This window comes from Capricornis sumatraensis, chromosome 7 (assembly GCF_032405125.1).
Source record: "Capricornis sumatraensis isolate serow.1 chromosome 7, serow.2, whole genome shotgun sequence".
NCBI classification, from domain to species: Eukaryota; Metazoa; Chordata; class Mammalia; order Artiodactyla; family Bovidae; genus Capricornis; species Capricornis sumatraensis.
The window spans coordinates 25,358,449-25,935,164 of record NC_091075.1 but is presented as its reverse complement, the minus strand read 5'-3'; the positions used below and the strand labels follow the sequence as shown (position 1 = coordinate 25,935,164).

The following is a 576,716-nucleotide window of genomic DNA, read 5'->3' as shown; positions in this document are numbered from 1 at the left end:
ATCTCATGCTGGTTAGAATGGCTGCTATCAAAATGTCTACAAACAATAAATGCTGGAGAGGGTGCAGAAAAAAGGGAACTCTCTTACACTGTTGGTGGGAATGCAAACTAGTATAGCCACTATGGAGAACAGTGTGGAAATTCCTTAAAAAACTGGAAATAGAACTGCCATACAACCAGCAATCCCACAGCTGGGCATACACACTGAGGAAGCCAGAATTGAAAGAGACATGGGTACTCCAATGTTCATCACAGCACTGTTTACAATTGCTAGGACATGGAAGCAACCTAGATGTCCATCAGCAGATGAATGGATAAGAAAGCCATGGTACATATTGTGTATGTACACATTGTACATACATGTAATATGTATTTACAATTTAACGGATTTGCCTGGTTGCTCAGATGGTAAAGGGTCTGCCTACAATGTGGGAGACCCGGGTTCAATCCCTGGGCCAGGAAGATCCCCTAGAGAAGGAAATGACAACCCACTCCAGTACTCTTGCCTGGAGAATCCCATGGATGGAGGAGCCTGGTAGGCTACAGTCCATGGGGTCACAAAAAGTTGGACACGACTGAGCGACTTCACTTTCTTTCACTCAGCTATTAAAAAGTAAGCATTTAAATCAGTTCTAATGAGGTGGATGAAACTGGAGCCTATTATACAGAGTGAAGTAAGTCAGAAAATAACACCAATACAGTATATTAATGAATATATATGGAATTTAGAAATATGGTAATAATGACCCTATATGAGAGATAGCAAAAGAGACACAGATGTGAAAAACAGACTTTTGGACTCTGCAGGAGAAGGCTAGGGTGGGATGATTTGAGAGAATAGCTTTGAAACATGTATATTACCATATGTGAAATAGATCACCAGTCCAGGTTCGATGCATGAGATAGGGTATTCAGGGCTGGTGTACTGGGATGACCCTCAGGCATGGGATGGGGAGGGAGGTGGGAGAGGGGTTCAGGATGGGGCACACATGCACACCCATGGTTGATTCATGTCAATGTATGCCAAAAACCACTACAATATTGTAAAGTAATTAACCTCCAATTAAAATAAATAAATTAATTTACAAAAAAAAAAAGAATATCATAACTTACAATTGGGCTTCCCTTGTGGATCAGCTGGTAAAGAATCCATCTGCAATGTGGGAGATCTGGGTTCAATCCCTGGGTTGGGAAGATCCCCTGGAGAAGAAAAGGCTACCCACTCTAGTATTACGCAGAGTAATCTCCACAGTCCTCATAGTCCCAAACTTCAAGAAAGATAAAAAGAAGCAAGAATATTCTCAAACTATACAATTAACAAAGTTTTCTGGAATCTTGAATTTATTGAGGCCCAGAGTACTGCAAATAGCCTTGAAGACAGTAAGATCAATCCTCTCTAGTATCTGTAAGTTATCTCTTTTTGAATTAATAACAGGAATGCCTAATAGTTTTGAGAATTACTTCCAGTCCAAGATTCTACTCTGTTAGAAGCTGATATGACTAATTATTGCAGGAGACTCAAATGATACCTCTAGCTTTATCAACAACAAGTTAAAAGTGTACTTCCAAAATGCCTACTTAGGCAGTCTGCATGATCTGAAAATTGGAAATCTGGGCTTCAGAAAAAAATAAAACAACCCTTTGAGCATCAGTTAAAAAAACAAAAACCCTTACACGATACTCTCATAACAGACACAAAATAAAACTCCAAGGTGTTGATTCTTGGGTTTATGTTTCTCAAATTAAAAAAAAAAAAAAAGAAAACAAAAACACAGGAATTCCTACTGACTGCTGGACATCTATTCCATCAGGAGACCTTGAGTTGATGATTTTTAGGAATTCTCCTGAAGCTGCTGCCTGTGTAAGTGGATACCTTATGCCCAGAATGACAGAACAATCTGCTGACTACAGAAGCAGACAACTTCTGCTCAAGATGATAGAACAAGATTAATTATGATTTTTCAGCATTTTCCCCCTTACAACTAATGTTGTCTGTTACTGTATTTTTGTTATTCTCTCTTAACTAAAAGTTCTCAATGTGATCTCCTTTATCTTTTTCCTGTTACTTTGGACCCCCTTTTCTGCCACTTAAGAAAAAGCAAAACTCTCTGGTGTATTTTTCTCAGACTACAGCTGCTGCTCTAACTGATTACCAACAGCATGTAGTAACTGTTCCTTTAAACACTTCAGAAATAAATTCACTTTTATAGGAACCAACCTCTTGGTAACTTATATTTACTTCATATATCACAGACTTCACACTCATAAAAATTAGACTTTGACCTCATGTCAATAAACTCTCCAGCTAAGCTTATTACAACACCAACAATAAAAGCTCACTCAGCAAGAGGGTTATCTAATTTGGGGGCATTCTGCTAAAGTTATCAGTTTGTTTTCTTGAAACACCAGTTTTGCAGTAACTGTTTAGTTAAGGAATCTGTCCATTTTGAGGGACAAAATTGGCTTACTCCTGATGCTAAATGATGTTGTTATTCCCAATACAGTCCCACCAGGCTACTACTTCTCATGTGGTCATCAGACTTTCCCATCTGTCACACACTAACATTTCCTATGTATTCAGAATACCCATGAGACTTTCAGATGTTTATAGTTGTCAACCTCCAATGGGTCATGTTTCTCTGAAAAGAATATTCAGAAACATCTCCAAAAAGGCCAGCACAGATGACTTAAGAAAACTTCTAGGAGGGATCACTTCTAGTATTCTGACCCTAGAAGATATAATAAATGACACTAATTACATCTTGAAGCCCCCCTGCCAGAATCATTTAAAATTAAAATTTATTACTCAGTGTTATCATGGTTAATCCCACAGGCCTTAATTTCTATGTGTGTGTGTGATGTGCGTGTGTGTGTATATGTGTGTGTGTGTGTGTGTGTGTGTGTGTGTGTGTATGCTAAGTCGCTTCAGTCCTGTCTGACTCTCTGGGATCCTATGGACTATAGCCTGCCAGGCTCCTCTGTCCATGGGATTCTCCAGACAAGAATGCTGGAGTGGGTTGCCATGCCCTTCTGCAGATTTTCCAGTCCCAGGAACTGAACCTGCGTCTCTTACGTCTCCTGCATTGGCAGATGGGTTCTTTACCACTTGTCCCACCTGGGAAGTCACAATTTCTATGTAACTATCCAAAGAAAACATTTATTCTATAGAAGACAGTTTTTGTTGCTTTTATGATGCAGTGGGTCAAGAATAGTGCAGGACTACCCTGAAAAAAAGCCACTTGATTCTGTAAAACAGACTCCGCTGAATTCTAAGAAATGCTTTTACTGACCGATTTTATAATCTTTCCTCTGACTTAGAGATTTTTTTAAACTAGAAATAGTATTGAATTTAATAGTTGTTTGTTTTTTTTTTTTTTTGGTGGGGGGAGGTAACCATGATGTAACTGAAGCTGATGGAGTAAGCCGTACCAAATCCAAGTGTACTGAAAAACAAGAAATCATCATGAAGATACGTTAGTTTGATATGGTGAGGGCAGAAGCTGAATTGTAGTGGTTTGAGGAGTTATTGAGGAGTTAGAAAGTGTAAATCAAGCTGATTTTCTAAAACTTAAAAAATCCAAATCATCGCTTTTTCCAAAAGTGTGACTTTGAAGGCATGTGAGACAGACAGAGACATCTAGAGAGGTATGGTGGAGAAGATGCTATCCCATGCCCACCTGAGAAATGAGCCATCCACAGGAGAGAACCATGTCTGATAACACATGAGGAAAGTAGTCTAAAAGATGGCTGATGCTATAGGCGGGTTGTGGGAAAGATAGATGGAGGAGAAAGTACATATTGTATGGCATCACTGTTTTCTCTGTAAAGTAGGTATTGAGACGACACGTTGAGACTGAAGATGAAAGTAAAACAAGGAAGATCTGAAGAGTGAATGGAAAACAAATGTTGGAAGAACCAAAAAAGGTAAATGAGGGTGCACAGCAGATTTCTCTGAGGAGTCTCAAGTGCTCTTATATTGGAAGCTATGAATTTATATGGGAACCAAATTGCAGGATTGCATAATCCTTTCCAGTAGGACTTATTTTTAAGTATTGTTTAGAAGCAGAAAAAGTGAGCTGTTGGATTGATACAGCTGAGGTTTATTTTTATGCATGTGTGTGGTGATGCATGACAAAAGACAGGGAAAGTAATCAATTAGACAAGAGTGTATTTAGGGAGATGGGCTGTAGGACTGGAGGTGTTAGTGGCATGGCACAGAGAACTTGATGACTCACTTAGGGAGCTATGCTATCACTGTTAAACCTCCAGCACAAATTCCCAGTGACTGAAGGAATGAAAACCTGAAGTGAAGCAGAGTTTAAATATCCTGTATTTGAGAAAGTCAAGGAATTTTGAATCCACTCTTAAAGGCAGCAATGCATATATAAAGAGCAAAGGAGGAGAGGAGAGGAGGAAAACAGAATTCATGGGAGAGTAACATTAGAGTTTAGGCAAAGAGGTGTATTCTGAGACATAAACATTACAACCTCTTTAGAAAAATTATGAAAAAGCCTAGAAAATAAATTGTTTTACCAATATTATTTTTAAGGATCTTATCCACACACTGTGACTTAGAAAAAGTTGAATAATTTCTCTAGACCTGTTTTCCTGTTTATAAAGTGGTCACAACAATACCCACCTTGAAATTTTTAAGGAGACAATTAACAAGGGCTTTCTGGTGGGTCAGACAGTAAAGAATCCTCCTGCAGGAGACCCAAGTTCAATCCCTGGTCAGGAAGATCCCCTGAAGGAGGAAATGTCAATCCACTCCAATATTCTTGCCTGGAAAATCCCATGGACAAAGGAGCCTGGGGGGCTACAGTCCATAGGGTCAGAAAGAGTTGGACACGACTGAATGACTAACATTTTCTTTTAACAAATATTGTAGGAAAGTGTATATCATAATGACAGGTACAAAACCAATGTTAAATTTGCTTTATTTTTTCCATTATTAATACTTCAGTAGTGCTGGTTAGGGTTTCCCTGGTGGCTCAGATGGTAAAGAATTTGCCTGCAATGCAGGAGACCTGGGTTCGATCCTTGGGTTGAGAAGATTCCCTGGAGAAGGGAATGGCAACCCACTTCAGTATTCTTGACTAGAGAATCCCATGGACAGAGGAGCCTTGTGGGCTACAGTGGGGTTGCAAAGTTGGACACGACTGAGCAATTAACTCTCTCTAGTGCATTAAGTATTTTAGAAAGCAGTTGGTCCTAAATTAGAAAATATCCAGGATCATCTTTTAATTTGTGACCAGCAAGAGAAACTTAAAGTTTAGCATATGATTGTTGATCTGGAAATTTTGTAATAACAAATGTAAATCCCAGTAGCAAGAATGATGTGTTTAAATATGAAACTTTGGCTTTGCCTGTAATGGGCAGCAAGCAAACCACTCCCTGAATCTCCAGGAGTCACTTGTACCTCCCTCCACTAGACAAAAAGTTTGTATAATTATGTCAGAGCTTCGGAGAGTTGGGGTTGAACTGTCAGATCATAGGCTGATAATGCCCAAGGCATGTATCCAGAGTCTATGTCACTTTGGAGCTGCCCGTTACACTTCTCCACCTGGATGTGTCTGCACATATATGTGACATTGTCCAGAAATAAACTCAAACCCCTCAAACCCTGAAAATGCTTCTCAGCTGTTATTTCCTATTGTTTGGGGTGTAACACCACACATTTAGACACTCCAAGCTAAAAAACACTCAGTTCATCCCTGAATATTTTTTCTCCCACACTAAATATCCAATTACGTAGACCTTCTAAATCTTTCTCAGTCTGATTCCCCTACCTTTTATCTCTACTACCAATACCCGTTCCTCCCTCAGAATCTCACATGATTGTTGCATATCACTTACCGTTACTCAAAAAGCCTCAACCTTTATCATTTTCTGCTTTTATGTCCTTCTCCCCCATCATACCATAAACTTCTCTGTGCAGATCCTAATAAAATGCCCAGTACATGGTGGGATGGCATCACTGACTCAATGGACATGGGTTTGGGTGGACTCTGGGAGTTGGTGATGGACAGGGAGGCCTGGCATGCGGTGGTTCACAAGGTCGCAAAGAGTCGGACACGACTGAACGACTGAACTGAATTGAACTGAACATCGTGAGCACTCAATGAATATAGTTTGAACTGAGAGACTCAAGAAGGAATGAGGAGCCTCTAAGCACCACCAATGCAGATGAAACTCATCTTGCTAGACTAAGCCCAGCCTGTATTCAGCCTTAGCTTTCTCTCCTCTTTCAGAACTCATTCTAACTGGACTTGTCACCAGTTGTCCTGTCAGACATTCTCCCCTCTAGTCTAGCAGAATGGAATGATTGCTGCTATTTTTAAAGAATGAGACACACATGGATTGTAAGGATGCTTGAGCCAATTACTATCTTCGTGCCTAAAACAAACAAACAAACAAACAAACAAAAAAACTCTGCAAACCAGACTGTTAAGTGAATATGGAGGAAATAACAACCACCTCACAGTGTGAATGTGAAGACTAAGTGAGATGCTGTATATAACAACTGGCAAAGTTCACGGGTCAAATGTTAACCATTATCAGTGTTACATGGCCCAGCCCTGCTTGCTCTTTTTTGTCTCCAAATCATGTTTACTCCTTCACTTCTTTCTGGAATAAATTGTCCTCCCTCATTCTTGTAATAATTGCTACAGTGATGATACTAGCTACTTAATGTATTAAGAATACTTCACATATTATTTTATTTAAAGACGAAGATATCATCAACTCTATTTGTTACTTAATGGAACTGAGAATAGAGTATAAAGCTGCTTGCCCAAATTCACATGAGAAGGAAAGGGCAGAGTGATGGTGTGAATTCAATCAATGCTATATTCTTTCCTAATGCCAAAGAGACTCTATTGCCTGAAACTATTCTGCTTATTTTAAACTTATAAATGCTATAATTTTGGGTTGGCCAAAAGGTTCATTTGGGTTTTTTTTTTTTTTTTTTCATTGCATCTTACAGAAAAATCCAAATGAACCTTTTGGCCAACCCAATATTTTCCATTCTACAGATCAATGGAGTTATGTCCTGATAAACCCATCATAAGTCAAAAATGTAAGTTGAGGGGAATTCCCCAGTGGTCCAGTAGTTAGGACTCTGTGTTCTCACTGCCAAGGGCATGGGTTCCATCCCTGGTCAGGGAACTAAGATCCTGCATACTGCAAGGCACTGCCAAAAAAAAAAAAAAAAACAAAAATATAAGTTGAACATGCATGTAAATACACCAAACCTACCAAATATTATAAGATTAGCCTAGCCCACCTTAAAGGTGCTCAGACATACTAGCTTATAGTTGGGCAAAATCATCTAACATAAAGCCTATTTTTAAATAAATTGTGGCAATTTATTGAACACTGTTCTGACAATGAAAAACAGAATGGTGATGTGGGTACAGAGTGGTTGTGAGTGTATCTGCATTTACCCTCTTGATTGCATGGCTCTCTGGGAGCTGTACTGCTGCCTCTGTCCAGCATCATGAGACAGTGTCATGCCATGTATCACTATTCCAGGAAAAGATCAGATTTCAAAATCTGGAGTATGACCTGTACTGAATGCATAGCACTTTTGCACCACGGTTGAAGTTGAGAAATCCTAAGTCGAGGATTACCTATAGTATGTGGTAGGTTAGGGCTTCCCTTGCAGCTCAGTTGGTAAAGAATCCTGCCTGCAATGTGGGAGACCTGGGTTCAGTTCCTGGGTTGGGAAGATACCCTGGAGAAGGCCATGACAATCCACTCCAGTAATCTGGCCTGGAGAATTTCATGGATATTCCCTTATGGCAGAAAGCAAAGAAAAAATGAGTTTCTTAATGAAAGTGAAAAAGGAGAGTGAAAAACTTTGCTTAAAACTCAACATTCAGAAAACTCAGATCATGGCATCTGGTCCCATCACTTCATGGCAAATAATGGGGAAACAATGGAAACAGTAACAGACTTTATTTTTTTTTGGCTCCAAAATCACTGCAGATGGTAACTGCAGCCATGAAATTAAAAGACACTTGCTCTTTGGAAAAAAAGCTATGACCAACTTAGACAGCATATTAAAAAGCAGAGACATTACTTTGCCAACAAAGGTCCATCTAGTCAAAGCTATGGTTTTTCCAGTAGTCATGTATGGATGTGAGAGTTGGACTATAAAGAAAGTTGAGTGCCAAAGAACTGATGCTTTTGAACTGTGATATTGGAGAAAACTCTTAAAAGTCCCTTGGACTGCAAGGAAATCCAACCTGGCAATCCTAAAGGAAATAAGTAGTAAATATTCATTGGAAGGACTGATGCTGAGGGTGAAACTGGAATATTTTGGCCACCTGTTGCGAAGAACTGTCTCATTGGAGAAGATCCTGATGCTGGGAAAGATTGAAGGCGAGAGGAGAAGGGGACAACAGAGGGTGAGATGGTTGGATGGCATCACTGACTTGATGGACATGAGTTTGAGCAGGCTCTGGGAGTTGATGGTGGTCAGGGAAGCCTAGCATGCTTCAGTCCATGGGGTCGCAAAGAGTCGGACACAACTGATCAACTGAACTAAACTGAACTTTGGTAGGTTAAGTATGGCCACACATTTTTTGCAGCTCCTCCCCACAAGAGTTTATTTCTGTATTGTATCTTGAATCTGAATTCGCTCTGTGACTTGCTTGGCCAGTAGAGTACAATGGAAGTAAAGATACATGAGTGTGGAGCAGGGGTTACAAGAGGCCTTGCAGCTTCAGGCTTTGCTTTCTTGTACTGCTCCCCCACTGTCTGAGGACATCAGGATAGCCTGCCGGATGTTGAGAGGCCACATGAAGAGAGGAGTCCAGGTGACAGCTAGCACCAACTCCCAGATACCTGAAAGAACCATCATATATCCTCCACTCCAGGCAAGGTACCTGCACATTCAGTCATATGAGAGCCCGGCAAAGAACATTCCTCCCACTGATTCATGAAATGTGAGAAATAATTTGTCCTTTTAAACCTCTAAGTCTTAGGGTAAATTTTTTTAATGCATAAATAATTAACTGAGATGAAAGTGAAAAAAAAAATAACGAAAGTCAAAGTTGCTTAGTCATGTCTGACTCTTTGTGACCCCATGGACTGTAGCCCACCTGGCTCCTCTTGTACAGGCAAGAATATTGAGACCAAAATTGGCCCTAAAGGTAGACTACAGCAATAACATAGGCCTGCAAAAGTGACATTGGCTTCAAGCCCGGTGGTAGGTCAGTGAGGCAGAGTGAACCACAGACATAGAGAAGCCATAAGGGCAGTGAGGAAATGGCTGTAGGAGACTGGAGAAGGGACTCTTGTGCTATATAATTACAGAACAATTAATTGGAAGGTAGAGAATATACCTAATGAATTTGTGGACCTGGCAAAAACATTGAGCAACAGAGTATTGAATGGGCCAAGCTGCTTCTCTTTCTTAGTAATGTGTAATAAGATACATGAAGGAAGATATAACATAGAAGAGGCTATTCATTTTGTAAGAAGTTAGGGGAAATAGAGAAGACCCAGGACTTGCTGGGTTGGAATATAAACCACCTCTCATTCCATGTCTCCCAGCTGGTAAAAAAAAGTATTCAATCACATGAGGCCTGTGGATAAATTTCAAGTTGTGTATGTGATTGGGCAATTCTTTGCTAAAGGGAATTGCTAAGCTAGTGCCTAATAGATTCTCTCATATGAAAAAAAAAAGGGGGGGAGGGCATCTAAGAATCTTAAAAGTGCTTCCCACAGCAGCCACCCACACACACCAAAATAGAAATTTGGGAGCCATCAGCAGGTAGATAGAATGTCAAGCCATAGAACTGGATGAATTACATAGGGGAAAAAGTTGAGGGGTCAATGAATAAGAGGAATCAATACAATCAACATGTTACTATAGCTGCTAGGATTTTATAATAAGCAGGTAAATACAAGACAGTAATTAGTATTGACTTACCATTGAGATTTCAGAGGTGCTACTCTGGTTATTGGTGATGACAGTGAAAGTTTGTGGCAAAGGAGGGATTAGAGGAAAACATGGGTGGGCGTGAGAACTCAGAGTGCTTGACTTCTTTGCGGCAGCTGACATCACCAAGAATGAAAGTAGGTTTCGTGGGGAATCCCATGCTCTTTTGTTTCCATCCCCTGTTATAACAAGATTCGGGTGTTTTGTTTATGTCTCTTTTCAATGTCTCATATTCTTTAGCAAAATAGAACAGGTTAAAAAAAAAAGAAGAAGCAAGTTCCTAAACTATAGCAGCCCATGTTGGGTTATTTTGGAAGAAAATAAGCCCAGAGGAGATAGGGATCAAAGAGACTTGATCTAAGGAATCATGTGGCAGAAACTTCACTTCATCAGCTGTCCCCTTAGAGTGTAAGCTCTTCTGAAGAAGGGCGGCAGGGTGAAGGTGGGGGGGAGATCTGAAATCAAGCATTGGAAATTATCAACAAATGATTTTATATATGGACCGTATTCTCTCTTCCTGATGCACATTTTTTTTTTTTTTAACAATTAGAATGTTCTCCAGAAACAGTGGTACAAACTAGGAAGAGAAGTAAAATAATGTATTGTCTATTCAGCTCTTTATCTGTTGCTGGAAAAAAAGTGTTTTTAGGATCACTGAAAATTCTTATTTGTCATTGTGATCATTTAAATTCAGTAGCGGAAGAAGTTCAGGTAGCAGCGTATCTGTGACAGAGTTCCATACCTCATTTTATTTTGTTCTATAGCTGTATGCTGAATAGGCATTTAAAAATGATCTGACCTCTATTATGCAAGAAGATCCATTTTTAATATCTCCTAATTTCAAATATTTCCACAGAATTTCTCCACTTACTGAGAAAACACAAAATACACAAAAGCTACTTAAAATTTAGCGACGCTTTCAAATACAGTTGTAATTAGTAACCATAATAGCATCATATATTTAAATATATACCAAATACTTATAAACAATATATATTATTAGTAGTAATATGCATATATTTATTTACCTGAATAAAATACTTGCCAATTTGGATTTGAAGAGTTCCCACAAGTTGCTTAGGAAAATTTGGGACTGTCAAGGAAAATTTGCACAGGTCAGAGTTAAACAGGCAAGTAAGACTTTATCCAAGCCTATTGCAATATGGAAGAGAGATTAAACTCAAGCCCACAGAAACAAAAGGTAGGAGGAATTTTAGGAGTAGGGGTGAGTTTACAGAAAAGTACTGAAGACTGTTAACAGAGAGGTTGCTATATGGGAGGTGCCAAGCACATTGAATTATTCCTGAATTTGCAAGTGTTTTTCTCTGTGAGTTGGGCCATCTGTATTTGCCAATTAATGTTACAATAGGCTCCTACCCTCCCACAGAGATAGAAAGATGACCTGCTCTCTTCATTATGATTTTATTTCAAAGAAATGATTGTAGGTCCTTGAGACATTCCTGGGTTGTAAAACTGACAAGAGGCTGGGAAATCCATATACATTTCAAAGAAGCAGAGAAAGAATTTTCAACTACAGATTTTCTAAAGTAACTCATCAAAGAAAAGTGAGATCTGAGGCCTGTCATCAGGAAGAGGCCTATCTAAAGTTGGGTTAAGCTGGGGGGAACATTGAGGTTGTCTTATTCAGTCTCCAGGTTAGAAAACACCAACTTCAAGACTGCTTGTAGCCCTGAATGTTAGTCCTGATTTTTCCATGGTGAGCTGTAGGTCTTGGACAGATCACTCTAACATTAAAACAAAGCTTTTTTGTTTGTGTGTGTGTGTTCAGAACACTTAAGATCTACTCTTAGGAAATTTCAAATACCCAATACTGTTAACTAATTTTTTTTTTTATTATGTTTACATTGCTGTGTATTGGATCATCAGAACTTACTCATCTTGTATAACTGAAACTTTGTGCCCCTTAACCAATATCTACCTGTTAGGTAGTTAGAATCGGAAAAAGAAGTCCAGAATGGCAGTGGCTAAAAGACAGAAGGGGAAAGCCCATGAAAATAGAACAAAGGAACATCCGAAAACCAGAGTGAGAACCACAGGTGAAGCAAACAGCCCTCCTGGCTAGCCCAATTTGCACAGGGCAGGCTTGAGCGGGAGGAGACAAAATGTGTAAAAAGAGGAGGCCTCTCCTTTGGGGTCAGCCTGCCTTCACACCTCGAGGGTGTACTATCCTTTGTTTGCCAGATAAAACTGAACTATAACTGAGCTGTAACATAGGTCTGCTGTTTGAAATCTTTGCTGCAGTGAGACAGAACTGAGGAAATTACACACTCCCCTGACATACCCACTTGACTACATAGGGATAGATATGTGGATTAGCTTAATTGTGGCCATAATTTTACAATGTATATGTTATATAACCTAAAAATGTGCAAAAAAGAAATACAAACATCAAATTCAGGCATTGAAATATGAGCCAGCAGAAGGTGGTCTTGGCTGGGTGTCCATGGATCCATGCTGTAATCCCAGGTCTACCGCTTGTTTATCCCAACAAGGTATTAGATAAGATCAAGTAGCTGATCTAATACTGGTTGCATTTGCACCTGGGAATTTTGTGAACCATTTTTCAAAGTTCACTCTATTAACTTTCATACCTTTCTCTGCAGGAGATGATTTCCCACTTCCTACTTTACTGGTTATAGTCTACTTGTGATCTGGGCAAGTGGTCACCTAGGATATAGGATGCTCCCATTGTTATTTTATTGATCTTTGCCTCCCTGCTTCTGTCTCTCTTTATGTCTGTAAAGCCCACCTTCTGTGATGCTCACATCTCATTCCTCAGTTATTTGGGAAGACTATGGCCCTGGACTTCGAATGAACATAACGTCACCTACAATTTTGTTTTTCTATAATTCTCAGTTTTCTATATCCTGATGAATATAAAATACCCTTTTTTTCCTTAGTTGAACATTATGTGAATGAAGAGAATCTTTGGTACTATAAAAATTCTTCCTATACCTCATGGGTAGTGTGCACAAAATTACTGCCTCCTCGCTTCTCCTGCTTGACTCTTCTTTAGGCTCTACCTTTTAAAAGTACCCCACAAACTTTATCCAATTTACTTCTCAGTTTTGACTTTAAACAGAAGAAAGCAAAACAAGTTTTTGTAATGCTACAAATACTACAGAGAGGTCGTAGAAGAGACTAGTTTTAAGCGTAAAATTGGGATAGATTGTTGTATATAGAGAAAAAGAGACATTGAAGAGGCTTGGTATTTCAGCTTTGGTGACACAGCTCTGAGGACACTAAACTTCATCTCACTCCAAATGGTCAATGTTACTAAGATAAAGATGAGTGCTCAGTGGTGACTAGACTGTCATTCTGTATTTCTCCCTTTCCTCTCCTCCCTCCTCCTCCCCTTTCCTTTCTTGTATCCTTTTCCTCCTTCTTATTCTTCTCTCATTTTTCTGTACTTTTCTCTCTCTTTTTTTCCCCCCACTGCTCAAGGTTTATTTGGCGTTTTAGCTGGCATGACACTTGGATACTTGATTGTATTGTTTTTATGTATATTTTTTCTTTTTATGTTATGTGGCAAAGTGCATTATCTTGATAAATATAGTACACAAAATCATCCTTTGGAGCAGTTATGCACAAAACATGCAATGTTGAGTCTCTCTCCTACACACATATATCTTATACTAGGATTTTAGAGATTTTAGAGGAAGACTGCTAAGAAAAACATCTGCTGAATAATATCCTGTTTTAGTTGATGCTTGAAATTTATTCTCCCATGTTGGGCAATTTTTACTCCAAGTTCTTCCTTTAAATTAACAGCAAAATTTTATGCATTATTATAAGAAAAATACAGTTAGCTGAGACAACAAATGCTTTCTTTGTCAATAAGAGAATTAAATTTGTAATTAACTCAGCATTAACAGATTAGTTTCTTTCTTGAGATAGCCCTAGGAGGTAGAAATTTTTCCTATGTGATGGTGAACATTTCTTATGCTGATGATATTGAATGTTTGCTGCTTTTAAATAAGTCAGTATCTTTTTTAGATTTGAGGGAACCATTTTCCTTATTTTCTAAATTCAAGAAGGCGTGAAATACCTTATATTTCTTTTACAACCAGGGTTGAGTGTTCTGCTTTATAAGCAAAATTGATCAAACAGAACTATAGCACCCATCACTGTCATGATGACTTCTATGAAAATTAGAGAGAGAATATGTTCCTTTCCATAGTATAAAATCTTTGACACTCTTTTCAATTATGTGTATACACTTATTTATTTTCCTTTTATTTATCATGTTTTAATTTCTTCATTATTCTTCATGCCTTTAAAGGAAAGAGGTCATGTCTGTCTTGATCATTGCTATATCCCTGTATGTTCAGAATTACAAAATAAAGAATGATGTAAATCCTTCTGTGCATATATGTATGTACATATGTAATATACACATATATATACACATATAATATACACACATATATAACACATCTTTACCATAGACATAAATTGCACATATTCATATATATACACATATATGTACCCATGTATGTTTGCTTATTCTAATTTCACACTTAACTTTTAGGAATTCTTCTTATGGGGAAGATGATAGAGAGTAAATGAATAGAGATAGAAAATAGTTCAGGGCTAAGAAAATTGTTCAGGTTTAATAAAATTTATAGATATTCCCTAAATCTCACTGTAAGCAATAGTTTAAATATCTTTTCATCTCTAAATCTTCTTTTAAAATATTTTTAAAAAAGAATATCTTCTAAATATTTTTATACTTTGTCTTTGAGTCTAGGGCAATCAGTTTCCATGTACTATCAGTAAATCAGGGGAGGGGAGCAAGAATAAATAATGGTCTGTGCATAGCATATGCTGAATTAGCATCCCCCAGTAAACATTAGCCAGGTGGAGAGAAATGGGCATGAGCTTTGAGGTCAGCAAGACTTAGATTTATATGCTAGTCAAGTCACACTTGCCAGATGAAAAACCTTGGTCAGATCATTCTGAGCTTCACAGACAGTTATTTATTCTTGAAGGATGATAAAAACCCAATTCAAGGGATGTTGCAGGGATTAAACAGGATGAAGTATGAAAAGAACCCAACATATTATTAATACATAACATATGGTAGAAGGTCAATAATAGTGCCTTTTGTCTTTTCCACTCTTGTCAAGAAGGAAGTCCATTACTAAATAGGCTCAATTACATTGTTCATATGTCCCTAGGTATCTCTGAACACAGAAGGTGACCATGTTTAGCAGCTTCCTAATATCCTATTATGTGTGCCACCTTCTGTTGGACCTGTTCACTTAGGACCCGCTGCAGGTCTACACTCCAAACATCTCTAGGGCTCTACCATGTTCTTTCATTTCTCTATCCCACTAGCTCCATGTCTAGAACATGGTCAGGCATTTAATAAAGTTCATTAAGCAAATTTATTATAAAGAGAACGTTGGGGATATAATAGGACTGAAACGACATCATTATGAAATTTACTAAGGTTCCATAGGCAGTGATCCCCAAACTTCGCTTCACATCAAAATGATGTGGAGAACTTGTGAAAAATAGAAGTAACAGTCATATACAATTTCCTATACCCAACCAGGCCAAATAGAATTTAAACCTTGAGGTTACTGAGCAAAAGAATTTGTATCTTAAAAAATATCTGAAGTAATTTTGATGTTTTCCACATTTGGAAACCACTGTCCAATAGTTGGTGGTTATCAATTTGTACACCTCATACTAACTACACTAAAGCCATCTGGGGGTGAAGTAACCTAAGTACCCATCAACAGATGAATGATAAAGAAGATGCTGTGAGTGTGTGTTTGTACACACCATGAAATGTTCAGACATAAAAAGGAATGAAATAATGCCATTTATAGTAACATGGATGGACCTGAAGATTATCCTGCTAAGCGAAGCAAGCCAGAAAGAGAAAGACAAATATCATCATATAGATATCACTTATATGTGGAGTCTAAAATATGATACAAATGAACTTATTTATGAAACACGAACAGGTTCACAGACAAAGAAAGCAAATTTAGGGTTACCAAAGTGGAAAGGACGTGGGGGAAGAATAAATTAGGATTCGGGGATTAACAGATACAAACTGCTGTAGTAGGACTTCCCGGGTAGCCCAGTTGGAAAAATATCTGCTTGCCAATGCAGGAGTTGAAAAGGCGGGGGTTTGATCTTCTGTGTCCAGAAGATCTCCTGAAGGAGGAAATGGCAGCCTACTTCAATATTCTTGCCTAGAAAATTCCATGGACAGAGGAGCCTGAAGGGCTACAGTTGATGGGGTTGCAAAGAGTTGCATACAACTGAGCATGCATATATGCACTATAAGTAAAACAGATAAATAACAATGTCCTAGTGTGTAGCAAAGTGAACTATATTCAATATCATATATAGACCATAATGGAAAAGAATATTTAAAAAGCATATGCTGCTGCTAAGTCACTTCAGTCATGTCTGACTCTGTGCGACCCCATAGAAGACCTCCTACCAGGCTCCCCCGTCCCTGGGATTCTCCAGGCAAGAACACTGGAGTGGGTTGCCATTTCCTTCTCCAATGCATGAAAGTGAAAAGTGAAAGTGAAGTCGCTCAGTTGTGTCCGATTCTTAGCGACCTCATGGACTGCAGCCTACCAGGCTCCTCCGTCCATGGGATTTTCTAGGCAAGAGTACTGGAGTGGGGTGCCATTGCCTTCTCTGAAAAAGCATATAAATATAACTGAATCACTTTGCTATATATCAGAAACTAGCACTGTAAATCAAATATACTTCAACTGTAAAAAATTAGTTGGCCATTGTATTCTACTGCTGCTTTGAAAAGTCACCACAAATCTAATGGCGTGAAGCAGCACAAAATTTTTATCTTACAGTTCTGGAGGTCTTAACACAAAGTGGATCTCACTGGATATTGTCGGGGCTACCTTCTTTCTAGAAGCTCTAAGCAAAACTCTTTTCCTTGACTTTTCTAGCTTTTAGAGGCCACCTGCATTCATTTGCTCATGGCCCCTTCCTCCAAATTCAAAGCCAGCAATAGAGACTCTTCAAGTCCCTTCCTGACTTTCACTCTTCTGCTTTCCTCTTCCATTTATAAAGACCCCCATCACTACAGTGGACTCACTTAGGTAATCTAGGATAATCTCTTTCTCTCAAGGTCCTTAACTTAATCACACCTGCAAAATCTGATTTTGTCAGATAATCTACTATAATCAGTTTTGGAGACTCAATATCTTCTGTATGTGAGGGGGCATTATTCTGCATACTATAGTTGTACTTGTGTGTGCCTATTCCTGTGTTTTCTGTTCTATTCATTGATCTATGTGTATGTCTCTGTGCCAATACCACATAATTACTGTAGCTAGAAGTCTTGAAATCAAATAGCCTGATTTTTCCCACTTTATTCTTCTGTTTCAAAAATATTTGAGCTCTTCTGATTCCTCTGACTTCATAAATTTTAGAATAATCTTGTTTATATCTATGAAAAATCTTGCTGAGATTTTAAAACAATTTTGCTGAGCATCTATATCAAATTGAAATAGAATTGATTTGGGCTCCAAAATCCTACAGATGGTGACTGCAGCCATGAAATTAAAAGACATTTACTCCTTGGAAGGAAAGTTATGACCAACCTAGATGGCATATTCAAAAGCAGAGACATTACTTTGCCAACAAACGTCCGTCTAGTCAAGGCTATGGTTTTTCCAGTAGTCATGTGTGGATGTGAGAGTTGGACTGTGAAGAAGGCTGAGTGCCAAAGAATTGATGCTTTTGAACTGTGGTGTTGGAGAAGACTCTTGAGAGTCCCTTGGACTGCAAGGAGATCCAAACAGTCCATCCTAAAGGAGATCAGCCCTGGATTTCTTTGGAAGAAATGATGCTAAAGCTGAAACTCCAGTACTTTGGCCATCTCATGGGAAGAGTTGACTCATTGGAAATGACTCTGAAGCTGGGATGGATTGGGGGCAGGAGGAGAAGGGGATGACAGAGGATGAGATTGCTGGATGGCATCACCGACTCGATGGACGTGAGTCTGAGTGAACTCCGGGAGTTGGTGATGGACAGGGAGGCCTGGCGTGCTGGAATTCATGTGGTCGCAAAGAGTCGGACATGACTGGGCAACTGAACCGAACTGAACTCAGCTGATGGTGAGTCTTCCAATCCATGAACAGAGTGTCTCTGTTCATTTAAATTATCTTTTATTCCTCTCCATCCACATGTTGTAGTTTAGTGTTCAAGGCCTTTATGCATTTTGTTAGGTTTACCTAAGTATTTCATTCTTTATGAGCAACTGTAAATGGTATTATATTTTTAATTTTGCTTTTCACATGTACATTGCTTATATTAATTTTTGTAAACCTAATATCCTACAACCTTGGTGGACTTACTTATTAGAGAGTTTTTCTTGTTAATTCCTTTGAATTTTTATGTCATCTGCAATAACAGAGAGATCTTTCCTGATCTCTACACTTTTTTTTTTCCTTTTCTTGCCTTTTTGCACTGGCTAGAACTTCCAGTACTCTGCTGAATAAGAGTAGTGAGAGAGGAAATCCATGCTTTCTTCCTGATCTTAGGAGGAAATTTCTCCCCTATTCCATTTTTTGAGAGATTTATCATAAATAGCTGCTGGATCTTGTAAAAGGCTTTTTCTATACCAGTTGATATGGCCATGTGATTTTTCTTTGTAAGCTCTTAGTATGATGTAATATATTAATGGGCTTCCCTTGTAGCTCAGCCAGTAAAGACTGCCTGCAATGCAGGAGACCCGGGTTCCATTCCTGGGTTGGGAAGATCCCCAAAGAAAGAAACGACAACCCTCTCCAATATTTTTGCCTGGAGAACCCCATGAATAGAGAAGCCTGGCAGGCTACAGACCCATGGGATTGCAAGAGTCGGACATGACTTAGTGACTAAACCATTCCAATATATTAAATGATTTTTTAGTATTGAACCAGTTTTACTTTTTGAGGACTTGATCCATTTCAACCCGATTATTTAATTTATGTATATAGAGTGGTAATCTACATGTATGTAGGTGATAATCCCTTTCATCCTCATTTCCAACCAGTCCATTCTGAAGGAGATCACCCTTGGATTTCTTTGGAAGGAATGATGCTAAAGCTGAAGCTCCAGTACTTTGGACACCTCATGCGAAGGGTTGACTCATTGGAAAAGACTCTGATGCTGGGAGAGATTGGGGGCAGGGGGAGAAGGGGACGACTCAGGATGAGATGGCTGGATGGCATCACGGACTTGATGGACGTGAGTCTGAGTGAACTCCGGGAGATGGTGATGGACAGGGAGGCCTGGTGTGCTGCGATTCATGGGGTCGCAAAGAGTCGGACATGACAGCGACTGAACTGAACTGAACTGAACTTACAGAGTTACCTATGACATTTTATACTTACTATGAATATATTATTGCATCATAAATATCTCCTTGGAGTACCTGAAGTATTCATAACTATATGATCATTTCCAAGCTTTGTCATGGAGACAAGTGATGAATAGGAAAACAAAAAACACTTTGTTCTATCTTTGGTGTAGACAGTATGATTAGATACAGCAAATCATTTGTTATAAGTCCTGACAGCCAGAAATATCTTGCAAAGACTTTTGCTAGATTGCATTCCAATCCTTTATACAAAAGAAAATAAAATTCTTTTTATAATATGTAAAACATTTACCTTTACTTCTTACCTTTGTATTTCAGATATATCAAATAGATGAACCTAATATTTCCCTCTAAAAACTTACATCCTATCTTATTAAAGATGAAAATATTTTTGTATTAACAATGACTAGATGTAGCTGTATTTTTCAGTTGTATAGAAATTCTATTTCATAACAAATCACAGAGTGACACAGTTTTCATGTTCTGCAGAATTTTGATTTCTTATTATCATTTATGGTTATTTTCAGTGTTGCCTAAGGCAAAATTGTTGCCTTGGTAGCACAAAAAAAATACACTTTTATTCTAGGCCAGAAACGCTGAAATCCTTTTAGCTTTATACCATGCTTATTTCAGAGTACCTCAGGATGAAGACAGCAGATACAGAGCACTCTTGCTCCCACTTCACATTTCTATACCCATCAGGACATCGTTAAGCCACCAGGGCAGTTCATTCCAGTGATAGTGGTAGTGATTTAGTTGCTAAGTCGTATCCAACTCTTGTCTCCCCAGGGACCGTAGCCTGCCAGACTCCTCTGTCCTTAGGAATTCCCAGGCAAGAATACTGGAGTGGGTGGCCATTTCTTTCTCCAGGGGATCTTCCCTGCCCAGGGATCGAACCCACATCTGCTGCATTACAGGCAGATTCTTTACTGAGTTCATTCCAGAGAGTAAGACAAAGGATTGCTATTCTTTTTAATACAATCTTTCAGGCAACTATTTCCTATGCTGCATCATTACTTACAAGATGAAGCCCACCACCCTTCCCTATTCTAGATGTTTTATGAAAAAATTACTTTAAAATAATACTTTAAAAATGCGTGATCTATTTATTAGTTTGGGCTTCCCTTGTGGCTCAGCTGGTAAAGAATCTGCATGCAACGTGGGAAACCTGGGTTCAATCCCTGGGTTGAGAAGATCCCCTGGAGAAGGCAAAGGCTACCCACTCTAGCATTCTGGCCTGGAGAAGTCCATGGACTGTATAGCCATGGGGCTATATAGAGTCAGACATGACTGAGATACTTTCACTTTTTATTAGTTTACTGAAACCCATCACTGAACACTTATAGGGAGCATTTAAACAAGAGATTATTTGGAAATGAAAGCTTCTTTTAAAGTATATAATAGACTGACAGCATAAAAGTATTATTTCAACACCATTACTTTTATAGCCATATTGCATAAAATATGCTGAAAATTGAATGTTGCCAACTTTCTGTGGTTCTCAGTGGTTCAAAAGTTATTTTTTTTCCCTTCTAAATTTTTAAAATAGTTAAAACATTTAAAATAGTGAAAGTGTTTTTTAAAATTATACTGTAACTTTATACAGGTTTCTTTTAAATTGGACAAGGTAGTAATCATTAGATTCATTTATTCACTCATTCCCCAAATATGTATTAAATGCCTACTAAGTGTCAGTCACTATTCTTAGCTCTAAAGGTAAGTGGGTAACAGGAAAGCCAAAGTTCAGCTCCAACAGAGGGAGCTGAAAACAGCTAGGAATGTACAAGCATTCTTATATCACTATATGTAGAATACTGAGATTGGATAGTTTACTAGAGAGTACCTGGTGACTAATTTAGATGGATGGGTAAGGGGTGGTTTCTCAAAGAGTCGTATATATCAAAGACATGAATTACATGGAAGAGTCAGCATTGTGAGGTCAGGGACAAGGGAACAACATTCCATGTCAATAGAGCTGACTACAGATTTGCAGGATCTGATGCAAAAAGAAAATATATGGTCCCTCATTCTAAGAGCAGAAAAAATACCTTTAAAAGTACTAAAATGCAAAGCTTTCTCATTTTCCTATAGTATTTCTCTTCACCTACCTTGGTTTTTTTTATCTGCTATGCTAATATTATTAATGTTGCTTTAAACTGGGAGAATTAAAATGTCAAGCTATTTGCAGAAATGTTACATTCATCTTTGCATTGTGTGGTACTAGCTTTAAATGCAAAAATAAGCACATTTCATTCATAGGTGGCATCACCAGAATTACACAGTTTTATTTGCATAGCTTGTCCATACATATATATTTCATTCTAACCAGAAGCATTGTACAAAATTGACTCAACTTTTAAAATCTCACTTCTCCATAGGCACACATTCTATCGACACCCTCTACCTTGAGCTTACTTATGAGTAAAGAAAAACTAAGTGAAAATGTGAAAATGAACTCTGGTTGCCCTTATCATTCTCTTTCATTCTGTATTGTCATTTTCAGTATTGGTGGTTAGCTAATACTGGGAAGTGACATGAGCAAGAAGTGTTATGTCAAGGTGCTTTGATCATTCATGTTTCTTGGAACAGCACTGCTTCCTTCCTATGTTTGAAGCAAGTTCTGGTGCTCAATAGAAGGTGTGGCCTCTCAGAGCTGCCGGTGCACCTGCTTCCTCAGCTCTGGACTTAATAAGGTCACTTTGTACTCACTCTGAGTCATGAGCAGCTCCTACACATTCTAGGTCCACCAGATTCTTTGCTCATGGAGCATTGGAAGCGCCATATGCAAATGAAGTGGTGACAAATGATGGAAATGTTGCACGTATTTTCTTTGCTCACCCAAGTGCTCCATTGTCCCATTGGATTTCACTGATAAAACACAAGTTAAAAATTGAAATTATTAAAAACAATTTGAGATGCCAACAGCAGAGCATTGAATCAAATGTGGGGCCTTTCTGTTATTAGGACTCTGTGTGACTGAAGGGGCCATACACCCATGATGCTGACCCTCCAGGCAGACTAAGAATTAGCTGTAGGGGCATTAAAGCAGAGATAAACATGATGCTTTTTGAATGAGAAAGATCACTGAAGCTGGGTTGGGGGTTGGGGAAAAGACAGAGATGAGGTCAGTGAGGAAGGAAGGAATGAGCAAAAGACTTAGGGCTTTGAAGGCCGTGGTCAGAAGTTTGATGTTTATTCTAATTTTGATGGGAGCAACATGAGCTGATTTGCATTTTTTAAATATCAGCCTCATGTCGAGTATGAACTAGAATGTGTGGTGGCTGGAATTATTTTGGAAATAGTATAGATGGAGAGATGTACAAAACTCAGGACACTTCTATAAACTGAGTGACTGTGGCCTCTGTTGGACTGAGTATTTGTGAAAGAAAGAGAGCAAGAAGATATAATCAGGGATTCCCCAACCCCCTTGTTCAATGAAGTGAGGGGGACTTATAGCAGGACAGGTTTGGTGGAGACAGAAAATCAATAGCTCACTTTTGGCCAGGGTGAGTCTCAGTTGCCTTCTAAGCCTCCAAGTGATTTTGCCAAGTTGGCTATTTAGGATTAAAGGCCTAACAGTCTATGAATAGATAAAAGCAAATTGAAGTAAAGAGCAAACTTATGAATTATAGGTCGTTTGACATTTTTCTCTGCCTGAGAGGGGGCTGGCTCTTCTTGAGACAGTCAGTTTCAGTGCATAAGCTAACAAGATTACAAATAACATCTAGTTTTCCTCCTTTTAATGATGGGTCACTGTACATCCTTAGGAAGGTCTGTAGACTCATTCATTAAGAAACAGAATCTTGCTAATAGAAAACTGCATAGATACTTGAATTCATGATGGTGGTATAACATTTTAATAATTACTAGCCTCTCTCATGCTAATCTGACAGAGATGACCTCAGATGAGGTCAGAAGTACCTTCAAGAGGCCCTTTACTTTTGTTGTTCTTCTGTTTTTTCCATTTTATTTCTCTGCTTTTTGGTTTTCATTCAAGCGGTCAAATTCAATGGGTTGAAGCTGAACCTAGGAGATACCAATCAGAACACTAGTGCCCTGACTTCACTTTTAGCCTCTTGTGTTATGGTTACTCATGTTTAGTGAGTTTGCTTTGGCTGTTTGGAATTCTTGGGAGTGACTTATAGAGTGGTAATGAACCATGCTTTTACTAATATCCATCACTTCTCACCCCACAGCCTCTAGGAATTCTTATGTAAAAATACATTTTGCTACTGCAGGTGAAGATATGAAAAAATGAAGAAGGTAATGGGGAAAAATACTGTGTTATACCCCAGATAGCTACAATTCTTGAACATCTATTGTATGCTAGCAGTTTCCACAATCTATTTTTAAAGCTTATGACACTATGCAGGATGTTTATTTCTTCATCTTGCAACTGAGGTCAAGATCAAATAGCTAGTAAATCTCAGTTTTGGAAATTGAATTCATATTGTTAAGTGACAAAATCAGTGTTCTTTCCACTATACAACACTGCCTGGCCAAAGAAAACTTTGTTGTTTGAAAGTTTTCTTTTCCCATCACAAATATCTGCTTGTTTTTGAGCTCTAATTGGAATCACTAGAATGTTACTTTTATGGACTAATTCAATATCTAATTTTGGGGCATCCCTTGTGGCGCAGCTGGTAAAGAATGCAATGAGGGAGACCTGGGTTCAATCCCTGGGTTGAGAAGATCCCCTGGAGAAGGGAAAGGCTACCCACTCCAGTGTTCGGGCCTAGAGAATTCCATGGATTGTTTAGTCCATGGGCTCGCAAAGAGTTGGACACGACTGAGCGACTGTCACTCAGGCACTCAATATTTAATTTTACAGATGAGAAAACCAAAGCACAGAGAGGTTAGCTCACCTCCCCAGTATCATACTATAAACACAATTATAGTGTTATATGCAAGTTATTTAGTGAGGTTTGCAATTTATCAGCTTAATCAGCAGTGACGTGTCTCAGAGATGTAAGAAGCGAGCAAAAGTTAAACTTCACTTTTCTCTAAGCCCTGTGTAAAATACAAAAATTTTATTTTGCATCGTTTGGGTGAATCCTGATAGATAAATGCAATCATAGGAAGGACTAGATTATGCTATCTTCTACTTCATCTGATTCTACAAGTACAGTTGTAGAATCATGAGACAAGTAGAGTTCTATTACTTCTGAAAATTAGTGCAAAGGTAACTCATATTTTTTCTCAAAATGGAAGCAACATCCAATGTGCAAAAGGCATTTTCTTTCTGAACAACAACAAAAAAAAAAAAAAGAAAAAAAAAAAAAACAAGAAAAGGAGAACATAGAACTCTACTGCAACACAAATTAAACTGACATAATTTACTTAGGACCACAGCAGGATCCAGAAGGATTTGAATATTCTTTAGCATCAGCATTTAGATATAATATGAGCCACTGGGTGAATGAGGCTAGATAGGAGGGCTTTTCAGATATTACACAGCCGGGAATAAAATTAGAAACTGCTTCATTAAGGAAACAGGTTAAAAAATTACTTTTTCAGTTTTTTCTAGTCTCCAAAGATTTCTGAGACCTAGATAAGTTAACACTGTTTCAAGGATTTGTAATGCTTAGGTATAAATTCTACAGGATGGGGACTACTTGGTTATAAAATTAGGAGGAAGAGGCAGTATTCTGCAGTATTATGAAATTCATCCACAGCTAAAAAATGGCCTAATGCAGCTAAGCATAATACCGTTTAAGTGGCTTATGTAAAATACAGTGCTAATTTGTCCAGAGATTAATTGGGAAATTCCACTCCTCTCTGAGAAAAATGGTATTGTGTAAGTCAGAATGCAAGTGGTAGATGGAACATCAAGTGATGACTCCTGTTGTCTATGCCAAGGGAGATGTGAAGACTAAGAGCAAGTAAAAATTGGAAGAGAAAAATATGCTCATACTGCACTCTTCTGTGAACAAAGGAGATACATATGCTTCCATAAGGAGATCTTGTATAAAGTAGTCGAGGCATTCATTAAAAGTCTTTAAATAAGCAGTCACCCTGCAAATATATCTCGAGTGTCTGTGTGCTCATGGCAGGTCCAATGGGAAATACACAAGTCCATGTATTCTTCCTGCCTTCAGGGAGTACCCAGTGTCCTCCCAAGTAAAATGCTACTCTGGTAAGCTGTAAAAGGCTTTTGCGATGGTCTAGCCAATATGTAAAGTGACATTTTCCCACTAAAGTCCAAATGTGATTTAAAGAGCCCCTTTGTATTCAGCATTGTAATCTCCACATGGTCGCTTTCTTAGAAAATGCTCTGATGAATATCTAGAGCACACTGTATGGACTTGAATGCTCTGTGGTTGGGGCAGATACTTAATCTCTCTGTACTTCACATGTAAAATGGGGATTATAACAATACTTGCTTGTATTGTCATGAGACTGAAAAAAGATATTGAAAAAAGAAGACTCAGTCTGGAGGTAATAAATCCTGTCAATATTAATTGTTTTAACCATTGTGATTATCATCGTCATATCACCACTGGAACTTTCCAAAGAGATTTGTTAATGGCTAGAGTTGAATGGGAATAAAAATAGACTTTTTTCCTCCTTTATTTTTTCAGTAGTATTTCACCAGGGAAACTAGTGACTCTCTATTTTAGTATCTTAAAAGAGAGCACTAGTACTGGACATTATAACTGCGTTCACTCCAAATTAAAAAAAAAAAAACCCTACAGTTCACTTCAATAAATAATCACTGAGCATGAGAATATGTTAGGTATACTCAGTGTTAGGCTGTTAGGTATGGGCATATGAAGATAAAATACATCCCACTCTCAAAGATTTTAGAGTTCGATGGGGAGTGCAGCAAGTAAGGGCATTCAGTGCCCTTACTTCAGAGTGCAGTGACCAGTGCTCACAGAGCCATCACAGGATGCTACATGAGCAGATTGGAAGTGGGCCTGTCCCAGTCTGGAGGGGAGGGGAAGCATCTGTGAAGTCTTCTTAGGAGAATTATGCATGAGTTGAGTCCTCAAAGATGAGTTATACTTAGAAAAAGAAGGAGTTGTAAGAACAAAGCAGGGAGGCTTGCGTGGGTATTGTGTTTGGAGGGAACTATAAGTAGTTTTGAGTATCTGGACTAAAGTATGGTGTGTGGCAGACTTGGAAGGAAAAGATGCTATAAATGTAAGCAGGTTCCAGGTCATCAAAGATCTTCAATCAGACTAGGAAGGACCAGCCTGGGTTTGATGACTGATGAGAATCACCACTCAGGTCATGTTTAGTTTAGCTTTTTGCTTCAATTTACCACCAATATCAGGAAATGATTCGTGCAAAGTGCTCTTGATGAGGAAACAAGTGAGAAACTAGCCTCTGGTCCAAGACCTATGCAAAACTGATAGGTCTGTGGGCTACGGAGTAAAACATGCTGCTGCTGCTAAGCCACTTCAGTCATGTCCGACTCTGTGAGACCCCCGTAGCCGAAAAACGACGGAGGCTGCTAGCTTTTATCATGTTGGGCTGGAGGGGAGAGGAGGTCCCCACTCAAGTGTTTATTTACTCCCGTGTAAAGCAATCCTAACTGAAATCTGATTACATTCTTTAGGTTTCCATTTATTACTGAGTTGTCAGAGTTGAAGATTGGCCAGGGCCTAACATAGCCTTCTATGCCAAGTCAAGTAATTTGGACTCGATCTAAAAAATAATTTGGAGTAATCAGCAGTTTTAAGTATAAAAACAGTACGATTCCTTACATTTTAGAAATCGCCCCAGTGTCAGCATGTTTTCCAGACACCATTTTAATGTACAGAAGGAAGATGCTGAAGGCTACAAGCACAGTGGAAAGACTTTTCTGAGTCTTGAAAAAGAAGATGAGAACTTGAATTAAGTTAACTGCAGTGGCTGTGGATTGTAGGTGATCCTGAGAAAGACATTTCTGAGATATTATCAGGACTCATGACTGATGGACTGTATGAGAGCAAATGATGAACCCAAGTTTTGGGTTATTTCTAAGCTTTGGAATATACTGGAAATTCCAATCCCTATAAGGTTAATCATTTAGAATCAGCACTACTTTTTGGAGGTACTTTGGAACTAGATCCCATAGCCTGCTTTGGACTGTACCATCTTTCTCTTAAGGATGCTCCAGCAGCAGGTCATAGGGGTTATACCAGTTTTACATCTCACTTTCATGGACTGTGAGGAAGCAGTACTATAATACCTGATTATATTCTATATTTTATACCACTCTTTCTCTGTACCAGTCTCCTTTCTTCATTCTCTGCCTTTTACCAATCTCCTTGATCATGAAGCAGAACACATCTTCTTGTGTATATACATAAATATGTATGTTTGTAAGAATATGACATAAACTCATAACAAAGACTTGAGCACACTTGAAAATCATCAGAGTACAAATATATATAGAAAAATTATATTCCAATATCTATGCTGAAAGAACCTCAGTCATGCACATAATCATTGATCAACTAGGTTTCTTCCTTACACAGAGTTATATGCTTTCATATAATTCACGTTCAGCATGAAATTTCATAACAGAACTTTCGAAATTATTGAACTCTTTTCTTTTCTTATTTTGACATCAGTTTTTCTTCTGGTGAGATTTAGGAAGGAATGGGAGCTCAGGCTCAGGTTAAGAAAAAGCAGACCAGCTTTGTCTGTAAATATTCTGATTTTATAGGTCTGGAATAAGACTTAGAAAATTCTGTTAAGAAAACTTCTCTGATCTTTGTAGTGTGCATCCAGATTTGGAAAGACCTGTTTCCGGGAAAAATTGCAGATTCTTGTTGTGGCGTATGTGGTCCTCTGTCCTCTGAGCTTTCCCTGCTTGCCCATCCCCATTTCCCCACTCAGGCTGCTCTTCCCTGCTCCCAAATAGCCTGCAGTTCTCCAAACACATCAGACTGAGTTGTGCCTACCCGTCGTGCCTGCTAGCATAATTCAAGAATCCAGGTTAATAATTATTATTAACCTTTTTGTTTTCTCTTCCCTTCTTTAAGGACTTGAATAACAGCATGTGAGCACTTTGTATCAGGATCAGAAATGTGCCCTTTGAAAGTTGCCTGCAGGTTGCACCTGTTACGTGAAGACTCCTGGCAAAATTTAGTGCTCAGGAGAAATGTTTGAGGAAAAACATCTTAGTAGTAAATAAATAAAATATATTTATACAGTGGAAAAATTCAGCTCCTACCCCTAAGGGAAAATGTTGAGCAAAAAGGGGAGCTAAAAGCCTCAGTGTGATACAGCTGTAAGGACTCTTGGTTTTGGTGGGAAAGAGATGTTCTGACAAGTCAAGGATGGCTTCAGACTGACAGAAAGAATACAGAGTCCTGAATTTCAAAGAGCTCCTTGAGGGCCTTGAAGCAGCAGACTAAATTCTGATCCTGGAGCAGAGGTGCTTAGCCCTATCTATAGCTTGTTTTAGGCCTCCCCTGATGGCTCAGAGGGTAAAGAATCTACCTGCAATGCAAGGAGATACAGGAGACTTGGGTTTGATCCCTGGGTTAGGAAGATCCCTGGGAGGAGGAAATGGCAACCCACTTCACTATTTTTGCCTGAAAAAAATCTCAAGGACAGAGGAGGAACCTGGTGAGCTACCGTCCAAAGGGTCGCAAATTGTTTAAGATGACAGTATACACAAGAGACCCTTGTTTCTGTGTCATAAGCAGCAGCACTAGAAAATGTTCAAATGACACATGAAACAAGGGGTCTCTAACTTCTTCTGAAATAAACTCCTGTGGGCTCAAACCCGGAAGTCAACACCCAAACGAGCTATGTGTCCTTGTGCATGGTGTCATGCCCTGAAAAAAATGTAATAAATTTTTCAGTGGAGTCAAATTTCCTAGTACGTTACCTGTATTACTATAGATTTTTATTGTGTGGAAATGTATCTTCCTCCCATTTCATTTTGTGCCACTTAATGAGGTTTTATTGCTTTAATTATATGAGAAACCTCCTCCACCCAATTAAGTCAAACATGAGAGTTTGCAGAAGAAATCCCAATTCCTCTTTGATCCTAAGTAATTCATTTGTCTATTTTTAGGGAAGGAAACATTTCAGCAACACTGCTGAAAAGAATTGACAATGGGATAGAATTTCTTCTAATTTTAAAAAAGAGAAGTACTTTTCCCACTGAAAATACAGATTCTTATAAATATGAGATCTAACTGATGGAGCCACATTATATAAATCCATGTACATAAATATGGACACCAAGCTCACATTAATATTCCTTTAAGACATATTCTTTTGTGTTTTCATAAATGACCAGGGCTTTTGCTTTGGGGGTCATATGTTTCATATTAAATTTGAGTAGCATCCTATTATGTTTACCCATGAGTTTCAGTAGCTGCCCTTAAGTTCATTTTGACAGAGCAATACAACTATAGCCTCCACCTAGTGGAGGAAAGCTATTTGGCGAAGAAAAACTATTAGAAGGTACAGTGCTATCAATGGATTTCAATTGGTAAAATCAATAAAAGGTTATTTTTGGCTAACTCGGAACTACAGAAATGGCGTGTAGAGTCCTAAGGGGTAGGATAAGGATGAGGAAGTTTTCCCATTTCCTTACAGATCGGAATATGGAGAAGCATTTCTTTTGCCAGTACAACACTCCAGTTTGCTTTTCATAATTGAAACCATTCACCTTTATTATGGCTTCCTGGTGGCTCAGCTTGTAAAAAAACCACCTGCAATGCAGGAGACCTGGGTTCCATCCCTGGGTTGGGAAGGAGGCTATGGAGGATTCCCTGGTGGCTCAAATGGTAAAGAATCTGCCTGCAATGCAGGAGACCCAGGTTCAATCCCTGGGTCGGGGAGATCGCCTGGAGAAGGGAGTGGCAACCCACTCCAGTATTCTTGCCTGGAGAATTCCATGCACAGAGGAACCTGGTGGGATACAGTCCATGGGAGCGCAAAGAGTTGGACATGACTGAACAACTAACACATACCACAAGGAGGCTATGTGATCTTATAGAAAACCCTGATGCTCAACACAATTGGTCTTAGTCACAGATTTGTAACTGAGATCTACGCCTTACACCTTGCCCCTGTAAAATGAAGACAATGAAGTTCCCTTCATTATGGGGTGGGAAGGACTCCAAGTCAGTACTGAGGATGCCATCACTGCTTTCTCTGACTGGCAGTCAGTGTGAAATGCAAGTGTGTTTGAATATTTCTTCTGTTTGCTCTAATGCTGGTCTTCCAGCTTTCCCCATGAATACATCACCTCCAGACGGCCCTGTGCTAGGCTGTGCTTAGTCTCTCAGTCATGTCTGACTCTTTGCAACCCCATGGACTATAGCCTGCCAGGCTCCTCTGTCCATGGGGATTCTCCAGGCAAGAATACTGGAGTGGGTTGCCATGCCCTCCTCCAGGGGATCTTCCCAACCCACAGATCAAACCCAGGTCTCCCACATTGCAGGCGGATTCCTACTGTCTGAACCACCAGGGAAGTCCATGAATACTGGATAGGCTACCCCTTCTCCAGGAGAGCTTCCTGACCCAGGAATGGAACCGGGGCCTCCTGCCTTGCAGGCATATTCTTTAGCAGCTGAGCCACCAAGGAAGCCCCCAGACTGCCCCACTTCTCCCATTTTCCATGAGTGTCTAACTCAGTTGGTTCTGACCTGAATAATTTTACTTTGGGGGAAAAAGTTTGATTTTCCTTTAAAGATTTTTGAATTGTTAATGTACGGTCCCATGTTTGTCCTTGCATCTCAGAGCTTGCCACATATTATTGCTTTCTTAGAAGCTAAACATTCTCAGGCACTGAACTATTTCATTTCATTTTTATTTAACCTTCTTAAATAAGTATGCTCAGATTGGTATCAAAATAGATTTGTGATAGATTATATTTTCAAAGACCCAATCACTAGAGAGATACAGAAGGCAACTAAATTAAAAAGTGACAAATTTAAGGCTGATATAAATCAAGTGGGTGACTGAAGATAGACTTCAATTCTCAGATCAGTAAATAAGGGATTAGAAAAAAAATCTGTCTTTTTGTTTACTTATTTATTTCAGTTTTTCTTTGAACAGACTTGAAATATTAAATACCCATAAGCCCTAATTAGTGGAAAGAACATTGATTTTTGTAGTCTGATCTGAGTTTGCATCTCAGAGTTTTCTGTTTATTAGCAATGAGACTCAGACAATCTACACATACTAAATCTCATTCCTGTGACTGGTGAAAGAAGGATAATAGAAGGCAGTGAAATTTAATGTGTCTTTGTTCTGTTTGGAGTCAGCCTTGATTCAAACCTATTTACACTTGTAAACCCTGTAACTCTGTTTATACTCCTAAGCCTTTCTCTTTAGTACTTCCCACTCTCTTCTTTTTCTTTTTCCATTTTTATGGAGGTATAATTGATATACAGCACTGAGTAATTTTAAGGTGTACAGCATAGTGATTTGACTTATGTACATCATGAAATGATTACCACAATAAGTTTAGTGAATGTTCATGTTCACCATATCATGTGGATAGAAAATTAAAGAAAAAGAAAAGTTTTTTTCTTGTAATGAGAAGTCTTAGGATTTACTCTCTTAGCAACTGTCATATGTAATGCACAGCAGTGTTAATTATATTTGTCATATTGTACACTGTATTCCCAGTACTTATTTATCTTATAACTAAGTTTGTACCTTTGACTACCTTACTCCAATTCCTTCTCTCCCTACCCCTGCCTCTGGAAACCACAAATCTGACATCTATTTTTATAAGTCTCTTTGTTTGTTTTTGTAGTATAAATAACCTATGAAACTATGTTAGTTCTTGGTACACAAGATACTGATTAGAATTTCTATACATTTCAAAGTGATCACCACAATAAGTACAGTTACCATCTGTGACTTTCAATTCAGTTCAGTCGCTCAGTTGTGTCTGACTCTTTGCAACCCCATGGAATGCATCACTCTAGGCTTCCCTGTCCATCACCAACTCCTGGAGCTTGCTCAAAGTCATGTCCATTGATTCGGGCATGCCATCCAACCATCTCATCTTCTGTTGTCCTCTCCTGTTCCTGCGTTCAATCTTTCCCAGCATCAGGGTCTTTTCCAATGAGTCAGTTCTTTGCATCAGGTGGCCAAAGTATTGGAGTTTCAGCTTCAACATCAGTCCTTCTAATGAACACCCAGGACTGGTCTCCTTTAGGATGGACTGGTTGGATCTCCTTGCAGTCCAAGGGACTCCCAAGAGTCTTCTCCAACACCATGATTCAAAAACATCAATTCTCACATGCTCAGCTTTCTTTTGGTCCAACTCTCACATCCATACATGACTACTGGAAAAACCATAGCTTTGACTAGATGGACATTTGTTGGCAAAGTAATGTCTCTGAATTTTTAATATGCTGTCTAGGTTGGTTATAGCTTTTCTTCCAAGGAGCAAGCATCTTTTAATTTCATGGCTGCAGTCACCATCTGCAGCGATTTTAGAGCCCCCAAAATAAGGTCTCTCACTGTTTCCATTCTTTCTCTATCTATTGGCCATGATCTGTCACCATAGATATTACATAATTATTAATATTGACTATATTCTTCACATTCTACACTTAATATTTGTGACTCATTTATCTTTTTAACTGTAAGTTTGTACCTTTTAATCTCCCTCACATATTTCCTCCTCCCTGGCAATAACCTGTTTGTTCTCTTTTCTATGACTCTGTTTCTGTGTAGATATATCTATTCACTTTTTTTGTTTGTTTCTTCAGATTCCTCGAATAACTGAAAACATACAGTTTTTGTCCTTCTCTGTATGACTTACTTCAGTTAGCATAATACCCTGTAGATCTATCTATGAAGACACAAATGGCAAGAGTTCATTCTTTTTGTGGATGAATAATAGTCCATTGTATACATGTATCTTCTTCTTACATTCATATGTTGATAAGCACCAAGGTTTCTTCTGTACATCGGCTATTCTAAATAATGCTGCAATGAACGCAAGAGTTCATGTACCTTTTTGAATTAGTGATTTTGCTCTCTTTGGATAAATACTCAGGAGTAGAATTGCTGGATGATACCTTAGTTCTATTTCTAATTTTTTGAGGCATCTCCATACTGTTTTACATAGTGACAGTGCCAGTTTACGTTCCCAGCAACAGTGCACGAGGGTTCCCTTTTCTCCACATCCTTGTCAACACTTGCTGTTTGTTACCTTTTGAGAACAGCTATTCTGACAGGTGTAAGGTGATATCTCATTGTGCTTTTGATTTGCATTTCCTTGACTGCGAATAATGTTTAGCATCTTTCCATGTGCCTGTTGGCCTTAAGTATTTCTGCTTTGGAAACCTGTCTGCTCAGTTCCTCTGACAATTTTCATTTGGATTGCTTATTTTGTTTTGTTTTTTTTGATGTTAAATTGTGTGAGTTCTTTGTATATTTTGTACATTAGCCTCTTATCAGATATATCATTTGCAAATATGTTCTGTCACTCAGTAGGCTTCCTTTTCAAATTGTTGTTAGTTCCCTTAACTGTGGAAAGGCTTTTTAGTTTGATGTTGTCCCATGTATTTATTTCTGTATTTGATCCGTTTGCCTGAGGAAGGGAAATATCCAAAAGAAAAATATTTCTAAGACCAGTGTCAAAGAGAATAATACCGTGTTTTCTTCTAGAAGTTTTAAATTTGGGGGTATTACATTTAAGTCTTCAATATATAGAGAGTTTATTTTTGTATGTGTTATGATGAAGTCTAGTTTGATTCTTTTGCATGTAGCTGGCCAGTATTCCCAATACCATTTATCGAAGAGGCTGACTTTTCTCCATTATACATTCTTGTCTCCTTTGCTGTAGATTAATGGCCCATGAAAGTTTATTTCTAAGCTCTCTGTTCAGTTCCACTGATCTATGTATTTGTTTTTGTGCCAGTATCTTACTGTTTTGATAATTGTAGTTTTGTAGTATAGTTTAACTTAGGCAGCATGATATATCCAGCTTTGTTCTACTTTTTTGAGATTTCTTGTTCTACTTCCTACTATTATGTTTCCATACAAATTTTAAAATTATTCATTCTAGTTTTCTGAAAAATACCATTGGTATTTTGATAGGGATTGCATTGACTCTATGGTCTGCCTGTAGTCTCTGTGTACTGACCAGACAAGTGTATAGAGAGAGTGTGTGTGGCCATAGTAGGTGGCAGGTAGGAAATTAAAAAGCTTTGGAATGTTGCTTATCTTTTTATTATTTTCTATTGCAAATACTTTCCCTGCTTTTCTCACTAAAACTTATAGAGAGGTGTAGGGATAGAAATAGAGAAGATGACTGGGTTGAACATTGGGAATCATTGAAAAATATGGTCTATAGATGATAATCAGATTTTAAAAAGAAGCTTGTATTTGATACAGGTGTTGTATCAATCAGGGAAATACGTTTGGAAGAAGGAAAAGAATACAATATAATAATATTTTAAGAAGACTAATCAGGCAGCCAGTGGCATTTGTTTTACCACTCATGACTTCAGTAAAATTAAACAGAATAGATGGTGTTGCCTCAATCTAATTTGTCTTAAATATCTTTCTGGTAACTCTTTTAGATCAAATTCAAGGAGAAAAAATTAAAGAAAATAAAAAGTCCATCTTTTACTTTCAGCATAAATCTTTTCTCATAAAATATCATGAATTCATTTTATATCACATCGTAGTCTAATTTTTTGGCAGTACTTTCAGGCAGGCAACTCAGGTTGCATACCTAGAAAAGAGGTAAGGTGTATTTCAGATGATTATGGAGTTTATGTAGTGCACAAAGTAACTTCTTCAAATAAAAATTGCATATATGTGTGTGGGAAGGGTGAGAAAGAGACAGAGATTGGAGGTATAGAGGGAGAGAAGGAAAACATGCATCACTGTTTCTCCTGAAAATTCAAAGACAGTTAATGACTTAACAGGGAACAGAGTTTCAGACTTGAGAAAACCAATATAACTCATCCAATATATCCTTTTCTTTGTTCGTATTTTACAACACATTCAATGCAAAGTAGAGAGAAGAGTTTGTTAAGTGAGTTAGCAAATCTAATTGCATTAAAATTTGTAGTTGATATCAGAAGATAATTCTCCTTTCACAGGTGGTATTTAACAACTGTATTCATCGGCACATCAGAAACTGAACCCAGATAGCTTTCTTTATAAATGTGATCTGGAGATACCGTTATAAAAAGGAACTTTAAATCCCTTAATCATTAGTTGATGTTCAGATATTAAATTGCTGCTCTGAGCTTTTGGGTTCTTGGCAACCAAAATACTAAGTGCAAACAACAGCATTCTCTGTGCCCAGAACTGCCTAGCAACCATTCCATACTGAGAAGAGTACTGAAGACACATTTATCAGTATTATTGGTCAGGTTGAGTTAGGTAAAAACATTTTAATGAAACTAGAGATTATATTGCAATAGGAATTTCTTGGGAAACCTGAAGTTGGGTGTGGTATAAGGTCTGTTGAAAAGTAAATAGAACTGCTGTAATATTATCTGAATTTTAGTTTTACTTCAACATTTATGTTACATATTTTTGGGAACTTGTGATCAATAGAACTAGGTTTAAACTAAACCTTCTCACCTACTAGCAGTGTGAACCCTGATTATATTACCTCCCCTTTTTGAATTTGTTTGTTCCTTAAGAGGAAGACCTATAGGCCAGGGCAATGATAAGCATAAAATAAAGCATTTTTAGAAGTACTAAAACAGTATCTGTTACATAATAGCATCTTAGTAAATGAATTAAATAGAATAAATAACAGAAACATCTGAATAAAAGAATGAATCAGTAAAATAAGTCTCTTGTAATGAAGATTGATAAAGTGCCAGGTTCCCTTATTTCATGACTGTGCTTCTTATACCACTAAAGAGCCTCACAGAGTATTTAAAAGAGAACAATCTTTTAGGAAGACCTCCTGGATCCTCCAAAGTTCTTAATCCCACTTTTGTGATCTCATTGAATCAATTTGCATTTATATAATTTATCAAATGTTGTATATATTTGTTTATGTTAGTTGCCTCTTCCATTAAAATACCAAGCAAAGGTGTTACTAAATATTTGTGGAGTAAAATATCTTATGGGTCTAATCATTGGACATGGTTTGAATCATATAGTGGGAAATAACTGAATATTTGCTGGAGTACCAGCTCACAGGCAAATAGTAATTAATTGAATGAATAAAGATTTTTGTGTATTTAACTCAAGTATATTAGAATATGAACAACAAAATATCTAGCTTTGTCTAATGAAAATATATAGAAACTTAAATCTGCAGAATATATGGAACTTCTGCAAAATTATCTCATTAATTTCAAATGATTGGGAGCATTCAAGCCACATTATGTGACCACATCGAAATTAGTTAAAAAATAACAACACAATGTAACCAGAAAAAAAGCAGTTTTCTTTAAAAAATTAAGAAAAACTTTATCTTATAAGTAAAAATAATAATGTTAAGTTAGAATATATTTATAATAATAATGCAAAATCTATATATACATGTGTTTGTTATACAACCAAAGTAATACTCAGAGTATAAAGCCTTATTATTCTTATTATAAAAGAAGAAAGTTTGAAATGAATTAGGTAAGCATCTTACCTAAGGAGTTTAAAAGTAATAGAAAAAAGAAATAAAAAATGTAAGATCTCATACTAATATTTATTTCCTCTGTCTGAATTGTTTATAAACTTTAAAGAAGTTAAATCATTGGTTAAAAATCTTCACCCATAGCAAATTCAAGAACAAGTTTAATTTTAATGGAGAGTTCTACTAAACTTTCAAAAAAAAATTCTAACATTAAACACTCAAGTGAAAAAGAAGGAATTTTGTAAAATATTATAATAGTTGATAAATTCAAAACTGTATATAATTTATATATTATATGGCACAATAATAAACATTTTTGAACATATCTTTGGATCTAAAACCTTTAAATGTTCCAGTAGTGTTGCCACTGAGAGCTCCTTCTATATCCTGTCCTGCTGCCTGTCCCAGAGGTAAATAATACACTGAATTTTGTAGTTTTTATAAGAAATTGAGGCATTTAATAAAATACACAGACATTTTGACAAGTAATTACATATATGTAAATAGAATAAAGTATCATTCCATTATGCCCAATAATTATACCAAGTGTATCAAATACTCTTCTTCCACCAGGACAACCTCTTGTTTTCTGATTTCTATTACTACAGGTTAGTTTTGTCTGCTGTTGACCTTTATATCGATGGACTTTGAGAGCATGTATTTATGTGTGTGTGTATGTTTCTTTTGAGATTCATGCATGGTATGGTAGTAGTTCATTTCTTTTTCTTGCTAAGCAGTATCCCAGTGTATGAATACATCACTATTTGTTCATCCATTGTCCTGTTGATAGAATCCCAGACTATTCTTAGTTTGAGGTTTTTATGACTAAAAATGATATGAACATCCTTATACACAGCTTTTTATGGACATATTTTAACATTACTTGTGTAAATATTTTGAAGTCTAATTGCTGTACCGATGAGTATGTGTATCTTCTTTGCAAGAAGCGTTTAAACAGTTTTCCAAAATACTTGTACCATTTTACATCTACATTAGTAATTTATGAGCATTTCAGTTACTCTGCTTGCAATGGAATTTTGCTTGTTGCCAGTCTTCTGAATTTCAGCCATTCAAGTGTGTGTGAAGCGGTATCCCACTGGAGTTTTAATTTGTGTTTCCCTGATGAACGATAAGTTGAACAGCTTTTCAAGCGCTTGAGTAATTTTCAAAAGAATTTCTGAGAGATAATTCTTCTTACTTTTAATGGAAATTAAAAAAATTAATCCTGAGTGTTTTTGAATTAAAAAGATGGCTTCTACTTTGTCTTCATTACTTTCTTAGCTATCATCAGATTTCTGAGTATATGAACATTCTTTCTCCTCTCTTAAAAATGAAGAAATCTCACAGAAATATATACATGATTCAGGTCAAAATGTGAGGAGAACTTCACATGCAAACAAAAGGTGTTAATAAACTTTAAATTGTGACTCCCTCATCTGACCAAACAAATACTGCCCAGAACAATACTTAAGGTATGTTGAGAAATAAAATTATAAATTCCAACACAGGTCCAAACTATTAGGTCAAACTGATAGGTCCAAACCATTATATAGGTCCAACAGAAGTTGGAATTTATAGGTTCAAATTATCCTGTCAAGAGCTTGATAACAACACCCAGTTATGTGATTTGAAATATTTTGTAAACAAACAGAATGCCATTATAACTGCTTATCTCCAAATACAAATTGATGAGTGAGATTATAAATTCACTTAAATTGAATAGAGCTCTTGTTTCTTGGGTTATTGACACCAGAAAGGCCTATATAAATTTAAAATGCAAGAATTTATAAATTTCCAGAAGCATAAAAAACAAAACAACTGTAAACACTTGTTGGACTATAACTCAAGGGAGGAAAAAGAAAACTTTAAAATATAATGACCTTGATTTCTAGGTTAAAAAATAAGAAGCACAATAAGTTCACTGATATCAGAAAACTAGCTAGGAAAAAGAAAAAAAACCCTAAGAACTCCTCTACTTCTAAATATACTTTAAAGGTGAAATCTGAATAAAGTTTACAATTAATATAACCCATCAACATTAACTACTTAATATTGATAACTGAACCAAGGCTGTATAAGCTGTTACTTTAGGGGAAAATAAAGAAAAGATGTCAGTAAAGAAACTCTGAAGAATACTAGTTGTACCTTTTCTGTAACTATTCCAAAATTATAAGTTTATTTAAAATTATGTATTTAAAGATAGATAAAGGAAATGTGGCAAAATATTAGTAATTGATAAATCTAGGTGACAGGTATATATGGATGTTTATTGGCCAATTTTTTAAACTTTTAAAATTATCAAAATAAAGTGCTAAAAGAAAAGAATTGTATTATGAAAAGCAAAGCAGAAAAGTTAAAATTTGTTATTTAAACATACTAAATCTTGAAAACAGTTAAGACTATTTCTGATTCAGATGAATCTTTGGACAATTTATACTGGTTTTAATAATTTTGATTTAAAATAATATATGCTGTCTGATTTTATCATAATATGAGAAAAATGATATTGACATGCTTTATTTTATTTAGCAGTGTTTTAGTTTATAAATGACATAAAAACTCTTCATAAAAAACCTTAATTCTGGAATTTTTAATTCCCTAAACTGATTTTCAGGGTAAATAACTTAATATTGTTTCCATAGAATGGTTAGGCAGAATTTGAATATATGAGTAAATTAAATTATAATAATAGTATTATCCAAAAATATTATTTAAGCTGTTTATCATACTACAAATCAGTAAGATTAATTATTCCAAATACACTATCTGGATAAAAAATTTTGTACAATAAAAATTGGCTAGGGATTCGCAGGTGATTCAGTGGTAAAGAATCTGTGAGCTAATGCAGGAGAACAGAAGAGATACGAGTTCGATCCCTGGGTCGGGAAGATACCTTGGAGTAGGAAATGGCAACCCACTCCAATATTCTTGCCTGGACAGTCCTATGAACAGGGGAGCCTAGCGGGCTACACTCAATGGGGTTGCAAAGAGTAGGATGCAACTGAGCATACATCAGTTAGTACGCTGAAAAAGATATAAAATATCGTATCTTAGTGTACACGTTTACTAGTCATCTTCACAAAGGTAAAAGCAACAGCAATAATAGCTGTTTCATGATTCAGTCAGGTGTTGCCATAATAATGCTGCTTATCTAACTATCTCCAGACCCAGTGGATTAAAGGAATATTTATTTTGTTGCTCCTATGTCTGCAGGTAGTCTGTAGATTAGTTAGGTTAAGCTGGACCCGCAGTTCTGTGATTCAGGCCCCAGGTTCCAGGCTTCCTGAAACACCTGTATTTGTTCTAAGGTATAGTGTGTTCTAAGGTATAGTGTGTTGTGGAGAAGGCAATGGCACCCCACTCCAGTACTCTTGCCTGGAAAATCCCATGGATGGAGGAGCCTGGTAGGCTGCAGTCCATGGGATCACTGAGAGTTGGACACGACTCAGTGACTTCACTTTCACTTTTCACTTTCATGCATTGGAGAAGGAAATGGCAACCCACTCCAGTGTTCTTGCCTGGAGAATCCCAGGGACAGGGGAGCCTGGTGGGCTGCCGTCTATGGGGTCGCACAGAGTCAGACACGACTGAAGCGACTTACCAGCAGCAGCAGCATAGTGTGTTGAGTGTCAGCTACGTGGGACATGATTCTCTGATGCGTGGTCTCTGGAGTGTTAATGCATGTCCCAACATGAAAGGACATTTTCAGCCAGAGCTCCCCCCGTAGGGTTTTCCAGATGGCGCTAGTGGTAAGGAACACACCTGCTAATGCAGGAGAAAAAAGATGCAGGTTTGATCTCTGGGTTAGGAAGACCCGCTGGAGAAGGAAATGGCTACCCACTGCAGTATTCTTGCCTGAAGAATCCCATGGACAGAGGAGCCTGGGGGGCTATAGTCTGTGGGGCTGCACAGAGGCGGACACGACTGAAGCAACTTAGCACACTCGCACGCTCGCCTCGTGTACTCTGACATCCCAACAGTCAAAGCCAGGGATGTGGCCATTCCCAATCAAAGTGCAAAGAAATACACTTCGCTCACCACGAGGCCATGGCAAATGTGTGGAAGTAATCACAACACGTCAGTGAATAATTGGGAACAGCAATTTCCTCTCCTTTATGCAGATGTGTATACTGGAGATCAGCTATTTCTGGAACGCTGCTATTTAGTGTGCTTGTATGTAATGGACAGTGTTCAGTTTATTCCCCAGTACTTTTTGGCATATGGCAAAAGTTAATAATTGGAGATAACAATTGAAACTAATATTGGTGGTTGAAGGCTCTAATAAATTCAAAAGTTAAAAAGAAATATGTGTGTACAGAAGATAATGGGTTTGACTTTTGTCCATGAAGGGAAGAGAGGGTAAGTAAACAACATGGTTAGGCAAAATGTGAAAGGCAATAGACAAATTGAGGTTCTACAGTGAAATTGAGAATATATCTGAGGTAAAGTCAACCCTATTTATCTTCAGTATCTTCAGCAAGAGTGATTTCAAAAGCGAACAATGAGCTTTAGTTTTGACAAAGTTGGCCAGTGTTACGAGTTTATTTTAAAGAAAGTTTTGGTTTCCACACACAACTGTTGTCATTGTTCACCCCCTGTATCATTCTTCCTCCTGTCGCCGGCCTCTGGGCGATTTATCATCCCTACTGATTCCTTTAATCCTGACTACACCTCCACATATGGGCCCCTCATTTAATTCTTTACAATTTAAATCCTTGGAGGGTAACATCTGTTTCCTGCTGGGACCTTGACAGTTATGTATGTTATGTATCTCTTTGTTTTGTTTTAGTTTTGCCACATTTTAATGTTTAGATTTTGCTTTGTATCCTTCTATGATAGTTGTGTAGAGTAAGGGGAAAAGCTCAAGTGTAATCTTATGGTGTCATCTATTAAATAAAAAAAATGATGTCCTCAGTGATTACCTTGGAACACATATCTATTTAATCAAATATTTCTCTATGGCTTTTTTCAATCTGACATTCAGAAGACTGAAGCTGAAATAAAAATAAACATATTAAAAATGATTTACTTTATTTTTTTTAGAAGAAACAAACCAACAAAACTCCTTAACTTCCTTGCAACTTAGGATCCTGTAGAGAATGTTCTACCTTACTTTATCTGTTTTTTTGACACCCACTGATTCCCTCTACTCTGGTACAACCTGGTATCTGATAAGAGGACCCGTGGAAATACTCTGAGCTTGGATGAAAAGAGAGATCACACTTGGGTTTGCAACTTTAGACATTTTATGATGAGTTTCAGACTTAAAGCTAGACTGATCTTAGGCATCAGTGTCTGTGGTGAAGGAAATATTTCTGCATTTGATAGAGACACTTTGATAGTCCTTCATCTCTTTGCTTTGAAGCAAGAAAAATGAAATCCTTAAAGTAAAGGAACTATTTCTCAGGATCATTCCTATCTGTCAATCAGTATGAAGGACTAATGAACAACCACTAATTTTGACAAATTAATAAAGTGGGGCATACAAAACATCATGACTTTAAACCTGGGTGCAAATTTAACCTGAATAAGGAGGTTATAGAGAGGATGTGAGGTTATAGAGAGGCTATAGAGAGAATGCTCAAACTACTGCACAATTGCACTCATCTCACATTCTAGTAAAGTAATGCTCAAAATTCTCCAAGCCAGGCTTCAGCAGTATGTGAACCATGAACTTCCAGATGTTCAAGCTGGTTTTAGAAAAGGCAGAGGAACCAGAGATCAAATTGCCAACATCCATTGGATCTAGAAAAAGCAAGAGAGTTCCAGAAAAACATCTATTTCTGCTTTATTGACTATGCCAAAGGCTTTGAATATGTGGATCACAATAAATTGTGAAAATTCTGAAAGAGATGGGAATACCAGACCACCTGATCTGCCTCTTGAGAAACCTATATGCAGGTTAGGAAGCAACAGTTAGACCTGGACATGGAACAACACACTGGTTCCAAATAGGAAAAGAAGTACATCAAGGCTGTATATTGTCACCCTGCTTATTTAACTTCTATGCAGAGTACATCATGAGAAACGCTGGACTGGAAGAAGCACAAGCTGGAATCAAGACTGTCAGGAGAAATATTAATAACCTCAGATATGTAGATGACACCGCCCTTATGGCAGAAAGTGAAGAGGAACTAAAAAGCCTCTTGATGAAAGTGAAAGAGGAGAGTGAAAAAGTTGGCTTAAAGCTCAACATTCAGAAAATGAAGATCATGGCATCCGATCCCATCACTTCATGGCAAATAGATGGGGAGACAGTGGGAACAGTGTCAGACTTTATTTTTCTGGGCTCCAAAATCACTGCAGGTGGTGATTGCAGCCATGAAATTAAAAGACTCTTACTCCTTGGAAGGAAAGTTATGGCCAACCTAGATAGCATATTGAAAAGCAGAGACATTACTTTGCCAACAAAGGTCCATCTAGTCAAGGCTATGGTTTTTCCACTGGTCATGTATGGATGTGAGAGTTGGACTGTGAAGAAGGCTGAGCACCAAAAAATTGATGGTTTTGAACTGTGGTGTTGGAGAAGACTCTTGAGAGTCCCTTGGACTACAAGGAGATCCAACCAGTCCATCCTAAAGGAGATCAGTCCTGGGATTTCTTTGGAAGGAATGATGTTGAAGCTGAAACTCCAGTACTTTGGCCACCTCATGTGAAGAGTTGACTCATTGGAAAAGACTCTGATGCTGGGAGGGGTTGGGGGCAGGAGGAAAAGGGGATGACAGAGGATGAGATGGCTGGATGGCATCACCGACTTGATTGACATGAGTTTGAGTGAACTCCGGGAGTTGGTGATGGACAGGGAGGCCTGGTGTGCTGTGATTCATGGGGTTGCAAAAAGTCGGACACGACTGAGTGACTAAACTGAACTGAACTGAACTGAGAGAGGATGGACTGCAGGTTGACCTGTGACCTGCACCCAGGTAATGAGGGGCTTCCTCCCCCTTCCTGGAATGGATGTTCTGCCCATGATTCCCATAATGGGAGTGGGTTTTAAAGACTCAGCCTTGAGCGAGCTATGAGTGCTGAGTCCATCTGGAGGAATATATGGCTGAATCCAGTTAAGGCTGCTGTATAAACTTTTGAGATTCTAACAGATGGATGTGGAGGTCTACTCATCTTGTGGCAGAGACAAGCCTGGTAAGTAAGTTTCCTTTGCTTATTAGAACCACTGCCTCCTAACCTGGAGTGGCTGCCTCTCTCTTCCCTCACTCCTTGTCCTCTGTGTTTGAGGGCCAGTTTGTGAACAGCATTATTTCACCTTTCCCCATCTCTTTTTTTTTGCAGAGTAATGCCTACTTTCCCCTGCTATGTCATGTAGGAAGGGATCAAAGAACATTTTGGCTAACCCTATTAACTACAGAAGACTTTTATGAAGCTAGGCTGAATAGAGCTTAAGAATCTGCTGTCTCCTAACTACCTTCAGCCCGCCCTTATTCCTTGCTACCTGGTAACCTTGAACAAGGGCTTAAACATGCGTGGTTTCAGTTTTTTCATCATCAAAAGGAGTTTTCATGTGCCCCGTACCCAGCTCATTGCCTGGCTCATAGGAGGTACTCAGTAAGTATTATTATTATTTTCTTATTAGAGAAATCACATTTTTGGCTGATATTATCAAAACAAAGTAAAGAGTCCTTAAAAGATGATATTGAGAATTCCTGAATAAAATAACCTAAAGAAGAAATATTTAGGGAATAAGAAGATATTGCATTTTGGTTTTAATGTAATTATTTTTTCTCCTTTAAGATTTCATTGTGCTGATTTAAAACTGAGCTCACCTTGATTAAATGCTTACAAAGTGATTTACCTGTCCCCCAAATGCCTAGGCATAAGCCTGCACAGGACAGTCAACAAGAGGAGAAGACAGTTTTACTTTAGTAAAATACTTTCATTCTTATGTTCACTATTCCAGTCCTCTGGGTAATAGGTTTATAATATTTATCCACCTCATAGAGATGTGGACAAAGTTATTGATTCATTTCTTCTTAGAAATACATATTAAAATATAAGTTCTTAAAATTATTTATTATAAGAAAACCAGTCTCTCCTGCTGCAAACAAACAACAGGATTGATTTTCCTGCATATCTTGACAGTGATTTTGGGGTTATCATGAATTTTGAAAGCTTATGAATAAAGCGAAGGGTGTAATCCTAGCAGTAAGTAGGACGTTTATGATGAAGGCTGACATCTGGATGGATGGCAGTAAGTTTCGAGAACATTCCTGCAGAGGTGAGGGAGAACACTGTGTGGGAGGAGCCAGCTCAGCTGTCTCAGGGTGTCATGGATAGACCATCTTGAGTATCACCAAAGTCCTGGATTCTACCATATATATTCCATATATTCAGTTCAGTTCAGTTCAGTCACTCAGTTGTGTCCGACTTTTTGAGACCTTATGAATCGCAGCACACCAGGCCTCCATGTCCATCACCAACTCCCGGAGTTCACTCAAACTCACAACTGTCGAGTCGGTGATGCCATCCAGCCATCTCACCCTCTGTCATCCCCTTCTCCTCCTGCCCCCAATCCCTCCCAGCATCAGAGTCCCTTCCAATGAGTCAACTCTTCGCATGAGGTGGCCAAAGTACTGGAGCTTCAGCTTTAGCATCATTCCTTCCAAAGAAATCCCAGGGCTGATCTCTTTAGAATGGACTGGTTGGATCTCCTTTCAGTCCAAGGGACTCTTAAGAGTCTTCTCCAACACCACAGTTCAAAAGCATCAATTCTTCAGTGCTCAGCTTTCTTCACAGTCCAACTCTCACATCCATATATGACCACTGGAAAAACTTATATGCAGAGTACATCATGAGAAACCTATATGCAAGTCAGGAAGCAACAGTTAGAACTGGACATGGAACAACACACTGGTTCCAAATAGGAAAAGGAGTACGTCAAGGCTGTATATTGTCACCCTGCTTATTTAACTTCTATGCAGAATACACCATGAGAAAGGCTGGGCTGGAAAAAGCACAAGCTGGAATCAAGATTGTCAGGAGAAATACCAATAACCTCAGATATGCAGATGACACCACCCTTATGGCAGAAAGTGAAGAGGAACTAAAAAGCCTCTTGATGAAAGTGAAAGAGGAGAGTGAAAAAGTTGGCTTAAAGCTCCACATTCAGAAAACGAAGATCATGGCATCTGGTCCCATCACTTCATGGGAAATAGATGGGGAAACAGTGTCTGACTTTATTTTTTGGGGCTCCAAAATCACTGCAGATGGTGAATGCAGCCATGAAATTAAAAATTTCATATATTAACCATGATAAAAAGCCCCTTGGGGACTTTAATTTTCAAGTCTGATAAATTAAATCTCCCCCTTTCAAGTAGAACAGTTTTAGTACTATTCTGTGATGCTCAGGTGCTTCAGTGGTGTCTGACTCTTTGCAGTCCTATGGACTATAGCCAGCCAGACTTCTCTGTACCTGGGATTTCCCAGGCAAGAATAGTGGAGTGGGTTGCCATGCCCTCCTACAGGAGATCTTCCTGACCTCAGGATTGAAACTGCATCTCCTGTGTCTCCTGCATTGCAAGGGGATTCTTTACCCACTGAACCATATGAGAAGCCGCTGGTAATACTATGCATAATAATAAAATTAACAGCAGCAAAAATAACTATTAAAAGTAATAACAGCTTAATCCATTGCCCTTCTTGCCAAGAAATTTGTTGTAACCAGTGTACTTGTTCCCTGATCTTATGTAATTGAATTTCTACTTCTTCAGAGGCATTATCCATGTACAAAAGGTGATATTTGCTATTGCATAAATGGCTCCTTTTTCAGCAAGTAATCAAGGCTATGCAATTGTCCAAAACTATTTTAGCCAGTGGGGCTTCCCACGTGGCTCAGTGGGTAAAGAATCTGCTTGAGATGAGACGATGCGGGTTCAATTTTCTGCTCAGGAAGATACCCTGGAGGACGGCACGGCAACCTACTCAAGTATTCTTGCCTGGAGAATCCCATGGACAGAGGAGCCTGGTGGGCTACAGTCCATGGAGTTGCAAAGAATCATACGTAACTGAAGTGACTGAGTTAATACACACACACACGTGTATTTTAGCCAGTGAGTCAAGTGATTGTTGTTGAACTGCTGTTGTTTTGGCTGTGGCATCAGCTAGCTTTCTTAACTTTAGGGAAAGATTTCCAATTACGTGTTCTTGGCACTTACTCTGACCCAAAAGAGAAAGGCTCTGTCAATGGAGTCAAGTATGTCTCTGGGTTGTTTTTGTCTGATTTTGTGGCTCAGGATTGGAAAGGTAACAGTCATGGAGGCCAGTAACATTTTAAGGGCCTGTAGATCACACAGGGCTTCCCTGGTGACGCCAGTGGTAAAGAACTCGCCTGCCAATACCGGAGACAAAAGAGGCATGGACCTGATTCCTGAGTCTGGAAGATCCCCTGAAGGAGGTCATGGTAACCCACTTCAGTGTTCTTGTCTGGAGAATCCCATGGACAGAGGAACTGGGCAGGCAACAGTCCATGGCGTTGCAGAGTCATACATGACTGAAGCGACTTAGTGTGTACGCATACACGCAGATCACACAAGCAGTTTTATCCTGATTAACTTCCCTTGTGTCCCTTTCTTTACACGAAGCTGGAGATAGAGTTCCTCAAGGCTGAATATTAACCAGACAGATAAATGAACCAGAGAGTCTCTAACATCATGAACAAATCAGTTTTTAACATTGCATCCATCAGTCTGAAAGATTATTCCCTACCCCTCAATCCCTCACTGCCCCACCACCCACCCTGCCAAGCAATGGCCTGAGAGACACAGGTGATGCCATCTTTCCAGGTCAATGCCAGAGTAAAAGAAAGAAAGGGAAGAATAAAGAGTTTTATGTGTAGCCAAAGTATGAAGTCTTGATACAGGATCTTGGAAGGAAGTAGTCTACCTCTATCGAATAGATCTATTCCTACTCAACTTTGGAGAGCTCTACCTTCTTACAACACTCAGTGTCCAATGGAGCCTTTTTCAGCTGTGAGATGTGTATCTAAGGTCCAAGTCCCTAAAGCTTGGTTACTATCTGAGCAGTGAGGAGGACACAATATAGTCCCCTCTAAGGAGATTCAAGAGCAATCTTTGTTCTTAGTGACTGAAATGTTTAGAGATTTGTAGCTAGGTATTTGAGGAAACTAGAATAATTCAGGTATACAATAGGCCCTCAAGCACAATTAACAGGGTTAGAATCTAATACAGAGAAAGTTGTGATTATAGTTTCTCTTTTCAAAACTGCCCCCATTTTTATCAATATCAGATAATGACAGCCAAATTAATTTATTTGCATTAAATATATTTGTATAAGTACAGCAAGAATAGTGATTAGCCATATAAGCTCTTTTAAGACTGCTTAAAGAACTTTTCATAAGGAATCTCAAGTTGAGCTCTTAACAAGCTCTCAAGACCAGGAAGCCAAGTCCAAGTAGTTTTCTAAAGCTGCCTGATCATATTTGAGTCTATGCATGTCTCTGTCATATGTGGTATTCCAGTCAAAGCATTGTTAACATAGGCAATATTTCTAATTGCCCTGATACAAGAATAGATTTTTATTGAATTCATGTAAATAAATAACTATACTGTTGTGAAAAGAATGCTCAAAATTTCCAAGTTTTGGAGGTATCAGGTAGAGGAATAAAAACAAATATTTTATCTTTGTCTAGAAAGAAACAAAGTAAAAGTCTCTCAGTCCTGTCAGACTCTTTGTGACCCCATGGACAGTAACCCACCAGGCTCCTTTGTCCATGGACTTCTCCAAGCAGGAATACTGGAGTGGATTGCCCTTCCCTTCTCCCGAACTTTTCCCAATCCATGGAGTAAACCTGTATCTCCTGTATTGCAGGCAGATTTGTGATGGTGATTGCAGCCATGAAATTAAAAGACGCTTACTCCTTGGAAGAAAAGTTATGACCAACCTAGATAGTGTATTCAAAAGCAGAGACATTACTTTGCCAACTAAGGTCCGTCTAGTCAAGGCTATGGTTTTTCCTGTGGTCATGTATGGATGTAAGAGTTGGACTGTGAAGAAGGCTGAGCACCGAAGAATTGATGCTTTTGAACTGTGGTGTTGGAGAAGACTCTTGAGAGTCCCTTGGACTGCAAGGAGATCCAACCAGTCCATTCTGAAGGAGATCAGCCCTGGGATTTCTTTGGAAGGAATGATGCTAAAGCTGAAGCTCCAGTACTTTGGCCACCTCATGCGAAGAGTTGACTCATTGGAAAAGACTCTGATGCTGGGAGGGATTGGGGGCAGGCGAAGAAGGGGACGACAGAGGATGAGATGGCTGGATGGCATCACGGACCCGATGGATGTGAGTCTGAGTGAACTCCGGGAGATGGTGATGGACAGGGAGGCCTGGCGTGCTGCGATTCATGGGGTCGCAAAGAGTCGGACATGACTGAGCGACTGAACTGAACTGAACTGAGCCACAAGGGAAGCTCTTTATCTTTGTCTACATAATGTATATTTTACCAAATTGCTGTAATTCCTAGATAGTGTAAAAGAAAAGTTTTCCTTAAATATTAAATACGAAAAAATAAAGCATTAAGGAACCAGTATGCTTTCAAACAAAAAGTCATAAAAATTATAATCATCCTCAGTTAATTTAGTCCCATGTAATTAATACTTGTTCTGCTCGAATTCAGTTTTTCCATTAGTTCTGGAAGTTCTTAGTTCAGTTTTATGACCTGAAAGTTATCAAAAGCCTATTCTTGTCAAAAGTCCTTTCCTTAAATTTCCTTGACAATGAAGTACTTTTGCAGGAATATTTTTGTAAAAGCACCAGAATAAAACAATACCTTTCTATAAATGATGAAAGACTAAAAATGGCAATGGTTAAAGATCTGATGAGAGTTCATTATATTGCAAATGGCCAGGGAATTTGGTTATTTCTGTGATACACATTTAAGATAGTAACTAGAAGTATGACTGATAACATCACACCAGGACTTGTCAGAATTTTAAGAATTTTTCTACAGTTTATAGAAGATCTGTATTAATAACATTCACTCATTCACCAATGCTTTTTCATAGAAAAATTTCTTGGGATGGCATAAAACCTTTACTAACACAATCAAATATCTTATTTCTCTGTAAAAGTAGCAAAAAGTGGATAAACCTGTGTTCAATATTGAATTGAACACAGTGTTTAACCTGTTGGAAATTATTTAGATATTCAATGAATTGAGTTTAAGATTTAACTTGGACTTAAAACATTAAAATACATTTTTATTATTATGATAAAAGCCTCATGTTTAAAACATTCTATTTCTACTTCTGTGTACTCTACAGCATGCTTATCACCAAAATTTAGTTTCCATTTGTTACCATTCAGTTGACCCAATTACCTGGCCCTTCTCTCCCCATCTGGTACCCACTACTTTGTTCTCTATATCTAGGTGTTTCTAATGGTTTCATTTGATTTGTTCATTTATTTTGTTTGTTTCTCTGCTTTTTATATTCCATGTAAGTGAAAGTCAACGGTTTTTGTCTTTGTCTGACTTATTTCTCTTAGCATCTATATTGTTGCAAATGGCAAGATTCCATCCTTTTAATGGCTAAAGCCTGGTAGGCTGCAGTTCCTGGGGTGCTGCGAGTCAACATGACTGAGCGGCTTCACTTTCACTTTTCACTTTCATGCATTGGAGAAGGAAATGGCAACCCACTCCAGTGTTCTTGCCTGGAGAATCCCAGGGACAGGGGAGCCTGGTGGGCTGCCGTCTATGGGATCGCACAGAGTCGGACATGACTGAAGCGGCTCAGCAGCAGCAGCAGTAGTATAGGTAAGAAAGCCTTCTTAAGTGACCAATGCAAAGAAATAGAGGAAGACAATACAATGGGAAAGACTAGAGATCTCTTCAAGAAAATTGGATTTACCAAGGGAACATTTCATGCAAAGATAGGCACAATAAAAATGGCAAGGACTTAACAGAAGCAGAAGAGATTAAAAAAAGGTTGCAAAAATACACAGAAGTGTACAACAAAGCTCTTAATGACCCAGTTAACCACAATAATGTGGTCACTCACTTAGAGCCAGACATTCTGGAGTGTGAAGTCAAGTGGGCCTTAGCAAGCATTACCATGAATATAGCTGGTGGAGGATGGAATTCCAGTTGAGCTATTTCAAGTCTTAAAAGGTGATGCTGTTAAAATGCTGCACTCAATATGCCAGCAAGTTTAGAAAACTCGGGACTGGAAAAGATCAGTTTTCATTCCAATCCCAAAGAAAACCAATGCCAAAGAATGTTTAAATTAACATACATTTGTACTCATTTACCATGTCAGCAATATTTTGCTCAAAATCTTTCAAAGTAGGCTTCAGCAGTATGTGAACCAAGAACTTCCAGATGTACAATCTGGAAAAGGCAGGGATTTAGAAAAGACAGGGAACCAGAGATCAAATTGTCCACATACGCTAAATCATAGAAAAAACAAAGGAACTACAAACACACACGCATGCACACACACACACACAAACCCATCTACTTCTGCTTCATTGACTATGCTAAAGTACTAGACTGTGTGAATCACAACAAACTGTATAATATTCTTAAAGAGATGGGCATACCAGACCACCTTGCCTGCCTCCTGAGAAACCTGTATGCAGGTCAAGAAGCAACGGTTAGAATTGGACATAAAACAATGGACTGAGTCAAAATTGGGAAGGAGTACATCAAGGCTGTATATTGTCACCCTGCTTATTTAACTTACATGTAGAGTGCATGTGAAATGCTGGGTTAGATGAATCACAAGCTGGGGTCAAGATTGCCAGGAGAAATATCAACAACTTCAGATATGCAGATGATACCACTTTAATGGCAGAAAATGAAGAGGAACTAAAGAGCCTCTTGATGAAGGAGAAAGAGGAGAGTGAAAATGTTGGTTTAAAATTCAACATTCAAAATTAAGATCATGGCATCTGGTCCTATCACTTCATGGCAAATAGGTCAGGAAAATGTGCAACAGTGTCAGATTTCATTTTCTTGGGCTCTAAAATCAATGCAGACAGTGACTACAACCACAAAATTAAAAGACACTTGCTTCTTGGAAAAATAGCTGTGTAAAATGTAGGCAGTGTTTTAAAAAGCAGGGACATCACTTTGAGACAAAGTTCCATTATAGTCAAAGCAATGATTTTTCCAGTAGTCATGTATAGATGTGAGAGTTGGACCATAAAGAAGGCTGAACACCAAAGAATTTATGCTTTTCAACTGTGGTGCTGGAGAAGACTCTTGAGAGTCCCTTGGACTGCAAGGAGATCAAACCAGACAATCCTAAAGAAAATCAATCTTGAATATTCATTGGAAGGGCTGATGCTGAAGCTCCAGTACTTTGGCCACCTGATGCAAAGAACTGACTCATTGGAAAAGACCCTGATGCTTGGAAAAATTGAGGCAAGCAGAGATCAGGGCAACAGAAGGATGAGATAGTTGGATGGAATCACTGACTCAATGGACATGAGTTTGAGGAAACAGATAATGATGAACAGAGAAGCCTGATGTGCTGCAGTTCATGGAGTCACAAGGAGTCAGACAAGACTTAGCAACTGAACAAGTATTCCATTGTATATGCTACATGATCTTTATCTGTTCATCTGTTAATGGTAACTAGGGCTTTCCCCCCGATTTTGGCTGTTGTAAATAATGCCATGATGAACGTAGGGGTCCATATGTCTTTTGGAATTGATGTTTTTGTATTCTTCATATAAATACCTCAAAGTGGAATAAATAGGTCATATGGTCATTCTTTCAACTGATAATTTTTTGAGGACCCTCCATACTGTTTTGCACAGTGGCTCACCCAATTTATAATCCCACCAACAGTGCATGAGGGCTCCCTTTTACCACATCCTCTCCAGCATTCGTTATTTGTTGTCTTTTCAATAAAAACCATTCTAACAAGTGTGAGTTTATATTCATAGTGGTTTTGATTTACATTCCCCTAATCTTAGTGATGCTGAATATCTTTTCATGTGCCTATTGGCCATCTGTATATCTTCTTTGGAAGAATGTCTACTCAGATTCCCTGCCATTTTTTTTTTAAATCAAGTTGACTTTTTTGTTTAATTGAATGAGTTTAAAGAAAGCATTTTGGATATTAGCCAAAAATTATTGAATATATAGTTTGAAAACATCTTCACAAATTCAGTAGGTGGCTTTTTTGTTTTGATGACAGTTTCTGTCACTGTGCAAAAACTTTTAAGTTTGGTGTAGTCCCACTTTATTTTCCCTTTTGTTTCCCTGGCCTTTGTAGTCAGAGCTACAAAACATTGCTAAAATGGAAATCATAAGGTTACTTCCTATGGTTTCTTCTTAAGTTTAATTGTCTTAGATCTTTCATTCAAATCTTTAATCTATTTTTATTTAATTTTTATGTATGTTGTAAGATAGTGGTCTAGTTTCATTATTCTGCATTTGGCTGTCCAGTTTCCCAACACCTATTTATTGGAGAGACTGTCCATTTCTTTTCATATGTTCTTTGCTCCTTTGTTGTTGAATAATTGTCCATATACGTGTGGGTTTATTTCTGGGCTCTCAGTTCTGTTCCATTGATCTATGTGTCCCATTTTGTACCAGGACCACAAGGTTTTGATTATTGTAACTGTTAGTATACTTTGGAATTGGGAACTGTGATACCTGCAGCTTTGTCCTTCTTTTTCAAGATTGTTTTGGCTATTTAGGGGTTTTGATGATTCCATAGAAATTTTGGAATCATTTATTTTAGTTCTGTGAAATATGCCTTAAGCATCAATAGGGATAGATAGTGCATCGGGTCTGTACGTTGCTTTGGGTAGTATGGACTTTTTTTAAAGTAAGATTCATTTAAAACATAGTTTGTTTATTTATTTATAGCTGTGCTGGGTATTCACTGTTGCATGGGCTTTTCTCTAGTTTCAGCACATGGGAGTTACTCTGTAGTTGCAGGGTGTGGACTTATTTTGGTGGCTTCTCTTGTTGTTGAGCAAGGGCTCTAGGATGTGCAGGCTTCCGTAGTTAGAGCAAGTGGCCTCAGCATTTGCAAAGCAGAGGCTCTGGAGCACAGACTCAATAGTTGTGGTGCATGGGCTTAGTTGCCATCCAGCATGTGGAGTCTTCCTGACCCAAGGACTGAACTTGTGTCTTCTGCATTGGCAGATGGAGTATTCACTGCTGAGCCACTAGGGAAGCCCCAGTATGGATATTTTAAACAATATCAATTCTTTCAATCCGTAAGCATGGAATATCTTTCCATTTTTGTGTATCTTCTTCAATTTCTCAGGTGGGTACCCCAGTGGTTCTAGGGATTGTTTAGTCCTTAGGGATTTGTCTCCTTTGGGTCTTACTTCAGACTCAAAACATTAAAGTAATGTTAATCTTTAAAACAAAAAGGTAAGTGATTTAACTAGAAAAGTTGAGTTTATTCAGAAAGTACAGAGAAATTGCAAATTGGGACATGCAAACTATGGCAAAGCATAAGCAAGTCCACAGAACAAAGGAACAAATGAAGGACACATTCTTAAATAGAGGAAAGGAGGAAGTCGAGAGGGACTGTTTTGAATGAAAGTTCATTGGAGGAGAGCAAGAGTTTGGGGTTGTGGTTACTTATTGACTGAGTTCTGTCAACTTATTATTGACTGGGTTTTTGTTGGACAAGGAAAAAAAAATCTTCTTCTTGCTGAAATATGTAAAGTGAGCTGCAGTGGATGGTACATATATGGGAGATCCCTCTACAAGGCTTCTTGGCTTTATTTTAAATGAAATTTTAAATCTTATTCTGGTAAGGTATTTTAATACAGAAGGATATTTTTGAGTGATGCATTTAAGAAAGGAAGAATTCTCTTCTGTAGATTTGTGAATGTGATCAGCTGAGTTATTCGAATGAGACTTCTCCAACTTTAAGTTGTTCCTCACCTTTATTTTGTGTAAATGTAGCCCATTAAGAGATATTTCTAGCCTAAGACACAAAAGACCTTGAATAGCCAATAGCAATCTTGAGAAAGAAAATCGGAGCTGGAGGAATCAGGATTCCTGGCTTTAAACTATACTACAAAGCTACAGTCATCAAAATAGTATGTTACTGGCACAAAAATAGAAATACAGATCTTTGGAACAGGATAGAAAACTCAGAAATAAACCCATGCACCGATGGCCAATTAATTTGTGGCAGAGGAGGCATGACTATACAACATTGGAAAGACAGTCTCTTCAACACATGGTGCTGGGAAAACTGAACAGCTACATGTTAAAAAATGAAATCGAATCATTCTTCAAGACCATACACAAAAATAAACTCAAAATGACCTGAATGTGAGTCCAGACACTATAAAAACTCCTAGAGGACAACACAGGCAGAACACCCTCTGACATAAATTGCAGCAATACCTTTTTGAAATGTCTCCCAGAATAATGGGAACAAAAACAAATGGAACCTACTTAAATTCAAAAGCTTTCTCACAGCAAAAGAAAAAAAAAAAAGAAACAATAAACAAAATGAAAAGACAACTCATAGATTGGGAGAAAATATTTGTAATTGATGTGACTGACAAGGGTTTAGTCTCCAAAATTTACAAACAGTTCACCATGCTTAACAGCATCAAAACAAAAAACCCACTCAAAAAATGGTCAGAAGACCTAAATAAACATTTCTCCAAAGAAGACATACAGATGGCCAAGAGGCACATGAAAAGATGTTCAGCATTGCTAATTATTAGAGAAATACAAATCAAAACTATAATGAGATACCACCTCACATCTACCAGAATGGCTATTATCAAAAAATTAACAATAAATGCTGGAGAAGGTGTGGAGAGAAGGGAACCCACCAATACTGTTGATGGGAATGTAAATTGTTATGGTTCCTATGGAGAACAGTATGGAGGTTCCTTTAAAAACTAAAAATAGAGCTACCATATGACCCTGAAATCCCACTCCTGGGCAGGTATCTGAAGAAAAAGTATGGTTCTAAAGGATACATGCACCCCAATTTTTATTGTAGCACTATTTACAATAGCCAAGACATGGAAGCAACCTAAATGTCCATCAACAGATGAATGGATAAAGAAATGTGTTACACGTATATAATGGAATATTATGCAGCCAATAAAAGAATGAAATAATGCCATTTGTAGCAACATGGATGGACCTAGAGAGTGTCACAATGAGGGAAGTAAGTCAGACAGAGAAGGAGAAATATCATGACATCCCTTATCTCTGGAATCTGAAAGAAATGATAGAAATCAACTTACAAAGCAGAAAGAGATTCTCAGACTTAGAGAATGAACTTATTGCTCTAGAGGAGGATGGGGGGAAGAGATAGTTGGAGAGTTTAGGATGAACATGTACACACTGCTATGTTTAAAATGGATAGCCAACAAGGACCTACTGTATAGCACATGAAACTCCGCTCAATGTTGTGTGATGACCTGGACTGGAGGGGGAGTTTGGGGGAGAATTGATACATGTGTATGTGTGACTGTCTCTTAGTTGTTCACCTGAAACTGTCACAGCATTGTTTGTAATTTTCTATACCCCAACACAAAATAGAAAGTTTAAAAAAAGAGAAAATTTTAAACTGAAAAAGGAGAGAGATTTCCAGCCTATATGAATAAAATGACTCACTTGAGCTGTGTTAAATGAGAATTTGCAAACTTGCAACCTCTTTTAGCTTTAAACAAAACTGAGATGTATTTTGTGCATTTCATTGAAGAATATTAATTTGCACTTTTATTTCCCCAAGGCCAGAACAAATGCATACTGTGTATCTTCTCATCCAAATAGGAAAATTTTCCTCAGGAAAGTTTTGATTTGCTTTGTTATTAAGGCATCATTTTAAAGTGATCATGGATATTTGTCATCTAAAGCTTGAGACTAGCTTTAGATCAGGAGAATGTAGTCATATGTGTGCTGGAACCTGCTTGTACCAGTTCCTGAGAGCTAGATATGCCCAGGTCTTCCCAACTTTGTATCTAGTGACATTGCATAGACAGCTTGAAATTTGGCAAAGGTGGGAATAGTTACACCCTGCAAATCAGAACTTTCCTCATCCCTTTACCACTCAGTTTATCAGACCATTACTGATAAAATCAGCTAAAAGACATACAATACGCTGCGACAGTCACCTTCAGCTTATTTCCTGCACTCTGGATCTTACAGAGCTTCCTACACATAATAACCATAATTTTGAAAAAGGGAATTAAGACCTTCTTTAAAACATTCTTCCTTTACTGGTGAGAGAATGGATTTGTATATAGAAAGGTTAGTCAATTTTCTCAGCATCACACAATTGGTTTGAAGATTGGAGCTAGAATTATCCTTATGACTCTATTTGGTGCATATGTGTGTACTCAGTAATGTCTGACACTGAGTGACCCCATGAACTGTAGACCGCCAGGCCCTTTTTCCAGGCAAGAATACTGGAGTGGGTTGCCAATTCTTATTCCAGGAAGTCTTCCCGACCTAGGGATCAAACCCACATCTCTTGCATCTCCTGATGGGTAGGTGTGCCAACCCACTGTTCCACCTGGAACGCCCTAACTACTTGGCAGGAAAACAATGTTCTAATCATTCAGATTTGCAAGGTACCCCTACAGTTGTGTGGACTCAACTGTAGGATCCCAACCAAAGCTTTAAATATATTTGGCTCCAAAATCTATATTCAAGCTATTTGCTATGGAAAATTGTAAACAAGCTATTGAGAATTTTTGTTTGTTTGTTTCATTGGCAATTTTAAGTCTTTTGAGAGCTGAAGAGCTCCAAGTTAATTTTTTATCAGTACTTGTGTACACATACAGACTCAAATGTTCCTAAATATCTCTTCAATTTCTTTGTTTTTTAAACTCACATGATTTATTGAATCTAATGATAAAAGAGAGCAATGAAGTTGATCTGATTGTTGAACATCTTAATGTTTAAATGAGTTATTTAAAAGATATAAAATATCTAAGACCAGAAAGACACATTTGTAAGTATATATAAAAATAAAGACAAAATTTAAACAAAGTACTCTCAGAATCTTGGATTCAGTATTAAAAATAATTTTGATAATAACATCAGTTCAGTTCAGTTCAGTTCAGTCACTCAGTTGTGTCCGACTCTTTGCGACCCCATGAATTGCAGCATGCCAGGCCTCCCTGTCCATCACCAACTCCAAGATTTTCACTCAAACTCACATCCATCGAGTCGGTGATGCCATCCAGCCATCTCACCCTGTGTTGTCCCCTTCTCTTCCTGCCCCCATTCCCTCCCAGCATCAGAGTCTTTTCCAATGAGTCAGCTCTTCGCATGAGGTGGCCAAAGTACTGGAACTTCAGCTTTAGCATCATTCCTTCCAAAGAAATCCCAGGGCTGATCTCCTTCAGAATGGACTGGTTGGATCTCCTTGAAGTCCAGGGGACTCTCAGGAGTCTTCTCCAACACCACAGTTCGAAAGCATCAATTCTTCTGCACTCAGCTTTCTTCACAGTCCAACTCTCATATCCATACATGACCACATCAGTACAACTTAATTAGTGATTTGCAACTCGGTAATTATTGGATTTAATTGAGTGTCAGGACAGTCTATAACTTAATGTACCAACATTGTTAGCACACTTCAGTGTTTCTGAGTGTTTTACAGATTATGGAGACTCCTTTCAGCTTGATATGAGAATGTTAATTTTCATAACAGGGATATGGAAAGCATACCATTAGTTGGGAGAAGGCTTCCTGAAGAGAGTTTGTCTGGATGAATTTGAGAAGCCGGTGTTGGTGTCTCCTGCCCTTCCACAGTGAAGTTTTGAGATGCAAATGCTTCTAAGTATCTATCAGGAAAAACATTCATATTGTTCGCTGGCTTTGCAAAGAATTCTATGAATTCCCTGAAGGTAAAGGTAAAGGAAAAGTCAATTAATTTTCATACGGTATCTTTTATGTGCATCATTGTACCATCCATTTAAATATCTGGTTGCATTTATTTAGTCTTCACAGTTTGAAAAATACTTTTAATATTACCTGCCTCTGGTCTGTCTGACTTACCTTTGTGATCTGCTCCAGCAAAGTTCTTAACCTCTTAAGCCTCAGAGTTATTGCTAGTGGATTCTATAGTTAATTGAGTAAGTCAATGTATGAAATAGTAGATTGTTAATTTTATTTATTTTGCAAATCCTTATTATTCAGTTTGCTTCCTTAGATTTATCATTATTTACCCACAGTATTCTATAGAACATCGACATCTTCTATTGGAAGCTTCCTTGGGCAAAAACTTATAATCAAAGAAAGAAAAGAAGCATTTATATGAAGATAAAATATTATGTAAACTTTTTGCAACTGGCCTATGAAATGAACATGTGTAAATGGCCAGTTTTCCCTTTGAGTGTTCAGATTTTGAGTTTCTTTTTTGTGGGTGAAACATGTGGCTGTAGTTTTCCAACACTGATTTGAAGGCTTTTGTCTGGACACAAAAATCAGTAAAAACATATATTGTAGTTTGACTTGAAGTTTTCATCAAGTGAGCTGATGAGAAGGCAGGTGGTTACAATGAAGCAAGACAAGCCTTCGATTGCTGCAGGCATGACTCACTATGAAATGCAAGTGAGCAATATATGAAAGCAGCAGAGGATTGAAAGGAGGGAATAATTTCATATTTCAACACAAAAGATTGCCTGGGATTTTTCCTGTTCAAAAGGTGAAATATGACCTTCTGTCCTGGCTCATAAACAAACCTATTCAACATTTTTCAGCATGCCTGTTCTTTGCTACATTGTTGAAAATATATCCCACAGATTCCAGAGAACACAGCAAGCTTAAGCCTGACAAATACCCTAATCCCTCCCCATCCATTTGAGAAGAACCTGAGATCCCAAAGTTCTACTCTTGTAACTGAAGCAGTTTTCAAAACCCAACTGAAAACAACTGGATTTTTTTTACAAGAAAAATAGAAGTTGAACTTCGTGAGACATGGTCACAGAAGTGGGCTTTCATGCTCTAAATATGCCTGAGAAACTGTGAGGCAGAGAGTAGGAATATAAGTACCTGTGGTGAATTGAGTTATATTTTAGAATGTCAAGCCATTGAATTCTTTGTGTGCTTAAAACCTTTTACAATGAATAAGTTAGGTGATTAGGGAAATACACTCTCTGAATGATCTTTATAATCTTATTGACCTTTGGAGATTTATGGGTGCATCACCTTTGTTCTTCTCAAGTGCTCAGTGGTAAAGAAATTGCCTGTTAATGCAGGAGAAACAGGAGATGCAGGTTCTATCCCTAGGTTGGAAAGATCTCCTGGAGTAAGAAATGGCAACCCATTCCAGTATTCTTGCCTGGAAAATTCTATGAACAGAGGAGCCTAACAGTCCATGGAGTTGCAAAGAGTCAGACAAGACTGAGTGACTCAGAACACACATTTGTTCTGTAGAAATTCTTGTGTGATATGGCATAGGATAGTGTTTCAAGGCAAGGGCTTTGGAGCTAGAAAACCTGCACTCACGTGTGGATTTATCACTTAGTTGTGACACCTTGGGAAAATTTGGTAATTTGCTTGTGTCCTGGTTTCTTCATGGATAAAAGTAGAATCATAACAGCAACTGCCTTTGTAAGGTTATTCGCCAGGATTGCATGAAGTAATGGTTTAAAGTTCCCAGCACAGGCCATTGCATCTAGGAAGCACTTTGCATGTTAGTTCTTGTTACAAAGCTGTTCTGTTAGTTACAGGAAGAAACCACTACTGAGACATGTCCTGGCATCCTGGTTCTGCCAGATGCTATCCAAATTGTCAAGGCAATTAACCTCTTTGGGTTTAGAATTCTCATCTGGCATATGAAAGGATTTATTGGATATAGCTTATATGACCAATATGATTGTAGGGTGATAATCATTAATATTTATTGGTTACTATTATAAGCAATTCACACACTAATTTATTCAATTTTTGTAACAACCCTATGAGATAAGGATTATTTTTTAATGCCTATTTTATAGATGAAGAAATTAAAATGTAGAGAAATTAGGTGATTTAGCACATAGCTAGTAAGTGGCAGAGCTGGGATTAAGTGGTTTAAAAAGTAGAATATATAATATGACCCCATTTTGGGGAAAAGAAGCATACATATCTATAGTTGCATTTTACATATCTAAACTGTTATATGTATGCACACAAATACACACACACATGCACACAGTGTCCACAAGAAAATTTAAAGAGCTTCACTTAGTATAAATATTTTATTGAGTGAGAAACATATTCCTGGTGAACAAGGAAACTTTAAACCTGAAAGTGGTATGAAGCTCAGAGGCCATGATATTATAGGATGGCTTATAAAGAGAATAGCAAACAGAGATCATTGGAACAGGCCTTGGAAACAGAGATCCTTCTGTCTTCTTTGAGTTTGCACCCAAGTACTGCATTTCGGACTCTTTTGTTGACTATGAGGGCTACTTCTTCTAAGGGATTCTTGCCCGCAGTAGTAGATATAATGGTCATCTGAATTAAATTCACCCATTCTCGTCCATTTTAGTTCACTGATTCCTAAAATGTTGATGTTCAATCTTGCCGTCTCCTGTTTGACCACTTCCTATTTACCTTGATTCATGGCCCTAACATTCCAAGTTCCCATGCAATATTGTTCTTTACAGCATCAGACTCTACTTCCATCACCAGTAACATCCACAGCTGAGTGTTCTTTTTGCTTTAACTCAGCCTCTTCATTCTTTCTGGAGCTATGTCTCTACTCTTCTTCAGCATATTGGCCACCTACCGACCTAGGGAGTTCATCTTTCAGTGTCCTATCTTTTTGCCTTTTCATACTGTTCATGGGGTTCTCAAGACAAGAATACTGATGTGGTTTGCCATTCCCTTCTCCAGTGCACCATGTTTTGGCGGAACTCACCAGCGTGACCCATCGTCTTGGGTGGCTCTATCTACATGGCATGGCTCATAGTTTCACTGAATTAGACAAGTCTGTGATCCTTGTGCTCAGTTTGGTTAGTTTTTTGTGATTGTGGTTTTCATTCTGTCTGTCCTCTGATGGATGAGGATAAGAGGCTTGTGAAAGCTTCCTGATGGGAGGAACTGGCTGTAGGGGAATCTAGATGTTGCTCTGATGGGCAGGACCATGCTCAGTAAATCTTTAATCCAGTTTTCTGCTGATGGGTAGGGCTGCGTTCTCTCCCTGTAGTTTGGTCTGATGCCAAATTATGGTAGGGGTAAAGGCAGTAATGGCGACCTCCATCAAAAGGACTTATGCTAGCATGCCATTGCTCCTGGGATGTGGCATTCAGTGCCTGTGACTCCTCGGCAGGCCACTGTCGACCCATGACTCTGTGGGAGACCCCTGGACACTCACAGGCAATCTGGCTCAGTCTCTTGTGGGGTCACTGCTCCTTTCTTCTGGGTCCTGGTGCACACAAGGTGCCCTCCAACAGTCTGTTTCCCCAGTCCTGTGGAAGTTCTGTAATCAGATCTCACTGACTTTCAAATTCCGGGGCTTCTCAGTTCCTCTGCTGGATCCTCAGGTTGGGAAATCTGTTGTGGGCCCTAGGACTTTTGCAACACTGCAAAAATTTCTTTGGTATAATTGTTCTCCAGTTTGTGGGTCGTCTGCTCAGTGGCTCTATGGTGGGGCTAATGGTGACCTCCTCCAAGAGGATTTATGCCATACATAGCTCCTCCCAGGTCTGCTACAACCAGAGCTCCTATCCCCTGCGGCAGGCCACTGCTGACCCATGCCTCCTCAGGAGACACTGAGACACTCAAAGGCATGTCCGACTCAGTCTTTTGTGGGGTCCCTGGGTCCTGGTGCACACGAGGTTTTGTTTGAGCCCTCCAAGGGTCTCTGACGAGTATGGGGTTTGACTCTAAATGTGATTTTGTCCCTCCTACCATCTTCTTGGTGCTTCTTCTTTTCTTTGCCCTTGGACGTGGGCTATCTGTTTTTGGTGAGATCCAGCATCCTCCTGTCCATGGCTGTTCAGCGATTAGTTGTGGTTTAGGAGTTCTCACAAGAGACCTGATTCAAAGAGCCAACTCATTAGAAAAGGCCCTGATGCTGGGAAAGATTGAAGGCAGGAGGAGAAGGGGATGACAGAGGACAAGATGATTGGATGGCATCACTGATTCAATGGACATGAGTTTGAGTAAGCTCTGGGAGTTGGTGAGGGACAGGGAAGCCTGGTGTGTTGCAGTCTGTGGGGTCATGAAGAGTCAGACATGACTGAGTGACTGAACAGATAAAGAGAATGACGAAGTTGTTTCCCTTTTACAATGATTTATTATTTCAATGGAGGTTTCAAGATAGCAGGGAATTGGTTAAAAGAGATTACTTTACATCATGTTAAGAAGACAACTTAGGTTTTATTTATGACTATCAGGGGTATTGATAAGGAATAACCTAAGTTAAATTTTACTTACACTCATGGAATAAGCAAGATTAAATTTTGTTTGTGTGGCTTAACTCGTTTTGTCTTCTCAGGGCTTTTCAAGCTGGTTCTTCATTTTAACAATTCACTCCTTTGGTCATTCTCTCAGTGAGCTGTTACTGTTGAATACGGCTGTTCAGGTAGTTGCTAGGACGGAGGGTCGTATAGTCACTATTACCAAGGGGTACTCTCCAGCTTGTCAAAATGTTAAGAGGAACTATATCCAGCAGGTGAAATCCAGGGCAACCTTACATTTCCTCATTTTGCTTGATGATGTTTCTAACCCTTGTAATATTATAAACATGTTATTTGAATAATGAATACACTTTATACATTAATAAATATATGGGTTGGACCAGATGAAATTTCAGATTCCACCTTTCAATAATGTTCTGTGATTCTTCATACTACATAAATACAGCAAGAAGGAGATTTTGTGTAGTGAGGTGGACAGTGCCGTCCCCACCGTTTGTCTCCGAGAAATTTCAGATACACACATATGTGGGGAGTACCACCATTGCCTGTACCGCCAGCAGCAGGGGAACCGCTGATACATATGGAAGCTCTGCTCCTCTGCTGTGACCTGTGCAACCCGAGGCTCCCTCTGGCTCCACTGTACTGGTTTCCAAAGCAGCAGTGCAGTGACAGAAAGGCCTGAGGGATGCAGTTTGCGTGGTGTGTTTGGGACCATCATTACTCAGGGGCACGCAATTCCTTTCCATGTGAATAGCGAGATACGATTATATTTAGATAATTTGAATGTTTCTATTAAAATGATTGCTAATTAAAGTACTCAAGAAGATGGGGAGAGAGGAAACAGAGATTAACTGCTGGAGCCTGGTGCTATTCGAGTTAATGTTTGAGATGTTGTCACTCTGCAACCCCCAACAGACAAGTCAAGATTGTGTGTAGGGCTTGGCAAACAAGAATACCAAATCTGTTCTCAAAATAATTGCTTATGTGATATTAAAAAAAAAATTCAAAGTAACTGTGGAAAAAATCAGAAACTTCTTGTAATCTCTAAGATTTACTTTATAGTTTAGTACTGGTCTTGGTTTAAATGCATATGGGGTAATGTTCTTTTTATAGTATTTAGGGTTTCTAGAGGTCTTAAAGGAGCCCTTAGCATCATTACCCAAGTGATTAAAATGACTGTTGGAAACAGAGAATACAGAATAGTGGCTGGATGAGCAGAAAATGGGGTGTTGCATATAAGTTGATGGCTGAGATGTTTACTTAAGTAAAAATCACTGATTATTGATCACTGTACATAGCTCTTTGCCAAAAGGCCCTTTACTTTTTCTTATAGGCCCCACTCCTTGTTTCTGGGATGGGAAAAATAAATGTAGCTGAAAGTAAGATTTTTGTATCTATAACTGAAGAAACCTTGAAGTTTTTCTCCTTCAGAACTGAGTGAAGAGGGAAGACATTTCTCATCTGGATTAAAGTTATTTTACTATTCAATTATCATTTTAAGTGCTCCTATGACTCTCTTCTTTTCCATCAGAGGATAATCTAACCTAGAAAAGGCAAAGGGGGTTGTCTCAGATTGTTTTAGAGAAAAAAGTATGCATCCTAATTATATACTTGAAACACAAAGCATTCCTCTTTATTAGCTAAATGCATTAATTTTAAATTTGTGTATGCAAAAATTAAATTTTTTCCCATCTGAATGATGGTTGGTCTTTGCATTTTATGTATCATCTGCTCCAGTCCTTTAACAAAAGAAGCTTGAGATATCTGTTTCTTTTTTAGGAAAAAAAAAAGAAGACGTAAGAGTCAAGAGACCTTTTGAAGTAGGATTCTAAGGAAGAAAAGAATGCTTAGGTTAGAAGGAAAGGAGTTGGATTCAGTTTTCCTCTTTCTTTCCTCTTGCCTAATAGGTAGGAAGCCAAAAATCAAGGAGCAAGTCACAGCAGTAAATTGCCATTTTAAAAGACAAAAGGAGTATGTGCTAGGAGAAACAGGCTTGATCTAGAAGATCTAGATTATGGAAAAACCTGGCTAAACACTCAACAAATGTTTAAGGGTTAGTAAATAATGACGGAAATGGAAGCAGTTAACGTTGTTTTAATCTGTACCTTGATGAATGACTTGCATACATTTTGGAGGAGGAGACCCTGCTCAGTGCTCCCCTGTGTGCTCCCAGGCTCCTGAGCTCCACTTATTTTCACTCCTTGGAACAGCAGCTGCATCAGCATCAGGAAGCATGAGAGTCTTGCTTGCTGGAGAGTGTCCTCTAGTCGCTGCATCCTAACCCACCAGGATTTATAAAGAATAAATTAAAAACTGCTTTAGAGGGAGATTTAAAAATTGACAGAGCAAAGCCAGTTAAGGTAAATGGACTTGTTCTGTCAATGATGCAGTGATTGTTTATTTCACGAAGGAACTGAGCCCGGGTGAGGCAGTATCAAGGCCCCAGATCTTGGCGTTGTAGATAAAAGTGTTGAGGTCTCAGTCCTTGATTGTTAGCAAATCTCTGACACTCCCCTGGTGAAAACACAGCTTCTGAAAATTTTGAAAAAACATCAGCAAATAACTCATTCACTCAATAAGTATTTGTGAGTACTTTCTACATGCCAAGTAAACCAGTTTTCTCTAATAAAAGATAGGGAAAAATAAGTGAGATTAATCTGTCTCCACATATGGGGGGTTGTGCATTGTTCCTTCTCTCTAATTTTGAGAAGTATTTCTGACTGGACTTTTTAAAATATGTCCAATTGATGCCTTCCTGATTAAAGTATAAATAGAGGACAATTTTTCTCAATTCTTGACTTTGATATAACACAGAAATCCCTAAGCCTCAAGTTTTTTCAAGTATACGTTGTTTATTGTGAATATATTTGTGATTTTCTTCTAAGAAACTGAAAAATTCAGTGAATAAGAAAGTGTACCAGAAATGGGATGCTCTGCAGTTGGTTCACAAAGTAAGATTAATGACACCATGTCGTTGGTAATGACACCATGTCGTTGGTGATGACAAGGCCATGTGGAGCAGTCACGGGAGATTGGGTTGTAACCATCTGTTTTCCATGTGATGTCTTAATAAACACCGCCACCTACACTGAGGTGTTATTACAGTCAGCCTCCTGGGTATTTGTAGATCAGGGCACTTGGGCACAAGGAAGGAATTGTTGCATACCACATGGAACGTTTGTGGCCTGTATTAAAACAGTAATCCCATTTTAAGGTTTTTATTTTTGCATTTAATTGCAAAGAATATTCAGTGAAGGGACACTAGGAATGGAAAGTTAGGAAGATAGCTGAGAAAGAAGTAAAACAGAATTCAGAAAAAATAAGGCAGAAAAAATATCTCCAATATTTGACAAAGAATTGAATAGAGAAAATCCTGGTTATGTATTATACTTAACATGAATGGTATAATAAAAATAATAAGGAGCTTCTATGATTATTTTCTAGTTAAAACTGTCTACTTACGACAAGCAATATATATATATTAGTATTATCATATCATGTATTTATTCAATAAATATTCATGACATTTATGGGAATTTACCATATGCCAGGTACACCAGTTTTTTCTAGTAAAAGATATCTTATTTCCTCTAAATAACAAGTCATATATATATACACACACACACCTATGCATATATATATACATATGTATATATGTATACACTTCTCAGCTCTTCATTCATATCATATGATTTTATTTGTTTTCATTGCTATTAATTTTATTATTTTTTTAACTTGAAGTATAATTGATTTCTGTTTCAGGGGTATAGCAAAATGACTCGGTTTTGTAGATACACACACACACGCACACACAAATATATATGTCCTCTTCAGATTCTTTTCCATTATAGGTTATTATAAGATATTGGATATAATTTCCTGTGCTATACAGTAGATCCTTATTTTCTTTAATCTATTTTACGTGTAATAGTGTGTATCTGTTAATCTCAAATTCCTAATTTATGTCTCCCCTCATTTCCCCTTTGGTAACCACAAATTTGTTTTCTGTATCTATGAGTCTATTTCTGTTTTGCAAACAGGTTAGTATGTATCATTTTTTTAGATTCCATGTATAAGTGATATCATGTGATATTCGCCTTTCTCTGACTTGACTTAGCACTACAATGTCTAGGTCCATTCTTGTTACTGCAAATGATGTTTCCTTAAATACAGAGAACTCTATGACAGCTTTGCTTTAGCTGCAGATTAGAAGGGAAAAGCTCAGGGGGAAGAAAGGGAAAGGAGCTTCCTAGAGGGAGAGTAGTAAGTGAGAGCAATAGACTGACAAAAAGGAAGAGAAAAACAATTAAAATAGTCACAATAAAGAAAAAGAACTCAATCTTGACCCATTTAGTTGAGGGGTAATGATCTTACATACTTCAAGGGTAGTAGTAATTTTTCAGTGCCCATATTATAACTGCAGCTTTTAACAATGACTTTTAAGTACCAGAGATATTATTATCTTTGTTTAGCAAGACAGGAAATGTTTAATAATCTTAGCAATATTTCCTGCTAAAATTGTGAAGAAAAATTAAAACCTTGACTCGACTATTTGTGAAATTTTCTTTTTGAGAAACATGTTATCTTTGTGCAAGATAAGTGATTTTTAAATTATATAATAATCAATCATTGAAACAAACTCAAAACCTGTTCTTTTGTCACCTGTCATTCTTCCAGATTAAATGACTTTTAGATGCCACAAATTCAGATTTGATTTTGCTAGCACACAAAGGGTAGGTCTCTTTTTGGAGCTTATTTTAGGAAAATGCTGTGCTTGTTAGATCCTTGTGAGGACCAAAAGCATTGCCTGTCATCCAGTAAATAAAGATTGTTACCTGCCATCAAGCCATCAGCCACTGCAGCTGCCCCTAGGGGGAATTCAGCGTTGAGGAAAACAAGAGACTGGCCCTGGATAGTTAAGAAGCATATCAAAGGAATAGTTCGGTGAGCCCAGACTCTTGCATCTTCCCATACAGAGAAAAGCACTCAAATTATTAACTTGAGATGTCAGGTTTTGTGTGTGTGTGTGTGTGTGTGTGTGTGTGTGTGTGAGATAAGCAGTAATCTTTTGATATTTGACTACTCTTTTTTTTCTTTCAAAAGCTTCTATATATTCTGGCTCCCTCCTTACCCCTTTGAAACAGTTTCTTGGAGCTGTCTGAGAGAATCTCTCAGGCTATAAAGTGAAGTCGCTCAGTCGTGTCCGACTCTGCAACCCCGTGGACTGTAGCCTACCAGGATCCTCTCTCCATGGGATTCTCCAGGCAAGAGTACTGGAGTGGGGGTGCCATTGCCTTCTCCAAGTCCTCAGTAAGGTCCCCAATAAAAACATAATTAGCACTTTTAGATTGTGCGTTGCTTTTTTTTTTCTCCAGTCAACACTGGATCTGGAGATGTTGCAGTTTCATGCAAGTGGCCGATGACATTTATCTCTTTCTGTTCTAAAAGTCCATTTCAAATGGGGAGTGCAGGGTAAGGCCAGTGAGAAGCGGAAATTTTGCCATATCACTTCCGGTGTTTATCTGTGTGTGTGTGTGTGTGTGTGCTTAGTCACTCAGTCGTGTCCGACTCTTTGCGACCCCATAGACCGTAGCCCTCCAGGCTCCTCTGTCCATGGGGATTCTCCAAGCAAGAATAAGATTGGGTTGCCATTTCCTCTTGCAGGGGACTTTCCCAACCTATGGACTGAACCCAGGTCTTCTGCATTGCAGGCAGATTCTTTAGTCTGAGGCACCAGGGAAGCCCACCGATGTTTATAGACATCCTGTATTCCTTGTAAGCCACCTTGCTCTCAGCAACTGCATATTTTTGCATCTCCGTCATTTTTCTACTCAATCTAATATCTTTTGGTCTCTGCGCTAATTTGATACAGTGCTCTTACAATGCTTCAAATTCAGTGTTTTAAAGGACACACGAAAGTAACGCATGTCCCAATAAGAAAATGCTAAATTCTTTGCTGCCTCTCTGGGCCTTGTGTTCTACATTTCTTTACAGGCAAGAAAACAGAGCCTAAAGCACGAAGCTCATTTAGGAGACTGACAATGAAGCGTCTTTCTTGATTAACAGTTGGCTAATTATGAGTTACTGTTATGCCTGCAGGGAAATAGCCACTGCTTTAGCTTTTATAAACTCTGAAATGTATAAGTGCCTTTTTGAAAAACCTCATCCAAATTCCAATGAAATCTCCTCCTGTATTAGTCACTGCCCAGATTTTTCAAGTGGGAAAAGGCAAAAGCAAACCATCTGGAAAAAAATTCAGTGAGTGCCCTGAGGCTGTGAGATAAACTGGAAATAGATCCACACCCTGCTATCCTTGTGCAACACAAAGACCTTGATGCTGGGAAATATCGAAAGCAGGAGGAGAAGGGGACGACAGAGGATGAGATGGTTGGATGACATCACGGATTCCATGGACATGAGTTTGGGTGGACTCTGGGAGGTGGTGATGGACAGGGAGACCTGGCCTGCTGCAGTCCATGGGGTTGCAAAGAGTCGAACACAACTGAGCAACTGAACTGAACTGAACTGATCCTTGTGCATGATACACAGAGGAAAAAGAAAACAATTAAAATATTTTGAGCCCTTTTCTGTTGAAAATTCGGCTTGTATTCTAAGTTCATAAGGCACAATTAATACTAGGAAATTCTGTGTGTGTGTTTTCTTTTCCCATGTAGTTTCTTGAAGGACTCTGGAAGTAAACTAGCTTCCCTTGCTGTTTGTGTTGTCACAAATACTTTCTTAGAAAGATAAGCTACAGGTCCTTTTGAGAAATGGATAGCCACCTTATTAGCATTTACACAGAGGCTTCTGCAAGGATATTGGCAACCTCAGCTAAAACTCTGACTTTGGTGCTGAAAGCAGTGCTATCAAGACCTATGGAATTGCTGCAGCTTTTGCTAAGATTTTCGACCCTTCTGTTTATTATTTTCACCTTTTTCTTTTAGAATACAATTCATAGTACTTGTAGTGAAAGTGAATGTCGCTCAGTCCTGTCTGACTCTTTCAGACCCCGTGGACTATACAGTCCCTGGAATTCTCCTGGCCAGAATACTGGAGTAGGTAGCCTTTCCCTTCTCCAGGGGATTTTCCCAACCCAGGGATCGAACCCAGGTCTCCCACATTGCGGGCAGATTCTTTACCAGCTGAGTCACAAGGGAAGCCCAAGAATACTAGAGTGGGTAGGCTATTCCTTCTCCAGTGAATCTTCCCAACCCAGGAACTGAACTGGGGTCTCCTGCATTGCAGGTGGATTCTTTACCAACTGAGCTATCAGGGAAGCCTATAGCACTTGTAGAGCATTATAATATTAATCCTCTCTAAACACGCAGACCTGATCCTATTAAAAATAGTTCTCAAATTCAAAATGTCAGGAAAGCCTGCTTGTCATTCTCTGTAAAATCTTATTTCAATAAACAAAATTCATTGTGCTTTCCTATGTATAATTCAAAGTACTTCATTTTTGGTATTTTTAAAAACCATATTTGGGCATATTGTGAAGCAAAGATGCTAATGCTTTAGCATCCCTAAAATCTGAAATAATTTCCAAAAAAAGTTGAAATATTCTTATTGTTTTGGTGTTCTGAGGAATAACCAATGAAAGCTACAATTCCAATTTTATTTTAAAATTATTGGAAATACTTGTGTGATGTTGAGTACCAAAAACTATGAAAACAGCTTGATTACTTTCATTACAATAGTTTGTAATAAAAGGCCATGTGTTTTATTTTTCAATGCATGATTTTAAATTCTGAAGTGTTAGAAGATATAATTCAATAGCAAGTAATACAAACAGGCCATTTTAATAATTGTTTTAAACAAATTATTTAGTTTCAAAAAATGATTGGGCATAAAATGTTCTTCCTTGAATCTTACAAACATAAAATGCAGATAGAACTTCATGTTTTTAAAAAGTGAGCAAAAGTAAATCAATAGTGATGAAAATCATGAAAAATAAGATATTTGCCTTTATTATGTTATTCCTTATTTTAGAGAATATCCTTAGCTCTGAGTCAACTGTTTACTAAAACAATTATAATTGTCATGAAGTGTTTAAGTAGGTATTACCTGTACGTGTATGTATGTGTATGACCTGTAATAGAAACTTTGTGCCTCTGAGCTCACATTGTAACAGAAATAAGAACAAATTCAAGATGATCATTTATTTTCCCCCCAATAATATATTTAACCCAGTGCTGTAAACTGTTAAAGCTTATAAAAATAAAGAGTTCTGTGGTGAAGCACATTTTGGAAATGCTGTGTAAGATTTTAACTTGTCCTTTAAAGGTTCTCGGTTCTATTGATGTGTTAATGTGAACTCTGGATCTACAACAGAATGATCATTTATCAAATTCATTTGACAATTTTATTAGTCAGGGGGTCTCCAGAGTAACAGAATCAAAAGGAGATATCTATCAGATTATTTTGAAAGATTGGTTCACACACGTGTGAAGACTGAGAAGTCCCGCCAGCTACTGCTTGCAAGCTGAAGGTGCAGGAAAACTGATGATGTAGTTCTGGTCCAAATCCAAAGACCTGAGAACCAGAGGAGCCAAGAGTGAAAATCATTAAAAGCAATTGTGGAGTATCCCAGGGCCCATGAACCAGGGGGTATAAATACAGGTCTAAATCAGAAGGCCTGAGAACCAGAAATGCCAGTGTCTGAGGGCAAGAGAAACTGGGTGTTCAGCTCAAGTAGAGAGTGAATTTGCCCTTCCTGTTTCATTTTGTTCTATTCATCCAGCCCTCTCCTTGGGTTGGATGATGCTCACTTGTGTTGGTGATTGGAGGTCTTCTTTACTCATATTGTGGATTCAGTTGCTGATCTCTTCTCCAAACACCCTTATAGACCTACGCAGAAAAAAATATATTTTACCGGCTATCTGATGTTTCTCAGCCCATTCAAGCTGACACATAAAATAAACCATCACAACCTTAGAACTCTCTTCTCATGATGTATTCATGGGATTCCCTGGATGTTCAGGTTGCTGGCATATACAATATATATATTATATATATATATATATAGGAGAAGGCAATGGCACCCCACTCCAGTACTCTTGCCTGGAAAATCCCATGGACAGAGGAGCCTGGAAGGCTGAAGTCCATGGGGTAGCTAGGAGTTGGACATGACTGAGTGACTTCCCTTTCACTTTTCACTTTCACGCGTTGGAGAAGAAAATGGCAACCCACTCCAGTGTTCTTGCCTGGAGAATCCCAGGGACCGGGGAGCCTGGTGGGCTGCCATCTCTGGGGTCGCACAGAGTCGGACATGACTGAAGCGACTTAGCCGCAGTAGCAGCATATATGTATATATACACATATGTATATACACTTGATTGTTGAACAATGCAGAGATTAGGGACAACAACCCTCACACAGTTGAAAGTCTGAGTATAAATTTATAGTCAGCTTTCCATATCTTCAGTTCCACAGTGGTGAATTCACAGTGGTGAATTCAATTATTGGAATGTATAGTGGTACAGTATGTGAAAAAAATGTATGTGTTACTAGACTTGCACAGTTCAAACCTAGGTTGTTCGGGGATCAACTGTATGAAGGAGCTAAACTTTGCCATTAAAATGGTAGAAGTATTTCAATGATGACATTTTTAGGTAATGAACTTTAAAAATATATAGCTCTCTCATTTTTAATATGGTATTTTTGTTTTATTTTATGTCTTAAGATGCCATTTCTTTTAACAATTGTTGGTCACTTATTAAAATTTTGATCCTTTAAACTTGACTTAGGTGTCAAAGTATGTTTCCCTATAAATTAATAGTGTAACTCATGATGACTATTAATTACTCCTAGACCAAAAGAATAATGTATTGAGCTCGCAAAAGACCTATTGCTGTTAGAAAGAATACCAGTCTGACTGATTCTTAGTGAAAAATGGGACCTTCTACAGCAACAAGACATAACTAATAGCTCTAAGAACTGAGATGATGTGTGCCAACCTGACTTCATTCCAATAAATATTTGCTCTGAAAAGATAAGATTGCAAATCAGTAAATATTTTTTTACTGTTTGCTTTAGGAAATTCACGTAAAATATTTTTTTCTGAGATAACAATCTGCCTATCTGGGTAAATAGCTCATTTATCAAATGGCAATTTACTTTTAAAGGCTTCCTTAAAGAACTTCATTCACTGCACCCACCAACCCCAAACTATTACAAACTTTGCCCATTCCCATTTTATTCCTCTCCCTGGAAAACCTTGAAAGACCCACCTTAAAATCACTTGAGCTCAGAAAACAAAACTCTATGTCTTCCCTTCCAGCTCCTCTCTTCTGAGACACAGCTGACATGGTATTCTGCTTTTCTATAGTGAGTTCTAATAACTTTGCTGTTGTTTTTCAGTCACTGAGTTGTATCCGATTCTTTTGCGACCCCAAGGACTGTAGCCCACCAGGCTCCTCTGTCCATGGGATTTCCCAGGCAAGAATATTGGAGTCAGTTGCCATTTCCTTCTCCACAGGACCTTCCTGACCCAGGTATTGAACCCACACCGCATGCATTACCAGACAGATTCTCTACCTCTGAGCTACCAGGGAAGCCCTCTAATATCTTTAGCTTTATTAATTCTTTGCTTGGTGATATTTTGAAGAATTCAACAGTAGTACCTCAAAATATGGGAAATTAAGACTACTTTGAGAATTTTTAGATCCTGAGTTAGGGTGATTTTAGGGGTTGGGCAGTTTACATAGTAATAATTTTATATTAGGCTTCCTAGGTGGTATAGTGTTAAATAATCTGTCTGCCAATACAGGAGCCGCAGGTTTGATCCATGGGTCAGGAAGATCCTGGGGAGAAGGAAATGGCAACCCACTCCAGTATTCTTGCCTGGGAAATCCCATGAACAAAGGAGCCTGGCGGGCTACTGTCCAGGGGGTCACAAAATAACTGGATATGACTCAGCAACTGAGCACACACACGTACACAGTTTTATTTTGGTGAGAGCAGCACAGCAAGGTTTTGAAGCAAATCTTGAGACATAAACTGCTAGTCTTAATTCATATGCTTTCTTTCATCAGCATATGTTTTAAGAACAAATACATTTCATTGAGCAGGCAGGTGATTATTTTTAACTTGGCCCCAGTGTTCATATAGTGACAGAGAAGTATTCATATAGGGACAGAAAAGTATTTTCATCCTTGTGTTTAAAAAAGGACTGAAAATTATCTTGGTTTTAGGTCTCACTGATGCAGATAGAGAATGCACATGTATTTGTTCATTGAAATAACTCATCACAAGAGCGTTTAAAAAAGGTTGAATTAAAATAAAATAGCTAGCTTAGCTATATTCTATGCGACAATAATACTGTAACTTTGAGACTGGCTTCTACTGAACAGAAATCATGTAAATTCTGCCAACTGAAAGAAAAGTGCACAATATAAGAGCTGTAAATTGTCTTACTGAGGACTGTAGCTGTGAGACAGCCTTTCAGATAGCTTTGAGAAACTGCTCTGAAAAGGTGAGGGGTGGCCAGTATATTTGTGATTTTGGCTCAAGAGGATGTGCCATCTGGCATACTCTGTAGTAGAAGATTACTGATAGTTAATGCAGCAGATATCTCAGTTAATGAGTTCATTTAATGATTTTTTTCTGATACGAAGATGCAATAATCTGGATTGATAAAAGAAATTTTTTTCTGAGATATAACAAACTCCAGGAGTTGGTGATGGACAAGAAAGCCTAGTGTGCTGCAGTCCACGGAGTCTCAAAGAAGTTGGACACAACTGAGCGACTGAACTGAACTGAACTGAACTATCGAAGGCCCTGTTTTACCTGTTTACCGAAGCACAAAGTGTGTCATTTTGATCTCCACCCTGAATTCCTTTTGCATGTACTATAGGTCAGCGACTGCAGTGGCTAATGACTTAATCCTTGTAGAACTGGATATCGGCAGCATTCTTTGTTTTACACGTCATTATAACTGATTTTTAAATCCATATATACATAGCAATTTAAACAAAGATACATTAGCCCAGATAACCTAATAGTCCTTGTTGGGCCTTTTTAACAAGGGTTCCAGTAGAACATTAAAAGGTTATGCCATCTACTCGATTTATTTCAAGTTTTAGATAATTTCTAAAATACTGATGATACGTCATTGCAAAAGAAATAAATCCTCTCATTTAACTATCCATGCTACAAAGCCAAGTGCTCTGTCTCATTAAAAGTTTTCGACTGCTGTGCATAGTACACACTTTAAAAATTCCTGCTGAATTGCCTTCCATTCAGACTCTAAAATTCTGTGTTCCTATGTATTTAAATGTGGCCCTGTTAAGTCTGAGGTTTGACTCAAGGTATTTACTATGCTGTTGCTAAGTCACTTCAGTTGTGTCCAACTCTGTGCGATCCCACAGATGGCAGCCCACCAGGCTCCTCTGTCCCTGGGATTCTCCAGGCAAAAACACTGGAGTGGGTTGCCATGCATGCATGGCTGCTAAGTTGCTTCAGCTGTGTGCATCCCTATGGACAGCAGCCTACCAGGCTCCTCTGTCCATGGGATTCTCTAGGCAAGAATACTGGAGGGGGTTGCCATTTCCTTCTCTAAGACATTTACTATATACTACCTCATTTCATGCTTTGCTTTCCTCTTCCTAGTGACTGCCATTATAGTTAATCAGAAAGCTTTAGTTCAGCAAGTTAAGGAGAGATGAATGAAAGCTATTGCTGCCTAAATGAGGTAATCTTCATAATTTTATCTGAATAACTAAAATATAATTTTAAATAAGGATGACTATAATTTAAGGGAACAGTCACCTAAATATTTTAAATTGAGAAGATACACTCATAGTTTTATTTTTTTCAGCGGTTAACCTTCCCTGAGATGTATACAAAGTATATGATATGGCTAACAACAATTAAACTAATTAGAAAGAGGGTGAAGCAATAGAGGTGAAAATGAATTGAAGCAGGAAAAATTTGTCTTGGATAGGATTTTGTTGTATAATATCAGTCTGAAGAAAACAAATATAAAAACTTGAGAATGACTCTGAGCATGGGATGTCTGCATATGATGGGGGTAGGAGGGGAATATTGGGAAAAATTGGAGAAAGTGGTGAGAAAACATACCTGGAGAGAACTGTATGTTTCAAACCAATGAAAGTTTGGAGAAGTAAGTGAAACTGCTTTTTCATGAATGAAAAAGCCAGAATGAGAAACTTGAATTGATTTTCTGAGTACTGAAAATAGGACTGTCATATATTAGAAAACTAAACTGAACACAGGGTTCAGGACACAGAAGAAAGAGAGCCTGAATTTAAATTGACCAGTTGAAAAGTCACTGTAATAACTCAGACAGGAAGCTATGAGAGTTTGGATTAAAATGAAAGGACGCATTTTAGATAGTTTGATGGACATGTTTATAGAATTTGATGACCGATTGGATATAAAAAATGAAAAGTATATAAGAATCAAAGTTAAATCTAGGACTTTTAATGTTCATCTCTGAAATGAGCAGTTGGGACTGTGGAATGAGGATGGAATTGTAGATCTAGCTTAGACATAGTAGTTTCGTGCTTTGGAACATTCAAATTGTGAGATGGATGCTGAGGTGGAGAGAGAGAAGGCTCAAATTTGACAAAGAAATCAGAGCTTAAGATAAGAGACTTGAGAATCAGGCATCATTCAACCTGTGGATGTGGGTGATATTTCTCATGGATAGCACAGAAAAGTAAGAGCAAATGGTAAATTTCAAGGCCACAAGAAAGATGGAGGATCAAGAGCAGATATTAGTTTATTATAAGGAAGAACAGGAGAAAGAGTACTGAGGAAAGAATATTAGATTTTGTGAGAATACAGCCTTTCTTGGCCTTAGAAGTTTCACTTAGGGAAAGTAGCTTGCACATGAGTTAATAAGAAATGGAAAGGTGAGAGAAAACAGCACTGTGTATAGATAGAAGCAATGCATTCAAGAAATCTGACAGAGAAATCAGAGAAATGCCAGAGCATGGATATGCATGTGGGAGATGATGCTAAATGCAAGCCTAGGAAAAGACGTAAACAAGGAAACTGCAAAAAAGGAGGAGATGGTTGAAGGAGTGCACTAAATTAGAGAAAGACTGAGTTCCCTCAGCAATAAGGAAAGAGTAGGACCTGGATAGTAGAGTTAATTTGAGATACAAAGTATTATTTCTCAAACTATTAGAAAGGTAAGAGTTGAGGTCAGTTCATTTCAGTTGCTCAGTTGTGTCCAACTCTTTGCGACCCCACGAAGCACAGCACGCCAGGCCTCCCTGTCCATCACCAACTCCTGGAGTTCACCCAAACTCATTCCCATTGAGTTGGTGATGCCATCCAACTATCTCATCCTCTGTTGTCCCCTTCTCCTCCTGTCCTCAATCTTTCCCAGCATCAGGGTCTTTAAAAATGAGTCAGCTCTTCGCATCAGGTGGCCAAAGTATTGGGTTTCAGCTTCAGCATCAGTCCTTCCAATGAACACTCAGGACTGATCTCCTTTAGGATGGACTGGTTGGATCTCCTTGCAGTCCAAGGGACTCTCAAGAGTCTTCTCCAACACCACAGTTCAAAACCATCAATTCTTCGGTGCTCAGCTTTCTTTATAGTCCAACTCTCACATCCATGCATGACCACTGGAAAAACCATAGCGGACCTTTGTTGACAAACTAATGTCTCTGCTTTTCAATATACTATCTAGGTTGGTCATAACTTTCTTTCCAAGGAGTAAGCGTCTTTTAATTCCATGGCTGCAGTCACCATCTGCAGTGATTTTGGAGGCCAAATAAATAAAGTCAGCTACTGTTTCCCCATCTATCTGCCATGAAGTGATGGGACCAGATGCCATGATCTTCGTTTTCTGAATGTTGAGCTTTAAGCCAACTTTTTCACTCTCCTCTTTCACTTTCATCAAGAGGCTCTTTAGTTCTTCTTCACTTTCTGCCATAAGGGTGGTGTCATCTGCATATCTAAGGTGATTGATATTTCTCCCAGCAATCTTGATTCCAGCTTATGCTTCTTCCAGCCCAGCCTTTCTCATGATGTATTCTGCATAGGAGTTAAATAAGCAGGGTGAAAATATATAGCCTTGACCTACTCCTTTTCCTATTTGGAACCAGTCTGTTGTTCCATGTCCAGTTCTAACTGTTGCTTCCTGACTTGCATACAGGTTTCTCAAGAGGCAGGTCAGGTGGTCTGTTATTCCCATTTCTTTCAGAATTTTCCACAGTTTATTGTGATCCACACAGTCAAAGGCTTTAGCACAGTCAATAAAACAGAAATAGATGTTTTTTTCTGGAACTCTCTTGCTTTTTCCATGATCCAGAAGATATTGGCAATTTGATCTCTGGTTCCTCTGCCTTTTCTAAAACCAGTTGAACATCTGGAAGTTCACAGTTCATATATTGCTGAAGCCTGGCTTGGAGAATTTTGAGCATTACTTTACTCAAAAGTGAGATGAGCGCAATTGTGCAGTAGGTTGAGCATTCTTGGCATTGCCTTTCTTTGAGATTGGGATGAAAACTGACCTTTTCCAGTCCTGTGGCCACTGCTGAGTTTTCCAAATTTGTTGACATATTGAGTGCAGCACTTTCATAGCATCATCTTTTAGGATTTGAAATAGCTCAACTGGAATTCCATCACCTCCACTAGCTTTGTCTGTAGTGATGCTTCCTAAAGCCCACTTGACTTCACATTTCAGGATGTCTGGCTCTAGGTGAGTGATCACACCATCGTGATTATCTGGGTTGTGAAGATCTTTTTTGTACAGTTCTTCTGTGTATTCTTGCCACCTCTTCTTAATATCTTCTGCTTCCGTTAGGTCCTTATCATTTCTGTCCCTTATTGAAGGTAAGAAGATCTATACAAATTTATATGTTGATGATATATACTATTTGTATGATATTGGAGAAAAAATTATGTAGATTGCACTTAGGTAAGACAGGATACATACTTCAGAGTGATGCAATGTTTGGGGGATAAAAGGAGGTGTGGAAGAAAAGAGGGATTTTTTAAACATATATTTGAATATATTTAGTAAATATATTTAGCAAATCAGTGTAGACAGGTGACCTGATGCCCTTTCTTCCTGCTCATTGCTATAGGGAGCTGGCAGTTCTTGGTGAAAAGCTACAGAGCTTTGTTTTATGAGCATAGAGGTCTTTGGGACAGGAAGGGGTCAAGACTTGGAGTATTGATACTTTGGTATAAAGTGAAAAGTTATCAAAAAGTTTGAATAGATCAGGAATCTTTTAACAAGGTTGTATGGTGAAAAAAGTACAAGACAGAAAGAGGAACAGTGGGCTGGTCCTAAACTGAAAGTTTGGAGACTGACCGTCTCTTAGGTGGTTACACTGGAACCTGCTTTTATCCAGCTGTCCTGCTGGCCACCTTATGTCCTAAGAAGGAACCATGCAAATAAGGAAGTAAAAATCCAAGTTACAAAGACCTATGACACTGGGCTAGATCTATGGGACACTTGCTATTGAGCATAAGATTGAAGACAAGTGTATCCTTCTTAGCACCTGAGAGAACACTGCAAGACCAGCAACTGTACTGAAAGGGCCTTGCACCAAACTGCTGGACTGTCCTAGACTTAGCAGCATACCAGCCCTACTCTTCGCAAGGATTAGAGCTCCATTGTGAGAAACTGAGGTAGGCCAGCAGGGGGCACTGCTCAAATATCAGGTCTGACAGAGCTGGGTCGCAATGTGTACATCTGATTTAGTAAAATGGGTAATAAGCCCTAGAAGAATATGTTCATATGGTTAATTTGGGGGGATGTTTTTATGAATCCTTGGATAGAAACTCAGCAAAAGATTGTTCCTCCTGCCAGTTTGGACATACGAAGCTGAGTTTCTATAAATGGAACATCAGAACACTTGTGACTTGCTTTCCTAACTCATCTTGGAGAAATGGAATAGCTATAGAAGAGTTTGTACTGCTACAACAAAAACTTTGTTATGTATGCCTAATGTTTAGAACACAAGATTTGTTTTGACAGATTATACTTAGGTTCTGGCTCTAGTATAAACTAAAAAGCTGTGTGATGTTTTGTGAATTATTTAAACTCCATGAGAGACTACATAAGAAGAATAATACCTACTCTGAGATATTTTAGTAAGTAATACAGATAAAGGATATAGGTCAGTATCTGACTCAATGTCTGGAAGTGTGATTGTCATGATGGCGATTATTGCTATGGTTGATTCTAACCATGTCAGTCATCCACCATACTGGGTAAATTTCTGTTTCGGAGAGCTTGCAAGTTTGGGGGTTGAATAGGTAATTTTTGTATATGTTCATTAACTAAAAAACATGTCCCGATCAGGGGTTAGTGCTTTAGTCAGTGTTGGGTGAGGGAGTCCTTCTTTCCCACCCTTGATGGTCTCCTTACGTGTGGAAAGATCTTCAACAGTAGAATTCTGGCCTCTCTCCACTCTCTTTCTTTATAGAGGATGATTTGGTGAATTAATCTGATGAGTGAGTTTGGTATGCATATTTCCCCCATTTGTGTTCACTGGGATGTGAGCTGCCGGGGAGGATCACGCATTTCCATCTCCTCATCCATGCCGCACGTACACTCTGCAGGGAGCCCTGCAAGTGAGGAGGTCAGTCAGGATCAGAGCTGGAGGCGTGAGTGAACAGGTCTATCTTGTTCTGGACATAACTCACTTGTTAATACATTTAAACCACATTTTTCACTTTTTCTTGCTCATAGATATTTTAATTTCCTCTTGGAAATATTCAGGTGGTTATTTATCAAAGATCCATACATTTTGGAAACTGGGAAATTTTGAAAAAGCTACCAGGGAGAGAGAAGCCTAGGATTATGAAAATATCCCAGCTATCCATGTTTCTCCTGAGGGAAAGCACTTTATACCTAATTGTGTGTCTTGTGTAATAGCAGCTCCAGCTCCAGCCAAGGGCAATATTAACACTGATGATTGCCAGCATTTTAGGATCTGCAAAGTAGGTCCACAACAGGTTATGTCTTTGGCCAGTTAACCATATTTGGTTTGAAGAGGCACAGTAAGGAAAATCATGTTAAGTGAGTTAATTAGCAATTGTTTTACATGCAGCATCTCCAATTTCTGTAAAAATCCTGCAGATTAAATACTATGGATCCCATTTTGCATATGTGAAAGTTAAGACTTTGAAAGGTTAAATAATTTTAACAGATTGGTAGGTTTTAAAATTAGGATTTTTTTCAACTCAGACCAAACTTGTCTTCCAAAGTTCATGCTCTTTCTATTGTATCATTCTTTCTCTTTAAGACTAATATATTGTGAATTCAAGTCCTATTCTACTTTTATTATTTTCCTTAAAATATTGAATTGGTTTGCATGTTAGTGACATCTGTTTACTTTAGTCTGATAGCACCTACAGAGTTATTGCAGTTCCGTTTCTAATTTTAACCTCAAAGAATGGAAACATAGGATGCTTAAATAGCTTCCTTTTCTCAACTATTAACTCTGCACTGCATAGACCACTCTACTGAGCACACCAGGTCTGAGGACTGAGAGAACTTTAAATCCTATATCCTGGAAAAGCTTATTTTATTTTAACCTGCTAGTGTCATTCACGCAGTTAGCAGCATGACTAAGTGCAGAGGACTGTTTTAACGGATACAGTTGGTCCTTAATAAGGTGGGACATGTGTGCAAGAGAGAGGAATTATTTTCTAAGAGAATTATCAAGAGAGGTTTATGAACTAATGCCCCACAAATAAAATTTGGGATGAATATGTGTCTGCATGGGGTTGTTTCTTGAAAGGAGTGTACACTGCACACAACATTGTTCTGAGAGCTAAATGTAAACTGCACATGAAAAATAAAAAAAATAAAAATGATATTTAACCTTTTTCTTTAGCCTTGCGAAACACTATCACTTTTACTCTATTTCTGCCATCTTATAGAAAACGAATGAAATGTAACTCTCCAGCTTTGGTGAAATATTTTGAAAAATTTGCCAAGGAGAAATCTGATAGGTTGATCATCCTTGCTCTTATAAAGTTAGTTTTGCAAATAGTAGTAACTTTTACTGTTTAACTTGGATAGCTTTGTCTGGGGGAGGTAGTCTGAAATAACTTATGAAACAGGCTTATGGCATAGGAATGATTTTTCATTGCAAGGGCATGATTGTTTCCTTTTCTTGAAAAATAGAACTGCATCTTCAGCAAGATGAACTGAACACCTGGTAGCTAAGGTGTACCTGAGGTGCAGGTAAAGAATCTGCCTGCAATGCAGGAGACCCCAGTTTGATTCCTGGGTTGGGAAGATGCCCTGGAGAAAGAATAGGCTACCCACTCCAGTATTTTTGGGCTTCCCTGGTGGCTCAGATGGTAAAGAATCCACCTGCAATGCAGGAGACCTGGGTTCGATCCCTGGGTTGGAAAGATCCTTGGGTAGGGAAGATCCCCTGGAGGAGGGCATGGCAACCCATTGCAGTATTCTTGCCTGGAGAATCCCCATGGACAGAGGAGCCTGGCAGGCTACAGTCCACAGAGTTGCAAAGAATCCGACATGACTAAGCAACTAACACACAGAGAGACAGTGGAGCATTCCTTCTGAGCGGACAGGCCATGGCTCAGTTCAGGCGCCAGCCCCTCATTAATAACTGTGCAACCTCAGGCTCCTTCAGTTCTGTGACTCTCATCCCTCACCAGTAAAGTGGACACAGTGATATTACCTATCTGATATATCTACATATGTAACTATCATCAACAATAATTCAAACAGTTTTTAAGATCTCAGACCACATGGTAATGATTCAGAGCATGTTGGATATGATAGTGGCTGTTGTCCACATCTTTCAACATTACAGTTGAAACTGTGTTATAATTTGTCAAGCTTTTAAAGAAAACCAAAAAAAACTGGGTATCACTCAAAGTAATCATAAACATTTACCAGTTTATCATGATTGCCATTCTTAAGCAAAATCCTTGGTTAGAATCTACTTTCTTAAATTCTGTCTATTTTTTATTGATATATGGTTGATTTACAATATTGTGTTAGTTTCAGATGTCCAGCACAGCAATTCAATGATCATTCCTGTGTGTGTATATGTGTGTGTGTGTGTGTGTGTGTGTGTAGAGAAAGAGATAGATATACATATGTGTGTGTATATATATATTATTTTTCGGATTCTTTTCCCTTACAGGACATTACAAAATATTGAATATAGTTCCCTGTGCTACACAATAGGTCCTTTTTATATATCTCATATATAGTAGTGTATATATGTTACTCCCAACCTCCTAATTTATTCCTTCTCACACCCCCCTTTGGTAACTACTGGTTTGTTTCCTAAGTCTGTGAGTCTATTACAGTTTAGTAAATAAGTTTATTTGTGCCTTTTTTTCTTAGATCCCACACATAGGTGACTTCAGATGGTGTCTGCCTTTCTCGGTCTGACTTCACGTAGAGGACAATCTCTAGGTCCATCCATGCTGCTGGAAACACACTGTTTCATGCTTTTTATGAGTAATATTCCCTTGCATACATGTACTGCATTTTTTTAATCCATTCATCCGTGGATGGACATTTAGGTTGCTTCCATGTCTTGGTTATTTTAAACAGGGCTGCAGTGAACATCAGGGCACATGTATCTTTTCCAATTATAGTTTTCTGTGGATTTAAGCCCAGCAGTGGGACTGATAGATCATATGGTAGCTCTATTTTTAGCTTTTTAAGAAACTTCCGTACTCTTCTCTGGGCTTCCCTGGTAGCTCAGCTGGTAAAGAATCCACCTGCAATGCAGGAGACCCTGGTTCGATTCCTGGGTTGGGAAGATCCCCTGGAGGAGGGCGTGGCATCCCACTTCAGTATTCTTGCCTGGAGAATCCCCATGGACAGAGGAGCTTGGCGGGCCACGGTACCTAGGGTCACAAAGAGTCGGACATGACAGAGAAACTAAGGATAGCATGAAGTGAAGTGAAGTGAAAGTCACTCAGTCATGTCTGACTCTTTGCGACCCCCATTGACTATATAATCCATGGAATTCTCCAGGCCAGAATACTGGAGTGGGTAGCCTTTCCCTTCTCCAAGGGATCTTCTCAACCCAGGGATCAAACCCAGGGGTCCCACATTGCAGGCAGATTCTTTACCAGCTGAGCCACAAGGGAAGGCTTACTGTTCTCCATAGTGAGAGAACACTATGTGCTAATTTACATTCTCACCAACAGCGTGAGAAGCTTCCCTTTTTTCCACTCCCTCTCTATTTATTGTTTATAGACTTTTTGATGATGGCCATTCTGGTAACTACTGGTGATACCTCATTGTAGTTTTGATTTCTATTTCTCTAATAATTAGCAATATTTAACATCTTTTCATGTGCTTTTTGGTGATCTGCATGTCCTTGGAGAGATGTCTATTTAGATCTTCTTCCCATTGTTTGATTGAGGTTTTTTGCTTTTTTTTTATTGAGTTTATGAGCTATTTGTATATTTTGGAGATTAACCCCTTGTCACTTGCATCATTTGCAAATATTTTCTCCCAATTTGAGGGCTGTGTTTTTATTTTATGGTTTCCTTGGCTATGCAAATGCTTTTAAGTTTAATTAGGCTCCACTTGTTTATTTTTGTCTTTATTTCCATCACTCTAGAAGATGCATTCAAAAATATATTGCTGTGATTTATGTCAAAGAGTATATGGTGCCTGAGTTTTCCTCTGAGTTTTATAGTATCCCGTCTTACATTTAGATCTTTAATTCATTTTGAATCAATTTTTGTGTATGGTGTTAGAGAATGTTCTAAATTCATTCTATTGTAATAGAATTTACTTTTATTAACCACAAAAATACCTGGTATTTGGATGTCTCTACCTAACAGAAGGAAGTAATTTCATTTGAATCAAAATCACAGCTTTCTGCTTTTTTCTTTCCCAAATGTATAATAGACCTTATGGTGGAATATGGTGATGCTACTAAAAAGACAAAATTCTAGGACCGTTTTCTCTAGCACAGGTTTCTTGGCTCCTTTGCTTGTTGGAAGATGAGTGAGAGACAGTGCTGTTTTCCCACCTTAGCTTTGTCATCTTTAGCTTGAAATTTGCAGTGGAGAAATTCACTGGAACCCACTCATTTGTACTGCCCTCAATGTCTGGATCTGAATTTAACAGTGGGGCTCTGAGAGGCTTTGCCAGTTCACACAGTCAACTGGGGCAGAGCTAAGGTTGGGGCATAGCCCTCCTGACTCTCAATCTAGTGTTTGTGCATGCACGCGTGCTCATTTTCTCAGTTGTATTGGACTCTGCAATCCTGCTTACCATAGCCCTCTGGTCTCCACTGTCTGTGGAATTTTCCAGGTAGGAATATCGGAGTGGGTTGCCGTTTCCTCCTCCAGGGGATCTTCCCGGACCCAAGGACTGAACCCATATCTCTTGCCAGTGCAGGCAGGCTCTTTACGCCTGAGCCACCTGGGAAGGCCACTAATTACCTGGAAGATAGCTGTCATTCTGCCTCCAGATTTGGCCTAGGTACTAACTTTTCTGTTAAAATGAAACAAGCCAAAACCGAAACTTTATCTTTGTCACAGAGTATTTTTCCTCCCATCGCCTCTTTCTTTAGACCGTTGTTTCCTGGATGAGAATGTGAGTGGAGATGTAGGTCTTGAAAGTAGAGAAACTAGCTGCTCTTCCAAAAATCTGGAAGTTGGGAATTTTAGGGATGCTAGTGTAAGTGTGTGCTATGGCTCTGAGAGAGTGGTTGCATAGATTTAGGTTATTCTCTGTTCCTGATAAGATCCTTTAGAATATTGGTTTTCATCCATTCTTTTCCTTTGCTATAGCAATCTTTTAAATCCTTAATCATTAGAAATTTTCCCAGCCCAGTCTAATTAATTAAGAGAAGTTTGTGTGCATATGTTTGAAAAGAGAGGAAAGTTTAATGTTCAAAGAATACAACTAGGGCCTTTGGATCCAAATGTACTTTTAAAGGAAAAGTATTTTATGAAAAGGACCTCTGGTCATCCTAGCCTTAATCATTTTTATTTTGGAAATGTTAGTTCTTTACAGTCTATGAAAAAATGAATTGGCAAAAGCACATTACTCCAAGTTAATGAAAATATGGAACTCAACTTTGAAATACTGGGACAGTTAGTTGAATTTCCTCAACTTGAGTCAAAGCTGAAGGGCATCATTTGCTAGTTCTGGTTTATAAAGTCTCTTCCTCATAATGTCTTCCTTCAAGAAGGGAAGCTACTCAAAATGAAAAGGAGGGGAGAATATTGAGTGGAAATAATGATTCATTGCCACAACTCCCAGCAATAGAATAATCCATTCACAGGGTTCACAGTCATCTGTTTTTCTATGCCATTATGCTAATGAAATCACTGCTGTTTACTGCCTGGGGAGTAGGGCCTTTCAACGCCTGTAAGAAAGAAACGCTGTTTGAAAGCTGGCTTCTTGGTTAGAATGCCAAAATGTTTTGTGACTTGCTCTAGTTCCCCAAACCTAGTAGTAGAAAGGACTGCATTCATATTCTAAACTTTAAGCAAGTGGCTTCTGTTAGGGAGGGACCGTGTCCTTCCTGGGAGTGTGTCACTGGGATGAGATCTGAAGGCGTTTGCCTCACTGTTGCTGTCAGGCAAAACAGACTTGATCAGTAATTTGTCCCTGTTGACTCTGGCTCATTTAAAACAGACAAGTACAAATAAGCAGATATAATGCTGTTTTTGCATCTTTAAGAGAATTTATTATGTTTTGAATTCACTCTCTTGACTTCAAACTTTCCAAGAAGCTTTGGGTCAAGAGAGTAACTACCTCTTCTCTCGGTTATTTTTGGTCTGCAAATTGAGACTTTTGAAATTAATTCTAAAAGCAGTCGATTAAAAAAAAACATGTTGGAAAATAAAATAATCTCTGGGGATATCACATGTAACTGTACTAACGTAGGATTGTCTTGCTTAGATGTTTTGTTCAATCATTTTATTTCTAATGCTGGTATGATAGGGGATAACATAGTCTATGTTCTGGTCCTTTGGAGTTGATGGATGAGGTACTTGGCCTCACTACTTTGAATGTTGATGACTATGGTAATTCATTTTTTGTTTCTCTAATAATGTATATTATTATTGCCCCAGCTGAGCTTCCTAGTAAGAAATCAATCTGTTGTCATTGAGATATTTGAAAATTTCATCTACATGAGTGATGGGATTCACTTTCAGAGTACGATGCAATCTTTCCAAAATAAATAGAGAGGATTAGAACACAAAATAAAAGACCAGAGCAAACATTGTGTTTCTTAGACAATGTTGGCTGGAGCTGAGCAAAGAATTCTGGTTTCCCGAGTTCCAAACCAGCAGAAACAATTCCCCAGAGAGAATCACTATCTCCGATCAGAACTGAAAAAGAGTAACTAATACAATGAAATCATTAGGGATTAAATGGTAGCTCAACTAATCTCTTTCCTTTTAGGCTGAATACATTCATTTTTTAGCGAATGGAAAATGGGTCCTAAAAATAGAATTTTAGTGTGGTGTTTTTCACTTAAAATCATTTTAAGCCTAGTCATAGTTCCAGATGGTAAAAATGAAAATCACTCAACTCACGATAGAGGTTATACTTAAATTGATAGCTGGGAATTTACCAGGATTTTGTTGTATTCTGGAAATTTAGAATGTTTAAGGACCTCTAATATGCCTGACTATGATTCAGAGGTTTAGTAAATAGACCTTATATAACTATACTATGACAAAAGTAATTTTATACACTGCATTCATTGTCAGGTGTCACAAGTATGAAAGATGTCAGCCACATCAACACTTCAGTTCAGTTCAGTTCAGTCGCTCAGTCATGTCGACTCTTTGCGACCCGATGAATCACAGCACACCAGGCCTCCCTGTCCATCACCAACTCCCGGAGTTCACTCAGACTCACGTCACTGATGCCATCCAACCATCTCATCCTCTGTCATCGCCTTCTCCTCCTGCCCCCAATCCCTCCCAGCATCAGAGTCTTTTCCAATGAGTCAACTCTTCGCATGAGGTGGCCAAAGTACTGGAGCTTCAGCTTTAGCATCATTCCTTCCAAAGAAATCCCAGGGCTGATCTCCTTTAGAATGGATTGGTTGGATCTCCTTGCAGTCCAAGGGACTCTCAAGAGTCTTCTGCAACACCACAGTTCAAAACCATCAATTCTTCGGCACTCAGCTTTCTTCACAGTCCAACTCTCACATCCATACATGACCACTGGAAAAACCATAGCCTTGACTAGACAGACCTTTGTTGACAAAGTAATATCTCTGCTTTTCAATATGCTATCTAGGTTGGTCATAACTTTCCTTCCAAGGAGTAAGCGTCTTTTAATTTCATGGCTGCAGTCACCATCTGCAGTGATTTTGGAGCCCAAAAAAATAAAGTCTGACACTGTTTCCACTGTTTCCCCATCTATTGCCCATGAAGAGATGGGACCAGATGCCATGATCTTTGTTTTCTGAATGTTGAGCTTTAAGCCAACTTTTTCACTCTCCTCTTTCACTTTCATCAAGAGGCTTTTTAGTTCCTCTTCACTTTCTGCCATAAGGGTGGTGTCATCTGCATATCTGAGGTTATTGATATTTCTCCCAGCAATCTTGATTCCAGCTTATGCTTCTTCCAGGCCAGCATTTCTCATGATGTACTCTGCATATAAGTTCAATAAGCAGGGTGACAATATACAGCCTTGACATACTCCTTTTCCTATTTGGAACCAGTCTGTTGTTCCATGCCCAGTTCTAACTGTTGCTTCCTGACCTGCATATAGGTTTCTCAAGAGGCAGGTCAGGTGGTCTGTATTCCCATCTCTTTCATAATTTTCCACAGTTTATTGTGGTCCACACAGTCAAAGGCTTTTGCATAGTCAATAAAGCAGAAATAGATGTTTTTCTGAAACTCTCTTTTTTGATGATCCAGCAGATGTTGGCAATTTGATCTTTGATTCCTCTGCCTTTTCTAAAACCAGCTTGAACATCTGGAAGTTCATGTTTCACATGTTGCTGAAGCCTGGCTTGGAGAATTTTGAACATTACTTTACTAGTGTGTGAGATGAGTGCAATTGTGCGGTAGTTTGAGCATTCTTTGGCATTGGCTTTTTGGGATTGGAGTGAAAACTGACCTTTTCCAGTCCTGTGGCCACTTGGTCACCCATAATTCAAGTGGATTATATGGCAGCATAGTAATTTTTTCATTCATGCCTGCTGGAGTAGATTCATTCTTTCTGAAACTATTTGTAACAAAGTAACAAAAGATAGAACTGACCATTTCCATAGGGATGTTACTTCTTAGTCTATTTCTGTGGACCGTTGCTACAGGGCTGATTAAAATATATGGAATTTTGTGGTTCTTGCTATTTGCTGAAAATCAGTATGACATAGTGGTGCATCTCAAATTGCAATAGTTTTTCTTGTTGTTTTATTTTTAAACTCTTTATTTAGTATTGGGATATAGTCAAATAACAATGTTGTGATAGTTTCAGGTGAAAAGTTAAAGGACTCAGCTATACATACATGTGTATCCATTCTCTCTGAGACCTCCCTCCTCTCAAGGCTGCCATATAACATTGAGCAAAGTTCCCTGTGCTACACAGTAGGTCCTTGTTGGTTATCCATTTTAAATACATCAGAGAGTACAAATTGCAGTAGTTTACCTAATCTTTTTTTAGGACTTTCTTGGGAACTGACATGTGTCTAAATTTCCCATAATTACTTATCATTCCAAGACATATAAAGGCATCCAGTGAATTACTTTGTGGATTGCTTTCAGACAAAATATAATTTTCCTCCACAGGAAGAAGTTTGATTTCATTGAACTAAGTAAATATTTACACAGAGGTAAATACATGGCAGGTATTTTCCAGATGCTTAAGATACCACCTAGGTGTCGGTAGTCCTTGCGAACTTACTAGAGTATAGAAAAGTGTGGGGACAAAACACTTTTGTGTCTCAGAATAGATGTCTTTGAGGGGTTTGCAGAGGCTCACAGTCTCTGAGATATCTTTGAACTATGGGATTTCTAGCTTTGTAAACTATGGGATATTATGTTCCCTTTCTGAGCCTCACGTCTATGTGCAAAGTGGAGATAACGCTTAATGTTAAATGGTGGTTCTGGGGATTAAACTGAACATATATAAAGCTCTCAGTGTAGTAAATGGCAGAAAAGATACCCTATGAAAAGTGTTTATTCCTGTTATTACTCTAATGTGCTTAGGAAGATCATATTCATCTAGAAACACTTGGAATTTAGAAAAAAAAGCATGATGATTTTGATTCACTTGGAAGTCTTCAGGCTTACTGAGATCATGAAAGATCTGAGGGGCAGAAAGGACTCTGGCAGCAGCCCAAATCCCTTACGAGAAGAAATGAGGATGAAGCTTTCCTAAACTCTTTTGGAGAGTGAATCACTGAACAGGGAGACCCGTACTGAGTCAGAGAAGATGCAAAGCGCTGTGTTCCCCTTAGGAAGATTCACTGAAGAAGCTTTGCTGATACCAAATGGAAAAGTGTATCCTCTGCTGCTCAGCCACATCCTGGGGACTCATGCATCAAGCATTCAGTGTGCAAATACACATTTACTGTATGAGTACTACGTACTGGGTTTCCCAGGTGGTGCAGTGGTAAAGAATCTGCCTGCCAACCCAGGAGATGAAAGAGATGCAGGTTTGACTCTCTTGGGCCTGGAAGATCCCCTGGAGTAGGAAATGGTACCCTACTCCAGTATTCTTACCTGATAAATCCCATGGACAGAGGAAACTGGCAGGTTCAGTCCTCAGAGTCATAAAGAGTTGACTCAGTACACGACTGAGGTACTGAGCATGCATGTGCACTAGTGCACACACACACACACACACACACACACACAGTGGGTACTGGGCTGAAAATAAAGAAGTGAAAAAGTGATTGATATTCTCATGGAACTTACATTGTTGTAGAGGGAAAAAGACAATAAATGTGGTCTCTAAAGTATGAGGCATGTAGTTAGTGCTTACTGAAAGTCGCTGAGTCATGTCTGACTCTATGACCCCATGGACTAAACAGTCCATGGAATTCTCCAGGCCAGAATACTGGAGCGGGTAGCTTTTCCCTTCCCCAGGGGATCTTCCCAATCCAGGGATCGAAGATAGGTCTCCCACATTGCAGGCAGATTCTTTACCAGCTGAGCCACCAGGGAAGCCCAAGAATACTGGAGTGGGTAGCCTTTCCCTTCTCCAGAGGATCTTTCCAACCCAGGAATCGAACCGGGGTCTCCTGCATTGCAGACGGATTCTTTACTAACTGAGCTATCAAAGAAGCCATGAGGCATAAAAGAAGATGAGAAAAGCCAGTGAGGAGAATAAATCTAAGAAGTGCTATTGATTGCAGCTTTCAATGGAATGGCCAGGGTAAGCTTCAGTAAGGATGTCTCCTGTGAGCAAATATTTGGAGGAAATACAGGAATGAGCAAGGCAGAAAATCAAAGTAAAGGGGAGGCAGGCCTGGTGTGAAGACTGTAAGTTGGGAGCATGTTAGTGTGTTTGAGGAGTGGGGTTGAAGATGAACAGGCTAGAGCAGAATCAGCAAACAGAAGAGAATTGGTACAGATAGGAATCCTGGTTACACGGGACTGTGAAGGTCTTCATAAGAAATTGGCATTTACTCCCACTCGTGTGCAAAGCCTGTGGCGGGTTGATCAGATGAGCATCGTGGTTTGATTTCATTTCTTGTTAATCCTTGAGCTAACTACTGGGTAACAGTAGACTTTAGGGGCAGGAGGAGGGTACACAAAGGGGTTAAGAGCAATAGTAAGGAGCTCTTTTAGGAAATCATCCACTACAGTGGCCAGTCTATCATGTCCATCAGTATTCTATGGATCAGGTCCTTCAAGGTCAGCAGGAAGCCTGTTCTGCTGGAGCTAGGGAGTGGTGACCTGCAGGAAGCCCAGCAGCCATCCTGTTTGGAGTTCTGGTGGGCCACCCTGAATAGCAATGTGGCATTGCTTCCAGCACTAAACAGCCACTGTTCGGTTGGCACTGGGGAGCAAAGCAGCGGTAGCTGCTGTGCACAGAAGCACTGGTACACCCTCCAAGGGTGCACAGAAGCGCTGGCACACAACCTCCACCAACAGGAAGGCGGGGTAACAGCTGCAGGAAAGCATGACTGGGAGTGTGCTCTGGGTGGCCTCAGTACCAGGGTAGCCTCACATTTGCATGTATCAGCATGGAGCGTTTTAGAGTGATGGGAACAGACACTATGGCAAGATGATCTTTTGTAATATTAACCACTGATTTAGGCGTCTAGGCTTTGCAGCATCAATTGCCTCAGGGAAGGAATGTTGCAGCAGAAGTTCAGTAAAATTTCAAAAGTTCTCTCCCCCCAAGAGAACTCAGGATACAGAGAGCGTCTGATGCATCAAAACAAGTCTTCCAGCTCCCTGGGGCTTCAGGTTTGGGGGAGGATGAGGTGAAGAGGCAAAGACACACAAGAAGGGCAGTCACTGTGAGTGTCTGGGAGAGGGGAGACCTCTGCCCTGCTCAAGCAAGCTAAGATGCAGCGGTGAGGAGCAAACCCTGAAGGCTGGGGGGATACGATAGCGGGAGGTACTTGTGTCTTTTTGCCCAGATAGACTCAGGGAGAGGACAAGCACCCTGAGAGGAAAGGCCTGCATGCTTTGTGGAGATATGTGCACCATAGTTACCAGGGCACTCGCACCTGGATGGACCTGAGATGAACACCTATTAGGTTCTCAATAAATAATTATTATTAGCAGTTTTTAACAGATTTTTAGACCCTCTTACTGAGGCTAGTTCTTGTGTAGACGGTGTAGAGATGAAGGGGAGGAATAGGAACTGGGTGTTGGATACTTAGTGGTCTGGGTACCACTCTGTGACTACTGGGACATATCACGTGCTGGCCTTCCTTCCTGTAGGCAGGAAGGTAAATACATTACAGAGCTGTGGGGTGAGAAAGGTGAGTGGATGCTCAGATCAATGCTAGGTAAAATAATGAAAAAAAATCAGTTTATTATTGATAGATTTTTGTCACAGCAAAACCTCTCTATCAAAAAAGCATTTTTTTTTTAATCCCCAGCCACTCTTCTGTTGATGCCTTCACTCCATACATGGATACACATAGGGTCCATACACTCGTGCCTTTCTCTTCTTCCATTTCTAGCCAAGTTAATCTCGCAGCAACTAAGATTCTGTCATCGTAGCATATTAACAGGTAACGACAGCCTGGAGTTTGGACTGCTTTCCTTCCTCACCTCACCAGTGCCTAGCTTTTGTTTCCGGGGCTTGATTTAGGAGACTTTGGCTTATCTTTACTCATGGCTTTAAAGATGAAGGAAGAGAGATTTAATGCCATTTTGTGACCTTCCTCTTTAAATCATGTTTACTGTAGTCAGATAGGAAGTTGGCCTGGAAGGTTGCTTTATTTGTAAACTTTTCATTTTGTATTGGGATATAGACTATCAACAATGTTGATAGTTTCAGGTGAATAGAAGGGACTCAGCCATACATATACATGTATCCATTATGTATCCATCCATGTTTGCCGGCAGCCATCCTGTTTGGAGTTCTGGTGGGCCACCCTGAACAGCAATGTAGCAGTGCTTCCAGCACTAAACAGCCACTGTTCGGTTGGCACTGGGGAGCAAAGCAGCAGTAGCTGTGGTGCCCAGAAGCACTGGTACACCCTCCAAGGGCACACAGAAGCGCTGGTGGTAAAGTGGTAAAGAGTCTGCCTGCTAGTGCAGGAGACACAGATATTCCTGGGTCAGGAATATCCCCTGGAGGAGGAAATGGCAACCCTCTCCAGTATTCTTGCCCAGAGAATCCCACAGACAGAGGAGCCATGGGGTCGCAAAAGAGTCGGACACGACTTAGCAACTAAACTGCATTCTTCCCCCAGCTCCCCTCCCATCCAGGCTGCCACATAACATTGAGCAGAGCTCCCTGTGCTACTCAGAAGGATGGTTATCCATTTCAAATACAGCAGTGTGTACATGTCCATTCAAAAGTCCCTAACTACCTCTTCCTTCCAACCTTCATCCTGACAACCACCGTTCGCTAAGTCTGGGAGTCCATTTCTGCTTTGTAAGCAAGTTCATTTGTCTAATTTCTTTTTAGATTCCACACATAAGGAAAGTCATGCGATATTTCTCCTTCTCTGTCTGACTTACTTCATTCGTGTGACATCCTCTAGGCCCATCCGTGCCATTGCTATGGCATGATTTCATTCTTTTTCATCTCTGAGTAATATTCCATTGTTTCTATGTACCACATCGTATTCATATTTAAAAAAGAAACAATGACTGAAGTGGTAAGACTGTTGATATTATTGTTCAATTTTTCTTTGATTATTATGTTTATAATGGATGACATCATTATCAAAACCGTCTATATAACATCACCCTTTTCTCCACCAAAGCTGTTTTTTATCCTTTTTATCCTGTTTTTATCCTCTTTAGCAGTATAAAAGTGGATCCAAGCAGTGGAAATGTGCAAGTTGTTCAGCTGATGGACAAAATACTACATATATGTTACTGCATTCTCAAACTCAGTATTGGCCAGTAGGATGGCCTAGTTAAGGGATTAATGTGATATGTGTCAAAAGAATTTTGGCCCCCCAAATACCTGTAATTTAATATTAAGGCTTAAGTTGTATAGATGTGTCCCATCATTTAAGGAGTAGACCCACATGAATGTAAATATCTGGGAAAATAATGCTTAAAGAATTTTTGGTCATTTGAATGTTAGTATAAGTCATTTGGGTAAAGGAGAAAGAGCGCTTGAGGATTCCTGGGGTGGAAGTGGGTTTAAGAGAGGACATGTTTAGGAGAAAGTGGCAAGGAGGGGAGAGGAGAGAAGACTAAGTGTTATTAACACTCCCCATGTTCTCCCTGGAGTTCACTCTGCTTCCAAGAGTGAGTTTTCTGTCAGGGCTGCAGTTGGGACCTGCTCCCACCATGCTCATTTGGTGAGAATGTGGTCGGGGATTTAAGCTATGGATACAGCTGTGATCAGGGGTGAAGACTGCCATGTCCAAGCTGCCTCATAGTCTGGGATTCCTGAGCCAGTCATAAGTCTATTGAAGGATTAGGACTTCACATTTCAGATGGCATTTGCAGTCGTAATATGAAGCCAGGATCACAGCACAGTGGTTAAGAGAATACTTCAGTTCAGTTTCAGTTCAGTTGCTCAGTCGTGTCCGACTCTTTGTGACCCCATGAACAGCAACACACCATGCCTCCTTGTCTATCACAAACTCCTGAAGTCTACTCAAACTCATTTCCATTGAGTCAGTGATACCATCCAACCATCTCATCCTCAGCGTCAGAGGATAAGAGAATACTGCTGCTGTTGCTTCTAAGCAACACAACTTCAGTTGTGTCCGGCTCTGTACGACCCCATAGACAGCAGCCCACCAGGCTTCCCTATCCCTGGGATTCTCCAGGCAAGAACACTGGAGTGGGTTGCCATTTCCTTCTCCAATGCACGAAAGTGAAAAGTGAAAGTGACGTAGCTCAGTCGTGTCTGACTCTTAGCGACCCCATGGACTGAAGCCCGCCAGGTTCCTCTGTCCATGGGATTTTCCAGGCAAAAGAATACTGGAGTGGGGTGCCATTGCCTTCTCTGTTGATCTTAAGATCAAATGTTTGATCAAATATTAAGATAAAAAATTAGGTCTTTTAATACTGTTTTCTGCTATAGATTATGAATCTACAAATCTCAGCCCTTCATTCTCATAACAGAAGAAGTAGCTTAGGTATTAATTACAAGGTTTTGACAATGCATTACTACCCAGTTTCAAAACAGTCCAAACGGTTTTCTTCTGATGATAGTTAATCTGTACTTTCTTCTAAATGATGAACATTTTACTATTAAACAGAAGCAATATGTTTTATTTACCTGGAAGAAGTTTATGCTTACCTGGTTAGTTAGTTTTGTAAATTAACTAACAAACTGACTCTTGTTTGAAGTACTCAAAAATGAGACTCAGGCAGAACTCACATACTGATGAGCCTTAATAGTTGTGTTCCTTGTTCAGAGAAAGTGAGTGAGTGAGTCTGTGTAAGAGAGAGAGCATGCACACCCACATGCATGCCTAAGTGTGGCTACTAGGGAGAGAAAACAACATAGCTATAATATGTAGTAACATTTTTAAGTGTTTACCATGTGCCAGACGTTGTTAGGTAGGTACCATTATTTTTCCTGTTTCATAGCTTATGAAACTGAACAGTTAAATCACGAGTGTTTCTTTTTAACTATAGAAAAGGAGAGACTAAAATAGGGGAAATTAGAAGGGAAAGGATGCAGAAATTCTGTCTTTTTTTTTTATCCTTTCCAGAGTGATGTTTAAGCATGACAAAATGAAAGCAGATTTTCTGGGAGCGGTAACCCTTCCGATGGCCAATATTGCAAAATTGGGTGAGCAATAGGCTTATCAGGTGACACTAGTGGTAAAGAATCCACCTGCCAGTTCAGGAGAAGCAAGAGGTGTGGATTTAATCCCTGGGCCAGGAGGATCCCCTGGAGTAGAAAACGGCAGCCCATTGCAGCATCCTTGCCTGGAAAGTTCCAGGGACAGTGGAACCTGGCAGACTACATACAGCCCATAGGGTTGCAAAGAGTTGGAGATGACTGAACATCCACAGGTGAGCTATACAAGAACTTTGAATTGCAAGCTGACTTCTTTATTTTATTTGAATGTCACTGAAAATAGTTTGATAGTTGTTTATTTCCTTTGTAATAGACAGTATTATTGTGAGATGACATTGAAATCTGTACCAACTGAGAATGTTCTTTATATTCATGATATTTTTAATAGAAATAGACCAGAAAGGGTCTGAAATAAGCGACATTGCTTTCATAGGCAAAAGAGCACCTTGTATTAATGTAGAGCTACACTAAAAAAAACTATATCGCCAGACTTTGTTCAAGGTTCAAAATGGGATGTTTGGTGAATAAATTTTGCTATTTATTATCAAAGAAGCAAGTATCTAATCAGTTTGATTCCATTTCACATATACAATACATAGCGTACAAACATACACGTATCTGTGAAAAAGGTTATACCACAAAAATATTATACTAAGTGGTTATTTCTGAGTGGTGTATTGATTTTTTTCTTCTTCTTGACTGACTTTTTGAAACAGTTCACAAAAACTGTTCCCCCTCCATTTGCAGTAAGAAAATGTAGCCAATCTAACCAATGTCTATCACACTGCCATTGAGTACGTGCTTGTGGATCTTTGTAAAAGATACAATCATATATTAGAGAGGCTCCTGCCCTTTGGAAATTCTTTACTGAGGAAATAGACAGAAAATATGAACTACTCCAGTGTCTCAGATACTGATTTCTTGATGAAAAGCAATCTCTGAGAACAGTATTGTTCAGGGGAGACTACAAAGAGAAAGGAGAGGTCAGACTGGCATTAAAAGATAGGTCCAAAAAAAAAAAAAAAAAAAGATAGGTCCAATCCAAGGGGACGTGTGAGGAGACAAGAAACTTCTGTTGGATGTAACAGCTTCCATAAAAACATAGAGGTCACAAAGTATATTTATCTGAAGCTCAGGTATGGGATTCGTGGTGAAGAGAAACAGTAAGATTATTCTCCACTGTGGCGGTCTTTGTCTATCGGGTTCCTATCTTCTCAGAGCAGCTTCTAACTAGCCCATTTAGAGATGCACAGAAGCATCTGAAAGCAATCCTAAAGTTTCAGAAGAGAGATTCCAGGCCCCATCTTCCCATGTGTCTTGAAATTTGTCCTTCATCCTGTCTTTTTGTTATGCCTGTTTGGTTTTAGTGTCTTGATTTCAAATTTTCTGCCTCGTTCTCATCTGTAATTTCTTCCAGATACTGTTCCTTGAAACCACTTCTAGGCACCACAGGTTAACAATGCCATGCCCTCAAGACTATAACTTATGCATACCAACCGAAGCTTCATTTTGTCCTAGCATGCGTTCACCAAATGAAGCAATAAGAAAGAAATATAAGAAAATATATTTGTTAGTTTTGTTGTTGTTGCTATGTAACAAAATTCCCCAGGGCTTTGTTGTTCGGTCACTAAGTTGTGTCTGACTCTCTGTGACCCCATGGACTCCAGCACACCAGGCTTCCCTGTCCTTCACTATCTCCCAGAGTTTGCTCAAACTCATGTCCATTGAGTCAGTGATGCTATCTAGCTATCTCATCCTTTGTCATCCGCTTCTCCTCCTGCCTTCAATCTTTCCCAGTATCAGGGTCTTTTTCAATTCAGCTCTTCCTATCAGGTGGCCAGAGTATTGGAGATTCAGCTTCAGCATCTGTCCTTCCAGTGAACATTCAGTGTTGATTTCCTTTAGGATAGACTGGCTTGATCTCCTTGCTGCTTGAAACAACAAATATTTATTATGACACCAGTTTCTGGGAGTTAAGAACCTGGAGTACCTTAGCTACCTAGGTGGGTATGGCTCAGGTCTCTTAGGCTACAGGTGTTGGCTTATGTCTCCAAGAACTTTGATGAGAGCTGGAGGATCTGTTTTAAACTCATTCAAGTGCTCATTGCCAGGGGCTTCATTCCCTTGATGTTTTCATAATGCTGCTCACAAGTTGACTTTACCTCAAACAAATGTTTGTTCAATTATAAGTAACCAATAAGTTATTTCCAGCGAATTTTTGAAAGATTAGGATCCACTTGTGTAATAATATATATTTTCAAATATACTTCCCATAAGAAATAATGGTGTCATAATTATTTCTACCACATATTTGTAGCCTAGAACTCTTTGATCAAAATGAGTCTCCATATGAAGTCAAATTTTCCTTTAATATTTGTAAAAATACTGTTCAGGGTCTTATTCCACACCTCATTGGAAGGCAGATATCTTTTCTATGGTTTTTGGAAATTTTCAGGGTCTCCTGCATTGCAGGTAAAGAATCCGCCTGCAATGTGGAAGACCTGGGTTTGATCCTTGGGTTGGGAAGATCCCCTGGAGAAGGGAAAGGCTACCCACTCCAGTATTCTAGCCTGGAGAATTCCACGGACTGTATAGTCCACGGGGTCATAAAAAGCCGGACATGACTGAGCGATTTTCACTTTCACTTTTCCTGCATCCCAGTGAAATTCCCAATTCCCACCTCAATCTGATTAGCATGTCCTGTGATATGATCTCTGCATCGAAGATTAGCACAAACATGAACTACAAGTTGTTTTCTGTGACTCCCCCAGAGCATATAGGATAAGCAATATGCAACAAGCAGTTTCAGGATGTTATTTAGTGGAAGCAGGTAAAGAGGTGCTCCTGGAGAGGTTTGATACCATCCATCACACAGCTGAGAAAACAATTTAAGATACAACATTTCTCATAAAAGATTCTATAGGGATTTGTACTACTAGGAATCCTCTGACCACAACACCCTATCATGTTGCTGGGTCTATTTTCTTTCCAACTGTGGCACCCTTCCCACTTCTACCTTACCTATTGTTATTTTTTTTTATGTTCTTCTTGACATTCACCCCCCTCCTTCCAACATGTCACATTCATTTTTCTTCTGTTCTATATTCTCCTTCAACACAATGCCAGAAAGACTTCTTTTATACCCAAAGCAGCCACCAAGTTGTTTTTCTAAACAAAAGGCCGTTTTTTTTCTCATATGAACAGCATTCCCTAGTATGCTAAAATCCAATACAATCTACATTTGTATGACAGATCAAATTTTGTTTATTCTCAAATGGAATATAAAAACATAAAATATTAAAATCAATAAAATTTATTTTAAACTAAATAAAATTGCACCATTATGTCTGACACCGGTACTTAAATGCTATTATTTTATTTTATTGATAATAATGTATTTAAACTACTCAAGTTCATGCAGGCATAGCACTTTACACATTGTACCTCATCTATTTGATAAGAATAAACCTTTCTAACAGTTGTCAACTCATGTAATTGCAAGTACCTAACTACTTTTCCTATTTTGAATAATCATGTATTGTTACTTTAAATAAAGTGTAAGTCTTACAAAAGAAGATGACTTGCAGGAAAATGTCATAAAACAAGTTTTTATTATTTGTTTAAGTAATTCTTTTAAATATGCAGTCACCTGCTAACATATCATAAATTTCCTTTTCAAAATACTTCACCCATATGAATTAATTTATTTCCATAAGCACCTCAGTGAAACAAATAAGAAATATCCTCTTTTCCAGAAGGGAGTATGAAACAGAGATAAACTGCTTAATATCATACAGAGAGAGAAGTGAGACTAAGATATAAGCAAGACTTGCTGCTATATTCTACCCTTGCTTTTATAATCTATATAGTTTTTCTCCTGAAGTGAAAGAGAAGTTTCATCTAGAGAATACACTTTTTCTCCAAGACAGCAATGTTGGCTTCACTCGGTGTTCCTTACTTGAATCTTTTTGGTGATATTGCTTATTCCCAACCTTCACGTTGCCTGCACCGTATTAATGTGAAAGAGAGTGAGTTTTACATTCTCATGCCAAGATATCTGTGCAGATAAGCATAAAATAGCAAAAGGCAATTTTATTTATATCTTAAAGCTTTCAAAAGCATCATGGGGACTCCCCATGTATCAAGAGTTCACCAAACCAGAGGAGCCCCAAACGAGGAGGGCCCTAGGGCCAGGCTTTCATAGCTATGCTGCTACAGAGTAAGTTTTGTGTCACTGAAAATTCTCTCTTATTCAAGTTTAGATAATTTTCTATCAAAATTTACTTTTTATTGTGTAAGTGACTTAAGTGAAAGGAAAGCTTATAATCCTTTTACTCCGATAGCTAATAACTGATGATTGTTTTGAGTGTTTGGTATACTTTTTATATCGTAGGTAGGATTGCCTCACTGTTCTCTTCGGAATCCTCTGACGACTCTTCCTTCCACTCAGAATAAAGTGCACGCTGTTATCACAGCCCGTGGAGCCCCCACAGCTCTCCCTCTGCCTCCTTTATTCCAGCTGCACAGGCCTTCTTGACTTTCCTCAGAAACGGGGCGCACCTGTCCTCTCCCTCTCGCTTTGGGCCTGAGTACTTGTTTTCCCCTCCGCGTGATTTTCCAGAGACTGGCTGGCTTTTCTTTACTCTGACCTCTCCAAAGTAAGCCGGCTTTAAGTACATCCTGCCATGTTTCTTGACAGAAAACTTCTGATAAATAGTCCTTACTTTAACATTTACTCTCATGTCTGAAGATAGTATATTGAAAAGCAGAGACATTACTTTGCCAACAAAGGTCCGTCTAGTCAAGGCTATGGAATTTCCAGTAGTCATGTATGGATGTGAGAGTTGGACTGTGAAGAAAGCTGAGCATCGAATAATTGATGCTTTTAAACTGTGGTGTTGGAGAAGACTCTTGGAGGCCCTTGGACTGCAAGGAGATCCAACCAGTCCTTTCTGAAGGAGATCAGCCCTGGGATTTCTTTGGAAGGAATGATGCTAAAGCTGAAACTCCAGTACTTTGGCCAACTCATGTGAAGAGTTGACTCATTGGAAACGACTCTGATGCTGGGAGGGATTGGGGGCAGGAGGAAAAGGGGATGACAGAGGATGAGATGGCTGGATGGCATCACTTACTCAATGGACGTGAGTTTGAGTGAACTCCGGGAGATGGTGATGGACAGGGAGGCCTGGTGTGCTGTGATTCATGGAGTCACAAAGAGTTGGACATGACTGAGCAACTGAACTGAACTCATGTCTGAATGTCTAATTGTAAGGCTATAGGTTCTTAGTGTGAACATTCATCTGGAAAGTATAGCATTCCCATCTAGCACGGAAAATTATATCATTCTTAAAATGCAAAAAGACATCCAAATTCTATGAACTATTTTCTCTGTAAGACATCTTTTGACATTTTTGTCATAAAAGTACTGTATGGGATTTTCTAGTTTGTCTCCAAATTTTATGAAACATTTGCTACTGGATCAATCAGTCTTCACTTACAGATCAGAGAGTTTGTCAAGCTACTATTTGTGTTCGAGTGAAGAAGGAGTACATCAAGGATGTATATTGTCACCCTGCTTATTTAACTTCTATGCAGAGTACATCATGAGAAATGCTGGGCTGGAAGAAGCACAAGCTGGAATCAAGTTTACCAAGAGAAATATTAATCACCTCAGATACGCAGATGACACCACCCTTATGGCAGAAAGTGAAGAGGAACTAAAAAGCCTCTTGATGAAAGTGAAAGAGGAGAGTGAAAAAGTTGGCTTAAAGCTCAACATTCAGAAAACGAAGATCATGGCATCTGGGAAGTGGCATCCCAATTCATGGGAAATAGATGGGGCAACAGTGGAAACAGTGTCAGACTTTATTTTTTTGGGCTCCAAAATCACTGCAGATAGTGACTGCAGCCATGAAATTAAAAGACACTTACTCCTTGGAAGAAAAGTTATGACCAACCTAGATAGCATATTGACAAGCAGAGACATTACTTTGCCAACAAAGGTCCGTCTAGTCAAGGCTATGGTTTTTCCAGTGGTCATGTGAGAGTTGGACTAGGAAGAAAGCTGAGTGCCAAAGAATTGATGATTTTGAACTGTGGTGTTGGAGAAGACTCTTGAGAATCCCTTGGACTGCAAGGAGATCCAACCAGTCCATTCTAAAGGAGATCAGCCTTGGGTGTTCTTCGGAAGGAATGATGCTAAAGCTGAAGCTCCAGTACTTTGGCCACCTCATGTGAAGAGTTGACTCATTGGAAAAGACTCTGATGCTGGGAGGGATTGGGAGCAGGAGGAAAAGGGGATGACAGAGAATGAGATGGCTGGATGGCATCACGGACTCGATGGACATGAGTTTGAGTGAACTCCGGGAGATGGGGATGGACAGGGAGGCCTGGTGTGCTGCGATTCATGGGGTTGCAAAGAGTCAGACATGACTGAGCGACTGAACTGAGCTGAACTGAACTGAAGAAATAAAAGCCATAATTCTGCCTTCAATGTCTATTCTTTCAAGTTACTATCTCTTTGGAGACATAACATAATAAAATTAAACAGTCAAGCAACCTGCTGCCTTTCCCTATGGATCCCAGCATCAGTGATAAATAATGTCCCAGTATTCTTAAAGGTTGACCTTCTCTCTGAACATCTATGAGGAATAAAATTCACCTGTGCTTAGGCATTCAAGTGTTTGGGGCTAAAACTTTTTGGTACAGATTTAATGACCTTTGGTAAAAATTTATTAATCTGAATGTTTATTTCCAGATATTGTGGCTCAATTCTATTAGTATATGATATTTTGAAAATGGGAATTCAACATGGTAAAAATAGGAATATCAGTTATCACATAGTCTAATGATACTACACATGGTATGTATATGTGGGCAAATGACTAGCACAGATACTTACACAGTTTGAGTTTGCAGTAATGATACCTTCTTATTTATTCTTACACATCCCTAGTGAAACTGTAGGTGAAACCATTTCAAATAACGTGATGCTGCTCTGCTCTTTTCCTGAAATGACTGTTGCAATAGGCCCATTAGCACCACAGGTATTTATATTCTGCTTTTCAAAGGACAGGCTCAGGAAATGTGTGCCTAGAGTGCACTGAATGAAATTCTACTGAGCCGTATCTTCAGCATGTTTGAGAATGTCAGTTACAATGTGACGGATTTAATTGTTCAGCAAAGTGGAAATGCTTGCTTGGTTAATAATGTCTCTTTAAAGCAGGGTCAGATTGTTGTGAAATATTTCCAGGAAATGCACCCTTAGAAACAGAAGGGAAATTCTGATGCTATTAATTAATTAGAGAAGGAGTTATCACCTTTAATATCTTGAGGAATTAATCCATTGCTGTTATTATAGATTCTCAACTTTTGTTTTTCCCATTGGAACCTTTAATCAGATCCTAGATATATCAGTAAACTGAGATTAAGAAGATGGGCTCAGACAGCCAGACTCAGTGATAACTCTGTTATAGTTTTCTCTGAAGAGCTGAAAAGTGGAAATATTGGTATTTATTGGGTCATGCAGATAATGATGCCAGGAATCTATTCTATAATTCATAGGTTACAAATTAAATAAAACTATATCTGAAACAGTGGAACAGAGCATTAGAAAAGATGGCAGTGGTAACCAAATCCCTCTTCTTTGGGAACCTAGGAATCTCACTGTCTTAGACTTTTCTTTTGGACAGATTTTCCTCTAAAACCAAAGGAATGATTCTTTCTCTAGCAAACAGTTGTAGTTGATTTTAATAGTGCTGCTTATATTTACTTTATATAAAATCATTTGCTTAGTAAAGTGTAATTGACTTAAAAATGAGTTTTGAATTGAAGACTTGCATCCAACCGGATTTCTGTTACTTCATAATATATAAGACATCTGTCTGTGATTTGATATGACCCTGGAGTGAGAATACTGCAGAGATTTTGGAGGTCTTACGATTGTGCTGAATGGCCAAGCAGAAGGTATGATCATTAGGTAACTGAATGGCAAATCCAATTGGACAAACATCTATATCGTAGTTTCACCATCATCCCTAGGCATGAGTTGATGCACAGCATGAGTGAAGTTTAGCAATGCAATGACAGAGATGGGAGGGTGAAACGAAAGACTCGAGGAAAGTCCTGGAGCTATTTCCGTGAAATTTTATCATTTGCTCAAGGGTTTCATTTATGTGATCCTCACGTCATTCATTGAATTAAGGCTCTTAAAGAGATTGGCCAACTCCACATCTTGTGCAGGCATCTCACTCAGTCTAAGAAAGTACAAAGTTTCCTAGATTTGCCTAGTGGGATGCACTGTGGTGACTCATGATCCCAGTTGACCTTTAACCCATAGCTGTCTCTCAACCAGATATTCCATTTGAATTCACGATGCTAAGAAAATGAATAATATTTAGTATTTCAACTTTGTTTCCTCAAAAGACAGAATGGGCTGTAGATATGTTTTAGGATGTTTTCAACTGCAAGTAATAGAAAATATATGTAATGATAAGGAAACTATAAGGAAAATCTCTTATAATACGGAAGGTTTAGGATATGGCATTTTAAATGTCATATAAGCTAGCATGTAATGACAGTATCAAGATCCAGGGTTTCCCCCCCCCCAATTTTTCTTTCCTCTGTCATTTTTAGCATGTCACCTTCTTCCTTCATGGTTGCAAAGCAGCTGCACCAGCTCAGGGATAATATCCTGCACAATATTTAAAGGCCAGGAGAAAAGACAGTGCATTCTGTTTTGTTTTGTTTTTCAAAGAGCAAGGAAGGTTTCCCCAGAAGCCTCTCAGCATCTATACTGAAATACCTCATTCGACAGAATTGCTCTTTTCTTCTAGATGTAAACTAGAACTAGAGAAAAAAAAAATGGGTAAAACTGGCTTAGATTAACCAAGGGGCCCAGAATCCACTGATACTGATCTCATCCTTTAGAAAGTGAAGACTGTTTTGGCAGAAATATAGGATGAATGGATATTGTATAGGCTTACAGGTGCCATTTTCCTTTGTCCTCAGCTTAACAAGAATACAGTGAAGGCACTGGCACTTATTGACAATTAGGTCAGGTCATTATTTTGAGAGCTGTCCTGTGCATTGTAGGATATTTAGCAGTCAGTACCCCTGGCCTCTATTCAGTTAATGCCCATAGCAACCCCCAGCTTATGAAACCAAGTTGTATCCTCATATAGGTGAGGGGAGGGGGTTCAAAAATCACCTCCCACTGAGAATGTAAATTGTGCAGCCACTATGGAGAACAGCATGGAGAGACCTTCAAAAACTAAAAATAGTGCTACCATGTGATTAGCAGTCCTACTCCTGGGCATATATCTGGAAGAGATTAAAACTCTAATATGAAAACCTGTGTGTACCTCAGTGATCATAGCAGCATTACTTACAATAGCCAAAACGTGGATGCAACCTAAATGTCTATTGGAGAAGATGAACTGTATATATACAGTGGAATATCACTAAGCCATAAAAAGAATGAAATAATGCCATTTTCAGTGACATGGATGCAACCAGAGATTGTCATATAAGTGAAGTAAGTCAGACAGAGAAAGACAAAGATCATTTGATATCACTTATTTGTGGAATCTAAAAAAATTGATACAAATGAACTCCTTACAAAATAGAAGTAGACTCACAAACATAGAAAAGAAACTTATTAAAGGGGAAAGGAGGGAGGAGTAAATCAAGCTGAGATTAACAGCTACAAACTAACATATATAAGAAAACAACAAGGACCTACTGTATAGCACAGAGAACTATATTCAGTATCTTGCAATAACCTATCATGGAAAAGAATATGAAAAAGATATACACACACATAACAGAATCACTTTGCTGTATAACGAAACACCATAAAGGAACTATATTTCAATTTTTTTAAGTGACAAAAAATTACCTCCCACTGAGATGCACTGATGTAGTGGATAGGCATGAGAGAGGGAAATTTCTAATCAATAGACTATAGTGGATTATTTTAGGCTTGACCACGGGTCTGTGAACTTAATTATATGCTGGGCTAGTTTTGCTTGAGTGATTTGAGGCCAAGTATGCCTTTTGTCTCCTCCTGAAGGCTTCTACAAAATGTAAGGGCCTTGCTGGTCACAGATTTGCAGCTTTCTTGGACTCTCCATCAGATGACCTACAAGCCCTCCTGTGTGTGGAAATCCTCCTGGTAGTGATCAAAGTCAGGGAAGGTGCTGATTCAGGGTTTAGTGGGAAAAAAGCAGAGGCTGAAATCACTATTTTGGTGAGAAAACCATACTTTGCGTGGGAATGTGAAGCGAGTTGTTTTGATGGAATTTCATTTGGCCTGCTTATCTTACAGATGTCCTAGTACTTGATGAATTCTCCTAGTAAATGGTTTAAATGCTGTAGAAGGGCTAAGAACCTTGAACAAGGACCTTGAAGAATGATCCTCAGAAATCAGGGCACAACCTAAAGCCCTTGGTTTGAGAGCCACTAACTGGAATTGGTAGAGTTTAAAAGTTCACATTTCTTGATCTGAAGGTGAAAATAGTCTCTGTATTAGATAAATTGAATAGCTAAAATTTCCAGTTATTTAAAGAGTGTTGCTTCAAACTAAAGTAATTCTGAGTACTTAGGATCCTCTCTCTCTTCATTATATTTTCTCTCTCATTTCAGGAGAAGAAAGTGATTTAAACTTTACAAGATGATGGCAAATTTGAAAGAGAGACAGTGGGGGATAGAAATAAGCAAAGATATCCCTGGAGGGGAAATAAAATGGAGAAAAGGAAGTGAGGTACCAAAACAAACAAACAAAAAGAATAGTCAGGAGGAAGCAGGGAAGACATATGCATAGAGAGATACACAGCAAAATATCAGTGGTACCATCCTGTGCATAATTTATTCAGTTAATTCACAGATTTTTAAAAATGTTGGTATTTATATTTTAGAAATGATAACCCACTACATGTTTTGTGCATTGACAGTTGAGTTGATTGCTCTGGATCTTAACATTCAATTCCGTATGGCATAGTGGATGGGAGTAGGAGTGTGAAGCAGTCTCATCATCACTTGACAGCTGTGTGACATTGAGAAATTATTAAATTACATAACAACCCTGTGCCTCAAATCCTTTTCAGTGAGGCTGCTAATAGAACCTAGTTCACTGGGCAGCTGTGGGCATTTTCTGAGTTATATCAGAGTAAATTACTCATCATGTTGGCTGGCATAGAGAGACTATTTAACAACTGTTGTTGCTATTCAATTTTTTTTTCTTGATTTCCCTTTATTCAGTTTTCTAAATTTAATCACTAAATTGAACCCTGTAAGAAGATCAGCCCTGGGATTTCTTTGGAAGGAATGATGCTGAAGCTGAAACTCCAGTACTTTGGCCACCTCATGCAAAGAGTTGACTCATTGGAAATGACTCTGATGCTGGGAGGGATTGGGGACAGGAGGAGAAGGAGACGACCGAGGATGAGATGGCTGGATGGCATCACTGACTCGATGGACATGAATCTGAGTGAACTCCGGGAGTTGGTGATGGACAGGGAGGCCTGGCGTGCTGCGATTCATGGGGTCGCAAAGAGTCGGACACGACTGAGCGACTGAACTGAACTGAACTGAACTGAAAGTTGTCAGCATTTTCCCCACTAACTGGACACATACTTAGTGCTTCTCAGTCTAGTTCAAAGAAGTGGAGAGCAATATTGTAGTGAAAATGTCTAGATGGTGAACACTGAAAAGCTGCAGGATCCACAAAGATTACACTTTGGGATAATCAGATGACTGCTGCTGCTGTTGCTGCTAAGTCGCTTCAGTCGTGTCTGACTCTGCAACCCCATAGATGGTAGCCCACCAGGCTCTCCCGTCCCTGGGATTCTCCAGGCAAGAACCCTGGAGTGGGTTGCCATTTCCTTCTCCAATGCATGAAAGTGAAAAGTGAAAGTGAAGTTGCTCAGTTGTGCCCGACTCTTCGCGACCCCATGGACTGCAGCCCACCAGGCTCCTCCATCCATGGGATTTTCCAGGCAAGAGTACTGGAGTGGGGTGCCATTGCCTTCTCCGAATCAGATGACTAAATACTAGTTTGTGAAGAGATCACAGAAGCTCAAGAAGAGAAAACAAAATTCTGCTAATTATTTTGATAATTGAAACTTTGACTTTGCTCAATTATGGAAGAGTTCATATATACAAAATTATATAATGAGGGGATATATGTCTGTGTATATATATTCATAAAACATAGTAAAACAGGCCTCCATGCACTCACAATACCTTTTTGAAAAATGAAACATGCACTCATGTTCAAGACCACTCTGTGCCTCTTATTACCTTTTGTGTCTATCATTCTGTTGCTTTTCTTTGTGATTCCCCTGTGGCTTAATGGTAAAGAATCTACCTGCCAATGCTCGAGACACAGGAGACACAGTTTCAATCCCTGGGTTAGATAAACCCCCTGAAGGAGGAAATGGTAACCCACTCCAATACTCTTGCTGGGAAAATCCCATGCAAATGTACAATACATTAATAATCTCTAAGCAACACAATTGTTTGGTTGTACTTTTATTTGAACTTCATATAATAGTATCTAGATGTCCTCTATATTTTTCTGAAACTTGCTTTTTATTAAAAATCAACATTATAAGCATTATGTTTTTGATATTCATCCAGGTGACCATATAGAGATGTAGTTCATTTATTACCTTTGCCATAAATATTTGTTTAACTTACATTCAATGGACATTTCAATTGTTTCTAGTTGTTTGCTTTCCCACAGATGCTGCAATGCACCTGTCTTTTGGAGCATATGGGCCAAAAATTTCAGAGGAGAATTATGGGGTCAAAGTAATCTTGTGGTTACAAATTAATGTCAGTAGTTTTCCAAAGTGAATATGCTAATTTATACTCCCACCAGTAGTATATAAAAGATTCACTTAGTCTATATTTTTGCCAACCCTTGATATTGTGAGACTTTTAAAATTTTATAAATATGAGGTATGACATGCTGTCTTATTTGGGTTTTCTCTGCAGTAAATTTGAGCATTTGTTTTAAATTGCACTTTCTTCCTTTTTTTCCCCTGTAAAATGCCTCTTTCTGTATTTCCCCCATCTTAAATCACACTGTTAGCCTTCTTATTGGTTTATATGATATGTTTTTACATTCAGGAGGCTAATGCCTTGCCGGTTATATTGTACAGTAGATACCTTCACCCAAATTTTGACTTGCTTTTGATATGGCTTAAGATATCTATGGTTGATAGGTGTATTGGTGCCAATTTTCCACTCTGCTATAATATGGTGATAGGTTCACAGCCTTTGTCCCTGTAGCCATGGGTCCTCACTCCAGTGGGAGTATAACACCCAATGAGATATGAGCAGGTTTGATGCAAGTAGAGGCATTAACTCTGCAAGTAGAGGTCCAGTTTCTGGCCATCTTATGTTCCTGCCATACTCGATAAGAATAGTGTGCCCTAGTTTAGCTTCTGGTCCAAAGAAGATAGCTGGAGCAACTGCAGCTCAATCCCAAGTCTGGAACCAAGCCCAACTGACATGAAGCTTATATCTGCAGACCCAGGCACAAGAAAAAGAGTGCTTATAGTTATAAGACATTTGATTTGACATGATTTATTACACCTCATTATTACAACAGCTGAGTCAGAACTAATGGGCAAGGTCCTTAATTTAACATGATTGATCATTCTTTTCCTCTAGAGTTTGCATATTTTGTCTTGTTTAAATTTCATTTCTTCCAAAATCATAAACATGTTCTTTGCATGTTGTTCAGAAACATATTTTCTGTCCCAAAGTTATCAAGATAATCTACTACACGTGCATTTAAGCCTGTTTGTAACTAGGAATTGATTTTGTGTTGTGTGTGAAATAGGGTTCAGTTTCGCTTGTTTTTTCACCTGAGTACTGCAGTCACTTCAGCACCATGTACCCATTCTCTGCTGATATACAATGCTGTCTTGTTTCCACATAGAGTTTTCATACCTATGCCAGTGTCACATTGTCTTAATTCCTGGAGCTCTTCAGTATGTCTTGGCATTGGGTAAGGCAAGTCTTACCTTCTTCCTATTATAGGAAGTTTTTAGCTATATTTCTTCCTTTGTTTATCATATGCATATTATAATTAGCTTGTAAAATTCTTGAAAACCCAAATTACTACTGGGTCTATAGATAAATTTGGAAATGTTGGAGGACTTTGAAACATTGTTTCATTATCCAAAATAATCATCTATTTTTGTCTATGTTTTATTTAATACCTCTTATAAAGTTTTATAATTTAATTCATCATGGTCTTGAATCTTTTTAAAAAGAATTATTCTTGCTTACTTTTAACATTATCACTATTTTGCAGGTATTTTTTAAAAATGACATTTTCTAAGTGTTTGTAGATATTGTGTAGAAATGCAACTCAGTTGTGTATTATATAAAGGATTTTTTTCCTCAGCAACCAGATTAAAATCCACTATTGAATCTAATAATTTATCTGAATAATATTTTGAGTTTTCTTGTTAGAAAATTATGGGCTTGCCAGGTGGTGCTAGTGGTAAAGAACCCACGTGCCAACATTGTATGGGATAATTATTGGATTTTAAAAAATTCGTTTACAATACATACATTTCTTCCTTTTTATTTTTCTCCATTGTTGCCCTCAAAGGGTCCTCTAGTACAATGTTGAACAACAGTAAGAGAGTGGACTTATTCTTTATTCATTAATTTAAATGAAATGGTTTTAATCTTTTGCCACTTAATATGATATATGCTTAGGGTTTTGTTTTTGTATTTCTATCAGTTTAAAGAAGGCTCCCTACATGGTTAATGAATTTTGTTAAATGCTTTTTCTGCGTCTATTGAGATGACTATATAGTTCCTCTCTTTCTATTCGTTAATGTGGTGAAGTACATTAATAGATTTTTTTTCTAATGCTAATCCAAACTTTCATTCTTGAGATAAATGCAGTTTGGTCATGTCATAGTGCATAATGTGTGTGTGTGTGTGTGTGTGTGTGTGTGTGTGTGTACATGCACATGCTTCCAGATACATGGCCAGGTTTATTTTATCTTGTTTCCACTACTGGTTTATACATTTTCTTCCTTATACTGTCCTCTAGCTTTTTTATCACAAATTTTTAATGTTAGCCTAACCAAATAAGTGGGGTGTTTTTCCTCTTTCATATTCCAAGAAGAATTTGTAAAAAATCAGGATTATTTGTTCCTTGAGTGAGTGGCAAAATACATTTTTAAGAGTCATTTGGACATATTGTTTTTATGAAAATACTTTAAAATATTGACTTACTATCTTCAAATGTTACTGGATTACTCATATTTTCTATTTTGTTCTTTTAATAAATTGTAATTTTCTGAGCATCTGTCCGTATCATGCTAGTTTTAAAATCAGCTACCTTAAAGCATTTTTTAAAAACTCAATTATATCCTCAATTTGTTGTACAGATTTTTTGGTTTTCATAACTGTAATGTTTCCTCTAGAATGACTTTGACTTATTTGATTTTGTAAGTTTTATATTTTTTATGTATTTTATATTTGTTTGCTCTCTGATTAATTTCCCCCTAGGAACTGTTTTTACATATGTCTGCTATAATGTCATTTAACTGATGTTTATAGTTCATGTGAAAGTCTGAAAATCTTAATTCCTTACCTGAAATATTCAGGCCATTCACATTTAACTGTGATCCTTTATGTGTTTGTACTTATTTCTATTATTTCATCTTAGACTTCCTATTTTTATTGCATGTTTTATTTTTTTCTTACAAAACTCATTTTGCATTAATGATATTTTCCCATTATTAAAATTTTCTTTCTATTTGCTTGAAAGTTACACAGTATCTCAAATATTTTTATGGATTATAGAAATTATGATGCTCAAACTTAATTTGTAAAGGAATAACAGACCATCTTATCTGCCTCCTGAGAAACCTGTATGCAGGTCAAGAAGTAACAGAATCGGAAATAGAACAATGGACTGGTTCAAAATTGGGAAAGGAGTACATCAAGGCTGTATATTGTCACCCTGCTTATTTAACATCTTTGCAGAATATATCAAGAGAAATACCAGGCTGGATGAAGCACAAGCTGGAATCAAGATTGCCAGGAGAAATATCAATAACCTCAGATATGCAGATGATACCACCCTCATGGCAGAAAGCAAAGAGAAACTAAAGAGCCTCCTGATGAAAGTGAAAGAGGACAGTTGAAAAGCTGGCTTAAAATTCAACATTCAAAAAACAAAGATCAAGGCATCCAATCCCATCATTTCATGGCAAATAGATAGGGAAAAAGTAGAAACAGTGGCAGATTTTATTTTCTTGGTCTCCAAAATCACTGTGGAGAGTGACTGCAGCTATGAAATTAAGACACTTTCTCCTTGGAAGAAAACCTATGACAAACCTAGACAACATATTAAAAAGCAGAGAAATCACTTTGCCGACAAAAGTCCATGTAGTCAAAGCTATGGTTTTTATAGTAGTTATGTGTGGATATGAGAGTTGGACCATAAAAAAGGCTGAACCTCAGAAAACTGATACTTCTAAGTTGTGATGCCAGAGAAGACTCTTGAGAGTCCCTTGGTAAGCAAGAATATAAAACCAGTCAATCCTAAAGGAAATCAACTCTGAATATATATTGGAAGGATTGATACTGAAGCTCCAATACTTTGGCCACCCGATTGGAAAAGACCCTGATACTGGGAAAGATTGAGGGCAAGAGGAAAAGGGGACGACAGAGGATGAGATAGCTGGATGGCATCACTGACTCAATGCACATGAGTTTGAGCAAACTCAGGGAGAAAGTGAAGGACTGGGAAGCCTGGCATGCTGAGTCCATGGAGTTACAAGGAGTCTGACACAACTTAGCAACTGAACAACAGCAGCAATTTTCAGTTCATTTGGGTAAATACCAAGGAGTGTCATTGCTGGATCATATGCTTAGTTTTATCAGAAACTACCAAGCTGTCTTCCAGTGTCTCACTATTTTGCATTCCTCTGAGCAATGAATGGAAGGTCTTGTTGCTCTACATGCTCACCAGCATTTGATATTCTCAGTGTTTTGGATTTTGGCCATTCTGATAATGTGTACTGTTATCTTATTGTGTTTTTTTTTTCTAATTATTTTTTATTGGAAGATAATTGCTTTACAGAATTTTGTTGTTTTCTGTCAAACCTCAACATTAATCATCATAGGTATACATATATCCCCTCCCTTTTGAACCTGCCTCCCATCTCTCTACCCATCCCACCCTTCTAGATGATACAGAGCCCCTGTTTGAGTTTCCTGAGCCATAGAGCAATTCCCGTTGGCTATCTATTTAACATCAGTTCAGTTCAGTTCAGTAGCTCAATCCTGTCTGACTCTTTGCGACCCCATGAATCACAGCACGCCATGCCTCTCTGTCCATCACCAACTCCCGGAGTTCACTCAGATTCACGTCCATAGAGTCAGTGATGCCATCCAGCCATTTCATCCTCTGTCGTCCCCTTCTCCTCCTGCCCCCAATCCCTCCCAGCATCACAGTTGTTTCCAATGAGTTAACTCGTCGCATGAGGTGGCCAAAGTACTGGAGTTTCAGCTTTAGCATCAGTCCTTCCAAAGAAATCTCAGGGCTGATTTCCTCCAGAATGGACTGGTTGGATCTTCTTGCAGTCCAAGGGACTCTCAAGAGTCTTCTCCAACACCACAGTTCAAAACAAGATATGGTAACGTAAATTTCCATATTACTCATTCCATACATCTTACCCTCTCCTCCCCTCTCCCCATGTCCATAAGTCTAGTCTCTATGTTTGTTTCTCCATTACTGCCCTGGAAATAAATTTGTAGGTACCATTTTTCTAGATTTCATATATACACATTAGAATATGATATTTATCTTTCTCTTTCTGACTTACTTCACTCTGTATAATAGGTTCATCCACCTCATTAGAACTGACTCAAGTGTGTTCATTTTTATGGCTGAGTAATATTCCATTGTGTATATGTACCACAACTTCTTTATCCATTCATCTGTCGATGGACATCTAGGTTGCTTCCATATTCTAGCTATTGTAAATAGTGCTGCAGTGAACAATGGGATACACATGTCTTTTTCAATTTTGGTTTCGTCAGGGTATATGCCTAGGAGTGGGATTGCTGGGTCATATGGTGGTTTTGTTCCTAGTTTTTTAAGGAATCTCCATACTGTCTTCCATAGTGGCTGTTATCAATTTACATTCCCACCAACAGTACAAGAACATTCTCTTTTCTCCACACCCTCTCCAGCATTTATTGTTTATAGACTTTTTGATGACGGCCATTCTGACTGGTGTGAGGTGATATCCCATTGTAGTTTTGATTTGCATTTCTCTAATAATGAGTGCTTTTGAGCATTTTTCATGTGTTTCTTGGCCATCTTCATGTCTTCTTTGGAGAAATGTCTATCTAGGTCTTTTAACCATTTTTTGACTGGGTTGTTTGTTTTTCTGGTATTAGTCATAGGAGCTGCTTGTATATTTTGGAAATTAATCTTTTGTCACCTGTCTCATTCGCTATTATTTTCTCCCATTCTGATGGTTATTTTTTCACCTTGTTCATAGTTTTTTTGCTGTGTGAAAGCTTTTAAGTTTAATCAGGTCCCACTTGTTTACTTTTGGTTTTATTTCGGTTACTCTAGGAGGTGGGTCATAGAGGATCTTGCTTTGATTTATGTCATTGAGTGTTCTGCCTGTGTTTTCCTCCAAGAGTTTTATAGTTTCTGGTCTTACATTTAGGTCTTTAATCCATTTTGAGTTTGTCTTTGTGTATAGTGTTAGGAAGTGGTCTAATTTCATTCTTTTACATGTCCAATTTTCCCAGCACCATTTATTGAAGAGGCTATCTTTGTTGCATTGTATATTCTTGCCTTCTCTGTCAAAAATAAGGTAATCATAGGTGCATGGGTTTATTTCTGGGCTTTCTATCTTGTACCATTGGTCTGTATTTTTGTTTTTGTGCCAGTAACATACTGTCTTGCTGACTGTAGCTTTGTAGTATAATCTGAAGTTAGGAAAGTTGATTCCTCCAGCTCCATTCTTCTTTCTCAAGACTCCTTTGGCTGTAGGGTCTTTTGTGTTTCCATATGAATTGTGAAATTTTTTGTTCTAGTTCTGTGAAAAATGTCATTGGCAATTTGATAGGGATCACACTGAATCTGTAGATTGCATTTGGTAGTATAGTCATTTTCACAATATTGATTCTTCCTATCCAGGAACATGGAATATCTCTCCATCTTTTTATGTCATTTTTTATTTCTTTCATCAGTGTCTTATAATTTTCTGTATACAGTTCTTTTGTCTCCTTAGGTAAGTTTATTCCTAGATATTTAATTCTTTTTGTTGCAATGGTGAATGGGATTGATTTCTCTTTCTCATTTTTCATTGTTGGTATATAGAAATGCAGATGATTTCTGTGTATTGATTTTTATATCCTGCAACTTTGCTAAATTCACTGATTAGCTCTAGTAATTTTCTAATACTATCCTTAGTGTTTTCTATGCACAGTATCATGTCATCTGCAAACAGTGACAGTTTACTTATTCTTTTCCAGTCTGGATTCCTTTTATTTCTTTTTCTTCTCTGATTGCTGTAGCTAGGACTTCCAGAACTATGTTGAATAATAGTGGGGAAAGAGGACACCCTTGTCTTGTTCCTGGTCTTAGGGGGAATGCTGTCATTTTTTCACAATTGAGCATAATGTTTGCTGTAGGCTTATCATATCTGGCCTTTACTATGTTGAGGTAAGTTCTTTCTATGCCCATTTTTTGAAGAGTTTTAATCATAAATGAGTGCTGAATTTTGTCAAAGGCATTTTCTGTATCTATTGAGAGGACCATATGGTTTTTGTCTTTCAATTTGTTAATACAGTGTGTCACATTGATTGATATATGTATATTGAACAGTCTTTGCCTACCTGGAATAAACCCAACTTGATCATGGTATGTGAGCTTTTTGATGTGTTGCTGAATTCTGTTTGCTAAAATTCTGTTGAGGATTTTTGCATCTATGTTCATCAGTGATATTGCCCTGTAGTTTTCTTTTTTTGTGTTATCTCTGTCTGTTTTTGGTATCAGGGTGATGGTGACCTCATAGAATGAGTTTGGAAGTGTTCCTTCCTCTGCAACTATTTGAAAGAGTTTTTTAGAAGGATAGGCATTAGCTCTTCTCTAAATGTTTGATAGAATTCTCCTGTGAAGCCATCTGCTCCTAAGGTTTTATTTTTGGGGAGATTTTTGATCACAGCTTCAATTTCAGTGCTTGTAATTAGGTTGTTCATAATTTCTATTTCTTCCTGGTTCAGTCTTGAAAGATTGAACTTTTCTAGGAATCTGTCCATTTTTTCCAGTTTATCCATTTTATTGCCATATAGTCATTCATAATAGTCTCTTATAATCCTTAGTAGTTCTGCATTGTCTGTTGTAAACTTTCCTTTTTCATTTATAATTTTGTTGATTTGATTCTTCTCTCTTTTATTCTTGATGAGTCTGGCTAAATGTTTGTCAATTTTGTATATCTTCTCAAAGAACCAACTTTTAGTTTTATTAATCTTTACTACTGGTTCTTTAATTTCTTTTACATTTATTTCTGCTCAGATCTTTATGATTTCTTTCCTTCTTCTACTAATCTTGGGGTTTTCTTTTTTTCTTCTTTTTTCAGTTGTTTTAGGTGTAAAGTTAGGTTGTTTATTCAATGTTTTTCTTATTTCTTGAGGTAGGATTGTAGTCCTAAAAACTTCCCTCTTTAGAACTGCTTTTGCTGTATCCCACAGGTTTTGAGTTGTGTTTTCATTGTCATTTCTTTCTAGAAATTTTTTCATTTTACCTTTGATTTCTTCAGTAACCTATTGGTTATTTAAAAATATGTTGTTTAATCCCCATGTGTTCGTGTTTCTTACAGTTCTTTTTTCTTGTAATTGATCTCTAGTCTCATAGCATTGTGCTAAGAGAAGATGCTTGATATGATTTCAATTTTCTTAAATTCACTGAGGTATGATTTGTGACCCAAGATGTGGTCTATCCTGGAGAATGTTCCATGCGCACTTGAGCAGAAGGTGTATTCTTCTGCATTTGGATGGAATGTCCTGAAGATATCAATGAGACACATCTCATCTAATGTGTCATTTAAGACTTGAGCTTCCTTATTAATTTTCTGTTTTTATGATCTGCCCATTGGTGTGAGTGGGGTGTTGAAGTCTCCTACTATTATTGTGTTACTGTCAATTTCTCCTTTTATGTCTGTTAGTGTTTGTCTTATGTATTGAGGTGCTCCTATGTTGAGTGCATAGATATTTACAGTTGTTACGTCTTCCTCTTGGATTGATCCCTTGATCATTATGTAGTGTTCTTCCTTATCTCTTGTAATCTTTTTTATTTTAAGGTCTATTTTGTCTGATATGAGAATTGCTACTCTAGCTTTCTTTTGCTTCCCATTTGCATAGAATATATTTTTCCATCCTCTCACTTTCAGTCTGTATGTGTCTTTAGGTCTGAAGTGGGTTTCTTGTAGATATATATATATATATATGGGTCTTGTTTTTGTATCTATTCAGCCAGTCTGTGTCTTTTGGTTGTCATTAAAATGCATTTAATCCATTTACATTTAAAGTAATTACTGATATATGTGTTCCTATTGCCATTTTCTTAATTGTTTGGGGTTGATTTTGTAGATTTTATTTTATTCTCTTGTATTTATTTATTGACTATATAAGTCCCTTTAACATGTGTTGTTGGAGAAGGAAATGGCAACCCACTCCAGTGTTCTTGCTTGGAGAATCCCAGGGATGGGGGAGCCTGCTGGGCTGCTGTCTATGGGGTCGCACAGAGTGGGACACGACTGAAGCAACTTAGCAGCAGCAGCAGCAACATTTGTTGTAAAGCTGATTTGGTGGCCCTGAATTCTCTTAACTTTTGCTTGTCTGAAAAGCTTTTTATTTCTCCATCAATTCTGAATGACATCCTTGATGGGTACAGTAATCTTGGTTGCAGGTTTTTCCCTTTCAGTACTTTAAATATATCCTGCCATTCCCTTCTGGCATGCAGAGTTTCTGCTGAAAGATCAGCTGTTAAGCCTATGGGGGATTTCCCTTGTATATTTCTTCTTGCTTTTCCTTTGCTGCTTTTAATATTATTTCTTTGTGTTTAGTCTTTGTTAGCTTGGTTAGTATGTGTCTTTGTGTGTCTTGGTGTGTTTCTCCTTGGGTTTATCCTGTATGGGACTCTTTGGGCCTCTTGGACTTGATTGACTATTTCCTTTTCCATATTGGGGAAATTTTCAACTACAATATCTTCAAAAAATTTCTCATACCCTTTCTTTTTCTCTTCTTCTTCTGGGACCCCTATAATTAGAATGTTGTCATGTTTGACACACTTTCAGAGGTCTCTGAGACTGTCCTCAGTTCCTTTCATTCCTTTTATCTTATTCTGTTCTTCAGAAGTTATTTCTACCTTTTTATCTTCAAGCTCACTGATTCATCCTTCTGCTTCAGATATTCTGCTATTGATTCCTTCTAGAGTGTTTTTAATCTCAGTAATTGTGTTGTTTGTCTCTGTCTGTTTATTCTTTAATTATTCTAGGCCTTTGTTAATTGATTCTTACATTTTCTCCATTTTGTTCTCAAGGCTTTTGATCATCTTTACTATCATTATTCTGAGTTCTTTTTCAGGTAGTTTGCTATTTCATTTATTTGGACTTTGGTGTTTCTAGTTTGTTCCTTCATTTGAGTAGTATTTCTCTGCCTTTTCATTAGTACTTTTTAAAACTTATTGTGTCTGAGGTCTCCTTTTCCCAGGCTTCAAGTTAAAATTCTCTCTTCCTTTTGGTTTTTGTCCTCCTAAGTTTGGTCCAGTGGTTTGTGTAAGCTTCATATAGGGTGAGATTTGTACTGAGTATTTAGTTTGTTTGTTTGTTTTACCTCTGATGGACAAGACTGAGTGAGGTGGTAATCTTGTCTGCTAATGACTGGGTTTGTATTTTTGTTTTGTATATTGTTTAGTCCTGCACAAGGTGCTACTAGTGGTTGGGTGATGCCAGGTCTTGTATTCAAATGGCTTCCTTTGTGTGAGTTCTCACTATTTGATACTCCCTAAATAGGAATAGGAAAAGGAATATGTCAAGGCTGTATATTGTCACCCTGCTTATTAACTTCTATGCAGAGTACATCATGAGAAAAGCTGGACTGGAAGAAGCACAAGCTGGAGTCAAGATTGCCAGGAGAAATATCAGTAACCTCAGATATGCAAATGACACCACTCTTATGGCAAAAAGTGAAGAGGAACTAAAAAGCCTCTGGATGAAAGTGAAAGAGGAGAATGAAAAAGTTGGCTTAAAGCTCAATATTCAGAAAACTAAGATCATGGCATCTAGTCCCATCACTTCATGGGAAATAGATGGAGAAACAGTGGAAACAGTGTCAGACTTTATTTTTGGGGGCTCCATAATCACTGCAGATGGTGATTGCAGCCATGAACTTAAAAGACACTTACTCCTTGGAAGGAAAGTTATGACCAACCTAGATAGCATATTCAAAAGCAGAGACATTACTTTGCCAACAAAGGTCTGTCTAGTCAAGGCTATGGTTTTTCCAGTGGTCTTGTATGGATGCGAGAGTTGGACTGTGAAGAAAGCTGAGCACCAAAGAACTGATGCTTTTGAACTGTGGTATTAGAGAAGACTCTTGAGTCCCTTGGACTGCAAGGAGATCCAGCCAGTCCATTCTGAAGGAGATCAGCCCTGGGATTTCTTTGGAAGGAATGATGCTAAAGCTGAAACTGCAGTACTTTGGCCACCTCACGCAAAGAGTTGACTCATTGGAAAAGACTCTGATGCTGGGAGGGATTGGGGGCAGGAGAAGGGGACGACAGAGGATGAGATGGCTGATGGCATCACCGACTCGATGGACATGAGTTTGGGAGGACTTCGGGAGTTGGTGATGGACAGGGAGGCCTGGCGTGCTGCGATTCATGGGGTCGCAAAGAGTCAGACACGACTGAGTGACTGGACTGAAGTAAACTGAGAGCTAGGTCTCTGGTAGTCTAGGATCTTGGAGTCAGTGCTCCCACTCCAAAGGCTCAGGGCTTGATCTCTGGTCAGGAACAAAGATTTCACAAGTGGTTTGTTATGGCATTAAGTGAGATTAAAACAAATACCTCAAAATGAGAAACCAGAGATTAATCCCAGACAAATGTCAGTTACAAAATTAGGAAAATAATCAAAATAATGGAATATATACATATACATATACACTGATAAGCAAAATCAAAATAGTCCAACAAAAATAAAGTAGAGTAGATTGACCCAGAGAACAGAGGAAATAAAAAATTTTATTTACCAGTTAAGAACAAAACTAACTAAAGCACAAACTGGAAAACAAAATGAAAGCAGGGTGCCGAGTGGGGAATAAAGCAATGAAAACAAAACTAACAAATATGTTGGAAAGAAAGGAAAGAAAAAAAAGAAAGAAAGGATAGATATGCAAAATTAAATAGAGGTAGATGAAAAGATTCATATCCACTAAAGATTAACTGCCAGGGGAAAATAATAGTAGGAAAGGCAAAAAAGGAATAAATGTAGAAGTAATATAGCAGGCTTAAAAATAATTAAAATTATAAAAGAGAGAAAAGGAAAACTTTGCAGAACTGCAAAGGCCCTATGTAGAGTCACAGGTTTATAACAACAATAAAAAGTGTGACTGAATATACACATACACATATGCACTCATAAGTAAAATCAAAAGAGTCCAAACAAAAATAAAATTCAATAGATTGACCGGATGAACAAAGGAAATCAAAAGTTATATCTACCAGTTAAGAACAAAACTAATGAAAGTACAAACTGGAAAACAAAACTAAAGCAAGGTGACAAGTAGGAATAAAGCAATGAAAGCAAAATTAACAAATATGTTGAGAGGAAAGGAAAGAAAGAAAGGACATGCAAAGTTAAGTAGACGTAGATAAAGAAGATTTATATACATTAAAGGTTAACTGCAAGAGGGAAAGAACAGTAGGAAAAGCAAACAAAGGAATAAATGCAAAAAAAATAATAATAGATTTTAAAAATTAAAAATTAATATTAAAAAAAGAGAGAGAAAAAAAGGAAAACTCCACAGAACTGCAAAAGCCCAATGTAGAGGCAGAGGTTTATAACAACAATAAAAAATGTGACTGAGAAAAAAAAAAAGCTCAAAAGCTTTATTGGATTTCATTGTGCCAATAAAATCGATAACTACAACAGAGGGGAAAAAACAAAGGAAAAAAGAATCCAAAAGAATCTACAGAATAAGTCAAAACCTAAGAATAATAAATGTTTTTCTCGAGTCACTGCTGTCAGAGTCCTTTCCCTCGCTGGGAGTTACAGTCTACGCCACCTCCCAGGGATGCCCTCCAACACTGTGCCGATCTCTGGACCTGCTGTGGGAGCAGCTCAGATTCTAACCTGGTCATACTCCTGTGTGTTCTTGCCTCCATTGTCCACGGCTACCAGAACAAGTGTGTTTTCTATTGTGGGTGCTCTCAATGTCCTTTTATATATTCCATAGACACAGAGTCTGCCTAGTTGATCATGTGGATTTAATCTGCAGCTTGTAGAGCTGGTGGGAAGGTTTTGGGTCTTCTTGCTTAGCCGCACTGCCCTTGGGTTTCAATTGTGGTTTTATTTCCACCTCTGCATGTGGGTCATCCACTAGAGTTTGCTCCTCAGGGCTGCCCCGGAGGGCTTGGGTTTGCTCCTGTGAGGGCCAGATGTGGAGGTGGTGCAGCTGCTTGGGTCACAGGGGTTCTAGCAGCACCAGGTACTCAGGGGAGTTGTGGCTAGGGCAGCAGGAAATATAGAGCTCTAGGAGGGTATGGTGAAGAAGGCAATGGCACCCCACTCCAGTACTCTTGCCTGGAAAATCCGATGAACGAAGGAGCCTGGTGGGCTGCAGTCCATGGGGTCGCTAAGAGTTGGATACGACTGAGCGACTTCCCTTTCACTTTTCACTTTCATGCATTGGAGAAGGAAATGGCAACCCACTCCAGTGTTCTTGCCTGGAGAATCCCAGAGACGGGGGAGCCTGGTGGGCTGCCGTCTATGGGGTCGCACAGAGTCAGACATGACTGAAGTGACTTAGCAGTAGCAGGAGGGTATGGCAACCAGTATTGGCCAATATGCTTCAGTATTCTTGCCTGGAGACTCCCTCCTGACAGAGAAGCCTGGCAGGCCACAGTCTACAGGGTTGCAAAGAGTTGGACATGACTGAAGTGACCCTGCACACATAGACGCAAGACTTTATTTGCCTGTGGCAGCTCTGCCCCAGTGAAAATTGAGCATGAAGGTGGCACAGCTGCTTGGCTTGTGGGGACCCTGGCGGCACCAAGTGTGGAGGGACAAGGACTGCCTCAGGTACAGGAGTTATGGCCCCATCAGTCTTTTTACAAGCCTCTTGTAGCTGGTGATCAGAAGGCCCCTTTGGCCAGCCTTTCTCTGTAGCTCCAACCATTCAGGAACTTAGAGGGCTCCCTTGCCTGGCGTCCTTCTCTATTGTTCGGCGCATCAGGCACATAGAGAGGCCCCCCTGGCTGAGGTCCTACCCTGTAGATCGACGTGTCAGGCACTTAAAGAGGCACCCTGGGTGGGTTTCTACTCTGTAGTTCAGTGGGTCAGGCATTTAATGCACCAGCCTCTCTATTGTTCTGCTGCAGGTGCTGGCATGTGGGGAGAGAGAGCCTATGGTGATGACTCCACCCCTCTACACATGACTCAGCAATATCGCCTTGCTTCCATGGCTGCCCGGCTTTCTTATACAGGCATTTCCCACCACAGTCTCCCCCCTCACATCCCCTTGATCCCTCTCCCCTCAGTCAACAGCAGCCCTCACCTGCGTCCCTGTCCAGGGTATGTATGGTTGCAGCAAGGACTATCTGATTCTCTATCTGACTATTCTGATTCCATTTAGGCTGCCACAGATCAGCTGTTTCACTCTTAGCCTTAAATGTTTTTCCTCTGATTCAGAGAATTGTCATGATGTGCAGATTGAACTCCTGCTTCAGTTCCCCCACCCACTGAGGGCAGGTCCAGTCCCACTTTTTCCCCTAGTTCCTTCGTCCTACTGAGTTTTGCATGGGTCTATATATTCTTTTCCGCTGGTCAGGTACTCCTGTCCACTCTCAGCTGGTGTTCTGCATGCACTCTGTGTCTGAAGGTGTATTCCTGATGTATCTGTAGAGAGAGAGGTACTCACCATCCACCTACTCCTCCACAATCTTGTTCTCTCCCCTTATTGTGTTTTAATTTCTATTTTTCTGATGACATAGGATGTGAGGCATCTTTTCATATGCTTATTTACCATCTGTATGTCTTCTTTTATGAGGTGTCCATTCATGTCTTTAGCCCATTTTTTAAATTAATCCTGCAATACAGAAATGGTATTTTATTTTTATATCTCTAGAAACCAGTGCAGCATCCAGCATAGAATAAGTTCTTAAGAAATATGTGTCAAAAGAATAAGAATGAGCAATAAAAACTCATTTAACACTTAAATATATTTTCTAATAATTGTACCCCCATGATGGAAGCACATCCTAATTAAAGTATATAGTTAACATGACACTGTTTCTCAGTTGCCCAATATGTAAAACAAGGAGGTTAGATGAGTATCTATCTACTGTTTTCGCTTCTTACATTGTGCCATTTTCTAACAACTCTTCAATGAGAAACTACCAATAATACCATCAAAGCAACAGGTTAAACAACAATCCAGAAGGATGGTTGCCTCTTGGCTGAGTCAACAAATTCTATCTTCCTACACACTAAATGTACAACAACTGTCTAATTCCAGTTTTTCAAGGGTACCTTCAAGTCAAAGATCAATAAGGAACATTCAGAAGTCTAGACCATTCTAAAAAAATAGGACCATGTACATTTTTGAATCCTAGCTTCATACTATTAGTGGTTTAATGCTGAGCCAATATTATAAGTTTTGTGCCATTGCCTGAAAGTTACAACAAATGTAACCCACAGCATAATGCTGGAGTCATATTTACTCGGAGTCAATATTGACTCCAAGTCCTTGACTTGGACTCCATGGGCTTGGAGTCATATTGCCCGGACACAAATCACTTCTCCTCCAGTTACTCACCATGCTGTGCTGTGCTGTGCTTAGTCGCTCCATTGTGTCTGACTCTGTGACCCCATGGACTGCAGCCCGCCAGCCTCCTCTGTCACTGCGGATTCTCCAGGCAATACTGGAGTGGGTTGCCATGCCCTCCTCCAGGGCATCTTTCCAACCCAGGGATCAAACCCAGGTCTTCCGCATTGCAGGTGGATTCCTTTCTGTCTGAGCCACCAGGGAAGCCATATTATTGACTTACCATTATCTAAATTATTTTCTTGTTTACTTAACTTTCAGTTAAGGAGGTTTTCAAGATGAGAGGATCTCCTTTCATCTGCCTTCACAGAGCAACCCCCTCACTGGACCACCAGATGTCACTGTTTCTGACAGTTTCCAACTTCTTGACCATCTTAAGATGACATGCTGTTTCAAAGGAAAGGTGTGTTAAGTTTCAAGGAGAGGAAATGTTTTAATGCTATGGAATTTTCAATAAAATTTCCCCAAAGCCATATACAACCGTTTTAAAAATATTTTTTTCATGTATTACTCAAGGAGTGCATGTTACACTTGCCACTTCTGAGATGAAGCTGATGATAATGAGCATCTGACAATGACTTCTAAATGGATCATTTTGGATTTATTCATTAGTTAAACCATTCAACAAAAGCCACTTTCATCAGTGGCTATGTTTAAAATACTTAATAGAAAACTAAGTTAAGTTGAAGGTGGATATCACCACTAGCTGGGCTTCCCTGGTGGCACAGATGGTAAAGAATCCACCTGCAATGGGGAAGACCTGGGTTCAGTCCCTTGGTTGGGAAGATCCCCTGGAGGAGGACATGGGAACTCACTCCAGTATTCTTGCCTGGGAGAATCCCGACGGACAGAGGTGCCTGGCAGGCTACACTCCGTGGGTTGCAAAGAGTAATGATTGGGTAACTAACCACAGCACAGCACAGTATCACCACTAGATAGAGGCTAATGACAGATAAGAGTTACAAAAGGTTCAAATCTATATAAGAGTGACAATTGTTATTTAATCAAGGAGAAACATTATGTTATGAAAGGATAGCAAAGGAAAAGACATCTGTTGATAGGGGATTAGGAAGAATAATATGGAGGAGAAATATTCTCATGAGATCTTAAAGAACAATTAGTATTTGACATAGGAAAACAGGCTGGGGATGATTTTTATGTGCAAAGATATTTTTACTTAAAATAGTAAGAGGTTCACTTAATCTCATGTAGGACATATAATAGCAAGTGATAAGAAAAAAAAAACAGTGAAACTATACGTTGGGATTTGATTGAGTACCAGGGAATAAGCTTTAGAAGAGTAGCAAAAATAAAGTGAACACTAGAGATTTGTATAGAGTGTTTGAATCCTGGTTTAGGCTTTGAACTATTTAAACTTAGACCAAACACCTCCTACCCCTTTCTGAAAAAGAGAGAGAGACAGAGAAGTAGAGAAAGGCAGTGGTGGTGGGTTTCTTGAGCTGCAAACAGCTTTTTGATTGATAAACCTGGACAAATAGCACTGTTGGGAAAGTTGAAAAGGTTGAGGATAATTCACTGTATGGCACTCAGAACCTGTAAGCTGTTAATCCATTTTAATCTATAGATGATAGTTCTGTTATCAGAAATCATATTTTTATTTTGAGTGGAAAGTGAGAGACAAATCAAAGATGTGCAAAAACAGATTCTCTCTTTTTCCCTGAAAGCATGTGGAGACCTGCCTTGGGACAGACACCTTGGGTCTGTGGTTGAACCAGGCATTTGTGTAAGTGGAGCAAGTGGCCCTGTAGACTTGTGATACATTCTCAGAGATGCTTAAGTATTTGTTGAGATGCTTAACCTGCAATGGTCAGTCTTAAGCCACAGATACCCCTTTCATGTTTCCACAGAAGGTTCTCCAGTAGAGAACATTCCCATTTTAGTAATTAGGCTCTTTACCGCTTTCACAAACTCAGAAAATGTTGCCTGTTTTGAGAATTTTCAGAAGCCTGCTCTTTTTGTTTTTAAGAATGAAAACCAATTCTTTATTGCTTTCTCTTTAGGGAGATCTTATGGTTACATATTTTGTCTCTTCAATTGAAAAAATAATTATAGATCATGTGAACCAAACAGTCCTAACAGAGGCTGGAAAAGAGAAAATCTTCACACTTCTTTTGGAATAGTATGGCTGCTCTCATACTGCCTTTAGTATCTTGCAATGATTCACTTTTCCTTTGTCCTGAAAGACAGAGTTTTGCCTTCATTTCAGAGACTATTCTGGAATATTGTAACTGAACTACTAACTCATTTTTTTCTCTCTCTGGGATATTTCTCCTCACAGACTAAATTTTCTTTTCTGAGTTTCATATCTACCTCTTTTCCCTTGAACAAGCTAAATAATTCATTTCATCCCCATTTCAGCTTTTTATAACACATAACCTGTTATTCTACTCCCAATTTGCTCTGCTTTAACCAAACTGCATACCTTTAGGAGTTTGAATCTTCCTTTACTTTCCTCATCATTTTACTCTTAATTTGGTTACTTGTGCCACTGTAATATCTACAGTGAAAAAGGCACAAAGAGTTTCCAAGTTAGAAAATTACTTTTGTGGCTATTGTTGCTAAGGCAACCACTTCACTGTATCCTTGTTTTATTTAGGACATAGAGTCCTTTATGAGCTAGATTTTGAAGAATCACTGTTAGATTTCTTGTCTCCTTATCTTTTTCTTTTAGAAAGCTGGACATCAGTCTCAAGAAGAAGTTAAGGAAAACAGTAACTTCCCTGAACATCAACTCTGAATATGCAGAGCTTATGAAACACCCAGAGGTAAGTGAAGACACTTGCTAGTGAAATACTTGGAATAAGAGCTGGGGAACTCATGTTTTTCTCACTGAATTTTTGCATGAGCCTAAAGGAGCTAACCTTTATGAATATTAGTTAAGCTTCATTTTTCAACTTAAAAAATGGTGGTGGCCCATCTCACCAAATTATTCTTTATAACCATATCCATTCTTTGCCATGATAGCAGAATATTCTTCATAAATATGCTTATTTTTTTACTATACTTTAGAAAATGTTACACAATTATGAAAATGCTATACAATTATATATTTGTATATTTATATTAACATGCTACACACATTCATTTAAAATTTGCCTTGCATGGTTTTTAGTTACTTCAGTTAACTGCCCAGATGCTGGTTTGGTTTTTTTTCCTGTCAGATTCTTTCAGAGAAAACCACAGAAATCTAAGAACATGTATCTAACATTTGAAAAAAAAAAAAAAAACAGGTGTTTGTTGACTGCAGTGACTTCTTAAGAAACAAATCACTACTTTCAGCCTTTAGCTGCCCAGATTTTTATATATCTGCTTCAAAGAGCCAGAGGCAGACAAGATTAAAGACAAATGAAATAAGCCTCCTTCAGGTATCCCTAAACGCGTGTAATTATTCCCCATGGACAGGTGGCTACTTGCGGTGTGGAAGTTCCTTCTGGCATCTTCATTGCACATCGGTTTGCATGCCCAGCGGGCAGGGGTGGGGGGTATTTCTGCTCACTGAATCTATCTGTTTTTGCACAGATGAATATTTAGATAAACTGGCAGGTCCTTGTTAAAGCTGCATGCTCAGCCGCCCAGTAATGTCTGACTTTTTGTGACCCCATGGCCTGCCAGGTTCCTCTGGGATTTTCCCAGAAAGAATGCTAGAGTAGGTTGCCATTTCCTTCTCCAGGGGATCTTCCTGACCCAGGGATCAAACCGAGTCTCCTATGTCTCCTACATTGCAGGCAGATTCTTGGCTGCTGAGCCACCTGGAAAGCCCATTAAAACTACAAAGGAGTTGATATTGGTCCATTCTAACCTTTCTTCAATTCATCTGTGACACACCTGTCCACCCTCTCTACACCGCCTACTGCCAACCTCTCTCCCACCACCCACAAAACAGGGACCCACAAACTTTACTTGTCATACAGTCAACTATTATATTGTACAATTACAATAGTGTATTTGCCTTCCTTTAAATTTTTACTTTTCAATTCCAGAAAAATTTCATTTCACTTGCTACTTTGCACTTGGTCCTGTATGAGCCTTTCATATCCATTAACATATCAGTGAGATTGTGAAAAATGGTTTATCTACATTTTTTTAAAAATCACTTTTCTGAAATCTTTTTTAGAGGCTAGCATATGTATGCACCCACACAAACAGTTTTCCCCTTCTCTTCCCACCCCTACCCTGAAATTTGAGAATCTATTACGTTTGGGTGGTTTGTGGGAAAAGGCAGCTTCTAAGTACTTTTGCTTTAGTTTCTTTGAAGTTGCACAGGGGTGCATAATGTTCTCTGAGTGTCTTCCCACTCCTGATCCCCAGCCATTCCCAGGGAGTGATAGACCCCAGATATGATTGTGCATAGCTCATTTCCCAGGGAGTTTTAAACCCCAGATATGGTTGTGCATAGCTCTTTTCCCAGAGCTGATAGATACATAGGGATGTGTCTCAGCATCTAGTCTTTAAGGGTTTTACCTGACTTTGTCTTTCTGTTACCTCTTAACCTCCTTGTTCCTTAATGTACACCAGCTCCCCTTCCTTCTATCCTTTGTGGAGACATCTAGCAGCATTTACTATGGTTGTGCCTCAGGCACTGTGGAGCATTGGCATGACAGAAAAGAAAATTTGGTCTCAGGCTTAATGAAACTAACAGCATAATTGGAGAGAGGGACATAAATAGGTATTTGCAATGTGTTGTACAACAATAGGGCTAAGTTCAGAGGATTATAGAAGCTGCCTAATTCATGGAAAGTGAATTAGAACTAGCCAGGAAACATGGGGACTTGGTCAGAAATGACCTGTGAAGAGGGAACAGCAGATGCAAAGGCCCAGGGGTGAGCTGATGGTAGCCAGTGGGGAACTGGTGGGAGCAAGAGGTATTTCTCTATGCCAGGCTTTTCTTTCCACCAATTTTAATACAGTTATAAATTCTACATGCAAAATTATTTTCAAAGTGGAGTATTCATGGGGCATAGTTACTTCTTAACCCTCAATAACTCGTTTTCTCCAACTGAAGTTGTTATAAAATAATCATCAACTAGAGAGGCTCTTTTGTTTTGGGTTGTTCTTATTCCAATGCTGTGGGTATAAATGTGGATAGCTGAAATAAGGTACTGAGATGTGGACTGTGAGTTATCAAATTGAATCTGTACGAGTAAAGTATAGAGAGAATCCATAAAACGCAATTCTGAAATTAATCAGTCCATCGGAGGGCTTTATAATGATAAAAGCCAGCATTTGCATTATTTAAGCATTATTATTGGCAGATGGACCACACTGTGCTTCAAACAGGACTCACCCTAATAGAGAATAAGATTAATCAGTTATTGAAATAGTAAGGGTTGCACTAGAGCAGAGGAAATGAAAATAAATCTCGAGAGAAACCAAATGGGTATTAAATGGGCCAATACCATAAGTGAATCCTCCCCCTTCTCAATCCCCAAATGCAAATGGCAAGTTGTTTTAAGGCAGAGTCTAATCTCTTTTGCATCTGTTCTGTAAAGCCTTGCGTTAGACAGATATTTTGCTACAGAACTGGCACTCAAATAGGTTCAGGAAAATGAAAATCTAGCAGTGAAACTGAATCAAAGAATTATGAAATTTGATAATCATTTTTCCCCATTTTTGTATTTTTTATGTCAATTTCCTGATTTTGAGGAAGAACAACAGCAGTAAAGCCACACAGTTGTCATTAGTGGAAAATGCTACATTCTTTCAAGGCCTTGTTCTCAATATAGTGTACTGGAAACCTATGAAAAAGAAACACAGATCCTGAAAAACCTGAGTACCAGATCCCTATCCTTGACTAAGCACAGACCACAGTGTGAAGTCCCAAAGGCAAAAGCTATGTACACAGTTGAAGTAAGACGGGATTAACATTTAACATTCCATTGCTAGAGGGAACAATACTCCAAACCCCAATTTAGTTTCCTAGAAAGCTAGGCTGAACCATGTGAAAACATCTTGTTGCTTTGACATAGATGCCTTTTACTTAAAACCAATTTTCTTCAAAGGAACTTTGTATCTCACTTAAGCTCCTTCTGAATCTTGACTCTTCACATTGTAACTGTGAGGAAGCTGGCCTAGAAAGATGAAATCAGTAGCAAGAGGAAGCCTGAAGAAATGCAAAGGAGCTGGGACAGAGATGCTAGGACTTATCTCAAATATTACTTTCTTGTAAGATATCGGCACTCTACCCTTCTGGAAGGAAGAGCATTCAAAGACCAGAAAGACACGTTTATCCTCGTCCAGGTTTCCTTATATCTATAGTACCTTTGTCCACAAAGAACCCTCAGTTCCTAACTGTTACCACCCTCAGGGCAAGAAGCAAAGCAAATCCTTGTCTCTGTCCCTTCAAGACTATTGGAGTATAAGATGAGGATTTAGGAATTAGTGGTTATCAAAATTTCTGTGACCTGTTTAGGTTTGCATAAAAACTAGCATTGACTCAGCATCTCGTGTGGGGGCCTATGCGCCAGACTTCCCCACCTCCTTACTTCTGGTTCTCAACATGTCAGAATTGGAAAGGACGTGAAAAGGTAGAAAGGTAGTCTAGCTAATGAAATGCCTAGATCCCTTTTACTGCATTCTTGCAAGGTGGTTACCGTTTCTCCTTAAATACTTCTTGAAGAGTGAATGAAGCCAGGAAAGATGAAATAGAAAGGACATTTCCTGGTACTATATAGCAGGCCTTGTGCTGAATGATGTATGTATTCTACCATTTAAAACTTGAATAAGTTCTGTGAGTCTCTGTTGCAGTCAATAAAAATCAACATATAAGAAAAGTTCAGTTTGCTGAGAAGTACAAGTATAAACAGTCATGCTTGGATTAGATATCCAGTCTTTCTAGACCCCAAAACTCATTCTTTTTACACAGCAACTTTTACATTTTAATTTATGGGACACTCATACTTGACATATTTAAAGGTATTATTGAAAAGGGGTGATGAAGCAATTTAGGGAAACACTGGGTTGAATGATGTGAATACATTCTTTTTACTGCACATGAAGTTCACAGTCTTTAATGTGTTGATGTTCTCTGTTTCTTTCACATGTGATAAAAACTTTCCAGATTTATTGACATTTTATGCAACCTTCAGAATGGCCCTATGATCATGTACTTTTACCCCATTTTACATATGCAGGAACAGGGTGGGTTGTTTTGCTTTTAGTCACCCAGTTGGTGATGGTAAAGCTGTGATTTTGAATCTGGAGCGTAAGACTCAGAAGTCAAGATAGGAAAAAAGACACGGTTGTGTATAACGGACTTTTGGACTCAGAGGGAGAGGGAGAGGGCGGGATGATTTGGGAGAATGGCATTCTATCATGTATACTATCATGTAAGAATTGAATCGCCAGTTTATGTCTGACGCAGGATACAGCATGCTTGGGGCTGGTGCATGGGGATCACCCACAGAGATGTTATGGGGAGGGAGGTGGGAGGGGGTTTCATGTTTGGGAACACATGTAAGAATTAAAGATTTTAAAATTTAATAAAAAAAAAAAAAAGAAATTGTCATTAAAAAAAAAATAAAAAAATAAAGTGAATATAATATAAAAAAAAAAAAATAAACTCTTACCCAGTACACAGTACTGGTCCTCTCTATGGCATTTGATGTGTCCTTAGCTTACCTGTCACAAGCAACCTGAGGAACTACTGTCCCTTAAGCCAGCTCCAGTGCCCAGTGCAATTCCAGAGAAATCTTCAAGGATAGGAAATGTACCAGTGTATCCAATAAAATCCATATAGGCTAACAGTGACTGTGAGGTAGATACTCATTAATATTTGATCAAGTAATTGACCATTCTGGCCATAAATTACGCTAATAGCTATATTTTCAAAAGTTAAAACTATTATGGTAAACATTAAAGAGAGAAAATTTAATGTAATTATTATTTAAGGAAGTAAAATTTTCACTAGTAGCTTATTCTTTGTGATTAAGAACTTATTAACAGTGAAGGCAAGCCCTGATTTGTTTGAAACTTTTAAAACTTTATTTTTTGGTTAAAAAAGTGATAGTTCATTTGATAAAGTTGAAGCAAGCCATTCCTATTTCTACAATCTAAAGGCAACCATTTCAAATCTACTGTTATTTAACACATAGTTAATGACATTATTACACCAGTAATTATATATAAACATATATAATTACATGGCAATTATTATTGAGCTCATGCTAGGTACAAAGCACAATGGAAGCAATTTTCAGAAAATCTCTATGAAGTTGATATTTTATGTTTGTTTTGCAAATGAGGTGCCAGGCTAAAGATTTCTATGCTTTATTTTTAAAAATGAGAAAGAAGAAGAGCTGGAATCAAATCTAGATATCTTTGAGAGAATGCTTAAATTTGTCTACCTAAGGAAAATTCATGGCCTAAATGAAGTAATAATAGTGGATGAAGTGTGTATGTGTGTGTGTATATAATATGTATGTGTATATACACACATATATATACATGTCTGTGTACACACATATATAAAAGAATAGACATCTACATGTACATAAAATATGTATATACACACACAAATGTATAAACATGTATTTGTACACACACATATATAAAAGAATACATATATATATGTATACACAAAATAACAGCTTACAGGATCATTACTAGGACCTATTAAAAGGTCTGGTGCTGGTGATGAAAAGAGAAAGGAGTTGAACTTAACTGAGGATAAGGGAGTATGTTTATGAATGGAGAATTCTAAATTTAGTTCTAAATACAGTATGTTTGTTTTTGTGGCTTCTATGAAATTTACTGATGGAGATATTTGGTGGCCAATTAAAAATGTAAATCTGGATTTAGAGGTTTCTTGGGATGTTCTCAGAATATAGACAGTGGGTAAGACCATAAATTTAAGTGCATCATGAGAAATTAGGGAAGAGGAATGAATGTTGGACTCTAGCAAGAAAGAAGTCATTAGATATCATACTTTCTTAAAGATTTGTTGACATATAGTTCTATAGATAGATAGTGCACAAAGAGATGTTTGTGACAAGTATGTGGTTCTGCTACATAATTATGCTACATACTTCTTTATTCACAAAAATATGCTAAGGGAAGAAGTCATATGTTGTTTTTATCCTCATACCAAATAAAACTTCAATGAATGCCTAAAAGACAAAACCTCAATATCTTTATTTACAACAATATGTATATAATCAAAGTAAAAAGATAGGTCTAGTTACAGAAACCATGAAAAGGAAATATGACTTTTAAAAAATTTTCCGCCAACGCTGGAGTGAGATGAACCAAAAGAAAGAGGAACCTAACATACAATATTTTTAGTGTGAAATGCAAATGATAAAACAGTTGCACAACCTCTGCTTGAGTGTAGCCTAATCTCAACACAGTAGCCAGGAGTGATGCATTTAAAATTTAAGTAAGATCTTCTCACTCATCTTAAATCCTTTAGTGGCTCTTCTGGCTTTATCCAGAGTAAAAGCCAAAGTCTTTACATCCACCTCTAAAGCCTCACCTGAATAGACACCAATCAATCCACTACCTTCCTTTTTATCTCTCGTTGCTAAGTGTGCTCTAGCTACAGGCTGGTGGGCTACTGTGGCAAATGCCAGGCATGTTTCTTCCTCTGGACCTCTCCACAGCTATTCTCTCTGGCTGCAGTGCTCTTCTTTTGAAGTATCTGCTTAGCTACCTCCCTCATACCTCCAAAGCATTGCTCAAATATCACTTTTTTTCTTTTTTTAATAAATTAGGGCAAGGTCTACCCAGACTATCCTATTTAATATTGCCATCTGCTCCCTCCCACCTATGCCAACCTGAATCCCCCTTACCTTGCTCAACTTTTTAATCCCTAAACTGTATCTTCTAATATACTAGGTAATTTATGTAATCAGCAAATCAAAGAATCAGCAACTTTAAAATATACCAGTATTTTAAGTAGGAAAAAAAGCTGCCAATCAAATCATGATATGCCATCAACTGTTATATGTACCCAGATATTACAGTCATTAAAAATGTGAAAAAATTTCTATCTCATACTTAACAAAATGCATATTTATTATTATTTATTATGCCTCACATTTTTTTCCATCTCCCTATCCTGGGATACAAGATTGTAGAAGCAAAGATCTTTATATGTTCTCTTTACTGAAAGACTCCAGGTGCTTAGAACAGTGCTTGGCAAGTTATAGGTTCTCAATAAATGTTTGTAAAATTAATTGTTAAATTTGTCATTTAGAGAGAGATCACCCTGGACTAAGTAAAGATTAATCAGAGGTATAATGGAAGTCATCCAGGGATTATTAACTGGGAACAAAGTGGCTCAAATACATATATTACCTCTGGATGAAGAATAGGTTCATGACTTTGGATGGCCACCTTATAAGACTGGGGAGGAGCATGCCATTGTAGACAGGAGCATGTTATGTGCATTAGTTATTACTGTGTACCAAGTTGCCCCCAAACTTAACAACTTAAAATAACACACATTTATTGTCTCATAACTTCTGTGAGTTAGGAATGTGAGCACAGCTTAGCTGGGCCTTTGTTTTGGGTCAAGGTATTACCTGTCCAATTAAAATAAATAAATTTATATTTAAAAAAGGTATTGCCTGATCATGTTGCTGTTGCTACTAAGTCAGACAATGTCTCCTCAGTTGGGTCTGACTCTTTGTGACCTTATGGACTGCAGCCCCCTACCAGGCTCCTCTATCCATAGGATTCTCCAGGCAAGAATAGAGGAGTGTGTTGCCATGCCCTCCTCCTGGGATCCTCCCAATCCAGGGATTGAACCTGGGTTTCATGTCTCCTGCATTGGCAGGCAAGGTTCTTTACTACTAGCACCACATGGGAAGCCCTCGCTTGACCATAGTCATCTCGAAGCTTGACTGGGGAGGAACGTGCTCTCAAGATTATGCGACTGTTGGCAGGATTCGGTTTCTCATGGGTCACTGGGCTGATAACCTTAATTAATACTTTGCTAGTTATTGGCCAGAGGTCCTCCCTCAAGTGGGCCTTTAGGGTATAGCACCTTGCTTTATTGAAGTGTGCAAATCAAGAAGACAATAGAAAGAATCTGACAATCCTGAGATTACAATCTTCAGTAATATAATCATAGAAATGACATACAGTCATCTTTGCCATATTCTCTTGGTTGAAGAGAGTCCTTATACTTAAGGGGGAGGATTATACAAGGACATGAATAGTAGGAGGTGAAAATCATTGGGGACCATCTTAGAAGTCTGCTGACAACATTATGTGAAAGCATCTGGAATTGTATGTTTAAGAAGGGTATGTTTGTCTATGGAGGACCTGAGGAGTACGCTTTAGTAGACACATCCCAGAGTGCATATTAAGTGATGTTCTTAAGTAGGAACTCCCATCTCTCACTTTCATTCACAATGGTGGGTTTCTGATCATAATACCTCTCTGACCACAGCTGATGGGATAGAAGGTAGACGTCTGACTCAAGACAGTTAAATTCTACTCCATAAATTTTGACTTTGGACTAACAGACTCTAGTTCAGTATTGCTTGGAGAGATGCTATAATCTTGGGAACTGTGACTTGATCTCATCTGTCACACAAAACGAGAAGCCAGAAAAAAAGATTTGCAGAGAAGAAAGGACAAAGATGTTTAGAGAACCACTGAAACAAAAATAGAATGTCTGATGGATATTCTGTTCACATTTCCAGGCATTCTATAATAAGCTTTCACAACCCCCTTCTATTTTGTTGTAAATTTCCACTTCCTTTTTAACTAAAACAAGCTCAAGTTGGTTTTGCAGCCAGAGTTCTTACTAATTATCTCTTTTTGAAGACCTTCAAAGTACCCTTGTTACTGTGACCGTGAATATGACAGATTATGGTGACGTCTTGTAATAAAGATGTAAGGAAAGCTTAAAGAGAAGCAAAGAAGGCCTTGAGCCTTCAGTCCAAATTACAGAATGATTTAAATTTTTGGCAGAGCGGCTTTTATTTCACTCTCTCAATCTTTATAAGATTTTAAAAGAAAGCATATCATGTAGGGATACGTTTATAACATCCCCTGTGGAACTAAAGAGGCAGGAGTTTGAATGGTGAGAGTTGTCTCAAAGCACATCTAAAGCACAGTGGCATCGGTCTAGTCATTTCTCATTCATGGTAATGGCACTGTTTACTCCAAAACCTGAAACAAAAGGAAAATAGCAAGCTATAGCCCTAGACTCTTAAAATATGGGCTGAAACTAACAAAATAATTTTATTATGGTTGAATGCTATTTGTAAGTAGAGCTTTTTTTCTGTTTTGCTGCAGTGCAGAAGAAAAAAATCACAGCATATTCTAGGAATCTGGAAATACCTAGACTATAAAAGAATGAGTAATAAATGAAGCATTGTCTGCATTGCACTTCTTCCATTTAAGTTGTTTAATCAGCCTCTAATCTTATTCCAAGATACCATTAAACACCCATTCACCTCTTAATGCAGTACTGAGCCAAGGGCTGAGTTTGGACCCTTTTTAGTGAAATGTCAGTTCTCTTTCCTTTCTTTCTTGTCTTGGCTTGACCAGGACTTATATACGTGGCTCCTGTTTCATGCTCAGTTTCCGTAATGCACAGTGATACCTCACTCCACATGCAGTAAGCCTAGTGACTTCTTAGTGTATGGTCACTGCGTAGGATGGACTTGCTTTCTTATTGTTGGCTTGAAGGAGACCGCCTCAACAGGTGAGAATACATGCCAAGCTAAAGGTTTGGGTGGACTCTAGGAGTTGGTGATGGACAGGGAAGCCTGGCATGCTGTGGTTCATGGGGTCACAAAGAGTCGGACACGACTGAGCGACTGAACTGAACTGAACTGAAAGTAAAATATTAAAATAGGGGATAAAACCCCCATGTAGAATACCTTCAGAACTCAGGGAGTGAGTTATGTTAGAGGACTTTCCCCTTTGTTCACGTTCTCAGCTAGGATAAAAGCATTGTCCTTGTTTGCTGGAGGAACTCTGCCAAGCCAAGAGTGGTAATTTGAGGTAACAGATCTTTCACTAACCGTATGTTCCTGAGCAAGGACAAAGGTTTCATAAGAAAAATCTCTGGGCTTGATTCACTGATGATTGATGTAATCACGCTTGTGGGGAAAACAGGCCATCTGTGAGTGGCATCCGCTGGGGTGCGTAGGTGTGAGTGGGTTGCACACAAGCCTCCTGGGCAAATTCTGCCAAGCTGTCTTCAGCTCAGAGACTAAATAAAGATGAGAAACTTCCATGCGACATTGAGATAGAGCCATTGTAAGACCAGAAAATACTGTCAGCTTCATCACAAATCAGAATTGTTATGAAACATAGCAATACCTCTATAATACAGTAATGCCTTGAAGCATTTGATGAAAGTCTGTAAATTCACAATTTCCTCTTAACTTCCAATGCTGCCACCTTAGTTTCAGATAATTTCATGTACCTACCACGGTAGATGTTCATGCGTCCATTGCTGCAGACGTTCTCACAGTTGTGCCTAACTGCAGTTTCCAGTATTTCTCACTCAGATTGCAAGGTTCTGCCAGATTAGTCACCATTTATGAGAACTATTTCACAATTCAGGGCAACAGTTTACTTACAAAGAAAGTTGATGGCATTAGACACAAGGCTCTTCTTGTGTCAACCCCCACCTGTTTCTCCTCCTTTTACTTCACTTTCTTTTTCTTCACTTGTTCATTTCTCCCTTCTCTTCCCCAGTATAGATAAACACACTCTATTAACTTTATAAAATCTGCAAAAAAAAAATCTGAGTTCTAAAAGACATCTGGCCTGGAGGGTTTTAGATGATAGATTTAGGACCTGTACACGTTTTACTATAAATTACTACTATTTCTAAAGCTGTCACTGCTTTCTCTTCTCCATTAACATGTTACATTTTTGTCCAAATGTCCTTCTCAAAAACTCTTTGTACTTTCTTTTCAGAAAAATTTGTTTGAAAATTAATAGCCTTCCCTCCCCCCACAAACTTAAACTATAATTCTACAATGTTCTCACAAAGTAAGAAATAAAAATGAAAACCTCTGGCCCCTCTACCCAGTGCTATTCACCAGAATAATTACTATAACGATTTGAGGTTTAGCATTTTCTTTGTGTTTGCACAAGTGGTATGTGTCCATGCATTATGTATGCTCTAAAATATCCATACATTTATGAAAGTGAAATCATAACTTTGAAAATACCTTTTTTGATTTGACATTCTATTATAATCATCTTGGGGCTTCCCGGGTGGCTCAGATGGTAAAGAATCCACATTCCAATGCAGGAGACGCAGGTTCCATCCCTGGGTTGGGAAGATCCCCTGGAGGAGGAAATGGCAAAGTATTCTTGCCTGGAAAATTCCACTGATAGAGGAGCCTGGCAGGCTACAGTCCATGGGGTCACAAAGAGTCAGCCATGACTGAACAATTAAACAGCAGCGGCAGCAGCAGCAGTGTGATCATCTTTTTTAGCTTACTACCAACAGACCTACTCAGTTCTTTTTCAAGACAGCCCAGTATTCTAATACCGCATTTGTGGCATAATTTATTTCATTGTTTCCCCATGGATAAACAAAATAAACTGCATAAACAACCTTAAACATATATTTTTTACTGATGAGGAAAGATTTATAAATGTAAACCTGCTTAGTCAGAGATACTTAAATTTTAAATGTTAATTAAATGCTAATTTTAAACCGAATTTCAAAAGATTATATCTATTTATATGCTCACAAACAGTGAATTAAAGGGCCTGCCACTTTGCCAGAGCTTGATGTTATAAAACTTTTTATCTCTTGCCAATCTGATAAGTGGAAGATGCCTCATCCTTATTTATATTTGCATTTTCATGATTAGTGCTCTGGTAGACCATATATAAATATATATATACATATATTTTTTTTTATTCCTGCTTCTATCTTCTTCCTCTTCCTCATTTTTCTTGAATTTCTGGTTTCTTTTTCAGGACTTCCTTTTTCACTTCTTTTTCTTATTAATTTTTAAGAACATATTGTAAAGTACAAATGTCAACTCTTATCTGTCATTTATGAAATGAAATTCCTGTAGATTTTCTATGACCTGTTAACATTTTTATGTTCATTATGGATACTTTCTTGGGACTAATACAGTCAAATCTCTCTATTTTCTGCTCTTTATGGTATATAGGTATCCTGTTTTATTTAGAAACACCATTTCTGTTCAAACATACATATAGTTTTTCTCCAATATTTTTCAAGTAGTTTTAATTTTATTTTTTAATTTATATATTTAATTTCTCTTGAGTTTGACTTTTTCAAAACTAAATGATGATTTAGTTTTCAAAACAGCAAATGTGCCTGCTCAGTCATTTCAGTTGTGTCTGACTCTTTGCGACCCTATGGACTGTAGCCTGCCTGGCTCCTCTGTCCATGGGATTCTCCAGGGAGGAATATTGGAGTGGGTTGCCATGCCCTCCTCTCGGAGATCTTCCCAACTCAGAGACTGAACCTACATCTGTGTCTCCTGCATTACAGGCAGATTCTTTACCACTGAGCCACTGTTAAACAATCAGACTTCAACAGGTGAACTAATCTAGACACAGACCTTACACCCTTCACAAAAATTAACTCAAAATGAGTCATAGACCTAAATATAAAACACAAAACTATAAAACCCCAAAAATATACCACTGGAAAAAATCTAGATGACTTTGAGTGTGGTAATGACTTCTTACCAACCTAGACAGCATATTAAAAAGCAGAGACATTACTTTGCCTACAAGGGTCCATCTAGTCAAAGCTATGGTTTCTCCAGTAGTCATATATGGATGTGAGAGCTAGACCATAAAGAAAGCTAAGTGCAGAAGAATTGATGCTTTTGAACTGTGGTGTTGGAGAAGACTCTTGAGAGTTCTTTGGACTGCAAGGAGATCCAACCAGTCCATCCTAAAGGAAATCAGTCCTGAATATTCATTGGAAGGACTGATGCTGAAGCTGAAACTCCAACACTTTGGCCACCTGAAGTGAAGAACCGACTCATTTCAAAAGATCCTAATGCTGGGAAAGATTGAAGGCAGGAGGAGAAGGAGACAACAGAGGATAAGATGGTTGGATGGCATCACCAACTCAATGGATATGAATTTGAGTAAACACTGGGAGTTGGTGATGGACAGGGAGGCCTGGCGTGCTGCAGTCCATAGTGTTGCAAAGAATTGGACATGACTGAGTGATTGAACTGACTGAACTGAATGACTTCTTAGATATGCCATCAGATAGAACCCATGAGATAAATACTGATAAGCTGAACTTTATTAAAATTAAAAACTTTTGATCTGCGAAAAACAGTGTCAAGAGAATGGGAAGATAAGTCATACACTAGGAGACCATACCTGCAAAAGATATATCTAATAAAGGACTGCTATCAAAAATATACTAAGAGTTGTTAAACTCAACATAAAACAGCCCAATTAAAATACAGAAAAAAATGATATGAACAGACACTTTACCAAAGAAGATACAGGGATTGCCAATAAGCATATGGAAAAAGATACTTTACATTCTGTGTCATCAGGAAAGTGAAAATTAAAGCAACAATGAGATACTACTACACACATATTAGAATGGCCAAAATTGAAAACACTTAAGATACCAAATTCTGGTAAGGATGTGGAACAATAGAAACCCTCATTCCTGGTGGGAATGCAAAATGATACAGCCATTTTGGAAGACAGTTTAGCAGATTCTTAACAAAACTAAACATTAACCAAGTGATCCAGCAATCTCATGCCTTGGTATGTGTCTGAAGGAGTCAAAAACTCTATGCCCACACAAAACCTACCATGGATGTTTATAGCAGCTTTAGTCATAATTACCAAAACTTGGAAGCAACAAAGATGTCCTTCAGTAGGTAAATGGACAAATTTCAGACAAGAGATTATTGTTCAGTGGTAACAAGAAATGAGCTATTAAGTAATGAAAAAACTTGGAAGAATCTTAAATGCTTATTGCTAAGTGAAAGAAGCCAGTCTGAAAAGACCACATACTGTATGATATCAACTATGTGACATTCTGGAAAATGCAAAACTATAGAGACAGGAAAAATGTCAGTGGCTGTCAGAGGTTAGAGGAGGAATAAATAGATGTACCACAAAGGATTTTTAAGGCAGTGAAAATACTCTGTATGATACCATAATGAAGACTTATGTTATTTTAGATTGTTCGAATTCATGGAATGTATAGCAACAAAAATGAACTTTCATGTAAACTGTGGGTGATTATGATGTGTCAATGTAGGTTCATCAATAGTAACAAATGTATCAGCCTTGAAGGGAATGTTGATAATGCAAGAGGCTATGCGTATATGGGAACAGGAGGTATATGGGAAATTTCTGTACTTTCCTCTTAATTTTACTGTGAATCTAAAACAACTCTTTGTTTTTTTAAGTCTTAATAAAAACAAGTATGCTATGAAAGGAGAACCTGGGACATCCATTCATTTACTCAGCATGCAGGCATTAGATGAATGAGTACTATGTGTCAGACACAGAGAATAAAGTGCACAATAACAATCTTTGCTATAAAACATCTTACTGTCTAGCAAGGTTCAGAGAATTAGTGCACACAGAAATGGTATAGTCCAATGAGTGCTATTCCATCAAAGGTGAATTCTGGGAAAATTACCAATTTATTTGTGGGATGCTATTTCCTCAAACCATTTTGAGTAATTTTCTTCTGAAACTTCTTTAGAGCCTTTGACACCTTGTAAACATTTTTAGTGGGATAGATTTACAGTTTTAGAATGAATGAATTAAATGACTTTTCAAAATAGTCAACTAATTCTCTATTATTAATTTTCTTTTAAATTATTATGCTCAGACTGTAGATTTTTTCATGCTTTCTGTTTATTTTCCCTTTATATATTCCCAGACTGTGCTATTGGTATCATGCAACTTCAGATTTTCTACAAATTCTTGAAGAGTTCAATCATCTTATGAAACTTACATCTTATGTCAATTATATCTCAATAAGGCTTTAAAAAATATGGATGGATTATCTCCTTTTTTGGTGTGAAATATCCCTCTGTCTCCCTTTTAAGGCTTTACTTGTTTTGTGCATATTAATTATTATTGTATGCCAACAACCATGGATTCAAACAAATGCCGACCAAAAATATTTGGAAAAAAAGTCTCCAGAAAGTTCCAAAAAGCAAAACTTGAATTTACTGATTGCCAGCAACTATTTATGTACCATTTATATTGTAATAGGTGTTATCAGTCGTCTAGAGATGACTTAAAATATATGCAATGAACAAGGTAGAGATTGTTGTCTTCAAAATACTGCCTAGATAATAGGGGCAACTTGGAAAAGGAATATATGGGAACTTTCTATACTATCTTTGCAAGTTTTTTGTCAACGTAAAATTATCCTAAAATTAATGTTTGTTTAATAAAACAGAAAAAATAAAGTATATGGGAGGATGTATATAACTTATGTGCAAATAACTATACCATTTTATATAAAGGACTTGACCATCCACAGATTTTGATATCTGTGAGGGATCCTGCAACCAGTTCCCCAAGGATATTGAGGGATGACTCAATATAGTATAATTTATTGTTTTATATTTGTTTTAAAAATAGCCATTGCTAACCTTTACACTTTTTAGTTAGCTATAGAGTTGCCATCTTTTAATTGGAGGTTTTGGCCCATGGGGATTTTTTAATCTATATATCTATCGTGATTGTTATCTGCAGTTTTATATTGTGCTTTATATTTGATGTATTTTTCTCTTGTATCTTTTCTTCATTTCCTTTGTTTCTCCTTTGTTCCCTTTGTTTCTTGCAAGCATGCTAAGTCACTCCAGTCATGTCTGACTCTTTGTGACACTCTGGACTATAGCCCTCCAGGCTTCACTGTTCCCTTTGTTTCTTGCAAGCACGCTAAGTCACTTCAGTCATGTCTGACTCTTTGTGACACTCTGGACTATAGCCCTCCAAGCTTCACTGTCTATGGATTCTCCAGGCAAGAATACTGGAGTAGGTTGCCATGCCCTCCTCCAGCGGATCTTCCCAACCCAGGGATTGAACTTGCATCTCTTATGTCTCCTGCATAGGCAGGCAGATTCTTCACTACCACCACCACCTGGGAAACTTTTTCTCCTCTTACAGTTGGGTTAATTTTACAAAATATTTTCATTTTTTGTACTGGCTACCTCTAACTTTTATAATATAAATATTTAAATTGATATTTTCCTACCCAAATCCAAAGTTTATCTATAGCCTCTTCCTGAATGAAAAGAATATTGCTATTACCTTAGCAATAAAGTTTGGGGACTTTAAATTGAGATATCCCTGAAGAAACATCTCAGCTTCCAGGTTTTTTTTTGACACTAACTGAAATTGGGTGGCTGTTGCAGCTGCACCTCAGTCCAGCTTCTCCCTCTGCCCAAATTCCCCTTTCCTTGCTTCCTCATAGCAGTCTACAGAAAGTTTCCTGAACACAAATCATACCAACTCAGAATGCGCTCCTGAAGGAGCTAACCCACAACACTCAGGTTGTCCTCTGAGCAGTTTTATATAGTTTATAATGGTTTTAAAACAATGGGCAGAGGATGAGATGGTTAGATCATATCACTGACTCAATGGACATGAATCTGAGCAAACTCCAGGAGAGAGTGAAGAACGGGGAAGCCTGGTGTCCTGCAGTCCATGGGATCACAAAGAATTGGACACAACTTATCAACTGAACAACAAATAATGGTTTTCACCTATCTGAGCATAAGTGGAGTCTTTACATAATTAACTGTCCCTCAGTTTGATTTGGGCTCCCTAGTGGCTCAGATGGTAAAGTGTCTGCCTACAACGCGGTAGACCGAGGTTCAGTACCTGGGTCAGGAAAATCCCCTGGAGAAAAAAATGGCATTTTGATTTGACATAAATTCTCCCTTCAGATTTGATGGTCTTACAGCATGAACAAAAAAACAGTAAAAGTCCAATTTAAATGGCCAAATGTCTAAGAGATTGTTTAAAGATTAAGTTCATTTTTGTGTTTAACATTATTTACAGAGATTTCATGTTCTGCACAAAGTACACATAACAAGGGCAAATCAGCAATGATAAAAAGTGAAATAATTTGATTTCCAATAATAACAGACGGTGGCCACCTGCTGTTTGTGTTAAATAAGGATCGTGTTCAGTAATGCCATCATTTACGAAATGAAAGATAGTTCCCCATTTTCCACAATATGCAGAATAAGCATAAATGAATAAAGACATGACAGGTTTGGTGATTAAAAGAATGGCAAAGTTCCAAATTCACTACCTTAGTAAATTCATTATAGGTTGTCGCTTTGCATCCTAGTGGTACAGGGACAGTCAGTATAGATTAAATATGGCTATTTATAGTTACTGTCCTTTTGACATAAGGACTACCTAGTGGGACAATACCTGCTTGCCTTTACTAAAGAAAATGTAAAAGAATAGGCATAAAAACATACTGAAAATTAAAAAGTAGATTAAATATTATTTTACTACATTACTTAGTCCAGCACCAGTTGTAACTAAGATGTCAGAATAATGGATGCTTAATTCTCCATAACCTAAAAAATGTCTTCTAAACCTAAGTAAATTATTTCTGAAATAAACCTGAATTATTATGCAAATATAATATGAATCTGAATTAATTCCAAAGGAAGCTATGAATTGAGTGACAAGAATACTGGACTTTGAGATTCTGTTTACCAAAGATATAGTACTGTTCCCCATAGGCAAGTTACTTAACATCCCGGACACTGAATTTCTTCACTGTAAAATACGTGATACCTAAATTATGGTGTTATTTTAGTGGATCTAGTAAAATTTAATAAAAATCTTTCTTCCTAGAACAAACTGGGTGCCTAGCAAATACTTGTTTAAATAGCAACATTATTTAAAATAAGAAAATATTTATTTATTACCAACTTTCTTCCAAAACAAGAGTGTACTTTACAGTGATGCATAAAATATGACAAAAGAGAATACAGTGGATCAGAGGCGATAGAAACTTTAAACAACCAGGTAGAAAAAAGAGGAGTCAAGATAAGACTATAGTGATAATTACAAGGGCCTATTGGAGACCTCAAATTTAGCTCTTTCTGGAACTCACATACAAAAGTAGATATCATTCGGTACACAGATCTTTGCTCAGTAACAGTAATGATTACCCGTTCTTGGTATTAAGAGCTGGCAGAGATTTCTCTTGAGATTCTTCATAAAGAGGACAATGTTGGAAGTAATAAACAGCCTCCTCAGTGGTATCATTAAAATAGAGGCAGAGACAACAACTTTATACAACAGTTTCTAGGTGGGTTCCTTTCATTACTCCAAGGAGTAACTCAGTAAACATACTTCTGTAGAGGTCAAGCCGAAGGCAAGGCTATTAAGTCTCGCTTATTTTCTGAAGGGCGCTTAGAAATATAGGGGCAAAGGAAGCAATTGCATGCTAGGTAACTAGATATGTTTTAGAATATCTGAAAGCAGGAAGGGCCTGTGCCCATGATGTCAGTTATCTTGAACACTGTTTTTCTCACAAAGAAATTTTAAACAGGTGAAAACAGAAGTCAGCTTAAATTGTAATCCTTGGAAAATGCAACAGAAGCTATTCTTTGTTACTCGTTCTTCTCATTTAACAAATGTTTGAGCACTGATTAAGAGCCACATATTGTACCGGGGATACACAGTTCAGTATTGTAGTTCTGAAAACTATGTTAATGTGTATGTATATGTATATGCCTACATCTGACTCTACATATGCATTTATACCTGGCCTATTTCTATATTTATACATCTCCCCCAACACACAGATACCCAGAAATATCAAGTGTTGGTGTCTGTCATCATCAAATTTAATATAGATAAAGAGGCAATGGCAATTGAACTTCATAAATTTATGAAATTATCAGCCTGTACTGTATTAACATTCTTATAAGGACCTATAAATAGTGTGACTGGCTTCCCTGGTGGCTCAGTGGTAAAGAACTGCCCGCCAGTGCAGGGGTCGTGGGAGACACAGGTTTGATCCCTGGGTAGGAAAGATCCCTTGAAGAAGGAAATGGCAACCCGCTTGAATATTCTTGCCTGGGAAATCCCATGGATAGAGGAGCCTGGAGGGCTACAGTCCATATATCGCAAAGAGTCAAACACAACTGAGTGACTGAGCACAAAACAGTTTAACAGAATATGTGCATCAATGGAAAGTTATTGTATTTGGTACAAAGAAGAGAGATGGCTACTGTTTCTTTCCCTTGCAGTATTATCAAAATTCACCCCACCATTCTAGACAGATAGTTCCTGAAGGTCAATTAAACATGCAATATTTTAAGAAGTGACTTTCTAGGAAGTGAAGCTTATCCCATTAATTTATAATGAAAATGAATTCCCTTAGATGTAAACATTTATAAAATGGAATAGATGTGTTATGTGGACAACATTAAACATGTGAAAATATCTAATGACTTGTTTCAGCAATATCTGCCAAGACCACTGAGGTGAGTTGATGTTTTATCCTCATCTATGTTGTGTAAAAATGATGAAATTTTGTATACTTTGTCTACCTTAAGTCTGTTGTCTTATTTTTTTACTCCTATCATATGAGTCTAATTATAGCCCCTATTAGTTGGGAAGTCAGTCCAGCCATTTAAAAACCATACAAAATGATTTAAGAAGATCTGAGAGAGTATGGAAGAGGCTCCCTTATGAGGGCTGCATGTGTTTAGTGCATAGATTCAGTTGCATCAATTTTAACTATTCAAAATGAAATTCTGTGTTTTTTCACTTGATGTCTTCACACAGATAGTTGGATGTATTGGTTAAAAGACATTTGGATAAATTAAGCTCTATCATAGTCATACTGAATTTGGTAATAAGGAGTTCATGATCTGAGCCACAGTCAGCTCCTGGTCTTGTTTTTGTTGACTGTATAGAGCTTCTCCATCTTTCGCTGCAAAGAATATAATCAATCTGATTTTGGTGTTGACCATCTGGTGATGTCCATGTGTAGACTCTTCTCTTGTGTTGTTGGAAGAGAGTGTTTGCTATGACCAGTGCATTTTCTTGGCAAAACTCTATTAGTCTTTGCCCTGCTTCATTCCACATTCCAAGGCCACATTTGCCTGTTACTCCAGGTGTTTCTTGACTTCCTACTTTTGCATTCCAGTCCCCTATAATGAAAAGGACATCTTTTTTGGGTGTTAGTTCTAAAAGGTCTTGTAGGTCTTCATAAAACCATTCAACTTCAGCTTCTGCAGTGTTACTGGTGGGGGCATAGACTTGGATAACTGTGATATTGAATGGTTTGCCTTGGAGATGAACAGAGATCATTCTGTCGTTTTTGAGATTGCATCCAAGTACTGCATTTTGGACTCTTTTGTTGACCATGATGGCTACTCCATTTCTTCTGAGGGATTCCTGCCTGCAGTAGTAGATATACTGGTCATCTGAGTTAAATTCACCCATTCTAGTCCATTTTAGTTCGCTGATTCCTAGAATGTCAATTTTCACTCTTGCCATCTCTTGTTTGACCACTTTCAATTTGCCTTGATTCATGGACCTAACATTCCAGGTTGCTATGCAATATAACTCTTTACAGCATCAGACCTTGCTTCTATCACCACTAACATCCACAGCTGGGTATTGTTTTTGCTTTGGCTTCATCCCTTCATTCTTTCTGGAGTTATTTCTCCACCGACCTCCAGTAGCATATTGGGAACCTACTGACCTGGGGAGTTCCTCTTTCAGTATCCTATCATTTTGCCATTTCATACTGTTCATAGGGTTCTCAAGGCAAGAATACTGAAGTGGTTTGCCATTCCCTTCTCCAGTGGACCACATTCTGTCAGATGTCAAAGATGGAGAAGCTCTATACAGTCAACAAAAACAAGACCAGGAGCTAACTGTGGCTCAGATCATGAACTCTTTATTACCAAATTCAGACTCAAATTGAAGAAAGTAGGGAAAACTGCTAGACCATTCAGGTATGACCTAAATCAAATCCCTTATTATTATACAGTGGAAGTGAGAAATAGATTTAAGGGCCTAGATCTGCTAGATAGAGTGCCTGATGAACTATGGAATGAGGTTTGTGACATTGTACAGGAGACAGGGATCAAGACCATCCCCATGGAAAAGAAATGCAAAAAAGCAAAATGGCTGTCTGGGGAGGCCTTACAAATAGCTGTGAAAAGAAGAGAGGTGAAAAGCGAAGGAGAAAAGAAAAGATATAAGCATCTGAATGCAGACTTCCAGAGAACAGCAAGAAGAGATAAGAAAGATTTCTTCAGTGATCAATCCAAAGAAACAGAGGAAAACAACAGAATGGGAAAGACTAGAGATCTCTTCAGGAAAATTAGAGATACCAAGGGAACATTTCATGCAAAGATGGGCTCAATAAAGGACGGAAATGGTATGGACCTAACAGAAGCAGAGATATTAAGAAGAGGTGGCAAGAATACACAGAAGAACTGTACAAAAAAGGTCTTCACGACCCAGATAATCATGATGGTGTGATCACTAATCTAGAGCCAGACATCCTGGAATGTGAAGTTAAGTGGGCCTTGGAAAGCATCACTATGAACAAAGCTAGTGGAGGTGATGGCATTCCAGTTGAGCTGTTTCAAATCCTGAAAGATGATGCTGTGAAAGTGCTGCACTCAATATGCCAGCACATTTGGAAAACTCAGCAGTGGCCACAGGACTGGAAAAGGTCAGTTTTCATTCCAATCCCAAAGAAAGGCAATGCCAAAGAATGCTCAAACTACCGCACAATTGCACTCATCTCACACATTAGTTAAGTAATGCTCAAAATTCTCCAAGCCAGACTTCAGCAATACATGAACCATGAACTTCCTGATGTTCAAGCTGGTTTTAGAAAAGGCAGAGGAACCAGAGATCAAATTGGCAACATCTGTTGGATCATCGAAAAAGCAAGAGGCTTCCAGAAAAACATCTATTTCTGCTTCATTGATTATGCCAAAGCCTTTGACTGTTTGGATCACAAGAAACTGGAAAATTCTGAAAGAGATGGGAATACCAGACCACCTGACATGCCTCTTGAGAAATCTGTATGCAGGTCAGGAAGCAGCAGTTAGAACTGGACATGGAACAACAGACTGGTTCCAAATAGGAAAGGAGTACATCAAGGCTGTATATTGTCACCCTGCTTATTGAACCTCTATGCAGAGTACATCATGAGAAATGCTGGACTGGAAGAAACACAAGCTGAAATCAAGATTGCCAGGAGAAATATCAATCACCTCAGATATGCAGATGACACCACCCTTATGGCAGAAAGTGAAGAGGAACTAAAAAGCCTCTTGATGAAAGTGAAAGAGGAGAGTGAGAAAGTTGGCCTAAAGCTCAACATTCAGAAAACGAAGATCATGGCATCTGGTCCCATCACTTCATGGAAAATAGTTGGGGAAACAGTGGAAACAGTGTCAGACTTTATTTTTTGGGGCTCCAAAATCACTACAGATGGTGATTGCACCCATGAAATTAAAAGACGCTTGCTCCTTGGAAGAAAAGTTATGACCAACCTAGATAGCATATTCAAAAGCAGAGACATTACTTTGCCAACTAAGGTCCATCTAGTCAAGGCTATGATTTTTCCAGTGGTCATATATGGATGTGACAGTTGGACTGTGATGAAAGCTGAGCGCCGAAGAATTGATGCTTTTGAACTGTGGTGTTGGAGAAGACTCTTGAGAGTCCCTTGGACTGCAAGGAGATCCAACCAGTCCATTCTGAAGGAGATCAGCCCTGGGATTACTTTGGAAGGAATGATGCTGAAGCTGAAACTCCAGTACTTTGGCCACCTCATGCGAAGAGTTGACTCATTGGAAAAGACTCTGATGCTGGGAGGGATTGAGGGCAGGAGGAGAAGGGGACGACAGAGGATGAGATGGCTGGATGGCATCACTGACTTGATGGACGTGAGTCTGAGTGAACTCTGGGAGTTGGTGATGGCCAGGGAGGCCTGGCGTGCCGCAATTCATGGGGTCACAAAGAGTCGGACATGACTGAGCGACTGAACTGAACTGATAGTCATACTTCCAATTTTTTCTTATTGAACTTAGATTCCTGCTACTTAGTTTGCCAAGAAATAAAACAAGTAAACTAATAGAACTTTTTAAGGAATAGAAGTCACTATCGGAGATAAAGATTCTTAAGATAGTAATAATAATGATAATAATAATAGTTACCATAATTATATTGAAGTCAATAATGGTAGCTTGGTGGCTAGCATGTACCACGCACAATGCAAAGCACTTTATCTGTAAAAGTTCATTTTCAGTTCAGTTCGTTTGCTCAGTTGTGTCTGACTCTTTTCACCCCCATGGAGTGCAGCACACCAGGCTTCCCTGTCCATCATCAACTCCCAGAGCTTGCTCAAACTCATGTCCCTCAAGTCGGTGATGACATCCAACTATCTCATCCTCTGTCATCCCCTTCTCCTCCTGCCTTCAATCTTTCCCAGCATCAGGGTCTTTAATCCTCCACAAATACACAGGGTTGAAACCATTTGTCTAAAAATGTCTTTAGAGTGCCCCCATTTTAAAGAATGAGACCATTTTATTCAGTATAAAATTGTAGGGGCAAGTTGTACTGTTTTACTGACAGTAAATATATAAATATCACTTTAAAGATGATTGATGTGTCTTATTGTCCATTTAAAAGAATGAATACACCTGGCTTCTTTCGTTTGGTACAATGTGAGATTCATATATCTTTCCACATGTATCAGTAACATACTTTTATTGATGAATAATGTTTCATAATAAGAATATGCTACAAATTGTTTGCTTTATCATTCATTCTGTTGCTTGATAGGCATTCGAGTAGGTTTTAGCATCTAGCTAATATGAGTAAAATTTCTATGAACATTCTCATGCAATTCTGTTAATGGATATAGGTTTTCATTTCTCTGTGCCAATACCTAGTAATACAGTTGATGAGTTCTAGAGGAGGTGTGGACTTCCCTGCTGGCTCAGTGGTAAAGAATCCACCTGCCAATGCATGAGACACAGGTTCAATTCTTGGATCAGGAGATCCCCTGAAGAAGGAAATGGCAACCCACTCCAATATTCTTGCCTGGGAAATCACATGGACAGGGGAGCCTGACAGGCTGCAGTCCATGGGCTCACAAAAGAGCCAGACACGACTTAGTGACTAAATAACAATAAGGGTGGGTTTATGTTTTACATTAAAAAACAAACTGTTGGAATGTTCCGAAGATGGCAGAGGAATAAGACAGGGAGATCACTTTCTCCCCCACAAATTCATCAAAAGAACACATCAACGCTGAGTAAATTCTACAAAACAACTTCTGAATGCTGGCAGAGGACATCAGGCACCCATAAAAGCAGATCATTGTCTTCAAAAACAGGTAGGAAAAATATAAAAGACGAAAAAAGAGACAAAGGAGGTAGGAAGGGAGCTCCGTCCTGGGAAGGGAGTCCCATCCCGGGAAGGGAGTCTTAAAAAGAGAGGTTTCCAAACACCAGGAAACACTCTCACTGCCGAGTCTGTGGCAAGCCTTAGAAGCACAGAGGGCAACATAACAGGGAAGAAAAATAAATAAATAATGAAAACCAACAGATTATGAGCCCAGCGGTAACTCCCCCAGCAGAGAAGCAGTGTAGATGCCTGCATCCACCACTAGCAAGTGGGGGCTGGGCAGGGAGGCACAGGCTGCAGTGGTTTTTAAGAATCAGCCAGAATGCCCCGAATGTAACCAGAGTGAACTAACTTGGCCTAGCATACCAGACTGTGGGATAGCTACCACATGAAAAGCTCTAACATAAGACACTGCCAGGAACGTGCACAGAACAAAGGACGGAACAGAAATAGCCAGCTGCAGACCATCCCCTGCCGGTGACAGGCAGCCAGAGCTGTAAGCACTGGAAGGGGGCAATCGCAGCCCCAGAGAGACTTTACCCACCAAACTGCAAGCAGTCTTCTTTGCTAACTAAGACTTATTGGGGTTCTGGACAGTCACCATCTGCCTGACAAGGGGCACCAGCAGTACACCCAGAAAACTGAGCAGCAGGGAAAGGCGATAAGTCGCAGCACCCGCACTCACCAAACACCTGAGCTACTCGGTCCTGGGAAGGGCACAAAACGCAGGCCCAACCGAATCTGCACCTCTGAGGACTACCTGAGAGCCAAGCCTGAGCGGCTTAGACCGGGGAGGTGCATGCAGCCTAGGACCAGCCTCAGACGGTTCCCAGTGGAGCAACATAGAGCTTGAGCAGTGTGTACCGCAAGCAGGGGCAGGCCCAGTGTGGCTGAGACACTGCTAGCACACACCAGTGTCATTTGTTTGCAGCATCCCTCCCTCCCCACAGCACAACTGAACAAGTGAGCCTAAAAAAAAAAAAAGTGTCCACCACAGCCCTCCTTGTGTCAGGGTGGAAATTAGACACTGAAGAGACCAGCAAACAGAAGAAGCTAAACAGAGGGAACCGCCTTGGAAGTGACCCCACACTGCCCACAACACCAGAGAAAGTCCCAGGAATATCTTTACTATTTTTACGACCATTCTCTCTTTTTGTTGTTGCTGATGTTGTTGTTTGATTGCTTTTTCTTTTCTTTTTATTCTCCTTCTTTTTAAACTTTTTAAATTTTTTAAGTCCTCTATTTCTCCTTTAACTTTAATTTTTATAACCTACTATCACTTTTCAAAAAAAAAAGACCCTATTTTTAAAGCAAACGCCATATATATTTTTTTGTGTGTGGTTGTTGTTGTTGTTTTTTAATAATTCTCGTGACTTTGCTTTTTCTTTCTTCTTGTTCTTCTTTTCTTTAATATTGTATTTTTGAAAATCCAACCTCTACTCTAGATTTTTAATCTTTGCTTTTTGGTATTTGTTGTCAATTTTGTACATTTAAAAACCCAATCTTCAGTACCCAATTTTACCTGAGAGTGAGATTACTGGCTTGACCACTCTCTCCTCCTTTGGACTCTCCTTTTTCTCCACCAGGTTGTCTCTGTCTCCTCCCTCCCTCTTCTCTTCTCTACCCAACTCTGTGAATCTGTGTGTTCTAGACGATGGAGAACACTTAGGGAACTGGTTAGTGGCTGGATCTGTCTCTCTCCTTTTCATTTCCTGCTTTCATCCTCCTGGCCACCTCTGTCTACTTCCTCCCTCTCCTCTTCCCTGTATAACTCCGTGAACATCTCTGAGCAGTCCAGACTGAGGAGAGCACATAAGGAAGTGATTACTGGCTAGCTTGCTCTCTCCTCTCTCGATCCCACCTCATCTCAGTCCACTCACCTCTAACTACTCCCTCCCTCTTCTCTTCTCCAGGTAACTCAGTGAACCTCTCTGCATGTCCCTCAACGTAGAGAACTTTTCATCTTTAACCTAGATGTTTTATCATCAGTGCTATATAGATGGAGAAGTCTTGAGGCTACTGTAAAAATAAAACTGAAAACCAGAAGCAGGAGGCTTAAGTCCAAATCCTGAGAACATCAGAGAACTCCTGAATCCAGGGAACATTAATCAATAGGAGCTCATCAAACACCTCCATACCTACACTGAAACCAAGCACCACCCAAGGGCCAACAAGTTCCAGAGCAAGACATACCATGCAAATTCTCCAGCAACACAGGAACACACCCCTGAACTTCAATATACAGGCAGCTCAAGTTACTCCAAAACCATAGACGTCTCATAACTCATTACTGGACACTTCATTGCACTCCAGAGAGAAGAAATTCAGCTCTACCTACCAGAACTCTGACACAAGCTTCCCTAACCAAGAAACCTTGACAAGCCACTGATACAACCCCACCCACAGTGAGGAAACTCCATAATAAAGAGAACTCCACAAATTCCCAGAATACAGAAAGGCCACCCCAAATGCAGCAATATAACCAAGATGAAGAGACAGAGGAATATCCAGCAGGTAAAGGAATGGGAGAAATGCGCACCAAACCAAAAAAAAAAAAAAAAAGAGGAAGAGATAGGGAATCTACCTGAGAAAGAATTCCAAATAATGATAGTGAAAATGATCCAAAATCTTGAAATCAAAATGGAATCACAGATAAATAGCCTAGAGACAAGGATTGAGAAGATGCAAGAAAGGTTTAACAAGGACCTAGATGAAGAGTCAATATATAATGAATAACACAATAAATGAGATCAGCAACACTCTGGAGGCAACAAATAGTAGAATATCGGAGGCAGAAGATAGGATTAGTGAAATGGAAGATAGGATGGTAGAAATAAATGAATCAGAGAGGAAAAAAGAAAAATGAATTAAAAGAAATGAGGACAATCTCAGAGACCTCCAGGACAACATGAAATGCTCCAACATTCGAATTATAGGAGTCCCAGAAGAAGAAGTCAAAAAGAAAAAGCATGAGAAAATACTTGAGGAGATAATAGTTGAAAACTTCCCTAAAATGGGGAAGCAAATAATCACCCAAGTCCAAGAAACCCAGAGAGTTCCAAACAAGATAAATCCAAGGCAAAACACCCCAAGACACATATTAATCAAATTAACAAAGATCAAACACAAAGAACAATATTAAAAGCAGCAAGGGAAAAAGAACAAATAACACACAAGGGGATTCCCATAAGGATAACAGCTGATCTTTCAATAGAAACTCTTCAGGCCAGGAGGGAATGGCAAGACATACTTAAAGTGATGAAAGACAATAACCTACAGCCCAGATTACTGTACCCAGCAAGGATCTCATTCAAATATGAAGGAGAAATCAAAAGCTTTCCAGACAAGCAAAAGCTGAGAGAATTCAGCACCACCAAACCAGCTCTTAAACAAATGCTAAAGGATATTCTCTAGACAGGAAACACAAAAAGGGCATATAAACCCAAACCCAAAACAATAAAGTAAATGGTAACGGGATCATACTTATCAATAATCACCTTAAATGTAAATGGATTGAATGCCCCAACCAAAAGGCAAAGACTGGCTGAATGGATACAAAAACAAGACCCCTATATATGCTGCCTACAAGAGACCCGCCTCAAAACAAGGGACACATACAGATGGAAAGTGAAGGGCTGGAAAAAGATATTCCATGCAAATAGAGACCAAAAGAAAGCAGGAGTAGCAATACTCATATCCGATAAAATAGACTTTAAAACAAAGGCTGTGAAAAGAGACAAAGAAGGCCACTACATAATGATTAAAGGATCAATCCAAGAAGAAGATATAACAATCATAAATATATATGCACCCAACATAGGAGCACTGCAATATGTAAGACAAATGCTAACAAGTATGAAAGGGGAAATCAACAATAACACAATAATAGTGGGAGACTTTAATACCCCACTCACACCTATGGATAGATCAACTAAACAGAAAATTAACAAAGAAATGAAAACTTTAAATGATACAATAGACCAGTTAGACCTAATTGATATCTATAGGACATTTCATCCCAAAACAATGAGTTTCACCTTTTTCTCAAGTGCTCACAGAACCCTCTCCAGGATAGATCACATCCTGGGCCATAAATCTAACCTTGATAAATTATTCCAAGCATCTTTTCTGACCATAATACATTAAAATTAGATCTCAATTACAGGGGAAAAACTATTAAAAATTTCAACATATGGAGGCTAAACAACACGCTTCTGAATAACCAACAAATCACAGAAGAAATCAAAAAAGAAATCAAAATATGCATAGAAATGAATGAAAATGAAAACACAACAACGCAAAACCTGTGGGACACTATAAAAGTAGTGCTAAGAGGAAAGTTCATAGCAATACAGGCATAACTCAAGAAACAAGAAAAAAGTCAAATAAATAACCTAACTCTACACCTAAAGCAACAAGAAAAGGAAGAAATGGAGAACCCCAGAGTTAGTAGAAGGAAAGAAATCTTAAAAATTAGGGCAGAAATAAATGCAAAAGAAACAAAAGAGACCATAGCAAAAATCAACAAAGCCAAAAGCTGGTTCTTTGAAAGGATAAATAAAATTGACAAACCATTAGCCAGACTCATCAAGAAGCAAAGAGAGAAAAATCAAATCAATAAAATTAGAAATGAAAATAGAGAGATCACAACAGACAACACAGAAATACAAAGGATCATAAGAGACTACTATCAGCAATTATATGCCAATAAAATGGACAACATGGAAGAAATGGACAAATTCTTAGAAAAGTACTACTTTCCAAAACTGAACCAGGAAGAAATAGAAAATATTAACAGACCCATCACAAGCACAGAAATTGAAACTGTAATCAGAAATCTTCCAGCAAACAAAAGCCCAGGTCCAGATAGCTTCACAGCTGAATTCTACCAAGAATTTCGAGAAGAGCTAACACCTATCCTACTCAAACTCTTCCAGAAAATTGCAGAGAAAGGTAAACTTCGAAACTCATTCTATGAGGCCACCATCACCCTAATACCAAAACCTGACAAAGATGCCACAGAAAAAGAAAACTACAGGCCAATATCACTGATGAACATAGATGCAAAAATCCTTAACAAAATTCTAGCAATCAGAATCCAACAACACATTAAAAAGATCATACACCATGACCAAGTGGGCTTTATCCCAGGGATGCAAGGATTCTTCAATATCTGCAAATCAATTAATGTAATTCACCACATTAACAAATTGAAAAGGAAAAGCCGTATGATTATCTCAATAGATGCAGGGAAGGCCTTTGACAAAATTCAACATCCATTTATGATTAAAAAAAACTCTCCAGAAAGCAGGAATAGAAGGAACATACCTCAACATAATAAAAGTTATATATGACAAACCCACAGCAAACATTATCCTCAATGGTGAAAAATTGAAAGCATTTCCCCTAAAGTTAGGAACAAGACAAGGGTGCCCACTTTCACCGCTACTATTCAACAGAGTTCTGGAAGTTTTGGCCACAGCAATCAGAGCAGAAAAAGAAATAAAAGAAATCCAAACTGGAAAAGAAGAAGTAAAACTCTCACTGTTTGCAGATGACATGATCCTCTACATAGAAAACCCTAAAGACTCCACCAGAAAATTACTAGAGCTAATCAATGAATATAGTAAAGTTGCAGGGTATAAAATCAACACACAGAAATCCCTTGCATTCCTATACACTAATAATGAGAAAGTAGAAAAAGAAATTAAGGAATTCCATTCACCATTGCAATGAAAAGAATAAAATACTTAGGAATATATCTACCTAAAGAAACTAAAGACCTATATATAGAAAATTATAAAACACTGATGAAAGAAATCAAAGAGGACACTAATAGATGGAGAAATATACCATGTTCATGGATTGGAAGAATCAATATAGTGAATATGAGTATACTACCCAAAGCAATATACAGATTCAATGCAATCTCTATCAAGCTACCAGCGGTATTTTTCACAGAGCTAGAACAAATAATTTCGCAATTTGTATGGAAATACAAAAAAACCTGTAATAGCCAAAGCAATCTTGAGAAAGAAGAATGGAACTGGAGGAATCAACCTGCCTGACTTCAGGCTCTATTACAAAGCCACAGTCATCAACAGTATGGTACTGGTACAGACAGTATGGTACAGACAGAAATATAGATCAATGGAACAAAATAGAAAGCCCAAAGATAAATCCACACACCTATGGACACCTTATCTTTGACAAAGGAGGCAAGAATATACAATGGAGTAAAGACAATCTCTTTAACAAGTGGTGCTGGGAAAACTCGTCAACTACTTGTAAAAGAATGAAACTAGATCACTTTCTAACACCACACACAAAAATAAACTCAAAATGGATTAAAGATCTAAACGTAAGACCAGAAACTATAAAAATCCTAGAGGAGAACATAGGTAAAACATTCTGCGACATAAATCACAGCAGGATCCTCTATGATCCACCTCCCAGAATTCTGGAAATAAAAGCAAAAATAAACAAATGGGATCTAATTAAAATTAAAAGCTTCTGCGCAACAAAGGAAACTATAAGCAAGGTGAAAAGACAGCCTTCTGAATGGGAGAAAATAATAGCAAATGAAGCAACTGACAAACAACTAATCTCAAAAATATACAAGCAACTTATGCAGCTCAACTCCAGAAAAATAAATGACCCAATCAAAAAATGGGCCAAAGACCTAAATAGACATTTCTCCAAAGAAGACATATGGATGGCTAACAGACACATGAAAAGATGCTCAACATCACTCATTATCAGAGAAATGCAAATCAAGACCACAATGAGGTACCATTTCACACCAGTCAGAATGGCAGCGATCCAAAAGTACAAGCAATAAATGTTGGAGAGGGTGTGGAGAAATGGGAACCCTCCTACACTGTTGATGGGAATGCAAACTAGTACAACCACTATGGAGAACAGTGTGGAGATTCCTTAAAATATTGCAAATAGAACTGTCTTATGACCCAGCAATCCCACTGCTGGGCATAAACACTGAGGAAACCAGAATTGAAAGAGACACATGTACCCCAATGTTCATCACAGCACTGTTTATAATAGCCAGGACAACCTAGATGTCCATCAGCAGATGAATGGATAAGAAAGCTGTGGTACATATACACAATGGAGTATTACTCAGCCATTAAAAAGAATACATTTGAATCAGTTCTGATGAGATGGATGAAACTGTAGCCGCCTATACAGAGTGAAGTAAGCCAGAAAGAAAAACACCAATACAGTATACTAACACATATATATGGAATTTAGGAAGATGGTAATGAAAACCCTGTATGCGAGACAGCAAAAGAGACACAGATGTGTAGAGCGGACTTTTGGACTCTGAGGGAGAGGGAGAGGGTGGGATGATTGGGAGAATGGCATTGAAACATGTATACTATCATGTAAGAAACGAATCGCCAGTCTATGTCCGATACAGCATACAGGATGCTTGGGGCTGGTGCACAGGGATGATCCAGAGAGATGATATGGGGTGGGAGGTGGGAGGGGGGTTCAGCATTGGGAACTCATGTACACCCGTGGCTGATTCATGTCAATGTATGGCAAAGCCAATACAGTACTGTAAAGCAAAATAAAGTAAAAATGAAACAACAAAACTGTTGATACTTTTCTCAAAGAGATCACACCATTTTACACTCCTATCAGTGTATAAATTTCAATGGCCATATATCCTCACCAATATTTAGAACCATCAATCTTTCATTTTAGCCACTCTACTGAATATGTGTTGGTGTCTCATTGTTTTTAATTTCATTTATCTGATGACTTACACTGTAGATACACTTTCATGTGCTTTTGCTGGGCTCTGCTCAGTCACCTCAGTTGTATCTGACTCTTTGTGACCTATGGACTGTAGCCTGCCAGGCTCCTCTGTCCATTGGATTCCATGGTATTTTTAGATAAATTTGAGGGAATTTATTGCCAGCATATATTCTTTATTCTTAGAATGTCAAGGAAATTAACTGATTTTTTAATATCTCTTTTAGGATGTTTGTTTAAATATCTTGCCCTCTTTTAGTTTTGTTGATTGTTTCTTTTTTATTATTAAATGGTGAGAATTTTTTAAATGGTTTCTATTGATTGGCTGAATTTTTAATTTGGATGAAATTATTTATCATTTTCTTCCTTTAGGATTGGTTCTTTCTGTGTCCTATTAAGAATTTGCCTATGCTCAGGTCATGAAGATATTCTCTGATTCCTGTCTTCTAGTAGGTTTACAGTTTGGACTTATGGTTAGTTTTTTTTTAGGTCTAGGTCCATAATCCATTTCAAATCATTTTTTATATAATGTAAGGTAGATGTTAAAGTTCGCTTTTTTCCCATACAGATACCCAGTTGTATCAGCAACATTTATTGAGACCTCTCTTTCCATTGCTTCTGTTTCTGTCAAATGTCAATTGAACATATAAGTGAGGGTCCATTTCTGGAGTCTCTTTTCTGTTTCATTGATCAAATTTTCTATTCTCATGCCAATATCATTATGCAGTTTTGATTATTATAAATTTATACTAAGCAGCATTTTACCTAGAGTCAGAAGCCATTACACATAACATGTAAGGCTCTTTCAACAATAAAATTCCATTTACCTCTTTCTTTTGTCCTGTTATCATTTCTTCTAAGGGATTCTTGCCCACAATAGTGGATATAATGCTTATCTGAGTTAGATTCACCCATTCCAGTCCGTTTTAGTTCACTGATTCCTAAAATGTTATTCACTCTTGCCATCCTCTGTTTAACCACTTCCAATTTACCTTGATTCATGGACCTAAATTCCAGGTACCTATGCAATACTGTTATTTACAGCCTCAGACTTGACTTCCATCACCAGTCATATCTTGGGTGCAGTCTCAAAAATGACAGAATGATCTCCATTTATTTCCAAGGCAATCCATTCAATACCACAATAATCCAAGTCAATGCACAACCAATGCTGAGGACGTTGAACTTGAATGGTTCTAAGAAGATCTACAAGACCTTCTAGAACTAACACTCCAAAAAAGTTCTTTTCATTATAGGAGACTGGAATGCAAAAATAGGAAGTTAAGAGATACCTGGAGTAATAGGCAAATTTGGCCTTGGAGTATAAAATGAAGCAAGGCAAAGGCTAACAGAGTTTTGCCAAGAGAATACACTGGTCATAGCAAACACCCTCTTCCAACAACAAAAGAGGAGACTACACACATGGGCATCACCAGGCAGTCAATACCAAAATGAGACTGATTATTTTCTTTGAAGCCAAAGATTGAAAAGCTCTATACAATCAGCAGAAACAAGACTGGGAGCTGACTGTGGGTCAGATCATGAACTCCTTATTGCCAAATTCAGACTTACATTCAAGAAAGTAGGGGAAACCACTAGACCATTCAGGTATATGAATAAAAATCCTAAATAAAATCCCTTATGATTATACAGTGGAGGTGAGAGATAGATTCAAGGCACTAGATCTGATAGAGTCCCTGAAGAACTATGGAGAGAATCATGACATTGTACAGGAGGCATTGATCAAAACCATCCCCAAGAAAAAGAAATGCAAAAAGGCAAAATGGCTGTCTGAGGAGGCCTTACAAATAGCTGAGAAAAGAAGAGAAGCTAAAGGCAAGGAGAAAAGGAAAAATGTACCCACTTGAATGCAGAGTTCCAAAGAATAGCAAAGAGAGATAAGAAAGCCTTCATCAGTGATCAGTGCAAACAAAGGAAAACAATAGAATGGGAAAGACTAGAGATCTCTTCAAGAAAATTAGAGATACCAAGGGAAATTTTCATGCAAAGATGGGCACAATAAAGGGCAGAAATTGTGTGGACCTAACAGAAGCAGAAGAGACTAAGAAGAGGTGGCAACAATATACAGAAGAACTGTACAAAAAATCTTCATGAACCAGATAATCATGATGGTGTGATCACTAATCTAGAGCCAGACACCCTGGAGTCAAAGTCAGGTGGGCCTTAGAAAGCATCACTACAAACAAAGCTAGTGGAGATGATGGGATTCCAGTTGAGCTATTTTAAATCCTAGAAGATGATACTGTGAAAGTGCTGCACTCAACGTGCCAGCAAATTTGGAAAACTCAGCAGTGGCCACAGGACTGGAAAAGGTCAGTTTTCATTCCAATCCCAAAGAAAGGCAATGCCAAAGAATGCTCAAACTACCACACACTTGCACTCATCTCACATGCTAATAAAGTAATGCTCAAAATTCTCCAAGCCAGGCTTCAACAGTATGTGAACTGTGAACTTCTAGATGTTCAAGTTGGATTTAGAAAAGGCAGAGGAACCAGAGATCAAATTGTCAACATCCGTTGGATCATAGAAAAGGCAACAAAGTTCCAGAAAAAGCATCTACCTCTGCTTTATTGACTACACCAAAGGCTTTGACTGTGTGGATCACAAAAAGCTGTGGAAAATTCTTCAGGATATGAGAATACCAGACACCTTACCTGCCTCCTGAGAAATCTTTATGCAGGTCAAGAAGCAAGTTAGAACTGGACATGGACAACAGACTGGTTCCAAATAGGGAAAGGAGTACATCAAGGCTGTGTATTGTCACTGTGCTTATTTAGCTTATATGCAGAGTACATCATGCAAAATGCTAGGCTGGATGAAGCATAAGCTGGAATCCGGATTGCTGGGAGAAATATCAATAACCTCAGATATGCAGACGACACCACCCTTATGGTTGAAAGTGAACAAGAACTAAAGAGCCTCTTGATGAAAGTGAAAGAGGAGAGTGAAAAAGTTGGCTTAAAGCTCAACATTCAGAAGACTAAGATCATGGTATTTGGCTCCATCACTTCATGGGAAATAGATGGGGAAACAGTGGAAAGTGTCAGACTTTATTTTGGGGGGCTCCAAAATCACTGCAGACGGTGACCACAGCAATGAAATTAAAAGACTCTTGCTCCTTGGAAGAAAAGCACAGACATTAATTACTTTGCCAGCAAAGGTCTGTCTAGTCAAAGCTACGGTTTTTCTAAGAGTTGTGTATGGATGTGAGAGTTGGACCAAAAGAAAGCTGAGCACCGAAGAATTGATGCTTTTGAACTGTAGTGCTTGAGAAGACCCTCAACAGTCCCTTGGACTGCAAGGAGATCCAACCAGTCAATCCTAAAGGAATCAGTCCTGAGTATTAGTTGGAAGGATTGATACAGAAGCTGAAACTCCAATAATTTTGCCACCTGATGCAAAGAACTGACTCCTTGGAAAAGACCCTGATGCTGAGAAAGACTAAAGGCAGGAGAAGAGGATGACAGATGATGAGATGGTTGGATGGCATCATTGACTCGATGGACATGAATTTTAGCAAGTTCCAGGAGTTGATGACGGACAGGGAAGCCTGGCATGCTGCAGTCCATGGGGTCGCAAAGAGTCAGACACGACTGAACGACTGAACGACTGTACTGAACTGAACTGTTGTCATATATATTACGTCATTATGTTTAAGCCCCACAATTCAGTGATAATTTTATTTTTAAAAAGCATGTATCCTGTAATGAATAAGGAAATTAAAAAATAGTTCAGTTCTCTATATTTCCTCAGGTACCATCTCATATACTCTTTATTCCTTCCTATAAATGTGACTTGTGGCCTTGCTTCATTTTCTTTCAGCCTGTAGAATTTTCCTTGACATTTTAGAGAATATATGCTGGCAATAATTCCCTCAATTTTTATCTAAAATTACCTTTATTTTGCCAATATTTTTGAAATATATTTTGCTAGATATATAATCCTGGCATAACAGTTTTATTTTCTGTGAACATATAAAATTATTCCATTATTAGCCCTGTTCTCACTTATGTAATGTGTCATTATTTGCTGCTATTATCATAATTATCTTTTTGTCTGGTTTTTAGTAGTTCTGTTGTGTTCTACTCATGTATGATTAATTTTTTTACTTATTCTTGGAGTTTACTTTGTTTCTTGGGTATTTATGATTATATTTCTTGGACTAAATATGAATAATTTAGATAGTTATTTCTTTGATATTATTTCTATCCTATTTTCTCTCTCTTCTTTTTCTCTGAGATTCTAGTTATTCATAAATTAGTGTGCTTGATATTACTAATATTAGGATTTGTTCTTTTTGGTTTGAATATTTTTCTCTGAGTTCTTTAGATTGAATATTTTCTTGATCAGTCCTCTGATGATTTACTATATCATCTTTAATCTGCCAGTAAGTCATCCATTATATTTTTTTATTTAAATGTTGTACATTTTAGTTCTTTAATTTTCACTTAGTTCTTTTTTATAGTTTTCATTTTCTGCTAATATTTCTCATTCATTCTTTTTTTACAAAAATATTTTCTTGAACATATAATGCCCACTAATTCCAACACCTGCATAATCTCTAGGTTATTTTCTAGTGACTATTTTTATTTTAATTACATGCCTTGTTTTCCTCTTTTATTCACATTTCTCTGAAAAAAATTTAACTTACATTCTAGAAATTGAGGATCTTCTGTACAGACACTAGATTTGGTTATCTTCCTCTAAGGAGTGTTTGTTTTTGTTCTAGCAGGTATATTTACTAGACTCAAATTCCAAACTGAATCTCTTGTGTAAAGGGCAACAGAAGAAATTTCTACTGTTCTTTCAGCCTTCTAGATGACACTTTTCCCTGTGATCTCTGGATTCTTTCTGTCTCCCTCAAGCGCATTCCAGGTGTCAGCCAAGGATTTTGCAAAAGTGTACTTAAAGAGTTTGGGTCTTCCCCTTCTGCGGTTTATTCATTTTGAAACTTTTTCTCTAACAACTCTGAATTCCATCCTCTGACTCTTTGAGATAGTAAAGCTGTGGTTCTCTGCTCTTGTATTCTAGCTACCCCATGCCACACTCATGAGAAAAGGATTTTTTTTAATGTAAATATATTGTATATATTCCAGAGTGGATAATTGTTACTGTGAGAGGTTCCATCCAATACAACATCTCTATCTTATTTGAAGCAGAAATTCTCACTTTGTTTGTGACCTCTGAATACATTTATTTATTCTTTGCCTATTCAGAAATACATCTTTAAAGTACTCATTTTTATATTGGCAGAAGTTTTATAGTGTCCAGAATATTCTGAAAATAAAAGTTTCTAAACTACTTTTAGCTTGATAATATGGTATGGCAGTATTATAATGTATTTATCTCAGGAAAAAATGAAATTTCTATAAAGCATTCCTATAACTTGATTTGAACATTACTATGTTCTAGAGTAAGCACCAAGGTAAACTATTTGTGAAGCAGACATCCAACTAAATGTTGAAGGTGTTTCAGAGTAAGTTCTCCCTAACATTGCAGTTCCTACCTTATAGCCCCTTCATGATTTAGAGACAAAAACCTTTCTATAAATACTGACTAACAGTAATAATGGAAATTTTAAACTTGTAAAATGGTAGACATCTGTGGAAATGTATGCCTTCTACTTACTTTTAGATATAAGAACAAAATATACTGTGATTATTCACAACAAATGAGTTTAACACTGAATTTCTGAAACTTGAAACCCAGTTTTATTTTAAAGCAGATTGTAGGAACAAATCTAAGAGATATCAGTAGTTAAAAATTGAAAAGACCAAATCCTTTGAGTGCCACTTTAATCCCAGATCAAATGAGGACTGCTGGTCCAAGAACTATAGTCAGTTTCATTTAAACACATCAGAGCAGTCTCGTGATTATTTCCATACTTTGCTGAAGGAGGAGGGAATGTGTAGAACATAAATGTTCTCCTTAGAGTTAATTGTACCATGCCCAGATTGAATCAGCATTTCCAACAATTTCTGTATTTCTTTTCCAACGTTTTTAAATACTCTTTATCCCCCAGGGCTAGAGTTACCCAGCATAACTCGTCTTTCTTTACTGCAAGAATACATCTACTGTTGCATAGGAAAAGAATTTTTCTCACAACAGCACTACTCATTTACATGCTCCCTTGTTCTGGAAAGAGTTGTGTGGTAGCTTGGTGTTAAGGGGACATTGCAGCCATCTAACAGGAGCGTAGGTGTAGTGACACAATCTGGGTTGCAGACCTCAGAGCACATGGGGTGGGAGGTTGCTGAGCAACGGCAGATCAACACTGGAACGGGGCAGGACACCGCCTCCCATTCCCCTTTTCCTGACACCCTTCAAGAGCCACAATGGGGCTGTCAAAGTCCAGGCACCGTTCACCAGTCTGAAGAAGGAGCATTAGTGCCGTGTTGTCAGGAAAACCAAGCTGTCTCCTCTGGAGCTGACTCAGATACTGTAAGCTCCTTTAGAAAATGAGAGCTCAACTCTCACCTGTCACTCAGTAAGAATGGTTTCTTCAAATTCTGTCAGTCAGGAGTGATGTCAGGAATGCGAACTCAGCCCTTTCTCTGCCCTGTGTGGTTATGAGACAGATGTGGAGGGAGGTCTGTGAACAAGGCAGCTCTGTGCAGAGCTGTGAATTAGAAGCTCATCTTCAGAACAGTTTCCTCAAGCTCCCAACACTGTATTCCAGTGTTCTCCCTGGCAAAGCCCAACTCAGGCTTATTTCCCACCCTGTCAAAACTGACCTTGATCATTTCCCAATTCCTGGAGCCCCTCTCCCTTCCCTGTTCTCTACATAAGGCTGAGTAACCTGTTTGGAAAAAAAAATTTTTTTCCCCATAGTGGCACTATTTATAAAAACAAAGACATAGAAATAATCCAAGTGCCCATCAACAGATGACTAGCTTAAGAAGATGTGGTATATATAATATACATATATATATTATAGAATATCACTCAGCCATAGCAAAGAATGAAATATTGCCATTTGCAGCAACATGGATGAACCTAGAGAATATCATACTAAGTTTAAGTAAGTCAGACAGAGAAAGACAAATATTATATGATATCACTTACATGTAAAATCTAAAAAATAATGTAAATGAATCTGTTTACAAAACAGAAACAGACTTATAGAAAACTAACAAGGTTACCAAAGGGGACAAGCAACAGGGGAGGGATAAATTAGGAGTATGAGATTAACACAAACTACTACACATAAAACAAGTAAATAACAAACATTCACTATATAGTTCAGTGAACTATACTCAATATCTTATAATAACCCATAATGAAAAATAATCTGAAAAAGTATATATATAACTGAATCACCCTGCTCTATATCCAAAAATAACACAGCATTGTAAATCAATCACATCTCAATTAAAAATTATGTTAGTTTAGCACCATCATTATCATTTTAATTCTCATGAGTTAAATAACATGTATATTTGCAAAAAAAAGTATTTTGAGTCTGTCATTTTTGGTATCTTAACCGTAAGACTTGTGTGTGTTTGGGGTCCAATGTGAATTATTCATGGCCCTAAAGGGACTAAGGCAAACACACATGGTCCTCCCTCCCTTTCTCGTAACCCCCCTCTTTTTTTATTTTTAAATTGAATTATAGCTGATTTGCAATGTTGTGTTAACTTCTGCTGTCACTAAAATGATTCAATTATACATATATTTTGTTTTTTGTATTATTTCCCACTATGGTTTGTCACAGACTCTTCAGTACAGTTGTTTATAAAATTATTATTCAGTATAGTTGTTTAGAAAATTATTAATAAAGATTTATGTTCATGGTTATGTAAGCATTGGAAGGGAACTTAGAGCCTCTTTACGTTCACAGTCTCATTTTACAGATTAGAGACCTTGTCTGCACGTGACCATGTAATTACATGAGAGGAGAGTGCAATAGGTTATGTTTATTACAATTACTATGAAATCATATGTAATTAAACAGTTAGTTGAAATTGAAAAATGGCAGGTAGTGAGAGTTATTACTAGGGAAGACTGATAGAATAGCTACCCAGAGACCTCTCTCATACCTGATATATTTTTTTAGTTATTATGTCAATACAGACTGTTCTCAGCTTGCAGAATCTCATTCCTGCAAGTATCAAACAACTGTTTGATAAATTCAGAGCTTACAAAAGACTCAAGTGGAAAGCTGAGTGTCAATGTATTAATTAACAAAGAGAAACATAACTGTCAAGTAGACTGAGAAGAATCACTGATGTTGTAAAGAGTACAATATAGCTGAAATTAATAACAGTAATAATAAAATTTAAAAATTAATAGAACATTATATGCCAGGCACTGATTGATATACTTTAGAAGACACGTCATCTAAGCTTCTCAACAATGTTATAAAGTAGATACTATCATTGTTCCCACTCCAGAAATAAGGAAGTCAAGAAACTTGACCATCACCATAAAGCTAGTAAATGGTATAGTTGGGTTGTGAACCCAAGTAATCTGGTTTTACCCACTCTTCAATAGTGCCTTAGTAATGGTTCAGTAAACACAAAGGCAGAACATATGTTTAGATACCTGATTTACATTTTTGGTTGTTGGGATAAGGAACAAACCAACCCTAGTCTATTCTCCACCTGGAGAGATTTTGCCATGCTCCCAGGAAGGGGGCCATTTGGCAACATATGCAGGCATTTTGTGTTATCACGACTGGAAGATGGGCTACTACTGGAATCTAGTAGGAAGAGTCCTGGAATTGTGTTAAACATCCTGCAAAGCACAGGATATCTGCCAACAAAAAAAGAATTACCCAGTCTAAAATGTCAGTAGTCCTGGAGGTGAGAAACAATAGTATAAGGCAGTGGGAGCTGTATCCAATTCCACAATGGAAATCGTGCCCCATTGGGTCATTCTTGCGGGGTTCTTGGGTCCAGGTGCTCTGTTATTTATAGCACCACACTTGGATGTGCATTTCAAATTTGCCTTTCTGAGTTGCATTTTTCTGTATTCTAAAATGGTTAATTCCCAATATATTCAATAATTTGTCTCATTAGATGTGATTTAAAAAATTGTGTGCCCTTTCCATTACCTCCCAAAGTTATTTGCAACTCTAGTACTGAAACTATCAAAATTAGTTACAAATACTGAATCCATCTACATGTTTCATGTGATTTAAGCCAGAGTTCTGTTTTCATAAGCAAAGGTCACATTTTTTTCACTGGGATTGAAAACAAAACTAAGAATGATCATGAGCACCTTCAGTTCAGTTCAGTTCAGCTCAGTCACTCAGTCGTGTCCGACTCTTTGCAACTCCATGAATCGCAGCATGCCAGGCCTCCCTGCCCATCACCAACTCCCGGACTTCACTCAGACTCGCATCCATCGAGTCAGTGATGCCATCCAGCCATCTCATCCTCGGTCGTCCGCTTCTCCTCCTGCCCCCAATCCCTCCCAACATCAGAGTCGTTTCCAATGAGTCAACTCTTCACATGAGGTGGCCCAAGTACTGGAGTTTCAGCTTTAGCATCATTCCTTCCAAAGAAATCCCAGGGCTGATCTCCTTCAGAATGGACTGGTTGGATCTCCTTGCAGTCCAAGGGACTCTCAAGAGTCTTCTCCAACACCACAGTTCTTACTAACATTTAACCTAGGATATTTCACTCATGTAATCTATTCCATGCTACTTTTTCTTATCCAGACTGCAGATAAGCCTTTCTGATTAACTCAGAGCCAAATCCCAGAGTGTTTCTGAATATCATTTCTTGAAATTAGAAGAGTCTCTAGAGTGGAACAGAGCTATCATGGTCTGGGGATTTCTGCCTCTGACCCAGAACTATGACATGAAAAAGAAATATACAGATTTGGGTTTGTTTTTTTTTTTTTTTAATCCTTTTAGATACCAAAGTATGAATTCTTCTGACAAAAGCTGCTAACTTTCACTTCTCTTGTGTTGTTGAAAGAGGGTGTTTATAACCAGTGCATTTTCTTGGCAAAACTCTGCTAGCCTTTGCCCTGCTTCATTTTGTACTTTAAGGCCAAATTTGCCTGTTACTCCCAATATCTCTTGACATCTGACTTTTGCATTCCAGTCCCCTATAATGAAAAGGACATCTTTTTTTTTTGAGTGAACCATTCAACTTTAGCATCTTTAGCATTGCTGGTTGGAGCGTAGACTTGGATTACTGTGATATTGAATGGATTGCCTTGGAAACGAGCAGAGAGTATTCTGTCATTTTTGAGATTGCATCCAAGTACTGCATTTCTGACTCTTTTGTTGACTATGATGGCTACTCATTTCTCCTAAGGGATTCTTACCCACAGTAGTAGATATAATGTTCATCTGAGTTAAATTCACCAATCCAATACATTTTCTCTTCTCTTCTCTTCAACACACAAGAGAAGACTCTACACATGGACATCACATGTCAATACCAAATCAGATTGATTTTATTATTTGCAACCAAAGATGGAGATGCTCTATACAGTCAGCAAAAACAAGACTGGGAGCTGACTGTGGGTCATATCATGAACTCCTTATTTCCAAATTCAGACAATTTCAAGACAGTAGTGGAAACCTCTAGACCATTCAGGAATGACCTAAATCAAATGCTTATGATTATACAGTGGAAGTGACAAATAGATTCAAGGGATTAGGTCTGATAGAGTGCCTGAAGAACTATGGACGGAGGTTCATGACATTGTACAAGAGGCAGTGATCAAGATCATTCCCAAGAAAAAGAAATGCAAAAAGGCAAAATAGTTGTCTGAGGAGGCCTTACAAATAGCTATGAAAAGAAGACAAGTGAAAGTCAAAGGATAAAAGAAAGGATATATCAATTTGAATGCAGAGTACCAAAGAACAGCAAGGAGAGATAAGAAAGCCTTACTCAGCGATCAATGCAAAGAAGTAGAGGAAATTAATAGAATGGGAAAGACTAGAGAACTCTTCAAGAAAATTGATACCAAGGGAACATTTCATGCAAGTTCAGTTCAGTCACTTAGTCATATCTGACTCTTCAATTCCATGGACTGCAACACATCAGCCTTCCCTGTCCATTACCAACTCCCAGAGCTTACTCAAACTCATGTCCATCTAGTCAGTGATGCCATCCAACCATCTCTTCGTCTTCATCCCCTTCTCCTCCCGCCTTCAATATTTCCCAGCATCATGCAAAGATGGGCACAATAAAAGACAGAAATGGTTTGGACCTAACAGAAGCAGAAGAGATTAAGAAGAGGTGACAAGAATACACAGAAGAACTGTACAAAAAAGATCTTCATGACCCAGATAACCATGATGGTGTGACCCCTCACCTAGAGCCAGACATCCTGGAGTCCAAAGTTAAGTGGGCCTTAGGAAGCATCACTGTGAACAAAGCTAGTGGAAGTGATGTAATTCCAGTGGAGCTATTTCAAATCCTAAAAGATGATGCTGTGAAAGTGCTGCACTCAACATGCCAGCAAATTTGGAAAACTCAGCATTGGCCACAAGACTGGAAAAGGTCAGTTTTCATTCCAATCCCGAAGAAAGGTAATGCCAAAGCATGTTCAAACTACCACACACTTGCACTCATCTCACATGCTAATAAAGTAATGCTCAAAATTCTCCAAACCAGGCTTCAACAGTATGTGAACCATGAAATTCTAGATGTTCAAGTTGGATTTAGAAAAGGCAGAGGAACCAGAGATCAAATTTCCAACAACCTTTGGATCATAAAGAAAACAAGAGAGTTCCAAAGAAACATCTATTTCTGCTTTATTGACTACGCCAAAGCCTTTGACTGTGTGGATCAAAAGAAACTGTGAAAAATTTTTAAAGAGATGGGAATACCAAACCACCTTACCTGTCTCCTGAGAAATCTGTATGCAGGTCAAGAAGCAACAATTAGAACTGGACATGGACAACAGACTGGTTCCAAATAGGGAAAGGAGTACATCAAGGCTGTATATTGTCACTGTGCTTATTTAATTATATGCAGTACATCATGTGAAATGCCTGGCTGGATGAAGCACAAGCTGGATTCAGGATTGCTGGGAGAAATATCAATAATCTCAGATATACAGATGACACCACCCTTATGGCAGAAAGTGAAGAAGAACTAAAGAGCCTCTTGATGAAAGTGAAAGAAGAGAGTGAAAAAGTTGTAACTCAACATTCAGACAACTAAGATCATGGCATCTGGTCCCATCACTTCATGGGAAATAGATGGGGAAACAGTGGAAACAGTGTCAGACTTTATTTTGGGGGGGCTCCAAAATCACTGCAGATGGTGACTGCAGCCGTGAAAGTAAAAGACACTTAGTCCTTGAATGAAAAGCTATGACCAACCTAGACAACATATTAAAAAGCAGTATACTAACACATATGTATGGAATTTAGAAAGATGGCAATGACGACCCTGTATGCAAGACAGGAAAAAAGACACAGCTGTGTATAACGGACTTTTGGACTCAGAGGGAGAGGGAGAGGGTGGGATGATTTGGGAGAATGGCATTCTATCATGTATACTATCATGTAAGAATTGAATCGCCAGTCTATGTCTGATGCAGGATACAGCATGCTTGGGGTTGGTGCATGGGGATGACCCACTGAGATGTTATGGGGAGGGAGGTGGGAGGGGGGTTCATGTTTGGGAACACATGTAAGAATTAAAGATTTAAAAAAATAAAAAATTAAATTTAAAAAAAATAAATAAATAAATAAAAATAAAAAGCAGGTACATTACCTTCCCAACAAAGGTCCATCTAGTCAAAGCTATGGTTTTTCCAGTAGTGTTATATGAGTATAAGAGTTGGACCATAAAGAAAGCTGAGTGCTGAAGATTTGATGCTTTTGAACTGTAGTGTTGGAGAAGACTCTTGAGAGTCCCTGAACTGCAAAGAGATCCAACCAGTCAATCCTAAAGAAAATCAGTCTTGAATATTCATTGGAAGGACTGATGCTGAAACTCCAATACTTTGCCCACCTGATGCAAAGAACTGGCTCCTTGGAAAAGACCCTGATGCTGAGAAAGATTGAAGGCAGGAGGGGAAGGAGATGGCAGAGGATGAGATGGTTGGATAGCATCACCGACTCAATGGACATGAGTTTTAGCAAGCTCAGGGAGTTAGTGATGGACAGGGAAGCCTGGAATGCTGCAGTGCATGGGGTCACAAAGAGTCAGACAAAACTGTGTGACTGAACTGAACTTTCCTAGCAAATACAAGCTTGTTACCAAGTTTGTTATGGGTTTTGTTTAAGTGGAACTTGGGTGTCAAGGCTGTTTGACTTATATACTGGTTTACAATATCATAGCCTTACATTTGTATAATATGTTTATTTTTCTTAAGTTCTATTTTATTTCATTTCTATGATAATCCTTGCAAATAGATATGAATTATCATCTGTATTTTAATATGTTTTCCTTATAAGCATATTTAAAGAACTCAGAAATACAAGAGGAAAACATAACACCAATCAGAGATACCACATTAGCTACTGGTTACACATGCAATGTGTGTGACAGTGTGTTAGTTGCTTAGTCGTGTCTGACTCTTTGAGACCCAATGAATTGTAACCCACGGGGCTTCCCTGGGCTTTCCTGGTGGCTCAGACAGTAAAGAATCTTCCTGCAATGCGGGAGACCCAGGTTCAATCCCTGGGTCAGGATGATCCCCTGGAGAAGGGAATGGCAACATACTGCAGTATTCTTGCCTGGAGAATTCCATGGACCCGGGAGCCTGGCGGGCTACAGTCCATGTGGTTGCAAAGAGTCAGACATGACTGAGCGACTAACACACACACATGCACACAGGCTCCTCTGTCCATGGACTTCTCCAGGCAAGAATACTGCAGTGTGTTTCCATTCCCCTCTCCAGAGGCTTCCTTCCATTCCCTTCTCCAGTGGCTTCCAGCAACTAACTTTTTCACATATGCAATACTTTGTATTTTTAGCAAAAGTGAAGTCAAATGAATACAAATAATTATAACACATCTTTACTTAATAATATACAGTCTCTTTCCTATGTCAATATTACTTTTCTATTCAATTTATTGAATAGATGTTTAGTATCCTATTGTAGGACTTACTTATATTGATTTAGCCAATCCCTTAATGAAGAACAGTTGATTTTTGGTACAGCTTGTCTTTCATTTAAAGAAATGTAATTATGAACCAATACTTTATGCATACATTTTTATGTATTTGTCTTGTTTCTTCGGTTTCTTATGTTTAAAATTAAGACCATGTTACCAAATTGCACTGAGAAAAGCCCTAATCAAGAGTCTTAGCTGGTTTTGGTTCATTTCTTTATTCCCTTTTTAATACTAGAAATTATTAATTGTGTAAATATTGGCCAATTGATATTTCCTCTTACGTATCTTTTCCTTAATAATGTTGAACAACACTTCTTTTTTTATAGGCATTCTACACTTACACTTTTTGAAATTAACTTCCTAATCATTCCCAAATTTCTTCAGGTTTTTCTTTCCCATTAATTTGATTTGTTTTCTTGACTGGTTTACAGGAGTTCTTTGTATCTTGCTGTGCTATGCTTAGCTGCTCAGTCATATCTAACTCTTTGTGACCCCATGGACTGTAGCCTGCCAGGCTCTTCTGTCCATGGGGATTCTCCAAGCAAGAATACTGGGGTGGGTTTCCATTCCCTCCTCCAGGGGATCTTTCCAACCCAGGGATCGAACCCAGGTCTTCTGCACTGCAGGCAGATTTTTACTGTCTGAGCCACCTGAGAAACCCAAGAATACAGGAGTGGATACCCTATGCCTTCTCTAGGGGAATCTTCCTGACCCAGGAGTTGAACTGGGGTCTCCAGCATTGCAGGTGGATTCTTTACCAGCTGAGCTACCAGGGAAGCCCCTTTATATCTTAGGGATAGTAAAATCTTTCTTATTACATGTTGCTAATGACATCTTTGTCTTATAGAAAATAAAAAAAAGAGAGAGAGAGAGAGAGAAAACAAGTAAGGTTTGAGGGAGTTAACTTAGATGTCCAAGGTACAAGTGTCAAAATCATGACTAAATGCTAGATCTGATGCTGTGTTTTTTTTTTTAAATTCACCTTTGTCATTGCCTTTCTTAAATGAAGCAATTAGAAATATAGTAGCTGCAAGAATAATTGCATTTTGAGGATGAATTCCTCCTGAGATATTTTTAGAGTGATTACTAGAATAATTATATGCTGCCCTATCGGAAACTAATATTTCTTGCATTCTCCTAAAGTCCATGTGCCTGATATAATTCCTGACACATAGTAGACATCCTATAAATATTTGTGAATGGACGAATTAGTATGCTGTATCCTGTGGTTTGAGTGATAAAAGACACAGTCTCAGCATTCAAAGAACTCCCAGTCTTGCAGAGGTGACAGATGAAAGACAGACAAAATGATCCAATATGGGATGAATGTTATCATGGAAATGAGCATAGAGTCAATATGATACCTAAGTGAATGTTAAAAATAATTGACAATGACTCTCAAATCCCCTTCTGCAAATATATTAGCTAAGAGCACACTGTCTTACAATGTGACATTTTTCTTTAGAAAAAAGTAATGAAGTAATAAAAAGCACAGACTCTTTAGAGTCAGATATAGCTGAACTTAAGGTCTAGCTGTACTACTTTCTATTTGAATAAAATCCCTTCTGTGAACCTGAACATTTTTACCTATTGACATCAATTTGTTGTTTAGTCACTAAGTCGTGTCTGACTCTTTTGCCACCCATGGACTGTAGCACACTAGGCTCCTCTGTCCATGGGATTTCCCAGGCAAGAATACTGGAGAGGGTTGCCATTTCCTTCTCCAGAGAATCTTCCTGCCCCAGGAATTGAATCAGTGTCTCCTGCATTGGCAGGCAGCTTCTTTACCACTGAACCACCAGGGAAGCCCTTGATATCACTAGCAATGTCTATATCCTAGGTTATTAGGAGGACTAAATGACAATATATTCAAATGGCTTAGCTCTTAGAAAATGCTCTAGAGATACTGATTCTTTCACCTGTTCCTCAAACAAATACACACCAAGGAAACCAGAATTGAAAGAGACACGTGTACCCCAATGTTCATTGCAGCACTGTTTATAATAGCCAGGACATGGAAGCAACCTATGTGTCCATCAGCAGATGAATGGATAAGAAAGCTGTGGTACATATACACAATGGAGTATTACTCAGCCATTAAAAAGAATACATTTGACTCAGTTTTAATGAGGTGGATGAAACTGGAGCCGATTATACAGAGTGAAGTAAGCCAGAAAGAAAAACACCAATACAATATACTAGGAAGAAGCACAAGCTAGAATCAAGATTGCCGGGAGAAATATCAATCACCTCAGATATGCAGATGACACCACCCTTATGGGAACTAAAAAGCCTCTTGATGAAAGTGAAAGAGGAGAGTGAAAAAGTTGGCTTAAAGCTCAACATTCAGAAAACGAAGATCATGGCATCTGGTCCCATCACTTCATGGGAAATAGATGGAGAAACAGTGGAAACAGTGTCAGACTTTATTTTGGGGGGCTTCAAAATCACTGCAGATGGTGACTGCAGCCATGAAATAAAAAGACGCTTACTCCTTGGAAGGAAAGTTATGACCAACCTAGATAGCATATTCAAAAGCAGAGACATTACTTTGCCAACAAAGGTCCGTCTAGTCAAGGCTATGGTTTTTCCTGTGGTCATGTATGGATGTGAGAGTTGGACTGTGAAGAAAGCTGAGCACCAAACAATTGATGCTTTTGAACTGTGGTGTTGGAGAAGACTCTTGAGAGTCCCTTGGACTGCAAGGAGATCCAACCTGTCCATCCTAAAGGAGATCAGCCCTGGGATTTCTTTGGAAGGAATGATGCTAAAACTGAAACTCCAGTACTTTGGCCACCTCATGTGAACAGTCGATTCATTGGAGAAGACTCTGATGCTGGGAGGGATTGGGGACAGGAGGAGAAGGGGATGACAGAGGATGAGATGGCTGGATGGCATCACTGACTCGATGGACGAGAGTCTGAGTGAACTCCAGGAGTTGGTGATGGACAAGGAGGCCTGGCGTCCTGCAGTTCATGGGGTTGCAAAGAGTCAGACACGACTGAGCAACTGAACTGAACTGAACACATATATATGGAATTTAGAAAGATGGTGAATGCGAGACAGCAAAAGAGACACAGATGTATAGAACAGTCTTTTGGACACTGTGGGAGAGGGAGAGGGTGGGATGATTTAGGAGAATGGCATTGAAACATGTAAAGTATCATATAAGAAACAAATCGCCAGTCTAGGTTCGATGCAGGATACAGGATGCTTGGGGCTGGTGCACTGGAATGACCCACAGAGATGGTATGGGGAGGGAGGTGGGAGGGGGGTTCAAGATTGGGAACACGTGTACACCTGTGGCAGATTCATGTTGATGTATGGCAAAACCAATACAGTATTGTAAAGTAAAATAAAGTAAAATTAAAAAAAACTTACCCATTTGAATGGTTATCTGCTGCTTTATGTCAAAGTTTATACCTTTTAAAAAACCATTAAGAGTTCATTATCTTATATTGGTCTCTTAGCAGAACTTTGGACAGTCTGCAACAGACTTTTACCATGAGACTTCTGTCTTGCACAAAACAATTTAGAGATGTAAAGTATGTACTAAGAGTTTAAATTCTTCAAAAATATAAATAGTCTATGACTTTGATGTTCCCAAGAATGTAGAAAGCATTAAATAATAATATAAAATACTGAAACGTTGTTTAATGAAAGCTATGCTAATGCTGAAGAGATGGATTTCAATAAAGATTACCTTATATTACATTGTTTGTTCTTAAAAATCATAACCTGACTTTAAAGTGGTTGATTGAGATATATTCTTTTTTTTTTAAATGCAACTTTAAAACTGGTACATTTATTTCTAAAACATCAGTGCATTTCTGTAGCCACCAAAACAAACATTATTAACGTAGTAATTCATTTTTCTCCTTCATCTCTAGGAAAAGGAGAATTACAAAGCCTTCTGACTGACCCACTGCTTGCTGAACACAGCATGCAATTAAGTACAAATGGATACAACAAATTATGCTATTTATTTGTTTATACTTCTCATTCCAGACAAGATTTTAGACAGCTTACTGTTCATTATGATAGAGAATGCCTAGGAACAATTCAATCTTAGTTTGTTCAGCCTGTTTAGAATGTGAGCTCTGGGAGGAAGAGGCCATCCTCCTGAGGTGCCATCTATATGCTAGTAGATGCTCAAGAGGAAGATTTTCATCAGCAAAGATTGGGAATGTTTGAGTATTAGTCACTCAGTCGTGTCCGACTCTTTGCAACTGCCTGGGCTGTCCGTGGAATTCTCCAGACAAGAATACTGGAGTGGATTGCCATTCCAGAAATATTGGGTAAGAGAAGAAAAATTTAGACTTAAAACAAATATCTTTGATATTCAAGAGCTGTGTGACTTTTAAATTTTATTCTTGTAGAGCCATGGCACACTCCACCCTCTGCTAATTGACGTTATATGTTCCTGTTTCCTCTCTAGCAGGTACTAGGCATGTTGTATTGGGTTCAGAGGAGAAGGAAATGGCAACCCACTCCAATATTCTTGCCTGGAGAATCCCAGGGACAGAGGAGCCTAGTGGACTGCTGTCTATGGGGTTGCACAGAGTCGGACACGACTTAGCAGCAGCAGCAGCAGCATTGAGTTCAGATGTGCTTGTCTTTTTGACTCTGTGGCATAATGAGCTACCTTCTGGTGGAGGGTGAGGCCCTCTGAAAAAAATAGAGGGTTTTATTATCAATCACTAAGGAAAGAGGCCAGTTTCAGACTTGGATGGCTAACTTGGACAGGAGGGAGTAGAGAGACCAGACAGGTGACACCAGAACACCCTCTGTTCTGGATCACTCCCTCGGGGTCTAGATAGCAGGAGAGTGGAGGAGCAGGCTGGACATAGATTGTGATGGGCTCTCGGAACCTCAGGTCATAAACTTACAGACAGATCCTATTTACTCATATACGAGTCTCTCAGTTTATTTCTTCCCTCTTTATTTTTTCCTAAGATGAATCTTCTTGATTTGGGCACACTATGCAGAATACTTAACCACTGGCAATTCGCAGAAGCTTGTTTGCATTGAAATCTCATGTACATCCTGCCATGAGAGTGTGACAAGACGGCCCTTGGAGGCCTATGTTCACATTTCCCAGTTATTCTAACTTCACAAGGAGCTGGTAGCCTTCCTCCTTTGGTACGTGATAGCAACTAATATCCAACTAATAAGATCGCTTCTTATTTTTATCACTTTTCCAGGAAAATTTGGACAACTTTTATCTATTTCATCAATTACGTATGCTTCATGCTGTCAATCAAAAGAGAAATGTCAATAATGTTACTTTTAGCAAGTATACTGAGTGTTTCTAAAATCACTAGTTGACCAATTTAATGGTAGAATAAAGATGATTTTAAGGAAAAACTATCCCTGGAAGAAAAACTATGACCAACTTAGACAGCATATTAAAAAGCAGAGACATTACTTTGCCAGTAAAGGTCCGTCTAGTCAAAGCTATGGTTTTCCCAGTAGTCATGTATGGATGTGAGAGTTGGACCATAAAGAAAGCTGAGCACCGAAGAACTGATGCTTTTGAACTGTGGTGCTGGAAAAGACTCTTGAGAGTCCCTTAGACTGCAAGGAGATCAAACTAATCAATCCTAAAGGAAATCAGTACTGAATATTCATTGGAAGGACCGATGCTGAAGCTGAAACTCCAATACTTTGACCACCTGATGTGAAGAACTGACTCGTTAGAAAAGACCCTGGGATCCTGGGAAAGATTGAAGGCAGGAGGAGAAGGGGATGACAGAGGATGAGATGGTTGGATGGCATCACCGACTCGATGCACATGAGTTTTAGCAAGCCCTGAAAGTTGCTGATGGACAGGGAAGCCTGGCATGCTGTAGTGCATGGGGTCACAAAGAGTCAGACATGACTGAGTGGCTGAACTAAACGGATAATCTTTTAATTTAAATTGAACTAGTCTAATCAAATATTCCATATTCAATGTTTTGTTAAGCTACAGAAGCCTGATTCTTCAGATTCTTCTTTTTTACTAGAGGAGAATTATTTTGGATTTCTTTCCCTAATACGGTGTGATTAAAGAGCGACCACAGGATCTAGAGCTAAAGATATATTTCTACAATTGTATTTTCAAATATAAAAATATGGCAGGCTATCTTTTCTTGCCTCTGAAATATTTTTCCTCATGAAATTCCATTTTATGGTTCAGACTAATTTAATTGACAATCGCCTCAACACCTCAAATTTGTGAAGACTGTGCTGATATTTATGAAACAAGATAATATTATGAAACTTTCCTTCAAAAACAAGTTAGAAACTTCTTATGATTCTTTTATTTGAAGGCAACAAAATGCATTCCTCTCATGATATAAAATGAAAAAACTCAATTACTGAAGCAAATGACAACGTTTTCTCTATAATTCTGATAAAGAGTTTCAGAAGTAGAAATAGAATATAACATTTCTTTTTCTTGAACTGTTACCAACAAACAGTACAAAGAAATATAAAAAAGTAATAAATCATAATGCAATCATTCAAAACAGTGAAGAGACTGTTTATCCATATGTAAATTTTCCTCTCTCACTCAGAATCAAAAGCTGCAATATGAAAATTATCTTTTCCTCGTATTTTATTTGTCTTTCTTGCATCTCACCTTGAATCCCATTTTCATGAGTTAAAAAGGGTAGATAGGAATGGAAAGGGGTCTCCCCTTGTGTCTCAGCAGTAAAGAATCTTCCTGCAATGCAGGAGACCCAGGTTCCATCCCTGGGTGGGGAATATCCCCTGGAGAAAAAATGGCAACCCACTCAAGTATTCTTGCCTGGGAAATCCCATGAACAGAGGAGCTTGGCAGGCTACAGTCCACTGGGTCACAAAAGAGTCAGACATGACTTAGTGACTAAACAAACTGAAGAACGGGAAAAAAAAAAATTTCAATACATAGCAATTGTCTTATCTGGGTACTAACAAGAGTTAGTTAGTAGCTAGTAGTGATAGTATTAGTAGTAGTTAGTAGTAGTTAGTAGTAGTTAGTTAGTAGTGTTGCAAAAACTTCTGAAAACTGCAAGAGAAACTCTCAAAAGTCAAGTACAAAGAGAAATACAGCCAAAAATTAAGAGCTCAGTGACCTGGAGGACAGTATCAAGTTGTCTGCATATATGCAGTTTGAGTCCAAGGAGAAGTGGGAGAAAGGGAGTCAGAAAAATATATCTGTAGAAATAATGAAAAGCTGGAACTGAATTTCTAAATTTTATGAAATCTATAAACCCACAGATCCAAGAAACTCACCAAACATCAAGAAGAGTATCTTTTAGTGGTAAAAAGAAAAAATTTAAAACATCCAGAAAAAATGGTATACTACATGTAGAAGCATAAAGGAAATAATGACCACAGATGTCACATCAGAAACCATGCAAGTCAGAAACATAATATCCTTCAAGCCCTGAAGGAAACTGTCAGATCATAATTCTATTCCTACAGTATCTTACAAACCTTAATAGTTTTACCATATGATCCATCAATCATGATGCTAGATATAAATGTTTGACTCAACCCAATTGAGTCAAACATTTGTATCAACATAAAAACCTGCTCACCAGTACTTAATAGCAGCTTTATTCATAAGCACCTAAGCCTGGAAGAAACCAAGATGCTCTTTAATAGATGAATGGATAACCAAACTGTGATACATCCAGTGGAATGCTATTTATAGCTATTGGAGGGATTGAGGGCAGGAGGAAAAGGGGACAAGAGAGGATGAGATGGCTGGATGGCATCACGGACTCAATGGACGTGAGTCTGAGTGAACTCCGGGAGTTGGTGATGGACAGGGAGGTCTGGCGTGTTGCGATTCATGGGGTCGCAAAGAGTCGGACACGACTGAGCGACTGAACTGAACTGAACTGATTTAGACAAAAAGAAATAATTTACCAAGACATGGAAGAAACTTAGATGTATATTGTTAAGTGAAAAAAGCCAATCTTAAAGGCTACATACTGAATTATTGCAACTACATGATATTCTGAAAAAGGCAGAACTATAAAGACAGTGAAATGATCAGTGTTTGGTAGGTGTTTTATGAGTAGGGTGGGCTTCCCTTGTGGCTCAGATGGTAATATGTCTGTCTACAATGCGGGAGACCCAGGTTCAATCCCTGAGTCAATAAGATCCTCTGGAGAAGGAAATGGCAAACCACTCCAGTACTCTTGCCTGGAAAATCCTGTGAACGGAGAAGCCCAGTAGGCTACAGTCTATGGGCTTGCAAAGAGCAGGACATGACTGAGCCACTTCAATTCACTTATGAGTAGGGGAGGGTAGACTAAGGATGAATAGGTAACTAAGCAAAAAGGATTTTTAGGATGGGGAAACTGTTCTGTGTGACACTATAATGGCAGATACAAAACATTATGCACTTGTTAAAACCCATAAAACTGTATAACATAGAAGTGGCCCTTTATGTTGGCTCTTTATGTAAATTATGGACTTGGGGAGTGATAACATATCAATATTGCTTTATTAGTTGTAATAAGTGTACCACTAATGCAAACTGTTAATATTAAGGAAAGCTGTATATTTTGGGGAGTATATATGAAAATTCTCCATACAATATGCTTTTACTTTAAATACATTTCAAAACTACATGGAAATGAAATTTCTAGGTTCACTGCACTAGAATGGAAAAGATAAGGATAATGACTCCCTTTAAATTTTCATAGTACTTTTCCATAAACCCACTGGAATTTGATTTCTATGTATAATTTGATTATAGACCCAAAATCTTTGAAAATCATTTATCTGTTAGATTTTTCTATGATAAAACTTTTTGGTGATCTATACTGTACAAAAAGTTTTAAAAAACACAAAATAAGAAACTTCTATTCTTTGAAAGATTCTATAAAGAAAATGAAAAGCAATTTGCAAAGATTTTTTAGCCTGATAGGTGTATAAGAGAAACTGAGGTGTAGTCTCAGACTTAAGTAATGGCTGGATGAAAACATGAAGCCCAGCACAATGAGCTTTAACCTTCAAGTCTGCAAAGCAGGGGCACTCTAGCTATTAGAAAGTGTGATGATTTATGTAGATATAGACAAAGACTTAGGAAAATACTATCCAGTACTCCATCACCCTTTTGATCAAACTGAGTTCTAGCTTTTTATAAATAATAATAGTAAATTCAACAATATAAATCATAAACAGGAAAAGGAGTACGTCAAGGCTGTATATTGTCACCCTGCTTATTTAACTTCTATGCAGAGTACATCATGAGAAATACTGGGCTGGAAGAAGCACAAGCTGGAATCAAGATTATCAGGAGAAATATCAATCACCTCAGATATGCAGATGACACCACCCTTATGGCAGAACGTGAAGAGGAACTAAAAAGCCTCTTGATTAAAGTGAAGGATTAGAGTGAAAAAGTTGGCTTAAAGCTCAACATTCAGAAAACGAAGATCATGGCATCCGGTCCCATCACTTCATGGGGAATAGATGGGGAAACAGTGAAAACAGTGTCAGACTTTATTTTTTTGGGCTCCAAAATCACTGCAGATGGTGATTGCAGCCATGAAATTAAAAGACGCTTACTCCTTGGAAGGAAAGTTGTGACCAACCTAGATAGCATATTCAAAAGCAGAGACATTACTTTGCCAACAAAGGTCCGTCTAGTCAAGGCTATGGTTTTTCCAGTGGTCATGTATGGATGTGAGAGTTAGACTATGAAGAAAGCTGAGCGCTGAAGAATTGGTGCTTTCGAACTGTGGTGTTGGAGAAGACTCTTGCAAGTCCCTTGGACTCCAGGGAGATCCAACCAGTCCATTCTAAAGGAGAAACTCCAATACTTTGGCCACCTGATGTGAAGAACCTACTCCTTGGAAAAGATCCTGATGCTGGGAAAGATTGAGGGCAGGAGGAGAAGGGGACGACAGAGGATGAGATGGTTGGATGGCATCACTGACTCAATGGACATGAGTTTCAGCAAGCTTCAGGAGTTGGTGATGGACAGGGAGGTCTGGCGTGCTGCAGTCCATGGGGTCGCAAAGAGTCGGACACGACTGAGGAACTGAACTGAACTGAACTGAAATGTGTAACTGAATTATTTTGTTGTACACCTGAAATTTTGGAAGGAATGATGCTAAAGCTGAAACTCCAGTACTTTGGCCACCTCATGTGAAGAGTTGACTCATTGTAAAAACTCTGATGCTGGGAGGGATTGGGGGCAGGAGGAGAAGGGGGCAAAAGAGGATGACATGGTTGGATGGCATCACCGACTCAATGGACAGGAGTTTGAGTGAACTCTGGGAGTTGGTGATGGACAAGGAGGCCTGGCTTGCTGCAATTCATGGAGTCACAAAAAGTCAGACACAGCTGAGTGACTGAACTGAACTGAACTGAACCTGTATAGTTACTTGAAACAGGTACTATTCTAATTATTTAAATGCATGCTTGCCTTAACCAATTTTATTCCTATAATTTTATAAAATACCCACTATATCATTGCACCTATTTTGTGGATGAGAAATGGAACTTTATTTTAAATTAGAATAGAAAGTTTGAATTAACATATACACACTACTGTATATAAAATAGGTAACCAACAAGACCTTCTGTACAGTGTAGGGAACTATACTCAGTATTTTGTAATATATTATAATGGAAAAGAATCTAAATCACTGTACACCTAAAACTACCTTGATACTGTAAATCATCATCTTTAGAGATGTTCTATAACGTGTCTAAGAAAAACATTGATAAAAGTAGTAGAGCTGTCTTTCAAGACTAGGATGGCTGAGCCTGAACCCACTGTCTCTAAATGACAGTGCATTGCTACCATTTCTTACCTTAAATGATCAGGCTTGCTCACTTGAGACACTGGTTGAAATAGAGAGTTTACTTTTAAATTTTTATTTTATACTGCTGCTGCTGCTGCCACTAAGTTGCTTCAGTCATGTCCGACTCTGTGCAACCCCATACACGGCAGCCCATGAGGCTCCCCTGTCCCTGGGATTCTCCAGGCAAGAACACTGGAGTGGGTTGCCATTTCCTTCTCCAGTGCATGAAAGTGAAAAGTGAAAGGGAAGTTGCTCAGTCGTGTCCAACTCTTAGTGATCCCATGGACTGCGGCCCACCAGGCTCCTCCATCCATGGGATTTTCCAGGCAAGAGTGCTGCAGTGGGGTGCCATTGCCTTCTCTATATTTAGTAAAACAGTTGATTTACAATGTTGTGTTAATTTCAGGTGTACAATAAAATAATTCAGTTACACATTTCAGTTCAGTTCAGTTCAGTTCCTCAGTCATGTCCGACTCTTTGCGACCCCATGGACTGCAGCACGCCAGACCTCCCTGTCCATCACCAACTCCTGAAGCTTGCTAAAACTCATGTCCATTGAGTCAGTGATGCCAGCCAACCATCTCATCCTCTGTCGTCCCCTTCTCCTCCTGCCCTCAATCTTTCCCAACATCAGGATCTTTTCCAAGGAGTAGGTTCTTCACATCAGGTGGCCAAAGTATTGGAGTTTCACCTTCAGCATCAGTCCTTCCAACGACTGTTCAGTACTGATTTCCTTTAGGATTGACTGGTTTGATCCCCTTGCAGTCCAAGGGACTCTCAAAAGTCTTCTCCAGCACCACAGTTCAGGAGCATCAGTTCTTCGGCACTCAGCTTTCTTCATAGTCCAACTCTCACATCCATACATGACTACTGGAAAAACCATAGCTTTGACCATACAGACCTTTGTCAGCAAAGTAATGTCTCTGCTTTTTAATATGCTATCTAGGTTGGTCATAGCTTTTCTTCCAAGGAGCAAGCGTCTTTTAATTTCATGGCTGTAATCAACATCTGCAGTGATTTTGGAGCCCAGAAAAATAAAGTGTGTTACTGTTTCCATTGTTTTCCCATCTATTTGCCATGAAGTGATGGGACCAGATGTCATGATCTTCATTTTTTGAATGTTGAGTTTTACACCAGCTGTTTCACTGTCCTGTCTCACTTGCATCAAGAAGCTCTTCAGTTCCTCTTCACTTTCTGCCATAAGAGTGGTGTCATATGCATATCTGAGGTTATTGATATTTCTCCCAGCAATCTTGATTCCAGCTTGTGCTTCATCCAGTCTGGCATTTGGCATGATGTACTCTGCATAGAAGTTAAATAAGCATGGTAACAATATACAGCCTTGACATATCCTTTCACAATTTGGAACCAGTCTGTTGTTCCATGTCCAGGTCTAACTGTTGCTTCTTGACCTGCATACAGATTTCTCAGGAGGCAGGTAAGGTGGTTTGGTATTCTCACCTCCTTAAGAATTTTCCTCAGTTTGTTGGGATCCACACAGTCAACGGCTTTGGGGGTAGTCAGTAAAGCAGAAGTAGATGTTTTTCTGGATCTCTTGCTTTTTCTATGATCCAAAGGTTGTTGGCAATTTGATCTCTGGTTCCTCTGCCTTTTCTAAATCCAGCTTGAACACCTGGCAGTTATACATTTACATGTATCTATTCTTTTTCAAGTTCTTTTCCCATTTAGGTTATTAGAGAGTATTGAATAGAGTTCTCTGTGCTATACAGTAGTCCTTGTTGGTTATCTATTTTAAGTGTAGCTGTCTGTACAGTCCTAAAGCCCAATTTATCCCTTCCCCTCCTCTTCCCCACTGGTAGCCATAAATTTGTCCTCTAAGTTTGCAAGTCTGTTTCTGTTTTGTAAATAAGTTTATCTGTATCATTTTTTTTAGATTCTGCATATAAGCAGTATCATGTGACATTTGTCTTCTCTGACCTTACTGCACTTATTAAGATAATCTCCAGGTCCATCCATGTTGCTGGAAATGGCATTACTTCATTCTTTTAATGGCTCAGTAATATGCTATTTTGTATATATACCCCATCTTCTTTAGCAATTCATCTTTAGGCAATGGCAACCCACTCCAGTGTTCTTGCCTAGAGAGTCCCAGGGACGGGGGAGCCTGGTGGGCTACCGTCTATGGGGTCACACAGAGTCAGACACAACTGAAGTGACTTAGCAGCAGCAGCAGCAGTACATCTTTCATTCATGTACATGTAGGTGGCTTCCATGTCTGGGCTATTGTAAACAGCACTGCAATGAACATTTGGGAGCATGTGTCTTTTAGAAAAGTGTTTTTCTCCAAATATATGCCCAGGAGTATTATTGCAGGATCATATTGTAGCTCTATTTTCAGTTCCTTAAGGAACATCGATACTATTTATCATAGTGGCTATACCAATTTACATTCCTACCAACAGTGTAGAAGGGTATCCTTTCCTCCACACCACCAGTATTTATTGTTGGTAGATTTTTTGATGATGGCCATTCTGACTGGTGTGAGGTTATAGCTCATTGTAATTTTGATTTGCATTTCTTTAATAATTTGTGTTGTTGAGTATATTTCATGTGCCTCTTGGCCATCTGTATGTCTTCTTGGGAGAAATGCCTATTTAGATCTGTCAATTCTTGATTAGGATTTTTGTTTTTTTAATATTGAACCACATGATCTGTTTGGATTCTTTGGAGACTATCCCTCATCAGTTGCTTCACTTGCAAATATTCCTACCATTGTGTGGGTTGTCTTCCCATTTTGTTTATGGTTTCCTTTGCTATGCAAAAATTTTCGAGTTTAATTAGGCCCAATTTATTTTTGTTTTTATTTACAATGCACTCTAGGAGATGGTTTCAGTGTATCTGCCCTCTGATGCACTCTTACAACACCTACCGTCTTACTTGGGTTTCTCTTACCTTGGATGTGGGGTATCTCTTCTCGGCTGCTTGTGAATGTGCTGCACTCAATGTGCTAGCAAATTTGGAAAACTCAGTAGTGGCCACAGGACTGGAAAAGGTCAGTTTCATTCCAGTCCCAAAGAAAGGCAATGCCAAACAATGCTCAAACTACCGCACAATTGCACTCATCTCACACGCTAGTAAAGTAATGCTCAAAATTCTCCAAGCCAGGCTTAAGCAATATGTGAACCATGAACTTCCAGATGTTCAAGCTGGTTTCAGAAAAGGCAGAGGAACCAGAGATCAAATTGCCAACATTCGATGGATCATGGAAAAAGCAAGAGAGTTCCAGAAAAACATCTATTTCTGCTTTATTGACTATGCCAAAGCCTTTGACTGTGTGGATCACAATAAACTGTGGAAAATTCTGAAAGAGATGTGAATACCAGACTACCTGACCTGCCTCTTGAGAAACCTCTATGTAGGTCAGGAAGCAACAGGTAGAACTGGACATGGAACAACAGACTGGTTCCAAATAGGAAAAGGAGTACGTCAAGGCTGTCTATTGTCACCCTGCTTATTTAACTTATATGCAGAGTACATCATGAGAAACGCTGGGCTGGAAGAAACACAAGCTGGAATCAAGATTGCTGGGAGAAATATCAATCACCTCAGATATGCAGATGACACCACCCTTATGGCAGAAACTGAAGAGGAACTAAAAAGACTCTGGAAGAAACACAAGCTGGAATCAAGATTGCTGGGAGAAATATCAATCATCTCAGATATGCAGATGGCACCACCCTTATGGCAGAAAGTGAAGAGGAACTAAAAAGCCTCTTGATGAAAGGGAAAGAGGAGAGTGAAAAAGTTGGCTTAAAGCTCAACATTCAGAAAACGAAGATCATGGCATCAGGTCCTATCACTTCATGGGAAATAGATGGGGAAACAGTGGAAACAGTGTCAGACTTTATTTTTTTGGGCTCCAAAATCACTGCAGATGGTGATTGCAGCCATGAGTTAAAAGACACTTACTCCTTGGAAGGAAAGTTATGACCAACCTAGATAGCATATTCAAAAGCAGAGACATTACTTTGCCAACAAAGGTCTGTCTAGTCAAGACTATGGTTTTTCCAGTGATCTTGTATTGATATGAGAGTTGGCCTGTGAAGAAAGCTGAGTGCCAAAGAATTGATGCTTTTGAACTGTGGTGTTGGAGAAGACTCTTGCAAGTCCCTTGGACTGCAAGGAGGTCCAACCAGTGCATCCTAGAGGAGATCAGCCCTGGGTGTTCTTTGGAAGGAATGATGCTAAAGCTGAAACTGCAGTACTTTGGCCACCTCATGTGAAGAGTTGACTCATTGGAAAAGACTCTGATGCTGGGAGGGATTGGGGGCAGGAGGAGAAGGGAACGACCGAGGATGAGATGGCTGGATGGTATCACGGACTCGATGGACATGAGTCTGAGTGAACTCCAGGAGTTGGTGATGGACAGGGAGGCCTGGCGTGCTGCGATTCATGGCATCACAGAGTTGGACACGACTGAGCGACTGAACTGAACTGAACTAGGAGATGGATTGAAAAATATGTTGCTTCAATTTATGTCGAAGAGTATTTCTGCCTATATTTTCCTCTCAGAGTTTATAGTATCTGGTCTTGCATTTAACGAGGTCTCTCTTTAATTCATTTTTATTTTATTCTTGTGTTGTAAAAATAATGTTCTAAAGTCATTTTTTTACATGTTGCTGTCCAGATTTTCCAGGGTCATTTATTGAAGAGACTGTCTTTTCTCCATTGTATAGTCTTGCCTCTTTTGTAGTAGATTAATTGATCATAGGTACACAGGTTTATTTCTGGGCTTTCTGTCATATTCCATTGATCTATATTTCTGTTTTTGTGTCAGTACCATACTGTCTTAATGACAGCAGCTTCATAGTATGACTGTGGCTTTTAAGTCAGGGAGCCTGATTCTTCCAGCTCTGTTTTTCTTTCTCAAGATTGCATTGACTGCTCAGAGTCTTTTGTTTTGCCATGCAAATTTAAAAATTTTTTTGTTCTAGTTCTGTGAAAAATGCCATTGGTAATTTAATAGGGACACAACAAACACACATTAATTGTTTTGGGAAATTGTGTTCAGGATTGCTTTTGGTTTTCCTTTTTAATCCTGGTTCTTAAGCCAGGATTTCCTCTAAAGCGTCATTGGTTAAAAAGTGTTAACTGATTGATTGGGCAGTTTTCTCACATGCACACAGTGAGCAATATGCAGTGAAGACTTGGGGACTTGTTACAGAATCCAGGAATTTTTTTTCTGTGCAACTCTCTCCACTTCAGTATTCCGCTCTACAAATGTGATCACACTGGCCACCATGGACTGAAGTTCAATTTGAATATCATTCTTTCCCATATTTTGTCTACTTTTAGTTGTTCCAAGTGGAAGTATAAATCCATTTTCTGTCCAGAACCACTAATATTTTTATTTTGTTTTATTCTGAATGCGTTGGCATATTCCATTGACTACAATTGGGAAGGGCATTGTTTTATTATAAATGCTACACTGGAGTAAGCAAAGAACATTGTGGAATCTGGATTAAGAGTATGTGTGGGGCTAGGTGGAGAGAGGATAAGAGATAGATAGACTAGTCAATTAGAAAGATAGATAGATAGGTGAAATACTTTCTCAATGGAGAATATTTCTTTAACGGTTAAAATTTTTTTCCCATCTCGATTAGGTCTGATAGTATTAGAAAAACAATAAACAAGAAAGCTTGGTATACATATAGCACATTAGGAGAGAAATCAGGGAAAGGAAACTGACAATGCAGAGGGCAGGTGGAGTGGTAGATGTGTTATAATTTAAACAGAATGACCAAAGATATCAATGAAATAACATTTGAGTGATGCCCTGAAAAAAGGTGCATGTGGTGCATTTTGCCATGCAGTAGCATTTTAATTTTTATGCAGTCTGGTTTCATTTCATCTTTAACAAGGTCTTCTCTACTCTGAATTTTTTTTAAAGTCTTCCATAACATTTTCTAAGAATTTGATGACATTTTCTATCCCAGTCTTTGAATGTGTAAACATTTAACTTATCTGAAATTAATATTGAAGAAAGTTATGGAGACACAGATGCAATAGTTTTATTTTCCCAAATATTCAATTAGTTTATTCCACACCAAAATGTTATGTATGAAACAACCCTAATTTTCTGAGTGGCAAGTTATCTTTTCATAAAATACATAATGACTTAGATCTACTTCTGGTTTTCCTTTAATAGCTCGTTTATCTGCCCATGATATGAGTGTGCATGTTTAGGCATCTCCTCAGCTTACTACCACTAATCACCTAACATTTTTCCACAGATATCTTGCTGATTTTTCCAAATTAACACAATAAATGGCATATAAATACCCCCAAAAAAGCGTTAACTGATACTTCTAGATGACACTCTAGATCCAAAGTTATAAAACTAGTTAGCTTTATCAGATTACTAAAATAAAATTTAGTATTGACACATATACAATCAGACACATTGTATTTAAGGTCTATTTCAATTATCTTTGATTGTTCTGGCTTTGTAAATTTCCATCACCTATAATTTTATGGTATATCATGATAATTCATAACACAAAGGGTCCCAAAGTTGATAGTAATTGGTTTGCCACTAATGAAGATTGAATGTATTTACTTGGTTTTCTCCAGACTGATAATAAAAAGTAGAATAATAACTACTGTGAATAAAGTCCTAATAAGCAAGAGACTTGGCAACTTTCTGTGCAAGTAGTTGAATTAAAAAAATTTTTTTGCAGTGCTTAGCAAATAATTAGATTTTATTAGATCCATCAAAATCTTGATTGCCAAGAAGGATTATTGGACAAACTTGCATATTATTTACTTTGTAAAGAATATTTTATCTGTTTTCTAATTAGAAAAAGTAACAATTTCAACAAAATTTTCAGTTCAGAGGTAATGAAATAACTCATTTTAAAAATCCTTTAATTAAAAAAAATTGCTATATATCTTCCATAAAATTACTTTTCCCTTAACTTTCATTGTTTCTAATTATGCTGAAAATGAAACTTTCCATTTCTCCTGCCTTCATTTGCTTGCTCATTCACTCCGTTGTGTCCAACTCTTTGAGGGCCCATGAACTGTAGCCCGCCAGGCTCCTCTGTCCATGGAATTTTCCGGCAAGGATACTGGAGTGGGTTGCCATTTCCTCCACCAGGGGATCTTCCCAATCCAGAGATCGAACCTGCATCTCTTATGCCTCTTGCATTAGCAGGCAGATTTACCACTCTGCCACCTGGAAAGCTTCACACCTTCACTAAGAGGCATCTTTTAAGGTTCAGTCAGATAACATCTCCAGGTAGCTTAGATATCAAATCATATGCATGAAATACTGATATAATCAAGGTGTCAGAAAACCTAAGCAAATGTAACCTGTATGATTTTAAGCATTTGGAAACTGTTATATTTCTGGATTCTTAAGAGCCCTGGCCTTAACTTCCTCTCCCTTATTTGCTGCCCTCTGTCCAGGAGCAGATATATGAGGTGAAACCCAAATCCACCCATTTTTTTTCAGGATTCTTTTTCTTACCAGTTCATTGTATTTTCCAGCCATGTTACCTGCTTTTATCTGTAAACCCTGGTTAGTTAATTTCTGAAAGAAAGTACATTATCTTCCCTGAGTTTTTATCACCATGGATTTTTTGTCTGCCCTGATTTCATGCCTTCATTCTGATATTTGGTGGCCTCAGCCTGGATTTACTCTTCTTTTTGACTCCTACATCCTGTATTTCTGTCTGCAGCTTGACTTTCCCCCTTCTTCCCCTCTTCTGTTGGATGGTCATAGTAATTAATTACATGCTTATGACTTTTTCTATTTCTCTGCACATAGGATCTGTGTTTGCCCAAATTCTGAACCTTTGCTTCTGTTTCAACCACTGAGTTTCTCACTCTTTCTTGCTGGCTTCCTTTCTTGGATGCTCCCTTTGCCATTACTCGCTGTCTCTCTGCTCTTAGAAATTACATTTTTTGAGAGATCCTAGCAAAATATTTAATGGGATAAAAGGAAGGTTGAAAGTAAGAATTATCATGGATAAAAGAACTGTCTGATTTTGAAAAGTGAAACTTTGTGACTTTGGAAGACAGTGATGCCAGTTGAAATTATGCTCATTTGCACCCCACCTGGAAGCCCCAGATTCCTGATCATGTCCCATGGTAGCAAAACACATACTTGGGAAATACTAGAACTTATGAGGAAAATCAGCAGTAAAGGATCAGACATCATATATGAAAACTTTCAGAATATTAAAATATTTATATTCATTAAAAGATAACCTGCTAAATTAAATAATGTTGGTGACATTTTATGCATATAAGATGACAAAAACTGCAAAATTACTTTCCACTCCTCCTCTCTTATCTTCTAAAAAATCCAAGGATTTATTCTCCTGAAGTCTACGTATGCTCATCATAAAATTCTATTTTTATGTTGTTTTTATCTTACGTTGAAAGATTCCATTATTTTTCCTATATCTTTTTTCTAGATATTCAGTGCTTGTGCCAGCCCTGATCATCATAAATTGCCTTTATTGATAGTCCAATGATTCCATCTTTAAGCCAGTTTTACTGTTTCTTATTATGAATTTATCTTCCAATTCAACAGTATAATCCTTACCTTCATTTTGTGATCATACCCTCAAATAAAATTCTCAGTAGATGGATTAACTTCTTACCTTATTATACTTCTGCATGATTCTGGACTGTAATAACCTACTTGTAGACTGTTATTTTCAAAACGTGATTTATCTTGCTTTCTCTAGACTCTCCCTGGGGCTTCTCTCTGCTGTCACATGTTCTGTTTTCCACTGCCTCCATGACTGCTGAGACATTCACACGTCTTCTCTACCAAGACTCCAAGACCTTCCTTCCTCATTGTTATCTCTTACCCTGATGCAAGTCTCTTCCCAGCGAATGCTTAAGCACCGCCCGGTGTCTTCAAATCACCCTAGATACAGCCTGTGGCAGTGAAGGAACACAGGCTCCACCCAGAAGGAAGACAGGATGAAAAATGAGTCACCCTCTCCGATTTCCACATGCGCTGGATCCTCAGATAGGAGCTGAGGCAGGTTTTCATCATATTTCAGTGATGTGGTAATGGTGATGAGAGAAGAGGACAAATTCAACTTTTATTAAGAGGGTCATCTGACAGAACTTAGTGACAGTTTCAGTGGGGCAGAGGGAGAAGTTGAGGATGACTCGGGTTTCTGGTTTGGGGAAGTGGGTGGCTCACCATTTTTCATATGGACTGTTGCAATGACTTCCTCATTAGTTTTGACCTCTTGTAGCTTTGTATTATCTCCCTATATTGTTACATCTCCTCTCTGGATTGAACCTTTCCATGACTTCATATTAACTGCCGGATCAGTTCAGTTCAGCTCAATTCAGTCGCTCAGTTGTGTCCGACTCTTTGCAACCCCATGAATCGCAGCACGCCAGGCCTTCCTGTCCATCACCAGCTCCCAGGGTTCACTCAGACTCACATCCATCGAGTCCGTGATGCCATCCAGCCATCTCATCCTCTGTCGTCCCCTTCTCCTCCTGCCCCCAATCCCTCTCAGCATCAGAGTCTTTTCCAGTGAGTCAACTCTTCACATGAGGTGGCCAAATTACTGGAGTTTCAGCTTTAGCATCATTCCTTCCAAAAAAATCCCAGGGCTGATCTCCTTCAGAATGGACTGGTTGGATCTCCTTGCAGTCCAAGGGACTCTCAAGAGTCTTCTCCAACACCACAGTTCAAAAGCATCAATTCTTCAGCGCTCAGCTTTCTTCACAGTCCAACTCTCACATCCATACATGACTACTGGAAAAACCATAGCCTTGACTAGATGGACCTTTGTTGGCAAAGTAATGTCTGCTTTTGAATATGCTATCTAGGTTGGTCATAACTTTTCTCCCAAGGAGTAAGCAGGATAAGGTCTATCAAATTTGCAGTGTCTGAGTTTCCCCACAGTCCTATCCTCAACTCAATGTCCTATCACACATGCAGTATCATGCTCTGACCAGCCCTGTTAACTATACACTCACATCTCTTCTGTCTTTGAAGGTGACATTCTGTCGGTCTGGAATGTCCTTACCACTATCACTGCTTAGAAAAGTCCTGACCATCTTTCAATGTCTAGCTGATGTACCACCTTTCATATAGAAGTGGAGTCTTCACTGTGCTCTAAAATCACTATGTCTAAGCAACATATATTTCCACCATTAAGAGGCAACGTAATTCATAAAATAAATTTCTAATCTTATTCTACAAAGGAAATTGTGGACAATTTTTAGGTCTGCTAGTGAGGTGCTATCTTTTACTAATGATTTCAAATATATACTTTTATGACTGGTCCAAAATCCTCAAAAATTAAGCCATGTATAGTTTAATGTATGAATAAAATTTAGAGACTTATTTATTGTCCTAAAATAATTGTGCTTTGGATATTTTCTAAAGAGCACAGGAATAGAGTCACTGATGTGGGGCAGGGGATATTCTCTGGATATTTTAAAGAGAAGCCTCCAGAGGAGACTGGTAGAACACTGACTTTGTTTTGTGTGGCTGGATTGAGAAGTAGTTGGATTAATTTACACTTGCACAATGTAAAGTAAAGCAAAAAATTCATGTCCAAGAAAGACATGAAGCAAAAATTTATGTCCAAGAAAAGAAAGCAAAGAATTAAGAAGAACAATGAAGGGCAGAATTTGCAAATGAGATGAAAATTGGAGCAAGTGGCTTTAAAAGTGAAAGTGAAAGTAGCTCGGTAGTGCCCGACTCTTTGAGACTTCCAGGCCAGAATACTGGAGTGGGTAGCCTTTCCCTTCTCCAGGGGATCTTCCCAACCCAGGGATGGAACTCAGGTCTCCTGCATTGCGGGAGGATTCTTAACCAGCTGAGCAACAAGGGAAGCCCAAGAATACTGGAGTGGGTAGCCTATCCCTTCTCCAGCGGATCTTCCCGACCCAGAAAGCAAACCAGGGTCTCCTGCATTGCAGGTGGATTCTTTACCAACTGAGCTATACAAATATAAAAACCTGAGTTTGTGCTATGAGACACTCCCTGGAACTTTTGGCAAAGGAGACCCATTTATGGCCAGTCTGTGGCCCTGTTCAGGGGTGCAACTGATTAGGCTATTCTATGATCCTGCAGTTAGTATCAGGTCAAGGTGACACTTCTCTGGATCTTGTTGCAGGTAGTATGCTTCATTTCTAATGGCAAAGTATGCTCTTACCACTGTGATTTTCAGTCAGTTTCGCATATGTGTACATATAAGTACAGAGGGAGCAAGAGAGACAGACACAGGGAGAGATTGACTGATTGAAAGGAATCAGCTCATGCAGTTAACAAGAGCTGGCAAGTCTGGAATCTGTAGGGCAGGCCCATAAGGTAGAAGCTCTCCAGCTTCAGTTCTGCTAGAGTCTTGAGACAGAATTTCTTCTTCTTTGGGAAACCTCAGTATTTGCCTGTAAATTCTGCTAACTAATTGGATGAGATCCACCCACATCATTGAGGATAATTTCCTTTTCTTAAATTCAGTTAATGTAGATGTCAGCAGCATATATGGAATACCTTCACCAGCACCTATATGAGTGTTCAATTAGATAACTGGTAGCCTACCTAAGTTAACACATTAAACCATCACAGTTCACCCTTCATCAATTTTGCACCCATACACATATCCTTAAACCAATACAATCTCCAATTAGAATAACACAGTCATACACCTGCCTAACATGAAAAAGTTCAGTTCAGTCGCTCAGCTGTGTTCAACTCTTTGCGACCCCATGGACTGCAGCATGCCAGGCCTCCCTGTCCATCACCATCTCCTGGAGTTTACTCAAACTCATGCCCATTGAGTCGCTGATGCCATTCAGCCATCTCATCCTCTGTTATCCCCTTCTCTTCCTGCCTTCAATCTTTCCCAGCTTCAGGGTCTTTTCAAATGAGTCAGCCCTTCGCATCAGGTGGCCAACATGAAAAAAATGTCCTAAATATAGCATCACACAAACACTTCTTCTCTATAAAATGATATAAACTCCTTGGGTGGGTTTTCTTCTCAGTATCTTGTAACTTAATGCTATGATTAATACATCTTGCATTATATGGTAAGGCACAAGAGAGGAAAGAAAACAGCCTAAAATATATGTATCAATACTGGGTAAGATCTCAGATTCATTAAGTCTGATTTAGAAATCCAATGCTTTGTGTGAGCTCAAATATTAATCTTAATCTCTGCTCAGACATGGTATTTCTTTTCCTCATTCGTTAGGTAAGCAAATAAGACATAAGACTCTATTGTCAGGTTTCTTTCAAAGGTAGTTTGCATATTACATATCAAACAGGAAAATGCAGTCGGTTAAAATGTATAGCAGTAAATAGTAAGTCTGTCTCCAGAAATTAAACAGAACTCAGCCTCATGAGATGTGAAAAAGAAACAGACAATAACAACTAAGGATACAACAGTGGGCAAGACGGATTTGGTCTTGTGAAGTTTTGCCAAGAGAATGGGAGTAGAGAGCTTTTGGGAGCTCATACAGATAAAGAGAAGGCTTGTGAGTCTTGGAGGCAAATTAAATTTTGTTAGTATCACAACCATTGTTTTTAAGTCTGACTCTTACTGACTGTATTTTCTCTTTGGTAATCCCTTGGAGTTTATACAGCTACTCAGAATACTCCAGAATTTTTCAGAGGTGAGGAATATGAGTTTATTCTAACCCTGTGTGCAAGACAGCAAAAGAGACACAGATGTATAGAACAGGCTTTTGGACTCTGTGGGAGAGGGAGAGGGTGGGATGATTTGGGAGAATGGCATTGAAACATGTATAATATCATATATGAAACGAATCGCCAGTCCAGGTTCAATGCATGATACTGGATGCTTGGGGCTGGTGCACTGGGACGACCCAGAGGGATGGTACCAAGGAGGGAGGTGGGAGGGGGTTCAGGATGGGGAACATGTGTATACCTGTGGTGGATTCATGTTGGTGTACGGCAAAACCAATACAATATTGTAAAGTAATTAACCTCCAATTAAAATAAATAGATTCATATTTAAAAAAAAAAAACAGTGAAAAGAAACAGGACAGACATCTCCTGGGGAATGAGGCAAGTGGGAGGCTGACAGCCTTCCCTTCCCCCAGTAGGGCTGCCTTTATTTAAAGTGGGTAGCACAGGTGGATTCGATATCTCATTAAAAAAAAAAAGAGTTTATTCACACTTAGACTGGAGATGTTTAGAGAATATCACTTACCTTGAGACTCAGGGTGACAGGGGGCAGTGACTGTCACAGTAAGAAGCAACTCATGTTCAGAAATATAATTAAATTAGGTTATGCTCTTAGCATGCAGTGGACACGTTCAGGTGAGACTTATCGGAGGAATGTTACCAGAAAGAGTGACTTCTGAGGCCAGTTTTTAAAGAGGTATATGTATTCCTGAAAGGAAGGGAATATTTAAAGGCCTGAAGCCATCATGAATGTGATAAAAGGTCACTTCATTGCTTATAAAATGTAATCCCCACTGTTAAGACACATTATAGCCTAGATACCATGATGTATTTTTCAATGTAGATCTGATCTTTATTTTTTAATTAATAATACATGGTAGCAATGCTGGAGAGCTGATCTATTATTTATGTATCTCTTTCAAAGAGTGATTCATGCATTATATATTCAGACAGAAAATTCCTTTTATTTTATCTGAAGTTATTTTTCAATAGAAAATACACTAAGATGTTATTGTATAACCTGCAATGGAAAACAGGTATGCTAAAATTCACAATTCTCCCAGATATATGCATGCTCTGCATACTAATTTTTTAACCATGCATACTGATAGTTAATGGCAGTTAAGTGGCCTAGATTGAGTTTTTCTTAGTGTTAAAGATTTTATTTAAAGATAAGAGGCTGTTTCATGTGTTAATTTAGAGCTAGAAACAAAAATTAAGGAAGAAATAAAGATGAGTTTTTTAAAAACCTTATTTCCCTAAGTTACTTGTGTACTTTTCCAGCCAAAGCTAATATGATTACCCGAACACTGTGCATTTGTAAAAAAATGTTGTAACAAGATATTCTATAAAAGTTCAATTCAAATTATGTTTTCTGGCACTTAAAATGAGAACTACTTCACCTAATTTTGTCAATACACAAAGAAAGCATCTGCCAGGCTCTTCAATAACTTATAACTTTCATGTAGCACTATTATTAACTTCTCTTCTTATCAAGTCTCCTCAGTAACAATAGAAGTTCAATTAAATTGGGAACAAACATAAAACTGAAAACTGGAGTAAAACAGTGGGGAAAGGATGCTGAGAGAGAGAGGAACTTAGCAAGTACTAATCTTCATGCGCCTGAAACTACATCATTCAGTCAACACTTTGGGCAAGTTATTATTCTAAGCACTCAGGATACATCCTTGAACAAAACAACATCTACCTGTCTCAGAGCTTGCATTCTATTTCCATATAACTGAAACTTTTAATAACAACAAAAACCAGAAGAAAATGGGAAATCTTTAATTCTAATATAAGTAGTAGGACAATGTTGAGAGTCTTTTGTATTCATTGTAATCACTTTTCAAAAGGTTATTGAACAGAGGCTTTTCAGAAAGTGCTATATATTAAATATCTTAAATTTCCTCTACAAATTGAAGAAGCTTTAGTTTGGTTGACATTTTCAGTAAGTAAGCTCTTCTTTTAACACTGTGTCTACAATACCAAATATCAAATCAAAAATTGAAGTATTCAATCAGTTGAGAGATTTCTTAGACTCAAACTAAAAACAAGAGAAATAGTTTCCTTCATTATTTTAAGCTAGAATGGATCAGTTGGTAAATTACTATTTGGGTTGTAGAAGAACCCTATATGACATTTAAAAAAATAAAGATTTTTTTTTCACAAATATATTTCTGTTTTCATTAATTTATTTTTCCATATGATCAGAGAGTGAGTTAGCCTTCTGATGTTTCATAGGGAAAAAAAATGTCTCTTTAAAAAAATATCTTTAAGATCTGTGCCATTTCATTCTTTGAGCAGGTCTTAATCTGTATCTAAATTATTCAATCAAAATAACATTTACCCTTAATTACTGAAGTAATATATGCTCAACTCAGAAAATTAAGAAAATGATGAAAAGCAGAGAAAACTCTGAATGCTCAGAGTTTTGGTGTTTTTTTCTATCATTTTTTGTCATATAGCATATATAATTTCATATTATATCATATAGCACATATAGTTTCAAATTCTAATTTACTTTCTTCCTTTTTCCTTAGCAATCACAAATCTTCCTATGTCAATAAATATTCATCTGTTTGTGGCATTTAGATTTTTCCAAAAGTATAAAAATGCATTGAAATGTATAAAAATGTTGTAGATACTTCTGTTTATTTTCTAAGGGTTCAGTTCAGTTCAGTCGCTCAGTCGTGTCCGACTCTTTGCAACCCCATGAATCGCAGCATGCCAGGCCTCCCTGTCCATCACCATCTCCCGGAGTTCACCCAGACTCATGTCCATCAAGTCCGTGATGCCATCCAGCCATCTCATCCTGGGTCGTCCCCTTCTCCTCCTGTCCCCAATCTCTCCCAGCATCAGAGTCTTTTCCAGTGAGTCAACTGTTCGCATGAGGTGTCCAAAGTACTGGAGCTTCAGCTTTAGCATCATTCCTTCCAAAGAAATCCCAGGGCTGATCTCCTTCAGAATGGACTGGTTGGATCTCCTTGCAGTCCAAGAGACCCTCAAGAGTCTTCTCCAACACCACAGTTCAAAAGCATCAATTCTTCAGTGCTCAGCCTTCTTCAAAGTCCAACTCTCACATACATACATGACCACTGGAAAAACCATAGCCTTGACTAGACGGACCTTACTCGGCAAAGTAATGTCTCTGCTTTTGAATATACTGTCTAGGTTGGTCATAAGTTTTCTTCCAAGGAGTAAGCGTCTTTTAATTTCATGGCTGCAGTCACCATCTGCAGTGATTTTGGAGCCCAAAAAAATACAGTCTGACACTGTTTCCACTGTTTCCCCATCTATTTCCCATGAAGTGATGGGACCAGATGCCATGATCTGCGTTTTCTGAATGTTGAGCTTTCAGCCAACTTTTTCACTCTAATCGTTGACTTTCATCAAGAGGCTTTTTAGCTCCTCTTCACTTTCTGCCATAACGGTGGTGTCATCTGCATATCTGAGGTTATTGATATTTCTCCTGGCAATCTTGATTCCAGCTTGTGTTTCTTCCAGTCCAGCGTTTCTAAGGGTAAATGGCTAAAACTGAGAGACTGCAGATGAGTGGTTTGCTCAGTGGTGAGGATTTCATGTGCGTATGTGTGTACGTGTGTATGTTCCCATTTTATTCTCCAGAAAACCATCCATTGCTTCACCCGCCTCTTTATCCCCCCAGGACTATGACTCTGCAATGTCTTTCTATACCTTCAAAACTTGGGTCAATTTTTTTTGTACTCACTTCATTTAACATTATCATGCTTTTGCTCTCTCAGAGGAAAAAGAAGCCATTAGGAAACTCCCTCAACTTCACTTCCTCATCTGCAAAGTTATTTATTTATTGCTTATCAATTTTCCTGCTTGCTGAGAAGAGTGTTCACTGTGGGTGATTTTTCCATATGTTCTAAACCCCATCACCATGGTATCATATCTGAGTCCATGTGTCAGCATTTATCAAGAAATTTGTTTCTTTATCTACCTGATTGCATTTCTTGGCAAAATGTTTTTCTGATAATGTTTTTACTGTTATTCAATATTGATTCAATTTCTACTGATTTTCCATTTAAATTCCTGAAATTAGTCATTTATATTCTCTAATTTTTTCTTTATCACTTTTGCTAATTATTTATCAAATAGATAAATAATCTATTATACTTGTTTTTTGAGTGAACTAATGTTTGGTTTGGAAAGCCTTCCTCTCATAATTTTGTATTTTGCTTTGATTGATTCCTGTTCTTATCATTGTTATTTTCTGTTTTAAATATTCTTTGAATTTAATTTGCTATTTTGTTTCTTGAAATAGATGTTTGAATTACTAAATTTCAGTTTTTGTTTATTTCTAATATTTAGAAATTAACGTTTTAGCTGCATCCTATAAGTTTTGATATATCATATTATTACTTTCTTTCCATTTAAAATATTTTCTAATTACTTTTGTGGTTCTTTGCTTACCTATGTGTTACTTACATGTGTGTTGCTAAATTTCTCCCAAATTTGGGGAGTTTACTCTACTTACTGTCTCTCATTCACTTTATAGCTCAACTCCACTGCTGTCAGAGAAAAGCCCCTGAATTATGTAAATCCATTGATAATTTTAAAAATTTGTTTTATGGCCAGCACATGCTCCATTTTGGAAAATGATCCATGTGGGTTTGAAAAGACAGTGTGTTCTGCAGCTCCTTGGTTTATATTGGATTTATGTAAATTAGGTCAAAATTGTGTTTCTGTTAATTGCATTTTTCAAAAATTTTATATTCTTAGTAACTTTTGATTTGCTTGTGCCATCAGTAACGAGATTGTGCTCAAATTTCTTGTGTTTGTGGATTTGACAATGTCTCCTGCCTGTTTTGCTTTATATTTTTTTCTTTGAAGCTAGAAAACTCCACTCAAACAAATTAAAGATTGTTGTATCTTCCTGCTCAACTGATCCTATTATCATTATGAAATATCTTTCTTGATCTTATATAGTGCTTCTTCCTTTAAAGGCAACTTTGCTAAATAGTGCATGCAAGGTCAGTTACTCAGTCGTGTTAACTCTCTGTGACCCCAGGATGATAGCCTGCCAGGCTCCCCTGTCTATGGGATTCTCTAGGCAAGAATACTGGGACTGGGTTGCCATGCCCTCCTCCAGGGAATCTTCCCAACCCAGAGATCGAACCAGCATCTCCTGCATCTCCTTCATTGCAGGAGGATTATTTACCAGTGAGCCACCAGGGAAGCCTGGTAGATATTAGAACTATAGATTGAATCCTTTCCTTTTGTTAGTGCTCGCATGGTATTTATATCTCCATCTTTTTATTTTCAATCTGCCTGTGTCCTCAAACATAAAGTGAATTTGTTGTAATTAGCAAAATGTTGTTATTTTGAGATCCTTCTGTGTTAGTCATTCTGTCATGTCCAACTCTTTGCCACCCCATGGGCTGTAGCCAGCGAGGCTCCTCTCTCCATGGGATTTCCCAGGCAAGAATACTGGAATGGGTTGTCAGTCCCTTCTCCAGGGAATCTTGACAACCCAGGGATTAAACTCAGGTCTTCCACAATGCAGGCAGATTCTTTACCATCTGAGCCACCCAGGAAGCAGTCTAACAATTTGTTTCATTGGGCTATTATACAATTTACATTTAGCTACAATTTAAAGCACATTCATTTGTGTTTAAATCTAAATTTTTATTCCTTACTTTTTGCATCTGTTTTTAAAATTAATTTTAAAATATTCTATTTCGTCCCCTTATTTGGTTTACAGCTAAGCATGCTACATAGTTTTTGCTATTTTATTAGTGCAATCTGGGGTAATCAAACTATGGCACATGGCTGAAGTCTATGTGAAGTCCATATTCGTCACAGTCCATCATAAATTAGTATTATCACTCTATGGACAAGGCAAGGTTATCAGAACATTTTAATCCTACTTATCTTCTCTTGTTTCTTGTATTTATATGTTTTATTTCCATACATATTTGAAACTTCAAAAGATATTACAATTGCTATTTTACATATTCATTTAGATTTACATAAATTATTATACTGTCTGATCATTTTTATTTACCATCTTTCATTGCTGTAGTTTTATCTAGGATAATTTTATTTCTCCCTATAAAACTCTCTTTGTATATATATTTATTATATATATGGATCTACTGGTGAGAAAACTAGTTTTTTTTTTCCTTTTTTACCTGAAAATATATTCATTTGCCTTTATTTTGAATGATATTTTTGTTGATTATATTGTTCTGGACTGACAAAAATGTTCTATTAGCATTTAAAAATAATATTTCATTATCATGAAGCTTCCATAGTTTCTGTTATATAATCAGCTGTTGAAATACAGTTGTTGTTTTGAAAATGTTGTGTCTTTTTTTCCCCTCAGATGCTTTTGTATTTTGTTTCAAGCAGTTTTTCCCATGATGTGGCTCTGAGTAATTTTTTCTTTGTTTTTCATGATTGATTTATATAAGTTCTTGAATTTGTGGTTTGATATTTTTCATTTGTTTTTGGAAATTCTCAACCATCATTATCTCCTCAAATATTGTTTCTTCTTTCCTCTCTTTTGTCACTTCCTGGGACTCCAATGACTTTTAGGAAGTGTTATTATCTCTATGTCATTTCTGCTCCTTTATTCTGCTTATATTTCAGTCAATTTCCTAATAACTTTTCTTCTTCCTTTTTGCTGAAACCTTAATAGTTAAATCTATTTGTTAATTTTAGATAATTCTAAATTTTAGGATTTAATATTTTTCAGCTTTAACATTTTTTAACATTTTTAAAGATTTATTTTATAGACATTTGGCTATTTTGAGGAAAAATTTTATTTATTAATTTTTAAAACATATTAATTATAGGTATTTAATGATCCAACTCTATAACTCAAAAACGAGATTAATCATGCATGTTTCATATTGCCTCATGTGTATTGTCTATGTGTGTTTTCTCTTGGTTTTGGACATCCATTCCTATTTCTTGATGAGATTGTCAAACTTTATTAACTACATGGCATTGTTTATGAAAAATTAGAGATTCTGCTTGACACTCTCTTCCAATGGATAGAATTTAGTATTTTTTTTAATGGTCAAACTGAGTAAAGTCAGCTTACCTTGAGATTCTTTCCTTCTTCAGAGCCTGAACTCTAATTTTTGACTCCTCAGCACTTGGAGACCACAAGAATTACTGCTTAAAGTTTTGCCACTTAGTAGCCAAACCGCCACATTCAGAAAACTAAGATCATGGCATCCAGTCCCATCACTTCATGGCAAATAGATGGGGAAACAGTGGAAACGGTGGCTGACTTTATTTTGGGGGGCTCCAAAATCACTTCAAATGGTGATTGCAGCCATGAAATCAAAAGACACTTACTCCTTGGAAGAAGTTATGACCAACCTAGACAGCATATTAAAAAACAGAGACATTACTTTGCCAACAAAGGTCAAGGCTATGGTTTTTCCAGTAGTCACATAGGGATGTGAGAGCTGGATTATACAGAAAGTTGAGCGCCGAAGAATTGATGCTTTTGAACTGTGGTGTTGGAGAAGACCCTTGAGAGTCCCTTGGACTGCAAGGAGATCCAACCAGCCCATCCTAAAGGAGATCAGTCCTGGGTGTTAATTGGAAGGACTGATTTTGAAGCTGAAACTCCAATACTTTAGCCACTTGATGTGAAGCGCTGACTTATTTGCAAAGACCCTGATGCTGGGAAAGATTGAAGGCAGGAGGAGAAGGGGACGACAGAGGATGAGATAGTTGAATGGCATCACCAACTCAATGGACGTGAGTTTGGGTAGGCTCCGGGACTTGGTGATGGACAGGGAGGCCTAGCATGCTGCAGTCCATGGGGTCACAAAGAGTCAGACACGACTTAGCGACTGAACTGAACTGAACCGAACCACTTTCTGCTTGATTTCCGAACATAAAGTTCTGTGCATTCACAGTTTAGGAATTTGCAAATGTATCTAGGAAAAATTGTGATCTGTCTGTTGGGTTCATTTTCTGTGACTTGATTTTTCTGAAATTTTAGCCAGCAATCTTAGTGACCTTGATAACCTTGAATTTTGAATTCTCTTTCCCCAAGCCCAGTGAGACTGAGCTGCAAGCCCTAACCTACTTCCTGCTGTTCTCCACCTATACTATAGGATGAAAATAAGCCACTCCCCAAGAGAGTATGCGTCTTGGCATCTAATATAAAGCTTATTCTCTCATGCTTTCCCATTCTCCTAAGGATTTGGTTTCCCCTGTCCATGTAGTGTTATTCTTCGATGTCTTGAGGAAGGGCAAAAGAAAGAAAAAAAAACCTCAGCTTTTAAAGTTCTTAATTAAATTTGCAGTTGTAATTAGTCAGGGGTGGGGGTTAGTTTTATTCAGGTACTGTGACATGGCCAGAGGTGGTATTCCTACTTCAGTAACTTTTACTTAAAACTTCATCACTTCTGCTTTTCTGAGGTCCGTTTTCTTGCTCTTTTTCTTACTCATTGCCTTGAAAGTTCTCTTCATCAATTTGCATTCTTTCTTGTATATTTTTCAAGGCTGTGCATTTCTTTTGAGCTTCACTTTAGCTATATTCCACAGCTTGTGGTTTCCAGTTTGAATCACACACTTCTACGTGCCCCTAAACCACTTCCCTGAGTGTTTTGGAATTTCCCTTTAGGTTTCTTATTTAAAGTAAGATTCTGTAAGAAAAGTTGTATTGTTTCAAAATTTCTAGATGCTAGAGAATTTTTATTTCTGGCTTTGTTAATAATTTTCAATCCCAGGTAATAAATATATTATTTACATTTTGGAAATTGTTGAGGTTCTTTTTTAGCCTAAGATATGAGTTTTAATGAAGTTTTTCATGACACTTGAAAAGAACGTGCATTCTCTGTTTTCAGATTACTCTTCCCCACCTCCCGGCCCATCTCTCTGTCTCTATTTCTCTGTCTGTCTCATTGACCGGTTTCTGGCCTGAGTTCAACATTGTTATGATCCTTAGTTTCATTTTGTTTGTTCTTGTACTTTGCCCAGTGTTTTATTTTTAATCTTTCCAAATCAGATTTTTTTCATTGCTTCTCATAAGTAGCTCACAATTTTGTTTTTCATTGTATTATTTTACTTTTAATAAGTTAGGCCACTTACTATCATGGATATTTTAGAGAAATTTGAGTTTAATTTGGCATATTATTTTATGCTATGCCTTCTGCTTATATAACTTTGTTTTTTAAAACTCTTTCACTCTGCAGTGGTTTGCATTGTTTCCTCTGAAAAAGAACTTTTTATTTTATCTATAAGTTTATATATTACTCATATACACTACATATTTAGACTGCATTTCTGCTGTATTATTAACAATGGTAACATTTCCATGTCCTCTCTTCTTGATTCTCTCACAATCTAACAAATTGAATTTACTATGTTATTTTTGCTTTTATCTACCTTTGTGCTACATATTCGTGTTTTTAAAATCAACAGTAAATGATAGTATTGACTTCCAGGTACTATAAATTAGGATATAGTTTCATGTACATACATGCTAAGAACAAACACATGTTCCTCCTTGCCTCTGGACTTTTTCTGATTTCTTGGCAAACTCTGGCTGTCAGAAGTGAGTGCTTTTATTTTGAAAAATATTTGTTTATTGCATTTATATTCAAGGACAGTTTTTCTGTGTATAGCATTCTTGGGTCAAAATTAAATATATAACACCTTTGTATTCTTGTGTTTAATACTGCTGAGGAAAAATGTAAAGGCAGCCTAATATTTCCACCTCTTTTTTTACATGTATTAAACTTTAAAGGAGTACTTCTATCTCTGAAGTTTAGAAACTTTATTGCAATGTATCTAATGTTTTTTTTTAATTGAAGTATAGTTGATTTACAGGGTTGTATACATTTCTACTGTACAGCAAAATGATTCTGTTTTGAATCATTATTTTTATGTTTAAATAAAATATTTAAATTATTTTTTATACTTTTTATACATTTCCATCATGGTTTATCATAGGATATGAATATAGTTATCTGTGCTATACAGTGGACCCTGGTGTTTATCCATCCCATACATATTAGCTTAGCCTCCCACTTCATCCCTCCTCCCATCCCTCTCCCCCAGCTTGGCAACCGCAAATGTGTTCTCTGTGTCTGTGAGTCTGTTTCTGTTCTGTAGATAGGTTCATTTGTGTCATATTTTAGATTCCACACAGAAGTGATATCATGTGGTGTCTGTCCTTCTCTTTCTGACTTACTTCACACAGTATGATGATAAACAAATGGGATGTAATGAAACTTACAAGCTTTTGCACAGCAAAGGAAACCACAAAAAAAGAAAAAAGACAGCCTGCAGAATGGGAGAAAATATTTGCAAATGATGTGACCAACAAGGGCATAATTTCCAAAATATGTGAATGGCTCATGCAGCTTAACAGCAAAACAAACAACCTAACTGAAAACTAGGCAGAAGAAATAGACATTTCTCCAAAGAAGAAATGCAAATGACCAATAGGGACATAAAAAGATGCTTGACATCACTAATTATTAGAGAAATGCAAATCAAAGCTATAATGAAATATCACCTCATACCAGTCGGAAAGGCTTCCATTAAGAAGCCTACCAACAATAAATGCTGGAGAGGGTGTGGAGAAAGGGGAACCCTCCTACACTGTTGATGGGGATGTAAATTGGTACAACCACTATGGAGACCAGCATGGAGGTTCCTTAAGAAACTAAAAGTAGAGCTACCATATGATCCAGCCATCTTATTCCTAGGCATATATACGGAGAAAAAACATGAAAAAGATACATGTACCCCAATGCATGTATGTGTGTTGTTCAATGCAACACAATTCACATTCACTATCCATATATACCACATTTTCTTTAGCCACTCATCTGTTGATGGACTTTTAGGTTGTTTCCATGTCTTGCCTCTGTGTGTGTGTGTGTGTGTGTGTGTGTGTGTGTGTGTGTGTGTGTGTGTGATGGAATATAGCTTAGCCATTAAATTAACATATTAATGCCAGTTACAGCAACATGGATGAATACAACTACAATATATCTAGGTTTAATTATTCTTACGTATGGTATGCCATTTCAACATTAGCTCCAATACTTCTTTGATATCGGAAATTTTTCTTCAGTGGAATCTTTTTTTTGTTTATTTACTTTGAAACTCTGAGTATTTTTCTTCTGGCTTTCCTAGCTAAATGTTTCCTCCTGTATTTTAACCTTTCATTTCCATTCTTTTCAGCTTCTTTTTTACTTATTTCTATTCTCTGTGTACCTTACATATATTCAGCACTTTTAATTTTTATAGTGCTTCTAATTTTACTTTTATTTCAATTATGATTTAGTTTTTTCCTTTTACTTCTTTCCTTAGCTTTGATAATCTACGTTTTATTTTTTACTTATTTGTTAGTATCTTTTCTGAGGTCTTGTGTCCATGTTTTATGTTCCTAATTAATCACTACATTGAGATTCTGGAATAGAAATTCCAAGATATTTTGTTTCAATTTTCATTGCTTCTTGGCAATATTTTTCTGATGAGTTTTCATTATCTGTCTTGTTTTCTGTTCCTTTCCTCCTGTTTTGCTCATTATTTTTGTATGTATTCATCCTTATAGAGGTAATTTTTCTCATTCATATATTTAAGGAATTTCACCTGGGAAACTACCTGTGTTTGGTTCAGATTAATGGTTACTTTACATATGATATAAAAGTAATCTTTATTTCTCCCAATCCAATACATAGGAGCTATTTTGGCAGAACTTTTTATAGTACAAAAGTCCTATCTGCTCCTTCTCCTGTTTACCATGTAGACAGACTGTTCCTTCTCAATAGGATTTTCTAGCTAATACTCTGTTTGACCCTATGTTCTCTGCTTTTCAAATATATGACATATTCATGTCAGGGAAATTATTGTTGCCAAATTTTGGTCCTATGTCCAACAGTTGCAAACAAGAGTAGTCTGCATTCAGTTCAGTTCAGTTCAGTTCAGTCGCACAATCGTGTCCGACTCTTTGCGACACCGTGACTCGCAGCACGCCAGGCCTCCCTGTCCATCACCAACTCCCAGAGTTCACTCAAACTCACGCGCATCGAGTCGGTGATGCCATCCATCCATCTCATCCTCTGTCATCCCTTTCTCCTCCTGCCCCCAATCCCTCCCAGCATCAGAGTCTTTTCCAATGAGTCAACTCTTCACATGAGGTGGCCAAAGTACTGGAGTTTTAGCTTTAGCATCATTCCTTCCAAAGAACACCCAGGGCTGATCTCCTTTAGAATGGACTGGTTGGATCTCCTTGCAGTCCAAGGGACTCTCAAGAGTCTTCTCCAACACCACAGTTCAAAAGCACCAAATCTTCAGCGCTCAGCCTTCTCCACAGTACAACTCTCATATCAATACATGACCACTGGAAAAACCATAGCCTTGACTAGACAGAACTTTGTTGGCAAAGTAATGTCTCTGCTTTTTAATATGCTATCTAGGTTGGTCATAACTTGCCTTCCAAGGAGTAGGCATCTTTTAATTTCATGGCTGCAGTCACCATCTGCAGTGATTTTGGAGCCCAAAAAAATAAAGTCTGACACTGTTTCCCCATCTATTTCCCATGAAGTGATGAGACCAGATGCCATGATCTTCATTTTCTGAATGTTGAGCTTTAAGCCAACTTTTTCATTCTGCTCTTTCAGTTTCATCAAGAGCCTTTTTAGTTCCTCTTCACTTTCTACCATAAAGGTGGTGTCATCGGCATATCTGAGGTTATTGATATTTCTCTTGACAATCTTGATTCCAGCTTGTGCTTCTTCCAGCCCAGCATTTCTCATGATGTATTCTGCATAGAAGTTAAATAAGCAGGGTGACAATATACAGCTTTGATATACTCCTTTTCTATTTGGAACCAGTCTGTTGTTCCATGTCCAGTTCTACCTGTTGCTTCCTGACCTGCATGTAGGTTTCTCAAGAGGCAGGTCAGGTGGTCTGGTATTCCCATCTCTTTCAGAATTTTCCACAGTTTCTTGTGATCCACACAGTCAAAGGCTTTGGCATAGTCAATAAAGCAGAAATACATGTTATTCTGGAACTCTCTTGCTTTTTCCATGATCCAGCGAATGTTGGCAATTTGATCTCTGGTTCCTCTGCCTTTTCTAAAACCAGCTTGAATATCAGGAAGTTCATGGTTCACATATTGCTGAAGCCTGGCTTGGAGAATTTTGAGCATTACTTTGCTAGCGTGTGAGATGAGTACAATTGTGCTGTAGTTTGAGCATTGTTTGGCATTGCCTTTCTTTGGAATTGGAATGAAAATGGACCTTTTCCAGTCCTGTGGCCACTGCTGAGTTTTCCAAATTTGCTGGCATATTGAGTGCAGCACTTTCACAGCATCATCTTTTAGGATTTGAAACAGCTCAACTGGAATTCCATCACCTCCACTAGTTTTGTTTGTAGTAATGCTTTCTAAGGCCCACTTGACTTCATATTCCAGGATGTCTGGCTCTAGGTGAGTGATCACACCATTGTGATTATCTGGGTCATGAAGATCTTTTTTGTACAGTTCTTCTGTATATTCTTGCCACCTCTTCTTAATATCTTCTGCTTCTGTTAGGTGTATACCATTTCTGTCCTTTATAGAGCCCATCTTTGCATGAAATGTTCCCTTCGTGCCTCTAATTTTCTTGAAGATATCTCTAGTCTTTCCCATTCTGTTGTTTGCCTCTATTTCTTTGCATTGATCACTGAGGAAGGCTTTGTTATCTCTTCTTGCTATTCTTTGGAACTCTACATTCAGATGCTTATATCTTTCCTTATCTCCTTTGCTTTTCGCTTCTCTTCTTTTCATGACTATTTGTAAGGCCTCCCCAGAAAGCTCTTTTGCTTTTTTGCATTTCTTTTCCATGAGGATGGTCTTGATCCCTTTCTCCTATATAATGTCACGAACCTCCATCCATAGTTCATCAGGCACTCTATCTATCAGATCTAGTCCCTTAAATTTATTTCTCACTTCCACTGTATACTCATAAGGGATTTGAGTTAGGTCATACCTGAATGGTATAGTGGTTTTCCCTACTTTCTTCAATTTGAGTCTAAATTTGGCAATAAGGAGCTCATGATCTGAGCCACAGTCAGCTCCTGGTCTTGTCTTTGTTGACTGTATAGAGCTTCTCCATCTTTGGCTGCAAAGAATATAATCAATCTGATTTCGGTGTTGACCATAGGTGATGTCCATGTGTAGAGTCTTCTCTTGTGTTGTTGGAAGAGGGTGTTTGCTATGACCAGTGATTTCTCTTGGCAAAACTCTATTAGCCTTCGCCCTGCTTCATTCTGTATTCCAAGGCCAAATTTGCCTGTTACTCCAGGTGTTTCTTGACTTCCTACTTTTGCATTCCAGTCCCCTATAATGAAAAGGACATCTTTTTGGTGTGTTAGTTCTAAAATGTCTTGTAGGTCTTCATAGAACTGTTCAACTTCAGCTTCGTCAGCATTACTGGTTGGGGCATAGACTTGGATTATTGTGATATTGAATGGTTTGCCTTGAAAATGAACAGAGATCATTCAGTCTGTGTTCAGTGTACTCTTCTTACCTTAAAAATAATATCTTATGGTTTTCTGGCAACCAACTTCAGTAAGTACCCCATTTCTACCTTTCTCTCCAAAGCTTATTTGTGGTTTGGGGTTTTACTGACACTTAATTTATTTAAAACTGGGCTTTGCCTGTTTCTTACTTTTCTTGATGCATTGGTTTTTATGTAATTGGAGAAGGGGAAATTTAACTTTTCATCATCAGTTTCAAATTGGATGGCTGAGCTGCATTTCAATCTTTGATATTAAAAACATAAAGGAAGTATAGAAAACTCCTGTATCAAGCATCTCATTTTGCAGAAGGTGAAATTCAGGCTAAAGTAAAATGACTCCGAAGGCAATACCAAGCTTATTATAAACAGTGAAATAAAAAACCATCCCATATCTCTTAATTGTCAATCTAATGCCATTTAAGCTGCACAAACTATTCCATTTCAAAACTTCTAGTGAAACACGTCTCAAAGCAAGTAACTTGTGAGCAAGTTAGGAAAATATTTGCAAAAATTGGAACTATGGATGAATTTTCTCAGTAAGCAAGGGACAACTTTCTTCTAACATTTCCACTAGAATAGGAGAAAAAATAGATATTTTGATGTAGGTTCAAATTAAAGATTAAGGTAGTTTTAGGGATTAATGGTGTGATGATGTAAGTTTTGTAGATGATGGTGGAGTTATATTCCTGTTGAATACTGTGGTGGTCAGTGCACCAAACATGCCTGATTCTGTACTGCCGTGCTATCATTCTTTTTCGGGAGTTATGTGAGGAAAGCAAAATCAAGGGCACTTAATGATTTTCTGACACTTAGCTTGATATACACATAGATTTATTCTGGACTTGTGGGCTACTGTGTGCTTTGGAATAAAACCTCATTTTTGTTTCTAAACCCAAGTTTTAATTTATTAACTCACCAGTCTACATTTTTGCTAGATGCAGTTCTGTGCACGGGTTAGAGAGTGACTAGAAAAAAAAAAAGACAAAGTCTCAGCCTTCATAGCGCTAATACTTTGATATAGGAGATAGACAATAATCATATTTATAGGTAAATAGATTGAGAGCCAGATAACTGATTTTTGCCATGAAAGATGAAGTCCTGAGTGAACGTGGCTTCTTCATGTCCCTTCTGTTCCTTAGTTCTTGTTTAGTCGCTAAGTCCTCTCTGACTGTCTCGTGACCCCCTGGACTGCAGCCTGCCAGGCTCCTCTGTCCACAGGATTTTCCAGGCAAGAGTACTGGAATGGGTGGCCATTTCCTTCTCCAGGGGATCTTCCCGACCCAGGGATCGAACCCACGTCTCCTGCGTTGGCAGGCGGATTCTTCACCACTAAGCCACCAGGGAAGCCTCATGTTACTTAGAGCTGTGCCCATGTTTGAAGAACTCTAGGAGTTTTAAGGGAATAGGTCTAAGGATTACAGAATTGCAGGCTCACCTGTATACAATTTCAGGTTGGAGGTAGGTGGTATTTTAACACTTAAATGTCTACCTTATTAGCATAACATGAACTTCATCTTGTCCCATGGCTATATAATTTAAATTTTATTTCATAATGTATTTGTATGCCATCAGATCTGATTAAGCTACCAGTTCATTTAGACTTCCATGAAGTACCACAGAGAGTGACAGGGGTGGGAACAACAGTATTATAGAAAAAAAGAACCTTCTGTAGTGACATTTGAGTTGAAATGTAATTGATGAGAAAATGAAGGCTTGCAAAGACTTCAGCGTAGAGCGTGGGAATAACAGGCTTGACATGTTTGAGGCATAGAAAGGAGGATAGAGTGCTGAAAGATTAAATTTTGGTGACGGGCAGGAATCAAATCATAGAGACCTTGAAGGCCTGGAAGGACTAGGGATTTTACTCTCACTGTTATAGGACGCAATTGGTGGGTTTTCGTTTGCTTGTTTAGTAAAAGAGTAACAGGTTGGTTTATGTTTAGCTGCTGCATAGAGGATTAATTATAAAGGACAGGACGGAAGCAGGAAGATCAGTTACGAGCCTCTTGTAGTAATTCAGGCTGGTCTTCATGGGATAGCAGTGGACGTGGAGCAGTGTAGATACATACCGGATATTCACCGGTTTCAAAATATCTGAAAACATAGGGGAAGCATTGAATTATTTTTATTATACATTTTTCAGGTTAGTGGTTGTATTTACGACTTTAAAGTAAGTTTTTCACCTGAAAATTTCTCTAGAGGTTGAAGGAAATGGTTATCCAATGAGGGAAATTTGGCTCTGGCTTGAACTCTTTCTTCCACAAGCCCCCACCCTTAGCTCCTGCTGCAGGTGGTCTACCCATAGCCTTTTATTCTGGGGTCTACTGTTTCCTGGGACTCTCTCCTGAGAATGATTGGAAAGATGGTTCAGTGTTACTCAGATTCACGTTGACTATCCAACTTCTGCGAAATTTTAGATATGCTTGTATGAAAAACAGTGTTCAGGAGGCCTCCTTGCCACCTCTACTCCACTCTGTAATTCTGATCCCGTTTTTTCTCTACTTCACAGCTGAGCGGTATGCATCTCTCTGTAGTTGAATTATTGTTCAGTTGCCCAATCATGTCCAATTCTTTGCAATCCATGGACTGCAGCCTGCCAGAATTCCCTGTCCTTCACTATCTCCCGGAGTAGGTGGGATGGTGAACCAAACTTCAGAGATGAGATAGACATTTACTTTGACCTACTAAAAAGGTGAAAATAATCAGGGTTTTCACTTAATTTCAGGTGGGAGATGCAGCCCATGGGAAAAAGTAAGGGGAGGAAATGCAACGAGGTTCCCTCTGAGCTCTCTTTTACTGACTGTCGTGATAGTGAGGTGGTAGTGAGGATCGCTTTTGGGTGTGAGGCTAGTTCCTTGCCCAAGCACACCTTAAAAAGCTGAACAGGGCTTCTTTCTCATTGTGCAGTCATTAATTCAACAAATATTTACTGAGTATCTACTTTATTTCAGGTACTACAGCAGGCACTAAGGTCAGAGAAATGAAAAGACAACCAGAGCCAACTGCCCTCAGTGTCTTAAAACATCAACTGCTTTACAGTATAAACCTTAATGTCTTATAATATTTCTACATGAAATCAGATGTTTTAACTTTTTAATGATTGTATATGCTTATGTGGGTTAATTGGAATATGAAAATGAATTATTTCTTGTTCAGTGATTCCATTTTCTAGTTATCTATAATCATATTTACCCTATTTATTCAGCTTAACTTCTCCTCTTTTATCCCGTTTCTTTGGCCAGTACAAACTTTATCATCTTTGGAATGGAATTTTAACTCGGAACATCGAATAAATGATGACTGTGATCTTCTTATACATGGAAACTTTCTCATTTTCTAGGTCAGTCCCCTGGAAGCCTATGCCATATTTTAGATTAGACTGTGAATTAAATACCAGGCTTAAATGACTCCACTCTGTCAATAATCAGTTATGTTATTTTTTTGTGCCTGCACCATGTGAAGATCTTTCTGAAAGTGTTTGATTTATTTATTGCTATATAAACAAACCTACCCAGATCTTAGTTGCTTAAAGTTTGTTATTTCTCACTATTTTGCAATCTGAGCTGGACTTTGGTGGGTGGTTCTTCTGTTCCAAGAGGTGACTGCTCTTGCTTGACTATCCAGAATGATTTCTTTACTCATGTGTCTCACATCCACTGTGATGGATGGAATAACTAGGGATTGGCTGGATATTTCTTTTATCCACATATTCTGTCAGAGTAGTTGGATCTCTTTAAGTAATAGCTCTGAGTTCCAAGAGAGAGCATTACAATACAAACCCTAATGCCCCATCAGCAAGTCCCTATTAAGCCTCTGTTTGTATTTTGCTTGTCAGTGTTCCACTGGTCAAGGATAGTCAAGTGGTCTGTCTCTGAGTCAATGTGGAAAGGAACTAGGTGAACACATGTGTACCAAGCGGGCTGGTGCATTAGTGGGTCATAACAATATAATAGCTGTGGGCTTCTCTGGGGCTCAGTCAGTAAAGAATCTGCCTGCAGTGCAGGAGACCCAGGTTTGATCCCTGGGTCAGAAAGATCCCCTGGAGAAGGAAATGGCAACCCACTCCAGTATTCTTGCATGGGAAATCCCATGGACAGAGGAGCGTGGCAGGCTACAGTCCAAGGGGTTGCAAGAGTCAGACGTGACTTAGTGACTAAACCACCAGTATAAAAGTTACCACAGGTTTCCTTTGGCCTCTGATGATTCATTTCCCCCTAACATCAAAAATATATTCAGCCCTTTCTAAGAATCACAATGTCAAGACATAGGCTTGAAACTTAGGCTTAATATTCATAATATCATCATCTAGACTGAGTCCAAGTGTGGCTGAGGCTCCTGGTGTGAAATTCTTCACGCGCAACTTTTAAAGCAACTTGTCTTTATTTTTAATTTAATTTTTAATTAGAGGAAAATTGCTTTACAATGTTGTGTTGGTTTCTGCTATACAACAGTGCAAAGCAGCCATACTGAATACAGAATATTATAAACTAAAAATTAAGTTACCTGCTCCTTCTACCCATCCCCAACTCCAACCCCAACATACAATGATGAGATAGGAGCAGGATAATTTAAATTAATAATTCTCTTCAAGAGTGGTGGTGGTATGTGTATAACACAGTAGTCACTGCTGCTGCTGCTGCTAAGTCGCTTCAGTTGTGCGATCCCATAGACGGCAGCCCACCAGGCTCCTCCATCCCTGGGATTCTCCAGGCAAGAACACGGGAGTGGGTTGCCATTTCCTTCTTCAATGCATGAAAGTGAAAAGTGAAAGTGAAGTCGCTCAGTCATGTGCGACTCTTCGCGACCCCATGGACTGCAGCCTACCAGGCTCCTCCATCCATGGGGTCTTCCAAGCAAGAGTACTGGAGTGGGGTGTTATTGCCTTCTCCGATAGTAGTCACTGCTTCATAGCAATTTTGGAACCCACCTGGGTAAATATTTTCAGTTCCCTCTCCTCTGAGATTGATGGCTCAGACAGTAAAAAATCCATCTGCAATGTAAGAGAGGCAAGTTTGATCCCTTGGTTAGGAGAATCCCCTGGAAAAGGAAATGCTACCCACTCCAGTTTTCTTGCCAGGCGAATTCCATGGTCAAAGGAGCCTGGTGGGTTATAGTCCATGGGGTTACAGAGTCAGACATGACTGAACAACTAACAGAACACATTTCTTTCATATCCAAGGAACAAGTAACAAGCTTCTGATGAAAACATGTAATGTTTAAATCAGTGTGTCAAGACTCTTGAGAGTCCCTTGGACTGCAAAGGGATCAAACCAGTCAATCCTAAAAAAAAATCAGTCCTGAATATTCTTTGGAAGGACTGAGGCTGAAGCTGAAGCTCTAACACTTTGGCCACCTGATGCAAAGAACTGACCCATTAGAAAAGACCCTGATGCTGGGAAAGATTGAAGGCAAGAGGAGAAGGGGATGACAGAGGATGAGATGGTTGGATGGCATCGCTGACTCTATGAACATGAGTCTGAATAAGCTCCAGGAGTTGGTTATGAACAGGGAAGCCTGGTGTGCTGCAGTCCATGGGGTTGTAAAGAGTCAGACACGACTGAGCAACTGAACTGAGCAGAATAATCATTAAGTGGGTTTCCCTGTGACTCAGACAGTAAATAATCTGCCCGAAATGCAGGATACCTGTGTTCAATCCTGGGGTTGGGAAGATCCCCTGGAGGAGGGCATAGTAACCCACTCCTGTGTTCTTGACTGGAGAATTCCCATGGACAAAAAAGCCTGGTGGACTACAATCCATGGGTTCAAAAAGAGTCAGGTATGACTGAACAACTAAACACAGCCCAGGAGAATCATTACCATGAAAACTTTGTAGGATGCTGCAGGGTTCTTCCTTCTGGGGATCTCTTTCATTCAGTGGGTTTCAAATGTATGAAATGGCTCAAGGCTGAAAGCTATTTTTCTTCAATATAGTTTGAACAATGTATAGATTGAACAATATCTTTGTTGTCTGCTTAGCTAGTTTGTTCCAGGTGCTTTGTGTTCTATTAGTCATCTTCATAGGTCTGTGAGGATCAGGCTCCCCTGTTTGTCATGACAATCTTGCTGCTAATTACATTTTTTGTGTCCATTATATTTCTGGTAATCAAAATACTGAATTGATTATTTGGGGACTTTATCATCCCATTTACTACCTGGGATCCTCCTTATGTAAAAGCCCTGGCCTTCAGAGGACAATTGCTACTGAGCTTGTCCATTTAGAATTTCAGAGTCCATTTCTTCACAGTTACAGCCCTGATGTTGGCATAGCAGACTTGCTGGGATTGAGAATTCAAACTTCTCTGGAGTTCTGCTACTCATAAAATTAAGTCTTGGCCCTCATCCTTAGCTTCCCTGACCTTCAGGTAGAGCAGATGAGACTTTATTCTTTATATGCAGCCTAGGAGACTTTGTCTTTCACAATTTGATTTATATTCAGCATTCATCACCCTCAGCTTTTGCTTTCTTCTTTCAATGCACCAAATGGCTCTTTCTGTAGTTATTCCGTTTCATAGTCCTCATCATTACTATTTTCCTCAAACTTTTCATGTGCCTGAGCACCCATACTTTCCACTGACCTACCTTTCCAGTTCACAACTGAAATAAACTTAGGAACTATACTGAAACCACACGCTAGAAGCTCTCAGTGCCTGTGATGATGTTCTCAGACCTAGATTGAGATCCAGCTCCAAATATCACTTTTCAGTCAGCTTCTTAGGGTCATTCCTGGTACCAACTGTCACAAGTTCTCTGGGGAATACATTCTGATATTTGTACGCAGAATCTTTGTTGAGAAATTGTTTCAAGAACAACACATGCATGAGATAAGGGAAGTAGGACTTGACAAAGGGAGATGCTGAGCAGAGAAGCAGTTGCAACAGAGACCTCAGGGCATATTATACTTTGGTGAATTCTTATGCTGAGTGTAGTGCAGTGTGTTCATTGCTCAGTCGTGTCTGACTCTTTGCATCCCAGTGGAGTGTAGCCCACGAAGTTCTTCTGTCCATGGGATTCTCTAGACAAGCATACTGGAATGGATTGCCATTCCCTTCTCCAGGGGATCTTCCCGACCCAGGGATCGAACCCAGGCCTCCTGCACTGCAGGCAGACTCCTTCCTGTCTGAGCCACCAGGGAAGCCCTTGTGCCGAACAGCCCTTCAAAATGATTCAACTTGGGTAAGCAGTCCAGCACTTGCCCTTCCACACTGAACTTCCACTGGAGCTGCTGTACTCCTGGATACAGGTTGACTTGCAGGGAAGGTGAGTAACCTTGATCAAGCCAGCTTCTTTTTGTGAAGGATAGACAAGACGAGAGAACACAGTTGTGAGCTGTCCCTAGCTAATTCCTCCAGGAATTGAGAGTTGAGTGTCATAGAACTAAGAAGTGCATGCTGCCGCACACAGTAACTAAGCCAACTGCTGGAGTCACTAGTCTCTTCAAGCTGATCTTTCATGCTTGTATGCATGTTCAGTGCCTCAGTCATGTCTGACTCTTTGTGACCCCATGGACTGTAGTGGAGTGGGTTGCCATTTCCTTCTCCAGGGGCTCATCCCAACCCAAGGATGGAAACCGCATCCACCGCATCTTCTGCACTGGCAGGCGGATTCTTTACTACTGAGCTGCCTGGGACACCCACATCCCTTCTTAACTCTTTCTGAGAACAATATCTAACTTTTCCAGGGGAAGTGGTTTTCTCAAGTCCAACCATGTGCACCATCTTCTGAAATATCTAACTCCTCCTATAGCTGTTGTTTGTAGTCTCAAAGATGAACATCTGATGAGCAAGATGAATCAGCATACTCCATGCATCCTTCCTTAACTGCAAACATTATCTCTTGAATTAATTTAGATCAATTAAAGCACTTCTTTATTAATTTTTAATAATAGTTTTATTGAGATGTAAGTCATATACCATAAAATTCGCCCTTTAAAAGCATATAATTCAGTCATTGCTAGTATATTCAGAGTCCTACAATGACCTCCACTGTCTAGTTTTAGGTTCCCTGGTGGCTCAGCTGGTAAAGAATTTGCCTGCAATGTGGGAGACCTGGGTTTGATCCCTGGATTGGGAAGATCCCCTGGAGAAGGGAAAGGCTACCCACTCCAGTACTCTGGCCTGGAGAATTCCATGAACTGTATAGTCCATATACTTGCAAAGAGTTGGACATGACTGAGTGACTTTCACTTTCTAATTTTATGTTCTGATTTTTGCTTACTGATTTCACTAATTTTACTCTCTAATTTTAGAATATTTTAGTTACCCTAAAAAAGAAACCCTGGACTGAGCATTCACTCTCCATCTGCTGCTAACCTCAGCCTCTTCACAAATTACTTTTTGTCCCTGATGATTTGCCTACTCTGAACGTTTCATATAAATATAACGATATAGTATGTGGTCTTTGGTGAGTGGCTTCTTTAACTTGACCTATGTTTCCATGTTGTAGTATATAGAACTTCATTCTTTATATTGCAGGATAATGTCCCATTGTATGTTATACTGCATGTTTTTTAACCCATTCAACAGCTAATGGACATGTGGGTTGTTTCCATGTTTTAACTCTTATGGATAATGCTGCTGTGAAGATTCATACCTCATAATTTTCTAAACTTGATACCACAGAGAGCAACTCACTACCCTACTCATTTTGTCTCAGCTTGGCCTGTTTTCAACATTTCCAGGCAGCTATTCTAGAATAGGGGCTTCCCAGGTGGTGCCACAGGACTCGAAAAGGTCAGTTTTCATTCCAATACCAGAGAAAGGCAATGCCAAAGAATGTTCAAACTATAGCAAAATTGCACTCATTTCACACACTAGCAAGCTAATGTTCAAAATTCTCCAAGAGAGGCTTCAACAGTACACGAACCGAGAACTTCCAAAAGTTCAAGTTAAATTTAGAAAAAGCAGAGGAACCAGAGATCAAATTGCTAACATACATTGGATCATAAAAAAAAAACAAAAGAATTCCAGAAAAACATCTAATTCTGTTTCACTGACTAGACTAAAGCCTATGACTGAGTGGAATACACCAAACTGTGGAAAATTCTTAAAGAAATGGGAATACTAGACCACCTTACCTGCCTCATGAGAAATCTGTATGCAGATCAAGAAGCAACAGTTACAACTGGACATGGAACGATGGACTGGTTCAAAACTGGGAAAACAGTATGTCAAGGCTGTATACTGTCACCCTGCTTATCTAACTTATATGCAGAGTACATCATGTGAAATGCCAGGCTAGATGAAGCACAAGCTGGAATCAAGATTGCCAGGAAAAATATCAATAATCTCAGATATGCAGATAACACCACCCTTATGGCAGAAAGCGAAGAACTAAAGAGCCTCTTGATGAAGGTGAAAGAGGACAGTGAAAAAGTTGATTTAAAACTCAACATTCAAAAAACAAAGATCATGGAATTTGGTCCCATCACTCCATGGCAAATAGATGGGAAAACAGTGAGAGACTTTATTTCCTTGGGCTCCAAAAATCACTGCACATGGTGACTGCAGCCATGAAATTAAAAGAGACTTGTTCCATGGAAGAAAAGCGATGACAAACCTAGACAGCGTATTGAAAAGCAGAAACATTACTTTGCCAACAAAGGTCCGTCTAGTCAAAGCTTTGGTTTTTCCAGTAGTCATGTACGAATGTGAGAGTTGGACCATAAAGAAGGTTGAATGCCGGAGAACTGATGCTTTTGGACTGTGGAGAAGACTCCTGAGAGTCCCTTGGACTGCAAAGGGATCAAATCAGTCAATCTGAAGGGAAATCAATCCTGAATATCCATTAGAAGGACTGATGCTGAAGCTGAAGCTCCAGTACTTTGACCACCTGATGTGAAGATCTGACTCATTAGAAAAGGCCCTGATGCTGGGAAAGATTGAAGGCAGGAAAAGGGTAAGACAGAGGATGAAATGGTTGGATGGCATCACTGACTCAATGGACATGAGTTTGAGCAAGCTCCAGGAAGTGGGAAGGACAAGGAAGCATAGTGTGCTGCAGTCCATGGGGTCACAGATAGTTGTACATGACTGAGGGGCTGAACAACAGGTGGTACTATTGGTAAAGAACCCACCTGCCAAAGCAGAAACATAAAGAGATATGGGCTGGATCCCCGGGTTGGGAAGATCCCCTGGAGGAGGGCAACCCACTTCTGTATTCTTGCCCAGAGAATTCTATGGACAGAGGAGGTTGGCAGGCTACAGTCCTAGGGTCACAAAGAGTTGGACATGACTGAAGTGAGTTAGCATGCACAGCACTGCATTCTAGAATAACAGAAAGGAAGTGGAGGGGGAGAGAACAGTCCTTTATTTCAGTTTTCCACAAAGCCTAGGTACACCACTCTTCTTCCCACAGTTTGGTCACAGGATCTGTTAAAATGTCCCACTTTACATAACTTGGTTTGGGCTAGGAATCTACCATGTGCATACAAAAGAGTTCAGCCTAATGCATGACCTCCGATAACACTCTGAACAATGCTACCAGCAGAGAAGCTGTTTAAATAATAAAAGTCCAAAGTTTAGGCATAACTCACAGCTGCTTCTTCATTGTACCTCCTTCATCTCTGTGGAAATAATGCCCCATCTTAAAGATCCAAACTCCAAAACTTACTTTGCTCAGAAGGCTCCCCAATATTTAATCACCTCTTCCATTTCAGGCTTAAACAATTTGTTCTGCACCTTTATTTAGGGTTTGTGACTTCTGTGCTCAGTATGTCTGACTCTTTGCAATCCCATGGACTGAAGCCCACCAGGCTCCTCTGTCCATGGGATTCTCTAGGCAATACTGGAGTGGGTTGCCATGCCCTCCTTGAGGGGATCTTCCCTAGCCAGGGATTGAACCTGTGTCTCTTGCATCTTCTGCATTGGAGACAGGTTCTTTGCCACTGAGTCACCTGGGAAGCCTATTTAGGATTATATTTATGTGAATTAAATTACCATTGGTTTACATATCTGCCTTCTTCATTAGGCATTAAGATTTTTGAGACCTGGGACTCTTTTTGTTCAACTTTGTGTTTCTAATAGTTCTCACAGTGATTAATTCAACAAACACAAATTTTTATGTATGAGTCACCTATTCTATTCTTAAAACTATGATAGTCCTGGGGATAGAAAAACGAATAAGATCCTTTGAGAGGCTTACATTTTATTATAGGAAGACCATATTAAAATCAGTAAGAATAAACTGTATGAGTGCTGTTATGAAAAAAATAAGAATAAGCACAGGGCACAGGAAGTCACAAGAATGTGTAGTCAATTCTGCTCCGATCATAAAATCAAATTTATAGGTGAATCCACTCTTGAGCCCAAGCAGGGAATTCCCTTTAGCTTCTGACAAACAGATGTAATGGGTAAATGAGGATTAATCTCCACTGCAGTTGAGTTCACTAAGGAGCCTATGTCAGAGTCACAATGTGGCCACAAGTGGTCAATTGATTTATATTGTGATTTCTTGTTCACTGGGACACATATCAGACAGCAGATCTCTTCTCCCTTTGTGTCTGAATAGGAATTAGGGAGCTAGACCTCTTCCAGGGAATAGGAAGCATCCTAAGAAAGTCCTACTAGACCATTCTTACTGGTTATGCTTGTCTGGGAAGGAACCACCACACCCTTGGGTAACATGTACTTCTGCAAAGGGCCAAAAAATAAAAGGCTTACTTCACATGTAGCTTCTCTCTTTCTTCTTTAAGGCAGTATTTTTGATGAAAAAAGAAGTTGGTGGCAAGATAAATTGCATTCCACCAGTTAGTCACTGAAATCAGATCCCTTTTAACCAAATATGAAAGGTATATAAGGGGAAACTATCAATACAGTTGGTAACTGTCCACTTCATTCAGAATTTCAAGAGAAAACTAAAAAACAGTTACCACTTGCTAATGGTATTATAATAATGAATAAGTTTCAGTAAAGATTTAGAAAAAAGTGACATATTTAGCTCTATGGTACAATAGCTTTACTGATCATTATCATTTTTTCCTTGTTTTAGTGTAGACTGGAATTGACTTGTGAAAATAGTTTCATTGTACCAAGGAGCCCTTGCCTTTTCCTAAACTGAGATTTTACTTTAGAGATTGTATTTTAATTATTTAAAATTCATCAGGCATACGGATAATTAATCCCTGGGAGAGTTTTCCTCACTATTACGCTAAGCTATCTTTCCTATGCCCTGTCCTAATCTGTTTAATATCCCAAATAACCCAGGGCCTGTTCTATAATAATATTATACTTTCTGTATTATAATGTTGGAATACTCTATACTTTATTACAATTTCTATTATTTGTTTTATGGAAAACATTCTAAGAATAGAAAGTATGACACATAGTAGGTACTTAATATACAGCTGCTGACTGACTGGATAATAATCCATTATGATTGCTTTGAATAGTCACTTTATTTTCAAATTCCTCAGTGCTAGTTCATGGCAAGTATTCATTGTGTCTATAAAACAAGATTCTTTTATTTTTAAGTTAATTTTTGTTACCTGTTAATTATTAGACTATTAAGATCATTTTATGAATTATATATTTTAACATACAAAATGTCCATCTTTTATGTATCCTGATTAGAATATTATACACATAGAAAATGCTCAGTATGTATTTAGAGTAAAAATAGCTTTCACTTTTAATCTTAAATTTTTAAATTTATTTTCTTCTATTTCAGTTACTTTCAATATTACTTTCAGTAATTTTCAAAATAAAAGGCAGATTTTTTTTTCAGTAGGAAACAAATGTAAGAAAACTTATGCAAAATATTTGCAGTGTCACAGGACTAAATATATTTCTTAGATTCCCTCATCAAAATTTTTCAAAGTGCTCTCCCACTCACATCTCTAGCCACTAGACAAATGGCTCACACCCCTAACTTCCTCTGTTTCTGTGGCTGACCAGGAAGCCTCTAGGGAGGTAGCTATATCAGTGAGTTAAATTCATCTTTTTTACAATATAGTTTTCAACATCCCTCTCTTATATATATTTGACCTAGATTCACAAAAGAAAATCAGCCCTTCATAATAAATAATGTCTTCTCTTTCCTTCAAAAGCATACATGATGGTTTTTATTCCATCAAAGCTTAATGAAGAAATATTTTTCATTCATCCCAATAAGAATGGCCTGAGATTTCCGCCATCTGATCTTGAAGGCTCAGGATCCATGAACTCTATATGAGATCTAGCAAGAGAATGTAGAGTCTGTGACATTGAGGCCCCTCTGTCCTGAAATCTCAGATAACTCATGAGGGCAGAAGTCTAGGATGTTCTCTTCAAAAGATGAATTGGGACCACACAACTGGTCTCTCAGAAGGTGGAAATGCACTGGTCATAGGAAAGCAGCAAATGAACTCTCAGAAGCTCTATATGAGCTAATACTCTCTTGATATTAGTTTCACATCACCAACATTTCTGTTACTGTTAGTAGTTCATAACATATTTATTACTCTACAGTTCAGAAGGTCAGAAATTTAGTCATTCTCACTGGGCTAAAACGTCAGGTATCAACAGGGCTGGTTTCTTCTGGAGGCTCTGGAGAGGAATGTGTTTCCTTGTCTTTGCCCGCTTCTAGAGGAGGCCTTGTTTTTGGAAAATGATAAGTCAATTTTTGGTGAGAATTCTCACCGTAAGATGCCATTTTCTGTTCTGCTACCCATTTTTAGCTCTTTGTAGAGTCTGTTATACTAACTGCTTTTTCTTCTCTGAATGGGTTTCCTCAAAAAATGTCTGCATTCTCTTCTCTTCTCTTCTGAACTGTTAACAGGCTATTCACTGCCCTTTGAAATTATATGGCAGATGTGGAAAATACGTTCTGTATGTTCTTCCAATTTTTGGATAGTTTCAGGGGCACAGTTCTTAAACACTGCCCAAAGCACCCTAATAGCCAGTTACACCACTGTCTCAAACATTATCTTTGCTTCTCTTCCTGTTGAAATTTGCTTCCAACCACTTCCTGTTGTTGTCTTCTAGTTCCAAACTCCCAATTTCAATTTCAATGTTTTTTTTTTTTACTATGGTTTATTTATAAGGGAAGCTGCTCTAATAATCACATTACTTACAAGAAATAATATACTTGATGTATCCAACGGTCCAGAGATATTTTCAATTATTGTAGAACTGTTTAGTATTACTTTATCCTATATAGTTAAGTCACTTGCTCAGTCCTGTCCGACCGACTCTTTGCGACCCCATAGACTGTAGCCCACCAGGCTCCTCCGTCCATGGGATTCTCCAGGCAAGAATACTGGACTGGGTTGCCATTTCCTTCTCCAGAGGATCTTCCTGACCCAGGGATCAAACCCAGGTCTCCCACATTGCAGGCAGACGCTTTAACCTCTGAGCCACCAGGGAAGCCGTTAATTCTCCACAAAAATTGAAGCAGAATGTCTAGAAGGCAGACTTTATGGAAGCAAGGGCTGCATCTTTTCATCACTACATGTCCAGTGCCTAGCACTGCATTTTGGGGTTAGCATTGGAGAAGGAAATGGCAACCCAGTCCAGTGTTCTTGCCTGGAGAATCCCAGGGACGGGGGAGTCTGGTGGGCTGCCGTCTATGGGGTCGCACAGAGTTGGACACGACTGAAGTCACTTAGCAGCAGCAGCAGCAGCAGCAGTAAGCACTTACTATAATCTCTTTGAATGAACTAATAGATAAATGAATAATGAAAATGTGAAGAGCAGTGTCTGCTTTTATCAATCCTGTAGATTGAAGCTAACAGGTTTAGCTATTGAGAGACCTCTGGTGAGTTAAGTGCTAAGGAAAACATTATAAGTAGGATACAGGGTAACGCTGAAAACTTTATCTAATCAATAATTTTGGCTAAACACAGAAGCAAATTATCAGAGTTTTAATAAAAAAGTCAAAACAGCCAAAATGAGAAATAGAGAATTTTATATTTCTTGACACTTAAAATTTTTGTTGTATTGTTTGTTAAAACTCAGATATAACAATCAAGCTCCATTCTAGCAAACTTACTTTCACTTGTTAACATAGGCAGGGGTGGCTGGGGTGGGGGGATTGTCAGCTACTGTATAAGCAGAAAACTTGGTGAGTTCCCTAAGTGATTCTCAACTGAATAGAAATGTGAAGATTCAGCACATCTGCTCAGCCACTAGAGAACAGAGGCAAGTACATAATGCAAATAGCCCTGCAGGAAGGAATATCAAAGAGCTACCACAACCACCAATTAACAGTGAAATGTTACTCCATAGGGACTTAGCAAATTAATGTGAAAAGGAGTTGAATATTCTTCAATATATGTTTATTTAGAAGAAGATAATTTTTTCCCTGTTAATGAATTATCTCCGAACACTCAATTTATCACCTTAGGTTGATATTAGTTTTCTATTGCTACTCTAACAAACTACCACAAACTTAGTAGCTCAAAACACATTTATTATTCTACAGGTCAGAAATTAAAAATCAGTCCCACTGGGCTAAAAGCCAGGTTTCAGCAGGGCTGGTTTCTCCTGGAGGTTTTGGAGGGGAATGTGTTTCCTTGTCTTTGCCTGCTTCTAGAGGAGGCCTACATTCTTTGGCTTGTGGCCCCCACCCCCCACATTATTCAAAGCATATTACTCCAATCTCTGCTTCCTCATCGGGTCTCTTCTCTGACTTTCCTGCTTCCATCTTATAAATACCCTGTTATTACATTGACTTACCTGGATAATCCATGTGACTCTTCCCATCTCAGTATCTTTAACATAATTCCACCTTCCATGTAATGTTAGGTAATAAATATCTAACATCTTTAGATCTTTAGGACATCTTAGGGGGCCCATCACACAGTTAGGTTAATATGAAAGAATTCAGCTAAATGTGAGGAAGGAAAAGAAAATGAAGAAAGTCTCTCAATAACAATAGCAGGGAAAGTACCATTCCTAGGAAATGCCTTCAAACCTTCCTAGTATTTGGTCTAGTTTTGAGATAGAAAATAAGACACTCTATGAGAATACTATGGGCTTCCCTTATGGCTCAGCTGGTAAAGAATCCACCTGAATGCAGGGAACCTGGGTTCGATTCCTGGGATGGGAAGATCCCCTGAAGAAGGGAAAGGCTACCCACTTCTGTATTCTGACCTGGAGAATTCCATGCACTTATAGTCCATAGAGTCTGAAAGAGTCAGACAGGACTGAGCGACTTTCACTTTCACTTTCACTTTCTTTCATGAGAATAATATAATATATGCCTAAAGATCTGGACATTTTCTTTAAGAGGAAAATTCTCTGATAATAATAGCTATGAAGAAACAATGTACTCTTTCACTTTTATGATATCTTGCTGCTTTAGGAAAGAACCACTTTTTGTTGTTGTTTTTTTTAAGCAATCCAGAATCTAAAAGTAGAAATGAAACCAGCAGAATTAGCAAAAGCATCCAGTCTGCAAGGGCACAAGGAATCAGCCATGCAGCTGCAACAGGGCAACAGGGCCTCAGCCATCCGGTTATTGGAATATAGAGTCAGCATGAGGCTCATAATCTCTACTGAGTGGGGTAATCAGACTGAAGCTGTCAATATGCTGTTAAAAAGAATACAAGGGAAGAAGTCAATGGATCCAAGAGTTTGATATATTGAGAAACTAGAAACCAACTGTGGATAGCATTTTTTGTCATTCTGTAACAGGGGAAAAATCAGAAACCTGTGATTACACGCTGCTGGTCGCATTCTGCCTGAAAAAGCATCTCCGTGTGAGGATTATGAAGTGCCTCTTGTCTGAGAACAAATGTGAACCAAGAGATTAACCCAGCATTTTAGACAGTATCATTTCCTTAGGGGAGAAGGTTGAGGGAAAATAAAGTCAACTGTGACTAAAGATTATCTGGCACCGAGAAGACCAAAACGAATGAAAACATTTCTAAAATATCTTTTCATATGCATAGGCAAAGGTAGAATACATGTAAGACTTTGTTCACGATCTCTCTGTGTGTGATCTCCACACATTTTCTTTTCTTTGTGAAAGCAATGTCTACATATTCTCAACCGAATAGTGCCAGTATTATAATGAATTATGAGTTCAATTCAAACCTGTTTTGAAGGAGATAGATGTTCATTTCTATGAGATTTTTGCTCTGTGGAAAGAAGAGGAAGAAAACAAAAGCAATTTTTTGATATATTTATATATATATGTATAACCTTGCCTATGACATCCATGCAATCTTTAGCAATAACTATGTGACCTTAAAAGGAAGAGAAGGCTTATACTAAGAGGGAAGCCTATGGGGTCAGATTTGGTATTAATTCCAGCTCTACTTTAAACTTTTAAAATCCAGATTCTTCATTTGTAATATGTGGCTAAAGCCACATTGGTCTGAGAACCAAATCACATGAACATTGTGAATTACATGGTGCTTGGCACACATAATACTTAAAACAGAGTAGCTGTTAATAGCAATATGAATTAAACAAGAGTGAACAACTAAGAGGCTAAACTGTTACATCAAAATCTTTGAACAAGAGTTGTGTTCTCATTCAGTACCTGAAACAAAAACAAAGCTAGAATAATTTTTGAACTTTATAGATTTTTAAGCTTTTCTAACACAAAGTCTTATTCAATAAAGTAACCTAATATAAACAGCTCCGAATTTTAGACACATTTTTGTTTTCATTTTTCCACTTACCAGGATCATACTGATAAAGTTGTAGAAGTATCTGAAAATATGTAATTATCCTATGTATTATAAATATTGTTATTAGATGAGACAGTGTCATAAAACCTATAAATATCGTTATTAGATGAGACAGTGTCATAAAACTATAGAGCTGGCAGAGTCCTGAGTATAATTATTTCAATTTCCTCATTTAGCTGGGATTATGCAAGGCTCAGAAATAACAGAATTGCTCCAGCTGCCCAGATAGTGAGGAGGAAAGTCAAGATGGCAGCCACAGCCTTCTGACTTCCAGTCTAGGGCTCTTCATACAAGAAGGCTATGCGATATGTGACAGATACAATTTGCTATCTGAAGATTAACCTTGTGAACAAGTCTTCATGTGCAAGGAGGGAATGAGCATTGTGTATTTGCATAGAGAAAACTGGGATGCTTTTGAAGAGATGGACCCTTAACTGGCAAGCAGGAGTTAGAAGGTGTTCATCACTTTCCCCTCAGAATCTTGGTCAAAGCATCTTTTGTGAAGATGCATCAGTGAGAACACTGTCTACCCAATGGATTGGTTTAAGAAGATTTATGTTTTCCTGAGAACTGAATTTCTGAAAATATTGACCAAGAGTTTATATACTCTTTAATCCAAACTCTCTGTTTTTACCTTATTGTACTGTGGTCTCTTGGTAAACAGGCACTTGTAGAAGACAATAAATTTGTCAATATGATATTATTTCATAAATTAAATAAACTCTTCTGCTCCATTATTTCAAATACCGGAAATTAACTTAAAGTTAACAATGAGGTTAAGGGAACAATTGGAATATATATTGAATGTATATATATAAATGTATCTATAATAGCTTTCAAATTTGCTGACATATTTCTCCCACTTTACTTCATCATAATACAAAATGTAAAACAAATTCAGCTATGTGAAAGAACAAAGTTTTGATACTTGATTTGTATGCCATTCCTAAAACAGACTTTATGAGATCAAAATCAAATAGTTGGTCTACAAATATAAATAGTTGGTATATAAGCCTCCTTTCTAGGTTACTTTTATAAAAAGACAGAGGGGGACATTTAGGCATGAACAATTACCAACTCTTCAAATTGATCTTCAAAAATATTTTTAACTTCAGAATGTAAATTACTAATTTAGAAATCCCTGAGAGAAGAAGGGATGTTTATTTTAAGGCTCTGGGGAAACTCTTGAGTATTTCAGTCTTTAGGGCAAACAAACAAACAAAAGGACCAATTTAGATCCATGTCTATTTTGTTTTTTAACTAGGCCCAGTTTTGAGCAGGAGTAGGAAATATATAATACATAATTTATGGATCTAACCTAAAATGTTTGGGCAAAATGCAATATCAAAGCAAACAAACAAGCCCCCCAAACCCGAAACAAACCAAAAAATTCCAACTATATATCTCTATCTACAGTATTACCTATACCTTTATTGACCCATCCATATCTGTAGGTCTGCTGGATGGCATCACCGATTCAAAGGAGATGAACTTAGGTAGACTCTGGGAGATAAACAGAGATAGGGAGTCCTGGCTTGCTGTATGCAGTCCATGGGGTGGCAAAGAGTCAGACACGACTGAGCTACTGAACAACTCTCTCTCTTTTCCAGTACGTGTCTAGTTCTGGTAACCCTATTTCTTCCAGGAAGAAGGGGCATCGCAGAAGCCCTTGAATGGGACAAGAAAGTCGACAGGAACAGGTAACCTCGCTCTAAAAATGTCTTGAGTGAAAAGGTGAGGAGGGAACAGGCCCGAATAGTGTTGCCGCTGCTGCTGCTAAGTCGCTTCAGTCGTGTCCGACTCTGTGCGACCCCAGAGACGGCAGCCCACCAGGCTCCCCCGTCCCTGGGATTCTCCAGGCAAGAACACTGGAGTGGGTTGCCATTTCCTTCTCCAATGCATGAAAGTAAAAAGTGAAAGGGAAGTCACTCAGTCGTGTCCGACTCCTAGCGACCCCATGGACTGCAGCCTACCAGGCTCCTTCGTCCATGGGATTTGCCAGGCAAGAGTACTGGAGTGGGGTGCCATTGCCTTCTCCGCCGAAGAGTGTTAGGAGAAACCAAAGTGGCCTAAAAAGGAGACCAGCGCGACCCGTGAGCAGTTTCACTTCCGCAGGGAGCCCAGCGCGGCGAGCCCTCGCCCTGCGGCCCGCGCCCAGGGACTGCGTTTCCGGGACCTCGGCCGCAGCCGCCGCGGTGGGAAGCGGGCTGAGGACAGCGAGGCTTGGAGACCAGGTCGAGGAGAACCTCAGATCGGGAGAGTCCGGACTCGGCGGGCACGCGTCCAGGCGCCTGGGCTTCAGCGGCCGCGATGCTGCCAGCAGCGCCAGCCTGGGCGCGCGGGAGTTGCGAGCAGCCTGCAGGCGGCCCAGCGCCCCCAGGTGGGTGCGCGCGCGGTCGGGAGGCGGGAGGGAGACCGGCCGGCCCCGGGTCCCGCGGAGACCGTGCTCCTCGCGGTGCGGGACCAGGCTGCCGCTCTGCCCGCTTCTGCCGCGGGCTTCTTGGCCGGGAGAACCCGGACGCGAGGAGGTGGAAGCGCTCTTGAGGTCTGGGCAGCGTGCCACCGCCAGTGCTGCAACTTCTGAGTAGCTGGCACTTTCCAGAGCACCTGAAACAGCCTCCTCTAGTATCCAAAATCACCTTGAAATGTGTTTTACAGTTACACATCAGCCTAAAGATTCTGTCAACATGTTACAGCAAAACTGCCCGTTTACCTGCCGGGGATTCCCAAATCCAAACCGGTAAATGGCCTGTGACCTGCTAGTCAGACAGATTACTTTCTGTAGAAAGTCCTGGAAACAGCTTTTCCTAACGCAAAAGGAAGAGCAGTCAATTCGGCTCAATACATAAATGCATTTACGGGTCAAATGGAAGTGAAGGCACTTGTTTTCACTTCTTTTTGAAATACTTCAAATGCATTTGTGAATTGTATAATGATTATAAACTGTTCAGTTTTGAAAATTAAAAAGAAAAAGGCTTCACTTGCATATTAAGAGTACTGGAGATGTACACACTGACATAAGCGATAAAAAATCTGAGTGAAATTCTATTGATTTGCTGAATGGAGTTTCTCATAGCTTACTAGCATTTTAAAAAATTAAATTATGGTTTTAGGTATGACAAGTGTGTTTTTTCATATGTGAGTTTCAAAATACTGCTTTTTAGTTAAAATAGGAAGTGTACTTGTGGCAGTGGAAATGACAAGAAAAGAATTGATATCTTAATATGTTAACTTTCTGTGTAGTGAACACTGACATTCTGAAAGCTACGGTCTGATGGACTGCATCTTGGCTTGCTTCAGTACACAAACCTTTGAACCTTCAGCAGGTTAGCCCTTTTGTAATTTTGGTTGAACAATTTTGTTAAATAGAATCAGCTACAATTTGTTTCAAACTTCTAAATTGAGCAGTTTAGACAAAACATGACTATTATTTCACTTAATGCTCAAGTAATGCTTTGAGGTGTTTGGTAGTATGCATAATGCTGGAGTGATGTAAATTACCTTTTGTCTCATTCTGAGTCTCCCTGTTCCTCCTGTGCATTTCCCCTCATCTCTTTTGGTCCTTCCAGTACAATATTATTTTACTTGATTCATTTACCTCCTTATTTGGCTCGGCTAATGACGCTTCTAACGAGCTCTCTTTTGTTATTAACCCATGCCATTCCTAGATGTGGGTAGTCTTCTAAAAGAACTAGTTCTGATTAATCTCTCTCTCTCTCTTTTTTTTTTTTAAACAAAAACCTTTCTGTGTGACCTCTCTCTCTGCTTTGGGCAGGTGTCTCCGTCGCGTCATAGACTTTGGCTTAATGTGACACGTTAGGGGTTAGTTACTCCAACTGCCTCACTTTAGATATGAGAAAACTGAGACTCAACGAGTGAGTTGCCCGCAGTTCCATGACCAATAAGTATCTGAAGATCTCATTCATCATTTCACCAACAGTCTTTTACCTATCCATCCCCAAGAGTTGTGTAGTAAAATGACTGTAAAATGGGCAAACAAAAGTGGTAAATAACAGTTTTGTGCCTATGAAGATATATTTCCAGCAGTTGGTGTATGTTGTATTTGTAATGACAACATTGTATAAACTTCCATCAGAGTGTTCAACTTGTCCTTTAGTGGAAGAAGGAAAAATATGATACCCAGAACTAAGACAGTGTGAAAATGATGCACAGTGGATGAAAATTCCATTTAGACTCTCTTTTCTGGTTTATGAGTAACTAGATCCTATCTACTAATGTCCAAAAGAGAAGTTCCTTCTTTGTTTTATTCCAAAACTAATGATTGTTTAAATCTAATTTTGACTGATACCTTCAATAAAGACTGTTTACTAAAGCATAGACTATTCTCTACTCCATAGTTTCTGTAGTTCTTATTAATATTATTTGAGGCCTCTGATGACAAAGATGAATTGTTAGGTTAAAAGCAGAGAGCATCTGTCCTGTCTCACCATATGCTAGATGCTTGTACATAGTTTGTGAGGAATAGTTTGTCTAAGCATTGTGTCTAAAGCTCTTGAGGATTTGAAGCTTTTCCCTCCAACTACAATCTTCCAGCGTAGTCAGTGATCTAGATTTCTCCTACCATGGAGATTCCTTTATTTAACTCTGCTGACTGATAAGACTTTCTTCAGACAAGCTGGAAAGGTTCTGATAGGCTTATTTATGTTGAGATTTTAAAGTGAGGTGCTCTCTCAGGGCCTTCTTAATATGGAATGATTGTATAATATTTAATTGCTTAGGATTTCAGGCATATAGCAGCATATTGGGCATAGGAACCTTTTCTTGCCGTGTCTTTCTGAACACGTGCTATAGGCGATCATGATCATGTCCTACTTACGATGGCCTCAGCTCCGACTGGAGAAGGCAATGGCAGCCCACTCCAGAACTCTTGCCTGGAAAATCCCATGGATGGAGGGGCCTGGTAGGCGGCAGTCCATGGGGACTCGAAGAGTTGGCACAGCTAAGCGACTTCACTTTACCTTTTCACTTTCATGCATTGGAGAAGGAAATGGCAACTCACTCCAGTACTCTTGCCTGGAGAATCCCAGGGACGGGGGTGCCTGGTGAGCTGCCGTCTATGGGGTCGCACAGAGTTGGACATGACTGAAGAGACTTAGCAGCAGCAGCAGCTCAGACTGCTTCAAATCCAGTCCAGCTTCATTGCTTATCTGCTTTGTGATCTTGGATAAATAAATCAATCTATCATTATATCAATTTGTCCAGTTACAAAGTAAATGTGGATGGAACAATAGCATTTATTTGAAAGAATGTTTTTGAGGATTAAAGGAGAAAATGCATGTGAAGTGCTTTTCAAGGTGCCATAGCAAATAGTAATTGCTTAATACATGTTGGCTATTGTTTTACTCCTTTGGTCATTGATTGATAGTGTAATATTTGCATGTGAAAAGTAAAATTCTTGTTGAGAAACTACCTCATTCTGACTTGGGGAAAAACTTAAAAGGATGAAGCCATCAAACTCCCACATCAAAAAAGACTGGGGAATGTGGCTTCCTATAGAAAGACATTGTCATAATCTTGGGGAAATAGTGTGGTTAATAGTTCCGGGAGGAGGAAAAAAAAAGAAAAAAAGAAAGATTGATTAAAAGGGTTTAAATTAGAGCAGTTACAAGAAAGAATAAAATGGGAATTTAATGGGAAAAAATGAGAGCTATATTATTTCAGAATTATTTCTCCGTATCACAGAGAATCAATTATGACCCAATTAAGGCAAAAAAAAAAATGAAAAAATAAGCATCAAATGTAAAATTGTGGAACATTTCATCAAATTATAAGAAGATAGAAGATCTGTTTTACCAAAATATTTACTGCTGGGCTGAAAAACAAATGTAATGTAAAGAATATCATTCCTGTCAAATATAAATCACATGTTTTAAGAAATTAAATGGCTGCTACCCGACCATCAGGGCTCTCTTGGTGGCTCAGATGATAGAGAAGCTGCCTGCCAATACAAGAAGCCTGGCTGTGATCCCTGGGTTGGGAAGATCCCCTGGAGAAGGGAATGGCAACCCACTCCAGTATTCTTGCCTGGAGAATCCCATGGACAGAGGAGACTGGTGGGCTACAGTCCATGGGGTCACTAAGCAACTTTCACTCACTACCTGATCATCTAAGGTACAGTTGCGATTTTATTACTTTCTATATATATATATATATTATAGAATATCTTAGAATAATTTTGGAGACATCTATGAAATAAGAATAGGAAGGACAAATATTCTAGAAGTTATTATTTTAAAATGAGTTGTTATATGGTCTTATAATTCTTTCCTATTTGAAATATAAAGATGGTATCTATGTTTTACTGCAGATACTAAAATAGTTCAGGTGGTGAAGATAACAGATATTGTATGGAATTATACCCTCCTTATTTATTTTTCACTCAGAAATATAATGAGCCTTTTAGACCTTTACCATTAGGTATAAATTTCTTTGCTGCTTCCAAATGCTTCTGATTGAGATAATCTAGAAAGATTACTTCTCTTTGTAATCATGAGAAGTAATTCATTATTACCTTGTGGTATTTTGTAAGATTTTCTTTGTATCCAGTTCAAGTTTTGCTTTATCATATGAACTATGTGTCATATTTCCTTTTCTTTTAAGCTTCATATTAGTAATTCTCATTGCTTCATTTTTATGTGTTCCATTTAATAAGGAAGACATACTGAAAAGCACAAGACATTCTTAACGTGGAATTTCATTTGCCTAATTTTGTTTGGTCATGATCTAGGTTGAGGTGTCAACCTCATCCTTCAGTCAGGATCAATGGTCTCATTCCCTTTTTTTTTCATATTTATCTGTAGGATCATGTCTAACTTTCAGAAGAACAATATAGTTTCAGACTACTTGAAATGTTGGCCTTTTAGTAGCTATCATGTATTATGTTTCTACTTTGAATTTATGTGATTGGGATATCACATTACTTTGATAGGTGAGCATGTCAGAAGATTAGCACCTAATTTGGACAAGAAGTTATGTTGTTTCATATAATCATATGAAAACATTTAATAATTCATTGTGGCCTTTCATTTCCTAACAGTTTTCTAAACTGTTGAAGCCTTTTTTTAAGGGATGGGGTGCAGGGTGGAGAAACATCAACATGCAGAAACATATCACATCAAAGTGGTAGGATTCTATAAAATCATGGCACTGGAATGACAAATTTTAGCGTATTTCTTGTGACTGTATGAAGAATCCTTAAAATGTACACAGTTTCTGCATTGGCCAATCACATTTTATTTAGAAGACCAGTGTCATTAAGAAATCTCAGGAGACAACTACAGCTTTAATGTAATTCGTGAACTATTGGGTCCCTATTGGAGCCAGTCCGTTGACTGCTTAATGGCCAATGATGTGTGTTGTCTGGCATTTAAAGATTTGTTGGATTCAACAAAGCCCTTCTTTCCTTCCAAACAATAGATAATGAGACTGTTAGCAGTGGAAGGTCAATGTTCGGTAACATACAATAGAGAATGACAACTAGTTGACTCATGTGGAAGATGGATAATTAGAAAAAAGACTAGAAGAGAGAATTAAGGAGGACTGAAAGACAGAGGGAAGAGTCTTGGTTTCTCACTTTCCATTTCCAAGTCATGTAAGACCCCGCTGCACTTGTTGTTCTGATATTGTCTGTTCATGAAATGCCTGTGACATCCTGCAATGACTTTTTCTTTATATGAACTAGCTTGAATGAGTTTCTTTTCTTTTTTTTTTTTTTGGAGGAAAAAAAGAGTTTGGGTTAGAATACTTTTATTTCTCAAACACTGCCATTCCTGTTCCTGTAAGCTTCTCCTCTTTTAGAAAATTGCTGTTATTGTTAAAGCGATGTCTTCTAAGAATCTTCCACTGAAAGTTCAAAATCATCAGAATTAGATCTATTCCTTTTATGTGATTAAAAAAAAAAAAGAGTGCCTTGTGAGGAAGTCTGGTGGACCTCTAGATAAAAATTTCTGGAGTTTTCTAGCTTTATGGTGCATATTTGAAGAACTTGAAGTCTCATTAGTTGGTGAGGAAATAACTCATTCAAAGGTTAATACTATGAGTTAAGCTCTATTAAGAAGTCTAGAGTTTTGAATTATGTAGTTATAAAATTATAACAATTACAAAATTTAGCAATAGAATTTTTATGCTTTGTTAATACAGTGATTTTACTTATATGAAAAGTGTATAGCATGCTGTTTCTGACAAACTTTTAAAATGTGTTTAAATTGAGGCACACAAATACGGTGCTTATGACATTTATCTTATTAAAAAAGAAAGAGGAATTATAAAATTCCTCCAGCATAATTTACAAGCTATTATCTCAATCCTCCTGGCAGATGATAAAAAACAGCATCACTGACAGGCCATTGTGAACACTTTATCCACACTATCAGTGGATTAATATCAATCTGAAGCAGTGTAATCAGCATTTTACTTCAGAGATTGGTTCTTGATTAAGATCTTTTGTAGTAATCGAGTAGAAAGTTTAGTATCCTCATTAGGTTACAGATGATATATTATTAATAGTGTTAATGATCACCATTGAAACAAGGTTAGAATTCGGTGTGCTCTTACCAAATTGGAGAGATAGACACAAATTAATGAAGTTCAGGTGTGATCAATTAAGTGTAATGATGTAAGCGAAGGAAGGAGACTCAGTGACAGAACGTTTTTCAGATTTTAACAAGGTTACAGTAAGTCTTATAATGAGCAAGGGGAGAGTTGCAGAAGAAGAAGCTGGAAAAGTAAACTGAAACTAAATTACCTAAACCTAAAGGAAAAGTCCCCTCAGTATGAGTAGATACTGAAGAATTTTAAAGCAGAAGCATAACATGACTAGATTTTTGTTTTTAGAAGATCACGTGAAAGGTTATTCTTCTTCTAAATCACCTTCTGAATCAATGAAGGTGAAAATACAAAGAGTTTATGATCTGAAAAAAATAAAAGATCTTGTGAGGTGCTTTTGGTACAGTTAATTAGAAGAGGTCAACAATGGATGTTTTTGAACAATTAGGAATTTATCCAAAAGTAAAATAAAGGGAGAAATGGACGTGTTTATTGAGAACTATATACTTTTTGTGCTATAGTAGTAGATACAGAGTCTGAGGGGGAAAGAGATGTGAAGAGTCAATGGTAGGTTTGTGGCCTGGAAAACTGGGAAGGTCATAAAGTTATCATTTACTCCAATGGAAAAGACTGAAGGACCAGGAAGAAATGGCAAGGGCATGAGAACATTCAATTTCAATTTTGCATGTGTTAGATTTGGGCTAGATGAGAAATACTCAGGTAGCGATGTCAGATAAGCATTTGATGTTATGATATGGAGCTCAGAAAGGGAGTTCAGGCTAGAGATATAAAATTGGGAAAAATACCTTGGCTTAGCTAGTAAAGAGTCTCTCTGCCAATGCAGGAGATGTGTATTTGATCCCTTGGTTGGGAAGATCCCCTGGAGAAGGAAATGGCAACCTGCTCCAGTATTCTTGCCTGGGAAATCCCATGGACAGAGGAGCCTAGCGGGCTACAGTCCATGGGGTTGCAAACAGTTGGACACGACTGAGCGCACAGGTATGCACAGTCTTTAAAATTGTATCAGTAAATAAGATAGCAGAAAAGAAGTGTTTAGAGTGGGAAGAAAAGCTGACCCAGGGTAAAGAACCACATAAAGTAAAATTTACATATTGATAGAGACAGAGGAGTTACCCTATATGATTGAGGAGAGGCTGAAAAGAGAAGGAGGAAAATAGTATAATGGCAAGAATTCAAGAATGAGGTGTTTTGGGGAGGCAGGAGTGGTGAACTGATTGAAATTCTTTAAATAGTTCAGGCAAATTGAAGACTGAAATTTAACTGATGAATTTGACATGAAATTTAGTGATGACTGTAGCGAGAGAGGTTAAGTAGCTTTAGGAGAGGGGATGAGAGTTAAAGGGTGAAGGTAGATAAGGATGTGGATACCATGTAGACATCTTTTGAAAGCTTGGCTTCAGAATGTAGAAAGAAAGTAGCCATTGCAGGAGATGTGGGTTAAAGAAAGGGTTTTGTGTATTTGTGTTTTGTTTTAAGATCTGTGCTAGTGTGATGGTTTATTTGTACTCAAAAGCTGATAGCGCTACACCAAAGGAGATTTTTTCCTGTGAAAAGGTTCAGAGATAAGTTCCATAAATTTCATTATGAACACATTTTAATGTAGATATTTTCTTATGTGTTTAAATATTCTGTTTCATCCTTTCATTTCCTTCTTTCCTTCTCGTCTTCCATGATTCTGGAGTGCCTCTCTTCTCCCTCTCCTCCCCTCCCCTCCTTCATTCCCTTTCCCCCTCCCCATCTCCTTCTCTCTATAGGCATGAATGTTAATGGGAAATAATGAATATTTACTTGCATTGAACCTTTATTTCCATGCTGGATTATTCTGTAGTTTGCTTTTATTGATCATCCCTTCCTTTTTATCCAAATCTGAATCAGTGCATCGCTATTACAGTCATGTCTTTGCATATGTTTCAACTTGTAGCCCCTCTTTTTCCAGCAGAGCTGCTTGATTAAACTCCAACCCTGAATAAGTCTATCCAACTGTATTCTTCCTGTTTGAATCCAGGTAACTGAATGTTGCTAAGTGAAAACACATTTGAGCAAGTTGGAATAGTTATAAATTTGGGCAGTTCCTGTTACATACTACTTGTGTCATAGAAGATTTTGATAATAAATGACAGTGAGTTGAAAATTGTATTCTCTGAATGCAGGTTTGTTCTATGATGTCAGATCAGTGCTCTTCCATACTTTCTGTCTGTTGATGGGCAAAAAACACTATACTGTGCTGCCTGACACTGTATCAACTAGACATGTGGCTCTTGGGCACTTGAAATACAGCTGGTTCAAATTGAGATGTGCTGTAAATGTAAAAACACTCACTAGTTTTCAAGGATTTAAAATAGAATGTAAAATCTTTCAGTAACTTTAATATTGATTTACACATTTTACTGGTTTGAATAAAATATATTGCTATAATTTCACCTATTTCTTTTTATTTGTTGTTACAGAGCTGTTAAAAAATTAAAATTACATATGGGATTTGCACTTGTGACTTATATTGTATTTTCTGTTGGATAGCACTGCTCTAAGTTTTCAAAAAATCCCAATGAAATCTGTTGAAGGTTTGATTTCTTTCTTATGAAATATTGTTATATAAATATTACCAATATCTGACACGAACAATGCTAACATAATTCACAATTCCTCCAATAGTTTAAAGAGACCCTCTCCCCATTCATGCTTACCCACAGAGGTATTTTAATAATGACATTATAGTATTACTTAAATGTTTAAATCATAGAGTAATACTAAAATAGTGAAAATGCTAAAATTTACCTACCATTTTTCATATCATTTACTCATATTTCTATTCTATCTTTTACCTTAATAACTTGTGAGGTCACATTATATATTGAAGATTTAAACTTCATCTTATCATCACAGGTATTTTTCTTAGTCTACTGTAATCTTTCTAAGTGATTTTGATTATGGTGTTTGTTGCCACTGAATACATTTTAATGCTCATTTTTTCAAATACACTTATATTTTCTTTCAAAGTTCTGTTCCCTGTCTTGGCTAGGGGAGTCTTAAAAATCCCTAAGTGACCATTGTAATTTTCTGTATTTTTTCCTAAGATTTTAATTTTTATAGTTGCACGTAGTATGCTTGAGATTTATTTTTGTGTATAGCATGAGGCTAAAATCCAACTTACGTTTTTCTTTCTTAATATGGGCAGCTAATTGAGAAAAACATTTATCAAATGAATCCTGCTCTTGTAAGTGAATCGAAATACCACCATTGCCATACAGCAAAGTTTCATGTATCTGGGAATTTGCATTCTGAATTCTCTGTTCCACTAATGTTTTTGTTTATTCCCAAGCCAATTTCTGCTAAGGAAAGTTCTCCCAAGAAATCGCCTTTTCCATAATATTTTTTTTGGCTATTAATAGATATTTATTATTCTCTTTTTCCACTTGCGTTTAAAGATTATTTTGTCCACTTCTTCCCATGAAATAATTGGGATGCTGTGTAACACATAGTTTAGAAGCATTTAATAGAAAGCCATCTACCAGTTTTAATCAGAAAGAACTTTAAGTTAGGGAATTAAGTGTAATTATAGTTGCTCAGTCGTGTCAGACTCTTGGTGACCTTATGGACTGTAACCTGCCAGGCTTCTCTGTACATGGGATTCTCTAGGCAAGAATATTGGAGTGAGTTGCCATGCCCTCCTCCAGGGGATCTTCCTGACTCAGGGACTGAACTCGAGTCTCTTGTGTCTCCTGCATTGGAGGCAGATTTTTTACCATTAGCGCCAATCAATATTAAATGCTATTAACTATTCTGTTGGATTAATATGGATAGAAAATTCTGTGTCCGAAAGGCCCAAGGGTTCAGAATAAGTATATAGTAACTTGGGTTATTTAATTCAGTTGACAAAGTTGGAAACTTTCAACTCACTCATATTGCAGTTACATGAAGATTGAACTTTCCTGATATGCTTCTGTGAAAAAATGTTACAAGATATTACTTTCTATATTTGAGATGTCTTTCCAGATAATATTTTATCACAAAATTAGTTCATTAATTGAGTTGAATCATTAATTGGAAAAATGTGACCTTTGCACTGAAATTATGAGATAGAAAATATCTAATATTTTATTAGTATTAAACTGAATAAGATGTTAAAATGAAAAAAAAAGGCATAAGTCCTTTTTAAAAAGAACTTGATAGATCTTTGGATACATATATAGAGTTTCAGTTTAAAATTTATCAAAAATTTTGTTTGTTTTATAGACCAAACTAATCTCCTAATCTCTTATATGTTTCCTATACATTTTTCCAGTTTTAGGTTGTTAAAATATATCATGTTATTTGACAAGATAACTTAGGCTGCAAGTTGTGTTACCCTTTGTGAGTTCATTATCTGTACTGATATCTGTAGCTTATCTGTGTCAACTCAGATATAGGGTCTATCACTTGTGTGACTTTGAGCTGATTACTTATGTAGGATCCAATTCTTTTATATCTGGAGTGGGTAACACACCAATTTTATAGCCTCGTGATGATTAAATATAATTCTGTGTGTAGAGTACCTAGAGCATTCATAACAGGTGCTTAGCAAATGGCCAATATTACATTCAGCATAAGCTGCATTCAACTTGCACTTTTATTAGAAGGAATGTGTTTACATGGCTCATTCTCGCATTTCGGGTGTCACATACATATGAATCTCAGGATTGAGAGCCTCATATAAATGTTCTTTCAGTTCTCCTGTGTAATTTTTCTCAACACTACATTAAACAGTATAATAATATCTCAAACACATGTTTCTGTAGGTTTTCACTCCAAACTGAACGTGAAGAAACCTGTGATCTGTTATGAAAATAAATGCTATGGTTCTATATATGAATACCATGTAGCCTTCAGGGAAAATAGTTAATGGGTAAAGAACGTTTTTCTCATTTTGAGAATTTAATTCTGTTTAAGCATCATATTTTTAAAAATAAAAATGTAGTAAACTTTCATTTCTTTATTCTTGAAGGAGACTTTGTTCATAGCTATACCATATAGTATACTTCCTGCCCTCCCAGCCCTAGGAAGACCGAAGAACATGCAGAAAAGCTGGACCATAGTGTAGTTGACTCAGTCTCTGAACTTTTGCAATGAAGGCATTTCTTATATCATCATGTAATTAAATAATAGTTGATATAGTTACGCAGGCTATGTTTTAGCGATATATTTGAAATTGTTTAAATTATGTCTGAGCAGTGTATTCCTTATAGGGTATAAATCTATACAGTGTTTCACCTAGACATCTAAGCCAGCCTTCTGAGAATCCAGCAGTTAACACCCATTTCATTTCTGCTCTCCTTATGAAAACATAGAAGAATCATTAGAAAGTATGTTCCCATGTAGTATTTTATTGTATGACCTCTTAGAATAATTCTCTGATCTGATGCATATAAAAATCTAGACTCTGAACGCCTCATTCTGAATTCAAAGCCTAGCAGAGTCACCTAGTAGTTAGTCATAGGACCTTAAGTTACTCTGTGACAAGAGCTCTCTATACCTCACAATGAAATGAGGCAAGAGCGTGCAGTAGTACTTGAAGCGGGCGCGTACTCTGTAACTGATGACTGTCATGGTTGCTGCAAGGCAGGTAGTCCAGCAGCCACGTGGGACGTTAAGAAGGGTGACCCACACTTCTCTTACCTGATAGTCGATGCCTCAAAAATCTAAAGAGTTCATACTTTCGAGCTTCGTTCCTTTAATACTGTGTTGCCCCTGTTATTTCGTACCATATATATTCCTTGGGAAAAAAAGGTGTTCTGTGGTGAAATAAGTTTTGATATATATATCATACATATGATATATATGTATAGGTATAAATATGATATATGTATTATATATATATCATATATATATATTAGGTCATTAAAATAGCCTGAGAAATTATGCAACTAACAGTGTCTATTCAATTTCCTTGAAGCCATTGTCTCATAAATGTTTTTAACCATGGTATGCTTTGTTATCACAACACTGGAAAAGAAGTAAGTTCTTTTGCACAAAAATTATCATCCCTGTTAAATGGCAATTTCTTGAGATTCCTGAGTTCTTTCAACCAGAAATTGATGGCACTCTTTTTAGTTTTTTTCTTCAGTTCTGTTCATCCCATTGGGTAAATAAAGTTCTCACTCTGCTGTTGACCACATTTGAAATGAGCAGAAGGGAAGGAGGCTTATCATAGAAATAAAAGTGGAGGGGGCTATAGATAGGGAAATGGCGTTGGCAGGCTAAGTAGGGCACAGACAATTTGCTGATTTTTAAAATTCTCTTATGATTATTTCTGACTTTTCTGGTGGGACTTTTATTATGGGATGTGCCAGAGAAAACAGGAGGAAATGTGGGGATGAAATGGAACTGGGAAAGAACCTAGGGAATTCTAAGATAAGAGTATTTTGGAGTGTTGTGTTTATGATGTTGATATTCAGGTAGCATGTGTACATATTAACTGAGCAAATAACTTAAAAGATATTTTCACATGTTAAATGTATAAACCTGCCACTGTCTCAATAATCATGTATGCTATGTAAATGGCCTCACATTGTTGAATTATTGGGATTTCATTCATTAGAAGATTCTAAAATTAAGAACAACTTGACAGATGTTTTTCATGTTAGAAATGTTTGTCAATGAAGCACATGTTTGATGCAAATATACGGGCTAATAAGAGTCACTCAGATAAATTATTGCTGAAATATTTTTCTACCTAAAACAACAGAAACTGATATAAATGCAAATAACTTAGAGAATGAGTTTTATGTCTTAGAGATGGACTAACTTAGTAGGTCACATAGAAAGCAACGTTAATATGACAATGACTGCTATTACTCAAATAGATTGGATGCTATTTAAAGGAATGGGTAGCCTCTGGCATCCATTCAACAGAGAGAAGCACATTAATAAATGCTTCCTGATGAGCTAGTACAAAGTGTGACATTAGAGTTGCTGACTAAGTTTATGAAAGAGAATAAATAAAGGTGAAGCCATTTCTGAATGCCCTGTTTATGAATATCCTTGGAGTTCTATATCTACCCTTAGTTAACCAGCCTGGGATTTCCAAGTTCTTTCCTAATTGTTTGGTTTGCACATGAACTGCCTTTGATTATGAAAAATGTTTAAAACTCACAGAACCTTTTACACAAAGATAATTTTAAGGCAGTTCTCAGTATTATGTTAATGTTTAAATCTGATAACAAATACATTAGTTATTTTTACTAAGATTTCTATAACCTTTTTAATATAACTTAGAGTATTTAGTTAATTAAAATATCTTTTGGGGTAAATAGAAAAAGTATTATTATTGTCTAAAAGTTTATGAAATTTAATATCCTGCATTTATGTATAGAAGATTAAATCACTTTCTTTATTATTCTTTTTTCTAAAATAATACATACCCATAGTTGAAAATATGTACCAGGGTTAAAAAAGTAGAAAAAAGAGATATATGTACTTCTAATTTTTGTTTTTCTATGTTTACTTCTAATACTTTTACTTGTTTAGCATTGTTGCTTTAATACATTTACTATTTGCATATACATTTTAAAATTACATTTGTATGGCTATTTGGTGATGTAGCATTTGTAAATATTTCTGCTGTGCTCTTGCCTCATTTAAATATATTGCACAATGTTTTAAAACAAAAGGAAACAAAAAGAAGGAAATCCACAGTGATTTATTGGATAGAAGAACAGATCATCCTCCAGACAAGATTATTTTTATTACTTTAAATAGTTATTTTAGTTAAGTAATTAAAAATGAATTATTTTTATTAACTTGCTGTTGCTGCTAAGTCGCTTCAGTCGTATCCGACTCTGTGTGACTGGCAGCCTACGAGACTCCCTGTCCCTGGGATTCTCCAGGCAAGGACACTGGAGTGGGTTGCCATTTTAAAGAAAGACAAATTCATTCTTTGTTTTTTTTGTTGTTGTTGTTGTTCTTTTTATTTTTTTTTCTTTTATTTTTTTTAAATTTTAAAATCTTTAATTCTTACATGTGTTCCCAAACATGAACCCCCCTCCCACCTCCCTCCCCATAACATCTCAGTGGGTCATCCCCATGCACCAACCCCAAGCATGCTGTATCCTGCGTCAGACATGGACTGGCGATTCAATTCTTACATGATAGTATACATGATAGAATGTCATTCTCCCAAATCATCCCACCCTCTCCCTCTCCCTCTGAGTCCAAAAGTCCGTTATACACAGCTGTGTCTTTTTTCCTGTCTTGCATACAGGGTCGTCATTGCCATCTTTCTAGATTCCATATATATGTGTTAGTATACTGTATTGGTGTTTTTCTTTCTGGCTTACTTCACTCTGTATAATCGGCTCCAGTTTCATCCATCTCATCAGAACTGATTCAAATGAATTCTTTTTAATGGCTGAGTAATACTCCATTGTGTATATGTACCACCGCTTTCTTATCCATTCATCTGCTGATGGACATCTAGGTTGTTTCCATGTCCTGGCTATTATAAACAGTGCTGCGATGAACACTGGGGTACATGTGTCTCTTTCAATTCTGGTTTCCTTGGTGTGTATGCCCAGCAGTGGGATTGCTGGGTCATAAGGTAGTTCTATTTGCAATTTTTTAAGGAATCTCCACACTGTTCTCCATAGTGGTTGTACTAGTTTGCATTCCCACCAACAGTGTAGGAGGGTTCCCTTTTCTCCACACTCTCTCCAGCATTTATTGCTTGCAGATTTTTGGATCGCTGCCATTCTGACTGGTGTGAAGTGGTACCTCATTGTGGTTTTGATTTGCATTTCTCTGATAATGAGTGATGTTGAGCATCTTTTCATGTGTTTGTTAGCCATCTGTATGTCTTCTTTGGAGAAATGTCTATTTAGTTCTTTGGCCCATTTTTTGATTGGGTCATTTATTTTTCTGGAATTGAGCTGCATAAGTTGCTTGTATATTTTTGAGATTAGTTGTTTGTCAGTTGCTTCATTTGCTATTATTTTCTCCCATTCAGAAGGCTGTCTTTTCACCTTGCTTATATTTTCCTTTGTTGTGCAGAAGCTTTTAATTTTAATTAGATCCCATTTGTTTATTTTTGCTTTTATTTCCAGAATTCTGGGAGGTGAATCATAGAGGATCCTGCTGTGATTTATGTCTGAGAGTGTTTTGCCTATGTTCTCCTCTAGGAGTCTTATAGTTTCTGGTCTTACATTTAGATCTTTAATCCATTTTGAGTTTATTTTTGTGTGCGGTGTTAGAAAGTGATCTAGTTTCATTCTTTTACAAGTGGTTGACCAGTTTTCCCAGCACCACTTGTTAAAGAGATTGTCTTTACTCCATTGTATATTCTTGCCTCCTTTGTCAAAGATAAGGTGTCCATATGTGTGTGGATTTATCTCTGGGCTTTCTATTTTGTTCCATTGATCTATATGTCTGTCTTTGTGCCAGTACCATACTGTTTTGATGACTGTGGCTTTCTGGTAGAGCCTGAAGTCAGGCAAGTTGATTCCTCCAGTTCCATTCTTCTTTCTCAAGATTGCTTTGGCAATTCGAGGTTTTTTGTATTTCCATACAAATCTTGAAATTATTTGTTCTAGTTCTGTGAAAAATATGGCTGGTAGCTTGATAGGGATTGCATTGAATTTGTAAATTGCTTTGGGTAGTATACTCATTTTCACTATATTGATTCTTCCAATCCATGAACATGGTATATTTCTCCATCTATTAGTGTCCTCTTTGATTTCTTTCATCAGCGTTTTATAGTTTTCTATATATAGGTCTTTAGTTTCTTTGGGTAGATATATTCCTAAGTATTTTATTCTTTTCGTTGCAATGGGAATGCAAGGGATTTCTGTGTGTTGATTTTATATCCTGCAACTTTACTATATTCATTGATGAGCCCTAGTAATTTTCTGGTGGAGTCTTTCGGGTTTTCCATGTAGAGGATCATGTCGTCTGCAAACAGTGAGAGTTTTACTTCTTCTTTTCCAATTTGGATTCCTTTTATTTCTTTTTCTGCTCTGATTGCTGTGGCCAAAACTTCCAGAACTATGTTGAATAGTAGCGGTGAAAGTGGACACCCTTGTCTTGTTCCTGACTTTAGGGGAAATGCTTTCAATTTTTCACCCTTGAGGATAATGTTTGCTGTGGGTTTGTCATATATAGCTTTTATTATGTTGAGGTATGTTCCTTCTATTCCTGCTTTCTGGAGAGTTTTTATCATAAATGGATGTTGAATTTTGTCAAAGGCCTTCTCTGCATCTATTGAGATAATCATATGGTTTTTATTTTTCAATTTGTTAATGTGGTGAATTACATTGATTGATTTGCGGATATTGTAGAATCCTTGCATCCCTGGGATAAAGCCCACTTGGTCATGGTGTATGATCTTTTTAATGTGTTGTTGGATTCTGATTGCTAGAATTTTGTTGATGATTTTTGCATCTATGTTCATCAGTGATATTGGCCTGTAGTTTTCTTTTTTTGTGACATCTTTGTCAGGTTTTGGTATTAGGGTGATGGTGGCCTCATAGAATGAATTTGGAAGTTTACCTTCCTCTGCAATTTTCTGGAAGAGTTTGAGTAGGATAGGTGTTAGCTCTTCTCTAAATTTTTGGTAGAATTCAGCTGTGAAGCCGTCTGGACCTGGGCTTTTGTTTGCTGGAAGATTTCTGATTACAGTTTCAATTTCTGTGCTTGTGATGGGTCTGTTAAGATTTTCTATTTCTTCCTGGTTCAGTTTTGGAAAATTGTACTTTTCTAAGAATTTGTCCATTTCTTCCACCTTGTCCATTTTATTGGCATACAACTGCTGATAGTAGTCTCTTATGATCCTTTGTATTTCTGTGATGTCTGTTGTGATCTCTCCATTTTCATTTCTAATTTTATTGATTTGATTTTTCTCTCTTTGCTTCTTGATGAGTCTGGCTAGTGGTTTGTCAATTTTATTTATCCTTTCAAAGAACCAGCTTTTGGCTTTGTTGATTTTTGCTATGGTCTCTTTTGTTTCTTTTCCATTTATTTCTGCCCTAATTTTTAAGATTTCTTTCCTTCTACTAACTCTGGGGTTCTCCAATTCTTCCTTTTCTAGTTGCTTTAGGTGTAGAGTTAGGTTATTTATTTGACTTTTTTCTTGTTTCTTGAGGTATGCCTGTATTGCTATGAACTTTCCTCTTAGCACTGCTTTTATAGTGTCCCACAGGTTTTGGGTTGTTGTGTTTTCATTTTCATTAGTTTCTATGCATATTTTGATTTCTTTTTTGATTTCTTCTGTGATTTGTTGGTTATTCAGAAGTGTGTTGTTCAACCTCCATATGTTGGAATTTTTAGTAGTTTTTCTCCTGTAATTGAGATCTAATCTTCATGCATTATGGTCAGAAAAGATGCTTGGAATGATTTTGATTTTTTTGAATTTATCAAGTTTAGATTTATGGCCCAGGATGTGATCTATCCTGGAGAAGGTTCCATGAGCACTTGAAAAAAAGGTGAATTCATTGTTTTGGGGTGAAATGTCCTATAGATATCAATAAGGTCTAACTGATCTAATGTATCATTTAAAGTTTGCGTTTCTTTGTTAATTTTCTGTTTAGTTGATCTGTCCATAGGTGTGAGTGGGGTATTAAAGTCTCCCACTATTATTGTGTTATTGTTGATTTCCCCTTTCATACTTGTTAGCATTTGTCTTACATATTGCGGTGCTCCTATATTGGGTGCATATATATTTATAATTGTTATATCTTCTTCTTGGATTGATCCTTTGATCATTATGTAGTGGCCTTCTTTGTCTCTTTTCACAGCCTTTGTTTTAAAGTCTATTTTATCGGATATGAGTATTGCTACTCCTGCTTTCTTTTGGTCTCTATTTGCGTGGTATATCTTTTTCCACCCTTCACTTTCAGTCTGTATGTGTCCCTTGTTTTGAGGTGGGTCTCTTGTAAGCAGCATATAGAGGGGTCTTGTTTTTGTATCCATTTGGCCAGTCTTTGCCTTTTGGTTGGGGTGTTCAACCCATTTACGTTTAAGGTAATTATTGATAAGTATGATCCAGTTACCATTTACTTTATTGTTTTGGGTTCAGGTTTATACACCCTTTTCATGTTTCCTGTCTAGAGAATATCCTTTAGAATTTGTTGGAGAGCTGGTTTGGTGGTGCTGAATTCTCTCAGCTTTTGCTTGTCTGTAAAGCTTTTGATTTCTCCTTCGTATTTGAATGAGATCCTTGCTGGGTACAGTAATCTGGGCTGTAGGTTATTGTCTTTCATCACTTTAAGTATGTCTTGCCATTCCCTCCTGGCCTGAAGAGTTTCTATTGAAAGATCAGCTGTTATCCTTATGGGAATCCCCTTGTGTGTTATTTGTTGTTTTTCCCTTGCTGCTTTTAATATTTGTTCTTTGTGTTTGATCTTTGTTAATTTGATTAATATGTGTCTTGGGGTGTTTCGCCTTGGGTTTATCCTATTTGGAACTCTCTGTGTTTCTTGGACTTGGGTGATTATTTCCTTCCCCATTTTAGGGAAGTTTTCAACTATTATCTCCTCAAGGATTTTCTCATGATCTTTCTTTCTGTCTTCTTCTTCTGGGACTCCTATAATTCGAATGTTGGAGCATTTCATATTGTCTTGGAGGTCTCTGAGATTGTCCTCATTTCTTTTAATTCGTTTTTCTTGTTTCCTCTCTGATTCATTTAATTCTACCATTCTATCTTCTATTTCACTAATCCTATCTTCTGCCTCCGTTATTCTACTATTTGTTGCCTCCAGAGTGTTTCTGATCTCATTTATTGCGTTTTTCATTATATTTTGACTCTTTTTTATTTCTTCTAGGTCCTTGTTAAACCTTTCTTGCATCTTCTCAATCCTTGTCTCTAGGCTATTTATCTGTGATTCCATTTTGATTTCAAGATTTTGGATCATTTTCACTATCAATATTCGGAATTCCCTCTCAGGTAGATTCCCTACTTCTTCCTCTTTTGTTTGGTTTGGTGGGCAACTCTCCTGTTCCTTTACCTGCTGAGTATTCCTCTGTCTCTTCATCTTGGTGATATTGCTGCGTTTGGGGTGGCCTTTTTATATTCTGGTAATTTGTGGAGTTCCCTTTATTATGGAGCTTCCTCACTGTGGGTGGGGTTCTATCAGTGGCTTGTCAAGGTTTCCTGGTTAGGGAGGCTTGTGTTGGAGTTCTGGTGGGTGGAGCTGGGTTTCTTCTCTCTGGAGTGCAGTGGAGTGACCAGTAATGGGTTATGAGACATCAAAGGTTTTGGAATAATTTTGAGCTGCCTGTATATTCAAGCTCAGGGGAGTGTTCCTGTGTTGCTGGAGAATTTGAGTGGTATGTCTTGTTTTGGAACTTGTTGGCCCTTGGGTGGAGCTTGGTTTCAGTGTAGGTATGAAGGCATTTGATGAGCTCCTATTGCTTAATGTTCCCTGAATTCAAGAGTTCTCTAATGTTTTCAGGCTTTGGATTTAAGCCTCCTGCTTCTGGTTTTCAGTTTTATTTTTACAGTAGCCTCTAGACTTCTCCATCTATACAGCACCGATGATAAAACATCTAGGTTAAAGATGAAAAGTTTCTCTGCATTGAGGGACACTCAGAGAGGTTCACTGGGTTACAAGGAGAAGAGAAGATGGAGGGGGTAGTTAGAGGTAACTGGAATGAGATGCGGTGAGATCAAAAGAGGAGAGAGCAAGCTAGGCAGTAGTCAGTTCCTAATGTGCGCTCTATAGTCTGGCCCGCTCAGAGGTATTTACAGAGTTATACGGGGAAGAGGAGAGGGAGGAAGTAGACAGAGGTGACCAGGAGGATAAGAGAGAGGAATGAGAAGGAGAGAGACAAATCCTACCAGTAACCAGTTCCTTAGGTGTTCTCCACTGTCTGGAACACACAGAGATTCACAGAGTTGGATAGAGAAGAGATGGGGGAGAAAAGAGACAGAGGCCACCTGGTGGAGAAAAAGGAGAGTCCAAAGGAGAAGAGAGTGGTCAAGCCAGTAATCTTGCTCTCAGGTAAACTTGGGTAGTGAAGTTTGGGTTTTTAAATGTACAAAATTGAGAACAAAAACCCTAAGAGCAAAGATTAAAAATCTGTTTTTGAAGACAATGGTCTGCTTTTCTGGTTGCCTGATGTCCTCTGCCAGCCTACAGAAGTTGTTTTGTGGAGTTTGCTCGGCGTTGAAATGTTCTTTTGAGGAATTTGTGAGGGAGAAAGCGGTCTTCCCGTCCTATTCCTCCGCCATCTTTATGCTCCTCGGTTGTTCTTTTAGAAAGACAAATTCGGTATGATTTAACTTATATAGAAGATAAAACAAATTGCCCAATGTAACAAAGCCAAAAGAAAGTCTTAGATACAAAGAACAAACACTGGTTGCCATAGAGAAAGAGGGAGAGGGGAGAGGGAGAGTGAGTGGTGAGAGAGACTATGAGGTGCGAGCTTTCAGACAAAATAAATGAGTCACGGGGGGCAGGGTGAAATGTCCAACAAGGGGAATATAGTCAATAATATTGTAATAAATTTGTATTTTAACAGATGGTAACTAGACTTATCATGGTGATTGTTTGTAATTTACAAAAGTGTCACATCATTATGTTGTGCACCTGAAAGTGACACAGTGTTGTAGGTCAATTATACTTCAGTTAAAAATAGTATATGTATACTGTCTTAGCCAGTTTAAGTATACAATTCAGTGTTGTTCCTGTAGTTACCATGTTAGTTTCAGTGACTTCATGGTGACATGTAGTCACCATGCTGTACATTGCCTAAGTTTCAACTCTCATTTAAATTATAATTATAAATGAGAATTATAATTTAACTTTCGTTTAAATAAAGCGTGAGTCTCTTTCCCAAATATTTTTGTTAATATTTTGTAAGTTATGTTGCCATTGTTTTCAACATTTTCCAGTGCTTATGTCACTTTGATCCCTTGAGTGTATCATGATACAGTGGGAAGAGTACAGTTTTACTATTTGGAAAGGGTTCTATAGCCAAGCAAGTCCCTAGTGTTGTCTCCCATATTGTTTTTTAAAGATTGATGATGTAAATTAACACTTACAAGATGCTTATTGGCCCTGCAACAATAAAGAGTTAACTTTATTAACTCTTCTAAGCCTTATTGTGGATGGTTTTCATTGTAGAAAATTTGGGAAATATAAGGAAGAAACATAAACTTCCATTTCATTGTACTGCCCAAACTTCATCTTGTTTACATGTTGGTGTTGTATACATTTTTTTTTTTACCTATAAGTATGTATATAACATTTTTAAAGGCAAAATTGGACCTAACTGATGGACCTAAAATAATAAAGAAAGAAAACAATAAGTTTTTAAGAACATAAAAAATTTTTGTACCAATTGATTTGACATCATCTGACAGGACAGGATCAAATCCTGGCTTTGTCATTAATGGACCTTCATCTTTTACAAGCCATGCAACCTCTTTGATACCCAGGAGGCATTATGTATATTGATGATAACATCAGTTATTCAAGAGAATGATAAGCTCATACTAGTAATTCTATTAGTACCTCTTATCTTAAAAAAAAAAAAAACTACAGAAATTAAAATTGCTTTCTCTAGGCACTTGGAATTGAGGATATTTGTCAAGAAAAGGGTGGACTAATGCCTCTCTCTAGATCTCTTCAAGAAAATTAGAGATACCAAGGGAACATTTCATGCAAAGATGGGCTCGATAAAAGACAGAAATGGTATGGATCTAACAGAAGCAGAAGATATTAAGAAGAAGTGGCAAGAATACACAGAAGAACTGTACAAAAAAGATCTTCACGACCAAGATAATCACAATGGTGTGATCACCAATCTAGAGCCAGACATCCTGGAGTGTGAAGTCAAGTGGGCCTTAGAAACCATCACTATGAACAAAGCTAGTGGGGGTGATGGACTTCCAGTTGAGCTATTTCAAATCCTGAAAGATGATGCTGTTAAAGTGCTACTCTCAATATGCCAGCAAATTTGGAAAACTCAGCAGTGGCCACAGGACTGGAAAAGGTCCGTTTTCATTCCAATTCCAAAGAAAGGCAATGCCAAAGAATGCTCAAACTACTGCACAATTGCACTCTTCTCACATGCCAGTAAAGTAATGCTCAAAATTCTCCAAGCCAGGCTTCAGCAATACGTGAACTGTGAACTTCCAGATGTTCAAGCTGGTTTTAGAAAAGGCAGAGGAACCAGAGATCAAATTGCCAACATCCACTGGATCATCAAAAAAGTGAGAGCGTTCCAGAGAAACATCTATTTCTACTTTATTGACTATGCCAAAGCCTTTGACCTTGTGGATCACAATAAACTTGAAAATTCTGAAAGAGATGGGAATACCAGACCACCTGCCTTTTGAGAAGCCTATATGCAGCTCAGGAAGCAACAGTTAGAACTAGGCATGGAACAACAGACTGGTTCCAAATAGGAAAAGGAGAACATCAAGGCTATATATTGTCACCCAGCTTATTGAACTTCTATACAGAGTACATCATGAGAAACTCTGGGCTGGAAGAAACACAAGCTGGAATCAAGATTGCTGGGAGAGATATCAATAACTGCAGATATGCAGATGACACCACCCTTATGGCAGAAAGTGAAGAGGAACTAAAAAGCCTCTTGATGAAAGGGAAAGAGGAGAGTGAAAAAGTTTGCTTAAAGCTCAACATTCAGAAAACAAAGATCATGGCATCTGGTCCCATCACTTCATGGGAAATAGATGGGGAAACAGTGTCAAACTTTATTTATTTGGGCTCCAAAATCACTGCAGATGGTGATTGCAGCCATGAAATTAAAAGATGCTTACTCCTTGGAAGGAAAGTTATGACCAACCTAGATAGCATATTCAAAAGCAGAGACATTACTTTGCCAACAAAGGTCCATCTAGTCAAGGCTATGGTTTTTCCAGTGGTCATGTATGGATGTGAGAGTTGGACTGTGAAGAAAGCTGAGTGCTGAGGAATTGATGCTTTTGAACTGTGGTGTTGGAGAAGACTCTTTAGAGTCCCTTGGACTGCAAGGAGACCCAACCAGTCCATTCTGAAGGAGATCAGGCCTGGGTGTTCTTTGGAAGGAATGATCCTGAAGTTGAATCTCCAGTACTTTGGCCACCTCATGTGAAGAGTTGACTCATTGGAAATGACTCTGATGCTGGGAGGGATTGGGGACAGGAGGAGAAGGGGACAACAGAGGATGAGATAGCTGGATGGCATCACCGACTTGATGGATGTGAGTTTGAGTGAACTCTGGGAGTTGGTGATGGACAGGGAGGCCTGGCGTGCTGTGGTTATGGGCTTGCAAAGAGTCAGACACGACCGAGCGACTAAACTGAACTGAGGTGAAGACCTTCCCCAGTTTTTGACTATACTACCCATCATCTTGTTTAAGTAAATGTTTGCTTTTGGCTAATTTTTTTTTTTAGCTTAAATATGATACATTTAAAAAGAATATGTCGCTACCATAAATAAAAAATCATTACCTCTTGCCATTAGTAGATGGTGACCATACAAATACACAGATTGAAAATCAAATAATTTTGAAAAAAAGCAGCTAAGGACAAGCTCTGGGCCTCTGGGTCACTCTGTCTTTGATAGTGGTGGAGTTCTTGAAGTTGCGGGAGCTCCAACCTGGAATATAGGCCTTGAAGGAGTCAGCATTGGAGGAGTGTTCTAAAGGGAGTGACATTCCCTCTATGACTTCCAGTCCCTGTGTCCCAGGAATTGGCATCCTACCTCTGGCAAATGCCCTCTTGAAAGGCATATTTCACGTTCCAGATGTTTGAGAGGAAGTTTTTTTTTTAGAGCTGACAGGTGTCAGGCACTGTGATAAATGCTCAACATACTTTATCTCATTTAATTTTCACAACTACCAATTTCATAAGTTCTATTATCCCAATGTTACAAGTAGGTAATCTAGTTTTAGAGATGTTAATTATTTGCCCAATTGGACTCCATGACAGCCTGACTCCAAAGCTTGACATTTTGGCCACTGTATGCCTCTCTGTAGTGAACTCACTTCTTTCTCATGCAAACTCAGATATACATCCACGTCAAGCAGGTATCCCTCCCACGTGAGCATTTCCTTTTTTAAATCAATAAAATAGCCGTATGTACAGAAAGTCATTTTAATGGAATAATATACAATGTAAAATATACCGTTACTTATTAGTAGATTGACTTAGAAACATTCTTAATAAGTGATAGAATAGACAACCACAGTTTCCAACTGATAATCATAAAAATTTAGAGAGTTTTGCTACTTTTGAGGTCCTTAGAGATGAATGAAGTAATAGGAAGTGAAATATCTACAATGAAATGCTAGAAAAAATGTCTTTCATAAAGGCCATTAGGGTATTTAAAATCATCAAAGCTGTAATACAGATGTGATTAAAATATACTGTAAAATGCCTGCAATAGAGTAGTTTAAGAATGCAAGGCTAATAATTTGCATCTGCCTAATACTTTGCATTCTCAAAGAATTTTCAAACCCCTACTAATTGACTCTTAGAAAATTCTTCTAACATATCATTTACTTTGACTCAATGAGCAATGTAAACAATGATCATTGAAGCTGTTTAATCAAGGTTATCCTGCAAATACTGTGTGAGGAGAAGCAGAGAGTGTCCTTGCTTGTATATCTATCTGTTTTATGTCAGAAGGCTGTAGGAAGAGGAGAGAAGGAACCAGAGCTGAAAGCAGTGTTCACATGTTGTGGTGGACACAGTAATGTTTCTCTAAGATTGTTGTTTTTTAGTTTCTCAGTCATGTTCAACTCTTTTGAGATCCAGTGGACTGTAGCCCACCAGGAATCCCTCTCTGTCGATAGGATTTTCCAGGCGAGAGTAGCCATTTCCTTCTCCAGGCGGTCTTCCCAACACAGGGACTGAGCCCATGTCTCCTGCATTGACAGGCAGAGTCCTTACCACTGAGCTCCCCGAAGATATCTACATCCTAATCTCTGCACCTGAGAATATGTTCAATTCAGTGGGTTAGTCATGTCTGACTCTTTGCGACCCCATGGACTGCAGCATGCCAGGCTTACCGGTCCATCACCGGTTCAAACTCATGTACATCAAGTCAGTGATGCCATCTGTCTTCCCTTTCTCCTCCTCCTCCTTCTATGACAAAGAAAAGGATTAAAAGTTACGGATGAAATTAAGATTGCTAAACAGTTCACCTTGAGATGGAGAGAGTATCATGGATCATCCAGGTGGATCCAAAAGAGGGAGGCAGCATTCTCATGCTGCTGGAGACACGGTTGCATGAGGAGGACTCAGGCGGATGTTGCTGGAAGATGCGGCAGTGGGGCATGAGCCAAGAACTCTAGAGGGCTTCAAGAAGCTGGAAAAACGCAAGCAATGAATTCTTCCTTAAGGCTTCCAGAAGGAGCATGGTCCTGTTTATGTCTTGACTTTAGCCTAGTGAGACTCATTTCACGCTTATAACTTCCAGTACTGTAAGACAATAAATTTCTGTGGCTTTTAAGTCACTGTTTGCAGTAACTTTTTATAACAACAATAGAAAAGCAGTACAGACTTCTAAACATGTGTGGACTCAGAATAGCATGAATGTGGCAAATAAGACCCCATCCTTCAAAAATTCATACACCATCAGCCTAGTTAAAACACTGGAAGAAAACAACCATCATAAAATACGTCATGGTTATCCTTAAGTAGACATCGTTGGTAATGTATATACTTATTCATTATTGGAACATCTCTCTGGAATTCATTGTTGTTTTAATAGCAACACAAAAAAAGAAAGTCCCATTATTGTTTGACCATATTTGTTGGTTTTACCAGCTTAATAATCCTTGTCAGTAACGCTACCTGCTGCTGCTGCGATTATAATTTTTAATAGTACAGATGTGTGAACTTTTGCAAGCTGTTTACTTTCTTAGTGCCTCATCACCACAACTGGAAAATAGGATAAAAACATTTGTTCACAGGGGTGCTATGAGGTTAAAAGGAATTAGTGCTTGTCAAACTCCAGAATAGTCATTGGCACATATTAGGCACTCGCTACATCTTTGTAGCCTTAATTATAATTATTATCATCATTGTCATCATCACTGCCAACACATCAATGACTGCTGGAAGCCAGGCCTGAACCCAGCACACAGGCTTAGTATTTTATCCCTAGGAATTTGGGTTCAGTTTCTGCACATTTTCAGGTAAAAAAACAGAAATAACCAAGATACAACCTAACCAGGTTGAAGAACTTCAAAAAGATGGAGTGAGGACTGTTCCTGAAATATTTGTCTAAAGTTCTGCTAAGCCTGGTGCTAGATGGCTTCTGCTTTCATTACCTAAAGCTCGATTCCGTCCTAACCATTCAGAGGACGACGACATTCTGAAAGACAACTGATTTAGATATGCACTCCCTGGAAAAGGTCATTAGTATTATTTTATGCTCCCCCTTTGTTTTAATATCTGAGAACATGAACTATTTTTTAACCCTGGAAGGGAATTATTTTGAGGCCATTTTCTCCTACTGGTAAAAATTGGATTAACATCAGGTTAGTTTGCCATGAAAGGAATGATATGGGATTGTTTTTAGGTGTGTTTTCTTATAAAATGTAGAACATTTAAAAAATATAGGATAGTGTAAGAAGAAAATCACAGTGTATCATAGCCCTTCACTAAAAAGTATTGATAATATTTGTCTGGAATTGTGAGTTTGTGTGTACATTCGTAAAGCAGTTCACATTTTAATACATGGTTTTATATGTTCACTGTGGTTTGCCTATTAATTTATGATACATTTTTAGATTTTTTAACATGAAACAGAGATTTTGTAAAATTTATATATTTTCGATGTGTAGGTTCAGTTCTGCATTTTGTTATATTTATAGATTTATTGACATTTTATTCCCAAGATTGTATTTGTAATTAACCCTAGGATAAACAAGACTATTAAACCACAGGTCTTAATGAGATACTAAAATAAACTACCTTGTGTTAAGATAATTTGTAAAAATGCATTAGATTTTTCTAGTATTTAAGTCCCTTTACGGGTAAGAATTGTGCTCCATAATCTTTATATTTTCTAAAGTCTGAATAACTGTTTTTTATGATAATCATTTCATGATTTTCAAGTAAACACATGAAAAATATAAATGATTAGGGAATTGATATTGAGGTATTTTTAATCAACATTATGATAATTATGGACAGTTATGATAAATTATCATGTTGAATTTCAAAACATCCAATCTAAACATTGAAGTGATGAGTGAGAACTAAGAAATGTTAGAGTAAGTGAGAATCAGGATGATACAAAGGTAAGGCCAATGGCCTCTTAAATATGACTGTCCAGAAGTATTGAGAATGTCCAGTAAATTAAGATACCGTCCATCTCTGTCTGTATTTTCAAGTATCTGTTGCTGATTTTCAACTTTGCTAACAATTTTAAGCTGCATCAAGATGCAGGAATGCCTCAAGTTCAAGTAGTAAAAATTTTAAATACTAATAGTGTGTTACTTGTACATGCTTAGAGAAAAAAATATAAGGGAAAATGCAGTGTTTGGATAGCTATCCCTTTCCAACATACTTTAGTATAAGTAATTGAGCAATTAGAGTCAAAAATAAAATAGATTACTAAAATTGTTAAAGGTTAAATATAAAACATTTATTTTCATACATTCTTGATAACAGCTCTGTCTTTAACACTTTTATATGATATAGAGCTTCAGTTTTTAATGGACAGTATCCTGTACACTTTAATAAGAGAGAAGAAATACAAAACAATTGTAATAATTCTTTCTGGTTCTTCACATTCTGAAGTCATCTTCTTTGTCTAGACGTTCACATTTTTATAAGAATTTGTACATAGATTTTATAAACTTCCAAATGTCAGATATTAATTAATGTAGCCCCATCAGGATTCCCATTGCTTTATTACTTTAGTTTAGAAAACAGTTTAGAATTTAGTCTTGTACAAAATATTCAGTCAGTTCAGTTGCTCAGTCGTGTCTGACTCTTTGTGATCCATGGACTGCAGCATGCCAGGCTTCCCTGTCCATCAATAACTCCCAGAGCTTGCTAAAACACATGTCCATCCAGTCGGTGATGCCATCCAACCATCTCATCCTCTGCCGTCCCCTTCTCCTGCCTTCTGTCTTTCCCAGCATCAGGGTCTTTTCCAAGGAGTCAGTTCTTCTCATCAGGTGGCCAAAGTATTGGAGCTTCAGCTTCAGCATCAGTCCTTCAAATGACTATTCAGGAATGATTTACTTTAGGATTAACTGGTTGGATCTTCTTACAGTCCAAGGGACTCTCAAGAGTATTCTCCAACACCACAGTTCAAAAGCATCAATTCTTTGGCGCTCAGCTTTCTTTATGGTCCAGCTCTCACATCCATACATGACTACTGGAAAAACCATAACTTTGACTAGGTGGACCTTTGTCAGTAAAGTAATGTCACTGCTTTTTAATACACTGCTTAGGTTTGTCATAGCATTTCTTCCAAGGAGCAAGCATCTTTTAATTTCATGGCTGCAGTCACCATCTGCAGTGATTTTGCAGTCCAAGAAAATAAAGTCTGCCACTGTTTCCATTGTTTCCCCATCTATTTACCATGAAGCGATGGGACCGGATGCCATGATCTTTGTTTTCTGAATGTTGAATTTTAAGCCTGTTTTTTCACTCTCCTCTTTCACCCTCATCAAGAGGCTCTTCAGTTCCTCTTTGCTTTCTGCCATAAGGGTGGTATCATCTACATATCTGAAGTTATTGATATTTCTCCCAGCAATCTTGATTCTAGCTTGTGCCTCATCCAGCCCAGCATTTCTCCTGATGTACTTTGCATATAAGTTAAATAAGCAGGGTAACAACATACAGCCTTGACATACTCCTTTCCCAATCTGAAACCAGTCTGTTGTTCCATGTCCAGTTCTAACTGTTGCTTCTTGTCCTGCATAGAGATTTCCCAGTAGGCAGGTAAGGTGATCTGGTATTCCCATCTTTTTAAGTATTTTCCACAGTTTGTTGTGATCCACACAGTCAAAGACTTTGCCATAGTCAATAAAACAGAATTAGATTTTTTTTTGGAACTCTCTTGCTTTTTCAATGATCCAGCAGATGCTGGCAATTTGATCTCTGGTTCCTCTGCTTTTTCTAAACCCACCTTGAACATCTGGAAATTCACGGTTCACGTACTGTTGAAGCTTGGCTTGGAGAATTTTGAGCATTGCTTTGCTAACGTGTGAGATGAGTGCAACTGTGCAGTAGTTTGAGCATTCTTTGGCATTGCCTTTCTTTGGGATTGGAATGCAAACTGACCTTTTCCAGTCCTGTGGCCACTGCTGAGTTTTCCAAATTTGCTGGCATATTGAGAGTAGCACTTTAACAGCATCACCTTTTAGGACTTGAAATAACTCAACTGGAGTTTCATTACTTCCACTAGCTTTTCTTGTAGTGATGCTTCCTAAGACCCACTTGACTTCACATTCCAGAATGTCTGACTCTAGGTGAGTGATCACAACATCATAGTTATCTGGGTCATGAAGATCTTTTTTGTGTAGTTCTTCTTGTCACCTCTTCTTAATATCTTTTCCTTCTGTTATGCCCGTACCATTTCTGTCCTTTTTTGTGCCAATCTTTGCATGAAATAGTCCCTTGGTGTCTCTGATTTTCTTGAAGAGATCTCATCTTTCCCATTCTATTGTTTTCTTCTATTTCTTTGCATTGATCATTGAGGAAGGCTTTCTTATCTCTCCTTGCTTTTCTTTGGAACTCTGCATTCAGATGGGTGTATATTTCCTTTTCTCCTTTACCTTTAGCTTCTCTTTTTTTTCAGCTATTTGTAAGCCCTCTTTGGACAACCATTTCACCTTTTTGCAATTCATTTCTTTTTCTCAAGTTTTCAAACTTGAGTGAACTGAAGAAGTACCCCAGTGTTTTGTTATCTGATGGGTGATTCTTTCCTAGGCACTGATTCTAGGAAATTCTAATTTTTTCAAGCTGCCAAAGTGATTCTGAGGCCAGTGGGCCCTTGACTACATGATAAGAAAAGAGCAAAGTCATAGTGGGACCATGAAGCTGACCTCAAGTATTAATGGAATTGAGAAGTTTTATAGAGGCATCTGGTGTTTTAATCACTTGCTGTTGTGTGATCTCTATACAGAACTCATGTGTACTCTGAGCACAGGCCCCAAGAGGCCTCAGGTTGCTTCTACAAGTGGTAGGATAAACACTTTGCTAGGTCTGCTATTTCCCTTCTGGTGAAGAATAGCTACAAAACATCAGGAAAGGGTGGAGAGTTACATGCCTGCTGGTATTGGTTTTAACGAATGGGCAGAAATTCATCCTCTTCTTTGTTTTAGCATGTACATGCATCTTCTAGTATATTGCCATTTCTAAGATATTTTACAATGCCCACAGAAGAATGTGAATCTTCTAAAGGTGCATTCTTAGTCATATTCATATATTGTGACCTCATATGTAATTCTGCACATAACAAAACCATTGAAAGATGTTAGTGTCTAAGTGATAATCAAACTCTTGCTGATATAATTAAATTGTGATTCCACTAAACACTGAGGACATGGAGTATATTTATTGTGTCTTTGGCTTACATACTTTAGTAATAGCATTCATTTTCACAAAAGGAATTTAGGAAGAAATATATAAACTACTTGGTCATTGTTCTCAATCCATCCATGGTTAGCCATGCACTCCTCTTTTCTCTACCATTGCCACCACCTTGTTTTTTGAGAAAAGAGGGAGACAAAGAAATAAGGGAATGCCAACATGGTTTTCTCCTTCTCAGAGCTAGGACAGTTGAATTAGATTTGCTAGTGAAACTGAAGTTAATTCTCTTTTTAATCTGATCAACTGATCATGTGCTTTCTGTTCACTGGAAAGCCCAAGAAGGGGACTGCAATTTATTTCATTTTCTCAGTAATAGTGCCTTCAGGGTGCTTCGATACCCAAACCAGAGTTGGCAGTAGATGGTGTGAACTTTACCCTATCTCTGGGACTCACTATTGGTGTGACCTTGGGCAATTCTCTCAAACTTTCTAACTTGTGTCTTCTCAAGCTTAAAATTTTGTTTTTGACTAATGTTGAATTAAAATATTTTTCTTAGAACTGTAACCCTGTGAATAGTAAAACAAAACAAAACAAAACTTCATAATATTCATATGAATTCATTTCTTATATTATTATGACTGACTGGAATTCCAGTGTATGTTACTTTGAAATTTGTCACATTTACAATCAAGTGTTAAGTTGGTACCTAATTAGATACATGGCTCCACTATAGCTGAATTGAAGATACCCTGGCTTGGTCAATGAATTCTTTCCAGCTCAGATTCAAGCAAGATGAGCTTTTATTCAGTTGTTTAAATGGGAATGGAGAAGGAGGACTCATGCTGTAAAGGTAGCTTCTCCCCTAAGGGAGGGGAAGAAGAGTATTTTAAGGGGTAGAAGGCAGACAGGTCATCAGGGCTTTAGGAAAAGCATGGAAATTTCCTGGGGTAGCTGGGGGCAGCTGGGCATGCATAGGCTTCCAGGTTCCTTTGTACAGGCAGACATTGTGCTCAGGAGAGCACAAAACCCGCTTTGGGCTGAGATCGTAGCATGGTAATGAAGCAAAGATAACTTTAGGTCATCTCAAGCTTTCACGTGCGTAGGCAGGTCCTGTGTGCATCAGAGTTGGTTTGGGGTGGTTGACTGCTGTCTATCTCTCAAAATGCAGCTGCAGAGCATATCTGCCAGACACCAGGTAGCTTTGAAACAAACACAGAGGTAAATCAGGGTAAGTGTCCTTCAGCTCTCAGGAGTTGGTATGGAAACACAGAGATAAATCAAGACAGGGAAAGTGGTGATTTGAGCCTAATTTGCCCACTATCTTGGATCTAGCCAGTTCAGTCTGGTTTTGTCACTGATCTTTGTGGCATCCATTGGTAAAACAGATCTATTCTATATGGCTAAAGACAGTTTCTGTGCCGGGGCCTGAGCTAAATAGCATTAGTGACAAAGCCACTTTTCAGTAAAAACCTCAGGGACTTGTATTGAGGATGGAGGTGGGGATGGAACAGTAAATATCCTTCGTCCATGTGTAAGTTGTTAAGCAGTTGAGATATAGGAGAAAAGAATAAAGATATTGTCTTTATTATTTATAAAGTTGGCATTGGCTAATGTAGTGTCTGTCTAACTTGCTTTTAGATAAGCCACAAAGAATATAAGGGCATCACTGCATGGAAGAAAGTAACCTACAGGCACATGTTCCCAGATGTATTTCCTTAATTAGTAACCTAGTCTAGGTTAATGAAATGAGCATATTCTTTTCTTTTTCTTCTTTTACTTGAAGTAGATCCATAGTTTAAGCCTTTTCTTCAAAGTAAAGTGGACAATTAGATACTGCCCAAAGTTCTACCAACTGGGAAAATTTCCATTCCCCATTCTCTTCTGGGAACAACTGTGAGTGGGCTGAAATGCAGCGATCACTCACCTTGGACTAGTGCCAGTATATTTTCAGACACAAGTCATGTAGTAATTTGTTTTATCTTACTTACTATATTGGTGGTGGTGATGGGGATGGGGTTGAACAGTTCCAGAGACTTATATTTTTCACTTCCTAAATAATATCCTCAATCTCCGTAAGGATTCTGCCATTTGCTGCATATATGTATTGCCCACATACATCCCTGGCTTAAAAAAAAAAAAAAATCCCACAGGATAGCTCTGTAGGTCCACTGAAATTGTGATTAGATATATCCCCAAGCAAGATGTTATTTATTATTACGTCTGACTTCCTCAAGTTCCCTTTTACCAGTGTGCTATTGTGGCATTTGGGCTCCAAAAAATGATGGTACACATGGCTGCAAGTCTCTGGGGGAATGCTTTGGAAAAGATTTCTTGTGTTGAAAGCATAGAGGAATCTTTCTCAAAGAAATTTGGGCTTCCCTAAGTCAAAAGGGTCTGAGACTGTAAACCAGATAGGAGGTTGTGAATCTCCACTATTGCAGCTTAGGTCAGTTTCTGCACCAAACCTAGAGTTGTTTTGTTTAAAAAGGTGAAACTTAAGCTTCATAGGCTGTGCATATATTTCATTCCTAAGGACCTTCAGATCAATTAGTTTCCATAACAGATCCCTGCAGTGGAAAACACTTTGATTACTTAAATTGCCAGTAATGATGAAGTGTTGCCATTTATTCTCTACCAGTCCAGACTTCATTATTCCCCCACTGACATCAAAAACTTCAGGTCAGCAGCCCAGTTGTCATCATTGTCTCTGGGCTACAGAGGACAGACATCACAGAGCTTTTCATGAGTGAATGTTTTAATGCTCACTGGAGGAAATGTCAGAACACTCTAGAGCAAGGGTCAGTGCACTACAGCCAACAAGCAGAATCCAGCTGGTGGGCTGTCTGTGTATAGCCTGTAAGGTAAGAATAGTTTTTCCATTTTAAAGGGCTATAAGAAAGAAAAAAGTAAAGCAGGAGGAGTAAAAGAAGGAAGGGAGGGAGGGAGGAAGAAAGAGAGAGGAAGAAAAAGGTAAAAGAGGAAGAAAAGAAAAAAAAAAAAGGAACAAAGAACAATAATGAATATATTGTGTGTGTCCCACACAGCCTAGAGTATTATCTAGCCCTTTACCAAAAAAAAAAAAAAAAAAAACACAACACCTTGCATGCTGACCTCCTCTCTCCATCATACTAGGCAAATTCTAGCATTGTAGTCACATTGATTGTAAGCCACCATGGAGTCCAAGCTTTGATTATGTTTCATGCTGCTGCTGCTGCTGCTGCTGCTAAGTCGCTTCAGTCGTGTCCGACTCTGTGCGACCCCAGAGATGGCAGCCCACCAGGCTTCCCCGTCCCTGGGATTCTCCAGGCAAGAACACTGGCGTGGGTGGATTGCCATTTCCTTCTCCAATGCATGAAAGTGAAAGTGAAGTTGCTCAGTCGTGTCCAACTCAGCGACCCCATGTACTGCAACCCACCAGGCTCCTTTGCCCATGGGATTTTCCAGGCAAGAGTACTGGGGTGGGTTGCCATCATAAATGCCACTCAGGTACCTGAGATAAGACATCACATTCTGCCTCCTATATGAGTGTAACTATTTTGATGAATTCAGTTGGATTTAATCCTCTATTTTGCCCTCCTTGGTCTAATAACTTTTAAAATCCATTCCATAATACTTTCCAGGCTCATGCTGATATATATTGGCAAGGTCCTGTAATAATTTCTACGTTTGAAATAGTTTCTCTAGAATATTCCTTTCACTTATGGGATCTAACTTTAGTTATGAGTATGGGTAAAAAAGATGCAGGGATATTTAGGAGCTAAAATTGTTAGCCTCATCTCTGCCCTAGTCTTTCTAGATCTCAAGTCTTAAGATTCCACAACTTTCTGAATAGAGCTTTTATATTAGTTTATGATTCTTGGAGGATTTTGCCTACTACTGGAATTGTAGCTCTGTCTTTGTGTGAATGCTTGCTCTCTAGAACAGAGAAGTCATAATACCAACCTGCTCCATCTCTGTAATCCCTGTTGCCACCATAGACATTTGATCTCCCAAAACTTTCTCCTCCACTGACAATCCATCCCATTATACTACTATGCCATTATGGTGCTCCTGTGTGCCCTACATTGCCAGTGTACTATTTTCCCTTAATGAGAGGTTGCTTATGTTCTCCACAATTATTGAGATCAACCCAATTCTAAAATCCATTTTATAGAGTCTATTTCCTGGACCACCCCTGATACCTGTATTTATTAGGATCCCAGCAAGAAACAGATGCCACTGTCAAATAATTCAACTGAAAAAATTTATTATGATGTGCAGGATGAAGAACCCAAAGAGGGTTAGTGAACCGTTTGAAGACTAAGAACAAATCTTTTACTAGGCCAGTGAGGGAAGTGGAGAAAAGATGGTTGCAAGAGATGCATGAAAATTGAAACCACAGAAGAATCATAGAAGAAAAAACAGCTCTGCCAAAATTAGAATGGGGGAGTGAGTGACAGGACCAATAAATAACCCTATCGTTCCTCTCTTTCCCCTTCTGGTGTTCCATTGGAGTGGGCTTGGGAGCCTGGGTGATGAAATCCATAGGGAAGGACTCAGTCCTCAAAGATCACAAAAATATTCAGGTCCTAAGGAACTCATTTTTAAGTGTGAGTTGGAGAAATGAGAAACACCGAAGATATTGTATGAGCTGATACTACTCCCATATTTAATTGATTCTGATAATGTGTTTTGTTTTAGGTGAGTCAAATTCTCTGGAATCAGAATTCATCTTAAAATTTGCAGTATATCATATTTTATTTGATCACAGTATTCTTTTCTTAAAGGAATATCAAATAATGGGCTGTCTCATGGTCGATGTTGTCCAATTCAGTAATCTATAGAGTAATGGCAATAAAAGGAGGGAAGGGATATGGACATTGCAGAAATAGGATTCCATCAATTTTTACTAAGTAAGTTTGAAACATTTTAAAACCTGACAGATCTAGTACCTTTTATGTTTATAATTTTAAATAAACTCTTAGGAATTTGCATTAGCAATAAAGAGTGATAGAGATGGGAGTTGAATGAGATTTGCAGTTTATATATGAGGGGATAGGAGGTCTTCGCAAAATAATCCTATAACAATTAACACCATGCTTTCCTTACAGAAAAATTTCTCTTTCAAGGTTGTTCTGTGAAGCATAAAAGCATTTATTTGCATCTTAAAAGGAAAAAGAAAGGGGATGGTTCTGCATTTTTTGGTGGTAACTGTTCCTCCCCATGCTGAAACGTATTATCTTAAAGCGATATGTTGGTACCTTGCTGTATTTGAAAAGAAAAACTAAATTAACAACTATGTTTATAGAGGTTTCTCCTGAAGATGCTAAGAAATGGGCATGAGAGCAAGCAGTTTAAAGATTAGCCCGTGAAGCACTAGTTAGAGAATTGGGGATGTGAGACAAGAAAGGGAGAAAAGCAAATACTGTTTATATTAATAAGCAGAATAATGTGATGGGCAAGCCTAATTCAGTATCACTGGGAACCTTCTCATTACTGTGTAGAACAAACCTAAGAACTGTTGCACTGAAGGATGGGGAAGCTGACCTATTTACACACTGACTTACATCCCTCATTGACTGAGGGTTGCCCCCAGCCCTCTGTGCTCTAACTCTCCAGCACTTCCAAGCTGCTGAGTGGGCACACAGAAGCTCTCTCAGATGCAGAGGAAGTCTTGAGGCACAGTAGAGGTTGGAAGTGGTCAGTGTGGTTAACAACTGAACATCAACCTGAAGCTCCTGGGCCAGGAAGGTGTGGGATGCTACACAGAAATACACAGAAAATGCCTGGTACTTTTGAAAGTAAAAGTGAAGTTGCTCAGTCATGTCCGACTCTTTGCGACCCCGTAGATGGTAGCCTACCTGACTCCGTGGGTCCATGGGATTTTCCAGGCAAGAATACTAGAGCGGGCTGCCATTTCCTTCTCCAGGGGATCTTCCCAACCCAGGCATTGAACCCAGGTCTCCTACATTGCATACAAACGCTTTACCCTCTGAGCCACTAGGGAAGCTTTAGGCCACTATTAATAAGTAAAATTAACCAACTTTTGTGGAGGAGAAATATGAGTGATAGTGTATTTTGCTACCTTACTGCCTTTGGAAAATCCTTAGTTTTGTTCCCCTGTTGTACTAGAGTACAAATTAGAGTATAAGACCAGTTCAGTTACCTATATAATTTGAATAATGATATATAAATTTTTGTATGATTAGATCAAGATTAATGTTCATGTTATCTCTAATAAGTGCATGATGGCTCTAAGTTATTTCTTTGTATATTTTTTGTTTTCTTCTGCACTTTGGTTACAGTTAGAAAACTATAATATTGAAAAGATGCATCATTCAGTCTTTCTCCATTATACACAAACATGGGTAAGAGATGAGATCTTACTCAAAAAGAGGAAAATCTGCCATTTGAAGCTGTGCATATATAATAGGAAATATTTAGATTCATGATGAGTCTCTTCCTTTGGGCAATATGTAGTCTAATTTAATCTCATAGCAAAAGCAATTATGAATATCAATTAATACTACAAATTTTCTTCAGACTTAAAGATGTGTTCAGTATTTTGTAAGAGAAATAAAAAAGGCATCATTATGGAATCTTAAGGAACACTTTATAATAAATTTAAGTCTATTTTGTTCCTACCATTGTAGTATAAGCTGGCATTTACTTTATGTTGCTAGACCTGAGATTTACATTTTAAATAATTTATTTGCAGACCATAATTGCTTCTTTAGTAAGTAGCACTTTCCCTTTATCTTGGTGACACTTTACAGGAATGAACATTCTATGTTTCTATATTTCAGGTTCATCTTTTATGGTTTCATTTCACAGCCTATAAAATTTGGCCAACATTAATAACAATAACTCTTTTTAAATGGGCAGAATAATGATTTAGGCTTGATATAGTTCAAGTGCATAAAACGAAGTTCATTTCAAGGCTAGTAGGCTCCTCTTGAGAAATCATAGAGAACTGTTGTTGAGTCTGCAATTCAATTGTTACTCAAGGATAGGCTTTTTTCCTAGAATAAGGAAAAAGAAAGTCATGGCTGTGAAAGGCCTTTTAATTAACTTTTGTATTTTGACTCAACACAATTTTATACAAAAAGATTGGAAGATAACTTAAAGACCATTTACTATCTTCCAGCCATGACAAGTTAATCAATGTGATCATCAGTAAAACAAAAATAACAAGGCCAACTCCATACAGTTTTATGAATAGTAAATGAAGTAATGCATGTTAAATGCTTAGAAACATAACTGGTTCATAAAACATCTCAATAAATAATATTTGATAAAATTAAAGAGTAAAAGCCTGAAATAATGAAATCCATAGGAAAGAGAGGGATTTAATGCTATTCTTAGTTTCTGAAAATTGGCAAACAGAGGTTACTAAGTATAAGTCAAATATAAATTTTAAAGGAAGGCACATTTTTAGCTTAAGAAAAAAATGGCCTCTAAGTGTTGAGAGAAACTTCCTGTCTAATTTCCCTGGGAAATTTTCAAAGATCGGTTATGATTGTCTCTAGAATTGATTTTCTATGGTTATCTCCCTATGGTAGTGTGATATCCAACCACGTAATGGGGCAATATTCATTCTGTGCCCTAATACATCCTTATAGCTTGATCTATAATTTCAGTGACCGAAGTTTTAGTCAGGAAAGAAGTTATGTACATTCTTCACAGACATCCATGCTGTAGTGTTGGTTTATTTCCTCTTTTTTCCTTGATAGGAAACCAGGCTCCCAGTGAATTTCACATACTTTCCATATTTGATTTTAACTCATAATCTGCTTAATAGACACTAATCTAGCTCATTGCACTACAGAGAATCTATTTTAACCTTTTAAATAATGTTATTGCGTCCTCTGCTATTAGAGGTTAAAAGTGCAGACTGTAGAGTCAGACCGCCTGTACTGGAATCCTAATTCCAAACTCGAATTTAGTTTTCTCATCTGTAAAATAAGATAAGAATAATATTAAATAGGGTAAGTTAATAGGACAAATTTAGAAGATTAAGTGAAATAACATATGTAAAACAGCAAGAGTCCTAGTTTATACTAAGTGCTTGATAATTTGTTATTAGCTTTATTTTTACTCTAATTATTCCAGAACTAAATAGCAACTTACTCTGGCTATGTGTAAGATAGGAACATTCTTCCCTTACTGTTCCTCAAATATAGAAATGCTGAATTATAACACTATGTTTGTGTTTGTTTAATAAATATTTATTTAGCATCGAGGCTGGGTGAAACACTACAAAGAGAAAAGCAAAATTATAATGATGATTCATATAGAACTTGTGTATGATTCCCATATGTTTTCTGCCAGATGTTTTTTTTCTCATTCTGTGATATAAATATATTTTAAAATATATTTACATACATTTGTTGAATATCTGTTCAAGAAATTATGCTATGCTTTGTGTAGGAATCTGTGAATTGAATGAGGCAGCATCTTCCTTGGAGATGCTATTTATATCATGAGGAAAGACATAGATAAATCAATAAAGATACAATAATTCTCAAAGTCATTGTGTTATTAATTGCAATTTCAATGGTGTAGAAAATGCATATTATATCCAGAGGGGGGAAAATATTTATGGAATACAGCAGTTTTGGTGTTTTGTTCTTTGTACTTAATATCTTAACAAACTAATTTTTTAAAAATCATTGCATTGTTTTATAAAGAAATACAATTTTACTACAAAAATATTAGTGATATGGAAGAGTAACATAAAAGAAGTCATATGTCTCTCAAAATTTACCTCTCATGTACAACTGCTGGTTGCTCACAGCCAATAGAATTATGCTGCATTTTGAGTTAGATGGGCAGGATTATTTAAAAGTGAGAACATAATCTATATGCTATTTTTAAATAAAATAATTTTAAATGACATGAAGTAATATAAAGTAAAATCAAAGAACATTAATTATCAGATAATTTTTTTTTACTCAGAACACTGTCAGTGTCATTTACCATTAAGAAAACTGAAGTTACAAAAAACAGTGAAATAATTGAGTCACTTTATATTCAAATTAGTATTAAATGACTGAATTCTATGAAAGATGATGTTAATTCTTTATACGTTCTTCTCCTCAAATCCTCACTTTTTCCATTCTATGGTCACTTCTATCTCATCAAGATTTTTAACCTTTGCATTTTGCAGTGCTATCCTAATCCTTATGATACTTAGTCTTTGACCTATATGTACATGTATTCCAGTTACCATGTGTTCTTTTTCCAAAGTTTTACATTTCCATTTTGCTTACTTTTGTTCTTCTATTTGCTGGCTGGGTTTTCTCCTTTATTTAAATTTTGACTATAGTTACATTTGAATATTGAACAATGGTAAAACATCTCTAATAAAACCCAGCAATTCTTTGCTCTTCCCCTTGCCAGAAACAATTTCATTCCCTCCTTATTCAGTACAGTGCAGCCACTCAGTCATGTCCGACTCTTTGCGACCCCATGGAGTGCAGCATGCCAGGCTTCCCTGTCCATCACCAACTCCCAGAGCTTGCTCAAACTCATGTCCATCTAGTTGGTGACGCCATCCAACCATCTCATCCTCTGTCATCCCCTTCTCCTCCTGCCTTCAATCTTTCCCAGCATCAGGGTCTTTTCCAGTGAGTCAGTTCTTCGCATCAGGTGGCCAAAGTATTGGAGTTTCAGCTTTAGCATCAGTTCTTCCCATGAATATTCAAGACTGATTTCCTTTAGCATTGACTGGTTGGATCTTCTTGCAGTCCAAGGGACTTTCAAGAGTCTTCTCCAGCACCAGAGTTCAAAAGCATCAATTCTTCAGTGCTCAGCTTTCTTTATGTTCCAACTCTCACATCCATACATAACTACTGGAAAAACCATAGCTTTGACTAGATGAACTTTTGTCAGTAATGTCTCTGCTTTTTAATATGCTGCCTAGGTTGCTCACAGCTTTTTATCCAAGGAGCAAGTGTCTTTAATTTAATGGCTACAGTCACCATCTGCAGTGATTTTGGAGCCCCTCAAAATAAAGTCTGTTACTGTTTCCACTATTTCCCCATCTGTTTGCCATGAAGTGATGGGACCGGATGCCATGATCTTCATTTTTTGAATGTTGAGTTTTAGGCCAACTTTTTCTCTTTCTTCATTCACTTTCATCAAGAGGCTCTTTTGTTCTTCTTTGCTTTCTGCCATAAGGGTGGTATCATCTGCATATCTGAAGTTATTGATATTTCTCCCAGCAGTCTTGATTCCAGCTTGTGCCTCATCCAACCCAGCATGTCTCATGATGTACTTTGCATATAAGTTAAATAAGCAGGGTGACAACATACAGCCTTGACATACTCCTTTCCCTATTTGGAACCAGTCTGTTGTTCCATGTCCAGTTCTTCCAATTGCTTCTTGTCCTGCAAAGAGAAGAAAAAGAAGAAGAAGAAGTCGCTTCAGTCGTGTCCGACTCTGTGTGACCCCATAGACGGCAGCCCAACAGGCTCCCCCGTTCCTGGGCTTCTCCAGGCAAGAACACTGGAGTGTGTTGCCATTTCCTTCTCCAATGCATGAAAGAGAAAAGTGAAAGTGAAGTCGCTCAGTTGTGAGGTGATCTGGTATTCCCATCTCTTTAAGAATTTTTCACAGTTCATTGTGATCCACACAGTCAAAGGCTTTGGTGTAGTCAATAAAGCAGAAGTCCCTGTTTTTCAGAAACTCTCTTGCTTTTTCAGTGATCCAATGGATGTTGGCAATTTGATCTCTGGTTCATCTGCCTTTTCTAAATCCAGCTTGAGTATCTGCAAGTTCACGGTTCTTGTACTGTTGAAGCCTGGCTTGGAAAATTTTGAGCATTACTTTGCTAGTGTGTGAAGATTTGCAGTTATGCAGTAATTTGAACATTCTTGGCATTGCCTTTCTTTGGGATTGGAATGAAAACTGACCTTTTCCAGTCCTGTGGCCACTGCTGAATTTTTCAGATTTGCTGGCTTATTGAGTGCAGTACTTTCACAGCATCATCTTTTAGGATTTGAAATAGCTCAACTGGAATTCCATCACCTCCACTAGCTTTGTTCGTAGTGATGCTTCCAAAGGCCCACTTGACTTCACACTCCAGAATGTCTGGCTCTAGGTGAGTGATCACACCATCGTCTTTATCTGGGTTGTGAAGATCTTTTTTGTACAGTTCTTCTGTGTATTCTTGCCACCTCTTCTTAATATTTTCTGCTTCTGTTAGGTCCATACCGTTTCTGTCCTTTATCAAGCCCATCTTTGCATGAAATGTTCCCTTGGCATCTCTAATTTTCTTGAAGAGATCTCTAGTCTTTCCCATTCTATTGTTTTCCTCTATTTGTTTGCATTGATCACTGAGGAAGGCTTTCTTGTCTCTCCCTGCTATTCTTTAGAACTCTGCATTCAAATGGGTATATCTTTCCTTTTCTCCTTTGCCTTTAGCTTCTCTTCTTTTCTCAGCTATTTGTAAGGCCTCCTCAGACTACCATTTTGCCTTTTTGCATTTCTTTTTCTTGGGGATGCCCTTGCTCACTGCTTCCTGTACAATGTCACGAACCTCCATCCATAGTTCTTCAGGGACCCTGTATATCAGATCTAATCCTTTGAATCTCATCCCCTCCTAGGAACCTTAAGAACCTCTGTTAGTCTTCCAAATTCTCTTGTTACTCTATTTCATGTTTCCACTATTATTTCCTAGTTTACTAATTCTATTACCTATTTTTTTCCTATAATATGCTAGATAAGGATTTCAACCTATTAGCCTTTGAGAGTCCTTCCTTATTCCCCAGTGTATTTAAATCACAACTTGAAGCTAAACCATTAGACATATTTTACATTATTATGATTGTTTAGTCCATTTTAGGCTGCTTTATTTTTTTTTAATTTTTTTAATTTTATTTTTTTTATTACTATTTATTTATTTATTTATTTTAGGCTGCTTTAATACAATACCATAGACGTGGTGGCCTGAACAACGAACATTTTTTTCTCATAGTTCTGTGAGCTAGAAGTCCAAAGTCAGGGCACCAGCAGGTCAAATCCTGGTGAGGTCCCTCTGCTGGGTTACAGATTGCTGGTGTCTTTCTGTGATCTCACAGGGCACGATGGGCAAGGGAGCTCCCTGGAGCCTCCTTTATAAGTGTTCTAATTTCATTCATGAGGGCTCCATTCTCATGACCTCATCACCTCCTATTGGTCCACCTTCTACTTCCATCACACTGAGGGCTGTTGTTTCAACATATGACTGTAGGGGGAGGACAAAAATATTCAGTTCATAACAATGATTATATGCATATTTATACTATTAATCCAAATAGTACATAATGATCCTGCTTTCTTTTTTGTTTTGTTTTGCTCTGTTTTTCTGCTATTAATTTTACTTTCTTTTGTAGTTTGCAGGTAAAAGATTGTAATATATCTATCTTTAATTTTTTCAAAATGTCTAATCAGAATTTTCAAACCATTAGCATTTTTCCTCAAATTTTCAAATACATGATACAATCCTATAATTGTTTTATTTTCTTTGGATCTCCCTCCTGAAATGCTCCATTTTTCTGTTATAAGGCCCTATGCCTCTTAAACAGCTGCCATCCTGAAACTCTTTCTTTTTCTCTTGGTATTTTAATTTACTTTTTTTATTGTAATATAACTTACATTTCCAGTCTAAGATATATAACTTACATTTCCAGTCTAAGATATATAGATGAATAGATTTTCATGTAGGTGTACTTTGTGTAACAACCACTCAGATCAAGATATAGAACATTTTCAGAACCCCAGCATGTTCCCTCTTATCTGCTTCCATTCATTAATCCTACCTCAAATGTTTTGATCTGTATCATGGTGGGTTTCTTTTTTCTGTTTTTTAACTTCATATAAACACTGTCATTCAGTATATACTTGTTTTTTCTTTCATTCAACATTAGGTCTTTGGATTCATCCATTCACATTAGCAGTGACTCATTTTTATTGCTGTACAATAGTCTATAGTAAGAAGATACTATAAAATATTTTTGTAAGAGCTGTCTTATAATTTATCATAATGTGGCCTTGAAACTGCTCTGTAAAAAATACATCAACCTGATATTTTTCTCCTCCTGGATGACTTGCTTTTCTTTCCTGGATATATAAAGAGGTTTTATAATAATCATTAAACCAAGAGAAATTTAATCACGATATGTTTCCTCTAACAGTTTTTCCATGAAACTGATTTCTTTTTCTTCCATATTTTAAAGATTTAAAAACTATATTTAAATTTTTTAATATGTCCTTTGTTCTCTTCTATTTCAGGTTTTTGGAGTATCTTTATATTCAGTGTTTTCCTTTTTTGACTCTTGTCCATATATATCAGATTTTTCATCAGTTCTTTAATTTTGTTCTCTCTTTTTGTGTTTACTATGAAAATATAAAGCTTTACTTTGAGGCCAGAGATAAAATATTATCTATGTCTAATCTAGTCAGTGCTTTTTCTGATTTATTATCTAAGCAATGGTACTGCTCTTGGCTTTTGACCTTTTTATCTATTTATTATACCCATTCAAATGATTCTTTTAAAAATATCAAATCAAATCAACTTGGTTTTGACCTTAGGTTTTATTTAATTAATTTTTTAATACTCTGAAGAACTTTTCTTGTGTTTTTCTTCCCTGCTTATCATTTCTCCTAGTTTTTTCCTGTTGTGCTGCTTTCATTATTATGATGATCATATTATTATTGTTCATGTTATTGCCATCATCTCTTTCAATAACTATGAGTTCGTATTGCTAATCCTTTCATCTTGCTCATGATTCTCTTAGCTCATTTTAGACTTTGTATTTGCTTAAGATTGTCTGGGTAAATTATCCTTAAGTTCTCTTCCCTACTGGCCACTTTTTATTTTTCCATGCAAGCTATAGTTTGAGAGAGAATGTCTACATTCCAGTCAGTTGTTGGGGCGTGAGAGAAAAGAGAAGGAAGATCTGTCAGTGTGACTCACATTGGAGGTAGTGGATTATAGTCTCTAATGAGACCTTTTCTGCAGGACCCCTCCCAGTGCTCAGGGATGCTCTTGATTTCCTGTACAATTTGGCTGGCTTCGCTGCCTCACCTTGAGTCCTGACTTCTTCAGGATTCAGCCTTTCTTGCTTCTGCGGATGTCCCTGACCAGTTTCCAATTAGGGAAGAGATTCATGACCACCCTGCCAGTTTGGTGGTTTATAAGTTTTCCCATCAGTTCTGGTTTTAGGGTAGGAGATAGATAAGGGCTAGCATTGCCTCCCTAGAACCTCCGATTTATTTCATCAACATTAACTTTTTGGTTTCTGACATAATACTCCCTTTGTTTTTTATTATTGAATTTTTTATCTTTTTATTTTTTATTTTATTAGTTTTCTGGGCATGGAAATTCTATAATCTGCCTTGATGTACCCATCTTTACATGGAAGAAGTATTTTCAAGTCCTCCAACATATATTCTCTTATTTCTTCTCAGAATAATCTGATTCATGAGGTAGGGCTTATTTTTTAAAAAAACAAACCTTCATTTAGTTGGTGAAGAAACAATGACTGAAAGGAATTAAGTAGGTAAATCTAGTTAAAATTACATGGTTACTGGTAGAGCCATGCTTGGTAGCCCAGCATCCCTAATCCCTCAGAACAGTCTTTTCATTCTATCTCAAGGCCTCTCATTTACTTCAGATGAGCTCTCTAGATTCACACTTGTGCCGGGAGTACAGTGTACACTTGCATAAAGCATGAACTCTGTGTTGCATCTGAAGAATTATTTTAATCCCATAGGGTTACTTTGGGGATACTACAAATTATATTATTGGTCTCTGGTGTAAACAAATTAAGGGCTTCCCAGGTGGCACTAGTGGTAAAGAACCTGCCTGACAATGCAGGAAATTAAGAGATGCAGGTTTAAACCCAGGGTTGGGAAGATCCCCTGGAGGAGGGCATGGCAACTCACTCTAGTATTCTTGCCTGGAGAATCCCGTGGACAGAGAAGCCTGGTGGGCTGTGGTCCATAGGGTCGCAAAGAGCTGGACGCGACTGAAGCGACTTTGCATGCACACACATAAGCAAATTAACATATTCCATAAGAAGTACGTTTAATTCTTCAAGAACTGATAATATAATCAGCTTTTAGCCTGTCAATATAAGAAAATTAATACATTATTTTCTCTTTTCCAGAAAATGCAAAAGACATCATCATGATATATGAAGGAGATGCTGAGGAATGGGCTCTGTACTTGAGCGAAGTTTTCTCACATGTTGTGAAAATGGAAGCAACCCTTTTATATTGCTTGGAGAATTGCTCTCTTCGGGATTTGGAATTGATGAATTTAAGCTCCTACAAGTGTAAACTTTTGATATTATCAAATAGCCTGCTTGAAAACCTATCTCCAAAGAAAGGTCAATTTCTGAAAAACATACTTTTTTCACCAGAAAGTGTGGTCACTCTGCTGTGTGGGATGAAGAGTTCAGATCAACTCTACAAATTATTAAATATCTCTAGAAGCAGATGGGAGATCTCAACGGAGCAGGGGCCTGAAGAATACATCTCTGTAATTGAGAGTATCATATTTGGAGGTAGCGTTGCCAAATCATATTTGTTTTTCTTTCTTTATTTTTTTAATTAAAACTTTGAAAGGTTTTTTTTAACCAATGAATATTTGACAGTGGAACTAACGAAAAAAAAAAGAAATCCAACTTTATTTAACAGTGTATTATATGTCCTCAAAATTCATGAAGATTCTTAGTTTTAGCTTTATTCCAGACAATGTTTGTCAGTGGTTCAAAAAATGGTTTATAAACATATTCCTTAGGGCAGCTTGCAGGAGATCATACTTTGTAGAACAAATGCTAGGTTATATGTTAGTTTTTGTTTTAGTTTTCCTTTTTCTTTTTTTTGGGGAGGGGGGCTCTTTTCTGGAAGACATAGATTCAATATTCTTCTTATTTCAGGCATAATTTCTTGGCTTCTGTCTTTAAATGTTTGCTCTATCTTATTATTATGATTTTCTTTTTCAGAGATTCCTTTTATATGTGTGTTTGATTTATTTTATCTTAATATACAGTTTCTAATTCTTTTTGATTATTAATATCAGTTTATTAATACTTGTATTCATCATTTCAGTCTTTGCTACATTCTTATATTTTCTGTACTCTCTCTTCCCTTGTATTATTTCAAATCTTTTCTTTATTTTTATATTGCTTTACTTGTTTCATTTTAACCTTTGATTGAACACAGGAAGTTTGCAATGAATTTCTTGTTCTTATCTTCTTCTTAACACCTTGATTTCTCCACTGTATAATTGTTTCAAAACGGTGATCATAATTTATTACATTTCAAAAATTCATGGAAAAATGCTTGGTCACAATTTTCTACTTTTATGGCAATGAGATTTTAGTATGTGATTCTTTATGTGCTGGTTTGCTCTTTCTCTCATAGTTACCTTCTTATGGATCCTGCGCTGGACCATGTGTCTAGGTTTTCTTTCGTATCACTGAACAAAGTGAGTTTTTCTTGGTCTAGCCAATGGAGATAGAGAATGTGGGTTTTGTTGTTTGTTCTTCCCCACCCCCACAATGAAAGACTTTACTTTGTTTTCACAGACATAGACTGCTTTCTACAGATTTGTCTTTTCTGTATAGTTCTTCATTTAGCCTCACCTTTTCTGCTTTTTGGAACCAAACCACTTCTACCTGAAACTATTGCATCATGTCTACAATATAGAAAGGCATGACCTCTAGACTTAGAGAAAGCTATGTTTGTTAGCTCTTTTTGAAATCTGATTTTGGAACCACTCTATTGACCTGGAGGTCTAAGAGGTCACTGTTTGCTATTTTCAGTGACTAGGACATTTGCATAATTGTTTCTCATTCTCTATGTTTTGGGTTGATTTGCAGCAATAAAAAGGGGGAAATGTTGACCCTACGCTATGATTTTCAAACTGGCAGTCCTCTAATATCTAATAATCTGTCACTTTTTATTTTTGTTTAGTATTTCCCAAGTATCTTTAGTATTTTTAGTTGAAAAGGAAAAATGTTGCAATTGGAAATGATAAGATATTTATTACAGTAAAATACACATAAGAACATAAGATACAGGTAAGTTTATGCTCATTGTCTCCTCTGATACAGAGGAACACTAAAAATAGGGACAAAATTTTGGGTGGTTTTCCACACCCATTATTTTCACTTCCTTGAAGAATTCAAGTTGTATTGGCCACTTATATTATGATATCACTATTGTGTAAAAATACTTGGGCATACCTCATTGTTGTTTATTTGTTTTGTTTTATGAAGAGTACCGTTGAGTGGCTATATTTTCAAATTATATTCTCATTGATATTTGATAAGAAAAAATCTTATAGCTTATGGACAACACAGGACTATTTTTGAAGACATTGTTAGCTCTCACCTTCCCATATTCAGTTTTTACACTGATTTCTTATAATAGCTTCAGTTGAGTTCAGTCGCTCAGTTGTATCCGACTCTTTGTGACCCCATGAACCGCAGCATGCCAGGCCTCCCTATCCATCACCAACTCCTGGAGTTCACCCAAATTCATGTCCATTGAGTCGGTGATGCCATCCAACCATCTCATCCTCTGTTGCCCCTTCTCATCCTGCCCTCAATCTTTCCCAGCATCAGGGTCTTTTTAAATGAGTCAACTCTTTGCATCAGGTGGCCAAAGTATTGGAGTTTCAGCTTCAACATCAGTCCTTCCAATAAACATCTAGGACTGATCTCCTCCAGGATGGACTGTTTGAATCTCCTTGCAGTCCAAGGGACTCTCAACACCACAGCTCAAAAACATAAATTCTTTGGCATTCAGCTTTCTTTATAGTCGAACTCTCGCATCCATTCATGACTACTGGAAAAACCATAGCCTTGACTAGATGGACCTTTGTTGACAATGTCTCTGCTTTTTAACATGCTGTCTAGGTTGGTCATAACTTTCCTTCCAAGGAGTAAGCGTCTTTTAATTTCATGGCTGCAATCACCATCTGCAGTGATTTTGGAGCCCAAAAGAAATAAAGTCATCCACTGTTTCCCCATCTATTTGCCATGAAGTGATGGGACCAGATGCCATGATCTTTGTTTTCTGAATGTTGAGCTTTAAGCCAACTTTTTCACTCTCCTCTTTCACTTTCATCAAGAGGCTTTTTAGCTCCTCTTCACTTTCTGCCATAAGGGTGGTGTCATCTGCATATCTGAGGTTATTGATATTTCTCCTGGCAATCTTGATTCCAGCTTGTGCTTCTTGCAGCCCAGCATTTCTCATGATATGCTCTGCATATAAGTTAAATAAGCAGGGTGACAATATACAGCCTTGACGTATTCCTTTTCCTATTTGGAACCAGTCTGTTGTTCCATGTCCCATTCTATAATAGCTTTCTGCTAAGTCACTTCAGTTGTGTCCAACTCTGTGTGACCACCTAGATGGCAGCCCACCAGGCTCCCCCGTCCCTGGGATTCTCCAGGCAAGAACACTGGAGTGGGTTGCCATCTCCTTCTCCAATGCATGAAAGTGAAAAGTGAAAGTGGAGTCACTCAGTCGTGTCCGACCCTCAGCGACCCCAGGGACTGCAGCCTTCCAGGCTCCTCCGTCCATGGGATTTTCCAGGCAAGAGTACTGGAATGGGGTGCCATTGCCTTCTCTGTATAATAGCTTAGATGTACCTAAAAAATAGTAAATATAATAATATTGTGTGAAAAAAAATTCAAAGGTAAATTTGTCTGAAACTGTAAGCATGCAATCAAAATACAGATCGATAAGCAATTGGCTAATCATGCCTAAAATAACTTAATGTGTTGGCTGAGTCACTTGAAAAAATTGGTATTAATTGCTGTGGTCTATGCAGTAATAATTTGTTTTAGTAAATCACTTGAATGTTGTGCTAAATTATTTTTTTGTTATCTGTTGCCATTTGTGTTGAACACATAAAGTCTGTTTTTTTAAAAAACGGGTAGTTAGTATGAAAGATGTGGAATTCAGTTTTAGTGTCCTTTTTCTATTCCCCTTCTGTGCTGCAGAGAATTATACAGGAAGAAAGGAAACTTATTATTCAGGAACATTATATGATAAAGAGAATAATAAAAAAGCCAGAAAAGTCTTGGAAATAATTACATGTTGTAATATACTCACAAAAGAAAGACAAATCAGAGGAAATTTTATAAAACTTAATGAAAGAGAAAGATATTTTATAATTAATCAAGACTCTGGAAAACTTTTATTGTTAAAATTATGAAAAAATATACAGTAATTCATGTGCAATGTGAGTGTTTTATTTCTATTTAACAAATGAAGAACATGTAAGAATTAAAGATTTTAAAATTAAATTAAAAAAATTAATTAAAAAAAAAAAACAAATGAAGAAATATTAATTTCCTGTCTCCTTCATTCACCAACTGGGAATAATACAAACCTGTGTATGTTTTCTACCTTTCTGTATGTAGTGTAACCAATTTGACCATATATTTTCCCTTTTCTGTCTTCTGTTTGTTTATTTTTGGATCTTCACCTTGTTTTCTTCTTCTAATCTTTTCACATGTATAGGTTTCATACAGCATAGTTTATATGTAATATGAATTATCTGATCTCAAATCTATGTAAAATCAACTAACTTTTCTGAGTGTTACCATTATGTATTTTACTGCTTATGAATCCTTCCCTTAAAAGAGTGTACCAGTTCCAGTGATCCCAGCTCATCTACTAGGTCACCTTCCTCTCTCTTTCTTATATCTTTTAAGCATTCTGGCTTGTTATCAACAGTTGAGTCAGCTCTCTCTAACCTTTATTTTATCATATTTTATATTTATATGAAAATATGATGTTCATATTTATTTCATATTTATCATACTCTCTTTATTGTTGAATTGTAGATGTAATAGTAATGGGAGAGCTGCTAATACTTTCAGGAACAACTTTAACATTTTAATTTGTTTTCATATTACCAAACCAAGGATTTCAGATATTTAACTTTGATAATGTAAAATAGGAATCATTAAATAATGAACAGCAATGTAACAGTAAAGTTGTTGGAGAAACAAAACAGGAAAAATGACAATGCCGCAATACATTGAAATAAATCATACAGAAGCATGTTTTTCTTTCCCCTCATCTGAGCTATGTATTGCTGTAAAAGCTCTGATTTGTTGGTCAGTGAGGTCTCATGGCCTTCAGATGAAGTCCATCCATTTTACATGGCCTTCCAGCTCCTCAAAAGCATGGCACTAACATAGATGTTCTGGAGAAGGCAATGGCACCCCACTCCAGTACTCTGGTCTCGAAAATCCCATGCATGGAGGAGCCTTGTGGGCTGCAGTTCATGGGGTCACTAACAGTTGGACACGAGACCAACTTCACTTTCACTTTTCACTGTCATGCATTGGAGAAGGAAATGGCAACCCACTCCAGTATTCTTGCCTGGAGAATCCCAGGGACGGGGGAGCCTGGTGGGCTGCCATGTTATGGGGTCACACGGGGTCGGACACGACTCAAGTGACTTAGCAGCAGCAGCAGCAGCAGCAGCATCAGTAGCAACATAGATGTTCAGGCCATTTCTGTCATTACCATTAGTATCAGTATGTGCTGTGCACTAGGATAATTGCATCACTTTCCATTTCTGGAAACAGTCTCCCATTTCTGTCTTAAAACCATTGCTCCTATGCTGCCTTCTTTATGTGGAGTAACTTTCCCCATATTTTTGGTTGAAATCCTAGCCATCCTTCAAGATTCATTGAAAAGCTGCTTTATTAATGAATTCATCTCAGATCTTTTCTACTTGAAAATATGCTCATCTCTAATTCTATTAAATTTTTATTATTGCTTATTTATAACTCTCATTATATTCTTTGTAATTGTTTTGACAATTTCTCCTCATTATTTTCTGTTTCAAAAATGTAATGCTGCTTTCTTTCCAAAATATTTCAGCATTTTGAATATCGGAAAAAATCGTAGAAGAATACAAATTGTGTTTCTAAGTTTATAAATGTTTACTGGTGCAGTCGAGTTTCACTTTGTTAATGATGAACGGGGTTATTGTGGTATTTCTGTGAAGATTACAAAATTGAAATTTGAAAGAGTAAAGATGGCAGTGTAGGAAAATCTTAAATTACCTTTTCCCATGGATCAAGCACATCTATTAATACAACTGTATTTGGAATAGTTCCCTAAGAAAGGGACCTGAAAACTGGATGAAGAACAAAGGGTAAAAGACCCATACGGTTGGCTCAACAGGGAATATGTCCAAGAAAACTATAGAACTGTAGGAAATAGAAACCTGCTTATAAAGGGCTCCCACACAGCACACTTGATATGAAAACCAGTGCAGAAATACCAGATTGGAAAGCATATGGTCCATAGGAGAGGGGACCCACTTACTAATCTTGAAGCATCTGAAGCATCTGCCAGGGAGGCAGGAACCAGTTGAGATGCTCCCCAGAGACTAAGACACTGGCAGGAGATGTTTTTGTGTGGGGGTGGTCTCAGGCTACCTTCCTAATGCTGTCACTGGTAGTTGCCATTTTTTTAATCCTCCCTCCAATCTGTCACCACAGTGGGCATACCCTACTGAGAGCCACACCTACTCCTGTGCCTCAGCTGAACCTTGAAGCCAGGCCAGAGCTATCTCTGCCCACCAGTGTGCTATGGCAGTTGGGCTGTGCCACAGCAAGATATATATATTAGTAGATATATATATTGAACATTCCATTGAAAAGCATCAGAATTAACATTTTTTTCAAGAGCACATAAAACAGTCTCAAGAATAGATTACATGTTAGGTCATAAAGTTTCTATAAGTTAAAGTAGAATGAAATCATATCAAGCATCTTCTCCAATCATAATGGTAGGAAACTAGAAATCAATCATAAGAAAAAATGAAAAAAAAAAAAAACACACAAAAACCTGGAGCATAAACAACATGATCATGGGTCATTAAGGATATCAAAGGAGATTATGGCATGTCTCCTAGAGATAAATAAAAACATAAATAGAATATATAAAAATCAATGGGGTGCAGCAAAAATGCTTCTAAGAAGGAAGTCCACAGCAATATAGGCCTACATCAGGAAGCAAGAAGAATCCCCAATAAACAATCTAACTTTACAAAAGGAATCAGAAAAAATAGCAAATTAAACCCAAAATTAGTAGAAGGAAGAAAATAATATCAGAGAAATGTATTAGAGACCAAAAACAATAGAAAATATCAATGAAACTAAGAACTAGTTCTTTGAAATAATAAGCAAAATCAACAAATATTAGATAGACTACCCAGGAAAGAGAAAAATAACATATAAATAAAATCAGAAATGAAAGAGAAGTTAGAAGATCCACAAAGGATCCACAAATGATCCATGAGGCTACCACAGTTATATGCCAACAAATTGAACAACATAAAAGAAATGGATAAATTACTAGAAACATGCAATCTTTCAAGACTAAATCAGAAGGAAATAGAAAATCTAAGTAGACTGATTATTAGTAAGGAAGTTGAAACTATATAAAAAAGCCCAAGAGCAATATGTTTCACCAAAGTCACCAATACTGATGAATTCTGTAAAACATTCAAAGAAGATTTAGTACCTATCCATTTTGAACTCTTCTAAAAATTTTTAGGGGAACGTTCAAAAGACAATTTACAAAGCCAGCATTACCCTGACACCAAAACCAGACAATGACACCACAAAAAAAGAGAAAATTACAGGCCAATATCCTTAATGAATATGGATACAAAAATCATCAACAAAACATTAGCAAAATTAATCCAACAATACACTAAAATGATGATACACCGTGATCAAGAGGGATTTATTCCAGAAATGCAAAGATGGTCCAATATCTGTCTGGTCCAACATCTAAATTATCCAACATGACACATTACATTAACAAAATGAAGGATAAAATTTATATGATCATTTCAATAGGTGCAGAAAAACCATTTGACAAAGTTCAAAATATATTTATGATAAAAATTCTAAACAAAGTGGGTTGAGAGAGATCATACCTCAATATAATAAAGGTCATACATGATAAACTTTTAGTAGCATCACACTCAATGGTGAGGAATAAAATAAGTATGCCTCTCTTGCCACTTTTATTCAACATAGTTTTGGAAATTCTAGCCTCAGATTTAGGCAAGAAAAAGAAAAGTTATTCAGATAAGAAAGGGAGAAGCAAAACTGTCACTGTTTGCTGACAACATAATGCTGTATGTCGGAGAAGGCAATGGCACCCCACTCCAGCACTCTTGCCTGGAAAGTCCCATGGACAGAAGAGCCTGGTAGGCTGCAGTCCATGGGGTCGCTAAGAGTCAGCATGACTGAGCGACTTCACTTTCGCTTTTCATTTGCATGCATTGGAGAAGGCAATGGCACCCCACTCTAGTATTCTTACCTGGAGAATCCCAGAGACAGAGGACCCTAGTGGGCTGCCATCTATGGGGTCGCACAGAGTCGGACACGACTGAAGCGACTTAGCAGTAACAGTAGCAATGCTGTATGTAGAAAACCCTAAGAAGTCCACCAAAAAACTGCTAGAACTAACTAGTTAATTTGGTAAATTTCCAAAACATGAAATCAACATACATATATCTGTGGTGTTTCTATACACTAATAAAGAAATATCAGAAAGAAAAGTTAAGAAAACCATCCCACTTACAATTTCATCATAAGAATAAAATACTCAATATTTTAAATTTAACCAAGGAGGTGAAAGACCTGTACACTGAAAACTGTAAGACACTAATGAAGGAAATTAAGGAGATACAAATATATGAAACTATGTTCTTTGCATACAGATTGAAACAATTAATTTTGTAAAAATGTGTGTACTACCCAAAGCAATCTACAGATGGATTACCATCCCTATCAAAGTACCATATGATATATTTCACAGAACTAGAACAAATAATTCTAAAATTTGGATGGCACTGCTAAACATTACAGATAGTTCAAACAATATTGACAAAGAAAAACAAAGCTAGACATATTACACTGGCTGACATCAAACTATATTACAAAGCTCTAATAATAAAGTCAGTGTGGTTCTGGCTCAAAATAGGCACAGATCAATAAAACAGAATTGAGACCTCAGAAATAAACCTACATGTAAAGGACAGTTAATTTTTGGTAAGGAGCAAAGAGCATACAATGGAGAAAGGATAGGTGACTCGGTGGTGAAGAATACACCTGCCAATGTAGGAGACACAGGTTTGATTCCTGAGTTGGGAAGACCCTCTGGAGTAGGAACTGGCAACCCCCTCCAGTATTTTTGCCTGGTAAAATCCCATGGACAGAGAAGCCTAGATGGCTACAGTCCATGATGTCACATGGTGTCACAAAGAGTCAGACACAACCGAGTGACCGAGCACACAGGTAGTAGGTAGCATTGCACAATGTTCATTTCTCTGAACTTTAAATTGTGAGATGATATGCAAGAGAACATCCCTGTTAGGAAGTATTTAGGAGTAATGGGGCGTGATGTCAACTGGCATGCATATGTACAACACACACATACACAGACAGATACACTATTTACAAAGATCTCTGTGTGTGTGTGTGTGTGTGTGTGATTTTTGGCTAAATATCCTGAGTTATCTCCTATAGATATCTGTGGTTCTAAGAGATGGACAAAAGTAAGCACAGTCTAAGAGATGAATAAAAAGCAAAGTAAACTGATAGCTGTGCATCTCTGAGAGGTGGTGGCTTTTGAAAGAGGACATAGTTCAGTGCATGCACTGTGAAGCTAGACCTAATTACCCTGTAGGCAGCATTCATGGAGCTTCTGCATGTCTATTTTGTATGTAACAATATAGCATTTTATTGCCATTCTTACTGTGGGATGGGGTTGAGGAAGTCATCTGGGATGGGAAATCATCTGGCATGAAAAGTCGTGTTTCCTCTGTTAGGTTACTGACTTTTTTCTTCTACGTGTTTTAGCCCTTTATGTCAAATACCATGTCTTATGTCTTATACTCTGGTTGGTTGTATGCTGTGTCTCTTAGAAAAATTGAGTAGTTCAAAACCATAAAATGATGTTTAGGAATAACAAACTCACGTTGAGTTTCTCCCCTAGATTTTCTGTGTAAGGTAAATGTTTAAAGGGGAAACTTACTGTTGTCAATTAAGCTGATATTAAATATGTATTTCCCACAAAAACCCTATTACATGCCTCTGAGCCCAGGATAGTAGGCATAGGGAAGAGTTGACTTAATAATACTGTCCACCTGATATTATTGTGATGATTCAATTATTTAATACATTTACAGTGCTTACAAGAACTCCTGGCAAAGAGTCTATGCTCAATAAACATAAGCTAATTTTATTACTTTTCTGTGTTTAGATTAAATGAGAGGAAGAAAGAAAGGAAGGGGGGAGGGAGAAATAGAGAGAGGGAAAAAGACAAAAGTAGAGGGGGGAAATGAGGGAGGAGGAGAGGGGAGGCCACATCTGAGAGTCGGGGAGAGAGGCAGGAACTCTAGGACTGCAAATAGAGGCCAAGGTGTTATTGATTGGGCTAGAAAGAGAGATCAAAGATGTGAATGAAAAATTCAAGGCTGAAAGAGTGTCAAGGAAAGAAGTGAGTCAAATATCAGGTAAACAGTAAAAAATCTAGGAGAGGTCAGAGTTCAGGAAACAGGAAAACAGGTGGGAATTGAAGTAGGAAAAAACAGGAAAAGAATTGATTTAAGTCACTAAGGCTGATAACAAAAAACAGCTTCATTTATTTTGGAATTTACACCTACTCCTTGGGTGGCCCCAAGCCAATCAGCAGGTGAGGGCCTGAAGGCTTTGGACTAGCTCAGAAAAAAATACCTTCAGGGAATAGAAAGGAGATCCGAGAGTTTCTGTTTCTGTAGCTTGTCAAATAACAGTGTGATTTTCTCCCTAGATACATGTGGTTAATTTGGACAGAAGGATAAGTACGCTAAAAGCAAGCAGGAATTCTGTTTTCTCGTGGTTCTAGTTGTTCATTTTCACAATGTGATGTGTTTGGGCTTTCTCTAATATGATGAATGAATTAGAAGCACACTCCTGATTTCTTAAGTGTTTGTAGTTTTTAAAGTTTATTTATTTATTTTTGGTAAGAAGTTACAAATGTTAAATTAAATATACTGATTTTATGAAGTTAAAGGGAATCTTTTCAAATTGTTTCATTAAGTGAAGAGAGCCTTCCTACATTGACCCAACTTTGTGTATTAGCAAGAGGAATAAATGCACATCATTATTCTCTGTGGCGCTCTCTCTGTCTCTATCAGACTGTTCAGAGTAGTGCAGAGAGGGCTGCCCAAAATGAGAGATGCCTGGCTCCTTCTGGTTCCAATGAGTAAAATCTCTGGAACTGAGTCATGAAAGAACAAGTGGCAGCGGCTATAGAAATAAACATTAAATGAGTTCCCCTGTGGCTAGAAGCTTAAGAACCACTGATCGGAACTAATTGTCTAATGAATATAATCTTTATTGATGAATAATTAAGCATCACTCAAAGAATTAAAAATAGTGGCTTTGTGAAATTTAAATCAGTATCTCTCCTATGTTGTTTGAAATAGTTGGAATGCACCTCAATTTATCTATCAATTGTGTTGTCCACATATTAATAAATAGTGACTATTTGCAGAGGTTTGGGGTTTGGGTTTTGTTTAATTAATGCAATTACAAATGTTGTTCTGTGAATATTATTTTGTACAAGTCTGCTGGTCCACACGTTCTGGTTTGGGGGCATATGTCCTGGAAGAAAGTTGTGCTCATAGGATTTATGCATATAAAAGGTAATGCAAGTTGTCTCCCCAGGGCAGTTGTATCAACTTACCTGATAGAAATGTAAGTTCTCAATGCTTCCCCATCCTCTTCAACACTTGGTACACTAAGTTTTTAATTTTCAATTAATAAATGTGAAACTGTATTTCATCATAGATTTAACTTGCATATCCTGGTTACTAATTAGCATTTTCTCATATATTTGCACATGCATATATTCATAAATTACAATCTCTAATTTTATTCTGTGAAATGCTTCTTCATGGTTTTTACTCATTTTTCCTTTGGTTTATTTGATACTTTAAAAAATATTTGGTTATATAGTATACAAATATCTCCTATGAGTTTGAGTCTGAGATTTTTAAGTTTATAACTTTATTTTTGATACTTTTGATAAACAAACTTTCACTGTAGTTAAGTATATCAGTATTTTTCTTTTAGCTTACTGTTTTTCAGTTCAGTTCAGTTGCTCAGTTGTGTCTGACTCTTTGCAACCCCATGAATTGCAGCATGCCAGGCCTCCCTGTCCATCACCAGCTCCCGGAGTTCACTCAAACTCATGTCCATCGAGTCGGTGATGCTATCCAGCCATCTCATCCTCTGTCGTCCCCTTCTCCTCCTGCCCTCAATCCCTCCCAGCATCAGAGTCTTTTCCAATGAGTCAACTCTTCACATGAGGTGGCCAAAGTACTGGAGTTTCAGCTTTGGCATCAGTCTTTGCAAAGAACACCCAGGACTGATCTCCTTCAGAATGGACTGGTTGGATCTCCTTGCAGTCCAAGGGACTCTCAAGAGTTTTCTCCAACACCACAGTTCAAAAGCATCAATTCCTCAGCGCTCAGCTTTCTTCACAGTCCAACTCTCACATCCATACATGACCACTGCAAAAACCATAGCTTTGACTAGATGGACCTTTGTTGACAAAGTAATGTCTCTGCTTTTGAATATGCTATCTAGGTTGGTCATAACTTTCCTTCCAAGTAGTAAGCGTCTTTTAATTTCATACTGCAATCACCATCTGCAGTGATTTTGGAGCCCAAAAAAATAAAGTCTGATACTGTTCTCACTGTTTCCCCATCTATTTCCCATAAAGTGATGGGACCTGATGCCATGATCTTTGTTTTCTGAATGTTGAGCTTTAAGCCAACTTTTTCACTCTCCTCTTTCACCTTCATCCAGAAGATTTTTAGTTCCTCTTCACTTTCTGCCATAAGGGTGGTGTCATCTACATATCTGAGGTTACTGATATTTCTCCCAGCAATCTTGATTCCAGCTTGTGCTTCTTCCAGCCCAGCGTTTCTGATGATGTACTCTGCATATATGTTAAATAAGCAGGGTGACAATATACAGCCTTGATATACTCCTTTTCCTATTTGGAACCAGTCTGTTGTTCCATGTCCAGTTCTAACTGTTGCTTCCTGACTTGCATACAGGCTTCTCAAGAGGCAGGCCAGGTGGTCTGGTATTCCCATCTCTTTCAGAATTTTCCACAGTTTATTGTGATCCACACAGTCAAAGGCTTTGGCATAGTCAATAAAGGAGAAGTAGATGTTTTTCTGGAACTCTCTTGCTTTTTCCATGATCCATCAGATGTTGGCAATTTGATCTCTGGTTCCTCTGCCTTTTCTAAAACCAGCTTGAACATCAGGAAGTTCACGGTTCACATATTGCTGAAGCCTGGCTTGGAGAATTTTGAGCATTACTTTACTGAGATGAGTCCAATTGTGCGGTAGTTTGAGCATTCTTTGGCATTGCCTTTCTTTATTGTATCCTGTCTAAGAAATCTTTACCTCTGTGGTCATACAGATATCTTCTGAAAACTGGAAACTTTTGACTTTCTCATTAAATCTGACATCCATCTCCATCTGGAATTAATTCTGTGTGCAATGTGAGGTTGGACACCAGATTATTTTTTCCATTATGAATTAATTATCTGTTCTTTGAATGTTTCAGTTGAATATATTTAAGGGTTCTGCAGTCATTCAGGTTTTCTATTTGAGTCATTTTTGTTGTTTTATTTTTCCGAGAATTTGCTGATTTCGCTGTTTTCAAAGTTTACCATTATAAAATTGTTCATAAAAATCCTTTATTTTTAAGTGTCCACTCTATATAAAATTTGTGATCTCTTTATTGTTAAGATCATTTATTGATGTTTGTCGCCTTTTGTTTTATATCAATTAATCTTCCCAAAAGTTTGTCAATTTCATTTTCCTTTCAAAGGAAAGGAAAAATCTTTTAAATTTAAAAATTATTTTCTATTCTGTATTTTTCTATTTTAGTTATTTTTATATTATACATAATATTTCTTTTTTCTGTTTCATTCAGTTTTAAAAATACTTAGCTCATAAATAGCTAATCTTTATATTTTTCCTTTCTACGAAGACATTTAAGGCTATAATTTCTCTTCAAGTACTTACTCATTTATACCCAACAGGTTCTCATAATGCTTTTTATTTTTATGAAAAGTCCTATATGTTTTCTAATCTTATTTTGATTTATTTAGGGGTATTATAAATAGAAGTGAAAGTGAAGTTGCTCAGTCTTGTGTGACTCTTTGTGACCCCATGGACTGTAGCTTACCAGGCTCCTCTGTCCATGGGATTTTCCGGGCAAGGGTACTGGAGTACCTTGCCATTTCCTTCTCCAGATTATCTTCCCAACCCAGAGACTGAACCCAGGTCTCCCACATTGCAGGTGGACGCTTTACCATCTGAGCCACCAGGGAAGCCAAAAACAGAAATATGAGCTTTAATTTATTAGTACTTTTTCTGTTAGAGGATAGTTGCATTACAATGTGTTGGTTTCTGCCATTCATCGTCAACCAGTCTTAAGCATACATATGTCCTGTCCTGCTGGAACCTCCCTCCCACTTACCCCACTCCATCCCACCCCTCTAGGTTGTTCACAGAGCACAGAGTTGAGCTCCCTGTGGTATACAGCCACTTTCTACTAGCTCTTTATTTTACTTATGGTAATGTATATATTTCAGTGCTATTCTCTCAATTCATGTCCCCCCTTATCCTTCCCCTTCTGTGTCCACAAGTTTAATTTATCTTCTGTCGTTCATTTCCGAATTGCGTTATCAGAGAATGTGGTCTCTATTATTCAGGTAGTTTTAAATTTATTGAGTTCTATTCAGGATCTTGTATTTGACTAATATTTTAGAAAAATCCATGTGTGGTCGAAAAGAAAGCTCATCTCTATATTTGGTATGCACTGTAATTTATGGCCATTGGAACAAACTTGTTATCTGTATGGTATAACTTTTTGCATTCTTTTATTTTGAGCTATCTTTATATATGTGTGCTCTATCTTTATATACTCAGTGTATATTTCATAAGTGGTGCCTCACTGGATTTTAAAAACTCAGTGGTAGAATCATACTCTTTTAATATATAATAATAAATTTATATGGGTTTTGATGTGTGGTGCATATGGATTGAACTTTACCATCTTATCTATTGCTTTCATTTTGTTCCATTTTTTTCATGTTTCTCTTTTCTTTCATCTTTTTTGCCTGTTTTTGGCTTGAGTCCCTCTCATTTTATTTGCATGCTACTTTATTCTTTCATAATATTCTAGAAATTTCTAAATATATACTTAACAAGTAAATTATTAATAATTACTTTTAGCTATTAACAATTATATTTATTATATTTGCACCACTTATAATGTTTTAATTTATAATCATCTCCTTTCCAACTTTTCAAGATGATTATTCATTCTTAGTTTTTCCATATTTTTGATGTTTATAGAATCAATGTTTGTTTAACTTAAACCATTGATTTATAATTTTCTTTGTATGCCATTCTTTCTTGCATATTAAACTCTCTCCCTATCATTTTTTCCTCCCATGAAGTATATTTTTAAAGATTCTCTTTAATGAGCTCTGTTGGTAATAAACCATCTCAGTTTCAGTTTGTGCAAAAATGTCAGATTTGCATCATTGTTGAAGATAGTCTCACTGGATAGAGAAGTTCAGTTATTTTTTGTCAGTCCCTGAAAATATTATTCTACTGTCATTTCACATCCATTTTGCTGTTGAGAAGTTGGCTACTTAACCACCACTTGTCTGTTTTCAGTCTATTTTTCTCAATAACCAACTGTTAAGATATTCTTCTTGTATGAATTTCTTCAGTTTTAAACTGATGTGTCTAGATGTTACCTTTTTAATTTCTCCTGTGTGTGATTATTTGAGCTTCTTAGATCTGAGACTCCCTGTCTTTTCATAATCTGAGAAAGCATTGATACCTTTGAGTGTCTTCCCTCTTCTCTGTCCCTCCAGTTGTCTCCTGCAACCTGATTAAGCACATGCATGGCCTTCTCATTCTCTGTGTATCTCTTTCAAACCTGCCCTCACATGGCTCCTCTTGCTTCTTTCTACTTAATTTCTTCAGATTTATCTTTTAGGTAACAGCTTCTTTAGCTTTTCTTAGCTGCCTTTGAATCTTCATTGAGTTTTTAATTTCAGTTATCAGATGCAATTATATTTTTCATTTCTTAGAGTTCCATTTGAGTGTTTGACCATAGCCAGGCCCATCTTTGATTTCTTTACAACTTCATTTTCTTTTTAAAATGTCTTTAATTATATTGACACTTATTTGTATTTTTTCTGAAAATAGTAATATGTGGATTGCTGGCCTTATTCCTTAAGACTTTTGTTCTTTCAATATTTTTTTCATTGTAACTGATGTAACATGGAACTCTATATAACTCCACTGAGGCTTGATTTTAATGTACTTTGCTTAAAAAAAAAAAAAAAAAAAGATTTAAGTCTGCTTCTGCCAGGAAGTTGAATTTCCACCTGGGATTACTTTAAACTAAATTTTTGGCTTGCAGTGTTTTGGCAGTTTTTAAGCTTGGCCCTGTGTAGGTCCAACAACCAAGTGAATGCTTTTAGTTTAGGAAATCTCAAGAAATAATATTTCTACTTTTCTGTTTCACCCAGAACAAGGCTGAAAAAGAAGATTGAGCATCTCATCCTATGAGAAGGTTCCCTTTTTTTGCTCATGCCTTGATTTTATCACCTTTGCAATGTATATGGTATTCCTTAGAACCTAGGACCACCAAAGATGGGCAGAAAAACTCGGAGGAAATATGGGTTCCAATGTATTCCCTTAACACTATAAATCTGTGCTTATACATTGCTCTGGCTTCTGAGAAATTTTCTATGTGACATTCAGCCATTCATGAATGAAATATTATTGTTATTTGTAGTATGTTAGATTTTCTATACAGAGATTGATAGAGATTGAATCTTTAATCTGTTATATCTCTGTAAATAGATTACTTGAAACACTTTAAAATTGAGAAAAAAATTATTAGTTACAAGTTTAACAAGGAGTGTGAACAATTACAAATTTCAACTAATTAAGATTTCTAGCATGCATCTTGAGACATGTCCTCCAGGAACCTTTGAACCAAATACCTAAAATTGCTTTTTTTCTTTGGTTTTCCCTTACATGTTTCATTTTCATTGTCCAAATCCACCCATTAAATAAAAAATCTGTAAAGTTTTAGGGAATTGATAGTGAGAAAATTTTAGACATTCAATTTAAGAGGAAAAAATGTTTTTAGTGATTCTAAAATGCTGCAAATAAAAATTCTTTCAAACAATTCCAGTAAAACAGGAAGTTGTACTTAAATATGTGAGATAGGGATGACTTAGAAACAGTTCAGATTTAATCAGTTTTTGAAATAAACCATACAGGTTTCTTTAACTGAAAAATAAGAAGACTGTGTTCTACTTTCCCCATCATATGTCAGTTAACAAAGATAATAAGTAGGCACATGTTATTATAGAAAAGATGTCATTTAATTAATTTTCATGTTTTGTTGGCATATATGATACTATATTAGGTAGTTGAATTCAGATTCATATCAAAGAAAAAACTAATTTTTATCATGGACTTCAAGATGTAAGAAAACTTGCTGATTTATGTTAATAACAATAGCACATTAGAGATAAATTTGTTGTGGCAATTAATTAAATTGAAACATTTGAATTATGGTTCCTTTGCAAATTCCTACCCTGGGGATACCTTTTGTGGGGACTTCTTTTGTTAGAAACTATGGTGTTCTGTATTCCCAGTAGTAAACCCCCTGGAAAGCATGTGCTTTCCATATAAACTGTGCTTCTATATGCTGGCCTTCGGTCAGATGTGGTTAGGGGAAGTGTGGCTCAAAATCTCCTTCTGGCTTCACTGGTTTTCTTTCTTCTAATGCCTTCTCCTTCAATTTAGTGAGTCATAAAGTGGTTCAGACAGAAGAAGCCATATTATGAAATAAATGTACAGCTGTAAAAGAATGTTGTAGACAAATCCATAAACTCTTATATTACAAATAGGTTACATAACTAGTAACAGTGCAGCTCATTGCCTCAGTCCACTACAACTTTTCAGTTAATTGCAATGGTTAGCAAATGGAAACCTTTTATAGGGTTTTCGCAGGGTGATTGTTGTTCGGCCATTTAAACATTCCATCCAGATCATTTCTGATCAGCTGTATTGTTGCCTAGTTGCTTACTAGCTTAGAAAGAAGGACTTTAACTCTTGTTTAGTCACATATTTTTAACAATGTCTGTTATTCATAAATGTAGTGTCACAAAGATGACTTGAGAAAGGCTCAATTACTTGTTTTCATTTATTTAAACTCTCCCACTTAGGGAGTATGGACTCTGAGGCTAGGGCATATCTGTTTCACTGAGAACACACCATGTAGCTTTGAATGACAATAATTCATGTGTCATCGATTTTGTGTAATGAGGCTAAAACACAGACTGAACTAGATGCACTCTGAACGGCTTTCTCATGCTTTCTCTCGTGGAGTTCGAATTTTACTGCTTGGGACTATTTTCAAATTCCTTTCAATTGTGGTTGACATATAATCAGGCTAGGGTGCTAGAAGGGTTATTCTGGCAGTCTGGTACACAAGTAATGGCTGCATGACTGGGCAAGAGGATACTGCAGTGGTACAGGAGAGAAATGATGAAGGGCTGAATTAAGGAATTAATGGAGAGATGGATCCTAGAGGACAAATTAGCAAGCTACTTAAAGGATAAAATAATACTTCTTAAGGACAAATTGGATGTATGGACATTTCAGCGACAGTAGGAAGGTGAGAGTGTTGCTCAGATTTTTGACTTTGGCGCTTGTGGCTCTCCCCAAATGGGGCTTAAAACATTTTCTCTTATGTATAATATGATTATTAAACATTTTGTTCTCAGGAAACTTTATATTCTTAAAAACGTTTGATGATCCCAAAGAGCTTTTATGTTAGTGAAATTTATTGACTTTTATTATGTCAGAAATTAAAATGTAGAATTAAGAATCTGATTCATTTTAAAATAGTAAATTCATTCCTGATAAACATAAATAACATTTCTATGTAAAAGAGATGTATTTTAAAAAACAAAAAATTAGTGAGAGAAGTGGTACTGCTTGACATTCGTGCAAAACTCTAATGTCTAGTGTAATAGAAGTCAGATTATCATGTTGGCTTTGGCAACATGCTGTATGTGAAAAAAGTTCTGTCTCTGATCTGTAGTTAGAAAAGAGAGGAGTTACTCTTAATACTACCCTCAAACTTGACAAGTGATAGTTTCTTAAAGCTTAGCTGCAATGTGGCATCTAAAAATATATCAGTAGACTTTTTGTACTCTGCTAAATATACTCAGTTCTTTTGGCCTGTCTTGCACTTTTAATGTCTCTTCTATCCATGCGTGATTTTATAACATTATACATTGGTCATGTAGAAGATATTTATTTCCTTAGATACAGGTCTTCTAAGTATTGATGTATTTCATTATAGAGCATCCCCCAATCACATTCATTAATATCACCATTGATCTAATTAGAAAAGTATTATGTATTAGGAAGGTCTCAAGTTCATGGTTTGGATATAAGTTTTTTAATGTTCTATTTTTTGCTTGAAGTACAATTTTGTTTTGCTCAATGTACAAATTTCTAATTGTCAACAAACATTGTCAACAAGTTTTCCTTGAAATGACAACTTCATTCACTTTCAAGAAAGTGTCTGCCGGTGGTCAAGTCTGAGTAACCACAGTTTATCTGTTAGTTTTTCTTTCAAGTACAACTATTGTTTCATTGGGAAGTGGGGGGAGCTTATTGCCTATTTTCAGCAGCAAATCAAAGAATTGCACAGACACTTGTCCCTGAGATGATTACTAAACTTGAGTAGGTAGCAGAAGCACAGTATACGCATTTTGCCATGTAGAATTTTAAAAAGACGTACTGAGCTTTCTCTTTCTCGCCAAGTGGAATAATTATGATCCAGTACAGCTAAACAAAATAGACAGTATATATGAAGCAACCATTTTCCGATACTGGACATGAGGCCATTCAGGAATATCAGCACTGAGAGGGGAGACAGCAAGGTTAGTTCTATGATTTTCCCAGCTTACTACCTGGAGAGAGTTTCCATGACACCAGAGGGGAAAGGGTGACCCAGGTGGAGTCATTGGTTACCCAGAGTTCAGGAGATGGAGATGGGAGTACCAGAGGCTGAGGCATCATGAGTTTGCCAGGCACAGTGCTGAAGCAGAGAGAGCTGCACAGAGGAGCTATGGAGAACTGCAGAGTGTTGTTCATCTTCAGCTGAATACCAAACAAAACATGCCAGCAAGGAAACTACTCAAAACCAAAGGAAGAACCATCCTGAGGGAGCAGAGGAACCTCTCAGGAGTTCACACAGACATGGGAATAGTTTGTGTATCCACCTCCAGGAGTGGAAAAAACCTTATAGTAAAGAAGTCTCTGGGAGGATACTTAGCCAAGTATCGCCTGGCCAGTAAGGGCAAAATCAGCCCTAAATGAAAAACAGTTTTGGTCCTGCATAACAAAATTTAAAAGCAGATTTTGAAATATTAAATTGTTATCAAGTAATGTAACTGCATCCTAGAACAAAGTTCAAGTATATTTATAGGGATAAAGCACCCATGATAAAGACTGTAATGTCAAACAGCAAACAAAAATTCTCCAGCTTTCCAGAAAGTGGGGAAACTTTACCTGCAATCAAAGATTTGTATCTGGAATATATGGAGAACTCTCAAAACACAATAATAAGAAGACAACCCAATGAAAAAAACTGGGCAAAAGATTTAAGTAGGTACTTGACCAAACGAGATATCTGGATTGCAAGCAACCACATAAAAAGATGCTGCAAGTCATTAATCATTGTGGCACAAACCACACTGCTATTTTCCAAAGTGGTTATACCAGTTTACATTCTCACAAGCAGTGTTGAGGGTTCCAATTGCTCACCACCCTTACCAACACTTGGTCAGTCTTTCCATTTCAGCCATTCCGATGGTTATGTAGTGGTATCTTATTGTGTGTTTTTTTCTTATAAGAAATTAACGTTTATTTTAAGCACAAGTGCATGGTGGTTTATCACACAGTTTGGTGCCACTGCCTTTATTATTCATGCTTAGGCAACATTTGTCTTACTATCCGTTACTTTTCCCCCAACATAGACAAACTACATTTTAGTATTATTATGAAAATTGTTTTCACCTCATGGACCCTTTGAATCACTGTTCTAGTCTGCACTTTCCCCCTAGACTTCACATTGTTTATTTATGTTACACATTCAGATCTTATTTAAAAGCATAACTACTACCCATAGCACCTCAGGGTTATCACACAGCCCTCTCTGTCTCCCACATTCAGTGAACGTCTCTGCCTTAGAAATGTCTCTGCTTTCCCACTGCCCATTCCCATCAGCCTGGATTATCGTCTTCTCTTTTACACCTGCTGCTGGTAGCCCATCTCCTCAGTCTTTCTAGAATTCACACTTGATTATGGGGCTCTACATTACCTACAGAATAAAGTCAGAATGCCTTAGAGTAACTGACAAGGCTGCTCAAAGTCATATATTAGGTAACTTTTAAAAAATTAGTAGCATGGTTTAAAACACCTACAGTGCTTGTCCTCTAATTTAGACAATAATTAATTCTAACAGTAAATGTATAATGATAGCAGTACGTTTAGGACAAAGGCCAATAGAACTGTTTTTATAGTTCTAGAATGTATTACAGTTGGAAAACTTATTAGCTGACAACGTTTAGATTCAGAGATTGGATATCTGCTTTTATGCTTTCTCCAAGCTAATAGTTCATTATAACTTCAGAATTCCAATTAAAATGATGGATTGTTTAAGAAGAACACTACTCACAAAGTCTGAATTATAAATGTGAGTTCAGGTATGTGATGCTCTACATACACAAGGGTTTTATTTTGGCTCAAAAACTTCTGTGACTTCCATGATTTAATAAAGTTGCTGAAATTATTTTTTGAGCCTGCAAAGACTAAGGTTTCAAGGTGTTTTCCTCAATTTATGATCCATATTGGACTTTTCTTTGAAGAAGTTAATCTTTTTTATTTTAATCAATTGATCTTTTTGGATTCTATTTTTCATTTTTTATTATATTTTGTTTTGTTTTCTAAATATCATTTTTTGTAATTCTTATATATCTTGAAGAATGAAACTCGAACACCAAATTGTTCAGTTCAGTTCACTTCAGTTGAGTCACTCAGTCGTGTCCAACTCTTTGCGAACCCATGAACCACAGCACGCTAGGCCTCCCTGTCCATCATCAATTCCCAGAGTCCACCCAAACCCATGTCCATCAAGTCGATGATGCCATCCAACCATCTCATCCTCTGTCATCCCTTTCTCCTCCTGCCCTCAATCCTTCTCAGCATCAGGGTCTTTTCCACTGAGTCAGCTCTTCACATGAGGTGGCCAAAGTATTGGAGTTTCAGCCTCAACATCAGTCCTTCCAATGATCACCCAGGACTGATCTCCTTTAGGATGGACTGGTTGGATCTCCTTGCAGTCCAAGGGACTTGCAAGAGTCTTCTCCAATACCACGGTTCCAAAGCATCAATTCTTTGGTTCTCAGCTTTCTTTATAGTCCAACTCTCATATCAATACATGACCACTGGAAAAACCATAGCCTTGACTAGATGGACCTTTGTTGGCAAAGTAATGTCTCTGCTTTTTAATGTGCTGTCTAGGTTGGTCATAACTTTCCTTCCAAGGAGTAAGCATGTTTTAATTTCATTGCTGCATTTGCCATCTGCAGTGATTTGGGAGCCCAGAAAAGTAAAGTCAGCCACTGTTTCCACCGTTTCCCCATCTATTTGCCATGAGGCGATGGGACCAGATGCCATAATCTTAGTTTTCTGAATGTTGAGCTTTAAGCCAACATTTTCACTCTCCTCTTTCACTTTCATCAAGAGGGTTTTTAGTTCCTCTTCACTTCCTGCCATAAGGGTGGTGTCATCTACATATCTGAAAGAGATGGGCATACCAGACCACCTGACCTGCCTCTTGAGAAACCTGTGTGCAGTTCAGAAAGCAACAGTTAGAACTGGACATGGAACAACAGACTGGTTCCAAATAGGAAAAAGGAGTACATCAAGGCTGTATATTGTCACCTTGCTTATTAAACTTATACGCAGAACACAACATGAGAAACATCTGAGGTGATTGATAGTTCTCTCGGCAATCTTGATTACAGCTTGTGCTTCCTCCAGCCCAGCATTTCTCATGATGTGCTCTGCGTATAAGTTTAAAAGCAGGGTGACAGTATACAACCTTGATGAACTCCTTCCCCTATTTGGAACCAGTCTGTTGTTCCATGTCCAGTTCTAACTGTTGCTTCCTGACCCACACACAGGTTTCTCAAGAGGCAAGTCAGGTGGTCTGGTATGCCCATCTCTTTCAGAATTTTCCAGTTTATTGTGATCCACACAGTCAAAGGCTTTGGCATAGTCAATAAAGCAGAAATAGATGTTTTTCTGGAACTCTCTTGCTTTTTCAGTGATCCATCAGATGTTGGCAATTTGATCTCTGGTTCCTCTGCCTTTTAACCAGCTTGAACATCTGGAAGTTCACGGTTCACGTATTGCTGAAGCCTGGCTTGGAAAATTTTGAGCATTACTTTACTAGCGTGTGAGATGAGTGCAATTGTGTGGTAGTTTGAGCATTCTTTTGCATTGCCTTTCTTTGGGATTGGAATGAAAACGGACCTTTCCAGTCCTGTGGCCACTGCTGAGTTTTCCAAATTTGCTGGCATATTGAGCATAGCACTTTCACAACATCATCTTTCAGGATTTGAAATAGCTCAACTGGAATTCCATCACCTCCACTAGCTTTGTTCAGATCCATAGAACTCCATTCTCAAGTGATAATGGAGACACCCTCATCAAATTTGAAAGGAAATATTACATATGAGTTGTGTTTGACTTAAACACCCCTTCCTCTAGCTGGTAACCAACCATTTACTAGTTGCAATAATTATTTTTCTAGACAGAGAATTTAAACTTTATTTTCTTAACATCAATGACATTTTCTCATTCACACTGAGGTTTATTCTGGAAGATAATAAAACATAAGATCATATCAGATCAACAAACAGCTTGATACAGACTTGTGCCTTTAACACTGATTAGCCATATGTTTATATTTTACTTAGGAAATAGGACAAAAGGCCCTTATATTTTAATTTTTAATTCTTCACTGAGAAACACAATAGACAGTTTATATTGAGAAATAAGTAAAGATTTTAAAAGTCAGACATTTTATGTTACCACCAAATAGGAGATCACTTACACTCATATATTTAGGATTTATAATTTTCACTTTAACTTTGCATGAGACATTTCAAATTACTTTTTACTAATGTCTTAATATTCCTGTATATTGGAAGACTTTATTGTTTTTAATTCCCATTTACAAATTGCATAATACCAAAGTTGGAATCACATTTGTTCCAAAGAACTATATTTATCCATTAAATTTTTATGGTTGTACTACTTACTAGGCAATTATGTGCTTCTTTTGAATTGTAATAGGAATGTTGGGAACAAGTGGAAATCGACACAGTTCTTACTCTTAAATTCATCTTGTATCTGCATTTTGTTTTTAATCTTAATAGTATTATAGTGCTAGAAAATGGATATAAATAATGCTCATTAATCTCTTTAATAGTTTCCCATATGAAGAAGCTTAGCTTTTATTCAACTTTTCCTTTTATTCAAGTACCTCAACAGGAATTCTCTTTGACTAACATTATGGTAATTTGGTAATTGAGAACATGAATTTTCAACTCTACTAAAATGCCTCCCAACACTCTAATAAATGCTCTATCATTCCTGTCTCTAGTCTGAAGCTTCTTAAGCACTGGGGATTTTCTCAGTCATTATTCCATTAGTCACAATGATTAGAACCATACACAATTTTCTTATTCAACTGGCCAAGTTCTTTACAACTCATTGAAATTCTTTTAAAATATGAGAAAATATGATTTATATCTAATTTTTAATTGTCAGTATTTCAAAAATGTTTAGAATTTAGAAAGAGCTTACAATTGGTGTTTTTTTTTCTACTTTCTTTATTAGGAAAGATACTACATAATTTCAGATATTTAATTTTATAGTTTATGTGATCTTAAATATATGAAACCAGCTTTGAACTATGGATAAGAATTTTAGAATCCAAAGAAATATATTTTAAAAAATCTAAATTTTTCTCTAATTATGAAAATAAGATATGCTCATTATAAAAATTCTGAATTGTACAAAAAATATCAAAGAAGCCAGAAATAAAGGTCACTCAGAATGACAATACCTTGAGGCAATGACTGTGAACATTTTGACAGTTTCATTCCAAAGATAAATTCTTATAATGTAGAATACAAGCTGTTTAATTGTTGAGAGAGTACTTGTATGTAGAATCACTTTAAAACAAAACCATAGTTTATGGTAGAGAAAAAGACCAGAATGTCAAATTTTGCATTTGGGTCTGGAATGATAAGTGTTCCAAGGAAAAATGAAAATCTCACCAAAATTGATGTCATACTGTAATAAAAGATTCTAATATGGAACAAATACCTCAAAACAAACAAAATATTAATGTATGGAAGCATAGATTTAAATGATAATGATAATCTTACTTATATACAATTGTACAAAATATTGATGTAGGGGGAAGCAAAAATAAGCCATAAACAGATGAGCTATTAGAAAATGAAAAATATAAATATATGACAGAGATTTAAGTATATGATGGGGATATAAATATATGATGAAGATTGTATTTCCTATAAAGGATTATTTTAAAAACCCTCTTTTTCTAAAGAAATCATAGACTCGTTCTAGAGTTCTAGAGTTAAAAGTGGTCTCAAATAATATCTTGTCCAACACTGTCATTTGACAGATGAGACTCTGAGACATTAAATTGTTTATGCAGGACCCATAGTATCCATGTGGGCAGGAGTCTGGGAAAAATCCACATTGAGTCCAGATGCTGGCTCCTCCCTTTGAATTCCAGTTCTCCCCTGGTGCTTGTGCTTGCATGAGGAAGCATATAACTTCACTTCCATTATTTGTTCTTGACTGATCCATTCTTTTGTACCTTACATTTTAATAATACTTATTGTCTAATATTTAATGAATTTCTGTGAGCTACAAATTTCTATGTGTCAAACACTGTTATAAGAACGTAATGCACATTTTTATTTAATTCACACAAAAAGTCTGGATACTTAGTGCTATTGTGATTTTTAAGTAAAAATACAAGCATGGGAGGGTAGGCAACTAGGAAATGACGGAGCTGGAATGTGAATCAGATACATCTAGCACCCAATTTAAAATAAATAACTACCAAACAGATTTTTGTTTGATGTGTAAAAATTATTTTTAAGGTTCTTTGGGAGTACCAGCTCATTTTTACCTTCTTAGATGTACAGATACTCTTAAGTCTAATCAGAGTGTTGTTAAAACCTGAGGTGGCAATAATTGGAGTGAGCTTTGCTGATAAATACTGTTACAGGCAGAATCCTCTTCTCTATCACCTATAGTTTCAATTGTGGGAAGATTTTAAGATTTCATAAAACAATTCCACATTCTATATTTAACAGAAGGGTCACACGTGAATGTATTTTACATCTTAGGCCCTGTGACTTAATTTACATGAACAAACTTGCAATGTATTTTATTTGAAGACAATATTATCTAGTCTTTTGAATTCAGTAACTTTCTTATGCTAAGTGAACTTCAGAAAGTGTTCCCATCTGGAATAGTATGCTGCTGCTGCTGCTGCTAAGTTGCTTCAGTTGTGTTCGACTCTGTGCAACCCCATAGATGGCAGCCCAACAGGCTCCCCCGTCCCTGGGATTCTCCAGGCAAGAACACTGGAGTGGGTTGCCATTTCCTTCTCCAATGCATGAAAGTGAAAAGTGAAAGTGAAGTTGCTCAGTCGTGTCTGACTCTTAGCGACCCCATGGACTGCAGCCTACCAGGCTCCTCCATCCATGGGATTTTCCAGTCAAGAGTACTGGAGTGGGGTGCCATTGCCTTCTCCAATAGCAGTACTTAAAAACTTTTAAAGTAGATAAGTTTCTGAATATTCCACTTGAAACATTTTCATTTTAGGCATCATATTTCAAAATTGCAGCCAAGAAAATTATCTACTTTTTCTGTGTATCTTCTTTCCAATGCATATCATTTTTATTGGTCTCATTTCATTATTATAAGTTTTGTTTTCATGTCTCCTTGTCAATGTTACTTCCCTATTTTGTACTTTTCATGACAAATACTCTATGATATTAATGTTGATTAACATAAAATGATACCCAGAGTGTTCTTCTTCAACAGTATTTTAGTCATAAAGAGATTATTCTGATCTTCATCAGTGTAGACACATGTTGCATATTAGCCTTTTGATCTCAAGGATATATTTTCATGCTGTTAATTAAAACATTAGAATCAAGCATTTTACCAATTTTCCCTTTATTGTTAACATTTAGATATTAGTAATTTTTTTTCCTCTACAATCCTGAAATATTTAGATATTAGGAGTGCTTTTTCCATAACCCCCTAAATTAATATACTCTTTGTCTATTTCCCTAATTCCCACGCAAGTCAGTGCCATATCTGTGTAATTTATTTTTCCTCATTATTCAACTTTGAGTAATCTTCTTTGAATTATGTGTATTGGCTATAAGGCACAATTGCCTTATTTGGAACACATTTTTTTTTCCCCTTTGGCTTGGCTCAGTTTCCACTAAATAATAGTTTTAGCCAGCCGACATTTATTGAACTTCTAGTGTGGCAGGCTCTTGGTGGATACTTAGAGTTGAGGTAGAAACAAAGATCACCCAGCTTTGCTATCAAGAGCTCACTAATGAAAGAGAAAGGAAAACAAATATGTAAATAATGTGATCCATGTGACACCTTTCTCTTTTTCTTTTTTTCTGACCACACCACACAGCTTGTGGGTCCTTAGTTGCCTGACCAGGGATTGAACTCGAGCTCTCAGCAGTGAAAACATATGAGTTCTAATCACTGGACTCCCAGGGAATTCCTGTATTTGACACTTTCTAATGAAGTATGATGCTAAAGCTGAAACTCCAGTACTTTGGCCACCTCATGCAAAGAGTTGACTCATTGGAAAAGACTCTGATGCTGGGAGGGATTGGGGGCAGGAGGAGAAGGGGACGACAGAGGATGAAATGGTTGGATGGCATCACTGACTCGATGGATGGGAGTCTGAGTGAACTCTGGGAGTTGGTGATGGACAGGGAGGCCTGGCGTGCTGCGATTCATGGGGTCGCAAAGAGTCAGACCTGACTGAGCGACTGAACTGAACTGAACTGAACTGAATGAAGTATATAGTACAGAGCTGTGATCATGGATAATTTGGAAAAAGTCTTCTACCAGGAGCAACCATTGATAGGAGTGTTGAAAATTAATTAGGAGGATAAATGAGGCTAGGCACAGCAGGCAAAGGAAAAGCACATACATGAATGCATTTGAAAGGTGATGGTTATGTCCAGGGACTGGGAGATTGGAATGGCTACAGTGGGTGTACAGCATCCTCACAAATGAATCAAGTGAAGTACTCATTAGGCTCTTCTTCACTCTTAACAGAAGCAGGCCTACCAATGAGGCCAACTTGCTAGAGCGCTTTTTGTGTAAAACTGGGGACCAGCATGACGTATGTGGCCAAGCCACACTGTACCTCTGTGGCCATCAGCAAAAGGTTTGGAGTTGGATACTCCTGGATTGGAGTTCAGCTCTGTGAACTATGGCAGTTTAAGTTTTTCAAAACTCCATTTCTTTATCAGCGAAGTGAGAAAATAATACTATATATTTTAGGACAATTGTGAGTATTAAAAGCATTTATGTGTAAAAATTTCTACCTAGGGTTAAAAAAAAAAGTGAAAAGTGTTAGTTCCTCAGTCATGTCCAACTCTTTGTGATCCTATGGACTCTAGCCCGCCAGGATCCTCTGTCCATGGAGTTCTTCAGGCAAGAAGACTGGAGTGGGTTGCCATTTCCTCCTCCAGGGGATCTTCATGACGCAGGGATCAAATCAGTGTCTCCCATGTTACAAAAATCTCTAGCTAGGGTATTTGAGACTTAATCTGAACTCAATACATGTTACCTCTTGTTTTATCCCAACCTGAAAAGCTTCTTTTAGGATCTTATCTATTAATAAAGTGAGCCCCAGGAGAAACTTTCCTAGACTTAAATGCAGTCATCTTTCTTATTAGTATATCTCACTGAATAAAAGGGAAAAAGAAAACAAAACCAGAACTTATTGCTTCCCTAAAAGTGTACAGAGGTGTATAGACTCAGCTTCTACTATTTTTATTCAAATTAAAAAAGATGATCCTTATATACACTATTTCTGAGAGAATGAAAGTATTCTTTAAAGGTTGCTTTTATGTGAAAGCAAGCAATATCAAAGTCATTTTGTCTAGTCACATGAAAATAGAAAACCAAAACCTATAACACATGCTAAAATTATTTACATTTTATTTAATTTGGAAATTAAAATAAAATCCTCAGGAACAGAGTCCCTGGTATTTTGTGGAAATAGTCTTGGATATCAGTTTCAAATATTGATTACTATTTAAAATACATAAAATACGGTGGACATTAAAAAAAATACCAAGGACAGTCTGCTGTCCAAGTTGATGTTCTACTCTAGATGACTGTAAAGAATTTGCAGATACTTGAAGGAAAAATGTTAGAACTGTATCTGCTCCTTCAAATCTAATTTGCACTGAGAAGAATCATCATTACCTACTGATAATGATTCCACATGTTTGGCACTATAAAAAAAAGTCATTTTCTCTGGCAGTGAGAGTCAGTCCAACAACATACAAACCACCCCTGGGAATTCTTTCTAATATAAAACATTCTTGTGAGATAATTCAGTGAGTAGCAAGACTGGTAAACATATACTCTCACACGTAAATTGCCCTTTCTTTGTAAATTAAGGATTCTAACTAGAACATCAATTTCATGTCAAATGAAGTGTAATCTTATGCTATCATAAGAATTAATGCCTTAGACATATTCACTGGAGTTTGGGGCCATATGTTGTTTTTAACAACTTTGAAAACTGTGTCTTTGATTCTATACGATTATTCTCATGATTAATGGACTATCATATCCAGGGGTTTAACTTTGGGTGGGATACTGCACAGAGATTATGGGTCCCTGAAATCTGACTAGCTATTCCTCTTTGTTCTCTGTGTGTTCATCCATGTCTGACTCATTTTGACCCCTTGAACTGTAACCCACCAGACTCCTTCCTCTGTCCATCGGATTTCCCAGGCAAGAATACTGGAGTGGGTTGCCATTTCCTCCTATAGGGGATATTCTGGACCCAGGGATTAAACCTGCATTTTCTGTATCTCCTGCATTGGCAGGCAGAGTCTTTACCACTTAGCCACCTGGGAAGCCCTGTCTTCAGCAGTAACTAGCTCTGTCACCTTGGAAGTGTCCTCTCTGAAGGAGATAGCAAGCCAGACTCCACCACTTACATTACTGTGACCCCTCAGTGCATAAAGGAGGAGGATGCCCCCTCAGATAATGATAGTGGCATCTGTATGAGCCCTGACTCCTCTCTGGGCTCTCCCCAGCATGGCCCCTCCACCTCCAAGGGCTCTCCAAATAAAAGCCTGCCATCTCCAGGTACCCTCAGTGTCTCTTCCCGCCCCAAACCCTATGACCCTCCTGGAGAGAAGATGGTAGCAGCAAAGTAAAGGGTGAGAAGCTGGACAAGAAGCTGAAGAAAATGGAGCAGAACAAGACAGCAGCCACTAGGTACTGCCAGAAGAAGAGGGCCGAACAGGAGGCCCTCACTGGTGAATGTAAAGAGCTAGGAAAGAAAAATGAGGCTCTGAAAGAGAAGGCAGATTCCTTGGCCAAGGAGATCCAGTATCTTAAAGAGCTGATAGAAGAGGTTCACAAGGCAAGGGAGAAGAAAAGGGTCCCCTAGTTAGGGTAGTCAGGATTATGTGCACTTGTATATAGGAGGCTGAAGCTGTGTTTTAATAAATAATTTTGTAGTGGGGAAAAAAAAAGCTATTTCTTGCTCACAGCCTATTTTCCACATTTGAAACATCACCTCCCTCCCTATCTCCTGGAACTCCCCATCAGCCTTCCTGGCTTTAATTTTCTTCCTAGCATCTGCTACACTCCATATTTTAAACCTCTTTTTTTTTTTTTTTTTTGCCTCCGCCTTTTTAGCTGGCAAGTCCTGGGAAGAAAGATTCACCTCAGCTCTTTGTAGATCACCTGGTACATAACTGGTGCTTACTGAATGTTTATTCAAAGAATCAGTGAATTAATCGATAAAATGAGATTAATAGTAACACCTACTTCATAGAGTTGTAGACATTTCAATACATTGTGTATTAATGTATGCAAAACACCAGCAACAGTACTTAGTACATAGTAAATGTCCAGTAGTTATAGCTGTTATTAATACTCTCAAAGAAGTTTGTTAATAAAATCGTAGGTAGTAATTCTAGAACAGATCTTTATTTGAAATTCTTTTCCTTTTAGTCAATGAACTTGTAGCATTGTAGCATCCCTTTTCATTTGCTAAACTAGAAGACATCATCACTAAAAACTTCCCAGCTTCCTGAGGGTAACCTGTGGTTGACTTTGCCACATTGGGAGGGGAAAGATGGGGACTTTATCCACTTACTAGAATAATGTAGTCACTCACTGAAGATTGAACAGAAACTCAAGTCCAGGGCCAAGGGCATGGGATTTGAAGTGAAAGATAATATTAATAATCTTATATTAATTAATATAATTAATTAATAATCTTATATTAATTTCTAACGCTTTTATTATTTACTTAAATTATTCATTCATGAGAGCTCAAAAAAGTTATTGTATTGTTATTTAAATTTAATTAATTCATATGTGCAGTCTCTTTTTTTTATTCTTTCCAAGGGCAGTGATCTTGCATTAGACATTCCAGAAGGATCCTGTTCTTGTCCTACCAGTATCTTCCCTTCTTTCCTTTTAGCCATTGAGTCATTTACCAAGTCTAGTGACTCTGTTGGCTGCTGAGCCATTGAGAAGATCAAATTAGCCATATGTGCCTTGTTCTTGCTTCTCTGTATCTATCACTCTTTATTCTCTTGAAACACTAGGATTTTTGCTATGTGTAAATAACCTGTAATAAGTGAAAACAAGTGAAAGTGTTAGTTGCTCAGTCATGTCTGACTCTTTGCAACCCCGTGGACTGTAGCCTGCCAGACTCCTCAGTCCATGGGATTCTCCAGGCAAGAATACTGGAGTTCGGCAGCCATTCCCTTCTCCAAGGGATCTTCTCAACCCAGAGATTGAACCTAAGTCTCCCACACTGCAGGCAAAGTCTTTACTGCTGAGGCACCAGGGAAGCCCACCTGTATAACACCATAAATAGAAACATTAAAATTAACATTAATATGGATGGTTCCCTGAGTCTCAAAGGGAAGACCATAATAGACAGATTCCTCACTTTTTCACTCTTGGTCCACTTCCTCTAATTTCATTTTCTTCAAGAATTTCCAATTAAAATATTAATTCATTCATTGTAAAAATAATTTTTAAGTACCTATCATGAGTTCAACAACAAACAAGATAATTAATTCTTCAATCTCATAGAGACCGAAGAAAAGACTGATTGAGCATTGTTTGCAGTGACTAGAGTAGTCTCTCTTTCTCCTCTTCATCATTTTACATTTAAAGCCTTCCTCTGAGAAGGCCAACCTGAATGCCTGGTCCTCAGTGGTCTTTATCTAACAACTAACCTGTGATATTGGTGTCAGTGTTCCTAGCTAGGTAAAGAAGCTATACAAAGTAATGTCTCCCGGATTAAATTATTAAAGCTTCTTAGGAGGAAAACAAATCCTCATAATTTTCTAAACAATATTGAAATTTCAAGGACCAGAAGAGTCTCATCATTTATTTTGCAAAATTTAAGATTTTGCTATTAAATTTACTACTTAGGGCTTTATTACATTATTCCTGGATTAACTGTATCTACATTTAATTTTTTTTAACCCTGTTTGATAAGAAGTAATATGGCTTAGTGGTAAAGAACCTGCCTGCCAATGCAGAAGTCATTGGTTCTATCCCTGGATTGAGAAGATACCCTGGAGAAGGAATTGGCAATCCACTTCAATATTTTTGCTTGGGAAATCCCAAGGACAGAGGAGCCTGGCAGGCTATGGTCCATAGCGTGGCAAAGTCAAACACAGTCAAACACAAGTTGCTAAGTTAGCAACTAAACAATTTTCTTCACAGCTTTGCAACATTAGAAGAGGAATAAAATATTCTGTTTGGCTGAACAACTTATGGTAGAAAAATAGTTTCTGGCTCGCAGAACTTTAAAACTATATACACATAGTTTTAAATGGTTGACAGAAATTCAGTAATCCAGCATTGAAAAGGGATTATAATTTTAAGTGTGTATTCAAAATAAAATGCAGTGTATGTGAAAATTTTGATTGCAAAGAGCTGTTGGCATACAAAGGGTTATTATTTCACAGTCCCATTCTAGTTTTTCAAAAATATGCGTTTGTATTCTTAAAAAAAAAGGACTGTAAGTTATATATATCAAAAGTTAGGGAGGGTTATCTCTAGGAAATAATATTATAGGTGATTTTATTTTCTTCTTTTTCTTTGTGTGTTCTAGATTATACATTGTTGCTGTTCAGTCACTCAGTGGTGTCTGACTCTGCAACCCGATGGTATGCAGCATGCCAGGCCTCCCTGTCCCTCACCATCTCCCAGAGTTTGCTCCAGTTCATGTTCTGTTGCATTGGTGATGCTTTCCAGCCATCTCATCCTCTGATGCCCTCTTCTCCTTCTGCCTTCAATCTTTCCCAGCATCAGGGACTTTTCCAATGAGTCAGCTATTTGCATCAGATGACCAAAATACTGGAGCTTCAGCTTTGGCATCAGTCTTTCCAGTGAATATTCAGGGTTGATCTCCCTTAAGATTGACTGATTTAATCTCTTTGCTGTCCAAGGGACTTTCAGGAGTCTTCTCCAGCACCACAGTTTGAAGGCATCAATTCTTTGCCGTTCTACCTTCTTTACGGTCCAGCTCTCACAAGCGTACATGACCACTAGGAAGGCCAGAGCCTTGACTACACAGACTTGTGTCTGCAGAGTAATGCCTCTGGTTTTCAGCACACTGTCTAGGTTTGTTATTGCCTTCCTACCAATAAGCAGTCTGATTTCATGGCTGCAGTCACCGTCCGCAGTGATTTTGGAGCCCAAGAAGAGGAAATCTGTCACTAACTTCCGCCTCTTCCCCTTCTATTTGCCATGCAGTACTGGTGCTGGATGCCATGATCTTAGATTTGTTAATATTTTTTAATATTTATTTATGATTAAAGTCATAAGCTGGCTTTTTCACTCTCCTTCACCCTCATCAAGTTCCTCTTCATTTTCGGCCATTAGAGTGGTATCATCCACATATCTGAGGTTGGTGATGTTTCTCCCGCCTATCTTGATTCCAGCTTGTAACTCATGCAGCCTGACACTTCTCATGATGTGCGGAGTATATAGCTTAAACAAACAGGGTGACAGCGGACAGCCCTGTCCTACTCTTTTCTCTATCTTGAACCAATCAGTTGTTCCATACAGGGTTCTCACTGTTGCTTCTTGACCTGCATATAAGTTTCTCAGGAGACAGGTAAGATGGTCTGGTATTTCCATCTCTGTAAGAGCTTTCCACAGCTTGTCATGATCCACACAGTCAAAGGCTTTAGGATCACTGCCTTGTCATGGCAAAGGGGCTTGTGTAACTCAATGAAGCTGGGAGCCATGCCATGCAGGGCCACCCAAGACTGCCAGGTCAAAGCAGACGGTTCTGACAAAACCCCGAACCACTGAAGGGGGGAATGGCAAACCACCCCAGTATACCTGCCATGAGAACCTCATGAACTGTATAAAAGGCCAAAAATTATACATAATGAATATTTATTACTTATGTAAAAATACATAAATTTGATTATGAAAAATAGAATTGCTGCTGTCCTCTTACCTAGTGAAAATGATGAATGATTTTTGTTGATATTCCTTTTGGTCTGATTTTTGGAAAAGTAATATTTGTGTTGTTTGGAATGTGTTCTCAGTCACACAGTCGTTTCTGACCCTGCTGTCCCATGGACTGTAGCCCACCAGGCTTCTCTGTCCATGAAATTTTCCAGGCAAGAATATTGGACTGCTCTGCTATTTCCTACTCCAGGGAATCTTCCTGACCTGGGAATCAAACACGTATCTCTTGTGTCTCCTGCATTGGCAGGCGGATTCTTTACCACTGAGCCACCTGGGAAGCCCACATTATAAAGGATGAAGAAGATTTTGAAAATAACTTTTACTCTTGCCTCTCAAAAATAACCACTGTTAAAATAACAGTAATTTTTTTCGTGCTGTATTATATACATGTACATACACATATGGCAGTATACTTATAGATCTGCATCATGTATGTATATGTAAAGGAGTACGTCAAGGCTGTATATTGTCACCCTGCTTATTTAACTTATATGCAGAGTACATCATGAGAAACCTGGGCTGGAGGAAGCACAGGCTGGAATCAAGATTGCCGGGAGAAATATCAATCATCTCAGATATGCAGATGACACCACCCTTACGGCAGAAAGTGAAGAGGAACTAAAGAGCCTTTTGATGAAAGTGAAAGAGGAGAGTGAAAAAGTTGGCTTAAAGCTCAACATTCAGAAAACTAAGATCATGGCATCCAGTCCATCACTTCATGGCAGATAGATGGGGAAACAGTGGAAACAGTGTCAGACTTTATTTTTCTGGGCTCCAAAATCACTGCAGATGGTGATTGCAGCCATGAAATTAAAAGATGCGTACTCCTTGGAAGGAAAGTTATGACCAACCTAGATAGCATATTCAAAAGCAGAGACATTACTTTGTCAACAAAGGTCCGTCTAGTCAAAGCTATGGTTTTTCCAGTAGTTATGTATGGATGTGAGAGTTGGACTATAAAGAAAGCTGAGTGCTGAAGAATTGATGCTTTTGAACTGTGGTGTTGGAGAAGACTCTTGAGAGTCCCTTGGACTGCAAGGAGATCCAACCAGTCCATTCTAAAGGAGATCAGCCCTGGGTGTTCATTGGAAGGCCTGATGTTGAAGCTGAAACTCCAATACTTTGGCCACCTGATGCGAAGAGCTGACTCAGTGGAAAAGACCCTGATGCTGGGAAAGACTGAAGGCAGGAGGAGAAGGGGATGACAGAGGATGCGATAGTTGGATGGCATCATCACCTTGATGAACATGGGTTTGGGTGGACTCCGGGAGTTAGTGATGGACAGGAAGGCCTGGCGTGTTGCAGTTCATGGGTTCACAAAGAGTCAGACACGACTGAGCAACTGAACCGAACTGAACTGATGATACATAAATATGTGCATATATCTACACACATGTACATATATATATATGCTTTTATATTCAGTGAACATCATAACAAAAATATCTCATTCATTTGGAATGCTTCTCAAACCATACATTTCATGAATTTCTATTCAGATTAATCTGTTTTTTCTTTTACATAATTCTAAGAAAAGACTAACAGAAAGAAACTGGTAAATTGCTGAATTTATCTGGGTTAAGTGTACCTTATCATGTACTAGGTATTTCAGTGTAATATTTTCTAAGACCACAAAAAGTCATTTCCCTACTCATGAATTGTAAATCCCTTGTATTATTTAGCATCTAAACCTGCAATGATCAATTTATATACAAAGTTTTCTTGTAAACTAGACTTTAAAAATACAGCAACGAGAATAGATAGAGTCAATACTTTATAGTGTCATTCATTAAAGGCAATAATCAAAAGTCTGATGGTCAGTTTTTGTTTGCAATCTTATTCAATAAATGTGGATTTTATTTCATTCTGGATACTCTGCTGAAAGGGGGGATTATCATTGATATGTGTTAAACTTCTTCAGAGAGGATGTAATTAGGGTTTATTTCATTAACTGGCATTTTAATTCTTTCATCTAAGTGTTTCATTTATCCAGTTGCAGGAAATAACAGTCGATAGCATTGTTGTTGTTGTTGTTCAGTCACAAAGTTTTATGTCCAACTGTTTTTGACCCCATGGACTGTGTAGCCCCCTAGGCTTCTCTGTCCTTGGGATGTCCCAGGCAAGACTACTGCAGTGGGTTGCCATTTCCTTCTCCAGGGGATCTTCCTGACCCGGGAATTAAACCCTGGTCTCCTGTTTGGCAGGCAGATTCTTTACCACTGAGCCACCTGGGAAGCCCGTCGGTAGAATAGGTTATGCTAATACTACCTTAGCAACTCTCAGGAAAAAGATAAACAATGAAAATGTGTAGGAGAGCAGAGGCAAGTTTAGTGCTTTCTAAGCTTTGGTGATTTTCTCTAGCTTTGTCCTGTTCCCACCTTTAGGGTTACACTGATTGAAATACAGATGTACTTCCCTAAAACAGCCAGCCAAAGTGTGTGGTAGATAGAACAAAATACTGTTCTTCAGATACAAGCTACAACTCCACTCATCCCCCAAATAAAAAACCAGGCATGGATTTATTTAATCATAAATCAAGCAACAAATGTTTACACTGCTATGCATATGAATACACATCTTATCACTATGTCTACTCATATAAATATTGAGCATCTGCTGTGTTAAAGGGGGCTTCCAGTGTGGCTCAGCTGGTAAAGAATCCACCTGCAATGTTGGAGACCTGGGTTTGATTCCTGGGTTGGGAAGATCCCCTGGAGAAGGGAAAGGCTACTCACTCCAGTATTCTGGCCTGGAGAATTCCATGGACTGTATACTCCTTGGGATCACAAAGAGTCGGATATGACTGAGCGGGCCCTATTGTATGTACCAGAAATAGAAAGGGGTAAAAAGGACTAATTACTTGACCTCAAACAGTTGCATTCTAGATGGATGCACAAGAAACAAGGAAAAAAATAAATGCATGATATGATTTCAGTTAGTGGCTCATGCTTTGTTAATGTTATGGAACAGTATCACACCAAGGTACGAATTGTTAATGTACATCATTTCTCAAACTTCGGTGTGCATTCAAATCATTTGGGATCCTTTTAAAATGCAGACTATTCAGTAGCTCTAGGATGGTGGCTAGAAGCACGCATGTCTAATAAACTGCTGGTCTGAAGACAACAGTCTTGAGTTGCAAGATATAATATCATTTTTGTATAGTTAGTTTGACTAAGAGGTGGGTAATGTATCTTAAAGGAAGAGTGGGTAATGGGTGATGGGCTATGAGAAGGGGAACGGATAGGAAAAAGGAGAAAGTATAATAAACAGAATAGAACAGAAATGCAGATAAAAATAGAACACACAGGCTACCAAAAACAGCATCTCCTTCCATATTCTCTGTCTTAGAACTATTCCTGCTTGTTACGGACTAAAATAAAAAAACTAAAGTACTAAGAGTAAAATTAAATATATTACTGATGCCTGTGTTTGCGAGAACTGGTAGAGTTTGTGCAGTTTCAGTGCCAGGATAAATGTGCATATTTAAATAATGTAGATTTATCGTTTTACTATTGGAAACCCATATTTACTTGGTTACATTGAGTATGTCTGTTTTTATATATATTTGTTAGGTAAGAAGTTTTATTATGATCATTATTTTTTTTCCCTGGACATAGCCTTGAATGAAATAGTCCTTATTTTGTGTCTTTTATAATGCCCCACAGACAGCAAAGATTAAGATACCTGAGGACTAGACTAAAAGGTTGGTAAAATTACATCTTTTTGTGCAGTTTATTTGTTTCCTTTACCTCTTGGAAAAATACCTGTTTACTTCCCTGAGTGATAGGGAATGTTATAGTCTTTGGTATGACGTTAAAACTCCAGAAGAGCATGCTAGAATCTGTACTGCCTTAAGCATACTTAATGGTATCAGCTACATTATGATTAAATAATCGTTTACTAAGTTATAAATCTGTCCCAAAAATGATGTTCAGTGTTGAAATTCCAGGAATATGTTGCAGTGCTTTCTGAATCATAGTTAGCTATACAAACTTAGAAAGATGGATTTATGATCTTTTGAAAATAAAAAATTGCTTTTATTCAATTTGATATCAGAAATTAGAAAAAGAAGGAGACTAATATTGAGTGCTTATCCTAGGCTTGACACACAATACATTTTATTAAATGTAATCGAAACAATCCAACAAGGAAGTCATTTACCCCATTAAACAATTGAAGAAATTAAAGCTTGTCTTCCAAGGTTGCATGAGAAGACAGGAAGTTTTTTTTTAAGCCGCAGACATATGTCTTCTATATTATTGCTTGCCTCTCTCTCTCTCTGTTCCAGAATTATTTATGATGAAAACTGAAACCTTGCTTTGTCTTTGACCCATTGATAGACTTGAAGGGTCATTGGGTAATGAGGAATAACTTCTTTTTTCATCAGATGGCTATAATGAAAGCAGTTCAAGTATGATAGCAATAAAGTCTTCTATCTTTTTTCAGTCTCCACCGAGTTTTGCTAATTACCAGAAAACCTGTCCTTATTCCAAATGAGGATTTAATCAATTGACAAATAAAAACAAAAGATAAAAATACTACATTAAAAGTTACTTTTTTGAAAAAACAATATTAAAAAGTTTCCATTTTGAAAAGCATTTGGTATGTTTTAAAAATTAAACATATAATGATTTTTTGCAACTTAATTCATAAGGAAGTTTATTTTCTGATGCTTAACTATTTTATTGTTTTGCTAAGTTTACAGTGTAATATTGGATGCTAAAAAATTATACACAATCATCTTGCCTTAGGATATCTGTAATTTTCCTCTAGGATTATATTTATTTTAAAAGAGTAAAGACAAGTTAATTTCAGTTAATAGTTTTGGCGATTGCTTAGATTACCTGAGCATTAGGTGATTTGTGGTAAGCTGGTTTATTCCATATATTATCTGAATGGCAGTGTTTCCTCCCCATTTTTCCATCATCATACATAAAGAAAATAATCTTTTCTGTAATTTCATTTGCATGTTGTAGAGTAGGGGTAAAGACATTTGCTCAATCTGTAATCTTGATCATTTTATTCCTGTATTTGAGGAATGTATAGAGTTCAATCTATAAAACAAATATATTTTCATTATAGAAAATCAGAATAATTATTAAGTATATTAGATATTAAAAATAACTGATATTATTAGTTATGTATTAAATAAAATTGCTCATGACTCCATCAATCAGAAATAACCTCTAGGTATCTTGGATTTATATAGCTAGTCTATTCGTATGCTTTCAAAAATTTGTCTTGAGTTTCTACTGCATAGTTCTGAATATGTATACATATTAAAATACTTTATTTTTTAGAGCAGTTTTAGATTTACAGCAACTGAGAGGGAGATACAGAGATTTCCCATATAGTCTCTGCCCTGTCACCCCCAATGACATATATAGCCACTCCAATTATCATCATTAACCACAGTGGTACATCTTTTTTGCCATTTAAGAATGAACCTACATTAACATACCATAATCCCTCAAAGTCCATATTTTACCTTAGGGTATACTCTTGGTATTGTACAATCTAAGGGTTTGGACAAATGTATAATGATATGCATCCATCATTAATGGTATCATAGAGTATTTTTACTGCATTCCTCTCCCTTCTATTCCAGACCCCTGGCAATCCCAGATCTTTTTACTGTCTCTACAGTTTTGCTTTTTCCAGAATGTCATATGGTGGGAATCATACTATGTATGGCCTTTTCAGAGTGGCTTATTTCACTTAGTAATAACCATTAAAGATTTTTCCCCCACGTTTTTTCATTGTTTGATAGCTTACTTTACTTATTAGTGCTGAATAATATTTCCTTGTATGGGTGAACCACAGCTTATTCATTCACCTGCTGTAGAACATCTTGATTGCTCCCAAGTTTGGGCAATTATGAATAAAGCTGCTATAAATATCTGTATGTAGATTCTTGTGTGGACATAAGTTTTCCAGTTCATTTGAATAAATACCAAGGAGTGCATTTGTTAAACTAAATGATAAGAATATGTTTAGTTTTGTCAGAAACCACCAAAATGTCTTCCAAAATAGTTATACCATTTGCATTTCCACCAGTGATTGATGAGAGTTCTTGTTCCAAATTCTTGGTAGCATTTGATATTGTCAGTGTTCCAAATTCTAATAGGTATATAATAGATGTATAGAGCTATTTCATTGTTATTTTAATTTGCATTTCCCTGATAACATACAAGTGGAGCATCTTTTCATGTGTCTATTTTCTACCTATATATCTTCTTTGGTGAGGTATTTAAAAACTTTGATTTTAAATTGATTTGGTTGTTTTCTTAATTGTTGAATTTGAGTTCTTTATAAATTTTGGAAAACAGTCATTTTCTAAATGTGTCTTTGCAAATATCTTCTCCGAATCTATGGCTTATCTTCTAATTCTCTAGACATTGTCTTTTGCAGACATGTTTTTTCATTTTAATGAAGTCCAGCTTATGAATTATTTATTTCATGGATCATAACTTCAGTGTTGAATCTAAAGATGCATCATCATACCCAAAGTCATCTAGGTTTTCTCTTCTGTTATTAATGTCATCTAGTTTTATAATTTCATATACATTTATGTCTAGGATCCATTTTTAGTTAATTTTTGTGATTGTTATAAGGTTTGTATCTTGATGCTTTTTTTTTTTTTGGCATGTGACTAGTCATTCCATCACCAATTGTTCAAGTGACTTTTTTTTGCCTCATTGTGTTGTTTTTTTCCCTTGCTTAAAGATCAGTTAACTATGTGATTCTACTTTTTGGCTCTTTATTGTGTTCCATTGAACTGTTTGATTATTCTTTTTCAAGACCACACTGTCTTGATCACTGTAGCTTTATCATAAGTACTGAAGTAGTGTAGTGTCAGTCTTCCAACATTGTTCTTCACCTTCAATATTAAGCCTCCTACTCTGGATCTCTTGCCTCTCCATATAAACTTTAGAATCAGTTTGTCCATATCTGTAATTTTCTGATATTTTTACTGTGATTGAATTGAATCTATAGAGCAAATTGGGATGAACAGACATCTTGACACTATTGAGTTTTTCTATCCATGAATGTAGCAGTCCATGGGGTCGCAAAAAGTCAGACATGACTGAACGACTTTCACTTTTCACTTTCATGCCTTGGAGAAGGAAATGACAACCCACTCCAGTGTTCTTGCCTGGAGAATCTCAGGGACGGAGGAGCCTGGTGGGCTGCCATCTATGGGGTCACACAGATTTGGACACGCCTGAAGTGACTTAGCAGCAGCAGTTCTTATTTGATTTTGGTTATCAGAGTTTTGTGATTTTTATCATATTGATATTATACATATTTTGTTAGATTTATACCTAAGTATTTAACTTTGAGGAGGGACAAAGAAAAAGCTAGAGGGACTATTGTAAGCGGTATTCCATTTTTAACTTCTAATTCCACTTGTTTATGGTTAGTAAGACATTTTCCTCAGGAAAAAATATTGAAAAATTTATTATCAGTGGGCCTGCCTGAAAGAAAAGTTAAAAGAAGTTTTTTAGTGAGAAGAAAAGTAATATAGATCAGAAGTTCAGATCTGTAGCATCAAAGATGGAATAACTGAAGATAAAATTTAAATATATATATATATTTCCTACTTGTGATTGATATAGAAGATAATAGTTTGTTCAAAATAATATCAACAATATATTTAATAATGTGGGCTGCCGTCTATGGGGTCGCACAGAGTCGGACATGACTGAAGTGGCTTAGCAGCAGCAACAGCAGCTTATATAATATATGATATCAATTTTACATAAATTTGCTTGTGTATGTTTATATAGTGAAAGTGAAAGTGAAAGTGAAGTCGCTCAGTCGTGTCCGACTCTTTGAGACCCTGTGGACCTATGTAGCCTACCAGGCTTCTCTGTCCATGGGATTCTCCAGGCAAGAATACTGGAGTGGGTTACCATTTCCTTCTCCAGGGGATCTTCCCAACCCAGGGATCGAACCCGGGTCTCCTGCATCAGAGGCAGACGCTTTAACCTCTGAGCCACCAGGGAAGCCCTAATGACATAAATGAAAGCAGTAATATAAAGTATAGGAGGGAGGAGTAATCATTTTATTATTATACGGTACTAAAACTATCTATAAAGTGGTACAGTGTTATTTGAAAGTGGACTTAGATTAGTTGTAAAGGCATATTGCAAGCTCTAGGATAACACCACTAAAAATGTTTTTGAGTATGACTGATATGCTAAATAAAAAAGAAGAAAAATGGAATCATATAAAATGTTCAATAAAAGACAATGGCAGAAAAACAGAAGAGAAAACTGGAACAAAGAACAGGGTAACAAAAACAGAAAACAAATGCTTTTTCCCTGGTCTCTTCAAATTGCACTCCCTTCCTTTTGGTATGTATGCCTTGTCATTTTTCTTGATAACTAGACATAATGTGGGCTTCCCAGTGGCACTAGTGGTAAAGAACCCATCTGCTGGTGCAGGAGACACAAGAAACATGGGTTCGATCCCTGAGTTGAGAAGATACCCTGTAGGAGGGCATGGCAGCCCACTCCAGTATTCTTGCCTGGAGAATCCCATGGGCAGAGGGCAGGCTACAGCCATAGATTTGGGAAGAGTCGGATACAACTGAAGGGACATAGCACGCAGAGCACAAACGTAATATACTCTGTAAAAAGAGCTGTTGCAAATAGACCTTTAGTAATGCAGTGGTGAGGTGTGGGGAGGAGGCTTTCTAGAGCCCTGGGATTTAGGTCTCAGTCCTTTAGTAAGCCTACGCCTGTCGACTGTGAACCTCTCAAGAGTTTCTCCATTTATCCCCTTTCGGTGAGAGGGGATGGTTGTAGTGGGCTACAGTTAGTTGTTTCCCTTCCTGTGGTCAGTTCAACTCCGAAAATACCATAATAGATTAGGCTCTGATTAAGTAGTTTTTCCTGAGGGCAGTCCTTGTTAAGAAGACTAGAGTGCTCTGGAGTATTTAAGGTTGTTTCTATTTCCTTAGAAAGACTGTTCCCCAATATTTGCTGTGGGAATCTGGTCAAGCTCCTAGAGCTAAACCTCAAAATAATGTGTCCCCTCCAACCTTTTAGCTGAACCCTCTTGGAGACTTTAACTCTCAGACTTGTCCTCTGTTGAGTGTCCAGCAATTTGTTAATTGCACCTCAGAAGCCACGGCCACGAGCATCACAACCAGAGAGGAGCCTCCAGTTGCACAACTGGGGAAAAGCTGGTGCTGCAGTGAATACCCAGCACAGCCAGACATAAGCAAACAAAAAATTAACTAAAGAAGACTTGCTGAATTTTTAGTCTGTTCAGCTTTCTGTTTCTTAGGATGGAGTGGTGACGTCCAAAGCTCCTTAAATACGGAACCCGAAACAGGTAGTCCTATACTTCTTATTTTGCTAAAATGGGAACCTACAAAATTGACAGTTTTGTAACTTGAATTTTTTCACTTATGTCATAAACTTGTTCTTTACTGTTAAATGTTCTTTGATAGAATTTTAATTAGTGACAATATCTTTTATCACATTAGATATTTTTATCTGGTCTGTTATTGCTTAGACTGCTCCTAATTTTCTGCATTATAAACAGATCTTCTGTGAGCATTCATAGAGATAAATATTTTGCACATCTATGATTATGTCCTCAGAGTAAAGAAAATAGCTCTTCCTAACCTAATTCCACAGATGAATTAGCAGAAAATATCCTAGATACTGCTACAGTGGAACAGCATATACCCCTTAAGATACATTAAATAAAATCAGTTCTCTTGTTCTTTCATCAGTTCACAAAGTGATCGAGCCAGTTCTATACAACCTTTCACTGTTTTGGGGTCTGTATGAAAGAGCATGAGAGAGAAAGAGAGAATGAGATGCTTATGGAAGTGCCTTAAATTGTTAGAGAAATAAAGGCTGTTTTTCATGCCATTTCAAGCAAGACTGGTACTGGGAGAATCTGGAAATCCCAGGTGCTTTTGTACTTTTATTTTGTAAATTTCTTAAGACAGGAAAAAAAAAAAACAGAAAACCAACACTCCTTCTTAGGTGCAGCATGGGGACAGCTCCTCTCCAGAGGACATCATTCTTTTACTCTGCTTCTCTGCTGGGAATGGTGACTTCATTTTTGAGATAAAATGACACCAAAATTCTAGCCACCTTCAGCTATATATAGATCTTCATCTGTACTGCCTGTGACTCTTCTTCCTTGTCATCTTGTCAATTTCCTTTTGCCAGAGGAACTTGGAACACACCTGTACTTGAACTAGTATTTATTTTTTTGTCTGGTAGCAATGAAGTGAAGGCTACCATGGCAAACCATGGGGCATCTTAGTAACATTGTATTAAGAAAAGACTTACTGTAGGATTTAGGATTGTATTGTGATTTGAGGAAGGGTTCGTGGAAGCAGGGCTTTGCTATTGTTTGCTTGCTGTCAAAAAGTGGGTGTAATTTTATGATTTGCATAATTAATGACTCTTACTGAGAAGCTGGGTAACCAGCTCTCCCAGCAACTGAGGAGTTTCTGGGGCACAGTGTTTTCAGCACACAACCTCCCCCAAATCCCAAGCAAACTGGAAGAAGTTGGTTACCCTACCTGGAAGGTAAAAATGAAAAGAGGCTGAGGCTAGACTTGGTAAGGAAGTAAAGTCACTCACAGGAGCCAGGATTCAGGATATCTGGTTCCTTTTGTGGTTTGGATGATGTTCATGTTTTTGCCTGGATTCAGACATGATTACAAAGTAGCCTGATCTCTGACTGGATCCATCATGGTGGCAGCGTGGTCTAGTGGTGGTGATTTTCTGTGAGGTTGTTGGTGTTCAACAGGACAGGAGCCCACTGCCTAGCAACAACAAGGCCTTCAGAAGGTATCAGGACAATTTCTAGCTGTCAGGAGCTGTTTACCTTTCCTCCAGTACCCTTCTTTGGGGATTTGAGGGGTACTTTTGTGGTTGGCCAAAGACAGACGACAGTTGTGAGTGTCTGTTGTGAGAGCCTTGGTTTCAGTCATATTGGTTCTGTGCCCTAAGGAAATGCTTTGGACTTTGGACAATAAAGATATTGTTCATCTCTCTTCACACAACTCTTTTCTTCAATAAAGTTTTTTAAATGGTTAAGACCAAATGCTGGATTACTGTTACGTTTTTAAACAATCAAATACTTTTCTCCTTCTTATATTCAAATTCACATTAGCATATTTTAGTGTTCTTAATAGTAAATACCATAAAGAAACCCATATCATTTAATGGAAGACACTTTGTTCACAGGACACATTAGCGTTTTGATGAACACTAATATTTCACTATTAAACCAACGTTTCATAGAAATATTAGTTTATTTTGTGATTTTCTCCTAGTTATGCCTATTGTTTTTAAAAATTGGAAATATACATAAAGGGTAAATAATTGTTCTGAGTTAAATTGTTCTGATTTTAAATGGATAAATTTTCTTATTTACAGTCATTGAAAGGAGATAGTTTCATGTTTTTCAGATTTTCTGTTTTAATATAAAGTGGTATTTGGATTTTTTGGGGGAAAATATTTACCTAGTAGATGAAAATATGTATTTGATTTAGTTTAATAGCTAAGATTATAATACTAGTTAAATTATGAGGCATCATTTTAATTATAACATTGGTTCAATTATTTTGACTATCTTAAACCCAGTTTGGTTGTCCCATATAATAATTAAATCACCTGTTCAGCAATTAGTTTTCATAACAATGGAGGAACTTAATATGGCCTTAGCTGTATTATGGGCTTCCCTGGTGGCTCAGAGGTTAAAGCGTCAGCCTGCAATGCGGGAGACCTGGGTTCGATCCCTGGGTTGGGAAGATTCCCTGGAGAAGGAAATGGCAACCCACTCCAGTATTCTTGCCTGGAGAATCTCATGGACAGAGGGGCCTGCTGGGCTACAGTCCACGGGTCGCAAATAGTCAGACACAACTGAGCGACTCTTGGTATGGGTAGCTATATCATAATCCATGTTAATGAACTTTCTTTTAGGTTCTGCAGACTACCTGGAGATCACTGTTCCACCAGACCTAAGAAAGGAACAATCTGGGCAAACCAATGAGAGAAAGGAAGCTGAAGAGTTCTTAGAAGCTTCAGGAAGCACCATACCACAGGCAGTGGTGCTTCCTGCTGAGATTCCATGTGAGGTCAGTAAAGACACCTTGTTACTGTTGTAATGGATACTGCATTTCACTAAAATGTAACTAACACTAGAAGCTCCAATATAGAGGTATTTTTGTTTACTCTGTTCTTGGCTGTCCTCAGAATGGCAGAACAATGTCTGGCAGTTAGTAGGCATTTGATATGTATTTGTTGAGTAATAAAATATTGAAACATACATGAAAGCACCATGTGATTAGATGTTACTTGATATGTTGCAATGCAGAAGGCAATGGCACCCCACTCCAGTACTCTTGCCTGGAAAATCCCATGGACGGAGGAGCCTGGTAGGCTGCAGTCCATGGGGTCGCAAAGAGTCAGACACGACTAAGCGACTTCACTTTCACTTTTCACTTTCATGCATTGGAGAAGGAAATGGCAACCCACTCCAGTGTTCTTGCCTGGAGAATCCCAGGGACGGGGGAGCCTGGTGGGCTGCCATCTATGGGGTCGCACAAAGTTGGGCCCGACTGAAGCGACTTAGCTGCAGCTAGCTGCTGATACGTTGCAAACAGATTTACAATTGCTATATATGTGTGTGTGTGTGTGTGTGTGTGTGTGTGTGTATCAAACTGTTCAAAGCAAAGTTGGATTCATATTAATCAGATCAAGGATTTTATTTTCATGAAAGGAAATATGTTCTTGAATAGAATTTGAAAATACTTTAGGACCACCTATCTTCAATTATAAAGCATGTGTCAAAAGCCTACATTATGAAGTGGAAATATCATAACAGCTAGAAGAGCTGGTATGAGAATAAAAATATAATGTTAGAGCGAGTAGATTTCTCAGGAGGTGTTATGTGATACATGTTGCTGACATTTCTTCTTCCTAAGTCTTCACTGGACTGAACCACTAAAATAAGCCATGCTAGAGCTTGACCAAAATTGGGGCTAGGTTTTGGAAAAGACTCTTGAGAGTCCCTTGGACTGCAAGGAGATACAAAAAGTCCATTCTAAAGGAGATCAGCCCTAGGTTTTCTTTGGAAGGACTGATGCTAAAGCTGAAACTCCAATACTTTGGCTACCTCATGCGAAGAGTTAACTCATTGGAAAAGACTCTGATGCTGGGAAGGATTGGGGGCAGGAGGAGAAGGGGACGACAGAGGATGAGATGGCTGGATGGCATCACTGACTCGATGGACGTGAATCTGAGTGAACTCCGGGTGTTGGTAATGGACAGGGAGGCCTGGCGTGCTGCAATTCATGGGGTCGCAAAGAGTTGGACACGACTGAGCAACTGAACTGAGCTGAACTGAATCTCTAGAAACTAAAAGATGCTGGCCCTCAACATCTGCAGTGTGCTTGAGCAGAAAGAGCCAAAGATACAGAAGCTTGAGCATTGCATGAGAGGGTCCTTCAGGTAGATGCCAGTATTTAGGTTACAGGAGCGGCACTTGTCTGCTTGCTGGACTGTGCTTAGTCACGCAGTCATGTCCAATTCTTTGTAACTCCATGGACTGTAGCCCACCAGGCTCCTTTGTCCATGGGGATTCTCCAGACAAGAATACTGGAGTGGATTGCCATGCCCTTCTCCAGGGGATCTTCCCAACCCAGGGATCAAACCCAGGTCTCCCGCATTGCAGGAGACAGATTCTTTGCCATCTGAGCCACCAGGGAAGCCTGAGAATACTGGAGTGGGTAGCCTATCCCTTCTTCAAGGGACCTTCCCAACCCAGGAATCAAACCAGGGTCTCCTGCACTGCAGGCGGATTCTTTTCCAGCTGAGCTACCAGGGAAGCTCACTTGTCTGCTTACTGGGAGGCATATTTGGGGAGAGAATCCTCTGATCCTGCTGGTTCCAGCAGCCCTGGCAGAAGCAGAATGTTCTGTGCAATTTTGAAAAGCTTATTTCCCTCATCTCCAGACCTCATGCACAAGCAGGAGAATTGCCAACAATTTAAGTTACTATGTTATCAGTGCCAGAGGAACAAAAACTTCTTTGGCACTCCCTTAGAGACCCCAGGAACCAGAACTGTACAGGTTGGAGGGAACTGAGACAGAGGAATCAGGCAAAGAAATATTACAGCCTACTTGAGGAAGGAAGCCCAGCCAAACAATCAGAACCAGCAGCTCCTATTGAGAAATAATGGAAGAGACAGAAATCAGCAGAAGAGACTATAAAAGGGAAATGAGGACTATTCTCAAATAGGTAAAGTCAAAGTAAGAAAAAAAAAAACCCTCTGGAACTAAAAATTGCTCACGAAGAATTATGCAATGAGTCTAACTGGCTGCTTTTAAAAATATCTGCAACAGTAAAATTTGAACAATATAAAACCTTTCCATTATTAAATTGCAGAGACATCAAAATCCAAAAATTAAATCCCACTACCCTCCAGGTAGAAATCACGCACTCAGGTGGTTGGGGAGGACCAGGGTTCTTTCCATAGCAGAATTGTGGACTGTCTTTTATTTATTGACATGGATATAATTCTATCAGAATCTTCGAAGGGTCTGAATTAAATTATTTCAATCCCAAATCTTTCTTGGGAGCCCCACTTTTTAAATAATCCTAAGATTTGAAAGATCATATAAGACTATTTTAGCACCAGCCAGCTTCCCAAGTGGCATTTCAGGAGATATAAGAGACACCGGTTCAACCCCTGGGTCAGAAAGATCCCCTAGAGGAGTGTTTGACAACCCAGTCCAGTATTTTTGCCTGGAGAATCCTGTGGATTGAGAAGCCTGGAGTGCTACAGTCTATAAGGTCGCACAAAGTTGGACATAAGTGAAACGACTTAGCATGTACACACTAAAAATTGAAACAGACTGATCCATGGACCAAAAATAGTCACCCAAGTCAAAATCTTGTATTCTTAGAACCTAGATCTTAGTATAGTCTAAATTCATGTCCCAGTTTTCATGCACCACAAGAAAGATGAGTGAAAATCATGTTTCATATTTACCAGGAACCTGCATCTCTTATGTCTTCTGCATTGGGAGGTGGGTTCTTTTACCACTAGCAGCACCTGGGAAGCCCAGGATAGCATTCAGTCTATACCAGTTGTCTGGAAGCACAACCTTTACACTTACTCGTTTCTGAGAAGTCTTCAAGTTACTGGGTAAATGGAATCCACTTAAATATATAGCTTCCTCTCTCCAGAAATGATATTTGAGACTTCTTTGCCGTTGTATAAAATCTAGAAATTTATGAGACTGTCATTGCCAGGCACCAGGTCATATTTGAGATGTGCTGCTTCTGCTCCCAGCATATTCAAATTCTATGAATTTCCCCTTATACCTTAAAGTTTCCAGCATGCCATTGTTGAGTTGACTGATTCAGTCTATTGGTGTCATCTTCATTCTTTCTGATGAACAGGGAATTAGTTTAGGTCTCTCCTGCTGTCTCCTGCTGCAGAATGGCTTGAGTCTGTAGACCTGCCGCAAGCCAAGTGCTCTCCCTGAGCCCTCCTCTGCTCTGGAGAAGTGGCGTTTATCGGTGTAACTGAGGCTGCAGGTGAGCCTTCTGCGGCTTTTGACCCCTAGAGCCTGGCCCTTTTGATTCCTTCTGCCTAGTCATCTTTCCCAGCATTGTTTCTTTCCTGGACCTTGAAATTTGTGCCACTTTAAAAACAGCAGAAAAACATTTTTTTTCTTTTGACAGGATTGTGTGTGTGTGTGTGTGTGTGTGTGTGTGTGTGTGTGCGCGTGCGTGCACTAGTGAAGATGTGCCTCCAGTGTTCTATTTATATAACTTATTCTCTGTCTTTTTAAGAAACACCTAAATGGGTCTTAACAGTTTAAATCTGCTTAATTCAGCCTCTTCTTTTCCCTTTTCTAACATTAGCAGGCTTTGTTCTCTTTTAGTGTTTGTTAAGCTTTTTGTTGTTTTTTATGGGCCAAGATACTTGCTTTTCTAGCATATTCCTCTTGATTTTGTCTTGTATAGGGTAACATATCGTGAGAGATATGAAATCAGTGAGTTCTAAGTCTTCCAAACAAGTCCATTGTTCAAAGTAATCTTACCCAATTTTGTTCCTGATGAATTATCCACTTGGGAGGCATTCTCCCATTGAAATAACATCTAAAACAGAACTGAACCTGGTCTGTTATTTGCTAGCTTCTTTTCCCTTTTCTGTGTATTTACCCCACAGTCCTAATTTCATTAATTTCTCAGGAAAAATCCCTCAGAACAATGATTCTCATCTGGGAGTGATTTGGCTGTCTCTCCCAAGGAGATATCTGGCAAAGTCTATAGACAAGTTTGTCGTAACTGGGGGTTGCTCCTGGCATCTGCTGAGTAGAAGCCAGGGATGCTAGTAAAAATCCCACAGTGCACAGGGCGTTCCCCACAGCAGTGACTTCTCTGGTCCCAAAATGTCAGTAGTGTCAAGGTTAAATCCTGCACCAGAGGATAGAAAATACATTCATGCCTCTCAGTAATAGGTCACCTTCAAATCACCCTAGGAATGGCATTCAAGGAGGCAGTGCTCTTCTTCAGAGGCTTGTCTGCAGCCCAGGCAGTTCTGTGATCACTTGTTAGAGCTGTGCTATGCTGTGCTAAGTTGCTTCAGTTGTGTCCGACTCTTTGCCACCCCATGGACTGTAGCCCGCCAGGCTCCTCTGTCCATGGAATTCTCCAGGCAAGAATATTGGAGTGGGTTGCCACAAGAATACTGGAGTGGGAAAGGGATCTTCCCAGCCCAGGGATCAAACCCACTTCTCTTACATCTCCTGCATTGGCTGGAGGGTTCTTTACCACTCGCGCTACCTGGGAAGCCCTTCTTGTTAGAGAGGCATCATGTCTAAGCAGTAATCCAGTCACTGGATGATTTTTTAATGGATTTGACCTGAAGCTTTAAGAGGGATCCTTTGAGTGTTTTCCTCTATGGCCCTTTCAGAAATACTGTGATTTGCTCTAAATGCCTCCTGCCTCTCCTGGAGCCCCAATCATGGGTCAGTAATGGCCTCTCTAGTGCTTCTTCCATCCTAAAGAGCAGCTAAGAGGAGCTTATTTTTATCTTGTCTTATCTGTGTAGGCAGGACTTCAATATGGCATTTTCCCTTCCTTTTGGTAGAATCTGCTGCAATCTCAGCTTTCGTCCACCCTGAACCTCTTACTTCCTTTCATATAGTTATATATATTTCTTTATGTTTATGTTATTCTTCCATAGCTACTGTTCAGATAAGACTGGTTACTTGTTGATTTTTGAGCAAATTTAAATCTTAAACTTATAGTACCATCACACAAAAAAAAAACCTTTTAATGGGCTTTATCAGCAATTATAGCTATATTAATTCCATTGACTTGTTTTTCTGAGTCCTAGAACATGGCACATCCCCTGGTAAAGACCTTCATTTTATTTGACCCTCACTGATGTATATGTCTGTGTCTGCAACCATAATATGAGTCTCCAAACCCAAATCTGTTCAGATCACAGATTGTATAACCAGTGAATCTAGAGAAACTCTGAGAATATATATGAAGGACTCTTAGCAGGGCCCATGGGGAAGCTACAAAAACCTCTGAGATTAGTGCCTTACTGTTCACTCCTCGGCACTGAATACAGTTTAAAACAATACACAGAAACTAACAGCACTGCCCACTGATTTCTGACATCAAATCTCAGATTAGATCTTGATAACCTACCTTAACTTAAAGTCAGGTCCTATGATTTAATTGAAACATAACAGTAAAAGCAGCAAAAAATTATTGTGTGTGTCACTGCCTAAAATGTCGATGTTGTGAACATTACCCCTTCAGTGGTAAGGTTTTACAATGACAAAAAGGTGTTTTTTTTTCCTTTTAATCAAGTGTTTCTCAAATTAAGCAGCATATCTGACACTGTTTCCAGTGTTTCCCCATCTATTTCCCATGAAGTGATGGGACCAGATGCCATGATCTTCGTTTTCTGAATGTTGAGCTTTAGGCCAACTTTCTCACTCTCCTCTTTCACTTGCATCAAGAGGCTTTTTAGTTCCTCTTCACTTTCTGCCATAAGGGTGGTGTCATCTGCATATCTGAGTTGATTGATATTTCTCCCGGCAATCTTGATTCCAGCTTGTGCTTCTTCCAGCCCAGCATTTCTCATGATGTACTCTGCATAGAAGTTAAATAAGCAGGGTGACAATATACAGCCTTGACGTACTCCTTGATTCATGGGGTCACAAAGAGTTGGACACGACTGAGCGACTGAACTGAACTGAACTGAGGGATGACTTGGGGAGGTTTTACAAAGTAAAAATGTCTGAATCCTGCTGTTAGAGATTCAGATATAAATAGTTTGAGTTTTGGCCTGGACATTAAAAGCTTCCCAGGTGATTCTCCAAGGTGAGAATTAGCAGCCAAATTTGGAACCATTGCCATGACCTAATCCTTGCTCTGCTGTCATAGGTCAGGTCAGGGTCAGCTTCAGGGCCTTGCATAGTGCTGGCTTAATAAGGCCCATGCCCGTGCAACTGTGCTTGTAGAGCTAGTTCCTATTAATTATGGATATATGAAAAGAGCCATTGGTCTGGATGCACAAGTCAAAGTAAGCTGATACGATCCACGAGGATCAAAATCCTTTGTTACATGTGCTTAATGATTCATTAAAGTCTAGAAGGGCACCCACCCCGAGACAATCTAGAAACTCCACTACCGATGTGTTGTACTGCAGACAAAGTTCCAGCCCTTTTAGTGAGGTCTCAAGGTTTGTTTTTAATGCAGCAAATCTAGAGAGTTTGGTAGTGATTATTATTATAACTCTTTCTCAATTTGAATGCTCAGAGCCAGAAAAGGTGTAAACAAAGAAGTTAGATTTGAGAGCAAAATAGCATCTTCTGATAAAACTGAATTTATGACCATTTGAATGTCCTAATATTTCCTCCATTAAATTAAATATGTCCATATAATTGTAGCTTTAATTAAGATATCCATAATAATTAAGGCTTCCCCAATGACTCAGACAATTAAGAATCTGCCTGCAATGCAGGAGCCTCGGGTTCAGTCCCTGGGTCTGAAAGATCCCCTGGAGAAGGGAATGACAACCTGCTCTAGTATTCTTGCCTGAGAATTCCATGGACAGAGGAGCCTGGTGAGCTACAGTCCCTGGGGCTGCAAAAAGTTAGACATGACTGAGCAACTAACACTTACTTTCACTATTTTCACTTTCATAAAAATGAAAAACAGGGCTGGATTAGTGCAGGCCTTCCCTCCTCAGCAGCCTCCTTTGAGCATGGAGATGCAAGAAGCAGATGAACCTGTGAGTCCTGAGAGGGATAAGGAATAATGCTTGCTCAATGTAAAAAAAAAAAAAAAAGTCATATTTTTATAGGCTTATTCCATCTCAATTTGAAAATACATATAGATTGCCTTTTCAATTTTTTTTTAAGATTTTTTTTTGATTTGGACCACTTTTAAAGTCTGTTAAATTTGTTACAGTATTGCTTGTATTTTTGTTTTTTGGCTGCAAGTCACATGGGATCCTAACTCCCCAACCCACACCCCCTGCATTGGAAGGTAAAGTCTTAACCTAGAACCACTAGGGAGTTCCCCAGAGTACCTCTTATGTACCTAATTCTTACAAGATGCCAAAATGATATAAAAAATTAAAATATCTTCAGGGTGTTTAAAATCTGTCTGGGAAGCCTCAATACAGACATAAAAAACTTATTAAGACCAGAGGGCATGACTTAGAAAGGTTCAGATGATGAGTACACGTGTGAAATGTTTTATGATCCCTTTGGAAGCTGTACGTGAAACCTGAGATGGACCTTGGTGAACAGGATAAGTATGAGGAAATGGAGGGAGAGTAGGAACTCAAAAGCATGCCAACATTATGTGCAAATAGGAGCGGCTTCCTAATAAGTAGGGCCCAGTGTGAAATGAAAAGGTAGAGACCCCAGTTCTAATTATTAAGCATTTCAAGGTGTGATAGCAGAACATTAAAACAAGTGTAGGTTCTGTGCATCTTCAGAGATTACATGCCCTTGGAGCTTGTCCCAGTTACAAATGAGGTGTCAGTGCCTCCTTGGGGATGGTCAGTGTGCTGATCTTTTGTTTAGCTCTCTTCTCTGAAGATGGTTGAAAGGTGGGAGAGAATCTGGTGCATAAGAAGCAGCTCATGGAAGCACCCGGCTTCCCAGGTGGCACCAGTGGTAAAGAATCCGCCTGCCAATGCAGGAGACTTAAGACACATGGGTTCGATCCCTGGGTTGGGAAGATCCCCTGGAGGAGAAAATGGCAGCCCACTGAAGTATTCTTGCTGGAGAATCCCATGGACAGAGGAGCCTGGCAGGCTACAGTCCATAGGATCACAAAGAGTCGGACATGATTACAGTGACTTAGCGCAGCACGGCATGTGAGCACCCACGAATGAGGATGAGTTGCTGGCTGAATATACACCAGAGGATGCTCGGGATTATTGAATTTGGAAGGCGAGAGGTCAGAGTTTTACAGGAAGGGATGAACAAATAGAAGAAAACACCAAAGAACTTTGAAGCTGGATTAGAGCCAGAGTGAAAATGGGAAGTCATTAAAGCTGCAAAGTAAGGAGACGGATGTGAGCAAGTGAGGGACTAAGGAACTGCCTTGGAAGTGTGGTCTCTGAAGAGGAAGTGGCAGGCGTGAGGACCGGAAGGAGCTCCAGTTGCTGACCTCAGACTCAGATGAAGTAGTGCATGAGGAGGCATCGGCCCAGAAACAGAAGCATTTCGCAGAGGTTGGATGTGTGGAAGCATTTCCCAGAGGTTGGATGTGTGAAGCCAGAGCAGTAGGGGGACTCATGGGATCTTTTCTAAAAGTGCAATTTAATTGATGTAGAGAAATTTAGTTCAGAATATCCTGTGGACAAATACTTGGGAGCGCTAGACTCTGCTGGAAAAATGCCAGAGGTGGATGTGTGTCAGCTGAAATGATTTTTTTTAACATCAACATATTTGTAAAAACCCCATACTACAGAGCATTAAAAATGTAAGTTTTATTCGTGGGTGATTTATGCTTAGGGAAATAATATTTAAATAAGAGAACTTTGAAATTAATGACTTTTGGGTAAACACAGTTTTATAAGAGCATATAAATGGGATTCCTGTTTATTTTGTGAAAGACTAAAATGCAGTTTGACTTTGAAGAAAGCCTTTGACATGTGATATCTGAAATAAACATAAAATATATTTCATTTTAGTTATTTTGAAGGTTAAAACAGCATCATGTAAACAATAGTACAGTTTAATTTAAATAATTCTGATTGATTTTCAGAATGTAAATCTTTATATTCATTACTCTCATCTTAAAATAGAAATATAATAGCCTTCCATATTGGTTTTTGAGGTATGTGTGTGTGTGTGTGTGTTTTGGTGAGGATTAAAGGAAATGGCTTTATATAAAAAGTGATTAGCCAGTATAAAATACATGAATGCATCCTCAGTCAGTCATGTCTAACTCTTTGTGATTTCATGGACTGTAGCCCACTAGGCTCCTCTGTCCCTGGAATTTGCCAGGCAAGTATTCTGGAGTAGGGTGTCATTTTCTCCTCCAGGGAATCTTCCTGATCCAGGGATTGAACCCATGTCTCTTACATCTCCTGAATTGGCAGGTGGATTCTTTACCACTGTTCCACCTGGAAACCCAGTAGAAAACAGATGCTCAAAAGATGTTTATCCCTTCCTTTTCTCTGTATTAAATCCAATCTTCTTATCCTTTGTTTTCTCTTAGGGTTTTTTTTCAAAAAGGTTTTTCAATAACCCCTTATATCTTTGTAGTTGTTGTTCAGTTGCTAAGTCACGTCCAACCCTTTGCAACCCCCCGGACTGCATCACACCAGGCTTCTCTGTCCTTCACTGTCTCATGGAGTTTGTTCAAACTCATATCCATTGAGTTTGTGATGCCATCCAACAATCTCATCCTCTGTCATCCCCTTCTTTTCCTGTCCTCAATCTTTCCCTCATCAGGGTCTTTTCCAATAAGTCAGCTCTTCCCATCAGGTGGCCAAAGTATTGGCACTTCAATTTCAGCATCAATCCTTCCAGTGAATGTTCAGGGTTAGTTTCCTTTAGGATTGACTGGTTTGGTCTCCTTGCTGTCCAAGGGACTCTCAAGAGTCTTATCCAGCATCACAGTTCATAAACATCAATTCTTCAGTGCTCAGCTTTCTTTATGGTCCAACTCTCACATCCATACATGACTGTTGGAAAAACCATAGCTTTGACTATATATGGACCTTTGTCAGCAAAGTGATGGCTCTGCTTTTTAATACACTGGGTAGGTTTGTCATAGCTTTTCTTCCAAGCAGTAAGTGTCTTTTAATTTCATGGCTGCAGTCACTCTCTGCAGTGATTTTGGAGCCCGAGAAAATAAAATCTGTCACAGTTTCCATTTCTTCCCCATCTATCTGCCATGAAGTGATGGGACCAGATGCTATGATCTTAGTTTTTTGAATGTTGAATTTTAAGCCAGATATTTCACTCTCCTCTTTTATTTTCATCAAGATGCTCTTTAGTTCCTCTTCGCTTTCTGCCATTAGGGTGGTAGCATCTGCATATCTGAGATTGTTGATATTTCTCATGGGAATCTTGATTCCAGCTTCTGTTTCATCCAGTTCAGCATTTCACATGATGTATTCTGCATATAAGTTAAATCAGCAGGGTAATGATATACAGCCTTGACATACTCTTTTTTCAGTTTTGAACCAGTCATTCCATGTCCGGTTATAACTGTTTCTTCTTGACCTGCATATAGGTTTCTCTGGAAGTGGGAAAGGTAGTCTGGTATTCCCATCACTAAGAATTTCCCACAGTTTGTTGTGATCCACACAGTCAATGTTTTTAGTACAGACAATGAAGCAGAAATATTTTTTCTAGAATTCTATTGCTTTTTCTGTGATCCAACAGATGTTGGCAATTTGAATCTTATATACATATATTTGGGCTTCCCTAGCTTTTCCACCTTAATAAAATCTTGAAACTTTTAGATTTATAACCTGTAGTCAACCCAACAGCCTTCACTGGTATTCATCATAAAGAGTAACAAAAGAATCTCTTATTGGTAAGATTAACAATACACTTGACCCTTGAACAATAGGGGTTTTGAATTGCATGGGTCCACTTATACATGGATTTTTCTCAGTAGTAAATACCCCAGTACAACATGATCTGCAGTCGGTTGAATCAGGATACTGCTGTTGCAGAGGGTGTGCTATCAATCTTCTATGGATGTTCCACTATGCAGAGGGCCAGTAGGTGCTCCTAACAGTTATGTTGTTCAAGGGTCAACTGTATTAGACATCTAAACCAATTCATCTTATTTAAAGTATAAGAGGTCTTAAAGCTAAACGTGTTCAATCCTCTAATTTATAGATAAATACACCAAGTCCTAGAAAGGTGAAAGAAAGGGATTTGGGGTGGGGGGGGAAGAATTTGTTTAGCAATTGAATTACATTCCCTGCATAGAACCTCTCACACAGGGAAGAGGTGAAAGGAAAAGGGAGCAACTATGAACTCAGTCGATTCATTTGCAAAATATGGTGCTGGGAAAAATAAATATTCGGTAGACATAAGTTAATAAACTTAAAATCTTGTGAGGCTCACCTTTACATATTTCATTTATGAGTATGGCTGAAACTGTGGACACGATGGTCCCTAAGTTGTGTCCTACATTTGCAACTCCATGGACAGTAGCCCATTACGCTCCTCTGTCTGTGGGATTTCCCAGGCAAGAATACTGAGGTGGATTGCCATTTCCTCCTTCAAGGGATCTGTCCCACCAAGAAATTGAACCCGGGTCTCCTGCCTGGCAGATGAGTTGTTTACACTAATTACATGTTGGACCTTTATCACTAATAAGTGTATTTATTTGGTTGGTTAATGAAAACTTTTCAAATGCCTAACTGAGTTATATTTGTCATCATATAGAATCCTGGTGAAATATTTATTATTTTGAGAGATGAAGTAACCAGTGATGCTGTGGAGGTTGAATTTACATCAAATAGTAAATGCATTAGAACACAGCCGGCCCTCTGGAATAAAAGTGTCTGGAGTATGAAAGCTTTAGGTAAGAAATTGTTTTATGCTTTAATAAATATAAAACATCATTCTGAGTTTCTTTCAATAAATTTCTGGTAAATGGTTTCACTTCTCTACAGAAACTAATATTGTTCTGCAGGTGTTTCCTGTGTTTAGCTTTCACACATCCAAGGCTGTTATTATTAATCTGAGTTTGCAAAAGCATGAATGTGTGAATTATGAGAAATTAGCCTATGTACCATGTGGTAAAATGACAGGCAGTAATATCATGTACTTTTAACTGTGTTAGCAAAGAGCACTTTAAATGTTAGCTATTAAATTAAGGAATTAAAATCATTCGCTTTATTGTAACAGGATGAGCAAACATTTGGATTTTCATTTGTAATTTTTTTTGTTTGTTTTTTGTTTCTGCCATGCCCCTGAGTATGTTTTTGCTTGTTTGGAAAGCATAGTTCTTTTTCACTATTTTATCATCTTGGTACCATATCTATATACAATCTCCCCTCTTTTCCTTTTTTAAATTATGAACCTAACCATTTATTATCCAAGTTTGCTTCAACATGATAAATCATATCAGATTTAAAATTGCAGGTAAAATATACAGACTTGTCTTGATAATTGTACTAAAATCAAAATCCAATATATTAATTTCTGAATGTTTTGATATAAATGTAGGACTTGCTGGTTTTTTAAATCTATGGTGTCCTTTTACAATCAGAGAATAAAACTTTATAAATGTGAATTTAAGTATTTTAAAATACAAAGATATTCAATCTTATTATGAATTCGAAAATGTAGTAAAAAATTAAAGAGTATGTCAAACGCATCCAGAGTTTTTTTGTTTTCTTTTTAGAATTTAACTCTAGTGATATCCATTTACAAAGCATTTACAAATCTTTTCTGTTGTGTTGTATAAAGTATGTGTCCCTTCTGTGGATATCCTCACACAGCTTAGATCAGAGTTGGATTATAGAAAGGGAAGACTCTATAAACATCTTAGACACTGCTTCCTGTCATGGACAAGGACATGCAGAAGTGAAGTGAGAAAGAATTCTGTTTCTTTTGCTTTTCTTCCAAAGCCTCTTACTTCCTTATGTCATATTTTTAAAATGATTTAATGAACAGTAATTTATAATTAGTTTAGAAGTTAAACTAAATCTAGTTAGACTAAAATCACTACAGAAAAATCAATATTGCAAATTAAGAAGTACTGAGATAATACTTCCCAAATACCAAATCAAAATGTCAAATAAAATTTTTCACATTAAGATTTTATGTTCAGTTTACCTAGTAGCTAAGAGCAGTGGAAAGAATAAAATGTCAAATTTCAGATGTTTTTCAGAAAAATAGAAAACTGTTATTCCATAATTTCGAAGATATATGAGACTATAATATTATCTATGTGATTGAACAACTAATTTATAGTAAAAATAAATAAAGTATTATTTACCAGTTATGCTAATTAAACCTCTCCAACTCTTATTTTTTCAACCAGTGTATTCTGTAAGTTAATGATAGATTGTCTTACAAAATGTTGCCTGTTATGTAACAATATATAGGATAGTTCCATGAATAAGTATGGGACTATGGATGGGACATGGCTCAGCAGAAATGGCCCCAGAGTCTTACTTTCTCTGCCTCATGGTACTGTTTCTTAAAAATTTTTGAACCCTAGCAAGAGCTACATTTTACGTTACGATGCAGGATGTATGCATGAATACATAATGAAAACAAAGGTTTTAAAAGCAATATTTAGACTAATGGTTTCAGCCATGACATGTAAAGAGCTTGAAAGCTGCCACTCCCATTCTTACAACAAGAAAAAACTGAACAACCTGAAAATCAGTGACTTTTCTTGAACTCGTTGGAGAACTGAAGTTGGAGGGCAAACAACCATTACAACATGTGGAGAGAAAGGTAAATCTAGAGTGACATCTAAGACCCACTTACCTGGAGCAGAAGTCTCTGCAGCCATAATCTGGTAAGAACACCTAAATGGTAATCCTCGTGAACCGCTGAAGGCTAAGTGTGAACTAGCTTGAAAGTAAGAAACCCCTGGAGGCTGCCATCTTATGTGTGCTGTGTGCTCAGTCGTGTCCGACTCTTTGTGACCCCGTGGACTGTAGCCCACCAGGCTCCTCTGTCCATGGGATTTTCAAGGCAAAAACGCTGGAGTGGGTTGCCATTCCCATCTCCAGGGGTTCTTCCCAACCCAGGGATCAAACCTGAGTCTTCCGAGTCTCCTGCATTGATAGGTGAATGGATTCTTTACCACTGAGTTGTCTTATGAGACCTATAATTTTGTGGAATTTATCTCCAGGAATCCCATCAGATTCACACAGTGAAGATCTGAGAAAGATCTGGAAGATTCTGCTGGGTCAGAGGAAGCATAATCAGGGGGAAATACTCTCCATGTGTTCTCCATAAAGAAGGTCTACTTTTCAGGGGGAAACTCTTTACCAGAGTCTCATCCTACCTGAGGAAGGGAGCCCCCTCTAGCCTTTCTGTCTCATTTAAGGGGGGAGAAAGAAAGCTGTGGCATGGCAGAAATGCTAGTGGAGGTCACAGCAAAAGACACAGGCCCACTCAAAGGCTGAGAATCACAGGATTAAAGTGCTCCCCCCTGCCCAACATGACGATTACCACAGCAGTGTAATGACAGTGGGTTACATCGTGAAAGTATGCAGATGCAGTGTCTTTCTGAGGAGCAGTACTTAGGGACGCACAGGATCAAGAGGGAAGACAAGGACGAGAGAGGAAGTCGATGACTTTGCACCGACAGCTACAGCAACCAGTAGATACAGTCCAACTCCTAGATAGATTACTCTCACTACACCCTTACCTATTTTACTTCGTATACCCCAAACAAATAGCCCTGGTGGCTCAGTCAGTAAAAAATCTGCCTGCAATATGGTAGACCCAGGTTCAGTCCCTGGGTGGGGAAGATCCCCTGGAGAAGGAAATGGCAACCCACTCCAGTATTCTTGCCTAGGGAATCCCGTGGACAGAGAAGCCTGGTGGGCTACAGTCCATAGGGTCACAAGGAGTTGGACATGACTGAGAGACTTTCACTTTCACTTTTCACCCCAAACAACATATCTGCTTTTCGACAAGAAATTACAAGATATGCCAGAAAGCAAGGAAAAAACCGTCCAGAGCGATAGAATGCGCATCAGACCAGACAGGTGTGACGCTTGTTGGACAAGTGTGACACAGATGTTGGAATTATCAGACAGGAAATTTTATACGACTATGATTAAAATGTTACAAGCTGTAATGGAAAAGTAGACAACATGCAAGAACATATGGGTACTGTAAGTAGAGAGAAACATATTTTTCCATTTTTTTTCACTGTTATTCAGAACCTCCTAAATTCACGTCATGATGAACTAGAGGGTCACAAACCATAGCTGGAGAAACTAAGTTTTGCAGCTGCACCAGGCAATATGGTAGCCACTGGCCACATCTGGTTATTTAAACTTTATTATAATTAAATAAAGTTTAGAATTCAGTTGCACGAAGCATATGTCAGGTGCTTCATTGGAACATATCCATCATCTCGGGAAGTTTGATTGGACAGCACTGACTGTACACTGGAGTTCCCTTTTCTCTACACCAGCTACAGAATAAGAGGGAGTACCCAGTGTGCTCTTGCAGGCTACCTATCTGGGCAGAATCTGCAGTGAAGTTAAGGAAACACTTAACTGGTGCCCAGAAGAGCTGTTTTTATTCTGTATTGAGCCATTTACTGGGAAACTTTAGACACGTCTCTTGATCTTTCTGTGCTCAGTTTTCTTACTGATAAAACAACTTCTGTACTTGTATTTTAAGTACTCATGTACAGGATGTTTGGAGATAAGGGAGATAATATATGAGACACCACTGAGACATCCAGCTGAGGAACAAAATAGCAGTCTCTCCCTCTAGCAAATCTCATAAACTTGAGTGGCTTTAAAACTTCCTTCTCTGCCTTTTGGGAGAGAATTGAAGTGTCTTTCTCTATAAATACTGTACTCCTCATATTGCCCACTCCCTCCTCCTGTGTTCACATCCCTTGATATAAAATTTGTCCCCTTTCACTCTTGGGCAACCATGCTCAGGAGCACTCCCGGTTCTGAATATCTCACGTATAACTCCTGTACCTACTGATGACTTCCAGGGCAGGAAATGATCTCAGTTAGTATCTCATACCATCTAATACTAGTCTAAACATATTTAAGGTTTTAAATTTTTCTTGTTCTGCTTCTTTGAATACCAAATTAAAATGGAGGATCTAACCCTGAAGTGGAAACATACCAGGGACGCTTCTCTACTCTCAGGGTTCTTTTGAAGAATACTGATGTTTCAAATTCAGGAGATGGCCTCTCTCTGTTGGTCTCTTTCCACTCTAGAAAAAGTGCTCATGTGACTTCACTTTCTAAAAAGCACACCTTCATAATGATGTCCACAGATTCATCTCTGACAGGTATTGTTTTGTGTTACAGGAATTCGAAGCTTCTATAGTCCCCTTTTGCCAAAACTTATAAAAATACATGTGAAGCTGTAAATGAGAAATATTAAATAATTTTAACTCAGAAAGAAGAAAGTATTCCTCTGGTACCTGCATCTCAGGCAGAAAATTATTTTACACAGCAGGGGGACAATCAATTAAAAGTTGAAAGGAATGTAAAATGTATCCACAAAGAGAATTTCTTGATTAATTAAGAAGCTAAGTTCTGGATAATGTAAATTATAATTTCATATTTAATTTAAAAAACAAGGAAATACTTTAGGATGTGCTAAGTATGCTGAACATACTTAGAAAAAGAACTGTTAAGAAATTATTCTAAATATCATACTTCAGGAAGATGGTTTTAACATGTATTAAATTGGTAGTAATTTTTAGGTGTGACTAAGATTTTGAAGCCACCAATATTTATTTAATAATAATTTCCAATCAAAAGTGTTATGTTTATTTCTGTTCCTATAGAAACTTTATGTGGATTGATTCAAAGCTTACTATGTTGTAAAGTGCTAGATTTGGTTGATAAAGGAACACAACTTCTCAGACAAAGAAAAACAGAAAGCAAAAAGCTATTAAGTTAATGAATTTGTGAAATATATATATTTTATGGAAATAGTGAATATAGTTCTGATATTCAGAAATACCTTTGGATTATATTTGCCATAAATTAGTTTGTTCCTCCCCTGGAAAGATGTGTGTGTGTGTGTGTGTGTGTGTGTGTTGGTCACTTAGTAGCATCTGACTTCTTGTGACTCCATGGACAGTAGCCCGCCAGGCTCCTCCATCCATGGAATTCTCCAGGCCAGAACTCTGGAGTGGGTAGCCTTTCCCTTCTCCAAGGGATCTTCCTGACCCAGGAAGACCTGGGTCTCCTGCATTGCAGGCAGAATCTTTACCATCTGAGCCACTAGGGAAGCCCCCACCTGGAAGGATAGACCACTTAAATAGTGGAGACAGAGAGGGTTGTCAGAGATTCTTGAATGGCCTAGAACTTGATATTTAAAATTTAAATTTTGTTTTTAACCATTGCTCCTCTATATTTTATTATGTGTCTATGTCTGATGGAGGTAGGGAGTTCCATCTTTTCCTTCCGTGTCCTTTTTCATCTTCATAACTGACTCTCATATGCTTCCTTAGTTTGGTGATCTTGACCTGCATTTGTGTGTAATTCTGGTGTTAAATGTCACTTGCCTACTTTGTCTAGATAGTAAAGAACAGAACTCACTTTCCCTCTCTTCTGTTGAGTCTTTAAATTAATTGGTTTTTATTTTTACTGAAGCTATACAAAGTAGACATCACAGTGACCACAGAGTTGTGGTCAGGAAAAAGCCAATTCAATTAATATGTTACTAAGGAGGGTCTTTCTACCAGAGGAAGCCATAAAAGTTCATCCTGATTTATCAGTGGAAATAGTAATTAGGTCTTGGTTGCATAAATGACATTCAATAGATATGAAAGTGTATACAGCGAAAGCAGTACTTCAAATGGCATCTCTTTGGAGGTTTTCTCTAAAATCAACATTATTATCAATTGATCTAATGGTAAAATTTTGAGTCAACTAATGACTCAAGACATCAGGAATATATCAGTTTATTCTCATGTTAAATTCTAAACAAATTAAAGTATTTTAAATATCCTATACTAAGCAATATTCTTACCACATATCTTTCATGATTTATCACCTGACTTTTCAGAAGGTTAACATCCCATTATAAAACTCCTGATTTGTTTTCTGATAAACAAAACCAATATTTGATTTCAAAATCGTCTGTGTGAAATCTACTGAAATTGATTTCATTTCACTTCAGTAACTCTACTTTACTGCTCCCAGTTTTTTGAGATTTCTGTTACATTCTCTATTGGGTGAATACTTAATTTTGAAAGGGAGAACTTTTCTACATTTTTTTTTTATAATGTAAGTGAAGTGTCTGGTCAAGCAATATGAGAAGAGAAACTTCAGCTTCTTGATCTAGTTAAATCTAAGATTGTTATTTTGGCTTCAAATTTCCCTAAGCAATATTGTGAGAGGTCGTGTAACCTCTTCAGAAGATAAAGTAAAACTAATGCTTAAACATCCGCTGGATCATCGAAAAAGCAAGAGAGTTCCAGAAAAAATCTGTTTCTGCTTTATTGACTACACCAAAGCCTTTGACTGTGTGGATCACAAGAAATTGTGGAAAATTCTGAAAGAGATGGGAATACAGATCACCTGACCTGCCTCTTGAGAAACCTGTATGCAGGTCAGGAAGCAACAAGTTAGAACTGGACATGGAACAACAGACTGGTTCCAAATAGGAAAAGGAGTACATCAAGGCTGTGTATTGTCACCCTGCTTATTTAACTTATATGCAGAGTACATCATGAGAAACGCTGGACTAGAAGAAACACAAGCTGGAATCAAGATTGCCGGGAGAAATATCAATAACCTCAGATATGCAGATGACACCACCCTTATGGCAGAAAGTGAAGAGGAGCTAAAAAGCCTCTTGATGAAAGTGAAAGAGGAGAGTGAAACAGTTGGCTTAAAGCTCAACATTCAGAAAACGAAGATCATGGCATCTGGTCCCATCGCTTCATGGGAAATAGATGGGGAAACAGTGGAAACGGTGTCAGACTATTTTTCTGGGCTCCAAACTCACTGCAGATGGTGATTGCAGCCATGAAATTAAAGACGCTTACTCCTTGGAAGGAAAGTTATGACCAACCTCAGTTCAGTTCATTTCAGTCGCTTAGTCGTGTCCGACTCTTTGTGACCCCATGAATCACAGCACACCAGGCCTCCCTGTCCATCACCAACTACCGGAGTTAACTCAGACTCAGGTCCATCGAGTCAGTGATGTCTTCCAGCCATCTCATCCTCTGTCGTCCCCTTCTCCTCCTGCCCCCGATCCCTCCCAACATCAGAGTCTTTTCCAATGAGTCAACTCTTCGCACGAGGTGGCCAAAGTATTGGAGTTTCAGCTTTAGCATCATTCCTTCCAAAGAAATCCCAGGGCTGATCTCCTTCAGAATGGACTAGCTGGATCTTCTTGCAGTCCAAGGGACTCTCAAGAGTCTTCTCCAGCACCACAGTTCAAAAGCATCAATACTTCGGTGCTCAGCCTTCTTCACAGTCCAACTCTCACATCCATACATGACCACAGGAAAAACCATAGCCTTGACTAGACAGACCTTAGTCGGCAAAGTAATGTCTCTGAGTATGCTATCTAGGTTGGTCATAACTTTCCTTCCAAGGAGTAAGCATCTTTTAATTTCATGGCTGCAATCACCATCTGCAGTGTTTTTGGAGCCCTCAAAAATAAAGTCAGCCACTGTTTCCACTGTTTCCCCATCTATTTCCCATGAAGTGGTGGGAACGGATGCCATGATCTTCGTTTTCTGAATGTCGAGCTTTAAGCCAACTTATTCGCTCTCCTCTTTTACTTTCATCAAGAGGCTTTTTAGCTCCTCTTCACTTTCTGCCATAAGGGTGGTGTCATCTGCATATCTGAGATTATTGATATTTCTCCTGGCAATCTTGATTCCAACTTGTGTTTCTTCCAGTCCAGCGTTTCTCATGATGTACTCTGCATATAAGTTCAATAAGCAGGGTGACAATATACAGCCTCAATGTACTCCTTTTCCTATTTGAAACCAGTCTGTTGTTCCATGTCCAGTTCTAACTGTTGCTTCCTGACCTGCATACAGATTTCTCAAGAGGCAGGTCAGGTGATCTGTATTCCCATCTCTTTCAGAATTTTCCACAGTTTCTTGTGATCCACACAGTCAAAGGCTTTGGTGTAGTCAATAAAGCAGAAACAGATGTTTTTATGGAATTCTCTTACTTTTTCCATGATCCAGCGGATGTTGGCAATTTGATCTCTGGTTCCTCTGCCTTTTCTAAAACCTGCTTGAACATCAGGAAGTTCACGGTTCACGTATTGCTGAAGCCTGGCTTGGAGAATTTTGAGCATTACTTTACTAGCATGTGAGATGAGTGCAATTGTGCAGTAGTTTGAGCATTCTTTGGCATTGCCTTTCTTTGGAATTGGAATGAAAACTGACCTTTTCCAGTTCTGTGGCCACTGCTGAGTTTTCCAAATTTGCTGGCAAGAAATGATTATAGATTACTCAAAAATAATGGAGGTTAGAGGGTAGGGAGAAAAGATTTATTGCTTTGCTTTTATTATAATTTTAATATATGTTTTTATCTGTTAAGTTTTTTTAAACAATTAAGTGCAAAAGTATACATTTTGTTTTGTGATTTCTAACTGCTAAGGATAAAAAAGAAAACAATTTCATGTTAAAAGTTAGTAAAATTGTTATGAATTCTTAAAACCTCACTTCATATTCTCTAAGAGATGTAATAATATGGTACATTTGTTTATATACTCAGCTCCTCTCATTTGTGTTTTACAGATTTTCCTGCTGGCTCTGTCAATGTTGATGTCTACTGTGATGGAATCATTAAGGCCACAGCAGAGATTAAATACTATACAACCCAGAAGGCTATGAAATGCCTGTTGGGAGCTGCAGGTCCACGAGATGATGTGTACCAGGTAAGCTGATCTTTCCATGAAGTCTGTAATAAGCCAAAGAGCTAACATAGAGTAAATGAATACATACTTTAGTATAAAGTCTGAATGCTGGTTGAATAAGATGAATTACTGATCAATAGGAAAGGAAGAAATTGACCTCTGTGATGCAGAAATGTAGATAAATTGGTTAGTATAAGTCAAGTCATTTCAGGTGATGTCACAACAGGTTATCCATTACAAAGTATTAAGGCTACTCTGATGGGCTCATTTTAAAGCTGTTACAGACCAGATAAAGACAAAAGGATTAAAGAGAACTCTTAAACAATGAATTTTCTCTTTAGCTAGATGTGGGTAATACAAAATAAAATTTTGAAGTTAAGGATTCAGACAAGTCAAGAATACCATCAAAACAAGTGTGTGGTGTTAACCTGGAAATTGTTATTTTCATGAGGACATTTCTAAGCTCGGTGTATTTTTTTTCTTAGTTTCATTTATCACTCTTTTCTGACAGTGAGAGTAGTTCTTTAAATTAATAACATTTATTTGAAATTCCAGAAAAGATAAACTCTTCTGGAAACTCTACAAAGAGGAGTTTTCAGGTTTTTTTCACTGGTGTGACATAGTGGTAATTGGCAGTGATGACTTGCTGTGGAGTTTACAGTCCTGTCCAGGGCCCTTAGTTTGGACATTTTCCAGTGAACAGTAGATACTGTGAGTGCCCTGCCCTGATGGACTGAGAAGGTAAAATGTGCATTTTGATTCATTGTAAGCCATTTGTTTAATTTCTGCATTTTTTTGCTGTTGTTGTCGTTGTTACATGACCCACTTTTAGTAGAAAGCTTGCTTAGTGTGGAACTTCTTTATATGCTTATTACATCAAATCTTCACTGAAAAAACTGTCATTTCATTCAATAGCTATTTGATAATTAGAATTACAACCTTGCTTAATTACCTTGGTTTTTCTGGGGGAAGGAGGAGGTAGACCAGAGGAAAGGTGAAGAAAAAGGTAGTTGAACTGCGCATGTCATCTTTAGATTTACCACAAAACACTCCCTTAGGTTTGTAACAAAACCATCAGTGATAATGATGTTGACAGGTTGTCAGGAAGCCTTACTGTTTAAACTAGTTTCAATTGGTGGCTTTGTTATTTGTTTTGTGTGACACATTTTTTTCTATTAGTATTCTCCTTTTATGAATGATATATTTTAGAACAATGGAAAAGGTTAAAATATCCTAGAGAATAGAGAGTAAAATACCATTTGTCAGACTGAGGAGCCTGAGGACATTTGACAAAATGTCTATATTGTAGCAAAAATAAAAGTAACAGCTTGAAATACAGATATTTTTTCATTTTCCTGTGATGTCTACCTTATTCTACTTTAAAAACTTTATTCATTGCAAAATGACTAATGAAGCATTATATTGCATTATAAGGTATTCAGTCAGCATAGAAGTAAAGTAGTCCCCAAAACACATTTTTCTGTTGATTTTGCCTTTGGGGAGCAAAAAAAATATTTACTGTATAATGAAAATGGAATGTAATTTATGACTCAAACAGTTTTTCAGAATGTTTCAAATATCCAAGTCATGATTTCTTCTGTAGCTTTGAATGAACACAAACTTTTTTTGAGTAGTTTTTTGATAACTAGAAAAATAATCTGTTTCATTTCTACCATCAGTGTCAGAAATGAGAGGTGAGGAAGGATTCTCTCCACTGAGCCCTGGTGCCTAGTGAAAGGGGGATTGCAGGCAGTCACAGCTTGATTCAGGTTTTCACTCTTGGGAGACACTTTAAACCTGAGGCCTAAGTCCTGGGGCTTCCCTGGTGGCGCAGAGGTTAAAGCGTCTGCCTGCAGTGTGGGAGACCTGGGTTCAATCCCTGGGTCAGGAAGATCCCCTGGAGAAGGAAATGGCAATCCACTCCAGTATTCTTGCCTGGAGAATCCCATGGACGGAGGAGTTTGATGGGCTACAGTCCATGGGTCGCAAAGAGTTGGACATGACTGAGCGACTTCACTTTCACTTTTCTGAGTCCTGAGAGGTAGAATGATTCTAAGTTGGTGACAGTAGACTACGGCTTGGCAAGAAACATTAAGAGATTTGGATTAATATATACAACTGAAGATATTTTAGAGTTTGCACTATTGTCATAAGAGGACCAATAAATGTTGTGGATTTAAATGAAACAAATTCTGAGACTGAGATTTCAGACCAGACCAAGCGACACCATCACAATCCTGATGGAAGGGAAGTCTGCGTGTCAGTCAGTTTCCTTTACATCTTGGACTAATGGGTTTCATCTCATCCATTGGCATCCGGACTGTGTGAGGTGTCCCTACCATGAATTTGCTGAGATGGTAAAAATCAGACTCCACCCTTGATTAAAAAGAAGGACCTGCAGGGACACAAAGGAACCTTGGTGTGCTTTAGGGTCACTTGGCCTCGGAGGACGTGTCCCAACCCACACTGTGTTTCTCCTTATGGACGTTTGATTGCTCGTTTTGACATTTCGCTTTGCTGTCATGCAAGTTATATTCTGAAAGCTGTAAAAAGTTATGCTTTTCCTCTCCAGCATACAACACTGGTATTTCTTTCCTATGCTTCTCAACTACTTAAACTGGGAAATTTGTGTATGTCGCAGATAGTCCACTGACCATCTCTACTCAAGAACAGCATACATTGGAAGTTTATTCACCACAGTTATTGTTTATCTGTGAGGACATATACCAGCAGATTTAAGGGTTGTGTGTGTTTTTTTTAATATTCTACCCACTTAGCTGAAATGGTATACTAAAAGAGCTATCCGAGTTTTCTTGTAAATGTTAATGGCAGATGTGATTTAAGTAATCCTTAAAATTAGTAGTTAGATACTTCCTATAATCGTTTCAAAGCTCTTGGGCATTTAATAACATGAACATTCTGGAAATTTGAGGGAAGGAACAGTAATGAGAAATCTATGGATTTTAGTTTTCAGTAATCCTCAAATTTGTGGTAAGCGACTTTCTATTATCATTTAAAAACTGTAGGGCATATAGCAAAATGATCGTTCTGTGAATTTGAGGAAAGAAATGATAATGAGAAATTTTATTTTCTTAGTTTATTTTGAAGATGTCTATTAGGCTTCAGAAGACTTTAGCTAAACCAGCTTATTACCTAACTGCTTCCTAAATCATTTTGTATTTTTTTGCATAAATACTAAACCCCAGCATATAGCCTCATAAAGGGACAATTTTCAGACCATCACCTAGAACAGTGAATTCAGATGAAAAAATCCAAAGCCCTGGGAAGATAAAGTATTAGTGTTAGAAAAACTAGTAACTCCTATTTAACTGAGAGAATTAAAGCCTTTGAGACTTCCATCTTATTTACAAAATTATCTAGGGGCAACAATAAATTTAACTAGATATAGGAACAACTAGATATAAAAACCAAACTAGGTCAGAATGCTAAACTATAATAGCAATTATTGATCAAAGCGTTAGGCTCATGTTTTTCAAGAGAGTTTTTGGAATAGTACCAAATAATTTTTATTAGTTGTAGTTCTTATTGATTAAAAGGTATATTGCATTGAATATGTTTATCATCTTGCATGTTTTACTTTATACCTATTGAAATCTTATTTTCGTCCTTGTGTTAGGTGCACTTCATTGCCACTTTTTATTAAACTATATGTATTATCCAATCTTTGCATGAAATGTTCCCTTGGTATCTCTAATTTTCTTGAAGAGATCTCTAGTCTTTCCCATTCTGTTCTTTTCCTCTATTTCTTTGCATTGATCGCTGAAGAAGGCTTTCTTATCTCTTCTTGCTATTCTTTGGAACTCTGTATTCAGATGCTTATATCTTTCCTTTTCTCCTTTGCTTCTCGCCTCTCTTCTTTTCACAGCTATTTGTAAGGCCTCCTCAGACAGCCATTTTGCTTTTTTGCATTTCTTTTCCATGGAGATGGTCTTGATCCCTGTCTCCTGTACAGTGTCACAAACCTCATTCCATAGCTCATCAGGCACTCTATCTATCAGATCTAGACCCTTAAATCTATTTCTCACTTCCACTGTATAATCATAAGGGTTTTGATTTAGGTCGTACCTGAATGGTCTAGTGGTTTTCCCTACTTTCTTCAATTTGAGTCTGAATTTGGCAATAAGGAGTTCATGATCTGAACCACAGTCAGCTTCTGGTCTTGTTTTTGTTGACTGTATAGAGCTTCTCCATCTTTCGCTGCAAAGAATATAATCAATCTGATTTCGGTGTTGACCATCTGGTGATGTCCATGTGTAGAGTCTTCTCTTGTGTTGTTGGAAGAGGGTGTTTGCTATGACCAGTGCATTTTCTTGGCAAAACTCTATTCATCTTTGCCCTGCTTCATTCCACATTCCAAGGCCAAACTTGCCTGTTACTCCAGGTGTTTCTTGACTTCCTACTTTTGCATTCCAGTCCCCTATAATGAAAAAGACATCTTTTGGGGGTGTTAGTTCTAAAAGGTCTTGTAGGTCTTCATAGAACCATTCAACTTCAGCTTCTTCAGTGTTACTGGTTGGGGCATAGACTTGGATAACTCTGATATTGAATGGTTTGCCTTGGAGATGAACAGAGATCATTCTGTCGTTTTTGAGATTGCATCCAAGTACTGCATTTCGGACTCTTTTGTTGACCATGATGGCTACTCCATTTTTTCTGAGGGATGGTGATGGACAGGGAGGCCTGGTGTGCTGCGATTCATGGGGTCGCAAAGAGTCAGACACGACTGAGTGACTGAACTGAACTGAACTGATTATCCAATCTTTGATTTACTGCCTACAAATATTTAATACACTGTGAAGCCAGATAGGGTTGAAGTGGATGGATTAAGAGAACTCTCACATCATAAGGAATTTCCATTTTTTTTCATTAGTTCCTTTACAGGTTGGTTTCTTCATTAAGTTAAAACTTAACATTAGTGATTATCTCCCTTAAAGAGGTCTTCAGAAGATTCCTCCTACTTAAAGAAAATGGGAACTTCCAGGCCTCTTAACTTTTCTTTAAAAAAAAAAAAAAAAAAGTCCTTGCCTCTCGCAAAAGGTTGATAAACACACAAGCCTTCAGGGTCCTACATCTTTTCCAACACTGACTCCTCCACAGCATGCCTCCTGTCTCCTTAATTCCCCCCATTATTCCTGTGTTTTAGCCACCCAGGACGGGGCCGTCTTTAAACACACAGTAAGCCATTTACCCTCCACTGCCTCATCTTTAAGGCATGGCATTGTGTTTTTCATCTTTGCATACTCAGTTTCTTCACGTAGTTATAGTTCCTGATGCATGTGACACAACTGATACTTAAGGGTTTAAAAACATGAGAAAAGAGTGATACGTGTTTTCCTAGTGCTATTTAAAAAAATAAGTGAAAACCTATAATATAAGTATACAAATAAAAGAGAAATGAAATCTTCCCTTTTAAAAATTATACTGCCATTTATTTATAAAATTGAATAAATGAATCTGATGCTTATGAAAGTAAGGGACTCTCAGAGGTTCACAATACTAGGCAAATTTGTACTACAGACTTCCGTTCTCATCCTACCTCAGCCATGAACTCCATGTACATATACTTCATCGTTGTTGTTCAGTCCCTAAGTCGTGTCCGACACTTTGCAACCCCATGAGCTGCAGTACATCAAGCTTCCCAAATATACTTCATTACTGGCTTTTAATGGCTGTAAAATTTTTGATTCCGATCTTGCCTTTCTTATGAACATTAAGGAGAGGTTTATTACTCATAAATGCCTAAGGTCTTACCTCTCTCAAAAGGCTGCTTATTATCTTTCCTTTTTCCTACTGGACTGTGGCAGTGTGGTATAAGAGAAATAGTTCTAGATAGGGTAGGAGCAGGAGTTGGATTCTTTTATTAAGTAATCACTTCATGAGCGCTCATTTTCCCTAGTGCTAAAGGAATTCCCTCCTGTGAACAGTGAAGAAATTTAAGTATATGATCTCCAAGGTCATTTCCAGCTCAAATATTCCATAATTGTAAGTCAAGAAAAAAAAAATGCTTATTTAGATTGAGAGCTATGACCATTCTCCATTAAAGAGGATTGACTTGCAAATATATGGGCTTTCCATATAGCCTTTATTTCCATTTTATTTGCACTGATTCTTAATTCTGCTCCCAGAGAAGAAGGAAGTGATTTGAGTTTCATGTACCTTTGATCAGTTTTATTACTTGTTTTGTATTTCTGAGCAGAGATTTGGACTGTAGCCCCCCAGGCTCCACTGTCCATGGGATTCTCCAGGCAAAAATTCTGGAGTGGGTTGCCATCTCCTTCTCTAGGGGTTCTTCCCAAGCCAGGGAGAGAACCTGCACCTCCTGTGTCTCCTGCATTGCAGGCTTTTGAAAGATTCTTTACCCACTGAGCTATCACAAAGAAAACCATCAGAGATTTTTAATCAGACAAAGAATAGTCAAAATGCAATTTGAAGATGTATTTCTGGATTCATTTTTCATATTGTGTGTTCTCCCAATTGGAATGGACCAATGAGAGTAAAACAAATCTTTTGAAGTTTAGATGTGACATTTCCTAACGGTTAATTGATGCCTGATTAGGATACCCCAGACTCAATGATTATACTCACCTCAGTTACAAATCATTGACTCAAACAAGAACACACAGCTAGTATACTCATCCATTTATTTAGAGAAAAACAAGTAAATCAGTTAGCTTTAATGGTAGATACAGCCACTGTTATAAGAAAAGACTATTTCTGAGCACAGAAATAGCCAGTGACATAACTATACTGTTGTTTCTCTACAATTCTTGATCTTATAGGCCATCTTAGTCCATTTTCATAGTTATTGGTCCCATATGTTTTAGTCTATGTTTAGCTGCTATTTAGAATATATTTTGTTAATGACTTCTTAATTTATAGTTTCTGCTCACTTGATGAAAATAAATACTTCCTCAGTGCTTTATTTCTCCCAAACTAAAGTGTCTCTCTTGCACCTTACATCCTCTTTCTTCTTGTCAAGCTGGGGCTGGCTTTGACTGCCCTCTGCAGTGGATGTCTGTGTGCTGGTGTAAATGCTGTCTATAGCAACCCCATCCAAGCACAGCCTTCTGCTTTTACTGTCTAGTTCTTTAGAGCATTCAGATCTTCAATCATAGCGAGCATTTTTAAACAACCCTAAAAAACAAAGCACAAGTCAAACACTGTTAACAAGGTTCCTTCATAGCTTTATTCATATAAATAAAAGGTAGGAACAAACCCCAAATATTCCATACTTCTTTGGAAATTAGAAGACTAAAAAACCTTGTGGCCAAAATGTGTTTTTTTGCATTTACTAAAAGTCATTGTACATTCTTGTGGTTCTCTTTATTAAATAGTATTAACAATAAGATAAAGAAATAAAGTGGAATATAATTTGGGAAGTTTAAATTGTGTTTAGCATTCATGAAATATGCTTCTACATTATCTGTATCAGGACATAGGAAATTAAGTAAAATAAGTCTTTGATAAGGAAAATTAAACTTCTAAGAACTTATTATTTTTCAGAGATCAGCCATTTAGTTTCATCAACCTTATTAAGTATCAACACACAAACAAATATAAATCAGTTATGCACAAGTCCCTCCCAATAAATCTGATGAACATTTTAAAAATGTAACTTGACTTTTCAGCAGCAAGTAACACCATTGAACAAACTTACTGTCTTGATTTAATTTTTCTCCTTAACTTCCAAGAAGACATGAGTTCCTGGTTTTCTTCTTACATCCTTTGCCTTTCATTCTCAATATCCTTTGCAATCTCTTCATTATAGATCTATAAAATAAAATTTTAAATCCATCCAGTTTTGATTCTTAGCCACCCTTATTTTTTGATGATTATTTCCTCTGCAATTTATCTCATTGGCTTATGAGATATACACCAACTGTGGATTTCCTCCTATCTCTCACTGTTCTCTAACTCATGAAATGCATCATAGTCAATCTATTTTAAAAACCAGAAACACAGGAGTCTCCTCATACCTTGCACTCCCTCACCCTAAAAATTCAATCCATTATTAAGCCAAATCAGTTTTACTTACTAAATATTGCTCACTTCTCTACACATCTCTCTAGTTTTCACACTTTAGTGGACCTTTTCCTCTTGCCTACATTGCTAGACTAATCTCCTAACTGGTTCCCAACTGTAGGTTTTGCACACACCCTACTTATCTGAAGTCCCTGGTCTGTGAGGGTATTTTAAGAATAATGATGTCAGCATACAATTCTCTTGCTCAAATACTTCAATAGATTCCAGTTGTTAAATGGATTAAAAAAATATTTAGCATGAAAAATATGGCCTTGATGTCATTGCCCCTCTCACCTTCCAACTTAATCTTTTTAATAAAATAATTTATTTTTAGTTGGAAGATAATTGCTTTACAATATTGTGTTGGTTTCTGCCACATATCAACATTAACCAGCCTCAGGTATATGTCTGTCCCCTCCCGCTGGAGCCCCCTACCCCTCTAAGTTGTCACAGAGCACCAGATTTGAGCTCCCTGTGTCATATAGTACCTTTCTACTAGCTGCCTGGTTTCACATATGGTAATATATACGCTGCAGTGCCTCTGTCTCAACTTCTCCCACCTCTCCTTCCCTCTCTGTGTCCACAAGTCTGCTGTCTATGTCTGCGTCTCCACTGATGCGTGCAGATAGGTTTATCGGTACCATCTTTCTAAATTCCCTATATGTGTGTGAATATGAGATATTTGTCTTTCTCTTCCTGACTTACTTCACTCTGTTTAGGCTCTAGGTTCATCCACCTCATTAGAACTGAATCAAATGTGTTTCTTTTTATGGCTGAATAATATTCCATGCCCTGGCTATTGTAAATAGTGCTGCAGTGAACACCGGAGTGTATGTGCCTTCTTCAGTTATGGTATCCTCAGGGTATATGCCCAGTAGTGAGGTTGCTGGGTCATATATAGTTTTATTCCTAGTTTTTAAAGTAATCTCCACATTGTCTTCCATAGTGGCTGTATAAATTACATTCCCCCCAACAGTGCAGGAGGATTTCCTTTTCTCCACACCCTCTCCAGCATGGATTGTTGTAGATTTTTTGACGATGGCCATTCTGACTGGTGTGGGGTGATACCTCATTGTAGTTTTGATTTACATTTCTCTAATAATGAGTGATGTTGAGCATCTTTTCATATGTTTGTTAGTCATCTGTATATCTTCTTTGGAGAAATGTCTGTTTAGGTCTTCTGCCCACTTTTTGATTGGGTTGTTTTTCTGGTATTGAGCTGAATGAGCTGCTTGTGGATTTTGGAAATTAATCCTTTGTCAGTTGTTTCATTTGCTATTATTTTCTCCCATTCTGAGGATTATCTTTTCATCTTGGTTGTAGTTTCCTTCACTGTGCAAAAGTTTTTAAGTAGGTCCCATCTTAATCTTCTGCTTCTGCTTTCCAGGACCTCTGATCTGCTTTACTTTTAGTTAATTTCCTACCTCAGGGCCTTTATATGTGCTCCTCTGTAACTGAAACCCTCTCTCTATCGCCCTTTCCAATAAGTATCTTCATCTAGTTAGTTTTAACTCCAATTTTTAATCCAGCACCTCTTCCTCAGCGGAGCCTTCCTTGATCCATACATCTCCCTATGTATCTCTTTGTAATACTATAATTTGGCATTTCTGGGTATGATATTTTTCAAATTATCTTTCATTATCTGTCTCTCATTAAACTCCAAAGTCAATAAAGGTGGGGATGCTATCTATTTAGTTCCCTGTTTCATATCCAAAATCAAGTACACTGCTAGATACATGGCTGCTCAATGTGTATTTTGTTGGATGAAAGAATATACATTAAATTTCCCACCCAACCTCATGTGATCCATCAATCAGAGGTCCTGGCTTCCTGATGGCACAGACACAGGCCATATTAAGAAGGTTATTGGGCTATTGGCTAAGGCAGTGCTGCTTTTGGCTGAAGTTAAAAGAGCAGGGCAAAAAAAAAAAAAGGACAACAAAGGAAAAAATCAAATGAATATAAAATGATGAGACTAATTCTATTGTTTGTTTTGGAAGCTAGCATCTAAAACAATTCAAGAGAATAATTCCCAAAATTTTTCAAGAAATCATGGCCTCATTTAGATAAGGATTTTTTGAAAGACATTTCTTTGAATGGTCTAATGCAATATTTGTTCCAAAGCTCCCCTCAGAATGGGAGAAAATAACTGCAAACAAAACAACTGACACAGAATTAATCTCCAGAATATATAAGCATTTGATACAGCTCAGTATCAGGAAAACAAGCAGCCCAATCAAAAAGTGGGCCAAAGACCTAAACAGATATTTCTCCTAAGTTATACAAATGACCAATACACACATGAAAAGATGCTCAACATCACTCATTATTAGAGAAATACAAATCAAAACTACAATGAGGTATCACTTCACACCAATTAGAATGGCCATCATCAAAAAATCTACAAATAAATGCTGGAGACGGTGTGGAGAATAGGGAACACTCCTACACTGTTAGTGGATATATAAACTGAAATAACCATTATGGAGAATAGTATGGAGATTTCTTTAAAAAACTAGGATTAAATGTACCATATGACCCAGCAACCCCACTACTGGGCATATATCCTGAGAAAACCACAATTCTAAAAGACACGTGTACCCCAGTGTTCATTGCAGCATTATTTACAATAGCCAGGGCATGGAAGCAACCTAGATGTTCATTGACAGATGATAAAGAAAATGTGGTACATACGTTAAAATGGTATATTACTCAGCCATAAAAAAGAATGAATTTGAGTCAGTTCTAGCAAGGTAGATGAACATAGGTCCTGCTATACAGAGTGAAGTAAGTCAGAAACAGAAAAACAATTATAGTATATTAACACATATATATGGAATATAGAAAAATGATACTGATGAACCTATTTGCAAGGAAGGAATGGAGACGCAGATGTAAAGAATGGACTAGTGGACACAGTCGGGGCAGGGAGGGAGTGGGACGAATGGAGAAAGTAGCATCAATATATTTACACTATTGTGTGTAAAATGGATTGTTAGTGAGAAGTTGCTGTATAACACAGGGAGCTGTCTGGTGCTCTGTGATGACCTAGAGGGGGGGATGTGGGGAAGGGAGGGATGCTCATGTGGGAGGGGATATACATGTAATTATGACAGAAACTAACAGAACATTGTAAAGGATGTCAGGAGGGAGGGGACCTATGTATACCTATGGCTGATTCATATTGATGTTTGACAGAAAACAAAAAAATTCTGTAAAGCAGTTATTCAATTAAAAACTAAATAAATGTTTAAAAACACCCTTATTTTGTTTCACATGCATATTTCACGCATATACCTGCATGCTAAGTCATTTCAGTTGTGTCTGAATCTTTGCAAAACTGTGGACTGTATCCCACCAGGCTCCTTTGTCAGTGAGATTCTCCAGACAAGAATACTGGAATGGGTTGCCATGACTTCCTCCAAGGAATCTTCCCAACCCAGGGATGAAACCCACATCTCTTACATCTCTTGCACTGGCAGGCGGGCTCTTTGCCACTAATACCACCTGGGAAGCCCATATTTAACAGTAGTAAGGTCTGACTAAGGTCCGTCTAGTCAGGGCCATGGTTTTTCCAGTGGTCACGTATGGATGTGAGAGTTGGACTGTTTAGAAGGCTGAGCACCGAAGAATTGATGCTTTTGAACTGTGGTGTTGGAGAAGACTCTTGAGAGTCCCTTGGACTGCAAGGAGACCCAACCAGTCCGTTCTGAAGGAGATCAGCCCTGGGATTTCTTTGGAAGGAATGATGCTAAAGCTGAAACTCCAATACTTTGGCCACCTCATGCGAAGAGTTGACAAACTGGAAAATACTCTGATGATGGGAGGGATTGGGGGCAGGAGGAGAAGGGGACGACAGAGGATGAGATGGCTGGATGGCATCACTGACTCGATCGACGTAAGTCTCAGTGAACTCCGGGAGTTGGTGATGGACAGGGAAGCCTGGCGTGCTGCAATTCATGGGGTCACAAAGAGTCGGACACAACTGAGAGACTGAACTGAACTGAAGGTGTTACAGAATGATTGCTAAAGGGATGTAAGGGTGAGAAAAGACATGGTTCTTATGGTTATTCTAACAAATGTCTGCCATAGAAAACTTTATTTCATTTCTTGTTTCATTATTAATATTATTAAATATCTTCATTCAAAAGTCTGTTCAAGTTTGATCAAATTAAAGTTTTGGGACTTTTTTGACCTTATGTAAGGGAGGGGTCAAGTCAAAAAATTCAGCACAAATTCAATCAATGGTCTAGAAGAGTGCTGTTGTTTTGACTTTTATCAGATTGCCTTCACATAATTATGATGTTTATACATTTCTCATGACTGATGGAGATGACAGAAACTGCTAATTGTTCACTTATATTTCTTTTTCCTTTCTTGTATGGTAATATAACTGGCACATGACCACCCAGGTAATTATTACACTTGCTGACTCCCTTGCAGCTAGGTGTAGTCATATAACTAATTGATGGCCAATGGCATGTCAATGGAAGTGATTTGTGCAAATTTCTGATCATGTTCTTAAAAGAAGGATGCAGTCATGCTCTCCCCATTACTCACTTTTTCCTGTGACTGACTGCAGTGCTAACAAGGGAATGATTTTTGAACCATCCAAAACCATGAAAATGATACACAGCAGTGAAACAAAATAGAGCCTGGATCCCATAATCAAGGAGCCAGGACAGCAGCACCAGACTGCCTCATTCCTGATGTTTATATTAAAGAGAAATGGGCTTCTGTCTTGCTTTAGCCTCTGACGTTTTGGATCTCTGTACTACAGTATAAAACCTACATTCTAACTGATTTTAAAGATAAGCATTACTCAATTTAAAAAGAGAAACTAAATTATTTGTTCAGACTTATTTCCCCAAACTAGCCTTTGCACTTAATTTGTTCAGTCAGTGCGAAGGCTAGTTTGGGGAGTGAACTCTCCTCATGAATAGATGTGCACTCTTCTAAATCACAGTGATTGTATTTCATATGTTATAGCTAAGGGCTCACATCAAAGTATTTATTTAAATTCCTAAGTAATTCTGTTGGGTAAGTATTATTAAGGTCCACAGCTAATGAGCCCTGAAGCAGGCATTTCAACTCAGATCTCGAAATATATTTTCTTCCTGGTATAATTGCTTTCAAGTTATTTAAAGATATTCTACAGCTGCATGAATACCTAATCAATAGTAAATACAAAGTATTTGAAGGAGGTGTTAAATTGCATTGTTTAATACTCGTAACACTTATTTTTGCATGTGTGGTCATGACATGTTGAAATTCTTAGAACTGACTCACTTAAAACTTAGAAAAATTAATTTGACAAAGGAAAATATCTCTTTTATCTTAGCCCAATTTACTTGTTTATTCTTTTACATTAAGTACTTGAAGTTGAATACTTATAAAGTAAAAAAGCAAAAGGCTTTTTATAAACAGAAAATATTTGTTCTGTTCTCTGTCATTCTCTCTACAAGCTGTAGGAGGAAATTTTGTTTAAGATATGTAAACTGTGTATCAGATTTTCCTTTAAATGTCTATTTTGGCTGGCTTTCATAGCACACATTATGAACAATGGAATAAACGAAGTGAATCTTATTTTCTTTTACTAGTGAAACTTAAGGAAGCATAAAAATTTGTTATAAGAAAAACAAGATGTTTTTAGTTCAACCATTGCTTTTCTTTTTAGATACCTGAAAGTAAAATGCTGCAAATGATATATTTTGTCTCCTATTTTGAACATTTCATAGCCTTCCTATGATTATTTCACTGAAATCATTTCTCTTGTTAAGATTCTTTACTACTACTGTATTTCTCTACCAGATTTTAAAAAATAACTTAGTATTCTGTAGTCAACCTTAGAGGTTTATTCATTCAACATCATTATTTTAAAACCTTTTTCCTTGCCTCTTGTCAGCTATTAAATGTGGGAAGATTAGATTTTTGTATTTTTAAGCACCCTTCTAGTTAGATATGGGCTTCGCAAGTGGCTAAATGGTAAAAGAAAAAAAATGCCTACCAATGCAGGAGATGCAGGTTTGATCCCTGGGACAGGAAGATCCCCTGGAGGAAGAAATGGCAATCCACTCCAGTATTCTTGCCTGGGAAACCCCATAGACAGAGGAGCCTGGCGGGCTACAGTCCATGGGGTCGCAAAGAGTCGGACAATACTGAGCCACCATCACTTTCATTTTGCTTTGCGTTACATAGCTATAACTTTCATCCTTTCTCTTCACTTCTAAACAGGACTTTTAGAAAATCCAGAAAGGCTTGAACCACTTTATTATTTGAGATAGGCACATTATTGAAAAATGAAGAAATAGAATAAATCATTTTTTTCAACCCAATCATTTAATTTCTGTGACTTCATATTGGCAGTCTATCTAATTTACTTGGAAATCATTTCAAAAGTCTTTAGTAGATATTTTTGTTCCATAATCCTCTCTCCACCCCATGGATTTTGTTCATTGGCCTACTTTCTCAGCTTTAATCATCTAGGTCACAAGTCAGTTTAATCCCAGCCATTGCTTCACAAAACACAGTTTAAAAGAAATGGTAGCTTTTGCAGTCCATTATGTCATTGATAGTACAAGACCAATAGCTCCTCCCAAAATGTTCAGATTAGGGAAATAAAGTTGATATATAATTATTTTATATCTACAGGTGAAAAAATAGGTCAAGATGAATATTCACCCTCACTTTGACACAGAAGTAAAATAATCTCATTTCTGATCCTTAAATTGAAGAATCAGATTCATCATTTTATCTCATTTATTAAAATGAAGCATATATTTTAACAGAATTTATTATTGAAACAAATTACAGTGTTATCATTGACTTCCTATAAAACTCTTCTAAAATTAGTCAATTTTCAAGTAAATTAGCTCATCCAAAGAGAGTGAGTGAAAATTGCTCAGTCGTGTCCAACTTTTTGCGACCCCATGGACTATACAGCCCATGGAATTCTCCAGGCCAGAATACTGGAGTGGGTAGCTTTTCCCTTCTACAGGGGATCTTTCCAACCCAGGGATCAAACCCAGGTCTCCCACATTGCAGGCAGATTATTTACCAGCTGAGTCACAAAGGAAGCCCAACCAAAAGCAAAGACTTATTTCTTGCATTCATTTTTCTATTATTCTAATAAGTGGCTTTTTTCCAAGTCCCTAATATTTTATATTATTATTTTTAAAAAGTTGTAAGTATTATTAAAGGTTACCCAGTATTTATCCCAGTCAATAATTTTTATTATATTGCACTAAGTAAGTTTCTTTGTAAATAATTAAACTAACAAAACATTTCCTTTTCATTTGAAAACAGAGTGACATTGACGAACTTGATGATATTCTCACATCCACATTCAAACATGAGATACCATACTATGAATTCCAATCTCTCCAAACTGAAATCTGCCCTCAAAAGGAATGTGAGTATTTTCCAACTGCATCAATTATTCTTTTTGTCACATTTCACTCTACGTAATAAATATTATAGCAAAGAGTATAGAATTGCTGATGAAATGTTTTCAAAAACTCTCATCCCTTGGTGAGAGAGCTGGTTTTTATTCCAAGAAAATATTTGGATAATGAATGAGGAAAATTGTTCATTATAGCATTATTTATAATTACCAAAAATGAAAATAACTCAGTCCTTTAAAGATAGGTCATTGATCAAATAAATTTTGGTACATATGTTAATGCAACCATCATAAACAAATTTTATTTTAAACTGATTTGCTGACTGGAGTGATGCTTTGATTTACACTTAATCGAATACAAGTAGGATATATAGCAGGAGATGGAGTGTGAGCCTGTTTTAAGAGGTACGTATGTTTAATAGCATATGTTTGTGTGTATATATATATAAATGCCCACTGCATATATATGTGTACATATACATATGTAAATCAATAGTCTGGACAGATATGCATCTGCTAACAGTTATGCATGGGTTCTGCTGTTTCAGGGATTACATTTTTTCATTTTGCTAAATCTTTGTTTTCTACAGTGACTGCATATTATTTTCATCATAGAAATATACATATGCATATATATAAAGGAAAATATATTATGATAAAAGATTGTACTTCTAAATGTTATCACAAGCTTAGCGGCATGCATTGTTTATTGCTTATTCCTGTGTTTTTGGTTGACACACTGTTTCTAATACAGTTTTATGCTCAGCATGTGCCGAACAGAATGATGGAGATGTAATGGTGAGTAAGACAGGCATGGCTTCAGGACGTGAGAGGTCTCCTATAGGTATACTGTAGGGCTGATGAGCAGAGGTTTCCTTCGGTAGAGTTTCTGTGCTATTTGAAATAGTTTTATCATCAGGCTGTCAGGCCTGAGGGAAGCAGGAAAAAAAGAGTAGAAGCCTTAAGGCACAACTGATTATGATTCACCCAGATGTGCTAGAACGCGCACTATGTGTGGTAAGGTCACATTGCGGGAAAAGGGCAATGGTAGGCTGCTTTGAATAAGTAATCTTATGAGAGTAATGCACACTTATCTTTATTTCCCACATACATTTTAACAATATACAGTTCACTTACAAAAGTTAGACATTAGGTTGGGATAGAAAAGGAACATGACATGATCCCTTACTTAAGATACTCATCGTTTAACTGGGAAAACAAGATATTATGTATGTAATCATAGAGAGGAAAAAATGTGCTACACTTCACAAAACTGATTACATTGACAATAGAATTTTAAAGAAAAGCTACATTATTTTTCAAGCTGTGTTTCCTAAAGGAAATAGGATTTTACCTAGATCTTAAATGATGTGTCTCAATGAGAAAAGAAAAAGGAAACAGGAATTCTCAGGAAAAGAAAGTGTATGTAAAGGTGTGAAGATGAAACAATGACACAATTTTCACAAATTCCCTCAGCATTATATTTAAGTTTGTGAAATGAGAATTGTGGAATTGGAGAGGATAGGATGGCTTTGGTCTCTCATTTATAGATAAAGAATTCTAGGTAAGTTTGAAAATGCTTCTTAGTGCCTCATTCATGTTGAAGTATCTGAATTTTAGAGTTGGAAATGATGGAATAGATTTGGTCCTTTATTTTTTTTAGGAAAAGGATTCTTTATAGTTTAAATGGAAACCCTGACAATATGGATCTGATTCAATAGGTACGGGGAATAGTTAAGCTTCTGCTTTTTAAACAAACTTCCAGGTAAAACTGATGTTGCTGGTTCTCAGACCTTGAGTATCAAGGGTTTAGAGCAGTGGTTCTGAAACTTGGTGCATATTGTAATTAGCTACAAAGCCTTCAGAACACCCTATGCCCAAGCCACACGCCCAAATTAATAAAGAATCTTCGAGTGGATTTCAGCTATCAGTACTTTTTCAAGTTTTCCAGGTAATTCCAGTGGGCATCCAAGTTCATCAGTCTCAATTGTTTCACTGTATCAATATTGCAGACCTGCCAAATAATTCATCTTCATATTGATCTTTAACACTGACAACATATTACTCTCTTTATTAAACTTTCTAATTTATTAATCAGAAAGTTAATAGCATTTGAAAACTTTGAGCCATTATTAGACTGTAATGATTATTTTGTATTTGGAAAAATATTTTTATGAAACAATTGCATTTTTGAAAAGAAGTTAAATATAGTCTAGGATAGTTCAATATAATCTAGATAATTCATTCAAAAACCATATTGTTGGTTATTGCTAGGTGGCAGAGCCATTAAACCTATAACAGAAGCAAGCATAATGTAACATTAGGCTCTAATCCCTAGTGGAAGTACAAAATAACATAATACAAATTGCATAATAAAATATACAACATAGACATGAATATCGCTGAACTCATGTTTCGCTTGCCTCATTGGCCCTATAATCTTGACTCAGTATCAGCTTCAAAATATCTGATCATTAAGACCTTGAACCTACAATTTCATAATGTTCAGGATGCAAGGATGATAAGATTTGAGAAGCCTTTTATACATGGAATGGAATTAATGATATGTTGTTGAAGAACTTCTATAGAAACACTACTAGAAATATATGTAGCATAGTTCTACATGGAAAGAAATGTTTTCACAAATTAGAAATTGCTAATCTTACTCCCTGAAAAGAAAATTAGGAACAGAAAGATGCAATATCAAAGGTATTTTGCAAAAAATATTTTTAAATGTTTTCCCCAAACATGAATTTCACAATGCCTGAAGTTCTGTGTACCTCTTTCAGTTCAGTTCAGTTGCTCAGTTGTGTCTGACTCTGTGACCCTACGAACCGCAGCACGCCAGGTCTCCCTATCCATCACCAACTGCTGGAGTCTACCCAAACCCACGTCCATTGAATTGGGCATGCCATCCAACCATCTTATCCTCTGTCATCCCCTTCTCCTCCTGCCCTCAATCTTTCCCAGCATCAGGGTCTTCTCAAACGAGTCATCTCTTCACATCAGGTGGCCAAAGTATTGGAGTTACAGCTTCAACATCAGTCCATCCAATGAACACCCAGGACTGATCTCCTTTAGGATGGACTGGTTGGATCTCCTTGCAGTCCAAGGGACTCTCAAGAGTCTTCTCCAACACCACAGTTCAAAAGCATCAGTTGTTAGGCACTCAGCCTTCTTTATGGTCCAGCTTTCACATCCATACATGACTATTTTTGTGTATCATTACTAAAAACAAAAATAAACCCTCATGAATTCTTAGAAGTTTAACACACTCTGCTTTATACTAGGCACTCTTCTAGATGTTGAGGAAAGATAGAGGAATGTCAGATAAATAAATAAAACCCATATACTCAGAGTGGACCCAAGAAGAAGAGAAAATAAAATCACAAAAATCAGTATCACTAATATAGTGTGTTTTTCTCTACTAATGAGAGCTAATGCTTGCATATTATGTACTCTGTGTTAAGAATAATTCTAAGAACCTCTCTTACTTTATATCATTTAATTCCTCTCAACAAACCCATGGTAGGTACTATTTTCAAACGTGATTTACTGATGAGTCATTGAGAGTGTCTATCATTTGCTCAAATGGTGGTAGAGCTGAGGTGAATCCAGTCAGCCAGCAGAGGTTATTAACCACTCCTCGGCCACTGCGTCCCTATCCGCTGTGACGAGCTCTGGCTCTCTGAGGCACAGGAGCCCCAGCGAAAGAGGGACAGTTGGAGTTAGCTTCTCAGCAGATGACCTTGCTGAAGAGGAAAGGTTATGAATTATTTGTGCAGAATTATTTAAATTTATGGCTTTAATGAATAATTTATAAAGGCAAGTTTGAAATTATCTCAGCTACTCTTTATGGTATTTTTGCAATCCCCAAAACATAGTGATTTTTGTTTCATAGCACATTTTTTCTTTAAATCACCACTTTTACCTCTGAGGACGAATGCTGTCCTTTAGGAGGGAGCCCTGTCTATTTTGTTCATGAATTTATTCCTAGTGCCTGAGAGAGTCTCTAGTACTCTAAATATTTACTGTGTTAATTTGTTGATGGCAATGAAGCTAACCATAGATTAAAATCAATAAAACTGTGGTAAGCATTAGATACTCTTGCCTGGAAAATCCCGTGGACGGAGGAGCCTGGTAGGCTACAGTTCATGGAGTCGTGAAGAATTGGACACGACTGAGTGACTTCACTTTTACTTTTCACTTTCATGCATTGGAGAAGGAAATGGCAACCCACTCCAGTGTTCTTGCCTGGAGAATCCCAGGGACGGGGGAGCTTGGTGGGCTTCCGTCTATGAGGTCGTGCAGAGTCAGACACGACTGAAGCGACTTAGCAGCAGCAGCAAGCATTAGGTATCAGACTAGTATTATTTGAGCTTCAAAAATAAGCTCTTGTTTATAGAAATATAAGGCAGCTTATCTGGCTTTCCAGGTGGGGCTAGTGGTAAAGAAACAACCTGAGAATGCAGGGAGACATAAGAGATGTGGGTTCGATGCCTGGGTTTGGGAGATCCCCTGGAGGAGGGCATGGCAACCCACTCCAGTATTCTTACCTGGAGAATCCCATGGACAGAGGAGCTTGGCAAGCTGCAGTCCATAGGGTCACATAGAGTTGGACACAACTAAAGCAACTTAGCCCACAAACAAGGCAGCTATTTAGAATATCGCTTTCTTTTCTTTTCCTTTGTTTTCTTTCATCTTCTATCTCTTATCTATGGCATCTGCCATTACCAGAATGAAAAATTGGCACATGAGCCTTCTGAATGTGCTACGCTGAACTATACCGTGGCTCATGCTCAGTCCTGTCCAACCCTTTGCAACCCCATGGGCTGTAGCCCTCCAGGCTCCTCTGTCAAGGGGATTTACAAGGCAGGAGTACTGCAGTGGATTGCCATTCTCTTCTCCTGAACTATCTGTGTTCAAATGATTGAGACACATCTGTTCATCTTCTCTGAGCTGACACACAAAAAATGTAGGTTTTTCAAGGTCAAACGTAATACGTTTAAATATGTAAGTTTATCACAGGGTTAGAGAAAAACATAAATGCAATCCATTAGTAACTGGTAACAAGAAATAGTCTCTGTAATATTCACTCATTTTGTTAAGAAAAATGCACACGTGGGTTAGCCTTGATTACACACACATACACACACACACAGCAGAAAGGGTTTTTTTCCTTTTTTAAATTACAGATTGAATAAATTAATCCTTAAGGAACTCCCTGTTACGTTTGCAGCTGTTGTACAATGATAATTTTCAGACCTGGAGTTTCTATCCTCTGAAATGCTTGACAGGTCCAGAAATCCCCCAGACAGCCCAACTGCTAACCTATCTGGAAACAATATTCATGAAGGGACTCCTTTGCTCTCTGGGTTTTGCCTTTACTAAATAATTACAGAATATCTTTTTAGTGTTACTGCAGGTGTGAATATTCACTGCATTTAGAACTTGTGTGTGTGTGTTTTTTTTTGTCTTGTTATAGTTTTCCAGAATCACTGCAGTCATTTCCCTCATTGAGTTAGGATTCTCCAGCAAAACGGGATCAAGGGTGTGTACTAAGAGAGAGACAGTAAAAGGTTTACTTTAGGGAACTGACTCATGTGATTGTGAGGCTAGCAATTCTGAAATCGGCAGGGCCGGCCAACAAGCTGAAACTTCCAGCAAAAGTTGATGTTACAGCCTTGAGTCTGAAGGCAGTCTGTAAACTGAATTCCTTTCTCCTTGGTAAACCTCAGTCTTTTCTCCTAGGGCCTTCAACTGATTGGATGAGATTTGCCCACAATATGGAGGGTAATCTGCCTTAAAGTCCCATATGTAAATATTAATCACACCTAAAAAATACTTTCACAGTAACCTCAAGACTGATGTTTGACCAAACAACTACCCACAATAACCAAGACAGTTGACTCATAAAATTAACCATCACACTCACCATCCTTCTACTGTTCAGAGGTCAGCATCTCTAAAAAGACTGTAGTTTACCCACACATATTTAGGGATCCTCCAACAATCTGTTTGAAAAATCTTGGTCAATAGATTTGCAAAGCAGCTGTATCCAGTTGATAGAAAAATTTCTCAGAATATCCTATCCTGGTTTAGACAATAAAGATGTGTTGGTAGTGTGGCAATAGCTGTCATTTGGGTCATATGCATAATATTAACTCTTGGTCAAGGAAAAAGAGATATTGCTGAGAGTGTTAAGACATGCTGAATTATGGAGTTATTACCACTTTCTTGTTTCATGAGAGTGGCTTTTGGTTTAACACCATTTGTTTAGTGTAGTAAGTGAAATAATTGCCTCCTAATGGTATTCACTGGAGCAGGAAATGGCAACCCACTCTGTTCTTCTTCCCTGGGAAATTCCATGAACAGAGGAGCCTGGGGGGCTACAGTTCATGGGGTCACCAAAGAGTTGGACATGACTTAGCAACTAAACAACAACAGCAATAACAAAGATATTCACATCCTGGTCCCTAGATCTGTGAATTTGTTACCTTAAATGGCAAAAGAAACTCTGGGACCCTATTTCAGAATACTTCCTCTTCCACAAAAAACAAAAAAACTGTTCTGTGGTGATTATTAATCTTTAGTGATATAGGAGCTAAGCTTATAACCAATATGCTCCATTCAAAGACACATTTATCTAATATACTTTAATGCCATATAATTGTATTGCCAGCAGCTACCCCATCAATACTCCCACTTGGACTTTTCCATGACAATGAAATGTTACCTTCTTTAATGAAAACCCCTTCTCTTCTACCTCATAAGTTTGTAGCCATAAACCTGAATGTTATCTTAAATCCAACTCTTTCCTTTGGAGCCTGAACAGCCTTCTCTTTTGAATGTCTGATATCTCAGTCCTTGTGCATTTTTACTGCCACCTCTCTAATTCATTCAGGCCATCAGTTATTCCTCCTTCTCTCTGAAAAAGCTTCCCAGCAGGTTCCTGTAAAAGTATTTTACCTTTCTTTCCAGCCATCCTACATGTAGATGCTTCCCTAATCATTCTCATATTTAATTTATATTCTGCCCATCCACTACATATGACGATATTCCCAAAGCTCTAACCAGCCCCTTTATTGCCCAGACAAATTTCCAAGATTACTTTCCTGCCTTAATTCACTTTTATTATCAAAATTATTTAAAGAATAAATCAGGTTCTCAAGACTATAAGAAGTCCTCAAAATATACCAAATGCTCCTAACAAAATCTCACACATTTGTCAGATATGTTGATTTACTACTTGGTAGCACACATTGTTTGGCTTTCTGTGTGAAACCCATACAAAGGACAGTGGGCAACTTTCCATCTGAAAGGCATGACCTGAAGGTAGAGTAACTAGACATTTGATCCCAACCCAGCCTATCTTGGGAGAAGGAAATGGCATCCCACTCCAGCGTTCTTGCCTGGAGAATCCCAGGGACGGCAGAGCCTGGTGGGCTGCCGTCTATGGGGTCGCACAGAGTTGGACATGACTGAAGCGACTTAGCATCAGCAGCAGCAGCCTATCTTGTTTCCATACTCTTCGTGTTCCAAGTTTCCTGGATCTTTCTAGACTCTTCCTTGGCTTCTTTCTAGGTTCTTGGTCCCTTTGCTGTTCAGACTCAGAAGCAAATATATTGGTAATTTTCAAAAGGTATTTTTTAAATGAACATAGGAACAAAATACAGTTGCACATGCATATAAATAAAGTTTCTAGAGAGATAACAAACTGCACCAAAGAACTTTAATATCCCACTATTTCCTTTGTTCGCTTAACTTATGGTATCAAGATTCTAGAAATATAATAATCTCAGTAATATTATCTTTTGCCTGCAATTCTAAATAGGTTATGTCTACTCTTTCAACAGGATAGGAAGAGTGACGCCTCATATGTTGCATATGTGCTCCTCCAAAGCAATCAGATTCATAAACCCAGTGATGCTCTGTCTTATAGATCCATAGAAACAGTAACATTTCATCTGACTCCAAACCCTATGATGAAAGGAATAGGAATGGAAATCATCACCTTTATTCAACTTTGCAAATATCATCCTTACCACCTTAGTTGGTATCTGATTAGCATCCAGGGGAAATTACCCTAAAACCATCTGTGGCATGGCCTCTAGCCCAGAAGAGTATCCTAAGTCCTACAATTCTGACCCCAAACTTATAATTTTATAAATGAAGAAATAGAGGTCCAGGGAAATGAAAGAACTTTCATAAGTACCACAGGTTTAGTGGCTGAGCTGAAATTAGAAGGCAGATCCCCTGACTTTTTATCTTCTCTGGTGTGTGCTTCATTGTTTTGTCCATCACACATTGAGAGAATAAAGATTTGCTATTCCAGATAATGATTTAAGAGAACAGAGGATTACATGCATGCACTTCCAGTTTGCGTATGCATCTTACTTTAAAAAATTTTAAAGCGAACCCTGGGCATATTCCCATTTTATTATTCTTGGAAGCTAGGTTAATCTTTTGAAAGCTTTGGTTTGAGAACTTCAATATAATTATTGGCCATCTTTTATAGGGATTATCTTGAACTGTTAGAAATGGCTCAGCCTAAATAAATATGTGACTTGATTTCTTTACTAGGTTCCAGGTCATCTCTTTATTTCCAAAGCTAATGAAATTGAATTTTTGTTGGAAAATTCCTCTACCAGACATTTAATTCTGTTCCTCTGAAATTACCATTTGAAAGACATTGATTGAAACAACTGAAAACTGAACATTTGTCAGGAAAAAAAGTTAAAAGCAATTTGGCCACACCCTAGTATGAGTTATAGCTTTTTTTTAACTTATACCTTGAAGGAGAAAAAGTGGAAGCAGTGACAGATTTTATTTTCTTGGGCTCCAAAATCACTACTGACAGTGCCTGCGGCCATGAAATGAAAAGACTCTTGATCCGTGGAAGGAAAGCTATGACAAACCTAGATTGCTTATTAAAAAGCAAAGTCATCACTTTGCCAAAAAAGGTCCATTTAGTCAAAGCTATGGTTTTTCTAGTAGTCATGTATGGATGTGAAGTGAAAGTTGCTCAGTTGTGTCTGATTCTTTGCAATGCCATGGACTGTATAGTCGGACAGTCGGAATTCTCCAGGCCAGAATACGGGAGTGGGTAACCATTCCGTTCTCCAGGGGATCTTTCCAACCCAGGGATCGAACCCAGGTCTTCCCCACTGCAGGTGGATTCTTTACCAGCTGAGCCACCAGAAAAGCCCAAGAATACTGGAGTAGGTAGCCTATCATTCTGCAGCAGATCTTTCCGACCCAGGAATTGAATCGGGGTCTCTTGCATTGCAGGTGGGTTCTCTACCAGCTGAGCTCCCAGGGAAGCCCATAAGTATGTGAGATGGACTATAAAGAAGACTGAGCACTGAAGAATTGATGCTTTTAAGCTGTGATGCTGGAGATGACTCTTGAAAGTCCCTTAGACTGCAAGGAGATTAAACCAGTCAATCCTAAAGGAAATCAACCCTGATTATTCATTGGAAGGACTGATGCTGAAGCTCAAGCTCCAATACTCTGGCCTCCTGATGTGAAGAGCCGACTCATTGGAAACGACCCTAATGTTGGGAAAGACTGAAGGCAAAAAGGAGAGAGGAGTGGCAGAGGATAAAATGGTTACACAGCATCACCTAAATGGGCATGAATTTGAGTGAACTCTGGAAGATAGGGAAGAACAGAGAAGCCTGGCCTGCTGCTGTCCGTGGGGTCACAGAGTTGGACACGACTTAGCAAATGAACAACAATAGAACAAACAAAGAATCTTGATTAAATGAAAATTGCCATGAAATGAAATAGGTGTATATTGCAGATTAAGTACACTCTAAAAGTTTTTTTTTAATATCTTCTTACAGAATCTATTATTTTAATCTAATAGGTGAGATTAACAAACTATTTACAAAACAAATGCTTTGAATTTAAGAAATGATAAGCTTAAGGTCTTTAGGTCTCCTAGGACTTTGGCTTCTGATTAAGATGTACAACAACATAAGAGTCTACTATTCTTACTGTGATAGGAAGAACAAGCAAGATGATCTTCAAAATCATAGTAGCCTTTTTAAATGCAGCAGAAAATGAATGACAAAAGAAATCTGAACAAACTAAGTTCCAGGAAAGAATAAGTCCTTCATGATAGAGAAGCAACTCATAACTTCCTTCATCCCTTACAGAAGAAAAAGACAATAACTCACTATAGATGAGGAGTAAAGAAAAACCAGCTGAATATTTAGCGACTATTTAATGGCTGTACTTAAGCTAGTGTGATGAATGAAAATCCCGAAGAGCCCCCATTACAGAGTGGGTCTGCATCACCCACTAACTCTTTTGTAGACTGTCTTAAGTGCACAAAGCTAGTATATCAATACTGGAGGTGGGCAGTAGGTCAAGAAAGACCCTTAAAACACCTGAGGACCACTTGTTCAGTCTCTCAGCTGTGTCTGACTCTTTGAGAGCCCATGGACTGCAGCACGCCAGGCTCCTCTGTCCTTCCCTATTTCCCAGAGTTCACTCAAATTCCTGTCCATTAAGTCAGAGAAGCTGTCTAACCATCTCATCCTCTGCCACCCCCTTCTCCTTTTGCTGTCACTTTTTCCAACCATCTTTTCCAATGGATCTTTCCAACTGGATCTTTTCCAGTGAATTGTCTCTTTGCATCTGGTGGCCAGAGTATCGGAGCTTGAGCTTCGGCATCAGTCCTTCCAATGAGTATTCAGGGTTGATTTCCTTTAGGATTGATTGATTGGTTTGATCTCCTTGCAGTCTAAAGGACTTTGAAGAGTATTCTCTAGCACTGCAGTTCAAAAGCATCAATTCTTTGGTGCCCAGCCTTCTTTATGGTCCAACTCTCACATCTCTGCATGACTACTAGAAAAACCATAACTTTGACTAGATGGGCCTCTGTCAGCAAAGTGATGTCCCTGTTTTTTAATATGCTGTCTAGGTTTGTCATAACTTTCCTTCCAAGGGGCAAGTGCCTTTTAATTTCATGGCTGCAGTTGCCATCCGTGCTGATTTTGGAATCCAAGAAAATAAAGTCGGTCACTGCTTCCACTTTTTCCCCTTCTCTTTGCCATGAAGTGATGGGACTGGATGCTATGACCTTAGTTTTCTGAATGTTGCATTTTAAGCCAGCTTTTTCACGCTCCGCTTTCACCCTCATCAAGAGACTCCTCAGTTCCTCTTTACTTTCTGTCATTATAGTGTTATCATCTGGATATCTGAGGTGGTTGATATTTCTCCTAGCAATCTTGATTTTAGCTTGTGATTCATCCAGTCTGGCATTTCACATGATGTACTGTACAAATGCCCAATAAATGGGATGACAATATAGAGCATTGACATACCTCTTTTCCAGTTTGGAACCAGTCAGCTTTTCCATGTCTGATTCTCACTGTTGCTTTTTGACTTGTATACAGGTTTCTCAGGAGACAGGTAAGATGGTCTGGTATTCTCATCTCTACGAATTTTCTACAGTTTGTTGTGATCCACACAATCAAAGGCTTTAGCGTAGTCAATGAAGCAGAAGTCAGTGTTTTTCTGGAATTCCCTTGTTTTCTCTGTGAGCCAATGAATGTTGGCAGTTTGATCTCTGGTTTCTCTGCCTTTTCTAAGTCCTTCTTGTACATCTGAAAGTTCTCAGTTCTTGGACCACTAGTGGCTGCTGAAGAGCAGGAGTGGGACAGAGTTGCTGAAACAAATTCCATCAAAGCTTTTATTGTATGGAAAGCAGCAGCAAACAGATTCTAAATATGGAGAGTTGTAAAAGTGGAATAATATCCCCTATTTGAGATAGTAAGGAATCTACCTTAACTGGGTGTATACAGAGGCTGCACAAAATCTGAGTGAGATATTCTGATGTGAAAGCTTCTGGAAGCAGAACTTGAGAGGAAAAAGAACCATCCAGTTACCCAAAGGCTGACAGCCAGTCTGTAGAGCAACAGAGACTTCTTGAGTCTCACCAAAGCTTAGATACTAAGCTGTGCAAGAAAGTTATGGTTCTGCCCTCAAAGTGTTTGAAGCCAGTGGTTAACTAAATCTAAGTGAAGTCACAAAAAAATGACCAAATTCAGCTCATCTACAGATTAGTTTGAGTCAGCTTTCAAGTCTAGTTGTCTGACTGAAGAAAAGGTGTGCCTTTTCCTGGGGTAGATATTATTTACTTTGATCCTTTGGTACATTGTTCAGCACCATATATAAAATTACAAGAAATACAAAGAAGGAATTAGAGGTGACCTGTGGTCAAGAGAAGAGAGTCATTAGAGGCAAACATAGAAATGCTTCGGATGTTGAAATGATCAAATAGGAACATTAACATAATTATGATATGTATGTTACAGAATCTATTGTAAAATGGTACAAATGCATGAAGAGTTGGAAATTTCATCAAAGCAATGGAAATTATCATTTAAAAAAGGAAATTCTAGAAACATATAATATCAGAAAATTTTTTGGATATTCAGTTCAGTTCAGTTCAGTTGCTCAGTCGTGTCCGACTCTTTGCGACACCATGAATCTCAGCACGCCAGGCCTCCCTGTCCATCACCAACTCCCAGAGTTCACTCAGACTCACGAGTCAATGGGCATAATTGTATAAAAAAGAGAAAAAAATCAGTTTACTTGAAGACAGTCAAAATAAATTATTCAAACTGAAAAAGATGAAAAATCCAGAGTCTAAGTAAAGCCTTAAAAGAAGAACAAACTCAGCTCATCTCAGTTTTGACTCGAGGTCTGTGGGATAATACTACATATCAAGCATATGTGTAATTGAATTCTCAGAGTAAAGAGAGAGAATGAGCAGAAAAATATTTGAAGAACTAAAGGCTGGGGAATGATCTAAAATTGATGAATGGCATTAAACCATAGATTCAATAATCCCTGTAACCCCTAGCAGAATATATACAAATTTTATACCTACCTACCCCAGAGTTAAACTGATAAAAATCAAAGATAAAGAGAAAATCTTAGAAGTAGCAGGGGTAGGTGCTGAGGTGGGGATGTGTGTATTGAGGAAAGACATGCCATACAGGAAAACAATATGAATTATGCCTGACTTCTCAACAGAAATAGAGAAGAGAATGGAATGCAAGAATATATACTGCATGATTCCACTTGTGTAAAATATCAGATGAAATAAAACTCATCTGTTTTGATAAAAATTAGACAGTAGTTGCCTCTGAAGTGGAGAATTGACTCGAATGAAACAGAAGGGAACTTGCGATGGTGATTAAAGTTTCTTCAGTTTGCTTTGGGTGGTAGTTATGTTCAGTTCAGTTCAGTCGCTCAGTTGTGTCCAACTCTTTGGGACCCCATGAATCGCAGCACACCAGGCCTCCCTGTCCATCACCAACTCCCGGACTTCACTCAGACTCACGTCCATTGAGTCAGTGATACCATTCAGCCATCTCATCCTCTGTCATCCCCTTCTCCTCCTGCCCCCAATCTCTCCCAGCATCAGAGTCTTTTGCAATGAGTCAACTCTTCGCATGAGGTGGCTAAAATACTGGAGTTTCAGCTTTAGCATCAGTACTTCCAAAGAAATCCCAGGGCTGATCGCCTTCAGAATGGACTGGTTGGATCTCCTTGCACTCCAAGGGACTCTCAAGAGTCTTCTCCAACACCACAGTTCAAAAGCATCAATTCTTCGGTGCTCAGCATTCTTCACAGTCCAACTCTCACATCCATACATGACTGCTGGAAAAATGAGTGAACCTCGGGAGATGGTATGGACAGGGAGGCCAGGCATGCTGCAATTCATAGGGTCGCAAAGAGTCAGACACGACTGAGCTACTGAACTGACTAAACGGACCTTAGTCGGCAAAGTAATGTCTCTGCTTTTAAATATGCTATCTAGGTTAGTCATAACTTTTCTTCCAAGGAGTAAGCGTCTTTTAATTTCATGGCTGCAATCACCATCTGCAGTAATTTGGAGCCCAAAAAAATAAAGTCTGACACTGTTTCCACTGTTTCCCCATCTATTTCCCATGAAGTGATGGGACCAGATGCCATGATCTTAGTTTCTGAATGTTGAGCTTCAAGCCAACTTTTTCACTCTCCTCTTTCCCTTTCATCAAGAGGCTTTTTAGTTTCTCTTCACTTTCTGCCATAAGGGTGTCATCTGCATATCTGAGGTTATTGATATTTCTCTTGGCAATCTTGATTCCAGCTTGTGCTTCTTCCAGCCCAGCATTTCTCATGATGTACTCTGCATATAAGTTAAATAAGCAGGGTGACAATATATAGCCTTGACCTACTCCTTTTCCTATTTGGAACCAGTGTGTTGTTCCATGTCCAGTTCTAACTGTTGCTTCCTGGTCTGCATACAAATTCCTCAAGAGGAAGGTCAGGTGGTCTGGTATTCCCATCTCTCTCAGAATTTTCCACAGTTTATTGTGATTCACACAGTCAAAGGCTTTGGCATAGTCAATAAAGCAGAAATAGATGTTTTTTCTGGAACTCTCTTGCTTTTTTGGTGATACAATGGATGTTGGCAATTTGATCTCTGGTTCCTCTGCCTTTTCTAAAACCAGCTTGAACATCAGGAAGTTCACAGTTCATGTATTGCTGAAGCCTGGCTTGGAGAATTTTGAGCATTACTTTACTAGCATGTGAGATGAGTGCAATTGTGCAGTAGTTTGAGCATTCTTTGGCATTGGCTTTCTTTGGGATTGGAATGAAAACTGACCTTTTCCAGTCCTGTGACTACTGCTGAGTTTTCCAAATTTGCTGGCATATTGAGTTCAGCACTTTCACAGCATCATCTTTCAGGATTTGAAATAGCTCAACAGGAATTCCATCACTTCCACTAGCTTTGTTCACAGTGATGCTTTCTAAGGCCTACTTGACTTCACATTCCAGGATGTCTGGCTCTAGATGAGTGATCACACCATCGTTATTATTCATGTCATGAAGATTTTTTTGTACAGTTCTTCTGTTTATTCTTGCCACCTCTTCTTAATATCTTCTGTTTCTGTTAGGTCCATACCATTTCTGTCCTTTATTGTGCCCATCTTTGCATGAAATGTTCCCTTGATATCTCTAATTTTCTTGAAGAGATCTCTAGTCTTTCCCATTCTGTTGTTTGCCTCTATTTCTTTGCATTGATCACTGAGGAAGGCTTTCTTATCTCTTCTTGCTATTCTTTGGAACTCTACATTCAAATGGGTATATCTTTCCTTTTCTCCTTTGCTTTTCACTTCTTTTCTTTCCACAGCTATTTGTAAGGCCTCCCCAGACAGCCATTTTGCTTTTTTGCATTTCTTTTCCATGGAGATGGTCTTGATCCCTGTCTCCTGTACAGTGTCACGAACCTCATTCCATAGTTCATCAGGCACTCTATCTATCAGATCTAGGCCCTTAAATCTATTTCTCACTTCCACTGTATAATCATAAGGGATTTGATTTAGGTCATACTTGAATGGTCTAGCGGTATTCCCTACTTTCTTCAGTTTGAGTCTGAATTTGGCAATAAGGAGCTCATGATCTGAGCCACAGTCAGCTCCTGGTCTTGTTTTTGTTGACTGTATAGAGCTTCTCCATCTGTGGCTGCAAAAAATGTAATCAATCTGATTTCGGTGTTGGCCGTCTGGTGATGTCCATGTGTAGAGTCTTCTCTTGTGTTGTTGGAAGAGGGTGTTTGCTATGACCAGTGCATTTTCTTGGCAAAACTCTGTTAGCCTTTGCCCTGCTTCATTCCACATTCCAAGGCCAAATTTGCCTGTTACTCCAGGTGTTTCTTGACTTCCTACTTTTGCATTCCAGTCCCCTATAATGAAAAGGACATCTTTTTTGGGTGTTAGTTCTAAAAGGTCTTGTAGGTCTTCATAGAATCGTTCAGCTTCAGCTTCTTCAGTGTTACTGGTTGAGGCATAGACATGTCAAATCTCCTGAAACTCGTGAGCAGTGAAATTACACTCTATAATTTTTCAAAAGCAATCAAAACATAAATATCCAGAAGCAAAAACATTAGTAATCATGTGGTCTAGAATAAAATTAAGCACTGAAGAGCAAGGGATAGATTGCAATAATCTCCTGAGTCACTGATACATTCTTTGATCAGCACTCATTCTCTGACGGCTGCTCAGGTGGCTCAGTAATAAAGAATCCACCTACCAATGTAGGTGACCTAAAAGACGCAGGTTCGATCCCTGGGTTGGGAAAATCCCCTGGAGTAGGAAATGGCAATCCACTCCAGTAGTCTTGACTGGAGAACCCCATGGACAGAGGAGCCTGGTGGGCTACAGTCTATGGGGCCACAAAGAGTCGGACAAAGCTTAGCAACTGATCGTGCATGTGCGCGTTCTCTACACTGAGTGAATGCCCAGGAGAGAGGATCAGCTCGCCCAACAAGGTTTGTTTGTTTGTTTAAGATAAAGAACTTTCTTATCTTACACTGTTACAAATGTGCTTGTATGGTACACAGAGCAATTCATTCTTGTCTCAAATTCTTATAGTAATCAAATCAAGGTAATACATTAAAAGTATGATTTTATAAAAAGCATGATACCAGAAAATCCAGACTATTTCTTAGCATAATTATACCTTTATTGACATGAATACCTTTATTCATATATAAATACAATATGTATACTAATAAATTAATATAAACACATACATTAAGTATATTTAACTTAATGTCTTGAAAAATAATGCTAGAGGTTATGATCTAATTTGTATTAAAACAACTAATATTACTCCTACAAAACATTTTAATTCTTTGAAATGTCAGCTCTGCCATATATTAATTTTTAAAAAAAACTAAAATTAGAAATTTTCTAATTATTGGTCATGTACCTTAGCAAGCTGAGCATTTCTTACTTGATGAAACTAAGCAACAGAAATAACCCCATCAAAGACCATGAAAGGGATGGCTGTAATGATCACACTGGGGCACGTTTCAAACAGATCCACCATTTAAAAAGTGGAGTCAGTCTCTTAGAATGATAACTAGTTGGAATAGTGAAAAGAATTTGTGATCATAAGACTGGGGCAAGGCAGGTTTAAACCATTTGATGCAAAAGAGAGAAAGAAAAGGAAACTAAGACTCTTGTGGGCACTTTTTAGAATATGTTGTCATTTAATTACATCAATAGCCCTACAAACTTGGATGCTGAAATACTGAGATGCTGAAATACAGCTAGGTTCAGATACTGAGTGGCTTGCCGAAACTTCACGCAGTGAACATATGGTAAAGCCAGCTCATTCTAAGCCCGCACTTTCATAATGATCATATTCTGTATAGCCCAAGGGATATGAAGATCAGGTAATTTAGAGGAAATACATTTCACCTCAACAGAAGTAAAAATGTCTAATGATCAATGTTGTCTAATCAAGAAACAGGTGCCTTAGAAAGTAAAAAACACTCGATCATTAGGGCTATGCAGGCAGTACGTGGAAGATCATCTCTTAGAGACTGCAGGAAGGCAATTCTCTTACTGGGTAGGAAACCGGAAAGATGACTTCCAAAGATTTTTCATGTCTATAACTTCACAGAGCCTTCTAGTAGGTTAGTGGGTTTTCGGCTACAACTAAAAATGAAATAAAGAAATGGAAAATAAAGGAACCAGACTACAAGCCTGTAGTCCCGTTTAGTATATGCAGCATAATCTTAAATCAGCAGAACTTCTTCTTTTTATGTGCCAGAAAACATGGTTCAGAATATCAAAACTGTCAAGAAATGAGCCTTGAAAAACCATGTATGCTTGGTCACTGTCCTTTTTATTCTTCCTGGTGTAGAAAAAGAGAGATTCTTAATAAAGTTTATCGTAGTTGTTTCTAACACTATATCATCTTAAACTTGAGAAATTTACAAACAGGTTAAAAGGTGAATGTATTTGTATACTGATTAAACACTTATTTAATGAAAATAATATTTTGTGCTGCAATAACTGTGATTCAAAAGTATACCAGAATAGCAATGTGCAGGAACAATGCATAAGGCTTTGACTGGCAAGTGATGATGGTATAAGAGAAGAAGATGACCAAGAGCATGTAAAAATCTGACATAATGCAAATATTTTTCTTTAAAAACTTTGGTTTAATTATAGCAGAAAATTATTTTATAGCTTATTTAAATAAAAATAAATAGAAAATTGCATCTTAACTCCTTTTTAAGAAAATACATTATTTTTAGTTTGAAAACTGCTACCTACCTTGAACAGTTTCAGCTATTATAAGCTCATCTTTATAAAATATTTGATAATTTTTTATTCACTGCACACCATATAAGAAGGGATCAGTGCTTTTGTCATTGAAATTCAATCATAGATCTACCTATACCCATTTAGTTCTAATGCATTTTGAAGGATAAAATATTTCCTTACCAGAAGTCTTTAACATGTCCTAAAGGTTTTTGTTTTGTTGTGTTTCCTGGTTAAACATACAAACCAAAAAACTAAATATTTTATTTAGTCCTCAAACACCCACACACCCAAGTGAACTGAAAGCACCAAGTTTAGATCCCCTCTCTCTTCCTTTTTTTTTTTTTTGGTCTACAAAAAGGCAAAGAGATAAATGAGGCCAGATTCATAATTTTCCAAAACATTATGAGGTGACTGTTTTCACTGCTTCAGAATTTTGCTGAAAGATAATTGACTTCTGCTTTGATGGTTTTGTTTCTGTTACTATAAATCTTCACATCGCTTGCTTCTAATAATGCCACAGCTATTAAAGTGAGGTGATGTGTAATTTCTATGACACAGTTTTTCTAGCAAAGTGTGAAAGTATAGAATAATAATAAATCATCACTCATCAGTTTGTGTTTGTGTGTGTGTTATCATTGGGGTAGCAGTTTGCATTCATCATTTTATAGTCATGCATAATTAATACATGTCTTCTAACTAATAGTTAATATGTAATTAGGAAATTCAAAATCCAAAACATTGACATGAAACCTGTAAATTCCTAATGGAAAATTCCATATTGAAGATTTTTATAAAAGTGCCTACCGGTATTTGCTATTGCAGTTACTTTTTGAAAGAAAAAACTCAGGCAGAAATCTAACATAACCCCCTCCTGGAATTTCATGTTCATTTCAACTTCAAACAGAAACAAAGTAGGCATGGAAGTAGAAAACACAAAAAAGATCTTACAGAGGAATTTATTTGTTATTTAAGTATTTGATTAATGCTGAAATGCATTGAAAAGGAGTTTTTACAAGGTAATGTTTTTGTTTTGTTTTACATTTGAGATTGATATGCCTTTCTAAATTAAACTTACGCACAAGCAAGGGAGAAGCACTAATGCTTGTGAGAATATTGATGTATGCTTGATTTAAGATGAGGAACAGAAAGGGAAGAGTCTACACTGCTAAACCATTGATGGTTTCTTATTTGCAAAATCACTCTAAAAGTCAGCAAAGCTTTGTGGGAATTATTTTTAAGAATAGATTGTGCTCGACTTTCTCTTATATGGTTCCAAATGTGATGAAAAAAATTATTCTGTTTTGCTTATTTCAGATTCTTATTTCAAAGAACTTCCAACTCTTCTCCACTGTGCAGCAAAATTTGGGTTAAAGAACTTGGCTGTTCATTTGCTTCAATGTTCAGGAGCAACCAGGGCATCTAAGATAAAAAATTTGGAAGGTTCAGATCCAGCACATATTGCTGAGAGGCATGGTCACAAAGAACTCAAGAAAATCTTCGAAGACTTTTCAGTAAGTTGTTTTTTATCCATTTTATCTCAAAAATTGTTTTTATAAAATTAGTGTGTGTTTGTACATGTACATTGCTCTTTTAACAGTGATGCTACTATACGGCTAGTTTGTAGTATCTGTTGGTTCTGAGTCATTAGTTGTCTTAAGTGTTTTGCAAGATTAGTCCATTTGTTTTAATATTGCCATGAACCAGCTCTGATTCCATACTCCCACCCCTAAATAACCCTTTTTGAAACTTATCTGGCCTTTCTGGCTTCCAAATAACCTGTTCAGTATTGGAAAGGAGTTGATACAAAGGAAATGAAGACCCATTACCTTTAGTCTTTTGTTCAAAAGTCTTACGTAAGACATTATTAGGCCCATGAAATGAGATAAGTATTCATTCGGTTAAAGGAATACATTTTGATAACCATTTAAAAAGTCTATCCAATAAAAACCTAACTCATGTTGCTTAAGTTTCTTTCTGGTATGTGACTCCTTTTCTCTCTCTGTTAAGTCCCAGTTGCTTTTTGTATAACTTGAGCTTGAAGCCCTAAATTTTAGAACACCCTTTGAAGGATATTAGCTTTGTAAGAATGACAGCAAAGGACAATTCTTTTTGCAGTTTTTTTATTTTTATTTTTTAACGGGAGGAAAATTGCTTTACAAAGTGTTGTGTTGGTTTATGCCGTCCAGCAATGTGAATCACCACAGTTTTACATATATCACCTCCTTCTTAAGCCTCCCTCCCCCCACTCCAGCCTACCCCTCTGGATCATCACAGAGCTCCAGGCTGGGCCTCCTGTGTTATTCAGTAGCTTCCCACCAGCTATCTGTTTTACACCTGATGGTGTATACATGTCTATGCTACTTTCTTCGTTTACAAGGGACAATTTTGAAGGAGAGGATAATACCTTAGTACATAAAACACACTTTGTGTTTCCATAGTCAAATTTAGAAAAGCAATTATTTTCTGTTTGTAACAAAGGTGTGTACATTTTGCTTGAGAAAATGAATTATAATACTTCTGATGGCTCTTAGGAGATACAGTAGTCAATTACCGTGTTGGTGAATATGTCAGAATTTGTCTTTGGTTTCTCAAAAGATAAATAATTTTATTGCCAGTGAACAGTTAATAGAGGACATTGAAATGCTTCTGGTCACTTTGTCATATATTCTGATTATTAGATTAAGTCACTATCATGTTGGACTAATGAAAATCATCAGTATTTCTTATTTCCAGAGGACAAAATGATAACCAATCTAACTTTTTTCCCACTTTTAAGAATAGCAAATGGTCATTGGAGAGTATTGGTATCACTTACTACCTGGATTTATAATAAGATATCTTTTGCTTGTAAAAGAATACAGAAATTAATACAAAAATATATACAGAAATTAATAAACTACTTTTTAATCTTATATGTCCTTCAAATGAGTAATAAGCATAATTTTTACTCCTGGAAAGGTTTTATATAGTGATTGTCACATATCTGGTGAGTATAGTTATTTTAGTCATTATCCACTGTGTATAGTCATTGACCAATGCACCATGCCAGGTAAGTCAATGAGTCAATTCAGTTCAACCTTGTACACTGACACACGGTACTATTGTTCATTACATCCTGGGTACTCAATTCTACACAACTTTATTCTCAAAATTCTAACCACTGTTGGACTTAAAATTCCTCTTGAAAGTTTTCAACATCCAGGGTTACTTTCTAAGATAAATTGACTTTCAAAGGGTTATCCATCCATTCCTGGTTCTCCAGTGAGGACTCAACTTTAACAGATGCAGCCCCGTGCACACTACATATACTTCATAAATAATACAGTACTAAATAATAACAACAGCAGGTATGAAAGCTAGTATGAGGGTAGGATTCAGTGGATGTGGAAAATGAATTTTCTCTCGCACATCCTCTGGGTATTTATACCTTTGCTTCTGCAATAATAGCATTGATATTTTATTGACATCATTGTCTTTAGGTGACTTAGTATTTACTCTTTCACTGCGGCTGCATTATTCAGGGTTATACTTGATAATTATTCTATTAAATTTGACAAACTCTTTTTTGTATTCTGTCTTTTTGTTAGTAGTTTGCATTTTGCCTGTATGTCTATAGTAGACATTGCCATTATAGCTAGGATGGAGCAATTATTTTTCAAATGTATGTTTTGCTGTTACTATAGCTGAAGGAAGTGCCTGTAGTTGTTGTAAGGGACAGCATTTTTATAAGCACATTTTATGGCTATGAATAGTTTTAGGTACAGTAATTTTGCAAGATACCAAAGGTTCTTTTGTAAATGTGTGGTTAAGGAAATAGGAATGTATGAATTAGCTTGTGACATGCATGGTAAAGGGTGTTTCCTATTGATTTTTTCTTCTAATATTCTTCTGATGACCAGTTTTGTTTAAAATAAATCCAGTAATCTTATCTGCTTGTTGAAAGTATGTCAGATAAACACATGATGAAATTTTATACTATAAGTTATAATAGCTATGTCTTTTTAAGAGTATATCTAAACTTAATAGAGAAAATGTGCAATCTGTTTGCATTGCTAAAATGCTTTATTGTTTCTTTCATAATATTTATACAGCTTTAATGTTATAATCACATTCTGATAGATCTCAGAGTTGTCACATATGCATTCAAATGTTCCATGAGCTATTTTTCAGAATTGTTTAAAGAAATAGCTGTTCTTTCAGTTTGAGGTTTATAATCCACCAATTGACCATACTTCTGCACTGCAGAAATATATATTTTTAAATTCAAACATAGCCCCAACTGATTTACTGATTTCTTCGATTGTTCCTAATCCTCCATCAGTGAAACACTGTTCATTTTAGAATCTCAGAAGGTATTACAACCCAGTGAGTTTGGTCATGACTGAATAAAATTGGAAGAAGAAAAAGCCAATCATGATTTTTAAAAATCAAGGAAAAAAAAAAAGAGACTCCTTAGCAAACATTCATAAACAAAGAAGTGCCATCCATATCTTAGTGTTAGCTAGATGAAGAAGAAGGAAGGAGGAAGCAGAGAAGGGGCCTCAAATCACTTTCCTGACATTTCTTCATGTCACTTTTTACTTTGAAAGGTTAATAATTTATACACAATCTATGAGCAGAGCCTTTCATTATTAATAGGTAGCTTAAAGAATCCTCCTGCTAATGCAGGAAATGCAGGTTTGATCCCTGGGTTGGGAAGATCCCCTGGAGACAGAAAGAGCAACCCTCTCCAGTATTTTTGCCTAGGAAATCCCATGGACAGAGGAGCCTGGCAGGGGACAGTGCTTGGGGATCACAAAAAGAGTCGGACACGACTTAGCAACTAAAGAACAACTATGTGAGACTTGGCACTTCATGCTTTGCTAGTTATCTAATTAACACCTACACTTGTTTTATGCTTGCAGTACTATTTTAGATAAAAACCATAGATTTCTATAACTCATAAAGTCTTTTAAATAAACTACTCAATTTTCAGTTTCTAACAATGCCTTCTGAGATAATTAATGTGAAAAGTGGATGGACAGAGGTAAATGATTAGTATTTAAATCCACAATTGAGTGTGAACCACAGTTTGCTTCAAAGGACTCGAGAAAATCTATTTCAGATATCAAGTAGCAATCCTGTCAACTAATTCCATCCTCTAAAAACTTATCTTTTAAGTAAAAAATAACAGAAATTTTGAAACTAAACTGAAACTTGGCTACAGATTGTGAGAAACTTTGTGATTTCAGAGAAAGTGCACAGCAAAAATTAGAATATGTTTTAAGCGAAATAAGTGATACTTCTTTGTGTTATCCTCAGTAGGTTACCCTATTTATCCCCATCAGTTTAAACATTTTACAACATGATTACCTCATGTATAAATAGAGAAATACATCCTCCTCTGTGGGTTTGCTGTGGAATCGGAGAGCCAACAGACATTTGTTGTTCATTTGCTAAGTCATGTCCAGCTCTTTGCAACCCCATGGACTGCAGCACCCCAGCCTTCCTTGTCCTTCACTATCTCCCAGAGTTTGCTCAAACTCATGTCCATTGAGTCGATGATACCATCCAACCATCTCATCTCTGTCACCCTCTTCTCCTCATGCCCGCAATCTTTCCAGCACCAGGTTCTTTTCTAATGAGTTGGCTCTTCACATCAGGTAGCCAAAGTTTTCGAACTTCAACTTCAACATCAATCCTTCCAATGTATATTCAGGGTTGATTTCTTTTAGGATTGACTGGTTTGATCTCCTTGCTGTCCAAGGAACTCTCAAGAGTCTTCTCCAGCACCACAGTCTGAAAGCATCAGTTCTTAAGTGCTCAGCCTTCTTTATGGCTCAACTCTCACATCTGTACCGTATTCAGATAGCATCTTTTTTCTCCACCACAGTGTTCAATCACATAGTTTGGTGCATATATAAATAAGATCTTAATGATACATCATGTTCATGAAAATTTCAGAAATAGAAAATCCATTTTCCTTGTAGTTTCTCCAGTAGACTTTTCAAGAAGACTCCTAACTAAATGTTTCTCTTGCTTACATCTGTGATGGGACTCTTGTGACATCCTCCTGTCACTGACATAGCCTGACACTGCTATTTACACCTGTGGACAGTGGACTAGTGTGGGCTAGTGTGTCTGTTTGTGTGTGCACTTGCTCCAGAAAGAGAGAGAGATGAAGATTGATTCTGTTGCCCTCTAGTGTCTGCCTGGTAGACAGTGACTCTGATCCTTTTCAAATGGTCAAGGGTTTGGAATGAAAGTACAAAGAGGTAAATTTAGAAGTGCCTGAAGTATCCATCCCTAATATAGCACAATGATTGACTGACTGGTGTAGGAAGGTATGTTTTATGCTTAGCCCAGTGAACATTCATTCCTTTTGGCCCATTATTTCTCTCAATCTTGGCTTTGCTTATTTGATATCTTATATACTGTTTTGTTCTCTAGTGGATTATTACATATAATTTAGAACACACTGCTGCTGCTGCTGTTGCTGCTGCTGCTAATTCCCTCTAAATGGCAGCATATCCTGCTCTACTTATATAATTTTTCTTCCTTCTAAGTCTAGAAGTTGATGAGGGGAATGGACTCCTCTCTCCTCCCAACATCAGCTGCAGGGGAAATGCTCAACATGTATTTATTCATTGATGGGAAAAAAAGGCAAGTATCAAATTTAAGGACTTGTTTGATATCACTGACCCAGTAATATCCTTAACTGGATCCCATGTTTTTAAAAATACGTTGCTCGTATTCTTTCTATATTCAGGATTTTTTCAAGTTTAGGTTTAGAGTATTCATAGACAAATAACATAGCTGCTATCTTCAGCATTTATTTTTAATAGGCCAGCCTGCAGTGAATTTTAGAATTCTGGCCTTTGTTCAATATTGATGTTCTGTTAGAACTGAAGGAGGTGGAACCAGTCACATAACTGCACTTGACTGCATGCATTACAAATTCATGTCTCAGTTATGCTTTTGGAGCTACTTAGCAATCTCTTTGTAAAATCACATTAAATGCACCACAGTGGTGCATTACAGATTTTTATTCTTCCCTAAGTCCTCAAACTCAGTTTTGATGCCCTAACTGTGCAATTCTAAACATCCTATTAAACTCCCTCAACTCCTTTGTCTTCTTTGTCAAATTTTTATCTTTCTTCTAGTCCTATGGTCTTGGGATTCAGCCAGGTTCAATTTGAATCCTAACTTCATCCAATACCACGTTTCCATCCTTGGACAACCTGTTTGTTTTCTCTCAGCTTCAGTTTCTTTATCTGCAAATAGGAAAGATAATTCCTTACAGGGTGTTTAGGACTGGATGACATTAAGGTGAACACATCAAAAGTATAGTAGATCCGCAGTACATGATATTGCATTCACTTTATTTTCTTTTGATTTATTGTTATTCATATCAACTTGAGACCTCGCCATCAATCATAACCTCTCTCTTCATCGTTAATCTCTCCCATTATGTTGACTCTTCCCTAAACAAACATGTTTGAATACACACACATTCCCATCAGCCCTGCTTTCTCTTTGAACCCTTTTTTTAGGTCCAAGAACTAACTGAAAGAATGACTTTTCATTTCACTTATTTCTTTCCTCCTAACAACCCGAGCTTTGCATTCAGCCCAGTACTAAAGCTGCTCTGTCAAAGGCCATGAGTAATCTACCATAGATCAGATCCATTGGATTGCTCTCAAACTTTGGCACTGGATTCCCTAACCCTGTCTTTTTCCTAAATCTCCACTGATCCTTTCCAACTTCCTTCTCTTACCCCATCAGCTGTGGTTCTTTCTACACAGTCTTCTCTCATGATTGATAGTCATTGTCTTTAGCCTGGACCTTCCTCCTGAATTAAGGTTCCAATTTTAGTTTTCAAACTGGATGTATACACATAGATATGTTACAGGCCTCTAGATCTCAACACACCCAAATGTTCCTTCTCTTTCATCCTGGCAAATGGCATAATTATCTGCAGTATTGATTTGGTGAAAATTTGAAAGTCATTTTCAACTCCTAATTAGATAGTCATGAATGCATATACTATTTTCCATTTTTCAGATGAGGAAATAGATTTGTAGAGATGATGTACCTTGTCCCAAAGTCACTCTGCTAAAAATATGTCTGACGTAACCCTGAACCCATTCAGAGCCTCCCTCTTCCTCACACTACCCTGATTCAGCTATCAATTCGGTTAACTTAACAGTTGCACTTACACGTCATCTATCACATCTGTTCCTTCCTTTTCATTCTCTCTGTGGCTCTCTTGGTTTATACCTTATCTCCCTTTTGATCAGCTGTGCTGAAAAGGCCCCCAGGGAGGTCTTCCTTCTCAGTTTTGGCCTCAGATCATGCCACGTCAGGCTGCACACTGAGGACCCGCCATGGCTTAGCCCAGGTCACTATTGTAGACATATCTTTAATTGTGCATACTCCTCAGACACCAAAGTCCATTTGTCCTTCATTCATTTAATTATTCAAGGTTATTCCTTTCACCTAACCTTCCTCCTAAATAAAATATCCTGATCGCCTAACCATGCCAAAATCGCAATTCAAACCACCTATTCCAGGAAACTTTCATAAAAAATGGCTGTAGGTATCTACCTCCCCTATTATACATGCAATTTCCATCACATACTTTAGCCTAATTTAGGAATATTATGTGCTAGAGGCTTAGCGCCTATGCTCAAGAGCTCCCTAAATACTGGCTCTGCTGCTTTCCAGCCGTGTGCCCTGACTAAGGGTTTCCCAGGTGTTCAGTGATAAAGAATCTGCCTGCCAAGGGAGGAGACACGGGTTGGATCCCTGGGTCTGGAAGATCCCTTGGAGTAGGAAATACAGCCCAGTCCAGTATTGTTGCCTGGGAAATCTCATGGACAGAGGAGCTTGGTGGGCTACAGTCCATGGGTTCGCAGTGGGTCAGACACAAGTATCACGAGTCATACACACACTGCACATGCCCTAAGTAAATCATTTCATCTCTCCTTGCTTAGGTTTCCTCACTTCTGAAATGGAGATAAACACCTGTTTTGGTACCATTGTTATGATAAACATAGGTACATATGAAACACTGGAATACCTGATACGTAATAAGCACTCTATCAAACTTGTCTGTAATTATGTATTATTTGTCCACTGTGCCGTTTCTGAGAACCCATTCCTCCATGGGACTTTTTACAGTTTGAAGTAAGCACTGGTGAATAGCTATTTATTTGTGTTTTCTTGTTGCTTTTTATGTCTGTCTCTCCAATAGATTATGGATTCCATGAGGGCAAGATAGTTTTACCTCTTCACCACAGTTCTTTAATATCTAACTAACACAATTTTTGGCAAACACTATGTGTTCACTGCATAAGCACTGAATGAATTAATCAAGTAGTGTTGATTACATTAACTTTTCAGTTCCTGGAGGCAAGTGTCATGCTCTGTTTATTCCATATTCCCCATAGCATCTAGCCTAATGTCTTCCAGGTTGTAGATAATAAATATTTATTGATTAATAACAATAATAATGGCTGTCATCCTAAAGAAAAAAAATTGTAAGTGTTATTTGGATGTTTGTCCAAGATGAGAAATAAATATTTTCTTATAGTTCTTTATGAGAAGAGACTATGGGAAGTAAAATTTGGATACAAAAAACATTAAACCAGAAAAAATTCTTGTAGTTTCCAGAAACTTACCATTAGTAAAAGATACATTTAAAGCTGTTCATTATTACAGTGGAGAAGGAAATGGCAGCCCACTCCAGTATTCTTGCCTAGAAAATCCCAGGGATGGAGGAAACTGATGGGCTGCCATCTATGGGGTCGCACGGAGTGGGACACGACTGAAGCAACTTAGCGACAGCAGCAGCAGCAGCAGCAGCAGCATTATTACAGTGCCAAGTGGTTTTAATCTTGGCAAATATTCCAGTGTTTTAGTGTCAATACCCACACTTAATCTTCTTGAATCTCTCTTCAAATCCTCCACAAACAACTTTTATCCTTTAAGAACTAGATTCAGGCCAACACAATACATTAAAACTTTATCCACCATATTTATCATTATTTATCTAAACATCTAGAGATATTTTGTGATTTTATTTTTATACTGTTCTTACTAAAATATATTTTCTTAGAAATAGATATGCCAGTTTTCTAATTTATAAAATATCTGTCGTAGCAACAGTAGGCATTTACATGGCAAGGACTATGATAAATTATGCAATAAATTTATCATGATAAATTATATGCTTCTTATTTTATTGCAAATGACAAGACAAGGAAAGAGATAATGTACTTCTCTTGTGAGTATCAGAGAACTAAACAGTTCCATTTTATGTTTATTATTGTCTATTCAGTAAGTGTGTAGTTAATGAACAATTACTAAGCATGAGGATAACATTAACAACAGATAACAGAATAATATTATTTTCAGAAAAAATTGCATTTTTTGACCAGTAGCATAATTGTTGAGGATTCCCCGGTTGCAAGATCAGAATGGAGGTAATTTTTACTTTTCTTGATTGGGAACATTCACCATGAAATTGTAAATTGGCTGTTCATATGAAGTGTACTGATTTAAGTAAGTTGCTTGAGATTAGTAGCCTTTTTCCTATAATGTATCCTGAAACGTGACTCAGCTCAAGCTCATTCTTTTTGTTCCATATAGATCTGACTCAAGAAAGGAAAGGAAAGAAGATAAAACAAGCTCGCCTTTATTGAATGCTTCTGTATCAAGCATTATGCTTGGTGATTCCATATTAGAACAGTATACTAATCTGTATGAGTTTGACATTTTTACCCTCATTTTACAGATCAGGAAATTAGACTGTTATTTGTTGGAGACTGTGCACTAATCTGATAGAACTGTAATTCTCACCTAAGCCCAACTAAGCTCCATTTAATGATTTTTTTTTAAGTACTGCATATCTCCTTCTTCCTTAAAATCAAATGCTACCAATGCATTATCTTTTAATTTTCATCTTTTGTATTTATATTCTGATAGTACACAAGTATATTGATAACTCTGCTGAGCTTCATATTTTAAAAAATGATAGTGGGCATTGGAGCCTAGGAACCAAAGAGGAGAGAAAGCTGTCCCTATCTGAACAGAGTTAAACTCAAGTGATTTTAAATGTTTCTGTTTAACTATTTTAATTTTTGAAAGCAGTCTTTGGTAACATATATGAAGACTTTTTTCTCAAACTAATTATGTAAGAAGTAAATAGATATTTATCCTGAATTATTGCATATTGTATTTAAGTGAAACAATGGTCTCATGGAGCAGCATGTAGTCATTTCTGGTTGGAGTTAGAAGACTTGTCTAGAAGAAAACAGTTATGGGATTTGTAAGGAAATACACGAATTCAACTCCTGGTTAAAATTACATCTTTATATAACAGAGATGGGGTATTTGCTTTGTAAAGGGAAAAGTCGTGCAATGATCTCACTCCCTAAATCATGAATGCTTAACGCTGAAGCCCTGTGGTGGCAGTGTACTCAATGAACAAAGTATCTCCAGCAAAACAAAGTCTCACTGATGCTGAAACTGCTCTTGACAAATAAAGTGATAGCTAGTGTCCCAGAACGTGATGAAATAGATGAACATAAAAATGTCCAAAACATCTTCATAAATATTGAAAGACCCTGAAATGGAAGGCAAGATCATAATTGGAAAAGTTGAAATCACAGAAAATTTTTCCAAAGAAGATAAATCATGAACAGAATTTTAAATACGAAATATTTAATGGAGAAACATGAAGGATGCACCTGGGTGAAAGAAATGAAATGTACATTTGTGGGGAGAAGGCAGAGCGCATGTAACCTCTAAGTTCTTGGACCAGAAAACAGAGTCATTTTACGTGTTTTTTTTTTTTGTTGTTGAATACATATTATCCTTTGACTTGTGTGCAGGAATAACCGAGGTAGGACCACAGACTTATTTTTTAAAAATTTAATATTTAGTATGAAACTTTAATAAAATATATAGTAAGAAATACTGTTTTTAGAGCTTATATACACATTCACGGTAGATATTTAAAAATCCAAGCAATAGGATATTTTTACTAAAAATAAGAGTGAAAAATGTGATGAAATAAATCAAGATATTTTTCATTCTTTTATCTGCTCTTTTTGTGGAATGACTTTTTCTTCTGACTGTTTGTCATTATTTATCACTTCAAGGGAGAGAAAGAATAACAGAGTAGGAAGGAAAAATGATTGCAATTTAGTAGTATCTTTGATTTTATGCAGATTATCATAAGGCACCTTGTGAGACATATAGACACACACCCCAACTGAGAGAGAAACATCAGTTGCCATTTAAAGGAATTACTAAAGGAATTCCCTGGTGGTCCGGTGGGTAGGACTTGGAGCTTTCATTTCCCAGGGTCTAGGTTCAATCCCTCATCGGGGGAACTAAGAGTCTGCAAGCAATGTGATGCAGCCAGGAAAGCAAAACAAACAAACAAGGAATTATTGTTATAGTCTAAATTTTTATTAGTAATAATAAAGTAAAATTTTTGAAAATATATTTGTTGAATTTTATAACTAGTATCTAGTAGTAATCAAGGTAACTGAACATATGCTAAAGATCTATTTGGTTTCTCCTCCCATATGATATAGATATGTTTCTAAGAACTTATTCAGTTCTTAGTCTTTATTCTTTATTTTTATGTTTAGCTTCAATATATGATACAAACAAGTTGATATTCTAGGAAAAAAATATGTGAATATATGTCCATTTTAATTTCTGAGAAATGGCAGACTTTTTTTTTCTTTTGTAAAATGATTAGGATATGAATATCACTTAAAATCAACATCCACATTTTTAAGCTCTCACTAAATCAGGAATTTCTTATTAGTGGATTGCTTATCTATGCCAAGCTGATTTTCCCCTTTATAAACATCAGTTTCATTATACTTAGATCCTGTTCAACTTTTTATAAATCTGTGTCTAGGCATACAATTTGAGTAAAGAATACATAAGGCAAAATTCCATACGAATTTAAAACTGAATACCTTTCTTTTACATAATGTTCATAAACCAACAGTAATACAGAAGTAAATAAATTTTATATTTGGTAGCTTCCAAGGAGAAGATGCACCTGTTTATATTTTCATTTTAATTTAAAAATAATACATAGTTATTTTAGAATATTTGGAAAACACAGAGAAATATAGAGGTTATTTATAACTCTGCTGCTGCTGCTGCTAAGTTGCTTCAGTTGTGTCCGACTCTGTGCAACCCCATAGATGGCAGCCCACCAGGCTCCCCCATCCCTGGGATTCTCCAGGCAAGAATACTGGAGTGGGTTGCCATTTCCTTCTCCAATGCATGAAAGTGAAAAGTGAAAGGGAAGTCGCTCAGTCATGTCCGACTCTTAGCGACCTCATGGACTGCAGCCTACCAGGCCCCTCCGTCCATGGGATTTTCCAGGCAAGAGTACTGAAGTGGGGTGCCATTGCCTTCTCTGATTTATAACTCTGCCTTCTAGAAATAACCACTTTACACATATGTTTCCTTAAGTAATTCAAAACCCATTATTTAGCTAGAGCGCCCATATTCTAATTATTCCTAGAACTTTTAAAGGAAGAGATTTCTTACATCTTTCCTAAAGGTGCATACATAACTCCATGCTCTGGCTTCTTTTTTAATGCTTCCAGGATGTAGCATCCTCCTCCAGCTTTCCTAGTTCCCAGATAGTGTTGACTTTTCCCCTAGATTCTCACGCAAACATCATTCACAGAGACCTCTGTGTCAATACCAATTCTCACTATAGGTTTAGGGGCAGAGAAGGAGTTTCACTATAGCAGTGACCCTGGTGCTAATCTTTATCCATAATAGTCAGCATTTTTTCCTCCAATACTGCCCCATACAGACCTTCCTTCTCTGCTCTTGCATACTCTCAGGAGTTTGGTCATCGTCTTTCATTCTTGTCTATTTATGTCTTTAAACTATCAATTTTCTTCTTTAAACAATTTATCAGAAAGCCTTCTTTATCCTCAAGAAGAAATTTGATGTCAGCTATTGGGATATATATTTTTCTATATTTTATTCTTTCAAATTTGTTGTATTGCAGAAACATTTTATGTTCTGCTGTTTTAATTTCAGATTATATTCAACACTTTTACTTATTATTGCATACTCCTTGAAAACCCGATAGCCTATTTTTTTAGTAGAAATATGAGATGAATCCTTTGAAGGTAATCTCAAGAAGTTGCTGCTTGAATTGTTTGCCTTCACTTGCTTAAAATGTTTGTCAGAGAGAAATCAATGTAAACTCCAACAACTGTGCCAAAAAGGCGACATGGCCTTACCTGAAAACTGTAAGAGGTTTTGAACAAGTTAGAAACCCCAAATGTTTGCTCATCAGGTGCAAAAGAACAGATTTTAGTATATCAGGCCTACAGCACCAAGGGCAGCCCCAAGATTAACTATGAGTGCTGGAAGTGGCTTTTGGAAACAGGAAGTGGCTGAATGTCCCTCCTTGAGAACAGAATAATCACCCCATCTGAGTCCAGCAGCTCTGCTTTGGACCTTCTAGAATTCTGACTTTAGGAGAGTAGGAGTTCTCCTTCATGAAAATTTGCTGCCCTACTTTGGATTTAATATCCTTCTTACAAGGCTGATGCTTACTTCAAAGGAGTTATCCCTGACTGATGGGCAAAAAGGAAAGACTTGTGCCATTTAAGAGCACTCAGCAGTCCTGTTTATTTAATCACACAATGTACAGCTTTCAGCCTAGAAAAGCATCCCATGGACAGAGGAGCCTAGTGGGCTGCAGTCCATAGGATCACAGAGTCGAACATGACTGAAGTGACTTAGCATGCATGCACAAGGAGAGATTTCACCTGATATCAATACTTACTTGATGCTGATTCAATATGAAAATTGATTCAAAAGTGGAAAATTCAGTCAATCAATGAGTTGCTTGATACACACAATACCAAATTTTACTAGTTTTTTATTAAAATTTTGTGTGAATGCCTTGGGTTTTAGAGATTGAAAATATACAAGAACAAAAATTTTCACTGTTTTGATTTTAGCAGTTACCACAAACATGCCCATTAAGCTCCAAAATCAGAAGAAAAAAAAAAAAAAGAGGAAGAATAGAGAGGCAGGTGAGAGAAAGAAACAGACGTTTGTAGAATAGAAGAAATGGGTAAGGCAACTGTGTTTTTACCTACTTTGTTACTCTGAGAAAATACTTGATTTTTAATTAAGTGTTTCTTTAGACGTTTTTCAGGAAAGACGTTTCTCCTGGTTAGTAAGCCCGATGTATCTCACTGCTTAAAATAGTCTTTCCCTGAAATGGTGTTAGTTTGGCTTGACAGAGTCAAGCAAAAACCCCATTTGTAATTCTCAGTAAGAACTATTCACAGATGTCACAGCTGCTGTTTTTTTTTTTTCACTGTGTTGCTACATAATGAATGATGAATGATTCATATTTTCATAAAGTTCCTAGAAAAGCTAACAGTATCTGTATACTTTTTCTTCATATGCACATAGGCTATAACCCTAAAAAAAAAAGTTCCCTGAGTTTTTATCCCTTATTCTGGTTCCATACAGAAGGAGACAGAGGTCACGAGGGTCAGGGCTATACCCAGATGGTCTCCATGGCCATATGCTTTGGGGAGGGGGGAGTGGGGAGGGAGACGGGAGGGGCAGGGATTGGAGCAAACACCCTGGGAAAAGCAAGGTGAGTAAAGTATGTGAATAGTCTTTGAGTGTTTTTTTTTTTTTTCCAACTCAAAAACAGGTAATTATGTTATCAGTAGTACTACCCCAAATGAAATGAGCTCTTATTAAACTCCAAGAAAGCAAAGATTTTATAATACAAATACAGTACATGTTTTATGTTTCCATCTTTTTGAAAAGATACAACATAGTATTTCCATGAGTCAGGTTTTCCACATCAAATATGCTATATTTTCATAAGAAAGTGATACATAAGTTTCTCATAATATAAAAATATTCATCCTCCTTAGTCCAAGGTCTGTTTCGTCTTCTCTGTTTCATAATTATGAAGTAAATCTTTTACCCTGGTTGTATAATCAGCATTTTTTAAATGCTTTGTTGCTTAAACATGACTTTAAGAATTAATAATTCTTTGGATAAACCTTGAAGGGCACCTTGTCCTAGCAATAGCTGAACCCTGAGAAGTCATGCCGCATCACCCCAGGCAGAGGAAAGTCTTGCCGTTTTGAGATGCCATAATATCATTCCTGAATGACATTGATTTTACAATATTTGTTTGAATATTTATGTAGCCTCAATTTTTGGAAAGTATTCTTTATATCCACTAGAAGCCCCTCAGTCTACAATTTAAGCCCTTTTCCCACTCTCCTAATTTCATACTTTATGGAAAACAGCTGGGATGGCAAATTCAGCCACAACAAATGCATATTTTGGAATATTTCTTTAGAATAGTATCTCTGCTCTCATCTTCATTGCTACAAATACCACAGCTGCTTAGAATGCAGTCATGGTCTGTGAGAGCAAACATATTATTTTGATTACCTGTTGGTTCCATACAGAGTGATTTTAATGCTTATTAAGTTAAAATTAATTGAGTACCCACAGGTATTTTCAATTCAATACCCAAGGCAATTCATGAAATAGAGGGGAATGGTATATATGTGTTACAGGTCTTCTTGAATAGAGACAATTAAAGTCATTAAAAATTTTTCAAGGTTGAAACAGTACCTCATTCTAAAGAGATGATTCATTCTATGTAACATATTTGCTTTAGACCCCGGTGGTCTTCAAGATCCTGACAGGGTTCATACTGCTGCATGTGGTGGCTCCGTGGTCTTTAGAGTCCCATAGAGCCCTAGCTTTTTATAACCCTTAGACTTCTGATTTCTCAGAAACCTTCTGAACTTCAGTTCTTTTGTTTTCCTCTGGCTTCCTTCAAACCAATTAGCTTGTGTAGAACAGAATAGTCTAGAGCTGTCACTTGCATGCCTGCTGGTCAAAAGGAAATGCAGTTTCAGTGAGTACAAAATTAATCACAAATGTTAATTAGAGCAATCAGTATTGACATCGTAGCTTTAGAGAGTGGACCTCATGAAATAAACACAATGGCATTATGCTCTCAGAATAAAAGCATACAAAGGCAGATTGATTAAAATTTCTTTGGAAAAATACACTTTGGGAAATTCTTTTCTATTAATTGGCTTGAATTTCAGTCATTCTTGATGCTTGAGGATAGAAAAGGGTGTTTAATATAACTCAGTGTAAACTGAGTATTTACAGGGCATAACCATTGTGGCATGGTTTCTACTTTAAATTTATATAAAGATCTCTCCAAGGTCAGATTACATATCAGAAAAATGCAGAACTAAATATATAAATATTTTTAAGGAATATTCATCAAGTATCAAAGCTCTGAGCCAAGCAATATGATTTCTTCTTCTCTCCTTATATAGCAACCTCTTCCTTGTAATATATATGGATGTGAGAAATTAAAGATTATGTCTGACTTATTTTGTTTCCAAAAATATCATAGACGGTACCAGTTGAAAGCTAAATTTTTGGACTTGTTTTTTTAAGTAAGTTAATCACCTCTTACTTGACCAGAAAAGCAGTTATTGTTATTCGGCTCTAGGTCATGTCTGACTCTTTGTGACCCCGTGAACTGCAACACACCAGGCTTCCCTGTCCTTCAGCATCTCCCAGAGTTTGTTCAAACTCATGTCCATTGAGTCAGTGATGCCCATTCAACCATCTCATCCTCTGTCGTCCCCTTCTCCTCCTGCCATCAGCTTTCCCAGCGTCAAGGTCTTTTCCAAAGAGTCACTCTTCACATCAGGTGACCAAAATATTGGAGTTTCACTTTCAGCATCAGTCCTTCCAATGAATATTCAGGACTGATTTCCTTTAGGATTGACTGGCTGGATCTGCTTGCAGTCCAAGGGACTTTCAAGAGTTTTCTCTAACACCACAGTTCAAAAACATTAGTTCTTCGGTACTCAGATTTCTTTATGGTCCAACCCTCACATCCATTCATGACGACTGGAAAAACCATAGCTTTGACTAGACAGACCTTTGTTGGCAAAGTAATGTCTCTGCTTTCAATATGCTATCTAGATTTGTCATAACTTGTCTTCCAAGAGGCAAGCGTCTTTTAATTTCATGGCTGCAGTCACCATCTGCAGTGATTTTGCAGTCCAAGAAAATAAATCTCTCACTGTTTCCATTGTTTCCCCATCTATTTGCCATGAAATGATGGGACTGGAAGTCATGATCTTCCTTTTTTGAATGTTGATCTTTAAGCCAGCTTTTTCATTGTCCTCTTTCATTTTCATCAAGAGGCTGGTTAGTTCCTCTTTGCTTCCTGCCATAAAGGGGATGTCATCTGCATATCTGAGGTTATTGATAATTCTCCCGGCAATCTTGGTTCCAGCTTGTGCTTCATCCAGCCTGGCATTTCACATGATATACTCTGCATGTAAGTTAATAAGCAGGGTGACAATGTACTGCCTTGATGTACTTTGTTCCCAATTTGTAACCAGTCCATTGTTCCATGTCCAATTCTAACTGTTGCTTCTTGATATGCATACAGATTTCCCAGGAGGCAGGTCAGGTGGTCAGGTATTCCCATCTGTTTAAGAATTTTTCAGTTTGCTGTGATCCACAACAAAGGCTTTTGGCATGATCAATAAAACAGAAGTAGATGTTTACCTGGAACTCTCTTGCTTTTTCAGTGTTCCAACAGATGTTTGCAATTTGATCTCTGGTTCCTCTGCCTTTTCTAACCTAGCTTGAACAACTGGAAGTTTGTGGTTCATGTACTGTTGAAGCCTGGCTGGGAGAATTTTGAACATTACCTTGCTAGCGTGTGAGATGAGTGTAATTTTGTGGTAGTTTGAGCATTCTTTGGCATTCCCTTTCTTGGGGATTGGAATGAAAACTGACCATTTCCAGTCCTGTGGCCACTGCTGAGTTTTCCAAATTTGCTGGCATATTGAGTGCAGCACTTTCACAGCATCATGTTTTAGGATTTGAAATAGCACAGCTGGAATTCCATCCAGTAACTTTGTTCATAGTGGTGCTTCCTAAGGCCCACTTGACTTCGGACTCCAAGATGTCTGGCTCTAGGTGAATTGTCACACCATTGTGGTTATCTGGGTCATGAAGATCTTTTTTGTATAGTTCTTTTGTGTATTCTTGCCACCTGTTCTTAATATCTTCTGCTTCTGTTAGGTCCATACCGTTTCTGTCCTTTATTGTGCCCATCTTTGCATGAAATGTTCCTTTGGTATCTCTGATTTTCTTGAAGAGATCTCTAGTCTTTCCCATTCTATTTTTGTCCTCTATTTCTTTGCACTGATCCCACTGAGGAAGGCTTTTTTTAATCTCTCCTTGCTATTCTTTGGAACTTTACATTCAGATAGGTCTATCTTTCCTTTTCTCCTTGCCTTTAGCGTCTCTTCTTTTCTCAGCTATTTTTAAGGCCCCCTCAGACAACCATCTTGCCTTTTGCTTTTCTTTTTCTTGGTAATGGTCTTGATCACCACCTCCTGAACAGTGTCACAAACCTCTGTCCGTAGTTCTTCAGGCACTCTTTCTATCAGATCTAGTCCCTTGAATCTATTTCTCACTTCCACTGTATAATCATAAGGGATTTGATTTAGGTCATACCTGAATGGTCTAGTGGTTTTCCCTACTTTCTTCAATTAAAGTCTGAATTTGCCAATAAGAAGTTCATATTCTGAGCCAGAGTCAGCTCCTGGTCTTGCTTTTGCTGACTGTAAGCTTCTCCATCTTTGGCTACAAAGAATATAATCAGTCTGATTTTGGTATTGACCATCTGGTGATATCCATGTGTAGAGTCCTTTTTTGTGTTATTGGAAGAGGGTGTTTTCTATGTCAAGTGCATTCTCTTGCCCTACTTCATTTTGTACTCCAAGGCCAAGTTTGCCTGTTACTCCAGGTATCTCTTAATTTTTTACTTTTGCACTCCAGTCCCCTTTGATGAAAAGGACATCTTTTTTTTTGATGTTAGTTCTAGAAGGTCTTGTGGGTCTTCATAGAACTGTTCAACTTCAGCTTCTTCAGCCATTACTTGTCAGGCCATAGACTTGGATTACTGTGATATTGAATGGTTTGTCTTGGAAATGAACAGAGATCATTCTGTCATGTTGGAGATTGCATCCAAGTACTGCATTTTGAACCCCCTTGTTGACTATGAGGGCTATTCCATTTCTTCTAAGAGATGAAATAAGTATGCCACTTATGTTTATATCTTAGCATAGCATAGTATTTTTATAGAAGAGGCAACAGATCTGCTGTTTCTTTGGTTGTGGGATGTAAAATAAATTGAGTAACTACTGATATCTCCAAGGATTATGATAGAAATAATGGAAGCAATGAATTGTTGTTGTATTGAGATGAAGAAGACTTTGTGATGAATTGGTTTGCTGGAGAAGATTGGGAGTTTGTTTTAGAGCACAATAAATTTAAAATGCCTATTAGTTATTCCAAAGTTTAAAAGTTAAGGTGATAGATGATACCAGCAGAAAAGTCCAAGAATGAGAAGCCTTTGAGGTGGGAAAAGACATCAGAAATCTATTGTCCTGAAAGTCAAATGAAAGAATAGTTTGACAGTGATGAGCTGTGTCAAGTGCTGCTTACAAGTCAACTAAGATAAGGACAGAGAATCGGTCTTTGGATTTAGAGGTGTACCTGTCATTTATGTGAAGTACATTGAGGAAAAGGACATCAGAGGTGTGGGAGAGGTGAGAAAGCCTTGGCATGAATCTTAGAGGAAAGGAGAAGTGGAATTGGGGAGTGAGCATGCAGTAATCCTTAGGGCTATAAAGACCAAGAGAGAAAAGGTACTGTAGCTAGTATAGAGCATGGGGTCTTTGTTGTTCATTATTTCAAAGATGGTAAAAATTACATGTTTCTAAGTTTATGAGAGTGACTAATAGAAAAATTAACAGTTCTGAAAAAGAGAAAGCACAGGCCAAACACTCTTGTATGTGTTAAACAGGACAAGAAAGATGCAATATGAATAGGTGTGAATGTATATTTATATATGTACATTTATATAGTTCTTCTTCAAAATTAATCATAATAAAACATCCATTAAATACGAAAAAAATTGAACAGTGATTTCTTGGGAGGAGAGAGAGATTAAGATAAAAAATTTTCTAGTAAAGCAAATCCCTGTGATACTTTGGGAAAAACTTTGATGAATGTTTCACTCTCACTTAGTTTGTTCCAAATATGTCTCATTAACTGTTTGTGGAAACAAGAGTGAAGCCTGCTTCTATATCAGACACAGGTTTCCTGACAAGTGGTTAGGGATCCTTGATGAAAATCTTTTGGGGGACGAGACAATGTAGCTCTGAGGGGTATGAGTTCTTGAATGGGAAGTAAACTGTCATGGGAAAAATTCAGAGCATTTTTGTGTGTCAGACACTAATATCCACTCACAGTGACAAATCTTATAATCAGATCCTTGATCGGAGCCCATGACTGAGACTTCAGCCTAAGCAAGCGCGTTTCTCCCTTTATTAGTGTTTAATTTGCTTTTCTCAGGACTGCCGAGTCCACTTATTCAAATCTGGCTCTCACTAAAACATCAGTAAGCCAATTAATCCATTTCTTTAATGAGAACTCTCTATTACAAGAATGAGTAATGGCATAAATTTATATTGAATCTATCAATCTTGCATTTGGTGGGGAGAATGCCAATTATCCAAGCAATCTGGTTCATTACTGCGGCATTGGACTGCTTTGCTGAACAAGCCTGCTGCTCGATTACAACAGCGGTGGGGATGGAGGGCTTGGGATTGATTGTGTGTTGAGGGCCTATTATATAATAGGATGGCCTGGAAGCTCTGGGCACATTCCCATTTTCCCTACCTGTCTCTGAGGACCTGCTACTTATTTTACATTTTGGGAAACTAAGACTCATAAGTTGGAAAGTTAGTGAACTGAGAGGCCAGAATTTTCATCCAGTGGCCTCTGAAAAAGATGTCTAGCCATAAAATTACTAAGAAACCTACTAAAGGATCCCACTACATGAATTCTGTCATGATTAAAATGATTATTTTCAATTTCATCATAGATTTAAGTATGGGTCAGCACGAAGGGAGCCAGGATGATCCAAATTTAATAATAAATACTCAGAGAGTAAGCCAGGTTCTCACCTCTCATCTTCTTAGACGTTCTTTCCTTGACATTACAACCACATGTCCAGACCATGCTCCTAAACAGAATGTCAACCTCATCACTATATTATTATTATTATTATTCATACTTTTATTTCTATCTGAAATCTACTTTATCAACTATCATAATATTGTAAGGTTCAAAAAAATGTATGCAAGGTCTTTGGAATTTGTGAAGCTTTACCAATGCTTTCTGTATTACTATATTATTATCATTTAAAAATTTCTGCATGAACATATTTTAATATTTTAATGACTTTGTGAGGGAATTATTTTAACAGTCTTTTCTAACTAAAAAAAATACACTGTGGCACATGAATATTCTGTATGATGATTTTTCTTCTTTCCTGGTTAAGATATAGCTTCTGAAGTACATACAGGAAATAACAGTCATCAAAGTTATTCTTGCTTTATTTTCTACCACTATCCTTTGATCTTTTCTTGAACTATTTTATCACTATGGTATTATCAAAAAATCTCACGAGTTGTGTGATGGTTAACTAGACCAGACATTGGGTTGCCTAGATATTTGATCAAACAGCAAATGGGTGTTTCTGAGAGGGTATTTTTGGGTGAGATTAAGATTTGAATCACTAGGCTGAGTAGGTTGCTCTCCCTGCTGTGAGGGGCCTCGGACAATCAGTAGAAGGCCTGAGTAGCAGAGAAAGACTGATTTGCCTTTTAACTGAGACACCAGCTTTCTCCTGCCTATGGACTCATATTGAAACGTCAGTTCTGTTTGGGCCACAAGCCTGCCAGCCTTCAAACTGGAACCATACCATTGGCTCTCCTGATTTTCAGGTCTTTGGAATCTAACTATGTTAATTTTAACTCTTTCTTTATGTATATGTATTTTTTTCTGAATACCTCAGTGGTACAAGATGAAGAAATAATCTGAGTGCTAGGTTAATCCTGTCATTTTATCATTTTCTGTTAGGCTATAACCAGGTACTGAGTCCTTAGCAAAGCAAGAGAGGGCTGGAGTGCTAGACATGAAGTGATAGATGTACAGAACCCAGAAGGCAGAAAGAGAGAAGCAGACAGCTGGGCCTCAGGCAAAGCAATAAGATCCATAACAATTCTAAAGTAGCTAACTAAAATTGTTCTGGGAAAATATCATGGAAAATGGTCAGGACTTTTAAAAGAAAATGCAGTTTGTTTAAGATCTTTGGAGGTTTTCAGGTACCTCCTAGGAGACATTTGGGAAAGTAGGGGATCCTATTTTAATGCCCAGAGAGTTTTACTAACTGTGAGTTGATGGATGAAGAACGAGCCTGTCCAAAATACCAGTGGAAGTTTTAAGAAATACTAGCAAAAGATTTTTAGCTAATCACACTCTAACCTCCGTAGACATAGAATTCAGCCGTTTTCCATATTCTCTTTGATTTCCTATGTGATATGGCCATCATTTTAAATTGAATTGATAAGGAGATATATTAAATTGAATTGAAATGATGGCTGTATCACATGATGTTTTTATAAGTGAGTGTACATGCCTGTGTATGTTTCTTGTTAAAAGATACATGGGAGAATCTTAAAAAATTTTATGAGTTTATTTGGTCAAAAGTAAATTTCAGTCAGGTAACACAAAAGCAAGGGTGCTTAGGAACACTCCTGTGACAGGAGCTGGAGGAAACACTTTTACAGAAAAAACGCAAGGAAATTACTGACTGGCTATAGCTTAACAACCAGTTGCTTGGTTGTGATTGGTTGTCCTTGGGCTTTGACTGCGTATCCTTGCGGCATCTACAGGGTTAGGGTTTGGTTTACCAAAAGTAGGCCACCGTGGTATTGGAGCCACCTCTGTGTAATGGCCTCTTTGTCTAATTAATTAAACTGTATATATATCTGTTCATAAAATTTCTCTCAGGTCCTCTGACAATCAAGTCAGAATTTGGACTTTTATATAGGAACTCTTTTTACAGTTCAGATTAGTTGTACTTTTGTAATTCCATTTCCTTAAATATTTACATAGGAAATGTTTTAATAAATTGCAGTATGTCAGAAAGTGGAGGGCTGTCATTTTGAAAGATACACCCCCCACCACAATCATTGCCATAAAAGCACAGCTTCACTAGCCTCTGAATGTAAAACTGAAGGTGAAATGAGAGCTGATGGTGTAAGACTGTCATCCACTAAATGGCCATTTCCTACTCTAATGAGCTCTCTCTCATGCCAGTAATGTTTTTATATTCCTGAAAGAAGAAATATGGTGAGACCACCCACTCTTCCAGGAAATATATACATGTACTAGAGGAGATAGAATATAAAGATGTTTCTTTTTCAAAGAGTTAAGCCCACTCCTTAAATGTAGATAATAGACTTAGTGGATGGGCAAAATTTGTAGATTAAGACTCTGAAGCTGTGTGATAAGGATAATCATTGAAATAGATCTGATAAAGGTATTTCTGTAGAGCTGTCTGATATTATTATCTTTTTCCTGTGATTTTGAAATGACTTATAATATAGAGATACCATGATATAATCTGGAGAATATACATTGAAAAATATTCTTGCCTCCACAATTTATGCTGTGAATTAATTATACTGTAAACTCTGCTCCCTTCAAATACAAGTGTGAGTTCTAGACACACTGGTACCATGAATAATTGGCAAGTGCAGTGCTGTGAAATGGATCAAAAACAATGGCTCACCGTGGGCTTAGGGCTATAGAAAGGGAGATCATTTGGAAAAACTAATGGAAACAAGATTTAAAGTTTTATTTATGTTGAAGTAACAGATAGCATATTCAGAGGAGAGTCAGATAAGAAGGAAAAAAAAGAGTTAAGCATGAGGGTACCCACCAAGAGTATTATTTTTTCAGAGAAAACAAGTCAGTGGGAGAAAAACATATTTAAAAAGTTCAAGGTGATATGTGGCTTTAGCATCATGTAGCATCTCTGGCCTAATACAAAATGTTGTTAAATCTATACTTTAACAAGAAAGGCACTTATTTCCCCAGGCAGCACTTCTCACTGCTGTGTTGCAACCTCTTCTCAAGTATATCATCAAATTTTGAGCCACATGTATTTTTAAAAAATAACTTAGCGTATGTGATGTTATAGTGAAGTCGCTCAGTCGTGTCAAGCTCTTTGCAATCCCATGGACTGTAGCCTACCAGGCTCCTCTGTCCATGGGATTTTTCAGGCAAGAGTACTGGAGTGGGTTGCCATTTCCTTCTCCAGGAGATCTTCCCAACCCAGGAATCAAACCCGGGTCCCCCGCATTGTAGGTAGACGGTTTACCATCTGATCCACCAGGGATATAAATGTTATAGTGATGACTGTCAAAGAGAATACTGATCCACATAGTGCAACGTAATATAGAGACAAAAACAGCTGACTTGAAAGTAAGAGTAAAGAAGTAGCATCAAGCGTGTACCAATAGAAGTTCAGACATTTATTGACAGAGTGACAATTCTTTCCCATCAGCTCAGTGGGGAGTTGGTTAGGGAAGCAAACAGTTTTACTTATGACAGTGCTGAAAGGTCCCCAGATGAATAGTACCACGACTGTGAATACTTTTATAAACTCCGTGAGATACTGTCAATCTGCAGTCAGGATTCTCCTATAATTATTGCTGGCTTGTTTAGAGTGATTTGGGCCTTTTTATCCATTCCAGTTTGCTGCCAAAAATGCTGATGTCTGAAAACGTGTTTCAGTGAAACCACATAAATATTGTGAATTATGCCTTAGGGCCTGGATGCTACAGCAAGCTGCCCAGTGTAAATATGAAACCAAAGGCAAAGGCAAAGTCATGGGCACAGAGATGGGATCTCTTTTTGCTAGAAAGAAGGCCAAGCATACATTAATATTAACTATGGTGGAGCTTCCAGAATGAATTATAAAAACCTTCAAAAATCTGCTGAAATGGCTTTAGAGTCAACAAAGGAGACTGTTGCCTGCAACTTACTTGTTTAAAATGGGTCTCTGAATATCTCTCTACCCAGCAGTAACTAGATGAGTAAACTGAGCTGTGTATTTATTTGATATGCTTATAATAGGAAACCGACAGCTGGGAGGAGTAAGGGGAAATAACTTGTTGGCTCTAATCTTTGAAGGAGAAACTCTTGATCTCTTTGATGGAAATGAAAGACAGTTCTGAGCAGTGAGAGCCTCCATCAGCTGCATTCCAAATGAATCCTAGAAATCAGAGCTACCCCCTTTGTTTTAGGTTTATGAAGAGATTTTTAAATGTCATTCCTGTCAAAACAAGACAATCAAAGATTAAGAAGGCTTCCTGATTGATGTGATCAGTGGCCTTATGGTCATAGTTTAAAAGTGACCAAACAAAACAAAACCACTAACTCACCTACAAACTTTAGAATGATTCACTGATAAGTTGAAGATTCTTTATGCAGCATTGTAAAAGGGACTACTGTCCTTGCACTGATGTTATAAGATCATTTTAAAACAACTTTTCTGGGGGAACCTTTTCCAAATTTCATACATATTTATCAATACCACAATTCTTCATTGACTGCTTATTTTATGAGCATGTTTACCTACCCTTTTCATAATCAGGACCATGGCTAACTCCCTCACCTCCTTTGGGAACTTGGAATTAACAAAATGTCATCTCAATAAAGGCTGCTTGGATTACTCTACTTAAAATTACCAACTGCACTCTTCCTTCACCTGGTACTCCAATTCCCCTTTATTCTGCTCAGTTTGCCCCTTTTCTATAGCACTTATTGTTTTCTGAAGTTCTGCATAGCAGTATTTATTTTCTGCCTCCATTATTCTCCTTCCCCCACTAAGAATATAAATACTATGAGGACAGAGATCTTTGTTTTCTTTTATTGCATTTTTAAAAAAGAAAAAAAAAAACTTCCTAAAGTTGGAAAAAAGCATATTATCTAAATTAGCATATTAAAATTGGACACCCACGCTGAAATTCTAAAAGCAAAGCAATGAAAAACTTATAAGAAAAGTTTTTAAGGACTCAGTCAGGAAAACAGCTGTGTCAGAAAATTGCCTTGTGGATGTAAATTGAAATCTAAATCTTCTGTGAGCTGTTAATTTTCTGCAAAATACATTTGGCTCATTAGTGGGGCAGTGGGACTACCCATTAGCTGAGTGGAAAGAAATATACCATCAGTGCCCTAACCCAAGGCTCACAGTCTAATTTTTAAGAAGGTATCTATTTGAATTTTTAATCACTTCATGGCAAATAGATGGGGAAAAACTGGAAACAGTGACAGACTTAATTTTCTTGGGCTCCAAAATCACTGTGGACGGTGACTGCAGCCAAGAAATTGAAAGACTCTTGCTCCTTGGAGGAAAAGCTATGACAAACCCCAGTCAGCATATTTGAAAACAGAGACATCACTTTGCTGACAGACATGTGTAGTCAAAGCTATGTTTTTTCTAGTACTCATGTACGGATGTGAGAGTTGGACCATAAAGAAAGCTGAGCACCAAAGAACTGATGCCTTCAAACTGTGGTGCTGGAGAAGACTCTTGAGTGTCCCTTGGGCAGCAAGGAAAACAAACCAGTCAATCCTAAAGGAAATTAACCACTGAATTTTAGTTGGAAGGACTGAGGCTGAAGCTCCAATAGTTTAGCCACCTGATGTAAAGAGACGACTCATTGGAAAAGACTTCGATGCTGGGAAAGATTGAGGGCAGGAGGAGATGGGAAGACAGAGGATGAGATAGTTGGGTGACATCATTGACTCAGTGGACATGAGTTTAAGCAAACTCTGGGAGATGGTGAGGGACAGAGTAACATGTGCTGCAGTCTATGGTGTCACAAAGAGTCAAACTTGGCTTAGCAACTGAACAACAACAAAATCAAAATAAAAGAGTAAGGGAGAGTTGAGAGAAAAAGGTTCTTCCTTGAATTCAACACATTTATCATTCAATTTATCATCAAATGTTGTTGAAAATTTCATATATATGTAACAATTGATAGAACCTGTCATAATTCCCTCAAGTAATTTGTTTATGCATGCCCTTAGGGAATAAATGAAATGTGCAACAAACCCTCTCACTTCAGTCATATGAAGAAGTTTAATTACCAGAAAAAAAAAAAAAAACCTGACAGCACGTTTATCAGTCATGATTAGTGAATGGTAGGTAACTCTTGGGGAACCTATGTCCATGAGACCCATTCCCTGTGTTGACTAATGACATTATATTCCAAAGCTAGTCCGTGAAATCTTTGCATGCAGAGTCTGAATATGCTCTCTCTTCATACTGCCATGTTTTATGAAAATTACATACAGCATCTTATAGTCCCCAAAATACAACACCCATCTCTCCTACTTCCAGCAGTAACATGGCTAAGTTTCCTTTATCCTCTGTTCCTGAAAATGAGTCCAAACGGTAGGTGCCACTCACCTTCCCCTCTACCTGAGATATATTCTTTACTGAAATACGATGGAATGAAACCTTAATTTTTTGCTGAAATCTCCCTTCTTTCAATATTTTGAATGGTTGTATTTTTTTGTGCCTTGATAGGAGCAACTTTCCTTCCCAAATGGGTTCTACAAAATTCTCTGTCTCTACTCAAAATCTCTATTCTTGCTATCTTTTCTGTTTTGAAATATTGCTTTTTGTCATAAGGCATTGTGATTTGAGGTGGTGTCAAGTAAATCTTATATTAATCTCAAAACTAGCTTCTGACTACCTATAACAAAATAGTCTAAAATGTAATAATGATTTCTTAAAATGCACACAGTTTTCCTTACTAGTTGTGCTAAGGTAATTAACAACAACTATAGCAGCAGACAGACTCCAGTGTCTTATGGCATAATACAGCATGTGATATATATCACTTGTTCAACATGGGCTGGCAGGATTTGAAGAGGAGGATCTGCTCTACACAATAACTCAGAACCTAGGCTAATGGAAGCTGTGCTTCAGACATATCTGACTCTTTGCAACCCATGGCCTGCCAGGCCCCTCCGTCTATGGGGATTCTCCAGGCAAGAATACTGGAGTGGGTTGCCATGCAGGTAATGGATGCTATACCATCTTATACCAACAGTCTTGGAAATACGGCTTCTGATATTACAATGACAGGGGAATAGAGAGATGGAGGGTTAGAGACCTGGAGTCTTAACTCTCTGCCCAGACGTGACTGACATCACTTCATCTTAACAATCATTGACTAAAACCAGTCACATGGCCCCAAACCAATCACAAGGGATTCTGAGAAATGAAGTTGAACGCATGGAATATTTGGTGAGAACTGTCTCTGCCACAGATGTTTTGCCCATCAACTATTGGCACAAACTTAAGATAAAGCAAGCTTTGAACTTAACATAATTTTAATAAAAACGCATTTTTAATCTGTGTAGGAATTGTGACAGCATAATCAAAGACAAAATAAATTGCATAAATATAAAAGAAACTTTCAAAAATAACACTAAAACTACTGAAATTGATCTCCTCTGACAAGTTTCTCTGGTGCTACTCCGATATTCTCTAAATGACACAATTAAGTGCAGGAGCAAATTCAGCTCTTAGCTTCCCTATTGACCATCAGATGGGCCCATAAACCAAACTGTTAATACCCAGAGCTCATTTTTCTGTTGTCAACTCTCTCTAATTTATTTTTTCGATTATTGCCCCTAAGAGATAAATTCTTTCAACTTTTCCTCCCCTGCACATTATTATGAGGCATTTACTTATTTCTCTAGATAAATGAATGTAATTACAATGATTAATGTTTTGTACATTAAACATTACAATGGAAGGGACTTTTCCCTTCACTTTTGCAAATAGAAAAAAACATTATTTGTAAAGTCATTGTGTTAATTAAAAAATAACCTTTATATTTTAGAATACCTTCAGATTTTAAAAAAAGTTATAAAGATGGCACAGTCTTTCCATATACTCCCCACTCAATGTTCCCTGTTATTAGCATGGTACATTGTATGGTACATTTGTCCCAATTAGTAAATCAATATGATATATTACCATCCACAAAATGATATACTTTATTAAGACTTTCAGATTCCCTTAGTTTCTACCTAATGTCCTTTTTCTGTTCCAAGATCTTATCCAGGGTATTACATCGTGTTTAGTTGTCATGTCTCTTTGGGCTCCTCTTGGCTGTGACGGTTTCTCAGTTTGCTTGTTTTTGATGACTTCTCAGTGTTATGGATTCCTGGTCATGTGTTTCGTAGACTGTCCCTCAGGAGGGACTTGGCCAGTGTTTCTCTCAGGGTTAGGCAGAGGATATGGGTTTAGGCAAGAAAGACTACAGAGATGCAGTGCCAGTCTCCTCGCATCACATCACATTGAAAGGTTGTGGCTGAGCCATGAAAGACGCCAGGATTCTTGGCCTCCAGATAAGAGGAATTCAATCTGGGGCCAGTGATGAGACTTGATCGCTCAGAACTTTTGTGTAATAAAGTTTTATTAAAGTATAAAAGACGTAGAGAAAGCTTCTGACATAGACATCAGAAGGGGACAGAAAGAGAGCCCCCTGCTAGTCTTTAGCAGGAAGTTATGTATCTACTAGCAGGCTGCTAATTAGAGAGAGGAAATGTCTCAAAACTCAGAGAGGGGCACCAGGACCCTCACCCACAACATGCATTTTAAGATAACACTGGCCAAAGTGAGTCATCAGTTCAGTTCAGTTCAGTCGCTCAGTCGTGTCCAACTCTTTGCGACCCCATGAATCGCAGCACGCCAGGCCTCCCTGTCCATCACCAACTCCCGGACTTCACTCAGACTCACGTCCACCGAGTCAGTGATGCCATCCAGCCATCTCATCCTCTGTCATCCCCTCCTCCTCCTGCCCCCAATCCCTCCCAGCATCAGAGTCTTTTCCAATGAGTCAACTCTTCGCATGAGGTGGCCAAAGTACTGGAGTTTCAGCTTTAGCATCAGTCCTTCCAAAGAAATCCCAGGGCTGATCTCCTTCAGAATGGACTGGTTGGATCTCCTTGCAGTCCAAGGGACTCTCAAGAGTCTTCTCCAACACCACAGTTCAAAAGCATCAATTCTTCAGCTCTCAGCCTTCTTCACAGTCCAACTCTCACATCCATATATGACCACAGGAAAAACCATAGCCTTGACTAGACGGACCTTAGTCTCTTCTTTTGAATATGCTATCTAGGTTGGTCATAACTTTTCTTCCAAGGAGTAAGCATCTTTTAATTTCATGGCTGCAGTCACCATCTGCAGTGATTTTGGAGCCCAGAAAATAAAGTCTGACACTGTTTCCACTGTTTCCCCATCTATTTCCTAAAAGTGATGGGACCAGATGCCATAATCTTCGTTTTCTGAATGTTGAGCTTTAAGCCACCTTTTTCACTCTCCTCTTTCACTTTCTTCAAGAGGCTTTTTAGTTCTTCTTCACTTTCTGCCATAAGGGTGGTATCATCTGCATATCTGAGGTGATTGATATTTCTCCCAGCAATCTTGATTCCAGCTTGTGTTTCTTCCAGTCCAGCATTGCTCATGATGTACTCTGCATATAAGTTAAATAAGCAGGGTCATAATATACAGCCTTGACGTACTCCTTTTCCTATTTGGAACCAGTCTGTTGTTCCATGTCCAGTTCTAACTGTTGCTTCCTGACCTGCATACAGATTTCTCAAGAGGCAGGTGAGGTGGTCTGGTATTCCCATCTCTTTCAAAATTTTCCACAGTTTATTGTGAGCCACACAGTCAAAGGCTTTGGCATAGTCAATAAAGCAGAAACAGATGTTTTTCTGGAACTCTCTTGCTTTTTCGATGATCCAGAGGATGTTGGCAATTTGATCTCTGGTTCCTCTGCCTTTTCTGAAACCAGCTTGAACATCAGGAAGTTCACGGTTCACGAATTGCTGAAGCCTGGCTTGGAGAATTTTGAGCATTACTTTACTAGCATGTGAGATGAGTGCAACTGTGCGGTAGCTTGAGCATTCTTTGGCATTACCTTTCTTTGGGATTGGAATGAAAGAGTCTTAGGCAGAACCAAACAGACTTCAAGAAAGCGTCTAGGATAAATAATAGTTCATTAACATAGCTTAAGAAAAACATTTCCATAAGAAAAACGCATTGGTGAGCTCAAAGTTTGAGAAAAGTTAAGTTCAGGTGGAACCAGGTATTGCCCAGGCAACACAGAATTTTAAAAGAAACCTCCTTTTAATTTTGTATAGAGAAAGGAAAAAATCTGACACTTGTAGTTTGTCTGACATTGCAGCCTACTTCTTCCGTTTGAGGGCCCCTAGCCTTCCAGCCTGTTACCCTCTCAACATCAGTGGTACAGACTGCCAACAGGACTTGCTGGAGCTGTTACCCTTGATCACCTGGCTGGGGTAGTGTTTGCCAAGATTCTCTGCTGTCAAGTACCCCCACACACACATCCCAACTCCTACATCATACTGTCCTCTGTGGAAAGAAGTCACCATACACAACCCCCACTTAAGGGGTAGAGATTGATGCTCCAGTCCTTGCCAAGGCCTCAACCCCAGTTAGGGTCATAGTGCTGTGGCAGATCACCCCAGGGGAATGCCAGTTGTCTACACGTTACCTCCTTGAGGGTTAAGTATTCACGTGAAGCATCATAATCCTTCTGCACAGGAGGACTTCCTGTTCTCCCCCATTTCATTACTTGATACAGTCATTAGTATCAGTATGGACTCATGGCTGTTTATTTTATACTTTGGGCTATAATCCAACACTTTTTTTTTTTTTAATCCAGATTATTCTAACTGGTTGTCGGGAGCTATTTCAGTTGGTTTCTTTGCCCTTTTGATACACACATCAGGTTTTGTTTTGTTTTGTTTTTAACACTGCTTTGTGGCATTATGTTTTATATTATTCTGTGTGTTTTCTGTTCTTGTCCTAATGTGAGTTGTTTCTCAAGGCACTCTGATTTCTTTTATTGGAGAATGGTCCTAGAAATTGATATCTGGGCAACCCATTCCTACTGGATTAGCATTCCTTCTAGCTCTCTCAGCTGACAAAGCCAAGAAAGATATGTTCATTTAGTTTTGACTCAGGTCATTTTCGGGTTTACAGGCATTCACAAAAGTTTGTGTCTAGAATAAAAGACTTTTCTTTCTTATCTGAATTACTTTGACATTTGTAGAAACAAGAGGATAAAGAACTGCCAGTTCTGAAAAATAAATGTGAAAGCCTTGTCCTAGAAGGCTGTGTCCATCATTCATCAAAAATATAAAATAGGACTTTGAAACTATATATATAAAGCCGGCATTCAAAGGGTGAAAAGTATGATAACCATATATATATATGTATATACATATATACACACACACACATATACATGTAGTAATATATATATATAGATTACTATGTATGTATGTTATATATTGGCACCCCACTCCAGTACTCTTGCCTGGAAAATCCCATGGATGGAGGAGCCTGGTAGGCTGCAGTCCATGGGGTCGCTAAGAGTCAGACACTACTGAGCGACTTCACTTTCACTTTTCACTTTCACTTTTCACTTTTCACTTTCATGCATTGGAGAAGGAAGTGGCAACCCACTCTAGTGTTCTCGCCTGGAGAATCCCGGGGATGGGGGAGCCTGGTGGGCTTCCATCTATGGGGTCGCACAGAGTTGGACACAACTGAAGCAACTTAGCAGGTAGCAGCAGCATACACATTTGATAAAGGTGATACAGATATATATCTCAAGAATATATTTGATAAAGGTGATAGTAGAAAGTTTGCTTTCTAATAAAAATAAGCTTCAAATTTTATTTCAAATTTTTCATTTTGACAGTTGAGTTAATACTGCTATTAGTTCCCCAGTATTTCTTTGAAGTTGTTTTTCTTCCTTACTTTTTTGGTTTTGTATGGACCCTCCTGATGATTCACTTGTGGGGTGGCTGAGACTCTGCGCCATGAAAATGGAACAATGGATATGACTCTTACTGTACTATTTTGAGCCTGTCCAGTAATTGGACTTCATGTGAGAGTAAGAGCAGGACTTTTTTTTACCATGAGGCATGCCCAAGAGCCAAAGACAGAACAGGAAGGATGAACACTGATGCACAAGTCAGCAGGGCTGAAACATCTGGGTGACTACCAGCTTCAGCATTTTCATTTTTCTGGTATTACTAAAATTGGCAACCAAGGGCTCTATTCAGTCTAATTGATTCTGCAGCTGCATCACCCAAAGTCATTCCATAAAATTTTTCTCCCTACATAGCCTGAGAGCCTGTCTTAATGCACACAGGAAGTTCTCTGCCACCAGGCAAGCCTATCACCATAGTGGGAAATACCTCTAATAAATCATGCAAAAGGATGTATTAGTAGCCTGTGGTGAGCATCTTGAGCCTGTCCTTCCTCAGGGAACTCAAGAGTCCCAGCATCCTCTGTAGGCTAGTGTATGCTAACGATTGAGTTGGAAAGCTGGAATTGAGAAAATAACATAAAGAAATGAAACAACCATGCACACATCTCAACATTGCTCTCTTACAGAAAATAAATGTGCCAGCTGAAAGGAATTCTGAAATTGTTTTACATTCCAAAGCTAAGTCACTGCATGGAGAAAAGTTGAGCTCTTTCTTTAAAAATATGGGTCCTAAACAATTTATAATTCTCATTCTTATAATTCCATAATTTAGGGTAAGTGTTCATATAAAGTCAGGCTTTGTAGCTAATTATGTACACAGACCTGGGAGATAAAATGCAGAGAGGTATAAAAGGGAAAAGGCAGGCAAAATGGAAATGTGTCATTTTTAAGCACTTGAGATTCTACTAAAAAGAAATTACTTCTTTCAACAAACATTTTACCCATTGTGGTACTAGATACTGTGGCATACCTTAAAGATGTAAATATTAATGAAATGCACTCTGTCTTGAGTGATGTGACCATCTGACATGTTTATAGTATGTGGGATCAGTATTGGTAGTTGGGATGTCATCCAGACACTCTCAAGTATCGTCCAGCCTATTGGCTGTTTTCCCGTGAACCAGCAGGAGTTAGCCAAGAGAAGTAAAGAATGGACATTCTAGGCATAAAGAGTAGGATGAGCAGAGGCTACAAGTGAGAGGTTTATTTGAAATCTTTATGATTTCTTTGAAAAACTGAAAGTATCTTTAAAAACAAAGCAAATATGTGGCATGTGATAGAATTTGCAAGAAAAAAAGGCTAGACAAGGAACTTAAAGTCAGTCTTCCTAATAGATTAATACCTAGTCCTTGTGACAGTGAAGGCTGTTAAAGGTACTTGGGCAGGAGAGTGATAGTCATCAGGATTTAGAAAGAACATTCTGGCCACACTGTGAGAATGTGTTGTAAGGAAAATCAGATGCAAAGGGACCAATTAGATGAGTGAGGAGGAGGCTGAATAGAGATAATAACAGAGGGAAAGATGGGAAGTGGTCCAATTACAAAACCCTAAGGTGGGAGGGAGAGGGGTCATGGTGCCTACATTGATATGGAGATTGAGGGGGCAAAAAGTTTCTGTCCTAAGTACCTAGATAAATAGTGGGGTGTGTTGAATGAATGAAAAAGACATTCTGGGAGGGAAGTATGTGTTCAGTCTGAGACACGGACAGGATGAGTTTAAGTGCCTGTTTCATATTCAAATTTAGATCCTTTTAAAGTTTGATGCCCAGATCTAGATTTGCTGCTGCTGCTAAGCAGATTCAGGTGAAAGGTCTGGACTGCAAGTTGTTGTGTAGTGGAGGTAGTGAAGAATTTAGTGGGAATCAGAAAGGTGACCTTTACAAAGCACATTTTAAAACAATTAATAGAAAAAACATAAAATATTTTATAGCATAATGATTAAATGCTCAAGCCCCGAAGCTTTACTACCTGGTTTTCTAGGTATTAAATACTATTTGGTAGATTTTATGTTTGAGAAAGTTAATTAATTTCTTTGAGCTTTAGTGTCCTCTGTAAAATAAGGATAATAGTAAAGAGGATTAAGTAAATTAATATTTGCCTTAAATTGTGCCTGGTATTTGTTGATAACCAATAAATGTGTGTGTGAGCATGTGTGTGCATAGACCCTAACTTATCTGAGACTTCTTAATATGCTGGATTCCCTTATATGGTCAATGTGTCAATTAACAAATTTTAGTGTGTGGAATATTGGTTTAAAACCACGTAAGAAGCATAAGAGATGATACTTGCCAGGAAATTCACTATTTACAAGGGTTGCAAAAGAACAGAAGAATAGTGGATGGTGGTGCATTTACCCCAGCCTTCCTTCTCACCCTCAGCTTTAGCCACATCAGACTGTCCTTCGCTTCACTAGTGCCGTGGTCTCCCTTTCCCCAGGTAGGGGCTTAGAACCTTTGCAACTGGTTCCTAGGATATTTGACAACCCCATATACTTGACCAACTTCTACCATCCATATCTCAGTTTAAACATCACTGTCTCTGACTCTAGACTTAAATTCCCTGTTGTGTTTCCCAGAGTCTTGTATTCTCCTCAGACCTCTTTAGTTATTCATGGAGATTTAAGAACTCTAGAGAAGGCAAAGAATTCAGTGTGAATGAGAGGGACCAGGAAGAAGCCAGTGTAGACAAAAAAAATGAAAGAATTTCAAATCAGTTCCCAGATATTTTCTTAAAAGATACTCAGTTTTCCAAATAATGTGGCAAACTTGTAGATGGAAAGAATCTTGTGAGAGTTCTTAAAAGGCTGATTTATTATACCCCTCCTTTAAGGGCTGTGCTGTTGATACGTGTACTAAGAACCTTTCACATTTTGATTAAATCAAAAATAGTTTTGGAAAATTTAATAAATATAATACTATGATGGATCATGACTAAACTTGCCTCATTCATAATTTTAAACTATTTTATTATGGCCACATAGATTTAACTCAGATTGACTTTGGAAGTTCACGTCTGTTACTGGTAATCATCTTTTTCTATCATTGTGGGAGGGGCACATATTTCTTACATCCCTACTATGTCACAGGTGCAGTATCATCCACAAAGTATTGATATGCCATTTTATTCACCATTCAAAACAACCTGAAGAGGTATTATTATCTCAATTTTCCAGGTGAAACTCACATCTTTACTTAAATGATGATAGCATTTATACTGAAAAGATGAATTCTTTCAAGTCAAAATGATTTAGTGAACCATGAACAAAAGAATTCGTGAATCAACAACAACAAAAAGACAGCTAGAAATAATTATATTTCTATACTTAGAGTGAGTTATATGGGCTCAATATCCTTACCAAAAGAACACTTTGTGTCATCACTTTTGCAGTTTTTGAGGACCCTTTGTACCTTCTATGTCTGGCCTTGTTCTAGGTCTTGTGAGGAATATCAGGTAGCGGCAATAAGAGGACAGATGTAAAGCACCTCATACTTTTATAAACTTATTTGGTAGCTCATCATTCAGACATGAGCGGGACAGCATTTTATTATGTGCATCTCATTCTTTTTTCTAACTAGGAAACAGACGCATTTGGCATTTGGGAGCTTGTGTGTTATTTCTGTCTCCCCCACCTAGTTGAAGTTTGTGACTTTGGAAAAGAAATAAGGCATGTATGAAAAGAGAACAGGAAAATATACTAAAGCCTTTAAAGAATACCCGTGGCAGATTCATGTTGATGTATGACAAGACCAATACAGTATTGTAATGTAAAATAAAGTAAAATAAAAAAGAATAGACTTCAGTTTTCTTGGCCTGCTGCATGGTAACACAATGCCCATCTGCTGCGGAGGGAGGAAGTATCTCACGAAGACTAAGAAAAAAACATTTAAAGCAGGCACATCCAGCGTCAACTCAAAACTCCTGTAATCTGATATGTGTGGGGGAAGGAGAAAAAGGAACATAAAACACTAAAACTGAACGTTTGAGGTGTTAAAGGGCAGTACATTTTGGATATTTCAGTATAAGAATATTCTGAGCAAGAATACAGCAATCTAGTCAAGTAAGTGACCGCGCCCCTGTATTTTGTCTCCTTTACCTTTCCTGTCCTCGTGGCATCCTCTCATTAGTTGATATCTTTGTGTTTGGCCACCTCCCATTATCTGTCAAGCTCTGCCATTCAGGAGTGACATTGAGGACCTTAGGTGTGGTGTTTATTTCTCATGGTAAACATCAGTGGTAGAAGAGATGTCCAGTGATTTTCAAGAGAGTCTGATGGACTCTTTATAGAGTTAATTTGATGTTAGGTCTATAGAGACTTAGAATGTGTTAATAGAATGCATAAAACAGATGTTTTAATAATGTAAAGTCAAAGATATGTGTAAAATTCTACCACATCAGGTGAAAACAATGAAAAAGATTTTCATCTTACTAGATAGTATACACAAATGGAGGGTTTCCTTGGTGGCTCAGTGGTAAAGAATCCACCTGCCAATGAAGGGGATGTGGGTTCAGTCCCTGGGTCAGGAAGATCCCCTGGAGAAGGAAATGGCAACCCACTCCAGTATTAATGCCTGGGAAATTTCATGGACAGAGGAGCCTGGCGGGCTACCGTGCATAGGGTTGCAAAGAGTTGGACACAACTGAGCAAGTGAGCATGCATGTAGATACTCTGAAAGATTTGTTAAGTTGCATTAATTAAGCCTATGTTTGAGGAGAACATTCAAGTCAGGCAGAGGAGTTTCTTTATCTGTGTTTCAACACAGAAGAAGAAAGAAAGGTTAGGTACTCTGCTTGGAATTGTTGCTCTGATATTAATAGACAACAAAATACAAAGACTTTTATTTCCATCTCCTCTGACATGAAGCTTATTCAAACTAGGAAAGTCAAAGCAACATAAAGGATTTGAAGACATAGAAGGGATTAAAAACTACCTCACTGTTTTAAATGAATCCAAATCTGCAGGTTCAGGCATATGTATGACATGCTAGATCATTAAGACTAAGAGATCGCTCTTGGTGATATTTGAGAAAACAGAAATTGGAGCAGTGCCAACTTTGGCAATTATCTTGATTTTCCAAAAGTAACCTCACATCTTGGAATAACAAATACAGTATGAATCCTCAGTGATATTTTAGAGGGCCATGTGATTTATGAATATTTGAGAGAGAAAAGACATTTACTACTAAAGTCACTGTTCTCCGTAATATCAGGGATGCAAAGTAATGAACATTCTTTTTTTGATAAACTTAATACTTTAGCAAAATTATTTACATTGGGCATTTCATTCCATGGCTACATCTTGTACAAGACAGAGAAGCAAGCTCTGAAAAGTGAAAATAGGTAGATTCTTCACTAGTCAAATAGCATTCTCAAGTGTGGGTGAATGGATTGATAATGGCTTGGAGATCTTGTAGTGGATTGCTAGACATCTTGTTACTTAGCTCTGTCCTAGCCAATCTTCCTTTCTTCACTGACTTCAGTAGATACCCAAATTCCTGAATGCTGGTTTTTCAACTGGCATACAGCTAAGGAAAAAAAAAATTAATATTTATAAGAAATGCTGTTTTGGAGGCAATTTGCCCAGAGAAGTTGACTTCTTAATGTCACGTACGTTCTATGTGGGATAATGTATTTTCTTACACTCAAAAAAATTTTTTAAAAGAAGGGCAGGGGCTTTTAACCTTCTCCACTCCACATGGTTTTCCAGGAAAGTGAAGGAAAAGCCCTTTACTGATGTGAAAATATCATCCTCTGGCTGAGGACTGAATTCATCCAGTTTGTTGTCAATTTGACAGGCATTTGTTTTTGCTAAAATGTGTCCTAACCTCAGGATCTCAGTAACCTCTGAATGTTAGTTTTACTATGTTAGTATAGTTTTACTGTTCATTCAAAGTAGAGGTATTCAAATGCAAAAAAAGAAAAAAATATAGCAGCAGTGAAAGGGAGGAGGTTCATGGTTGAAGATGCTGTGTATATGTACCACGTGTGGTATTCTTCAAACGATTCAAGAGTGATAACCCTCCATCTCATAAGAGATTAATTACTGTGTGAACCCTTGGGTGCCCATGAGAGTCTGGAAATAGGAAACTTAACTGAAGAGCACATTTAATTGAATTTTTTAAAGATGTCTGTCAGGTTCAAAAAGAAACACAGATGCTTGAAGTCTGATTCATGAAAGCTCTGGGTGTCATTATTTTGCATTGTCTGTCCAGGTACATTTTATATAGATTTAGTGTTTGCAAATTTGTTCCTTATGATTCACTAATTCAACTCAAAAACGCTGAAAATGTAAATTATAAATTAAATCTATGCAGATACAAGAAAAGACATATAATTTTGCTTAACATCTATTCTTCTGAATAATTCCACTGAACTTTGGTCTCACAAATCTTTATCTTTTACCCTTGCCAAATAACATGATATTACTATCAGAATTTCAAGTTTTCTCATGTTTCCTTGTCATTTTCCTTCATGACAGCAGAAGAATCAATGATATAAACTATTTTTTAGAATATTATTCCTTCCTTTCTGATAGCCATTGAAAATACCATGCTGCTGCCGCTGCTGCTGCTAAGTCGCTTCAGTCGTGTCCGACTCTATGCGACCCCAGAGACGGCAGCCCACTAGGCTCCTCCATCCCTGGGATTCTCCAGGCAACAGTACTGGAGTGGGTTGCCATTTCCTTCCCCAATGCATAAAAGTGAAAAGTGAAAGTGAAGTCGCTCAGTCGTGCCCGACTCTTAGCGACCCCACGGACTGCAGCCCACCAGGCTCCTCCGTCCATGGGATTGTCCAGGCAAGAGTACTGGAGTGGGTTGCCATTGCCTTCTCCGAAAATACCATGGGACTCATAAAAATTCAGTCAGTAATATTGGTCCTGTTTTTATTTAAAATTTTGATATTTTGTCTATCATAGATTTTTTCATTATTTTTCATTCTTGAACTATGGAATTAAAATATTATGTATTTTTATTTCTGAGTTTTTTGGTGCCTGCTTATATTTTGCACTCAAGGCAAGTGCCTCACTCTCCTCACCCTGGTCCTGGCCCCGGCACTAAGGCTCGGGATCATGCTTATGATCGGTCAGCTGACAGGTCAGTGGGGAGCTGCCTTGTTCAGGATGTGGATGGCTTGGCCGTGCTCATGTCATCTCATATGTTTCTTTTATCTCCCCTGTAGACTAGATGGATCATATTCTCAGGCTGACCTGGGCTTATCCTCTTGGTGAACACAGAGAAGTGACATATAATACAGAAACACACAAGCTCTTTTTTTTAGTCTCTGCTTGCACTGACCCCTGGCCAAACCAAGTCACAAGAGCAGAAGTAGTGTGGGAGGGAACTACAGGGTTATAAGTTACAAGGCAAAGGACATGCATACAGAGAGGCCATTCATTAAAACCATAATGTAATCAATCTAACATACTCTCTAAACTTTGATTTCCTCAAATACATTCTTTAGTAGAGCGTACTACATAAAATTGTTGGGGGCACTGAATGAGACATTTCATGTAAAGCTCCTAGTATATTTCCTGGCACATAGTAAGCTTTAAAGGATAGCTGTTATTTTAATATGCCTTTGACAATGTGTTACACTCTGAATTAACATTTTAAACAACAGAGAATAGAATTATCCCAGGGCTTCCCAGTTGGCGCTAGTGATAAAACACCTACATGCCAATTTAGGAAACAGAAGAGACTCGGGTGTCCTGCGTGGGGAAGATCCCCTGGAGGAGGGCATGTGGGTACCCTCTCCAATATTCTTGCCTGGAAAATTCCATGGACAGAGGAGCCCTGCAGGCGTGCACATGAACGCCTGGGGGCAAAGAACACATTTTCCGTTTTCTTATCTAATTAACAGAAGCAATAAATACACAAGACCAGTATGTAGAATTTAAAATATAGCATATATGAATATGTTTATCATTGTGTTCCACACCCAAGCACTCATTGCTATTTGAAATTGAGGCTGAATTTCTTTATCAAGAAGTACACATGGCTTACTACAGTGTAATTATGGGTGAAAATAAGGAGTGGTAATATGCCACAATTGATGCTTTTGAACTGTGGTGTTGGAGAAGACTCTTGAGAGTCCCTTGGACTGCAAGGAGATCCAACCAGTCCATTCTGAAGGAGATCAGCCCTGGGATTTCTTTGGAAGGAATGATGCTGAAGCTGAAACTCCAGTACTTTGGCCACCTCATGCAAAGAGTTGACTCATTGGAAAAGACTCTGATGCTGGGAGGGATTGGGGGCAGGGGGAAAAGTGGGCGACCGAGGATGAGATGGCTGGATGGCATCACTGACTCGATGGATGTGAGTTTGAGTGAACTCCTGAAGTTGGTGATGGACAGGGAGGCCTGGTGTGCTGCGATTCATGGGGTCGCAAAGAGTCAGACACGACTGAGTGACTGAACTGAGATGAACTGAACTGAATTGAAAATGCCACATGAGTTACGTGGAATTGAGTGGTCTCTAGAGAATCTGTTAATTTAACCATGGACTTCCCAGGTGGCGCTAGTGATGAAGAACCTGCCTGACAATGCAAGAGAAACTAGAAACATGGCTTCAGTCCCTGGGTTAGGAAGATACCCTGGAGGAGCAAATGGCAATCCACTCCAGTATTCTTGTCTGGAGAATCACATGGACAGAGGAGCCTGGCAGGCTGTAGTCCATGGGGTCGCAGAGTCGGACACGACTGAAGTGATTTAGTACGCAGCACACATGTGCAGGGACACCTAATAAATGGACACCTAATAAACTTAATTTAGTTTAAGGAAGTAAAGTGTATGTGTGTGTGCCTGCATGGGTGTGACCCTAAGAAATATTTCTCCCAGTGTTACTGGGATTGCTGGGTGCCTTGCCTCTGGATAAGCTTACTGATAGAGGAAGGTGATGAAAGATGTCACTGGTTGGACCCACTGGTAAACATTTTTCATTATTCTGTTTCTAGTTTCTTTTACTAATAACTCTAAAATATGTAGAGGCAATGAGTATTAAATTTAAGGAAGATTATTTTTATAATGTGCACTGTAGGTAAATGTTTGAAGAGCAGAATAAGAGGTAATGGATGCATATTAAAAACTATGTTTTTTAATTTAATTCTCGAGTCTCTGCAAATTTAAAGAGAAACTGAAACCTAAACAAATAGATAAAATCATTGAGACTGTAAATTGTCCAGTGAGTCCTCTTGTCATTTGGAATATCACCCGTAGCTCTGCTTCAGTTAAGGAGGACATCTCTGTCCTATTCATAAGCCTGTCTTTGAAAACCAGCTATTTCAAATGTATTTAGTTACAGCATCATATTGGGAAAAATCCAAGTCAAATTTAAAGTTAAAAAATACTAAATCTACACCCCCAATGTGGGCTGCACAGATTTTAGTGACTTCCTTCTAAAAACTTCAATGTGAAGTAGAGGTTAATTAGTAGCTTTACAGTGGAGAAATCTAACTAACATCCAGCTAGGTGATCAGGATAACATTGACTTTGGTGAGTCCTGCTGAAGGCCTGTACCACTGATGTGATGTGATGTGATGTTTTGAGATTGACCCTGCACCTCCGTGCTCTTCTTCCCTCAAACCTATAAGCTCTGTCTAATCATAAGATAAACATCAGACAAGTCCCTCTTGCCATCATTGAGAAAACCACCTGACTCTTATCACTGAAGAGTCATCAAAAACTGGGAAAGTTTGAGAAACGGTTACAGCTGGAAAGAGCTTTAGGAGCCATGAAACTAAATGAAATGTAGTATCCTGGATAGGGTCTTGGAACAGAAAAAGGACATTAGGCAAAACCTAAGGAAATCTGGATACAATGTGGACTTTAGTTAATAGTAACGTATCAGTATTGGTTCACTGAGCGAGTGAGTCAAGAGTCGCTCATTCATGTCTGATTCTTTGGGACCCCATGGGCTATAGCCTGCAGGCTTCTCTGTCCTTGGAATTCTCCAGACAAGAATACTGGAGTGGGTTTTCTTCTCCATTTTCTTCTCCAGGGGATCTTCCCAACCTAGGGATCAAACACAAGTCTCCTGCTTGCAGGCAGATTCTTTACCATCTGAGTCACAAAGGAAGCCTATTAAGAAGAGACATTTCTAAGTATAAAGACAGGTTAACTTAAAAAATATCAGCACATACATGCTTGACTTTATCTTATAATCTATAGAAAACACAGTAGAATATGTAATGAATCCATACACCTTTTCCAAAGGAATATCCAAGACAGAAGGAGCCAAGACAAATGTACCGTACTAAGTCAGATCTTAATCATGAGAAACTGGATGTCGAGTACATACTAACTGTACTGGTTTCCCACTTTTTCTTTAAAACTAAAACTGCTTAAAAATGAAGAGATTATTTTAAAAGACTGATTCTAACTTACACTTTGCTTAAGAACTCAGAGGGTTTTTTAACAAAATATAAAAGAATGACTTTTTAGAAAAACGCAAGTAATTTTTAGTATTTTTATTGTACTTACCAAGGACTGTTTTCCTAAACTTCAACCTAAACACCAATTTACAAGAAGTTAGAGATAATTAGAAGCAATTGCTTTAACAGTTAACACCTCAAGTTGAGTATTTTATAACTTTTTTCTTAATATTTGCATTATTATTCTACAGTTTGTTGACCAAAATCTGAAGGACTTTTATTTTACTGTTTGAGATTTAAAAGATCTTAATTTTGAATATCCTTTTGTAAGCAACACAAATCCTTAGATTTACTCACTTATTTAAATCAGACATAGACTATGGGGAGAAATGAAACAAAAATGATGGTTTTAACACTTTCCATATTGTTTTTGCTGCGATAATCTCAAGTACAAAAAGATACCTGGAGTTCTTCCACTCCTTTCAATTTGGAGACTAAGGATAATTACTAAATTACATACAAAGCAATAGAAGAGAAAACTTAAAATATTTGCTGGGATTTTCCTTTGGCAATCTAGCCAAAATGAAATAACTATTAAAGCAAATGATTTTTTTTTTTTTTGCTGTTGTTTTTAGTTTTTATTCTGAGACCTTTCACACTTATCAGACAAAAGAATCATAAATGTATGCTCATCAACAGAAGAATATGAAACTTGTATTAGCGCTTCTGAGCTCAGCCATAGCAAGAGGATGGCCATGTGCTCTTTTAGTATATTTCCCTCTAGAACAAAGTGAGTACCTGATGGATACTTTTTAATAACTGTCTAGTTTCTTAGCCATCGATTCATGGCTTTAATCTATTACAGAAAAAAATAAATGATCCGAAGTTCTACTGTACATTTCATCTGAGTATGCATGCCATTGTATGTGTGCTGATAGGTAACAGTAATGCTACTTACTGTGGTTATCTGTATTTATCTTCAGAGTGCAGTTTCCTGAGAATAAGAGCCATCTCATGTATACAGTATATTCCAACTGCTCTTAGTGAAAAATAAGACTTGAGCAAAAAGGGCATTTATATTTAGTAATTCTACAGTAATTATAATGAAAATGGTAATGATAACAAAAATAACTATCATTTACTGAGTGCTTAATATATGCTTATAATTTGGTAAAACATCCATAATGAGGGTTTCCCAGGTGGTTCAGTGATAAAGAATCCTCCTGCCAATGCAGGAGATGCAGGAGACACTGGTTCAATTCCTGAGTCGGGAAGATACCCTGAAGGAGGAAATGGCAACACGCGCCAGTATTCTTGCCTGGCAAATCTCATGGACAGAGGAGCCTGGCAGGCTATAGTCCATAGGGTACAAAGAGGCAGACATGGGTTAGAGACTAAACCACCATCATTACCATAATATTATAGGTCTGAAGACAGAAATTTGTCTGTTTGGGTTACAGTTCTGTCTCCAGTATCTAAAACATTAGCACATAAATATTTGCCAGATAAATTAATCTCAGGCCCAGGGTACAGCAAATTAATGAGGCAGGTGTTTTGTGTTGGACATATTAGCATAAGTGGAATGCATGTGTGTATGTTCAGTTGCTAAGTCATGTCTGACTCTTTGTGACCCCATGGACTGTAGCCCACCAAGCTCCTCTGTCCATGGGATTTTCCAGGCAAGAATACTGGAGTTGGTTGCCATTCCCTTCTCCAGGGGATCTTCCCAACCCAAGGATCAGACCCGCGTCTCCTATATCTCCTGTCTTGGCAGGCAGATTCTTTACTGCTGAGTCACCTGAGAAGTTTGTAAGTGGCATAAGATCTGTTAATAAACCTTTTCAGTTAAGGCAGATTTCCAAATCCATAGCCTGATGATGTCAGTCCTGTATCCCTCTCACATTCTTGCATTGCCATGTCTCATTCATGCCAGGTGATATTTTTGAAATACTTAAATAAATCATTTTTCTAGCTTTTTATCTTATTTCTTAATGAATTGACAGCAAAGAAAAACACAAAAATCCTTACACTAATGATTAACGATCAGTGAGTGTCTGGGGAAGACCTTTTGCCTATAGGCACACCAATAGAGGACACATAACGTTTATTTAATCAGGTGAGATGGAGAGGGTGGAAGTGAGTTTGGGTTGGTCAAGGTTAGTTACTACACCACAGCTTAGATGACAGAGATAAAATGAAACAAATTTTGTTACCTGAAGTTTTACTATGTGTAAGAACCCTGGGAGTAATACAATAGTGTTCTTTCATCCATAAAGTTGATGTTATTAAGATGAGAACAAAGGTAGCATGAAATAATGGGTGAATAGGGATTGAAATGTTCCCATCTGTTTTTTGCCATCTCTTGTCATATTTATAGAAAATGCCTTGTGCAGAACACTTAATCTTGAAAGAGTGAACAATGAGAAACCTGCCCACAATTACAGCTTCTCTGTTCTTGCTCAGTGAATATCAAGATCACAGTATGGCAGGATTGCATGGGGAGAACAGACTGATTAGATGAGATGTGTAGAACAAATGATCATAGCACTTTGAGGTTTTGCAACAGACTTACTAGCCTGCATTATTCTTTGCTTTCTGAATCCTTTCACCAAAAAAAAAAAAAAAAAAAAAGCCTAGTGTTCTGAGCTAGAGCAGATTAAGTATGCCAGCACCTACCCTTCTCCTAACACACCTTCCTCCCTCCCATCTTGATGCAGACTCTCAATATCTGATAGTTCACTTTCATATGAATTTGTAAATTGTGACTTTTCAAAAAGTAGAGAGATTGCCTTGTGTTTTTTTGAATGACAAAATCGTACATTTGTTGAGCCTCATATTTCTCTGTTCTCTTGTACCTCTTGCCTCCTTATTTATGTCCTACAGCTGTTAGAACAAATTATCATAAACTGTGTAGCTTAAAACAACATAAATTTATTCTCTCACAGTCCCAGAAGCTAGATGTATGAAATCAAAATGTCAGCAAGGTTGATTCCTTCTCCAGGCTATAAGGGATAATCTCTTCCATGCCTCTCTCTGAGCTTCTGGTGGGTATGGGCATTCTTGTTGTTCCTCAGGGTCCCATGAAGTTCTCCTTGTGTGTATCTCTATGCTCTTTGCCATCACATGGCCCTTTTAAAAGAATGTCAGTCGATGAATCTAGGGTACATCCTTCCTAATCCAGCATGAACTCATTTTAACTCGATTACTTCTGCGAGTACCCCATTTCCGAACATGGTCGTGTTCACAGGTACCAGGAGTTAGGACTGAAACATATCTTTCGGTGGGGAGACAATTCAACTGACAGCATCCTCCCCATGAAACCTCACTTTAAGGAAATAATGAAGATGATTTTTACCTTCTGGCAAAGTTAGGGTTCATTTATGTGGTCTTGCTCTCTTCTCCATATTCTACCCACAGTGAGAATGTCAAGTTCAAACGAAGCCCTTGGTAAACATTACTATGCCTGGAAAAGGTGGTGGTAAATGCCAAGGTTGGGCTACCCAGGTTCAGTTCAGTTCAGTTGCTCAGTCGTGTCTGACTCTTTGCAACCCCATGAATTGCAGCACATCAGGCCTCCCTGTCCATCACCAACTCCCGGAGTTCACTCAAACTCACGTCCATTGAGTCGGTGATGCCATCCAGCCATCTCATCCTCTGTCGTCCCCTTCTCCTCCTGCCCCCAGTCCCTCCCAGCATCAGTCTTTTCCAAAGAGTCAACTCTTCGCATGAGGTGGCCAAAGTACTGGAGTTTCAGCTTTAGCATCAGTCTTTCCAAAGAAATCCCAGGGCTGATCTCCTTTAGAATGAACTGGTTGGATCTCCTTGCAGTCCAAGGGACTCTCAAGAGCCTTCTCCAACACCACAGTTCAAAAGCATCAATTCTTTGGTGCTCAGCTTTCTTCACAGTCCAACTCTCATATCCATACATAACCACTGGAAAAACCATAGCCTTGACTAGATGAACCTTTGTTGGCAAAATAACATCTCTGCTTTTGAATATGCTATCTAGGTTGGTCATAACTTTCCTTCCAAGGAGTAAGCATCTTTTAATTTCATGGCTGCAGTCACCATCTGCAGTGATTTTGGAGCCCCCAAAAATAAAGTCTGACACCGTTTCCCCTGTTTCCCCATCTATTTCCCATGAAGTGATGGGACCAGGTGCCATGATCTTAGTTTTCTGAATGTTACCCAGGTGGCTCAGTGGTAAAGAATCTTCATGCAAGTGCAGGAGACCCAAGAGATGAGGATTCGATCCCTGGGTTGGGAAGATCCCCTGGAGAAAATTGCAAGCCAGTCCAATATTCTTGCCTGAAAAATTCTGCGGACAGAGGAGCCTGACGAGCTACAGTCCATGGGGTCACAAAGAGTCGGACATGACTGAGCAACTGAGCATGAGCACGTAAACTCCAAGGTTACAGAAATCTTTTGTCAAGGGATCAAACTAAGAAGGACTGAGAGTGGAAAGAAACTGAGTAAGCGTTTGGAGGGCTGATGTGTTGACAAAAGAAATACCAAGATAGTGGAGGGGAGAAGGAGATACCTATGAGTGTAAATCCACTGAGTTTTGTGAATATTTCTGAGTTGATTGTCACCATAATCCACCAAACATGCCATCAGTTTTCTGAGAAGAATGTTTAAAAACCACAGGCAATTATTTGAAATGTAGTAGAAGCATTTTATTTAAGGCCACACACATTAAAATCACAAAGGGAGGGAATCTTGTGTTTCATCAAAAAGGAATCTCCCACTGCTAGATGGCACAGCAGTTTTGAGCGCCCCCCTCCCCAAATTCTAAATTTATGTGTGTTTTCCATGGAGAGTCACGTGGCATTTTGCGAGTCAAACATTCTAACTGTGTGATGGGTATGAGTTGAATTAATTAATGAAAAAAAAAAATAAGCCTTTCTTAACAAGGGCTTCGGAGAAGACAATGGCAACTCACTCCAGTACTTTTGCCTGGCAAATCCCGTGGAGCCTGGTAGGCTGCAGTCCATGGGGTCACTAAGAGTCAGACAAGACTGAGCGACTTCACTTTCACTTTTCACTTTGATGCACTGGAGAGGGAAATGGCAACCCACTCCAGTGTTCTTGCCTGGAGAGTCCCAGGGACGGGGGAGCCTGGTGGGCTGCCGTCTGTGGGGTCGCACAGAGTTGGACACGACTGAAGCAAGTTAGCAGCAGTAACAAGGGCTTATGTTAATACATTGGCTCCATGGGTACTCCATGAGTATAAGCTGTGTGGTCGGTCCTCATTTGTAGCTATAGTGACAGTGATCCAGGAAGATGACAGACAAGCTCCTGCACATACAGGTGCCTTAGACAGAAGGGGCAGCTGGAAATGGCATCAATGTCAGCACTGACAGAGGCTCCGTGGTTAACACAGGAACACATATCTTTCTGACACAACCATTGAATTTACTGATAGACCGTACTTTCAAATAGATTGTTGAAAAGATTGATTCTAGATGTAGATAAGAAAAAATTTCTATCAGCTCTAGGACTAGGTCTCTTCCTGTTTCTCAATGTTACTGACATCAACTAGGTTTTCATTTCCTAGTGCAGTACAGATGCCCTCCTATCAGTAATTCCAGCACGTAACCAGAGCCATGGTTTCTTTGCCTTTCATAGTGTGTTTTTGCTGTTGTTTTGTTTTATCGCTTCAGTTGTTATTCTATTACACGAAACAAGAAAAATGGTGCCCTGTATGCTGTTCTACCATCAGCCTCCTGAAGGGTGATGCAGCATGGTTATGTAACAGGAATTTGATACTTGGTTTCTTATTGAGAGAAAATTGTCTCTTTCCAGGTCCTTTCCTTAGTTAAAGTTATGTAAGATCATTGACATTTTTGAGTTCTAAAACTTCTCCTCTTAGAAATGACATATAAGAAGCTATATTTAAGGCAAAATGAGCTAGAAAATGATTGAATAATAGCTTTATGATTAATAGTCGGTGTTTATGTCCCAGTTCCATAAATTAACTGAAGAAGTTTCCTGAGACAAAGTGCAAAGTAACTTTATCTGTCAAATGGACATCATAGTGCCTATTTCATATCTCATTGTATGAATTAAATGAGATCATTGGTGTAAATTGTTGATCACGGAGTCTGAAGAGTGAATGTTCTATAACTGTTAATCCAAGAATAAAACTAGAATATTTCCAAAATAAGTATTTTAAAAATAATTTCTGTGGGGTTTTTAAAATACTCTCCATTTCATTAAAAATAATATTGAATATTTTAAGATATAATTTTCTATGTGATAATTTGGGAATGCAAAGTCCAACAAATATAATCTGGGGAGTCAAAATTAGTAACACTTTTCTAATATGCAAACTGATACAACTGGAAATGATTTTCTTTGCAAGGAACATGTTCTTTGTGGCTGGAATGTTTATGCAAAAGTGGAAGGGCCTGCTCAGGAGTCCCTCGTAGATGGAAGGCAGAACTAAGTGACCTCTGCTTCCCCTCCTGCCACTTTCCTGGATTCCAAGGAAACCAGGCCTATTATCTTGATTCTTAATCATCTTTGCCTTCAGAACATCCTACGTATTCAGGCAAGTTTTATACCACCTTATTTTCACTTTGTTTTTTGTTTTTCTTTTCAAGTACAATTTGAAAACCCAGAGCAGAGGATTGAACGAAATGGTCCTCACTCACATCTAAGACATCCTAGGCATCATCTCATTTGGGCAGTTTGGACAAACCCCTTAGTAACACTCCCACCACTAAAAGTGCATCAAACTCTGCTCAGCATTATATAACAACCTAAATGGGAAAAGAATTTGAAAAAGAATAGATACATTTATATGTATAACTGAACCACTTTGCTGTACATTTGAATCTGTCACATTGTTAATAAACTATACCCCAGTAGAAAATTAAAAATTAAGAAAAAAAAGCACATCATTTATCACTCCAAAATCACTGCTGATGGTGACTGCAGCCATGACATTAAAAGACACTTGCTCCTTGGAAGGAAAGCTATGACAAACCTAGACAGTGTATTAAAAAGCAGAGACATCACTTTGCCAACAAAAGTCTGTATAGTTAAAGCTGTAGTTTTTCCAATAGTCATATGCGGATGTGAGAAAGAAAGAAAGTGAAGTCACTCAGTCAGGTCCGACTCTTTGTGACCCTCCTCCATCCATGGGATTTTCTGGGCAAGAGTACTGGAGTGGGTTGCCATTTCCTACTACAATGGATGTGGGAGTTGGACCATAAAAAAGGCTGAGCACCGAAGAATTGATGCTTTCAAACCATGGTACTGGAGAAGACTCTTGAGAGTCCCTTGGACAGCAGGGAGATCAAACCAGTCAATCTTAAAGGAAATTAACCCTGACTATTCTTTGGAAGGACTGAGGCTGAAGCTCCAATACTTTGGCCACCTGATGCAAAGAGCTGACTCTCCTGATCAGTTCTCCTGATATCTTTGTCTTTCCAGACTCTATTGCTGCTCAGTTAGAAAGAGCATTTCCCATCATCTCCTTCAAATGTCCCATGACTTCTTTTTTCCCTATGATGACATGGCTAGTGAGTTTGTTCCCTCCCATCAGTTATGAGCTTAATTTCACCAAAAACCATATCTACTAATGAGAAGATAAATACAGACTCTTCTTAAACTCTTTATTGTTATATTCCGAGTAGGAAATGTCTTTGATGAATTGAACTGTTTAAACTGTATCTCTGCATTTTACCTTTCTTTATTAAGCAGCATAACTACCTTGGTCTGTCATGTTCATCCTCTTCCTCCTTCAGCGTCATAACCACTCTTTTGGAGTTCTGTTGATTGGAAGGATTACCACGTTGAAATTAGCTGTATTCCTACAGTCCCAGAGTCCTGCTACCTACCATTAAAGCAGATTTATCCTTCTAATAAATAATAAGAAGTGATTATAAGTGGTTATTATAATAATAAATAATATGTGTGATTATTCAGAGACTAATGGACACCAACTGGATGTCTCTTCTCCAAGGATGCAACCAACTGGGCAATGCACAGCCCTTTCTCCCTTAATTTGTGGTTTGTGAGTTTCACATGACTCACTGACTGAGGGGCAGCTTACACATCAAAAAGAATGTTGCAGAACTCACCCTTGGAACTTAGAAGGGAGGTTCTTGGAATGTTGTCCTTTGATTTTCTCAACCTTTTGAGATTACATGGAAATTCTGAAAGTATTCGAACTTTCCATTTAAAGTTAGAATCTTTTTTTCTCTTCTCATTTTACTTAACGTATTAATCTTTGTGTTTGAAGATCTTGGTGCTATACGCATAATTAGAAACACAGATTTTGAAACCAAAACGTCTCTCTCCACTTTGTCCACATGGAAGCTATCCTTAGATTTTGCTATATAGGCATCAGTGTTTGTTGATACTTACCATTTACCTTTTATCTGATAGGTGCTATGCACTAGGCTATTTGACTTATTGAATCCTCACAATAAAATCCACTACAAAAAACCCCACTACCATCCTCATTTTTTATAGATTTTTTAAAATTAAAACTCAGAGTTGCTAAGTAGTTTCCTAAAATGAGCTTGCAAGTTAAATAACTGAGATTTAAAAACAAGATTAAAACTAAGACCCTTTTTACTAAGTGATGCTTAAAACACTGTCTTCTTCTTTTTGCTTTACAGACTGTCCCCAATACATTTTTGCTTAAAATATTTCTCACTGTTTCTGATAGTTGTATGCCAGCTTGGCCCATCTGGTGCTATTTTCCCAGAATTTCACAGTACTGCCTTTCTATTCAAAGATATACTTTAACATTCCCTTAAAACATTTCTTATGTTCCCCTTGCAATGGTCACTCTACCGTGGTCATCTTGCTGCAAAGCACATTCTTATGAGCTGAGCATCTGGGCGTGAGTATGTCAGCAGGAAGCCAAGAAACTGTGTGGATAACGGCCATCGGTATCCATCCTCTACACCCGCTCAGCTCAGCAGAGTTCTGAGGCGGCAAGCACTGCCTCACTGCTGGCACAGTGGCTGCATTCCAGAACTCTAGTGGTAGACTGAATGGCAGTGCAGGTATTTTGAGAAATTCTTAAACCTTAGCTAGCTGAGGATATATACGATCAAAGAGTCTGTGAGAGGACTTTGCACTGTATTGATAATTTAATTTTGATGTATAAAAACTCATGAATTATCTTGTAAAATCAGCATTCCCCTCTAGATTCATGATTAGGGCGCAGAAAATTGAAGGCACATGCTGTACAGAAAATAAACCTTATGTCCAGCTACAGATATTTACTTTCAATACTAAGAGCTATTACTATTCTGCTTTCTAGAGAGAAGACTTCTGATGTTCTGATTTATACAGACAAGCAGAATGGAGATAGGCCATCTTTTGAGAATTTGAAAAATCAGCTATAGCATGAAAATGGCCAGAATGCCAAGGCAAGGCTAAAAGTTTAAGGAGAAATGAAAATACCCATCAAAAGGTCATCTCAAGGCATTTCTCCAATATATTTGCCCATATTATCTGCAAGCACCCCTTTAACGTTAAAAGGAATGGCTCTGCTCCTTACATACCTGAAAAGTTCAACGTGGACTTAAAGTCAACAGACAGAAGTTGAGTTCTGCCTCTTCTATTAACAAGCCCTTTGACCCTAGGCAAGTCACCTCTCAGAGACTTAGTTTCATCACCTGTGAGATGGAGCGATTTATCTGGATGATCACTAAAGATGTTTTTACTCTCTTATCTCAGCCTTTCTGACTAGACAGGGAAGAGAAGAGGAGGTACATTGATCAAATGCTAAAAGATGTGAAGGGTAAATCATGATGCCCCTTCTTATATCCTTTCCCTAGTTTTTGATTACCTGTTTAGGATTATATTGAAAAAGTTATTTGCCAGTAAATGTAAAAATGTAAATAGAAGTATTGAGTGGAGGCTATCCATAATGGAGTTAGTATCTTTTATTATTAACAGCAGTATCTTGAGCATTCTGTATTCAGGATACAATATTTAATGAGCTTTGGTTAGGTGGATGTGCCTGTTTAATAAAATGGTGACAATGACATGGCTTTTGTGAGAACACAAAGTGAGCATAGCCGCGTCCAGACTCTTAGGTTGTCAGGTCACCTTGTTATGATGAGGGTCTTCTTACTGACTTATTACTGCTCAGGGGAAGTCTCCCACACATCAGGCATGAAGTCCCAACTCTGAGAGGACAGACAGACTCATTTTCCTGGTGACTTAAATCATATGTGTCTTAGTCACTCCTTTTATTCATCTAAGAAAATTTCTCCTCCTCTCAGAATCTCCTTAATCCCTTTCATAGTCACCTTCTCCCTGCCTTTTTTATGATCACATTAATTTCACTGTCTGAACTCTTTCTCTAAAATAGGTTATTTTGAAGAAAATCTAAAGCAAATAAATGACTTTTTAAGTCAGTTTGCTTTAGGTGAAAACAGAAACCAAAGGCTTCAGATGGATTAGAAAAATGCATCTCGTTTCATTTATAATCTTCACTAGAGAGAGAAAGTAAATACAGCCCCTGTGGTGCAATTTATTATATTGTCATCCCCTGCCTTCTCCTCCATCTCTCAGCTCCATCCAACTGGGCCCCTTAAGAATGTGAAGCCATTTACCCTGCTAAGTGGTAGACTGAAGTGTCTGTTGAACAAATTGGAAAATTGTCTAGGCGGGCCTACAGGTGCCTCTTTATGTAAGTTCAGTCACCAGGAATCATTTCACTGTCCTTGCTGTTTCATTTACTTCTAATTCAATTCACTGCTGATGCCTCGCTGATGAAATAATTAGGTGGTTATGGAACAAGTGGAGATGTAAGTCAAAAATATAATTGGGGGGGCTATCACCCACTCTCTTGTAGTCTTTCTTCTCTTATCCCTCAGTCCCCTAGACTGTCTCCTCAAAGGTTATCAGTAATTCCAGTGTCGGTCACTTTGCTCAGGCCCGTGTCAAGCAGCTTTCTAGTAGACGCATTGTTGACCCTCCCTAGACTTGCTTGTCAACCAGCGGCAAGTTTTCCTCCTTTGTCTCTGGGTCTCTTACTCCGTGTTCTTTCCTGCCCCTTCTTCTTACCTAAGTATGCATATATTGCCACTGTTTTGTCTTTGGACAATATTTCTTTTCTGCTTTCTCCACCACCACAGGAATACTGTCCACTATGATTCAATGCTCATCTTTAGGTAGCTGACCCCAAATACTTGTCTCTTTCAAACTCTCCAGTGACCTTCTCTTCCAATTGCCTGCGTAATGAATTCATCAATATGAGCTGTTTACATTTAAAAAATTAGTTCACCTTCTCTACCAAACCAAGTTCCCACTCTTATTTCCCTCTTTCTTTTAATAACTCCACCATTTTCTCAGTTATCTGAAGTTAAGTGAATACCTTTGGACTGTCTGTGATTTTCTTTACACCAGCTTTGACCAATTAAAAATGTGATATAAACAACATTCTGCAATGTTCCTTTTTCAGCTTGAATATATGGCCAATATTTTCTATACCAATATTTTCTTTTTTGATGAATATGTAGTATACCAGAGCACCAGTATATGTTACTTTCTTTAACCTCCTGTTAGTTATATCATTTTTCATCTTTTTTTATAAGCAATGCTACAATTAAGTGATAATGATATGTTTATGTGGAACTGCTGTCATATCTAAAAGTATGAACATTTAAATTATGAGAAAATTGTAAAATTTACCCTCAAAACATACAAATGTGCCCTGTTCCAACAATGGCTTTGTTATCCATACTGTCTCTAGTGATCTGAAATATAATTTTACTTTCCAGTGTACATGTTAGTCTTTTTTGGATTTATACACCCATTGATCTCTGTTGAGACTTTGGGTAGTGCCATACAATCCTACTAATTATAGCTTTAAAGCATTTCTTATCTGCTTAGGCATATAATCCCATGTTGTTCTTTCTTTTCAAAATCCCCATGGCTGTTTTCTAAGAATTATAAGGCCTCCTGTACTTACAGCTATCAATTGATATTTTGACTTACCTATGTTAAATTTATGCATTTTTGTATGTCCACATTTTTTAATCTTTCCACTCAGAAGTAGGACATTTATTTTTCCAGTTATTTGGTTTTTCTTATCACCTTTCATTGAAGTTTTATAATTTACTCCATTTAGGCCATGGATTCTTATTATTAGACTCACATCTAGCAATACTGTTATTTATACAGTGAAGGTTTTATTATATTTTCTAACTAAAGGGTGGTTTCTGATGCCATTTGTTTAATCAAAGTTTTGCCATAAAACCTATCTTGTTTATTCATTAATTCTCTTAGGCTTCTGTATTTTTCATCAAAAGATTCTGTGTATTTTAATTTATTTTACTATGAGATCTATTACTTCTCAAACCATAAACACAATGGTGACACTGACGATTTTCATCTTGGAAGAAGCAAATCTCCAATGAAACCAGTTATCTGGAGCCTGTTCTCATATCCTTTACTGAATTGACTCCCCCACATTCTTCCATCCACCTGTTTTGTTCTTGTCCCCACATCTCCATTTCAGTCTGCCAAAAGTGTGTCCATGTTTCAAGGTCTTTCTCTCCCATAATTCGTTCCCCATGTTTTTAACCTCACACCAGTTTCTCCTCCTCTGAAACCTCATCCTACGTTGACAGCTCCTGTAGCTGTGCAGGAGTTAGAGGCGGGGCTATCTTTTGTCACCTCCGTATCTTCTGCAGCATCTAGTGTGCTTTCTCATATGCTGTTAGCTCAATAGACATGTTCTTATTCAGTCTTAATACAATAAGTGTCTGGAACCTAGAATCTTAGCCTGGAGGGCTCCATTATCTATTCATCCCCTTGCTGTACCATAAATCATGGATGGACCAAAGTTTGGTGGGCCATCCATCACTGATGGGGTAATTAGATGATGAGGTCAACAGAACACAGGCTTCTTATATGCTCATAAAAACTGCTATTTGATTTATTCCTGATGAATAGTCTTTCCACCTTACCTTAAAAACACACCATTACAGCCTCATAGAAACAAAACATTCTCAAAAAATCTTAACTGATCTATAGAACTAGGGTTGTACTTGCTTTCTTTTCTGGCTGTTAAAATGTTCTGCTTTGGGGAAAAATGTTCATTTTATTTTTACAATTTAATTTTATATTTTATAGGTACATAATGTTATTTTATATTGCAATTTTAACTAGTATGTACCTTGGAGTTCAATTATGAAACTTACAAAATCCATTTATATTAAAAGCTATAACAGGGTATCATTTTTCACAAAGACTCTGCATTAAATGACTTCCTTACTGAAACAGTGTTTGTTTTTTTTCCCTCTTCCTTAAGGATACAGAAGCTCAATTATTTTTCCTATTAGAGATGATATTAAGTTAAAATAAATATAAAAGAAGCATTCTAATGAAAAGAATAGATAGACAAAATACTGACCTATTTCTATTTATAATATTTGAACATCCATCTGCCTTTTAATCTGCCTTTTTTACTTAAAACACAACAAAGCATTTTCGATCTAAAACAGCAGGCTCTTTGAAATCCAGAAGGAACTAATAGCCTTTGCCACTATCCATTGGAGTGTTTCTGCAATGCATAACCATCTAAATAAAAAGCAGAGCCACAAAGTATACAACCAGCCACAGATTATACAAACAGCCAGGTCTGGATTCAGGCAAATATGACAGGTAGTGCTGTATCCTCAGATGATGGCCAAGCTGTTTCCTCTCAGTGAAATGGCACAATACCACAAGAATAAGATTTTCTTAAGATTTTCAAGAAAGTGTCACACTAGTTTTATATGCCAGTCTGTTCCTCATTCAAAACCATCCCCTAGCTAAGACACTGGAACACCAGGTGCATTTCCCTGTGAAGTCAAATATTATGCCTGTAAAGCAACAATCTTTATGGTTATGAACCCCGAGTCCTAGCAAGTGATTCCTATCACATCATGATGTTGTGGATCTTCTCTGCAAAACTGCAGCTACTCATTTTGGTTGGACACTCATGGAGATAGACACTCATGGAGATAGATAGTTGGGCACCCCCTGAGCTTTCTGATTCTCTCCCAGTGTTGTCATATAAGTTCCAATAATTTCCAGCTATTATATGAAACTGATATGACCTTTCTTCAAGATTTTTCATTTTATCTTAAAGCAATAGTGTAAGACATGCTGGAATAATGCACTTGGAACGAATTCATAGCCTAATGATATTCAGGAAGGTTTGGTAGACTTCTTACTGCAAAAGTTAGTGTCTGTTCGTTTTGTGGTGTGCTGTTTAATCAACCCAAATGAAATGGTAAACGCAAAAGTTTTGCTCTTCCTAACATGAGTTTGTGATCATGTATGGATGTGAGAGTTGGACTGTGAAGAAGGCTGAACGCCGAAGAATTGATGCTTTTGAACTGTGGTGTTGGAGAAGACTCTTGAGAGTCCCTTGGACTGCAAGGAGACCCAACCAGTCCATTCTGAAGGAGATCAGCCCTGGGATTTCTTTGGAAGGAATGCTGCTAAAGCTGAAACTCCAGTACTTTGGCCACCTCATGCGAAGAGTTGACTCATTGGAAAAGAGTCTGATGCTCGGAGGGATTGAAGACAGGAGGAGAAGGGGACGACAGAGGATGAGGTGGCTGGATGGCATCACTGACTGGATGGACATGAGTCTGAGTAAACTCCGGGAGTTGGTGATGGACAGGGAGGCCTGGCATGCTGCGATTCATGGGGTCACAAAGAGTCAGACACGACTGAGTGACTGAACTGAACTGAACATCAGTTTATTTTTCTTACTTTTTCCTTCTTCTATTAAAATGGCAATGATTAAAATTCATACTTCCTCAAAATTATGAGATGCCAATCAAGAAGCAATTTTATTTTTAGTCAAACCACTTCAAGGAGGCTGTTCAACATAGTACCTGTAACCATTCACTGAATAAGTTACTCCACTTTCCCTTTTTCTAACAATTTTTTGTGTTACTTTTCTTTTTAACAGAACAGTGGTCATGATATAGGGAAATTTTTTTAAAGATGTGCTTGAGTTTGATTTTAGGAAATGTTTATTAGTCTTCCTTTTAATTCCAGGAATCAAGGCAAGAGCGTGTTACTTAGAAAAGTAATAATTGGACCACAAGTATGTAATTTAAATAATAATAATAGTAATGATAGATTATTCAAGGGGGCTCTGATAAGACATCATGGAAAGTGGCTAATGTAGAATGTGGTTAATGCAATTCTTTGGCTTTTTAAAGCTTCTATAAAGTGGATAGGAGGAAAAACAAGCAGTTTTTCACTTGAATATCAAGAGTTTAGTTATTTTTATTCAATGATATTTCATTAGGTCTTTGATTTGAAAATAGATTGGAACCTCAGGTGACCTCAGACATACTTAACACTGTCAACCACACCTTACCTTGTGTCTTGGCTCCCAAAGCCAGAATATTACATGAAAATATCTTTAAAGATAAGAAGTACTGACTATTAGCCAAGATGCGGGACTTGAAAGATTGGGGCCCAAGGCCCAGGTTCACCTCCCAAAACAGTATAGCTTAGATTGACATTGAGAACACCTGGGCTTCAGTACACTTGCGTGCTAAGTCACTTCAGTCATGTCTGACTCTTTGCGACCCTATGGACTATATAGCCTACCAGGCTCCTCTGTCCATAGAATTCTCCAGGCAAGAATACTGGGGTGGGTTGCCATGCCCTCCTTCAGGGGATATTCCAGACCCGGGGACTGAACCCACGTTTCTTATGTCTACTGCATTGGCAGGGATTTCTTTACCACTAGCACCATCTGGGAAGCCCATTATATTCCAATTAATGTGCTACCGAATACACACAACTTTTCTAGGACAAACTTCCTCCAAATCAGAATCACAGAACTTGTGACAAGGAAAACAAACATTTGCCAAGTCCCAGACATGAACCAAAGAACAATCTAGATGCTGTTACTCAATTTAGTCCAATTCATTAAACATTAATTGAGCACATACAGTATTCTAGACAATATGCTTGCTGCTAGGAAGAACTAAGTGGGTGGGATTGAAATGTTGCCATCAAAGAGATCACAGTTGAAATGAGATTCGTAATTTTAATGAAGCAGTTACTGTAGGGCACATACTATGTTAAGTACTTTACATACATTAAAACATAATTTATTCTTACAAGTCATATGAAGTAGGTGCTATTACATTTCTCATTTTATAAATGAGAAAACCAAGACACAGAGAGTCTAAGGAAATTGAGAAGGGCATTCAGCAATTTAGAACCAGGATTCATGTCCAAGATTATGGCTTGAGAATTCACATTTACAATCACTTCACTGTCTCTAGAAAACTAGTTACAGCTCAATGGTGTCTGTTAATATGGTCTAGAAAACTTAAAAGAGGCACAGATCTGCATGGGGCTTCCCTGATAGCTCAGTTGGTAAAGAATCCGCTTGCAATGCAGAAGACCCTGGTTCGATTCCTGGGTTGGGAAGATCCCCTGGAGAAGGGAACAGCTACTCACTCCAGTATTCTGGCCTGGAGAATTCATTCCATGGACTGTATAGTCCATGGGGTCACAAAGAGTTGGACACAACTGAGCGACTTTCACACTCACACTCACCCAGAGCTGCATAGAGGCAGGAATGATAGGTTTACTCAAACTGAGGCTGGGATATAAAGTGAGAATTCAGAGAAAATAACATTAAATCCAGTAAATCCATAAGATCTTTATAGTTACCCTTATTTTGTTTTTTGTTTTTTGTTTTTTTTTTACTGAACAAGTTGTTATTACTCTGAAAGCTTTACAGTCACATAGCTCACATATAAAAGAACCAAGCTTCATATCTCAGGTTGTCTGAATTCCAGTCTCATGTCTTCTGGCTTAAACCTTAACTTAATTACTACTCATGAGGAAAGAACCAAGCTGAGACAGTAAGCATGAAAAGTAACTGAGGAGATAAAGGGAAGAGCCTTGTTGGGAGAAGTGAACTTAAAATTAAACAGTCATTTGTGTTTTTTTTTTAGAAACAAAGAGCTTTTAGGATGATTCAAAATAAAATACAAAAGCATAAAACTTAGCTGTTTTCAAGCAACCAATTGCAGACACATAGCACTTGAGAAACCAGGAGATGGGAGGAAGTTGGTGGTGGCCTGGCCTGGAAGGAAGAAGGGCACTGGAAAGCCAGGAAAGCATGTTAGTCTCTGAAGGAGAAAAGAAACTCACACAATCTTTGAAACAACAACTTCATGTCAGTGTAAGATATGCAAATATTAAGGAGAAATCCCCATACAAGACTCTATAGGGGAGAAGGTGGTGACATCAATAATTCATTGGGAATTATGTGAAAAGATATGTTGCAGGAAGGGGGACCCCTTCTAGGGCCTGAAACTGGGCTCTTTATTGCAGGAAGAAGGACCCCTTCCAGGGCTCAAAACTGGGCTCTTGTCTAACACTCGGAAATGAATTGTCCGAGGAGACACATCTGCTGACAAAGCAACAGATTTTATTGGGAAAGGGAACCCGGGTGGAGAGCAGTAGGGTAAGGGAACCCAGGGAAACAGCTCTGTCACATGGCGGCTTGCAGTCTCAGGTTTTATGGGGATGGGATTAGTTTCTGGGTTGTCTTTAGCCAATCATTGTGACTCAGAGTCCTTCCTGGTGGTGCACGCCTTGTTGGAGGTGGTCGGACATGTCGTGTCTCCTTTTGACCTTTCCCGAATTCTTCTGGTTGGTGGAGGTTTATTAGTTCAGTGTTCCTTACCAGGACCTCCTGTTGTAAAGCAACTCATGCAAATGTTTACTATGGTGCCTGGCCAGGGTGGGCGGTTTCAATCAGTGTGCTTCCCCTAAGAGATATATTTACAGCGATTCAAATTACTGGCATGAAGCAATTTGCTTTAACCTTTGGGGATGAAATGGTACATGACAAATGTTAAAATAAGCATACTGGGAAGCTAAAAAATTTCTGGGAGTCATTTGCAGAGAAACCTATACCAGGATGATTCAATTTAGGCATGAGACATAAAGAACATTGCTCTGTGTCTGCAGAAATGGCCATGTAATATTACAGACTCTCCCAAGGAAGGTTTGAATGGATTTGGATTTGTGTAGAAAAAATCAGGTGTGAAGTGGAATGGTACAGAAAAGTTGCTTGTTTTCCCTAAGTGGACAAAATGTACCATCAAAAGCAGACTGCAGAGTGTACCAGCATGTAGACAGTATCCAGTCCAGTGCTCTGCAACTTTGCAGAGCCCAGTGTGACAGGATGCCCCAGGGAAAAGCAAACAGAGAAGTAGGGTGTTGAGGAGGGGGTGGGGGTGGGGGTGCTTATGCTTCGGAAGAACAAAAAGTACAGGGCATTGCTGAAGAAGAAAATGAGGCCAATTTGAATATGAATTGGAAAGTTTTTAAATTGCAGAAGATTACGGAGGAAAGAAATAAAAATCCATAAGGATTCTTCCCTCACATAGCTTGAAAATGCTAGAACATTTCGTATGTAGGAGGTAGAAAGAGGAAGATTTAAACCGATAAAACTCTTACCTACGAGAAAGAAAAGAGGAAAAACTGACTGCAAAATAATGAAAGAGTCTTTTGAAAAGGATGTGATGCTAAAATGCAATTGAGAACGGAAACACCCAAAGGTGATGGGAGCAATACAGTGTGGGTGAGAAATCATGCCCCCTTGCCCGGATGTGTGTGACTGGTGATGGTCTCTGAAAACAAAGAAACTTCTTCTGAGATAATGTCTGAGATTAGAGTTCATGAGGAGAGTCACTGCTACCACAGAGTGTTCTCAGTGTGTTTAGGATTGACTTCAGTTTTATCTTTATCTTGTATTTGATAAAGATTAGATACTCACCTCCTCTGGAAATGGAGTCCAAATACAAAGAACAGGGTCAGACCAGGGTCCTAAACTATACCCTTCTCTCTACTTGACCTTGAGAAGTCGAAAGCTAAAAATCTGGGAAAAAAATCAAACTAGAAAGTTAAGTCATCTGAAATATATATGGAGTTTGTATTTTATATTTCCTATTATAAATGAAATTGGAAGGAAATTGTATTGTTGGTTAATGAAAGTACTTAGACAACTAGTTATGAATTAATTTAAAAGTTGACATAATGAAAGGCATATTGATGAAAATGAAGTTTCACATGTTACTTGATTAATATGAGTAGCTAAATGTATCACGATAAATGTTCTGTGAGCTAAGAAAATTCTAGTTAGGTTATTGAAAGTTAGCAATTTCATAGCAACACACTGATTTCCATTCCAGATACTGTAAAATACATCCAGATTTCTGAAAGTTTTCTCTTACTAACATTTCACTAAGGCAGATAGCCAGTTGAATAGGAAAAAAACCACTCTTGCTAAATTTGGTGCTCAAATTTCTTTGAGCTAAGAGTGGATAGGGTCTAGAGAATTATATTTTGAATGAAATAGACTAACCACTGTTACCGTGGGTGGACTAGAAACAAATCTTCCTTAGTGGGTAGATTAAGCAGGGAGAGACTGGTGATATATCCCCTTTCCACATCAGCAGACTGTAGGTAAGGACCATTTCAAATTTCCTCTGTCATGCTAATCTTCAGATAAATATAATCAGAGGTCAGCAAAATGCATCATTTCTCTAAGCCATCGTGAAAGGAGTGTATATTTAAGGCCAGTTATTTGTATAGAATAGTTTTTAGATGCTAAAATAGCTTCAATAAGATGAATTCTTTGCCCTAGTAGTATTCTAGGTCTGGAATAGAAATAGAGAAGGGTGGTTTTAAGTAAGATTGTACAGGAATATATTGAGCCCTGTCTTTTAAGTCAGAGAATCTTGAGTTTTAAAGGATTTTACTAGTTATGTGACCTTGGGTAAATGAATCCATCCTTCTCAGTCTCCATTTCTCTACTTAGTTCCTGCCCTTCCCCTCACTGGCTCTCTGAATTCATGCTGCAGTCAGGCACTTTTGTGAGGCCTGGAGGAACTGGCATGTACTAGGAAGTCAGTAAACAGCTGCTGTTACTCTTGATACTGTCCTAGTAGAGGAATAGAGAAGTTAAGTAAAGTGATAAAGTAACAGAGTTTTAAGATTATGGAGTTTTAGGGTTATGGAGACAGTTTTAGAAGAGTTGAGGAAAGAAAATTTGGCAACCGTATAGTGAAATGTGGCTAGACTATTTAGGAATTACCTATAAGAATCAGAAGTGGGGAAATAATAAGTGAGAGTGGAAAATTTTCAGAAACGAGCTGTCCCAACCTTATCATTTTATCATGCCTTTGTCCCATTGCTACGACAAACTCTGAGGCAAGGGACGGCAGCGACAACCAGACAAACAAACCTGGAAATGAAACCTTGTTCGCCTCATATTAGATGAATATTGACTTTGCAAAAGTCATCTTGGCCTGTGCAGCTTGACATTTTAATTAATAAGAGAATGGAAAAGGAAGGGACGAGGTCAGCACATTCATTGTATTGAATTTCCACCTCACGTGTTTGCACAGCCTTCAGCCAGTCTCCACAGCCCTCACTTGGGAAATCTCTCATGACCCCACCTTAATCCCCAGACAGACAAGGTTGGCTTAGAGAAAAGCAAACTGCTGGAAAGGTAAAATCAGTCAAATCTGGTTGTCCCTTCCTCGGGTTCAAGCTAGAGTGATTGATAGGAAGGAAATAGGATTTTCTTAAGACTTTGTTTTGTCTATGATTACTTAAAAATTTTTTGCATCATATTATTCTGCACATCAGCCCCCACTAACTGGCTCATAGCTTGCCCCTACATGTGCCCCAGCTCACAAGTGTGCAGTGAAGCTGCCAGACGATGGGTGATCAGGTGGAAAGTTGAGGTGAACCGTTCATGCCGTGTGGTATAGACTGTACTTAACAGTGTTACTCAGAAACCTTGAACTTACTCAGTATTCAGAGGACTACTCTCTCTGTACAATAAATAATGGTGAAAGACAATAAAGTAAATTAAATGGAATGGGTCACTGAGAGATATGTTGTATCTTTCACACACATGCACACAAAATGCAAGTGGTTCCTCCAAATATTCTGTTAAGCAAAATGTGTCAAAAACAGGAAAAAAAAAAGTTAAAATAATATCTATTTTGTAAAAATTCTAATGCAACATCAAGGACATGTAAAACTAATCAGCCAAAACTCAGGTTTAAAAATAGTAAGACCAACTTGGCTAGTGTCTTCTTATCTAAAACTCTCTTAGGTTTTTACTTTATTTATAGAAATACTTAGTCTTCAGAAATTTTACAGAGCAAATTTCATTATGATCTTCATTTCACAGAATTGGAAACCAGTTTATATTGACTCGCTCAAAGCTATATGGTTAATAATTTACATAGTTGAAATTTAAACATGACGAAGTCCAGAGCTTGCTTAATCACTAAAATCTACTGGCTTAGCTGTTAAACTCTTCTGCCTGAGATATTTATCAAGGGAGCAGATGATCAGTACACAGACTGTTTCATGCTGTGGAAATTCTAAGGAGTGCTAAATTCTCCTGTAGTGATGGAATGTACTCATTATGCATTACTTTTATTAAAAGTTGGGTTCGTTCACTCTTTTTTTATTACACAAAAATCCCCAGGGTTACATTATAATCTTGTTCACTTTCAGTTCAGTTCAGTTCAGTTCAGTTCAGTCGCTCAGTCGTGTCCGACTCTTTGCGACCCCATGAATCGCAGCTCGCCAGGCCTCCCTGTCCATCACCAACTCCCGGAGCTCACTCAGACTCACGTCCATCGAGTCAGTGATGCCATCCAGCCATCTCATCCTCTGTCGTCCCCTTCTCCCCCTGCCCCCAATCCCTCCCAGCATCAGAGTCTTTTCCAATGAGTCAACTCTTCGCGTGAGGTGGCCAAAGTACTGGAGTTTCAGCTTCAGCTCATTCCCTCCAAACATATCCCAGGACTGATCTCCTTCAGAATGGCTTTGCTAATTGAACTCAATTCCTGGTGGAGGGTAGGTTCTCTTTTATCTTAATGAGAGAAAGAATGCATATGTTAAACGAATTTTTAATAAATATTGCTATTTATAAATGTTAAATACTTTGCTTCCTTTCCATGTAATGACCATGGTTTATGCTGAAAGACCTGACTGGGGAGAATTTAACTGAAACAAACTAAACAAACTATTTGTTTCCTCTTCTATTTCTCTAAGGGCTTCCCTGGTGGCTCAACTGGTAAAGAATCCACCTGCAAAGGCGGAGACCTGGGTTTCATCCCTGGGTTGGGAAGATCCCCTGGAGAAGGGAATGGCTACTCACGCCAGTATTCTGGCCTGGAGAATTATATGAACTGTATAGTCCATGAGGTCACAAAGAGTTGGATATGACTGAGCAACTTTCACTTTCTATTGCTTTATCTTGGAGCAGAATTAACTGTTAGTGCCTTTCATTCTTCTCTACTTTAAATATTCCCCTGTGAAAGTATAAATATATTTCTAAACATCTTGCTCAGTCCAAAACAAATTTCTGACATACTGGATAAGAAGCAGCGGGGTGAGTTATAGTGTTCATAATACCTCCAGCTTTTTCATCAGCTTAGTCATTGTAGACAATGAAGGTTTATCTCATTTCACCACTGAATTCTGAGCTTGAAAAGAGGTTTGTCGACAATGGACAGATAATAGCAAACTTCCACTGCAACAAATGACTGTGTGATCTCAAATAGTTTGTGTACAGTAATGGATTTTGCTAGGAATGTTATGTGACACTCCATCTATATACTTTAAACTGTGTATCTCATGTTACATCTTATAAAATTCTAGACCATCCGTGGTGGTGCCGACTTTTTCATTTATGAGAGCTTTACCTTGAGAACATAGCTTTCTAAAAACTGAAACATTCAGAAAGACAACTGGGGTGGAGTTCGGGGATGGGGAAATCTGTTTTATTCTAATCCCACTTTCATGGATGTTAACGAAAAATTCTTTGAAATACATATAAGGAAATGCTAACCTCACAGTTTCATAATAATGGCAGTGTCCATCCAAGATTATTTAAATACAGTATACAGATGGGTTTTGAGATAACATCTAGATTGTCATTAAACAAGTTTAGCTATTTTCTCTTTCATTCGAATTGGGAACAAGTGATAACAAAATACTCATCTGACTAAGTCCATCAGATCCCAGATTAAAGATAAGTTCTTCTTGAAAGTCTAGACTAAGTCATGTTTGCCTTAAAGGCCTACTGACCCGTACATTTGCTCTGGTATTGCAGCCATTAGTCGATTAGAGAGCATTAGAGCATGAGACGTGCAGGTAGACCACTGTTCCCCAGAACTTGACTTTGCCTCTTACTACTTATTGTCCAGAGGCAGTTCTCTGTCTCACTTTGTCATCTGTAAGATGGCAAAGTTAATAACAGAACCTCCGTCTTAAAATTATTGTGAGGACTAAGTAAGTTAAATGGGCTTCCCTGGTGGCTCAGATGGTAAAGAATCCACCTACAATGCGAGAAACCTGGGTTCCATCCGTAGATTGGGAAGATCCCCTGGAGGAGGGCATGGCAACCCACTCCAGGATTCTTGCCTGGAGCATCCCCATGGAAGAGGAGCCTGGCAGGCTACAGTCTATGGGGTCGCAAAGAGTTAGACATGACTGAGAGACTAAGCCACACACAGGTAAGTTCATACATTAAAAGTACTTTTACTAGTGGCTGGCAATAACACTCAAATGTTACATATAATTGTTATCATTTCTTTTATTTGCTGACTTTTAGGCTCTAAGCTCCATGAAGACCATTTTTCTTTTTGCCTCTATCCTTAGAAACCGGCAGAGGTCTAGATGTGGCAAATGATTAATCACTATTTTTATTAAATTCATAAAGAAATGTGCAGGCCTTGCTATAATGAGAGTGGAACTGATGACTGATTATAACCACTAATGGTGTTTGATAACTTCTATTCTTTCTTTTTGCCAATTTCATTGTTAAGAGATGCTATTCTTCTTTGTAGGCCTTTCTCCAGAAAGTCTTTTCTTAAAGACATTTTTACATGATATGTCTCCCCCAAACAAAGAAAAGAATCGGGGTAGACATTAATTTATTCAGTAAATAATTTTTCAGTACCTGGTATGTATATAAACTAGCACTGAAGGGCATTTAAAGAAACATCTCAGGTACTCAGAGTGTCCAAAGGTCTCAAGTATCTGTGGTCATAAACGGTGTATTAGAGATACTGCTCTTCGCTGTCTCTTTTCAGTATTATAATGCTGAATCTTTTCAGTATTCTAAGTACAGCATGGCTGTCTCTGGATCTATACTTCAGTGCCATGGGGAAAATCAATAGTAATAACACAAGATGCTGAGAATGGGGTTAGGTTTCTCCATTTTCTAAACTAATCTTCTAAGTCTGATACCTTCCTGCAAACTGGGAAAATACTGAATTATCTAGGGTTTAGATTAAGGCTGGCAAAGAATATACAAAAATAATATATAAAAAGATGGCTGAAGGTATTTTATTTTAGTCACCTTAATGAAATATATAATTGAGTGAGTACATGTAGATTTGGCATCCTGATATTTTCTTTAATTTTCCAGCCAAAGTAAAGTGTTGATTTGGCAGTTTTCTCCTTTAAGTGTTAATATTTCTAAAATGGAAAATTCGGGTAAGAAATAATCCAGTTTTATTCCCTTCATCTATCTGCCAATAAACATCACATATTAATTGTCAACTACAAATTTTATTTGCTCCTCACTAGACTGCCAGATGTTTGGTATGAATATAAAAATTTTGTCTCTGAGTTTTATTCAGTTTTATAACAAATGTTTTTGAGAAGCTTATTCTTTAACAGTAATGTTGTCAATAAAATACACTGTCTATAAGCTTAGTAAAAACAGGCTTTTTTCATGGGTGCAGTTTTTTAAAGATTTAGTAGTATCAGAGTTTTTATATGCAACCTGAATCTTACATACTGGAATATTCAGGGTAGGATTATTTTATAGGATGCAATATTTAACTTATTTCTATTATAATATAAAACTATGAGTCAGGAAATATTATGAATCAGAAAGTCAGATTATTTTAATGTTGTGAAAATCATCAGAACTTTGTGTACTTAATCAGGATTGGTCCATCTAGTCAAAGATGGAGAGAGTCTGAATTCTAAGTGCTCCAATAGATTGTCTCTAATATGAGACAATGCCAAACTCCCTATGGCTTAAAACCAGACTAATTTACACTGTATGTTGAGTGCAGTTTAGGCTGTCAAGGGCCTCTGCTCAGCAAAGTCACTAAGGAATCCAGGCTGGCAGACTCCATCACAACTCATATCTCCATACTTGCTGCCTCTGGAGGAAAGGAATGTGGTGAATCACACACTGGCTCTTAACACTTCCTGACAAAGGAACCACATAGCCAAGCCTAACTGGAGGAGGAAAAAGAGAAGCATAGTCCTGCTTTATGATGTGCCCAAAAGAAGAAGCTTCAGCATATTTTGAATGGCCCTTATGATTAAAATTAGCCCTAAAATTATCCCTGTCACTGGTTTCTTAAGTGCTATCATTTGCATCTTCTGATATATACTTTATTGTTACTTATAAAATTGATATACTTCTGTGCTATGGCTCATTCTTCTACATTCAGTTCAGTTCAGTTCAGTCGCTCAGTCATGTCTGACTCTTTGCGACCCCATGAATCACAGCACACCAGGCCTCCCTGTCCATTACCGACTCCCGGAGTTCACTCAAACTCATGTGCATTGAGTCGGTGATGCCACCCAGCCATCTCATCCTCTGTCGTCCCCTTCTCCTCCTGCCCCCAATCCCTCCCAGCATCAGGGTCCTTTCCAATGAGTCAACTCTTCGCATGAGGTGGCCAAAGTATTGGAGTTTTAGCCTCAGCATCAGTCCTTCCAGTGAACACCCAGGACTGATCTCCTTTAGGATGGACTGGTTGGATCTCCTTGCAGTCCAAGGGACTCTCAAGAGTCTTCTCCAACACCACAGTTTAAAAGCATCAATTCTTTGGTGTGCAGCTTTCTTCACAGTCCAACTCTCACATCCATACATGACCACAGGAAAAACCATAGCCTTAACTAGACGGACCTTTGTTGGCAAAGTAATATCTCTGCTTTTGAATATGCTATCTAGGTTGGTCATAACTTTCCTTCCAAGGAGTAAGCGTCTTTTAATTTCATTACTGCAATCACCATCTGCAGTGATTTTGGAGCCCCCAAAATAAAGTCTGACACTGTTTCCACTGTAAATGAGTTTGAGGAGCAGGATCACAGTTCTTAAGAACATAATGGAGTAGTTTCTCTCATTTCTTTTTTCCATGTATTTTCTGACCTCATATCAATAAGATCACATGAATTGTCATACTGAGTCAGATCCTTGGTCATTTCAGCCAAAAATCTTATCCTTGGTAAAAATGAGTCACTTCTATCATTTCTCTATTGTTCTTAAAGAAAAGTGATAGAACTATTATAAGATTTGCTCTTTTAAAAATTAATGACTCTGTTTAAAGTGCATAAAGATGAATAGGCACTTCCCATAAAACCAAATATTTCTTTCTTGAATTCCAATGAATCCCAATGAAAAATACAAAGTATTAAAATTTAGTTTTACAGAAATATTGGTAGTACAGTTTTGAAAGTTAGAAAAAATTAAAATAGGTACCTTTGAATGAAAATAAAACAACAAAACTCTAGTGACTCCATTTATCCAGTTTTGTAATTCAATGTCAAAAAAAAATTTGCTAGACTTAGTTTTCTGGATCACGTTTTAAAACAGAAAATCTCTCTAAGGCCACAGTCATTTCACAAATGAGAAAACTAAGACCCAAGAAATAGTCTGCTGAACAGGATAGACCAATCCTGCCTTCATAACAACTAAGTTCTAGGGGATAAAGATATCAAACTAAGAACTCTACAACTATGAATACATACAATAACATATATGATGTGCCTGGAATGTAATGAGTACTCAATATTATTGTTAGTCCTTTTAGACAGTCCTTTTTTCTCACTTTTTTCCCATTATTTTTATTCCCAAGTATTCTTGACATATGGGATTCCCAGCTGGCTAATTGGTAAAACATCCACTTGCCAAAGCAAGAGACATAGGATTGATCCTTTGGTTGGGTAGATCCCCTGGAGAAGGAAATGACAACCCACTCAGGTATTCTTGCCTGGGAAGTCCCGTGGACAGAGGACCCTTGCTGGCTACAGTCCATGGTCCATGGGGTCTCAAAACAGTCTGCTATGACTTAGCGACTAAACAACAAAAGCAACACACTTGACATATAAACATTTAGCCCACTGTAAGGTACTTCCAGATCTGTAGAACTTTCAGGGCAGTTAGAAGGTTCTTTTGATTATATTTGTAAAATATACTGAAAGAACTTAGATATTAGTGAGCATTATTTGTCACAGTTTATTCTATTTCCAATTTTTAAAAAAAGTATAATGGCTTGACCACAATGAAAATGTCATTATATTTCATTAATTTTCTTATTTAATGGCCCAGAACATTTCTCCTCAAAATATCTTTTCTATTGAAATAGAGACTTCAATGCAATATATTCCTTGGAAACACTAAATTTTATGTTACATCTAATTGACATCACCAGATCTCTGAAGTTGAGATACTATGGTATTTGTTTTTATCAGTGTGATGAATCATTGTTCCTTTAAGGTTTAGCTTTCTTTCTTAATGCAAACTTGGTAGATATCCTTTGGGAAAAAGGCTGTTGGATAATTATGTTTGGAATAACACATGTGTTTCGCATCTAGTGAATTGTCAAAGAGTATAGGACATGCAGAAAGAATCAGTAATGAAACTGTTGGGCACAATCAGTTTTGTAAAATGGAAACTCAATATACCTGTGAAATATAGGAAAAAATACATTGTTTGCAAAATAACAACTGACGTAAAATCTTATTCTTTGAAAATAATGGCAGCATTGTTATATTGCTGCAGCAAAGCCTTTTTAAGGGGAAAAAATGACTGCCTCTGGAAGCATTTAAAATTGTATAGCATTGGTTTGGGGCCATATAAAATTAATTTGTATAAATGATTTCAAAGGAAACCAATAAAACTATGGATATAATCCAAAAAAAGAAAGAACAGTAAACAACCCTTTATTGTTCTGTGTAGGAAAACTACCTGGCCTTATATTGAAATGCTCCAAATGACTCACACTGCTATTAAATGTTTACTTTTCATAGAGTCAATTCTCAGCATTTTTAAAGAATAAATTGCTTTCAGAAAGACCTATAAACCGAGAGAATATCATAAAGTCTTAATACATAATGTGAAATTTGTGATTTCAGTTAGGTCATTAACACAAAATATCAACTGTCTATGATTTTGCCACCTTCTTAGGGGCTTCTAGTTTATATATTTACATGTAGATATAAATATAAATTATATAAATATATAAAGAAATAGATGAATTTTGATAGAGATTACCAGACTGCTCTCTATACTTAGTGAAGTAGTTTACTCCATTATAGGTCTGTGTAGAAATGTAGCTATGACTTATCAAACTTTTAGAATTTTGCCACTTTCATAGAAGTAGAGGAATATTTTACTTCTTTTGTTATAAATGTGGTTAAACATCTTTTCATATGTTATAAAATAATTTGCATGACTTTTTCTGTAAACAGTGTTAATATTCTTTGCCCTTTTGGCTGTTGTGATTTTTGGCTTGTTAGTCTTTTCCTTCTCTATTTTGAGTAGTCATCTAGATTTTGGGGAAATTAGTACTTTGTCTCTAATATAAATTGTAAAAGTTTTTCCCAGTTTCTCCTTTGTCATTTAATTCATTTTTTGTATTTATTGAGATGGTCAGTTTCTATTCTTCGTTTGTTATTGTAGTATATCATCTTTATTGATTTGTGGGTATTGACCATCCTTATATCCCAGGAATAAATTTCACTTGAAAACCAATAAAGAAACATTGTATTTAGACTACATATTATATCAGGTGGACTTAACAGAACATTGTAAACAACAAGAGCAGACTATATTTTCTTCTCTACTTCATATGAAACATCCTCCAAGATAAATTAGATCACAAAACAAGCCTTAACAAATTTAGGAACATTGAAATCATACTGAGCATCTTCTCTGACCGCAGTGGTGTGAAATAAGTAATCAATGACAAGAAAAGAAGTGGAAAATTTACAAATGTCTGGAGGTTATATACCACATTCCCAAACAACCAATGGATCAAAGAAGAAATCAAAAGGGGAATAAAAAAATATATTCAGACAAGTGAAAATGGAAACAGAACATGCCAAAACTTATGGCATACAGCTAAAGCAATTATAAGAGGGAATTTTACAGTGATAAGTACCTACATTAATAAAAAAGAAAGATCTCAAGTAAACAATGTAACTTTACATCTGAAAGAACTAGAAAAAAACAACAATTTAAGCCTAAAGTTAATGGAAAGAAAGAATTAATATAGATCAGGTAGAAATAATTGAAATAGAAAGTAGGAAGATAATAGAAAAGATCAATAAAATTAAGCTTTTTTAAAGATAAATTGTCAATTTTTTACTAGATTAATAAAAAAACACTCAAGTAAATAAAATCAGAAATAAAAAAGGAGATATTACAACTGACATCATAGAAATACTAGAGACAATAAGGAAACTACTTTGAACAATTATATACCAAAAATTTAGATAACCTAGAAGAAATGGATACATTTCTAAAAATATACAGCCTACCAATACTGAATCATGAAGAAACAGAAAATCCAATAGACCAATTGCTATTAAGGAGGTTGAATCAGCAATCGAAAAACTGTCTAGGACTGATGGCTTTACACGTGAAAATTGTACCAAACATTTTTTAAAAATTAGTATCAATTCTTCCAAAACACAGACAAGGAAAAATCACTTCCAAGCTCATTTTATGAGGCCCACATTACCGTGACACCAAAGGAAGACAAGGATACTATAAGAAAAGAAAATTATAGGTCAATGTCCCTGATGAGCACCAATACAAATATTCTCAACAAAATATTAGAAAATCAAATTCAACAATACATTAAAAGGACTTTCCTAAATTATTTTTATGTTTTGTGTTATATTGTACTTGATTCTCATGAATTTTTCAAGTGTAAAATATATCATTCTTAAATGGTAATAGTTTCCACCCTTCTTTCCAATTTCTGTATATTCAATTTTATTCTCATTAATTGTAATTATTAACTCAGTGCAATGTTAACAGTCATGATCCTGGATATCCTTGCTTATTTCCAACTCTAGTGAAAATACCTTTATTATTTTCCCCATTGAATTTGATACTGTCTTTGGGACTGAAATAATTATATTTATCAGGTTATATCTTGTGGTGTTTTGTCAAGAATGCATATTCAATTTTATCAAATACCTTTTTAGTATCAGTGGACAGAAGCATGTTATTTTTCTCTTTAGTTAGTCTAATAAATGAATGATTTAATATCATTGAACTACTTTTGTATTCCCGGATTAAATCTCTCTTGGTCATGATACAGTCTTATAAAGTGCTACTGGAGTCCAGTTGAGATATTGTATTATTTTAATATTGACTGCAGATGGTGACTGCAGCCATGAAATTAAAAGACACTTACTCCTTGGAAAGAAAGTTATGACCAACCTAGACAGCATATTAAAAGCAGAGACATTACTTTGCCAACAAAGGTCCGTCTAGTCCAGGCTATGATTTTTTCAGTAGTCATGTATGGATGTGAGAGTTGGACTATAAAGAAAGCTGAGTGCCAAAGAATTGATGCTTTTGAACTGTGGTGTTGGAGAAGACTCTTGAGAGTCCCTCGGACTGCAAGGAGATCCACCAGTCCATCCTAAAGGAAATCAGTCCTGAGTGTTCATTGGAAGGACTGATGTTGAAGCTGAAACTCCAATATTTTGGCCACCTGATGTGAAGAGCTGACTCATTTGAAAAGACCCTGATGTTGGGAAAGATTGAAGATGGGAGGAGAAGGGACAGCAGAGAATGAGATGATTGGATGGCATCACTGACTCAATGGATATGAGTTTGGGTAAACTCCAAGAGTTGATGATGGACAGGGAGGCCTGGCATGCTGTGGTTCATGGGGTTGCAAAGAGTCGGACACGACTGAGCAACTGAACTGAACTGAACAGAATATTGAAATTCATGAATATAAATGTTGCATAGTGTATATTTGTGTAGTCATTTTTAATTTGGGTATTCATCGTTTAAATAGAATTTGGAAATATTTCCCTTTTTCATATGCTCTGGCATATTTTATCAACACTAGATTTGTATTTTTAAATATTTATCCTGATATATGGCAGAGTTTTTGGTGAAAGCATCTTCATATGTTAAAAGGCTCTGTTTTCCTTATGATCATTTCTTTTGATGTATTTTCTTAACTATCATATTACTTCTTTTGTTTAAACTTGACATGAGTCCAGTTTTCTGATAAAATCTTCATCTAATTGCAAAGAGATCACAGTTGTTCTACAGACTAGGCAAGTTTCAGCTGTCACAAACTAAGACTGAAAGCATGGCTATTCTGTACACATCTGGGTGTACTCCAGTCCACCCTCATTCTGCTTTTTTAAACTAGGTATAGTCAGGGATGATGAGGAGTGTGGTTCTGCTACTTCTCAGTTCTTCAGTGTACCTCCTATTACAGAAAAGGCATTTGACCTTCAGGATGGGCCTCTCACCTTGAGGAAGCATACTTGTATCGTTATTCCCTGAGATCTGCTGCAGCTGGAGTCCCTCCAAATGGTCCTTCACCTCCCTCACCTGCCTTTTGGTGGCATCTATATGAACGCAGTACCTTTAGCTACCTTTTATGTTTATGGTGTCTTTCTTCTAGTTTAATTAACAATAGAGTTAATTAATTTTTTTCCTTGTTATTTTTGGATGATTTCCAGGAAAACAGGGAAATTGATGAGCTACACAGCCATGAAGCAGAAGACCAAAGTATATTTTTTAAAGATAAGATTTTATCAACTCATGTGACATTGATGGTCTATGACACTGGGCAGTTTTCTTTTAGAAATAAAAATTATTAGACCACTTAGGTACTTGAAATTGCTACAATTTGTGAAGTCTAATAAGAATTGCTTTTCTATCTATTGTGCTATATATCACACCTACGGAATACTTCAGCCAAATTGGTACACCTTTATTTGTACACCTTAACAAATATGATTTATTTAGATGCTCAATTACCTTTGACAGAAGTTGTGAGTGATCAATAACTTTATAAAGCAATTCTTTACTCAGCAAAGTACTTACTACATATTCATAAAATATGGAGTTTGTATCCCACATTTAGATTATGTTTTACTATACCTGATTTTTTTCTAGTGTTTCAAGAATATATCATTACTATGTAAAGAGAGAAGCAGTTTTATTATATTGTGTTATGTTGACAAATATATTCAGTGGATATAATCAAGAAGTATAATTTAAGAATACCTCCCAAGCAATACAACAAATTAAATAGATTTTATATAGTCAGTAAATTTATTCTAACATTATTTGTATTTGTAAGCATGAAACTTCATCAGAATTATGTAGAGGCTTTCCCCTCAAATTAATCTTAAATAATGAAAACTTGTAACTGGATATTTCTCTGAGTGATTTCTAAAGCTTTTATTTTTCTTTGACTCTATTCTCTTCCAAGACACACTGTAGATATTCTGCAGCAAATTGTGATTTGGCTCCACACATTAGGATGTATTTTTCTTCTTGTTCCTAACTAGTAATAGTAACGTCACTGAACTATCTTAAAAATTTCTGCACATCAAGTGCAAAACCAAGTTATAGATAATCTGAAGTTCGAATTTTGGGGGGGGGGGCGGTAAATACACATTTACCACCAATTTTCAAATATGGTATTTACATTTGACCATTTTATATATTAGGATAAACTACATAAAATGTGTGAAAATCTTTTACAAGTCATTAGTAATTTAGTATAATGTTCAAAAAGTTTGGACTTGGTAGCCATACTGCCTGGATTTAAATATCGTCTCTATCACTTAGTAACTGTTGTGATTTTGTAAATTATTAAATCTAATTTCCTTATACATAAAATGATACTTTCCACAATTTATTCAAAATAAATTCAAAGAACTGTACAATGAGTTAAAATATATATAATACTTGCAATAGTGCCTGACACAGAGTAGTAGCTACTACAATTTCAGGACACTGCCTCTAGATAATTGGAGGCTTCCTGTTATAACAAGTCCAAATTATGAATACCTGGTTTATTATCTGAAGCATAGCCTAATCTTCACAAATATTTAAAAACTAGCCATGAGATTAAAGGAAATAGATCCGATTAAATACTTCTAACAAAAGGGATTTTTGGAAGAAGGAAAGAAAAAAGCTCTAGATATCTAACACCGAAGGAAATTATTTAGCTTGAAGCATTAGATTTGTCAGTGCCTCAAAGCTTCCCCACATTATCTTATTCATTTCCAATATTATTTTAATTCATTTGCCAACAAGTAATCCAAATATCATATTGGACATAATTATTGTTTTGGCATAGGCATAAGAGAAGTACTCAAAGGATAGTGTAAAAGCCTGAAGTACTTGAGAATTAAAATTACACAGCTAGTCATATGTATGTTTCCAGTGTATTAAATCATGGTTACATTTACAAAAGATAGGAAAGGGGAATGTATAGAGATAGCAAGCCATCCTGACATCAGATATGAAGCACATCCAGTCTCACTAAGCAGAGAATTTCATTTATGTTACAAAAACCCTAGATATCCATGCATAATTTTACTGAAATGTTGTGTCCCACTTAGAGAGTCAAATCCCAAAAGAACAGAAAAGATCTGAGAATAGTTGAAAAAATAGGAATTTAAAAAATTGAAAATCTTTAGAAAAGAGGTCCTAAGGATGAAAGTTAAGGATTATGATAGTTAGCCTACAAAGTTGAAGTCAAGAGCCATGTCTTTTAAAAATATGGTGGAATTTTATGAAAATGACACCAAGCAATTGTTCTCTCTGTATGTAAGATAGCTAATCCCAGGTTCAGGGCCACTAGCTTATCAGGAAAGACTCTGTGATGGAATTTCCTTATCCAAAAAGCAGGGAACAGTTTTAGTTTATCACTGACCTCTCAGAATTATTGTACACATAGGATAAAAACCCTCCTGCAATGCTGGAGATGTGGGTTTGATCACTGGGTCAGAAGATCCCTTGGAGGAGGGAATGGCTACCCACTTCAGTATTCTTGCCTGGAGAATCCCATGGACAGAGAAGCTTGCAGGCTACAATCCATAGGGTTGCAAAGAGCTGGACATGACTAAGGCAACTGAGAACACATGCATTGGATAACTATGGGATATTATTATTACTTTGATTGGTAGTTTTATAGAATAACAATAATTCTTAAGAAACCAATCTTTAAAGACAATTTCAAACAGATCTAAGAACAAACTTGCTAATTTTCACTGTGCTAAATATGAAAAGTAGACTCTAGAGTGAGGACTAACTGCCATTTCATTCTCAGAGATCTTTAAAAACACAAAGAAACTACCCTCCTGAGTTATTTTAAATTTCTGTCTACATAATAAATAGGAGGGAGGAAGTGTGAACAATATACTTTGAACATCTTAATAGTTATGAAATCATATGATCATGAATGTGGCTTGAAAATGATAGCTACTAGGGCAGATGGCAATCTATAACATCATTGATTTGTTGAGGAAGATTTGCCCACATACACAAGCCAACATTTTCTTTGTTTTTTGTTTTTTGAAGTTTGTTAACAATTATTATTACTGAATTGGCACAGCAGAAATGCATGGTGTTGGAGAAAAGGAGTTAAATTTTAACTTGTGAGCTGGAAATGAGTGTTGCTCACTGGTGTTACTGTGGTCATAACTGCTTTATTAGCTGACTTTGCCATGTACTGCAAAAGTGTTTTTAAACTGTTGCATGTCAGAATATTGGCATGTGAAATCATGTGTGTCCATTAATGTTTATTATCAGTACCAAGTATCTTCCAATATAAAAGTTAAATGAAGTAAATTGTTAAATAATTGTGTTCAACAAACAGTAGATTTCATGGTCTAACAATAATTATAATAGCATTTACTTGCCCAGTAAATATTAGTATATTTTATTCATTTCTTAAAGGCATATATCTTTTCAGATTAAGAAAGATTTAAGACAGCTTGCTAAAAGTCAAGAAAATGAGTATCAAAGAGTATATCTAACAGCATGAATTCATTTACCCCTTCATTTACTCGCTCATTCAATGAAAATTTGTTTAATATCTACCAATCACTAAGATTGGAAGTTAGGGGTGCAGAGGTGAATAAAGTATGATCCTTCCCTTCAAGAAACTTGAAACTCTTTGTACCACAGACCCATAAACAAATGATTTAAGATGCTCCAATAAATGTATGCATAAGAGGTGAGGTATATGAGAAGGTCTCAAATAAATATATGTATAAAGGGCTATGGGACCCCTGAAGCAGATGTTTAAGACATTCAAGATGCACATGTTCTCTGAATAGCTAAAACAATCCTGAGAAAGAAAAACAGAGTTGGAAGAATCAGGCTCCCTGACTTCATACCATACTACAAAGCTGTAGTAATCAAAACAGTATGATACTGGCACAAAAAGAAAAATAGAGATCAAGCCAAAAGGATAGAAAGCCCAGAAATAAACCCACGCACCTGTAGTCAATTAATCTATGATAAAGGAGGTAAAACTATACCATGGAGGAAAGATAGTCTCTTTAATAAGTGATGCTGGGAAAACTGGACAACTACATGTAAAAAAAAATGAAATTAGAACACTCCCTAACAGCATACACAAAAATAAGATCAAAATGGATTAAAGACCTAAATATAAAACTGGACACTATAAAACTCTTAAAAGGAAATGGTAGGCAGAACACTCTTTGACATAAATTACAGTAGTATCTTTTTTGGTCCACCTCCTAAAATAATGAAAATAAAAACTAAAATAATCAGACTTCCTTGGTGGCTCATTGGTAAAGAATCCACCTGCAGTGCAAGAGACATGAGAGACACAGGTTCAATCCATGGGTCAGGAAAATCCCTGGAGAAGGAGATGGCAACCCACTCCAGTATTCTTGCCTAGAGAATCCCATGGACAGAGGAGCCTGGCAGGCTACAGTCCATGGGATCGCAGAGAGTCGGACATGTCTGAGTGATTAACACAAACAAATGGGGCCTAATTAAACTTAAAAGCTTTTGCACAGCAAAGGAAATCATAAAGAAAATTAAAAGACAACCCACAGAATGGGAGAAAATATTTGCAAATAAAGCGACCAATAAGGGATTAATCTCCAAAATGTACAAACAGCTAATGTAGCTCTATGTCAAAAAGCAAACAACCCAATCAAAAAATTGGCAGAAGATCTAAATAGATATTTCTTCAAAGAAGACATACAAATGGCCCCAAAACACATGAAAAGATGCTGAACATCACTAATTATCAGACAAATGCATCAAAACTACAGTGAGGTTTCACCTCACACTGGTCAGAATGTCCATCATCAAAAAATCTACAATCAGTACTGGAGAGGGTGTGGAGAAAAAGGAATCTTCCTATACTGTTGGTAGGAATGGAAATCGGTTTGATTATGGAGAACAGTATGAAGGTTCCTTAAAAAATTAAAAATAGAGCTACCATATGATCCAGCAGTCCCAATCTTGGGCATGTATCTGCAGAAAACCATAATTCAAAAAGATGCATACACCCTAATATTCATTGCAGTACTATTTACAAAAGCAAAGACATGGAAGCAACCTAAGTGTCCACAGATGGTAGAGCAGCAGACGTGGGGCTAGAGCCAGGCTTCCTGATGCTTGGTCTAAATAACACTGTCTCTTTGGAAGTATGGCTGTGTATCTTCAGAGACCAAATTTATCTTCAGCTCTCACTTATCCAGCCCTTATAAGGAATCAGTTAAATGGGTAATCAGTTCAGCAGTTAACTGTAGCAAACACTTACAGCATTTACTAATATTTACAAAGTGATGTGTGTATTATATTTATATATATACACACATATGTATACATAATCCTCATAAAACTATGAAGAGTGTATTAACATTATGTCCCCACTTATAAATGAGGAAACTGAGTCATAGAAAGGATAAATTACTCCCTTAAGGTCATGCTGCTAGTGAGTGGCAGAGCCAGGATTCAAACCCAGGCTCCATGGTCTCTACAACTGAGTCTACTGACTATTGGTTTTCCCATGAACTTACATATTGACTTAAAAGTATACAAATGCTAAAATATTTCATACCAATAAAGCTTATGTCTTATGAATTATTCTCTCTCAGTGACCTTGGGGTCTTTGTACAGTCAGTCCCTGTTATTTTTCCAAGTAATTCTTAGCACTTCCTAAGCCTTTCTGATCACTGCACATATTAAAAATACAACAGAAACCATATTCTGCCCCTGTTGCTCTTACTTTAATTTGAATCTGATATAGGTTTATGGGAGTCATTAGACCTCTTTTCCAAACGTTTACAGTCTTTCTTCTGGACAGATAGTAGTAGTATTTTTACCCACTCCTTTGAAGTCAGGTACAGATGCATGGAGAAGACTCTTGAGAGTCCTTTGGACTGCAAGGAGATCCAACTAGTCCATTCTAAAGGAGAACAGTCCTGGGTGTTCATTGGAACGACTGATGCTAAAGCTGAAACTCCAATACTTTGGCCACCTCTTGTGAAGAGTTGACTCACTGGAAAAGACTCTGATGCTGGGAGGGATTGGGGGCAGGAGGAGAAGGGGATGACAGAGGATGAGATGGCAGGATGGCATCGCTGACTCGAAAGACATGAGTCTGAGTGAACTCCGGGAGTTGGTGATGGACAGGGAGGCCTGGCATGCTGCAATTCATGGGGTCACAAAGAGTCAGACACAACTGAGCGACTGAACTGAACTGAACTGAACTGAACTGATAGATGCCAAGTTTGGTTGATCAATGAAGTGTGAGTAGCAGTGATGTGTGTTGTCTCTGGGAGAAAGCCTAAAGAGCCAGTGCAAGATTCTCCATAATCCCTCCCCACTGTGGAGTTGATCATGGAGGCAGACACTGAGATAAGCCTGAGTCCCAACATGATTGTGTAGAGCAGAGGTCACCTGGCAACTCATAGTGAACACATAGGGTGACCAACAAATAAACATTTCTTGAGTTAAGCTCCTGAGATCTTTTGATTACTACAAGTTTATCCTGACTCTTTCAAGGTTTAGTTACCATTAGAAATACTTTATATAGTTTATGTATTTATCTAAAACAGTTTTAGAATAGTTAGCAAATTACGTGGCATCGTTTGACTCAACTTTTATGCTTGGTGAGTTTTCCCAACATATGTTTTCTATAAATGTGAAGTGTGAAAACACTTCCTAGGAGTTAAGACAGCTTTCAAAGGCCTAATTAGGACTGAAATAGCCTATGCTTTCACTTCCAGAGATGTTCCCTGAGATACAAAGTCATGCATAATTACACATATGATAGTGCCATTAATGTTGGATTTCTGTTATTGTTCTTTTTGAGTTGCTCTGAATGTTTTGTTCACTCCTCTCACTTATTTTCAGACGGCTAAACATAGGGTGCTCCAGTAAAGCACTTTTCAGAGTGTTTTAATAAAACTTGCTGATGTTTTCAACTACATTTGTTTCCCACTATTATACTAGCTGTTGGCTATAGATATGGTACAAAAAAATATTTTCATCACATCCTCCAAGAACCATATTTTGACAAGCCTTTGGAGGACTCTTTCAGGAACTGCATCAGTTGTTGACTCATTCCAGCTTGGATCCTTCTTGAACTTTTTATAAATGGTCAAACCCTTGATTATTCAAACTAATGGAAGGAAACAGCACTATCCATAAATTCAAAACCAGAACTGATCCAAAAGGCATTAATATTTGGCTCTGGAGATCATTATATAACATTTTGTGAAAGCAGCCTCTTTATCTGCCCAGTTCTGTAGCTCCTGACCTTCCCTGGACATTTATTAATTGAGCATTGAGTGGGACCCAGCAATGACCTGGAGATGGGAAAGGCCACTTGTCCCTGATATTTGCCACCTTTTGTCTCCAGAGTTGATGTGTCTATTAAGAGGTTGTCAGATTTCTCCATGTGTGCTCTGTATGCATCTACCCAGAAGATGCAGCTTCTGGAAAGACCGGCCTTTCCGGTTGTCAGAAGCATCCTATCTGTTACAAAGAAGCCATTCTAAATTCAGATTTTATTATGTTTCTGTCAAATTTATCTTGTCAGGTAATTTCTTTCTTTTTTTTTTTTTTTTGTTTTGATTGCTTATTGTTTGTATTTGTTTTCTTTTTAAATTTGTAAGTGCAGTAAACCCACAGTAAACTTGATGTAGGCCAAATAAAAGTATTAAAAGGAGAACCTTCCAAATCTTAAATGATAACTCTCTTTCTCTCTTTTAAACTATGGTGCTTTCTACAGCATCACACAGTGTTTTTAAGCTAATGGGTAGTTGAATGCATTAGCATTTAATGAACATAATAAAAAGTATTAGAGTAGAATATGATATGAACACCCTAAAGTAGTGTTTCTTTAGAATCACTGTAGGATTCTAAAGTGATTCTGCACATCTGAATCATGTAAAATGCTTAAAAAATATAGATTCCTGGGCCTCATTTACACAGGCTTTAGTTAAACTGGTCCAAAATGGTACCTGGGAAATCAGTATTTTAAAAATTCCCTTAAATAATTCTCATGTACAGCTAAGGTTGAGAGCCATTGCTCAGAGCCATCTCTAGGACAGAATTGCTCCCCATTTCTCACATTCATAATGTGTTTTGAATGTGTTTTGTATCCTCACAGTTTCCAATAAGGGAGATTTTATTATTTCTTGTATCATATAGGGATTCATTTCCCCTTGCCTTCGTGCTTAATTGTTTTCCAAGGCATTGAACTGTTTGGAAAAAAAATCACAGTTTAATGATGCTAAAGTTACAAAATAAAATTCTGATGATTTAAATGACTTTCTAAAATAACATTTACCAGTGCCTATCAGGTAAAGAATTCAAGAAACACATCTATAGACAACACTGCTGCTGCTGTTGCTGCTGCTGCTGCTGCTAAGTCACTTCAGTCGTGTCCAACTCTGTGCGACCCCATAGACGGCAGCCCACCAGGATCCCCTGTCTCTGGGATTCTCCAGGCAAGAACACTGGAGTAGGCTGCCATTTACTTCTCCAATGTATGAAAGTAAAAAATCAAATTGAAGTTGCTCAGTCGTGTCCAACTCTTAGCGACCTCATGGACTGTAGCCTACCAGGCTCCTCCATCCATGGGATTTTCCCAGGCAAGAGTACTGGAGTGGGGTGCCATTGCCTTCTCCATAGACAACACAGTTAGGTTTCAGTTAGGTTTATTACTTGCTGCAGCAAGAGAGAGACTGCCCCTCACTGGAACAGTGAAGAAGGCATCTCAAAAGAGATAATATAGGAAAAAGATAATTCCAGGGTTCAATCTTGGCAGAATTCTGACAGTGTTGATCAGAATTTGCAAACTGGGGAGTTGTTGAATGTGTCAGTGGTCTTATCTTTGGAATTCATCTTTGGGGTGAGTTTCTTTAGATCAGTTTGTCAATAGTCTCATTTTGTGATATAAACATTTGGATAAACTGGTGTTAAGAGTTTGAAATTCCATAGTTTATGATGGACATTGCAGTTCTGATTTGGTCCAATTTATCTCTTTTTAAATTTGTGAATTTTAAGGCTCAGTTCAGCTGAATTACTTTCACATGAGAAGATTCATGGGAACAATAGTTTACCATCATAAATTGAGTAATTAATGTTTAGCTATCTATAACAATAAATCAATGATATATTCTAAATAAAAATAAAATATATGAGTCTTTATAATCTATTTAATAGAGATTTTAGTCTTATTGATTTTCATACCAAGCAAAATATTGTTTGCTCAATAAGAAAATCCAGCAAGATAAGTTACCTTATCTTGTTATTTCTAACACGTGTATTGATACAGTTCTGGGTGACATCAGGGTTGGGGTTTGCAATTCTTAAGATATTCACAGAAAAATATCCAAGGGATTGTCCCTCACTGGGAGTGTGTTTCCTACTAACTAACTCTATAATGCAGAGAAATGATATAGATTTAGAAGAAAAAAATGTAATAAATATTTTTTTGTTTGTTTTTGGAAATTTAGTATGGAAATTCAGGCCATATCCCTACACATAAAATGACAGGGCCAAATTTAGGGGTCATTTCAAATAACTTGTTTGTATCCATCTACTACTGACTAATGATGTCTTTTCTATAAAATGATAAACATGAAATTCGAATGCAGCAGTATAATATAAAAACTTAAGTGTGAAACACACTGCAGGCACTTTTCCTGTCTTCTCAGCAGTGTGACTTTGGAGTTCAGGATGGAACTCTGAATGGGCCACAGCTTACCACTGTGTAATGTTAGGACAGTGACCTGTGGTTTCAAATTTACATTTTTATTTTAAAAATTCCCATATACATTCTCCTAACTTTCCAACTTGTTAACATCATTAAAACAACAACATAACATTAAAATATTCAAATCAGGAAAGTAATATTGATACAGTATTATTAAATAACCTAAAGAACATATTCCATTTTTGTCAATTGCTACTAATATATTCCTTCTTTTGGGGCAGGATCCAACCTGGAATCACAGAATACATTTAGTTGTTATGTGACGGTCCTTAATCTGGGACAATTTTCCTTTTCCTTTCATGACTGACACTTTTGAATACAGTTACTTTGTATAAAATCTCTTTGTTGGGGCTGTCTGATTTTTTTCCTTGTGATTAAACTTAGATTACTTATTTTTGGTAAAAATGCAGGGCAGTGACTTTATGCCTCCTTCAGTGCCTTGTACAAGAGACCTGATCTTGTTTATTCTCATTACTGTTGATGCTAACTTTGATCAGTTGAACAAGGTGGAGTCTGCTGCAGTTTTCCACTCTAAAAGTGTTACTTTTTCCAACAACGTAAATTTTAAATGATGACACAGGCTCTTTCTCCCTCCTTTCTTTTTCCTCGTCTTCCCAAATCTGATGTGAAATGGTGATTGTGGAAAAATTTGAGAGCTGCTAATAAGCCGGTGAATTCCCTTTATTATTTTTCCTGCCTAGTCTATATCTTTTAGAATAGTGAATTTCTCTGAATAAAAGACTCATCTTTATAGGAAAGTCTCTATGAATATGGTCTTTTACAAATTGTCCAGGGTAGTTTAGCCTAAGTGCACATTCAGTTCAGTTCAGCTCAGTTGCTCAGCCATGGCTGACTCTTTGTGACCCAGTGGACTGCAGCATGCCAGGCCTCCCTGTCCATCAGCAACTCCCAGAGTTTACTCAAACTCATGTGCATTGAGTCAGTGATAACATCCAACCATCTCATCCTCTGCTGTCGTAACCTTTTCCTCCTGCCTTCAATCTTTACCAGCATAAGGGTCTTTTCAAATCTCACATCAGGTGGCCAAAGTATTGGAGTTTCACCTTCATCATCAGTCCTTCCAATGAATATTCAGGACTGATCTCCTTTAGGATGGACTGGTTGGATCTCCTTGCAGTCCAAGAGATTCTCAAGAGTCTTCTCCAACACCACAGTTCAAAAGCATCAAGTATTCAGCACTCAGCTTTCTTTATAGTCCAACTCTCACATCCATACATGGCTACTGGAAAAACCATAGCCTTAACTAGATGGACCTTTGTTGGCAAAGTAATGTCTCTGCTTTTGAATATGCTATCTAGGTTGGTCATAAGTTTCCTTCCAAGGAGTAAGCGTCTTTTAATTTCACGGCTACAGTCACCATCTGCAGTGATTTGGAGCCCCCAAAAATAAAGTTTGACACTGTTTCCACTGTTTCCCCATCTATTTCCCATGAAGTGATGGGACCAGATGCCATGATCTTCGTTTTCTGAATGTTGAGCTTTAAGCCAACTTTTTCACTCTCCTCTTTCCCTTTCATCAAGAGGCTTTTTAGTTCTTCTTCACTTTCTGCCATAAGGATGGTGTCATCTGCATATCTGAGGTTATTGATATTTCTCCCGGCAATCTTGATTCCAGCTTGTGCTTCTTCCTGCCCAGTGTTTCTCATGATGTACTCTGCATATAGGTTAAATAAGCACTGTGACAATATACAGCCTTGACGTACTCCTTTTCCTATTTGGAACCAGTCTGTTGTTCCATGTCCAGTTCTAACTGTTGCTTCCTGACCTGCATACAGATTTCTCAAGAGGCTGGTCAGATGGTCTGGTATTCCCATCTCTTTCAGAATTTTCCAGGGTTGATTGTGATCCACATAGTCAAAGGCTTTGGCATAGTCAATAAAGCAGAAATAAATGTTTTTCTGGCACTCTCTTGCTTTTTCAAGGATTCAGCGGATGTTGGCAATTTGATCTCTGGTTCCTCTGCCTTTTCTAAAACCAGCTTGAACATCAGGAAGTTCACGGTTCACGTATTGCTGAAGCCTGGCTTGGACAATTTTGAGCACATTTGAAGGCACATTAGCACTTTCTTAAAATGTTGGTCTTAAATAAAATGTTGGTCCCATACCCAGCAGCAGCCAGTGTGAAAGAAAAAGCAAAAAAAAGAAAATTTAATTCTGCTCCATTCTGAAACTTAAAGCTCTCAGAATAAAATTGAAATTATATTTCTTTCTGGCTATTTTATTACAAAAAAAAATCTAAAAGAAAATTGCATACTGTGTGGTATAGAAATTTATTATAAATTCCTTGTATTTACCCTTTTCCCTGGTTTTCTTTTTCAACTGAAGGAGCACATGCTTAATCTCCACCCATTCTACATTTCTTGAATAATTTAAAGATAGTACCTGGAAAGCAGAATCACTTAGAATCTAATATACATTTGGCAGTATAGATGAAGGATTCAGGCGTTTTACTTGGACAACTTGAGTATGACTGAGCCTGATCCAAGGTTCACAGAGGCCAGAGCAGTGATTTCACACTGTCCGAAAATGAGCAGTTAATGGCACTTAGACTGGCTGCAACCAGAATACAGCCTGGCAAGAGGAAAAGCCACATGCTTTGCAGCTATGAAGCATGTTGTGGAAGAATGCCTATGGGGAACAGAATGGGCTGGACCTCTGCCTTGTAGTCAGCATCACAGGCAAGGGATAAGGGAGGGATAAGGGAGCCACAGGTGTGTCAGACAGTCAGCATATGAGATGCTGAGCCTGGAGCTCGCTCTGCTTAATTAACAAGGGGAAAAAATGGTCAACAGATTTTTAGACCAAAGACTAAAGGTTGCCTGCCATCTTCCTATAAATCATTCCATTTTTGTCTTAGTACCTTATTTGGGACTAAAAATATTGTAAAATTTAAGAGTTTTGATTTAAATATTTTGAAACAATAATGAATTATGTTCCCTCCATGCGTATATTTTAGCAGTGCTTTCATACTTAATGTTTTGCTTAATCCTTCCAGCACTTATGTGAGTTAAGTGTGCTTGCCCCCTCCTTCCTTCTAAAGATGAGGAGCTGTCTTGGAGAAAACATAAATGGCTTCCATCAGATGACATAACAAAAAATACTGGTGCCAGGAAAAATGAAACTTATCATGATTTTGCTCACATATTTTAGCTATGAAGGTATTTTTATTTAACTAAAGGAGGTTAGAAATGCCGAGTTTTAGTAAATTTTGATGACATACATTTGGGGTTTATTTTAAAAGCTTAAATACTGATTCAAGATATCTCATCCCATAAAAAGAAAAGATAATTAGCAATTTCATTCATATGAGAAACTGTAAGTTTGTGGATACCAAAATTTGGCTAACTTCTTTGTCAAGAAATTGAATTGTCTGTACAATTCAAAAGTGAACTTTTTAAAAATCTTTAAGCATCTTTAATTTTAATAATATTGTCATTGACAGAAAATATTTGAAATTTATAACAATTGATCATATATATATCATATATACATATATATATATACAAAATTTACTTCAACAATAGATAATGAAGTGAAAGTCATTCTCTCATGCCGACTCTTTGTGATCCCCTTCATTATCTAGTCCATGGAATTCTCCAGGCCAGAATACTGAGGTGGGCAGCCTTTCCCTTCTCCAGTGGATCTTCCCAACCCAGGAATTGAACTGAGGTCTCCTGGATTGCAGGCATATTCTTTACCACCTGAGCTATCAGGGAAGTCCCAATAGATAATGAGATGGTAACCAATTCCCCATATCCTCAAAGGGCAAAATACTACTGATATTATCTACCAGTTAAAGAAGTTTATCTTTTCTATTTGTTATTTGTTATGGATTTAAATTACCTCTTGCCCAGTCCTCCATCTAATTGTAATTGACTATTTCTGTTCGAAAGACTGAACACATTCTTGCCTAAGAACTTGATGCAGTAAAACAACCCATAACATTTCTGTGTTCTTATCATGAGACTGGATAAATCAAAGGTCAACTTCCTCAGTATGACATCATTTAGCCAACTCATATTTCAGGTCTGTCTGAAGACCATTTCACATATGTAGATACACAATTATGCATTTTTTCCCTTTAATGCCAACCAATCTGTGCAAGACTATCCCATTTTAACTTAATGGGACAAGACGACTCTAAGCTGTAAACCAAGATAAGAGAGAAGTCAAAACTACAAGTAGATTAATAGTATCTTCTGTGAGTCCATGGGTAGGATGCAAAATTTAACCTACAAATCTATTTTTAAAAGGTTAAGAGTATGTGTGATGTGATTGTAAGACATTAGATTAAGCCAGAAAAAGTGAAAGTGAAAGTCTCTCAGTCATGTCTGATTCTTTGTGACCCCATGGACTACACAGGCCGTGGAATTCTCCAGACCAGAATACTGGAGTTGGTAGCCTTTCTCCTCTCCAGGGGAAGCCAGAATAGGTGTCAAATCTAATATGTACAAACATTAGAAGCAGAGCAAGGCAAACCAACGAGTTTGATGTTGACAGGCCAACTCTGGAAAATGAGGCAGCCCATCCAGATAACATCACCAGAGCATAACTTGTTTGGGAAGAGCTCATCTCTACTCATACCTGAAAGTCCATCTCCGAGAATAATAAAGGCACAGCCATTTGAAGCTGGCAAAGAAAAGCAGTGATCAGATGGGCTCTAAATTGCTTAGTGGTTGAGTAGTAATGGGGAAAGACGAGGGTATCTGGATTTGAGGGTGCTGAGAAAGGCAGATAAATAGAAGTGATTGACCATGGGGTCTGGATTGTTTGACGATTGCAATTCGAAATCATCATAGGACCAACAAAGGGCTTCCCTGGTGGCTCAGTGGTAAAGATTCTGCTTGTCAGTGCAGGAGATGTGGGTTCAGTCCCTGGATCAGGAAGAGCCCTTGGAGGAGGAAATGTCAATCCACTCCAGTCTTCTTGCCTGGGAAATCCCATGGACAGCAGAGAGTGGTGGGCTATAGTTCATGGGGTTGCAAAGAGTCAGACACGAGTTAGCACACATGCAAGACCAACAAAATGGAGAGAAAAGAGAAATTGAAGAATTCGAAGTACAGGCAAGATAGAAACAGCGTTCAAAATTATGGAGACAGTAAAAGAATCAGGATGCCAAGAGTTAGGAAGGAGGGAGGGAGGAATAGGTGGAATTTTAGGGTGGCAAAATTACTCTGAAGGATACTATAATGATGGATACATGACATCACACATTTGTTCAGATCTGTAGACGGTACAATGTAAGAGTGAGCCTTAATGTAAACTATAGACTTGGGTTGATAATGATGTGTCAATATAGGTTCATCAGCTGTAATGAATGTGCCACTCTGGTGAAGGGTGTTGATAATGGGGCAAGGTATGTGTATGTGAGGGGAGGGGATATATGGGCAGTCTTGTGCCTTTTGCTCAATATTTCTGGGAACCTAAAACTGCCCTAAAAAATGAAGTTTATTTAAAAAAAAGAGAGAGAGAGAGAGAGAGAGTTAAAAGACAATGAGAGAACATGGCTTGAACATGGGATTTCAGAGTTTGAGATGAAGGATAAGGATGAAGATAGGCAGAGATGGCCAGAGGAGACATGGCTAACCAAGCTATCATAATTTTGGTATAATGTGGTGATGGATTGAATGGCCCACCCCCATCCTGCCACTTCTAACGTTTTCCAGTGCACAGAGTGATTGTTTTAAAAGGCAAAAGCAGCAGACCGTCCAAAAGCATGGCACCTCTACATTTCACTTTACATCGGTTCTAACTGTATGATTTTCTGATTACATATCCTTGGGAAAGCTTCCAGAATCAGATCCATATACTCTTTAGCCCCAGACTATAATAATTAATAACTGCCTTTGTGAAAAAGCAAATGTTTGAGTATGATGTTAGAGAATATCAGCATATAATCAGAGAGTGGCCTAGGAACTGCTGTGATTTACAGGAGAAATTCAATTACTTTTCTTGTTCAACTCATGAAAGACAAAACAAAGGAACAAACAAAAGTGGTATTCTTTGGCTCTGGCAGCAAATGAACATGAAAGACTTTATGTTTATAGATTTTCCTCACATTTGTGGTTTAGTCACTAAGTTATGTCCGACTCTTTGCAACCCCATGGACTCCAGCATGCCAGGCTTCCCTGTACTTCACTATCTCCCTGAGTTTGCTGCAACTCACGTCCATTGAGTCAGTGATGCCATCTAATGATTTCATCCTCTGCCACCCACTTCTCTTCTTACCCTCAGTCTTTCAAAGCATCAGTGTCTTTTCCAATGAGTCATCAGCTCTTCACATCAGGTGGCCAAAGTGTTGGAGCTTCAGTTTCAGCATCAGTCCTTCCAATGAATCTTCAGTGTTGATTTCCTTTAGGAATGACTGGTTTGATCTCCTTGCTGTCCAGGGGACTCTCTTCTCCAGCACCACAGTTCAAAAGCTTTCGTATACTGAATACTTGATACAAGGTGTCATGCCAGGAGTTTTCCTATATTAGGCTGTTAATCTTTATTGCAACCATTAGGTAAATAATATCCTCATTTTGTATATGAGAACATAAAGGGTTAGGATGGTCTTATAACTTGCCAAAGCCTTCCAGCCAGTGGGATGTGAATCTGCTTGCTAGGCTCCAAAACCCATGTCCCAAGTCCCTTTGCTCTCCTACCTTCCCTAAGCGTGTGCCTGTGAGAACCTCCTCATTTGCCTCTTGAAAGAAAATAAATCTAGAGTGAGTGATTACAACACTTTTTGCCACTGCGGTTGCTTACAATTTAAACTGTGAATGACTTTAAAAATTGCCAGCAGGCATGCCCACACAGTGTCCCCAACAAGCTCTTTATTTTTCCTAGTCGGGTAAATTGTTTCTTGGTTTTGTTTTGCTTTGATTGTCTTTTACCTTGTACATTTTTAGATCTCATGTCTAAGGGTTTAAAGAAAGACAGAGATAAAAGCTGAAAATGTCTTCTGCTGTATCCCACAGGAGTATCATGTCCTGGACACTGTTATTAAAAATGAGCCATGGGAAATGGTTTTATTGGCCCATGGACAAGTGACCATGTGGAATTCTTAACTCATATAGGCTTCAACCAGGCTCTTAGGCCTCTTGAGACTTTCCAAACATTCCACAAGTGCTTTATACAAACCAGTTCCATGTATAGCTAGAAAAAGGGAAAGAAAAAATACCTGCCAAGTAGGACTTTTCAAAGATCAGTGAAGATGCATTTGTTTGTGTACATTGCCTGTATGTGTCTGGTTGGGTCATCTTTCTATTCAATAAAACAAGTTTTTGAAGGCTATACAGAGAATAGTTTGCCACAAAATCCTCACCAACACTAAAGAGTGTGCAAAATTTTGTCTGAAGTCTGAGAGCAACTAAACAAGACCCTTTTCCAGTGCCCCTTGGTTCATATAGGCACAAGGCAACATGAAAGGTTTGGGAATCAGATATGGGTGACCACCTACAATGGACTCTCAAACAAATTATAACTGAAGAAGGAGGGTTACAATATAATGAAGCTGAAGGTGATGGTGAAGTCACTCAGTCGTGTCCGACTCTTTGTGACCCCCTGGACCGTAACCTACTAGGCTTCTCCGTCCATGGGATTCTCCAGGCAAAAATACTGGAGTGGATTGCCATTTCCTTCTCCAGGGGATCTTCCCAACCCAGGGATCAAACCCAGGTCTCCCGCATTGGAGGCAGACGCTTTAACCTCTGAGCCACCAGGGAAGCTATTTGTCAACAAATCCTCCCTTCCACCAAAATTTAAAATGATGACATGGGAAGTGAGGACGCATGTATTTCTTTTGTTCAACCAAGAATATCTTAGATTTCATGATTTTAAATTCAAATTTTTTTACCATTATCTTATTAGTCTTTTTGTAGAACTTAAAAGACTTTAAAGTCATATGCATAATGGCCATGCGTATGACTAATATGCATGTTCTAATACAGAAACTGTATTAGAACAGAGCATAGCAGCATTATTCAGGATTTGTTTTTCTTTTTACGTATCTCTTTTGAGGATGACTCATTCTGCACATTACTCTTCCCCACCTGGCTTCTGGTGAAACATTTAAATTGCAAATAAAGAGCAAGATGGTACATTTTAAAAAGTCCATAACATATGCAGAATGACCTGCTAGACATCAAAAGGTTATGGAAATAAATGTCTGTAATTTAAGATTCAAGCATGTTTTTTATTTTATGACAAAATATGAACCTATTCTTTTCCCCAAGTACTTGGATCCCCAGTAAATGGTATTTAGGGAAATAATAACACTTCATACAGTTGAGGAGCAGTTGCCCCAGTTTGCCTAGAAATGAGATGTGCCCTAGGGTTCAGGACTTTCTGTGCTGAAAACTGGACAGGCTCAGGTTTCTCACCCTATAGTCAGCCCAAACCTGTATGGTGGTACAAATCCACCCTCAGAAAGCGCCGTTCATTCCTCCAAGTGGCTAATATGAGCCACTTGCAAAGGCCTAGTTTTTATGGAGTCTTGTAGATTATTTTATATCCTTCTAGATCGCAATTTTTATGGAATCTGTTATCTGAGAATCTAGTCATCGAGTCTGCAAAGAAAAAGCCCCTATATGTAGTATGCCCTTCTGAATGCTCTGGGTATGAAAAATATGGAAGTAACTGAAACAGAACGGACCCTAAAACAATTGGGGAAAGTTTTGCATAGTCTTCTAATACTTTTTGATTTGTCTTACCAGGAGTAGCAATCATGTTTGTTTTTTTTCAGGCAATTTACTTTATTCTCTCTTAACTTACTAGCCTACTGCATCCCTATAAACCCTTCCAGTTTTCTGATTCTAGAATTCTCTATAACAGAAAGCAATAGGAAGAGAGGACTACAGCTGAGAGAGTAAATGTGGCAAAGTGGGACATGGGGCTGTAGAGCTTTCAAGGCCTGAGGTTTTTAAATGCATTGCCAAAGCTGATCCAGCATATTTCGTTCCCAGCATTAATAATTACTTGGCAGTAAAGAAACACTTGCTGATAGAGCATTTTATGGTATGATGTTTTATTATCTCTGTCTTGGAAAATGGTGGCCAGTGATAATCTAATAGAGAGGAGAAACTCACTTCATTAATTTATTATAGACCAGAATCCTAGGCAGGGTGTTTGATTACAAGCAATATTCTTTATTTCTGCCAAATTAAAAAGCTGGCACAACCCAGGATATGATGTAAAGCTTTGGTTAAATGCCTTCTGGATTCTGTTTTCTAACAGATCCAAGAACCTGCAGCTTAAGCTTGAGTTGTTTTCAACCATTTTTATATTTACTTGGTTTTCTCTCAATTTATTGTACTTAACAAAATCATATTGGTTTGTTAGATATTAGATAGTTTTGTCTTTACCAACATGGTACTATGGAGCCAAATGCTGCTAATCATTGTCTGTGACCTTGGTCACAGCACAAAATCATCCCAGACACCCGATTTCTTTATCTGTGAGATAGAAAGGTTGGACTAAGGTTTCTTCCAGCTTTAATATTTTATGGTTCATGTTTATGAAAAGTTGTGGATAAATACATATGAAAGAAAATGTCTTTCCAAACTATTAAAGAGATATATTTTAATTTTGTTAAATTCCAGTTAAAGATTGAGTTATTTTATTTCAGTTTGCTGTAAAGCCTAGGGAGTGTTGTGATAGATGATGCAGAAATGCTTACTGCAGTTCATATCCTATTCCTGATGAAATCTCTGGGGGATTTCTGTAAAAACTGGGATTCACTCGTAACAGGACCTTTGACTTTTGGATTGGGTTGTCCATTATGCCACTTGCTGTGCTTTATCCTTTATGACAATTTTGCCCTCTGCCTGCTTGCAGTTATTTGTTTTCTTAATGAATTGGTAGAATCTATGATTTTTTTAATATTTCACATCCATCTTTTTTTAAAAAAGCAAGAGGATGTGCGCTACATACTGTTGCACACTGTTCATGACAATAGACTCAAAGAAATGGCACATTACCCCTGAGAGACGCCTTGGACAGCAGTTCGTCCAACTCCTTCATTTTGTAGAACAGGAAAATGCCCAGCTCATTGCTGGCAAAACATAGAGCCTGTACCTACTTTGTGTTTTCATTATGTCACCCATGAATTCTCTCTCATTCTCAGGTGTATGTGTCTTCTGATATTTTTAATTCTTTTGACTTCATAATGATAGTCAAACTAGAAGAAACAAAGTTCTGAAAGTATTTTGTTATATGAAAGTTTTATGTGGACACAGTTAAAAAGCCAAAATAGTTCTTTTGTTGTGCATTCTGCTCTTTCCGCTTGCAACTGTGATGCCCTAGAAGCACCATATTCATTTCTTTGAGCTAGTCTTTTTTGTTTGCATTTTCATTTCTAAATAAATATTTACACTATTAGCCCTTGATTATTACATATCCTCTCTTGACTAGTACTATAGAATATGAGAATTTAACTCAATTTAATGCATGTCTCCATCCAAACTTACCTTTCTTCCCTCTCCACCCTTCCCCATATTCTCAGTATAGTTATAGTATTCATTGTGGTTATGTTATATTCTGCTCACTCCAGTGTACTTGCCTGGAGAATTCCATGGGCAGAGGAGCCTGGCAGGCTACAGTCCATGTGGTTGCAAAGAGTTGGATACCACTAAGCTTCTAACTTGCCTGGAGAATCCCAGGGATGGGAGAGCCTGGTGGGCACCGTCTATGGGGTCGCACAGAGTCGGACATGACTGAAGCGACTTAGCAGCAGCAGCAGCAGCAAGCTTCTAACACTAGCTCTTACATTTTGTAATTATTTAAACAATATTTGCAGCTAAACCATCCAGAGAGCAATTACTACATTTCATATCTATTCAAAATTTCCTCTCTGGAGTTAGTATGACCCAGTTTTCATTGCTGTTGTTTGCTCACTTACTAGCCTGCATCCCTATCACTGATTCATGCCCAAACCCTCTGACATAAATGTAAGTCTGAACTCAATATATTCAAAATCATCGGATAATCTATCAGTTTGATCTGTTACTGAGCCATTCTGTTTTAATATGTTCTGAGAACCCTCCAAACCCATTCACATTCTCCCAGCTTTGCTATCCTTGGGTTCGCATTAGCTCTCACATTCGAATTCTCTTTTTCCTTGATCTCATATCTTCTTGTTTCATATTTTAAAAAGCACATTCTTTGAGAAAAGGGAGCTGAAAGTATCTATTGATGTATTTCAAGCTCACCCTTACTTAATAAGATAGCTAGATATAAAAATCTAGTTTGCAAATTATTTTATCCTAGAAATTTTAAGAAGCTGCAACATTATCTTCTAGTTTCCAGTGTTGTCCCAAATTTCATTGTGAGATGCCACGGTTTATTCATCACTTTTACTGGACTCTCCATGGAACACTGTCAGTACCAAAACTCTTGACTTTCAGTTTAGAGCTATTTTGCTGAATTCGTTTTTGTAAAGTTCTCTAACTGACTAACCAGAACTGTATCTCGTAACAATGGCAGACATGTACTTCTTCAAGCCTCTGCGTGTGTCTGTCTGCTTACTCACTAAATTTACTTCCTATGTACGCTATAATGAATTAACTGCAAACTTGGTGGTTTCAAACAACACAGATTTATCTGCTTATTGTTCTGGAGGTCAGAAGTCTGAAATAAGTTTCACTGGGCTAAAGTCAAGGTTTTGGCAGGGCTGTTTTTTGTTTTTTCCTTTGGGCTCCAGAGGATAAGCTGTTTCCTTGTCTTTTGCACTTTCTAGAGGTTGCCTCCACCCTTGCTTTTCTTGGCTCATGCTCCCTTTCTCCATCTTAAAGCTAGCAGTGTAGCCTCTTTAAACCTTTCTATAATTCTACTTTCATATCACCTTCCCCCTTGTAAGTACCTTATTGATTTTATCGTACCTACCCAAATAATCCAGGAAAACCTCCCAAGTTCCAGATATTTAATTTAATCAAATCTGTAAAGTCCTTTTGCTGTAAAAGGTGACAATAGTCATAGGTTCTATGGATTAGGACATGGAGGGCATTAGAAAATCAATGATCAGCTTACTATGCACAGCATTGGCCACAACTGATTCCATTTCTGAACTTAGTATCAACAGTGAAATAGACATTCGCTCATTCCTCTGATTCCATTCACTGGTTCCGTTCACACTGATTCCATTCACTGATTCCATTTCTGAACTTAGTATCGACAGTGTAATAGACATTCACTCATTCCTCTGTATTGAGAGGAACTGCAGAATAAAATGGCAAAGGCATCGATATAACATAGAGTTGGGCCCACTTGTATAATTAATCAATGGCATATGATCATGTCTACATTTATTTAGATCTTTTATGATATATTTAAATAAAGACATAATTTTTACCATGAAGTCCTTGCACATGTTTTGTTAGATGTATTCCTAAATGCTCAATATTTTGATGGTATTTAAATGGTACTAATCTTTTTTTCATTTTTTCTTTATCAGTGGCAGGTATAAATGCAATTGATCATTTTATCAATTTTGCATACAGTAATTTTCTAAACATTCTTATTAATCTCAAATTTTTAATTTTTTCTTGCTTTGTTTTGCTGAGATCAACAGTCAGTCTTGAATGAAGCAGTGATAGCAAAAAGACATGTTTTGTGCAATTGTATTTCAAACTTTTGTGATGTTTTCTATAGGTTTTTATTAGTATTGATATGTTTTGTCAGTTTATAACCATTTTATTTATTCCTAATTTGCTAAGCAAAAGTATTTCTTTTAAGATTAGATTCATCTGAGATATAGAATCCAGTTGTTTATATTTTGATAAGTAAAGTCATCCACTAGCAAAAAGTTCTTACTATAGTCTATCTAAAGTTTTGTTATCTTACTTACACATATATCTTGAGGTTTATATAATTTTGTTTTAAATCACAGTCTTCCAAGACTTTATGAATCACTCACTAAATGTTCTCTTTAGTTAAAGTGAGGCTCAAAATGGATTGTTAACTATGTCTACCACTGACAAATAGGAAGTAACAACTTCTAATAATACCTTTATTCCATTTACCAACTTAAAAAACTATATTATGAAAGAATTTTGGAGTGTTTTGGTTCCCATTTAGAATATTCACAGCAGTGGCCTGCCAAGGCTGAAGTTTCCTAACAAAGTTCACACAAAAGACTATGAATATAGTATATTCCACATTTAGAAAGGAACAGAAGCTTATCTAATTCAGGTGAGTTCCCCCTCCTCCAGAGAAGTTGGAAATCAATAAAGCATTGATGCTTCAGCAAGCAGTTTTTAAATTCCCTGGATATATAGCTACTCTTCCAAGATAAGTCTACTAGAGTTTAGATTTGTTCTTTTATTTATTGTTCATTCATTTAGGAAATATCTTTCTAAAATGTACTTGCATTATGGATGGTGTACACTCTGAGATGCAACAGTAAGCATGACAATGCAGTTTCTGGATGTTAAGCAGTTTAGTGGGTAAAATAAATACATAAACAACTATAACGTAGAACCAGTGCTACTATAGAACTGGATATGGGAAGCTATGGGAATGCAAAAGAGTTTCATTATCTTAGTCTTGGGGAAGAAGAAAAAATGTTTTCATTTTCCCAGGGTACCTAAACAATGAGGAATAGTGAGCCAGACAAGAAGCAGGAAAAGCCCTTTATATAGTGGGACTAGAATGTGCAAAGACTCAGAAATGAAAGAAATAATATTTCTAGAAAAATTACTCAGATAATCAGAGGCTGACACAAGTTGAAATAATCCTGAACAGGCAAATCAACAAAGGACTTTATAAACTGGGTAAATCATAGAATGTATTATCCAAACTACTATGCTTTCAAAAGTGAAAAAGAGGATACTAATAATTATGCCATAAATAAATAAATTGAAAATTGCAACAAATTAGGACTATTCCAGGCAAGCCAAGACATGTGGCCTTCTTTGTAAGCGATGCAAAATTCTCTTATCCTGAAGCTATTGAAGAATCATTGAAGGGTCTTAAGTAAGAGGGTAGGGAGGTGACATAGATTTTCATTTGACAAAAATTATTCTTCTGTGTGTGTTAGTTGCTTAGTCGTGTCCATCTCTTGGTGACCCCATGGCAGCCCACCAGGCTCCTCTGTCCGTGGAATTCTCTAGGCAAGAATACTGGAGTGGGTAACCATTCCCTTCTCCAGGGGATCCTCCCGACCCAGAGACTGAGTCCAGGTCTCCCACATTAAAGGCAGATTCTTTACCATCTGAGCCACCAGGAAAGCCCTTTAGTATGGATCACCCATGGGTGAAGGAAGTAGAAATGTGCCAAAGGAAGAGAAATAGAGAAGAAACAGATATGTGTGGCTTTACTTCAGGTAAGCAAGGAGAGTTCCTCTGCATGCAATCATGAAGGTGGTAAACAGCTGGTAAATTTTTTGAATATTTAGGAAGTAAAATTAACAAAAGTTTTGGATTGAGCATTTGAAGGACTTAGTAGTGAAAAAGGAAGTTGCAAACACAAGCACAGTGTCCATGTTTCTGCCTGTGCAAACTCATTGGACTATAGGTTCTAACACACAGGGGAACAGCCATGGAAAATGTTGTTCATAAGAACCTGCACGTATTTTGTTTACAAATTATTGTGGATTAGGGTAGTTGGGGAGGAGGTGTTGTTCCAAAGTGCTTGTGTGTGTGTGTTCATTTCCTCAGACATGTCCAATTCTTTGCAACTCCATGGACTATAGTCCACCAGGCTCCTCTGTCCATGGAATTCTCCAGGCAAAAATATTGGAGTGGGTTGCCATGCCCTCCTCCAGGGGATCTTCCTGACCCAGGGATCGAACGCTCGTTTCTTGCATCTCCTGCACTGGCAGGTGGATTCTTTATGACTAGTGCCATCTACAAAGCCCTCCAAAGTTAGAGTAGCCCTAAATGATCTTCTGAGCCGTCCCAGTGAATGGCTGCATTTGATGCTGGAACAGAAATACCAGAGTCAGTGGGTGGAAAGCCCAACCCCTGTAGAACACCCAGTGAAGGCATGAATGAGCCCTGGAGCGGCTGATTTCTAAAATATCAAAGGAGCAACCCTGAAGTCTGTGTGAATAAAGCAACATGTCCATTCCCTAGACACAGACAAGGGAGAGGCCACATAATCTGAGTGAGAGCTTGAACAATGAGTAGTGAAGTCCCTTTTAAAAACTCAAGGTTTTTCTTTTGTTGCCTCTTCCTTCTTAAAGGCTCCAGATAATAACAGAGGTGAAAGATTAAAGAAGTTTTAAGAAACCATAACAACAAGAAAGAATTAAAAGTCAGAATGAGGATGGCAGTCAACCACAGATGATCACTGTCCTTCTCCAGGGAGGAGGGTACAGGCTATAAAGAGTATAAACCTCATAAACACAAGGTCTATGACCAGAGTGGTTTGGAAGCCAAGACCTGGGAGGATAAAATAGGAACCGACAGGGATGAAAACTGGGCTGCATTCTTCATGAAATCCAACTGGATGATAGGGTATCACTAGCTAAGTCTGTCACAAAGCCCTGGAAACAAATTTGGAAGCTCAGCGATTTTATCTGAGTAATGGAATCAGAACACCAAAACCAAGGGCGATGCCCCTTGCTTCATTCCTTTATGCTTGCTTTCCAGTCCATCTCTCAGAAGCCCTACTCTTCAGAGCGAAAATACGGCATTTGGGCTGCCTATCTCGCAAGTCCTCTGTTTGTTCGCTTGTTTTTCTTCCGCTTCACACATTAGGACGGTATGAGCAGTGCTAGCAGCATCAACTCTTTCCAAAATTCTTCCTCAATTCATTTCCTGTAGTACTTCTGCTTTTTCTGTGTGTATAATCCTATCCTCATCTATTTTCACTTATGCGTTTTTGGAACTTTACACCTTTCATGAATATATTACTTAATATGCCTTCAGCCTAAGTGTGCTGCAGTCCATGGGATCACAAAAAGTCAGACATGACTGAGCGACTGAACTGAACTGAACTGAAATGATATGCCTCATAGTAGTTAAAGACATCCCTGATTCTGCTAGCTGAAAGACTTACTGTTTTGCTGTTTTGTGTTTTTTTTGGTTTTGTTTTTTAACAACAGCACGTAGACAAAATCAGTGTGCATGAAAGACTTAGCTTTTAAATCCCACTCTAATTCTTATATTTGGTCTTGGGCTAGTAACTTAATCTCTCAGTAACTTGGTTTTTTTCCTCAATGAAAAAGGAGATGATAATAGTACCATACATAACAAATTAAACAGTTTTAAGAACACACGATGACATATGAAAAGCACATAATACACCGCCTACCACATAACATAGACCCCAAAATGTTAGCATCTGTTATTACTGCTGTTACCTTTGCAATCTTGTGTGAATGACAATATTAATACAAATACGTGTTTTATTATGTGTATGTTTATACGCATACACATAAAGCGACTTTTAAAGGTTAAGTGACTGGTTCAAGGTTATACATCACTAACTTATAGAGCTTCAGTACATGATTTTGACCTCAGGTTCAGTGTCTTTCTGGGCAAACCTGAATACAACATTCAAAGAAATTTCAGGGAAAATATTCAGACCTTCTCTCAGATTGAACCTGAGGGTGTAACGCTACTAACAAGGGCCATGCTCTTGCTTTTACTATCTATGGTGGACAGGTCCCTGCACCCTTTCTAGTTACTCCTCATATTTGCTATCTGATCCTTAAAATTGAAAAGAGCACACTCAGTTGACCACTTATACACATGTGTGTGTGTTGTCCCGGCTATACATTATTTTGCAACAATCTACCCCAAAACCTAGTGGATTAGGATCATAATAAAGATTGATTTTGCTCATAAAGCTGAAATTTGGGCAAGGCTCAGTAGGAAAACTTTGGTCCCAAAAGTTTGCTCATCTTTGCTCCAATAATTTCAGTTGGAATAACTCAAAAGAGGATTGGAGAATACATGTTGAAAAATGGCTCAATCCCATGGCTGGCAATTGGCGCTCTGAACCGAGAGCTCTACTGGGCTGGGAGCTGAGGTCTGTTCCTCTCCAGATGGGTAAGGATCTCCATGTTTCACAGGCTGCTTCACTGAGTTCAAGAGTGTGCATCCTGAGAGAAAGTCATGCAAGAGCTGTGTCATTCTCATGGCTGACTTCAGAAGTCATACAGAGGCTCTTCTGTGCTACTCCTTACTCCAGGAGATCACAGAGGTCCACCCCCTTTTAAGAAGAGAGAACATATGCACTTATGGTGATGGAGTGACAGGCCCGGCAAGAGCATGATGTGGAGTAGGAAAAACGGTGCGGGGGGGGGGAATATATATGCACATTAATGTCTATGCTTCATACTCAAGTATATATTTCATAGCTATATGTGTACAAATACGTGTGACCTATTTGAGCTATGTAAAATAAACAATCTCACTCTGACAGTATGTCCCTTTTTAAAAATAGTCACTCAGTCGTGTCTGACTCTTTGTGACCCCATGGACTATAGCCTGCCAGGCTCCTCTGTCCATGGGATTTTTCCAGGCAAGAATACTGGAGCGGATTGCCATTTTCGTCTCCAGGGGATCTTCCTGACCCAGGGATCGAACCCAGATCTCCTGCATTGCAAGCAGATTCTTTACTGTTTGAGCTACAGGAAGACCTTTTTAAAAAGAATTGTATGTTTATTAATCTATAGGGCTTCCCAAATTGCTCCAGTAATAAAGAATCTGTCTGCCAGTGCATGAGATACAAGACATGTGGATTCAATCCCTGGGTCAGAAAGATTCCCTGGAGTAAGAAATGGCAACCCACTCCCATATTCTTGCCTGGAAAATCCCATGGACAGAGGAGCCTGGTGGGCTGTACTCCATGGGGCACAAAGAGTCAGACACAACTGAGGGACTGAACAAACACACACGCACAAACTAACACCTCGAAACAAACCCTCCTCCCCAGCTACCCCAGTCCACACTAATTTGTACATAAAACACAGTGCTGCTGCTAAGTCGCTTCAGTTGTGTCCTACTCTGTGTGACCCCATAGATGGCAGCCCACCAGGCTCCCCCGTCCCTGGGATTCTCCAGGCAAGAACACTGGAGTGGGTTGCCATTTCCTTCTCCAAAGCATGAAAGTGAAAAGTGAAAGTGAAGTCACTCAGTCGTGTCCGACCCTCTGCGACCCCATGGACTGCAGCCTACCAGCCTCCTCCATCCATGGGATATTCCAGGCAAGAGTACTGGAGTGGGGTGCCATTGCCTTCTCTGAAAACAGTACAGGTTCTTGTAAACATTTGTCTGTCCTCCACTAGAATGAAGTTCCACAGAGGCAGGAACTTCATAATATTTTATTTACTGCTGTATCATTATTCTGAACACTGCCTGGCCTGGCACATTAAGTAGGCACTCAGTTTGTTTGTTGAGTGGATGAACACATGAATGGATCCCGCCTCCAGTGTGCAGGGCCATAAATTCACCAGCATAGATACTGGTTCTCAGGCTGGCCACTGAGGCACATCTGTTTAAAGAAAGGTTGGTGTTGGTCTCTTCCAGAGATAACACACTTGGCAAAGGACAAAGAAAGAATATTACTGAAGCTCCTGACACCTGCATTTGCAACCCCATGGAAAATATAACTCTGTAATCACTTTTTCTCTGCATTTTATCTCTCTTTCATAAACCAGCCATTGCCAGAAGCTTCAGCAGAGGGATTTTTTGGATGGCAGCTGTGAAGTATGAAGAAAAAGGCAGTGACAGATATAAGGGTTTTATTTGCCTTCCACAAGATGCAATGTGTGAAGTCTCATAAAGTCATAGTTAATAAGTTGCCTGTTTTGCCTGGAGGTATTTTTGATAGCTCATAATAGTATTTATTTCCAAAAGTATATCTTTTGGCACATTAAGGGTCAAGGAAAAATAACGTGAAAAGACCTTGTTTGGCTTTTGAAAAATTAAAGCCCTCAAAGCATAGAAAGCAATAAAAGATTATTAATGTGCCTTTTGTCAGGTATGAGATACGTTATGATGAATTCCTTGTGACAAGTATCTCCTAGCCTTGGTTGTAAACAACTTACATCAGCTGCTAATTGTGATCTCCAGCTGGACCCTTGACACTCTGAGGTGCTTCCTCGATAGGCATTGTAGTTGTGATGAAACACTACCTAATAGTTAGAGTTAGGGAACAAAGATTAAATTCATGAATAACATTATGTTTCTCTGGTACAGAATTTTTTTAAATCTTAAATTTTGATTTAAAGTGCCAAAAAACACAAAATGCTAAAAATAAGATATTCAACACTATCAGAGAATGTCAAATACCTTTTTACTCAAGATCTGTACAGATGTCATTAAGATATTTTTTGTTTCTTTAGCACTGCAGCATAGCAGTGAATTTATGAATTCTCTTATTCTTTTCTGTTAATATCAACATCAGTGTTACATAACCGTATGATATACAACCTAGACATTAATAAAATAAACACATATGGAAAGAAGATACTACTTGTTAACCAGTATTAGAACATGATCTTTCAGACCATTTTCATGAAGTGGTTATGGATTTGAATTATCACTTCCAAAAAAAATCTGTGAACTGGTAAAGAAATAAGAGAATATCCTTTCAAGTTATCTTTGAAAACATTATTCTCCAATGTAGTTCTAGTGGACATGGTGTGGGAGAACTGCTAAGAACGATGGAAAGATCTGGTGGGCAGTGCTAGATTTGGAAAATTAACACCTTTGGCTGAAACACCAGTAAAGGATTTCACTACTAACATCAGCAACATTATCATCAGCGTGATGTGTGTGTTTGTGAGGTGCTCAGTCATGTCCACCTCTTTGCAGCCCTATGGACTGTAGCCAACCAGGTCTCCTATGTTACAGGCAGATTCTTTACCGTCTGAGCCACTAGGGAAGCCCCATCTATCTTGTGTATATTAATACATTTACTCATCACAAGAATCCTCTGAGGCAGATAATGTTAGTAACCCATTTTACAAATGAGCAGATTGAGGGAAAGAAAAATGAAGTGTTTGACCAGTGTCACAAGGCTACAAGAAGATGTAGCCAAGATTTGGACCTAGCTGTTGTTTCCTGTGTCCATGCTCTTAACCACGTTGCTCTGCTGCTTCAGAAAAGCACAGCACTGCCTCTAAAGAAAATATAAAGTTCTAATTCAGCAAGTGATCGGATAATGAAAGTTTGGAATGCCATCAGGGGTTGGGGTACAGGAATTGAACTCCAATTTGAGACTTAACATGTGCCTAGTAGTAATAGTATTTAATCTATGACAGGAAATAGCTCATCTAACCCTTGAAACAACCCAAAGTAGTAGGCACTTGATTTATAGATAAAAACTAGCTCTGAGAAAGACTCAGTAACTTGTTCATAGTCAATAATCAGGAGCCAGTGTGAATTTAGGCTATCTCATGCTAAATCTGTGCTTGTATTCACTGTCTTCATGGGTCTCCATGCTGGATGCAGAGTAGAGTCCTCAGCAGAGCCTTTCATGAACACTACAGCCTGGGTCCCATTTCTGATTATTCTAATTAGTTGGTCTTGGGTGGGGCCTAGAAATAGGGAGTTTATGAAAGCTCCCCCTGGGAATTTAATGTGCATCGAGAGCCAAGATCACTACACTATTTGATATTGTTCCTCATCTTAGTTATCTTTCATCTCAACCTCCTAAAATGCAATAATCTAGGTTATCCTTTCCAGGATGGGGTAAGGTATGAAAAGAACACTTCCGTGGTTGAAAATTTCCAATGCTTTCTTATATAGGTTTACTGTATAAGACCTGTACATTAGATGTGAAATGGAGTTCTTTACCCAGCCACATATAACAAGGTGTCTTGAGTAGGATGTCATAATTTTAAATTCACTTTTTTCCTGATTTTCCTGACAGGTAATCTTCCCAGAAGATATGATCTATTTAAATTGCCTTCTGAACTGTATTTTTATCTTTAGTACACTTGGCCCACACATCCTCTGATTCACAATAGGATAATATAGGGGTCACCTGAAATCATGCTGCTTTACGTTTGGTTAAAGAAAGTGTCTCACCAAACTAGAGTTTAGATAACAGTATTCTTGCTTGGAGAATCCCAGGGATGGGGGAGCCTGGTGGGCTGCTGTCTATGGGGTTGCACAGAGTCGGACACGACTGAAGAGACTTAGCAGCAGTAGTAGCAGCAGAGATTTGTTAACTCATCATATGAAAGCCTGTCATTCTGTGGTTTTATTTATTTCTTTTTAAAAGTCAAAGGAAAAGAAAGAAAACATTGAGCTAATAGGCAAGTCTGAAAAAAATAAGAACGAAGAAATACAACCCCTAAAATATAAAACCTGACATCTGTTCATCATGTGTTAACTATTTGATGAAGTGGTCACAGTTTATGTGACTGCATAAAAGTAATTAAAAGAAACAAGCACAAATCCAACATCTCTGTTTTAGCAAATGACCTGTCTGTATAGGCTTTGCACTGGAAGGGTTGATAACGCTTACAGAGGTGGTCAAACAGAAGTTGGTACTGTGTTCCAGAGATAAACCAGTGTCCAGTGGCTGAGTGCTTTGGCTTATCTGTGAAATGTGGCTAAAGACTCAGGAAGTACAAAAGAAAGCATGGATATAAAATCTGCTGTGGTAATGGGGGCCGGGGAAGCAAGGTAATCTGAAACCATAATTTTAAGTAAATTGTAATCTTCCTATCGCAAAATGTACTATCATAAAACAAATATAACTATAATGTATGGAATTTCACTTTCATTTATCTTTTTATTACATCTATCAAAAGGCAGGTTAAGTCTACCTGATAAAAATGTTTCTCCACTGGAAAGAGTTACACTTTCTTGAAAATTCAATTGCTGGTAAATAAACAGTAAAATACAGACTTTTCTATCTTTAGGAATATATCAGAGTTATGTTTTAATGATTTTGAAGTCATAGAGGTCATCTTTCATCCTAAACTGTATCATAGAATTTAATTGATTGCTAAGTTTTTTGGATTAACTCCATAATTTTCTCCTATTCACATTCTCTAGAAAATAGACTATTAGTCAGAGATAGAGCCTCTGAATTTCAGCTTCATTTTTACTAACAACATAAATTTTTAAACTTCACTATCATTTATAGAACTTTGATCTGTAGTCAGACATGATTTCTTCATTGAGTAAAGAGTTTCATTTCCAAAAATATATTATTTTCACTCCGTCTCTTTTAGTGTCATATTTACTTGGTACAAATAGTTTTAATAAAAAGCAACATATTCATAAAATAAAGAACACTTGACAAGGATCCACAGGATATAAACCCCCCCAGTTCCCGGGTTATCCTGGATTTGAATCTCTGCTTTATACACTCTGAGCTGTGGACAAGCCACCATCTCTTCATCTGTCTTCACTTAAGTGTCCTTGTGCCTGACTTACAGTGTTGATATGAAGATGGTGATATATGTGAAACTGCTTTGAAAATCATTAATTACTTTATAAATGTAGACACTGTAATCAAAACCTTCCTAAATCATGACATCTGCATCTCATTCTTTGGCAGCAAGATAGAGGGAAGTGCTTTTAGTTATGTATCACGTGCATCTCAAGAGTTGTGGATAAAACCCTGATTAGAAGAAACTGGCTTCATCTAGTGCCCTTGAACAACCATTTAAAAACTTCTCTGCCTCTCTTATCCCATTTGTAGTAACTATATACATTCCCCGAGGTGGATTTAGAAGGAATAAGAGCCACACACACTTTTGTTCTGTGCTACCAAGGAGACATAGACCATTAAGTTATCAAACGATATCACTGTGCAACCCATATGTTCTTACTTCTAACATTTTCATCTTACAACAGGTTTTTTTTTCCCTCTGAAAGATTGGGCCTAAAGCAAGATTCTCTGATTAGAACATATCTCCATTCATCTCATTTTTCATTTCTCAGAACACAAGAAATGTTTATTAGATATTTTCACTGTATTTGTATCCAAGCCAAATGTGAAAACAGAGCTGTCTCCTGCTTCTCAAAGGCAGGAGAGAAAATGAAAAGGGAAGCCTGGAAGTATCTTTGCTGGATTGCGTGTGTTTTCTCCCCATATCTATCCCTGACCCCACTGTCCCCATTAGCACTCTTCTAGCGGCATCTATGGGCTTCCCAGGTAGTGCAGTGGTAAAAAAAATCCGCCTGCCAATGCAGGAGACGCGAGATGCAAATTGATTCTGGAGTTGGAAAGATCTCCTGGAGTAGGAAATGGCAACCTGTTCCAATATTCTTGCCTGGAAAATTCCATGGACAGAGGAGCCTGGCAGGCTACAGTCAGCAGAGTCTCATAGAGCTGGACACAGCTCAGCATACACACACATATTGGCATCTCTACAGCCGTGATATGGTTTAATGATGTCTGTGTGTACTTTCAAAGGTCATTATTGCCGTTTTGACCATCTCTTCTGTGGGGACTGAGTGGGCCTTCTGTTTTCTCATAACTCAGACAATAGCCAAGACAGTACTGAGCATATGCTTTACAGGCCAACTGGACAGACAGCCTGGCTCCCCACTACCTAGCCTGAGGGCCAGAAATACTGAGGAGACAGAACTGGGCAACTAGGGATTCTGTGCACCCTGTAAACAGACATTTGTTGCTCTTACCCGCTAGTCAAGCAGGATGATCCAGTGTTTCCCAACACAACCTGTGCTTTCCCAAGTCCACATTTAATTATGTCACTTTGCTCATGATGCCCAGCCCCCAGTTTTAAATATTTTAATCATCTTTGAAAGGTATCTCCAATGCCAGCCACAGCCCTGAAATTTGTGCATTTCTTCCAAAATTTTGTCAGCTATTTGTCCTATGATGGGGCTTCCCTACTGGCTCAATGGTAAAGAGCCCATCTGCAATGCAGAGGACACAAGTCCAGTCCCTGGATCAGGAAGAGCCCCTGGAGTAGGAAATGGCAACTCACTCCAGTATTCTTGCCTGGGAAATCCCATGGACAGAGTCCATGAGATCACAAAAGAGTTGGACACGACTTAGCAACTGAGCATGCATGCATCTGTTCTGTGAATATCTATGACTCTTGATTCATTGCCATCTTAGGTGATGACACATTCTTTCTTATAGACACTTATTTATTTTCCTATTGTTTGAGCCCTTTAATAAGAGACATTAGCTGTTACTTAACCCCACTGTAAGTTTTTTTTGACTCATTAAGTGAAGATTACAACAGTAAACCTATCTCATAAAATCATTTTGAAGCTGAAATAAATTAACATGATACAGAACTTAGACGAGTGTCTGTGTGTGTGTGTGTGTGTGTGTGTGTGTGTGTGTGTGTGTGTTGGGGGGGGTGGATGTGCTTAGTCACTCAGTCATGTCTGACTCTTTGGGACCCTTTTGGACTGTAGCCCACCAGACCAGTACTGCTGCTGCTGCTGCTAAGTCGCTTCAGTCATGTCCGACTCTATGCGACCCCATAGACAGCAGCCCACCAGGCTCTGCTGTCCCTGGGATTCTCCAGGCAAGAACACTGGAGTGGGTTGCCATTTTCTTCTCCAATGCAGGAAAGTGAAAAGTGAAAGTGAAGTTGCTCAGTCGTGTCCAACTCTTCGCGACCCCATGGACTGCAGCCTACCAAGCTCCTCCGTCCATGGGATTTTCCAGGCAAGAGTACTGGAGTGGGGTGCCATTGCCTTCTCCAGACCAGGGCTAGTACATTGTAAATATTGTATAAGTTATTATTTTTAATAATAATGCCATTGTACCTATCATATGTATTATGAATATATATGTGGATATTTTCTGTTCTTTTTTAAACTTAACTTATCCTTCATTATACTCCCAGCCTAGCCTGGTTTCTAATATTTAGTAAGTTCTGAATAAATGTTTTTAAATAAGTAAATAAAAAAATACAGCCCCATTGCCATTGCTGCAATTCTCTAGCGATAGAATTTTGCCTAAACTGAATTGACATTGCTTTAGTTTGATGAATTTCTAAGCTATTCAGTGGTTTAGTGAGGAATATATCTTTATAAAACTTCCAAATGTCCTCAAATACAGGGTATAATATGTAATTTTTTATTCATTCACTTAGCTCAGCTGTTAATTTTTTTATTCATTTGCTTAGTTCAGCTGTTCATAAATGCTAATCTCAGTTAAAGTACCTCAATCCTTATCTTACTATTTTAATTACATGATCCATAACAATGTAAAGTGATTCAAATATCTAAACAGAATATTTATAGTTAGAAAGCTAGTTGACCTAGGGATTCAACCATTGTTAATATTTGTATGTGCTAACATGGAACAACAGACTGGTTCCAAACAGGAAAAGGAGTACATCAAGGCTGTATATTGTCACCCTGCTTATTTAACTTATATGCAGAGTACGTCATGAGAAATGCTGGGCTGGAAGAAACACAAGCTAGAATCAAGATTGCCAGGAGAAATATCAATAACCTCAGATATGCAGATGACACCACCCTTATGGCAGAAAGTGAAGAGGAACTAAAAAGCCTCCTGATGAAAGTGAAAGAGGAGAGTGAAAAAGTTGGCTTAAAGCTCAACATTCAGAAAACGAAGATCATGGCATCTGGTCCCATCACTTCATGGGAAATAGATGGAGAAACAGTGGAAACAGTGTCAGACTTTATTTTTTGGGGCTCCAAAATCACTGCAGATGGTGACTGCAGCCATGAAATTAAAAGACGCTTACTCCTTGGAAGAAAAGTTATGACCAACCTAGATAGCATATTCAAAAGCAGAGACATTACTTTGCCAACAAAAGTCCATCTAGTCAAGGCTGTGGTTTTTCCAGTGGTCATGTATGGATGTGAGAGTTAGACTATGAAGAAAACTGAGCACCGAAGAATTGATGCTTTTGAACTGTGGTGTTGGAGAAGACTCTTGAGAGTCTCTTGGACTGCAAGGAGATCCAACCAGTGCATTCTTTTTTTTCTTTTGTAAATTTTATATTATGTGTATTTTATTTTTTATTTTTTTTAACTTTTTATTTTTACTTTTACTTTATAATACTGTATTGGTTTTGCCATACATTGACATGAATCCACCACGGGTGTACATGCGATCCCAAACATGAACTCCCCTCCCACCTCCCTCCCCACTACATCCCTCCGGGTCATCCCCGTGCACCAGCCCCAAGCATGCTGTATCCTGCGTCGGACATAGACTGGTGATTCGATTCTTACATGATAGAAGGAGATCAGCCCTGGGATTTCTTTGGAAGGAATGATGCTAAAGCTGAAACTCCAGTACTTTGGCCACCTAAGAATGCGAAGAGTTGACTCATTGGAGAAGACTCTGATGCTGGGAGGGATTGGGGGCAGGAGGAGAAGGGGACGACAGAGGATGAGATGGCTGGCTGGCATCACTGACTCGATGGACATGAATCTGAGTGAACTCCGGGAGTTGGTGATGGACAGGGAGGCCTGGCGTGCTGCGATTCATGGGGTCACAGGGAGTCGGACACGACTGAGCGACGGAACTGAAATGAACTGAACTGAAACCCCCAGAGTCCATAGTTCACCTTCTTATTCACTCTTGGGGTCATACACTCTGTGTGTTTAGGCAAAAGTGCTAATAACCTATACACAAGATTTTCATTGCCAAGTATTATTCATTGCCCTAAAAATCTGTGTTCTGATAGTCCGGTTCAAGATGGTGGAATAGAAGGATGTACACTCATCTCCTCCTGCAAGAACACCAAAATCACAACTAGTTGTTAAGCAACCATCGACTGGAGAACAGTGGAACCCAGTTCTAATGAGGTGGATGAAACTGGAGCCGATTATACAGAGTGAAGTAAGCCAGAAAGAAAAACACCAGTACAGTATACTAACACATATATATGGAATTTAGAAAGATGGTAATGATAACCCTGTATGCGAGACAGCAAAAGAGACACAGATGTATAGAACGGACCTTTGGACTCTGTGGGAGAGGGAGAGGGTGGGATGATTTAGGAGCATGGCATTGAAACATGCATACTATCATGCAAGAAACAAATCGCCAGTCTAGGTTCGATACAGGATACAGGATGCTTGGGGCTGGTGCACTGGGATGACCCAGAGAGATGATATAGGGAGGGAGGTGGAAGGGGGGTTCAGGATTGGGAACTCATGTATACCCGTGATGGATTCATGTCAATGTATGGCAAAACCAATACAGTACTGTAAAGTAAAATAAAGTAAAATTAAAAAAAAATTAAAAGATACCCTATGTCCAAAGACAAAGAAGCCACAGCGAGATGGTAGGAGGGGCGCAAACATGATAAAATCAAATCCCATACCCGCTGGATGAGCAACCTGCAAACTGGACAGCAATAATATCAAAGTTCTCCCACTGCTGTGAAGGTTCTTGGCCCCATGTCAGGCTTATCAGTCTGGGGATCCAGCAAAGGGATTGGGAATCCTCAGGGAATCTAATTATCTCATTGTTGTTTTAATTTGCATTTCCATAATACCATATGGGAAAGATGTGGATCATTTTTCCGTACGCCTATTTGCCACATGTGTATCTTCTTTGCTGTGGTGTCTGATAAGATCTTTGGCCCATTTGTTAATCAGTTTATTTTCTTGTTGAATTTTAAAAGTTCTTCATATACTTTGTTGACAGACCTTTATCAGAATTTATCTTTTGCAGATATTCTGTCTTAGTCTGTGGCTTGTCTCCTGTTTGTCTTGAGTTTGTCTTTTACAAAGCAGAAGTTTTTATTTTAATAACGTTCAGGTTATCAACTATTTCTTTCATGGATCTTGCTTTGGTGTTCTATCTAAAAAGACATCACCAGAACCAAAATCGTCTAAGTTTTTCCCATTATTGTCTGTGAGTTTTGTAATTTTGCTCTTAGGTCTATGATCTATTTTGGGTTAACTTTTGTAAAGGGTATAAAGTCTGTGTCTAGACTGATGTTTCACATGTGGATGTCCACTTGTTTCAACACCATTGGTTGAAGAGACTCTCTTGGTTCCATTGTATTGCCTTTGTTGTTCTGTCAAAGATAAATTGACCATACGTATAGAGGAATTTCTTTTTAATTTAAGGAGCTGTTTTAAACTTTATATATTCTGTTGTGAAACCCTTGTGCAGGCAAATGCCATGGCCTGCTATTTGGAAATGAATAACTGTCTAAATTAAGAACCAGAAAAATCTTTCTCAGAAGATATGGAAAGCTGAAGATAAATTTCATTAAACTAATTTATCTAAACTTCATGTAAGATTACACACTCATGAAGTTACTTCTAGATGAAAATGGATATCAGACACACCCTGATTTCCATTAGACTAGCCCTGGTTTCCTTTAGGCTATGAATGTGAAGATTAGGAATTATTTTCACAAGCAACTGAAATCTGCCAAACAAATCACTTGAAGCGTGAAAATGCTAAGCTACTGCCTTACAAGATGCTTGCACTTCTCAGTGGCAGAATGAAGTGGGATGAAGCTCTTTTTACAGTAATTTTAGAATAGAAGCAGCAGCACCTTTAGTGTTTTGGTTGGGGCCCCCACAAAATAAAAATTATTTCACTATTACAAGTAAAAAGCGTTCAGATTTCTGGGCTAAAGAAAATGATGTTTTTCTCCCAAAGTGAACTTACTGGTTTTATTGATTCTCTTCTATTTTGATTTTACATGCCAGTGTAGGGGAAATATGTTTCTTTAATATATAACAATGTTGTTTTTCCTACCACAAAAGTTTTCCATTTTATTTTTACCTTAAATGCACTGCAGATTTACTTTCAATAGGTTTGTTCTGTTATTAAATTATCAAATCTAGTATAACTTTTGGTTGTTTTGGTACATAAACATATATATTTGTCTGTTTCTTAGATCTATATTTAGGTAAGATCTAAGTATCCATCCTGCCAATGTACTTACTCATTCTATCATGTATACTATCATGTAAGAATTGAATCGCCAGTCTATGTCTGACGCAGGATACAGCATGCTTGGGGCTGGTGCATGGGGATGACCCACAGAGATGTTATGGGGAGGGAGGTGGGAGGGGGGTTCATGTTTGGGAACACATGTAAGAATTAAAGATTTTAAAATTAAAAAAAAATAAAAATAAAAATAAAAGTTAAAAAAAAAAAACTAAGTGGGAATGGTAAAGGTCTGATAACTTATTTGAATGGAAGCTAGTAAATTGACATGGGGTGAAAATGACTTTTAATAAGAAAAATTATTTATTGAAGATACATATGTGTCTCACAGATTTCTGTGATTAAGAGATACTGCTCTGCTACTAAATGATATTGATGGTTTTGCTAGTTCCATTCCACAATTTAAATGTAAACTGTAAAATGGGAATACTTAAGAGTATTATGGTGTGTTGCCACATCAAAAAAATATATATCTATATATTTATAATTAGTAATAACAGCTTTGTCTCTAGTAACTTTTCCCCAAAAGACGAGCCTCTTCTGAATTTTACCTGCCTTCAAACTGAAGGTTTGAGGCTAGAAATTTTATTTGCTCTTCTACTGTGTCTTCATTAATTTATGATTCATCTTTTCTGACTGTTGATCCTTCATATTTTAAATTCTCTGATCAATAGGATTGACTCTTCTAATTCTGTATGTCAAAGCTAGAAATTATTCCAGCCTTATAAACACCTACTGGGGACAGATTAGCAACAGTATAAGTTTTAAGAACCTTTCTATTTAATTTGTTCAAAGAACACTTATTTTCTGATAATATAAACATAGAGGTCTTTGGTCTCGTTTGTCAAATAACACTTATTATCTAACAACTGAAGAGTATAATCTTTGGGGGAAATTGCTGAGTCTCTAAGGGGTGTCTTATGTTTGCTTCTGGCTTAGATTTCAGAAACCACTTGCTTTTCTGTTTTTAGATAAATGACATGTGCAACAACTGTGACGATGACAATGCTAACCTTTTATTACTCAGCTTGGATTTTTCCATTTGGTTCCCTTTGACCCTCACTCAAATTATCAAAAGCTCAGAAAAAAAGAAAAAAAAAAGATGGCTGTTAGCAATAGTCATCATAAATGTAAACCTGGCTACCTCTTCACTGACTCCAATCTGTCAACTTGGAAACATGTAAATGTATCCATTATTTAGCTGCTATTTAGTTTTGCTCTAAATTAAAGCATGTTTTTAAAACATTTGATATAATTGGAGTATTCAAAACACCATAATGATTTCTATTTCTGACATACTGGTATTTTGTGTTTCCTTTACAGAAGTTTACATTTTTTAAACTTAGGATTTTGAAACTAAAACTGATTTCAAGGTTTTATAATTGTCAGTGGCAAAGCTTTACATTTATGTCTGGTATATGCTTTTGTTTTTATTATAGGAATAGAAAAAAGACCTGCAGTAATGCACTCTTTCAGTAACATCTTTAACTCATTGTTTGAAAAACAAGTCTTAAGGAGTATTGTCCTGTAACCCTTTCTCACATCATAGTTCCTAAAAGGAAATTCTGTATATATAATGCCCTCCATTCTTCACTCCCATATTACTCCCCAAGATTCAATCTGGGATGAAATCACACAGTTCTATTGTAGTTTCCCTACCCAGGGTCACCAATGATCTTGATTTTAAATGTTTAGAAACTGTTTTCAGAACTTTTCTTTGTTACCCTTGGTGAAGCAAGAATTACTTGAAATTCTCTGTCTTTGGCCATTCAAGCTGCTCTAACAAAAATAGCATAAGCTGGGTGGCTTATAAACAACAAACACATATTTCTCATAGTTCAAGAGGCTGGGAAGTCCAAAATCATGGTGCCATCAGATCTGGTATCTGGTGAGGGCCCTCCTCCTGGTTCATGCATAGCGATCTTCTCACTGTGTCCTCATATGATGGAAGGGATAAGGAATCTTTGTGAGGTCTCTTTTATCAGGGCACTAATCCCATTTATCAGAGCCCCATCCTCATGATCTTATTACTTTCCAAAAACCTCCACCCCCAATACAATCACTTTGAGGGTTAGGATTTTGACATATGAATTTTGAAGGGACACAAATATTTAATCTAAAGTATAGTCTCTCCTGATTTTTCTTCCTCCCTCCAGGTTTTTCCCTTTGCTTCTGTGAATAGTTATTCTAGTATCCCTTGCTGAATCCTAGAATCTAGACCCCAGAAAAATTTGGAGCAAATTACATGTTTAGAAATCATCATGATAGAGATATAAATTAAAGACATTGCAGGGATAAGATCTCCCAGACAGAATACGTTCTATAAGAATAGAAGGACAAGTGTAGAAACCAGGAAAAGCCAGTTTATAACGAGGGCTGGGCAGTGCAGACCATAGATTATATTTAATATTTTTTATTGAAGTATAACTGATTTACAATGTTGTGCCAATCTCTGCTGTAAAGTGACTCAGTTATGCATAAATACACATTCTTTTTCATATTCTTTCCCTTTATGGTTTATAACAGGATATTGAATATAGTTCCCTGTGCTATACAATAGAACCTTGTTTATCCATCCTATATATAGTAGCTTGAATCTGCTAACCCTATACTCCCAGTCCTTCTCTCAGCCACCCTCCTCCCCCTTAGCAACCACAAGTCTGTTCTCTATGCATAGACCACATTTACAAACAAACTTGGCTGGATAAATATCCAAATTATTACAGTTTTATTATGACACATAGTTTCAGCATTGTATCATTGTACGAACAAGAGAACAATCTAGTTGTTCAGGTTCCTTTCAGACTTTGGATTCCATAATTGTAAATGACAATAACATTTTTACTTTTACAGCTACAACCTTAAGCAAGGAATGGATTTTAGTTGTATCATTCACATTTTAGTGAAAGATGGCTGAATTCAAACCATGCATGAAGCAAAAGTCAGAGTGTTAGTAGCTCAGTTGTGTCTGACTCTTTGTGACCCCATGGACTGTAGCTCCCCAGGCTCCTCTGTCCATGGGATTCTCCAGGCAAGAATACTGGAGTGGGTAGCCATTCCCTTCTCCAGGAGATCTTCACGACCCAGGGATCAAATCCAGGCTTCCTGCGTTGCAGGTGGATTCCTTACCTTCTGAGAAACCAAGGAAGCCCTGGTTCAGTAAAGGTGCTGCTACCTCACAAATGCAATCACAACTGTGATGGATTAGAAGCAAGTATTATCATATAGGGCTGGAATGTGGTTAAAAGGGTCAGGTGCCCAAGCTTGAAATTCACAACTGTAGTTAGAACTGATGGATCTAAGACCAGAAGCTGTTAGCCCTGTGTGTCACCCCTTAGGGAGACTGGCTGGAGGTGACATCAAGGTGTGAGGAAAGCTTAGACTTCAAAATCCACTCTCTGTCCTCTGCACCACATAACAAAGTATCAAAGTGCTTAGATGTCAGAATGCCATCGTACTTTTGAGCCATCCTTGATTTTACCAGTTATTAATATGTCATTAGATATAACACATTTTTCCAAAGTAAATATGATGTAAGTGTAAAGAATTCTAGAAAGACACAATTTTTTTCAGTGTAAATAAGTAAAAATCCTTTCATTCCTGAGAAAACAATTGCTTTCTATATAGCCTGATTATACAAAATACCAGTTTGACATAATAATTATGAAAGAAGTGCTCAATCAAATTTGGCTATTTTTTGTATTTGGAAGCCTTCAAGACACTTTTAGGCTTTTGTGTTTGTTTATATAAATGCCATAAAGCTTAAGTTATAATGTAAAAGTTATTCCATTAGGTTTCAACCTCAGTACACACACACACACACACACACACACACACATAAACCCCTACCAAGTTGCCCACAGTCTCTTTATTAAGACTGATTTTGAGCTTGTGGTGTCTATAAGTTTGTGAATAGGATAAAGGAAATTTCACATAAATCCTGAAATCTTTGAAAAGCATTCCTGTTACTCAACTAGTAAAAACTCCCTTGGTGTGATTTTAATATTATAGATTTTTAAAAATAGATTCTTGATCTACTTTGTGAAATATAGAGGTCAGGCTAACTGAAAACAAAAAATGGCCATATCAACAATGCTTTTAATACTGAGCATACAGACATCAACCAACTTGTCAATCTCTGTAGTAAAGTTACATGACTTTTCACATTAGCATTTAATTGAGCCCACAAAGGAGAAAATATGATTTAAATAGAAAAGAATGTGAAACACATGTTATATGTATATGAAAAACAGAGTCACTTTTCTATACACCAGGAACTAACTCAACATTGCAAATCAACTAATACTTCAATAAAAAAAGAAAATGAGCTTCTGCATCAAGCTCACTATAAAAACATTAAAGAGATTTTTTAGTTTCAAGATTTCAATGGAAATCAAAGACTGCTGCTTCTGGCTTCCCCAGTGGCTCAGTGGTAAAGAATCTGCCTGCAGTACAGAAGACTTGCAAAGCTGCTGGTTCCATCCCTGAGTTGGGAAGATCCCTGGAGTAGGAAATGGCAGCCCACTCTAGTATTTTTGGCTGGGAGACCCCATGTACAGAGGAACCTGGCAGGCTACAGTCCATGGGGTTGCAAAGAGTCAGACATGACTGATTAAACAACAACAACAACAAATAAAATAAATTTCATTGAGCTCTCATTGGCCAAAGTGGGTAACAAACCACATTGATGAAGTCATGATGCAAGTCAAATACCCTTGCACACCAAGTCTGTTAGTTTAATGATGCTTTAATGTGGACACTTCTAAATTTTAAAGGGACATACCAAGTGTAGAGCAATGGCCTAATCATTTCCATCAGTTTTTTTAAATAAAAAAGCATAAATTGTTTGAATAATCACTTGGATTTCTTGGTTAAAAAATGTGATCTATGTTAATGCAACCAAGCTCCATCTCTTTCTCAACGTGCGTTTGTACAAATAGAACAGTCACTGGAGTTACTTAGTTTTCTCTACAACCACCAATGTGTTCCAGCAATTTAGACTCCTTCAGATATTATAAGCAAAGGCTAGCAACTCCAGCTTCCAGGTGGCTCAGTGGTAAAAGAATCTGCCTGCCAATGCAGGAGATGCGGGAGACATGGGTTTGATTCCTGGGTCAGGAGGATCCTCTGGAGAAAGATATGGCAACTTACTCCAGTATCCTTGCCTAGAGAATCCCACAGATAGAGGACCCTGATGGGCTACAGTCCATAGGGCTACAAAGATTTGGACACAACTTAACAACTGAGCACAGCAATTCCTGAGAAAATAAAGCAGGTTCCTATGCTTTCTCAATAATTCCCACTTCTAATTGTAGTGAAACTGATTTATGAAAGAGGAACATAAATTCCTTCACTCCGTTTCCTTTTTATTTTGAAAGAAACTTCTTTAAAATCTCACTGTCTTTCACTCTATTTTAGTCCCTGATGTAATTATTTTTTGAACTGGTAAAAGATACAGAAATGTTTAAAAGAAGCAAAATTTATGGTTTCTAAATGAAATAGTTCGATTCAGTTTTATTCAGGAGTTATCTGTTGTAAAAATTTCATATTTATTGTTGTGAATCTTAAAAGTATTGCAAGAAGTTCCATTTAAAATATATTTGGTGATTGCAGCCATGAAATTAAAAGATGTTTACTCCTTGGAAGGAAAGTTTTGACCAACCTAGAGGGCATATTCAAAAGCAGAGACATTACTTTGCCAACAAAGGTCCGTCTAGTCAAGGCTATGGTTTTTCCAGTAGTCATGTATGGATGTGAGAGTTGGACTGTGAGGAAAGCTGAGCACCGAAGAATTGATGCTTTTGAACTGTGGCATTGGAGAAGACTCTTGAGAGTCCCTTGGACTGCAAGGAGATCCAACCAGTCCATCCTAAAGGAGATTAGTCCTGGGTGTTCTTTGGAAGGAATGATGCTAAAGCTGAAACTCCAGTACTTTGGCCACCTCATGCGAAGAGTTGACTCATTGGAAAAGACTCTGATGCTGGGAGGGAATGAGGACAGGAGGAAAAGGGGATGACAGAGGATGACAGGTGATGGACAGGGAGGCCTCAGTTCAGTTCGGTTCAGTTCAGTCGCTCTTTGCGACCCCATGAATCGCAGCACACCAGGCCTCCCTGTCCATCACGAACTCCTGGAGTTCACTCAAACTCACATCCATCGAGTCGGTGATGCCATCCAGCCATCTCATCCTCTGTCGTCCCCTTCTCCTCCTGCCCCCAATCCCTCCCAGCATCAGAGTCTTTTCCAATGAGTCAACCCTTCTCACGAGGTGGCCAAAGTACTGGAGTTTCAGCTTTAGCATCATTCCTTCCAAAGAAATCCCAGGGCTGATCTCCTTCAGAATGGACTGGTTGGATCTCCTGGCTTGCTGCAATTCATGGGGTCGCAAAGAGTCGGACACGACTGAGCGACTGAACTGAACTGAACTGAACTGATGAATGTTACATTGTTCTAGTTACACTTTTTTAATACCATGTTTCATTGAAAAAATTATAGATGGCCCAAATATAATAGCTAAGATATATAATATGATCAAAGTATTTAAATTAAAATTTTAAAACTAATTCTTATTTTTGCAGGTATCAGTTCTCCATCTGGTATATTAAAAATACAGATTTATTAAGATTAATGCATGTCATTGAAAATTATACTCCTTTATTTCAGATCCAAGAAGTTAGCAGAGATAATGAGCAAGAAAATCACTATGAAGAGAGTATCACCTCATTTTCTACATGTTCTCCTAGTAAGTGCTCCTCTGTGTTACATATATACATAACACTTAAATTAAGGTATTTATAACTGGTAAAGTCAAACTGAAGAGAGTGTAGAAAAACACGAAGAGCAGTGGAAGACATTTAATTAATGGTATGACTTTAAGCATATCATCTGGTAGAAATATTACTATATTATCGTGCTAATTTAAATAGTTCTAACAAGTTCAGTGTTTAATAATCAAACCAGCAGTTTTTCCTACCCAAAAAAAGTATGCTAGTCAATTTAATATAAATGTTCTGTGATAACTATGTTTTTTCGATTTTTTTAAACAAAGTCACATTATTTTCAGACCTTAGTTTTCCCCGATAAGAAATGAGAAGTTTGCACTAGTTCTCTCTAAGGTCCCCGCTAGCTGTAATAGAATGTAGTTCTATATATAATGATTGAAGACTACTTCAGAATCTTCCTCCATGTACATGATTCTACCCATCATACCTGAGTCCATTGGTTCACAACTGCTTGCTCACTGGGCTAGTCTGATGGGCATCTCCCACTCAACATTTCTAAATCTGAAAGCCCCCAGTCATGCCCAGATCTACTCTACCTGCTGACATTGCCATGTCGAGAAATGAAGATTTCTTCTTTGTTCAATTCAGTCCCAAAACTTGGAGTCACCCTTTTTTACTTTCTCTCCTATCCCACTTCCAATGTACTTCCACTAAAATGATAGTACTGTGAACTCTGCCTTCACAATACAGCCAGTATTTCCTTACCCTATCACTGTTATTTATCCACACTGTCCACTCTGGCATCAGCTCTCCCCTGGATTGTCGCAATAACACAGTGGCTCTTAATGGAGCACTATTTTCTACTCCCAACAGAGAATGCATGTCAATGAATGGAGATTTTGTTGTGGTCATGAGTTGAGAAGGGAGTTTTGCTAAAAATTCTGCTAAATATTCTGCAATACACAGGACATGCCCCAGGAAACACAGGATTATCTTCTCTAAAATGCCAGTAGTACTCTGTTAAGAAACCTTGAAACAGCTGCCTTTCCATTTGCCCCTAATATTCTGTACTTTATGAAGGAACTATTCACACTTATGTTCCAAATTCTCCTGTTCTTACCACAAGTTGTTTGCACTTTGAACAGTTCACAGTTGATGCTCCACAAAACTGCCTACCAGTTTTTCAATTGATGGGATAACTTGCAAATCAAATAATATTAAATACAATTCCTTAGCTAGCATACTTTGGCAAAATCAGTAAACTCTTCAAACACTAGGGCAGAACACAAAATCATGCTAAATGATAATGTAATCAATCAGTGCACTAAATTTTAAAGTTATACATTTTATTATCATTTTAATGATTTATTATCATTTTAGTGTTAAAGAAAGTGATGTAAATGCCATCACTGATAATGACCATGTATTTATTATGACATTTGATTCTCAGAAGTACTACCTATAATAAGAAGACATTATTTCAGTTATTGGTACAGAACAACCTCATTTCTACAGACTGTTGGGACCTGAAACTGTCACCGATATGAAATTCTGTGTGATTGGACTCAGGCCTCTGACTCTTTCCTTAGAGAAGTGAAACATAGAACACCCTAAGTCAGCAAATTTCCATTGGTATCATTTCTGTGAAGTTTCCTAAAACCCACTGACCCACCATGTAAGACTCTCTAGGGCTGTATTCCAGGTTAGGGCATATTTGACAAGGACTAAGGAGACCCTGGTGGCTCAGAGGTTAAAGCGTCTGCCTCCAATGCGGGAGACCCGGGTTCAATCCCTGGGTTGGGAAGATCCCCTGGAGAAGGAAATGGCAACCCACTCCAGTATTCTTGCCTGGAGAATCCCGTGGACAGTGGAGCCTGGTAGGCTACAGTCCACAGGGTCACAAAGAATCAGACACGACTGAGCGACTTCACTTTCTTTCACAAGGAGACCCTGTTGCTTAGACAGTGTTTCCATAAAATAGGATACATAAACTGAGCATGTTAACATAAAGATAGCTGTAAGGAATTGCTTATAGCATGAATGTGATTCTAAGTTGATGATCGATTTGCCCAGACAGGAACAGTGAAGTCCTTTTGCTAGCCTGAGCAATGATTTCTTTTCAGCCACTCCATCATTTACTCCATCAGCATATCTAGAAACTACTTTATTTCAGGCTGTGTTTGGGGTTAGAGGCAGAAAGATGAATGAGGTCTGTGCAGAGATCTGTGCAAGAACGAAACACCGTCTGCTCTGCCCCAGCTGATAGTTAAGGAATCTTGGTTGCAGTTCTAATACTGGCAGCTAGACCTTTTTTCTTTCCCACATGAAAAATGAGAGAAATTAAAAATAAAATTCATGTAGAAATACGTAGTACCATCCTGGACATGATTTTCCCACATGACTGATTTTTTTCTCCTGTTGCTAAAAAATGTCTACCGTGTAACTCTTCGTATAAAAAAAAATTCCTCTTTGTCTGTACTCTGCCATTTGTCTTCTTTAGCTGTGTTTTAGTTTAACAAAACTTTGAAACAACAGTTATTTGCTTTTCTATTGCACTCATGACCCCAATTCGCCCTTTCCCTCCAGTATAGATTCCAAAGTTCATTTCAAATTTTTGTGAATACTTTATTTAGAGCAGAAAAATATCAACCACACGTTTTAAGATTTAAAGTTATTGCATTATATATTTTTCTATTTTCTTCCTGAGTAGCTAGAGAGCATTTACTGTGTACAGTGTAAACATAAATAATGGAATCATGATTCTTAGAATAGAGGAAATTTGCCTGAATCATTTGGTTAAATTTCAAGATAGAATAGATTTTTTTGGTGAGAGAACTGAGCCTTAACAATATTTACCTACTCAGCTCAGTGCTCTGTGATGACCTAGGAGGATGGGACAAGGGGGTGGGAGGGAGGCTCAGGAGTGAGGGGATATGTATACATTTATGGCTTATTCACAGTTGCTCTACAGCAGGAACCAGCACAACATTGTGAAGCATTATCCTCTAATTAAATTGTTTTTAATTTTAAAAAGTAGAAATTTTTTTTTAAGTAGAAAAAATGTTTACCTATTGTTGGTAATTTAGACGCCTTCCCAGTGGAAAAATAGCAACACTTTATCAAATAGTATTTTTAAGAATTAAGACGTCATCTGGTGATAAATGTTAAATAATAACTAAATAAGAATCACAGACTCATTTGATCACAGAATTTATAAGCAAGACAAGATTTTTGTTCCTTGTCTTTACCTTTTCCATCACTTACTTATTACTTGTTAGGTTGGTTATATTGTTGTCTACTAAAAATATGGTAATGCAGTCATATACTGAATCTGCTCAAACAGTAACTTTAGAGAATTGGAATATTACTATATATGTAATATCAGAATATTACATATTATTATTGTGTATGAGAGTGTCATGATCTGAAGTAGCGGGATGTAATGGAGCTCTCTTGGTAAATATTTTAAAAACTCAATAATGGCTATTCACCAAAACTACACGTTTGTTAGCTTTCCCCTGTATCAGTTCATAAAAGTTTAATTAACATTACCACCCCTTCTGTACCAAGTTACGAAACATTAACTGCCTCCAGATGGAGTGTTTAAATGAAATCCTACAATCTTTGTCATAAACAGCCGTACAGAGCCCAGCTCTCCACCATAAAAGCTGGCCTTACAGGCAGAAGGCAGAAGAAGCCAAAGGGAATGAAATGGCAGAGGAAGAAAAAGAGCATGAATCAGGCATGGAGGCAGAGCACAGCCCTCCAGAGGTTGACAGTGAAAGTGAGAACCAGTACGATGACTTGTATGTGTTCATTCCTGGAGACAACCCTGAAGATAATTCCCAAGAGCCCCTCGTGTGCCCCAGACCACCTCTCCCCCCACCACGACCCGTAACCACTGCCTTCCAACCAGAAAAACCTCACTTCCCAGTACAAGGTAAGTTTAAGTTTAAAACAACTTTGAAACTTTGACACGCTTACACAGCATATAGTACAGCAGTGGTGAAGCTATACGAAGATCACCATTTAAAACCAAGAGGAACTTTCCTCCTGTTCTTTAATAACTAAGACCTGAGAAATCAGCGAAGAGGTACCTGCCACTCACTCGCTTCCTCCCTCCCTCCTTTCCTCCTTTAGTCCTTCTCTCTCTACCTTTCCTTACCCCTCACTCCTCTTCTTCCCCTCTCCCTCCCTCTCTCTCTTTCTTTTTCCTTCCAGGCAAGAAGTCTCATTACAAAGCTTTCTGTAAGTAAAGAAATAAAATTTGGAAGGAGTTTGTCACTCTTCACATAAAACGAACCTCAAGCGTCATGTGGAAAAGTAAATGACAACTTTGGGTTTTAAAAATACTCTTAGTTTTCTGGCAAAAGAGAAAGGCTAATGTGTTACAGATCTGAAAATGAGCTTGGGCACAGTCACTCAGTGGGGAGCTGCAGGGGAAGCAAGTGGTAAAGGGTTTATCACACCGTGCATTGAGACCAAAGTCTAAAAGCACTCTGTCTCGCTAAGTGGAAGACCAATTGAAAGACTGTGATAGCATTGTTCCCAGATGCGGGAACGAAGCTGTGTAGCAGCAGAGGTGGGAGTGCGAGTGGGGATGAAGGGCAGGAAGCATCCCCAGGAGCTTCCATGGCAGGCTTCTCTTCCTGGAATGTTCCACAGCCTGGCAGACTCTTCTGCTCACTCCTACAGTCGCTAATTACCACCCACTTTACTGATCACTCTTTCGTGTTTACTTTCCAAATTCATAAAATATTCTTACAAGGAAAATTTAATAAGGATGAAAGAAGCATCTATTATTAAAGCCCCATTTGTCACTGTACTTGAGTTGTCAATCCTAGAAGGCTGTAAAGTCTTTAAAGACTATTTTTAAAAAGTGAATTTTGAAACCATGAAATTCAGCATTTGTGTTCTTGAAGGCACTATCTCTATAAAGGTTCAAGTTAATCAACATAAACCCTTACTAAGATTATGTACTTTATAAGAGATGGAAAGTACTTCTTAATGAAAAGTATGGAAAACCTAGTGGGTACTTTCTTGATGCATTCACTCATTCAACAAACACATATTGATTACCTACTATGTGCTGAGCTCTTGTAGACTGCTGATAGATCAAGGATGTAGGTATATCAATATTGGGAGTGGAGGGAGAGATGTAAATTAGTATGTGCTTGCTTGCATGCATGCCCAGTCACTCGGTCATGTCTGACTCTTTGCAACCCCACTGAATATAGCCCTGACAACAAAGTTTTGGTGTATTTTTCTCACTTTTATAGATGTGAATAGTTTTATGTAGTTATTACAATCAGTTATTAAGAAAACAAGGTTGTCTTATCTCAGGTTAAAGCTATTAAAGGAGTTAATTTTTAGCTACTTTTTAAAAGCAGCTAAATAATTTAAATAAAATTTTAAATCCTGTTTTTTCTAATGCGCATTTCCATATATGGTATGTTGGTTAGGAGGTTAAAAATTATTCCACAGAGAGTAATTTTCACCAGATACCTAGGACCACAAGTATAATGTTGGCTAATATATCTTCTGAAAAGTACTAAATATAAAAAGCAACATCATACAAAGACTCAATCCTGTTATTTAAAAACAATATTATTACATTTTCAATGCAGTGTTACTTTTAATTACAGTGGGAAATGGCAGCCCTTTCCAGTATTCATGCCTGGAAATCCCATGGAGAGAGAGCCTGGCAGGCTACATACAGTCCCTGGGTTTGCAGAGTCGAACACAATGGAGTGACTGAGCACAATTTTAATATCATATTTTTTCATGGGGCTAATATTGGAGGTGAATTAAAAGTAAAATGCCAGTATTTTTTCTTAAAATTCTTTGATTGAGGTCTTTGAAGGTAAGACTAGAAGCTCCCACTTATTTTTCGCTGGAGACTGTATATGTTGTTTGACTTTAGCTAATGATAGCTTCAGGAATTGTTCTGTACAAGTTTTTTCCTGCCTTCAAACCACTGATAAAGAGAAGCCACGTCATGAATGCCCCAAGCATCAAATTCCTTATGATGGATTCATGAACATATTCATTGGAGAAAACAGTCACATAGAACACTTTTCAGTTTATAACTGACATCCTGTCTCTTTGTATCTTCACAGCAAACTTTCAAGGCAACCATCATTATGATCCCCCTTTGATTTGGGCTTCCCTGATAGCTCAGCTGGTAAAGAATCCACCTGCAATGCAGGAGACCCTGGTTCGATTCCTGGGTCAGGAAGATCTGCTGGAGAAGGGATAGTCTACTCACTCCAGTATTCTTGGGCTTCCCTGCTGGCTTAGCTGGTAAAGAATCCACCTGCAATGCAAGAGACCTGGTTTCAATCCCTGGGTTAGGAAGATCCCCCAAAGAAGGAAATAGCTACCCGCTCCAGTATTCTGTCCTGGAGAATTCCATGGACGGTATAGTCCATAGGGTTGCAAAGAGTTGGACACAACTGAGTGACTTTCACTTTGACTTAGATCCAAGACCCTAGAGCTTGTAATTAGAATGTGTCAAATTCTTCCATGGACAGGTTTCCTGGGCTTTTAAGATTCTTATCTTTGTTCTACATTCTTCCCCAATTATTTCAAAAATTGGATTATAGGAGTGATACATTTTAATCATTATTTACTAGTGTACAGTCTGAGTTGAGAAAACTCAGATCCAACTCCAACATGATAAGTATAATCTGATACACTGGGAAATGAAAAGCGAAATGTTTTCTTTCTAGCACAAGACCAACTTTAGAAAGAGTTGAGAAAAGAGGTAGGTGGAGAAACAAAGAGAGTTAACAGCTCAGGAAATCAGTTCATAAAAGTAAGATAGCTGACACATTCTGCTAAAAATGAAACACTGTACATGTGTTCCCCACACACTTAATCTGGTTTCACCTAGGATACTGTCAGTGAAACAGAAGTCATGAAGTCAGAATCTCAAAACCATTCTTCACAAGGGAAAAGGAAAGTCTTGGAGATTTTAAAGTTAATGCCAGGCATGTTAGCATTCATAATTCTTGGGTTAAACTAACTGAAATAAGCTAAAACTCGGCAGGCAGGTAATCTCAGGCTCTCCTTTGGTTTCTCCTCATAAGCCTACCCAAAACAATTGCTGAATCTTCTTATAATAATACCTTTTTATTCTGCTCTTAACCATTTGTCTTCGTCCCTACCTCCTAAGTTTTCCCACTAAAATATCCATTAAGTAAGCTAAAAAATTTTGATCAGATTCTTACTAAACAGAAAGGAGACTAATTCTTCCTTAGTTCATGAGCATGAATCTCAGAACAACATAGAGAATTGACAGTTTTTCAGTCAATAACTGAAATAATCTCCATTTTTATTGTTTTCATTAATACTTTAACACCTGTCAAAAGGAAACATTTAAAAGATTTTTCTCATCGTCTGGCAGAGAGAGCCATCAAAATTCTCTTCAACTTATTAATTGATCACAGTATATAGTATCTTTGTCTTCCAAATAAACTGCTGTTAGAATATTTTAATATGTTCTTATAAAAATATGTAAAGATTTTTCTGAATATGAAAACCATAAAAGACTACTGAATAAAGACTATTTATTAACCATAAAATATTAATTCTTGGAAAATTAATCTTCAAGCCATTGATTTTCTATGCCATCTTTTATTTCATGAACCCTACTTTCAATATCCTTTATCAAGGAATGAGGTTCATGTTGGCATATAAAAATCAAGAAAGCCAGACTGAGACTTAGTATAAGAAGCTAAACAATGGTCCTTTTGGCTATTCCCCTCTGTCATTTTCAGAGAAATCGATTTTAGACAAAATACCTGGTTCAATCCCTATAAAAGGTAAAATGACTTCAAATTAAAAAAAAAAAAATTTGAGAACACTAGGCTTGAGAAACACAAGCTTTCAAGTATTTGATATTTGAGGCTTAGTTTTATGATTTGATTTCCTGATGTTAAATCATTCATAATCTATGTGGAAAGTAGTTATATGCCTATTTGTATGTTTTCAAAGAATGCCATGTCTTTAACAAACTTATTCTAAGAAGTTAACAATTACAGACTGAAGGAGAATATGTTAGTAAATTACATGATTCGCTTTTCTCGTTTGGGAATTTATAGAGTAATATACAAATTATTTGGGGGCTGGAAATTCAAGCAACTGACAAATGGACACCAATAATATTGTATAAAATATAAATAATTACCATTCAAATATTTTATAAGCAGGGAAATTGTTGGAAGGCCAAATGGAGAGAAGTCAAAGTTGGTGTGATTTCAGTGCAAGATATGAAACAGGAAGTGATTCCGAAGAAGAAAAGAAAGAAGATGAAAAGGATCGGGAAGAGGAGGAAGACCCATACACTTTTGCTGAGATTGATGACAGTGAATATGACACAATACTGGCCAATAGGAGTATAAAGAAAAAAAGTGGAAGTCGTTCATTCATTATGAACAGACCTCCTGCCCCCACACCACGACCCACAAATATCCCTCCGAAGGAGGAAACTACACCTTACATAGCGCAAGGTAATTTGTTTTATTATTGCTGTTACTGTTTGTTTGTGTATGTGTTTTTGGAGAATGTCCTGTCTTTTGGTAGGATCTAAAACCTCAAAGACTAAAAGTATGTTTTAGAGTCATAGTTAAGTTGTATTGGCCCATTTTTTAATTTAAACACACAACAGATAAAGAAAATAAGGACAATGTGTGGGGTTCTGGTTTGTAATTGTTCATTAAGAAGGATAATTTTGACTATGAAACCATAGTATGTGCAAAGAAATACTGTTTGGTGCTTCTCCCGTAATTCTATGAGAGGAAGCTCAATTCCCATGAGTAACGTGCACCACAAGAAAAACGCAGATACTTTACTTTTGCCCCTCTTCCATTCACAATAACTTTAAAAAATCTAAACAATTTTGAATACTAGAATCTTAGATATGCAATGCAAGTGTCTTTGATAACTGTACTTCACCCCCAATGATTAAGATTCACTTCATCCATGATAGAATTTTTGCTTCATTTTAGATTTCAATTCTTTGTCATTCTCAGTTAAATCTAAATATAAAAAACATAAAAAATCCTTGGAGCTTTCTTATATCTATAACCCCAATAAGATGTGTTGACTTTGCTATTATTTCCTAACATTCTTGTGCACTCTGGTTTGGTGCATTCCATGAGTCACTGGTATCTAAGACATGACTTTTATTCATCAGTGTATCATAGACGCATGTACTCAACCCCACTTCTGGGGTTAGATACCACCCTAGGGACTGAAAATGTGAAGTAAACCATTGTTTCCATCCTTGAGGTGTTCTAAGCAACAGCTATCCAAATAAATGTATAGTACAATTTGACCTTTTATTAGAGATTTTTGAATAAAATATTTGGGATTAATCAACTAAAATGAGAGGCAATATATTATACATTCAAATAATCTAAACGAACTACACAAGCAGAACATTTAAATATATACCACAGATTCGCTCAAAAAGAACACAGTTATTCATCTGTGATCAGTATGTGCAAAAGAAACCATTCTATTGTGTAAGTAGTATGTACTGAGAGATTTGTATAAGAAAATTGAGCAAGTTTTTCCATTATAGTTTATACCTACTTAACAGTGACGTGCTGATAATGTTTGACACTATTAAAAAAAATAGAAACCAATAACAAATTAATAAAGATTTCAGCTAAAATAAAATGTCAGCTGGAACAATTATTAGATTATTAAGGCAAGGGATAAGTTGTAATTAGAATTTTTCACATTGTCTAACATAGTGGCTTTAGGATATTACATACAGGCCTTCATATCAGCAGATTCCACATCTAAGGATTCAACCAACTGCACCTCAAAAATATTCAATAAGAGAAAATTCCAGAAAGTACCACAAAGCAAAGCTTGAGTTTGCCTCCAGGGCAACTGCTTACATAGCATTTATATTGTATTTTCAGCTAATTACATAGCATTTACATTGTATTAGGTATTATAAGTAATCTAGAGGTGATTCGCAGTAGACAAGAGAATGTACATAGGTTATAGACAAATACTGTAGCACTTCATAAAAGAGACTTGAAAAGTGAAAGTGTGAGTCTCTCAGTCGTGTCCAACTCTTTGCAACCCCACGGACTGTTGCAAGAGGCTCCTCTGTCCGTGGAATTCTCCAAGCAAGGATACTAGAGAGGGTAGCCATTCCCTTCTCCAGGGGACCTTCCCAAGCCAGGGATCGAACCCCAGTCTTCTGCATTGTAGGAAGACTTTACCATCTGAGCTGCTAGGGAAGCCCAAAAGAGACTTGAGCATCTGCAGATTTTGGTATGGAGGAAGGAGGTCACGGAACTAATTTCCTGTAGAACCTGAGGGACAGTGTACTAGCTCTTTGACAAAGTTGTTAAATCCCAATACATTTTTTTCTTTTAAAGAGAGAAGGTAGACATAATTTAATGAAAGAATTTGGTTGTATCCTAGAAATTTCTGAACAGGTACATCATCTTCTGCATCTCAGTCTTTAGGGAGTTCTCAGGACCACAAAGACCATGTTGTGTTTCTCTACTTTTGGCCCTTTATCTTCTCGCCCTTCTGCCAACTGTCATATTCTTGTTTTCCATGAATTCATTCTTGTGTTCTATTTTTTTCTGTATCATCCATTTCTCTTTGTTTACTGGTAGTGGGGGCAATGAAGTTTAATTTCTTTGTCATGGCTTTTCTCTCACTTTGCTTTGATTCTAATTTATAAATTTCTGTGATATTGATTTCTCTTTAGCTCTCATATCATCTGTATTATCTTTGCCTGTTGTTTGTCGGTTTGGGCTGGAACTCTTGATACCTCCATGAGCCAGGTGGCTCTTCCTTACTGTGCTTTCACGTTGAAGAATGAGGCACCAAAGCCTAGATGGAAGCTTTTCCTGCTCACTTGTGGACTGCGCTGTAGGGCAGTGATGTAACCAGCCTTTTCACTGAATTATCCCAAAGTGTAAGTTTTGGTAGATCTAGTCTCCTGTTTTTCAATATCTAGAATAAATTCCAGCTAATTGTAACCTAATTTATATACCTGCTTTCCAGTACTCTGAGATCAGAGTCTGGGAAGGAGATGGAAATCTCACCACTCAGCACGTGCTATTGAACTTACTCTCCCCGTGTTCAGTCCAGCGTCTGAAACTCCTTTCATCCACTGCGCCTGGTGTGCCATGGTCCTTCTCATCACTTTCCCCAAGAACAAACTGCTCATCCTAGAGGACTGCCTTGTTTCACTGAAGAATGGATTAGAAGCAATGCCTGCTTTAGACTGCCAACCAAGCTCCATGTTCTATAAGAGCGTTGGGATGGTTCTCCTTCTCACTCATAGCTTTATTAATTATATAAAGTTTTATTAAGAACCAGATGATAAATTCTTTCTGTGTATTAATAACTCAAATCCCCTACATAACCATGGTACAATTTGCCTTTTATACAGACACACAGAAACTTTAAAGGATCTTAAAAATCTTGAGTTTCTAAGAAATTTAAAGGCTGTTTATCTCACCTACTCATCCCAAGTCCAACACCTATCAATATTTACAGGAAATCTTTCATTCAATTACACAATCAAATTTGTTCTCACAGCATTTGTGTTATATGCAGACAGGGATCACTGTTATGTGATTTATTTTGGTTTTGTTTTGCACTTAAGTACATACAAGCAAGTATGATTATTTTCCCTATATTTCAAAGCAGTAGCAAAAACTGAACTATAAATGAGGTCATCAAAGTCCCTTTCCATTATTTCTTCCCTTTCTCTTTTCCTGGGATATACTTGCTGGCCTCTTCCTTTTATGCTATTGATTGTTGATCATATTGTTCTCACATTAGGAAAACATTACCTCATCATCCAGTTCTTTTTTGATGTTCTTTGCATTCCATGGGATAAGTGTCTTTCATCACGGCTTCCTTTTTTCTTTCCTAGCTCAGGCAACTCTATTAAATAGAATATCCACCATTTCCCGGAAGGCCATCCATTCAATTTGAAGAATATTAGTTTGCTCTAGTTCTTGCCAGAGCACAGAAGCAATAGCATAATGTTGGCACATCCGGGGTGTGTTAAAGTATCCAAAAGAGAAGGGTGTGGAGTGGGGGATGGAAGAAGAATGCAGATGCCCAACTTACTGTTTCAAAAACTCAAGAAAGTAATAGCAAAGTGACTAGGCAAATAAACCAGAGAGATACAGGAAAATCATGTTGGCTTCTGTGGGATAATAGAATATGTGTGTGTGTGTGTGTGTGTGTGTGTGTGTGTGTGTGTGTGTTTAGTTGCTTAGTCATGTCTGACTCTTTGCCCAGGAATTGAACTCACATCCCTTGCATCTCCTGCACTGCAGGCAGATTCTTTACCACCGAGCCACTGAGGAGGCCCCATCCAAGTGATTAGAAGCTTGAAATTTTCACTCTCTAGAGAAGGGAGAAGGACTTAAAGTGGACGAAGGATCAATCATGACTGTGTGGGGAGACCTCCATAAAGTGCTGATATTACGGGTTTTCAGGAGCTTCCACGTTGACAAACACATAGAAAGGATGACATGCCCCCAGATGCCCACAGACTCTCTTGTGCCAGAGACTCCCAGACTTTGCGCTATGTATCTCTTTATCTGGCTGTTCATATGCATCCTTTATCATATTCTTCAATAAACTGGGAAATAAGTGTTTCCCTGAGTTCTGTGAGCTACTCCAGCATTTTAATAGAACCCGAGGGAGGTTGTAAGAATCTCCAATCTGTAACCAAATCAGACAGAAGTTGTAGGAAACCTCGGGACTGGCACCTGCAGTAGAATGGAAGCAGGCTTGTGGGCCTGAGCTCTTAATCTGTTGATCTGACACAATGTCCAGGTAGATAGTCTCAGAATTGAATTAGAATGATGGAAGTTGTGGTATATTCATACAGGGTTGTAGGACTTGGTGGGGGGGAAAGCCCACACATTTGGTGACCAGAAGTGTCTGAAATGAAGGGTGAGAGTGGTGTGAGATGGAGGAGACACACAGGAAGAAAGTTGGGTTTTCCCAATACTGCTTTGAAGGTAGGATTCAGATTCACCTGATAATACCTAAGCAAAAAACTTCATATATCTGAGATTCAAATTCCTCATTGTAAGTTGGGAGCAGAAATAATATGTACCTTAAGGATTGTTTGGACTTCCCAGGTGTCTCAAGTGGTAAAGAAGCCACCTGCCAATGCAGAGATGCAAGAGACATGGGTTCGATCCATGGATCAGGAAGATCTCCCGGTGGGGAGGGGGGGGGGGCGGGCTTGGAAACCTACTCTAGTAATTTTCCCTGGAGAATCCCATGGACAGAGGAGCCTGACAGACTGGGGTCACAAAGAGTCAGACACAACTTAACTGACGGAGCACAGAAGCAAGTACAAATAAATGACAAAAGTGACAAGAATCACATCAATGTGGGTAGAACAGGAGACATCACTAGCACTACAGAGGATGATCAGAAGAATATACCAATCTACTAATTTCTAAATTTCCCATTTTAAACTAAGCATGCTAAGTACTCCTGTTTGAAGAGGGGAGCCCATACATAATGGGACAAACTTCTAGAATATTCACTTACAACTAAGCATTCTAACTTCTTTCATGCAGCATAACATATCAGTCAGAAAATCTATTTCCACCGTCACCACTATCCCGTCCACAGAAATGTAGCTTATTAATACAAAATTGAATCCATGGTTCGTTTTATCAAGAGATATGTTCCTGGGTTCTTAAAATTCTATTCTTGTTATACTAAACCTAATTTTATGTTAACAACCAAAAAAGAATAACTCATTTTTCTTAATGAAAATTTTTAGAGTCTGCCTGCTTCTAAATGCCGTATTCTTTCCATCTTTTGCGCCCTATAACATTGAAAAGGATCAGATTCATTAAGCTTCAAGAATATAGAGGAATTGACAAGGATTTACAATCCTTAGTGACAGAATTCTTGATTTAAGACTAATCAAGGAAACAAAGTGAGATCTTTTCATAGTATAGATAGATTGGTAATAAAACTGTATCCATAAATCATGCAAAGAGATGACTGCCTATTGTGGAAAATTTTTCAATGTCAATGAACAATTTCCCATTTTCCCCTCACACAATTAATAAAACCAAGATCATTCTTCAGAGTCTGTGTTGCTGATTTGGGGTAGAATATAATTTCCCTTTCAATTCTCAATTGCTACTGAGTTGCCCTTGGCATTTTACAGTGCAACAAAGTTGTATATGACCTTTTTGAGAGCTACTCAGCTACTGGGACCCTAAAATGTCAAGTACAACTCAGTTGCTCAGAAATTTTCCACTTGCAATTCACTTGTACTTGAAATTGATCACATCCAATGCAATTGAAATGCAAGCAGAGAAGAAGAAAAAAAAAAAGCCTGTAGAATCACTCAGGAAAATTAATCCATATCATTGTAAATGTGACAGAATGGAATGGCTTTTATCTCATTGTTATTATTCAGTCACTAGGTTATGTCTGGCTGTTTGAACCCCATGGACTGTGGCACACCAGGCTTCCCTGTCCTTCATCAACTTGGAGCTTGCTCAAACTCATGTCCACTGAGTCGGTGATGCCATCCAACCATCTCATCCTCTGCTATCCTCTTCCCCTCCTGCCCTCAATTTTTCCTGGCATGAGAGTCTTTTCCAGTGAATTGGTTCTTTGAATCAGGTGGCCAAAGTATTGGGGCTTCAGCTTTAGCATTATTATCTATCCTCATTAGTGAAGAGATAGGGCACATGTATTAAAGTAAGCCTTAGATCAAGTGCCTTGCATTCTATTCTCTGGCCCAGTGACTTTGTCCAAAACTTAATCTTCAGGACTTAGTATATCACAGGTGTTCTCGGGATAGAAGGACATATGTATCATTTGTAAGATATGGATAGAGTTCTGGTGCAGCTCTGCAAAAGAACAGTTGTTCAAGCTGTGCTTACACGGAGAATTCTGGTCTTTACCTCTTAAAGTACAATACTCTTGTGTACCTGAAGAATCACTTTAGTCATGTCCGACTCTTTGCGCCCCTATGGACTATAGCCTGACAGGCTCCTCTGTCCATGGGGATTCTCCAGGCAAGAATACTGGAGTGGGTTGCCATGCCCTCCCCCAGGGGGATCTTCCCAACACAGGGATCAAATCTGTGTCTCTTTATACTAGAATCTCTGTTAAATTTGTATTTTAATAAGAAGTCCGATTGACCTAGAGTAGTAGTTCTTAACTGGTGGTGATTTGCCTTCCAGGAGACATTTGGAGACATTTGGCAATATTTAGAGACATTTTTGATTGTCATGGCTAAGACATAGATGTTACTAGCATATATGCCAGGCCCCAAAATGTGTCTCAACAAGTTTAAGAGGATAGAAATTATATCGAGCATTTTTTCCAACCACAGTGGTATGAAAGTAGAAATCAATTACAGGGGAGAAACGGGAAAAACACAAACATATGGAGGCTAAGCAACATGCTACTAAAAAAAACAACGTGTTAATGAAGAAGTCAGAAAATAAAATGCAATGAAAATAAAAACACAGCTTTCCAAAATCTATGGGACGCAGCAAATGCAGTTCTAAGAGGGAAGTTTATAGCAATACAGATCTACCATAAGAAACAAGAAAATCTCAAATAACCCTGTCCTTTTGAAATTTTCAATCTGCATTTTTGTAGTTTGAACCTTATTGGCAGAACTAGTATTTAATGTTTATTCAGAGTGAGAGTGACCTGGTCTTACTAGTTACTTATCCAGTTCAGTTCAGTTCAGTCGCTCAGTCATGTCCGACTCTTTGCGACCCCATTAGGACTGCAATATTTCCTGATATAAAGCAAAAAAAAAAAAAAAAGAAGCCAGAGAACCAAAAGGTAAACTCATCACAGCTTCTAGTGGATGGCGGTGACTTCCTAACAACCCAAACCACTTCTCTTTGCTTTTCATTTTTTCTTTTGGCCTTGCAACTTGTGGGATCTTAGTTCCTCAACCAGGGATAAAAAAAATCAATGTCCCTAACCACTGGACCACCAGGGAAGTCCCCAAACCACTTCCCTTAGACACAAAAGAAAAATTACTAGGGACATCACTAATGTCTACACTAATATCCTTTTTTATTGAATACAGATGTTCAAAAAGTAAAGTCAAATAGTGAGCCCACATGAAATCCTATGGGAAGAAATTAGCCCCCAGTGCTCTGTAAGCAGTAGGTATTCAGTAAATGTTGCCTGCCTGGTTCAAGAGGAAGACAGACCTGCCTGCCCAGTAGTGGAATGGAGACTTCGCTAAACACTCATTATAATGGACTCAAGCTCTAATGCCACAGAATTCCATAAACCAACTGCTGTCATTCTCTGAATGTCCAAACTCCCTTAATAAGAAACATTTCAAGAACAGAAACATTCTTATTTGCATCAAAAAGGATAAATATGCAAATCAAAGCAGTTTGTATTCTACCTAAATAAAAATTAAGTTCCTTAGAAGTAGAAAATGTAATTTATAGTGAAATTTCCTGGTTTGGGAGAAGATTTTTATGTGAACACATCTATCAGACTTAAAAGTTTCCATTACAAACTGGAAAGAAAATTAATGTTTTCTCCTTAAGAAGCCAAAGCATTCATTGATATTTCCATTGAATTAGAATTTCTGTACTATTTTCCTTCATGCAGATATGTACTTCGCAACTTCCCATCACTACCAATCTCCCAAGTACGCCGTAATCACCTCTGTGACTTCACGTGTGCTGCCTGACCATTTGCAGATCTTCACCATCCTCTTCTCCCCACAAAATCCCGCAACTCCTGGCTCTGTGTCTGCCAGTCAGTAAACTGCTTTCAGATGAAAGACCTTCATATCACGTGGCTGATGTGACTATTTCTGTTTGTGACCATGCCACCCCTCACACACCTATTCAAATGTGGTGACCTGCGTTCGATAAATTTGTTGAAATTGGCAACCCACAACTATTGCTAACAGAATGAAATGGTGCTTTTAAGCTGACAGGAGTGCTCAATCTATCTTGATCCGTTTGCAAAGAGGCTGCATCTCTTCCCTGAGCTTCGATTTGATTCGTTAGTATGACTACTTACAGGGTTAGAACATTCTGTTCCCTGCCTTTGCTGGCTAGACAGGAGCTGTTTACATTGCTTGTCTTTACCTCACTCTGCCTTTTTGTCATCAGCATGCTCAGGGTACAGACTGGGGAACAAGGCAGGCAGAGTAGGGCTGTGGAGGTTGCATTATGGCCCCTGCCCTTCCTGCCTGTTTCTCATCTCTGTCCTCTCATCAGTAGGCATTAATGACACGTTTGACTCTTGCTTAAAATAAGACACCAAAAATGGAGGACAGAATGAAAACTGACCATGTCTTGTTTACCTTCGCATCCTTAGGACCTAGCACAGCACTTAGCTACATGGTTACCAATCTAATGAAAGTTGGCAGAGTGATTAATAAATGCTACTATACTAAGGACCTGAAGCACAATACCAATCTGTATATTTCATATCAAATCCCTGGTTTCAGGAACTATCAACAGTGATAGGTATACAGCTCCAAACATTTCATTTCACACTTCTAATGGTTATGGAACATCAAGGGCTTTGTGGTTTATAATTCATTTCCTTATGAATGCACTTGGCTATTGCACAGACTTTCCATTACCTTAGCCACTTATAAAATAATTCCAAATAAGCTTTATCAGATTTTCAAAGAAGGGCAGCCCTGGAAGAATCTGTTTGCTTGAAATAGGCCACTAATGAGGTTGACATGAAGAATGTTCTTGCAGAAGCAACCTGGAAAGACAAATAGTGCAAGTGAATTCGTTATATTTCACCTTCTCTTCCTCCTCTGCTCTTCTGATAGTTCTGCTTTGCTTAATATTTTGAATATTTAATACTATGCAAATTTTTCCCATTCAGTATCATTTCTATTCTAGAGAAAATTTTACGGAAGTCATTCTATCAACATTTAAAATGTGGGTTGGTATTTGGGGCATATGCATTGTTTGAGATTATTTTGAGCCTCAAAAATTGTTTTTCTTCCTTTATGGACTTTTTTAATGTTTAAAGGTACTGAAAGATACTAATAATGCATTCATTATTCTTTCTCTTTAAATCCCAATTTTAGGTAGGAAGAGAAAAATAAGGTTTCACTCAGTCAGAGAATCATCAAAATTGACGTTATGTCATAATTGCCTTGACAGCATCGTTTGAACACTGACGCAATAAAATACTGTCAAGAATAATATTCTCCAAGATTTCAAACACATGGGGACAGGGCCACCTCCATATATTACAAAAAACTAACATTAGTCTGTGACTTAACTTTCTATTGTTTCTGTTCATCTAAACCTCCACTAAAAAGAATTCCTTCCTCAAAACCATGCATTTTATTTAAATTCATGTGCACTTAAGAATTTATCCAGGAATTGTTTGGCCTGATGGGCTTGGGAAAAAAGAATTGGTAGCATTTTAGCATGTCAGAACTGAGTAAGACCCTAGAGATCATCTCATCTTAGCCTTAACTTCATTGGCAAAGGAAATAAAGGCCTGAGGGAAAAAGTCATTTTCCCATGTCATGCATGTTGTTAATATTAAGATAAAGCTACACTCCTTCCACTGTTCCAAGTTGATTACCATTCTGGTATTTAGATTTTTTTTCAGTTACTGTATGTTTAGAACAGACTTTCATCTTACCACAAATCCTGTTGTACAAAAACAATACTTTCATATCTGAACCTGAGTGATCCATACTCAATGTTTGGTTCTCCCTATAACATGAATTTTCTAGTTGTCTCCTGGAAATGTTATGCATTTTATGCTTAAAATGCATAAAGCTTTCTAGGACCAAGATTTTGTTGGCAGACATAATTTAAATGTTTCAGCTAATGTTTACTGCAAAAAGAAAGATTAACAAATTCTGGAATTTATATCTTTTCCTAAGGCTAATAGAGCATGTGTCATTGGTATGCGTGTTTGTACTGGTCGTCCTTTGGGTGGGTTGGCTCTTTCTTCAGGAAACAAGTTAATATAAGTATCTTCCCAAGATAAACTCATATTCAAAAACACCTCCTAACTTTCATAGCAATGAGAAATGGTGTGTTCGGAAATATGTTAATTGCTAATTGAGCTCTTGTAAGGAAATGAGGTTTGTCTGTAGGTGGAAGGAGGGAAGCAGTTGTAGTGGATGGAGCCAGAGATGAGTTAGGAGGGAATTTTAAGGGAGATTAGACAGACAGAGGGTCTTCGCAGTGGCTCAGTGGTAAAGAATCTGCCTGCCAACGTAGACGTGGATTCATTCGATCCCTGAATCGGGAAGATCTCCTGGAGAAGGGAACAGCTACCCGTTCCAGTAGTCTTGCCTGGAAAATCCCGTGGACAGAGGAGCCTAGCAGGCTACAGTCCATGGGGTCGCAGACAGTCAAACACAACTTAGCAACTAAACAACAATACTATGGAGCATGACTTAGTGCCTGTCCTTCTCTTAAAGAGTTCTGTGATCAGCACACTCATCATCCTCCTCCTCAGAGCATCCTATCCTCTACCCCAATCCTACACCCCATTTCACGATGTTATAGCTACAATAGCTGCTTAAATGTCAACATTAAATACACTGCTGTAACTTCTCAATCTAGGAACTGAGACTGTTTACCTGTTTAACATTTCCTATATTTCACAAAGTCTGTATATTTATTGTCAGCAAAATGTATTTCAACAAAATATAAGGTGATTTTTAACAAATTAATGCCAAAAGCTGGAAAAAGTAATTCTATTTACCAGTACTCTATCAGAGCTTCACAATTTATCAGAGTTCTTAAAGCTTATCAACAAATGTGCGTTTTATTGGACAAATTTGTTTTCTGACTTTATCTTTGGATGCAGATGTTTATCCATTTTAATGATTCCATATTACAGCTATTTTTTGTCTGAGATAGTCTCAGTTCCTGTCTTAACAATATTGGTGAAAAGACCCAGTGTGTCTACATGTTATTCAAATTTCAAAAGTGTTTTATTTTTTCAAGACTTTTAGAACTGGCCAATGAAAAAAATCAAGCACCACTTATAAAAAATGCTTTTATTATCCTAAAATATATTCGTACACCATATATCCATCAGTATATTTTATTTGAGAAAAAATGTAAGCCACAAATCCCAGAACTTGCCAGTAAGTTATATTTAGCACGTTTTCCAAATACTAACTTGAAGCATAAAATTGATTTGCAAGCAAAAATGTTATTTCATGTGTGTAATTTCTCTTAAACACATCATACACTGAAACTATATTTGCTTCTCCTATTTGAAGGAAGACAGTAGGGCAGGGTACCCTTTCTATTGACAACAGCTGGCAAAGTATATATGCATAATAAATAATAGTTGATTTGATATGGTTTAGGGAACATTCTTGGGGCTTCCCAGGTAGCACTAGTGGTAAAGAACCCACCTGCCAATGCATGACACATAAGGAATGTGGGTTCAGTCCCTGAGTCAGGAAGATCCCCTGGAGGACTCCAGTATGCTTGCCTGGAGAATCCCCATGGACAGAAGAGCCTGGTGGGCTACAGTCCATAGGGTCACAAAGAGTCAGACACAACTGAAGTGACTTAGCATGCACACACAAAGGGAACTTCCTTAAATTTGAAAAAGTGCTATCTGAATTCCTCACAGATATGACCTTGATATTAGATCAGTTTAAAGAATACTAAAATCAAAGAAGCCAAAATACTGCTGGGATGCATCTCCCAAGCAGAGTGGTCAAGCGCCATCCATCCAGTTGGAACATGCTGGGAGCCACCACGGGAGATCCCACCCATGACAAAGTCATGTGGAAGAGAACTGTTAAGCAAGGCTTCAGAACTCAAGGGGCTCCCTAGGCTTTCTCGAGCATCTACCCCCAAACCAGAATCTGTCTGTTTTACTGTTTCATGACTTTCGCCAACTCCTCTGACATTAACAGGGGGCTAACCCTGACCACCTTTCAGTGGAGAAAATCAACTTAGGGCTATAGCTAATGTCTCCTGGACATGAGAGGAATATTTCAAATCAAACCCCCTCTGTTAGCATTCTAGCTTGCTCGGCAGGTATATCGAGACCCTTGCAGCTACGCATGTGATTATTTAGAGCCTCCCAACTGTGAGAGGCACAGAAAGCCTAAAACATAGAGCCTTTCAAAGGGTTAAAAGTTATTAGAGTAGTGCTGATGTAGGATTTCATTATTGGGCCAATGCTTGTTGCTAAGTTCCCATATCTCTTATCCACTGTGCACCTGGGAATGCATTAGTTAACATAGTGAGAATGTAAGAAAAACAAGTGTAGCCTTGAATTTAACCATATCAGACTTTTGAGCTAATTGGTTCTTTCTTGTAACTCACTGCACCTTGCTCTGTGAAAAACGTATCTCTGTTTGGCATTTTCTGAGGCTGACATAGATTAGAAATATAAAGAAAAAACACTTTGAGGGAAAATAAGTTTTCTGGTTGAGCAGCCTTTATCAAAAGAGGGTCATAAAATGTTCACAGGCCTCCAAGGCCAGAAGATACTGTACACAACATCTTTTGTGGAAAAGGTATGTAGAAAAATCCTGGTTTCGATAAGGGCAAAACTGCTGGAATGTTGGGCTGACTCTGTATGACCTTGCATCTTCCATTTCCCTGTATATACAAAAAAAGTATATAAGTACCTTTCGAAAATAAAGCTATGGATCTCGCTCATCGAAACAGCTTAGTCTCCTCATGTCAATCATTTTCCTCCTCTTACTCTCTCTTTCAGGCTAGTTCCCATCTGGAGTGCAGAGGTCCGCTGTGTCTACTTATTTGCCTGGGTTTCTAAGACCTGAACGGGAAGGCGCCCTGCGTCTTCACTCCCTCAGGAGACCAGGAGGGCACCTGCGGCCTTACATAGATGGTGCAAGTCTCTTGTCTTGATACTTTATTGATTTTCTGTATAAACCAAGGAACATCAGCCTCTTTTCTTCTCTCCTCTATTTTCTTATCTACAACATTCTTTCCATCCCTGACGCCGTTCCTCCTTCCGGTTTCCCTGGATCCTGTGGGGGCTGGACTCTGGCAGGAACACTTCCACTCCTGTGTGCCTCGGTCGGGCTACCCCAGGCATCTGTTTGGGGAGCAGAGACACAAGCATATGGGAAATGCTAAGGTTCTTTCTCTTTTTGGCCACACCACGTGGCATGTGGGATCTTAGTTCCCTGACCAGGGACTGAACTCACGCTTCTTGGATTGGAAGTGTGAAGTCTTAACCACTGGACCACAGGAAAGTCCAGCCCTAAGGTTCTTTTTAATCCTCTCTCTAGGGCTTCTTCTTTGCTGTTTTTCTTTTGACAGAACATACTTACTCTACAGTTTCTTTCAGAGTGTTTCATTACATTTAGTTCTCGATATGCTGTTTTGCTGACTTTGTCTCACTGTGGTTTGTTTCCTTGTGTGATTTCTAATTCTTTTTCTTTTTTGGAGAATAGTTGATGTGCAATATTCTGTAAGTTACAGGTGTTCAACATAGTGATTCACAGTTTTCAAAGATTAGACTCCATTGATAGGTAATAAAATATCAGTTATATCCCCTGAACAGTATGTCCTCAGTTGTGGATTATGGAAGACGAGAGGCAGCAGTGCTGTGAAGAACCACACAATAGATTGAAGTGCAAGGCTTGAGAGTCCAACTCACATCTCCACCAACAACAGTTCTGGCATCGTTTCGATATTATGTAGCCCTTTTAAATGTTAGTTATTTCCACCTTCCTCATCTGTAAATATACGACATTGGATCAGTCCTCCAAGGCCTCTTGCAGTTCCCAAACTCTGTAGTTTAGCCTACCCATTAAAAATAAATGGGACTCTGGGATGTTCAGTTTCTAGGCTCAAGCTCTAAAGGCTATAGACTTTTTCATTAACAAATGCCAGAAGGTATACAGAACTTTGTGGGTACTCAATAAATATTAAACAATCAATCTTATCTTTCATCTGCAAAATGGGGTGAGTAATGCTGGCTTGTCTCACAGAATTCTGTGCGAGAAATAATAAATGAGAACAAAGCACTTTTCAGATAATGAAGTAATTCGAATAAGCTGCTTTAATAGGTCTGAGGTCTAGCTAGATGATGCAAGAATAAAGTGTCTTTTTTATTATTACATCTGTGAAATACAGCAGTCTTTTCATCTGTTTAAGAAGAAACAATCTATTATCCTTGCTTATCACCAAAAAGTCAGCATGAGTAATTTCTATACAAATGGAATTTTTCACGTGATTTTACCATTAATCACTTTTAACAAAATGCAGCTTTTATCTTTACCTGATATCAAAATGGAATCATATCTTGATTTAAACAGTTTAATGGTGCGTTCCATCAGTATTATACTACTCTGAGCAAAGAAGAGGCTTTTTGAAATGACTGATAAGCTGCACAAATGAGAAAATTGTAAATCTAATAATCCTCCTACTAAAAAAATAATACAATTCAGGAATTGTTACTAAGGAAAATGAAGTATTGCATCCTACTTTCCTAGAGTCTTCTACAGGTTGTTCTTTTTAATGTTTCTGTTCAATAAATAATATGTGTTCTGTTTTTTACAGTGTTTCAACAAAAGGCTGCCAGAAGACAATCTGATAGTGACAAGTTCCATGGTCCTAAGAAACAAGGTATTGATATGAACTTCAGCTTTTTAAATCATCTTTAAGTAAGAGTTAAAGAAGTTTTATGAATACTGACTCAAGTCTCCTGACGTAGAAGTAAATAGCTGTGCACTTGATTAATTTTACTCTTAAGTCACTATCTTACCCAAAATAGCTTTTCCATAAAAAGACTAATGCAAGAATATTCTTTTAGTTAATAAAAGCAAATTATTTTAATTAACAAAAGGAAAGAAATTCACAAAGGCCTTATGAGGATATTTGTGGTGATGTTGATGATGCTGTTTGTTATCACAGCTCTAGGAGGGTCAAGTAAGACAAATTCTCTCACACACCTCAGAGACCTTTAGAGAGAAGTCTCTAGAGCTTAACTTGGTAGGAGGGGCAGATGACTGATTCCCCAGAGGAGACCAGCATGGGATTTCTGTGCTCTGCATTGAACTCCACTCCAAGATTGTACCCTTTTCTCACGGTTCTCTTGCCTTAGGCACTGGATCCAACGTTTTTTGTTTTTTATGTTTTTCCTTTAAATAATTATTTATTTGTAATGCAGAAAAGAAATACACATTGTCGCTACACAGGCATCTGACACAGGAGGAATGTTTTCCTCTGGTTCCATAGGAGCTGGCTGCTTCCAGTCTTCTCTGATACACTAGGTTCCTTTTCAAAGGAGAGACTCTAGCAGGTGATTTATAATAATATTTTTCTGATAATAAGCCCTTGGTTAAGATTCAGAAATGCAGAACATAAAAGGCGGCAGAAATGGAGGTAGTGCTGGACTCTTTGATAATCAAAGAACACGTACTGATGCTTTTAACCTCAACCCACTTCTGAAATAACATCACCCCAAAGTCAGTTCAGTTCAGTCGCTCAGCTGTGTCTGACTCTTTGTGACCCCATGGACCGCAGCATGCCAGGCTTCCCTGTCCATCACCAACTCCCAGAGCTTATTCAAACTCATCCATTGAGTAGGTGATACCATTCAACCATCTCATCCTCCATCATCTCCCTCTCCTCCTTCCTTCAATCTTTCCCAGCATCAGGTTCTTTTCCAATGAGACAGTTCTTAGCATCAGGTGGCCGAAGTATTGGAGCTTCAGCTTCAGCATCAGTCCTTCCAATGAATATTCAGTACTAATTTCCTTTAGGATTGAATGGTTGGATCTCTTTGCAGTCCAAGGGACTCTCAAGAGTCTTCTCCAACACCACAGCTCAAAAGCATCAATTCTTCAACACTCAACTTTCTTTATAGTCTAATTCTCACATCCATACATGACTACTGGAAAAACTGTAGCTTTCGTTAGATGGACCTTTGTTGGCAAAATAATGTCTCTCCTTTTTAATATGCTGTCTAAGTTGGTCATAGCTTTTCTTCCAAGGAGCAAGCATTTTTTAATTTCATGGCTGCAGTCACCATCTGCAGTGATTTTGGAGCCCCCAAAAAATAGTCTGTCACTGTTTCCATGGTTTCCCCATCTATTTGCCATGAAGTGATGGGACCAGATGCCATGATCTTAGTTTTCTGAATGTTGAGCTTTAAGCCAACTTTTTCACTCTCCTATATCACTTTCATCAAGAGGCTCTTCAGTTCCTCTTTGCTTTCTTCCATAAGGGTGGTGTCATCTGCATATCTGAGGTTATTGATATTTCTCCCGGCAATCTTGATTCCAACTTGTGCTTCATCCACCCTGGCATTTCTCATGATGTACTCTGCATAGAAGTTAAATAAGCAGGGTGACAATCTACAGCTTTGACACACTCCTTTCCCAATTTGGAACTAGTCTGTTGTTCCATGTCCAGTTCTTACTGTTGCTTCTTGACCTGAGTACAGATTTGCAAAGCAGAAATAGATGTTTTTCTGGAACTCTCTTGCCTTTTTGATGATCCAACATATGTTGGGAATTTGATCTCTGGTTCCTCTGCCTTTTCTAAATCCAGCTTGAACATCTGGAATTTCACAGTTCACTACTGTTGAAGCCTGGCTTGGTGGATTTTGAGCATTACTTTGTTAGCATGTGAGATGAGTGCAATTGTGCAATATTTTGAACATTATTTGGCATTGCCTTTCTTTGGGGTTGAAATGAAAACTGACCTTTTCCATTCCTGTGGCCACTGCTGAGTTTTCCAAATTTGCTGGCATATTGAGTGCAGCACTTTCACAGCATCATCTTTTAGGATTTGAAACAGCTCAAGTGGAATTCAATCACCTCCAGTAGCTTTGTTCATAGTGATGCTTCCTAAGGCCCACTTGACTTCACATTCCAGGATGTCTGGCCCTAGGTGAGTGATCACACTATTGTGGTTATCTGGGTCTTGAAGTTTTTTTTGTTTAGTTCTTCTATGTATCCTTGCCACCTCTTCTTAATATCTTCTGCTTCTGTTAGGTCCATACCATTTTTGTCCATTACTGAGCCCATCTTTGCATGAAATGTTCCCTTGGTATCTCTGATTTTCTTGAAGAGATCTCTCGTCTTTCCCATTCTATTGTTTTCCTCTGTTTCTTTGCATTGATCACTGAGGAAGCCTTTCTTATCTCTCCTTGCTATTCTTTGAAACTCTGCATTCAAATGGATATATCTTTCCTTTTCTCCTTTGCCTTTAGCTTCTCTTCTTTTCTCAGCTATTTGTAAGGCCTCCAAGTAATGTTACCTTAAAATTGTTACCTATAAATCACTGAGAGAGACATTAAAATAAAGCTGGAAGTTATTCTACCAGCAGCCACTAACCACTTCCATAGCCTCTTTTTGTTCCATTATGTAAATGGCGAGGTACTGGTTGCACCAACTTCTAACACCTGTTGACCTGTTGAATACATAACCTCAGTGGACTTCTCCTGGGATGCCCTGGATCATCCTCCAAAGAGAGGTGTGTCCTTAAATGAATAATCTTCACCCATCACTTCAAGTGGCTTTTCTCATGACAGTGACATTGTGCTTATATCATTCTTCCAACAAATACATGGTATTTGAATGCAGCGCATGATGAGCCTGAACTTCCAGTCTCCCACAAATCACTTGGATATACTGCTCATAAATTCATATGCAAAAAACTCCTTACTGGGCAGTTTTTTATATCTAATGATTTCTTATTTTGAAGGGAAAGAAATATCTTTTTAAGTCTACTGTTATCCTCTCACTGTGCCTTTAGCTCTCTTAAGAAATAGTTGCAGAACTCCATGTGAGAGCATTGTATAGCTTGGATCAAACAGTTATTGAAGAATTAAAGTAGAGAAGATTATTCCTATCTGGACTCCTCCACACATCTCATAGAACTCTGGAAAGAATAAAGAGAGGGGATACTTTGAGCTCTTTGGGAGAAAGTTCCAATGAAGCATTTTTAGCAAATTATTCAATTATCATACTTCAATTAAATCATGTTAGAATTAAGGGGATGATGTGAAGAAGGCCACAGGAGATGGAAGAAGGTAACAAGTGGCAAGTGTAATGAAGGGATCTCAGAATGCCTGGTGTATTATCCTCTGGTTGTCCACAGAGAGCAATATAAGGAAAGGCTGCTGATGTTTTGGAAGGCTGTATGAAATCTATTATTATTCTACCATAAGTATAGAAGAGTAATCCCTTGTTTACTCAGAAGAAAAGGGGCAGAGGGAATGATGAAAGGAAACAAGAACCTAAGTTATAAAATATTTTATTGGGTTAACATCTGTCCATATCCTGTTACTTAATTTGCTTCCTCAAGATCAATGATAACTTGATTTATTTTTTAATTCTTGGGGATTAGGATACTGAAAATTTTAATTGAATTTTTGTGTGAACTTTTCTGTCTAGATATTTCAATCCAATTATTGATGATATTTTTGATTAGTCAACTTAAAGCAGTTCCTTTCTCAGTTCCTTTAACTGTGGACATCAGTAATTCAGCAGAATGGAAGAGAATATTGTTCTGTTTTCAAAGATAGAGGAACATTACATCTTACAAAATGTAAAGGAAAAAAGCAAAGCTTTCCTGGTGACTGCAATCTGAAATCAGAATCTAGAGAAAAAAACAAGAATAACTGGGAAGGGGGACTTCCCTGGCAGTCCAGTGGTTGAGACTTCACCTTTCAATGTAGGGGGTGCAAGTTTCATCCCTGGCAGGGAAGCTAGGATCCCACATGCCTCTCCACCAAGAAACAAAAACATAAAATAGGCACAATATCGTAACAAATTAAACAAAGATTTTTTTAAAAAAGAACAGTTGGAAAGAAATTTTTAAAAATCAAATACCTAATGGACTTACTCTGTCCAACCATTCTTCTCTAAACTTTTTCAGATATTTATGACCATCCAGACCATAGGACATACTTAGCAACCAAAACTGCCTATGCCTAAATTAATGAATACTCTTCAAATATCCTGGGATTTCATGGTGTAATAGGAAAAGTAATACATACTTCACCAATGATAAACTGTTTGGTAGAGAACAACAACAACAAAAAAGACCCTTGTGTGAAGTGTTTGTCAGAGTCAAGATTTTTTGAAGAGACTGGACAGGTTCTCTAAAGGTTAAGGAAATTATTCAATTATTTCAGTATATATTATTTTTTTACTGAAAGGAAAGGAATTATGAGAGCCAACTATTTTTCCATTGCAAGTACAGACATTTCAGATGCCCTGTGTTGAAGACTGCCAAGGGATTGCCAGGAAGTTTCGTTGTTGCTAAGTCAAGGAATTTTCCTGAGGAAAAGGAAAAAAATTAATTGGCACCATTTCCATGGAAACTAAACAGATTTCTTCAACTCAGTTTTCACATTTTCAAAAAAAAAATAAGAAAAATGCTGAGGACTTTGGATCACAGATTAGAAGTTTCCATCAAAATTCAGTCTTAAAGTCAGTTTTTCCAAATTACTTTTAAAATTAGAAAAATTTTAAATCAATACCAGAGCGTTGTCCCCAGAATATGCTGCCACCACCCACTTCCCAAAATTGAGTGCCACAGAGTGGTCAAAGGTTTGCTCCTCAACGTGGCTAACCAGAGAACTGAATTTTGGCAGTGGGTTTGGAATCAATCAGAGTTTTGATGTCTGAGTCTTATTAACTAAGCTCATGGAGGACTAACTTATAATTCTCAACTCCAATCGATTAAATCTATAATATGGGAAGCCTCCTTCCAAGTGACAAGAATGCTTGCATTCATTAGACACTTGCCAAATAATGAAGTTTCTATAAAACATAAATAGTGATTAGAAGACTAGCGGGTGATCATGATCAAGTCAGAGGGTGCTGGAGGAATACAAGAGCTTCAGGGACATGGAAATATCTGGTTTATTTTTCCTGCCTCACAAAATAATATAAGAGTCTGAGGTAAAGATTGTTCATGTCTCCCAGACCTGTTACAACTTTTTTCCCAATTGTATCTTTTTTCATGGGCTATACCAAGGGGCCTTTTTTTATCTTCACCAGAATCATCCCATTTTATTAGCATAGTCAGACCTCAAAGATGATGCATGGCAATTGATGAGGTTTAGCGTTCTTAGCATCCTTAACTGCCCCCCTGGGAATGGCCACAGATATGTCCAGTCACACCGTGAAATAATAATAACCTCATCAAGTGTGTGTTGTTGCTGTCATGCTTGGAAGGCAAACCGTATTTTTGAGGGATGGGGGTAGCAGGTAGGAGGGAGGAGGATCACATCCACCCTAACCAGCTGCCTATCCAAGTAACTCTCAGTCCTAGGTGAGCATACGAATTTTTTGTAGGGCTTCTAGAATTTGATTGCCTATGTCCTACCTTAGACATGGACAACAAGTGGAACCCATGAGAACAGCCATGTGCTATAATAATAATCACCTCGAACCAACACAAATAAACACAAAATCTAACCAAAAGGAACTGTTTCTCAGGCCATACAGTGGTCAAACCTGGCCTCTAAATGTATTATATTTAAGAAATAATGTGCACAATGTAATTTCAACTTTTTGTCATGATTAAACCTTTCAATTTTTGTCATGTTTAAACCATGTTTTAATCTGTCTTATGTAAAAATTCAAATCTCCAACCACTCCCTATTGTATTACTATATCATTGGCACAGATGACTTTTTTTTAATTTAATTTAATTTAATTTTTATTTTTTTACTTTACAATACTGTATTGATTTTGCCATACATCAACATGAATCCGCCACGGGTGTACATAAGTTCCCAATCCTGAACCCCCCCTCCCACCTCCCTCCCCATACCATCCCTCTGGGTTATCCCAGTGCACCAGCCCCAAGCATCCTGTATCCTGCATTGAACCTAGACTGGCGATTCATTTCTTATATGATATTATACATGTTTCAATGCCATTCTCCCAAATCATCCCACCCTCTCCCTCTCCCACAGAGTCCAAAAGTCTGTTCTGTACATCTGCATCTCTTTTGCTGTCTCGCATACAGGGTTATCATTACCGTCTTTCTAAATTCCATATATATGTGTTAGTATACTGTATTGGTGTTTTTCTTTCTGGCTTACTTCACTCTGTATAATTGGCTCCAGTTTCATCCACCTCATTAGAACTGATTCAAATGTATTCTTTTTGATGGCTGTGTATATGCATCACAGCTTTCTTATCCATTCATCTGCTGATGGACATCTAGGTTGCTTCCATGTCCTGGCTATTATAAACAGTGCTGCGATGAACATTGGGGTACACGTGTCTCTTTCAGTTCTAGTTTCCTTGGTGTGTATCCCCAGCAGTGGGATTGCTGGGTCATAAGGCAGTTCTATTTCCAGTTTTTTAAGGAATCTCCACACTGTTCTCCATAGTGGCTGTACTAGTTTGCATTCCCACCAACAGTGTAAGAGGGTTCCCTTTTCTCCACACCCTCTCCAGCATTTATTGCTTGTAGACTTTTGGATCGCAGCCATTCTGACTGGTGTGAAATGGTACCTCATTGTGGTTTTGATTTGCATTTCTCTGATAATGAGTGATGTTGAGCATCTTTTCAAGTGTTTTTAGCCATCTGTATGTCTTCTTTGGAGAAATGTGTATTTAGTTCTTTGGCCCATTTTTTGATTGTGTCGTTTATTTTTCTGGAATTGAGCTGCATAAGTTGCTTGTATATTTTTGAGATTAGTTGTTTGTCAGTTGCTTCATTTGCTATTATTTCCTCCCACTCAGAAAGCTGTCTTTTCACCTTGCTCATAGTTTCCTTTGTTGTGCAAAAGCTTTTAATTTTAATTAGGTCCCATTTGTTTATTTTTGCTTTTATTTCCAATATTCTGGGAGGTGGGTCATAGAGGATCCTGCTGTGATTTATGTCAGAGAGTGTTTTGCCTATGTTCTCCTGTAGGAGTTTTATAGTTTCTTGTCTTACGTTTAGATCTTTAATCCATTTTGAGTTTATTTTTGTGTATGGTGTTAGAAAGTGTTCTAGTTTCATTCTTTTACAAGTGGTTGACCAGTTTTCCCAGCACAACTTGTTAAAGAGACTGTCTTTAATCCATTGTATATTCTTGCCTCCTTTGTCAAAGGTAAGGTGTCCATAGGTGTGTGGATTTATCTCTGGGCTTTCTATTTTGTTCCATTGATCTATATTTCTGTCTTTGTGCCAGTACCATACTGTCTTGATGACTGTGGCTTTGTAGTAGAGCCTGAAGTCAGGCAGGCTGATTCCATTCTTCTTTCTCAAGATTGCTTTGGCTATTTGAGTTTTTTTGTATTTCCATACAAATTGTGAAATTATTTGTTCTAGCTCTGTGAAAAATACCGCTGGTAGCCTGATAGGGATTGCATTGAATCTGTAAATTGCTTTGGGTAGTATACTCATTTTCACTATATTGATTCTTCCAATCCATGAACATGGCATATTTCTCCATCTAGTAGTGTCCTCTTTGATTTCTTTCATCAGTGTTTTATAGTTCTCTATATTAGGTCTTTAGTTTCTTTAGGTAGATATATTCCTAAGTATTTTATTCTTTTTGTTGCAATGGTGAATGGAATTGTTTCCTTAATTTCTTTTTCTACTTTCTCATTACTAGTGTATAGGAATGCAAGGGATTTCTGCGTGTTGGTTTTATATCCTGCAACTTTACTGTATTCATTGATTAGCTCTAGTAATTTTCTGATGGAGTCTTTAGGGTTTTCTATGTAGAGGATCATGTCCTCTGCAAACAGTGAGAGTTTTACTTCTTCTTTTCCAATTTGGATTCCTTTTATTTCTTTTTCTGCTCTGATTGCTGTGGCCAAAACTTCCAGAACTATGTTGAATAGTAGTGATGAAAGTGGGCACCCTTGTCTTGTTCCTGACGTTAGGGGAAATGCTTTCAATTTTTCACCATTGAGGATAATGTTTGCTGTGGGTTTGTCATATATAGCTTTTATTATGTTGAGGTATGTTCCTTCTATTCCTGCTTTCTGGAGACTTTTTATCATAAATGGATGTTGAATTTTGTCAAAGGCTTTCTCTGCATCTATTGAGATAATCGTATGGCTTTTATTTTTCAATTTGATAATGTGGTGAATTACATTGATTGATTTGTGGATATTGAAGAATCCTTGCATCCCTGGGATAAAGCCCACTTGGTCATGGTGTATGATCTTTTTAATGTGTTGTTGGATTCTGATTGCTAGAATTTTATTGAGGATTTTTGCATCTATGTTCATCAGTGATATTGGCCTGTAGTTTTCTTTATTTGTGGCATCTTTGTCAGGTTTTGGTATTAGGGTGATGGTGGCTTCATAGAATGAGTTTGGAAGTTTACCTTCCTCTGCAATTTTCTGGAAGAGTTTGAGTAGGATCGGTGTTAGCTCTTCTCTAAATTTTTGGTAGAATTCAGCTGTGAAGCCGTCTGGACTTGGGCTTTTGTTTGCTGGAAGATTTCTGATTACAGTTTCAATTTCTGTGCTTGTGATGGGTCTGTTAAGATTTTCTATTTCTTCCTGGTTCAGTTTTGGAAAGTTGTACTTTTCTAAGTATTTGTCCATTTCTTCCACATTGTCTATTATATTGGCATATAATTGCTGATAGTAGTCTCTTATGTTCCTTTGTATTTCTGTGTTGTCTGTTGTGCTCTCTCCATTTTCATTTCTAATTTTATTGATTTGAGTTTTCTCCCTTTGTTTCTTGATGAGTCTGGCTATTGGTTTGTCATTTTTATTTATCCTTTCAAAGAACCAGCTTTTGGCTTTGTTGATTTTTGCTATGGTCACTTTTGTTTCTTTTGCATTTATTTCTGCCCTAATTTTTAAGATTTCTTTCCTCTACTAACTCTGGGGTTCTCCATTTCTTCCTTTTCAAGTTGCTTTAGGTGTAGAGTTAGGTTATTTATTTGACTTTTTTCTTGTTTCTTGAGGTATGCCACAGATGACTTTTGATATTATCATTTGTCATCATACTTTCCATATTGTTTTCTTATACCTGAGATACATTTCTCCAAACTCATAATTCTGTCAGAACTGGGAAAATAAGATGTATCATGAGAATCATGCTATCAACAAAAACCTAAAAGGAAAAATACTGATAATGAAGACTATTCAGATGTGTTTAACAAGCAGGCACTAAATTTTCTCTGCTCAATAACTCTATCTGGCACCTGTAAGCTTTGGAGTTTGCAACTTGTAATATAATCTCTACCCACTGATTCTTCAACGCAGACTGAAAAATCATTATTGGCTGGTCTTTTCATGGAGTGTGCATGCTCTTGGGAAAGATATAGTCAGGGAATCCATCTTATATGAGCTTTCTAAGTTCCCAGTGCTATAGCAGTTCAATGAATATTAAATAATAGAATTTTCTGTAAGTAGGAGACCTAGGGAAATGCAGATGGTATTACCCGTATGTGGGAAAAATAGAATACTGGTCCCTGAGCTATTTTCATCAGGCTGCTTTTGTCAATACTTGATATATTAAAAAGAAAAGGGGAAATTATCAAAATATGGTTATGTGTACTCCGCAGAAGAATAATGGCTTCAATTCTCTTTTTCAGTACAACATACATTTCTATTTGTTATGTTGTTTATGGAAGTGTTTTTTGGTTAAAGTCATACCTGGAAAACCTTGTGTAATAGCTGAGGTCTTATCTAAATTGGTGATGTGTCAACAGCCCACAGTGGCCTTCCAGAAATGCTTCTGAAGAAAAGGCATCAAAATGATGCAATTCTTAATAACAATAGAAACAAAGACTTTAAAAAAGCTAATAGTGAAAAAAATGCTAATAGTAAAAAAAAAAATGATACTAATCCAATTAATTTTAAAGTTGAACAAAGGAGATTGAAACAAATAAAATCAGTAGTTCACCTTCTGACCCCCAGTTATCACTCTGTTTGTTGTTGTTGTTCAGTCACTACGTTATGTTTCTTTGTGAGTCTATGTGCAGCCCATGGACTGCAGCACGTCAGGTTCACCTGTCCTTCACGATCTGAAATTTGCTTAAACTCATGTCCACTGAGTCAGTGATACTATCTAACCATCTCATCCTCTGTCACCCCCTTTCCCTTTTGCCTTCAATCTTTCCCAGTATCACAAGTGCTAGTTTTTGAAAGTTCTCCCCTCTCTAGCTCTGGTCTTTCCATACACATACAGAAAAAGTAGTTCTCTTAAGTAGAAAGCAGCCTGAGATCCTACAATAAAGAAAGCTTGTGATGGAAAGATGGGATGGGCAAGAACTACTGTTTGTTCAGGAAGTCAGTTGCTTGTAGACCTATCAGAACATATTGCCAAAGAATCACGGTCCCCCCATAAGTAACAAAGTTACACTAGACAAAACAGCTAAGGCCTGGAATTTTGAGTTGTGAATTGCACCTGCCAAAGTCTTGTGTTGTCCTGAAGCAGAAAACAAAATTTGATATGAACACAAGGAATGGAAACAAAGGATAAACAACCACCAAGTCTCTTGTTGAACAAGATTTTATAGATGTGTTCTCTTTTAAGAAGATTGAAGAAGAGGATATATAAATAATATAATAACTTCAAAACCCATGTCAAAGGAAAGAAAGAATTTCATCATGAAGACTCAGGTTAATTATACTTTAATAAATGATTTATTTAATGAGTGAGGTTGTATCTTCCCAAGAACCATCAAGCTATCAGAAGAAAAATAATGTGAAATATTCATGGATGCCCCTTACACCTCAACTAATGACTGGTAATTGTCTAAGTCTGAAACATTTTACAAATATTTTAACTGTTTTAGAAGATAACTGAAAAGAAGTATGAGTTATTTTGAATTTTCATTTATTAAATTAAGCTAAACTATTCAGCTTTCAGGATCAGTGCTAGATTGTCGTTGAGTCACTAAGACGTGTCCGAGTCTTTACAATCCCATGAACTATAGCACACCAAGCTTTCCTGTCCTTCACTATTTCTCAGAATTTGCTCATGTCCATTGAGTCAGTGATGCCATCCACCCATCTCATCGTCTACCACTGTCTTCTCCTCCTGTCCAGAATCAGGGTCTTTTCCAATGAGTTGGCTCTTCCCATAGGCAGCCAAAGTATTTTAGCTTCATCATCAGTCCTTCCAGTGAATACTCAGGGTTGATTTCCTTTAGAATTGACTGGTTTGATCTCCTTGAAGTCCAAAGGACTCTCTAGAGTCTTCTCCAACACCACAATTAAGAAGCATCAATTCTTCAGCAGTCAGGTACTCAGCCTTCTTTGTGGTCCAACTGTCACTGGGAAAACCATAGCTTTGACTGTACAGATGAAGAAACAATCCCAAAATAATGGTGAAATATCTTAACTTAGATTTTCTGTTTTAAAAATAAGTCAGTTTTAAAACTTAGAGAATGGTGTAACAAGAATTTGACATATGGACTACATGATTTATTGGGAAAAGATCACAACCTAAGTTTATATTTAGTTTGCTAGTTTGTTAGCTTGCTAATTAGATTGTTAGTTGTTTAGTTTGTTCATGTAAGAAGAAAATAAATATATTTTTTGGATATCTAAGATTTTTTAAAAAGATAGCATTTCTATGTCATCATCAAAATATTCCCCAAAATATCTTCTAAATAAAGGAGTGACAGTAAAAGTAAAAGCTCGAATAGAAGTTATAGAGTTAAAGAATTCGTGGTGAATAATGAATTCAATAAAACATGGAATTAAGTGTAAATAATTATTAACCTTTGCAACAACCCTGTAAGTAAAGGTATTAGACAAACTGAAGTTTACAGGGTGGGGTAAGACAGAGCTGAACTTTGTACCTCTGCTTGTTTGGTTCTAAATACCATTTTATATATTTTCTTTTATAACAGATGTTGGGTCAAATTTGGATAAAAGAAAAATCAAACTACATCTTGCTTTTAAAATATATGCTGCATAAATATACTAAAGAAAACAAAAGTTGAAAATTTATGGTTGGTAATGATTGCTTACAGAAACAGAAACAAAGGAATTATTTTCAATCTTAATTTTAGAAAAAATATAATTCAAGGCAAAAATATTAGACAAAGAATATGACTTCATTTATTTTTAATTCTGAAATCCAAATAAAGCCTTGTCATCCAAATAAAGGCATTCTTTAATGAGGCAAATATTAAAACTTTATAATATTTAAATAAAATGTGGTAGAATAAAAGAACCTGACAAAACCCGCAATAGTAGTGACATGTTAGAAATACTTTGAATCTTTGATAAAATAGTAAAAATGCAAAAAAAAAAAAAATAGAATAGAAAAAATTAAGATAATGTCAGTTTGTGCTGAATAGAATATATGCTTTTCAGGCTCTTTAATTGATAATATGCTGTATGAGTTTTTTAAAATTCATTAAAAATGTGACCTATTCAACCCACTTTCTGATCTCAATATGTTAAGCAGAGGCAACATTATAGCCATAATCTTTAGTTAGTAACAATTAAAGGAAAGCAAAGGAAGTAAACACTAAGAAAAAAACTGTAATAAAACCAATGAAATAAATCTAGTAAAAGTTGAAAATTAATAGAACTTGAAGAATTCACATATATGAAATGTTGACTAAATCTAAAAGTTTATTTTTAAAAGGGGTAAATTAGCAAATCCTCTGGCAAATCTAGCCAAGAGAAAACACCAATAAGAAAACCAGTCATGAGAAAATGTCAATATAAAGAATCAGAGGAAATGTTTATTTTCTTGTGTCTAAAAATATATGACTTTTCAATGAGAAAGGCTAATTAACAGAATTATGTCAGATGATAATGATGTGTCAGTACAGATTTATCACTGGCAACAAACATCCCACTCTGGTGGGTGATGTTGATAATGGCAGAGGCTATACATACGTGGGACTGGAGGTTGTGTCGATCTCTGATCCTTCTACTCAATTTGACTGTGACCCTAAAATTACTCTAAATAATAGAGTATATTACTAGAACAAAGTCAACTCAATAAAAAAATTATGTCAAGTGATGAATAGAATTTTTTAAATACTACACAACAAATAGCTAAGGAATGTTTTATAAATTTTAACTCAAAAGATTACCAAGTTTTGTCACTGAGTTATTTCAAACTCAAGTAAAACAGAATTTTCATATTTTATGAATCATCCCATCATCACTGACTGAATGGACATGAGTTTGAGTAAACTCTGTGAGATAGTGAAGGACAGAGAGCCTGGCCTGCTGCAGTCCATGGGGTCATGAAGAGTTAGACACAACGTAGCAACTGAACGATAGCAACAATATTACTTTGCAGACATCATAAAAGAAAAAAAAAAAAGTATTCACTATACACTGAAAACAAAAAGTTCCTACTAAATAGGGCCAGGATACCATTTTCTCACATGTATAGATTAAACAGACTAAATCATTCCTAAAATAATTTATAAATTTAAGGAAATACCAGTCATTTTGAAAGGACTTTTTTTTCCTATGCAGAGAGACAACAGTTTGGAATAACGCATTTAAATTTATAAAGCTGATAAATAAATAAGAGCTGAAATGAGGTTACCATTTAGGGAAAAAAAGGAGATTTAGGCATCACCATTTCACATGTGTGTTAAGGTCTACTACTTATGCAATGCAAAGCTATAGTATCTCATGTTACATTGGCATAAGAATCCCCTAACTGTGAAAGAATGGTTTAGATTATAAAATTACTAAAAGTTTTTGTGCTTTTTTTTCACTGACATATGTACAATATTGATATGGTTAACACTTTACCATATATGCGATTTTGCATCCTGCTTTTGTACTTGTCCTTGTATAATAAGCACACTCTTTGTTGCACGTGGTCTTTTAAAGTATTGATATTATTTTAATGACTACCTAGTACTTATTAAGTAAATACTTCATATTTTAAATTCTTTGGCATTGACCAGTCAAGTTGTTTGCTTTCAATTTTTCAGGGAAAAATGTTCTTCTAGCCAGTGCCTTGGAAATAGAAAGAATTTTTATGAAAAGCTTAATTTGCTTTCTTACCCAATCTCTAGGTTCATATGTCCACCAGATGAATTGCTTGATGTTTATTTGACCAAAACTTGATCAGAAGGAAAATCTTATAAAGAAAAATTGATCTGAAAGGAACAAAACTTTAGAAACTGTAGTTTGTCTTGAAGCTTTTACAATAAGAGAACAGGAGTCTGTCTATATGTACAAATAGTCTGACAAATGCTTTTCAATGAAGATTATGTTACACTCATACTATTATGTTATCATTTCATACTAACTCCTAAAAATAAACTAATAATAAATATAAATTTGAGGAGGAAGGAAAAACCTTTACATCCCCCATAAAATAATGAACTAAATGCAATAAAACAATCTATCAAAAATTATAGGTTGCATGTTTTGGTTTGATTAGTTTGCCCATTGGAAGAAAGGTGGTAAAATTCCTAATCATTTTTCTCTGCAACTTTGTCATACCTAATTTATCATGACAATTGTTTTTAATATTTTTAATGTGAAAAAGAAAGAGGAAGAAGCAGATGTTGGTAAAATTAGTCTAGTTGTACAGCTCATTTTCAGGACTCAGTCTGTCTAGAATTTTGTCTCTCCTAAATTGTGTTCTTTTGTTCTGTCTGCACAACCATGCAAAACTGAACCCTGCCTCCTCAAGAAAAAGTCATCTTGCTTATATTTTAGTAGCTAACATTTGAAATATGAAAAGAAAATTGAAATGAATGTTAATAAAAGAATTCAATATTTTTGAATTCAGTTAAACCTGCACGTATAGCGAAACTGAAGCTGGGACCATTTTCTGGGAAGACATGGCTTGAGATAACTTCTATAAAAGCAGAAAATCCAGCTGCACGGGTTTTTGAGATAAAAATGGATTCACACTTAGGCAAAGGGATGACAGAAGTGAGGTGCTAGTTAAATGGCATAACTGTTAAATGACGAAGCTAAACCTCCGCACTCTGGCAGGAACGACACATAGAATTCTGCTGCAGAGGGTACTCACGAATTGAATTGGAGCGTGGAGGCCTATAAAAAGCAAGTGGTATAAGAAGCAAGAGCTCAATTCTTATGTGTGCTTTTGGCTGCTAGCTGACTTTTGCTTCTCCAGTTCCCTGAGATTGCACGCTCCACCATCCCTGAAGGAAAAACTTTACAGTATGGAATCTGTTGGCATCTTGTTAGTACTGGGGAAATATGACTTCTGAAGACAAAAGATAAGCCAAGGAAACTCCCACGGGAATCAGAATGATTGGCCATGGAGCAGTTTTATGTGCTTGTGAATCTTTACAGAAAGGAACCCTCTCTGTGCCCCGTTCCTGAGAGTCACTGCTGGAGTCTCAAAACTGACAGAGACATGAGAGGCCATTCCAAGACTGCCTCACAGCTCAAGTTCCCATCAAATACTTAAAACTGCTACCAAGAACTTGAACTTCTCATTTCTAAACTAACCCATCCTATCAATGAATCTTTAATACTATAGAATTTGAAATGATGCCCCCCAACACACTGTTTCCCAAATATTCATCAATCTGGTCTGGGTACAATCTAAACGATCTACTTCTTTCTTTATTTTTTTTTAATTTGCCACTCTCTTTTATGTAAGACCAAGGTACATTAGCAGGGGAGAGCTGTGTACACAGAGAGAGCACCAAGTTACAGGTTCCAGTCCTTAATCAGCAGCAGGAAGTTATTCTCACCATCAGTTTCAGTTTCAGCAGAATCAGTTTCAGCAGAATTACTGTTACTTCCTTAGAGTGATAATCTCAGAGAATATCTATTTTACTATCAATAGTTCATAATTTTTTAATTTATTTTATTTATAGCATAGTGATCTAATTCTTTCTTGAAAATGAGTTCCCAGTAATGAGCAGTTTCTCCAGGGATGTACCTAACTTACTCACCTCCAACCTGCCTGCAGCTTGGTGGGACTATCTCTTCTCTCCTTCTACACTCTGAGCATATTTGGATTTTATAGCACATAAGATGTGTACTGCCTTGTCTTATGCAGTAAGTATGGACATAATAGAAATATGTAAATGAGAAAGTACAAAACTCAAATGAGTTCTGCAGCCAGGCAGGGAATACAAGGGTGATGTCATCCAAAGACTTAGAGGGAGTAACAGAGATCAGGAGAGTAGAGAGTCCCTACAAGCATGCGCTTCATTTATGGCTTGAAGCACTGTGTGGAATAAATAGAATGCTGACTTCACCTGTGGTCTGCAGTTTGCTCTCAGTGTGCCTCAGGCCAGTGTCCTCTGTAGTATTTGTAGCCACATGTGAAACATTAGCAGAGAAGGCAATGGCATCCCACTCCAGTACTCTTGCCTGGAAAATCCACGGACGGAGGAGCCTGGTAGGCTGCAGTCCATGGGGTCGCTAAGAGTCAGACACGACTGAGCGACTTCACTTTCACTTTTCACTTTCATGCATTGGAGAAGGAAATGGCAACCCACTCCAGTGTTCTTGCCTGGACAATCCCAGGGACAGGGTAAGCCTAGTGGGCTGCCGTCTATGAGGTCGCACAGAGTCGGACACGACTGATGTGACTTAGCAGCAGCAGCAGCAGTGAAACATCAGACCACCTACTGTTCTCATTGTGCCAGACAACTAACACATTTGTTGTTGTTATTGTCGTTAGGTTCAGTCGCTTAGCCTTGTCTGACTATTTACAACCTGCTGGACAGCTCCCCTGTCCTCCACTATTTCCTGGAGTTTGCTCATGTCCATTGAGTCAGTGATGCCATCCAACCATCTCATCCTCTGTCGTCCCCTTCTCCTGCCCTCAATCTTTCCCAGCATCAGGAGCTTTTCCAATGATTCGGCTCTTCAGAGTATTAGAACTTCAGCCTCAGCACCAATCCTTCCAATGAATATTCAGGTTTGATTTCCTTTAACTAATAGATGGCATGCTTCAAAATAAACTCTTTTGAAAAGGAAGCAGTTCACTACTACAAAACAACCAGTAACTATTTATTTAAAATCTTTCAGGAATAAATTTTCAAATGATCCTAAACCTCTTGCGACATTAGGATGTTGGTTGAGATCTCTTTTCTCAAAGCTAGAGAGATTATGTTTATTCCACAAATATTTATTAGTAATAATAATATGACCTTTTCCTTAGCTTTCTATGTGGCAAGCCCAATGCTAAGTATTTTGTGCACATGTGTGCTGTGTGCTGTGCTGTGCTTAGTCACCCAGTCGTGTCCAGCTCTTTGTGACCCCATGGACTGTAGCCCACCAGGACCCTCTGCTCATGGAATTCTCCAGGCAAGAATACTGAAGTGGGTTGCCATTCCCTTCTCCAGGGGATCTTCCTGATCCAGGAATCAAACCAGGGTCTCCTGCACTGAGGACAGATTCTTTACCAGCTGAGCTACCAGGGAAGCATAATTTAAAGTAATTCCCCCAAAGGACCATGAAACTGGCACTGCCCACAACTAGTGCAGAGCAAAACTTTGGTTGTTGCTCTTTCTCTCCTCATCCCTTTATGTTTTCAGTGACGAGACACCTTCTTTTCACCTGTAACTCTAGGTCTGAAGCATGACAGTTTTTAAAAGTGCATTAAAAAATTTGTTCTGGTTTGTTCTGTAACTGCCTATAGACTAGCTGGAACAAGAAACTCAAACTGCTTCATTTTTTTAAGTGTTTTTTTTTTTTTTTTCCCCCTAGTTGTCATTAAAACACTTCTCATGAAAACACCCTTCTCTCGTATTGTAGACAGAGGTCGGATGGAGAGTCAGACCTTCTCCACCGTAAGGAACTGCCTCGCTGCAGGACAGGAGGAACTCATCCTGCTGCAAGAGAAAGTCAAGAATGGGAAACTCTCTATGGACGAAGCCCTGGAGAAGTTTAAACACTGGCAGATGGGAAAGACTGGCCTGGAGATAATTCAGCAGGTAATACAGATCCCATTCTACTGTGGAACGTTCCTTCCCTTGCAGAGTCCTAGCCTTTTTGTAAATATTTAGTCTTAACAAAAAATACAGGTAATTGTTCTTTCTTTCATTTTTAACTAACCAGAAAAAGAGGCTTTAAATTACCGATTAAAAGTTTAGCAGTACCCAGGTTTCATGTTTACAAACAACTGATGAACTCATTGCTAAGACTGAGTGTATCATAGCTAATATCTAATCAACATATAAGGCTGTCCTTAGTAGAGTGAAGGTTTTATGAATCTCATTGCTGAAATTAAGGTGAAACATCTTTACACTACGTGCTTAGAATTCTGAAGAATGTTTTATTTAGACCAGACTTAAAGGGAACAAGAAAATGATTAAAATCTTATCAGACAATACTCCTGAATAAATTTAATGTTTTATATTCCCCGTTACCTTTGGGAAAATAAATATATATGTATCAGAATTTGCATATGTATAAATATATACATATATAAATAGATATCATGATTTGCATATAGATCAGTCAAGATTTACAGGGAAATTATGCCAAGAGTATTAAATTCAGATAAGCTTGTCTTCTATAAAAATAATTTACATCTTGAAAGGGGATTGGAGTAGGTAGTTCCAAGAGGAAAATGAAAAAATTGTATACTATACATGTAATATAATATACAGCCCGTGACAGTCCTCAGTGAGGGGATTCAAGACAGTATTCTATCTATCCAATAGGCTGTACCACTCACAAAATATCTCACCACTTTTTTCTTCTCCTCATATAAAGCCCCCGTACCTCAGCCAGTTCTCAGGCAGCCATTTCATTAGCTACGTTAGGCCCAAATATCAATAATTATTAATAGCCTAATATGCTACCTTTCCCAAGGGATCATTTTTCCTTTAAAATAGTGCTTAAGAAGACATTTTTTAAACAGCAGAGAAATTAATCAGAATAGTGGTTCAAGCGATATGGCATATAGACAGGAGATTGTTTAGGTAAGGGGACTTCCCCAACACATGTATGGTCACACACCTTGTTAGAAGTCACCTGTCTCGCAGGATAGCTCTTGTTGCAGTTTGGTGGCTGGACCTGGTCAAGCTTTTGCAGTGTGAAGCAGGGGTAGTTATTTTGCAAACACATGTTAAGAGCGCTAATTGTGGAGTTTTGTAGTGATGGTCATTCATGGTCAGAACTACAGCACAGTCCACACTGTTGCCATCACCATCAAGCATCCCTCTCATCCTGAAGTGGGTAAAGTGTGCCCAAGTACTGAACTGCAAATCACTCTCCTGGCAATGCTAGAAAATAAGTTTATATAAGTTTGGTTGAGATAAGTCAATTGTACTTTATCCTCCTTAGACCTTTCTGTAATAAAGTTTACAATTTAAAGTGATCCAATCTAAATACCTTCTTATTAGTGATTTCACTAGTTGCTTTATCAAACCCTTGGTTGTTTCTATTTTATTTGTGTATTTATATTCAGTTGTTATTGTTGGACACTCAGTCGTGTCCAACTCTTTGCGACCTCATGGACTGCAGCATGCCAGGCTTCCCTGTCCTTCACCATCTCTTAAAAGCTTGCTCAAACTCATGTCCATTGAGTTGGTGATGCCATCCAACCATCTCATCCTCTGTCATCCCCTTCTCCTCCGTCTTTCCTAGCATCAGGATCTTTTCCAATGAGTCGACTCTTTATATCAGGTGGCCAAAGTATTGGAGCTTCAGCTTCAGCATCAGTCTTTTCAATTAATATTCAGGGTTGATTTCCTTTAGGATTGACTAGTTTGACTTCCTTGCTGTCCAAGGGACTCTCAAGAGTCTTCTATAGCACCACAGTCCAAAAGCATTAATTCTTTGGTGCTCAGCCTTTTTTAAGGTCCAGCTCTCACATCCAAACATGACTACTGGAAAAATCATAGCTTTGACTATTCAGGCCTTTGTCTGCAAAGTAATGTTCTGCTTATTAATACACTAACTAGGTTTGTCACAGCTTTTCTTCCAAGGATCAAGTGTTTTTTAAATTCATGGCAGCCATCACCATCTGCAGTGATTTTGGAGCCAAAGAAAATAAAGCTTTCACTGTTTCCATTGTTTCCCTATCTATATGCCATGAAGTGATGGGACCAGATGCCATGATCTTAGTTTTTTGAATGTTCAGTTTTAAGCCAACTTTTTCACTCTCCTCTTTTACCTTAATCAAGAGGCTCTTTAGTTCCTCTTCACTTTCTGCCATAAGGGTGGTATCATATGCATATCTGAGGTTATTGATATTTCTCCCGGCAATCTTGATTCCAGCTTGGGCTTCATCCAGCCCGGCATTTCACATGATGTGCTCTGCATATAAGTTAAATAAACAGGGTGACAGTATACTGCCTTGATGCACTCCTTTCCCAGTTTTGAACCAGTTTGTTTTTCCATATTTGGTTTTAACTGTTGCTTCTTGATCTGCATACAGATTTCTCAGGAGGTAGGTATGGTGCTCTGGTATTCCCATCTCTTTCAGAATTTTCCACAGTTTTTTGTGATTCACACAGTTAAAGGCTTTAGCCTAATCAGTAAAGCAGAAGTAGATGTTTTCCTGGAACTCTTAATTTTCTATGATCCAGTGGATGTTGACAATTTGATCTCTGGTTCCTCTGCCCTTTCTAAGTCCAGCCTGTACATCTGGAATTTCCTGGTTCATGTACTGTTGAAGCATAGCTTGGAGGATTTTGAGCATGACCTTACTAGCATGTGAAATGAGTGTAATTGTGCAGTAGTTTGAACATTCTTTGGCATTGCCCTTCTTTGGGATTGGAATGAAAACTGACCTTTTCCAGTCCTGTGCCCACTGCTGAGTTTTCCAGATTTGCTGGCATATTGAGTGTAGCACTTTAACAGTGTCATCTTTTAGGATTTGAAATAGCTCAGCTGGAATTCTATCACCTCCACTAGCTTTGTTTGTAGCGATGCTTTCTAAGGCCCATTTGACTTCACATTCCAGGATGCCTGGCTCCAGGTAAGTGATCATACCATCACAGTTATCTGAGTCATTAAGATCTTTTTTGTATATTTATTTTCAGTATCATTTTAGAAAGAATTAAAGGTGGTCTAAGGGGCTTACCAGATGACTCAGTGGTAAAGAATCCTCCTGCTAATGCAAGGGAACTGGGTTCAATCCCTGGGTCAGAAGGATTCCCTGGAGAAGGAAATGGCAACCCGCTCCTTGACTAGGAAAGTATTCTTGCTTGGGAAATCCCTTGGCTAGAGGAGCTTAATGTGCTACAGTCCAGGGAGTTGCAAAGATTTAGACATGACTTAGGGACTAAACACAACAATACTCAATTGCTTCAAGACTGATGTGGCTTATCTAATACATAGGAACAATGGAATAATGAATACAGTAAGCACTTATGCAAAACAAAACCAAACGGTAACCTGTAGATGAAAGAACAAACCATAAAACTACTTTCCATAAAAGCCCAAAACTTGTGACTCTGACTGAGTACGAGGATTTATTCAGTTCTTTTCCCTTTCCTTCCCAACCTTCCTGATATAATTGACTTAGAACATTGTCTAAATGTAAATTGTACAGTGGATTAATTTTATATGCTGCAAAATGATGACTGCCATAGCATTAGCTAATGAAAGGTTTTTGCTGAATCACGCAAAGACGCTGGGATTCTTGGCCTCCAGAGAAGAATTCAATCCAGGGCCAGAGATGAGGCTTGATCACTCAGAGCTTTTGTGTAATAAAGTTTTATTAAAGTATAAAGGAGATAGAGAAAGCTTCTGACATAGACATCAGAAGGGGGTAGAAAGAGTACCCACTTGATAGTATTAACAATGGAGTAATATACTCTCTAATGAATCCAAAGAATGTATGGAGGTTGTAAAGATCTCACTAGACATACTCCCATAATTTACATTTTAAGATAACAGAATTAGCCAGAAGGTTTAATCCAGAGACTGTCCTCAGGCAGGATACATAATCCTAAGGAATGTAGAGGGGAAAAAGAAGTTTGTCTTTTTCTCCTCCTTGAGAATTCCAGACCCCTCTCTCCTTGGGGACCCCTAGGCTTATCAACCTGCCTAGGAAATGACTCTCTCACTAACACCTCCATCATGTCACAAAATTAACATTTCTGTGTGACAAGAACATACAATATTAACTCTCTTAGCAACTTTCAAGTTGCTATCTATAATATATATGTAATACGGTACTGTTAAATAGTCATCTTGCTGTACACTGGATTCCCAGAACTTTTTCATCTTGTAACTGGAAGTTTGTACCCTTTGACCAACATCAGCATCTCTGAATTTCTTCCACTCCTCAGTCCCCAATAACCACCATTCAATTCTGTTTCTATGAATTGGCTTTTTTAAGAGTTCACATATAAGTATGATCACACAGTATTTGTCTTTGCCTATCTGACTTATTTCACTTGGCATAATGCCCTCAGAGACTATCCATGTTGCCAAAAATGGTAGAATTTCCTTCTTTCTCATGGGTGAATAGTATTACCTCGTGTATTTATATATATTATATATATATACACACAAATACACAGACATATATATCACATGTTCTTTATCCATTCCTAGACACTTAGGTGGTTTCCATATCTTGGCTAAAGCAATGAACGTGGAAGTGCAGCTGTTTCGTTGAGATCATGATTTCATTTCCTTTGGATAAATACCCAGAAGTAGGAATGCTGAATCATATGATGGTACTATTTTTAGTGTTTTGAGGAAGCTCCATACCGATTTCCATAATGGTTGCACCGATTTACATTTCTACCAACTCTGCACAAGGCTTTTTTTTTCTCCATAACCTCATTTGTTACCCCTTGTCCTTTGATGATAATCATTCTAACAGTTCTGAGGTAAGATCCTGTTGTGGGCTTGATTTGCATTCCCCTGAATATTAGTGATGCTGAGAACTTTTTCATTTGTCTGTTGGCCATTTTAATGTCTTCTTTGAGAAATGTCTGTTCAGTTCTTCTGACCATTTTTTAATCAAATTATTTGGGACATTTTTGTCATTAAGTTGTGTGAGTTCTTTATATATTTCAAATATCAACTCCTGATCACATATATGATTTGCAAATATTTTCCCTCAGTCCACAGGGTGACTTTTCATTTTGTTGGTCGTCCCTTTTGTTATGCAAAAGCTTTTTAGTCTGATGCAGTCCCAGTTTTTATTTTTGCTTTTGTTGCTTGTGCTTTTTCAGCTATATCCAAAGTATCATTGCCAAGATGAATGTGAGAAAGACTTTTCCCTGTGTTTTTTCAATCAGTCCTTAAGGGCCTGAACAAAAGTCGTGTCTGCTTAGTCACTCAGTCATGTCTGACTCTTTGCAACCCTATGAACTGTAGCCCACCAGGCTCCTCTGTCTGTGGAATTCTCCAGGCAAGAATACTGGAGTGGGTTGCCATTTCCTCCTCCAGGGGATCTTCCAGATCCAGGGATCAAACCCCTGTCTCCTGAATTGCAGGCAGATTCTTTGCCCACTGAGCCACTGGGGACAAAAGTCAGAACATCAAAAAATGAATGTTCTCCCTATTTTCCCAATACACACTGACCATACACTTTTCAATCTTACTCTTGTAGTTTACAAAAAATATTCATTTTAATCCCAAAGATGAATCTATCAGAGGTGGCTGTGAAATTATATTCTTACTGACAGAGAGGTATTATCCCAGAAAAATAAGAGGGAAAATGCCACAAGCATAGATTTATTAGTGGAAGAGTTTCTAGAATAAAGAAGACCCAGGTAGAATCCCTGGAGTTGAAGGTGAGATGATTGAAAAAAACCTTGCCTTTAGCTCCCCTCTCTCCTGCTCACAATCACCAAGTTCCTAAAGAAGAATGTTTGCTCCACTCATAGGAGAGGATCTTTAAGGCAATGAACACAACTCTATTTTAAGAAAATTGTTTCTAGGTTTGCAGGGCAGCCCTTAAGGAAAGTGCTACTCTTAAATTCTCTTCTAAAAGCACATTTATTGGTACTCCCGTTGGCAGGACATACACTAAAATTAGAACAATACAGAGAAGATTGGCACGGCCCCTGCGCAGGATGACATGCAAATTCATGAAGCAGTCCATATTTTTTTTTAAATAAATAAAAGCAGATATATTGAGCATTAGCTTGTTTTACCTTTCAGTTAAAAAGGTAATAGATGTTCAGTATAGAACATTTGGAAAGCAAAGAAAGATCACAAATGAGTTTAAAATGGAAATCCAGTTATGCATCATTTGCTCCCGAGTCCCTGGTTCTTAGTAGGACGTGCTAGGAAAGCATGCACCCTGCAGAGGCTAGAGATGGGCTCAGGCAGCAGCAAACCATTGTTATGTTGGCCTTCTGCTTTGAGGCACCGATAGCCAGTGTAGATGCCTCAGGTGTTTGTTTGGGAAAGAAGCTCCCAGAAGAATTGGGCTCTGGGTTCCCACCCTGGCTGTACATCTTCTGTGTGATTTAGGAAAGTTACTTAATCTTCTATAACTCAGTTTCCATATCGGTAAAAGGAGATGATGATGTTTTTTATCCACCTCGTGAAGTTGTGAGGATTAAGTAAAACAATACATGTGAAGCAGCAAGAATGGTGGCTGGAACACTAAGTACCACATTAGCACTAAGTTGTAGTGGTTTTACTGGTCGTACTAGTTAAAGTTTCCATCTCAATTCATGACAAATTCGTGAACCTTGACTTCTCTTTCCTGGTTGTCTCCTCATTAAGGAAAAACTACGCCAACTACGAGATTGCATTGTTGGAAAAAGGCCAGAAGAAGAAAATGTCTACAGTAAGTAAAATTTGTCTGCTCTTCAAAAATAATAGAGTGATGAAGTGGGAAAAGCAAGAATGGTGAAATAAAACAGGCCTGAGTTCAAATTTATATCCAGTCACTTCCCAGCTGCTTAAATTGAAGAGTGTCTTTCTCCTTGGTACTCAGGGCCCTTGTCTGCAAAACAAGAATAATCAGACATATACCTGGAAGTGGTTGTACAAGTTAACACATAAAATACTTTTCACCTTCTCTGGCCCATAATGTAAATGCTAGTTACTTCCTTTCCTTTGATTTCCATATAAGTTGCAAATAAGATAATTATGCTTTAGTTTTGTGTGTGTGTGTATAAGTCTCAATAACGGGGTATTAAATTGTTAAAGAGTCACACTTTTTTTTAATAAGGTAGAATATTCTCAATATAGTCAATTCTCACAGTTGTCCACATGTGGATCATTTTAAATTATAAATCTCATGTTGCCTTCCCCTGAAGCTAGCATGCTTCTTCTCAACACAGATTCCCCTTGCTAATAATTAGCAGTTGCTCCCAGGGGGGAAAAACACTCATTTTAATGTTAACACAAACATTATTAAGATGGTAAATCTTCTCCAAAGATAAACAACACATTCCAAAATTGAAAATAAATTATGTTGTCATTCTCTGACCACCCTATCCCCAAGTCCCTACCCCTGCACAGATAATTAAAAACTGACAACTACTAGGAAAGTTTGAAAGCTTCCATCTCTTCTATTTTCAATAATACTGCATAACTTTTAGATAGTACTTCATGCTGAAATTCGCTATGTTAAAATTCATTTTCTTTTTATATTACTGGCTTGTTATCTATTTCTTCATAGAGAATTCTTTAAGCTCTCTTAGAAATGTTTTCTAAAACTTAAATATGCTTTCTAAAATAATTAAGGTCCCAAACACAAAACTAATTTACAAATAACTGAGTTCTACAAACCTACATTCTAATGTGGAATAAGAGTAAAATTTTTTAAATGTATAAAAGTATAAAATATATAAATAATTTCACTAAGGAACATTAAATAGTAGTAGTAGCTAATATTTATTGTCTTATCTACTATGCACAAAATCATCCCATTAATAACCCTTTGAGATAGGCATGAGTCCCAATTTATAATAGGGAAACTGAGAATCTGAGAAACTAAGAAACCGCTAAACACACAGCTTAGAGATTACAGTCTATGTCTATTGGAATCCAAAGTTAACACTCTTAATCATTGGTGTTTTAATTAGGAATCAACTAGTTCTTCTTTCAGCTAAAATGGAATAAGCAGTACCAGACAAACCCTCCCACTGTAAGGATACAAATAATAGGCAAAAAAATATGAAGCAACTGATTTCAGGGAGTAAATGATAGGCAGATTTAGACTGTAATCCCAGAGAAAAACAAAATATGTGAGATGTCGCTCACCATTACCCACAAGATGATTTTCTGACTAGAGTCTGTGCAAAGCAGTCAAACTGAGGTAGCAAAGATAAGCGTTCAGGGCAGCCAGAGTCCCACTCCAGTCCTCTTGCCTGGAAAATCCCATGGACGGAGGAGCCTGGAAGGCTGCAGTCCATGGGGTCGCACAGAGTCGGACATGACTGAAGTGACTTAGCAGCAGAGCTGCTGGAATGTGTGTGGTAAGTCACTGAAGAGGAGGTACCCACGAAGAGAGGAAGCCTCAGAGGGAGGGAGGGGCTCCACAAGTCTGGTTGAGAGATGAGCTGTACATGTGCAGACAAGACCAGTCAAAGCATGTAAGATAGCAGCTTTTAGTGCTGTGAAGGCAGAACAGAGACATTGAAAGTTGGGCAAAGCCAAGGAAAAGCCAAACTGGGGATGTTTCTTTGAGTTCTGCCCTGCCAGAGAGGAAAGGTCTCCTAACACTTTGTTAAAATGCCTGGCATCCTGCTGTGACGCCCAAGAGATGTAAAGAGTAAGGACCATGACTTAGAGTAAGACCTACTCTAGACTTGCCCCAGGGAAGCCTAGAACCAAACCCCTACAAGAGCCCGGTGGAAAATGGAACTCGTAGGCTTAGTCCTGCTGTTGTTGTTTAGCGGCTAAGTCGTGTCTGACTCTTTTGCCACCTCCATGGACGGGGGCTTGCCAGGTGCCAGTCCATGGGATTTCTTAGGCAAGAATGCTGGAGTGAGCTGCCATTTCCTTCTCTAGGGGATCTTCCCAACCCAGGAATCGAATCCACATCTCCTGCATAGCAGGCAGAGTTTTTTCACTGCTGAATCATTAGGGAAGTTCTATTAAGAATCTTAGCAAACGTCTTGAGCTTTGTATAGGTTGACACTGAGAAAAAGCAGAATACCAAGCCTACCACAGGTTCATGACAGTAATCAAACTGCCTGGTAAAACAAGAACCTATGTTCATCAGAGGAATATAGAATATGAATATAGAATCCAGAATATGCTACAGATTATCTTTAAAATCCAGTATTCAGGGCTTGTTTTTTTTTTTTTAATGAGGTACAAATAAAAAGAAAATGTGATTCACAGAAGAGAAAAAAGAAAGCATCAATAAAAACTGAACCTGAGATAGTCTTATTGTTGACCTTAACAAAATTAATGAGAAATATGGTTTTAAAGAGTGAATAAATATGAAATTTCAACAGGATAACTGAAACTATATGGAAATTTATAGAAATTAAAATTACAATAAAACAAATGAAAAATTATCAGAAGAACTTATCAGCAGATTAAATTTAGCAAAAGTAAGAGTTAATCAACTTAAAGACAGATCAGTAGAAATTATCCAATATGATGAAAAAGGAGATAAAAAAACTTAAAAATGAATGGAGCCTCAGAGACACATAGGACATAACACAGTCTAGCATGCACGTAGTCAGAGTCCCAGAGGAAAAACTAGTGAGTTTGGGCAAAACATTTTAAAATAAACAATGGTCAGATATTTTCCAAATTCAATGTAAACTACCTTCATACTGTTCCAAGAACTTAAAAAACACTCCAGTTAGCCTGTTAAGCCAAACTATATTTGAGCGCTGGTAGTCAAGCTACTTCAAGTCAAGGTAAATTCTTGGTAGCAGCCAGAGAAAAAGACATATATCAAGAGAAAAGCATAAATGTATTCCATATTCACTAATTTCTTGTCAGAAACATGGAGGACTAAAGACGGTGCAATAATATCTTTGAAAGTGCTAAAATAAAAACAAATGACCACTTAGAATTGTATATCCAGGAAAAATAACCTTCAAAAATTTGTTGAAATTGAGACATTTTCAGATAATTGAAATCAGAGAATTCATAGACAGGAAAATTGCAATGTAAGAAATGCTAAAGAATGCCATACAAGGTGTATGAATTGTACTGTATATAATTATTTCTGAATCAGGTTATTTTTTAAAATACTTGAATAGCTCAGGCTAAAAGAATATCAAGGCTGAGTAGGAAGCTATTATTAAGCATCAAATATATCTAAAATCGTGATAATGTGGGACAAACATCGGAAGGAAAAAAAGACATAGTTTCACACTTAGTGATACAAGTAAGAAAAGACAGTTACATGCTTAGTGGCCAGAGGTATTTTTTAAAATCAGACTGTGAAACTTCATAGTCATCTCAAGACAAGAAGTAGCCAACTGATAAGAAGAAATGACCCTAAGATAAACATGGAGCAAAACTCAGTAGAATGTGCTTTTTTTTTTTTTTTTGTCTTGTAGATAAGCTCACCATTGTGCACCATCCAAATGGTAAGTGGTGTTTATTAAAGAATTTAGGACTAAAACAAAGCCCAGAACAAACCAACTTTTGTATTAATGTAAACCTAATGTGATTAGGCTGGTCAGTGTAAAAACTCACAGAGATTTTATATTTATATGTAAGGCAATTTGATATCCAAAATAAATGTGAGATGATTCTAGAATAGCAATGCTAGAGGCATTGTGATATGGTAAAAGAAGCATGCACTTTGAACTCTGACTTGGCTCTTCAAACTTAACCAGCTGTGACCTTTGACAAGTCACTTAAACTCTTTACACCTCAGGTCCCTCATATGTAAAATATAGATAAGAATTCTATCATGGGGAATTGCTATAATGACTGATGATGACTGATGCAAATGGCGCTAACTTGGTAAGTGGGAAACGTTGATAGAGGAAATGAACTTAGAATAAAACTTAATAGTTGGAAGGGTTCACTTTAGTGTAATGAGAGAGAAATGTGTGCAGAAAGTGAGGAGGGCAGAGAGGAGCTGCAGGCCAGCTGGGGTGTTGTCTAAAGAGCTGTGAGCTCTGTCTCCAGCCTGAAGCGCAGCACTGACCGTGGGAAGTGCAGAAGCAGGAGAACAGAGGTGTGTGGCTGGATGGAAAGTCAGAAACTTGTGATAGAAGCAGGAAGTGGCATGGGCCACGATGCAGTGGTAGGGGCAAACTTATAAAAAAGTGTGCTTTGCAGTTACCTGATCCTGGTAAATGGGGAAGAGAAGAAGGCAAAATCAAACGGAGGTTGTTGTTCATGGTGTTGGATAGTTTCTGAGCTCATCAACTCCTCAATATGTGGGTATGAGAAATTAATACATACATATTAATACAAATTAATACATAATTGCCAAGGATGCCTTTTCAATATGCACATTTTATCTCTTTAGTGTTTTTTATCTTTACCCATATCCTACTCTTTGCATATATATTTTTTAAATGCTAAATAAAGGAATTACTAAATTTGTGAATGAATAAAGCGTTAGTAACAGCATTTGTATTTCTAGGTAACGAAAGTGCCCACAGTGAAAGTATGTTACATAACATACCCTTTGGCAGTAAGGTGGGTTGTGTTTATCTTCATTTTTATAAAATACAAACAAAGAACTTATTTGTTGAGAAAGAACATGAAAGCCTTCTATCCTGACTGTTTTGAAACATTCCAACAGATATGAACTAAATAGGTTACATAAGCATTTGTGTGCAAAATACATGAGCAGTAATTTTAAAAACATAACTGTTTGTAAAAAAGCAAAGAAAGAACTTAAAGGAGAAAGGCACTGAAGCTAACATGTGCACAAACGTGTACAGACCAAATAAATTGTAAAGAAGTTATAAACACATCTTCTTTAGCAAAAGGAATATGATGAGTCTATTTGAACCACAGTTTATACAATCCTTAAAATCTAGTTTTGGGAAAAAATATAATGTGAAAATATTGTTCATATAAATATGTGTTGCTTCACATTGTAGTGTTAACTGAAAGTAAATTGCTAATGAGAAGCTAAAAATAACCCTAAAGAAAGAAGGTGCAAATGGAAAAGCCAAGACCAGTTCAAGACAATATCCTTGATGTCCCGACCACACACTTTTCTTCATAAAAAATTGCGCTATTCCAATTGTCCATATATGTGATGTAGCAAGTTTGCACTATTACCCGTTGTGTGGCAGCTGGATTTCTTGCTAAAATCCTGAATTAGGGCCCATTACAAACTAGTTTTTGTTTACCAAATTTTGATAACCCTTTAAGTTCTCCCATCCTTCAATATATCATAACATACAAGTTATGTTAATACATTAACATAAAAGCCATTCACTCTTAAGAACTGCTTGAAGTAGTTCTTTGCATTTCTGGATCATTCTGTGGCCCACCGGTGAGCTATAGACCTAATGGGTCTGTAGCGCATAGACTCATGAGACCCGTTTGACTGTCGCAGAATTGTGAGGTACCATCTAGCTTTATGAAAATATCTTTGTCAAGCAAAGTTCCTTCTACAAGATCTGAAGGACTATTTTAAGAGCAAGCTTTTGGGTAAGAGGAAAATAATATAAATTCCCAACACTTATTCTCCCTCGAAAAGGAAATAAAATTTGAACTCGAGGACATTAACGTGGTTGAACTTGACAATGATTCTTTCCTTTTAAGATGGGGGACTATCTTGCCAGTTGCCTCTACAAAGCTGTTCTCCCATGACTGCGAAAGGCAGCTATGACTTTGTCATGTTTCTTTGTTCAGCCTTAAAATGGAGAAATGCTAATTCTGTGTATTTTTTCCTTAGCTTCCTGCTCGACCCCAGGTGGAAAAAGATTTTGGTTTCTGTTGCAGGAAAGATCACTAAAGATGGTAAAATATCAGCTATATATCAACCATATTTTTTAGAAAACCTAAAGCAAGCTTATTAGGAACTTGAAAGATCATTTGTCTAACAAATGGAATACCTTAAATATTTCATTGTCTTCTCCTGAAAGGATAAACATATGTATTTTTCAAGCTAAAGGTGATTGTTCCGTAGAAAGATTTATGTGTAGGGGTGATTTTATGCTAGCTAATCAATTTCAGTTGATGATCCATTATTCACTAATACATGTCCTACGATCTTATTTTCAGGTTATTATAATGAAACTCAAGAATCTGCAGACACTTTCTGGGTGAAGCAAGCTTGCATTTGGATTGCCTGCTGTCTTAGGATAAATCTATGCTATGAAAGCAGAAGCAAGTTTGGAGTTTCAGAATGTTATTGCCACACTTTATTGGCATTGTACCTGCTTCAAATGAGTATATCAAGATTAAGTTTGAATGCTATAGAGCAGTTACATTCTTTGAAAATTCTTGCATTTTACCTGGCATTTTGCTTATGAAGCGGGTATTTCCCATTTTTAAAATTAAAAACAAGAGCAGAGAATTTAAATGCTCTGTAGCAAAGTTATTGGGCCTATTTAAGGGGCTAACCTTATAGGTTACTCCTCCTACACTGAGAATAAACATAAAAAAGTACAAATTTGTTTTATACATATTGGCTTTTCCAGTGGATAATCTATTTTCTGAATTTCTCACGTTCAGAACTCTAATTGTTATTATCAGATCATGCTTACAACAACCTTCCATTTTCAGAGCCTGTTTGCATATAACCTTGAGAATATTATTTTTTTAACTTTCTATATCTCAGATTAATATACATTTTCACAACCTATATTCTCTATTAAAAGGCCTACAATTTCATCAACCAAATTCTTAGAAGCAATTTATGAGCTTAAAATAGAATGCAGTTTTACCATTCTATGATTTCTGCCCACAGTTGCTACAAATAAAATGAATGTTTAAAGCTGTCTGACTTTTCAAAACAAATGTATGAAATTAACCTCTGAAGTCTTTTGCTTACTAGTTTACAGAGAGAAGTCCATCAAGTTTTTTTAATAATTTTACTGTGTAGGGCTCATAAAATAAACACACAAATTATTTTTTTCTAGCTTCTAAACAGTGAGTGATAGGAATATCCAATATTGTAAAGTAATTAGCCTCCAATTAAAATAAATCAATTAATTTTAAAAATACATGCATACTATATATACTTAATACATACAATAATGGAAATTTTAAATACATGTAACCACCATTCCTAATGTGATTTATAAGAGGAAAAAATGCAATTCAATAAACAATTTAGGATTAAAAAAAATAGTAATAAAGTGATTCTGCAAAACACTGCCTGTAAGTTTCTCGTGACCATTAACACTCTCAAACTCAAGTTTTAAAAAAGAATATAGTTGTTTGATCAGTCCCTAATAGAAGGTGATTTTTGATTATGACATCTAGAAATTTGGTCCATAGTTTCACATTTAAATTTTCAAGAAATGGAATACTCCCATTTGGTGCTTCAGGTGGTAAAGAATCCGCCTGCAATGTGGGAGACCTGGGTTCGATCCGTAGGTTCGGGAGATCCCCTGGAGAAGGGAACAGCTATCCACTCCAGTATTCTGACCTGGAGAATTCCATGGACAGAGGAGCCTGGCAGGCTGCAGTCCATGGGTTCACAGTGAGTCGGACACAACTGAGCGACTTTCATTTTCATTTCTGTGGATTGTCCCACCCAAAGAGTCAGGAAAAGCAATAGGAAAATTGAATACTTTTCTGTAATTTTCTAAATCTGTAAAATTTAAGTGTGTCTATTATCTCTGTTGGACTTCCCCGATAGCTCAGCAGGTGAAAAATCCTCCTGCAATGCTGGAGACACGGGCTCAATCCCTGGATTGGAGAGATCCCCTGGAGGAAGAAATGGCAACCCACTCCAGTATTCATGCCTGGGAAATTCCATGGACAGAGGAGCCTGGTGGGCTACAGTCCATGGGGTCCCAAAGAGTTGGATGCAACTGAGGACTAACATGCTATGTATCTCTAACGTGAGAATTGCCATTCAGGCCTGTGACTACTGTGTACAGTCCTACTGTTGACTGTATTCTTATTAAAAATGTGAAATCCATTAACAAGTAAAATGGCAACTCTTCTAATTACAAAGGGCTTAGATCATTTCTTCAGTTCAGTTCAGTCGCTCAGTCGTGTCCGACTCTTTGCGACCCCATGAATCACAGCACACCAGGCCTCCCTATCCATCACCAACCCCCGGAGTTCACTCAGACTCACGTCCATCGAGTCCGTGATGCCATCCAGCCATCTCCTTCTCGGTCGTCCCCTTCTCCTCCTGCCCCCAATCCCTCCCAGCATCAGAGTCTTTTCCAATGAGTCAACTCTTCTCATGAGGTGGCCAAAGTACTGGAGTTTCAGCTTTAGCATCATTCCTTCCAAAGAAATCCCAGGGCTGATCTCCTTCAGAATGGACTGGTTGGATCTCCTTGCAGTCCAAGGGACTCTCAAGAGTCTTCTCCAACACCACAGTTCAAAAGCATCAATTCTTTGGCGCTCAGCCTTCTTCACAGTCCAACTCTCACATCCATACATGACCACAGGAAAAACCATAGCCTTGACTAGACAGACGTTAGTCGGCAAAGTAATGACTCTGCTTTTGAATATAATATCTAGGTTGGTCACAACTTTTCTTCCAAGGAATAAGCGTCTTTTAATTTCGTGGCTGCAATCACCATCTGCAGTGATTTTGGAGCCCCCAAAAATAAAGTCTGACACTGTTTCCACTGTTCTTACCTGAGACTCTATTAAGGGTGGAAGTGGGAGTTAAAGCATGAATGTTATTCAGTCCTTTAACACAGAAAGAAATCTAAAGTCAGGACCTGTAAGTCTACCTTCTGAACTGGGCTAATTTAGAATAAAATGATAGGGAAAATGCCTTTAATCATATCTTCCCTAGAGTTCTGGTTGAAATTTTTTGACTTTGTCATCACAAAGAAAGGGAGAAAAAGAAACCTAAAAATAACTGAGGTCCCCACTATGCCTCCTAAGCCACGGCTCCTGCCCTGCTTCACCTGTTGGGGCTTCCCAAGTGGCATTTGTGGTAAAGAATCCACCTACCAGTGCAGAAGACACAAGAGACTCGGGTTCCATCCCTAGGTTGGGAAGATCCCCTGGAGGAGGAAGCGGCAACAACTCCAGTATTCCTGCCTGGAAAATTCTTTGGACAGAGGAGCCTGGCGGGCTGCAGTCCATACGATCACAAAAGTTGCACAAACCTGAGCACAGAGGGCAGAAGAGAGTTTAGAATCAGGGGATCAGAAAGGAGTTCACAACTTGCCTATTGCATGGAAGGAAGAGATGAAAAGTGGAGAAATGCCAAAGCAGAGGAAGGGTAATCCAAATTTAGGAATGATCCTGACTGAATATGTCCAGAAGGAGGCTTCTTCTTTTTTTTTTTTGGCTGCACAGGCTCTTCATTGGCACATGGTCTTCCCTAGTTGTGACGTGCAGCCTTAGTAGCCCTGAAGCATATGTGATCTTAGTTCCTTACCTGGGGATCCAACCCATATCCCCAGCTTTGGAAGGTGGATTCTTAACCACTAGATCACCAGGGAAGTTCCAGGGGCTATATTTATAATTTCTGGGCTTTCTCCCTAACATACAGAATACTCTCCATCAAATCTGAGCCACATTGCAGAAGCTTTTTTTAGTGGTGGAAGAGATCGAATGTCAAGATCTGGACTAGAAGACTAGGAAGGTACGAACTTTCCTTGGCGATTTCAGGCATTTGTTTAAGAGCCCTAGTCACTGCCAGGAAGGGAAGACCTGTATGGGAAATCTGATGATTTTGTGCCGATTCGGGAAGCCTGAGCAATCTGTAGATAATATACCCTTGCTTTCCTATCATCCCTTCCTCCGTTTGGATTCATTCCTAAGCCGTTGCTCTTAACGTACACAAGAACTAGCCCCCTCCTCAAGTTTTTAAATTTATTCGACTCCAACTTCTAGGGAAATTTGGATTGGAATTAAATGTTATCATAAGAATTTTACATTTAATATGCATCTATTTTCTACTTAATTTTCTAGTTTAAAAAAGCATCATCTAGACAAGGGCTTCTCACCTGAGGCATTTGGCAATATCTGGAGACATTTTCATTGCCTTGACTGTGGAGAAGATGCTCTTGGCATCTAGGGTGTTGGGACAATGAACCCTAATAAATATGTTATAATCCACAAGACAGAAAATTATCTAGAATATCAACAGTGCGAGACTGGGAAACTCTGATCTACACTATAAAGTAAAATGGGATCAACACTTAAAAGAATGTTGTTAAAAGTAAAGACAGTTAATTTTCTATGGAATTTTCTGGAAGTGGAACCCCCATGATAGTATAAATCAGCGTTTTTATTTTGAAGTACATATGGCATAACTTGAATGGACCATTAAAAACTCAAAAAAATGGATGACTCTAATACATTTTCATAAATCAGAGTATTCTACCAGTGGAGACTCCAGTTTTTAGAAAATAAGGCTGTTCTTAGTATTGTTCTAATGAATATGATCTTGTACCTTGAGCCATGATTATATCCTATTCGTGCTCTTAAGTATTTGCTCACCTGAGTTCCTTCTTATAAGGCTCAGGAGGTCTGATTTTAATAACTTGGACTTCCCTGAATTTTTATGCTTAGAAAAGCATATTGCTTTTCTAAATTGGTAAATATTTAAGAAAGTGGTCTGCTCCTGAACCTGAGCTAGTAGTTCTCAGCCAGTTAACACAGGGCTGATAGGAGACCCCAGTTGCTGTCTTTCTGTAACTGTACCTGCCAACCATATTTGTTGGCCTGCCTTGTTTTGTGGGGCTGACATTTAAGGCAAGGACTGCCACACAAAAAAACACTTGGAACTTCTCCAGTGGTTCAACGGTAAGGACTCCCCACTTCCGCTGCTCGGGGCACAGGTTCAGCCCCTCATCAGGGAGATCCTGGAGATCTCACAAGCTGCGCAGTGGGGCCAATAAATAAATAGGCCTCAAGTTTATAAATTACAGCATATGATTTCCTCAATATTCTTACCTTCAAAATGTAAATTCTTGCATAATTTCACAGGTATTAAATGACTTCCTGTACTTACATGCATTCAAAAGTGTGAGCTTTTGGACTGATCTAGTTTTCATATAGCCTCAGCTATATCCCAGCTATGTAAACGATGCCAGTTTTTCAGTTTCCCAGGGCCCTATTTTAATCATTAGTAAAGTGGGGTTATCAATACCAACATCAGCACAGGTGGTTTGAGAATTAAAAGTAAAAAAATAAAAATTTATCATCCAAAGAAGACACTTTTAATGGTAAAATGAAGTATTGCTAGTGATTATGATTTTAAAAAAGCAGGCATAAACTTGGACTACCTTCAGCAAAAGCTGAGATATATCATCACTCTTCTTAAATGAGATGTAGATGCTTAGTACATTTTTGGTTCCAAATGAATGCTCAGTGAAGATAGCTGGCAAAAGATAATCCTTTTTGAAATGTGAATACTGTGTGATACACTAGGCTAACTCGTTGTCTGACTGGCTCTTAGGCACAGGATTATAGCATATGATTCAAATCCATATCATTATCTAGAAAACCAATGATTAAAAAAATATTGACTGACCATCTGGATCACCCATAACCCTCAGCAGCCTCAAGTAGAAAGTCTATCAGTGGTACAGTACTGTGGTACAGTACTGTATTTTCCAAACTGTGTTACCAGGAACTCATGAATATTCAATTAAAAGGGTTTCTATGATCCAGTGAGGTGGGAAAGTGCTATGCATTTTTGTCTCTTTTAGAAGAGTATATTAGACATCCAAGTATTGAAGACTAATCCTGCAATAAAGAAATCCATACAGTTTAAAAAACACTGGTTTACATTTTATGTATACGTAAGCTGGTCTCATTTTCCACTTAATGGGAGAAGGAAAACTGGCTGAAAGATGCTTGCTGTAATATGCTGAGATGGAGTCTGAAACCAGGGTTCAATGGGAAACTGAAGATCAGTGATTATCAAGATCAATCAGCGATGTTTGCCATGGGGAATGGTGGGGGATGGTAAGAGTTGTGAGTATATACATGAGACTTATTTGGCACTCAGTATTTGCACTTGGTTAGCAAAAAGCTACTTCCTTGATGGCTCAGATGGTGAAGAATCTGCCTGCAATGCAGGAGACCTGGATTGGGAAGATTCCCTGGAGAAGGAGCGGCTGCCCACTCCTGGAGTATACTTGACTGGAGAATTCCATGGAAAGGAGCCTGGCGGGCTACAGTCCATGGGGTTGCAAAGAGTCAGATGCACTGAGTGCCTAAAGCTTTCACAGCACTAGCATACAGCAAAAGATTAAGTCCTGAATTTTGCAAATGATAAAAGTCGGTTTCAGTCAGAATACAGATCTCTTGTCTTCAAATAAATGAATTAGTGAACAGATTTCTGAATACAGCACTGTAGTTCCTATTATATGATTCTTGGTATATCTTCAAATCAACACTAAATTTTGTTCCAGTCAGAACTAAGGTAAGACCACTCAGACATGTTATGCAGTGAAGTGTATCAAACGGTAAAACAATTTCTGAGTCCATGGAAATGAGTGGGATAGTTTTGCTCAATTTGCTTTCTGTTGCAATAGGTAATCCTTGGAGAGAGAAATTATCCTTAGCAAATTAACCAACAATGTCCGATGGATTATTTCCTTATTTCTCAAAGTAGGGGTGGACATGTCAACTGTGATAAAAAGTGTTACAGTTTTGCCTCTAGTACTTTCTCTTTTCTTCACTTGAGAAAAAGAAAGACAAGGGATGTGGGAAGGTGTAAGCTGAGGCTGTGTTCATGCCTGGTATTCAGTGAAAGCATCTGCAGTCACTAAGGAGCCTTAAGCATCCTTGCAGGACACTGACGTTTGTCGTAATGTTGCAAAATGAGATGTTTTGTAACTCAGACATGGTAAGTTCTGCCCAGTACCTCCCAGATATTCTGCATTAGCAGACATGCAGAATCCCAGCAGAAGACTTGTTACTAAGATTGACATTGAAGGGCATAAGAACCTTACTTAGGATCACCATATGTTTTCTTCACCTTGACTTCCAAATGTTATAGTACTGTGACTATATTTAATTTTGTAAGAACACTTATATAAGATCTGCCCTGTTAACAAATTCTTAAGTATATAATACATTGTTATTAACTAGGTACAATGTTGTACAGCAGACCTCTAGAGCTCATTTTTAGTGAAATGTTTATACACCTTTGCAACTGGATTTTGGTCTCAGGTTATCTTTCAGGGTTTAACAAAACAACTCATCTATATCCATGAGAACTATTTGCTTCATCACCTTCTTGAAAAGCATAATAGAAAAGCAAGCATTATGCTTTCCTGTAGAATAAGCTAGTTCTTCAGCCAGAAAAGCAAATGTTCATTAAGGTTCTGCTTATGTTTCAGCCTCTGAAATGGAAATGAAACAGCAGAATTCTTTGGAATGTGGCAGATAAATATTTCCCAAAAACATATTTTAAAACCGCAATAGAGTAGCAATAGTTTAAGACCAGAGAGAAGAGCAAGTCTAAAAGCCCTGTGGCATGAGGGAACAAAAAGCATCTGAGAAGCTAAAACCCTCAGGATGCCCAGGGCACAGACAGCAAAGGGATCACAGACTATGGTAAGATTAGATCGTGCAGGGCAATAGTAAGCATTCTGTTTTTTCCAGAAAACAATGGAAATCATTAGTGGGTGTTCAGCAAAGAAGATGAGACATTTGCATTTTGAAATGAACACTTCAGCCACACTAGGGACAACTGGAGACAATATAACAAACCAGATAGAAATGAATTGTTAAGAACAAAGCCTCCTATTTGTTGCTAGTGTTGAAGCTACATGTGTTCTATGCTATGCAATGAATTGCCAAAAACTTAGTAGCTTAAAATAAAACATTTGTGATGTTACAGTTTTGATGGGTCCTGAACCTGGCCATAGCTTAGTGGGGCCCTCTGTTTAGGATCCCACAGGGATACCAAGGAGAGGTAAACCAGGCTGAATTTTCATCTAGAGGGTCAAATGGGAAATAATCTGCTTTCAGGTTGCCCTGCTAACAGAGCACATTTCCTTGTGGCTGATTGACCGAGGGCACCTGATTATTCTGGTTGGAGGCCACCCTCATGTCCTAGAGACCTCATGCAAGCACTTGCCACGTGTTGCTGTTTTTCAGTTGCCCAGTCCTGTCCAACTCTTTGTGACCCCATGGACTGCAGCACACCAGCATTCCCTGTCCTTCACTATCTCCTGGAGTTTGCTCAAACTTATGCCCATCCAGTTAGTGATGCCATCCAACTGACACATCCTCTGTCACCCACTTCTCCTCCTGCCTTCAATCTTTCCCAGAATCAGGAAGTTTTCCAATGAGTTAGTAGTTTGCATCAGGAGGCCAAAGTACTGGAGCTTCAGCTTTAGCATCAGTCCTTCCAGTGACTATTCAGGGTTGATTTCCTTTAGGATTGACTGGTTTGATTTTCTTGCAGTCCAAGGGACTGTCAAGAGTCTTCTTGCCACACGGATGTCATCAATGTAACTGCATACTCCATCAAGCCCACAAGAGCCTCTCATTTCAGGAGGGCAGAGCCCCTCATTTACAGCTTTTACCTGAAAGAGACAGGCTCACCCAAGATATGTATTTTTATTATCTGAAGTTGAGCTGATTTGGGACCATTAATTACATCTGACAAAACCTTTCGCTTTCCCATATTCTGCCATGTAGGAAGAAGTCAAAATTCCTACCTACACACATTGGGGGAAATAATTAACACCAAGTGTGGCCACCAGGGGGCAGGAATCACAGAGCTGCCTTAGAATTAACGTTCACCACACCACAGTCAAACACGACTGAAGTGACTTAGCAGCAGCAGCAGCAGCACACCACCAAATGCTTACATTTAATATAACAAACTATTGAAAGCTAGTTCCAGGCACCAGTGCAACCTTCCCACACAGACCTGATCTTTGCATGTTAATAAGAACAATACTGAGAGAAGACTCCTTGCCTTGAGATATCCATAATGCTTCTCCATAAATGTGTGTTAGTCGCCCAGTTGTGTCCAACTCTTTGTAACCCCATGGATTGTAGCCTGCCAGGCTCCTCTGGCCAATTCTCCAAGGAAGAATACTTGAGTGGATAGTCATTCCCTTCTCCAGGGGATCTGCCCAACCCAGGGATCAAACCCAGGTCTCCTACATTGCAGGCAAATTACCATCTGAGCCACCAGGGAAGCCTGATGCTTCTCCATACTAAGATTTATTCCATTTCTTCTATCATCCACTAAGAAATGACTGCCCTGTGTTCCTTTGATATGTTTCAGGAAATTGTGGTATCTCCCTTAGTATTTCCTGGTTCTTTTGCCAACTGCATCTGTTTTTACATTTGTGTTAAACCAGTGTTTTCCCCCAACATCACAGTCCCTTAGTACAGCTATACATTTGGCATCGAAAACCAAGAGAGGGGAGCCAAAAGAGAGGTGTGAATGATATTCTATCAGTATGACTTTCTTGAACTCTGCAAGTTTCCAATAGATTTGCCTATGTGGGATTCCTCTGAATTATGCAGACTCAACATGGTATCCAACACTGTCCACAATGACACTCAAAACAACCAAAAATTTCAGAAAACTAAAATTTCATCTTCTAATTTTTAAATCACTCATTACTTTCCTGTTAATCAAAGTCGCACTTTAAACCCTATTTAAGGTGCTCAGTACAATTTTTTAGAGCAGCAGTGAAAAGCCATTGGAATATTTTAAGCAGAAAAGTTCATTCTGACTGCAGAATGAAGAACGGATTATACAGAGGCGAGAGCAGAGTCATGGAGCTACTGTGGTATTCACAAAGCAATGGTGGCTTGGATTAGGGTGGTAACTCAGGTGATAAGTAGGTATGTTTTTATACATATTTTGGTAGTAGTGTCAACAGCGTTTGTTATTGGGTTTAATATGAAAGTAAGAAAAAATATATATGAGTAAGCATAGAAATTTTTTACTTGAACAGTTGGGGATGTTGGAGAAGGCAGATGGGGGGAAGGTTTGGTGGATTATATGATACTGGTCAAGCCAATTCATCTAACTCTGGAGACTTCCTTGGCGGTCCAGTAGTTAAGACTCCATGCTTCCCATGCAGAGGGCAAGGGTTTGCTCCCTCATCAAGGAAATTTGATCCCACAGGCCACAAGTCACGTTCAAAAAAGAAAAATCTAATTCTCAGTTTCCTTGTGAAATGGAACCAACAGAAGTAGCATCTCATTGGGTAGTTTTGAAGATTAAATAAGTAATACTTGTGAAACACTGAAACTTGGTAAATGCTCAACAAGCCTTGAATTATCGTCATCTTTAGTCAGTACTTACCTTGAAATACAATGAGTAAGTAAAGCTGAATTCAGTATCATTAGGGATATTACAGTTGAGGTGATAATAGTTCTCTTTGTGAGAAGTATGGAAGTTAAAATTTTATTTTATAATAATTTTTGGATTATGTGTCTAAAGTCCTTTAATCCGTAGGGATCTGTATCACATTTTGACAGTTAAGCTTTCGACACTTATTAAGTTACCTGTGAATTTAGAATAGTTTGAGGAAAGGTTCCTGATATTTTTGTTCATCTCATTAAAAAAAAAAACCTACTGAATGCTATTCCGAGTCTTCAAAATAAACTAAGGGCGTAGGATAGGGATTCAGCATCAATTTTCATCCCTTTCTAAGAAGACGCTGTATTTAAGGTCCTGGGAGGCTGTCGCTTCCATTTGTCAGGCTCTCCAGCAGGAAGAAGCTCCATGTGACATATGCTCCACCAGTGAGACAGTCTCAGGGGAGACATGGACGATGCAGATGAGAGAGAGCATCTCCCTCTCCAGCTGTGGAGGCTGGCCAAGAAGTCGGACATCCAGTATTGGTGTTGGTGGCCAATGGGATCTGTATTCGAGGGTCTGGTCACCAGCTTCGAGACTGAGGCACTAGTAGTGGCATCAGTGATGGTAACAAGCACAACCTCTTCCTGACTTCTGGGTCTTAGGGACAGTAGTGTTAACCTCAGCCAACTTTACCTCTTTGAAAGACGTTATAACCTATTCATTCCTTGTCTTAAATTCCTTTTTGATTTAAATATCTAGAATGGCTTCTGTTCCCTAAATGGAACTCTGACTGGAACACCGAGTCACATCGAGTCAAATTTAACCATTTCACTAGTTTTTATATGATAACATTTTTCTTGACTACAGTTTCCAACTTATTGACCCTGTTGCCCAATTTTCATTTCAGTCACTCAATTCACATTTTAGGTTCTTATTTGGTGTTCATTAAATAAATAAATGTTATGAGGTCATCATATGGGTTATCTGATTCGTAAAATAATAACTTATTCCTCCTCCAGCCGTCAAATCAATCTAATACAATATTATCAAATTACTCAGAAATTTACAATCAATATAAAATCCTTTTGAACTTTATATAATCTAAGCATGTCTATAATACCTTACAGCATAATTTTAGTAAATTTAATTGCCAGTATTACCACAAGTGCAACCAAATTTTTATTCATTGACTACCTAGTTATGGAATTTATATTTCTCTTTATTTCTTAAGAATATTTAGTTAAATCAAATGACCTTCATTAATCTCATTTTTCATCAAAATCTGAAAATACCAAGTTACACATTCAGGAAGAATTTCACTTACATCTATAATCAAGGCATCAGCATTAAATGATTCACTGGTTAGTTCTTCTTTTGTTAGTTCTCTTTACATAAAAATTTTAGATTGTGTTGAATATGATTATTTCCTCTTTAAATACATTCAAACCCTCATTATTCATAACCTTATAATCAGACTTTAACCATACTTTGAAGGTCCAGATTGCAGAAAAACAAACTTTAGAAAGCCTGGCACCAAATGAAACATTTATTAGATCTGTGGCTGGATCTGATTTTAAAAATAGTGGATACACAAAGGTAAAAATACAAGTTTTTAAAAAGTCAATGGGTGATTTAAATACTGATGGGTGACCCAGATTAGTTCGAGTCTCAATATCATCTGCTCAGATCTATTTTCCTTCCCAGGCTGTGAGACTGAGCCGAGTAAAGGGATCCTGACACCAGCACTTAAAGGAGAGCCCTGTCCATCAATCGCAGTGGTCCACAGAGGAAACTCAGGATAGCCTTTTGATCCATTTTATTTACCTTGGAACTAAATACCAGGATTTTCTTGAGATCAGGGGCCATTATAGATTTGATAAAGAAACAACAGAAAGCTGGAAATAAGCTCTTCTTGAAACGATGACAGTCACCCAACAGTCCCTGCACACCGTGGTTTGATGTCCTTGGAGGAAAGGGCATGACCTTATCAGTGTTACCAGTAAAATATGACTCTGATCTTTTGGCACAACATTTTACATCTTTGTTCTCCACAGAGAGGGGATAGTGCCAGACTGGGCACTGTGTTCATCATCTCCTACTGAAAATGCATTTAACTTTTGCCTTTAAGCTGTCTGTATTCTTCTTTAACCAGCAAAATCCCCTCTCTCACACAGATTTACTACATGGAGAATCCTTTGATCTTCACTAAATCTGTCCATTATGGAAGGGTTTTTTTGGATTGTTCTCAATTTTACCCATACAAATTTACCCACCCAGTACTTGCTAGGCATGGTGGTACAATGAAATATTAATATTTGACCAATATTAGCATTAGATTTTTAACATATTTTTGAAAACAGTTTCCTTCCGCTAGTATCAGCCACCAACACAAGGCACAGATAACACACTCATAGTTGGTAATTTTTAAATGGAACACATGTACACCCATAGTGGATTCATGTTGATGTACGGCAAAACCAATACAATATAGTAAAGTAAAAAAATAAAATAAAAAAATTAATGGCACTTTATCAATTGCCCATTCTCCATAAAAAAAGACTGCATAGAAAACAACCATAAAGCCCCCTATCATGCACTATGAACCTTACTAAACTCAAAAGTGTGTAGGTGGCTCTGCTGATCTCTACAGGGTTTGCTCACATATCTGGGGGTCAGCTGCCTGCCCTAATCTAGGATGGCCTGGGCTAGCACTTCACAGCGTGGCTCCTCCCTGAGTGTTGTCGACCTGCAGCGTAGCCCTAGCACAGGCTTAGAGCAACTGCGGGAGGCAGGAGAGAGATGACAATTGCGTGAGTACTTTTCCTGTTGTTTCAAGCTTCTGCTGTTGCCACTTTTATAGCATGCCACTGGCCAGAGTAAGTCACATGGCAGACCCAAAGTCAATACAGGAGAGAATAAAAAATTAAATGGTAAAGGACAAAGAAAGAAGATGAAAACACTAAATCAAAAGGATCCACGCACCCCAATGTTCAATGCAGCATTATTTACAATAGCCAAGATGCAGAAACAAACCAAACGTCCATTGACAGAGAAATGGGTAAAGAAGACGTGGTACTTATATACAATGGAGTATTAGCCGTCAAAAACGAAAGGTTGCCGTTTGCAATGATGTGGATGGACCTAGATGATATTATGCTTAGTGGAGTGAGTCAGACAGAGATAGACAAATACTATACTGTATCACTTACACATGGAATCTAAAAAATAAATGAATAAAATAAAACAGAAACATAGTCACAGATACAGAGAACAAACTAATGGTTCCCAGTGAGCAGAGGGAATGGGAGAGGGACAAGATAGGTGTAGGGCATTGGCAGGTACAAACTATTATGTTTAAAACAAATAAACTACCAGAATACATTGTATAGCTCAACAAATACAGCTAATATTTTATAATAACCTTAAATGGAGAATAATCTATAAACTATCAAGTCACTATGTTATATACTTGAAACTAATATTGTAAATCAACTATAATTTTTGAAAAGAGGTGGATATATGGAGGGGTGAAAAAAAACAGGCTTCTTAATACAATAAGTCTCCCAGAGATACTTCTTAACATCAGTTTATCACATGAAAATGTACACAAAACCAAAAAGGAAAGTTATATTATTAAAGTCGCAAAACCCAAACTAAAATGATAAGGACACATTGGGAGCAACATTGATACTTGTATCTCTAATGTTAAACACATTCAAATCTATAGGAAAGCACCAAAATTCCAATGGTAAGTTCTCAAAGGACAGCAACACAGAGGTCATGTAAGTAATGCAAGTTGTGAAGAAATACACAGAACTAAGGTTTATCCTCATTTGTGATCAAAGACATCAATTAAAGCAAAGCTAAGGTAGAATTTACAATTTGTATATTGCCCGCCCCCCCATAAAAAGCTTAATCTTTCTTATTTATGAACTGCAGGATCTTTCTAATCTCTAAGAAATGGAGCATTTTAATTTGGTGCCATAGATCTTTCCTCCAGTCAGCAAACATTTGTTCTGTTGGGCTCTCCAATACCTGAATTTCCCACCCCTCTTCCTATTAGGACTGCCATCATTCTTTTTAGAAAATTTCCCAATTGACTATATTTTTCACAAGAAAATTCCAGTTTTATCGCATCCACGGCAGCCTCCCAATTCATGAGCCAAGTGTGGCAGATTCTTCCTCAATTTGCCCTTGGCACAGTTCCCTACATTCTCTCCATCACTTATTCCAGGGCTGCAGATTCAACAGTTGAGGTCAAAGTAATCCTCATATACGATAAAGGTCAAACTGTTCTTGTGGCATGACCCTGGCTGCAATTCTGCCTGCTCATCCCTCAGAGGACCCCTACTTCCTGTCCTTTCTCCTAGTTCAGTCCTCTAGGTCCCATTTATTATGTCATTTCCCAAGCTCTGAGATGGAGATAAATACCCACAATAAATATCCGTTGGCTCAGATGGCCGGGGTTGTTTTTGTGCTCATAACCAACACTCTAGTCTGGAGAAATCGAAATACAGAGATTCCAGTTGGATATATCCCCCTAAAACATACAGTGTTCTGATCTCCAGGGAGCGGGATCTGATTTGGAAAGAGTCTTTGCAGAAGCTATCAAGATCAGATGAGGTCCTACTGGCATAGGGTGGGCCCTTAATCCAAAAGACTGATGTCCTTTCAGAAAGAGGGGAGACCCTCCTCTGCACAGGGAGAGAATGCTCTGTGAAGACACATGCAATCGAGGGAAGAGCAATCATGCTGCAGCTCCAAGCCCAGAGCTGCCGAGGATCCCTGCCAAACCTCCAAAGATAGGGGGAGGCAAGGAGGCATCTCCGAGAGGTTTCCAAGGGAACGTGGCCCCAGCAACACCCTCCTCTCAAGCTTCTGACCTTCAGAATTCTGAGACAATGCTTTTCTGCTGATTTAAGTCCCCAGTCTGTGGTGCTGTGTTACAGCATCCCTGGGAAATATATGATTTAACTTGTTACCAATGATCATTATGAACCACTTATCATGGAAACATATATTACCATATGGAAAATAGACAGCCAATGGGAATTTTCTGTATGACTCAGGAATCACAAACCAGGGTTGGGGAACAACCTAGAGGGGTGAGGTGGGGAGAGAGGTGGGAGAGAAGTTCACGTGGGAGAGGATATGGGTCAGCCTATGACAGATTCATGATGTGTGGTAGAAACCAGTGCTATACTGAAAAGCAATTATCCTTCAATTAAAACCGAACAAATTTTAAAAAATTATGAACCACTTATAAGAAGCTAATTATATATCTGTAGCATAAATCTTTTCCTAGATAACTGCTTGTATGATGTTTTTCATCCACCAAACCCAAACTTTTGCATATACTAAACATATAAATAAGAACCCAGTTAGTAGATAGGACCACACAAATGAACAGGAAGCACAAGACAGAGTGAGATTACCCTAAGAAACTAAGGATTTTCTACATGACCCTCTTCTTCTCAACACTTTACTTACCTCGTTATCAACTAATGAATAAAAATGTCCCTCCGATCATCAGTCAGGTGACTTTTCAATTATGTTCACTCACTACGTTGTGTCTGACTCTTTGCAACCCCATGCACTGCAGCACGCCAGGCTTCCCTGTCCTTCGCTATCTTCCGAAGTTTGCTCAAATTCATATCCACTGAGTTGGTGATGCTATCAAACTTTTTGAATACCATATAAATATTTACCAAAACAAATTGAGTGTTTGACAGACCAAGAGTCATGTACTATGTAGGAGCAGAAGGGTTCTAGGAGATCTGGATTTTCACCAAACCAAAGCATCTTATTTCATCATAACCAAAGCATCACCAACCCTGAAATGATTATGAATAGGAAAACTTAGGTATGACATGTCTTCAGTTATATTCATGTTCAATGTCCTATAAAATGATTAAGATAAATGAGATGGAAGGACATTAAAACAGAATGGACATGGAGATATTCACTGAGTATGATCAGAGGTCTTAAACCCTGACTGTGTTACCAGTTGACTAGACAGCAGTCAGGGTAATTAAAGTGAGCAATGATAAGATTTTTAAATTTTCTTAAAGTTTTATTATATTTGACAAAGTTCAATTTGCCTGCAGTTTACTGGGCAAACACAAATGTGTGTTATAGGTATTACATTGGCTTTTTTATTTTCTGCTGAGATTTTCATTATATATTAGCTTCTTAGTCATTTCAAAATTCCTCGAATTTCTTTCTGATGCTGTCATTTCATTTAGCAACTGGATAGAAGCAGCTGAAAGTATTTCTTGGTCTTAAATTAGAGTTGGCCATGACAAATGTTCCTGCAAAAATATAGGATGAATCCCACACATTTATCACGGCATCTGGGCCATGTTTGTTTCTGTAGGACAGAGGAGAGGGTAGAAAGGATTCTTATGTTGGTAAACTGAAAGTCTAAGAATTACACTTGCCATCTGGAATTGCTTTGACAAAGATACAGGCCTGTTCTTCCCACTTAATTACCAGAATGAAGTTATCATCCTGCAAAGACAATGATCTTCATGATCAATACTTAAGGAAAGCCAATAAGAAAAAAATACTTTGATTTAAATGTGGTTGGATTTTTTTACTGTGACATTCAACAAGCTTCTCAAGTTTTGAGCAAAAATTTCATGCACACATTTAGCCTATACAAACAAGAAGAAGTTACATAAACCCCACATAATTAAAGCAATTTATATGGGGCATAAACTTCATGATGTTTTACAGTCAACTTGTAAGTAAAGAAGTCAACTAACAGAAATAACTTCTCTCAGCAAAAACACTTCTGTGGTTTGCAGAGTTCCAAAATACCAGTCTTTAAATATGTACTATTCCACCAAGTGCCGAAAGAACAACAAACTAAATAGAGCAAAATATGGCCTCAATTTAGAGATTTTGGTAAGGAAGGAAAATGAAGACCTATTTTTATATGTGCTATCATAAAGAATCAACTTAATTTCTCCAGCACTGTAATTTCATTAACTCCATTAGGGAATACAATTTCAAATGAAAAGCTTAGGTTCACCTAAAACTATTGAACAATTAACTCAATGCTAATACTTCTGGTATTAAATCTACTGCATTCCAGATATACTCAAACTTTTCCACTGCAGGATCGTCCTTGTTTTATAATAGAAATGGTGTACTTTTCAGGTCAGATGGGCAATTAAGAAGCATGCTAAGTGGCTGCCTGAGGTCATAATTGGAACAAGGACTCAGAAATGCTGCCCCTTATGGAAATAACACTAATTCAGGTTCCTTCCTATTAGCTGCGTATCTGAGTAAACCTTAGCAGCAGACCCACAGTAGAGCCCTTTATTGAGCTAATGTCCACCAGCAATATTTCAGGGAACATGCTGTCAATCCCCAAGATTGCTTTGACAGGATTATTACAACAGTGAACATTTGCCCTGAGCACCAACTTGACACAATCCTTTGACAAGCAGTTTCACTCATGCAGTGAAGAGAACATACATACATGATTCTTGCCTAATTGACTTAGTGGTAGCTTAATTTAGAAATGATATGGATAAAAGCTAGTAGTAGTATCAATTAATTTTCTGAATCTGCGTCTCGTAACAGAATAACCAATTGCTTTTCAAAATCAAGTCTCAAAAACATTTTTTAAAATTAACTGTACTTTTTCGATGCCAATTGTGAGGACACTGATCATCTTAAGGCTCACAATACTTTATTTTAAAATGAGAATTTTCATCTTTGGAAAGTATCCTTAACTCTTCATAGGAGAGTGGCCAAGTTATTTGGAAGAAATCCTGGGTCTACACAATTGAGTCTTCCCCATGGCTCTGTGGGTAAAAAAAATCCATCTGCAATGCAGGAGCCACAGAAGACACAAGTTCAATCTCTGCATCAGGAAGATCCTCTGGAGGAGGAAATGGCAACCCACTCCAGTATTCTTGCCTAGAGAATTCCATGGAAAGAGGGGCCTGGCAGGGTATAGTCCATAAGGTCGAAGAGAGTTGGACACAACTCAGCATGTCAACAACAACAATGTGACTATGTGCTAGCAAAAAAAAAATATCAGAAATAGCATATATTTTACACCACTTCAGTTATGGCATGCAGAGTAGTTACGACGCTCTGGCAAATTTTCTTTAAGTCATACTCCTCACGGAAACAAAGCAGCCCAAATGAGCAGAGCCATTTGGGTACATTAGCCAATTGCAGAATAATAAATGGAGGAAGCTTAATGAAACATTTGCTAAAACTGTCAGGCCTCAACATAAAAATGGAAAGTCTGAAACTAGCAAAAATGCATGAGAAAATATATAAAATTGCTAGGTTAGCACCGAAGAATTGATGCTTTGGAACTGTGGTGTTGGAGAAGACTCTTGAGAGTCCCTTGGACTGCAAGGAGATCCAACCAATCCATTCTAAAGGAGATCAGCCCTGGGATTTCTTTGGAAGGAATGATGCTAAAGCTGAAACTCCAGTACTTTGGCCACCTCATGCGAAGAGTTGACTCATTGGAAGAGACTCTGATGCTGGGAGGGATTGGGGGCAGGAGGTAAAGGGGATGACAGAGGATGAGATGGCTGGATGGCATCACCAACTCCATGGACATGAGTTTGAGTGAACTCTGGGAGATGGTGATGGACAGGGAGGCCTGGCGTGCTGCGATTCATGGGGTCGCAAAGAGTCGGGCACGACTGAGCGACTGAAATGAACTGAACTGAACTGAACTGAACTGAATAAGGAGTCAGGCCTATAATTACAGTGTGTTAGCCACAGGTGGGGGGAGGGGCTAATGCTGAGGTCCTCCTTCAAAAGAGAACCTGCTGCAAAGAGCATGAGGTGCTGAGAGCTTCAGCTAAGGCATTCACACCGAGGCCATGCTGCCTGGACCCTCCACCCCACCACCTGCCCCCACCACCATTCCAGGCTGCTCCGAGCTAGCAGGTGGGGAACTGCAAGCCACCACATGTAACCAGTGCAGGAATATTCTAACAAACAGCTTTGGCTTTGGATGGCCCAGCATCCTCACCGAGACTTTCTGGGAGTGGCACGGCAGCCTTCCTCTCTTTCAGCCTAATGATCCTCCTTGTTTTTTCACAAGTGTTGGGCATGCAATGCAGTCTCCATCCTCTCACCTCAGTTCTCCCCTTTATTTTTCACAGGCAATCCCTTCCCCTCCCCCTCCCCCACCCCTCCCTCGCCATAACTCGCTTGCATTTCTGATTCCATCACTGTGTCCACTTACTGGAGGACCTGAACTGATGCCAACAAATATATAAATTAATGTTTGTTCTGGCTTATCCTGCTGAGAGACAGAACAATAGCTGAAAATTTTTATTGAATTGTAACCATGGAGAAAAAATACCAACAGCTCTCCCCTTTACTGAAGCATATACCATTTCCAAAGTCTTGTTTCTTTTTTAAGTGGTTGCTTCCCCTTAACCATTTCAAATAGAACCTTCCCTTTTCTTTTCCTTCCTACTGTACCCATTACTGAATCTCTCTGTCTAGCTCAAAGTAAAATATATTCTGTTGATATCGATGTAGAAGTTATATGGATGAGGTGCAAATATACTTTTTCTAATAGACTTAAGCAATTAATACTTAAGAATAACTGTTCACACTAGATACACACTAGATTGTAAATGGCCATGCTTTTGTGTTTTGTGCTTTTCAGTACAGGGAGAAAGAGGTAAGTATACATTTAGAAGTGAATTTACCTCAATATAGGAACATAAAGTCTGAAATTAGCAAATAACCTTGGCTTCAGAGGTGGTTAATGCCCCAAAGCTGTCATCTGATCACAACTATCAAATAAAGTCTGCATTAGGACTCATTCAGGACTGTAAATTTGCTTTTGGAAAGGACATTTGGAGGCAGTTCAATACTTCGTTAGCAATTATTTTTCAAGCTTCCATTCATTCCAGGTTTGTCTACATGATCAACCTCCCTTTCCCGCATGATCCATGACTCTAAATTATCCATTTGCATCACTTCCGTATAAACTCTTATTTTCTTTGTAAACAGAATGGAAACCGTAGGCTAATCAGACCCCCCATGATGCTGTGGACATGGAAGATGACTTTTTATTAGAAGGTTGAGTGGGAGGATAGTGAACAAGCGTCTGCTCCATCCCCTGAGTGCCATCTGCGTTCGAGGGCACAGACAGTGCCCACCCGGAGAGCTCTCCTGCCCAGAGACGCCCACACACTGCACCACCGACAGCTATGTGAGGATGAGACGCTAAAGCTGAGCAAAACACGGAACTGCACATATCGGTCATCAGAAGATGCTGAGTAAGCCCCCAAGCAGCCAAAATATGAGGCTCATTTTAAGTTTTAAAATCAGCTAACTCCTCTGGCAAAAATGAGTTTTTCTGTTTTAAAGCCTACAGAATCTCTAATTCCCAATCTGTTCAGAGACTTACCTCCCTTTACAAACTAACAAAAATAGATATGCCACCAACCTCTGAAACTCAGAAGAAGAAATAGAAATTGCCGCTTTAGAGTTTCTTTGCAACTCAACATCTTGCATTAGATATGAGGAAGCAAGTCACATTTTCTATCCTTTGAGAAAGGAAGAGAAACAAGGTGCTCTCTGGAGTTGATCTGAGTGAGAAATCCCACCTTTCCTGACTCTAAAACACAAAGGGTGTCCCTGACAGAGAAGTGAAAAGCCTGAGGGAAATTGATTGGAGAAGTGTGTGAGTGTCAGGGATTGGGGGTTGGGGGCACAGACAGAAAAGAAAGACAAAAAATAGAAAGGAATGGGAAATGAATAAATGTAAGTTAAATCCATGCTTGTTTTCTACGACTCCTGAAGTGACATAAAAACACATTTTGTTGTTTGTTGTTGAGTCCCTCAGTCATGTCCAATTCTTTTCGACCCCATGGACTGTAGCAATCAGGCTCTTCTGTCCATTGGACTTCCTAGGCAAGAATGATGAAGTGGGTTGCCATTTCCTACTCAAGAGTCTCTTCCTTACCCAGGGATCAGAACTGCATCTCCTGCAAGCCCTCTGCATTGCAGGAGGATTCTTTGCCACTGAACCACCAAGGAAGCGCAAACACACGTTTCAGTTCAGTCACTCCGTCATGTTCAACTCTTTGTGACCTCATAGACT

At 37.9% G+C, this 576,716-nt stretch overlaps 1 protein-coding gene and 2 non-coding genes across 3 annotated transcripts; 2 read left to right on the top strand and 1 right to left on the bottom strand.

Moving 5' to 3' along the window:
- Positions 1–231,758: 231,758 nt before the first annotated feature.
- BANK1 (B cell scaffold protein with ankyrin repeats 1) lies at positions 231,759–555,516 on the top strand. Its single transcript, XM_068975577.1, has 17 exons — positions 231,759–231,861; positions 277,680–278,078; positions 324,622–324,776; positions 336,618–336,756; positions 345,631–345,770; positions 361,098–361,203; positions 380,640–380,836; positions 500,452–500,530; positions 504,148–504,450; positions 508,724–509,023; positions 524,072–524,137; positions 542,143–542,321; positions 549,040–549,103; positions 552,795–552,824; positions 553,838–553,893; positions 555,110–555,174; positions 555,439–555,516. Exons 1-16 carry the CDS (start codon positions 231,792–231,794, stop codon positions 555,167–555,169), a joined length of 2,343 nt encoding a protein of 780 aa, XP_068831678.1. The 5' UTR covers positions 231,759–231,791; the 3' UTR covers positions 555,170–555,174; positions 555,439–555,516.
- On the bottom strand, positions 320,593–320,664 carry TRNAQ-CUG (transfer RNA glutamine (anticodon CUG)). Its single transcript has one exon. It is a non-coding gene; the product is annotated as a tRNA-Gln (tRNA).
- Positions 548,308–548,413, top strand: LOC138082503 (U6 spliceosomal RNA). The gene has a single exon (XR_011145130.1). It is a non-coding gene; the product is annotated as a U6 spliceosomal RNA (small nuclear RNA).
- Positions 555,517–576,716: the final 21,200 nt, after the last annotated feature.

Coding starts and splice junctions, on each gene's coding strand:
- BANK1 (XM_068975577.1), top strand. CDS start 231,792: ATGCTGCCAGCAGCGCCAGCCTGGGCGCGCGGGAGTTGCGAGCAGCCT. Junction 231,862..277,679: donor AGGCGGCCCAGCGCCCCCAG/GTGGGTGCGCGC, acceptor TCTCTTTTCCAG/AAAATGCAAAAGACATCATC. Junction 278,079..324,621: donor TGAGAGTATCATATTTGGAG/GTAGCGTTGCCA, acceptor ACTTTCTTTTAG/GTTCTGCAGACTACCTGGAG.